General features: G+C 37.7%; 7 protein-coding genes across 33 annotated transcripts in view; 2 read left to right on the forward strand and 5 right to left on the reverse strand.

Annotated features, from left to right (window-relative positions):
* Nucleotides 1-4,278: 4,278 nt before the first annotated feature.
* Nucleotides 4,279-324,818, reverse strand: SUGCT (succinyl-CoA:glutarate-CoA transferase). 9 transcript variants are annotated; one of them, XM_084509771.1, is made up of 16 exons: nt 320,673-324,818; nt 319,825-319,996; nt 316,463-317,742; nt 314,449-314,500; nt 314,287-314,360; nt 309,160-309,245; nt 308,156-308,206; nt 303,223-303,343; nt 278,994-279,085; nt 273,475-273,618; nt 257,281-257,376; nt 204,834-204,905; nt 198,157-198,254; nt 186,207-186,309; nt 54,848-54,911; nt 4,279-4,616 (listed from the first exon to the last, which is right to left on the reverse strand). In XM_084509771.1, the coding sequence occupies exons 5-16, from the start codon at nt 314,333-314,335 to the stop codon at nt 4,453-4,455; spliced, it is 1,140 nt and encodes a 379-aa protein (XP_084365897.1). In that variant the 5' UTR covers nt 314,336-314,360; nt 314,449-314,500; nt 316,463-317,742; nt 319,825-319,996; nt 320,673-324,818; the 3' UTR covers nt 4,279-4,452. The 9 variants fall into 9 exon arrangements, with proteins under 9 accessions (XP_084365897.1, XP_084365890.1, XP_084365889.1 ...); XM_084509764.1 differs by lacking the exons at nt 319,825-319,996; nt 320,673-324,818 and adding an exon at nt 317,895-318,246 and having other exon boundaries at nt 317,671-317,742; XM_084509763.1 differs by lacking the exons at nt 319,825-319,996; nt 320,673-324,818 and adding an exon at nt 317,886-318,246 and having other exon boundaries at nt 317,671-317,742.
* MPLKIP (M-phase specific PLK1 interacting protein) lies at nt 320,198-328,895 on the forward strand. Its single transcript, XM_084509772.1, has 2 exons — nt 320,198-320,675; nt 324,825-328,895. Exons 1-2 carry the CDS (start codon nt 320,313-320,315, stop codon nt 325,026-325,028), a joined length of 567 nt encoding a protein of 188 aa, XP_084365898.1. The 5' UTR covers nt 320,198-320,312; the 3' UTR covers nt 325,029-328,895.
* Nucleotides 328,896-346,652: 17,757 nt separating this feature from the next.
* On the reverse strand, nt 346,653-395,750 carry CDK13 (cyclin dependent kinase 13). 7 transcript variants are annotated; one of them, XM_084509782.1, is made up of 14 exons: nt 394,363-395,750; nt 382,884-383,489; nt 379,168-379,338; nt 378,754-378,893; nt 373,964-374,134; nt 364,457-364,646; nt 361,656-361,712; nt 358,830-358,931; nt 358,634-358,711; nt 356,420-356,536; nt 355,366-355,497; nt 353,156-353,307; nt 349,654-350,037; nt 346,653-348,516 (listed from the first exon to the last, which is right to left on the reverse strand). In XM_084509782.1, the coding sequence occupies exons 1-14, from the start codon at nt 395,598-395,600 to the stop codon at nt 347,660-347,662; spliced, it is 4,395 nt and encodes a 1,464-aa protein (XP_084365908.1). In that variant the 5' UTR covers nt 395,601-395,750; the 3' UTR covers nt 346,653-347,659. The 7 variants fall into 7 exon arrangements, with proteins under 7 accessions (XP_084365908.1, XP_084365907.1, XP_084365904.1 ...); XM_084509781.1 differs by having other exon boundaries at nt 349,654-350,040; XM_084509778.1 differs by having other exon boundaries at nt 349,654-350,217.
* A 17,293-nt stretch (nt 395,751-413,043) lies between these two features.
* On the reverse strand, nt 413,044-441,284 carry RALA (RAS like proto-oncogene A). Of its 3 annotated transcripts, XM_084509785.1 has the most exons (6): nt 441,218-441,284; nt 432,930-433,019; nt 422,530-422,684; nt 421,347-421,555; nt 417,668-417,842; nt 413,044-415,012 (listed from the first exon to the last, which is right to left on the reverse strand). In XM_084509785.1, the coding sequence occupies exons 3-6, from the start codon at nt 422,641-422,643 to the stop codon at nt 414,890-414,892; spliced, it is 621 nt and encodes a 206-aa protein (XP_084365911.1). In that variant the 5' UTR covers nt 422,644-422,684; nt 432,930-433,019; nt 441,218-441,284; the 3' UTR covers nt 413,044-414,889. The 3 variants fall into 3 exon arrangements, with proteins under 3 accessions (XP_084365911.1, XP_084365912.1, XP_084365913.1); XM_084509786.1 differs by lacking the exon at nt 432,930-433,019 and having other exon boundaries at nt 441,218-441,272; XM_084509787.1 differs by lacking the exons at nt 432,930-433,019; nt 441,218-441,284 and adding an exon at nt 440,479-440,571.
* A 10,378-nt stretch (nt 441,285-451,662) lies between these two features.
* On the forward strand, nt 451,663-466,709 carry LOC311431847 (mediator of RNA polymerase II transcription subunit 1-like). 3 transcript variants are annotated; one of them, XM_084509788.1, is made up of 17 exons: nt 451,663-451,807; nt 452,505-452,608; nt 453,747-453,831; nt 454,191-454,245; nt 454,679-454,811; nt 455,844-455,872; nt 458,114-458,185; nt 458,313-458,387; nt 459,610-459,680; nt 460,445-460,510; nt 461,045-461,150; nt 461,897-462,021; nt 462,358-462,470; nt 463,790-463,985; nt 464,341-464,436; nt 464,871-464,979; nt 465,982-466,709. In XM_084509788.1, exons 1-17 carry the CDS (start codon nt 451,804-451,806, stop codon nt 466,331-466,333), a joined length of 1,791 nt encoding a protein of 596 aa, XP_084365914.1. In that variant the 5' UTR covers nt 451,663-451,803; the 3' UTR covers nt 466,334-466,709. The 3 variants fall into 3 exon arrangements, with proteins under 3 accessions (XP_084365914.1, XP_084365915.1, XP_084365916.1); XM_084509789.1 differs by having other exon boundaries at nt 451,663-451,801; XM_084509790.1 differs by lacking the exon at nt 458,114-458,185 and having other exon boundaries at nt 451,666-451,807.
* A 337-nt stretch (nt 466,710-467,046) lies between these two features.
* YAE1 (YAE1 maturation factor of ABCE1) lies at nt 467,047-472,175 on the reverse strand. Of its 8 annotated transcripts, none has more exons than XM_084509797.1 (5): nt 471,962-472,175; nt 470,551-470,690; nt 468,914-469,035; nt 468,190-468,458; nt 467,047-467,266 (listed from the first exon to the last, which is right to left on the reverse strand). In XM_084509797.1, the coding sequence occupies exons 2-5, from the start codon at nt 470,665-470,667 to the stop codon at nt 467,139-467,141; spliced, it is 636 nt and encodes a 211-aa protein (XP_084365923.1). In that variant the 5' UTR covers nt 470,668-470,690; nt 471,962-472,175; the 3' UTR covers nt 467,047-467,138. The 8 variants fall into 8 exon arrangements, with proteins under 8 accessions (XP_084365923.1, XP_084365922.1, XP_084365924.1 ...); XM_084509796.1 differs by having other exon boundaries at nt 471,976-472,161; XM_084509798.1 differs by lacking the exon at nt 471,962-472,175 and adding an exon at nt 471,725-471,890 and having other exon boundaries at nt 470,551-470,781.
* Nucleotides 472,176-535,350: 63,175 nt separating this feature from the next.
* The window catches only part of POU6F2 (POU class 6 homeobox 2), a 308,147-nt gene continuing 266,781 nt past the window's right edge, over nt 535,351-576,716 (reverse strand). For both annotated transcript variants that reach the window (XM_084509804.1, XM_084509803.1), the window contains exons 7-10: nt 565,716-565,922; nt 553,144-553,312; nt 543,817-543,985; nt 535,351-540,397 (exon numbers count right to left, since the gene is read on the reverse strand). In XM_084509804.1, the coding sequence (XP_084365930.1) occupies nt 539,893-540,397; nt 543,817-543,985; nt 553,144-553,312; nt 565,716-565,922 (1,050 nt within the window). In that variant the 3' untranslated portion in view covers nt 535,351-539,892. The remainder of the gene's footprint in view (nt 540,398-543,816; nt 543,986-553,143; nt 553,313-565,715; nt 565,923-576,716) is intronic.

Raw genomic sequence — 576,716 nt, forward strand, 5'->3', positions numbered from 1 at the left:
ATTAAACTCAATGTACAAGCAGTTAAGAAAAGTACTGTATCTGGCACTGTTTAATGTCACTGACATGAAATGTGAGCAGCTGTGCCAGCATTCCTGAACTCTGAAAGTACTTTACCTTTCCTCTGTCTTTTGGCAATTAAACACTTTTTAATACATTTTGGGGATATAAATACCTTTTACTGCTATAATGTTATGAAAGTTGAAGGATTAACTGTGTCTTGTCATTTAGATATTTGAAGAAATTGTGCCCATTTTAATCATAGAGATGCATAGCTCCCTTTTATCTCCTGGTTCACCAGGCTGAGGAGTTACAGTCCTCCGTGAATGGCAGAGCTGCATGTTGATTTAATGAAAATGCCTTCCCCAGTTATTGAGTACACATGCACTAAAAGAGTTATTCTGACTGCTACTTTAGCCTTAGTACATTGTCATTAGACATCTTCAGATTGAGCTTTAATCTTTCAAGAAGTGAGGCCAAAACTAATTAAGATCAACAGAATCTATTTCATTGAACTTAAAAGAAATTAATCTTTATATTTTGTATATAAGTCAGGAATGGGGATATTTTCCTTTCTTTACTTCTTTATGTGTATATATATAAAAGAAAATAAAAAAAAATATTTTTTTTTCTGTTCACTTTTTCTGATTTTATAAATATGAGAAGAAAAGGAGCGTTTGCCTGCATGCGCAATCAGGGGAGCCCTATCAATAGATAAGTCTTCATATGAATATGGCTACACTGGCCTTTGCACATAGGCTGGATAGCTGACAAGGCTTCTGCTAGTAACTTGTTCCTCCTGGCCACTAATCAAAAAAGACTTACTTTTGAACATCACCTGTAGGGTACCCACTGCAAGCAACCATGCAAGGACTTCTCATGCTCTCAGGCAACCATATGGGTACTCCCCAAGTGCATGGGAAGATCCTGGAGAAGAGATACCAAGAACAAGATCTGCTTAGGAGTGAGAAAAATCTGTCACTATCCATTTGCCTGTTGTTTGATTGAATTCTCTTTTGATGCACTAAAATATCCCTGAGGTAGATCCTCAGACTATATCACTACACATAACTGTCCTGACTTCACCATCTTTTCAGTCTTCTGGGTTATTTATACCTGGTGAAGAGCCATACTAGCTTTCATGGGAAAATAAATGAAGAAAATTAACTGAGGTAGCCTAAGTTTTTTGTTTGTTTGTTTGTTTGTTTTTGTTTTGTTTTGTTTTGTTTTTAAGGTCAAGTAAAGGTGATATAAGGACAATGGGGTCCTCCAGTGCAGAGAATGGAGTAAAAGAGGTCACAGGTCAGAGTCAGAACTGATGCAAAAATGAAAATCTGCCTTTCAAATAGTTGTTAAAGGATCCTGGCATACAGTTGTAGGTGGGTTCAGTTTTGAACTAGACAACAGATCGACAAGTGTCCATTTTATTTTATTTTATTTTATTTTATTTTATTTTATTTTATTTTATTTATTTTATTTTATTTATTTTATTTTATTTATTTTATTTTATTTTATTTTATTTTATTTTATTTTCAATACAGCAATGTGTAAATCAGGTCAAATTGAAGCCAATCCTACTCACGCCATGGCAGCAGCAGATTCTTTTCCAATTTAAGTAGAGAGAAAAAAAACATTCATTCCAAGGGAGCTGTGCATTCTCAATCCTAACTATATCCCTCCCTTGACATTGGAGGGATCTCAGCTTATGAGGTCCAAAATCCCAAGTGATGATTTATGTCCAGTTTTGCAGGACAAAAGAAAGCCACTTTGAAATGAAAGATTGTCAAAATGTATCTAACAATTGAACTCTAGGACACATAGTCCTGAAGATTCCTGGGAAAAGTACAATAAAAATTTGTAAATACTTTTTCTGTATTTATTCATTCATTTTTAAAGGAAAATTGTACTATAATAGTAATAATAATATTATTGTCAAAATAATTATTTACGGTGTCCACCAATTATCTGAAATTAAAGGGCCAAACCTTGTGAGAGGACAAAATTTCACCATCAGATCTTGGAAGGTTACAGGACTCTTTGGGCTGCCAGATACCCATCATCTTCTAACTTGAAGAATAGTTAGCAACAGTCTCTGTTTTAGTGTATGACTTAATCAAACACAGAAAAGGTAAAAAGGTATCAGGATCACTCCTATTGCAGTAAGTACTGGAAGTTAGACACTATAATGTCTCTGATTATCCCCTTAGGCATTTGATTGTCAACATACCAGAGAGGAAAACACTAAGAAGAAAAGAAAAAAGAGAAACACTTTTTGCATGTGAACCCTGCAAGAAATACATTACAAAGCTAACAGACAAATATTCAGCTGACTTAAACCAGCATTGTTACGTTAAAGTCAAAGAAGCTCTGCCAATATACTGTAGCTAAGGATGTGGTGATTAGCTATTTCCATTGCTTGGAAAAACACAGGGGAAAAAAAAAAATTGGAAATCCTTAAAAAAACCCTGAGCAATATTTTAATATAGCTTATGTATGCAGCTCTTAGAAATGGGAAGAAAAGAATTTAAAAATTAAAACTATCAAATTTGTTTGTAAATGTTATCTGAAAATACTAAATAGTTTTCATTAATAAACAAAGTTCATTTTAATACCAGATTATCCATTTATGTGAAGCTGAATTGAAAATTCTGCTTTTCTCATTAAAAAAGGGATGTTCCCCTTAGATTAAAGGGAAGGTAAACTATATCAAAACCTCTTCCAATCCAGTTTCAATTCTTCCCTTATGGTCTCGCTATTCTCAGTTCAGACTTATTTCTATATTTATTTAAGAAGTCACTCTTCCAGGATCTCATGATGTCTTTAACACACAGACAAAGTATGGAGTTTGGTGCCAAGAATGTAGTACAAGTCAAAAAAAATAAAAATAAAATAAAATAAATCTGAAAATCAAAACAAAACAAACCCCAAACACAAAAACACACAGAACACAAGCAAAGAAATGGACCAAAACACACTGGGCTTCAAAAATGAGCAACCACCACATAGGATTCCACTCCAATTTCATAACATAATAACCTCTTTTCTTCTACCAGAAGGTAATACAGAGTTGTGAAGTTCAGATATAGTGCAGAGGATGTTACTTGTTATATTGAAAACAAAGTGACAAGCTAGTTATAATGCCAGGACTTTCCGATACATTAGGAAAAATACAGACATGATTTGTTGAGCATCAATTTGAGTTAGTTTTATTTAGTTCTAGAAATAGAAAGGCTTTGCCTCTCTCCTGGGGTGCATACAACAAAGGTTAAGCCCTTCCCATACACAGTTTACATTAGCTGTAAATTATATGCTGGGGTAGAGGAGCATGGCATTTCTACTGTGAGTGAAGTACTGCCAAATTGGTTTGTTCAGGGGAAAGCGGTATTTTCCTTACTATTTTTCATGGATCAAATTCTTTCACCTTCTCACAATATGTGGAGCCTTACTCTTAAGTGCAACCCTTTTACAGGATATGATGTTACTAACTTCGAGGTAGGTTTGTCAACTCTAACCATGCTTTAATCATGGGGGTGGGACCAAGTCAAAAGCTTTGCAGATTTTATTTTTATTGTATTTTAACTATATTTTCTTCAGAGTGAAAGGCATTTTGGATGGGAATTAGAGTAAAAGATAGGGATCAGTACCTACCCACAGAACCAGATTAAAAACTTGGGCAAGTTCTGGTATTTGACATTCAGCATGTGGTTTTGTGTGGATCAATGTTTAATTAATAGCACCCAGGGCATTCTTGAATAAAATTACAAAAGACTATTCAATCATAGTTCATCTCTCAACCGGTCTTGGAATAGGCTCATTTCATAACTGAAGAACTTTGCCAATTCCAGCTTATTTCTACTAACATGCTGGGATTGGGACCATACAATGTAATATAAAGACCTACCAGTAATAGGTAATACCAAAGAACAGAAGTGAGTTTTGCAATGGTTACTCTACCCTTGATTTAAAAGAGAGATGAACAAAGAGTTCATAACCAATGATTCTGTTCAAAATCATTCAGATCAACCACCAATTTGTACACGGCTGATTTTCTACTAAAGTAACTGTGCAAGCCAGCTTTCTACAAATGGAGAGTTTAGTACACATATTTCTAAGGTTCTGCTTCTTTTCACTAACATGATGTCTTCCTGGGGACAAACATTTAGGCAATTACTGTAATTATGATAAGAACTCCATTTCCCATACGATGTACTGAAAATGAGTAGCCACAGAGGACCATATAATTACATTTACCCCTACCCTCCAAGAAAATCTTTCAGTCAGACAGTATGAGATTGTTTATTTGATACATCAGTGTTAAAATCATACAAATACACATGGAAGAAAATTAGGAATTAAATTATGTCTTCTCTTTGAGTCCCATTAGGGGAGCTGAAGGGAGCAAAGAGAGGACAAAGCTATGTGAACTCAGTGTGAAGGAATGTATCTAATGTTCCTTATCTGACCTCATGCTGAGCCACAGCACCAGTGTGGAGCAGTTCTTCTATGGCATTATCCTCATACCCCAGCATGCCCTTCAGTATCTCCACTGTATGCTGTCCAACAAGTGGAGGTGGTTTGGGATGTGACACAGCAAATTCACTGTATCTGACACCTGGTCCTGTAAAAAAAAAAAAAAAAAAAAAAGAAGGAGGGAAATTATTTACTGTCTATATTAATATTGAAATGTCCATGTTAGTTTAAAGAAAAATATCGCATTTTCACAAGTCTTATCACAGTGTTTATTTATCACAGAAATGTTATATTCTAGAATTATATACTAAACAAATTCCTGCTGACAATAAAGTATTAATAAGCCAGTTTTACGTAGTACAGCCAAATGCAGAATTGCTGCATATTTGCCCAACTTTAAGAAAGTCTTCCCATTGCTTCCAGTTGTATGTATATCAGGTATTCTGAGTCATATTAAATCCCAGATCTACTACTCCCTGCTTGCTGAACAACACATGCCCAACCCACAAAATGGGATGTGCTGCAGAAATCCCCACGCTCTGTATACAACAGGAGGCAGCACAACCATAAGAAGCCAAAGAAGAGTCATATTAAGGCATTGTTACTACTGCCACAGCAGCATAAGATGATGGGCAACACCATTTCTTGTCAGCAACAGCTCAAACACGTCTTCAGTGTTCTCCATTATCCTGCAGTGTTGAAGGACTAACATCATTCACAGAAATGACATTCCCTGGCTTGTTTTATGTCTTCGATCAAAAATGTAGGTAGCATAAGAAACTCAACAATGGTTTATTTACTCTGGCAAGAATCATTTCAAAGGTGGAAACTGCTTAGGGAAGCTGGCAATGGCATGAAGAATTATGTCTACTGCAAATAGTCAGGTCTTACTTTTTAGCAATCCTCTGTAGTGAACCCAACAGAGATTTCAGTGTAGTTCATTGCAGACAAGTAGCTATATCATTACTATCAGTCTCAGAAGAGAGAACAGGCCACAGATTTACTCCAGAATCAAAACTGAGATATACATTCACTGTATGCATAAAAGACTAGCTATTTTATAGAGAAGCAGGGGATAATAATTTCCAGAATTGTCACTTGAAAACTTTCCTTTAATACGATATTCAACAACATCTGATGTTTTGGACAATCGACAAAATGATTCCTTTATTCTTAACTACAGCCTTTATTATGTCATCATAAAGATTTTACAGAAAAAGTTATATGTAGTTATGTCTTTCTGCATGCCACTACAGCTTTATTTAGAAATGCAAATAAATACATAAGAATAGTGTTTGACTTAGTTCCAAAGGAACTATAGACTATCACATGTTAAGGAAAACAAATCACAACAAGAAGTCATCCTATAAGAGCATGAGTAAGGAAGTTGACTACTTGAGTTACTACTTATATGAGCAGAGCTGATAAAAAAGGTCATATCAAAATATTCCATTTTTGCTGTAGTCTTCATTAAAAAGATCACCAGTGATAACATGTTTAACACAGTAAAGGTATTTACCTCAAAATGAGCAAGAATACACTCATGGATACTTAGAAAGATTTTTTTCCAAGCTGATTAGGTGTGTTCCTAATGAGTATGCTCCTGGCAGAGGCGAGGTACTGTTCCAGTGCTTAAAAAGGAAATGAGGGGGAATTGGGAAATTACAGACCAAATCATTTAACTTGAAGGAACGTTAAATATTGGAACTAATAATCACACTGTACTCAGGAGATGAGGAACAGCAAGCACGTATCTATTAAGAAAAAATAATGTTCACTCAATCTCATTTCTGTCTATCAGGAGAAGCACTGAAGGTGAGACACATCACATCTAACTTTAGATGCAAATAGTCTAGAGGTAGATTTTTAGTTGCTTTGATATTTAGTTGACTCCCTTTTGAGTGATTACAGACAAGAAGACAAACTTACAATGCAGTTCATCTCAGACACTGGTAAATGCCTAAACCTGATCAGATGACTTGTGATCATTTATGTTTTCCATAAAACAAAGGACACAGAATTATCTTAGAAGCAGACCTTTACCATCCAAACATCCAAATCACATGAAATGACTCCCTCACCCCCCGAGCCACCAGGATGTCAGATCAATATTTGAGTTTCAGAAAGACTTTCAGCTCTGCTGTCTTCCATAATTTCACTTAAGAAATAGGGTCTAGGTAAATCCAAAGCCAGGTGGAGTCCTGAGTGGAAAATCATATTCAGAGAATAGATACCTAGGGTCTTCTAAAAGAGGAGGATATTTCAAGTGAGCTCCACAGGAATCTGTTCAGGATGAAGCATTCATCAGTACTTTTTTAGTGGGTCAGCTGATGAAACTCATATTGTACTCACTCAGGTTTCAGAGGAGTTCAAGCTAAAACCGACTGTGAAAAAGATTTTACAATGACTGGGCTAAACTGGAGAAAATAAACGGATAAAACAGGTGAAATTCAATAATGTCAAGGGGAAGGAGCTGCATTTATTAATATAAATACAGGAGAGAGGACAAACAGCAAGGTAGGAAGAGCTAGGGGTTACTCTAGATCACAAAATTAACGTGAGTCAACAACACCATGTTGCAAAAAAGGCAAGCGTCATACAGGGATGTACAAACAAGAGAGGAGCCTGCAGGACACATGAAAGAATCTTTTTGTTCTAGTTAGGGCTGGCAGGTCACAGCTGGAGTAGTGGCTGGTGGGGGCCCCCCACCGCACAACCTTGTGGAGTACCTGAAGAGATTCTACAGGACAGCAACCAAAGCGATCAGAGAAAACATGAAAGGCTGAACAAAGTGGTCATGGTGGTCGTGGGCCAGGAAAATAACACTGTCTTCAAAACTGTTTTCAAAAGAGGAAAAGAAAAAAAAGGGGGGGGAGGGGAATATGTGACCCTTCTGCAAGAAGAAAGCAAATCCTTTCTCATGCCCATGATGGATGACAAATTAATCGACTCAAGTTAAAAAAAAAAAAAAAAAAAAAAAAAAAAGAAAGTAGGCGACTTGAAAATAAACTTAAATCATAGTACAGGTACAGCTAAAACAGGTCATGTGAGGAGGCTGCAGACTTTCTACCAATTAGGACCTTAGGAGCAAGAGTTGTTTTGGTATAGCTGAACCTATGTCTGATCCTTGGGGCTTGCTGATGGATGATCTCACGTAATACCTTCCCCCCACTAACATTCATGAAAACTAAGAAAGGGCTCACATCAGGGGTAATTTTTCTGTTAAATATTCTACTCAGTTTGAATATACTAAGTTAAATTTTGAGACAAACTCTCATGTGAGAGATCAGTAAATTTTAAAGGAACAGGTGACATCACTAGACAATATTTGTATTATCTCCTCTTCCTAGCACTGCCTGAGGGCTGTACTGGCCCTAGTGCAAGCCACAGGAATGATGTATCCGTGCCAACTGGAATGCTTATGAAGACAATTTCAGAGTAAAAACGCCCCTTAGAGATTTATTGGTCTAGAATTTCGAAGTAGCCATAAAACCATTAAGCAATTTCTATTAAAAATATAATAAATAGATATAAAGATTCTTATTTCAGGTGTCTGCATCTGAGACCATGTATATGTTCTCTTTATACAGAGAAATCATCAGACTTTAACAGAAACTAATCTAGTAGATATACATGGGTTTCATTTGCTTGTGCAATTTCTTCCTAGTGTAAAAATTGCCTATCTCAAACCTCAGGAGTTGAAATGATATAAAAAGACATTGAATAAAACCTCTAATGAAAAGAAAACAAAATTGACATTAAGTGTACAACAGGCATACAATGCTTCACACTTCCCAAATAAATTAATCTTACAAACTAGAGCATGCTAGAAATTTGCACAACAATTATAAAACCAGTGTCCTTCTTGAGCCTTTATTGTGTGATGCATCATTCATCATGCTACTTTTCACTTTGATAGAGTTATAAAGTTATCTACATTCATTCAAAGGAGCTACTTGCTAATGATCCATCATTAACGATTCTCTGTTCTTTCCTTGTATAACTTCTACTTGGCTTCTGTGTCAATTAGGAGGGTGCAAAGCTTGCCAGTCAGGCTTCAGCAATCCCACGCTCCTACTGAACAACGCTCGCTCCCGGAGAGCAACCAGCAGAATGCTATCCAAATGCTAATTAAACACAACTGCCTTATGAGGAAACCATCTCTTGAGGCAGAGAGAGGTGAACTGCTTTAATTAAGGTCAGCAGCATTTGCATGTGGGTGAGTTACAGGGAACTTTGCAGATGAAAACAGGCCTTTGCTGGGATAGAAGCAGTTACCAGTTGGAAGAGGTCACCTGCACATCCTGACTGTAAGCAGGACACTATATTCAATTCAGCCCTGAAGGACAGATATAGTCACCTGAAGAAAGCCACAAAGGAATGAGTAGCTGAGATTTGACTTTGTCCTGTTAAATTAAAAGGAGCTTTCTTTTTTTTTTTTTTTTTTAATTTAAATTTTTTTTTTATTTTATTTTAACTGTTGCCAGTAAAGCAAAAAGTTATTTCTTTTACCATATTTAAATTCTAGGGTGATTGTTTATTATAATCATTTTGACTTTGGCACATTGCTAAAATACATGCTGTGCGTAACATACAATGTTCAAGGATTAATAGTGCAACGAGTCAAAATTTGTATCAGTTGCAACTACAATGACAACTCCACCAGGTTACCTTGAATACTTCCCCGGTATTTGAACTCAACACAATCACAATAAATTCCATTTTTTTTGTGCCTATCTGCTACAGCATTGTTAGACATCAAGCAGAGCTATTAAGTAGAGACACATTAAACACACTAAAGCAAAAGATAAAGGTAGATAAAACCACTGAAACAGATCCAGAGGAAGGGCCCAACAATAACAAAATGCCTTTGAACATACACCCTAACCAGGTGAAATACATGGCATGCTTTGGAATGTGTCACTGGATGTTTCTGAGATTCAGGGCTGCAGAAGCAAAGTTAGTTTTGTTCTACTATTCAGTAGTAGAAATTGAAGTTGAATTAGAATATTAAAGGAGCAAAGCACAGTACATAAAAGTGGATAAAGCTAATAAATTTTGCTTTGTCCTGCCAAATAGCAATCCTGCAGCACTGTGCTTGAGTCACCAGATAACACTTCCTCTGTGGCACAGGTTAAATCATATTGAAGTAATCTAATTCTCAAATTATGTAGAGGGAATTAGGCCCAGGGACAGCTAGGCTCAGGAAAAAGACATGAATATTTGTTACAATTCAAGTGGGACAAGGAAAAAGAAAGTGGAAGTTTGAACTAATGTATGTGTATATGCCTTTCTTCCAACATTTCACCTACATTTAAAAGAAAAAGCAATGAGAAACCTATCACCCCTTGTTAGCTAGCTCTACCCCAGCTCACAGTGTAGTCTATATACACGAATGAATCACACAAAAAAACAAACAAACAAAAAAAAAAACAAACAAACAAAAAAAAAAAAAAAAAAAAAACAAGAACTTGTACCTCTTCCAAATAATATGGTGTTGCTACATAACAGTTTTGCAATTCCAATGAAATATCATTAACAGTCAACAGAGATGGCCCAGAACCAAATCATTTGCACTCAGATCCCATATATACTACAGTTCAAGTGTTTGGGGCATTCAATCAGCTAGTTATGAAACCAGCCAAAGAGGAGAATCAGCAGGAAACAAGAAGTAACTTTTAAGGCACTGAAAAGGAAAACAATACGTAATATGTCTGAGAAATGGCCTTAATGGCTCACATGAAGGACGCTTAAGAGTTAGAAGTGATGTGTTCAGGGATATGTTACCAGGAGTAGACCTGGGAGACTTCATTTTGAATGTAAGGTCTCTTCCCTTTTGTCCCAGCCATGACTTCTGTTAATTCATCATTCACTGCTGAGAAGTGGATGAGGTGGCTGGGCATACAGTAAAGCCCAGCCTAGCTACACTGCCTTTACACTGAGCTTCTTCCCCTTGATAAAACACAAAGTAAAAGTACACACAGGCAAAAAAAGCCTCATTAAAAATTGATGTTAGTACAAGTAATCCACACAGACTTCAGGAAATCTCCAGAACAAATTATTTGCTCCAGCTTAACTGGGGAATTACAATGAGTTTTCTTTCTTGCTATAGACATGACAGTTCGGGAGCTTGGAGGGCTTGTTATGAATCTTTTTAATCACTGGAAAAATCCTTTCCTTTTGCATTACATTAGAGCTGGTGATTTACCTTTTAAGAACAACTCATAATAGATTCAGAAAAAATAGAGAATAATATTCAAGAACTCACTCCTTCTTTCACTGCAGGTTCCATTTCCTCCCCCACTTAAAGCATAGCCACAGAGAGTGTTCATTTGGCACCCGGCACAGCTGAGAGGGTGGAAGACTTTGGCAGGATGAGTAGGAATGAGTAACTGAGAGAAGAGGGGATGGACAAACCTTTTCAGATGGCAATAAAAAAGGTAAATCTTCTGTTAGGTGCTATACAAACACAGATGTAAATATGTTAGTAAATAGTAAAATCAGTAGTGCAGTGAAAGTAATATCAATACTAAACATATCTATAAGCCATATCTATAAGCTATCTGTTTACCTTTTCTCATCTGGCAAATGTTGACTGCCATGGGAGAGCTATAAGAATTATCACAATCAATGACACAAGAGTCAAGAATGTAAAAGCTGAATCACTGTGAGAGGAAGGAATTGACAGGCAGAGCAGGAAAAAAAAAAAATATATATATTTTTAATAATCATAGATGGGTGTCTAAGAATCAATCACTTTTAAACCCGGACTTAGACGTTCAGGACATCCATTACACAACTCTTAAAATCCTTTGTCAAGTACTTACAAAAGTACTTTTTTTTACCCAAAGTTGCACATACAGAAATGCATTTTATGTATTTCCTATCAACCAACATCCTGGATATAATCAGTGTAAAAATAACATTCAGCATTTATATACACTTTACATTTTCAAAGTGTCACCATACTAACCATATCTAATTTATCTTGCATGACTGCTGGGGTAAAAGCAATCATTTATCAGTCACTCTGCTTGCATATTTGATAGTAATCCTGACTAACTGCATCATTCAACACAATTTTGAGAGAGAACTCTTGGCACATAAGAGCTTTAAGAACCTCACAGAAAGGTAGTGTCTACTGCTTCCCATATGTATCACCTCACAACATTGAAAATTTGGCCTTTTTGTGCAGCCTCACACAGTTCCATTCCTTTATGAAACCCCCAAAGACCTAAAGAGAAGGCTGAAAGAAAGGCAGGAAGGAAGATGACAAGTAAGAATACTCAGAGGTAGCAATTTTAAAGAACTGTAAATTCCCTAGGTAATAAACTGTAGCTTCATTTCCTAAGGAAACGTGTTCACATGTCTGTGTTGTCTTTCTAATCATCTGTTTGTCTGCCTTGCCTTACCCATTGGTCCACCCCTAACTTTTGAGCCTGTCAATCTAGACAACAGTGTCAAAATCCTAAGGAAAATTAAGTTCTTACTTAAGAACTTAAGTTCTTACTTAAGGTTTTGCAAAAATTGGTGACTGCTGAAGACAGACACCCAAACTACTGACTTGATGACGTTGTATAAATAAATAAAAGGAAGAACTCAGGCATTATATACCCTGTTTGGTTGCAAAGGGCTTACTAATAAGTACAGACACAACTGTGTAACAGTCAGCTAGCATATACTGTGGAGGCACAGCATAAAGGACATGAAAAAAGGTCAGGTCATCATAAGTATACATATGGTTTATAAAGGAGAGAAGTCTGAAGGAAAAGAATATTCAATTCCACTGTCCATGGAACAACTTCTTCTAGACATCTTTCCTACAGCACTGTGGGAGGTGCATTCAGGCCGTACAAGCCCAAGGTAAGTACACTAGAGACTTCTGGTTTAACATAAATTGGTCTTGCTGGAAAGAGCTAAATAAGTAGAGGGCAAAAATTGGGAGAAGCCTTACAAAACTTTAATAGGAAGAACCTATAAAGGGAAGCCTAAACTAATGAAAATCCAAAATAAAAATGTAATTTTTCTCCAGTTGTAATCTAGTCAATACAAAACTTGATATATAATCCCACCACAGGATGCAGGTTAACCACAGGATGTGTACCTAACGCAGAAATTGTGGGGTAAGGCTGAATAGCTCCTGCTATTCAGGAGGTCAGACTATATGACCATAACAGTTATTCCTGGGCATAAAATACATGGAATTCTGAAATGCTCATAAGCACAACTGTTTCCACAGAACAAAACTGGGTTTAAGATGAACCTGAGCTTCCTCTGATACTTGAGTGCTCAAGCAATATATTGTTTCACTAAGACATTCATGCCTTAATCAATTTCTCTTAAAGAGAGCAATCAGTGAGAAGTGTGTTACAAACATGGAACAAAAAAAAAATCAAAATGCCACCTGAAATGAGTCTCTTGAAAGGACAGAGGACTGCTTAGTTGCAACACGCTCACATGATCCTGGAAGCTGAATCATGTCCCCAGCTGTGCAGGCAGGCAAAAAGCTCCTCAGGGACCTCCTACTGAGCCTGGTGAAAACTATTTCCAAGTCCCATGCCTTGTGGTTAGTGTGACCCTGCATGTTGGAATAAGACACGTCAGCCAACCCAGAAAGTGTCTGCATCTCTTCAGTACACCAATCTGTCCTTTCCTGTATGCTGTCTATAGGTTAGATTCTTTGGCTCTTCAGAGACCCCAAAGGTAATCCTCCTGGCCAGCTGTGCATCATCAGAGTAGGAGGAGATTAACTTTTCCTTGCAGATGAGCTCTTCCTTGCTCTTTAGGCAGCCAGCTGAATCCTGCATACCTGAAGCTGATTCTAGTCTCTTAATTCTGGGATGCAAAACAATCCACACTGAAGAACATACACACTGTGAACCCCAGGCTGGATATAATTTTCTCTCTTATCCCTTACTTGCTAAAGCTGCCCTTTTTTGAGGTAGAAGTCTTTAAGTTTTTCCCCCCAAAATGGTAAAAATAACATAAAATTGAAAACCTTCTCTTAACATAAATTTGAAAGAATTTTCAAAACATTCTCCTAAGAAACGTTTGCCAATGTACTTATCATGCTCAAACATACTGGAAATGCTCACATCACAAGTCTGATCTTTCAGCTCCTAGGCATCATTTTTCTATGTCCTGTCCTCAAAGTCTTTGCCTAGTTGTTTCTGCACCATTTTGAAAGCATGGATGTCAGAATGGGGTGCAGTTCATTGCACAGAAAAAAAAAAAAAAAAAAAAAAAAAAAAAAAAGATTTTTCTGTATCTCTCTAAAGCTCTTTTAAGTACAGCTTGAAATGAGAGCTGATGTGAAGATGATTATTTGTGATGATACTGATCATCTTTCCTTAAGTCTCTTTTTAAAATATGAGGTCTATCTGGCATTCTGGTCTGACGGTATTAAAACCCACCGTAACAGCTGCTTTGGCAGAGACAGTTGGTAGCCTGGAAAAGAGTGAACTGGGTGGTAAATGGCTTGTGACAGAAGCAGTGTATCACAGAGCTTTGCTTCAGTTCCCTTGCCTCAACACAATCCATCTGTATATTAGTACATGATTTATTCATTAATTTAGGATGATTAATGTCTTAAAGCATCTATCTTAGGCTGTTAAGAAAAATAAATTGAGAAACAAAAACCTTCCACAGCCTACCTGTAGCAGAACTATTTGCAATCACTTCTACACACTTTTACATTGACTAATTTTTCCTTAACAATCAATTCTTTTGGTCAAAGGATTGTCTGAAAAGGGGTGTGTTGTTATAAAAAAAAATAAAAAAAAATCAAAGATCAGACATTCAGTTAGATGTCAAATCATGTGTCTGTCATATGTTGCATGCTTATCGCAATGCAGCATTGTATTCTTCATTGTATTCTTTTGTATTCTACACATCTTCGGACTGTTTCTCTGTGGCTACAATACACAGGCATATAAACCTTCACATTTGGAAAATTCAACAGTCTGATGATATTTTCTTGCCTTGTTAGTGACCCACACCAAGTAAGTATCTGCTGAGTGAGTATTAAAATAATGGAAAAAGTCATCAGCTACAGCACAGCCAAGGAAATTCTGGTGGTTGAAATTCTTCAGAGCAAATGACAGCTAGGTAACTCTATGTTTGAGCACCGTGGAAATATTTGGAACTTGATTCTTGAGCAAGGCATCTGTGATTAAGTAGGGCTGAGTACTTTGCATAGCCTGATCACTCTTCCAAAAGCTCTCCCACTCCACCCTCCCTCCACCCTCCATTTACTTCTGTTGTCCCCTGTGCTGCAGAATGAGGCCAGTTCCACTGCATAGGGACTTTCCCTGGCAAAGGAAGATGGGAAGGGATTTGATACTTTGTTTTGGATTACTTGAAGAACTGCAAATTACATTTTTAGCTCTTTTTGGGTAAGGTGCCCAGACTCCTTGAGACATAGGCTACTAGAAATGCTGGCAGAGTTTTGAAAAGCACTGTGCAATCTGGGACAACTCTCTTTCTGAGTGTCATACTTGAGACATCTTTACAGGGGCCCAGTTTCCAGAAAAAGCTGAGGACATCTGAAAATCTTTCTCTTTTAGGATGTCTCAATTTGACTGTGCAAAGACATCTGGTATTCAAAATAGACAAGAAGAGCAAATATCCTTTCATTTAGCAGGGGAAAGTAAAACTCTAGATATATAACTATTTCTAGCCCTTCTATTTTCATATTTCCTATTGAAAATTAATTATCAGGTTAATTATAAGTTTTTCAAAGGGAAATTGGGCTTTGGGAGTCAGCTAGAGAGGGAGCATACTGAAGATTAGGCTTTTTTTTTTTTTTTTTTCCACAGATTTGTAAGTGACAATTTGATCAATACTGTCTCTGTGTGAAGAACTGGGAACAGCTTTTTGGCTTTCCATTGTCTGCTGCCAATCCCTGACATGTGATATTCAGCTCATCGACTTGCAAATATCAAAGCAGTATGGGGCACGAGAAACAGCCATTTCAAACCAAGCAGCCTTCAGTCTGGTTTTTGGTTGTGTGGGCATGCCGATGTGAGCATGTGTATGTTAGTTAAGTATAGGCTGGTTCTGTATCTAAGTTCTTGTGGTTTCTAACATTTGCCAGCCTTTACTCTGTCAGAAGGGTTTTCAGTGTTGTGTTCTACCCAACAACAGTCAAAAGAGTCAGAAATCATCTCTCCTCACCCACAAAGACTAGAGTAGGATTAAGAAACAGAAATTTAAGTCGGACACACCCATGAAGAGGAATGAGGCACAAGGTTAGGAAGACATCCAAAGCTCACTTGCCTATCCCCTTACTAAACTAAACTTAAAAGACTCTTTTTTGCTCAAGAAGACAACTAAAAAGCTGGGAAACAAAAATTAAAATCAGATTGAAACCAGCCATGCCTAAGCAATAACCCATTTTAAATGTGCACAGATCAGTTTCATTAAAATATTTCCCCATTCTCTCTTTTTCCACCTCCTAATATTTTTGCTGTTTTCTTCAGCTCCCCTTTAAACTCCAAAGCAAAATGCTTTTACTGACATGCTTTGTAATTTTGGAGTCCTAATCTTAAGCAGCAGGTGCTTAGTTTTAATGGAATTTTTCCATCTCCGAATGTCTGGGAGCATCAGTAGCACCTCCCTCCTACACAGCCCCTCACCTTTGATCCTTTGCCATTTGCACTTGTGGGTTTTCATTTACTGTATTTCTTCTTCTTTCTACAATCTGCTTTTTCACTGCAAAGCTTTCAATCTCTCCTCTCCTTTCTTTTACCTCGTATGATTGGAAAGTGCTGTCTCCTAAAAATCCTTATAAAATATGAAGGGCCTGGCTGTCCCTTTCTTCATTTTCAGCAACACTGTGTCTATTTTACACTGTACTGGCAATTTAAAATGACCTTAGAATGGTTGTAAATATTTGCATTACAAGAACAATTATATTTTAATTGACAGAGGTCCCAGGGCTTATCCACACAAAAACTGGAACCAAAATAACAGTTGGTTTTACTTCACACAATTACTTATTTTGGAGCAAGTCTGTGTGTGGGCACTTTTGTTCCATACTAACAGTTTTTGTTTCCATTTAATTTTAGCTTTTCGGGTAATCTGATTCTACTTAATTTTCTCTTATAATTTCCCATTTTGAGTAAACATAAATGATTTTGTACAGATTTAATCTCAAGGAAAATCCAAGGAAAAAGCATCTATACTCAGTTTACACTAATATATCTAAAAGTTTGGATTAAAAGTAGCTGTGTAAATTCCTGTTTGCATGCAGAAAAAATGGGATTCACATCCTAATGTTAGAATTAGAGATGCTGTAATGAGTGAGTACCTGCCTTCATGCTGGTAGATTTCTCCTGAACACCATATGACTTAACAAAGTTTAATGGTCTGGTGTTTCTTATCTCCAGAAATCTTATATCCCTAGTTTGTGTTTCAGTTAGTCTTCAAAGCATATTTGTATTTGGCTGTTACAGAATAGCTTCTTACTAATTTGCCTTTCTTTTGCTTATTGTATGCACATCAGAATAGAATTCTTGCTCAAAAAACAATGACTTGTTGCAGAAGTGACCATATCTTTATTCCCTAATAACTCAACAGAAATTTGACTGAAAATTCTGCCTTTTAAAATATGAACCTGCATTATGCTGCAGTAAATCACAAAGGCTCACACAGTTTTAATAACTAAATTTTAATTGAATTTTCCATTCTTAACAGGATGACCCAATTCCAGAAAGTCATATCAGCCACTTCCTTAATCCACAAAGCTCAGAGGCTATCTTCTGCACTTATAGCATGCAAAAATGTTTAAGACTAACACAAATACCTTTCATAGATTATTCTGATTCTCAGGCTGATTTCTAAGCCAGCTGTTCTCTGCCTGATTCAATGTGCAGATTTCATTTTAAAACACAGAATATTCCCTGGTTACCTGCCATATAACTAGATCTTACAGGTGTAGGGCATGTTTGTAATGCTTGTTCATCCAGTTGCAGAAAAAAAAAAATCATAAAATAAAATACTTTGTCTAGCTTTCCTGTATTCTAATGCTTTCCCCCCAACTTTCAGATACTTTATCAACTGAAGAATGCCAGGAATTACTTCATCCTTTATATATGTACCTGTTACAGATTATATTCATTAATTTCAAAGCCAGCTGCTGTTTTTGCTTGAAGAAATCCTTGATGGTACACTTTTTATGACATAAATCTTTTAACAAGTGCTGCTTGCTATGATATAGAAACATTTAAACTTACCCTAAATATAGACCTACTACTTTTCTGTTCTTTTTCACATAAGTAGGATAACTAGCATAATGCTCCTCCTTGGACTAACTCTCTCTATAACAAGTTCGACACACAACACCATATACAAAAGAAAACCATGTACATATTAAAAAAAACAAAAACAAAAACAAAAACAAAAAACTGTCAGAAGAAACAAATAAACATCTAGTAGATTATTTAGAATTTGTAAGATCAACCATAGAACAGACTGCAGGAGCTGAGAATCTAAACAGAGGCATTTGGCTCCTTGCTCTGTCACCAAACAACCCTGTGATCACAGGCAAATCAGGTTCCTTTGCCATACCCTTCTATTTCCCCTACAGTTTTGTTAGTCTTGCCTATTTAGATTATAAAATGTGAGGGACTGGAGTTGCCTCTTACTATTTGTTTGTCTAGTGTCTGACACAATGGGCCCCATATTGTATTGGAATGAAATACAAATAATAATTTTCTGATATCCTGACTCCCAAAGCTGCTTCAGCAAAGTATGAACCACTGTCCCAAGTTATATCTGATAAATTGTGCATTACTGTGTTGTGGGAGAGATTTCTTTCTAATCTTAAATCCATCTGTCTTGCTGTGCTCCAAGTGATAGTTTCTGGGCAGAGAGCATACTAATTGCAGGATTAAACTCTTAGCTAACTCTTGGGTGGAAACTGTTTCCCATAATGTGGTATAAAACACATGTTGGTTTCTGTCTGCAGATCCTTGAACATCATAGCCCTGATTCTGACTGGGAAATTTAGGTTCTCTATTGAAGCATGTCTCTGCAGTATAATTTAATTAAAATTAAATAATAACTAGCTATCAAAACATATTATTGAGATTTTGGTGGCTCCAGAACTGCTTAGCCTGGTTTAGTTGCTCTTTGAAAGGCAGACACTATTGTGCTGAATGCAATGAATTGAGCACCTCCTCCAAACAAGTAGGACACAAACTTAGAGATGAAAAATGAACTGTAATTTTGGTTTAATGTCTTAGGATCATTTTAATTTTACAAACACACAGAAATTTGAAACATTTTAAGCACATCTGAAGTACATCTTTGTGTATGACATTTCATTGTAATATATATCATTTATGTGGACATGCACACTGAGGTGAATGACTGACGTCACTGTGACACAGACTCTACTAGCAAGCTGCAAGAAACAGCTGGCCTCCAAAATCTTTTCTTCCCATGGGTACACAAGGGGTAACATACCAGATTGCCATTCACAAACATTTAAATCTTTCAGAAATTATTCTGCTTGCATCTTATCTTCTTAGGGTTCTCCAGTTAAAAGCCATCTTGCTAGTAAAATACTAAACTTTCCATAATATTAAAACATACTGAAAATGTTGAAAACAACCTCACATTTCAAGAAGAGACACATTATTAGGCAAAGCTACTTGTTGTTTTAATCCAATTCTTAAGGTTGTGTTAATGGTTGCACTGCAATCAAGAGACATTACTGGCACTAGCACCCAACCAAGAGCCCTGTACTACATTTTGAAATATTTGAACCAAATCCCCATGCCAGAAAGTATTAGTAAACCTAAGAGCAAAGTTAGGTGGGTGAAGGGATTGAATGGAGCAGGGTGAGATATGCAGAGGGCTGGAGCAACAGGCAATTTTTAAGTTCTGGAGTTTCAAAAAACAGATACGTGTTTGTGAAAACACAGATCTTCTAGAACATAGGATAAAGCTCAGCTGGGATAAGCACTTTCCATCATTAACTTTTGTTCCTACCACTTCCTGATTCTTATCTGCCCTCTTGTTACAGTGGCCTAACCAATCTATTAGCACAGCAAGGCTTAAGCTATATCCATATTTCTCCTATTGGCACTACTCATTTTTCTCCTTTGCCAATAAACCACATCTTGGCAAACATTCACCCTTCCATACAGATTATCAAAGTCAATATAAAGACAGAAAAACACTCATAAAAGTTAAGTACGCTAGACCTCCCTCTGGCAAAGGTCAAATGTAGATGTTTTTGGAGGACGGCAAGAATAAGATGAGAGAATCCAATATTTTCTCCTTATACTTTCCTAGCCTCTAACAATTCACCATCTAGCTCCACTATCCCACCCTCCTCTAATGCATACTCCTCTGCTCTTCCCAGTTCTCTCCCTAGTCTCCCATTAACCAACGCCTACTCTAACATCCTGAGGATAATCACCACAAGCAACTTAATACACCATGAGATAATATATCCCATGTAACTCAATTACTCATCAACCTTCAGTGCTCTTTCTTGTTCCCAAAGCCCACAACTCACCACGGCACTTGCCATTGAACCCTAAGCCTTATTTTCCCTCTCTCCTTCTCCCTTTCCTTCTCCAAAACTTTCTACTGACCTTAAGTATTGAATACTGTGAATGCTTCATATTCTTCACTGTTCACATCCTTCCTTCATTAATCCCTCATCTATCCCTCATCTTTCCTTCATTACTCCCTCATCTATTTGTCACAGAAGCTGACTGGTTACACATTGTACATTGAAAGTAATATTTGAGAAACAGAGAAAGATGAAGCAGCACTTCTGACTAAATAGACTCTATTTGCTGAATTCTTCCTCTGGATTTGTTAGATCTCTGCAGCTGGGATTTGTCCTTAATGACAAGCCAAGTAACCCCACTTCGCAGCATGCACTACAACCAACATATTTTAAGCAGGTGTGGGAAAATTCAGCAAAGCACTAATGACTCCTAAAAGTGCTAGCAGAACCTGAATTCATACTGAAAGATGTAATGCCAATTCAACACACAAAGTGATTTTTTGTGATTTCTGTGTCTGGCTTATCCAGTCTTCCTAGAGGCTGACCCAAAAAAAAAAAAAAAAAGAAAAAAAAAAAAAAAAAAGGTAGAAAAGTAGAAACTGATTAAGAAACAAATAGTAGAAACAAATAAAGAAATCAAAAAGGGTAGGAAAATGGGTCTGCTTTAATACAGAGAATCTCTGTATTAATATCTCTAATATCTTTTTTTTTTAAAATTTGCATTATCTAGAACTCTGTGGAAATATGCTGTTTAGGTAGATGCAACATCAATCTTAGGGTACCACAGCCTTCTGTATTAGATATGAGAAACAAGATTTCTCATTAAAGAAATCCAACTTCTGTTTTTCTGGGTGACTCAGGGGAAAGACATAACCTTGGCATCTTTACTGATTCTCCTAGGTGAACCAAGAGAAGAAGACTCTATACATAAAATGTCTAGATACTCAGTTTGTTAAATATAGCAGTATGACAAGTTAATCCAGGTCAGTATATGCTTCCCCCCATCTCTTTTTCCAACCAGCTTTGACTCATAATGTGACTAGAGAGAAATAGGAAGATAGTTTTCACAAATGACTGAGTAGGAGCTCAGCCTGACTTTGCTTTTGGATCTCAGATGACTGTTGTAGTCCTAATTTGAAGAAAGTACACTCTCTGAAATTCAGTCTTTAATGCAACTTCAGCTGTGTAATCAAATTAAAAGTAGCCCTAACCATTTATCATCTTTGAAAAGTTCATCTTAATTAGTATTTTTGTGCTGTAGCTGTCCTCTTTTGTAAAGCCTTCTGAATCCTTTTAAAGATGTTCTAGAATGTTGGCCTTAATTCTATTAAAATAATTATGTCCTGCTTGGTTCATAGACAAAACATAGACAAATAAAACACGTCTGCTTCATATGGTGTGATTTCTGCAACATGTGGAAACTGCTGTTGAAATCACTGGCAAATGGCAGCATGCAAATAATCTTTACATCTGTGTACAAGCAAACCCACAAGTTTCACAGAAGCTGCTCATATTGGATGTTCTTAGAGTAAGAAAGACTGAAAAGAAAATCATGTTTTTTTCCAATTAGTTTTAATCAAAGCATTGGTTGATCTCCTTATTTCCATTCATACTAAGGTATATTTTACAACTTGAAAAGATTTTAATAGGATTCAGATCCTGTTTTTACATTAAGCTCTGACTCTCCCTATCCATCACATTTAATTTACAGGCCATAAATATTGCCACTTTCAAACAAAAGACTTAGGACCAGATTCAACAAACATTTAGTTCTTGTAAGCACAGTGTAAAATCAATGTAAGTTAGGAAAATAGAAAGTATTTAGGAATATAGATATTTATAATAATGTTGATTTTGGAGAGGGCATAAACTGACAGCATGGGCAAAACAAGCCACTGGTCACTTTAAATCCTTTGGTTTGATATTTCTAAATAAAATTCAGAATAAAAATACTCAAGTACTGTGCTATATTCCAAGCTAGCATCAGGTTAACTATGTCATCTCAGTGAGAAACTGTGGTTATAGAAAAGCTCTTAAGAAATTAGTAAAAAGAAGGGGGAAATAATAGAATGACTGTGAATGTGAGAAAATAAAGGAAGAAAACACTATTAATCTTTTAATAGAACTGCTTATGTTCATCCACATCTACATTCTGATCCAATTACATCAGAATGATAATAGTACTATGATCATGTGGAAAAATTCTTTGACTGCACTATAGCACTATAGCATAGGAATGGGAATACACTGAAATCAACCTTTTTCCAAGATTTGGAAATTATAAATTAATGATAGAAATGGAGGGTATCTGAGGTTTATTAGAAGACTGAACTGTAAGGTGTGATATTTCCCTTAAGTGTAAATCAAATACTCTCTGTAATATGGTTACACATGCTTTAGAATTGTTTAAAAAGGCCGAAATGGAGGGGGAGAGGGGAACAACAACAACAACAACAAACACACACACACACAAAAAAACAACTACAGGATTGTAACATATTATGCATAAAATAATAATAATAATAAAAAAAAAATAAAAATAAAAATATGTAAAAAACAGTATCTCTAATGTGATGAATACTGTTATCAGCTCTTAGACTTACACTTCCAGGATAATTGTATTTCACACTCATTGGTGGTATAAATTTCAATCACGGCTTGAAGAAGAAATAAGTTTCATACGAGAAAATCAAGATTTCTATTTTAACTGCTTACATTTCAATAAGCATCCCATTTATATATAGATGCATTGGTATTATATAAATGCATATGGACTTGCATTCATACAGTGAGATGCCTACATGACATATGTATTTATATAGCACGCTTATAATTACTTCCATTAATACAGCAGAGGTTTTCAGATTATTATTGCCCTCATGGAGAATATAATTAACAAAAACAGGTACATGCTTTTTGATTTCTTCCTTCCAACAAAAGCCTAATCCTTATGAAATGGTATCCTTCATATTCACAATACAAATCTAAAGGAGAATAACCATTGGACACAGAAACATAAAATTCTAGCACCTTCACTAACTTGCTATACAGCTTCATGTCAAGTAGTTACTATGTGTGGATATGAACCAGCAAACTATTTCAGCATGTGTCTAAATGAGTCAGTCTCCCCAGCTGTAATACACTGATAACAGTATTTGCTGACTTAACTCAGGTTATTTTGAAGACCTAGGTAACATTTGTTAGGTACGCTGAAATCGTAGAGCAGCAGATGCAGTGCTGCAACCCCTAAGGACTATTAAACTTCCCTCAGAACAATGCTGCAAAACTTTTTCTGTGTTGCATGACAATATGCGTGGCTGCAATAGAACTTTACACTCAGACGATGGGCATATTCCCTCTGTGGCATGTCCCACTCCACAGTCCTTACTGTCTAGGAACATGGTCAGACACAGCATCATGTCTTTTCCACCAATGCATCTGCTTTTCTTTCCAAAAGAAACTAGAAAAGTAAAGGACAACAAAAGTCCAGATGAAAGAGAGCAGATATGTTTATCCACCTGTATCTGTGAGCTGTGAAGGTGCCTGGGTTGCATAGTACAGGCTCATGAAGACCAAACATAAAGCAGGTGAACAGACAATGAGAGAACAGAGCTTGGCATATGCCATTGCTCATCTGCCATGAGGAAAGGATGGGCCAGTGATGAGTAGGTAGTCAAGGACCTGAGCACATGAAATTTGTTTTTCTTCTCTGTTATCCGTGGCCCTAGAGTGACTTAGGGAAAGTGTTCTTTGTCCCTGCGAAAGTAAGTGGTGTAAGAGTTCTTAAGTGGTTCGCAGGATGCTAAGATTCATGAGTTTATTCCCTGTTTAGATACGATAGTAATAGATCCATTAAAGTACCTTAGGCAAACAGGAGTTGTGTTTTTCAGGTAAATTTATACAAACAAACAAAAAGAACACTGGTACAAATTAAGTCAAACTTATGTTTTAATTTTAGATGAGTTAAAATAATTACTACCCAAAGTAAAAATGAAATAGACTGTTATGATTATTAAGGGTATCCCATAATACTGGTTATTTAAAAGAAAGAAAAAAGCAAGACTGCCTTTTCAGCTTCTATGACCTGGCCCAGAAGGCATTAACCTTCTCCTATAGATGAACACTTCTATGGGAAAATGTAACTTTATTAGCGATACCCACTGAATGTGTTTAATATTTAGAGAGAAGTAAACCAGCTATCTCTCACAGATGCAATACATGACTACCAGACTACACCAGAGTCCTTGAAGAGATTTTAGACTACTAGCCTAAAAACTGCTTTCAGAGGGATATGACTTATGAAATTTGAAAGGGAAAAAAAAAAAAAAAAAAAAAAGGCTTTTAGCAATTCAGATCTCAATGGCAGTATTTTTCTCTTATATGTCGTGGACTCTGCCTTGAAGTGAAAAACAGATCATCTTTATAAACAGTCTAATCATCACGTTTCAGTTAACACCTTTTTTAGCACAACCTACTGTCCTATTCTCAGTTTCCTCTCAACATACAGATGACAGATCCTGAAAAGGATAAAATATTTTAAGGTCTTCCAAAGGACACCTTGTGCAAAGGATGTGATACTGAAAGTAGAGAAAATGAACCTTTCAGTTGAGAAGAGAATGTGCCTTTAATGTATTAACAACAAATGCTAAAACACCAAAAGGAAACTTTTCCAAACTGGTAATGATTAGCTGTTCTAATTCTGTACACTGCCCTGAGGAATTTGAACACCCATTGAAACCAAGGATCTTCCTTTACGCAAGGAGACATAAAACATAATCCCATAGAGTTTAAGGCAAGTAACTTCCAAGGGATTTGCTACAGCAATTTATTTGCAACAGGTTTGCTGCAGTAATAACTTTTCACTGCAAGTACACAATGTCTGTCTTTTGCAAAATACTTCCACTTAATTTTCTATCACAGGGCCACCAATCCTTCGTGCCAGGATTTCATAAAATTAATAAATCTACTTCCATAATCCCTACTGCCTTTACTGACAAATGTAATAAACTACAGGATGCAAAACTCTGGAAGCCTACTGGGATTTATTTCCTCTTTTTTTTTTTTTTTTTCCTTGACAAGCTTTACAGAGTAGCACTTCTGAGACATGCTCATGTGCTGTAAACCTAATCCTGAGCAATTTCCTCTTTTCTCAAATAACCCAAATATTTTATGAATATTGAAGGATTTCCTATATCAGACAACACTTGCTTTTTTTTTTTTTTTTTTTTTTTTCCATATGAGTTATTCTCAAGGAAATGCACTTTTTAGAACAATTGGATGTTCTCAAGTTGACATTCATAGGACACACTCCTAACAAAGCATGTAAAACATAACCAAGAAGAAAGTTTGCTGTAGTTTAAAGGCACTACACAGAAGGTAGAAGAACTGAGACTAAAACATGGGACTTGAGACCAAAACAACCTTGTTTCTTTTTGTCCTCATCATAGTATGTCTTTTGTACTGCTTTTTATTCCCACCAATCTCTGTAGATTTGCATTTCTACTTCAGCAGGTCGTACATGGATGCATTTTTCAGCATTGATGGGACAGTGAAATCACAGTCTTCTGGTACTTTCTTTTCTCAGTCCTCTTTTCCCTAAAATGTGGGTGACACCATTCCATTTATAACAGGTTTCACCATATTGACAGAACAATTACATTTGCTTGCATGTCTTCTTCAGCTAGGCCAGCACTTCTGCAACTCTTCTCTAGATTGAGCTCATCCTTTGGCTGGTGTAGTTTTAGTGGGCAAGTATATTAATGCACACGCACATCTACACTGATAGGAAGTGACTTTCTGGAAACAATTCCTCAATGCAAAGTTTACTACAGCACCAACCCATCTGCTAAAAATTCTTATTTTTTGCTGTAGAAAGAGCAGTGTGTCTGGAATCCAGCTCCTAATGATGAAACCAGTACACTGGTTCCTATCACCTTCCTGCTCTCCTACGTAATGGCTGCAATCACAACTATACCTCATCCTTCTGCTGCTGAGAGACACCCTTGATTTGCCTGGGAAGTGGGGAATAGGGAATGTAAGCACAACGACTCCATTATTTCTTGTTTACTCTAGAAGAACCAATAAAGGGATAAACACAAATCTTGGCTGAAATAACCGTGAGGAAAAATGGTTGAGATTTTTTTTTTTTGACATTTAGTTACCAACAGGAAGTCTTAAGATAGTCTAAAACGCACTCCTCAGAAAGAAGAAGAGCTGCTCAGAAATTCCTTAAATTGACAAGCAACATTTAAGAAATTAATCAAATGGAATTAATTTTCATTTTGCTGCACATCCAGCTCCAAATCAAATATTACAGGAGCACAGAAAATCTCAAGAAAATGCCCCATGAGGCAGGGAAAACAATTAGCGGGCAAAAAAGAGAAGTATTCAGCACAACCCTCACCCTAGAAGTCCAAGCCAATTACAGTAGAAATAGTCAGTGATTCAGCACAAAGGTTCCTTGGCAGACTAGTGAGGAAAAGGCAAGACTCCAGCTGGGTCACTCAGAGAAACAAAAATGCAACAGTACATCATAAGGGCAGGATTTGAGTTTGCAGCCCTTAAAAAAGGGGGCATTTAATGTAGTACATGGCATTCTTAAAAGGTCCTCCTTCACTTATATTTCTTCTTGAAATTGTGAACACAAAGTTTCCATTCAAAGTGGTTTGTTATCATAGGGTCACAAAGTTCTCCAACCATCAAGAGTCTCTGCTGTAGTTCAAATGAAAGAATGATGCATTTTGGGGTGGGTGCAGAGGGGGAGGTGAACTCTAATACTTCTGGGAGAAGACAGAGTGCAAACCAAAATTTCACCATCCTGGATTCCTGGATTCTTTATCAAGTTTTACTAAAAGAGAGAAGAGGGACAAAAACTTCCACATAATTGATGTAATTGTTCTGGGTAACATGTCGAAGTAGTCTGTATCTAAACTGACAGAAGAAATCATCAGTAAGGAAAGCTTTGATTATTGTTTTTACATTTGTTTTTCTGATGGGAGAGCCAAAACTTTGGTTATTGTCAGAGAAAACCCAGAATGAGATACAGACCTTCGAACTGCCCCAGAATGATCACTCTTGGTTTCTTGAGTATGCATGAGCCATCCTTAAAATGAGTTTTGGGAGAGTTAGAGAGTAAAAAAAAAAATAAAATATGGAGAAGATAAGAATAGAGGAAAAGGCAACCAAAAGCAAGGAAATCAGAGAGCTACAGAGGCAAAGAAAGAAGTTGAAGGATGAGAGCAAAAAATAATAGAGAAAGCAGCAGGAGCAGTGGAGAGTTTGATGTTAAAAGTGATGAAAAGATAACTGAGATGCTTATCAGTGAGATTCAGAAGAAATGCTGGTGGAGCAAGAAGATGGCAGATACAAAGCAGAGTCATCATCACTTGCAACTGAGGAAGTCCATATGATCACAGAAATTTTTCATAATGTGCTCAGCCAGCTGCGGTTGGCTCTGTGAATAATGTAGCTGGGAACAGGGGTGAAAAAATGAGCTAAGAGACAATGTGGAAGGAGCCAAGGAGCCAACAGCTGATTTGACAAAAGGCAGCAAAAAGGGAAAAAAAAAAAAAAAAAAAAAAAAGAAAAAAAAAAGAAAAAAAGAAAAAAAAAGGAAAGAAAGAAAAAAAAAAAAACAGATAATTTGAATGGATTACATCTGAAAAAAAGTCAACTGCACTGGCTTGAGCATCACTGACAAAGAGCATCATAAGGACATGGAAAGCAACTTTGAGATAGATTCTCAATTCCCTCTGCAATCAAAAGGTTTCATCCAAGAACAGCTTTTAGCAATGAATTACTCTTAAAGATAAAACTGCAGACAGTAAAAATTATATCCTTCAGGAGTATTTAAAAAGCATATGTGTGTATAATCTTATTAGTTTAAAAATAAAAAGATGTAATTTAAATAAAAAGTTGTTTGTTTGTTTGTTTATTTTTTAATGTTCATATCTTCTAACCCTTTTTGCCATAATAGAGCCACAACATATCATGGTATAAAAATTGCTCATGCAAAACTATTGTCCTTACCAATGGTGCCAGAAGTGTGAGGTTCATAAATTTTACTGTACAGCTGGAGGAGTATGTGCATGTGTTACTGTTCCACAGCACTCATATAAAACATTTAGAAAATAATCATTTTAAGGTGACACTGTCAATTTTTAAATAATACTAGATGGGTTTTTTTGGCTTTTTTTTTTTTTTCATTGTATTGTTTCAGATAACACCTGGCAATACCATAATTGAAAGAGAAAAAACGATTTATTTCTCACTGCTCCAACACAGTCTGCCTTCAGACAGCAGGTTTCACAAGAGCTTTTAGAAGAGGTTGTGGAATCTCCATCCCTGGGGCTTTTCAAGCCAAAACCAGTGACCTGGTCTCAATTCAGAGATGAACCCACTCTGACCAGTGTGATTCTTTGAGTCAGATCATCACATATAGACAATTTCAGTATCTCCTTCCTGCTATTCAATCTCACCAGTAGGGCACTATTCAAATATTGTCTTCACTTAAGATTAATGACTATGTAAAGGTAAATATAGTATTTAAATAACTTCATGTCATCAGTGTGGGAGGGAGAGAGGAGAACTCAATACCAAACACAGGGAAAGGGAGAGTAAAATGTAAACTGACAAAAAACTAGGGAAGGAAGCTTCTACAGTGCTATGTCCTCTTTTGTTACTCAGTATTGCACTTGTCTTTCATGTGAAATGTATTGAACATGGTGCTACATAACTTTTAATAGGTTTCTGTTCTGCCCGCAATGTATGAGATTAGCCAGATAGATTTCAAATTGACTGTTTCAATCAAATCTCTTATAATGCTCTCCCCACTTTCATTAGGGAAAAACACAAAACTTCTCAGGGTTTTCAGATGTCTTACAAAGGCATCACCTTGAATCTCAAAAGGTTTATGGTCTGTGGCCTTTTTCCTTTTGCACTGGGAAAATCAGAGTGGATAAAGCATCTTGTTAACAAAAATTTCTGTGGTTCTCAAGACTGCCTGGATGTCCTTGTCTCATCCCTTGTTGTATGGCTTAGGCCTTTTCAATTGTTTACAATCAGACCAGTAAGCAGTTTCTAAAATCATAACCATTTAAGAAGCACGGCATGCAAAAATCATTTCTAAAAAAGCTCGCATGTTTTAAATATACTAATTACTTTTAAACCTGAAAAAAAAAAAAAAAAAGAAAAAAAAGAAAAAGAAAGCTAGAAAAGGAGATAACTTTTCAGAATTTTTGTCTGTCTGTGGATTTACATTGTCCCTGCAATATGCCACAAGCATTAAACTTTCAATTGGAAGCAAATGAGAACAATTCTCAGCCACCTCTTTCATAAAAACCCTTCAATCATTTGTAATGTTTTTTGACCAGTAAATAATAGAGCTGCTTCACTGAGCTATTTAAGTCATATTACTTACAGCTGGAGAAAAATGAGGAACAGTCATTTTCTAGAGAGGCCAAAAAATACGATACACCCATGCAACTAAATTAGATTAGGATTTCTTTGCCATTGGTTTGAGAAGATAAAGGATAACCTTTTCAACTTTTACTTTGCCTGGCATTGTATTTATATTTTCATATGAAAGATCTTGAACATGGAACTTCACAAGTGTTAATAGGTTTCAGTCCTATCACCAATGTGGTGAGACTAAGTACAGATGGAACTACTGAAATATTGTTGTAGTTGAAATGTCCATGCTGAGGCTTCTAGAAAAACAGCATTCAATTTTTCCTTAATTACGTGGTGTCAAATGAAACACGACTGTGCAAAGACTTGTTAAACAGACTCCTGAGAAACCGTCTTTACAGATTTCTTTTTCTTTTTTGGGGGGGGATAGGGTGGGGTGGGGTGGGAGGAGATATAGGTATAAAGTTATAGCCTGCGTTTTGACTTGCTGCTTACATGGGATGAAATTTGATCTCTGCACAGCACATCTCAGCAGTGTCCCCAAAGGCAATGGAGACTTGCTAACAAACAAACAGGGCTGCTCTCCAGTAATGGACAATTCCTATGCTGCAATGCTTGCAGAATCACCACCGAGGGGCTTTGGGAAGAAGGAGATGTTAAATTTGGGAAGCACAGTGAATCCATTGTATTCTGAACCTCTCACCATTTTCCATTACTTTCTCATTAAAAAATGGAACATTTGAAGGCATCTTCACGGTACATAGTTGAGTTATTGCTATTGTTTTTAATCTAGACAGAGGCCCAAGCTGAACCAAGAACTGCACAATTAGAAGAAAACAACCCTCAATCTCAAAAGTTTTCGGGCTGAACTTACACTATTGAGCTACATAACAGAAAAAAATCTCAAAAATACAACAACAACAAAAAAAAAGCATTTACTGAAGTGAGAGGTGGAATAAATAGGTAGAAAATGGACAGGTTTTCCGCCTAAACCAAGATGGTCTATGCTAAAGAGCAATCAGGCAGAACCTGTTCGTTGCATCTCACACTGTTCACAGACAGAAAGCTTTATGGGAGAGTTACACAATAGGCTGGCAAGTTACCTTGAGTGTAATAGACAGACATACAGCCTTTCTTTCCTGTGTCTTTTAACTTAACTAAGAGAAGCAACTCAGGAGTCTTTCAGAAACCCATTCTTCTACAAGTAATTAGATTATCCACAATAAATTTGACCAAAGAGCTGAGACCACTTCTTCTATGCTGACTAGTGTTATGTTATGTCAGTGCTTCTTTTTGCTTTGTACAGTTTTCTTTCCTCACGTGTTACACCTAGATTACAAACTCCAGAAAGGATTTCCCTTTTCATTCTATTTCATTTATGGCTGTTGCATAATGTATATGGGAATCTGACCTCCAAACATAAGTTGTGAAAGATCAGTGAAGGACTCCACCACCACAACTAATGTGTCCAGAGTTCAACATTCTAAGTTAACTTCCTCACTGTTTTCATGTCAATAAACAAAACATTTGCCCCATTATACCTTACACCAAAATTTAAGGTGTTTTTCCAAAGTGTAAGAAGCCAAAAGTACAGATAACGGTCCCCTCATTAGAGAGACCATCTTTCTCTCATCAAGTAGCCAAAATGTATACAAGAAACACTTTTGTACATTAAAAACAAACAAAAACAACAACAACAAACAATTACAGTGAGCCTCAGTAATTCTGTTCTCTGCATACGAACAATATATATAACTTAGTTAATAACATACATTGCATATGCAACCTCAATTAATTGTTTGCCTCATAACAATTTGGAGTATCAGGGAAAAATAATATCTCTCAGCTGTGGTGCTGGCTGTGGTTTTAGTTTGTTTTGCTTTTCCATTAGGAATCTGGTATTTGTGGCTGACATTTTTATTGCATTAATGGCAGGAAACAATATGAAAAGAATGCAGACAGAAGTGGAAAGCATTAACAGAAACATTTAGAACCATTGCAGGGACATTCTAATTATGATGGTGAGTAATAGTTATGCAGTGGAAAAGGCCAGGTTCAATGAATGTTCAAGGAACAAGCTTCACACTTTAAAATTTAATTTTAAGCCTAAAAAGCTGAAAATATGGAAAATCTTAGTGAGTGTTCACTCTTCGCAGCTTTGTACTAGATATGGACCCCTTCACTTCTGCAAACTGCCAAATAAAACACCATAAGACAGAAAGAAAATTATCTGTATCTTCACACAGCTTCTTTGAAAAGTCCAATTATTAAAAAAATACCCTTGGTTAAATCTCTAATTCAAGGTGCTACTCTTTGTTTTAAGTTGTCTTTGCAAACACAGCTTGGGTTTCTGACATTTGAAGATAAAGGCTGAGGCATAATGAAAATTTGTGGTCATTGTGTCATGCTCTATTTGTTATTATAGTAAGAAGCACAGTATATTCTGTACTAATTGCATTTACTCATTGCCATAGTTACTTTTATTAAAAAGCAACAATAAAAATATCACTGTTTAGTTTTGCTCAAAGATACAAAAGATTTTGCCATTTGGTGAGAAACAGAATACATCCACCCCCCGTTTTCCCCATCCCCCCCACTCCGTCCCCTAGAAAAAAGATGACTTATCATGGGATTTAGTATAACTGGAGATACATCTAGCTTTGTCTTATTAAATAAGGACCAGATCTAACTGCCAGTGAAGTTAACAGAAGACTTCCCCTTACACTTCAGCAGGCATTGGATTAAAGCATTGTTTTTTGGTGAGTCACAATTTGCTACAGCTGTCATTTTATCAGTGCTACAGACCTTATTTGTGAGTTTCAGTACATGCTTTTCTTTCATTCTGAGCTGGTGTATTTAAAAATCCTTTTTTCAAAGACAACTGAATGTGAACTGTATTGATCTAAATATAATGATCTCCACACCAATAGTTCAGCTGCAAAGGATAACAACTAAGCTCTATACAGTGACTGTACTTGGGCCCTTCAAACTCCTGTACTTGGGAGTAAATGACTAGTTACTATTGACTAGTTCCACAGGTTCAGCGGGACTAATTGCTTCAGTGGTTGCTGATGTACATGGGTGTTAGCAAGAACAAGCACCAGCAGAGAGAAAACATATCCTTGGAGGGAGGTACCAAACAGAAAATATATGAGGGGTGAGGAACAAAGAGCTATTTCAAGATGAGGTACTGCACACAAAATAGATGAGTCATGGAAAAGATGCTAAGTGATCCATTAATACCAGAAGCTTAGCCAATAAAGAATGCCCACGTATAAAACTAATGACCATGCTTTTACAGTACTACCAAACTATTTGCTTTTGTAAATTTAACATGAGAATTATTTTCTTCCATTTTGAAAATTTATTATGCAATTAGTTGTCACTTGAATAAACTGTATGCATGGCTGTGATAACGGTTGCTCAAAATACTGAAGACTTTACAGTTTTTGTTTTAAAAAAGAAAAACACTAGGAACTTCAAGTCCTGCCAATTTTTCCTCTCTGCCAAGTCCTATTAGCATAAATGAACGGTTTATTTTAAGAAATGCCTGATAAATTACTCTACACAATCAGTAATGAGGGTACTGTCAGCAAAGGAGAATCATTTCCAAAATTTACTTGGCACAAATGAGTGGTTGACTAGCTCACAATCATGTTACATGGCCTGAGGCCCTGTTTTATTCCATAAATCTGCCTGACCTCTTCAGGGTGAAAGTAAATGGTTTTATAGAAAAGGTAGCTGAGCAAACCTGTTGCTTTTGTTCATTTCCACCTTTTCTATTTGTTATTTTATTTTATTTTATTTTATTTTATTTTATTTTATTTTTATATATTTTTAAAGAACACATTCCAACTCTCTAGCTGTAGGACTATTCTTCTATCTTAATCTTCAGCAGACTGGAGCTGCATCCTTAAAATAATTGTCATAGGTAGTATAAGATTGCACATATTTTTCCTATTATGAACTACAATAAACAAAAATGTAAAGCCAAGATGAATACAATGTCTTGAGAAAAAATGAGATGCCACGAGTCTCCATCCTGCTTAAGTTAGTCTCTTACCATTAGCATGTTATCTAACAAATCGATTCTCTTTCCTTTTTAGAATATAGTTTCAAAAGTAGAGAGAAATCCCTTGGCAATGATTACTGTGTCAATTAGCAACTGAGGCCAATAATCATTCATCATCTCTTCTAAACATTCCCTGGTATAAGTCCTTAATACTTTACTCATCATTGCTATGGAATTCATTACATTAAAGGAGGGGGAAAACCTTTCAAAGAAATAATTTAAGATTATAAGATTTAAAAAAGGCCTAAAAAATTGCTTACCCTCTCCTCTCCCACTAATGCATCTTATTTCCAATTGTCATTCTTTTTTTTTCAATTCTATTGTTAATTCTTTGTTCAACGTATTTTTACAAGTCCTAACTTATAGTTTTCCAACAGTCCCGCGAAGACCTCTTGACTGGTTAAAAACTTTTTATTAAAATTTTCAGGATATCTCTAATATGGTTGGTTTACTCTAAGTTAGAATACTAGATCAGAACCTTTTGTGTTCCCCAGTAGGATACAAAAGTGTCCAATGTAATTTACACAGCACTTACCTTGTGTATAATGTGCCAAGTTTTTCATATGTAACCATACATTAAATATACGGTTAAACATCCATGTCCAGCTAGAATGTCTAACACAATATGAGTATTCAGGCAGGCTATATAAAGTACAGATGAACAGAAAAGGTCCCACAAGTCTTGTGAAGTTTCATAGTAAAAGGATATGCACCAACTGCCTCCCAAAAGATATGTTGTGAATCCCACTCTGCTTGTCAATGCACAGCTGTGGTATTGTCAGTTAGATGTCACACTATCTTTTTTTCAACTACAAAGAGAAGGCCCTACAGAGCAGTGCAGATTACCCTGAGCTGCAGGCGAGTGCTGAGCAGACTGAATCCTGGAGCTGAACCAAATACACTGACTGATGGGTCCAGAACACAAGTTTCTGTGCCATATCCAAACATATCTGTAACAACTATTAAACCTGGGGTGGAAGAAGAGGCCAACTCAAAGTAGAGTAGACTAGCAGTCATGCCATGTTGAGGCTTTTCAAAAATGTTCAATCCTGAGATGACTGTGAGTGATGAAACCACTCACTAGGAAGGTTTGCAAGGATGGTTTCCCTTCTCTGCAGGAGGGATTTTAGCCACAGTAAACTTCTCAGACCAAGAAATGTATGTGAGTTTAAATGTAGCCTGACGTTTCAGAAAAGTTTATCTCTGCACAACTGTAACTGTGAAACAGCAAGAAAAACCCTATTCAGAGACTCTAAAGTCTCTCAAGCTTTCTCACTTTTCCATATTAAGTTGATTTCAGGCAGCTGCCTAATGAAATGCTTGTTTCTCCAGAGTAGGGTTCTGAACATGAAACTTAACCCACATGAAGCACATTCTGCATTCTGCTTTTTTTTTTTTTTTTTTTTTTTTTTTTTTTCTGTCAGAAAGAGCACTGAGGACCAACAAAGCAAACCTGCCTGGTCAGACAGCTTCCTGGAAGAAGGCTGCATCTGATCTCTTGGGTCCAAGATTTCACATCAGAAGAGGAAAAGGTTTTTCACTTTTGGGTAGTTATTCTGACATTTCAATGGATACAGTGTGAAAGCAAAAACAAATCTGAAGCATCTCTCAGGATGAGTTTTTATTTACTCTATTTTTCTGTGAGACTTCTTTAAACTGCTTACAGGTACACAGTACAGTAATGGGGGGAAACAGGGAACTTCCACTCCATACAAGTGGTGTGCTCTCCTGCAGGTACAGCTGTGTGCTCACAGATTCTGGCCACAGCACACCTTCAGAACTGCCTGTAGAAACTCAGTCAACCAAGAATGCCTTAGCCACAGAATCACAGAATTTCTAGGTTAGAAGAGACCTCAAGATCATCAAGACCAACCTCTGACCTAACACTAACAGTCCCCACTAAACCATATCCCTAAGCTCTACATCTAAACATCTCTTAAAGACTTCCAGGGATGGTGACTCCACCACTTCCCTGGGCAGCCTGTTCCAATGTCTAACAACCCTTTCTGTAAAGAAGTTCTTCCTAAGATCCAACCTAAAACTCCCCTGGCGCATCTTAAGCCCATTCCCCCTCGTCCTGTCACCAGGCACGTGGGAGAATAGACCAATCCCCACCTTGCTACAGCCTCCTTTAAGGTACCTGTAGAGAGCAATAATGTCGCCCCTGAGCCTCCTCTTCTCCAGGCTGAACAAGCCCAGCTCCCTCAGCTGCTCCTCGTAGGACTTGTTCTCCAGGCCCCTCACCAGCTTCACAGCCCTTCTCTGGACTCGCTCAAGCACCTCCATGTCCTTCTTGTAGCAAGGGGCCCAAAACTGAACACAGTACTTGAGGTACGGCCTCACCAGAGCCCAGTACAGGGGGAGAATCACTTCCCTAGCCCTGCTGGTCACACTGTTTCTTATGCAAGCCAGGATGCTGTTGGCCTTCTTGGCCACCTGAGCACACTGCTGGCTCATATTCAGCCGACTATCCACCATCACTCCCAGGTCCTTCTCTGCCTGGCAGCTCTCCAACCACTCATCTCCCAGCCTGTAGCTCTGCTTGGGGTTATCACATCCCAGGTGGAGGACCCGGCATTTGGCCTTGTTAAACTTCATGCAGTTGACCTCAGCTCATCAGTGCAGCCTATCCAGATCCTCCTGCAGAGCCTTCCTACCCTCAAGCAGATCAACACACGCACCTAGCTTGGTGTCATCTGCTAACTTACTGAGGGTGCACTCAATGCCCTCGTCCAGATCATCGATGAAGATATTAAAGAGGACCGGCCCCAGCACCAAGCCCTGGGGAACGCCACTAGTGACTGGCCTCCAACTGGACTTGACTCCATTTACCACGACTCTTTTGGCCCGGCTATCCAGCCAGTTTCTAACCCAACGAAGCGTGCACCAGTCCAAGCCAAGAGCAATAGCCATATGCACTTTCATGTTAACTTTTCCTTCAAGTGAACTATTACATCTTTTGACACAACTACTTCATTATTTTGCTTCTCTTTGTATTGTTCATTCACTTTGCTTTTGATTTTGCAGGGGTACTATCTTCGGATTTCCCTCTGCTAGTAACCTCAGCCTTCAGTTTTTGCTGTTGTTGCCAGCAGATTTTTGGCAGCTGGGACAGATATGATTGACTACTTAATGGTATCAAATCATTGACTTTTTTCACTGATCTTCTCTAATTCATCGTATGGTCTATTGTTTCCATTTTGCAAGCTCTTTGCCAAATTTGCTTTCCTGATGTTCTCTGAGCATTCAGCCTAACATAGCCTATTTTGTGCTAAATTGTTTGAAATCTACTGCCGGGCATGTTTAGTTTTCAGACACTGTCTTGTAGTCCAGACCTTGCAGAGTACACTTTTAGATATACCTCAACTCCTGTCACAGCCTTTGTTTGAAAGCCCTCCAGCAAGCCTTAAAGCAGCTGAAAAAGTAAGCTTTTCTAACCATCAGATCAGGTTGGCTTTTTTTTTTTTTTTCTTTGCTTTTTTACCAGGGCTAGCCTTTCACAAAGCTGTTCAACCAAGTGTCAGAATGCTCTTTCTGTGCTTCCACCTTCCACCTTGGTGCTCATGGCTAATAAACCAGCTGGCTCATTTCACGCACATTTATCAGCAGCTCTGAAGTATATTTCAGGCTCACTATATCACCCTGTAAACCTTCCAGGATTACTGTTCAGTCCTCTTTAAACAAAATCCTATTTTGCATGTACAGCTCATCCCTAAAAGAGCAAAATGGAGTAAATTCCTGTGGCAATGGCTCCTTCAGACTGCCATAGTTGGTATAGAAGCTGATTTATTGCCTGCTCATTAGAGGACTGCTTGAAGTCTACCATGGGAGAGGCAGTTTTTGTTCCGTAAAGCCATGTGTATTGTATTCTGGAAGACACATCCTGTTCTGTGCATCTGCCATAGATAGTGATTTTCATGTGAAGCACCTTCTGATAGATTTTGAGCAAACAAGACAGTTGATAACAAGTTATTGGGTGTCAAAAGGTGAACTGAAGGAATAGCATTTCAAAAAGCGCAGCTCTGGTTTTCCTTTTTATTTATGTGTCTGGTTCCTTAAAATATGATCTTAAATTTTCTGAAGATGGTTGAAAAAACACACAGGGGCTATTTTGTCTCCTTTCTCATGTTCAGGAAATAATACTTTTGCACATGAAACATAACTTGATTTTCAGGATTCTTTGCTATAGGCTGCACTTTCTCTTTGACTTCATGTGCCTGCATGTGCATCATGAATACCCGATTCTACTCCTACAGATTAATGTGGACAAAAACCAGCTTGTTAGGATTAGACTGCTGCATGGTTTAACAATCCAACCAGAGTCAACTGATAAAGACCGAATAGTGTAGTTCCAAAAGTGAACAGAATGGTTGGTATCCTTCTGTGGTGCAATGAGTTTCTATGGACCTATGTAAGGCAGCCAGTAGACATCTAGACATATTTCTTTTAAAAATAATATCTGTGTTCTCCATCTCTTTTACTGTATGGGGTTTTTATTTGTTTTTCTTCTGAGATAGCTGCAACACACTGGACAGAAAGTGTTGCTATGCTCACTGCTTTATACATGTTTTCCCAGGAGCCAGGCAGTTTTCTTTCTGTCTTCTGAACTGTTTCTCTCAGCGCATACCGTGCATCATGATGCCTGCATTCCTGGTCAGTCTGTCTCTGCCCTGCTTCCCAATTTCCTTCAAATTGACTCTCTGGGCTTGTTCTGCACTAGTGACACTGTTTTGATCCTTTTCCTAGACAATTCAGCCTTTCAGGGAAATTTCTCAAGGCTTAGATCTGTTTCTTTCAACAGCTTCTCCTGTGTGCTGGAATCACTTGCCCCATATACGTTTCTGTCTCTCATTAAGCAACCTTTTATATCTCTAAAAGTACATGTGGATGCCAGAGCATGTGATTGTCAGGCAGGCATCCATTTCCCCTTCTGTTTCTTGGGTTTGGACAAAAACACATTCACATTCTTTCTGGGGTCACAGTATATCAAATACTTCCATCAGCTGGTACAGTGTTTTACGTATTATTATTACCAAAGTCTCATTCAATTCTCTTTTTCACCAGAAGTGACAGTAAAACTTTTATCACAATTTCCTCATCTTTACCTTCCTCAGTCAATGCTTTATTCAGTACATATTTGTACTGCAATGCTTGAGTAAGGGTTTTTTGTATGGAAATTCAATATTCTTAGTGATAGTAGTGTCTCACGGCTGCTTATTGCCAGAACTGCTGGTTTTCTCTCTTTAAGGCTCTTGCTTTATTTGTCTTTCAGTCATGCTTTATTCTTGCTGTCATTCTTGTCCAATTGACTTTTGTATCGTTGTTCTTTACAGTATAAAGGATAAAAAGTGAGAGTACCTCCTATTTGTAAAGTCCAATGGTATTGCATTGAGAGAACTACCAACAGAGATTCTTCAACTGCAATTAGCATCTCAGCCACAAGTACACAATCTAGCTTTCTGAGGATTTCTCCAAATCTCTTTTTCTTCTCAAGATCAGCACTTTTCTTGACCAGCTCCATGCCCTGCTCAGAAAGAACAGACTGGAACAAAAAGTCAGAATCTAATGGATTACCCTAGCCCATATATAATACTAGTGAGGCAACAAAAGACTGCATTATGTGGCAGAATGCTCCACAGTGGCTGCTGGGCTGCTGACTGGTCCACAGAGGCTGCCCATTCTCTCAAGTATTCCAACCACTTACTTCAAACTAGTTGCTGAGAAAAAATATTTTCATACTTATACAAAGTACTGAAAGCCAAGCACAAGACAAACTGCAGAAGAACATCACTGTAACAGTGAAGCACAGCCTGTGCTATTTGGGACCTTAAGCACAGCAGCCAGAACCAAGGGGTGAAGCCAAACGCACAATGTTAGTAACTGGTGACAGCTCCTAGGACAAGCAGAACAAAAGGAGGGAGGAAAATCCCCAAAAGATGGCTTTCTTTTTCAGCTATTTGTGCATGAGTTATTCCGTACACACTGTAATTTCTGTGACCTTCAAGCCTCCCTAGGATTATGAATACGTATTGTTGACTTAATTGGCAGAATAACAAGAACCATCTGCCAAACAAACCCAGTTTCTTATCCTCTGCTGGTCCTGGACACATTATGACATTAGGGAAAAGAATAATGTGTTTTGTTTCTATGAACCATCACAGAATGGATGCTTTCATGGTTCAAGGAGCCATTTCAAGTGTACATCAGAGAACCAACATCAACAGAGATTTCACAAAGGCCTTCGTAGTATCAGGTACTCATCTGACATGGGCTTTGTAATATGTCCAGAATATTAATGCCAGAATGAAAGGACAGCATTAAAGACTAACAAAAAAAAACTTTGCCCTCGCTAGTAAATCACTCTGGAAGGAGCTGGGTTGACACACAGGTGAACAGAAGATTTAAGGAAGACCTAAACAAAGATGTTGTAGAATTACAGTGCACAATAAAGGAAGCAACTTTCACTCGTGATGTGTATGGACTATATCCCCTTGTGATAAATTAATTTTACCTAATACAAAATGATAGCATATATGGTACTCAGCACTTCCTGTTGCACAAGATCTCCTTTAGTATACAGTATATGGAAGGCATATACCTACACTACATTTGCCTGAAACAAACTGAAAAAAATGTGCCTGAGAAACCTGCATGGATGTGGTGACAATAATCCCCAATACACAAGTATTATGAAACAAAATGTGAAAAAGAATATAGTAATTTAAACTTAACAGCTTCTTTACACAATCAAAATATTATTCAGCATCATGTAGATAACAACTGCAATACACAACATATATGGCTTACATCTATCTTTTAGGCCTGTGAAATAGAATTATAGAAGAAGCACTAGTTCAATATACATTACCATATTTGTCAAACTGATGCAACAGAATTGGAAAATACAATTTTATATCATATCCTGTATGGTAAGTTGTCAGATAAAAGTACCCTGGTAAATGTAGACTGTTGTTATAATTTGACTTTCCTGTTATATTGCTCTCCCACATCTACAGAGATGTAAATCTATCGAATCATTCTGCTTTTTATTTTAGGCTGAATGTTACCACTGGGAGACCACTGCCAGAAAGTGAACCGTACAGCCATTATATCTTAAAGTTCAGATTAAAATTGTTTGCTCTACCAACATGCCTCAGTCATTACATTTCATAGTTGCAGCATTTAGGAAAGACTGCAAATATGAGGCTTGTGGAAGAAGACAGCATATAATCAAAAGTTGTGAGTCTTTCAAAAGCTGTGTGAGTTGTACGCCAATTACATTTGTACCCAGAAATAACTTCTGAATTAAGTATAATTGCATTCCTGCCTAGATTGGTGTCATTGGCCAATAGGTATGCTAGTTAAGTAGCTGAAGGCAGCAGTGAAGTACAAATTAGCTATTATTCCGGTATGACAAGCAAAACAATACACAGTTCTTCCTCCCTAAAGCAATGGCTCAAATACCCTCATCAGTGAGAGTGAGATTTTTATTTATTTATTTATTTATTTATTTTATGGGGTAAGGTGTGGTAATTGCTATACTACTCAAATACAGAAGTAGAATTTGAACTCCTGAAGACTCTTCAGGTAGAGTTACTAAGTACTAGAAGAAAGTGAAATTTCTTAAATTATGATCGAGGTTTTGATCTTAGCTCTCATCTTTTTGAAGAACCTCCAAAAATGGATCCCCTTAATAGTTCTGTATAGTTAGAAGACAGTGTAATCTGAATTGGTATGCTTACATTGTCTTGCATGTATTAGGTTCGATATTATATAATACATTTCAGTTGATTACCAATCATGACCTCTAATTAATTACAGTAAATTTAGAAAATCTATATGACAAAGTTTCTGAAAATAGAACCTAAGTCTTCAGAAAGAACAGAGAACTGTTACTGAGGATTTCATACTTTGGTGTAAATAAAATAACATTTAATCATTCATCTTGAGTTTGAAAATTATCCACAACTTTCCAAGGCATATATGTTCAACAGTGTAATCTCCACAACATCAGAGCATGCAAATTCCCTGAAGGTACTCAATATTTGAAATCTTACATATAAATTAGTAAGTAATGACTTTTTCTTCTCTTTTATATCACTTTGATATGAATTACTCTTTAATACCACTCAAATATTATCAGATACAAAAATGCAGTATGATACTACCTTGGTTTAGCTTTCTTTTCACATACAATAATTTCCCTTGTACAATACATTATTGTGTAAAAATATATATATAGTTAATGTTTTAAACACAGAAAAATACCTTTCCTTTTTTTTTTTTTTTTTTTTTTTTTTTTTTTTTTAAGGTAAAACTATTAAAATCATCCTTGATAAATTTTATAGATTGATAGTTCCTAATTCTTCTCTCACTACAAATAACTTTCATGGGTTTCAATACTTTCATGTTCTATAATGGCATATAATATACAGTCATATATATTACACAGATGCAATATATAATTATGTTATAGAGGTATAGTGATGAGGGAAAGGCTGTGGATGTGGTCTACCTTGACTTCAGTATGGCTTTTGACATCGTTTACCACAGCATTCTCCTCAAGAAACTTGCTGCTCTTGGCTTGGAATGGTGTACGCTTTGTTGGGTTAAGAACTGGCTGGATAGCTGGGCCCAAAGAGTCATGGTTAATGGAGTCAAATCCAGTTGGAGGCCGGTCACTAGTGGAGTTCTCCAGGGCTCAGTACTAGGGCAGTTCTCTTTAATACCTTTTTCGATGATCTGGATGAGGGCATTGAGTGCACCCTCAGTACCTTTGCAGATGACACCAAGTTAGGTGCATGTGTCGATCTGCTCAAGGGTAGGAAGGCTCTGCAGAACGATTTGGATAGGCTGGACTGATGGGCTGAGGTCAAGTGTATGAACTTCAACAAGGCCAAGTGCCAGGTCCTGCACCTGAGGCACAACAACCCCAAGCAGCACCACAGGCTGGGAGATGAATGATTGGAAAGCTGCCAGGCAGAGAACGACCTGGGAGTATTGGTTGACAGTCGGCTGAATATGAGCCAGCAGGGTGCTCAGGTGGCCAAGAAGGCCAACAGCATCCTGGCTTGCATAAGAAACAGTGTGGCCAGGCATTGTCCCCCTGTACTTGGCTCTGGTGAAGCTGCACCTCAAGTACTGTGTTCAGTTTTGGGCCCCTCACTACAAGAAGGACATCGAGGTGCTCGAGCGAGTCCAGAGAGGGGCGACAAAGCTGGTGAGGGGCCTGGAGAACAAGTCTTACAAGGAGCGGCTGAGGGAGCTGGGGTTGTTTAGCCTAGAGAAGAGGAGGCTCAGGGGCAACCTTATCATGCTCTACAGGTGCCTTAAAGGAGGCTGTAGCGAGGTGGGGATTGGTCTATTCTCCTATGTGCCTGGTGACAGGACAAGGGGGAATGGGTTAAAGTTGTGCCAGGGGAGGTTTACGTTGGATATTAGGAAGAACTTCTTTACCAAAAGGGTTCTTAGGCATTGGAATGGGCTGCCCAGGGAAGCGGTTGAGTCACCATCCCTGGAGGTCTTTAAAAGATGTTTAGATGTAGAGCTTAGTGATAGGGTTTAGTGGAGGACTGGTTAGTGTTAGGTCAGAGGTTGGACTCGGTGATCTTGGAGGTCTCTTCCAACCTAGATGATTCTGTGAGTATATAATTACATTTTGTTGGAGCAGGTGTCCAGTATACTATTGTTTTCCATGAATCAGATATGACTTAGATTTAGAGTTTCCAAATAGTCTCAATGAGGCATTTGGATTAACTTCTGAATGTACTTGGTGAAAGGAACAGCAATCTGAAAATATTTAAAATTAAAAGTATTTGCTATACAACCTCCTGATGTAATAACTAAACTGGTAACTTCCCATAAAAAAAAAAAAAAAAAAAAAAAAAAAAAAAAAAAAAAAGACATCTGACAGGAAAATCTTGGAAGTAAATGTAAATTCATGGGAATGTTAACAGTTTGCCACATAGAGATTGGTGGTGGATGATATTGTTCTGGGTGATTTACCATCTAGAAGTATGAATCTAAAAGTCATATTAAAGCAGTAGACATGATATTGCTAGCTTCCTTAAAGTCAACTAGAAGGAAGCTTCTACACTTCTACACTGTATCTCTATACTAGCAAACATTTTGGGAGACTTTAAATAAGTCAGAACAATGACTCTTAGAACGTGAATGGCTTCATAAGAAGACACCAAGGGTTTTCTATTAAATTTTCATTCACTGATGCCTCTGAACTATTCCTACAATTTCTTCTTCTGTGCCTCCCTCCCCTACCAGTAGCTCTATCTACAGTGTCAGTATTACAGAAGAACTTCAAAAATGATGAAAGATAGGTTAAAATGTTATCTTCAATCTAATGTTGCTATACAGCTATATGTATACCAAATCTGCACTTCAGCCACAAGTTCTTACAACTCTACTTCAGAGCTGGTGAAAGCTAGAGCATGGTACCTGAACCTCTGAGAACACAAGGACATTTCAACATTTTCTGGTGTTTTCTCAGGAAATCCAAACAAAAATGAGAAGTGTAAGCTATTAAAGTACATATACATTTCTGAAATAAAATTAAAAAAAAAAAAAAAAAACAACTATTAAATCATACAGTGGATTTATTGGGGACATTGATTTGTGAGTATAATCAAAATCAGGAAGGAAATTTGCCCTTTTAGGAATTACAACTCTAATCCTTATCTAGATATCTATGAAGGTAGCAGAGGTAACTACACTACCAATATGTGCCCCACTTTATCTTTTCTATTTCCCTAAGTATGAATAAACATAAAAATGGGAAGGTTGGCCAAAACAGACTCCTTAGTCAAGTAGACTGATCCGTAACATATTCTCCATTAGGAGCTGAAGGCAGGATTTTAAAACATAGGCCCATTTAAAGGAAACAGCAGAATATTTATTTACATAAACATCTGGCTTGCACATACAAAATAGTAAGCAATACATTCATATGATCAAGTATATCATTCACTTATAGAACTCATTAGAAACTGATCACCTTTGCAAAGAGATTTTTTGTTTTCTTAAGTGACATTTTCTAAGCACATCCACAAAAACTTATGTCCCAAGAGACAAACCACTTATGAAACCATGCTGAAAAGTGTATTGCATAGACTGTAAAGCTAGGAAGAAATGGCTTCTTGGCATCACCAGAACTTGACCTGGCTCCAAAGAAAAACCACTATCTCAACACAAAATTTTATTACCCAAGGTAATAAAAGAAAAGAGAAAGGAAAAACAACTCCAAGATATAACTCAGGAATTTAGGGGACTCCAAGAGTTTTCGTCACAGATTTACTCATGCAGAAATCCAAACCAACAGAAATCACTTCAGTGCACCTTAGTTTTTATCATTAATCTTGTCATTTCTTGAGAATACTATTGAGTTGCTAAGAATTGATACAAGCTTGTACAAATCTGTCTATGTTCGTGGGCTGGGAATAACAGATGTATGCATACAGTTGCAATTTCAGTATGTGCAAGTTAGGACTACACAACTGGAAGTGGGTATTTGTACATGCTCAGCTTTGAAATTTTCTTTGCCCCACATGTTTGTTTGTAAATTGTACTGCCTCACTTCACAACTGTGCCTGATTTTATGTTCCCTGTGATGTTTCTAAAAACAGCTTGCAAAGAATATTAAAAAGCTTGTTCTAATCTGTAAGCCTCTGTTTCATTTCATCTCTGCATCCAGTTCAAAACCCATGAAGAACACTCTTATACAAAAATCAATATAAAACTTTTATTGGCCTGCCATAGGCACAATCTCTAAACAACTTTAATTTAAAGCAATAAACTGGCACCAAATTTTAAAATTCATTAAGATATCAATCCCTTTTAATAGAACAATTATCTGCTTTTCATAAGGGTAAACCATTTTTATTACAGCTACATTCAGTCTAGTTTCAGACAGACAAAAAAAAAAAAAAAAAAAAAAAAAAGTGGATTCTATGTCTTCTCAGGGGACACTATTCCTTACCTTAACAGACTTTGTGTCAGGAATATTTTTCAAATAAAGTCTTGACCTGATGCCTCAGGATTTCAATAGCCCTTAAAATAATTGAGTTCACATCTGTTCTGTCTTGGTTTAAACCTTTTACATGCAGTGATGGACAAACCTTTATTTTTATTAAAAAAAAAAAAAAAAAAGTTTAGTTTAACAAAACAAGACTTGCAAGTCTACATCACATTAGATGAGTAATTTTATCTAAATAGAAATCTTAAGAAAAAAAAAGATGTTTTCAGAATCTGAATCACAAAGCATTTGTGAAGTCACAAAAAATCAGAAGTCACAAAACATATGCAGAAAGTCTTGGAAGTTTTGACTCTTCTGGAACTCCAAAAAAGCTCCAGAATAGTAAGCAAAACAGCAGATGAAGTGGCAACAATGATTTGTTCTTGATAGCCCAAATGATGAAAGCATCATGTGGAATATTTAAGACAGATCCAAATCACCATGCTTGTTTTGAAGCAGTGATTTTATTCTGGGCAGAATATTACAAGAAAGAGCTGTGGAAAGTACAAGGAAGAGCAGTAAAAATAATTACAAGTTCATGTTGATCACTAGAGCTGTTAAATTTGCCCTACTTCAGGAGTTACAGATAAAAAAGTTAAATATATTTACTAAGCCACGTCAGGTACGTTATATATTGGTGGTAGGCTGTCCACAACTGAACAGTAAAACTACCATTTTAACCCTTATTTTGCCCCTAACTTCTATTCAGTCTCTTCTTGCACAATCTATAAAGAAAGTGCAGCATCAGATTTCACATATTGCCATCACTATAATTTGAGCAAACCTGAGCATATTTACCCTGTAATTACTTGTGAGTTCTATTATCTCCATATTTTGGATGAAGAAGTGAGAAATGTAACTTTGAGAACTACATGAGGTTAGAGGTTTGTGATACAACTGAATCAAGTTGCTGAGGAACAACTGGGATTCAAAAAACTAAAGAAGAATAAACCAGGGAATACTATTATAGTCCTGCAGTAGTACAAATAAATGTAAGAACAGATCAAGAGGGAAATGAACAGATTAAAGGCTAAAGTTGTTCTTTTTTCCTCTAGAGTACTTCTCTTTTCATCTAAACCTGACAACATAACTCATAAAGACTATAGAGATTGGAACTGTAGGTTAATAAATCAAATTCAGGTATTGATAATGAAATTCAAACCAAAACAAACCAAAAAAAAAAAAAAAAAAAAAAAAAAAAATGGATTCTGGATCAGATCTGTTCTTTATACCCCTAGGTTAAGCTCACAGGGGCTGAATGCATAGTGCAGGCTGATGCTGCTGCCAAACCTGGTGGTTTCAGGAACCTGGAACACACATAGGATCTATCCATCACAAAGAACAATAAACACAAAAATACCCGTTGACTCCTAAGGAAGCTAACTGATGGGAAATATTTCAACTAGAGTTGGAATTAAATCAAGGCAAGTTATCTTATAAACACACACAAATAAAACAAGTTTTTTTGTCAGTAAACTATATATACATAAAAAGGAAATAAAATATATATATATAATTATATTCATGCAGATGCACAGGATGCAGGGAAAACATGGTTACTCTACTGTGTATTCCTGGTATTTTCTGCTATTCTGATCAAGTAGACTCCAAAGGTTTTTCATGTATTATGCCTTCCCAAAGTCATCTTCTTCTTGTAGCAAAAAGTATCACTCCATACATCTGTACACCCGCAAATTTTTCCTGTAAATCTGCAGTGTGCAGACTGCAATATAAGAGACAGAGCTGCTGCACTTTGCTTACACAATGTACCTTAAAAGACCTAGAAAAATACCCTACATGGTTTGCCAAAAAGTCATCTAGATGTGACTTCTGTCATGTAAGTACATGACAGTTTCATGGGCAAAAAACAAAAGCAGTTAAATCTGTCACATATGTGAGAAAGACAAGAATAAACCTAATTGCTACACTATAATTCTAAAGTTAGTTTTGGTTTAATATATATATATATTAAATATATATATTTATTTATATATATTTATATATAATATATAATATATATTTATTTTTATATATATTTTATATATTTATATATTTTCCATTTTTTGAGGATTTCTGGATAAGACACATTGTAGTCAAACACATGAAAAGAGTACATTGGTGAAATTCGGTGGCCATACCTGTAGGAAGACAAACTATATAATCTAATGGCCACTGCTGGCCATAAAATGTTTTGGTCTAGGTTTTCATGAAACAGCTTAAGTCTTTCCACTCACAGGAGGCAGGGCTTGGGTCAAAATGACATGGCGGAAACACAGATGAGGATTAGTATACTCAGTATCCTAGGGATTAAGTAAAATTGTCTAAATGTTTAAAACATATTTTTACATTTAATGAAACCAAACTTTTAGCTGACAGTGGATTCCTTTTCATATCCAATAATTATTAAAGATCATAAAGATATACTGACAATTTATGGGTGTTGAAGTAATTTGGCTGTTTTACAATGCACCCGAGGCATGCAAATATATCTTTAACAATCACACACTGAACTCTGTGAGCACCTGGTTGTGCTTGTTACAAAATGAGTACCTAAGAAAGTACTTTCTAAGTTACTGTTACTTATATAAAAAGAAGTGGAAAATGCATTTAAACAGAAAAAAAAAAAAATCTTTAAACAAAGCTGAATTCTAGGACTATGACCTTCGGTGGGAAATTAATGAGTTTATTTGGATATTCAGGTAATGCTTCAACTTTTCTTTTCCCCGTGTACCAGTGAGGTGACATTTATTGTTTAGTTTACTCTCCATAAGAAACTGGTATGCTCAGTTTAAAGAAAGTCCTAGTACATCTCAGGACATATGGAGCAAAATATAAAGAAATATTCTCCAGTAGAAATGTAATTACCGATCAGCACTCAGCCAAGTTCAACCACAACTGCACTTGACTTAATTACATTATGTACAGAGTAGAGAAATCTCCTCAATTGTCCATTGAAATATTTTTATTTCATATCCCAATACCACAGAATCGGGTCCTGGAAAGAAACATGTGATGCAAGAAAAACAACTTTGATTGCCACATACACACACAACTTAAAGAAAGACTTGAAAAACACTCAGGTCTGCCAACAGAAGAGTCCAACTGAGACACCCTTAATAGCAACCCCAAAGAGCCTGAGCAGCACAGATCACTACTTGTCCCTGTTGGTGCTGTCATGACAGCAAAGCACATAAGCACTTACTCTGAGCCTGGTGGGAAAGACTTTCATTGTTTCTTAATTTCCCTCAATAACTGAAGCCCTAAAAGTAGGTAAGAGACAGGTGGCTTTTCTTCCTTAAAAATTAACTTTAAAAGTATTGGCTGTGGCATTAAGACTACTCCAGGAGGTATAACAAATTTTAAAATATAGTGTAGAAAAATGCTCTGGACACATACAACAAAGGAGAAAAAATATGAAGAGGGTTGATGTTTTTGTTTTACTTTAAAGAAACCTTACAGTTTTCAAATAGCTGTACCATACATTAAGATACACTAACCTTTTCTACATAATCCTGAAACTTGTAACATAATCCTCTCCATTCCCAACGTCTTTTTTTTTTTTTCCCTTTTGCAATCTGTATGAATATATTGCCTAGATATTTATTAAGATTTTTTAAAAGTATTTTGAGGATAGCTAAGTTAGCTGTCATACATCATTTCTGCTGTGTTTCTGTAATGGTCCTGAATTCCTCAAAATTGAAATCAGCTCTGTGAATGTAAAAGACATAAACAGTCAGCCCTGATGACTAAAAAAGGCGAATGAGGTAACGGTAATGCCGGTGAAGCTGTTTGTCTCCAATGTACCATAAATAGTGAAGTGAAATTAAAATTTTTCAATCAACATCAGTTATGCATATGCGTGCACATACACACACGCACACACACACACATATGAAAAAGCTGCCTGATGAGAAGCAGACAGGATGAGAAGTTCAAGCAGAGGTTCTTGAAAATAAAATAAAATAAAATAAAATAAAATAAAATAAAATAAAATAAAATAAAATAAAATAAAATAAAATAAAATAAAATAAAATAAAACAAAAAAGTTGGGCTTTTTTATGCTGTTATTGTTGTTCCTATATGGTGGGATCTCCTAGCTGCAGGAAATGATGGCTTGTAGTACAGACCTCCTTAATTTCCTGCAATCTCTTCCCAAGCAGAATTTACTTTTCTGTGCCATATATCTAAGTCCTATTTAAGCTTCCTCTACTTCACTTACATTAAATGAACAGAAAAAGATAGTATATATCATTAACAGCCATATCTGCTCCCTGTCTTGAAATGTAATGAGCAAACATACAGAAACCCCACTGTTATTAATGTTAATTAGTATTCCCTCTACATGGAGAAAATAAATATAAATACATACATAATAAATAGTAATACATATTTAAAATAATACATAGCACTGTTACAATAATTTGTTCCCTTAGAATTCAAAGTATTTTTAAGCTATTAAGATCTGAAAAACTGCAAATGATTAATAAGGTGAGATAGAGAGTGATAGATGATTTGTCCAAGGTTAAGAAAGAAATCTGTGGCATAATAAGGAAGTCCTATTAGATTTCTTGCCTCCTAGTCTTATTCCTTAAAACCATTCTTCTAAGAGATTGATAGCAATTAGTCTCCGTAGAACCAGGACATCATTTAATGAATCATAAAACAGGAAAAGACTACCTCCCAAAAAAAAAAAAAAAAAAAAAAAGTCTTTCCCATTCCAGTAGTATATTTGTAATGTACAGTGACAGAAGACCGGAAAAAAGGACATTTCTCCTGAGTGGGTTGATTAATTAACATAGATTACCTGAATTCAGTCCAAGAAATCTATGCCAAGGAGGAATCCTGTAGTGCTTTTCCTAACTGAGCCTGGATCAGTCCCCCAAATACATTATCTCAAGAGCACAGAAGGAAGTCATAAAGCCAGGTATGAAACTGCCCTCTCAGAGCAATAAAGACATCCTTGGTGAAGATCATGCGCCAAAGGACAGAAAGAGTGTTTCTCAACTGAGGAAGCTGGGATAAGGAGAACACAGAATATGAACACTATCAAAACTAAGAATAGCTATTTTGTCTGAAATAGGTGCTACAAGATTTCTACAGTTATATTATTTCCTGTTTGATGAGAGATGATTCGAAAGTGTAGGCTTCTATCCAAATCCCCACTTCACTAAGGCTAAGAAGGGATCAGAAATAAGGTTTCTTTCACAGAGTTAATAATGTAATATATTATTAATAATTTTAGTTAATAATGTAAATAGTTAATAATGTAAATTCTGTGAAGGTTGATTTGTTTGTGACAGCTGAATGCATGTTTTTTTCTCCTTTTTTTTTTTTCTTTGCCATAAGTCAACATTAGCTACTGCATAATGCAAAAGTTGAAAATATTATTATTCGAATTTCCTAAACCATATAAAATATATGATAATGGAGACAGTTTGGGCAAGACTGCATTGCATCCATTAGTGTTTTGTTTTGTTTTGTTTTTTTACAAAATCACTGTGGGTTGGTATCCATTACATTCCACATAGCTACTCAAAATAATTTATACAGTGGCTCCCAGAAACCCACATGCTACTGCTCTTTGGAAAAGTCCTTTACTCTTTGGCAAAAGACCTCAAGACTATTCCAGATGCTAAAGCTTCTTGAAATTTTGTCCCTTCACTTAACTGTATTGCATCTGTGCCATTCAGTATCATCTGCAATCTGGCACTCCATAAAACATATATTCCCTATCATTTTTTTGACCTCAAAAGAACTTTGTGCTCTACATTTCTCATTTTCTTAAAAATATGTTATTTGTACAAATGAGAAATCTTCCAAATCTTTATGGAAAGGGCTAAGTCAATAAGAGCTTTGTGAGGAGATACTGTGGTTAATTACAGAATAAGAACATAGACCAAGTTTGAAAGCACCTCAAGAGGTCTCCAGTTTAAGCTCCTGCATGAACCAAGCTCAGGTCTGAGGTCAGAACAACTTGCTCAGGGCTTTATCTAGTCATTTATTGAAAAACTCCTAGGACAACCTGCACAACCTCTCTAGGCAACCTGCTCCATTGTCTGGTTTCTTGGTGAAAAAGAGTTTCCCAATATCCACTCTGTACTTCCATTGTCTCTTCCTCCCACTGTTCACTGTTGTGAAGAGCCCAGCTCTTCCCTTTGTTAAGCTCCTTGTAGTTTGCTGTGCAGGATCAACCTTTTCCCAAGGCTGATACAGACCTCAGCCTCTCCAGCTGAGGTACTCTAGCCCCTGACTGTGCTGGGGTGTATCCCCTGAACTAAAGATGATCAAGATAACTTTAGAGGTGGAGCCAGAAGAATCTCATCAGTACAGTCCTGCAATCGAATGAATCAGTCCTGCAAAGACTAATGAGTGCAGTACAGTGCCAGGTCTTTGGGACTCGAGCAAGGATCTCCCACAGTATTGCACATTCTGTATAGATGATATACGATAATTCAGTATAAGACAAAAATGCATCTGTATACGACAAGTTAGCTCTTGAATAATTTTACAACATGACTATACTGAATGGAACAAGAAACATTATCCTAATGACATTTTCCAATTAATACTAGAAGAACGAGATATCAAAACACAAGATCTGTATTTCTCCTATCATCAATATGCATTTTTGAAAGCAATTGAACAGAAATATACTATTTATAATGCAACTTCTCCTATTCCAGTTCCATCAGGCACAGGCATCTTAGGATGTGTTTATCAGCAAACAGTATATCAAACTGGGAATTATAAAAAAAGGCAAGGGGGAAAGCATTGACTTGGTGTGGAAAGAACCAAATTCAGTAACTATATAAGGAGTATTCAAAACACATTTAAGCACAGGAGGGGTGTGAATCACCAAGTCTGATGTTACAAATGTACCCTGCATTAAAGTCAATGGCAAAATCCCTCAGGATTTCAAAAAACATGAGATCTACAATTGAGAATTCAAATACAGACTGGAAGCCACTCTCAAAGTGAGGATATGCCTGGAGAAGGACTAGTCCAAATCAGTATGTTAGATGATAGAGGTCAACCATGATATTCAGAGCTAAAATGTGCCATTATACTCACGCTCAGTAAATGTATGTCACTGCACTTGCAACTTTCCTTGGCAGCTCAAGTCTGACCTCTGTCAAGGGCCTCAAGAGTGATGTCCAACTCAATTAATACATATCAAAATCTTGCTTATATGGTTAAGAAATAACAGTTATTCACTTTACTTTAGGATCAGAGTCTCTCCAGTCTCTTTAAGGAGAGGTATTTTTACTCTGCTCAGCTCCAACAATCATATTAATATCTTTATTAAGCCACCCTGAGCCAGTAACTGAGAGCTTAGTAAAGCCCTTCTCTGCCTACTATTCAAAGGCAATCACATCAAAGAAACAGTTTTTACTAATTTAAACAGTCATCAATAGACCGTTTATCTGCTGGAGGCCTTCTCAAAACACTTTCTCCTCTTCTTCAGATATATCATTGACCAGGACAATTCCAGGATACTTCCATTACCTACCATCAACTGTAGCCAAACTCCGTATGCACTCCAGTTTTGAGACAGAATAATGCGGTGTCTTTCCATTGATATCAATAGGTTCATTCTGCTCACACTGAATGATTGTTCTTCACCCTTCCCTCCCTTGTCTCTCCCTCTCCCCTCCCTGTCCTTTCATGCTAGGAAAGGAAGGAATTCTCTTTTTCCTGCTCAAATATCCAGTAATCATTACAGCCATCTGCTTCAATACAACAAACTCTTCATAGAAGCCCATCTAAATGACAAATCATTAGAGATTAAGATGATTTATTTTAGTTTTGTACAGTGTCACTGGCTTGAGTTTTAATAAAATAAAAAATAACTAAGGATTTGGGAAGTACTATGGCTTACCTATGTGAAAACTCCCTCTCTTGCCAATACTCTCTATCGCTGCTGACAGACATTAGAACATTCCTTTCATCTCCTTCCTCCTCTTGCAGTTCAACCTATCCCCTTAAGGAGTATTTTATTTCTCTAAGATAGATTATACATTGTATGCAACATGAAAACCTTACACACTTTTTGTACCATTTGCAATGCCTTTCTGCCCACTTCTTAAAAAATAATTAAATCAACCCCCATATTACTCTTTCCATTTTGTATAAATAAAACAAGATTACTTTTCTGTTAGAAACTAAAACAAAAGGATTGGTATTTCCAGATATGTGCATCTAAATTAAAGAAGCATTTTTGAATACAGTCAAACAAATTTCCAAGCCTAGGGGGACCAAATGTGGAATGCAAACTGTGATAAAAAGCAAATATGAAGCATACACATACACACACAAAACACCCCCTTCTATTCATGCAGAAAACATGATCTAATATGGGATCAATTTCTTTCAAATAATTCTTTCTGCATCCCAGTATGATTCCAGGATGTGCAAATTAAGATAAATTTTATGGGTCAAATTCTTCTTACCACTATATGTGCTCAAGTCAACTGAAATTGATGACAACTGGGTGCTGTGTCAGAGGGTGGAATTTGGCACAGAAAGTTACAATGTAAGGAGATGATGTTATAAAAATAAAAATGACATGGTGCTCTGAATGAGGGAGGAAACAATTCTCACTGTGGCTTGGGAGAGAGAAAAGCATAGAGAAGCAGGAACAGTTGACCAAATAGCTAGTAGATTGTCAGATAAATCTCAGTCATCAAAACAGAGTCAACTGCAATGATCTAAATGAAGATTTACATAACAGCCCTTAATGAACTTAACCCCATTCCAGAGCTAACTCCAATGGAAGTAAAGCTACAGCAACTCGAAGTCCTGATCCACTCAGAGCTTAAAAGATTCACTCATTTCTTCTGTATTATTTGGAAATCCATAACAGATATTTAAGATTTCATCATTGCATAGCTTTGTGTCTGGTTTCATTAAACAAAATGCTGCGATGAAACCTTCAGTATGAAGGTTTCCTCTTCTTTCTTTCTTCTATTTTTTAAAACAGAAATGTCTCTAAAAGAAGTCTGTGCAACTTGCAAAATAGAACTAAATCAAAAACAGATTCACATATTCATGCAGATGATTTAGCAGTAATATTTCTAGCAGTGGGAGTTTGCAAATATTATCAAATCCGTGTTCATATTTTATGACAACTGACCGATGAAAACCAGAAGCTATTCTGACACATATTTTAACCCATTTTTCTGCTACCAGGATGAATATGAGCATAAATGTCTTCCTGGTTAAAATTTTGCTCATTTGAATGAAATGTGAAGATGTGTCATGTCCTCAGCTGACTTCCAGAACTATTCAGGATGTCATGTAGCATTTAATTTCAAGCTCCATTTAGAAAAAAATTAAACATCTAACCTGGAACAACTATCCTCCCAGCTGTTGGATGATTCATTTCCATCAAAAGTCCATTGTGCAGCACCTGTTAAAAAGAAATATATATATATATATATATATATGTATATGTGATCAAAATACTATAACTTAACTAGTTCCTAAACTCAAGAGGAAAAAATAAAAAGTACATGTATTATCTTGTTATTTCAAAGAACATCTAAAAATAAAGAGAGCTACAATTCACATAATTTGCTTAATATGTAAAATGGAAGCCCTGATGTTTGACACTACTATCTCTATATGAATCTCAATAAATGCTTTGTAGGACTTTACATGTCTAACATATCTTTAGGCTCCTGTATCCAATATCAAGCACAAGCAACTGTGCTGCAAGCGTGTCATACTTTCCACCACTGACAGACAAGCTAGCAATGTGGAATGAGAATGAAAACCATCACCCACTTTCCCTTTTACTCTGCAATATATATTAAAGGCATACAAGCATCTTACATTCTCTAGTTTTCTGTTACTCAGCAGGTTTTGAGCTCTTAATTGATCATGCTATGCAACGTTGCCCTAGTAGGACAGTATTTTGATATCTTTAAGGAAAGACATCAAAAGTTCGCTGTTTCTTCTGTTCTTTATGGAGTGTATGCTATAACTCAATCCTGTGTTTCTCTGTGTGTGATGACTGTTCACCACAATTTCCTTGCTATTAACCTCAACCAGAAAAAAAAAAAAAAAAAAAAAAAAAGTATGATACCAAAACCCAAAACTCTCAAATAACAGAGAAAAAGAAATTCATAATAGCAAATTCACTGTTCAATGGACGTCTACATCCAAAGTCAATGAGTACACCTTTTAGTTTCCTCACCTATTACTCTGACATCCTTTTAACACTGTTAGTTTAGTCATATAATCAGAAATATTAATATTCTCTGTAATTGAAGTATCCTGTACAGATAAGCCTCCCACTAACCAATTGTTTTTATATCCAATGTGACAACAAATCTGATATAAAATAAGAGTGCCTTGCCAAAGATAATGGTTGTAGAAATGAAGGACAGGAAAAGTGATCACCTATCTATCTTTTCACCTTCTATTGTGAATAACATCAGCAACCTTGACTACTAATGATATGTATTGGTCTAATTGAAAATTTCCAGTAAAGAAGATGACAAATTTCTTAATATAGCCTGTACCAGATTCTACTATTCTTGGCATTAGATTTTTTTTCTCCTAATACAAAATCTAAATATCTTTGTTTTGTATTAAACATCTTCATTCTTATCTTGTCCCCAACTGGATACAGAAAAACAATTACTAGCATCTTTATAACATTCTTTAACATACTGGAAGATTGTAATCACATCCTCCCTCTGTCTGCTCTTTCCTAGACTAAACAAAACTAATCCTTTTAACCATTCTTTCCAGGTCAGATTTTGTGAACTTTTTATCTGGGTAGAATAGCATCCTTAAGAAATTCCCATTCTTGAACAGGTGGAGTCAAAAGGTCAGGTCAGCTTTCTTTTAGCTTGTGGGGTTCATTTATTTAGGTGACATTTAGAAAGGTATTTCTGATAAAAGATGCTGGTAGAAGAAAGTCTGTTCACTGGTCTAATTGTTTGGCGCTGTACCAAATCATTGGTTCTATTTCTCTTTCGGAAGGTTAACACTGATTTTGGTAGGCATTCAAGCGAGACATTCAGATTTATTCTTTTTTCCAAATGACAGAACTGTAAATGCTTGTTTTAGTTCATATTTAGAATCTTTCCAGTTATGCCCTTAATCAAACAGTGTTGAAAGTTTAGTCTTCTTTCTCGATAACTTACATGTATAGGCTTTCTTAATGCATTTTTTGAATTATTTATGAACTGAATGCAAGAAAACTAACTCAATTGAACTTGAAATCAACAGGACATTCAGGTGCACACCCACTTTAGACTGCAAATTAAAAATTACATTATTTGGTTAAAGAACACATTCTCTAGAAACTAACTCAGGGTTCAACAAAATTCATGCCTTTCTGTTCCAGGTCCCTACAATCACATTCTGATTTTGCAGACTTAAAATACTTTTAAAAGATTTCTTTATATTAGTTTCAAATTCCACCTCCTTTTTCTTTACAGAATGAACTAAGGCAAGACTTTTTTATCTTTGAGGATCACTTCTATTCCCCTTTAAAATGGATTAAAGATACGTTCTAAAACTTCCTTTCCACTTTCACGATAAGTTGATTTTCCCTTTCAGATACATTTGATCTAAAACACTGAAATTCTGTAATTCTTGTTACTCTTCTGTTTATTTTCTACAGGTATTACTGATACAGATCAATATACTCAGATCTATCTTTGTTGAAGTACTCAATACTTATAACTTAACCTCCACGCAAGGAGTCTGATGCAATGGGTCTGATGCAAAGACTGATTTTTACCCTCATCATACCATTTCAAAGAATTGTGTATTTCTCATTTCAGCTGTTCCACTACTCGAATTCTCAAAAAGAAAGAAGAAAGAAAAAGAAAAAACACACTTTAGTGACTCCTCCTCATGTTCTCATGTGCATTCTAAAAAATTCATAGAAGCATACAAGACTAGAATGCAATGTTCACATCCTTTACCATTAAAGACAAGGGAAGTCTGAGAACAAATTAAGAGACAGAACTTGAAGGTCTTCTCCATTGTCTTGTACCCCTCCTATGGTTATGATCCTTCTTATGTGGTAGAGTCCTCTATCCATTTCATATCCATACACCTTAACTCAGCATAAGGAATTGATTAATTAAGATGATCATCGAAAAGGTTATAGCCATAAGTAGAATTGTTGTTGTTGTTGTTGTTGTTATTATTATTTATTTTATTACTTTTTTCAATATGGCTTACTTTCCAGGCTAAAAATATTCTATTTCTATATTACCTGTTACCATTTGAGGTTGTGTGAATCAAATTAATGTTTGAGTGGCATTTTAGTCTAAAATCACAGAATCTCTGATCTGTGGTTCTGTGATTTTAGACTGACTATAAAGGATCATTGTAAGCAGTAGATCACTGGAATCAGAAGCATGGTCTGTCCTTCATTAATAACCATTTCATGCCATTTCATTTTATTCTAAATACAGTCATCTAGTAAATTAAAACAGGAACCTCTCTTGTCTGTCTGCTGGTTAATGAACAGAAAATTGATGTCACCATTTTTTAATCTTAGCTCAATGAAAACACTAGCAGTGTTCCACTGTTATCTGTGACACGTCCATGTGGAACTAATTTTTTCTGTTAATACATATTTATGTCTTTCAGCCTGACGCTTGTAACTGCAAAGGCAAAGTCTCTCATATTTGTATGAATATATTATTTTAACATAAAATAATAAAAGAATACTCAGCATCCTACTGATATGAATTGAATATAGTGTTGCTTTGAATTGTGCCATCCTGGTATGTTAGTACGATTCCTACATTAACTTTTGCTAACTAACATTTTTTTTTTTTTCTGAAATTGTGTTTTCTTGCAGACTGAATTTGTAAAATGATATACCTATTATATATATGATGATGCAGAATATATGTAAATTCCTATCATTAGTTGCTGCAATTCTATTTGGGAATTATTTACTGTATATGCAGACAGTATTATATTTGCTCATGTTATAACAGGAAAATATTGTTTAGTGATGGATAATAATAACAGAAGTCATGTTTTAATTTTGTTTAGCTGGCACACATTATTGCATGACTTTATTCAAACTACAGCAAATAGAACATTTAATATGATTGTCTCCTAACCTCAGAAAATAAAAGAATTTAATTTAAAATTATTTCAATATTATTTTCCTAATATTATACGCAAGGAAGTCCACATAGAATCTTTTAAGCACAGATATTAATATTTTACTTGTGTAAAGTAAACCAAAGGTAATTTAATATATTTCATCATGTATATTCTCAGTTATTTCATCATTTCCTCTAAGCTTGTCATGAGAACAAGTATAGAGAATACTTATATCACAGAATCACAGAATTTTCTAGGTTGGAAGAGACCTCAAGGTCATCGAGTCCAACCTCCAACCTAACGCTAACAGCCCTCCACTAAACCATATCCCTAAGCTCTACATCTAAGCGTCTTTTGAAGACTTCCAGGGATGGTGACTCCACCACTTCCCTGTCAGACATAATAACATTAATGATTAATTTTGCTCTTTTCCCTAATGCTGTTATTAACTGTAAGTTCAGAAGTGGTAAAACATTTTATAACAGAGAAATTCCCTTAGCCATCTGCTTTCACAAGGATTAAATATTAACTCTACTTATTTCTCTATTCACACCTTCTTCAGAACTAATCATTCAACTGACACTACTTTTCTGCATTAATATTTATATTACCATTGGACATGTTCAGTTCAGTAATTTTATTTTGATTGCAGTATTTGAGTCTCTTTTGATTCTCATGCTAGTTAACTGACATGAAAAGCAGAAAATTAGAATAAAAGAAACTTTAAATATATATAATTATGATATAAAAATAAAATATGTCTGAAAAAAAATAAACTTCATGCAAGACTTGTAAGGTTGAAAATCTAGATTCAAATAGGGGCTTTATCTTTGACCACTTGAGAGTTAAACTCATTCTCCACAAGTTCACATATCACAAAAAGTGGTACAGGATTCTTTTTCAACTTTCACAGATCCTTCAAGCAAAAAAAAATGAAACCCTCATTTTTCTAGGACTTCTTTCTTCTTTAAAATAGTAAGACATACAGACACTAACACAGTGGTTTTCTTTGGGACTTATTTGTGAGTATTGATTTATCTAAAGGACAGCTATGTAAATTATCACCATTCAGGATATGTCTTCAGGAGAATTTAAAGAAATCTGGTACTTCTTGAACACTCCACAACTTATGGATGTTGCATCACCAACAGCTTGACATTAATCAGCTTAATCAACAGCAGTTAATCAACAGCTTAACTGCTAAACAAGCTAACTGTACATATAAAAAGCTTTGGGTGGCTTTTATTTCAACAGAAAGATTCTATTAGTGAAGTAACAAAAGCTGTGAAACAAATTAATAATGAATGTATTATTAACAACCATTCATGTTCCTCTCACCCCTCAAAAACAAATGGCTCTGTTACATGCAAGTAAAATATTTTATTATATTACTCATGTTGCAGCACAAAGGCAGGTAGGAGAGAAACAGAAATAGTTTGTCTTTTCTCACATGGATAATGGGGTGTTTGACCACCTACTTAATATTTGGCAAATTCTTCAATTATTTCAAGGTTCACTTCATATCATATGAGTTCATTTCAGCTGTAATGTAACTGATTATGCATGTAACCAGTCACCTATGAGAATTTCTGAACTACCAGCAAGGTTTCAAACTCATTCTAGTTACTACCTAAGAAACAATTAACTTCCATATTCAAAAAAAAAAAAAAAAAAAAAAAAAAAGGATTTAAAAAGTTCTAGTTAATGTACATGTAGGGCCATGAGTTCTTGCATTCTGCATATGCATTTGCACAGATACTACTTTTTCACAGTTTTTACAGTTTAATCTAGAGTTCAGTGGAAAGGATTTCCAGGGACACAAAGGAAATGATGTAAACTTTATATATATATATATACATATTTGAAGCCACAAGATAGCTGGCTGTTGGTAAATGTAATTACAACTCATGCCTCCAAACCACACAAAAATAATAAGACTGTTTTTCCTGTACATGCTGAACATAGTGCCACAGCCATAATCACCCCCTAAAGAAGTAAGAGCACATGTTGTGAACAGAATCTTATATTGGAATGCATCTTAAAAACATCTCCACCCAAATAATAAAGATTTTAACTCATATGAAATTTGAAAAGGGAATTAAATATGTCTGTATCTGATGTCTAGCTTAACTTGGTGGTGTATTATTTGAATGATGTTAAGAAGTAGAATGTTTTGCATATCACCATATCATGTTCTCCGCAACCCCTTTTTTTTTCAGTGCAATAGTTCCAGTATTTTCAAGACCTGTTGCAACTGAAAATTATATTTCTAATAATTTTATTCTTCTGTTCTGAAACACAGCTTCTACCTTCTAATATATAGTTTACATGTTCTATTGTATTAGCAAAACACTTCTCTCTACCTGCATCTACCTCACATGTTTGAAGCATCCCACCATTTTATAAAGGAACAGTACCTAAGTTATACAAAACTAAAGTTATTAATAATTTTTTTGAATGAGAGAGATCTGGTTGTTTGTTTGTTAGTTTCTGGTTTCTTTTTAATTTATCTCTTTACTCCTGATCCTCTTATTCTGACACACTAAATTCTGTTAATATATCATAGTCCCTTATGTCACTAGCACCATATCTGTGATACTAAATAAATACAATCAAAAACCATACTTCACTGGAATGCCCTTCCTATCTATATTTGCTTTCTGCTAGGCCACTGTCTTATTTATTACTTGCTCTGGGGATTTTTTTTCCTTTTTTTGTGGGTATGAGGTGATGTTTTTGACAGAGTCTTTCTTATGCTGCAGCTTCGCAACTTTTTATGCACATGCTGTGGGCAAGAGTCCATTTTATTGACATCCCTAGAGATTGGTTGCTGATTCCTAAAGCATATATCTTTGGTTCAAAGAAATCCTGACCCACATAACCACATATTTAAACACTTCTCTAATACCTTCATTGCTGTGTCTCTTTCTTGGTCTATTACAAAATAGTACAACTGGATTCTGTATCAATTCTCAGGATTTAATTTCCTTACTTCTTATTTATTTTCTTTTGGTTGGTTGGTTTTCTCCAGTTTAATGGTGTTTCAATAAACTTATTTCTACAGAAACTTCAATACTGAACTTCAGTTTTACAATGAGCATGACAAAAAAAAAAAAAAAAAAAAAAAAAAGCCTGCTAAGTCCTGAATTTCTTACCTGCCTTCCTGTGTGTCACTTAAGTCAAGAATTGCCACTCAGTTTGCATGCTCTAGAACTAAATGTTCCAAAATGGCTATCATTCACAGTGATGAGAAATTACTTCCTTTATGCTTTATCCCACTGTGACATTTGACCAGCTGAAGGTAGTTGAAGTCACCCATTATTACTACATCATTAGGCTTAGCTGATTCTTTGATCTGCTTTTGGACTCAATATCCGTTTCCTGATCAGAAGGCTCAACCATATACTGCTCCCCCAGCTCTATGACCTAATCTGTCCTTCCTGTTCAGTTTATAGCCAGGTATTACACTCTCCTATTGATTTTTGTCATTCCAACATTCTTCTGTAATGGCTACTATGTAAAGATCCTCTTTCTTTGCCAAGAATTTCATGTCACCTATTTTTTTCCTTTGCACATCTCACATTGGTATACAGATATGTATAGGTTTTGCATGCATTTGGGAAGCAGGGAGTTGGCCACATAATTTTTTATTTAACTCTAAGGTTTGACACTATATTAGCTTTCCAGAATTTCTCAGTTGTTCCTCCTTCACTTTTATTGTACATTTCATTCTTGTTCCGTATACTTTTTGTGTGACTGACATCATTAACAGATGTCTTTAAAAAGTCTGAACCCTCATTTGTCAGCTTTTCCTCAACTCCTGTATGAGGAACTACACTCATTAATTTCCTAAACCAGCAATCTATTTTTACTACAGTTCAAGGCAACCTGTTCCACAGAGGTTATTCCTCTCTCTTCTGTGTAAGCATCCCGATGGAAATCCTACTTCTCATCCTTCAGCTGCAATGCTGAAAATCTTCTTAAACTATGGAACCTACACATTAGCCTAAAAGCATTTCAGAAATGAAAAAAAAAAAAAAAAAAAAAAAAAAAGACAGGCACTATTTTAGTAGTTTCTTTTTCTTTTTCTGGCACTGAATACGTCCACTACAGTGAATTCCTCTCAGGCATCTTATGAAAGTCTGTTCATCAAGTTCTGGCCTCACCATCTTCCTATCTGAGACTCTACTCAGCAAATTGTTTTAGTTGCCAATCTGAACCAGACAATTAATGTTTTTAGCAATTAGTTTCCCACATCATCTTTCAAATTCAGTACCTGAATTCAGTACATATGACTGATATTTAGATGACGTTAGTGTTTTACTTCCATTGAAACTTATTGCTGCAAAATTAAAATAAAAACAATAATAAAAAAAAAAATCCTTGCTGCTAAATCAGCCATAACATAATATAAAAAAGAGACATTAAACAATCCAAAAAATATTAAACAATGAAAACTATTTGTGACAAAGCAGAAATGTCTTTGCCATTGTCTAATCATCAAACACATACTCATTCTTGAGAAAAAGTACTAAATTCAATTTATACCTTACAGTCTAGGTAAATGTAAGACAGCTGCTAAATACGTCTATATAAATCTCAAATGTTTTCATCAGACATATTGGAAAATAATGAGAGTAAAAGAAGATACTTTACTGACCTATTCAAGCAAAGAATAAGGTTTTTAACTATTGTGGAGAAGCAAGTATTTCAGGGGGGTTTATTAGCATATGAGATAATTAATGCTTATAATGAATAGCTGAGAGACTAATAGAACAAGGTTTTGTAACTTAGGACGAAATATACAAAAATGCAAGAACACGGGTCTGTAAGTAACTGCATAAATTTTCTGTTTTACATGTTTACAGACAAAATCCTGATTTCATGGGGTTTCCTGGGTGCTCAAAAATCTGTACCTTTCTCTGGTACAGCTCCCTGACAACCTCTTGTGCCATCAGTCTGGAAGTGTGGCAGAGGAGAAAATCTGCCCTTCCTGGTTAAAAAAAGAAATATATATATATATATATATATGTATAAAGAAACAGTACATATACTCTTCAGATTCATTTTTTTTCCCCTGAGAAATGAAATGTGATTGTAAAACCACACTTCTGGTGGGTTTGAATGTGTAAATCCTAAATTCACAGAAAAGCTTAAGCAAAGCTGGTTGGCTGTACTGCTATTTGGATATGAGACCTGGCTCATCCTGAGAGCAAGATGTGCTGTGGTTGTATTCAAAGCACTGGCTCTGGGATCAAAGAGCCTGTCTCCAGCTGTGGCATACTTTTAATGTATAACACTGATAACTCCAGACTGATCACCTGGAAAGTGCTATAAAAACAGATTGATTTTACTTCTGCCACAGACTGAATACTGTTTGTGCTTCTTTCAGTCAGAATTACCAGTAAGTCAATGCTGGCATTAGTGTTACAAATCATTGTTTTTCCAATTTTTTTCTGACATTAGGTTATTTCAAATATTATACTCAACTTTTAAATATTATGTTTACAGTTTCTCTGCTCAAAAAGCATGTTAAAACCTAATTACAAATTGTTTAAATGCGAGTGAATGAAAAAACAATGAAGAAAAGTATCTCGAATCATTCATGAATATATTATATTTTTATATATTTATATATTATTATATTTTGGTGTCAAGAATGTCATGCAAAAAGCTTTCATTTTATTTCATTATGATTCAGCTTCCATATTAAACAACAACAGATGTTTTCCTTTGTGGAAACTGACTTGTAAATGCAAATGACTGCAAGTGTATTCCTAAAGTAGTAATAAGCAATGAATGCCGGGCCTTCAAGCCCTACATACATGTACCAAGTGGGAGACTGGTGTGGAAGAAATACTAAGAGCCTTTCCACTGCCATTGTTTTCATACTAATCCCGTAAATATTTTGTATGTTCATTACATGGGGGATCATATCTAGACTTGCCTACTGAGCTGGTAATGATGAAAAGAAAATTCTGATGGTTTCTGTGGGTCTTTGTAAAAGTGAAGTTTTACAGAAGTACCTTTTTGCCATGTGGTATAGGAAAAAGTTGCAACTTTGGAATTAAAAATGTACTGAGGTGTTTCTCCAACATATAGGGGAACTTTTATTTAACAATAGTGAAAGAACACTTCTCATAGTTCCGTTATAGAAATCATATCAGTTTTCTCATATATATATGCATATTATGGCAAGAATACATTTATAGAAAGAAAAAACATCTCAGCAGCCAGGAAGCCTCAAATACTCACAAATTTATTGCTGGGGTAATAATAAGCAAAGGAGCCATTAACAACTGTGCTGTACGATCATGCTAATATATCACTTGGTTTCTGACTGTCCTTAGGGACCTCACCTGTTTCTCCCAGTACAAAGTACATAATCAGTATAGGTTTTCCAATCTTGCACGCCACACTGAGTTCCCAAGAGCCTCCTTTTAAGTACTCCATCCATCTTTCACCTGCCATGTAAGTGTTGCAGTTTATTTATACATCATTCATTGTTTTGTTAGAGCTGGTCTGTCAGCTCAGAGTACTTAACCCTTCCCAGGACCACAAAACTTGCTCATCCACAGAGGAATGCCACTTAACATTGGCACCTGCTTAGTGTTGTAAAGTACATCCAGATGGGAGCATCTCCCTGCAGACACTCAGCATGCTGCAGTCAGATATGCATTACACTTCTCATAAGCAGTTTATTCCTGCATACCCTTGCATTGACCTCTGTAGCCCTTCAGAAAGTGAATAGTAATCATGGTTCAAACTATAGCATAGCATATAAGTGTTTTGTATTTTCTCAGTGCTTTATGTCCTCAGCAGTCAGAGAAACATTCATCAACAGGAACTCTGGTGCATAGAGATCTTTTGCGATTTACACTCTGCCCTGTTAACATTGGTCTTCATAACAAAAGCCTTGAAGATGGAGAACTCCTTAACCATGCATACACCGAGGAGTTGGCATTCAAGAACGCTACTTGCAGGACACATAGAAAAGTATACTTAAGTGGAAAATAGCTTCCCATTTTCACAGAATCACATAATCACAGAATTTCTAGCTTAGAAGAGACCTCAAGATCATCGAGTCCAACCTCTGACCTAACACTAACAGTCCCCACTAAACCATATCCCTAAGCTCTACATCTATACCTCTTTTGAAGACTTCCAGTGATAGTGACTCCACCACTTCCCTGGGCAGCCTGTTCCAATGTCTAACAACCCTTTCTGTAAAGAAGTTCTTCCTAAGATCCAACCTAAAACTCCCCTGGCGCAACTTAAGCCTATTCCCCCTCATTCTGTCACCAGGCACGTGGGAGAATAGACCAACCCCACCTCGCTACAGCCTCCTTTAAGGTACCTGTAGAGAGCGATAAGGTCGCCCCTGAGCCTCCTCTTCTCCAGGCTGAACAAGCCCAGCTCCCTCAGCTGCTCCTCGTAGGACTTGTTCTCCAGGCCCCTCACCAGCTTCACAGCCCTTCTCTGGACCCGCTCAAGCACCTCCATGTCCTTCTTGTAGCGAGGGGCCCAAAACTGAACACAGTACTCAAGGTGCGGCCTCACCAGAGCTGAGTACAGGGGGACGATCACCTCCCTAGCCCTGCTGGTCACACTGTTTCTTATGCAAGTCAGGATGCCGTTGGCCTTCTTGGCCACCTGAGCACACTGCTGGCTCATATTCAGCCGACTATCAACCATCACTCCCAGGTCCTTCTCTGCCTGGCAGCTCTCCAACCACTCATCTCCCAGCCTGTAGCTCTGCTTGGGGTTATTGCATCCCAGGTGGAGGACCCGGCACTTGGCCTTGTTAAACTTCATGCAGTTGACCTCAGCCCATCGGTGCAGCCTATCCAGATCCTCCTGCGTTTTGTATCAGTCTCTTCCATTCTTTTCTAGAAATGCAGTACTCACGTATTTTTGTCTATGTTTCCATTATTAACATTTAATTTCATTAATTTTATTATGCAACCATAAAATTTCTCTACAATCTGAAGTAGGGCAATAATATTTGAAATCAGGTATTTCAGAGCCATGACTGTACAAATGAAAGAGGTGATTTCTTTCAGAAACAGAACAGAAAGGAATGGAATGGGGAAGGGGAAAGGGAAGAAAGAAAAAAAAAAAAAAAAAAGGAAGAAGCAGAAAAGAGGGGAAAAAAAAAGAGAGAGTTTTGAAAACACTACATTTCACAGTTATTTGGTCAATAACGTTCATCAGATGATCTGCAAGAATTTAATTGTAAAAAGTGATTAGTATTTGGATGCTATTGATGTAACTGTGGGAGAGGAAAAAAAATGTTTTAAAAGAGACTTTTTATGAATGTGCAGTGCTTCCAGACTTCCCTTGCTTTGAAATTAATGATCCTACACCATTAACCTTAAAAATGAAAATACTGGTGCTAAGTTTACAAAATATAACAGAAATATCAGTTGTAAGTGCTAATGTATTGAGTAACCAAATAGCCTACAGTAATGTCACCAGCTATTATGCTATACATTTTATTTATGTTCCCTTACCAAAACACAGTTCAGATGGAAAATACACATCAGCTACTTAATAGAAATTTTAGGAAAGCACTGTTCATTTCCTTAAGTCACCGAAATGTTAGAAAATCCGAAAGTTCTAGATATACCAGTTCTAGATACATTTTACTAGGTTAAAGGTTGGACCAGATGATCTTAGAAGTCTTTTCCAACCTAAATGATTCTATGATTCCATACCCCTAACAACACAGAGAATCTGATAAAGCATTAAATGTTGTTTCTGTTCTGATCTTCCACATTATGTTCCCACCTGTGGTCAGACTTGTCATGTAAGAAGTAGCCTGAACTTTGTTTTGCCCTGTAAGATTCCCAGCAAGGACACCTCAGAACAAAGGTACTAGGGATTCTCAATAAACTTAAGAATCAGCAACTCCATGTGGAATTACCATGAAACTAGTAAGTTTTCCTGAAAACTTATCTGCAGCAAACAGGCTGAATATAAGCCATATCAGTCCCTTGTGACACGCTTTCTTCATCTCTGTTCCCAGCACAATCATTATCAGAAATCTGGAGAGTTCAGTGTCTATACAGAGAGAAAATTTCACATGCCCTCCAGAAAAACAGCATCACACCTTTTACAGATGAGCTGTTTTGAAAAAAAAGTGCTGCTGAAACAAGCTGTTCAAGAAGCTATAAGGAATGAGGAAATATATAATTAGGAAAGAAAAAAAAAAAAAAAAAAAAAAAAAAGACTGCTTTTTCCAATTGAAGTCTTAAACCAGCTGATATGAATAAAGGTATGAAATAGTTCACCTGGATAAATTCACAGGTTCAAATGTTCTCATTTATTTGTGAATCTGCACTCATCTTTAACTCCACACTCTTGTGATGAGGACTGTCTTCTACCTCAACAGCAGTACCTGTTGTGTATTATTACATAATTCAATATTGTAATTTGATATCATAAAAAGCATAATTGATGATAATCTCTCATGGCAGAGAAGTCTTTTTATTTTTTTTCCTTTCATTTAAATATAAGCATATGTCCAATGTAATTGGAACTGTGATTTGTACTTGTCTACATACTGAAGCATTTCAGAACCTTCATAACACCATCAATTAGCAACATTCACTGTATCTGTATTCACTGTTCCTTTGAAGCAGCGATTAACTTTTGCCAGAAGAAATCTCTCGTGTCAAGCGATAAGCGTTATTCTAAATGTTCTTTTTGTGTAAGACCTTTGACTCTTAAGTAGTACCATTTAAGCAATTAGAATTAAGGAGAATCAAACCATACAAAATGTACAGAGGTGACATGTAATCTTGTAATAAAATATACATTTAAAGAATGTATTTCTGATTAAATGTCTGATTAAAATGCCACTAGCTAATTACACAGTATATAAAAAAGAACAAATATATTTAATAATCTCCAATTCTGCAAAAGGATTCTTCTTCTGGATCCACTTTTGGACCTATAAATCTGTTTGACTCCTTAGAATTTCCTAACGGGAAATCTATTCCCATAAAACTGCTAGCCTAATTTCCACATGAACTGCATAAATTGGTTTCAATTAGACAAGCTTTTTTATTATCAGAACAGGATCTGTGAACCTGGCATGTTTTCTCACTTATCTAATGCCACTAAAAAAAAAGATTCCAACATTTTCCAACCTTTTGCTTCTAACTTATATCTGAAAAAATATTCTTCTGGAAGGACTAAAAAGTTCTAAAAAGTTCTGTCTTCATGTTGATGCCTTCCTTAGCCTCCTGAATATACTACAGATGAGGATGTCAGTATTTGACCAAAAGCTATTTTTTGAATGATGATTGCTGTTCACCAGATTCAGCCCACCTTCCACCTTCCTCCAAGCACAGTAAAACAGAAATGATCAAAACATAGTCACCACATAAAAATAATTTACAGTGGCTACTGACATGGACTGTACTCAAATATGTGACTTGGTGAGTTAGTGAAGAAAGACTAAGGAAAGGATTTCTCATTGAAAAAAAAAACTCACATAGCAGGATCTTTTGCTCTGCTCTGTACGTCTGGAAATTAACCTTTTGATCCACACTCACCTCAACTAATATCAGACGCTTCACTGAGAATCCTAAAGTGGTAACCGAATTTCCATAGTTATAGGCAACAGAGAGAGAGAGACACAGAAAGTGATTATGACTATGAGGTTTGACTATGATTTCCATTACTATGATCATGATATTTCTCCACTAACCACAGAATAATCTCAGAACAAGTGTTTAACTACCTCAGAAATGTCACTTAAAAACTTACAGTTAACATAGATGTATTCAGGGCTGGGTATATCAGCCCCTCATCTGTAAATTATGGAAAATAATATTTTCCCCTTTTTTTTTTTTCTTTTTTCTTTTTTTTTTTAAAGAATAAAAGGCACATGGGACACTGAATGATACAGAACGGACATGGTATTGGGGCAATTTCAGACAAAAAGGCCTAAGTCATTTGCCTTCTCATTTACAGCAGCAGAGGTGAGACAAGCTGCCAGAATTAACTTGCACTACATAATAAAATCCTCAGTATTGCTGAACTTTACTGTCACTGCTCCCATATATCCATTGGCACAGATGTTCCTTATCAGTTCTTTCCTTTCTACTCACAACAAAATATTCAAAGGATTAGAGCCCATATGCAGTGGGTTGAAGGAAAAGACAGTAATGCATTCAGAAAACATGATCTGAATGAGTGGTAGGTGAATAAGGTATAAAAGGACAGCTCAGATAATCCAGTTTTCCCTTTCAGCACTGACAAACGCTCTTTCTTCAGTCAGGCCTCTGTGTGTACAGGCAGTTGACAGTTAGGGCATGCCTGCATTCTCCCTTAATCCATCAACATACACTTGAAGAGGAAAGAGATACTCACACCATCTCCAGAAGAAATCTGGAGTTTTTTCAAGTTGGGATCATGGAGATAGCTTACTTATTTGTCCTGCATAAACACATCACTCCAGAAGACAACATCAAAGACAGCAGAACTGTTGTAAGTGTGATGCTTGTTTTTTTGTCATTGTAATTACTCAGCTATTCAAGGCAATGAAGTATTTGCTAAACTTCATGAAGGTAAACCATGCAAAGCTGGGATGATTTTCAACTTTAAGAAATATGGAACTAAGAAGAAAAATATAAAATAATTCCATTAAATAAGTTCCATATGTAACAGATACCCACATGAAGCTACAAGATATTAATGCTTATATTTACCTTGACTTTGATTAGTAAATTGTAGATGCCTAATTTTGATTGCAGTTTATTATTGGCAAAAAGCAAATGAGGTATGAATCTAATCTGGTCTCTCTGAGATGGCTCCACAATGTGAACCAAAGCATAGTAAACAGAGATTTTCATCAGAACCTCTAAAATACTTAAGTAAATGCACCTACGGTTGCTTAAATGTTCACTGCAAATTAAGTAGGAATAATTTCACAAAGAGAAGTATGCAACTGGGGACCTGTACAAAGAGCTGCATAATGTAATCTAGGGTTGCATGTTGATTAGCTCAGAAGACAACAGATCCTGCTTGCACTGACGTAAACAGGAATCAGAGCAAAACCCGAAACATGCTGGGTTTCTGCTGTTCAGTCAGGTTTTGAATTTTAGCCTGCTAGTGATGAATACCAGATGGACATTCACAGTTGTCTCTTGAAAAAACTGGAGTAGTAAATACATTTTGTGAATTATCATTTATTTATTTAGATAAAAATTCGAAGTGTCAGACTACATACAGCCTTCAGGCATGCAGAATATTTTTCTTTCTACTGCTAGGTAAGTGACGTTAGACTAATGTGATTCTGTCAGTGAAGTTAGCTGCCTGAATATTTCTCCTGAAATACTTACACTTTTCTGTTTGCACAAGCTGTCAGAGCGTGAAACTGGTATTAATGGATCTTTCAAATTCCAATTAAAATAACATGTACGTTTGGAGCTTTAAAGCCAGCTATTTCTGTTTAGAAAATATGTGCAACCACATAGTCATTTGAGACTAAAAACATAGGACACAGAAACCCCTCAAGAACTTCATCTTATGCCAGTTGTCATTCTCATAGCAAATTTCAGAAAAGAAACAACCTAATGAAAAAGAAAGATAAAAAAAAAAGGTTCTTTTCTGTTTACAACAGTAGAAATAGTGAAGTTGTATTTTTCAGATTTAAGAGTATTTTTGATCCAGAAAACTGTTATTGCTCTATTTTGAAATTATATGTTTATGTAGTAAAGCAAACAAAGAAAGAAATCCAGTTCATCAACCTCTTATTACTGTGCAGTACTGAGATGTCTTTAGAAGTGTTATTTTCCTTCTTTTGATAATGGCAAGATTTGTAAATGAATTTGAGAAGAACATGAAAACCATATGTTATAATTTGACAGTGGTGATCAAATGACAACAGAGATCTGTTAGCTCTTCCTTTAACTTTGTAAATATGTGTTAAAATGTTTCCCCAAATCATCACAAGGATTAACAAACTACTCTAACACATGTAAAGACAGAAGTCAAGAGGTTAGCTATCAGAATGGCATTAACAGAGTTATCAAGGAAGAAAAAGAATACAAATAAAGAATTGAAGCTACAACTCAAAAATTCAATAGCATCATGCATGTTTCTTAAAGAAAATGAGTTCCAATAAAGAAAAAAAAAAAAAAATCTCTATTAGCTTTATTCCCTGTTAGCTTTGACTTCCATTTGCTGTGACATTAAATGGACATTTCAGAATCTGATCTATTTTCAATGTTTCTCTTCATCTTTGAATACCACTAGAGAAACCCAAATGCTTCACCATCCTATCTTCTGCTTCTCTGCGCTGGCATCTCAAAGTAAAAATTCTTTTTAGTTTTACTTGATCATGATGCAAGAATCTTTCTCTTAACTATCCCTACAGATCTGACAGCAGATACAGTGTTAGGGGCATGCTTTCATGCCAGGAAGTCCATAGTTAAACTTTTCAATGGAGCCACATTTCAGTTTAAACTCCTGCTATATTGAGAAGACAAACACAAGAGTTGTTTTCTCATCAGGATGTGGTGGCAATCTAAGCAAAAGAGTTCAGTTCCATCTTGTTTGAATATACGAGTTGTTTAATGGATTTTCTGGGGAATGGCAGACATTGAACTGTTTCTGAATGCTCTATTTTTTTTTTTTTTTTTTTATTTCTTAAGACTCTTATATTTATAGTTGTATGTAGTGTTTCAGATACGCAGTTTTATGTACTGTGCATTTTAATGCTGCATTTATGCGTTGAAAAAGGATTAGTAGAGCCATCATTCTAAGAAAAATAGTAGCTGTTCCCTAGGTAATCTGAGGAGTAAATAAAATGTCTGTGTCATTCTGCAGCACTGAAATTAAGAGGTCAGCTGCCAATGGTGGCACTCTCTGAGGGACAGAGCAAGGGTGGAGAGGAAGGGCAGATATCCCCATGACTACTGCTTGCTGGTAGTTAGTTTTATGTGCTAGCATGCTAAGGTCATGAAGGAAATGTATGGTTGTTCCAGAAACATTTTCCTCTCAGAGATGTCTCCAATGACATAAATTAGAAAAAGACAAAAAAAAAAATCTGAAATTATTTGGACAATATGCAATGAATACATTATTCTAAAAATGGTGGCACTAAAGTGTTCTATAAGTAAAAGCCCAAAATCAAGGCTTCTCTTCTTGCCCTAGCACAATTTAACTAAAATGAGCACTTAGCAAATCCCAACACTTTGCATATTTGCTCCACTACTTAAACTAATTTCACTATGAAGAAAGAAAATCCTAATGCAATTTTTGAAGCTCCATGAACAGAGAATGTATACTCATGCTTTTTAACACTTTCCATTGCCATACACCCATGTCAATTTGCCCATAATTCAGCTCGTTTAGGAAGGACGGTACTTGGGCTAATGTGGATTAACTAATAGCTGACAATTCTACTATTTTAATTCTATGAATTCTTGTGTCTTCAAAGCTCTGAGGAGATATTTGAATGGGGGACTAGGAAGGGAGTAACAAATGAAACAGACACATGGTTTTCATTTGGGGGGAGGGAATCTGTTATTAAATTTACTTGACTGCTGCAGGCAATATTGGAGGATTAAATGGAAACTGGCTGAACCTTAGGTTCAAGTTTATAAAGAGCATTCACTCTATAAAGTTTCCTTATAGCACCTTTTTACATAATGAGCTTTAACTAAATTCTGTCAGCACGGAAAGTGCTTCATATGTTTTAAGATGTGTCTTACTTCAGGAATTCAGAAGCTTTTCCTTTCAAAGGCAGAGAAGCAGCTTTAAAGGAGAGCTTGAGTCTCTAAGCAGTGGAAGATATTGTACCTTTCCCATGTCTCATGCTTTCAGCTAAAGACTTGAACAAATCTTGCAGGATGTTGATCTTGTCAGCTGCAAGCATCCTTTATCTGATTATTCATATACTGTACTATAACCCTCAGTCTCCAGAAAACATGGTCTCTCCTGGTAGTACTGTAACACGTAAGAAAAGTAGGAAGGACTTGATATATCCCGGTTTCATTTGTATTTAATTTTAACTTTCAATATGTTTTCTTTATTGTGGTTTTGGGTTCAGACAGCTCAGAAGGCTTACCCTTTCTGATATCTATTTGAATCATCTAGGTGCCTCCCTTTCTTTCCTCTTTGTAGCCCTTCAGGAACTTCCAGCAGGCTCAATCTTGTGTAAGTACCACTGGATGGTATAAGAAGAGGAATAAATGAACATCCAGCATCAAGATTTGTAGTCCTCTACCTATTTTTTTTCCACCTTGAGCTCAATTCAGCTCTTAATTATTACAAATAATAATGATGAATGGTATTTTGTGTAGTTGTGCTTAGAGAAATATCAGCGTGTGTTGTTTCAGGCACTGTATATCCACAAAACCTCTGTTGCCATTTTAAGTAGACACAAAAGCTAAGAGACCTAATACTTCAAATGCTTCTAAGAAGGTAAGTATCTTTAGCAGTGCACAATGTTCCTGGGAACTCATAGTTACACTGCTCATTTGTGCAGCTGTAACTGAGCTTCCATTTGCGGAACAGAAATTTTAAAAGTCAGTTGAGAAACTTTTTTTATTTTTCCTAACAAGGAACTGTGGAGATTTTGGAGTCTTCTAGACATAAAGATGTGTTTAAGAAATGTTATCTTTCTTCAAGTATTTGATTTTTCAACCCATTGTTCAAGACAAAAGGATTAAAGGAATAAAATCTGGGGTCAAACGAGGTGTTCATTTAAATTAGAAACTAAATACTGATACTTGTATTTTGATAAAGTATAAATGAACTTGGTCTCAAAATGTTACTTTGAGATGAAGGATCAAAGTTCTAAAATTTTACATACTAAGTGCCTGCAAAGATACATTATGCTTATTTTTTCTTAAGATGAATCTATTTAAAGATTTACCAAATAATTTCAGTTGAAAAACGCCATTACCTCACAAATCAGCTATTGATTTGAACTTTTCAAATGGCTGTCCTTGTAAGTACTATTCAAACGAAAACACTGGAATTTCTTATAAAGATTAGGTATGCAGCGTAATTTAATTAACAAATTCATGACCATCTTTACAAAAGTAAGGAATAGCTATAATGAGGTAAAAGACAGAAAAATATTTAATGCTAAATTTGCTTCATATTCAGTACAGGAGCTAGAATCCAGCAGAAAATAATACTAACAGGTGATAATGAAAACAGAATCATCCAGAGCGTTAGAATGACATGTGTATTCTTCTTTTTTTTGTTTGTTTGTAATTTGGCAGCCAGAATTATTTCCTTGAACTCCATAAGACAATTAAAGTTTCTGACATACTAACTCAGCAAAGGGGGAAAGAATCAATTTTACAAGTGTAAAATAAAATGTGATATTTATACTCTTTTCCGGTAGTAATCAGCACTGTCTGATGTGCAAGTAATCTGTTGAATGCCAAAGACACTTATGTCTGGCTAACAGTTGTTGGCTGATTTTGCTGAAAGCTGTGTGTCAGACCAGGAATCTGTTTGCGGTAAAATGGTTCGTGCAGGAAGGTAGGCAGCCTGTTTCCACTTTTTGAACTAATGATATCTCTTCCCAGCAACCACATTTTCCATTTTGGACCCCTGCTCTAAGAAGTCCCTAAATTTCCTCTGAGGGAATGCCGGGGGAAGAGGGTATATCCCCTCCTCAAAGACTCAGTTCCAAAATTCATAAATTAACCAAAATGAAAACAAGATGGAAATGACTCTTTTAGATAAATTAATATTTTCTTATTTTAAGCCAAATAATAATTGTATTTTGTCTTTGCTGCCCACAGATCTCAATATTCTTTACATTAGATAAATAGGCCTCATATAATTAAAGTATTAGCTTTTGCAAGCATTTTTGTTGGGTTATAAGAGACAGTGAAATGAAGCGATATGATAGAGAAGAATGAGCTGCCATGTATGCTGCTTTTCAGAAACACTGAGAAAGTGCTGTGACAGTAGCTGAATCACAGCCAACCTCTTCCCAGCTCAACTCCACCACCCGATCTTGAGAGAGAAGTACCAATTGCAAACCCTCTAATTCCTTCTCTTCCCCTTTCCCCTGATGTCCAACCTGGAACAGGAGTGAAGGGAGCAGTAATATAATTATGCTGGTAGAGGAGCTGCTTTATACCCTACAAGAATGCCCTGGAGCACATTGTAATCCAGCCATGACTGCATGCCAGAGGCCACACAGGAGCTGTGTGGCACAAACTGGGAAAGACCCCAGGTTCCCGGTACAAAGATCTAACTCTTGATCATAAGACTACCCTTTCTTCTTCCTTAATCCTTTATTTTATTTTCAGTAACATGGTAGATTCTATTCTGCCTCATAACCCCATTAGTGCTGCATGCCAGTCCCTGGCCCATCTGCAATCATCCTGAAACCACTTCAGATGGCACTTTTTCAAGCCACGCTAATCAAAATGAAGTATCTCTCAATTAATTATCCCTCTACAACCTGCATTCCAATCCCTCTCCATAATTGACAATTACTTGCCCATTCTTCCTCACAAAGGCCAGAGTAAATTGGATAATTTTAGCATTCGTTTTATTTTGACTGTTCCTAAATTTAACGTGGGAAACTCTTTGCACCTTCTCCTCTTTCTGTTTTGGTAAAACAAGTTAGTTAGAACCTATGTCTTCACAATTAAATTTTCAACAACACATTGGTAAGGTCACTGCCTCAGCTGTTTATTGATCTCATTATTACTAAAAGCATGTGGTTATAGCTATGTCTGGCCTTTTGTCACATTATTTTAAAACATGTATTCAAACCAATGTATTCAAAATATCAGTTTTAATATAAACATTATATATTAAGGCCTCCTCTCCAATTTCTTCCAGACAAACATGTTGCAAAGTATTTCCCAGTTCATATTAAACACACATGAGAAGATTTGCACTCATGATTAGGAATCAGCTCTTGACCTTCTAAACTTGTATTGTTCCCCGATGAATGCTCTGGTTCTAATTCCCCAGAAGGCCATGACCTGCTGAGTACCCAAAGTCAATTAAAATGAAGTCCTTAAAGCTTTCTTATATGAATTCTAACATGCTTTCTAAGAATTAGTGACTCAAATTTAACACTCTCTATTTTAAAAGATTTTTTCTAATATGAGTTTCTGGTTATTCTGAGCAGCTGAGTATGCTGCATATTCTGTGGTTCTTTCCCTGCACAAAACAGCCCCTCTGGCTTATCACCTTCCCCTTCATCACTCTCTCCTAGAATCACAAGAATTAGAAGCGTTAGAAATCTGCTCAGCCATCAAGGCCATTGGCTTGCTTGGACAGCCTATTTCTTACAGAGCTATTCATGCTAATGTTTTCCCAATCTCATTTCAATCTCATATGGTTTTGTTCACAGGGTAATGGCTTATATTCAACAGTTTTTCTCTTGGTATTTAGTCTAGATTTTCCCTTTCAAAACTTACTGTCATCAACTATGCCTTGACCATCTCTGATCTCGCTTATGCTGCTTCTGCCCAATGATTGTGTTGCTACTGTGCAACATCCATATTCATGCAACCTAAGATGACAGGTAATACAAAAGACAGTGAAACAAAAGACAAGGCACTGGAAAAAAACTCTGGTTGGGTGACTTCAGATGATATCAAGGGAGTGGAAAAAAAGCATGACCAGAATTCAGAATTCAGACCAGAATCAGGAAGCACAGCCAAGAAGGGACTGCCAGGACTGATGTAAATGGCCCGGCTGGGAAATGCACAGGTGATTAGAAAGGAAACTAGTCAGAAGATTGTGGGAATGAGCTGTGAGGCCTGAAGAAAGGCAGCTGGAGCTGAGAGCTGCAGAAAGAGGGTACATAAGGTAGAGCTAGTGGAGAGATATAGAGGCAATTCCTGTCAAATAGCAGGGTTGTGACATGGTCAAAAAATCTCTTCTGTGCACACAGATGAAACAGCCAGGCAAAGCACAACTGGATATGCTATCAACCACATGTGACAAACCGGGAGACTGGGACAAAAGACATCTCTGGTATCCTAGTGAGATTCAAAGGCAGAAACACTGCCTCCAATTACAATGTGCTCTCAGAATAACAGTAGAGAACATGGAACAGTAATTATTACATGCAACAGGATTTGGGAAGAGAGGCAATATCTTTTATTAGCTCAACTGGTATAGGCAGAAAAAAAAAAAAAAAAAAAAAAAAGAAAAAAAAAACACAAAACAAAAAAGAAACAAAGAAACAAAAGACAATCTTGCAAGCACACAAGGCCTTTACTTTACAAAGTAAAATCAAAAGAATAAAGCAGATAAGGAGGAATACTATATATTTCTTAGCTTATACAATACTGTATTTCAATTGTAGTGCACTTAAAAAACAGGGATTTAATAAACTAGTACTTAATAAAGTAGCATTTAAGGTAATGAGGTTTATGAGCTTTTTTAAAATCTGTTAACCAATAACATGGGAGTAAGCAGAATCTTACAGTGCTATCATGCTGCAAGTTTGTTACAAGTTTGTTACAGGACTTTCAATAACACTCCTGATATTCAGAAATGTCTGTACATACTCAGCTGGCATGCAGGTGTTTGGCTAATAAAACAGAAATAGAAATTTGACAGTTAGGCAGAAAGCTACCAGATGTTCCTAAGGAATAATCAGGAGGAGAAAGGAGAAAGATGCACTGATATATCTTAAACATAAACCACAGCTACTGCCTTTGCTTGCCTGGTATCTTGAAAGTTATCATGGTAAGAAGAATTTCTCTTTATGTTTAGAAAACAGACATAGCACTGCATTTGCAGAGTACTGTATAAAATGTTAGGGAAAGGAACCTAGAAGGCTCTTATAAAACATATAGAAATAGCTGTAGAACTGCATGTCTATAAGGCAAGTAATTTTAAAGACAGGCAACTGAAATGGAGGGATGTTAATTGATCAGTTGGAAATGTGCTTAGTAATGAAGACTTCAGTTTCCTTAGATATTCAGACATGCTAACTACAAGGTCATTACTGAATAATTCAAGTTTTCTTCATAAATCAGGAATAAAGTTTAATAAAACCCAGAGTTGAAATCTGATGCCATTTACACTTGCACAGCACTAGAAGAATAATCCACCTGAACTAATCTCCAAACTTGTCCTATACTAGCAAAAACCTCCAGCTCCGCATCCCTAAGTGCCAAATCTGCTCCAAGTACAATTTTCAAAAGCATATTTTTTTATGCAGTAGCTTCATCAAGAAAATCTGTATAGTTTATAACTGTGGTCCCCATGCACTTCTGTTGTTTCAATAACACCGTCTTTATCAGTCTCATCAAAGCTGCTGTCCAGCATGAGGTTGCTGGTAACTATAATGAAGTGATGATGCTGTAGATTTCCTTATAGCTAAAGACTTTCCACTGCTAGGCAGGTGACTGCAATTTCCATCACAGCACAATTACTTTTAAGAACGGAAGGAACCTTCGCCGTCTCTCCTTTCCTCTACCCCTCCCAGCTTAGGTTGCACATCATGATCCACAAACTTTCAGATAATATTTTGCTTGTGATTCTCAGCATAACCAGTACTACAGGAAATTGAACTGCAAGACAGAAAAGTATTTTTTAAAGGAAACTCTATTTGAAAACCTAAGCCTGGGAAACAGATCATGGAAAATACTGAAATAAGCTCTTGATTTTACCTTTTGAACAAGGAGATGATACTATGGGTCTCTGCAGAATAGGTTTTCAGAAATAGCCATTAAAGCATGTAAGAATAAAAAATTGAAATAATAAAAATAAAAGAGAAGTTTTGAATACAAGAAAAAGTTGAAAAACTTATTTTAATTTGTACACACTACAAAACTCCAGAACACCTCCATGTTTTCATTCTTATGGCAAGCTGAAAACATACAGGATTCTCTTTTAAGTTATGACCTCCCTAAGCAAAAAGTTGAAAATCTAAAATACCAAATCCTTAACTGAAATCATTTCCCTCACAAAGTAGAAAACTAAATCCAACTGTGAAGGCATAGGAACCCAAACTCTCTGAGAACAGTTAGAACAAACAAGGCATCATTAATCTGCTGTGTTTTCATATCCTGTTCTAAAGATTATGAATTGCAACAGTTTACCTTAGTGTGGTAAGAGACACGTACATGGCTATGCAGCACTGCAAAAATAGGAACATCACTGCATCTTAATACTACAGAAGCATTTACAGCTTCAGTTAACTGCTATCATGGCCTGACTCTGCATCATTTATTTATACTATATTTTTGCAACAGGCCAAATGCAGAGCACAGTAACCTGGCAAAATAACAACATATATCTTTAGAATCAAGTTTCACTGTTTTTTGTTTTGGTTTGGTTTGGTCTGTTTGTTTTGTTTTCCTAGGGGTGAACAGTAGCACAATTAGCTGACATTTCATTATCAGAATTCACTCCATGTGCTTACGGAAGCATATACCTCCACATATCCACTTGAGTAAATTACTTGCATTGGGTACTTACACAAAATAAACAGGTGTTCTCCCACTTAACTGAGCAGCACACAGGAGCTTCTAAATTTAGGCTAGAATGTGGCTGTAATGCAAGGCAAAGGTGAATGAACAGAAAGTATCTATCTGGTATTTGGCAAAAGTGATGGTCTCTGATTAATTACCAGTGGGCATCACTGAACTTTAGGAAAATAGGCCATACTAAGAAAATGCTATATAAGTTATCACAGCAGAGATGCTAGGTTCCTGAATAACTATCCTATCCTTGCAAGGGGCATCATTCCCATTTGGAATCAAGTCCCATTGAAAATGTTTGTCTCATCTGACTGCTAAATCACATTTATGTATGTAAATTTGTATTTATGTAAATGTGTATTTATTATGTACGTAAACAGCACACTTTTTATAAGCACTTTATCTTAAGCTCTGAGTTACTTACTCTGAAAAAGGGTTAAATACATGTAGCTTGCAGGGAAATATTAACTGTCCCATTCTCTCTTGCTTTTTAATATAGAACAGGATGGCACAGTTAAAATTAAAAATTGATCAGGCAGCCAGGAATATTACTGGAAATTAGCAGAAAATATATATTTTTTTCAGGTTAACAGCAAGGTTTGAGTGATTCTTTGCAAACTGATTTATCTCAGTGTTTCAGTAAAAGTAACTGGAGAACATGTATACAACTTGCATTTTCAAATCTGAGGTAGAGAGTCGAGATGTCCAAAATGGCATGCCAGAGAGAGGCCTAATTTCTGGAGATCTGTACCTCAGCATTTTCTTAGTCTTTTTAATTAGAGTAGCCTAAAACTGAGATATTCAGCATCCCTATCATAATTCCATCTCTTTCTTTCAAGCATTTTTGTTTACTAAGAACGCTAATCCTTTTTCCTCAATGACACAACTGAGCAGGATGAAATTATAGAGAAATGCCTATACACACTACATATCACATATGGATTTGAAGTAACAAGGTTAAGTCATTTTAGAAAAGAAAAACTCTCAAAGTATATCAAAATCATATAAAATGACAATCTTCAATGGTATTTTCAGGACAAGACTTCTTTTATTTATTTTCTAGATTTATCAAAAATACTCAAGAGAAACTTAGTGTATCTTCCTACCAACCATTGAGTCAATCCTGCTCGTATTTAAACTTGCCACCTCACAAAGTCGGAGTTTTAAAATTGTAAAATTCTGGATCCTTGAAGTCAACAGCAAGATCTCCATCAGCATAAATAAAGTCAGGTTTTCACCTTCATGTTTACTTAATACTATTACATACTGCATTTCTACTGGGCTATACTTGAGATGTATCTACTGAGACCTGCTTTTCAAATGTACTTCATCTATTAAAGTAATAATTTGAAGAACACACGATTACTACATTTTGGACTGAAATTCTTGTTCTTCTTTTATGCCTAGTTTTTCGCAAGCGTAGTTAGAAAACGCTTGAGCTATTACTGCTAAACAGAGCATATCAGCTCTTCTGACATTAGAAAGGAATAAAATGTTTCTCCTTTATGTGGCGACTCTGGTTAATCCATTATGAATCTACTTTAAAAATGTCTTGAATCCTGTTTTCCTGGAACATGATCAATCAGACCGTGGCAGATTTTAAAACCACTGCTTACCTACAAGCTGAAATGAAAGCAAAAGACAGAATAGCCTCGCCTGTACCAAAAGAACACTGAAAAGTATTTTTTGGTTGTTTGTTTGTTTGTTTTATCAGGGTGGTAATGTTTGAACAATGGTTAGAAGACATTAGTAGCATCTTTTTTTTACAATGGAATTTCCACAACTGTGACAATCTTGTGAAGTATATATAAGCAGGGGAGATACAGTAATAAACATTAGAGCTGAAGCCAGTAAAAATATAAAACCTCAAAACTGGGATTCTTTTGACAGATGGGGACATGAATTTTGGTAAATCAGAAATTCACATTCCAACAGTAATCCATTCCTTGAAGCATGCATGTGAGAAAGCAAAACAGAAGGACTCCTAGCAGCATATATTTGAACAAGCAGTTTAGAAGATCCAAACTCTTTTCCTCAGAAAGCAATAAGAAATTTGTTATTGTGTTGAGGTGGATAATGTTTACTGAGCCGTGTTTCCAGATTTAAGTCCTTATTCAAACAAATCTCCATGGAAATCAATTAGAAAGCAGATGTGAGAAAATAACTCAGGTGCTGAGCTCAGATCTAACGTTTTGGAAAAATGAGTCAGGATCCCACCCTCAGTATAATGACAAAACATTACTTGAATGAGATCAGAATCCTATTCTTCATCCTTTCAGTTTTTAAATAAGATAGCATTAAACAAAGAATGTTAATCTTTGAAGATTCTTTTTTTTCATACTGTGACAATAATATTTTATAATGCTGGGGAAAAAATATGGCTTTTGTATTTTCCTTAAGTGGGTTACTCAACAGCATAATAATAGTAGTGCAATAATATCACAATTTTGTTATCATGACTAATGATGTTAATTAAAAACACCTGTGGCCATAAAAATAGAGGACAGATGCAAATTCCCTTGCCTTAAGATGTCACCTCTTCACCTTGCCAAATCTCTTCACACTAGCACACAGGGTTGGTATAGTTGTGACAGTAGTTAACAAAGTTTAAAGTAGTTTAACAAAGTTAAAGCTTTAGTTAATACTTTGTATCAAATAAACAACAATTGTCATACATTTAGCAGACATAAAGCACCACTAGTATAAAAAACTATAAAAATCAACTTTTATCAGATCAATTTGATTTGGAATATACAAGATGTGAGAGCAAGCTTGCAGTACCAATCCCTTCAGTACAGCTTTTCATGATCACTAAATCCCAGTTGTTAAATGCTCTACTAATTAGAGGAAGATCCTACTGAAAACCTATTGTATTGTTCAATTAATTACTCACTGCTTGTCAAGGTTAAGCAACACTCAAACTTCAAGCTAAACTTCCATACTTGTTGCTGTTAATATGCATATAAATCAAGCACAAAGCACAAGACACAAACAGCTTCCTAAACACTAATGCAAATGTGCAGGCAATGTTATCAGGAATATAGGCTGAAGCAGAAATAAGGCTTTCCCATACCTGGCAGCTAAAACAAAAATTAAAAAAATAATAATAATAATAATTAAAAAAAAAAAAATCAGAACCTGTACTTCAGATGCAAATACTATCAAATACTATCACTTTTTAAACTAAACTAAAGATTCTGTTGTAAGAAGCAAATAAGTGCAAACAAGAGATCTCATTGATACTGAATGAGAGATAACTGCAGAAGTACCAGCCTTCATGAACTTAAAAGTCATCATATATGAATATTACAAGGTCAGCAGAGTGCAGAAATGGCTTGCATAGTTCTTTAACACATGTTTCTTTATAGTAAAGTTATAAGTAGAAATTCATATAAGCAGACAACTAGGTAAGTCAGCTGAAATACTGAAGCTGAAGATGTAGTTATCCATAGGCTGGAAAGTACAAAGAGATTGTGTAGGCATAGTATTGAACCTTTGTAAGAAACCTTTGGTTGCCATAAATGAATTGAGTGCTAGCAGAAGATGCCAAACTCCTAATGCTGGAGACACACATACTCTGTTTATTCACAGAAAGGAAACCCACCCTGGATACACTGGTTCTAGCCAACTACCGCCCAGAATAAAATTTCCCACGAGCAAGTCCACAGAGAAGCTAGTCAAAGGCCAAGGACATTCTCATGTAATTGAGATTAACCTTTTAGACGCAGCATAATCTGGAATCGATCCAGGACACAGAATTCACACCACCTACAAGACTGATGAATATTCTCCACCCATCAGTGGGCAAAGGACAGACATCCGTTCTCATCATCTTGGACCTCTGCAGTCAGAGTAGTGCTCTAAAATTATTTGAGTCCTTCCTGGAGAGGTACGCCCAGTGAGCAGTGACAGGAAACTGTACCTCTACCACTGGAATCCTCAAACTGTGTGGGCAATTGCAGAAGCCAAGAACTGTGGAAATGACATTTACCCCAAATATCACATTGTTCACACAGCTTTTGTGTGACACCTCTACCCCACCCTACCCTGGCTTTATTTGGACTGTGAGCTCCTTAGCTACTGATGATTGACACCTCTTTGTTTATCCAGAACCCAGCACAATCAAGGACTTTGTTGGCAGTCCTTTGTATAATTTAACAAATACTCTCAGTATTTGTAGAGTTTCAAAAGTATCAATTCTCCTTCAGATTATTTTCAACAGCTATATGGAAAAACTAGCTGAAACAGGACTGAATCTAGTCCCAACAATATGCAGAAAAATAACCACTACAACAGATCAGTTCCTGAATAAGCAACAGCCAACTATATTGGAAGATAAACAGAGAAAAAACATTCAGGAGTTAACTTTCCTATACATGTTAATGGCCATTCAGTGAGTGCTGGAAGAGTATACTTTGGTTAAACTGATCTCTCTCTCTCTTTTGACCAGAATCACTAGCAATGTTTTTTCAACCTGAACCAAGTAGAAGACTACCCCAAATATACTGACAATATTGGGGCATTTTGACACCTCAGCTAGACACTATATCTGGACATGAATATATCAGACCCTTGAAATCCCTCACTAACATAGACCATGGGGCATCTCCTAAGAATCACAGCTGTTACACTGAATTTTCAGACAATCTCAAATCAAATTCAGATCTCATAAATATATATATATATATATATACACATATATATGTATATATACATATATACAAGGGATTTAATGGCCTGGGTCACTTCCATACTTTATGCATACACACACACACATATATAGGCGCATATACATACACAAATAAAGTTCTATTCTATTCTGAATATATACCACTATGCTATTCTGTTTGGATACCATAGGTACTTATTTGTTAGTGCAAGGAATCCATGAAGGGGAAGAACACAGCACACAAAAGAAAAATACTCAAGAGAGAATACAGACAGTGACAAGATTTTTCTCCATAATTCTCTATTAATGCATTGTAAAGTTTCATTTCAGTTTCAGTGCACTAATTTACAGGCATTTCTTTAATCTGTATTTCATTCCTATCTTAGATCACACAGGTGTTTCCAAGTAAGATAATACCATGCGTTTTTCAGGTTACTTTTGATTACACCTTTGAATTTTTATAAATCTTTCTACAAGAGTTAATTATGTCTAGACTTGCAACAGACCCTCCTTCATCAGTTATTTGTAGGAAATGTCTCCATTTATAAGCTTGTTTCTAAACTATTTCTCTGTGCTCTTCATGACTGTGTGACCGTGACCATGAAAATATAAGGATCAGAGGGAGAAGTACTGTTTACTTTTCAATATAAACCACAAAAACTAAGGAATATGAGCAATACATTTGTAAGTTCTGAGCTACTCTATGTAAACTTCAACTGAGCCATTTGGAACAGTTGTTGGTGAGAGCTAGAACAATGGAAAGTTTCCAAAAAAAGTACTCCAAAACACTTCAGGTCAACTTAGCAAAGCTTCCCCACTACCCCACCCCCCCAGCCCCTGAAGTGAATGTTTAATTTATTTATTTATACAGGTGACTTCTACACATAAAGCATACATATTGGAATTTTATAACATCTGGAGACACCTCCTGAGAACAATACCTAACAGGAGAAGCTGCAATGCAAAGTGGGCTGGATGAACCTGTATGGGAATGTGGGAATTACTAGAGAACATATCTTACATATTATACGTATAATTATACTGACATCTTGAATATAGCAGAGCTGTGTGTGTTCCTAAGGGATTTGGGCAGGTAGAAAGGTAATCTTCCATTTGACATTATTGGTTTGTAGTTCTCTGGAATTGCAAAGGAAGGAAGAGAAGGGAAGGGCTTTAAATGGACATATTCTCATTATCAGCAATCTATAGATCTCAGCTACAGTTGCTAGGAATAAAGGTAAATACTCCAGACTTTCAGGGAAAAAAAAATAATAAAAAAAAAAAGACAAGAATCCTAAAGTTGTCTCTTAAAAAGACTCTCTTACAGCCATTTTAAACATCCACAGTGGTGTGTGCAATGATTCCATCAATCAGCGTCTGTGCATAAATTCATAGAATCATCTAGAAGCATAGAATCATAGAATATCCTGAGTTGAAAGGGACCCATAAGGAACATCAAGTCCAACTCCTAAATTGGAGTCCTATTTAGACCTTCAAGATTATCAAGTCCAACCATCAAATTCATAGCTTTTTTTGTCTTAGGCTCCCTAGAGCTTGCAAGCAAAGTAGTAAGTGGTATAAAGTAATATTTTCTTTTATTAGGGTTCTGTATAGGGACAGGCAAGGGGGGAACTTTTGATGTAGCTGTGACTAGAAAGAAAAAACAGAATTTTCAATAGTAAGCTAAAGAATAAAAAATACAACAGATAACTAACTTGTCCGCATCTCGAGTATACATGTGAAGAGGTTTTATGTGAGCCCTACACAGTGAGTGCACAGTCTTTTTCTTTGCCGGACACAAGCCAACAAATACACATACATACCAGTGTCACTAGTACAGAAGCAGACAAGGCAAAATTGCATTCCTCTCACTGGCATACTCTATCTTGATCATTTCTGAAACTGTTTCTCTCATTCTGTGCAGATGTGAAGGCAGGTAAATAAAGAAAATACTATCAAGAATCAATAATGGTTGATTACCACATACATTTCAGACAATAAACTGGTTTGGTGGAAAAACTGAAGGGACATGGGAATTGAAAAAGCAAACTGTCAACCAGTCTCTCCAAACATTAAAAAAAAAAAAAAAAAAAAAAAAAAAAAAAAAAAAAAAAGTGGTCATGAAAACAAACAAACAATCAGTCAAACAACAACAACAAAATATATCAATAAGCAATAGAGAAATTAGGGAAATTTGGTTTTGATAGCTCTCTAAAACTTGGAATGATCTCAGAAGCTATCCTGGTCCAAGGAAGCCAAAAGACCACATGAGTAACTGTCCCTTGTGAACTCTTCCCCAAGTGAACATCCTCAGGATGAAATACAATTGTTTATTGTGTGTCTTGGTAACAGAAAATTCAATCCATCATTGGCCTCTGACTACCCATCTCATTTCCAGTCTTCGCAATATCTGCTAAGTTATTGAGAAAATTTTCTCCCCACTAAAGAAAATCATCCTTTAAAATTTCAGTGTGATTAATAAGACATTAATAGACCCATGTCAGCACCTTGTCTGCTCAATTGTGACCTTTTGTGGTGTTTGGCAGTTCTCTTTTCCTGAAGTGCATAGAAGGCGACAGTCTTGATCAGACAAGAGGTGCACTTGTTGGCATGTAAACACAGACACTAAGAATTTTAAATTATACAAGTTAACAAAAAGAAACTGGTTTTATCCTCTCTGGAAAAATTTGTAACTCAGACCTATTACTGCTTGTGATGTTGCATTTGGCTGAACACCATTAATTTGAGTTCTTGTACTTGTTGCATGTTGGATGATTTAACATATTTGTGTCAAAACAAATGTCTTGCTATACATGCTGTATGAAGAGGCTTCTTTCTTCCTGCTGAAACCTGATCTTTATTAACCTTTCATATCAGAAGGAGGACTATATATATAAATGGCTGGACAAAGTTTGTGTTATTTTTGACAGCCTGCATAGAGTGAGCCATCAGAGTACCTATGTCTCAACTCTTATATTTGTTATTTAGGAAAATAGGAACTAGCAGTCGTTTCTAGATTAGAAGAGTATGTACACATACAACTCAAAAAAATAATTATTTTAAGGTTTTAGTTCAGAAGTCAGGTTATTTATATCAATAAAACTATAAAACTACAGTTTGTATGGTTTACTGGTATCATTATTTTAATATGCATGATTTTAATTTTAATATGCAAGTCTAGCACCACCAAAGATGAAGACCAAGAATAGTCCAAAATGTTGTTTATATTCTAGTGTGGTATACAGGTCAAGATGAAATGGATCCATTGATCTTTGAGCTTTATCCATATTAATCTGTAATGAGTGGTAAAAATGCATTAAAAGGATAAGTGACAACAGGGAAGCTGATAGCTTAATTTCACAGCAAATTTTGAGGTTTCATTAAATGCTTTCATTCCGTACTGGAACAAACAACATCTTTTATGCATTTTTGTCAAAATTATCTTGTGCTCCCTTTCTGATTGAAACTGGAGCTTTATATAGAAAAAAAAAAAAAAAAAAAAAAAAAAAAAAAAAGTATGCTTCTCTCTGTGTGGCCTCAGAGAGGGAACTGTTTTATGGAATAATGTTTTATGTTGATAATGAAGTTGTATGGCCAAAAGAATCCAGATTCTTTTGCGGGAGATCCCTCCCTCCTTGCCTTATTCAAAACATAACTTTCAATCCCCAAAACATAAATCAAGGTTAAAAAGTTAGACTGAGTGCCAATACTGAGAATCAAAGGGCCCAGCTTCAGTGCTCCAATTAAAATGAGGCCTATAATGTAGAACAGACCAAAAAGATTGTGTCTGATTATAGTTGGAACTACTCTAAAAGATTTTAAATTATTTTGCTAATAAGTGGCCCATTTTACATCCATAATGGGATTTCTGAGGAAACTGTAGAAGTTAGAAAAAAACAGCCATGATTGCTCATTGCCTTTCACAAAGCTGCCTCATTTATAACTTTATATGGTTGGAACCACATCTTCTGTGAAGGATGACCATATGTCCTCTGTATACATTACAGTTATGACACTGATCGTCACCTACTGAATAAATGAAAAGAAGCTTAAATTTAAACATAGAAAACCTATATGCAAGAGATATTTTTGGCAAACCAGTGAAGGTTTCCTCTCAACAGCAATAGCGCATGTTTGTAGACTGTTCCGTTAAAATTATTTATAATGCATATTAAATGAGTGCTACACCAATTAAAAAAAATAGGTAAATGAAGACAATGAAGAAGGAGGAGAGATGCACTATCAAGTATACTTTTATCCTTCTGTTTGAAAAATCCATATTAAACTGTGGGACCAAAGATAAAGGTGCAAATGGGTCAAATTCATGCCAAATGGAATTTTTCAATTTCTCCATTGTAACTTTGTGTATGTGCAAGAGGCCAGACTGGAAAAAGAATATGTTATAATACAATACTCAGAGAGATGGCCAAAAGGGAATTATTGCTCTGAATTAAACAGATGGATTTCCGTGCCAAGCTATGTTGCTTTTGCCTTTCCTTCACTCAACAGTAAGGGATCAAATGTAACATTTCCTTTTCTTTCTTTTTTTTTTTTTTCCTACAGCTTTCCTAAGTGAACAGAAGTATAAAGATATTCATGATACAATTTAAACAGAAAAATTAAATATTGAAACTGCAGTATAGTATGGTGACCATATGCATTAATCCTCAAAAACACAAACCAAAAAAATATTAATTCCCTTATCCTGCTGGAAAAAAATTGATTGCTGACATAAGCACCTATTACTACTAAGTGGTAATTTACAGTGACTATTTTTTAAATGCAGAAAGCTATGGATACAATAAATAACAGATGGAAGAAGATAACTGACATAATCTGGAGATTTACTCCTAATATTGTAAAGGTTTGCTTCTTTGGGGGAGGGTTAGTTTTTATTTTGGTTTTATTTCTTACAGTTCCACAGGCATGTCATAAGAGATTTCAGCGAAGGAGGCTAAATCCTTGTTAGAGAATTTATAGAACAGAAACAAATAATTTCACATCTCAGTCCAGAGTGTTGGTAATTACTGCCTTGGACAACTGCAATTCTTTGCTAGGCCATGTACTTTTTCTGACACGGGGGAATAGAGTGTTTTTTCATGTGAGGATTTCATCTTCATTATAGGCCAAAAGGTTATGCCAGTAGGAATATTTTTTTTAAGCTAGCTTTTCTGTTGAGATCCTTAAGCAGTATTTTTTTCCTCTCTTTCCTACTTTTCCTCCTCTGCTGACACTTTACATAGAAGCCAATCTTTTATTTCGCAAGAGAGCAGAGTTCTTGGAAAGAGTATATAACTGTTTCACTAGGAAATCTGTATTTCCAAGCTGACTAGAGACATAAAACAGATATAAGGAATTAAGTATTCATCCAACTACCCCAGCCCTTCTCTCCCTTCAGACAGCCTTAGGTTTCCTGGGTACACCACTTGCCATTCAGTGCACATCTAAGGATTCAGACCCAACAATGAAGCCTATGCTAGCTGTAGCTGGATTTTCAATCATTCAGTATGCTGAAGTGAATAAAAACAAAACAAAAAAATGCAGCACAGAGTGATGGAATATGTATTAAGGTAGTTCATGGCGTCCACCAAATACCCCATTTCAATGAGTTTTAAAGAAATCTAGAATTTTGTTCTCAGTGCCATGGAATAAAAATAGCTATATTTTCCACTTCTTGTTGCCAAATGTGAATAAAACAAATCCTACATAAAAATCATATTCCAACACTACTGTTCTTCAGACCAATCCTTTCATGGAGTTTTTTTTTGTTTTGCTTTATTTTTCTAAAGAATTTTTGTCACGTATATCATATCATACATGCTCAGACTGTTCAATAACACTGCTCTAAAATTCTGACCTTGGGGTTTTGGTGGTCTTTTTCTTCCTTATCTATGTATAACACCTATCACATATGTATCACTACCAAAATCCCCAAAATTTGGGATTTAATTCAGTTAAAGAATTCAATACTTCCATTATATGAAAAACAAATCATATTTCATTTTATGAAATGAGCTATTTGCAAAACTAAAAAATGCCAGTGGAGGACTGGATGAATCTGTTTTAAAAAATTTGTTTTCTTCAGTGCTAAAAATCATGTTTCTGTTGCCAAGTAAAGGCAGAAAATATTGTTTACATGATGACCATAATGAGAACTTTTTTTCATAATAAAATTATAATTTAAGGATCATAGGAAGAAAACAAAGATTCTTTCTTCTTTTGATAAATTCAATGCCAAGTCACTAACCATTTTTTACTTGATTTAGCTGTCAAGAGGAGAAAGACTATAAATTCAAAGCTTGTCAATATCTGTGTTGGACTGCTTTAAGGACAGACTATCCTTTTAAGGGTTTTCCTTTTTTATTTCTGGATAGCTGAAAAGAGTTTTCCACTGGGTGAGCATAGTTCCCCCAAAAACATAGTTAAAAAAAAAATCTAACCCAGATTCAAAGAAAAAAAGATGTTTTCCTTTTAGAATAAGCTCTGATCTGGTGTTGCACTGTATTGACTAATATTTTGTGTTCACATCCACAAGTCTAATTAATATGTAAAACCTTTTCTCTCTCATATTCATATACATATATACACAAATACACATGTAGATACACACAGACGAATACAAACACACACACACATTAGAACACATACAAAATGCTCAGAATATCTGGCCTCTTACCAAAACCCTCCTCTAAGAAGCTTTATACCTTAGACATTCTAGAAAGTACTTGCTAATGTAATGACTTAAAAACAAAATAGATTTGCATAAATTAATTATAGGAAATTTTATTTTGGGGAGTAGTGTATGATTTACAAACCACATATTATTTCAGGCAGAATATCTTGTTTCCCTCTGTGTTGACAAGATTGGTCATAAAGAGATATCATCTGACACTGTAAATCTGTGTTTTAAATACAAATTGGTCTGTTCACACTGGCCATTTTTTCTAACTACTGGAAAATGCCAACAGCCTCCGCAGAGGCAAGAACTACATTTCTGTGTTTTCAACTTTATTGGATTTGAAAGACAGATTATATTTATGTTAGGGTTTTTTTGCAGTTTAATACACAGAAGACTTAAAATTATTGCTACTGTGAGACCCTTAACTATGAAAAAAACATTGGAATATGACCAAAATCTTTGTTAGCAGCCAGCAATAGCCAATAGTGCAGAAAACTAGTGTTCTCAATATGGCTTATGACAATCTATGCCAATACCAATGTTGTTTATTGTGCCTGCTTCCACCAGTAAAAACTTCCTACAGTGATCTGTCATTACTGCTAGTCATTTCTGCTAGTTATCATCTTTTAGTCACCCAAAATTTTCTTCTACTAAACACGCTGTTTTACGTATTCTATAAAAGAGTATCATGACATAACTGCTGATGACTAAGTATACTAATGAATATCCCATGAACAAACCACCAACAGGTTTCCTCCCTCCATGGAAAGAATATGTGAAATCAGCTCAAAACATAACCTCTGTGCAGTCCACAGTGTGCAATGCATATAATATGTCATTGAGTCTGTAACATCACCTTCTCTTGAGTGTAAAGTTAGCATTAAAATTTCCCTTGCCAAATCCCCCTCCTGACTTAGGTGGGCAATTTTCTCCAGTTATCATTTGGCATTTGCAGTTTTACACATCTAAACTACAAAATACTTGACTGTACTTCAGACCTTTAGAGTGAGACCATACATCTATTCTGTGCTTGTACAGAGCCCTGACTGTGCTTAAGAGCTATGATAAAATTATAGGGATGTTGTTAAGAGACAGCTGCTTTGTCAGAATTACCAAACCAAACTAAAATTCAGTCTTGCAATTAACTTCTCTGCCCCAGAAAGAGCCTACATTTACTGCTGCTGCTGACCAGCAAAGTCTTAGATAGCTTACTGTAATGAAATGAAAAATGAAAAACCACTCCCTACATACAGACGAAGACTGGAAAAAAAAAAAAAGAAAGAAAAAAAAAAGATGAAAGGGAAGGGTCATCTTCCTCAAATTTAACAATACTTAAAAAAATTTACATTTATTATTTTATAATGACTGTGTCCTTTTCAGCAACAGCAGACTCCTTTCGATCAGTATAACTTTTTATACCAATTCCCATCGAAACCCAGATCTCCTTCCGATCAATAACAGTTTTCAAAGAAACTGCATCACTAACATGAGATCCAAACCTGAAGGGCAGTCATAACCAAATAACAACTTATTCCAAGGATGTGATATCACCCTTTATCCAAAATTTGCTCTTGCATTTCCTTTGAACAAGAGGGTGTTGCTGAACCTTTTATCTGATATCTTTCATTCCTAGGACATGGATAACAGCTGCATATTCCCTGCTATCTCCATATTGAACGAGTGTTACAGAGAACACAGAATAGCAAGATGAACCAAACAGCTGAACAACTAACATGAGCAGACAAAAGTATCCTCTTTTTCCTCTTTTACTTCAGTTGAAAAATCCACTGTAAACTTAGTTTTAAAAGGTGGGGATATTCTTTTTTTTTTTCTCACTACCTGAATAGTGCTGGACAACAATATTACAAAATGTTAACATCACTCTTCTGCAAAGTCAGGTTTGCTGGACATAAATAAGTTTATTTGAAACACATCCATCGCACACATCTTGTTTTATTAACTGAAGTGATGCAGATTTATTTAAATACTTGAGGTAAAATTTAATTTTTTAATGCTGCTAACTAACCAGAAAGTGTGTGAATGAAAATTTATTATTGTCTACTGGTTAGTTTTACCAGATGGCTGTATCAAACAAAATATAATTTTTATGTTCAGATAAAAGCCTGCATTTTTGGTCACTTATTTCATGAGGGTACAAGTGGCAAAATACGCTCTATATTACTCATTCTCAAACTTAAACTGAAGGCAAATCCTATGATTTGATAGAATCTCCTACTGCACATGTACATGTACATGGATGTGTGTGTGCACTGAGCGTGCATGTGCGTACATGAACGACACAACCACCATCCAGTTTTACTCTGTTTCATAACATTGCAATCCACAGGAGTAAAGTGGCACAGCAAAGGTGTTCAATGACAGAGGTGTGTGGAGAACTTGGGAAAGACAAAAATTAGTTTGTGCAATAGCAATGTCAGAGGTGAATTAATACTAGGTTCTCCTTCCTCAAATTATGGAAATTAGGCCCAACATAACTTTTATGCTAGTCTGTAAATCCACTTAGTCCTGTATCTGTTGCAAATACTCTCCTGTACCTCCTTCAAGAAGGTAATAGAGTATTGGCAATAAACACTGGTTCTCAGGTGGCTCCACTTCACCTGTGGCTGACAAAGTAATCTTGATGAAGAAATGTGAAATAGAAAAATCTGACTTCTCTTCCGACCTTGTACTGTTTTCCCATGGCCTGCTCAAAGCTCATAGAGTCACTTTGTGCCCCAGTTTCTCAAATTGTATTTTAATTATGAAATCTGCAACATACGCCAAGGGTAGTAAGTGAATTAAAACAATATTAGATTAGGAAGTATAACTGTAGTGTAGAACAGTTGAAAATAAAAATAGCCTCCTATAGCTAGAAAATGTATTAAAACACGAAATAAAATGTCCCATAATGTTTTAATCATTATTAGATTAAGACCTGTAACTTAAACTGAATACCCCCTGGTTTCTGGGTACATAAACCAGTACACAGAACACAATTTTGGACTCTTAAAATCATTTTATGAATAGCTGACAACTTGTTTCTCTGCAACTCCTGTACCAAAACCTATTAATTTCTTCTGTTAGCATATGCCTTTTAAAGATATCTGCAAATGTTTAAAGCCTTTGAGAGAGTTTGTGCATGCATGTGCACACACGTGAACTTTCAGTATTTTCTGTAACATTTGGCCTGCACATGGAGAAACCTGTGATTTAAAACTAGCTAAAGATTACCAGACAGGCCCCTAAGCAATACACACAGATGAATGTGCCAGGGGACAGTTATTAGAAAAGGAGAAGGAGATTTCTACAACTCTGTAAGAGGGATGCAGTTTATCACTAAAATAAGCATACATTCAATTTAAGTGCCTCATTTGTGTGTGTGTGACTTGAAGCAAACAATTTGTTTAGTTCTATTTTGCAAACAGTTTGTGTAGTTCTATTTTCTCAATGATCAAGACAAATACATTAAGACTGCATTTTTCATAAGTAACCGGTTACTTTGAATGCTTCCATTTTAAAGTGCCTAATCTAGGGATATCTAAGAATACGTGCCTAGCACTTCTAACAATTAAAAGAGGCAGAAAACTGCAAAAAGTTATTTTCATTCACGGTACTTCATATTCAGACTGTGATATAGTGCAAGCTGGCACTCTTTTCTTGACTATGAACAAACTGAACTCCCAAATGACACAGGTATTTGGCATGCAATAGCAAAACTCCAGGTTGGATCCAATGCCACTTGGATGAAATTATATCTACAGGATTTAAAAGCAATTATGTTTTGCACACAGCTTTTTCTTCTGTAAGAGTCCCAAATACATTTCATGATTTATACAGCTAGATAGCACTTCCAGTGAATGATGTGCGATTTTTGAGCCCAAGTGAAAATGATTTATAAGTTCAGGTTGAAATCAGCAGTAGTTTTGCAGGAAAAAAAAAAAAAAAAAAAAAAAAAAAAAAAAAAAAAGCTACTAACCTAAGACAAACTACTTAAAAACCTAATTAATTCTTTCTAAATTATGTTTCTATTTCAAAATTCACTTTTAAATAAAATGAAAAAGAAAAAAAATATTTTAAAACTCAACAAAATATTTTGATTTGTGATGACAGGGTTATACCTTTTTGTGTTGTGTTTTTTTGTTGTTTTTTTTTTCACTGAAAATAACACAAGAATAAAAAATTAAAATTAAAAATTAAAATTCAGGTCCACAAAACAATCCTCTCACTCTGGGAAGCAGTCCTCATTCACTTTCACTGGGATCTTGTTCATCCCCAAATCCAGTTGCCTCTCTCCTTTTCTGAAATGGTAAAAGGATCAGCTCCACTCTACATTTCTAACCACATTTTTTTTCATCCACTCACAATTCTTCTTCCTCCTTGGCTTCCTTCTCCAACCATTTGTCTGCAGCTGGATGTCATTCTTGTGCTGGGGTTTCTTGATCGATCTCAAGGCTCCTGTATCCCTGAGTCACATCCTCTCCCTAAATCTCTCCTTCCTTCTTCTCTTTGGCTTATCTGTTTCATGGCTTTTTCACACAAAGAGGACACTACATAAAATTCACATAATTCTGCAGCCATTTATTTCGAGATAAGGCACCATATTTAAACCCAGGCAATGAATTCACAAACATCATCTGCAATTCTCTTATTCTTATAAGGCACTGTTCTATGAGGGTGGTACTAGCTTGCCAATTAAAATCACTAACTGCAGTTGGCAAAAATGCATGCATTTCAGAAAGACTTTAGCTTATATCCACAAACTCACTGCCGGCATTGTTTTTCCTCATAGTATGAGAGCTGAAAAAAAAAATAAAAATGGAGCAATAAATACAGAAGGGTGCTTCAAAGTTGAAAAATGAGCTCTCAAAACACATATGTATTTTTATAAACAAAGATTAAACCAGATTAAGCAGGATCTACATTTAAAAGCCTTCCTGTAGGTGTATGGGTGTATGTCTTTTCTTTTTTTTCTGGAGGAGCAAGTTTGTAATTATCTGTCAAAGAACAAAATAGCAAGTGTGTCTGGAAATAATGCATTATTTAGAGAGAGTGACTACTTAAGAAAGAGGCTTTCATCACAGGATGCCTTCTGCTGAGACATACAGTTTACCTTGTACCATGAGCTTTTTTACTGTAACTTAACTCCTGTCTTGACACTCAGTTTTCAGTGAAAACAACGAATGGCTACTTACTAAGCCAGCCTACACTAAGAAACAACCCCTACCCCAAAACCTCCCCGCACCCCAAAAAAAAAAAAAAACACCTCCAAATCTCTAAAAAGAAATACTGAAAAAATGGAAATACTGAATCTAGTAAAAAAAAAATAATATTAAAACTACTTTTTTATTCTTTTTTTTTTTTTTTTAATTTGTCGTGGGACTGAACTCAATTTCAGTGCAGTTGCTGAAGTATATTAGGTCATTCTAATTCTAAGGCATTTTAGTTCCTGCAATGAGAAGCAAGAAATATTTCAAGGCCAAATCTGTTGCTTTTGTGAATGCTACCAGGCCAGACGCTCTCCTATGAAATTTTACATGGAAAAGGCAAGCTAGGAAACACTGTTAGGAAGCCATTTATAGCTCCCTAATTCTGTAAGCCCCTGGTTGAGACAGCAGAACACAGCTGCAGTATGCCCTGACACACATATACACACACCCTTCTTGCCCCCATGCAATCAAGGGCTGGTGGGACAACTGGGTACAGTGACAAGGGGCTTCATGCACCACGGGAGTTCTTCAGTGGGCAGGTGGGAGCATGTTCCAAGTCCTTTCATTTGCACGCACACTGCAAAGGTGGCTATCGTGGCCTTTATGAATTCAGGTTATCTGACTAGGTGGAAAAGGGATCAAATGCAATAGGAATATAAGGCCTCTTAAGGAGACTTTTTTTTGATGTTGCTGTTACAAATACTGCATGTGAAGTAATTAATCCTCGTACATTTCCATGGTACTGTTGCAAACATGAAGCTTCCATCCTGAGGACTATATGTGGAATACCATTTTCCCCTTGCATTTGAAAATCAGGTATTTACACCATGTTAATAGCCATCTGTCTTATACATTTTTTTTTCTCTGCACTGTATACCACAATGTACCTTTTTCCTAATGCCATAAACACACCTTCATATCGCTTTTTTTTTTTTTTTTTTTTTTTTTTTAAAAAAAGAGAGAGACACACACCAAAAACAAACAAACAAAAACTTCCTCAAAAGAATACAACAAAACAACTCCACAGCAGGTGGACTCAGAAAAAAAAATTAAAAAAAAAAAAGAAAAGAAAAGTGAAAAGTGATTTCAGGCTTTTTATTCACTCTGCAATATTCCCCCAACACAAACATGAAATTGCAGGTGCATGCAAAATACTTCTGTTATGACAAGAGCTGCATATCTTCATAACCAGCAGTTCTTATAATGACGTGTGAACTAAATGCTAACTGGAATAAAATGGACAAAGGCCAGCAAAGTCCCAAGTGGCAGTCATGTACAGAAGAGGGACTAAACCACATGAGAACAAATGCTCACGTGGCTGATGGTCCAAAGGGAATCACCATTTCCTTGTGTTTCTTAAAATTCTAGGGTTACAGGAATAGTGACTGCACTGTAATGTGATTTGAGCTCACAACACTGAGGGATGCTGAGTGGCATCATAAACATCACAGTGAATCATCACATAAAGTAAGGGACAACAGACAGGGTTAAAGGTTGAAACAGAGAAATTGGCTGATTCTTAAAGACTGTAGCTGGCGAAGTTTACACCTTTGTTACTTCCATTTAATAAAAACTGCATGCCACAAGCTATCAAAAAAGCACATATTTGGACCAAGAATTTAGAAGACTGAGACTTCTTGGAAAAAGCAAACACTATATTCACTTCCACCTGTCCAGTTCTGGGCCTTTGTACTTCAAAACCATAATCTTCTCTGTAAACTCCTTCTTAAACCTATCAAACTCCATCGCAGTTTCAACGTTTGCTTCCATTATTGCAATGGGAATGTTGTACCTTATTCTGTCAGCTTAATTCTAGTTATGAACGGACTCTCTATGCCTTTACTTGAACAAGTGTGTCTTTCCTTTTGAAATTTTTACCTTTAATTTATTTACAGGGAGCAAAAATAATCTCTATAACTACTTTTTTGGTAATTTAAGCAAGTCATGCTCTTTATAAAGAGCACATAAATAGCTAGGAAAATGTTAGACTGACTGCTGCTCAAGCTGGAAAATCTTATGGAATTAGCTAACAGAAAGAAAAGCAGATGACTGCATACAGGTACAAGCTTACTCGGGACCTTAAGACAGGTTGTCTGGTTTCTAACACGCTGAAGAGAGTGCTACTGTTCTTTCTTCGCTTGGTACTTGCTTTAGAGAGAGTAAAGCAGGCAAGGCTATACCTTTCTATCTGATGGTCACACAGCTCTTGCAAAGAGGATGTGAAAAAGGTTTAGGATATAGGCTCACAGTGTATTTCCTTGGATACTAATATTTCGCCTGTGACAACACAGAACTAAGAATAAGATTTGGAAGGGACTGTGGAAAAATTTCAGATAGGCCACTAACAGTATTTTAAGTGTACAGTAGCCTGTGGAGAAGTGCCCAGGGTACCGTGAGGACAAGAACTCAAAATATCCTAATCACAATGTCTATAAGCAGAAATCACCTGTATATTCTACATCGGTAACCTTTTAAAAACATACTTTAACATGACATTTTTCATGAAGAATAAATTCTCACCTCTTTTCCCCACTTGTCTAAAAAGAAGTCAATACAAATCCTCTAGTGTAACCTTCTGCCTGTAGCTAGATGTCTTATCTTAAGATTGGCCGTACATTTACAGTGCATTGACGAAAGAGGCAACTTCACTGAGTAATGGTTTCCAGTACTTTTCTTCATTTCTTTCTTATATAGACCATAAGGAAATTTCTATCCTGTTGACTTCAAGGACCTAAGGATGCAAGTCTTACTTTAAATTCATTAGATTGTGAAGCTTTTTCCTCTAGGTCAACTAGTAAAGGTGAAATTCATCCCCTCTAAATTCGGACAGATGAAAAGTAAGCACCTCGACTCACCTAGACAGGCGGGATGAACTGCCATCTAGAGGTGCCCCTGCTCCATTTCTCTTCACTGAAAACTGACTATAAAACCTGTTTAGACTATATTAGTAACTTGAAAGCTAAAACGAGGCAAAATGAACACCTCCCCTCCACCTCCAGCTATTTAAAAAGACCCCAATGCTTTGGGATTTTTCTGTAAAGATTCTGCAACTACTTTTAGATTTTTAAATCTGTATCTTTATTCACTTTCTCAAGGTAAAGCATCCTATTAACTGGATGCTACAACAGACTGAGATGAACTTTGATGAACAATGTTAAAGTGCCCTGGTTACGGACCAATGCTACACAGGAATGACCTTACCCATTGCCACCTCGGTTCCTTCATCTGCCACCTTCAAGCACAAACCAAAAAGTTCACTAACTTGCTAGCTGTGCAGGAATTACATTTGATTTACAAATCAAACTTTGGACACATATCAGTACTTACAAGTGGGGGTACAGTCTTTCATTCTTGAGAAATTGCTTTATGACCTTTTTAACAAAACCTAATGTCAAGACTGTTATATCAAGTTTATGCTAAGAACTATGTCATCTCTTCTGCAAGAATCATTTAGAAACGCATTTCCACTGAATAAACCCAGTATTTCATTCATCGTCCTCATGAAAACAGCTCTATATATTCGTGTTGCACCATGTCACTGACTTGACTTTCTTGTTAATTTGAGACATAACTCAAACCTATACAGACACAACTCGTTAGCTCTGTTTTGCAAGACTTTCCACACATTTCTCTAGAAATTAAAGTTTCTTGTTATGCTGGGGTTAAGGTGCAGTGGGAAGGGTGTGGGCAAACAGGGAAGGGAGATGACATTTAAAAATGCTTTATAAAACACCAGATGTTGGAGAACCAACGGAGTGGAACAATGTATTTGCAATTATCAAAAGAAGAGAGTTGTTTGTCCGCATTTTTAAAAACTCATGGGATACTTTTAAGTCACTTAGTTGTGGTCTTTGTGTGTGTGAAGAACATAGCAAACGCCCTTATAGATTTGATATTTAAATGACACGCACGACAAGGGAACTGCTTGATGTGGTTCAGCATTTGCTCTTGTTACACTCTGTACTATGCTGTAAACATTCCAGCTGTGTGAATAATAAAAAAACTATGTAAAAGTATTTTGCCCTTCTTCGTGTATCTTCTTAGTGCATATTTCAGTTCTACAGTGTTGTCATGGGCATACTGCAACATGATCCTGGAAACACCCTACTGTATAGTTCCAATAAGCTAACAAGAAGATTGTACTTCCTAAATTATGCTTACAGCTTCAGTTTCAGGAAAAAAAAAAAAAAAAAAAAAAAAAAAGACAGAAGCCTGAGCTATGTAGATTTCCTATTCCCTGGCAATGAGCAGAGTCATTTATATATATATATATATATATATATATATATATATATATATGTGTACACATATATTGTCAGTAGGAGAAGAGAACATTTTAACACTCAAGCATCTCTTCCTTCTAAAAATTACAGAAAAGGACACATTCACTTAAAATCAATCCATTCTCACACATTTAAAGAGCTGTTGCTGATATTTTACACAACCTGACAGATATTTTTGTTTGGAAACAATTCTGCTTGCATATTACATCATTTCTATATCGCTCTAGAAATGTTCTGCAGAGGCTAGGAGACAGAAATCTTGAGCTCTGTGTTCACTCTGCCATTAACTGACTGTGCTCTTTTAGACCATTTAATCTCCCTGTGCCTTGGTTTTCCCATCTGTAAAAAGCAACAGTTATAAATATTCAGCTCTCTGACAGAGGTGTTGTCAATGCCAAAATATAGTACAACTCTGAAAAGTGACCATGCAAAAAGGCATCTTCTGACTCAAAGAGACTCTCCTTGGTGAAATCCACACATGAATTCACATGGCCTATACACCACATAAGCCCCATTTTGTGTGCTTAAGGAGAACATTGCTATACAGTGGGCTTGTGTAGAGTGATGGATTTCATTCCCCAGAGGATATTCAGGCACATGTGCTGACTTTGGTGGCAAAAAAAAAATAAAATTATTTTTATTGATTTTACTCCTGATGGTCATGCAGAACATAGCTGAGATTGATGCAGCTGCAGATTCCATTCCATCCTGTTCCCCTTCAATACAATCATTTACTGTTCTTTCACATAGAGCAGCAACAGTGAGGCAACACTATTGAAAGTGTTGGAATTGCCTACAAATCTCCAAGGGAAAGAATCTGAAGGCAGAGTGATAAAATGAGCCTTGAAGCAAATTGGACTGCACAGGTGTAAATAACTTGGTCAGCAGAATCTTTATAACCAGTGATGATGAATACATTGGGAAGAATCCAATCAGCTTTCAGAGCAACAGCTCTGAAATAAGGATAAGGAAAAGCTTATTTTTAGTGGCAAGCAGCAATGACTTGATCATGAGTTTCTGAGGACAACTAATATTGAAGGTTTCAACACCATTTCTGCATCAGCTTTTCAAAAAAATCTTTAATGTATTAATACTTGAGAAGAACTGTAAAATCCTGAGATGAAAGGCAATGCAGAACATATTCAAATGCCTCTCCTTTGGGTTTTTGTTCATTTACAGGAAAACAAATCTTTGCTTCTTAAGAATTCATCTGTTCATTATATTCCCATTGTTTGTGTTTATGATAATCATTTCCACAGCAACTAATTAGGAGAAATCAAGAATTATGGTCTGAGATGAGGCCTGTAAGGAGCAAATGAAATCATACAAAACACATAGGAGGTATTTTAGTGGTCCTCTGTTCAGCTAAAGCAATGAAGTAGGGAAGCCACAATTTACTATGCAAAAGTTAATTTCTTAAAGTTGAAGAAATTCAGGCAAAGCTGTGTCTTTTATTCACTGGCCCATTTTCTTCTTGCACATATAGTACACGTTCAAAAACAGGAATGACTGTACCAAGTCAGATCAAAAGTCCAGGCAGTTCAATGACTAGGGAAAGAATATAAGCAAATATGTGGAGATACTTTTCCAGAATACTGTCACAGTAAATTTCAGCCCAAGACTTCCATATGGATGTTATTCAGTGTCAGAGAATCAATCCTCCTTCACATAATGCCCCTATACAAAACCACATTAGAGTCTTCCTCTGCAAATGGCTGACTCTCTTACTGTCTTGGGACAAAGTGTGAGGAAAGGGTTAATTAATCCCTCATGTTCTTTGGCATGTTGTATTGCTCTTCAGCTATTGTTATAGAAAACTGCTAAATATCAAAATCATGAGCATCTGAGCAAGGCTTGGGTCAAAGCTATTGATTCTATGGTTGGGTAGAATATGGCCAAGGGCGGGCTTGTGGAAGTGAAAGTGGATGGAGCATTCAGGCAGCTGCAGTGCACATCAGTTCACTTATATCTAAGGATGTTTGTCATAGCGATTTTGGCCATCCAATGGCCAGCCTACCTATTTAGCAAAAGACCAAAGAGGGATAATGACTTATATCACTAAGGTGGAATTCGGACTAATACACTTTGCCACATTCCCTCAAAACCATTTTAGCTTACCTAAAGTACTTTCCTCCAGAGGTGCTAAGTAGCTCCCCTTATCAGAGCCTCTGAGTCTTAGAGAAGTCACTTTGTTTGCTACACTGCTTTACATCATCGAGAAGCTTCAAGATGCTCAGAGATATCAAAGAAGATTTCTTCTTTCTCAAAGAGACAACTTGAATAACCAGCAAAGAGAAGGCAGTATAGAAGATTAAGCAGGGAACAAACCACCTTCTAGGGACAATCAGTTCGTAATATACTAGTCTATTCTTCTTCCTCCTGTCACCAAAACCCTCCTTTGAGGGGGACATTGGGAAGTGAAACAAAGAGGTCAGCAATGCCAACTGGCCTCCATGTTATGGGAATTCAAGGAATGATCTTTATTTTCCTCATTAGATGTGAACACACACAGCACAAGGAAAAGGCATAACAAAATGGAAATAGGCTCCTTGCCATTTATTATGTAGTGTTTGGCCCTTAGACTGAGAAGGGTGAACATAATTGTGAGAGACAAAACTTTATTGTACAGTCTCCACTTCTGAGGTTAAAAGGAGTTTTTATTAAAGTGAATTAAAAGTTTTGCTTATTCACTATAAACATTTCAAGGATACACTGTGTCAAACAGCTCCTTATGTTAAATACAATATATGACACTGATGTTTTCCATAGTTTATCATCAATAGAACTGGAAGCGTAACAGCAATGGTTTTTAACTTTATGGGCAGACAAAGCGGTGGCCACCAGAGACAGGATGAAGCCTAAACATTCTTGATCTTTGGGGTGAGTGGGAAATCAGATGAATGTGGAGGGACCACACATGGTCTCTTGGGAGAAGGCTGCTGGCAGCCTTGTGTAACAGTCCTTTTTTTGGCTCACACACAAAGGAATGGGAGAATCAGCTCTAAGAAAGTCACACTTCTGGACAGATGCAAGTCATTCCAACTGCATGTACCATATGCGAGGAATGGTAAGAAAAGGACTGAATATAAAAAAGCAAGAGAGGGAAAGTGACAGAGCCTTGGAAACTGGGTTCCTCCTGAAGTAGCAAGGGACTTAAAAAACACTTCCCATGCCAAGTAAGCCCAGAGAACTTTTCCTGCTGCCAGCTGAGCTCTCAGGCAGATTAAACAAAGAAAAGAAAATGAACAAAATGGCATTAACAATAAAAAGACAGGAGTCAGCGTAAGATCCAGTGAAATGAAGCCATTTGTATGTCCATCTGCTCTTGTTAACCTAACTTGAACTCCCCACGTGACTACTTTGGGTCAAGAAATGGAGTGATTACAAGCAAAGAGCTACTGCTCTTTGTCCACACGAGGTAAGTAGTTTTAATCCTTGCAGCAATGCTCCATGCAAATGGGAACATGGTTTTGAAAATGCACCAAAGAGTTTCACATTAATGTGCAGATCTACCACTGTGAAAGTTGCCTGCTTTCAGGCAGGTAGAGTGGTTTATTCTGCTAGCAAAACAGACAGGGAAACAGACAAGAAATTGCTGTTAAAATGTGCCATAACTTCAGATGTAACCAAAAGGCTGAAATACTCCAATTTGTCTAGAGACTGCCTTTGCCAGCCTACATCTATGCTCTATCAGAAAGGATAAGGAAGAACAAAAAGCTCACCTCTGACTTAGCCTTACTAGCAAAAGTACATGCAGTTAAGCTGTGAAATAAAATTCTGCCTTTTTTTTTTTTTTTTTTTTTTTTTTTTTTAGGGAAAAACAGTATGACTTAGAGCAACAAAACCCATAAACTATGTTTCTCTAGGAGACCTTGCCAGTACAGTTTGGCCAGGAAATACATTTTAGTGTTAATAAACTTAAGAATAAACTTAAGAATAAACTTAAGAACATAAGATATTGCACAAACAATGTTAACAGAAATTGGAAAACAGGGAGTTGAATCCTCCTTATTGGTTGAAGTTTTGTCACCAGCTTCATTTGGGGTAGATTTTCACCCATAAATCCACAATCAATTGCTTTTATGATCTAGGTAGTTAGACTCAGGTATCCAGAACTATCAACACACAATTGCACCTGAAAAAAATTAATTGGTAGTCTCCATTCTACATATACACAGACCTAGTATTTGTACAATGCTTAACATACAATTCAAGCTACATACTTTGATGCTGTGATGACTTGTTTCATAAGGCCCCCCAGAGACTTTGATTTTCAATCATATAACCAATGTTGTTAAATAAAAAGTTCCTGGATGTGAGTTTCGTGACTGTGCAAGAGCTGTTATGAACTAAGGTTTCTGTTTCTTTCCTCTGTGATATACTGGCAAGATGCAATCCTTCTCCCAGTGAAATCAATATCATCTTTGTTACTGATTGCCAAAAGGGACATATTCTTAGGTTTGTGTACTGTCATTAATGGGCTAGTGACTCCATCTTACATCCCAGATTACCTCAAACTCACCAGGTCCTTACAAAAAAAGACCTGAAACATACTGAAATAATAAAAATATCAGCTTGGTGAGGACTGTTAACAATCGAATAAAAGGTTAACAATGGTTTAAAAACAGCTGAAGTTTTCAAAATTTTCAACACAGTGTCCTAGAAAACCAAAATATCATTAAACTTGCCTTAGAAAAGAAGCCTTTAACATCAAACAGTACTAGGTATTTATCTTCAGAGCAGTACATTACAGGTGACCTCTATAGATTGGAAATAGGATTACATCAACAAACCTTTCACTTTAAAGTGGTGGATGGTGTGAGATGAAAGGGTGCTCTCCCTAACATTTTACAGTGCTAGTGGCTCAGGTTTAAAGGAAGTATGCAACCAGGTATTCCCTGTCACATTCTAATCTGCAATACTGACATGGATGTGAAAAGCAAAAGCCTTTGAAAATGATACTTTCAGACGATGAAAAAAAACTGGAGAACTGTGCACAAATGGGTGTGAGAAACGTGAGGAGGAATACAGATAAGGAGATAAAGAGGAACCTTTACAATGAACATAGCCACATATGCCATCAGCAATAACTTATGTCTGTAGCAGTGTGGATTAGCTTCAGATGAAATGATATTAGAGTTTGAGGTTTAAGCCTAATACCCACATTTGGTGTCTCCTTGTTTCTGTAAAGGTGTCAAATATGTAGCCTGTTTTTCACAGCAGGCAAGCCATAAAGTTACTTTCCTGAATGGTATTTTACAAACAAAATAGCTACTTTTATTCAAAGATTTAGCAAACAAACAACCAAACAAAAAATGTAAAGCAACTTCAGTCCTGCTATTCCCTTTCATGATTTGCCTGGTGTCCTAGGCACACTGAGCTGGTTTGAACCACCCTTGTTTAGTGCAATAAGAAATTCCTATTTACTTCTTATTTGATGGTGTTTTTTTTTCCATCACACACACAAAAAAAAATATCAACAGATGCCCAATTATACTATATCTTGATATATCTTGACTCCATTATAACAATTCACATCATATCCAAAGGACTCCATGTGAAACTGATGAGAGGATTCAACTTCCCAGCACTACTCGTTTTAGGGATCAGTGCTTTTTCTGATGAACTGTTCTGATTCAATAGACCTGAGCTGGGTCTACAGAGCCTACAGCGGACTTTGTATGTCATACATCATATTAAACTTAAAATAATCATTATCTGGAAAATAAATAGAAATTATGAGAGGAGAATCTTGAGTCTCAAGTCTTCAGGGACTGATTTAGCACTGTAAAGTTTAAGCAGGCGTATACAAAGAAAGCCTGAACACTAAATGATTCATTGAAGCATCTGAATAAAGAAATACAATCCAAGTAATTATTTAACTCACTGCAGCAAAACTACAGTTTGAAAAAGTGGCTTACATTATCTCATCAATCTCATTGTTCAAAAGAGTGACTGTAACAAAGTAATCATAGAATATCCTGAGTTGGAAGGGACCTATAAGGATCATCGAGTCCTACTTCTGGTACCACACAGGTCTCCCCAAAAATTCAGACCACATGACTAAGTGCACAGTTCAAACACCTCTTAAACTCAGACAGGCTTGGTGCCATGACTCCTTCCCTGGGGAGCCTATTCCAGTGCACTACCACCCTGTCAGTGAAGAACCTCTTCCTGATATCCAGCCTGAACCTCCCCTGTTGCAGCTTGACTCTATTCCTGTGGGTCCTATCACTGGTCACTAAAAGGAACAGATAAACGCCTTCCCCTCCACTCCCCCTCATGAGGAAGCTGTAGACTGCAATAAGGTCTCCCCTCAGCCTCCTCTTTTCCAGGCTGAACAGGACAAGTGACCTCAGCCGCTCTTCATAAGTCTTCCCCTCTAGGCCCTTCACCATCTTTGTAGCCCTCCTCTGGACACTCTCCAACAGTTTCATGTCCTTTTTGTACTGTGGTGCACAAAACTGCACACAGTACTACTCAAGGTGAGGCCACATCAGTGCAGAGTAGAGCGGGACAATCACTTCCATCAACCGACTAGCAATGCCGTACTTGATGCACCCCAAGATATGGTTGGCCCTCCTGTCTGCCAGGGCACACTGCTGGCTCATATTCAGCTTGCTCCAGCAATGCTTCATCCAGAATTTGTCTCTAACTCTATATCCTACTGGTACAAAGTGAGTTAAATACATACTCATAAAATCTGTATATGTTCCTCACTATTACTTAGTGACATGAAAACTATTTCTTAACAGTATTCTACAGTAGTGTCCAACATTTTTAAAAGCTTTACAACGCCCCCTGAGCTCCATGTTTGGTGGTACACTGACTGCAAGCCAGTTGCTAGTTCTGTATAAAGAAGAATATAGCCCTCTGTTGCCAGACACTTCCTTTATTCTTCATAGTTTGAATTTTGCTGGAAGAGATTTCAAATCTGACCACAACAGTTAAGGAAAAAAGAATGCATTCTAATATAAAATATACAAATCAGAAAATATATACAACTAACAAAAACAGACTCAGTACTACTTGATGAGAGGTATTTGTTTTCCCCTCCAACATTCCAGTAATGTAAAACCAGTGTATAAGGTAGAAAATCATTTTTCAATTTCAGGAAACATCATTACTAGCTGCCAAAAGTCTATCCATATAATAAGAACTATTTGCTAAAGCTGAACACCTGCAGTTTTATAGAAGGCCTCCGAGGACAGCTGTAAGTAAGTATTCCAGTCTACTGATACAGCAGCCAATCAAAACCTGAAGGTTTTGTCTCTGAAAACAACACGTTTTGCTAGCCAGGGCTACATTTGCATGTACAAACATTCTATTTAGACAGATAGATAGACAGACAGACAGATAAATACACCGATCTCCTGAACATGATATAATGCCTCATATGCAAAAGCCAAGGCTAATGAAGGAGGTCCTAGCTGCATCCTAAAAGTACAGTTTCCTGCTTCCAAAACACTCTTGGAAGCACTCCAGAGTGCTGGAAGTTTGCATTGTAGCAAACTGTCATACAAATATGTGTGTGTTAGTTGCCTTCCCAAATACAAGTCAATAGTTTTGAATAGTTCATAGAAAATGATCAGTACAAATGAAACATCTTTCTCATAATATATATAAACAATCCATGCACTCCACTAACTCTGCTGGCTTCAGTCCTACCACCATTTCAGGTATTAATAAGATATACTTTTTATTATTTGGTCAATGACCTCATTAACAAAGTTCTGCTATTCTTATTTAATAACAGCCATACACTGTTACTAAAAGGTTATGCTTCTTTACAGAAATTTTACCTACAAAAAAATCAGTCCTTATATTTAAAAGTCCGTGCATATTTATGAACTACCAAAGCGCTCTTATTAAATTCACATGGACAAGGTGAATATGACAGAAAATAGCCAGACTTTAAATGTGGAGAAATAGCACAGCAAGAAAGAGGACTCTCCCTTCTCACTGCACTGCGATAAAAAGTATTTCCCACTACTCTATTGCCATCCTCCTTGGCTGGTGCAGATTCTGTCTCAGATCTCCAGCTGCATTAACCATCTCATACCACAGGTTTTGTGCACACATGGTATATTTGACTCCAGTAATTAACCCACAAATGACCAATATGTCCAGAAATGTTACAGTAAACAGGTATCCAGATAGAGGACACTTCTTTACCCTTTTGTCCATCTGTTTGAAGATGAGCTGAAATGCTAGATGCTGCTTAACCTGGTATCTGCTTCTCACCTCTTCCACAGGCAGAGGTCATGAGCATAGACATGCACAATGAAGAACTTTTTCCCTCCTCCTCTGAGCAGAGAAAGGAGCCTATCTTCCAAAACATTTTTCTGAGCACGCACAGTTTTGCTAACTGCCAACCAGGTTCCATGTCATGCAAACTGTGTGCTGAATTTCAGCCTTTTATAATCCACTAAGTAGAATCTTCTGCAAAGAGAAGGATCTGGAAGACATATAATTTGAGATACAAATAAACTTAAAAAAAAAAAAAAAAAAAAAAGCATGAAACTCTCAATTTCAACAGGTGTTTGTAAAGCCAGAAGTAGCATTGTTCTTGAAGTGAAACCATAAACTCTTTTCAATGTACTTCTATGTAAATGAGACAAGCTCAGCTCTTATCTAAAGGTAAACAAAATGAACATTATGCACCATCTTCCAAACTTAAAGGAAGAAATTAACGCTGTTAACTGAGGGAGGGAGGGAGGGGAGGGCAGGGCAGGGCAGGGCAGGGCAGGGCAGGGCAGGGCAGGGCAGGGCAGGGCAGGGCAGGGAAGGGCAGGGAAGGGCAGGGAAGGGAAGGGAAGGGAAGGGAAGGGAAGGGAAGGGAAGGGAAGGGAAGGGAAGGGAAGGGAAGGGAAGGGAAGGGAAGGGAAGGGAAGGGAAGGGAAGGGAAGGGAAGGGAAGGGAAGGGTCTACTCTTGTCTTGGCTCTACCAGCTTTCCATGTACCATGGGGTCACTTCACATATTATACACAATGGAAAAATGTGAATGTGGGAATGGTTTTAAGGAAAGTTTCAATAACTAGACTCTAACAGAACCTCTGTGTATGCTCAGACTTGTCTCCTCCTCAGTCATGAGTGCAACCAAATGACAGCAGGTCCGTGGCTTACCAGAAGAGTTTATCTTCATCTCAGAAAGACTTTTTTTTTTTTTTTTTAATGACCTGATTTAAAAAAAAAAAAAAGGGGGGGGGTCTATGCCAGACATACTCGTGGTGCCTCAAGTAAGGTTCAACCCATAGTGAAGATGAAGGTCTAAAAGCAATTAAGTAACTTTAAAAGAACACTTACTCAAGCAGTATCTATTCGCTGTGGCCCAATAACCACATGCTTATCTATAATATCAAATAATGTAACATTGCACAATCTGAATTTTCAATTCTTCTGGCTGACGCTCTAGTCACACCAAAGTCAGTCTCTACTGACTACTTTCCTGAGGCCAGATTTCATCCTTGTTATTTGGAGAATTGGCATTCTGCACTGAATATCTGGATATAAAAGCACAACAGAACACAGGACACAGAATAGAGTTTGCATTACATAAAAATATTTTTTTCATAGAATCATTAAATGCTTTATGTTGTAAGGGATCTTTAAAAGGTATTCTAGTCCAAACCCCCTGCCATGGGCAGAAACATCTTTCAGGTTGCCCAAAGCCTCATCCAGCCTGTTCTTGAACACTTCAAGGGATGGGGCATCCACTACTTCTCTGGACAACCTGTGCCAGTGCCTTGCCACCCTCATAATGAAGAATTTCTTACTTATATATAATCTAAATCTACCTTCTTATAGTTGAAAATCATTACCTCCTGTCCTAACACTACAGGCCCTATTAAAAAGTCTCTCCCCCCCTTTTTATTTTTTTATTTTTTTAAGTAACGAAAGGCTGTAATAAGGCCTCCCTGGAGCCTTCTCTTCTCTAGGCTAAATAACCTCAGTTCTCTCACCTTTTCTTCATAGGACAAGTGCGTCAGACCTCTGATCATTTTTGTGGCCTTTCTCTGGACGTGCTGTAACAGGTCCATGTCTTTCTTTTGCTGGGGGCCCCAGAGCTGAACACATACTCCAGGTGTGTGTGTGCGTGCTTTGTTTTTTCACTTGTATGCTTCCAGTATGGTGCATTTTCTACACGAAAATTCTTGTTCCCTCTTCATTATGTTGTAATTTTATGCATATCTCTTATCAAAGTAAATATATTTTCTTTGGATTAAGAGAAATATCCCACTGTCCAGGTAAGCACTACACAAACACAAAAATGACATCCAAAGAAACTGAAATGGTCATCACTAGACATCTTTTCTGAGAAAAATTAATTTCTGAGAAATTTTTTATTTCTAACAAGGAAATCTAAAAATTATATCCTTAGCATACAATCTTATACATTGTTTAAAATATATGTTAGTAAACCTACTGAAAGGATAGTTTTCCACAACAACCTATAGCTCCTTTTATCTTGTAACTGTGTAATTGTAAATATATATATATGGCTCATAGACATTCATTAATTTTGTTATTGCTGACCATCAACTTTCTACAGCAGAAGTAATAACTTAATTCTTGGTTCAAGTTCAGTAAGAGCTCAGAATGATGTTTTAGTTAGAAAGAAAATCCCTTAGACTCTACACAGGCAAAAGCTGGCTATTGCAGAGGTACCTGTGTTTAAAGGGTTACATTTAACAAATTATTCATAATTACTTTTTTTTTTTTTTAATTAAAAACTGATCATTAGTGAAATATTTAATTCCCTAATTTGATCACAGCAAAAGCAGGAAATTCACAGTTGACATTCCTACAGAAACTTTAACTCCGTCCCACTGTGTATATTCATTTCAACTGAGCCTTTTTTTTATGACCTCATAACACATGTGAAATTAAGGAAGGTGCTAGGAAAAAATCCTAAAATTCATGTAAATCAGACATATGTCATTAAGTTCCACTATCACAGCAGTAGCATTTGAGCATGGAGATTGTATTCTTAATAAAAATTATACATGTTGACTATTCCATGTATTTATTGAATATTATTGCCTGTGAATGCACACGTTCTACCAATATATCTGGTTGCTCACCTTTCACATTAGAATGGTTACTTTATCCACACCTGGATGCAAGAAACCTGGCACTTGAAAGAGTCTGTTAGGTATCAGTCTCCAGGTAAGTGCTACTAAACTGAATCCAAATTTGGCTCCTGGAGGTCTACAGTCATTTGCGTTCCAACTAAAATCTAATAACCTACCAATCCCAATCTGTCTCCATACATAGAAAACTCAAATGCTCTTGGCAGTGTTTTCCCAGAACCAGAGCACTAGAATAGTGAGGGCATCAACTCTCCTGTGCTCCTACATGGAATTGGGACAGGCTCATCTAAGATTATGAGCTCTGGGTCTGCTGTATACAGACTTATTCCATTCCACTTTGCTCTAAATTTCACATTAGAATGGATGCAGAGTGGCACAGAAACATGAACCTATCACAAACCTGGTATGTACATCCTAATAAGACCATTTGCTGTAGTGAAGGTAAATGTGATGCAGTTCCTTCCCTTGTGGGTTTTCAGGAATTGGCCCAAGCCCAACAAATTCAACACTGTGTTGCACCTCACAAATGAAAAAGATTTGTTGCTGCTCCCCTCAGGATGTTCATCATCTTGGGTTTACCAGCAGACCGAAACAGGTTCCATGTATTTGTGGCCCAAATTGGCCTGCACTGGGTGACACTGTGAAGTCTCTGTACTCTACAGGATCTGGATAGGCTGCACCGATGGGCTGAGGTCAACTGCATGAAGTTCAAAAAGGCCAAGTACCGGGTCCTGCACCTGGGGCGCAATAACCCCAAGCAGAGCTACAGGCTGGGAGATGAGTGGTTGGAGAGCTGCCAGGCAGAGAAGGACCTGGGAGTATTGGTTCATAGTCGGCTGAATATGAGCCAGCAGTGTGCTCAGGTGGCCAAGAAGGCCAACGGCATCCTGGCTTGCATAAGAAACAGTGCGACCAGTAGAGCTAGGGAGGTGATTGTCCCCCTGTACTCAGCTCTGGTGAGGCCGCACCTAGAGTACTGTGTTCAGTTTTGGGCCCCTCGCTACAAGAAGGACATGGAGGTGCTTGAGCGGGTCCAGAGAAGGGCTGTGAAGCTGGTGAGGGGCCTGGAGAACAAGTCCTACGAGGAGCGGCTGAGGGAGCTGGGCTTGTTCAGCCTGGAGAAAAGCAGGCTCAGGGGTGAACTTATTGCTCTTTACAGATACCTTAAAGGAGGCTGTAGCGAGGTGGGGTTGGTCTATTCTCCCACGTGCCTGGTGACAGGACAAGGGGGAATGGGCTTAAGTTGAGCCAGGGGAGTTTTAGGTTGGATGTTAGGAAGAACTTCTTTACTGAAAGGGTTGTTAGACATTGGAACAGGCTGCCCAGGGAAGTGGTGGGGTCACCATCCCTGGAAGTCTTCAAAAGAGGTATAGATGTAGAGCTTAGGGATATGGTTTAGTGGGGACTGTTAGCGTTAGGTCAGAGGTTGGACTCGATGATCTTGAGGTCTCTTCCAACCTAGAAATTCTGTGATTCTGTGATTATTTACAAAATGAGTACAGCTGAACAATAACCTCCAACTGTCCCTGAGGAAAACAAATGGACAAAAAAAAACAAGTGTTAAATCAGTTTCTTTGAATTCTGTAAAAACTACTGCGATGGGGTATGTAAAAGTTTAGGAAACTGATGAACTTCTCAGATGTCTGCAGGATAAGAAGCAGCCAGATAGAATTACTGGGGCTCATGTCATTAGAAATGACACAAATACATTTGTTTTTCTCTTTCCATTCCAATGGAAATGTTTGTAGTTGGTTTCCAAAATGCTGAGTAACAGCCAATAGAATACTAACAGTTCACATAAGAGCATTTTGATAAGACCTCATTGGGCACCTTCATTACCCATTCCTCTATGTTGAAATGATTTTTGCTACTGTCCTGTAAAAAGTAGTGCAAAAAAACCTTGAAATAACATTTTGATAAAGATCTTATTTATTTATTTATTTTAATAAAAAGCCAGTTAGACAATTCCTCTTAGGAAACAGTATGTACAAAAGCAGTACCAACAGATTGCATTGGTAGATAAATAAAGGGATTTAGGCTCTGAAAACTTGCTCAAAGTTACACCAGATAATATGACTGTAATAGCTTTTTTTTTTTTTGGCAAAAGCATAGAAGTTATGGCATTTAATAATAATGTATTATCAATGTATTAATAATAATGTATTAAAATGGTCATTCTTTAATATCTACTCACACTTTAAATCATCTCATAACTTTCCTATTACAATGCAGAATAATATACCAACTCCCTGGTTCATCCTTGCTTTGAAATTCTGTGGTGGCACTTGGTAACCACTTCAGTCCTGACTAACAGCTTCAGTGGTCATTGGATTGGATTTTAATATTGCAGGAAATTCAAGCAAACCCAGAGAAAATTCTACCAGTTAGCATTGCAGATGATATGTGGGTTAAGCAGTAGGTTAAAGGCTAATAAGCTGAAAGATGTGAGTGTATGGCTGTAAACCATCATGGACTGCTTTGGATAGGCCATTTCCACAAGAATTTACAAACTCTCCAGGAAACCAGTGTCTTCAGAAGCAATCATGTGCCCAACCAGCACTGTGGAACTGGGTTTATTTTTTTTCTGTGACTTCCACCTTAAAATAAGGAAAACAGATTTTTCTCAGATTTTTAGGAGGATAAGTTCACTAAGGGCTTAGAGACAATGCAAGAGAGAGAACACCGGGAGTCAAAGAACTTTTTGATTCCCAGTCCCCATATTAAAGGCAATTTAATAGTCTTCTGATGAAGAATTAGCTTATTCAAATATATTTACTAACAGAATATAACACTGACAATTTTATTTTATTGAGTGCTTTTCAGTAGTCAAAAATGAACAGTTGAATGAATTTGAATACTTCTATAAAAGAGAGAGAGAAAATTACAGATATATTGCTTTTCCTTCAAGTATAAAAGAAAAATATCCAAGATTGTAATTCAATAAGAAAAGCCAAAATAAGTGACTATTTTTGAGTATTTTACTGCAAAATCCTTTCCAGAATAATCATTTCAGCTACAAAATTTTCTACCTTATTAGTTTTCTGTATTTTTGGATATCCACAACGAAATGGTAGAAGTTCAAACTACAACTTTTTTTTTTTTCCCCACTACATAATTCAGAAAGAACAAGAGGAAAACAGTTGTTTCCCCCATTATCAGGTAGTAAGCAAAGGTATGCCAATAGGAAATTAGCTTACGCAATTAACTTTGTGCAGCATCAGTGTCAGAAAGTGAGGATTTGCAGCTGAATGTTATAATACCATTTACAGTAGATGTATTTGAGCAATGCTTCAATATCCTTAGTATACCTACAGTATCATACTCAGCTATGAACAAGTGCAAAAAGAATACAAATCCCTGTTCTAATAGAGTCAAAGCCTAAAGGCAGAAAAAAGGGGATAATGTGCACAACTTTTCCAGCCTTCTACTAGGAAAGCCCATATCCTAGAAATACCCACTTACGGTGGCAACAAAAAGTTAGAATCTATGAACTACACAACACCCCATTAACACAAGAAGTCTGTCTTTATGACAAGCGTTAGGAATTCCTTAACAACTAGAAATGTTCAGAAAAATCCAGGACCTTTTACCTTTAAAAAGTAGAAGGGCTTCTTCAGTCCAGTAATGAACCTTAGCACATGAAAAAGCATTAATACAGAACTGAATCAAATTAAAGGGTTTAAATACTTAAGTAATTTTAGTATCAGTTTCTAGTGTCATCTTGTTGTCATCTTGTTGTCCTAGCAATGACCCAAGTCAGACTTGTACAGCAGCATAAAGGAAAAGCAAAATTTTACACAGATGAAGAACACTTACTGTGCTTGGTCTGGCATTGAGTCTTCTTACAGGAAAAAGAAATAACACCTTGTCCTGTCACTTTTGGACTACGTTGCACAAATTTGCAACAACTGTTCTAGAAGAGTGTGTACCTGGGCTCTATAGAATTTATTACAATCCTGTGTTACAAAAAAGGAGATCTCAAGACTGTCTTACTCTCAAACTATGATTTTTTGATAGTTATTTGAAGCACTGTGATAAGTTACAACATGCATACCTTCTGTTTTGCCCAGAGAAGGGAATGAAATAAAAAATAAAAATAAAAATAATAATAATAAATAAATAAATAAATAAACTGTGCCTTTTAAAGAAAGTAAGAACTAAACAAGAATGCAGGTGCTGCAGCATCAAATAATTTTTGAGGACATAATTTAAAAATAAATAAATATTACAGATATAGGAATAAAATGCAATGTTAACAGAAGAGAAAAATATTTTTAAAAAGCAGCAGCAAATGAATTCAGCAAATGAGAACTTCAGACAAAAAGAAGGCTAACCACAATAGGAAATCATGTTTACATACATGTTAACAAATTTAAGTGACTATTTGGAACTTAATTATATGTTAGGCTTGGAAAATGTATGAGCAAAAGTAAGTAGGACTATGCATATGTAAGTGTATATGCCATCCATATATGCTCCTCAGACATTACAGTTTACTGTCTGAAATTTCTTATTATTACTGTAATATGAAAGTGAAAAAAAAAAAAAAGTTGAACTCATTTGTTTAGTCAATTTTCAAAATATTCATTCACAATGTTTCAGTCAGCTATGGCTACAATAAAATTGAGAAAGACTAGGTATATGCTCTTGAAATGCAAAGAAATCACTTGAAACATAGAAAAAAAAGTAATATTTTATTTATTTTCTAAGCTTTTTGTCAAATGATACCTATGGTACCTATCTTCACCAACTCAGAATGTGGCTGGTTGCATCTTCTGCTTGTCAAATACTCATGGGGAATGTGCTATCTGTGTATCTGAGCATCAGAAAGCACAGACACCCTTGTTATTCTCTGGAGGCAACACCAGAGTAATTAAAGAGGGTGCAAAATAAGATTTAAAAAAAAAAAAAAAAAAAAAAAAAAAAAAAAAACAAACATCACAGAAAGAGTAGGATGGAACTGAGTGAGGGCTTCCACATCAGCCAGGTAGAGCCATCAGAAGCAACAGGAAAAGCTACAGCTGGGTAGGATTTTTGAAAAGCGAGACCACCTGTATTTGGAAAGAACACCAATGTCTACAAGAAAGATTTACATGTGTGTAGGTGTGAGATAAAACAGATCCTATTAAAGGAAGCTATGCAAACTAACTGAGTCTATATGTATTTATAGGGGAGAGAAGGAACAAAAATCAATGGCAACAGACACAGGATATGAATTTGGAAGGTAATTCTACTACAACTTCTTCCTACATCTGCCCAAATAGGATCTGGGGCAGATTCTGACCTCTGTGAGCAGTAGAACAGGGATGACAAAGAACTAATCCATTGCACTCCTACCAGGGCTGCTCAGAATTTGCTACAAGGAAGTGATGCAAAGCAGAGCAGACAATTCCAAACTGAGGGAACTTACAGGGGAAAACCTGAAGTAAATAACAGAGCACATGGTTCAAGGTAACACAGTGCCATTCTTAGTCAAAATTATTTAAAAGCTAGACAAAACAAATAGGAATATGTCTGCCCTAGTAAATGGGTCTGGTTGTAACATAAATAAATAAATAAAACACTACAGGAATAAAAAGGGAATTTAGTTAGAACTCCAATACAATATATCACTCAAAGTACTGAGCACATGGAGAGAGTTGCCAAGTGAAATCATCAAAGTAAATGATATAGATGAGCTTAAAAGATACTTAGACATTTTTATGGCGAGAGAGAAAGAGAAAAAGGGATTGAAGGATACAGTAGATACAAACCAGGCAGTAAGGATTGCAATAAACTTAAAGGAGAACCTTCTTGGTTCAAAAGTACTTTTCCGGTCCAGAAATTCCTTTTGCCCATACTGGTGATTAAATGAAACTAACTCCTTATATGTTAAGTATCTGCTAAGCACCATAATCATTACTCCAGAAGTTATGATAGACAGCTGCATGCAGAAAATCCTCATGATTTTGCTTTCCTTCTGGCCACAAAAAGCTACTGTGTTCACTGACCAACTCTGTAACATATATCACTAAGAACAGAACTCATAAAATTCAGATCCTTCCATTTGGCTTGTGAAGAAATGCTCAGGCAAGTTGGGAGTATTTTTCAGCATTGATCAATCTAACCTCACATATTCCAGCCCAGTAACATGACAGAAGTGCACAGACAGACCAGCAAATATAGTATGACAAAGACCTTGATTTAATCTTTTTTTGTAGCAGTTTTAACTAAGAAAAAATGACAGAATGGATACAAAATTGGGAAAAGATAAAAAGTCAAATTTAGGTGCTTTAACCAGTACAAATTAACATCTATTGCACAGAAGCTCTATTATCATGATCACATAGAAATAAGAAAAGCTGCTGAGAGTGCTGTTACATAGATAATCAAATACTGTTTTGTTGTTTTTTGTTTGTTTGTTTGTTTTTCTTTTTTTGTTTGGTTTGGTTTGTGTTGTTGTTTTTCTTTTAAGGACACATACACACTAAAATTTGGCTTATCTTTTCATTCTCACACCTCCTGCATTTAACTCTCTTGCTCCATCTTTCCTAAATGACTTCACAGATCTCACAGTATTCCTAATCACACCATCCTAAGGTTCAGTAGTGTTTTTTGCACTCTAACAGCAGGCCTGACATGTAGGATTCTCCATGTCTTTTAAGTATTTTGAAACTAAAAGCAAAGTAAGTCCTTTTCATGCTAATGGGCTAGATGGAAGAGCAACACTTGCATCTCTTCCACCTCTTTGCCACAACACACTACACTTCTCACCATTTCTACTTTAGCAATGGTTGACAGCTCAGAAAATGATGAAATACAAAGACTCCCCTATTTTGTGATCCATTCTGACAATTCAGTCATTTACTGTCTGCATACACAACAAAGTTTCTTCTTGTTTCTGTTGGAAATATATTAAGGAGAGCAAAAGACTAAGTACAAAATGAGATATGCATCTTTCCTGTTGCTAATAGAATTTCTATTACTAGCAGATAACTTTAATTTTTCTTTTATATTTAAATATTGACACAAGAGGCCAAAGTGAATTCAGAATTTTGTTTTAGTTAAGCAAGGAAATAGTCACATGTAGATATATTTTTGTTATATCAAAAACTATATGGTCCTATTTTCCTGAACACAGGACATATCAGATAAAAGTCATCCTCTCTGTATTGATAAACCAATAAGTTTGTCATCTTATCATCTGACTGCAAGCCATTTCTTCTCAGACTGACTAATTCTCTGGTCTGCAACTGAGGATTTCATTTTTAGCTCCTCTTGTATCTTTCTCAATCTTCTTTTTTCTCTTCATCTATTTCCTACCAGCCTCATACTACCCAGAAAAGCCCAAGTCCAACAGTTCTTAATTCCTAAGGGTATACATGTACACTTCTTTTTCAGGACAGTGACATGTTTCTGAGTTTTAGCTCATGGTCCCCCAAATGTTCTTCTTTTTTCACTCAGTGGCAGTATTTCCAATTGACAGAATTGCAAAAACCATCCTGATTCGGAGTGAACTATTTTCCAGACGTTTCACAGCTGTAACAATCTGTCCTTGCCTCATGTGTCCACAGGAATTAAGTTGCTCAAAAATAAAAATACCAGGAAAAAAAAATACTGCTAGGTTGGCAAAATGAAGCATATGACTAAGACTGATTTTATTCTCCGGCCCCTTTGTTTCAAGGTGGTTCTCATTATGCAGATGTCTAGTTGGAGATGACCAGCAATGGTCACTAAGTCAATACTCAAAACGTACACAGCTTTCATAAAATGGCCTGCTTTTCAGAAACTAGAACCAAGCTTGCCTTCACCAGGGTTCCAAGACTACGCTGCTACTCCTGCAGTGACAATTGCCAGTAAGAGATTTTATTTATTTATTTATCTATCTACAAGGAACGTTTTTTTAAACTTGCACTGCTACCTTCCCACATAAAAAGTCTTGAAGAATAACCATGCCTCCAGGAGATTGTATTACTATTTCATTACAGGAGATGTTATGATGTAACAGGGTTTGGATCATTCTCTATATGTCTGCTATTTTTATTTCCTGTCTCAATGATCTCCCACTCATGAAAACAGAATATTCACTTAGATAAGTCTTTAGTCTAATCTAGTTTTGTCTCATGTTCTCAATCAGATTTTGTGTGCCACCCTGAAACACAGAGTTAAAAAATGTCCAATGACTTATCAGTATAACTCGTAAAATAACTAAAAAGATAATCTATAGGGTAACTATATAACAACACACAAAAGAGGCCTTTAAAAGGGCTGTTCAAGCAATACCTAGAGCAAATCATTGGAATTCATGAAGATTTTGTTACCCTCCTGCCTTCTTGTAAAAGCAAGGTGATGCTTTTTCTCTCTGTTCTCTGAAGTATACTGATAGGCAGAAAACCTCAGGACATTCAAGTGAAAACCAAATTATACATTGAGTGCAAAAATTTTATCTTCAACTAGGCAGCTTTTTACTAGCTGCTACATAACACTTCTGCCATCACCATTTCTCAAACAAATGTGTTCACATTTGGCAAAGCACATACAGGATTTCAACCTGCAAGCTGTGGTGGATATGATTAACTTCACTAATATGGAGACCTACTGACTTCAGTGACCCACCCATGTGAGTATCCAATCGATGCTCACTCCCTTGTACCAATGCTTCAGTAATCACACCAGTCCCAAGGAGGCTCTCAAAAAAAGGAACAAGAGGAAGACCTCTGAATGGAGAAATGACACAACTGCACAGTGAATATTTATCTTATCTTGCATCTGAATTCTCAGACTATTTTTAGCTTTCCAAACATTTAATTTCAGACATGATTACTTTTTCACTGTCTATTCCTCTTCACCACTATCACCCCACCTCACTATCCAAAGAGACTCTCTTCCAGCCACATGTGGAAGCTCTCACTGGACATCTTCAAGGAGGTGAGCTAAAAAGCAGCTTCCCTCTTCCCATATTGTGGTGCAAAGTCTGCTCACAAAAACTTGTCCTCAGAAATGCAAGACCTTTCTGGTTCACAACCCCAGGAATTTGAAGAAAGAGAAAGGAGACCTAGATCCTCCCCACCCTCTGCATTACCATGTAGAACATGGAAAATAATTTGATAATATACTGTACATGTACTTCCCTCACCCACTTGTACCTACAGCATCATTGAAAGGCTTGATCCCTGTTTTCACCAGTTTATTCTCTAAATGTTTATTATTAGAATAAACATTCCTGCCAGCCAAGTCATTTTGTTGAATCTCCTACGAACATAAGCATTACAGGGCCAAAAGTATTTGGTGTTTTTCATTTAGGAGATTCATTCCTCCTATCTTTCTCTTCACCTGAAAGAGTTGAATGAAACAAGTGAAATACCTGAGTGATTTCATTGCCAGCAGTAGAAGTAGGTGCCAAAAAAAAAAAAAAAAAAAAAAGAGGAAGGCAAAGGAGAGTAGACGGAAGAATGCAAAAATCTCAATTTTAAACCTGTTCCAGATCATGTAAAACTGGCAGTGCATTTGGTTAATCCCTCTAGTGCTTCAGTGGAAAAATCACAGCAGGCAGCTGGATACAACAGTCAAGGCTGCCCTTTCTTGTGTTTTTCCCTTTTCTGGCAGCATACTGTCACACATGCAGCATCTGTCCATTTCCACAGACTGTGGCTGTACATTCCATTGACCTAAAACAGTTAAAGGAAAAAGCAAAAGCATAGGTTCAGAGGGCAATGAATAGCTGGGGCTCATGGAATTCTGCAGGTGTGGGATTCCAGATCTCAGCTAGTTACCCCAGCAGCACAAATCACTACAATCACTTGCAGTTTTCATGTCTGCCTTCTTCCACCCAACCAGCATCCAAATTTCAAAAGCTTGATAATGCTGCCTTCAAAAATTAATAACAACAAAACCAAAAATTATAATAATTAAAAATAATAATAATTTATAACCTGGTCTCTGACCTTGAATTTTTAACGTGGAAGGACAAGAGGGGCAACCGTAATTCAGGAAAAAGCATTTTTATTAATCCAGAAGTAAAAGTATCAGTAATGTAGATGCATAATGCAGTCTTTAGGATGCCTTTGTACAGATAAAGCACAATTTTCCTTCTTCAACAGCTGCTACATGTAATATTTATTATTATTATGTTTTTGAGAAACAAGCGTCAACTCAGTCAGAAGCTTTTTTTTTCACATGATAGATTTCTGATGCACTTATAGATGTAACTCAGTCTCTTTTAAAGACATTGTATAGAAGGATGCTGCACAAATGCATAAAATCTTACCCACTACTACGTGGACTCTACATTTATGCTCTTTTTTTATTTAACTTATATCTGGTGACTTCTACCAAAAGTGTACTTGAGCTTGGCACAGTTAAAATACTTACAAACACAAAATTAAGCACTGATCCAAAGAGCTCTCAATCTCAATAAATAAAATGGACAAAAAGTACAAAAGGAAGTTGGATTATTCAGTTTTACATAGTTAGAATTAAAACCATAGCTCTACAGTCTTTAATACTAGGTTACCAAAACAAATAAACAGAAATAAGATCAGGATTAGGCACAAGAAAAAAAATAAATAAATAAAATCATTTATTCTCAAGCTAACCCCAGATGTGATACAGATATAGCACTGGCTGTAGAACGACCACTTAAGTCTGATTTAACAAATATTTGCCCGAACACAGCTTAAGAAGGATGGGTGCCTTCCAGGTCCTGTTTCAGACATGGTGCCACACAGCCACAAGATCTAGCTAATGGCTAATGCTTGTGCACTTTTTGTTATTTCTTAGTGCTGCTGCAAATAAAAGTATTCGGATGATGTTGAAGTAACCATTCATTCTATCTTAACAAAACAAAACAAAAAGGTAATTTTTACTATTGTAATTGTAGCACTGAAAAAGTCGGGAAAAAATAAAGCAAGTGTTGTGGGGAAAAAATAAAGCGAGTGTTGTGTGAACATGGACAGCATAAAGATTAGCACTGTGTTTCATTGTTAGTAGGTGTTAGGATGTCTTTTACACTATAAACACATCTCTGGAGTTACTCTAATAGATAAGTATAACTGACAGGAAAATAAAAACAATTAAAAAACATACTACAAGTTTTAAAGTGCTGACTGTAAACATTCATAAGATTGGTGGAGTGTTTACATAAAAGAGTAAATTAGCTTAGATTAAAAGATAAAAGTGTTTTAACATACTCTTGGTCAGCTGCAATATTGACAACCAACAGATATATAAACCAAAGAGAGTCAGAAAAGGAAAAACATCTTGCTTTTTCTATACAAAGCTATTGAGTGAAGGTGATTCTACAAATACAAAACCTTAATCATTATTGTAAATTAGAAGAAAAACAATACTTTTATTAAATGTTTATCTGCCAATGGTATTTGAGGAGTTTCCTACAAAATAACACACAGATTAGAGACAAAAATAGTGACAAAAAATAGCACGTGATTAAAAACAGAAAGCCCCTTAAAAAGGTTCAATCACCATGTAATGCTGAAGGACTCAAAACAGTTTCTGAGGTCAGAAAGTGCATGAGTTGAGTGAAATTGTTTGTGATTAAGAAGCAATAGAGAAGAACATAGCTTGCCATTAGATCCTATTTCTTACCAACAAGTTTCTCAAAAAAAAAAATACTCCTTTTACTTGTAAACATATGTCATAATACAAATAAATGTAATGGAATTTAATAAATTTATGTAATTTCTTTAATTTTCAAGTAAGAGCCACAGTACTGATACCGTTCAAAGCAAAATCTAGGACCAGTCAGCAACTAGCTAAATGAACAAATACCTTTTTACATAGAAATGTTTTGCTTATAGTGTATAAGAAATTAGAGTCCCCTACTGAATTAAACACTCCTTCAAAACAAGTGAAAATTTTCAATCATACTTCAACACCATATCCAATTTGCACACAACATTCAGTATATTTTATTAAAAGCTGCCCTGATCACCATTCTTTAAAGCTTCCCTGTGTTTCCTTCAACATGGAATATTTACATTTCTGAATCAGCATCTGAAACCTCAAGGCTTGTTCATATATACATATGAACAAGCCTTATATATATATATATATATATATATATGTATATATGTATATATATATATATATATATATGTAATGTGTGACTCACTCCACACTTCAAGAGCAATAACAATCCATGGATTAGTTGATATATCAGTTTAGGTAGAAAATCATCAAATTTTACTCAGAAATAACCCTGGATACTTCCTTGACTAACCTAAGGCCTGCAAAGTGCTATCTTTCCTATGCTTGCAAAGCAACATAATTTGTTTTAACTGTTCAAAGTAAAACAAATCTCACCCTTCAGTCCAAGCAAAACATGCGACACTTTCATAAACCGGGAAATTCTTTCCGGTGTTTGGTGTATTTTTGCTTGCCTTCATGGTGTTTTCAGTCTAGAAATATTAAAGTATTAATATTTCTAGTGGAGTAGACAGAATTTTTAAAATTAATTTGAAAATATTTTTTTCTAGTTAGAAAAAGAAAACTAATTTAAATCACACCAAAGTTTGAAAATGAAATAACTCTTTCTGTATGTGCTGACTTCCACCAAGATCTCTATGGAGTCAAGAAAATGTGTTCTAAATATCTATAAAACAGGAAAAAAAAAAACAAATAAAGAAAGGAAGAACAAGATGTAAGTGAAGCATATTAATTTACTGGATAGCAGATGTATATTAGCCAAAACTGGGAATGAACCAGCTATTCTTGTCTACTGCTATTGTGTACTGGAAATGTGTTGATTTAAAAGGTTCAGGACCAAAAAAGGAGCAGATCCTGGGCACCCTTCAAAAATCCAGAAAAAATCCTCACTCCAAACACCTTCACCAGGTTGCTGTAATAGGCCTACACTTGTTAACTTCCCCAGCAGAGCCAGGGCATCTCACCTCTTCCTGATCATCCCTTTGACAGAAGCCCAATACAGAAACTGGTATTTCACTTCTCAGCAGAGGGACAGACAGGTTAAAGTCATAAATAACAAAGTTGAAATATATACCTTTCCTGCTCTTACTGTCTCCTGTATACACTTCACAAGAACTGTTTCTGTATGTAAAACCAGGATAGTTCATCCACTAGGCATCCATGACTTCATCTGTAGCCCATTTTTTTCAGGACTGAACAAGACTTCATTATAAGTAGGGAAAAAATTCTGTTAATTTTATAGAACTATCAGCTGCATATATGCCATTAAGAATGTGTCCCTTTTTTCATTGCTAAAGCCTTCAAAAAGTAATAAACCAACTCACATGTATGCTCTTTTTTGATAAATAGTTTTGAAATAAACATGCCTATCACATGTGATAAATTACGTGCACATATACGTACTCTGTTTAGAGGATATTCCACTGTATAAAAGTATAGTAGCCCAAAGCAGAATTGAAGGGAAGGGAAAAAGAAAGGATTTCAGTCCTAGGGTACAATCCACATTTCATTCAAGCAAATTGAAATTTTTACATTGATTTGAAGTTGCATTCTACCCATCACGAGTTATAGATCCTGATTCTTAAGCACAGCAATTCAGAAATTTTTCAGGAAAGTCTATCATGTAAGTTACAGTTGGCCACTTTTGAGTCCATCTTATATTCCATGACATGTTTCAGTTGCACATGAGCACTACTAGTTTATTGCAAATATATTATATAAACCTAAGGGAATAATTTTTATTTAAATTTTGACTGGGTTACTTTCTACATACGTTCAGCCTGGAGAAAAGGAGGCTCAGGGGTGAACTTATCGCTCTTTATAAGTACATTAAAGGAGGCTGTAGCGAGGTGGGGATTGGTCTATTCTCCCACATGCCTGTTGACAGGATGAGGGGGAATGGGCTACAGTTGCACCAGGAGTGTTTTAGGTTGGATATTAGGAAGAACTTCTTTACCGAGAGTGTTGTGAGGCATTGGAATGGGCTGCCTGGGGAAGTGGTGGAGTCACCATCCCTGGAGGTCTTTAAAAGACGTTTAGATGTTGAACTTAGCAATATGGTTTAGTGGAAGACTTGTTAGTGTTAGGTCACACATTGGACTCGATGATCTTGAGGTCTCTTCCAACCTAGACAATTCTGTGATTCTGTGATTTTACAATGAACAGTGTAAACAGCACCTGATGCATACATTCACGCATTTCCTTCACTAGAAACAGCATTAGGTATTTGCAATTACTGGAGTATTGCACTGTATACTTCTACATTTTAACCATTATTCTTAGTGCTGCAGTTGGAGGAACCTATCAGCTTTATAATCAGTGGGTAAATTTGGAAATGCACATGTTTGGGAATGTGCCTGTATAAAACTGTATATGCATAGGTTCCATATTTTGAAAATCAGACCCATAAATCATGTTCCAAGTGCTAAACCAATGACACCCATCAAATGATCAGCAATAATTACAGATGTTTCACTGTTTCTACCCTACCCCTGCAATCTACAATAGTAAACATAGCACAAATTACTCTGAAAAGTTCTGGCACACTGAACTGCAAGACATGATACTCAGTAAAACAGATTGGTGCAGTAAGAAACAATGGATACTGGTGAAACATAACTCACTCTGCTTTCGTTCACACTGGCATACATGAACTTAGAGCAGCATAACAACTATTGCAAAACATATATCAGGACATTTCTTCATAAGTAAGTGAAAATAGTTCATCTATTCACTGGAGGAAGAAATACTATAAGCCAAGGAGTGGACAGAAATCAGGATGCCCCAAAGCCTTCCTGGAGTCATACCAAGGAAACTTTGGTGTTGGGAAATTGGCCTTCCACGAACCAACCTTTTCCAGTCCCTCTGGATTTGAAAAAGCAACCTTAAACAAAATCTTAAAGTGCTTTGTTTTTTAAAAGAGGGTGTTGGACTGAAATTCTTAACCATAAAGACCAGCTCCTCTTTTTTTTAAATCAGCAGTCATGCCCACTTAAGAGGCACCAGAGGAGCACTGTGGTTTTCATTTAAAAATTAAAAAAGAGAAGCAGAGAAAGAAATATATCCCTTTATTTCCTTAAAATTGCTAGTACTTGCTAGGAGCTTCTAGAGCACTAGGCTTTTTTATTAAATTGCCTCTTGGTAGTATTCTAGCATTGCCAAAAAGGACTTCTCACTGCCATGATTAAAAAGTTATGCTTTTTCTTAGGAAAGCTTTGAATTGTTTAGTCTGTCCCTCCCAACAGTAGCAAGTGGGCAAAGGGTATGCTTTTAAAAAGTAAATTAAGACAAATAAAACGCTTAGCACAATGGAATTGGATCACTGTCTTCCCCCAGTAAATATATCTAATATCACATGCCTATTCAGAGTGGGAATATGGGATTTCCCCTCAGTAACTTCTGTGAGGGAAGCAGAGAAGAGAATGCAATTGTTCCCCATCTCGTTGTATTTGTTACTAAGCCCTGATGCCAGACACATGCTGATTATCTCTTGTGTTACATGAAGCGCTCTCCTGCAGTGCCAATTGCCTGCCCTGTTGTCTGTATCCTGTTACATAAAGCGTTATCCTGTACCGCTGTGCATGGTGCCAAAACACTGTTTTTTGCCACTATGCTCCCCATCTTCTGAGCTCAAATGCCCTTTGTTTCCATGCCCAATTCTGCCCACATCTTAAAAGCCACTTAATAATTAAAACAAAACAAGAATAATACTCAATAAACAGCAATTTTTCAGTTACACTGTAAAATAAGAAAGAACACAAAATTGCTCAGGGATACTAGGGGAATATGAGACAATCGTAGGAAAAGATCCTAGGAAAGACAGAATCACTGCATGGTCTTCTGCAACTTGGATGTTGCACCTACACATTTTTATCATTTAAGGGTCATTCTCAAGATAGTATTTCATCCACCTCAATATTTCACTAAGGCAGTCAGCTGCAGTGAAAATAATCGGCTGCAATGCTGAAGATGAAAGCATCCTTGGAGTAAAATCCACTCAGAGTAGCTGTCTCTCATGATGCATTGCAATAACAAACGGTCAAAGGGCTCCGTTGCCCCAGTGATGTGTAAACAGGCTGCATAATCAAAATGCTGCAGGAACAATGATGTGTTACTGGAAGGATGGCAGCAGTATAGGAAGAGCACATCTAGAAGCAGAGTTCACCTGACTGTAGGCTGACAGACAATTCACACAGTACAGTATAACAGAAAATGAGCTTTTGGGTGGCCTACAGGGAACAAAACTGCTAAATCAGCGCTCTGGCACTACTGCTTCTAGCAACTGAAAATGGCAAGTCTTACATACACAATGATAAAGGTTAGGCAAATGGTTTCCCAATTGAGAAGAAAGAGAAATTGAATTATCAAATTTCTGTGAGGCCACACAAAGCAGAATCATCTCCTGCAGCTTGTGGCCTTTTCTGCAATGCTTTGTAGAGAAGGATGACAGACAGCAGTATTATATATTTTCCCTTGAATCACTGTACAACTGTACAAAGCCAAGAGGGATTTTAGAATAAATCTTTCATTTTGTTATTTTCTGGTTTTTGTTTGTTTTTAATATTTTTCAGATTTCAAATAACCCTATTTTTTGTCTGATAACATATTAATTAAATATCAATACAATCCATCCTCAAGAGCAAAGAGCCCTCTCCCTTCCCCCCGCAGCAAGAGAAAAATAGCTGTGCTTGGTCAGCCTCACTTATCAGAGGGCCAAGATTAACTTGAGGGATGTTTCAATTTTGCTGCATCACACAGCTTCACTCCCATTCACATGATGAAGGCTAGGGAAGGAAGAAGCATAGCCTCTTCATTTAAATTAATGCCTCTAGTTATGAACATGCAGGGCAAAGTCCTGATACCAGACATAAAATATGCAAATATATGTGTAAGTAACAGTTTCCCTCCAGTTCTCCACTGGAGCCCATACAACAGGAGGCAAATATTAAAAAAGACACAGAGTAGGGTTAGAAAATGTTAGTAGATTCAGTTTTTGTGAAAACATGAAGAGTCTTATAAAAACTTATTTCTGCTGTCATTCAAAGCTCACAGTGGAGATTTTCCATTTGTTACTACTATCTTTGAATTGGGATTAAATTGCTCAATTTTGGGGGCTACAATGACCCTCTCCTAGAATCACAAAAGAAAATTCAGTGTCTTTGAAGATAACTTAGCAGAAGAAGCAATTGATAACAGATAGTAGTCTTATGGTGCATAAAGTCTGTGGAAGTGATGTTTTTTAATTTAATTTTATTTTTTAAACTGAATTAATGCAATCAGTGTGTCTTTCCCAGATAACCTTTCTGGTGTACCATTAATTTCTTGCACTACACATTGTGTCATACTGCACCGTATATTCTTCCCCCCCCCCACTACATCCCTAGGGTCAAAGGTAGAAGACAGAAAAATTCCTGGAATAATATCCCCAATAAATTACTGTTAACTATTATAATTCAACATGGGCATATAAACGGCACTTTAAAGAAAATTGAATTTGTTGAAAATTAAAGCAAACCTGGTGTTACTTTGAACAAGAGGCTCACTGATTGTTTTCAGATTTCCATTATAAAATAGGCTTTTTTGTTTTATGTGTTATATACCCTCTGAGGAAAGGAATTGTACCTCAAAACATATGGGTGTTAAGAATTTTTATTTTTAAACACAATGCTCCATGCCCATAAAACTTTGCTTGGAAGCCAAGGAATTTATAACAAGGTGCATAACAGCAAATCTGAAATAAGGCTAAAGATGAAGAAAAACATAGCTTGTACTCGCTAATTAAAATAAATAAGAAAAGAACATAGAAGCAAAGGCAAACTTAATTTGGGGACAAATATCTGTGGTTTAATTTAGTGCTGTCATCTCGTTACCTGTGGTTGTACAGACACTGGAATATGCAAGAAGACAGACTAGTAAACAGCCATGTATTTTGTGGAACGGGCATATTGTTTTCAGTCTACAACATGGTGCTTTCATTTTACTGCTGTCCTACGTTACACTAAGAGCATGAAGAGGGGACTCTTGCTATCTAGATTTTAAGGATTTTTTTCATGCACAGCTTTCATTTTAAAACATGTTCTGTTAGTTTAAAATAAGATGTGTAAGCTTGTTGTTCTAAGTGCTATATAAACAGGAATGCTGTTAAATATTCTCTCATAGTATAAGCCATGACTGAGTGTGCCTTGCTAGGATTCAATGTGTCTTGGGTGTGTTTCAGCCTTGTGTATTCAACCACCTGTGAAGAGTGCTTATAACCCACTAATGCACACCCAGGAGAAGCTTTTTACTATTAGGAGAATGGCTCATTAATTTTACATTACGAAAAAATGTAAACACTCATTTTTGGTTGGGTTTATGCAACATATCTTTTTATTATAGAAAGTCATTTCCAGTGAGAGATAAGAGCATGGGAAGGGGAAGGTTGTCATTGTTTTTTATCTAGGTTGTCCAAAACCTTGCTTTTTCTGTTACCTAATGGACTTACTTTCCCTTTCTCTGCCCTTAGCTACATAAGCTTTACTATTCATGTATGGCTGTGTTCTGCATTCTTCCTTTCACTAAAAGCTGACACCAATATGCCAATAGGGCCACAAAGTTGTAGCTAGAAAGGAAAACTTGACAAGAAACAACAATTAAAAATATAGTGCCTAACAACGGATACTTTCTGCCTCCAATCCTTGCTCTACACTTATTCCATTCTCATACTTTAATGAATTGTTTCAACCCACCAGGCACAAATTTGGTTTGATAGTGACATGAAACCACCACCTGCATGACTGAGGTGAAAGCACTCATGTAATTTTTCTTAAAAGATTCACCCAGCCAATCAGAGTGTAGTTTTGAGTAGTCAAAATCTACATCCAGAATCTGATAGTTTATTCACTTTCAGATGCTATCTGATATTTCCAATTCATCATTTCCCTCCTGATGATCCCTCTGAGCCTGGTCACTGTCATTTTCTCACAGGTGGAGAAAAGGAACCGAAATTTGCTTCAAGGATATTCAACGATACAAAGAGATCAGCAACCAGTAATCTGCAGGCACGCACAGCTAGTTTGTCTACGCAATTGAAGTTGCACAGTTAAATTGTACGCACAACAGTTTTATGAACAATACTGGACTTCACAAGTTTGGGAAATCAGGCTCTGCAACTATAAAATTATACACTTGACGTATATTAGTAGTACAGTAAATAGAGTATAATTAGAACAGAATACAATGTACTATTTTTCACTGCTTTTTATTTTTACTTCCCTAGAGCTACAAAATGAGCTTCTAATGAGCTTTGGGTAGTCACATAAATAGAAAACCTAACCTTGTAATGCCTGATAGTGATCTAAACTGCTTAGATATGTTTTGTATTATACCACAAAACAGTGGTTTGTTCATGGAATGGAACAAAATTTCATGTGTTACTCATACTTTGGCCCTAGGCATGCATGTGTTGAAACCATAATCCCCAGCGTATTTCAGAATATGTTTGGACAACCTAAGTTGCTCTGTGAAAATGACCCAGAAGGAAACCCCCCTATCCATTAAAAACACAAATTACCAAGACCTCAATGGTTAAGTGTAGCCTACAGCATATAAAGAAAAATTTCCAATACACTGCTTATTTTCTCAGTTAAAAAGAAGGAAGAAAGAAGATGACAAGGATTCATTCAGGAACCATACAGGAAAACTGTAAACTAGCTTTATATGGATACACTACATAAATATTATAACATTCTGTCCAAAAGAAACAAAATATTCTATGCCAGGACAGGAAATTTCCCTATTAAAATGTCTTTGAATGTAACTGCACAGATCTGTCCAGATTTCATATAGATGGGTTCTCCCCTAAGATTTCCAACAGTCATTTGTTCTTTCTCTTGCAGGGTAAATAACATGAGAAGCAATGAACTTTCCTGACAATATCAGAAATTGTTTTTTCCCCACTCTAAGAGTTCCTTGCAGCTATTAGGCAGACTCTTGTATGGGAAGTATAATTGTCATTATTCTCACAACTCCTCTGTGATGCAGACAGATACAAACAGGTAAACAGACAGGCTGACAGGTCAACAGGTAGGTATACAGAGGTAGGTATATAGGTATACAGAGACTAAGAATTACCAAGAGCCAAACAAGGAATTTGCTGCACTTGAGAAATGGATCCAAATCCCCAAATTTCTTTCTGGTGTTTTAAATATAAGGTGACCTGCATACAGTAATACCAGTAATACTTCTTTTTACCAGGTAGAAGATAATACCTTTAGGCTACTTCTAGGTGTTTATTGTTTAATTAGCAGAAGCTGAAGCTTCATAAGTTGGTTTCTGTAGCCTCATAAGTGTCCATTTTATGCAGACGGACCAGAGCTGGAGCTTAAAACCAAAGAGCAAACAGATTTGAGAAGCTTCAGACATAAAAGTCCACTTCTACATTCTATATATGCAAACAATAGTTTAGAATAGGGAGATAAAGTATGTTTCTATGCATTATCTTCCTGTTCCAACCCATGGACCCAAGCAAGACAGCTTCCAATTGACATTATATATTTGTCTTAATACTTTTTGCTTTTACTTCTTCAGAGTAATTCAAGGAATAAGCTGTGTTTAAATGAGCTAGGAAAAAAAATAAAAGGTAATAAGTGCTAAATTTTGATTTGAATCTCTTGGGGATAAAAAAGATCAACTGTTCATTATAAAAGATTTACTGTAAGATGATATAATATACACTAAAAGTAAGCAAAAATTTACGTTGATTAATTACATTATATTTTTACAACAGGAAAACAAAAAAAATGTGAAAATATTGCCATGAAATTAAAATATCCCTTTTGTGAAGGGCTGCATTTTGGTTTACATGCAGCACCGTTTTACACAACTTTGGCTATGAAAAGGGATTTTCACTGGGCCTTTAGTGGAATTTATGCTAGCTGTAAGGGTAGTTGAATAGCCAGAGGATTGTAAGGAGCCTTCATGTAAATGAAAATCTGTTCTTTAATGTGCACACTCCTCAAAGTAATAAAGATTTTATTATTTTGAAAGTTATGTACACCCACTGCGGAATATCAAATATGCATGTTGTAAACACAGTGGACCAACTTCAGACATGATGTAAGCATGTGTAACTTGACTGACTTCAAAGGGACCACTTGTGAAACAGAACTCTACTTCACATGGCTATGGTCTGCAGGATCCACGCTAAGTAGTCATGTTATTTTAAATAGAATTTTTTGAGTAGCATAGTGTTACACAACATCAGAAAGTATAGCAGAACTGGGCTGTCAGTGATCTATAGGGTCGGGTATCAAAAGAATTAATTCTGGCTTAGTGCAAGGCACAACAAACACTTCAAGCACACTGAAAAGAATAGATATTAAGAATGCTGAGATGTCATTTCAGAGCAAGAACGGCCACCACTGCTTTAAACAAGATAAGGCTAGTAGTTTCTGTACCCTGGTGCTGTATTTGAGAAAACCAATGACTGTGTAGGCAATGTACAGAGAAAATAAAAAGGACAAGGACTGGGAAGAAAGGACCATTAGCAACAAAACGACAAGAAAGATTGGCCAGGACTCTGGCACATGTATTATAATGCAGACAGCAGTAGACTAGGAAGGAGGTGGCACAGATCTCAAGTAACTTCCTATAGAACTATGTTCTCCCTTAAACTTTTCAATTCCCATCATTGCACTTATTAGCTGTTTTCTTACCAAAGTGCTTTTGGAAAATAGAAAATGAAGTTGTACTTTGTAAGATGACAGACACTTTCTCTTTTTCTATTTTTAAGAAAAACTAGGGCATTGGATGATTCACGACACTGAAGATGTTTCATCATGGATCATCAGTTGTAGACTATGAGCTTGAAATCAAATGGAAAGGAAACTCAGAGAAACCACAAAAAAAAAAAAATCTTCAAGAATAAAGACAGTCAAAAAGAAAAGGCATTTCTGAAACAAATGCATGCAACAGAGCTTCTGACTTTCTGTGCAGATAAGCCCCAGTCCCAGGTGTTGTCTCCCTAACAGTATGAACCAGTGAAGACTTCAACTAGCAAAGCTACTCCAATATTTGGGAGGTTCTGAACCAATATTAGGTTCTGACTTAGAGGACAAATACACATGGACTTTTTCTTGTGAAAGTTAAACCATTTACTGCATCCTTTCAAAATCCTCCCAAAGTCACTGTTTTGCTCAGAAAAACTCTAGAGGCATTTTATTTTGTAAATCTAAAAGTTGCAAAAGCCGTAAGATCTCATGAAACAAAAGAAGAATTTATTAATTTCAGCAGCAAGAGAAACGCTGGAAGTGTTCTTTTCTCCCAATATAAGTAAGTGGCTGACTTACTGTTCCTCTTCTGTCAAAAGATATAGTGACAGGAATAATCTGAGATCTGGGTAAGAATGTGGAGAGAAAAAAATAAATAAATAAAAAAGCATTTGCAGCCGTTTTGCAACTCAGTTTGAAAATATCATCTAAAATGGCTTCCTAATTTAATATCAGACATGAATCTCAAAGTAATGTGAAAAAGAACTGCTAATAAATACCCATATGAATATGAAAGCTATTTTTCAAATACCAAGTGTATTCATACATGAGAATAGCCCTAAACAGTCACACTGCATTGGAATATACTCAGAGAGAGGACAAGTCCCCAAAGCATCAAATACCAATTCATTTTTAAGTAACATTTATTGGTCTCAAGAGAAATACAGTTGATGTAGTATTTGAATTTTGCCCAGGGTACAACTCTTCTTGTTTCAACATTCATTTGGTTTTCCCCATGCTTTGATGATATCCTGAAGTTTGTACAACTTGCTTACTTAACTGATATTTTTGCCCAGTCAAGGACTGATAGAGCATACAGTGTACAAGAGAGTAATGAAGCACTGCTTTTAAATGCTGATTCTAGGGACTCAGCAAATAAATGAAGATAGTTTTGACATGTTTCATGCTTTGGCAGCATGCCAGAGAGCACCTTCCATTCAAAATGAATATATGTATTATTCATGAAAATTTGACACTGCTCAAATATCCCCCATATGAATAGTTCCCCAAAGACTAATGTAGCGATGAGTGCATTAGTAAGTCTTTCACAGCAGTAAGTAGCAATATTAAAAGTTTGTCTTGAAAAACATTAGCCACCTCTTGGAAACACTAAAGACTTTATCCAATAACTGACCTCAGGAAAAAGGTCTGTAACTACACGTAAATACTTGCCCCTTACAAAACCAACACGGAAATGAACGTTTAATGTTTTTTATATCTGCATACCCACATGACAACAGGTTTTCAGTGTTTTCCTGTTATAGACAATATAAAAGGCCAACCTGGAAGCTGCCACAGCCTTATGGCTTCAGACACCTCCAGTATGACAGCACATGCATCAGTATATTTAATACATCATAGCCTGAAAGGTGAGCACAGTTTCAAAATTATTCTACATAAGCAGCTTTGGGGTCACCCTACAGAAAATAAATAAATAAATAAAAATGTGAACACAAATCTGTTGATAATTACAAAGCTGAAAGAGACCAACAAAGTTTTGAAAATGTGGAGAATTTTCAGCTCAGACCAGTATTACAATACAAAGAAAAACACAGCTGTAATTTGAACCCTTGATAATAGAATACAATACCTACCAGTAAACATTAATATTAAAAACTCTAAATGTTTTTGAATGACAAATTCTTCCCTCTGTGTAATCTTTCACCTATTTGCCATTATACAATCATTTTTACAGTATTCTCATGCCAGTACGAATGACTGCTTGTGTATTTAAATGTCTTTGAAATATCATATTTTTGAACCCTACAAGCTATTAAAAAAAAAAAAAAAAAAAAAAAGCCTGTAAAAAGAGAGATTTTTTTTTTCTAAATTTTGTTACAAATTCACAACATCGGATGTTTACCTTGATCCTTTATTTTTCCTGTGATCTTGCTTGAAATAAAGGTGGCAAAGCTGTTCCTAGCTATTGAATAGGGCACCACTGCTTGTGGTTTTACTTAGTAACAAGAAACAAAAGAAAACCTAGCTTATGCTGGAGGGGAAAATTCCCTGGGACTTTAAAGATTGACTTTAAGAATAATTCAGATGAGATGTTGTTTTCACCCTGACCACTCTACAAAGGAGATGGAGGAGGAAGGTGGATAATTCGTGTTCCTGGACTATCTGCAGCAGCCTTGGAGACCCCAACCCCGGAGGCAGAGCTGCGGCAGTGCAAAGCAAGGGGCAGGTGTGGTCAGGACTGCCTGCCCAGGGCTGCCTAGAAGGCCAGAAGGAGGAAGAAGAGGAGAAGGAAGAGAGGGGAGGAGGAACCTGCTGAGGCAGCTGACAGTCTCATCCTCCTGGCTGCAACACACTCAGCCCTGCTGAGCCCTGTTTGAGCCCCAATATGTAATGTGCCAGAACTGGTGCAGAGGTGCCTTTCAGCCTCCTCCTTGCAACAGGAATCATGCAGTCTCTTTCAAGCATGCACACAAACAGCTAAGCACAAGTCGGAAGGAGGTTTCAAGTCCTGGGACAGTGCAGCTCAAACTGTGAAACCATATTGCATAAAAATATTCCTTAAATTAGATACAGCCATCAGGCATAGAACAGAATGGTGTTTCCTACCAGATGCCTGACTTACTTGTCCTCTATCAGATTCTGGAAAAATATCCTGAAAAGTTGCAATACCTATTAGTATGTCTATTTATTTATTATTATTATTTAGATCAATTTATTGCTCATTTTCAACCACATCTAATCTGTGTTAGTTTGCAAAAGCAAATGCCAGTTTCAGAAGCTCCCCCAAAAAATCACGTCTGAACAGCTTATATGTGTCCCTATTAGCCTTGAAGTAAACGAAATGCCTCTAAGTGTACAATAATGACTTATTTGGATATAATGACTTCTTTGGATTCAGTTCTGTCATTCACTGCATTTCAACTCAGCATTTTTCTTTTCTTTACTAAAACTGGGATAAAACCCCACTGCCTCCATATACAGTAATCAGAAGTAGAATAATGGAAAGAAGAGCAAAACAATTATCACACTTGACAGACTAAAGGAGACAATAAAATCCATGTATTACACAAACAAGGCAACCTTAAGAGATGGGAACATTTGAAAAATTCAGGTCGAGAATTTGTTTCTATATAAAAACACAAGGGTAGGAGATGCTGGGATCTACAACTTTGATTTGGGTCTCTCTCTGTTTAAAAAGAAAGTAAGTATTGTTCCGTGAAGAAACAAAGGAAACTTCATCCCAGGTTATACTGCAGGGGACTGAAAAGCATAAATACTCTAAGGCGTAACAAATCCTGTCACAACAAAAAGCTAACATTTGACTTAATTCTTTAATATCTCTTTTTGCAAGTTTGTATTTCTCAAAATCTTGTAGAAACTAATCATAGCCACTCAGATTATCTTTATGACAAGAATAGCATTCCCAACAGCTGGAAACCAAGTGTTCCTCAAAGAGGTAAACAATAGCTACAAAAAAAATTTCAGCCCACTGTTTGAAATAAATAATCCAGAAAAGTTTCCCTATGGAGTATCTTGGGGAATACTGGGAGACATACCTCTGCCTCCAATCAATTGGAGGCAGCAAGCCCCTACATTCTGAACACACGGGGTATTCAGTCACCTGAGGCTACCCATCAGCAGCATACCCATCTAGGAGACCACTTCTTCATTTCCCAGAAAAATATCAACAGCCACCAGTGGGCACGGGAGTTTTGTGGTCAAAAACCTGCATCTGGGAAGGGGTCCTCAGGAATCCAGTCACCCACTGTGAGACATAAGCACAAACATAGCACATCCAAAGAAGGTTGGATGATGTAACATGCATAGAGTCCACTACAGCATGTAAAAGCAATAAATATTGCATTAGATAAGTATGTTATATAAAGCAAAATAGTTTTCTCAGCATGTCACTACCTTACAAAAAAATGGATGTTCAATGGAACTCAGGAAAGGGGCTTCTACGCACTTAAATCCAATTTCTGCTATGATAAGCAACCACAGTATGTTATCCTTTTTGTAATAGATTAAATGGAGACTGTAGATTGACTGATATTTCTTGCATAAAGGGGAATAGGGGAACATGGTAAATACTTCCCTCTGAAGCAGTATGCATGAGCTGCAAGGTCCAAATTTACAGCTGGATCCCATTGACAGTGCTAAAAAGAAACAAAATTCTCTCTACCAGCCCTCCCTTCATTTTCTTCCTGCTGTAAATGCCAGTCACAGCCTGGCCTGTAATACATGTACACATAGGAGAGGAAAGAAAAAAAAAAAAAAAGAAAAAAAAAAAAGAAAGAAAAGAAAAAAAAGATGTTAACTCTTCTAAATACAAATCAACAGATTTGCAGCTGAAATGAGAAATAAATCAGGTCTGCATGTTCTACTTTGCATGAGGAAATGGTTTTCCTGCAAGTAAAAGCTGGATGTTCTTAAAAACACATCATAACAAAATGACAGGAGAATAATGAGAAATGAGGTAAACTGTTGCCAGATTGGTATCTCAAAATCTGCTCAGTGATGGCTCATTCCCTAACCTGTATGTGAATTAAAACAGAGCAAATGTTTGGCTGTAATGGACCTCAAGAGAAAGTTGTAAGATGAATCCTGATCCTTCTGGGAGACAAAAGAAAGATCATGACTCTATGATAATATCACCTCATGATAAGGTTTAGGAAAAAATCTGAGATATTCTATCCTTATGCTAATACTGACAAAAAAAAAAAAAATCAGCATGACTTGACTGTTACTCCACAGAATCACAAAGCATTTCAGAAGTTTTGGGTGGTTTTTGTCCTGCTTTCAGCTGGGTAGATACATTTGGTTTGTATCATGGGTACATCTTATCTCTTACTTCACAAACAGTACTACTAGATCATTGATAAGAATTCAGTGTGTATGTATGAATTCATCCCAGTTTAAGATCTGTTTGTGTTGATAGGCTGAACTGTGGAACAAGACAAATAATTTATTTTCCACCTTTGGTTCTGATTCAGTAACAAAACAGAGTTGTACTTTGTTCCTGGTACTGAAGGGTAATATTTATTTTAGGCAGGTGCTTTACTTAACAGTATTTTAAAATGATGCAAACTTCAAGTGGCTAAAAATAAGTTCTATTGAGTAAAAAGTCAATAGAAATTCTGCCTCTCCCATCAACAGGGTTAGAAGCTAATCCCTGATGTCTGTCCCTGAAATTGGTTGCTTCAAAAAAACAATTTAAGATTACATAGAATCATAGAATTGTTTGTATTCAAAAGGACATTTAAAGAGCATCTAGTCTAACCCCTTCACTACGGCAAGGATCTTTAATTACACCTAATTCAAATTGTCTTAAGTGAAGAGAAAGACTCTACATTGTCTTAATTTCTCCATAATCTGAAATTGTCAGGCATGATAATGAGTCTTCAAGTGTTCAGGTCTCTAGTAATTGTTGAGTTAAAGTGCCCAAACACTTAACGAGGTGAAAACCTCTAAAATTTGTGTTTTCAAAATCTCTGCCCAAGCTAACAGCCTACTTTAAGGTCTGCCACCTGCCAAAAGGGTGAAAACCTATTAAAGAGTCTATTTTAATACTGTATTATAACCAGAGAGTAGAAATCCCAAATCCTCTCAACTGGAGAAACCAGCATTTTGAATTGCAGGAGTAGAGCTCTTTCAAAGGAGGTGCTGGGTTCCTGTCACTACTGGAAATTTATCATCAATTTCTTGAGGAGACCACATAATTTTAGTAGCAATGCTCAAACAGATTTGTTTATTTTCCCCAAATACTCTGAAGTATACTGTACTATGCAGTTCTTTCAGGAGACTCACTGTGGAGTGATCTTTTAAAATTATCTTAAGTAAAATGTTTAACTCTCCCATGATTCAAAAGAGAGAGGGGGGAAAATAAGTGTGGATCATATTAACTTGTCAGAGAAATGATGTAAAACCTCCAGGGATTACACAGATGCATGAAGGTTCTCTCATATAGTCCCAAAACAGATTTGTGCTAACAAGACTGAATTTCATACCTTGGGATTTTTAAGAGTTGATTTTGTATGCCTTTATTGATATAACTGGTCTCCTTGACTTCAGTGGGTTGAACTGTAAGAGCAACGATGACCAGTGAGCTTGATTATGTAAAAGTGTATTTGTAGGGCAAAATAAAATATACCCAACTCTAACATATATTTAACAAGAGCCCTTGAGGAAATTTAGATGAGGAAAAATAATACAGCAACTAAACAGCTACAGGAATGAACCACAAAGTACAAAAAATTGCAAGTAGAAATGTAGAAGACAAAAAGATGGCTCATGTCTGAAAGAGGCAACATAAACATGAAAATAATGACATGCAAAGGGAGGGCTGACTGCTATTTGATAAGCCTAAATTATTTCCATTCTGCATGCAGGACATTTTGGAAATAAAAAAACACGCATTTAACAAATAATTATAATCCTGGGTTTAACACCTCAGCATGAATGCTGACCATATCATCCTTCGAAAAGTACCTAAAAATGTCTTAAATGGTGATTTGATTTGGAAACAAACAAACCAACAACAAAAGCAACCAAAAAACTCCCTTAGTGAAGTCTTTCACAGCACTTCTCTTTTTCATTAAAATGTTTTTTGTTTTTTTTTTTTTTGTTTTGTTTTTGTTTGTTTTGCTTTACCATAACACAGGTAAGCCTCTCTCAGTTTTCAGTGTGCAAAATAAAATTGTTTTAAAATGTATGCATATATAGCAGGAAGCAGATAAAGTCATCTAATGCACTAGCATTAACAATATAGAAAAAGCAGCTGCATTTACGTCAGTGGCTAGCCCTATTTGCAGCCTAAATTCTGACTGAATAATTCCAAACTACTTCTACCCATCTGAATGGAGTTAAGACTAGATATGCACCTCTATAACCACAGAAAGAATCTAGTCTGGAATTACTAAGATATTTTAAAGTCATTAGAATGCATATATATTATCATTAATGAATAACATTTTAATGAAAATACATTATATCTAACTCCCAGTGCAAGCCTGAATTGTACAGCATCATTTTTGGGGAGTTCAGATGTTCTGGGAAAGCCTTGATAGCAAAGATGCCAAAAAAGATACTGCCCAAAATACTGCCCAAAAGAATGAGTTTGCGTTGTACTACTCCCTTGCACAGGCTGCACATGCATTATGCATTTAGACCTGTCAAATGCTGAAAACAAAACTAGCAATAAGAACTTGAACATTTTTATCTAATCTGGGATTTATTTAATTTCTGTCACCTCATGGTATATTTGTTCAAAGAGAATTAAGGTACTACTGAGGATGAGTTGCCATCAACTACTCTTTCTAAAGCAGAGACTGAGCATTAGACGAGATGGGAAAAACGATGGGTATAAACAATGAGGGCATTGGCAAGAAACGTACATTTCTCCAAAATTGGCTAAACTACTGCATGCTTAGCAATGATGGAATGCTGTCTTCTCTGAAGCTGGCATAGATGATTTCAGTTATTATGAAGGCCAGATGGTCTTCAGTACTTTTCATCATCTATGTGGTAGGCCAGAACTTCCTCAAGGCTTCAAATGCTTTCTCTGTGACTGGCCCAAACCATGTCAACAGAGATAGGCGTTGGATGCTTATTTTCAGGGTTTAGTTCTTGCATCCTTGGTCACAGCAAGATATTCAAAGGGTCTGTTGATCTGATCAGAAATTCCAATTCTGAAGGCAGCTGGAGGTGTTCCAAGAAAGTCTGCTTTTTGTAAGGAACACTTTCAGATATTGTGATCTGGTGGTTATAATTATGGCTGAATATGTCGGGTTCAGTGCAAGTTTCTGAATAAAGCGTTTGCAGTTATTTCAGGACTGGTTACATGCAGGTTCACAAGTACTAGGAACAAACAAATTAACTGAAATCCAGCCTGTAAGCACAATTTCAAGACCTTCAGACAAACACTGCCCACTCAGTAGACTTCCATTTAATAGCACCCCAGTGACAAGCTTTGAAGCAAATGTTCAAGTGATCTCCTTTCTTCCTCATTATAGAATGAAACTTTTTGAATTTTATTCAGCTTTCCATTCAATGAAGTCTCTAGGCTATTTCAAGATGAAGAACAGAAAAAAAAGGAGTTGTATTTGAAGTAATCCTAATAGATTTTCTACTAAATACCATGACCATTGCTAAATAGATTGATGAGTCATGCCTGGTAGTGATCACTTGTTTTCTATCCGCTGATGAAAACTTTCAACTATAGCAGATTTTTTGAAGATGATCTTTTTTTGTATATTTGCATACAGAACAGCATACACATTTGTTTGTATTATAACAAGACATTCAAGCCAGAAACAGTTTTAGCTTTCTTATGCCAGTATAGAAGTGTAGTGAATTGGTAAGAATTATTTTAACACGAGAAATAAAACTGTGACAGAGTATTCCAGTTAGATCCTTCTCATGATGAAACAGAAAGGTGTACAGAGAAATACATGCCAATATAATGATCTTATAAATTCATAATAATTGGTACATATCCCTTGATATCATCCAAATCAACTTAAGTAATTAAATATATATATATAAGCAACTCTTACACAGACCAGGATAAGTACTGCTAGTTACTTCTGAAACTCCTGCCTAGCCAATCTGAATTGAACTTGTTTATGCTGAAAGGATTTTGCCAGATTAAACACATGAGTCAATGCAAAAATCTTAGTTACTGAAGAAAAAGATTCAGTACATTTATTATTTATATGGATTCCTTTGACTGCTCTCCCAGGGGCATATACCTAAATCAGACTGTGAAGGATGGCAAACTATCTCAAATTAAAGCATCAGACTTTAGATGTTTCTGATTATTTTCTAAAGTCCAAGGAACTGGCTTCCCTTCATAGATGAAGCTCTTTATGTTATTAGCTAAATTTCACTCACGCCTAAAGACTTGCCTCTTTGGCACTGGATTTTCATATCCTGTTTAGTTTTTTTTTTTTTTTTTTTTTTCCTCAAAGTACTACAAGATGTTTGTAGAAAGGGCACAGTAAAAGTGAATGTATTGAAAGGATGTACTGCATACGGACTACACGCACACACTTTTTGTAGAATGCACCCCATATGCTAATTCACATCTACATACTCATATACACATATTTAAGTAACATCAATGCAGACAAACATTACTGCTAGGAAAAGTTACCAATCAAACTATAAATAACTATTCCAATGCCTAGCTGTTTCTCAGCTGTAAAATCCTTAATCCTCCCAGATGGATAGAGGGGTTGAGAGGGAAAAGGGGGAGGGGAAGAGGAAATGATAGGGAAATGGAGTCCCTCTAAAGAAACCAGCTCCACAAAGTCATAAACAGAGAAGATAAAAGTGTTTAATTCAACACAGACAACTTTTTCAAGTGGAAAAAAAAAAAAAAAAAAAAAAAAGTCCCGGCAAGAAGCAAGTCCCTAGTGCTTAAATTTCTCCCTAGAGAATAACCATCAGATCCTGAGCTACTTCTTATGAGCACAATTTCCTCATTGTTAGCAGCTGTTCATTGGTTAGCATTGCACAACTGGCCAGGTGCATTATGAAGGAATGAAGGAGAAGAGGGGATTCTCTTCCTCTAAAGCATCAGATGGACTAATAGTATTCTGCAATACAGCAATAACTGGCCCACATCCTAGGCTACATCTGAGTTTTACTGAATGTAAATAAATAGCAGAGGGAAAAGGACACCCACAGTCCTAGACAAAGCTGAAGTCATCTTCAGGTATGTGGGCTTTTTTTCCTCCCCCCACTGGAAGCTGGGAACTGCAAGAAGATGACGGTTTTTGTTTTGTTTTGTTTTGTTTTTCTGCTAGCCTCCCGAGAATTCCTGGGAAGACCTCAGGGATTGGACCGGTCCTTCACCAGCTGCTTTGGGCCCAGCATCTGGCTGGTTCTTGGTCGGACCTGTCATGTTTGCATTGTATTTACTATGGCTGTTGATATTAAAACAGACAAATACAAGTTATTTTGAAAGCTCTCAACTGATTGCTGTCAATTTATATTTCTATCTTTTCCATGTATTACTGAGCAGAATTTTTGACATGAGTACTTATTTTCAGCAGTTCTCCCATATCAACTCAAAACCTAATTACTTCTGTGCTGCTACAGTTGCATACTATTAAGAGAAAGATCCTGCCATAACCTTGTGCAGAAAGGATTAATGGATGCAGGTTCAGACACATCTATAACAATTACAGCTACTGAAATGCTTCAACTTAAAACATTTATCAATATTCTTGATATACTGTCTGAAATGCATCAAAAATATGACTTACACCCAAGAGAAGACCAATATCAAGGATTGAGATACTAATGGTATATGTACACATGAACATGTTAAATCTAAAAGCTTTTCTATAATAATTGACATTTTAAAACAGGTCTCAAAGTAGTCTTTTTCTTTTATTAATATTATGATATGGGAAGGATATTAAAAAAAAGACTGAAGCAGAGAACATCTTCAGAAAAAGGTGTTTAAAACAAATTATTTTTCCAAAGTTCTTGGATCTAACATGTAAACCATAACACTGATGAAACCAGAACACGAAAAACCTATTTAAACTCTCTTTTTTTTTTTTTTTTTTTTTTTAATTGTATCCTGGAGGATCATTTGTGCAAGCAGGGATACAAATGTATAGCAAAAATCATTGAATTGTTTTCTGGATGGCATACAACCTGCCCAGACACCCTACTTCATACCAAGCTCTAAGGAAGGCAGTGAGGGAAAGAATACATGGAGTACCACTTGCCATACATGCTGTGCCATGAATGTATTGTTGATATCTAACTATAGATTCAGATAATAAATTCATGATATGTTGAGATTATACATACACAGCATTAGATTGGCTTTATTGCTTTTATCACTATGGAAAATAGAGAAGCATAAATACCTACAAACCATTATATAGCAATATCAAGCAAAAGTTTGAGAACATCTCTATAAAAAGCTACCGTCTTTTTCTTCTCCCAAATCAAGTACAAAAATACCTAAAAAGACTATCTAAACAAACTTCTCCCAAAGAAAAAGAAATTGGAAAGAATAGATTTTTTCACCTGGCTTTGTGATTGCACATGATTTTTGTTTATGACTCCAAAGATGTTCTCTTGCTCAGTTTTCATCCATTGTGTTCTGATTGTTTCCCTTTATTATTATGGACATATTTAAACTATATTCTTCCACTGCTTTAACTGAATGATGAACGTTGGCTCCACAATTTCAGAAATCCCAAATAAAGTTGCACTTGTAATGGTAACCAATAAACATCTGTTAAAAAAGAATTATTTTTAAGTAGCTAAATGTCTGACAGCTACTCCCTTGAGAGGTACAAAAAGAGTTACCCATTGTAGAGCTTGACTCAGACTGGGCCAGATTTGTCACCAAGTACAAGAGAATCACAATAAATAGTTTGGCCTATTTTCTTTAATATCTTTAATATAGTGGACTGGGATTTTCATACTTGATTATTTAAATGAGTACTTTAAATATCTCAGTTCATGTTTATGCCTAATTGGCTCTTCTAGAAAAAGCAGACAAATCACAACACTGATGTTAGCGGGTGCTAAAATGTAAAATGACACAAGCTTATGAAGTCCATTAATAAAAATTATTCAGCTTAATGTTAGATCTTTGGCCTCAAAAATCTTGTACCTCAAGGCATGAAGAATCTGAATTTGATTTAACAGTACCTTACTAAAACAAACCTTAACATGGTTGATTTCACCTAGCTGTAATTTAAATAAGATCCATCAAATCTTTTCTGTCAGATCATTTAATGAGTAGAGAGATTTATCACAGCCTGACTTATTTCTCCTAGTGGCCAAAGTGACTATATCCAGCTTCTTGGGCTGGATGGTGACTAAACACTTCCCTTAATCTCTAGATTTCTCTAGAGAACTTTCACTTGACAGGGTTTTCCCTTCCAGTAGGATGCTGTCATCCAGCTGCTCTGGATCTTGATATTATTGCTTCTTTTGAGTTCATAAAGATTTCTGTCAAGTTCCACTTCAGGCTCTCAGATGGCTAGGAGAAAATATGGCAAGCAATCAAAGACTACCAGCTTAGCAACAGAGTGTGCATTAACCATTGACATGTCTTGGCAAAGGTATTCAGAGCCACAGATGACTTAAAGAAATAAAAGGTCCTGATCTTGCCTCTACCCCATTCAGAAATTTTTTCACTGGACTTCATCAAAGAAGGATCAAGAAGTCCAGTGAAGGACCACTAAGAGGATTAAAGGACTGGAGCATCTATCACATAAGGAAGGGCTGAGAGACCTGGGACTCTTCAGCCCCAGCAGAAGGGAAGATACAGGAAGCAATCTCATCAAATGTATATTGGAGTATTTGAAGGGATGGTGCAAAGAGTTCTCTCTCTTTTTCAGTCATGTTCAACAACAGGACAAGAGGGAACATCAGAAAACATTTTTCTTACTGTAAGGGTGGCCAGGAGATGGAACAGGTTGCCCGGAGAGGTGGTAGAGTACCACCCTTAGATGGAGGCATTCAGAAGCCTGAACATTATCCTGGGCAACCTACCCTAGGTGACCCTGTGTGAGCAGGGGGGGTTAGACTAGATGACTATCAGAGATCCCTTTCAACTTCCATCATTCAGTGATTCTGTAACAAAATACAAGGTAACACTCTCAAATGGAGGTTACAGCACAAAGCAAAATAAAGTGAAATTAAAAAAAAAAAAAAAAAAAAAAACTGCTGATACAGGCACATACTTGGCTCTGGCACAGATTTCTTTATGCTATTGTTGCTATACAGTCCCTTTTTTGCTTCCTCAAGAAATCTGATTTGTTAGTTACATATCTTTGACAACAAGAAGCTCAGGCATGAAAAAGTAAACCCTTAATTTTTTTTTAAGAAGAGGAGCAAATGAATTGAAGATTTTTAATACTTCTCTTATAACCAGATAAAATCTAGTTTACATCTAAAATATTTTGAAAGCCATATATTGATGGCTGTTCTGTTACCTGCTATGAATCTGGCTTTAACAATTATATGTAAACAGATGATCTATCCTTCATAGGAAACAATTACATGACTTTTTAATAAAATTGTGATTTTTCCCACAATTTATATAAAATACTATCTTCATCCTGTGCTTTCCACAGTGTTTCCAATGAAAACAACTTGTGACACCACAATATTACATTACTCTTTATCTAAATGGAATATAAATGTGAGCAAGGCCAAAGCTGAATACGAGAAAGGAAATGCTAAATAGTTATTACCTTGATCCTGAATATATGCAAGAAATAATGATAAATGGAACATCCTTGAAATATCCTTTTAAAGTCTGAACAGGTTCAAAAACATTTAATCTGCACTAGTGGAATCTTTAAAACAGGATGTTATACTTAAGGTATAATGTAATGTGTTTGTCTTTCATGAAGCAATTAATCACTGGATGGAGGAGTTAAGACCCAATCAAAACGGAAAGGTGTTTATTGCTGCAGCTGGTCATTAAATTATTTCTATAAAGCTTAAACACTGGATTTTATTGTTTTTATTACAGATCCGCTCCTATAAAAAATACATTTAAACTTCCCTTTTTAGATTTTGTGGTTTAGTTTCTTGTGCTTCTGTTAACCAAACATTTCTAGTGAAACACAAATATGTTTCCCCACCCAAAGAAATGGCATGCTATTATGTTATCAGTGGAATTATCACTATAGTACAAATCAGAACAAAAGAAAAAGATCCCACTATGCATTCCGAGGCATGAGCCTTGCATCTATGGAAGAAGCTTTAAATGATAGCTGAATCATAAAATAATCATGATGTGAGATTATTTTTGCTTGAGTAGGTAGTTAATTAAGAAGTAACAATAATAACTAATATACGGATATACTTAAGATTTTCATTAATCTGAAGATACTGACTTTTGCAGCCAATCAATCTAACAAAGCATTTATCATTTTGGATTGACTCCTTGACTTGTAGAGAAGGAATGAAAGGAACTTATTTGCTATGTTTAACACTTTGCATGACAATACTAAAGGATATATGACTGTGGAAAGGGATATCCACCTTCCTTACCTCACATCAAGAGACTTGTTGCCTTGTTTGCTTCAGTAAAGTATTATTACAGGTACAGATGCCTTGTTGAATAACATGTTCATACTGAGACAACAGGTGGAAGTTCATGTCTTTGGTCTGTAGCAAAACCTATAGACTGCCCTGACTTCTCCTAAGAGGAAATTTGAATTGCAAATGGTGTTACCTTTGGATCAACTGCAACAATGAATGCTACAGCATTGACACACTATGGCAAATAAAACCACAGCATGAGTTTGGGTGACATTTCAGAGAAGCCAACCTGAAACCAGAATAATTTCTGCAGAAAATGAATGTCTTACAAAGGGCATTTTGAACTAATATTAAAAAGAGAAAAATACCAAGCTCATACAAATTTTATTGAAAAAAACTTACTTAAATAGCAGAACTGACACTTTCTGGCAATAAGACACAGACAAAATTATGTTTTGCGGAATGAGTCAGAAATACTGAGGCAAAAGCTGGCATCCTTCTCCTGGAGCAAAGCACAGAACTCCCATGATATATGTACAAGGATTTTGCTAGCCAAAAATGTTACAGTTTAACTATGTGGCTGTAAACAGATCGAGATCAGAACATGTACACACTCTCTAAGATGAAGCAGAAAATGCTACAAAGATTTATAAAAAATCCTTTTAATGTCCTACATGCTTCCACTTAATACATCAATCAAGAGGAATGAATTCCTGATAAATTCATTTGTAATTAGTTCAATACCTTTATTATGGTATTAAATACTTGATTCCATTCTTTGGAATGTAAATTCAATTTGTTCATATCATCACAGCTAGAATTTAGAAAAATGATCTTTTAATATAAACTCTGTATCTTTTTTTAAGGGTAGGGAACACACACAATACAAAAATCAGTATAGTTCATAATAGGAATTTTTGAGGGAAAAGTACTTATTGTCAAGTAATCAAATTTGCAGGGTGGAAATGGATAGTAATCTAGCATCAGGAAAAGAGAAATCAGTAAAATCTCTTCTGTGTTGCAAAAAGCATGACTTAAACTTTTTGGAAACATTCTTTGCAGTATGAGGGGAAAGTTATATATTGGCCATCACATTGCTTATGGGAAAAATAGACTGGATTAAGCCACACCTGGCTGGCTGAAGATGGAAAAACTGTATTTGAAATGTCTGCAGACCTCATTAGTACCTTGATACCAAATGATTCAAAGCTACCTTTGGCTTTAACTCAAGCTGTTGTCCTAAGCATGGCAACACAATGACAATTCAAAAAGCTCCACAGATGTATAGAAAATAATAGTATTTCTTCAATTACCGAAGTAAAAGTTTGCTAAATGAGCTCTTAGATACCAGAGCATTTTGGAAAATGAAAAATAAGGAGACTGCTAAAAACAGATGGAAAATTGACTATATAGGCCTATACCTTTATATTTACAACTGATAATAAGTATTACTAGAATAGTTTGTTAATTTCTATACAAACATCCATGTTTGTATTACTGCAATCAGTTTTACTCAAAGTTCATTGTACTACCTGGACCATTAAGCTGATTAAAAAAAGATAAATCATAAAACTTAAAATCGATAAGGTGTCCCAAGCAGAGTGAAATTGAGAATAACCTAGGCCAACTTTGGTTAGAATTGTAGTAAGATAACAATGAATATTTGAAGCATATGAGGAACGTGTAACTCCACACAGCTAATTGAACATCTGTTCATTGCAAAATATAATGATAAAAGCTTTACAATAAGCTTTACAGTAGCAATGCTTCTTCATTTTATACTCGTAAGAATCACATTCAAAGTCTGAACATTTTTTGGCCCATAGTGCAACTCAGAGTAACGTAAAATGTCTGTCCACATGCTGTGCTCAACACAAAGACGTCCACTACATAAAGAATGCAGAAGAAAATACACAACTGGCACAGACCTGGAAACAGAAAATTTTACAACCCAATAATTTCCCACTGAAAAAAGGAGGGATCTTTAGCCTCTTGGTGTAGCTATGGGAACAATAACAGCCATAAGAATTATAAGAATTATGCCCTGAGTTTTTTATGTTGACTTACTCTCTGATAACTACTCCATTACATTTGTTACCTTGAAAAACCCTGACTACTTTAAAATCTTTAAAATCACTTTTTCTAGTTTCTTTCTTCACACTGAGCATGCCTCTATTTTTAGCAGAGGGAATTTAAAAACAGAAAAATTCTGATTTGACTAAAGGGTCTTTTTACCTCTAGAATCGTATTTGGAGATTGAAAATCTCTGTTAATTTTCCTTTGTACTGTTATTTTTTAATTCAAAATATTTATATATTTTCATTAATTTATTCCTATATTTTTGAAAGAAGAATACACTTTGAACCTAAGCCCTCTCTCCTGCATCTCCAAGGTCTTCCAGATTCAGTTTTCACTCATTTGGCTGCCGAGAATCACACACTTCCTCTAGAAAAGATTTTTCTACAGACAGAAAATACTGCCATGAACCTCAATAAACTTATATCAAATATCTGATAGTACCTGAAAAGATATTGCCCAACCTATATTTAGCACCAGCTGTTGAGACCAGAAGGTGTATGTGGGATATTTGTTCCAAGTAATCTGAGACACCACTTGTTCTTCTTGATACATCTATATTCTTAAAACACTGTCATTAATTTATCACACAGCTTTTTCTGTATACATCCATGCTCCAATTTAGGGTGTGATAGGGCATAACAGAGAAAATACATCCTCCCATTTCCCCTAAAAACGGGTTCTAAAATTGACGACTTTATCCGTAGATTTTCTTCTTTGTGGAAAAAAAAAAATGGTTTCATGGGAAAATACAATAATATATATATATTCTTCGTCCAATATATGCAATTGCACAATTTTTGTGTTTTCCCTATGAAAAAAATGAATTTAATGATACTAAGACATTTCATCCAGATTTACTCCTGGGAAGCCACATATTTAACAAAGATAGTAAGTTGGCCAAGCTACAGTCTTGTGTAATGTTAAACAGACTTAATTAACCAATTTCTGCCAAAACTAATTTTGAATGCTTTTTTCTACACCTCATTGTGGTTTATTCTTGCAGACTCTGGTCATTCCCATGAATTTAGCCAGAACTACTGTACTGGCCCAAATATAAGGTGACTTCAAATATAAGACCACCATCATTTTTCAAAGGATGGAGAGAAAAATAGAAAATATATATTTAAAACATAGTCTAAACTCCCTGACATTCCTCAGCCCATCTCCTCCAGCCCCAGTCTCCAAAGCCCTTTCTCCTCAGGGTCGACTTGCCAGGCCTGCTGCTGTCTGTCAGCACAGCTGTTAACTCCATGGCTATTTAACTACAGGGCTTGGACCAATCACAGCAGTTGTACATGTCCCACTGTTGGATCTGGACTTCAGCAGAACAAACAGGGGTTGGGGGACAGGGACATGAAACTACTTTCCTGTAAACCCTCTAAGCCCTGTGGCAGACTATCAACTATATCCCTTTCTTCAAAACCCTATAATGAGCGGGCCTGGGCTGCTTCCTGCCCTACACTCGCACCTGCTTCCTGTGTCAGGCCAGCATGTTCAGAAAGCTCACATCTTAAATGAAGTTTTAAAGGAGGCAAACACAGCTAATCTGTGCCTTAAAAATACAGAAATAAGTTGGTTTGGGTGCTTTTTACCTTTTGTGGCCTTTCAACCACACTTCACTGAAATGTGAATTGAAAGTAGAGGCCTACTGTAGTATGTATACATTTTACAATGCAGTATGGATGACAATTACCCTTTTTTTGTCCCCCCACACCTCCACTCCAGCAACCTATCTAAGCACATATGGCTTCATGCCAATTTATATCACTATATGAATCTGTATCTTATGGATTCATACAAAGATGGTGAAGGGTCTGGAGGGGAAGTCTTGTGAGGAGCAGCTGAGGTCCCTTGGTTTGCTCAGCCCAAAACAGAGCAGGCTGAGAGGAGGCCTCATGGTGGCCTGCAGCTTCCTCACGAGGGGAGCAAAGGGGCAGGCACTGAGCTCTGCTCTCTGGGGACAGCAATAGGACCCGAGGGAATGGCATGGAACTGGGACAGGGAAGGGTCAGGCTGGGAGTTAGGGAAAGGTTCTTCACTGGGAGGGTGGTCATGCACTGGAACAGGCTCCCCAGGGCAGCGGTCATGGCACCGAGCCTGTTGGAGTTCAAGAAGCGTTTGGACAATGCTCTCAGACAGATGGTCTGGTTTTGGGGTGGTCTTGTGTGGGGCCAGGAGTTGGAGTCAGTGATCCTTGTGGGTCCCTTCCAACTCAAGGTATGCTATGCTATGATTCAAGTCTGAGATACTTCTTTTAGCTACCAACTTGTTGTTTCCCTCATTTCCCTTCAACGGTATAAGTTTTCCTTAAAGTTTCATAAGGCTGTGATCCTATCCTAGCTGAGGGAGTAAGGGAAAAATTCTGCACTTGCTATCCAAATGTAATTGCTACCAAGATTAATAGACCTGCACAGAATAAGTACCTGTGAGATTAAATTTTGTAAATAACAAAAAGATAGCATGTAAATAAAGAAGCAGCATGTACTTACGAACACACATCAAGACCTCCTTATACTGAAATATCTACCTTGCTATTTGTTATTATAATTATTATTTCACTATTGCAGGTGCCAAGTAAATTCAAGGGTTTGGAAATGATCCTCCACATGTTGAAAATTTCCAGCCTGGCTGCCAGGTATCTTTCAGGCTATTGCCCCTGCTTCACTACTGGTTATTTTACTATTTCATACTAATCATCATGTTTCCTAGAGTAAATCCAGTACTCCTTCTTTAAATCAAAATTTGCTGGGATACCCTCAATCAGAAGCAATACAAGTTTGCCTTTGGGATATAAAGATCGGCTACTCTGAGTGACATCTGTGATTCAGAGGATGCAATTTAAATGTTAGTTAATGCTATTTACAGATAAAGAGGAAACTCCTTTTGGCAAAAAGAGAGGGCATCAGAGGTCCAACACTATTTGTTCATGACCTTATATAAAGGTTCTGGTCATGCCAAAGTTGTTTCCCTTTACAGACAGGTGGGCTAATATATGGCAAACAGCACAGTGGGAAAAATATTATGGTCATAGGGTATGAATAGTGTCAATAAATTCTCAGATACTATCTCAGAAATTTAATGATTACGGTATGACCTGGAAATGAGCACTAATTAATAGTGTTGAATCAGTTCATCTTTAAATGTAGCAAGAACAAAGTTTATTTGTTATCCACAGCAGCTTAAAATCAGAAAACCACAAATGGATTTACCATTCAAAATGCAGGGAAAAGGCTAAGAAAACTTGCAGCCAAATGCCGAAAGAGTTAGTTTAGGTCTTTAAGTGTCAGAATCCTGCTGGATTCAGAGGTTTCTGGCTCAGAGGTTTCTGATTCAAGTAGATGGCAGAAAAGCCAACATGCTTTTATCAGACGTTAGTGTTTATAGAAGCAATACAAAACAGGATTTTTTTAAATGTATATATTACGCCAGATCAAAATATAAATTGAAACATCTGTGCCCAAGTTAATCTCAGATGCAGCAAGGAGATTATTTGAATTGTGTGTTTCCTTTTGTGACCCTTTTAGATGTGGCTTTGTTTGAAAGGGGGAAGGGATAATTTTCTTAAGTTTTTATTCCTAAGCAACAATGCCAATAGTCCAATATAACAGCAATATCTTTTAAAATCACCCAACTGAATAGCAAGAACAACCAAAAAAAAAAAAAAAAAAAAAACTTTAGTAATTTCCCAGTATTGTCATACAAGGAGCTCTAAAAAATAAACCATAGTCATATAAATAGAGCCATGTAGTTTTAAGCATGCTACAAGCCATTCATGACATAAGCATTCAATTAAAGCTACTTTTATGAGCAATAATCACATTCTGAAAAGGCAAACATGGACAGTTTGCGGATATAGCCATAATGCCTACAAAATTAAATTAAAAACAAACAAACAAACAGGTAAACATAGTTCTGTCTCTATACTACTTAAATAAAGGATCATTAAAACTTAAATAAAGGATCTTGTTCCTGCCTCCAGGCCACAAGGGATAGGAAGAATCAAGGATTAATATATTTTTTTTTTCATTAAAAACTATGGTAATTAGTTGTATTTATGCAGTCATATTACCATAAACCAATCTTAGTTTAATTGAAACAATGATTTCAATACTGAAATTTGAGTTTAGGAAGTAATAGAATGAAACAGCTGATGTTTCTAATAGTATAAATTAGACTAACTGGCAACAGCATAGCAGTTTAAATCAGAAAAACTTAGCTTTATAGGCCACTCATGGTCACCTCTTTTCTAGAAGCATATACCCACCCTTAAACCCCTAGAAGCCACTGTTATTGCACTGAGACAATATTTACAAAAGAGATAATTAAGTTTGCAGGGAATACCTCTTCCCATTCCCCTGACTCTCCCTTTCAGTCTCTTTAGTCTCCTTCTTCTGAATGTTCCTTCCTCCTCAGCTCCTAACCCACTGCCTGTCATGCACGTTACATCCACTACCTGGTCAGAGCAGAGTCAGGGCTGAGAAGCCTTTGTTTTCATATAAAACAAAGCAGAAGATCACTGTTTTATGGGATGGATGAGGGTGTTGATATTTGGTACTACAGAGAAGAACTTTTCTGGACCACAATATAAATACATACAGTATGTATACAGTATACAGTGTAAAATAGAAAAAAGGCCTTTGAAATTCAGCTGCTCAAGAAGGGCACGAAGGATCATCTCCTCACCTGTTCAAAGCACTTTCTAGTTTTTCCACACTGTAGACTGTGGCATCACACCCACCAGCAGAACTACATGTGTATTACTGCTCTATTAAATAAAGTTATTTTAAGCCCACCAACTGTTCACACTCCATACCATACTGCATAGCTTTGAACAAGATGGTAACAAAATTTTATTTTATCCCTAACATTAATTGGTAAATTCTTTCCCTTTTAGAGAACTACTGATACAGAAATCTAGTCTAAGGCACATGATAGCATAAACAGATCAATGAGAACTTCAATGTTGACTTGGACAAAGTGGGATAGAAATATATTGCATTTCCTTTCACTGATCTACTGTTAACTGATGTAGGAGTGATAATATGCAGCCTATCAGGGCTCTTTCAAGAGATGCTTCACTTCTTGCACATTTTGCTGAGGGAACAGCACACTGGAACATATATTCTCTGATATACAACTCTTTAGATTTTCATGTATTGGGGGCAAATTTTTATAATTTCCAAATGCTCAGAAAATTTACTTGGAAAAAATGATGGTTCAAAACCTTCTGGTTGTTTCTCATATTGATGATGTATCTCATTAGAACAACTAAAAATTGATCAAACAATCATAGGGTTTTCACTGATTGTACTGATTTCAGTCAAAACCTAAAAGCAGGCTCTAAGACCAGCCAATGTCCTCAGGTCAATGGTCCCAACCACCAGGTGAAAAGAGTTTCCAGAGGTTTCTTTCAACAGGACTCTGCTAAAGTTATGTCTGAAATAGAAGGCAAGTGTGAAATCTAGGTATAGAACTCAAAATACCACTTCAGAAGAAAGTCAAAACACTCAGTATAATGAACAAGAAGAAAAAAAGGAAAGAGAACTGTGAGGTAATAGTGGCCTCTGAATTAGATCCAATTTTACCCTTTCAAAATGACAGTCTGAAGTGTAGCTGCCTGTTTCTCTAACTCATAGCCAGTTATAAAGTCGATGAGTGCCTTGGCATGACTAAAGTCAAATGAATCTGCAAGTCTACAAATACTGGGAAAATCTCTTGGAGAAGAAGTTGTACTTAGCTTTACCTTTTTTTTTTTTTTTTTTTTTTGAAGAAGAAGAAGAAGAAAGTATTATCTTCATGTCACAGCAATGCAGAAAAAGAGTGTGATCAACCTAATATACAAATCGATAATTGAAAAAAAAAAAAAAAAAATCCGTTAAGAATTCTGTACTAGTTTGGAACCGAAGAGATTCTGGCAAGAGTGGAAAGAACAGCAGGGCAATAACAACTCAGGAGAAAAATAGCTCTGTGATCCACTCCCTAGTTGTGAAGAGGCCTCTCACATGGTGGTTAGTTATTCTAAACTAACTAACGGGAAGGCTGGAAGGGTGAGGAGAGAAGGGTAATTCTACAATCCCTTTCTCCTGTCCTAGTTAAGGCAGTAGAGATGTTTGCAGCATAACATACCAGGCACAAAAATGTTCCCAGAAGTTTCTATATGATGTTAGCAGAAGTGTTACAGACCCGCTGTGACCACTTAAAAAGCAGATTGGACACATTGTCACATATTATGTGCAGGCTGCTGTATAAAACTGTACTGGCATTTAGAGAAGTAGAACCAGCTCCAGACAACCAGCTGTTGAACCAGCTCCACAATTCATACAAATTTCAGTCGATCTGAGGAGGTATCTAAATAAGAATTTGAAGAGTTTGAAGTATATTTATGCCACTTTTCCTCATCTTGCATTTGGAATAGAAAAGGTGCAGGTTTCCATTGCTCTTGATTGTTCCTAGATCTTATTACCTGCACAGATTTCTTGTGAAAGGTAGCATATGGAGCTTGGAATTAATGGGTACACAAGACATGGAGAATAGGACTTAAGACTAAGGTTTGCAAGAGTGTAAAACTGTGGAAGCTAAATAGTTTGCAGGAACTAAACGCCCCAGCCATTTTCACATCCATTGGAAAGTGGTGAAATGAAATTTCTCTGACCTTACCTAAAATAAACCTAAAGTAACATAAACATGTCCAAAAGCAAAAACATGAAATCATGCATTATTAAGGTACCAATCTCCTCAACAAAGCGTAAGATAAAGAACAAACATATGGGAGATGCTAGTCACATTGCTTAATGTTCTATGGGATGGTCCTTGGATTTACAAAAAAATAAATAAATAAGTAAATAAAGTAGAAGATTCTGAATACAGTAGAAGAAAAAATAAAAACCTGCCAGTATAGCATAGAGCCCAGCAGCCAACCAAGTAAGTGTTGATAACAGCATTCTCCAAAGCCACCTGTAAAGAAAATATTCTCTCACATTTTAACAAATAATATTTCTGTTTGTGTGACTGATGCACTTTTCCTCCAAATTCAAGAAAAAATAAAATGGCTAACGGACTGCTAAAATGCCTCAGTTCCAAGTCTGTATTCAGAAGACCATATATTACAACTAATTTATCAGGATTTGCAGTTTTTCCTAGAAGCATTGAGGCTTTAACAAAAGCTTATTATTTATGTGCACAGAGTTCAGACAGTTGAGCTGGGGCTTTTCTGAGGCATGGGATCTCTTTCAAACTTTTTTTCTCATTTTCTGTTCAACAGTGATAGTCTGTATCTGTGAATCCATCTTTCCTATGCAATTTTAAACCACAAAACAAAAAATGGTTTCTTGATTTATCACTGAGTCCTTCCACACACAGAGGAGAATCTTGGAGAATACAAAATTGCTGAAAACCATTAGAAAAAAAAGAAAAGAAAAAAAAACCTTTTCTTTCCTTTTTTTTTCCAAGCAAGCAAGGACAAGTCCCCTGATTTGCCTTTTGACCAAAAATAAAGAAAACATCAATTCTCCTGGGAACACATGAACACATCAGATATTTCACTGTTATCTGTCCTGTTGTTTCCTTACCATAAACCTCATCTTTAGTATTACAGCTTGCAAGAATAGTACAAAGTCTTGTGAAGTGTGGATGACCAGATGTCCTCCACTGAAATAACTGGAGTCTTCACCCAATTCTCAGTCACCACTGGACAATAGAGCTACCAAAGCTCAAGTCAAGAAAATAATGGAAAAAACTTCTCTAGTCAGATCTACAGTATGATAAAGAAATATGAAGTGAAAATCTGTCCTGTACCCAAGATGAGCATGATAATGCTACTGAAGATTTTGGGCTTGAGAAAAAATGTCAGTAACTAGCCAAAAAGCTATTGCTGAATAGTAGCTCCCTCTGCAGACATGCTTACTTCAAGCAGCGCATCTTTATATTGTTTCACTTAGCCCCTTTGAAAGGGAAACCACAAAATGGCTGCCTTTGAAAATAAAAGCACCCACATGGCATGTTAGAATTAAACACTCATGAAGCTTTACTGTCGCTTCTTTTGCCAACAGCTTTTTTGTCAGGAGATTTTTTTTTTTTTTTCCCTCAGTCAAAGCAGTTTTATTTTTGAACAGGATTTGTAGCTGTATAATAAAATTAACCTCAAGAGGCTCAGAACACAACGGGGCCCCAGAGTGGCTGAAGGCAGAAAAGATGGTACAACGAAGCTATAAACAGCTTCTAGCAGAACACAGCCATTGAAATAACAGGCAGTGCTGGCTGAAGAAGAAACTAAGCAAAACATCAAGAACACTAGGTTAGTTCTTTAGGTAGTATCTACTGGAAGATAGAAAAGGTGGAAATTGTGAAGTATATAGTTGCTTGCACAATGCATTAGGGAATGCAAGAGCACGTATTCAACCTATCCTCTATTGTAGTTTAGTTTGCTTTTCCCTGTTGCAGACAGTTGATGTGTTCCATAATGTGCTCCAACTCCAAGCTGTGTTTCAAATAAGCTAAAGTACTAAAAGGAAAGTCAGAAAAAGAAAAGTAAAATTTCTCAGTCAAACATTGACTTGCGCTGCTTCTGGAATTTCAGAAAATGCATTTTCCCCCCTCCTTCAAAATTAATGTGCATTTCCTGCTTTAAATAAGACAAGAAAGAGACTTCCCAGAATACTGTGAGAACGGTTGCTGCAGTGTAATCAGAAGAAGAAAAGGTCATAAACTTTACAAGAAAGTCTGTTTTGAAATTTCCAGTGTGATTTTGCAAACTTCAAATATTTGGAAAATGAAACAAACTTTTAATAATAATAATAAAGCAATAAATACTTAACATTTACCCTTTGGTGTCGAATAAGTACACTAGATAATACTAGGAAACATTAAAGAAGAAGGAACCTGATGATTCCCACTTTTGATCTTGAGTATGAGTCAGATAACATGAAGTTTAAATATTTCTTAGGTTGTATCTCTGAGTTTCTTTATGCAGATCTATAGACAGTTTAGAAATTACTTGGCTGAATATAGATTATTTTCCACATACCCAATTTTGTGATCTGGTTTTAGCTGAAGACTACTTTGTGTGTATTGCTTTGCAGACTTATTCTATCCCCTTAGTATTTTTCAATCTTTTGACATCCATGTAGCCAACAGAGTCCAAGAAACAACCAACCTGAAACCCTCCAGTCTTTCATGCAAACTCTTAATTTCCAAATCCTGTATAGTGATCTAAATGATCTTCCTCTTAGCTCTGGTTGTATATTATGCAAGAAATTCCACTGAAACTCCACTGGAAGTGAGTCTGTGAGCCTACTACCTTTACTACGTGCAGTCAAAAACCACATACTCTCCTTTGCTGCCTTCAAACCTCTGTATGAGAGTGGAAAACACAGCCACCATAGAAATACCATGTGTTTCCACTCTATAGTGACTTTTTGCCTTGTTGGGTTGCTTTGACAAAGAGACAAATCCAGTGGCTTACTATGGTTTGCACAGTTTGATGGAGCCATACAATATGAAGATCAAGCATTGAGCAGGCAGAGGCACAAAACCAGGTTGTCATAGTGGAAGCAGAGAGGAGGATAACATGGTTTTTAGAGGGGTTGAGTGGTAGGGAAAAGAAATCATGTTTCATTGGAAGTAAGTAATTCATATTAGCCAAACTACCTTTTTAAACTCAACCAATTCCTTGTTGGATATTGTCTCATAAAATAAAGAACTCCTCCTTTATATTTCTCCATTTATGATACAAATGATAGCTGGAGCTTTGGAGGAAAGAAGAAAAGAAAAAAAAAAAAAAAAAAAAAAAAAGGAAAATCTTAACCAAAATCTGACCTTAGCAGATGTAATCCAATCTGATTTCCACTACATTAGCCTACGGATGCTTATGCAACTGCATAGCACAGCAACTGAGAGACAAAACAATGGAAGTTTTAAGGCTTTATTTATTGCTCGTTCTCAAAACATTCAATCGCCATCATGCTTCAACTGCCAAATCTAAATTAGAGAGGTTAAAAAAAAAAAAAAAAAAAAAAAGTACTCTTCAGGGGAACATTAGAGCTCTATAGAGAGGTGTGAGCTCCAGGAGATGGAGCATCTGGCTAGAGACCAACTTGCCTGTAAGTCCAGACCAAGTGGACCCATATGGATAGCTTTTAGAAAATCATAAGTGGTAACAAGAAGAAAAATTTCCTCCCTTCCATGTTCAGTATGATTTTTTGACATTAGTAATTAAAACATACTTACTGCCATTAGCAGATTACAGAAACTTCCATCAGAATCTAAAATAATTTCATATAACCTAATCAATTCCTTGTTTATTCTTGTTTACCCACAATATTACTCCTCTTTTCTATAGATTGCTGTGGAATATTACAAAGCATAACAAAACCTATTTTACTACTAATTAAGTGCACCAGAGCAGTATATTCATCTCTTCTTTTGAGAGCACAAGGAATATGCATCAAATCTCAGCCTGCAGGTTTAAAAAGATTACCACTGAAGTTTTCATATGTCCTATGCCTAGAGACTGCTGGAAGCATTTCATCATTACACTTTTGCTAACATACAAATGCTACACAATATTCAGCAGCTGCATTATGAATCTATGCTAGTGATCAATGATACGGTTAACCTCATCTCTCACATAAATTTGACGCAGGGCACATATTTATAACTTGCACAGCTTTATTTCTTGTACTTTTGTATTCAACCAATATGCTTTCTTCCTTTGGTATTACTCAGCTAGCGAACACATACAGGACATTACTGAACTGTTACTACTAATTTCTCACGTAATACTCTTGAAAAGACAAAAAATAATCAATATTTCTATTATAGGGGAAATCAGTCTTTTACTTTATAATTTTTCCTCTTTTTTCATCAAAACTTATCAGCAGAAAAAACAGGAATCAAAATTCATTACCTGCTCTCTGATCTAACCTGCTTTTACTTAAAATTACTAATTCTCATATTTGCACATACATCACGAAAATGAAAACAAAAGTAATGAGAACAAGATAGACAGCTATTCCCTCAAAGAAAACCAAACAAAAAAACTCTTCTGTGAACTTAAGAGAACTTCACACCAAGAAATTTGGATCTTTTTTCTTCTCTGCCAGAAATTTTATATTTAAAGTCATAATATGCATTATGCATACATAAGTGAACATGTAAGCATCCATTTTAAAAATAACTGAGTTACGAAGTAATGCCCCTATTTTACAAGGGGAAAACTGTATTTTACAGAAGTTGCCCATATCTTCATACAGAATAATATTATGTTCTGGCTGCTCATGAATGGTAGTTAATACATGGAAAACTTAGAGTGAAAACTAAGAAGCTTTTGCCAATGCTACCACTTTACCAATATGAGCTAACTCTAGAATCCTGCCTAGCATTTAACTTAGCTTTCCTCCAACTTCAGTACATAATTATTATCTACCACATCTTCAATTAACATCTCATCCTAAAATTAACTGTAAGTTCCTATGTTCAGTAAAACTCTTCCCCCTTTGGGGGTACACTATTGAGTGACTTTTCCTAATTGCAGACAGCACATCACCATCAGAACCTGCAATTATTCCCAGACAGATTTATGCTTAATCCATCAGATACTACAGTCCCCTAAATAGCATGGACTAATAATCCGCCCATATTCCTAAACTAGAAAACAAATACAGCAATAAAACCCCTGAAGAAAGGCGGAGGTAGGGAAAAAGTTAGTCTAAAGATGAAAAGAGAGTGGGATGGAAACCCAGTGGACAGTAAATTATGATTCAGAATGGGGTACCTTCTCTTCTTGACCCCCCAAAAGAGTGTTATAAGTAAAAACACTGCACAGGCAGACATGTGTTAGGATAAAGCCCTAGCTATCAATTATGCACTTAAAACTATCTAACTGTGAAGGCAAAAGGGAGGAAACAAAAATAAAACAAACAGGCCAACCCCCATGACACATTCTGATCTCGATGGATGAACAACGAACTGAATATTTCCATCTGGACAGAAGCGTCATCTCAGCACTATGTGATGTATTAGCCAAAAGCCAAGCACAGGTTTCTAGTTTCAGCCCAGCATTAGACAGTCGGGTCCTCTTAGGGACACTGATTTTCACAGGAAAGTAGGTTTGAAAATCTCAATTCAAATACAGTAGAAGAATAAAATAAAAAATAAAAACATCCGCTGCCTGACAGTTTTCGTAACATGCCCTCTCTCCTCATTCCCTTCATGTTGTGAACTGAGAACACAGAATTCTCTACTGAATGGCTACATCCTTGAACATTTTGATTCACTTCCAGCCAGCAGAAAGGTATACTGTAAAGTTGAGTGTGGATTGGGTATTTTTATTCCACAATCTCTCTTTCTGCCATTTTTTTCATACTCACTTAGTTTTACTTCAAGCTTCAGACACAAGAACATTTGCAAATAAATGGTAAAACACAAACTGAAATTGACAGGATTTACTAAGTGAACAAATATAAGCGATACTTTGCAAACTTTTACCTTACAGTAGTTTGACACCTTGCTGATTTCAAGATTGACTGGTTCACATACACAAAAAACAAACAAACAAACAAAAAAAGTCTGAAAAACCCTGTCCCTTCCCAGAATCCTAAAAGCATTAAAAACTTGTAAGGAATATTCTCCTATAATACAGCAGATCCCATTTCTTTTGCTGACTGCCACAAGGCATATATATACTGTATAGCCGGTCCACTATCCTAGTGTTTCTATTTCCTGGTAAGTTACCTTGGGATCCTGACACTTACCTTTTCAGCAGGGCTTTGAGATGTACAGATCTAAAGTGTTATAGATATGACAAAAACTGTTATAGAGAAGATTGTTACATTTAAAAGATGCTTAAATCAAACAGTTTCAAAACAGTGAAGTGGGAAATCATGAACAAATATTTGATAATAGAGAAAAAAAGTGTTATTATTTACTTCCATTTTTTTCTTAGAAATTTTGTATCCTCTACCTACCTATATTTTTGGTTACTTTGCAGTACCTTTTGGCTTCTTGATATGGTTTCATATTAGAACTTTTGGAAAAAATGTTTATTTTTTGAGTTCACAACCATGACCAAGAAAAACGTTCTAAAGTTATCAAAAGTGTTTTGCATCACACCTTTAATAGGGACAACTGCATTATGACATCATTTGTGTTCCTTTTGTGACTTTCTTTATATATATTGTTCTAAATAGAAAGTAACAGATACAAATTCACAGATTTCATGACTCTTTCTTGAAAATAAAAGATGGCTTTCCTCAATTCTTTTTTTTTTTTTTTTGGGTGGGGGGGGAGCAGTGGGGGAGGGAGGCTATGTGAATTGCCATAGCCAGGACTTGAAAAAAAAAGACTACATACTGACATACTGAAAACTTTTCAACTGATGATGAGTTAATGCACATCAGATGCTCACTCCTCAGTAAGTCTCCCACATGCTCAGGACCACAGTAAGCATGATGCAAACTTACAACTTTTGTGTCAGTGGGAAAGGTACATTACCTCACCTTTTCCATGATTCATAAATAAATAAATAATCTGTCAAAGCCTTCAGAGTGGAAAGTATACTGCTGGGCACAGCCCACCCATTCTGCTGTGTCCGCCAACTGGAACTGCCATACTGCTCATGCAGTGAATATTATTCAATTGCATTAAACAGTATCAAAGATTTCTCTCCTATTTTGAAAGAGTTTAATAAGTGTAATCTCATTACCAACTAGACAAAGTAAATTGGGAGAAATACTGTTTATTTTCCGCAGAGCAAAAGCAATTATAAAAATACAGAGGGAACTGCACCTTTTCAGACTTCTATGTAAAAGTATCCTGCTACAATAATACACTTTACTATAACAATTTACCTCATTTTTCATTTCTTCTTATCAAGAACAAGGATTTTAATGGCAACAAGTTTCTTAGGCTGAGAAGCATTTACCCTAAAACACCTTTTTTTTTTTCCTTAAATTCTCTCTCTCTTTTAATCTGTAACAATCTGGCCTGATTTTGAGAAACAGAACACTGACAGCTTCTGCCGATTTCAGCAAAGACTGAGGATGTGTTTTGCTTACAGTTTCCTCAAATTCACTTTATTAGTTGGTCTAAAAAACTATCACCTTCCCATGTCTCTAAGAATCTGGTGCTCAACCCTCTTGCAGATGCCATTGAACTAATTTAACTCACCATGGATATTTTGCTGAAGTCTATAAAATACCTGGCTCTTCCACAGACTAACTACAGCCTGAATCTCCTAAACTTTAGGAACGAATCTATTCCAAGAGATACTTCTATAGTTCATTGAAGACTGATAATAGCTCATGTTTTCTCCTGCCTTCTTTAACTAGTCGATCCCCAGTTTGCCCAGAGAGAGAATCATATCCCTGAACAGATACACTCAAGTGTAATGCTAGAGGAAACATACAGCCATGGAAAAGAACACATGTGGCTTCCACGCTACTCTTTCAGAAAAGCTAAGGCAAGATATTCTATATTTTTTAATAGAAATAATATATAAAATACAAAGTGGTAAATGTTGTTCCCAGGAAGAATGCAAGAGGAAAAAAGAAAAAGAAAGGAAATAAAAATAAAAATATAAATTAAAATTAAAAGACATACCCAGCTTCCCCACAAAGATGCCTTTTCACGGCTTTCACATTATCTATATCCATACCAAAGTAGATTCTGCAATGGGTCCTGCAACTGACACATCAAAAATTATGGCTCTGATTCAGGAAAGATTTAGACCATCACCATTCAGCTAAGCACTTAAGTATTTTAAGTAGATGCTGAAAATCCTGTTAAAGTTATGGACAAGCAAAAGCAATTTTATTGAACAGTGAATTGTTGACTTGAGTGAAACTTATAAGGATACATTTATTTTTTTTTAGAATTAACATCCTCCCTCATCTGAAAACAAGACCATGAATAACGTACAAGACTGGGAATCAATGATGACAATACATGAAGTGTCAGAGGAAAAAGGAGCGATTTATCTTGATAATCTGCAGGAAAACCTGAATAACTAACCACTGCCAAAAGTACCAGATGCACAACTTTGCATAAATGCAATAGAAATTGGAGAACCATAAGATAATGATGATTTCAGCTTCAGAAATGTGATACAGGGAATGCACATCCACAGAAAAGCCTGCACTGTAGCTGCAGGACAACTAAATATACCCCGTCTTTGCACTAGGGTAGGCAAAAATGGTACCTGGCCAGCATGTGTGGTGGCTGAGTGATTTTTTAGATTACAGTTGGGAACTAATATACATTGCAATTGCTCCCTGAAGTTGAAACACAAACAGTAAAGGGTGCATACATATTCAGTCCCCAGCTGTGAGACTATATTATATAGGTCACCTATGGTATTATATAGGACATCTATGTAACAGTGCATCATTAGAGCAGCAGCCTTCACATCTAAATCACACTACATTGCAGCAGTGAAGTTTCATGAAGATCAAGTTCAGCTTTGTGAAATGTTTGAGTTACCCTTCAGGAGGAATACAGGACTTACAAGGGAAAAGGCCACAGCAAAACCAGGACCATTACCTGGTTATGAATCTGTGCCTCTAAACTCCATCTAATTGGAAAGAAAACTCTCAACATAAGTTTTCACCCCTGAAGGTTTTTGATATTGCAGCCTTGGACCTGCCCATTCCAGAAATGCCAGATTTAGCAAGCCATTAAATCTGAAGAAGAAAGATCACAAGAGAGGAGAGGAAGACACTCTTCACCTAACCAAATTCACCCTGATACCTGGAAAATTTATTCCATGTTGGAAAACATTATTTAATTTTAATTAATGTACATTTCTAAGAAAAACAGAGGAAGTTAAATTTTAAACTATTTGATATGATGCGTACACACAAAGTTTTGAAAAACACAGGTCTAGTTCTTATCTATTTTTTCCAATTACAGCAAAAAAAATCATACAAAAATAATAAAACTGTAAGTAACTCCGGCTCATGAATTTACTTATAGTGAAAACTGAAGCAACTTGAGTATTTGTAAAAGAAACTAAGTTTTCTTTCTTCAATGACTTCCAAAATTCTGTGAATGAAATATTAGCATTCAGCAATGTGGATTCTTCTCTTGCAAATATACTGCTCAGGAAGTACCTTGTTAGCAATTAGTGAGATCATATGTAATGATCTACACGTTAAAAAATAAAATAAATGCCCAAGACAGATTACAGATGTAACAATACAGACATTACCAAGCCAAGAAAACAATGAAGGAGCCCTGTGTTCTTTCACAGGCATTTTGTATTTCAATTTACATCCTTATCCATAGGTTAGATTCCGCTCACGGCAGCATCAGAACAGGAATGTCTCCAAATGGTTAGGTTTGAACAGGCTACCTCAGAAGGAAATCCAGTTGAAAAACTTAAGCAAGAACACTTTTCTAGAAAAGCTGTAATTTACATTCTGTTTCATACCTGGGCTATGTAAAATGGGGTCAACGCACAAACAAGCGCTGCTTTCTCCATTGGTTTTCATCTCATGAATGCTGCAGCACCAAGTATGACTAATTTAGCTGAAAACAGAGAAAGTGGTAATAACACCCAGGCCCCTGCTCTAATGCACAACTGGAACCCAGCAGCAAGGAACACAGAATATGGGTGGTACTTCCCTGCTTTGCTGCTGTGCCACCAGAAAGCTCTGTGTACAGCAGCAGGAAGGCTGCCAGAAGGCTAAGGGAGAAAGCAGGCTGAATTTCTGCCAGCTAATGAATCTATCCTTTTATGCTAATTGTCCTAATAGAGAAGCAAGTGAGGTGCCAACAGATGAACCCTTGGTGCCTTCCCGATTCAGTGGGACAAAACATCTCCTACAAAGTGGTTCTGGAGACTACCAATGGGCACCACCTCCCTCTGCTTCTATTCTCCAAATCCTTGTTCCATGTTACTAGTCCAGCCAAGGCTGGTCCCTGATGCTGTACACTGGTACAGCACATGGCAATGGGTGGAGGCTTCATTTCTTGCCATTAATGTAGCTCTTAGAGTTCATAAAATCCCAACACCTCTGCAAGAAATTTTACTGTGGCTCTTCTATACCAATTACATGCTGCAAATGTTAAGCTTTGAACTTTGCTGTCAGGGGAAAAAATAAATAAATAAATAAATAAAAACTATTTTAAAACCAGCTGCATTTTCCAATTCCTCTACCAACCAACATGTTCTGTAAGCCTGGCCATGTTATAGCAGTCATCATGTTACACTCACTGGGAATATGCCTAAGCATACATATGTACATGCATGTTTAAATGCATACACACACACCAAAGCTATAATACATGTGTAAATTTCATTCTTGTATTTACTCATTTGCTGTAAGCACCATTCCTAATGGAAAATAGACCATGTCTCCTTTTCAAGGGAATGATTAGGACCACATGTTTCACTGACTGTTATGTTGAGGACTTCGAAGATGTTTTCGAAACCAAATTACTAACAGCATACTAAACTTATTTCCCTGGTGAAAACCACTGGCTACTAACTTAGCGAATATGAATACGTTTGTCCCTAAACATACAGGTAATCATCATATAAAGCCAGAGGCCTAAAATGAGTATGTATGGGGCAGAAGAGACCAAGGTTCATATGCAATAGTAACATATTCTATAACCAAATGACTTTGTTTATCTGAGAAACCCAGTATTACATCAGTTTTCCTAAAGAGAATATAAACAGCACATTTTTGAAGAAACGGTTACTTAATGTGCAACTTGTCACCACTATCAGCTTTAACATAATAAAATACATGTGGAAAATCCCTTGAAGCAAACCTTCTGCAAAGCAGATTCTTCTCCAGTCTGGGTCAGAGGGTGTGTATGTCTATGAAGGAAATGCTATCTCTCTGTCTTTCACACACCCACTCACTGTAGGTCATGCAGCAGAGCTCACTGTTGTGATGTGTCTGCTGTATGCGTGGCATCAACTCCTTGAGGTAAAGAAATTGCTGTTGTTTCTTGGAGAGCATCTGTGCCTTGTAAAGAAAACCAGCAAAACACACTTCAGCATATTAAATAGCAGCACTCATTGAAATTTCAACCCAGGATCTCAGAAGTACTTTGCAGACAATGACTAAAGCATGTTTTAGCAAGGTAAATATTACTATCCATATTTTGTAAATATGGAAACCACAGCACAACCTAGCTGAATAATTTAACCAAAGTCACTCCAAAGGCCTATAAGAAGTGACAAGTGTTATAATCAAGCCCTAGACCCTCTAATTTTGGGACCATCAGACTTCTACAATTAAGTCTGGATAAATGTTTGCACAACCTGGTCTTGCAAGGTTCCAAATGTCCCCTGGCCAGAGATAAAGCTTCTCATCTCTCTTGGACTCTATGATCAGTACTGCTCATATGCCAAGAGCAGGCAAGTAGGACAGTTTACTCCAAATTCTATTTTAAGAGGTTAAAGGAAATTTTACAGTAAGTACCTTTGCATTTGCAGTAGACTAGATAATTCCTGTGCAGCACCCTGCAGAACCACTCTTTTTTTTTTTTTTTTTTTTTTTAAAAGAAAAAGAAAAAAGTAAGCAAACCTTAGTCCAGCCTGATAAACACTCTGGCATAGTTGTCAAGAAGATTTTGACAATGCAACTTTTATACTATAGCTTTGTCCTATAAGAAAAGGTTGATAAACTACAAATTCTGAGATGCAGAAGTCATAAATATTAATTAGAAGGCAACCGTGAAACCTGATTTCTTTTAATTTCATACCTTTAATGCTAAATCAAAAAATCCATCTGTAAGCCATTCTAGTATATTCTCTCACAGTATCATAAATTTTGAAACTTCAAATTATTGTGCCCATATAACTGTTCTCAAGGTTTATGTCAGAACTAATATAAACTTATATAAACTTTGATTAAACTTTCTTTAATCAAAAAGTGATATAGCTGAAAATATTAAGTGACAAAGAAAATAGATGAGGAGCTATACAGATACACAAATTTTCCATTTACACATGGCAAATAAGTTATTTAATGTCATTAAAGAATTATTTTTGCAGTCTGAGTTGATAATTCTTTTCATTATGCAACAGAGTCTATCTCAAAACTGCTGACAAAAGAGTTATTGGTGAGCAGCAGTAATGGGTTAAAAAAAAGATGGTATGCTATTAGATAAACCTGTTACAGGTTTGCATCTGAAAGTCATAACATAACATTTTATTTCATGTGTCACTGTGACAGAAGGTTTTCAAGGCAGAGTTCTTGAAACTGCAAGATGTTAAACAGATGTACTGTACAGCCTTCCAGATTTAAATCATGAGAACTGCATTTGCAGCCTGTGTGTTGTATCCCCATTTTTTTCCCCTTATCAGCTTTGGATACTTTAAATAAAACCGTCTGTTTTATGCACTTTTTTATTTTATGTAATGGACCCTAAAAAAAAACTTTCCCCCCACCCCCCTTCTCCACTCTTTTCTTTTTAATTCAGACTAGTAAAAGTTATTCAAAATACATCCTTTAGGCAGGGAAATCTCTCCCTTTTTCCTTATTCTGCAGGTGCTGGCAACCCAAACCAATTTGTTAGTGTAAAAAAGTCATCCACTGTAGGAATAAGCACAAAAGACAGCTAAAAGAAGAAATAAATAAAAACAGACCTGCTGAAAATACAGATTGAACATGCCTCTAAACTACTTAAATATTGATAGTCCCCTACCTTTTCGGTTTCAACTGTTACTTGCACTCTGGCAAAACTCTGCTTAGAAATGTTTGCATAGTCATGCATTTAGCTTTCCTGCCTAGTCAAGTGCCAGCATTTGTGTCCTTTGGCACAATTAACACAACCATACTTTAAATACATTGTTAGAATCAGAGTCATTTTGTTGAGCAGGTATCTTGAAGTCTTTCAGTCCAAATTCTTTGCGTAAGCAGGGCCAACTTTAAAGTCAGGTAAAGCTTCAAGTTCATTCACTTATTGACCATCTCCTGAGGATGGAGATTTCACAACTTCTCTAATCCAAAACCTCATCATCCCTACTGTGATTTTTTTCTTCCTTGTTTGTAATCAGAATTTCCCTTGCTGCAATTTGTTCATCATCTCTCCTCCTGTCAACATGCACTCTTGATGCTGCAACTGTACTATTTCAATGCAGCATGGAATTAGAATTTCTCACAATGACACACTGTTTTCTCATGTTCAGTTTTTAGTCCACAAGGATCAAGTCTTCATCTGCAAAGCTCATTTCTACCCTGTCAATCTCTAACCTGTTTTGTAGAATGTAGTTTTTCTATCTCACCTCAGGTAGTGGGCTTCATATCTGTTTGTTTGTTTTTGTTTGCTAGTTTTTTTTTTGGTTGGTTGATTTTTTTTTTTATTATTATTATTTTTTTTTGAACTTCATGAGGTTTCTGTTAGCCCATTCATCCAACCTTTGAAGGTTCCTCTGAATGGCAGTCCTACCCTCCAACTACTCTCCCCAGACTGGTGTCATGTGCAAACTCACTGAGGTTCACTCTGTCACATTCTTCAGGTCATTAATGAAGTGGTTAAACAGTATTGGCCCCATCACAGACTTAAGGAAAACAAGACTACTGTATATTCCATAGGGTATATAAAGGCTGAATACACAAACTGTACTGCATATTCCATGAAGCACTGCATGAAATAAATGAAGTTTTCAATTAGTAAAAAAAAATAATTCACTAAATTGCACAAATAATTTTATGGTAGTCAGCACAGTACAACAGCTAGAACTCACACTACACCATAGTAGCATTTATGGTTTTTTTTCGCATCGATGTGTATCTTTTAATTGACGTTGCTCATATTGCCCTGGGGTATTCAGAGAATATGCTTACAAAGAAATGTAGCACATAAAAGAACAGACGAAACACATTCCTTGATCTAACGAATTTAAAATATATCTTAAGAAAACATGTTAAACTAAGATTGTGTATCAGCCATCACACCAGAGAATTGAGAGAATGCATCAAGATATTGAAACTGAAATTATTTCCCGATCTGCCAAAAGTGAAAGACCAATATAATTTTCACAGTGAGAAGCAGGAATAGGAACTGACATTTCCAGCAGAGGACAAAAAAAGATTAGGTATAAATGGATGAACATCATAGCATCCAGTTCTGAAAGAATACAGAACAGCATCACCATCAAAAAATTAAACCAATCAGAATTAGTGGTCAGAGGGAAAAAAAAAAAAAAAAAAAAAAAAAAAATTGTCCTCAATATGAACAGGAAGAACAGATCTTGTTTAGAATTCATGACATGTTTGAACTGAACCAAAGACAAGCATTCATAGATCCCTTCTGTGAACTACTTCTAGACTTATTCCATAGATTCTCTCCTTGCTCTGCTTTTCCAGAGTAGCCAGTGGTAGGTATCGTGCAGTTTTCAGCTTTTCAGTGTGCAGTTCATTAGATCAAAAAAAAAAGAATGACTGAAATTAGTTCAACCTCAGCACTGATATCATTCCTCTTTTGGGGGACCATATTGATTTTTATGCTATTAAAAAATTCTATCTTAAAAGTATCATAGGCTTAATAGCATAGCATAATTATTACACTGATCATGTTTTTGAGTGAACGGAAGCATTTCTTCATATCTCTCTTCTGATCTGGGATACAGCATATCTAATAGAAAATACTTAATGGTCTCTTTAATTGAGCTTAGCAATATAGTTAAGTGGAGGGCTTGTTAGTGTTAGGTCAGAGGTTGGACTCAGTGATCTTGAGGTCTCTTCCAACCTAGACAATTCTGTGATTCTCTGATTAATATTTTGTTCACATTTAAGCTTTTGACAATATTTTAATCTAGTTAGTGAATTCAATACAAATAACAAATCATTTAATTTGTACTAGAACCACTCTTCTTATGAAGAATTCACCAGAGAAGCCCAATTTTATATAGTATAATTGTCTTATTGAAAATAATAAGGCCTAAGAGAATTAAAAAAAAAAAAAAAAAAAAAAATCTCCACTACTTTTAAGCCATATTTTCCCTGTCAGAAGAAAGTCAGTCAAGACCATACATTAATTTGTTCAAGGAAGCAGTAAATAAATGTTTATCTGTTGAATACTTCTTTGCTAGGAAGGATTTGTGACAGTATGAAGCTATACACATGAGCAAAAATGTTTTGCTTTAGTTAACAGAAAACATTGTTAGATGAGCAAATGTACTTAGTATTTTGCTTTCCTGAGAGGTGCTGCAGTGACTTGAAGACAGAGTAGTAAGTGGGACAGGGAAGAATGTTGTCATTTGGATGAAACAACTGAAACATGCAGCCACTAAACAGAGAAAACAATGGGTATTACCAATTATAGTGATCTCCCTGTTCTTATTTTTATCACTCTGTAACTTTTTAAGGGATTTTGAATAAATGCTAAAGTTAGAGGCAAAACAGCAAGAACATAAAAACTTCATTTAAAATAAAGAAGAACAAGATAGTTTTCTAAGCAAGAACAAGTTTCATATTTTCTTTCATCCCCGTCATGATTTCAAATACAGCTAAATCAAGCTGCAGTCTATTTTATATGCAATTTTAGCCTCTTCCAGAATGTCAGGCAAACATGATGGTTGTTTACTAATTAACCACACACATCAAGCAGGCAAGACTTCTCTGCAGCAAGACTGCAGTCTATAATTGGTGAAGTAATTCCTAGTTCTGCTTTCTACACATAAATTTCAAACATGTAATTGCTACGTGTAGATTTTACAATTTTACAACTTTATTCATTCCCACATATAATGTGCACAAAATGCAGTAAAAATGTTCCAGACAAAAGGTAAGACAAAAACAACAAAATAAAAAACACAGCCATTTATTTTTCAAAACATAAAATAGATTTTTGAGTTCTCAGTTATCTGTTTTCACCTACTGAGTAGTCAAGGCTGAGTAATTAGCACTAAGCTTACCACACCCTCTCCAAAAAAATAGTGACCTCTATAAATGAACTGGTGATCTAGTGTAAAATACTCATGTCAAAGGATATGTCTACCCACCCAAAGGCTGTCCTACATACTGGTTACTACATCAGAGAAAAAAAGGCAAAAATGCTGTGAATTAACAAACCAACTCCATAGCCACCAGTAGAGCAGTTACACTGCTTTGTCTGTAATATACTTTTTCTTTTTAACATTTGCATCAAAATATTTTGTGTTAATTTGTAATCAAGGGCATAGCTGAAGACAAACTCTATTCATACATAAACAAGTACTGAGTTGCAATCACACCCATCAATTTACTGACCTCTGAGATTATATAGATGGTCAGCTAGAGACAGCTAGAATAGCAGCACTGGGTTCTTGATTTGACACAGGTTAAACTAATGCAAGTGCAATAATCTCAAAGAAAGTACACCTACAATATGACAAGTGCATCTGTCTTTCCTTTTGAAGCAGCTGAAAGCTTATAGCCACACAATTTAGTATGTTCAAAACAAAAAATTTCTTAAATGAATTCGAGCCAAGAAGCTTGAAAAAGTGCTTTGTATTGTAAAATGACTAACACTTCTTTCTGCACCCTTTCCTTGATGACTTGTAAAGATATAAACCATCTCCACATGCTTTCGTTTCATGTTTATTTTCCATCAGTCATATAAAAAGTGAAGTAAAATGTATACAGTGAGAATGAACATGTTTGCATTTTACTCTAAAATAAGAAAAATGACTGGATAGAGGAGTGTTCTGTAATAGCAAATATTTCACAAGGAACCTATAATTTGCTGTTATTTTTATAAGTCTGCTAGTTATATGGTATAGAGATAGATACTTACTTGATTAACAATTGCAGTGGTTTTTCTGTGCCTTTAATTTCAATTAGAATAGCAGTTTGACTAATATTTTATCTTTTTAGATTTTGAGGACATGCTCACAGGAAAAAGACATAAAGGTATGCTATTTAAATTTCCAAACATTTTGAAATTTTACCACAGAGATAATGAATGTCTTTAAAAAAAAAAAAAATTAATTGCTGCTAGTTATAGCAGCATATTTACTGGAGTTGACAGCATAGGACAGAAAAAAGGCAATTTAAAAAAATCATTCTGTATTAAGGATATATCTTCTGTGTTTCAAAACACATGACTTACTAAACCCTCAAGTACATATTCCTATTAAAGGCATGCTCTTACATCCTCAGGCCAGGAAGTTAACACTGAAAAATGCAGCAAGTCCTTACTATCAATAGGAATTGCCCTGCAAATTCTCTCTCCTTTCAAATATGTTGGTTTAGGGTAGAGAATAATGTGTAACAGAATACTGCATCAAACTTAAGTTTCCACTGGTAAATACTGTGAAACAGGATAACTTATGCATAAATACTACATACAGAAAATTCACATTGTATGTATTTAATGTTAGATTCACAAGGAAAATGTTAAAAATAAAGAATTATCAGCATGAAAAACATATAAAGATGAAAAACAATGTCATAGTAGCATTAAAGTATCTGCCTACTGCATGCTTCCAGCTTCCCTTTCTTCTGCTAGTACTTTTCAGTAGTAAGAGACATAATAAAAATATATATATAAACATATATATATATAATTTGCTACTGCAGTTCTTAACTAGAACAAATAACATAGCCCAAAACAGATGAAGAAAGTCATCAACAGATAGCTGATTCCTATGAGAAAACATACATTAAAGGTGGCAAACCTATATGATAAACTGTGCAATGTAACAGATTCCTTTATCAAAACCATGTGTTTGATGAATCTGGTACAAACAAGAAGTCAGGTTTACCTGCTGACAGCATCGAGAAAATTGAGTAGAATAATATCATAATAACTTCAGAAACTGGAAGATGCTGTCTCCCTTCAGAAAATGCTTCTTCCCAGTTCCCTGTACAAAGTAGCCCCTAATTGCAAGGGAGCATCATAACATAAATTCAGGATTTTTTTTTTTTTTTGGGGGGGGGGGGGCACACTCCTGTTCTCAGCAAGTACTATTCTCTTCTGATTTCATGAATTCTCATGGGTAAATGGAAACAGGAGAAGGTTTGTGTTTGGATTTTTTGTTGTTGCTTTTTCCACAAAATCCATTATTACAGAATTTAAACATAAAAGTTTCTCTAAAATTCAAAGTCTGTATCTTGATGATTGGAAGAGAGAATTCAGCTGTTTTAGATAAATGCATAGCCTTCACCATAACAAGGGAAGAGAAAACCTACCTCTTCCTTCCCCTCATTTGTGACCCTGTGGAAATACAGTAGTAGAAATAAAAATAAGATATGCAGATGCTAAATGGTGTTTCTGATCCTGCCCACTTTGGATTTGAATTAAGGGAAAGGCACTTCAGTTGCTTGCACCATGTCAGGGGAGCATCTGACTACATTTGGCAAAATCTTCTCTCCAAAGTTGAGCTTGGGGGAACACCAACCTTCAAACCTGTGGAGGTTGGTAGGAGACACAGCCTGCTTTTTGAAACTCCCACATATATTTGACAGCCTCAATTTCCAATGCCTAGTGTTCACCATGGATTAACTGCAGGAAGCAATATACCTCACAACTCTATGACCAAGGGCATGGACAGCTTTAGAGGAATTTTAAAACATTTTTCAAAACCAACATGTGCAGTTCTTGATTACAAAGCTGAAAATAGAATTCAAGAAGGAGAAAAGTACAAAAAAATCTGAAGTTTGAGAGCATAATCTAAAGCATATTGAGTGACACAGTATGTGCATACAAATACACCTCTTGAATACTTGTTCTCAAATATAATATTGCAAATAAATTATTTCAAGCACTTCATCAGCATTTGACAATGACTTTATAGTCTTTTTGCTTGGTTGGTGGGTTTGTATTGTTGTTTTCATTGTCTTTTTTTTTTTTTTTTTTTTTTTTTTTTAAAAGAAGCACCCTTTCTCTAATCAAAATAACCATCCTTCTGGTCAATTTGTTTTCAGAAATTACCATTTTTCCTGAATCGTATGTTAAGAAAGTATGCCCACTACCCTATAGAGATGCTAAAAAAGAGTAATAGTTTAGATGATACACTTGAATTTTAAAGCTCGTTGTCCAAACTATCTTTCTGACCAAAGAGTTGGTTAGCTTTAGAAGATTGGAGAAGTCTTCCATAGTTCTAAGTTTTCTTAAAATCCTTTTGGAGTAGTTCACATCCAGACCGTCAAGGAAGTAAAGTCATCTTTTACAGTTGAGTTCTCGTGTGCCCTTTTGTCTTGAGAAACCCTATGCAGAGGTTTAATTTCAGCATCAGGTTAATCTCACTGTATTATGGGGGTTCAGCTGAACATTGTCTGGAACCTAGAAGAAATACTCTCACACCTAGGACTTATAAGGTGTCTTATGGAACTGCCTTCCTTCTGCCACCTTGCTAACTTGTCACCATGCTAAGAAGTTTCTAAGAGGCTGCAAAGGATCATCTTGGAAATACCCAATTCTTCAGGCTAGTCAGAAAAGGAAAAGTAGCCTTTAAATTGTAATGTGGGATTTAACATCAATGTTTATATCATGGATATTGAAATAATAGAGACAAACTTCCAGTTCTTATATTTTTGTTTGTTTTGATTTCTAAAGAGTCTCTCTTTTTACCACTTGTTCTTAGAAATTAAACTGGAATGCACAGTGTAAATGTTGTCTGCTTGGCATCTCCATTTATCCTCGTGACTTTCTCATGCCATTCGTAAACTTGGCTCAAAACTCCCAAAGTATCGTTCTCTCTGTCCACCTCATGTGTGACTCAAGATCTCCACATTTAGTACTATCATTAATCATCTTCAAGCACTATTTTCACATTGAGGTGACTCTTTCTTTAGAGGAATGTTTATTTTAATAGGCCATTACACACATGCACAAGAATATAAATACATTTTCCTCTCATGTGAGCTATGATGTATTTCAGGTGTCATTCTAGACAACTAAAATTCAATTGAGTTATCCCAAAGGCCTTTTTGTAAACCTGATCAAGACTTGGAACTCTTTTTTTTCTTTTTTTTTTCTTTTTTTTTTTTTTTTTAAAGGTAACAATATACCTAGATTATTTTTCAGAACTAAAAGTTCTGAGGAGCACCCAAGATCACCAAAAATATTAGTCAAGATTTATATGTGATTCGAAAGAAGATTTACCCCTAAAACATATATTCCAAAATTATACAACTTACACAACAAATATCTAAACTGTTATAATTAAATACTACAGTTGCTAAGTAGCCAATTGAAACTGTGTGGAGAAAGTTTCAACATGTGGCTGGATGCTCAGAGTGTTGACATCCAAATGCTGTAGCCAGTTTTAAGCTTAGGATGAGTTCTTAAAAACAATGGTAATAATGCTCCTGGCCTCAGCAACCATGCACAGTGAAGAAATATTGCCTGCTTCTTTATGAACTGTCTACTTGAATCATCATAGAAACCTACACAAAACCAGTCAGGGATGAGAAGGAAAACAGCAATGACAGAGAAAGCTTCCCTGACTAATTAGTGTCTTTTTGTGGTGGTTAGAAATCTAAGTCTTAGAATATCCACTCCTACTCAGCCTACATACTTGCCTTTTCATGGCTCAAATATTCCTCCTTGTCAGCAAGAAACATAAAACTAAAACAGTATTTTTATTTTTTTAATATTACTGTGCAAGTACAATGCAAAGTGAACATGTCAGTATCTTATCTGCAGGGTGGAGGGAAAAAGAAAATTAAAAAAAAAAAAAACACTTTCTGAAATGAGTGGGTCTCCAAGACAAACTTAGGCTGATGAGAAGAGGAAATCTCATAATTATCTCATAATTTCGGGATGACAGGAAAAGCTTAGCTCAAGCCATAAGGGTTTTGAATTGAATTGAGCACTCTGAGAAAGCAATTGAAGATCAAATGATAACTAAAGCCTGATCTTCACAGTTTAGTCTCTGCAATTCCTTTTTATTTTCTTCCTTGCTGGAATACAAATATCATCATCAGAATCTCTCAAAGCAGCTACAGAAGCACAAGGTACCAAATAATTATTATCCAGATATCACTGATATTTTTATGCCTACAAAACATAATTTGCACTACAAGGATGTGTCATGCTAGTTATATTGATTACAAACCAATCTATTTGAAAGTGAACAAGACCAATCACAAAACCTTCACGGTCTCTCAGAAAGAAAGAAAAATCCAGGTTATCTTCATATGAAGTCCAAAGAGACAGGGTAGCAATTAGTTTTCAATATGTAAAAATACAATAAGAAGCTTAAAAAGTAACCCTTTGCTGGAAGCAGTTATATACTTGAAGCACATCTAAAATTCAGTCTGAAATACCAGTGTTTATTATTGACCCTACTATATGTTTTCCAAAGTAAGCAGACATCTACTTAGAAAAAAATAAAATGTTTTGAAGTAAAAAATAAATAAATAAATAAATAAAATCTCTTGCTTGACTATCTATGGTCTTGTTATTCAGTAAACCAACAGAATATATAGATACAATTTACAGACTACAGGGAAAGTAAAGAAGATCCATACTTAACCGGCCACTATTTTCCCACAATGGTTCAGCAACTGCTCAGATGAAGAAAGCTTCTACACAGTTTACTGAGTCATTTGGCCTTCAGCAGACAAACTCTCTGTTCAGGCTGCATGACTTGAAGGAATAGACAAATAGAGATATTTCCTCCCAGCCCCAAACACATAACAGACTTGATAGTCATCAAACTTTGGATAAATGCAATAACTTGCTTAATTAAAAACTCTTTTGACCTTCAATTCACACAGCTTATATGAATGAAAGTTCATGCTCTGTAAGGGATTTCTAAGAAGTTACACATTACCTAGCTCAGTACACTAAACTACATACATCTAAGGATGGATGGCGCTATCCTGACCATACTCCAGTAGAGCAAAGTTCCAAGTACAGATTCTTTGAAACCAACTGACATCAATGACCAGCAAGATCAGGAAACCAGCACATAACTCCTGCAGGGACAGAAACTACCCAAGGAGTTTTGGTGGCAAGGCTGTAACACATATTATGGATTCCTAACCATGAGACCTAACAAAGACTTTAAGGCTTAAAAAAAAATATTGTTCTGCTCTTTCGTCAAAAAGCCATGTTCAAGTTTTGCAATCTCCTTCTAGAAGGGTGTTCCCAAAAAGGCTAGGTAACCCTTCCTACCTTTAAATGGCATTGACTGAAATGTTTTTAAGCACAGCCTTTTTTTTTTTTTTTTTTTTTAAATGAGAATGGACCACTAATAAGATGCTTTTGAGATTTTTTTTTCCACTATTGAGAAATATTTGTACAACTCTTACCTTGATGGAAGTTCATACTATTTGCACATGCATAAGACATACAATTCACATATATACACACATTTTAAAAGAAATTAGAAGAGAACATTCAAAATGCTTCTATTGAGCATCATCTGCTTGCTAGCGCAGAAAAATAAAATACAAGACAAGCTTGAAGCTCATACTCAGATGACATGTTAGGCTCTTTCCTCCTTCAGTGAAGCAAATGGTATTTAAAAGAATTTCTATTTCTCATAAGTAAGGTGTAGTTGCACGCCTTACTGCAATATTTCTCACACAAGTCACACACAAGTAATTTCGCACAGGGTTATTTCTCTGGTGCTCTCATCTTAGAAGCTAACTACTAAGAAGCTAACTACTTAGAAGCTAACTACTTCATCTTTAAAATACTGCTTTTAGATGAGTCCCAGTTTCATGGCTAAGGGAGAATAGTACAGGGAAACCTAAGGGTAGAACTGCTGCATTAGGATTTTTAGATTTTTCAACAATATTATGTTTTAAAGTGACAAAAACATATTTTCAACAGTTTCATTCAGATCCATGAGAACAATTAATACTGTATATGTAGCATACAGTATCACAAGGAACATGCTCAAAATAATAAGAAGCAGCAGCACATAATTAGTGAGCAATTTTTAACACTTTGATTTAAAGGACTTTCTCAAAATCATATGTGAACTGTATGGCAGATGCAGGAAGAGATTCTTGTCTGACATTCAACTTCTATAAAAATGAAGCCTAAAACTTTTATCTAGTGTACTTAAACAATTTCTCATTTGGGTCTTAAGCAAATCTGACAGCTTTCAGCTCACAAAATACACAAAGGACCAGAATACGTGGTAACAGGTGAAAGCTCATCTTTTGCATGCACTGTCCAGGGACTCCATTGCTCATTATTCATAGCCAGCATCTCTTCCACAGCCTTAAAAAAAAAAAAAAAAAAAAAGGGGGGGGGGGGTAAGGGGGCAGCAAAAAAAGCTCATTCATGATACTGCAGTCACCTTTCTGTCCAAACCACTTTGTGGAAGAACTACTTAACTTGTTCTCTAAGAAGGGGAAGAAGAGCTCTAAGCAAAAATAAATAAATAAATAAAATAAAGTTTACAGATTTCTGTAAACTTGTTCTCAAAATATTTTATCTAAAATATTTCCAAATACAGTTCATGAGTAGGCAGACAACTATCACTGGAAATTTTAGATCAAATTATTAAATTCTGCAAAGTTATAAGCAACTGAAAATAAAATCTTAGAGTAGAAAATGCTGAGCTTCCTTCTTTATCTTTCTTACCTAAACAATAGATGTGTATTACATGTATGTACAAACCAAAGCCTACCATTAATATAAAGATAACCATATATTTTTCTTTAGAAACCCAACATATTTCAAGATGTCTCCACCATAAGCATTCTACTATTTGTTGTAAAACAAGCAGGCCAGACAAAGATATGGCATAGCGATGGACCACATTTCACCACAGGCAAAATTTAAACACTTCTATTACAATATTCCTCACACGAGAATACAAGTGATGTCTCATTCTGAGCCCTTTTTTTTGTAACATCTGGATATCAATCTCATAATTTATAAAAAGCCTGCATGATTGTGCATATGTGGAAATCACAAACTACAAAGTGTTAGAACTAGATTTTCCATTTCAGTTCTTCAAACTGTATTCCATTCCTTAATGCTTTCCACTTCAGAACAGCATCAACTTCCCTGAACTTCACACAGACCAAAAAGCCTAAAAACATTTGTAATTTGATACAAAAGAACTACTTTTGACAAAATTAAAGGTCAGGTTATGGTTTGGTGGTTGTTTTGTGTTTTTTTTTTTTCATTGCATAAAATTTAAAAATTGAAGTTAAAAAGTTGGCTTGAAACACCAAGACAAAGCCAGGCAGTACACACTTTCAACTTAGCAAAAACAAGCAGGAATAGAGCTCAAATTATGTTTCAGGACAGAATATAATTGTAGACACCTTCATGGAGATGTTTCACTTTCAATGAATTGGCATTTTTAAATAGAAAAACATTCCATTAGAATTTTTCCAACCAGTTTTAGTACTTAATAGACACATGTAAAATTTAATTCCTCTCTTTCTCTTGTCTGTTAGGAATTACTTCCAGACACATTGTAGTACCTCGGACCTGCATCAACTGCTTTCAGTTGCAGAAAACTCTGTATGTAAAATGAAAAAAAGAAAAAAATCCCTGCAGTATTATGGAAATTAATATAATTTCATTTGACTTGGGACAGCCATCAGTGGGCCACAAAAGTCTCTTTCAACAAAGAATAACAATTAAAGACATGGTCCATAAAATCTGTCACTATATTTGGGAGGGAATGAAGGGGAACAAAAAGCAACAATCACAAAACCATCAACAGACATGCATAGGATTCTTACAAAAAAAAAAAAAAAAAAAAAAAAAAAAAAAAAAAAAACATCACTATATGTTTTGCTGTTCTATGTGTTCACAACATTGATTGTAGAAACTTTAACAGATGCTATGAAATTTTTGCCAGAATGTGTTCAAGCCATTCTGAAATTACTTCGAAAATAAGAGATGATCCAGAGGTTAATAAAAACCTACCTGTTTTCTAAGTTTCCACAAATAATAAATGTCAGATAAATTCCAGCTATCAAATATTTCAGTACTTCAGTTATCTGGTAGTTTGTCAGGTTTTTTTTTTGTTTTGTTTTGTTTTTTCTTCCTGAGGCATATTCAGAGAAATGGCTAAAGGCACTGTAATGGTCCTCTGGGACAGGAAAACTAAGGTTTCTGTAAAAAATGTTAAATTAATTTTTATAGTGATGCAAAGTCAGGGAAGAGTTGTTAAGGGATGGCCTCTTGCCACAGGGTGGAGTTTTGTTTTGGTATCCTTTTAGAGTCTGCAGGTGTTTGGCAGGAGCTGAAATCAGGGCCAGCTGTGATATTTCAGCTCCGATATTTCCCTCCCCATATTTCTCAGAAGTGATGCATCAGGGTGATGTCTTACACCTGATGTACTCAACTTGTGTGGTATGACTGTAACTGCTTTGAAAAGAGGAAAAAAGTACCACTGCATGGCTCATTTTTATTTTCGGCAAAGCAGCATTGATATAGTAATATTCATCAACACGCACTGATTTAGTCTGGTAAAACATTAGCTAACAAACTACTTATAATATTCTTGGGTTGCTCTGTTACTTCTTATACATGTCAGTCACTTGAAGTAATGACATTGTATAAGGACTGAAAAAAAAAAAAAATACGTTGCAAGAAAAAGGGAGGATAACGCTTTAAAGGAAACAAAACAACAACAACAGAAAAGCATTTATTTGCCTTGCTTAACCAGCAAAGATCTTTGTTCTTTCATAGTTAGCTGCAGTACAGCACGTACCTGTTTTTGTTTTGTTTTATCTTTTGGGAGAATTTGAATAGTTTCTCTTAAAAATTGTATTCTCTTTTAAGTTTGTTTTGTTTGGAAAACCTCAAACCACACTGTATTTCATACACATGTTCCCCAGGGTATGCTAAATAGGACCATACTGAGGTCACTAGTAAGTTTTTAAAACGTTTTAAGAATTCCTTTAATGTTTTGTACTATCTTGGCCTGGTTAAAAGAACATATTTTTAAAAAATAGCTTGAAGAAGTATGACTATAAAAAGTTTCATGAAAATAGTCTATACTGTACTATTTAGAGTTCATAAGAACTTTTACAAACATTATTTCCTCCCTCTTGTTTTTAAAAAAGAGGTCTCCTCTACTACAAAATCTGCTTATCTTTCTCTCAGCCCTTTTAACTATCCATGCACAAGCACACATCTAAGCTTGTACTCCTATCCACAGACTGATTTACTTTGCAGCACTTAGCCTGTGGTATCCATTTTAGCTTCACAAATGAATAAAAGATTATAATCGGTGGGAAAAGTGGACATTTTACTCCATTCATGGAAAAAACAGTATCAGCTGGCACTCCAGCTTAGTGAAAAATTAAAAAATCCATGGTTTTTGGCAGTTCACTTGGAGTATGATTGAAACTGCTAATGATATTAACAATGTGTGCTGGGACCAAAAAACGTGTTGTTTTATCTCAGTTTATAGAAGCAGTTATACAAACCCCTCTTGGCCTTCAGGGTTCTGAAGTCCTTTTAGTTAAAATAAAATTTGAAAACACGACCCACCTGTAGGTGATTAAGTTCCGTTAGACCATTTTAGTCACCTCTTTTAGCTGGTCTTTGCTATCTCCTCAGACTTGCATGTACTTCTGTTACTCCTTTGTATTATTCCAACAGTTCCAAGGACTTCTGTCTTTGGCTGCTAACAGCTCATTTCATCCTTTGAAGCACTGCTAACAGCTGAGCTGGCATGTGCTTTGAAGACTGTTGACATGCGCATAGCACACCTTGGTAACCAATGGTGCAAGACTGCATTTATAATGAAAGACATCTACCTTACGGGTATTCAGATCTATAGATTAGGAAGATAATGGCAATAAAATAAAAAATGGCGTTGTGTTCAGATCCAGTTCTGCTGATAACACTTAAAATGGAAGAAATCAACAAAATCTAAGCACCATCTGTTAGCAGTAGATTGAAGTTTGCCTATACTGATGTATCACCAGGTTTAGTGTAAGTATTTATACTTGTTGCTATATAGTATTATTAAGTAAAGCTATTACTCACAAGCTAAGTGGCAACTTTCTTAGAAATGCATTTTCTGATCTAAATAGAGCCTGGTAAAAACAAACAAGAAGAAACCCCACATTATAACGGGAGTGTTGTAGAGAATTATTACATCCCCATATTTAATGACTGAGCTTTACACTTAAGATTTTTCTTGTTGTGATTACAGCATGTTCTTTTTGGTGTGTGCTGTTTCTTCCTTTACATGACTGGGACTTCAGAGTGAGAAGATTCTTGGATTCCAGATCCTCAGGTGTTGAGATAGATTTCTCCTTAGTCTGTACATTGTCCCAGGGCACTCTCATGCTTTCTGAGGCTTCAGAAACCAAAATTACAGACTAGGTTATGAAAGAGCAAAGCTATGCACAAGTATGTGTGTTTATCCCAGATGCGTGCTGTCTACACAGCAGCAAAAGGATGAGCAAGTGAAGGCAGACTGGACAAGGTACAATAGAAAAAGCTGTAGTTCAGAACAAATGTGAAGGTGAAAATCTTTGCTTGAACTGGCCCTAGGTATCTGAATCCAAAGTACAGGTCAATGAGTCCTGTGAAGGTCTGAAGTGGTCACTACCAAAATAAAAATTCAAGAAGATAGCAAACTGCGCTGAAGAAACTGAGTATGCTATTCCAAATTGCTCATCTCCTGGATAGCCTCTTAGATATGTAAAGATGGAGTGGGGGGCTTAACTTTATGTGAAGTGATGTAAATATAAGAGCAATACCTTAGAGTGTCAACAAGGCTTCATATTTTGAGAAAGAAGAGGAAAGGACTGGATAGACTCTCTCCCACACACACACAATTGAACAGAAAAAGAATTGTGAGAGAATGCTTTAGGAGGTAGGCAGCATCAGAAATTAAACCTAAGTATAACATCGGACATTACCAGAAATACTGACATTTCATTTCCAACACTAATAAAAACATGGTCACTGAGTGCCATTTATTTCAAAGAAGAGCATAGAAGAGACTTTTTAAAGTAGTTTCATAAGGAGAAAAGAAAAACATACAAACAAAAATCAGTATGACTCTTAATGGGGAAAAAAAAATGAAAAACCTGCCACTATTGGAAAGCACTGTGATACCTTTCATGGACAGGTTAACTCTGACAGGTTATTTAATATTTAGATGAACTCTAAGAACAAGGTAACCACATTAATCTTTTTTTCAATTTGGAAGGTAGCAGACATGCCACAACATATGACCTTTTAAAAGCAGTCTTACAGGGCAATTGACTTTTTAATACTTGATGCAGCATCAAAAAAAAAAAAAAAAAAAAAGACTTTTTTTTTAACGTTGTCCCAAGCACAGCCAAGTCAATTAAGTTCAGAATAAAATAAAGACATTGCTGTACATTCTTCAAAGCTCAACCATAATCCCTGTGAAAATCATGAAGTGAAAAATTTGGCCCACGCATACTCTACAGCATGGTACTACATCATTTTAAGGAAAAAGAGCACATTTATCTGTGAAAGAAATTTCTGTCCTTGTGGTAGCCTTACAAATGTTCTCTTACCGTTCTAAAAGTACAGTAAACATATTTATAACAACCATTTATAGTAAACTTATTCCCTTATGACGAAGATTGATTTGCATGTTTTTGTGTTGTTCCCCCCCCCCCCCCCCCCCAGGACAACATTTGTATTTGCACTCCTGACAAACACTTCTTTTTTGGATGAGGACACACAAAAGACTGGTTCCTTCCACCCACTTCTCATGCCAATTAGTTCTCTTGTTATTTCCATTAGTAGAAATTTAATTTTAAGATTCACTGCAATATAGAAGAACTGTAAAGACTATTACACCATTCAGGACAGTATAGTTGAGTTTGTGTTAGGCCCTTTAAACTAATAATAATCCACAGTGTGAAGAGAAGGGAAGGGATCAGTGAATATGAAGATATACATATATATATTTTTTTCCCCTCCAAAACTCTAAATTCTGGTCATCTGTACTCCGTACAGAAAACTGGTTGCTTGTGGACAGCAAGAAAGTTACTTGCATGTATATATGATAGACTGATATTATGAATCTATTAGAGTTTATTTCCTTCCTTTACCAGCCATTTTTGAAAGATAGACTGCATACAAGACATAGAACACCTACAGTTTAAGGCATCATGGCGAAGTCTATGTTCCCAAGCACATAACTCATTTAGGGATCTATATTTACTTCTACTTATGCAGTATTATCGGCCTTAAACTCAACCCCCCATATAATTCTCAAGTCCCATTTTAAAGAAGCTGAAATCTGGGTAGAGTGGCAGGAAAAGTGATCATTATTCAGCAGTTGTAAAACACTAGTAAAAGTATAGAAAATACTGGGCAAGAACCAACCTGTGGATCCGAGAATACCTGCTGCATATTGTTGATTGGACCATATGGAACTCCACTACCTTCAAAGAGCCGCAACCACTTGCTTGTTGTTTTTTCTGAAAACCTAAGAATATAAGAAGCATGTGGTTTCATCTCAGTGCTTCAGATTCTGAAAAAAAAGTATAGCAACTCTCCTCCCTCTCTCAGTGCTTCCATACCCTTCCCCATTGATTTCTTCCCAGGCAGTCAATAACATAACGAAAATGTACTACACGTGTTCCTCAGAAACACAAAAAGCAAAGCCACAGGGGAAAGAACTTAGCTAAGCTGACTTCTATTTCTATCTGATCATCTGAAGAAATCCAGCAATGATGTAAAGCTAAATTTATCAGCAGTTTCAAAAAAGGATCAATGATTTTCCTCCAGTCCTTAATTACACTAATGTGCTTGACATTTGTTTTCTTTTATGTGCATATTTAAAAACAGGAAATATATATATATATATATATAAAATGTGGGTATGAGTCTAACATGCAACGCTGCTCACTAAAAGATGATTTTATAGTATCACAGTGTTTTTCTTCCATTACACCTAAAACGTGTCAGGATTAACAGACACATTTTTTGGTCAGATAACAATATTAACTACATATTTATTTGTTGTTTGATTGTATAATCTATATAAGGACATCCAGTTCAGCAGATATAAACTGTGCCTATGCTGGTGAATGCAGAGCTTCTTGTCCTTTACAGAAGGCTGTGCTGAATTTTTGCTGTTATCTGAAGCACTTCCTTCCTGAAAGGCTCCTTAATTCATGGACCACTCAGTCCCCTCGCTTCCACAAATAAATAAAAAGGTGTTTTTCAGCTACTACTTTTTCTGACCCCCCCAACCTCCACAGCTTTCTAACTTCTAACAAAAGATAATGTATTTATAAGAGAACTCTAAAATAATCATGGCGTTGAAGACAACACTAAGAAATGAACATAATTCTCATATTTGTATTATCCACAATCATTCCCTAGAATGATTGGTAACACAAATCCTGACATATTTTGTGCTTTGTACTTTTTTTTTTTTTTAAAGTTCATAAAATTCTCATTTAAAAAAAATATTTTGGAATTTAAATATTTTGAAAATGAAGTCTTTTCAGCTATATTGTCAGTTATCTATATTTACATAATCATTATGCAATTTCATGGTGTCATAGTAAATTTTAATAATATTCTGTATATACATCCTTTCTTATTATGAGTGACTGAATGTACAGTGAAGTGCCTGTTTTGCAAGAGCTCTATGTGGTACATAAGCTTCTGAAATTTTAGCTTCTGCTTAGATTTTTCCTTACTATTTAATAGACAAAAAAAAAAAAAAAGTCTTAGTCTTACTTACTAATTTATTTAATTTGTGGTTGGAGAGAATTCCTAAAATCTTTAAAATTCATTCAAAGTTGTGAAATCCCACATTCACCATCCCAAAGAAAGCACACATCGTTTTCTCTTGAAATTAAAACTCTTGACTCAAATCTCATGTAGAATAGATACCTTTATTTGTAGTAAAAAGGGGTGGTTGAGAGCATATTGTTAAAACAAACTGTTTAAAAAGAAAACAGAACATCACCACTGTCAGTAAGGGCCCATTACTGAGATTTTGAGAGCAACAGTTTGTAACTATTTTGTTCATTCACTTGTAGTTTATATATTGAAATATCTGTTATACAGTTCTAAGAGAAGAAACGCTGCTTCAAAATCTAATACAAGACACAGATAAAAAAATGCCCAAGTTCATACCTTTCTGATAACAGCTACACAAACTTAAATTTTTATTTATTTTACTAACCTTCATTTATCACTCATCTAACTATAATTTTAATAACATTTATACAAATAAATACAAATTCCTCCTAGCAAAGTGCTGATGTTTAGTTTACTAGATGTCCATTGATATCATGCTCAGTACTCCAAAATATCAAGTATAGGAAACTGATGACAACTAATATCAAGTATAAGAAATTGATAACAACTTAAACTTCCAAGAGAAGTAGAAGATAGAGATTTTCATTTTCAGGAGAGAATTTCAATCAGCAGGAAATTATGAGGCCTAGATAATCTTTATCCTGTTTTAAAACATTCTGTTTTTAAAATATTTTAAAACATTCTGTGCTTTGATATTGCATTTTATATTTCCCTACTTGGTACACAATTTCCTTTTCTAAACTAAAAGATTTACAACGTCATCTGCTGCCTTTCAGTGGGAAAATATATTTTCTTATATACATGTATAAAAGCCCTGACAGAAACATGCACTAGGCTAACAAACTGTCCATCTTCCTAACTTAAGCTAGGGCTATAACATCCAAGATTGTACAGTATCTGAGTTCTGAGGCATGATAGTTGCATGTGAATCTTTATCTGTCCACAGAGCCTCAATGATATTGAGTGGCTGCAAGAGAGCTCAACCATGGGATTCACACTGCAGAACTAAAGCTTCTTGTATTTCCAGATGAATCCCTTTTACATCTATAACAGATGGAGCATTTTAGATATCAAATAAATGCCATTTAAACTGTGATTTGTCTTTGCAATCATTTTTAGTCTGTAGTTTAGCTGTCCACAATTATTACTAGTATTTTAGAAGTTCAAAAGAATTTATTTTTTATTCTGTTAGTCTGTAGTATGATACTTGAATGCATGCTCATTCTAAAAAGACCTGAAAAAAGGGAACATACTCTGATTGAGAATACACCTAGGACCTTTACTGTAAAGCATATACTAAACTGTGCCTCACTAAAAGAGGTAGCAGCCCCCATGATGCCTTATTTGTATTTTAGGCAGTACTCTAAACCTCCTCTCCACTAAATTCCACAGCACTTGGGAAGCTAACAAAGTTATGATCCTGAAATAAGGCATTAGATTCTGCAACATTTAACTGTAAGGATATTCTAGGCCTTAAAAATGCTATAAGAACAGAAAATGTATCATGGGTTGAAAATTGAAATGCTACTTCCTGAGAAGAAATACAACTAAATTTTATTTTCCTAAAAATTCTAATTCCTAATTTAGCAGGCAATATTAAACAAAGAACTCTAGATTAAAATTACCCACTCAGTAAAATAATCCAGAAAACATTACACCACCACCTAAGAATTAGCCTTTAAAAAACCAAGATGTATCCATAAAACAGAAAGGACTCACATCTTTTTTCCTTACACTAACCGAAAGTGTAGTTTTGTTTCTGGGAAAACAAGACCTAAAGCCTCTTCAGCTTACTAATAATGTATTTGCTATTATAGCATATTTGCTAGTGAAACTCATAAATCATTTTTGCTGCAAACTCAGAAAAAAAAAAAAGAAACAATGTGATCTTCACATAATTTGCAATAGTGACTTTGAAGAACATATAACTTCTGGATGCTAACACAACCCTTCCAAACAAGTAAGATTTATCACCATTCAAATAAGCAAGTTTTCAGCTTGAGGTTCCTGGAAGCAATCTAATTTTGAATATCATCATGAAGTCACTTCCAATTTCTATTAGAAAACTTGTTTCTACTGCAACCAAACTTTGATTTCATTTTAATTTGCATTGGTAGCATTCCTTTAAATATAAAATAATAACGTGTGAACACTATAAGATTTATGTATACAATATCTTCTTTTATTTTAAATTGTAATTTCTAAAACTGCATTTCCTTAGCTCTAAGAATGAGAGAATGGAACATTAAAAAAAAAAAAAAAAAAAAAGTGCTTGACACACACAACTTGGATAAAATAACATAGTCAATTTCTTGTTAATTATTTGTGTAAACTTTGTTTATTTTAAAGAATAAGGAATCTTTTTCAGTTGATCAATCCAGGCAGGCAGAGAAACACATGACATTTCCGAACACAAGGACAAGAGATAAGGTAGGTAACGGGAAGGCTGTACCTGCACAACACATGGTAAACTCGAGGGTTGAGAAGAAATAAGTGGAGTACACGGAGTACAGAACAAAGCTAATCACAGAGAACACTATGAAAATAATTACATTGTTAGTCTTAGCGTGCTCCACAAAACTGCTATGCAAAGGTGGTTATCTTCCCATCTCACAGATGGAAGACTTATCTGCAATGTATCAGTTCTTGTCAAACATGTACTGGCTATGAGCTGTCACAATAGATCTTACATACAATATCAAAAAAATGTCATTCTGTTTCTGAGGCCTTTCCTGGTTATGGATTACAGTGTTCAACAAAATAAAGATCTATAAAGCAAGCATTAATCCACTGTGCGCGTTCTTCAGATATGCCCCATTTTCCATGCTTTCTAGGAAACATACAGTCAGTGCACTGTGGAAGTGCATCCTCTCACACTTCTCTAATGGATGAAGCCATCTAATTCCACACAAAGTATGTTTAGAAGAACTATCGAAGCAAAATGTTGCTCTCTTCTGTATGAAGCATATGGCTATTAATTTATAGTAGTAATTTGAACCAAATGGAGACACTGGAGCAATCGAACTAGGATTCCGCTTTTTTGTTTGTTTTTTGTTTTTGTTTGTTTGTTTGACTATATGTTTAAAAACCACCACCAATCACATAAACTCTCTCTGCACTCAAAGTTCACAAGCATTCTTGTGTTCTGTAACATGACTGGAGTTTGCATTATTATTTTTGTGTTATCCTTTGTTCTATCAACAGTCTATTAACTTTCAAATATCTACACCATTTTCTCTCTTCACTATTAATCATCCCTCTAGAGGTCATTAATTCAGTAAAATAGTTTGTGCAGTTTCTAACAGTAGCATCTGCAGAGGACACTGTACAAAACATAAATCATATGAAAAAATACTTTGAAAATTCAAAAAACAGGTCATTATTCCCTAGTATACCATAAATATACCATTACAGCTTTTGAAATGAATATTATAGTATTTAATCAATAATTGGTAAGCATCTCTGTGTTAGGGTCTAATTAGTCTCTTCTCAGTTACAAATTAATCACTCAGCAAACCATTACAGACAGTTAAAATATCTGGGGATCAACATGATTGTACTGACATGTTTTGCTGATGAATATGTTAGCTACTTTAGATGTCACATACAGTAGATTGTAAGTGATAGCCACAAAGTATTGTCAATATACACGTAGGTACCACAAATCCACCTTGGAAATTGTATTAAATTTCTGCCTACCTGAAACAATGTTACCCGTTTATAATACAAATATTAATAAAACCTTACTTTTATGTGGAGGATTTGTGCTGTAGAATGTACAGTCTGTACATATATAAATGAATGCACATTTGTGTTCCATTTTGATGCTTTGCAACCTGTTTTAAAGCCATCCATGATTTTTAAAGAATGGATTCCAGAGAGAGGAAAATATATCCGTATTATATGTTTCTCCCAATTCCTGAGTAGCAAAATCCAGAATGTTCCAGAACTATTTGTTTTGGATTCAGATGTTAAACTATGCATGTTAGAAATTAACTCCTTTCCCCAAGCCTTCCTCTCCTTTTCTCAAGGGGAGAAAGAACTGCAACATTGGTAGTTAAGACAAAGGAAGTGGAAATCAACTGGAAAACATACATCAGTGAAAACACAGAGAGAAAAAAAAATGGAAAATTAAATAGATTTTGTTGTTTACTTTTAACTGTTCAGAGGAAGTAAAGATATGTGTCACATAAAGTTTCATTGAAAAACCAATGAAAAGATTTCCCTTGATTTCAGCATCCTTGTAGCTAGTAATGTGTGGCATAAAAACACATAAAATGAAAAAAAAAAAAAAAGTCAGCAAATTCTTTTAGAGAAAGGATCTCAAGTTTCACAGTTATGTAAGAAAATACTTAGAGGCTTATTAAATAGTGAGAAAAATAAGAACAGGAAAATACACATTAGCTTACCTGCTCCAAAAACAAGAGGTTTAAGATATTTTTGATCTCTCTTGTTTCAACACATAAAAGTCAATGTGAAAATAATACTGATTTACAAAGCATTTTAAAACAAACCATGTCAGCTGGTGCTCATGCAGCTCAACCATCTTTGTGCCGATGGTGAGGTATATGATTAGGGAAATGAAATGTCATCAGCTGTGCTAAACTGAATTCAATCATCTTTCAGACAGCTGACACCTGTCTTGCTGAAGGAGTAGGCAATCAGATGCCCATTCCTGTAATGTTATCAGCAATGGCTGCAGTCTCCAGTCTCTTGCACTCTTGGTTTTATAAAAGAAAGGGTGGTAGTAGGGAAGGGGGTTTACAAAGACTAGTTTATAGACACTCAATAAATGTAAGTTTAACAGTGCTCCTCATCAGGCAAATTAAACATTTTGCAATAGCTTTCCCTCCTCTTCTGTTACTAGGTGGAAACAATTTAGCAAGGTCTCATTAACTGGGGATCAGGTTCCTCTGTGTTTCCTTCCTGCTCATTCCTTTTCCCCTCACACTCATATGCACAACATGCAGCTGTGGTGCACAGTCAAGAATAAGGTTTTTTAAATATAAGTGCTAGGAATAGGACTCTGAACTGTTTCCAGCCTTAATACTTCTAAATCTACAATAATTTAGCTCTCTAGACAGTGTGGATTCATTTAGCTGTAGCTGCAGGAGTACTAATCATGATGAATTTGTGTTCTTCATTATGTTAGCTGCTTCACTTTAAAGTCTGAGGGAATGCCTGCTATTCCCCTTCCCCCTTGCACTCATACAACCCCACAGACCCTGCTCTACTTATAGGTTAATTTCCCTAAGTACTCTGGGCTACACATTTAGGTGCACTGTTTTAAAATGTGTCTACATTACTGAGGTGCAGGGTAGGATTAATGTTCAAATTCTGCAGTAATTGGAAGAAGGTCAACAGATTAAGCTCCCTTCCTCAAAACAGCTTCTCTTAAAACTGGCATTATAACAGATTTTGCACAGATGCATTTCAAATTATAGCACATGCTATATACGTATGTCTTAGCATATGTATCTATCTCTATATACACAAAATAATCCATATTGTGCCTAGCACTATTCTTTTCCAGAGGAAACAGAGGTAAAAGTGGAAGGGAGCAACAATTAAAATTTGGTTCTCTTGGATGGATGTACATCTAACTCACAAACCAGAGGTCTCCATTGGAAACATAAAAAAACAAATGCTCTGTAGTCTGTCAGCTCTCACATGAGCAAGGAGTCTCAGGGGCCTCTGTAGTAGCCATTGAACCTGACCTCCACCCAGGTAGGGTCATTTCAAATTTGATTCTTGGAGCACATCCAAGGGCAATTCATTTTTGTCAGAGTTCTGCTTTCCTGTCACTTGGGGAAAATGTCACCTAAATAAAGAGGAAGATACAGAAGGCACTGAAACATTTTTTTTTTCGTTTGTTTGTTTGTAAAGCAGATGCGGTAGATGTGCAAACATGGGCAGTAGAGGAAGAAATAAGTAGTGGGAAGTGGAGAAGGAAGATGGGGACAGGAAAACAAAAGGCACAGCAGGAAGAGGAACAGAGATGGGAAAAGAATAACAGCACCAGTAGCAAAGCAAATACAAAATACCCCATAGGCCTATATTCTTCTTCCAGGTAAATATCTTTATTACCCAGTGTTCCTTGCAGCATTGCACTTCCTTCCCCACATAAGATGGGAACTGAAAACATTCCCCCTCTCAAAATGTCTGGGATTGGTTTCTGTAATTCCTTCTCCTTATCTCAGTGTGAGCTGGATATTTCAGAATATGCTTACCATGCTAGAGTGGTCAGCCTTCCAATTCCTTTTACTGAGATCTGATTGTCTTTATGGATATGTGAATTTATTCCCCCTACCTGCTCTCGCTTTCTTTCTTTTATGTGTTCTCTATGGAGGGAGTTGAGATGATGGAAGCAGGCAGCAAGGTGAGGCTGCGATGAAGAGCTGAGGACAGATGTGCTTCCCTCTTCAGATCTCTTGGGAGTGAAGGATGAGAAAATTCCTTCTGAAATGAATGGAGCAATTCACACCTCTCAGAGCTGTTGTTTCAAGCTACATTTATGTCTCAAATAATATTCATCTCCATCTTGTATTCTCACTCAACTCAGGACATCCGACTGTGATGAATAGGTCATTTCACACCTTTCTGAAAAGTCTTCTATTTAAAGGTCAATTTCTTCTAAGTGCTATATAATCCCCATGCTTATCTAACTGCCTTGAAATCTGGCACAGTTACTGCAGGTGGTGAGTAGAATTACTGATCTAAATCAGAGGCCATTTGAGCCAAGAATTCCCAAGACACAGCCTTCTTTTAAAAAATAGCATTCCTTAACATTGACTGATTGTACCAATGTTTCCTTTGTGCACACTTCCAGAATCAAACTGTGGCTAAAGAATTTCTCTTGCTTAACATTTACCTTAGCAAATGAAAGGCATCAACTGTCTCCTTGGTATTCAGTGTTCAGATGTTTTTAAAATTTTTGAGCTCTACACATGCAGCAAATTAAATGCTCAGGACTTCTGGGACTTTCTGACCCTTTGAGTAGGGCTAAACATCTCCCTCTATTCCTAAATAAAACCTGGGGGATCTTTTTTTCCTTTAGATGAGGAGGACAAGAATTCTCCTTGCTACACTTACTAAGCGCTCAGGAGTTAGACATGAATTGCAGTTAGTCCTTTTTGAAAATTAAGAAATAAAGGAAACAAAAAGGTAACTCATACCTCTGGAAGCAGTTTAAAAGAGAGAGGAGGAAGGAGACAGGTTATATAGGTCAGTGGAAGCCAAGTGTAAGCTCTGGTGAGATCGCGGCTCAACGAGACTGTAAGAACATGAGCTTGTAAAGAAAGTAAGCATATGCTCACTGTGCAATAGCAGTGATATATGCAAGCAACAGCAAAGAGTACCACGTATCTGCCGTACAGATCACCAGATTCCTATATATACATGCAAATTTTACCTCCTTTTTACTTCTCAGCCTGGCACAGCAAACAGGATTGCTCATTTTTCCATTGCAATGTCACTGGAAAAAGCTGCTTTGCCTCAAGTCAGAGGCAACCTGCCTGTCACAGCACCAAAATTATATGTGAATGAATAACATACTTAAATCCTTAAAAGACTTTTATGTTCCTTTTCTCTTTCCAGAACACAAAGGAGGTGCTCGTTTCAACAAAAGTGGTTGTAATAGAACTCACTGCTATGGCAATCACAACTCTTTTAAGCTGTTCCAGTTATTGTCACCATAAATTCATCATGAGGTGGATAGTAGTGTAGATATAGTCAGTGAATGCGAGGTGAATGCAGGTGTTTCTTCCCAACTATGTACCTTAGGTTTACATATTCCATGTTTTGGAAGCTGCAATACTATCAAGCAATTGGTGATTTAATTAAGATATTTTTCAGTGAAATTATGCCATTACTATTTTGTCATTTCCTTTCGTTTCTCAAGGGGTGACATTTTTCAGCACTGACAAACTGTTCATTTAATTCTCTAAGTAACATCCAAAATGAACTATATGTAATTTTACAAACAACTGTGAGTTAGTGAATAAAAGGAAAGTTACCATGGAATGTGTATAGAAACATATTCAACCTCCATTTGAATGCCAAAGGTGTTTGCTAACGTCGGTGCTCCAAAACTGAATGCCAGATGAATTAACAGTAATATGACATAACATAATACTATTGGAAGTGTCTACTCCAAAAATGTGTATACAGCCACATCTGTACTTGCATATAAATTACACAGAAACGCAGCCTAAACGATGCTAATAAAACAGAACATAAACTGACAAAAAAAAAAGATATAAAGCAGTAATTGACAGAGCAATGATGTAATCTGATGAACTAATAGCTACAGATATAAAAACAAATCTGGCAATTTAGTCACAGAACAACTGTTCCATGAACTTTAGCTTCTTATTCAAATATTCTCAATAAAATAAAATAAAATAAAATAAAATAAAATAAAATAAAATAAAATAAAATAAAATAAAATAAAATAAAATAAAATAAAATAAAATAAAATAAAATAAAATAAAATAAAATAAAATAAAATAAAATAAAATAAAATAAAATAAAATAAAATAAAATAAAATAAAATAAAATAAAATAAAAACCCCACATTCAGAATCAACCACATCATTAGGTAATTGATCTGTGGATGGCAAAACAGCACTTTGATAAGGTTCCAGAGTACATCAGATAAATACCATATTAAGTGAAATGAACTCCAAGTAATGAGTCTACACGAATCAACTTTCAACTAATCAACTAAGAGTAAGCGTCAAGAAAGTAAGAGCTGAAAAGTAGATGAAAAGATACCTATTCCCTTTCAAGGGCTTAAAAAATACAGGAAGAGTGGATTCATCTGTTATCACACTGCATTTCTAATAGGAAGGCAAGTAAACAACAAGTTGTAAAAGTTCATTATGGACAGTTGTACAACAATTATTTAAAAATGCAAAGTCACCTGGTACTTCAGTTTTTCAACGGGGCAAGATACCTGAAAATTGACTGGTAACAGAGAGATAAAAGTGCAACTAAACAAGAAGAGGAAAAATTACTCTCTTTGCAGTCTTAAATGCAAGATTATTCTGGTTCTCAATATCCAAAAAATGTGTAAGGTTGGCTTGAGGGGAAAAGGTGTGCTATTGAAATTTTTCTCAAATAAAATGAAAAGGGAAGGCATCTGGCTTAATGCTTCTTAAAAAAATAAAAGTGTGTGAATGAAAATTGTTACACATTTGTTAATAAAGACTCATACAGGCCAAGTGTCAAAATGATAGTGTGACTTTTCTTGAATTATTGACAATGGCAGATATACTAACTCTAATGCTCTTAACCCAAAATGTGAAGTGTTGCTGAAACTACCTTCTAGTAGCTTTACAGATTACAGAATCACAGAATTTCTAGGTTGGAAGAGACCTCAAGATCATCGAGTCCAACCTCTGACCTAACGCTAACAGTCCCCACTAAACCATATCCTTAAGCTCTACATCTAAATGTCTTTTAAAGACTTCCAGGGATGGTGACTCCACCACTTCCCTGGGCAGCCTGTTCCAATGTCTAACAACCCTTTCGGTAAAGAAGTTCTTCCTAAGATCCAACCTAAAACTCCCCTGGCTCAACTTAAGCCCATTCCCCCTCGTCCTGTCACCAGGCATGTGGGAGAAAAGACCAACCCCCACCTCGCTACAGCCTCCTTTAAGGTATCTGTAAAGAGCAATAAGGTCACCCCTGAGCCTCCTTTTCTCCAGGCTGAACAAGTCTGAAGAAAGATAAGTTTTTTTCTTATATTGTAGAAATTTATCTTCCTCTTTATCAAAGAACTCCACAGAACTAAGGCCTTCTCAAACATAGTACAGAACACAATTAAGCTATTTTAATTTCTCAGTTAAAAGATTCCTGAGCTTTATCTTATGAGTTTACATGAATCAACTTTGAAACTAAGAGTAAGCATATTATTTTAATTAAGCATAATATTGTTTTAAGTAAGCGTAATATTTTAATTAAGTACTTAATAGGATGATTCTCCTGTAGAACAGTAAGTACACATCCTTTATATTTTAAAAGAATTCAACCAGGGAGAATTTGGGGCACACAGTACTGCACTACAGAACCAACAGCGAGGGTAGAGTCAAGTGGAACTCTCTTGGGTACACCAATTCTTAGTGAAAACTTTAAAATCCCTTTCACAGCAAAAGTAATGTCCAAGAATTTCATTACCAGCAGTGATATTTGTCCAGAAAAACAAAAAGCACTAGTTGTTTCACTAAAATTCAAGTTAATGAATTAAGTTAAAATGTTTAAAAATAAGTTTAAATTATTTCTGAAAACTTAGAACTATGGTTTGGCTTCTTGGTAGCCCACATTACAGTATGTGTGCAAAAGACACAGTTAATATCAGGAAGTGCGCTCAATTCTTTTTTTAAATAAATCTCTCAAAAGATTAACATAAAATTTTTACATGATGAGTGTTCCTTATACATAACTGTTTGCATTAACAGATTAAATATCATTTCTTTGTTTTTAATGAACTTACCGAGTTGACAATATGTCAATAAGTTCTTTTCTGTTCTGGACTCTGAGTGTATTAGTTTTGTATCTGGAATCCTTACTAACTTCAGGCAGATTCAGGATCTAAGTAAAAATAAAGCTGAGTAAGACATCTGCTTGGCATGAGACATTTATAAGGTAAAGGAAATTCATTAAGGATTTAAGATAGCTTTCCAAAAGTCACTACTTCTCCTTAATCTTATATAGATTAGGAAATTATGAAGAGACAATGCCTCCTATTCAGTTACACAAGTACAAAAAAAAAAAAAAAAAAAAAGAGAAATTAAACAAGATCTTAGTCCACAGCTTTGACTTTTAACTAGGAGAAACTCTTGTTATTATACTGTAGAACATTAAAAATTTTTTTTAAGTTATTACTTTGAGGTTTGAGAGATCTGTGGGCTTCTCCTTCACTGAGTTATAAATCACGGAAAAAGAAATGTGACTGTACTTCATATGCTAGACTGAGAAAAGATATGTTTAAGAATGTTTCTTTTGATTTCAGTAATCTTTTCAAAAAGGATTAAATAAAAAAAAAAATGTATTTTCTGTTGAAAGTCACAGTTTTTCTTTACGATTTCTTCAAAAAAATCTTATAAAGAATATTGGTGGTTTAACCTCCAAGAAAGTAGAAGCATATCTTCTACATGTAACTCCTACCTGGCATATTAAAAGTGTGACCCTCCTGCAAAGACAATGTAAATTATATTATAAAGAGAATTAAATGTGCAGAACAAGTGTTCGAATTTTGTAGAGGCATATATGAAACAGCGTAATTGTGTGGACAATCAATATTTACTATATAACTTATCTGTTCATGCTATAATGTACTTACATAGAACATAAATAAACAGAATGGGTTGTTCTTTTAAAATTTAATAAAAAATATCCCAGGAACATCTGCTACTGAGGAAGGCAGAAAAGAAGTTTACAAAGAAAGAGACTGTCATGTACTTAGTGGTCCCCAATAGATTTTTGTTTTATTAACATGTCCAGTCATTCCTTGAATTCATGTCTATGTACTACCACATATAAGTGACACATAGATTGGTGTCAATCACTTTGAAACTTGCTTCAAACTTAAAATTCTACTAGTACCTCTGAGACTGGTTCAGACCAAGGACACTATACTTTAATGACTTTGCTGGAGTGAATAAGGATATGGCTTCACTCTCAAGTGAACAGCTATTGAAGAGTTAAAACCATGAGCAAAACATATTCTTTCAACAGATACTTAGAGATATTCAAATCAGATAGTCACCCCTGACCTTTTTGTCACCCAGTGACAAAACTGAGCATGGAAACCAAAGTACCGATGAAGTTATTTTGGAACAATGATCATATTACATAAATTTTTTGCAGACTTTTATCTGTGAGGTAAAACAGCATTCTAACATCTTCCATTAACACTTAATTCACTGCATATTTTCTTTTACGTCTATGTTCACACAATCTAGTTTATGCAAATTGTAATATATGATAATCTGGCTTTAGAAAATTTTCTTCTTTTCCTGCCTGAAAGTTTAATAATAATATTGGCACTCCATTAAAATTTTTTCCTCCTTTTGATACTGTTATTTTTGGCATTAAAAAATTACTGCTTTAGGGAAAAGAAGAAAAAAACACATGCAAGGTTATTCAAAGTAAATGATAGTGAATACTTATTATGAGAGCATAAACAACCAAGAAATTCATAAGAAAACTATGGTTTCGTTTGAAAAATTATATGAAAAATGATCATATTGAGTTGCTTAGGACACTGCTTTAACATTAATGACTTCATCTTTAACTTAATATATAGACAGTTTTCTAACAGATGTATATGTTCCTCTCAATTTTGTGTGTTTAACAAATACACATTTGAGAAGTTATTCATTAATGTGCCATTCATCTTTCTGTAGCATGCTGCCAATGTTATTTTTTTTATTTCATTCTGACCAACTGGAATTAAACTGCTCTTTACCATTTCTCTTCAAGCTTACCTGATATGCAGTTGGTCTCTACAGTACAGAAACACAGAGTTTACAGTCTGAGTTCTTTCCCCCAGTTCTAGCAAAATTGTTTGCACACAAAAGCAGTCTTCTGAAGACTCTTGCTCAGTATTCCTATATAGACTGAAGCAGCCACACATTGGGATGTGCTTTAGTAACTCTTGATAACTATGAAATGCACCTCAACCAGCAGTGTTATGAAGTTTTTCAGCAATTATCAAAGTCCCCAAACAAGCTACAGTTCGTTTCCACTGATTCTGAAATTATTCCACTTTTTTTTCTTCTTGCTTGCTAATTGCTTCTCTAAGAAGACACAGTTGAAGCAGAATGTTTGCAATTGTTTACAGCCTAAGCCAGCTGTTACACCCCTTGAGTGCGTGTCTGCAGGGCAACGGCTTCCATACATTCTGTATTTTTAGCACCAGCTCATCTCAGAAAGGTTTTCTAATAGCAATCCCAATGTTTGAATTAGCATCCTCTGTATTTACTAAAGGTTCACTAGGGTGTTAAGGGCCTTCCTGTAATAAAGTCCTTTTCCTTTATTGGCTCTTCCCCTTCAGTGTCTTTTAAGCTCCAAAACGCCTTCGCCTTAACATAGAACATACCTCTAACGGTTTCCACAGCATTCCACTGAATTCCACATTCCTCAGTCTCTGGGCACATTAACAGTCTAAATCAATATCTACAATATTTTGATAAGGGCAAAAAAAAGAATTCATACTATTTCTTATACAAGCCAGGATTCTGTTGGCCTTCTTGGCCACCTGAGCACACTGCTGGCTAATATTCAACCAGCTATCCACCAATATCCCCAAGATCCCTTTCCAGCCACTCTTCCCCCAGACTGCAGTACTGCATGGGGTTGTTGTGCCCTGACACTTAAGCACTTAGTCTTGTTGAATCTCATGCAGTTGGCCTCAGCCCATCAGTCCAGCCTATCCAGATTTCTCTGGAGAATCCTCCTACCCTCAAGTAGATCAATACTCACACCTTAATTGGTGTTACCTGCAAACTTACTAAGGGTGCAGATCCCCTCATCCAGATCACTGATAAAGATGTTGAAGAGAACTGGCCCCAGTACTGAGGCCTGGCAGACACCACTTGTGACTAACCTCCAACGACTCTTTGCACATGGCCACCCAGCCAGTTTTTAACCCAACAAAGCATACACCTGTCCAAGCCATGAGCAGACAGTTTCTCCAGGAAACTGCTGTGAGAAACAGTGTCAAAAGCCTTACTAAAGTCTAGGTGGACCACATCCACAGCCTTTTCCTCATTCACTGAGCACATCATCTTGTAATAGAAAGAGAGCAGGTTCGTCAAGCAGGACCTGCCTTTCATAAGGGCATTCTGACTGGGCCTGATCACCTGATTGTCCTGTAGGTGCCATATGATGGCAATCAAGATAATCTGTTCCATAAGCTTCTGAGGCGCTGAAGTCAAAATGAAAAGCCTGTAGTTCCCCAGGTCCTCCTTCCAATCTTTCTTGTAGATGGGTGTCATATTTGCCAGCCTCCTGCAACTGGGACTTTCCTGGATAGCCAGGACTGCTGATAAATGACGGAAAGTAGCTTGGTGAGCACTTCCACCAAGTCAAAAAAACTGGTCTTGCTGGTAAAGCAAGAAACAAAGAAGGCATTAAGTACCTCAGCCTTTTCCTCATCCTTTGTCACTATGTTTCCCCCCACATTCAGTGAAGGATGAAGATTTTCCTTAGTCTTCCTTCTCTTGTTTATGTATTTATAAAAACATTTTTTAATTGTATTTAATAGCAGTAGCCAGATTGAGCTCCAGTTGGGCCTTGGCCCTTCTAGTTTTCTCCCTGCACAGCTGCACAACATCTTTATAGTCCTCCAGAGTGGCCCAGCCCTTCTTCCAAAGGTCATAAACCTTCTTTTTCTTCATGAGGTCTAGCCACAGCTCTCTGGTCAGGCAGGCCAGTCTTCTGTCATGCTAGCTCATCTTTCGGCACATGGGGATGGCCTGCTGCTGTGCCTTTAAGATTTTTGTCTCGAAGAGTGCCCATCTTTTCTGCACTCCTTTGCCCTTCAGGACTGCCTCCCAAGGCACTCTGCCAACCAGTCTCCTAAACAGGCCAGTCTGCCCTCCAGAAGTCCAGGATGGCAGTTCTGCTAACCCCTCTCTGTGCTTTTCCAAGAATCAAAAACTCTATTAATTCATCACTATGCCCAAGATGGCCTCCAGCATTCGCATCACCCACAAGTCCTTCTCTGTTTGCAAGCAAAAGGTTCAGTGTGGTGCTGTCCCTAGTTGGCTCACTCACCAGCTGTGTCAGGAAGTTATCTTCCAGACACTCTGTGAACCTCCTAGACTGTTTCCTCTCTGCTATCTTGTATTTCCAGCATAAATCTGGTAAATTGAAGTCCCCCACCAGAACAAGGGCTAGCAATTGTGAAACTTCTCCCAGCTGCTTTTAGAACATTTTGTCTGCCTCTTCATCCTGGTTGGACAGTCCATAACAGACTCCCACCATGACATCTGTCTCATTGGCCTTCCCTGATTGTTACACATAACCATTCAACACTGCCACCACCACTGTTCAGCTCTAAACAGTCAAAATGCTCTCTAACATATAGGGCCACCCCCACCCCCACCTCTCAAATAAGATAACTGGTTTATAGAAAAATCTGGCCCTTACCCAAAACTTGAACTAAGTTTTCAGGTCTTTTACTCTCTTTGACAAGCAAGCAATCACAATTTTTTCATGCTTTGTACCTCCTACTTTCAATTCTAGAAATACCAAAACATCTTTACAAGGATGAAACAAAGAACAAGCAGCCTGTAGACTAAGGCCAATATTCATCTCACTTAACTTCAGGCTCTTCAGATTCTGTAGTAACACAAATCATTGATATGTTGCCCCATCTTATGGGTTACCACTTGCTCATTACTGAACACAAAGGGATTACATAGCAGCAAGTCCCACCATAAGTCTCACAGCAGCACCCTAAAGTGAGGTGAAAGCATGGTCTGAATTTTCAGTGCCTTCTAGCTCACAATATAGTGCCAGAACCTACTGAGCCAGACTTTCAGTTGTGCCTTACTCGAGGATGGCAGAATGACGAGCACTTCCAGTGATAAAACACAAAGAAGACATTCACAGCGATGTCCTGGGACCTTGTGGGAAGATTACCTTTATGGGACAATGACTCCTTGAAAAAACAGAGGTGTGGCAGCTACATACTTATTCAGTCATTAGTCCATTAGTCTTCCTTCATGTTCACCCAACAAAGATGGGTTCCTTCATGTTAACCCAACAATAATGACCACGCTTTAATGGTTCAACATCTGTAGGATGAAAACCCACTGAGAAAAGTCTGAAGTTAACTTGCTTCTTATTGTGAGAGCCAATCTGAGCAAATGGAAGCAGACTCCTCAAGAGATCTAGGTGGGCATATGTAGACCAAAACACACTAGGAGAGAAGAGAGCTTCAGACAATCATAACTGCACTATCTTCTTACTACTTATTCCAGTTATTAGTCATGAACAACCATGGAGATGTGAAATGGCTGATGTGAACAAATGGAAGAAAATAATGCTCAATTTCCAGAGGCTGACAGCTCTACAAAGTATGACTAGTATAGACTAAATATCCCAAGTCCAAGAGGAAAAAAACTAACAAAAACAAACAAAAACAAGCAAAAAAAAAAAAAAAAAAAAAAAAAAAAAAACAAAAAACACCACCACCACCAACAAAAACAATCGCAGATGAAAGGTAGAACTAATTTTATAAAAAACTGCCCAATACTATCTGAAAAAACTTCTCTTGTGCCATCCAACATATTAATGGGATCTTTTGTTTGGAATGTTGATACCCTTTATTTAAGAACATTTTTTTTTCACCTTCAATCAATACTTCTTTTTTTTTAAATGTATTCACTGTCTGGGGAGAAGTGATTCCAGGTATTGAAACCACAGGAAAAGAGTATGTGAAAAATCCAAAACTGTTTTAAAACTTTTCAAGCTACCCTCTGTAAAAACAGAATTGCCAGAGAATCATGTTTCTTCAATCCAAAATAAGGAAGATTGCATATTTTTGTTGAAGCTTTCTTCTCCAAAGTCACATCTGCACCACTGCCATGTCAGCCCACAGTCCTGTAATACTTCTTTTCCAAGAAATCCCAAAGTTTCTCTGTGAGCATAGACCAGTACATAATAGTTTGAAAAGGGACTGCATGCTCAGCTATTGATTAAGGTGATACAAGAACCATCCATCTCCTAACTTGGCTATGTTAATAACTGTGCCTACACTTTGTGTTTTATGGAGAAATAGTGTCACATTTCTTCCTGAAAAAGACACTGCAGTGATTTTCATCACATTCATCATTTTATAACTAGGAGGTTGTTAGCTGGTTCGTGTTTTGGCAAATTAGCTATGCAAGTGCTTTAAAGGGGATTGAGCACACACAAATTTTGGAGTTAGGGTGTTCTTAATACACAGGCTAATTACAAAATTGCATCAGTGCCCTAAACTACCAGCTAGAAGCACAGGCTTAGAATTTATAGTTGCTACTTACTTTCATTTAAAAAAAAAAAAAAAAAGGGGGGGGGGGGACAAGACTAAGAAGCAATCTCTATTTCATCTCTATTTCCCTACACAGCACAGAAATTGTCACACGTTTCTGTATTGTCAGCCTAACACACCATTACCTTGCACACAGTGACAAACTGCTGATCATTTCCAGCTCCCACTACGATGTAGCCATCCTTGGTCTTAAAAGCCTAAAAGAACAAAGAGAGGTGATAAGCTGTGACAAAAGTGTAAAATATTAGTACAACTATTAGGTGAAAACTTTGTAAATAATTTTCAAATGCTTTCCTTAAATGAACATTTCCATTCAAACTCTCTCTCTAGTTCTACAAAAGTGGATCACAGTCATCCACAAGGAGGAAAATTCAATTTAAAAGGGGAAGTAGCCCTTTTGAATTGTTTTAATTTTTAATATTTCTTTTTTTTTTGGATTTGAGAAATAATCTTAGTTCATACTTTTTTGCTGAAAGTATAGCTTGAGGCAACTAGAAACTTTGCAAATGTGACCTGCACTCATAGGGACTGAGGATGATTTCCCAGGATGACACTTACTTGATATAAGTTATTTATTCAGCTTCCCTCTCAGCCTGACTGAGAGCACAGCTGCACTGAGTCTCACAGATACTCATTGAATGTGCCAGCCACAAGGCTACAGGGTAATCTGAGCTATGCTAGGGAAAAAAAAAAAAAAAAAAAAAAAAAAAGAAGCCACATAGCAAATGACGAGTTAGGTACTTGCATGGGAATGAAAGGGATGGGCTGCATCTTTCGAGCTCTTCAGCTGGAAGTTAAGCTATCTCCTTAGTTAGTGGTCTCAAGACCAAGGTCCTAGAGAAAATGGAACTTTTTTTCCCCGCTTTGAGGAGTATTTTTTTGTTTTGACTTCATTACAGTACCCTTACTGGTACATTTCACGTTGAAATCGTCTCAGAATCACACAGAATCACAGAATTTTGTCTCGACTTAGATTTTCACAGGAATGAAGAAAATCTGTAATTGGCATCATCCTTGATTTTTACCACTGCATCAGGGCATCTTCCAAAAATGGATAATGCAAATAGATTCCCCTTTCTTCCACATCTCTCCTTTATTACTACCACAATTGTTATAAGCATTGGAAAATACTCTTTCGCTTTTAATTTGACTTCAGTGCACAGGTTCATGCACAAATGGCAACAAGGCCTTGTGCTAGTTTCTCACAGAGAACATAACGCATCTTACATTATCAGAAATCAATTTTCTCATCAGTTATAATTGCCTGATCTAAAGCTGTGAATTCTTAGTATATTTTTTTGTAAAATAACACAAACAAAAGCTCTGGTGTGGGAACATTTAACAATAAAGTCTTCTCACACCAGTGTGGCTTATTCTCCATCACAAATATGCTATTCTAGCTTGAAAACTTTTATAACAGTAACCACCTGGCACATTCAGAGCTTTAAAACTGTATGTGGAAAATTATGTCTATTGAAGTGCAAGGAAGTGTATATCACATTTACAGTATCGTTTGTTTGCTCCCTCTATACTTCATTTCTCACAAATAGTATTAGTCTGATAAAATTTATGAATTTATTTTTCAGACATTTAATTAAGCACTTGAGTCTAAGAATCTTAGCAAGCAAAGATGAAATTCAGCAAACATTTAGTCTCAAACATGCAAAAAGTAAAAAGTCTCATTTGGCCCCAATACAATAAATGTCTAGAAGCATGCATAATATATAGGTACTGCATACTCACACTGATGAAAGCAATGAGCACAGAAACAGTTGGGAAAAAGAATACACAAAAGTACGTAGATGTATAAACATTTTTAGATAGATCTGTTCATGCAGATTTTTGTCTAAAACAGTCGTGAACGTTGTGAAAATTGTTATAAATATACATGTTATAAAGTCTAGCAATATTTAAGAAACTTTTTTTTTTCTTTTTTTTTTCAGAACTTTTTAGTAGGAATAGTTATGAACTAAAGCTGGCAAGATCTGTTTCCTGAACCTCCCTGCCCAAATCCTGATGTCTTTGCTGATGCTCTGAATTCTAAAAGCAGCCACAAACATTTCACACAAAGTACGGGGAAAATAGATACACACACAGATATGTGTAGTAAAAAATATAGTTTTTTATTGGTACAACCACGTACTATTTCCAGTAAACACAAAATACAAATTCTTTTACACAGTATTTTAAACTTGTAGTCTGGATGCCTGTTACAGACTGCAAACACCACAATGTATGTCATGTGCACTTATATACAGATGCCCTTCCTCCACACTTCAAAATCTATCTAAACTGGAGATATAGTCAAATCTTAAACAGTTCGCTATTTATCAGCAACTTCTTTTGAGACTTGCATCTCTGTAAGCAGAGTACAGTCGCACAATAGCTGCATACCACTCTGAGACATACATCTGCACCCGTGGGCTGCCCATGCAGCAGCGGAAGTCACTCAAAATTTAAGGGCCTGTTTATTAGCATTTGGGCTTCAGTGGCTTTGTGGAATGTGTGGGAAAACTGATTATTCTTAATTGCATTGTATGTCTAAAAAGCTAAAACAACAATCATGTCATCCTTACACAACAAAAACGGTATCATCATAAATGCAGCAGTGTCTTTTTCCACGAAGCTTAACTCAAATGTCTTCGGCTGCTATTTTAAGCTTCTCATTACAAAACAGCTGATTATTTGCCAATCATTGCTGCTGATAAAGCAAAAACTTCCAAATGTTATTAGCACAATACTGATGCCAAAATTTAAGGGCAATAACAATGGTTTTATTCATCACCCATAAATGTACGCACACTACAGGTTACCACAGGTTACTGGCTGGTCACAGACAGCTTCACGATCTTATTATACAAAGGAGAGTTAGGGCAAAGTGCAGACAGACTTTAATGAGATTTTGTTATGATAAACTGCCGTCCATCACATCGAATCACTTCACATTAGTGCAATAAAAGGCACTACACACACAAGGCAAAAGTCTTTTTTCCCTTTCCCTTTTTCTGAAGCATGAAGTCTTCTGATAAGTTCCTTGAGAACATGATCACGATTTAAAATGTGGTGCCCAGGTGGTACCCTGAGCACTAGGACATACACTCAGGTACAGGCAGGAACCAAAAACTAAACCGAAGAATTAGTTCACATCTTACATGTGGAAAAGGCAAAGGAAGACTGTGTAACCTCCAAAGGAGTAGCTTTTCAGTGTGGGCTGAGAAGCCTTGAACACCTCCAGGGATGGAGCGTTTGCAACTTTGCTGGGCAACCCATTCCGGTACCTCACCACCCTCTGAGTGAAGAATTTCTTCCTAAATCTACTAATCTGCTCTCTTTTAGTTTAAAGCCATTACCCCTTAGCCTATCACTATCCTCTCAAAATTTCCCAGTTTTGATGGTTTCAATGAAAGACTGTCAATCTCTTGTGTTTATTGCCCACGTTATGATTTTTAAGCCTATAAATGCTATGGCAATCATGAATCACATAAATATCTTTGCATATATTTCAGTTTGCACATTGATTCCACAAACAAAACTTTAAAATGTAAGGGATCAAGATTAGCATCTTATAACATAGCACTGTCTTTTGATTTAAAAAGCTGAACAGCAGCATCTAAAAGCTTCTAAGATCAGACTACCTGAGGGTTTGCATAGAGTCATTATGCAATGGTGAGTTCTGGAGCAGGGTAGTAACTTTCAAATGCCTTCTAACAGATGTTGGTTTTACAGAGGAGGTGGTTAATTGTTTCAGCTGGCATCATAAAGCAGCTTGCTTAAGATTTTGGAAAGATGGCATCCTTTTATAAAGACTAGATAGAGTATTTCTATAAGGTACACGTCTGTCAGCACATCAGGGAGCTCTCATAGATGGCATTGTGAACAATCCTCTGAGCTTCTTCCCAAGGCGGGCATCAGAGAAAGCAGCTTTGGCTGAAGGCTGAATGGTTCTTTGGGACTGGCTGGTGACACTGCAGAACAAATACACCTACTCAGAAGTCTATGAACATAAAACCAGAAAAAGTGAAAACAATATTTTCAAAAAAAGCTTTGAGGCTTGTTACCAACACTTTAAAAGAGATTTTCATATTCCACTCTTTCTTCTCCCCTCCACTTTCCTGTTTGCAGAAGTCTCTGTATGTGTACAGAATCATTGCATAGATATTCAGTAAAATATTTTGGGACCATGCAAATGCAAAGGACTGCACATATGTGCTGTAGGTCCCTGCTATTAATGAGTGTGCTCACAGACAAAAGCTGGTCTCTTGCAGGCTTGGAACCACAGAAAACTTACAATGTTACTTTCAATTTATTGCATAATTTTTCTTCAATTGCACTTTGAAGTTTCCACTCTGATACTCAATTCAACACAGAGGTCATTTAAGGACCAGTATTCTCTAGTCTTAAAGCAGATTAAAGGCCATAATTAAGAAGGTGATGTATTCAGGATTTGACTGACCTTTACACAGGCTTTTTCTCCTGCCAATCAAACATATCTAAAGTATATATTGATTTTTTTGTCTCTCTCCAACCCTATCAACCTTTGGTTCCCTAATACATTACAGAGCAAGAGATCCTCAGCTTTGCTTTGGATCCAGAATGGTTACATTCCTTCCAGATGGGATAAACTTGGCACATCATTTCTCTACCTTTTCACACCAGCTTGAAAAAAAAAAAAAAAAATCTGTGCCACAGTATCATAGTATCTGTATGTTTTTTTCTTTCAAGGGAAGGTCACAGTTCTTTTATAAAAAATTAATATTTAATTACACTCTAACAAACGGGAACAAGACCAAGAAGTTTGGTCAGTGGTAGTTCTGAGCAAGATATATAAATCATAAAGACCACACACTTTGAAACTATTTGCCTACTTTGCACTCTCTTCTAGTGAAAGCAAACACTAAAAATAAAAAATGTAAATTTCATGAACTGGAGTAATGTATGCTGAATGCTCTCACTGAGCAAATTGAAGAAGGGTATTCCACACAAATATTTCACTTCTTTGCTCTGGTTTTCTCGACCTGTAGTACTTGTCTCTCTTCACTGTCATGTCACAGGATGTACTAACCTGCAACTTCATAGCTGTCTACTGGACAGATCACTATCAATTACATCTGCAACAATCCACTTGCAGAAAGTGATGTTTGACTGGATGCCACGAAGTGGGGAAGGTGTTTATGGTAAGACTGGGAATGATTACATGGGTTTCCACAATGAGGCAGAACACCGACACAGATTTTAAAGAAAGTCCCCTACACACTACCATCCAGGGATATCATTCACCTCCATTGGACACCTTTTCTGGTCAACCTTCAAGCTCCATGTATGTCTGAGTGTGGGAAAAATGAAGTGGAAAGCCAAGCACCTCACTTTGCCCAGCTGATCCAGGAGCAAAGCAGATAGCCATTGAATGCAGTATGCATGCTTCTTGCTGAAAGGGGCACTAAAGTTAACACAAAATCACAGCATCGAGCAGGGATATCTACATTTGGCATTACAATGCCAATTCTCAACACTCAGGAAGTAGGACAGCCTAGTTCTGCTTTCCAGACTATGTCATGCTTTTATCCAGTTTTTGCCTATGTGAGAAATATAAACCACTGGGAACAGAGACTGCAACCAAGAACTCTCCAATCCTTTGCTCAGTGTCCTAACTGCTATATTAGAGACAGGACTCCCCTCTCACTTGCTTTTCTTCTGGTCATAAGACATCTGCATTGTTGACATTGATATGAAATAGACGTAATGCATAAATTCATGATCTAAAAGTATCAGTTGGGCACACTACTTACCCAAAATACTTTTATAGCTGTTACTTTATATTCAATAGAACAATGAATGTTAACTTTGGATTGGTTTCTTGGTTTTAGAGATAAAAGACTTTTATTAAAAAAAAAAAAAAAAAAAAAAAAAAAAAAAAAAAGATAATGTGGCAACCCACCAAGCCTACTACAGTACAAGGAAGAAAATAATATACTCCACAAGGAAATACACCAATTTTCTTTGCTTTCTAATTTAAATGCAATATATATCTCGTCTCACCACCCAAAAAGCCATTTAAAAACTCCTGGTAGAGCAGTACACAGCTTTAAAGTGGGCAACTTGTCACTTTCACAAATTTTGAAAATATGAAATACCAAAGCTATACCTCAATTAAAAATAACTTCTCTAGTATTGTAAACTGGCATTAAAACTGTTCCTTGCTGTTGAAAAACAAAATATCACACACAGAATCACATTCTCCATTGCCACATTAGTTTTCCATTAGTTTTTCAACAATGAAATCACACACATACACACACACACAAAATAAATAAACTTTAATCACAGTATCACACTGGAGCCAGTGTAATTAATGTTGTGTCAGCATTTCCATTTAAGCCACTATTTTCAAGAGGTTTATAGCACAGCCATAAAAATTCAGTTAGGTTGAAATTAAGCAAACAAGGTCTTATAGAGCAAGCAACATTTAAGTATATATACAGACAGCAACCAGTTACTACTTATATGGGAATTAAAATAGACGCTTACTGATTTTAAAGGGCACTGCAGAGCTGTTTTTTATATAATATTTTTCTCAACATTTACAATAATCTCTCAAAAGTCTAAATCCAAATGTTTCCTTACCCTTTCCCTTCTCTCACAATACTTCACACAATTTTGTTCAATTTTAGGATTGCAAGCATTTTTGTTTGTTTGTTTGCTTTCACTCAAAGTAAAGAATGCAATGAAAACACTTATTTTGGTGAAAAAAAAATAATAATAAAAATAAAAAAGAGCACATATAACCAAAGTCTGATCCTGATATGGGCCTCTGGGCATTACTGAACTAGAAATGATAAATAGTTCTTATACCTTCCAAAAATCATAAGATATAGCTGTGTGGAAAATCTGAGTGCCTAAATATGAGTTTTTAAGAGTGCTATTTAGAATCTAATTCTAAACAAGATCCTAATTCTGCTTTCAGTAGAAACCATCAGAGCAGGATTTGTCTCATTATTTTTGTCCCTTTTCCCTCCCTGCTCTTTGGCTTTAAGTGATATTGTGATACTTTTTCCAAAGGTCAGCTTTGTAATACTGACTACCTTTGTGGTAACTCACATTGAGTCCATCAGCCTGGCATTTCAAGCAGCAAACAGATGACGCAGTGCAAGCAAACTAAAACTCACAGGCTGGGCAGCCAGCACTATTAACTTAAAGGTCCTAATAACCTCCTGTCCTGCTGCAAAGAAGGCTCTTTAAAAAGCTGAGCTGAATATTTTGTTAGGTCCTCTGTCAACAGGCCAGAAGAGAGGAGCAAGGGATCAAATTATCACTGATGCTGATGAGAATCAACAGAGACACCAGCAAGGGCATAACAATTACAGTGGTGCAAAATTGGCTAGGCTTCACAATTTGGCAATTGCACAACTCAAAATAAAGTGAACTCATAAGTGAAATCTCCCATTTAGTTGCAGAACAGGATGAACAAAGGCAGGAGAAACTCTACTCCATTTCAGCAACCTGCCTTTGCCCTGTTTTGGATATTATTATTTTTTTCATTTAAACTCTCAAACCATATGTTACCTTACAAACTACTCAGTAGACACAGTACGGCGAACTAGAAATGGATTTCGCATACTTCAGCCTTGACTCTTCAGTTTCCTTGGTTTGTGGTTTTAAATCAGACTCCTTAAGGTTTATTACACATAGTTTATTTTGGTTTAAAATGCTACTCAATCTCTAATCAAGGATTTAGAAATTGCAATGGTCAAACATCTAGGATGCTCACTATCTGAAATCCTCAGTTCATGCCAGAAAAACATTACCAGACCATACGAGTAATAGTAGTGAGATGAACTTTGAAAAGAAGAAACATAATAATGATGAGTGGAACATTTATATGTTTAAAAGAGTTAGAAGCTCCTTTCCTCTTCATCTCCCTATACATTTTTGATAGCCTTCCTTCAAAATAAAATGCAGACTTTTGTTTTTTCTCTATTATTCTTTTTTTATTGTTCCCGAGGAGTCTGAAAAATATTGAACTCTGAAATCACAGTACTACAATTCCAATCTTTATCTACCTCAAATTTAGCATTATTTCAATTGTTAAATTTTGAAAATCACTATAATTAGAAATTAAGATATTACACTTTTGCCAACTTAAAACTGTGCTTGCAATATTTAACAGGTTTATATCTAAATATTTGTAAATGTGTAACTAGCATTTTTTTTACTTATTTATTCTAGCAACTAATCCGTCAAATTTTCTGCTGATAGATAGCTATGGGAATCTGTAGGGTAGTAACTACTTTTTTTTTTTTTTTTTAACAAGGATCTTTATGTCTCATAGAGTGCTTTAGCATAATGAACATAACTATCCGTTACAAAAAAATTGTTCTGGAGTGTCAACATGGTGTAACTGCTTTTTGTCATCACAGTCTAAAATCTACATAAGGTTTTTATTGACATTGTCCAATCTCCTTGCAACTCCCACCCCAAAGTCTGACTGACACAACAATGCCTGTAAAACTGTGGAAAAGGTAAAGGAGATGGAGAGAGGAGATGGAGAAAATCCCAGCTTTCAAAAAATATTTTCCTTTTTCCCCTTGCAAGCTCAAAAGAAAAAAGAAAAAAATATATATATTAGTTTTCAATCACAGGTACCTCATGCAGTTCTTTAACAAATAAGCTTGATTCTCATTAATTGCTAGGTTTATTTCAAAGCTTTCCTCTTGCCTTACGCTATCATAAATTCTGTGGGCCTCCAGATGGCCTCTACTTCTCTGAGATGTCATAACACCAAGACAGTGTGAGCACCCATATGACAATTCTGATCTCATCGTATTAAAAAGGGTTGGATTTATCTAGAATCCTGAATCTGAAGATCACCCAGTGCCATAGACTTTGTATTTGTTGGTATAACCAGCCAATTCACATCCCCTGCCAACCTAAATGCTTGCCTTTGACTTTTGTAAAGAAATGCCCAACCACAGTTGCAACTAAAAAGGTTAAGAAGCATGACTATAATTGTCTCTGCCAAACACCATGATATCAGGGAGAGCAATTATGTAAAATTACTGCATTTTTACCACAGATAATTGCCATAAATTGTTACCCAACACTGGTCCAGCATTATTATACTGCCGTCATGAATGCGTACTGCTCCCACTACAGACAGTCTTTGGTAAAAAAACATGTATTGTTTTACATACTTTTCATAATAAATAATTTCCAGAAGCTAAAACAAAGCAAGGACACACAGAGGGGTAATTAAATTAAATGTCAGTCACACGTAGTCAAATAAGTTTAATGCAACCTAGCTGTTGCTATACATATACCATAGTGCAGCCATGGTATATGCAGTCTACTTGCTAACCAAAAAGATTTCCAGTAAGAGCAAGCATCTTGTAAAGAGTGAATGAACCTTGTCAGAGCAGTGATCCTAGCTATGGTGGGCTCTGGCCTGGCTATGGCAGAGGGATGATGCCAGCAAGTGTGGAGGAACAGCCTGGCACTTGGCCCTCCTCAGGCTTTCTTCCCTCTTTATTCAGCTGGGGAAGTCAGAGGACTGGTCTCCTAACAATCTGGATAGCCTTCTGGTGACACTAGGGTTGGCATCAAATGTGCAGCAGCAGCAAGACCCACACACAAACTCACCATCGTGCTGGGATGGACCAAAACGGACTGCTGGCAGCAATGTGGCCTCTTCTTGCACCCCAATGACAGCCTGAAGTGCTCCCTGCCTTTTCTTCCTTGGAGTTTGTTATGAAAGGACCTTTCACAGAAACATGGAGCTTGTTGCTTGGTTATTCAGAGCCAATTATCTGAATTCTCACTCAGGGAACAGAAGAAGGAGCAAACAGGAAGAATAGGTGCATAGATCCTCTCTCTCTCCCCTCTACCAGGGTGCTAATGGAACTGTTAGGATCTTTTGCAGCACCTTTTATAACACCACCAGAAAGTAATACATGGAGAGGAGTAACAACATTCATTGCAATGGACATATTAAGACAACCAGAGATGATTTTCAGTAACAGTGGGATATTGGTACATTTAATTTCTTTCCAATATACATTTACTTTCGTATGTACAAAGTTTGGACACTTCAGTAGACATTGACAAAGCTGTGCTTAGAAATGGGAAAGATCGCTAGAGAAAATTATGCAGGTATGCATACCAATTTTCACATCAAGTTAGGTACTGAAGCATAAGACTTTTTAGACAAATACTATTATTTTTCCAGATTTGATTTGTGTTTTTTCTTCTTTTCAAAATACACACAAGTTAATACAGAATGCTTCAAGTAACAAAGCAAAGCAACTTTAAAGGTGCTATAAAATATGACCTCGGATTCACCACAGGTACAATTCAACAATGGATGCCATAGAGAATGTAAAGTCAACTGAAATGAGTAAGCCACATAGTTACTCACTAGACTAGAGATTCCAAATGAAAATCAAGTTCCCACGGAATGAGATTTGTGTTCTGTTCACATACAAAGAAAACCTGCTATGAAACAGGAGGATAGCTTTTCCCTCCCCACTCAAAAAGCCCACTCAAAATCTTTTTGATCTTAAAACCTAATGGAACAGGAAGACTTACAGGAAGACTGTGGTTGCATATAATTGCCTACCCCAGGTTGGGCAGTCCAAGATTTAAACTAGAGAATTTGTTTACCTCTGTAAGAGAAGTACAGACGTTGGCTCAGGCTAACTGCCTTTGCATTCACCCAGTTTTTGAATGGACTGCAGAGCATGAACTGAGCCCCATCTTCCTAAATTGCCACAAGTGCAGTGATACTAGTAAAATGCAATACACGTTGAATACACTGCTAATAGTACCCTTGCTGGTATCTAAGGCTATTTCAATAATATCTGCTTGGACAGCAGGATACCTCCATTTGTAGAGCAGCAGTCATCCTGTACGAGGATACTTTTGAAAGCATGCTGCCAGTCTGCTGCTTGCATCAGGAATCACAAACTCAGACAGCCGGGAGAAAGAAGTTGAGAAAATTAAGACTTCAACTGCTCATTGTTGTATGTAAATTGTTAAAGTGTCACCTAGATATAGAGTTTGCAAAAAGGCCGACAGCTTCAGGAGACACTGGCATATTTTCCTTCTCTCTTCTCATATAAGTTAGCAGAACATAAACTTAAAGATCAGAAACCCCTTATGATGCAAACATGTTAAAACAAGGCTCATGTATGACGTGGGAAAGGCACAGACATGAGCAGAAGATAAAGCAAAATAATTTATTTTTATGTACCTGGGATGATGTTTGCTCCCATTCAGACAACAACAGAGATAGTGAATAGTTAAAGCAAGGAGACTTAAACATTTTTCTGGACAATTATTCTATCCAAAATGCCTCTTCACATAAGAAAGGGAAGGTAGAAAAGCACAGGAGTTTTGTGAACCCTAACAACTGAAGCTGCCATTCATCCTACTAGCTGCTCCACAGCTTCACATCCTAAACAAGTATTCAGATATTGATATCTAAGATGGGGGGTTGGCAGAGGAAAACCTTGTGGAAGTTATTCAACCTCATTAAATCCACAGACATGACCAAGTACCTGATTCAAAAAGTTTGTACTCAGTCTAAACCTAACAGATGATTTAACAGTTAGACCAGCATACTTAAAATGCAAAGTAGAGACTTCAGCTGGTGGGGAAAAAATAAAATAAAATAAAATTTGGTGGTTTAGGAGAAACTAACTAGGACAACCTAGTATAAAGAACTGTTTTACATCCTGAAGAACCATAATGAGACTGGTTTTGAAAACTACTATTGTGTTTTAAAGTATCCAACAACCTTCCTCCCTCTAAGGCCAGTAGCAGTAGCTGAATTAGCAGGAATAATGATTTGAGGGAGTCATTATTTTAACTATTAGCATTTAGGGAAACATTTTAACCCACCAAATGGGCTTGACTTAAAGAAAAATTAGTCACTGAGTGGAGTACATCAGTAGCTATCTCAAAATAAAAGACCACCCTCATTCCATGTTAAGTGATCAACACGAAAACATTTAACTATAATTCTTACTACAATATATCAATCCTAATACTACACAATTCTTGATTTTTCCCAAGCAAAAATACAGTGTCTTGCTCTCTGCAGAGAAATGATCTTCCCACAGATGAATACAGAGTCTAGCAAAATGAGCTAGGGAACTAAAGCTCTTAAAATGCAGTATAAGGTGCAAATTGAAGAGTTGAAGAACAAAGATTGTCCTTGTTGGAAAGAATTTGAATGTAAGTGCCTTTATTGTCTCTAGTAACACAGGGGTGGCAAGCGCCAAACAGGAACACAGGAAAAAGTATATCACCGCTGCAGAGTTAAACCTGGCTCTAATCACATATAAACTTGGATAAAAGGCTTTGATGAGTGTTTAGGAGATTGGTTTGCTTTCTTGGCCCAGCTGGCGTTTAGGCTGAAATAAACACAAACTCTAACACTTCTTATTTCTTATTATGATCATAGCCATGAACAGCTTGTAGCCAGATCACAGACACCAATCTACTCCTACTGAAATTCCTTTCTCCTCCCCCTCGGATATGTCAAAGTTCACACAAGTTTCTAAAGCAAGCAGAAATATAGAGACTTTACTATCCAAAAACTTTGCTGGCCACATCATTTTGCCTCAGTTGGCCAAATCATATCATGGATACATAATTATATGCTACTTAGAATACAAAGAAATTTTCTGATGCTAGGTTTTCTCACATTTTACTAATTTTTCAGGCAGGGTGGCTGAGAATGGGCTAAGTCCATTTAACTCTGTGGATCTAGTAAACTTCTGTTTAAATTAATAATAATAATAATAATAATAATAATAATAATAATAATAATAATAATAATAATAATAATAATAATAGATCTCCAGATTATCTCTACATGACACATTCTTCACCTATATCCCCATTCATGGACCTTTTCCAAGCCACGTTCTTTAGATAACAAAGTTAAAAATGTTTTTCTAAAGTGGTCTGAGGATGAAAAGTTTTCCCACAATACACTGTAGAAAAATCATACAGTGGTGTAATTCAGTGGAGTACCTCTAGAGCTGTCTGTGCTTAATCTAATGCTGGAGTAGACAGTGCTTCAGTCTGACTTGCATATGGATTTACGAGATGAGTTCTCATACTTGTCTTTTCTAAAGATTCCTTAGCATAGGTGCTCTGCAGTGAAAACAGTTTATACAGAAAACTTTGTACCTGCCCTCTCCCTCTCCTCCCCCAAAAGGAACAAATAGAGCAGCTGAAAAAAAGATGCTGTCACAAGTAGATCTGTCACAACAGCACAGAAGAGAATGCTCTAATATGAATGGAAGAAATTGCATCAGAAAATCAGAGGGAAATCCCTAGTCTTGGAACTTGCAGTCTCATGGTCAGACAGAGCAAATGAAAGGTCACATATGGCTGTGAGGGAGTATTTGAGGAATCCAAGGATGGGCGCTGAGATGAGAAAGGCAGTGGTTTCCTTTTCTACAAAACAATCCCAATCAATACTTCACTACAGAGATTACAGAAAAACTATAATAGAGGAGGAGCTGCCAAATCCCCAGCCATGCAACTCCTACATTCAGAAATTCTCTAGAGCAATATCATGTTTGAACTTTATTGTGGGTCTACCACAGCATTACCATTCTATATCTCTCTTCTTCATGCCAATCGACATAGTACTATCACTCATATTCATAAAACAGTTTTATTTCTCTCTGTGGCTCCAGACTTTTCTTTTTTCATGTGTAAAACTTCTTCAATGATATTCTCACTTATACTGAAAAGCAAAAGATTTATCTCTGAACACTTCAGTTCTCTCTTGTCTCATGGGCTGTAATTTTTCAGGCTGGGGGTCAAGGACCTATCCGTTTCACTGCAACACCCGAGACTAGTTTATCTGAAATGTACATTTCTCATACCTTCAGTAATTTCTACTTAGAGAAAATTTAAACTACCATTCAGAACTGGCTAGAGCTCCATGTGTTGAAAATAAATAAATCAATAAAAAAGCTACATGATCTTAAACTCGTCTCCTTGCCTCCCAGTTCTTGTCCACTGCACGCCTCCAAATCTCAAATAATGACAAAGGGTGTAACTGACTTTGACACACTGTTGAGGTTTCTCCCTGTCACTGAAAGAACCAAAATACCTTTGAGCAAATTACAGCTATCATTCTGTCAAGTCAGCCTCACTTTATCAGATACCAGATTTTACTGTTTGACTGTTTGGCAGGTCACCTCTGGCTTCTGAAGTGCTAAGGATCTTTCCCTGACTTGCGTGGAGATTGCTAAAGAATTGCTGATCTTTCCCTACGGAATCCTTGAAGCAGTGTCCTTAGGCCAAAATTTCGAGATAAGATTTGAGGTCACTGACATTTCTCAGCATTTTGCCTCAGTAGTCTGGCATCTTACAAAGGACACTGTTTCTGCCACCCTTATTCCAGTTTCCAAGAACAAGGAGAAACTGAAGTCTGAACTGAACAAAATTGAATTGAATAAAAATTCATTTATATATTGATACATAAAAAACTGTAATACTCGCATTATTCTGTATTAATAGTACTAACTACTACTTCTTAAGGAGTTGTTTCTGAGCTTTTTTTATCATTATTATTTTAATCAAGTATCTACAGAATTATAGCCATTATAACATACCCAGAATTTTTATAAATCCCTGAAATCAAAGTATGACACTGTATTTTCTTTATAATTTCATGTTTCCTTTTTAACAAAATTTGAATAGCAGAGTTTTAAGGACAACTTAAAAAATATTATTTATTAGGGATTTATTTTATTTTAATTGGCAAGAAAACATAAAGAAAACAATTATAATTGTTCGAAAAAGTCTATTCACCAAACAAAGGCAAGCATTGAAATAAATTTATTTTTCTGGTTTCAGCTGCTAAGAGCAATGTAACTCATCAGTCAGGATCAAACCACCAATGTCTACTCACAACAGGGTACAGTTATGTAAAATTAAGGCTGGGACTGCAGAAACTTGAGGTTTGGATCCTTAGCTCTGAATTTCCTTCCTTTTATGACCTTAAGCCAGAGAACAATAGATGTATTTTAATCTTGCCTTTTGTGAATTTTCTTGGTCTTTTCTTTCAAGTGTTTACATACAATGACACGGCCCTGAGTGATGCCACAATGTAACAAATCATCCAAATCTAGCCATTTGCCACATACGATATGTTATCATTCAAGGCTGAATTAATCTTTTTATTTTTTTCTCCATGCAATGATAATAGACAAAGAGGTTGATTTTCTTGTCATTCACCCATGTCTGCATCAAATGGCATGGTATAAAACTGTTTATGACCAGGAGCTGCAATATTACAATTCCTCAAACTTATTCTAAATTATTTTTAAATGGAAAGAGAAAATGATATCTGGAAAGGACCTTCCACCTTGGCATTTCCAAGTCCCTTTGTTCTTCTCATTTTATAAAGACTACATAACTGGAATTCTGCCCCAGATTCTCTTCAGCCATTGCAAACTGTTTTGGTTTTACTAAAGTCACCAATAAAAAGGCACACTTTTATAAAATAAAACCAAAACTAAGTACCTCTTCAATCTTACATATTTTTTTTTATTATTATTATTACAATACTGGCCACTTAAAATATAAATGCATGAAAAAATATGAAGAAGATTAATAAAGATTAATAAATAAACTAATCAATTACTAGTGAGAAATTTTACAACATGGGTTTTAAAATTCTGCAATTTGCAGAGGAACCCAAACAAAACTCTTAAATTAAGTATGAGTCAGAAGGTACATTCTGAGATTTGTAGGACTCAGGCAGCAGACCCCAGAAAACTTAATGCAGCTTTGCGTGCACCTGCCAAAACCAACACATTAGCTACAAGGCAGCAAAGTATACTCAATGAATCTGGGAATTCACAATAAGATGTACAATGAAGAAGCAGATTTTAGGATAAAGCAGTTTGGTTGTTTCTTTAAATGGGTTTGGACTTTCCCTAATTTAAACTTTAATCTTTATTTATCTTGTTTGTTGGTTTTTTTTTTGTTGTTGTTGCTGTTGTTATTTTGGTTGTTTGGGATTTTTTTTTGTTTGTTTGTTTTGTTGTTTTTTTTTGCCTCACTTGTCTCTTATTAGATTTCATTAATGTTTTCTGACAAGCTGTAGAGTGTCCATACAGATGCCACAGTCTTGCATATTCCTTATATTGGAACAATCAGATATAAAGTTCATAAAAACTGTTAAAAAACAAAGATGGGAAAAGTAAATATCTAAATAAGTAAAAGAATGTAATGACCTGACACATATTTTGATTTTTAGATTTTTTTTCTATATATCGGTATTTTTTATTTATTGTTCTCAATTCAAAATGTTTAAAATGAAAGCGCTAACATTCAGTAGAAGAAAAAGTGAAAGACTACAAAAGTGCTGCACAGAGCATATGTATTTTGTTTAAATATCTAAGTCCCATAAATTAACACTGCTGGAATAAGCTGCTGTGTAAAACAATCTACATAACCCCATTCTATTGTATTTGCATTCTTCATGGAAAAACAGACTTTCTAATCAAAACAAATTTGGCACTCTCATTTCAAAATTACATATCTTACCCTCAGCTTTCTTTTTAATATACAAAAGAACACATTCATTCTGGTTTGCTTTCAATAATGCATAATATTATTGTGCAATGTGAAAACATTCTAATGTCTTTTTCAGTGTCTATTTCTGGAGGAAGCTAAATCCAGCATCAAAATCAAAGTGTGCTTCCTGTCTGTAGAGGAGACTTCAGAGAAAAAAAGCTTTCTCTCCCAGATTTGCCACAGGGAACCCAGCTCTGGAGATAATATACTACCAGAATGGAGGTATAAATTGGTTGTCCTTGGCCATTCTAACATCAAGATATCAATGGCCATAAAGATTTATGTAATCTTACTATGTAGGAACCTTTCTGAAAAAAATAAAAATAAATTTAAAAAAAATAAATTGTTTTTAACCTGGATAACTGTATGGTAACGACTGGCAACTTGGATGGTAACTTGGATGGCAACTACTGATTTAAGGATAAATATTCTAGCCCTTTTCTGGTGTTGTCTTATTTATATGAACATTTGTGTAATATGTTAAAACTTTATTCTAACAACTAAATATTTTTGTTATCCAATTGTTCATCTCTATTACCCTATCAAGATATGTTAAACAAAATATGTTTAAACAAATGGCTGATCAGCAACTAACCAAAAGATTTCTAATTTAACAGAGCTTCTTTCATCTGCTTCAGGATAAACTTTTTGTACTTTTTCTTAAACAAGCACACCAACAGCTTATGTGGTAATCCCAACTGGCCGGAAAACCTAGAACTATTTATTTTTATTACGATAAATGGGACCACTTGGTGGCCAAGATGACTAGAAAAATCTAGAGGAAAATTCACTTCAAAGTTCTTCTAAAATATGTTTCTCTTAATACTTTCAGATTTTGTCCAGGAATATGTGTCTTAGTTAAAGGGAGGCTTTCACTGAAAAATTGAAGAAATTAACTGCATCCTGAAATGACTAAAGGTATCATTAGACTTAACATTTCTTTTTTTAAAAAACATCTTGCTCCTGTTTAGACTATGAATCCCTGTTCCTTTAGGGGCAGATACTGCCTGTTATCTAGATGAGAGAGTACACCCGATCCATCTCATGTTTTACTTTTCTTAGAAGCCAAGCAAGCTCTTATAACCCAACATTTTACTTCTACTAACAGTTCAAGAAGCAAATCCAAGACCTTTCTTACAGTGGAGCCACGGTAGAGCTATGCATGCAATTTTCCTGGTGGGAGAACAGCCCACACTGTCAGAAAAGTTATTTTGTAAGTATAACCTATATAAGCTCCTGAAATATCGCATGCCAGCAAAGTAACCCTACTTCCAGTACAACTGCTTACAGTAGAGCTCCTGACAATATAGCCATGTCAGTTGTACTGAGATTTTTTCCCACACATCTAACCAATATAACCATGCCAGTGACGCTTTCAAGTATAGCCAAGCTTAGTTTGTGATGCAATTGCAAAAATGATATTTTTCCATGTGATATGAGTTTTATGTGAGATGAAAAGTTTATTAAAAATCTGCCAGCCCAAATGACCTGTTGTCAACTGGAAGAAAACACCACAAAAGATACACAGAACAATAGTTAAAGTAATATGTCACTGCATTGTTATCATATGAAGGACAATTAAGGGGTGTGTAGTAATTTTTTTTTTTTTTTCAAATTAACAGTGTCTTGGTTGCATTAATTACAAGAAACATCTGAGTCAACTATTCCTGGCATGGATTAATTTCATGATTCAAATTATCCTGAATTTACAACACATTTGTGTGTGTTTCATATTGGGACAGTTTTCCTCTTCGTAAATTAAGCGCTACAATCTGTTTCATTTGATTGTATTCCATTACACTTTGTTCTCATATAATAACTACCCTTCAGACTTCAAAAGGCTTATCAAATTGAGCTGCAGTTAAAAATAAGAAAGACTGACTTCAATAGGGAGTGTGACAGAGTTGGATTTTCTGATCCTCTTTTTCCACGAAGAAAGTATTTTGTGGCCACTGATTTACACATCTACACCAAATGTATTTGTTTTTCCTTTTTGGCATATATCAGATATGGAAGTTGTGTGAATTGCTTGATGTGAAAATAAAACAGTTCTATGCAGCTGTATCTTGCAATAAATACAAAAAGGTCACAAGCTAGCAAAATTTACTAGCAAACTCTATTGGTGCACATGGACCTTTTCTGTGCCTATTTCCATTTCTCTGAAAAACAAATCAGTTCATTCACTATGGGTCAGATGGTCAATAAACTCTCACAAACAGAACATAATATAATTCCAAAACAAGATCCAGAACTGCCACAGAACCCAAACCATTTAAGTTCCTTTCTTTTAGATTTGCAGATGATCATCCAATCTTGATGTTAAATATTTCTAAAACAGTGACTTTTGTACAGATGTCAAAACTTCTGTGAAGACTCAAATGCGTTTTGGAACACAATTAGCCACTGGATCAAATGATGACACTTACATACCATCTTAAAAGTTTACCTGCCACATCTAAAATGCATCTGCCTTGGTACTTAAAATGCATGAATCACAAAAATAACTACATCATGTTATGAATTCCTTCCTGAATCACAAAACACTATTTATGACTGCAACTACAGCCTGGACTGGAAACCTATATGCATACTTTTCCCATGAGGCTGAAAATAGCATCATGAACAATTTCACCATTGTATATTTCTCTCCCGGTAGAACGTAAAGCTGGCTCTAAGATTAAAAGGTCAGAGCAACTGCCTGTCTAGATCGATTCAGTCAGCACTGAAACAATGACATTTCAACTTTAGATGAAATCATTTGTTTATGAGTTATACTTATAGGTGTACCTGGATACTGAGAGTATAAATATATAATGAGGCATGGTTTAAGAAAAGTATACGCCCTTACATAAGGGACCAAAACTCCACAGCAGTAGTCACTCCAATGCATTACTGAAACTGTAACCTTTACTGGTTTGTACTATCATTTTGGAGAAGGACTTACCAATGTTTTTAGCGCACAAAACTATGCTACGCTATTATGTGGAGATGGTTCCAAGGACCTGTATGACCCCTCTGAAGTCTATGGGATTTTACTATACAGTGATATAATGTTCTCCAAAAAAAATATTACTCTCTGAAGAGCCTGATAAATGTTTATCTTTGGCTTTTTCTCCTTCCTGTTTAAAACACTATATTTTCCTTGCTCTTCAATAAATACTTGTTTAAATTTAGTATTTTCATACTCAAGCTTCTAACATTCCTATGCTTTTGAAATTCATTCCTTTGTCTGCTATGCCTACAGAGATGTCACTAGAAAACAGTTGTTGCTTCCTTGATTAAAAATTTAGCTGCTCCTAAAACACTTAAGTCACACAAGTCCATCAGATAAAATCAAATTCCTGTTCATGCTTTATTTCATCTTGCAATATGGTATCTTTTATAAATTGCACCAGACTGCATACTCCGGATGAAGTCTACATGCAGGGTTTTTTTCAAACTGACAGGTTCTATTTTATTTATTAGAGTACAAAACTTGCATGGGACTCTTTAATTTTAGACATAGGGAGTTTAGTGATGTTTGGCTCATTGACTTCTTTGCATTTTCCACCAGGTCAGCAGCTGAAGGCCTTGCACTTTTGTACAAAACCTAGTAAAATTATGGAAAATGACAACTGAGAGAAAATTAATGTATTTTAAAAGTATTTTAAAGCACAATACAGTCCAAAGGGGACAAAAGAAAATAGGAAAATGTATGCAAGAAAACAGGGAGGCTATGAGGAATAAAAAAAAAAAAAACATACAGGAAATAAGTATATGGGGGGATGGGGAGGAGGAATCAAATAAGCTAGACAGATACAAAAAAAAATAAATGGTTTGAGAGCAATTATTAGGCTGCAGCTTTATACAGTCACCTCTAACTGACTGGAAAGCTGATGTCCTGATGTCTGCAGTAGAAAGCCTATGGTATTCTCACCTCAGTCCACAGAATACAGTAGGCCTCAGCATTAAAACCACAGCCAGTTCAGAAAATTGGCAATTCTTGCTCAGTGGAGACAAGGACTTAGGTTGTTTGTGAACTGAACTTCCTCTCACCCCAAAGTGGATGCAACCTATTGTGCCAAGGTGAATCACATGGATAACTTCTATAGGCTGGCAGTTTTTGTTTTTGTTTTAATATATTTATGCTTTTAAGCTCTACCTTCTTTCTCTTCCACAAACATTTACCATAACTAATCATAAGCTGGATCTAGGCTGCTAGAGTTCTATATTTTTTCTATTTGAAATATAATAAGCTAAATTAAAAATCCAGTTTCACTTGTAAAATGGTATTTGAAGAGAAAAACAAAAACATTTGAACAAATGAAATATTACGGGGAAAAATTTAGCCACTGCACCACTGCAGCAAAATGCTAACCAGGTGCAACTTTTTTTCCCCCCCAACATCATTATCAGGAGCTATGTTAATACAGATGAGCTTTTTTTTTTTTTTTTTTTTTTTTTTTTTTCCCCAAATAATCCAAGTTTATTCCTTTTATTTTTTTTTCTTTTGCATGTGCACCAAGGGGTATGGAAGCTATCACCTGATACATACATTTAAAAGTAGAACAGTAGAACTGGCAGGAACTTCTAGAACTGAATTTTTTCCTACAGAAAACATTTATTCATCAGCACCAATACCTGTTATAATACACTGCCAAAGAACTAGGCAAGTTTCAAAATTAAAATTGAAATTAGAAAGTTGCAGCCATTTTGAAACATAGTTACTTTGACTTTTTCAGTTAACTGTCTTTATTTTGAAACAGGCTTCCATTTTAATTTCCTTCATATTTTACAGCAAAATGAGTTATGTAATGGAAAAACTAAAATCAAAGTGAAACATCTTACTAATTTTAGCTTGTGGAAAACAGCTTTTTATTTGAGGGTAGGGGGTCATGGAAGCAAGAAATGGGGCTTATTTCTACTGAGACAAAAGAAATTCTGAAATTGCAAGATTCTCACCACTTGAAAGGATTCATTTTCTGTACAACTGCCCACATGAGGTGATAAACTGCTATAGATAAAACACTGAAAGAATCAACCCTGGCACTTAACCAACATAACTCGGCACTGTAGCAAAGCACATTAGGGAACCTAAGGGAGTATCACTGTCCCACAAAGCTGAGTGTTGAACGCTGAGCAAGCCTGCAGCTTCCAAACAACCTGCATGCTACAGGGATAGCACTGCTTGCAGTTCCCTTCTCCATGCTCCACCACACATCCTTACCCGCAGTTTAAAGCTATCAAAAACAAGAGCTCTGGCAGATACGAACTGGAGCATTACATCGTGCAGCCTTTCCACATTGAAAAGTGGAAGCACAACAGGTCCACAACATCTACCTCTGCCATATTAATGGTTTTCACACCACTGTATGCCAAGCCAAGATGCACAATTAAATCACAATGATGCTGGAGCAGGGGTCTGGCTCACACCTTGAGTAACTCCTGATCTTTATTGCACTTTTTTTTTCCAAAGGGCTGGAGTCACATTCTTATTTCCCATTTGTTCCCTATAAAGTCTCCATTCAAAACTATATTACTGAAGCATTGTCATGGAAACAGCAAAGGCTAATACTTTATTTTAAAAACAATCTTGAAGAGGTTTAGGCAGTTCTTCTCAGACCAAAGCTGCTATATGTTTTCAGGCACAGCCATAACAGACGTCACCCGTGATTAAAGAGAATCTCTCCAAACGTTTTTTTATACAAGATGTATGGTGACTCTCTTTATACTACAGAAGGGTGGGGAGCCTCTTTTGTCTTCCTGTCTCCTTTTCCCCATTTGTCCAATTATTCCTGCCTACTCTTCTCTCCAAACAACTCCTTTTATGGTGCACATCATTTTGCTGCCTTTGCCACTCAATACCAATTTTTAAAATGTCACTACAATCAGCCACTGCCACTTGCAGAGCCTTCCATACAGAATAATGCAATCAGAGTAATCACAGAACTTGCTCTGCACTTATTATTCCCTGCTCCTGTTGTTCCATCCAACAACAGAATTGAGGCAAGCAAGACATTTTATTTATATGCAGCTCTGACTGCAGGATCATAGGATGTCAGGTTGGAAAGGACCACAGAATGTCTCTAGTCATCTTCCTTCTCAAAGCAGGGTCACTGATGAGCTCAAAATGGGTTACCTGAGGTTTTACTGAATCACTTTTCAAAAACCTTCAAGGATGGGTACGGCACAAACTGTCTGGGAAACGTGTTTCACAGACCACCCCCAAGGTGAAAACAAATGCTTTGAATACATGTATATTCTTCCTGGAGCATACCCTTACACTAAGCAATCACCCTAATAAGGATAAGAGATATAAACCTATTCTATAAATATCATACAGCTGATGATATCAAAATAAAGCAGTGATGCCTACTGGAGAAAAGCATAAAATAGACTGGTGTCACTTTGGACCATTTTAACAGGACTTTACATGTGTAAATCTCATAAATGTACAAGTTACATGTGTGCACATATATGTAGCTTATATACACTTATATATGTATATACACATACAGACACAAACACATAAACAATAAAACTTGTTTTATGTCTGTGTGTATAGAGATCTACGAAATTAACTTTTATCTATAAACTGAGAGGGTCCTAGGAAGACAGTTGCTCATCAATAAGATACAAATCAAAATCCTGCGTATTCTATATTCTCGGGGGGGGGGGGATCATTAGAGTTCTTTGCTTCATTATCCTTTAGTTTCCAATGCCACTGGAAACACAGAAGTTTGACCCAAACTTCACAAGACTCCTCCACCCTTACAAAGGTATGTGCTGAACAGATCTTTTACACCCACCCCAGGCAAGACAGTTCTTTACAGCCTGCTATTGTGAAATATCAAACTTAGCCTTCAGAAGAAAGAACATAGAGATTTCAAGGGAAGCTCTTATTCTGTAAGGGGTTAAACAGAGGGTAAGCTGAAGAAAACAGCTGCTTTGCAGCCTGTACAGAAAACGTTTGCTTTCAGGCTAATAAGGTTGCAGTAGGAAGCCAAATGAAGCAGCCAGATTATTAAAAGATGTAACAGTGCAGATGAAACCTAATTCAACCAGCAATGTAGAATCATAGCACAAGATATTATAAAGACTGCATTAAGTACTGCTCCGTCACTTAAACAGCATTGCTTTATAAGGTTACCACTGAAAGTGAGCTTGTACATTCTGGCTCCAAGATCTACTCAAGTACATGGTACAGTTTTCTTGCCAATTTTGCTACACAGAACTTATTATAGAACAAAAATACCCTATCCATAATCAACAAATACTAGACATACTGTACCATAATAATAATGTATGTTCATGTCGGATTTTCCTTAAAAGAGTGTACACTGCTTTCAAGCACATGTTGTATTTGCCTATAGCTTGTAGAGTGATCACATTGTTAACTGTTAGTTTACGAACAAAATTGGATGCCACGTATCTGCACTTTCTATCAACATTTTCCTCAGGATGGACAAACAATATTTTCTGGTGCCTAACAGGAATGACAGGAAAAATATAGACAGCACAGATAATTTATCCATCAGTGTAGACTTTGCTCATATATACATACATTTATGCATGCATGCATAATATGCTTATTGACAAAAATTCAGTTCCTTAAAGGCTATTGCTTCATCGCTACAGGGACAGTGATTTCCTCATTGCCCATACTATCTTTTCTCAGTACTGAAGGAAAGGAAGAAAACACTGTCCACTGACTTTCTTTTCCACTCTCCCAAGCCTGTATGCTTCCCAATCTGATGCACTCACACAAAAAGGCAAGTGGTCACAGGAGGGAAGACTGCTGAAAACAGATTGCAGCACACTTCCAGATCTTCCCCCAGCATTGCTCAAGCACAGAGGGTCTGCAGTAACATTGACTCACCTTGGGGAAGGTGTGGGACAACAGTATCTTTGATAGGAAAGCACAGAGTACAAAGTGTGGAGAGGAGATAAGAATTAGTGTCATAGGTTTCATGATAGTGGGGTGAATGCGAGATTTAAAAGCTTGGTATTCAGTTCTGAGTGTTTATAACATGACACTATCATTCAGGTAGCAAAGCACACAACACTAATGTATACAGAACAAGATACACTAGATGAACACCTGGACTGAGCCAGTAGATAAAGTGTCAGACAAACTGTCCTTTATGAGACAATCATAATACAAACAGGGAATGGAGCCTGACATTTCCAAAATGAAGGCGGACTTCTAATTAAAATATTTTTATTGTCATGGCCTTTTAACATCCGGGCTGTTCCCAGTGTCAATGGGAGTGGCAGGTACTCAGACCCTGGGAAATTCAAGACATTTTCATTGAGGTGTTTAAATATGGCACTCCTATTTGAAAAGGTTGACATGAATTTTCATAGGAATTGATGAGTTTGTCTAAGTAAATGGATTTTGGACAAGTGAGAACATTTTGATGAATGCTTCCCTAAAAAGAATATGAGGACAAAGAGGCAATTTAAGAGAAGTTAGGAGAGAAACTCAGAAAGAAGTAGAAGGGGGAGAGGAAGGACACCAAGCCCTGGCTGAGCCCTAGCTGCTGCTTTTAACATGTGCCTGGAACTGTATATATGTGAGTATAAGAGGGAAATGAGCCAGAACAAATAAAATTGCAAAGCAAACGCTAAACATGTTTTTCTTCCCCACCTCATGGGAGAATAAATATTTTATCCTGCTACAGTTCTATTATTTATCTTCTTCATACCACGTCCAATTGGGAAGTGAAACTGTTAAGACTTAATGTCAAGGTTTAAGGGAACTGTTTCATTTTGAGTTCAAATGCTTCGGTTTGGCAGCAAAACATCTGCTTCAAATGTTTCAAAGGCTCTTGACATTTACTGTATTGTGCCCAAAAAATTCAAGTAACTTAGAGTATCACTATGTACATTGTAAAACTGAGCATTCTTTGCAGCATGTCCTTTGTACACTGCACATCATCCCAGGGCAGAAAACGGTGTGCCACTCTGTACTAAGAATTATTTCATCAATGTAGTAATAACACACATTTTATTAGAGTGATAATCATTTATTTCTTGATATAAAGATGACAGGTTTTACAAAAGAAGGAAAATTACAATGAAAAAAAAAAGCAGAACAGTTTACCACAGTTTGCTCTTCAAAATCACCCTACGGCATGTTTCTGTGTGTCCCTGTTTGATTGTAGTTCAGAGCTGCAGCTATTTTTCAGTGAACATCAATTAAAAATAAAGGGATTGGAAGACATCTTCTCATACATCTTATGGGTATTTCTTAGATTAAGAAGCAAATTAAAAGAATTTTCTCACATTTTTTTTTCATTTTTGTTTGCTCGCAAATGACCTTAGAACTCATACATTTAAAAACTGTATAAATATAATTTAACTGAATTTTTTATTTAGTAAAAAGCAGCCAAAACATCTTAGCATGAAAATAAGATAATATCTACTTTAAGGCCAAATTTACTGACCATGCTTACACTAAGTAATGAAAAACATAATGGGAAAATTCTTTGTCTTTTTAAAGGACAACAAATACATATCATAAGTCTAATGATAACTGAAACCAATCCCTTCGTTACTGTGACAGAAGAATCATTTAAAAGAACAAAATACTCAAATTTACATGTTTCACATTGGATGGGTCAATATCCCACATATGATTTATTTCATGTTGTGTTTACACAGGTTAAGGGTGAACAGCACCTGTGAGTGTGAGCTGCTCAGAGTTTACAAAAAATGCCTCATATACATTCAACAGGGACTACTGAAAATAAAGTGCGAGTCCTACTTAATTGCTACTTATCAATCAATCCCATGTGAAAGCTCTCAATCAAATCAATAACCCATACCAAGCAATATATTAAATAAATAAATAAATAAATCTGAGTTATCCATCACTTTTAGACATTTCTTCCTTTAAATCACAGTGAGAAAGATACGCATACATTAATATGGTCTTTAGACTTAATTATCCACAGTGTGTCCTTTGTGGATTGTAAAACCAACCAGCGGAAGACAAAGCACTGGAAAAAACTTAAAAGGCATTTCTTTCCTGACAGGATGGCAGCAGGTCAGCTTTTTAATGTAGTAAGAAAGATGCATAACCATCAGAGAAAAATGATCCCACTGCCTTGACAACTACTACCCATGTTTAATTACAACAGCATTTATATATGATCACTAGAGTAAGAAAGCTGCTAGAAAAAAAAAAAAAAATTGCAAATGTCGCATACCTGGCTTAGGCTTTAACCTTCAGGAAGAAAAACAAGCCAAAATGGCATATGCATAGAAAGCTGAAATCAGTGCTAAATTTGGACACACATTATGCAACCAAAAAATGGGATATTTTTCATATGCTCAGGCAAATGTCATAGTAGGGAAAAGAGATACTGACCAGGACGTGAATGGTGCCAAGTCTTCCTTCCACAGAACTCTCCAAAAACAACTTCATAAGAAGGATTCCAGTTTTCAAACACATTTGTTACCAAAAGAGGCTAAAGGAAATGAGTTAAAGTTGTTGATCTAAAGGCAGTTCTGTAGTTCACATATCCTGTCAGTGTACTTGAAATATTACAGTGTGACAGATGCATCTTCTGGTATTCATATACAAGGGTGATTCTGATTCTGCTGCCCATACACCAGTTGTGTTAGATGCTTACATGATTTATCCCTGGTGTGGGATGGGGGTCATCAGCTACTGACATTGGAGAGAAAGTGCATGACAGAGGCTGGCTGTACTGTTCAACGACTGTTTGCCACCGTGGCCCTAGAAAGTACCATGCTGTCCCCGGTTTCAAACACCAAAGACACCTTGCTCTCCACTTCACATAAATTAGAATATGAGGTGTACAAGGACAGATTCTAATTCATTATTAGACATTAAAGAAAAATAAAGGATACTTATGTCTATTTACATCTCTACAGCATAGAATGAAACAGAGAAAAGGCATTTGTATTCAGCTTCAGAATCAATGTTGAACTTTTAATGTAATCTGCACCCAAAAAAAAAGTGCAACCTAAAACAACCTTATTTGTTCTAATAAATAAATAAATAAATAACAGCTTTAGAAAATATCAAATTTAAGCAAAATTCATAGTAACCTTTTTCACTCATAACTCAGGTTGCCAGTTGTCAGTTTGGGTCCATACCATATTGCCAATCCCCATGTTCTGCATCTAAATAAGATGTGACTTTTATCATATAATTTAGCAAATGACACTGGAAGAAAGAGATGTTGACCAGGTTGTGAATGAAGCTGACTCATTCTTCCAGAGAACTCTTCAAATATCACTTTGCAAGTCTAACTACTTCAATAACTCCAATATAAGTTATGTTCTCTTTGAAATTATAAACTCAACAACATATCATTGGGTCAGATCAACTTTTTATCAGAAATGGATATGTATTTGCTAAGAATAAAAATACAGAAGTAAAATAAGAGCAGCTTGCCACAAGGGTTTCTGGGAGCAAAGTTGTGTTACCACAACAGAAAAGCGAATCTCCATTCATTTATATCTAAATTTATTTTGTCTTTTTTCAAGGTAGCTAAAGACTCTGCTATAAATGGGAGAAAAATATCCTACAATTAGAGAATAAATTGCAGATTAACTACAGATAATCTGGGCTACTTTTCAGCACAAGTACTTACTGTAGTCCAGCTGCAACTATGTAAACATTCCCTAGTACTACAGCAATACCAACAATTAGTCTTAAAATCTGAAAATACTTGAGGAAACACTGATATTCTACGGGCTGAAAGCAAAAGCTCTTTAGCTAATAAAGGTTATTTCTTCCCTGACGATTTCTATTTAACTTTATAAAGATATTTCTTTTATATTTTTGTTTATTGATATTGGAACACTTTCAGATTAATCCATATGAACTGTTTCTAGAGCTTTGCTTTTTTTATTATTATTAATTTGGCTGGACACTAGAACAGGTTTATATTTTAAATATTCACATCATATTTGGAAAAACTTGTGCCTGTTTGCTTCCAAGAATCTCTTCAAAAATACTTCTTTTAAGTTTTACTGAATTCTGATGCATTTTATTTGTTTTAACAAAATAGCAGTATGAATCTCAATCCCACTGCCTGAGGTTAAAAAAAGCACAAACCTATTCTTATACCTCTTTCTGTTCTGTGCAATACTTAAACCAAGTCTCATTGTCTTCAGTAAGAATTTATATGATTCAAATTAAGCACATCCTTAAGTTATTCTGAATAAGAATGTTTTTCTACATCATGGCTGTAGTGCTACCCTTCTCAAACACTAATTGTTTGCAAGAACATCTTAATTTATATCTTAATGCCATCGGATTCTCTAATGTTTCTATGTGCTGAGTGCATGGAATACTTAACTACGGTCCTAGTGTCTTACATGCAAAGTGGCTTAGGAAGATGGTCAACAGTACTTTTCTTTATCCATACACCTTAATAAACTACACTTTTTCTTAAAAGCCATAACCTAATGCATGGAAACCCTCTGGACTGACAACACTAGACATTCAGAAAACTGAAAAAAGACTTTCAGGAGAGTTTGTACTATGTTGAATCAAGTCAGCCTGGCTTAAACACAAAACAATATCTAAACAATCCAGCAACAAAACACTTTTATTTAGCACTGTTAATAGACCCAAAAATATATTTGAAAATTGATTTTAAGTAATGTTATAAATCATGGATCTATAAATCATAAATGTCAATTCCATACAAATCTTTTTTTTGTTGTTGTTAATCATACACATAAACAGATACCATATCTTACCAAAAACTCTGCGAGTGCTGCCTTGAAGGATTTCAATAACCTTAACACAAACCTCATTTTTCAGAAGTCTGTAATTCTGCCATAAAAAAAAATACACTTTAGGCTGAAACCCCACATTCAGAAGTTCTAGCCCAAAAGCATTATTTCAGTTTAATTTGGTTTAAATTAGAGTCTTTTCAAGTTATAAAATTGTCAGACAAAAGTTCTATGGCTTTACTGCTTAGAAATATGTTCTTGCTACTCAAAAATAGATTTGAATTCCTCTACTCCATTTAATTTTTAAGTGAGTGGATATTAACTAAGTTTAATGCTATATTTTATGTTAATTTACCCCTCAAGCTCTCTCAGAAAAAAATAAACTATGCTATACGAGTCAATAAAATCTCATCTAAAAATTTATACAGATTAAAAAATTAACTGTTGAACATATATACTTGCTATTCTTCTGTAAAGATGTCTAATATTGTTCAGTATGCATAGATATATTATTCCAGTAATGTCTGTGTTTTTTTTCTAGCTACACACTTATTTTCTCCACCTCAGCAGCCTCCCCCATTTTCTGGCCCAACTTCAATGGATAGTTGTGTATTTGTTCCACGTACTCCTTACCCATATGGTATACTATCAATCAAGTCCACTATGGAAATTCATGCTGTCTGAAATCCTTATGTTATCTCGGTCTAAAGATCTAATGAGTTGTTTATGACTTGGAGCCACATCTCCACATAGACAGACTATTTTCTACAGCTTACATATAATATGTAATCCAAAAATCACACCTGAAGTTAGAAAAGTCAGTATTCCGCACTTTAACTCCAAGTAACCTAGGATTACAGAATGCAGTGCTCTTACTAGTACGTGCGAGAATGCTTTAAAGCACTAGCCAAAGAGCCACCTCCTCTTATCAGTTAAATTAGTATGTACTCTACATCACAAAGAAACAACACTTTCCTTCAAAAAAGGTCTCACAGTTGGGGATCAATCAATATGGATTAACTGTAAATGCTCTTTTTATTTACATATATATATATACACATATATATACACACACTTACTAAAACTTGAATAAGTAACCGTTTTCAAAGGTACATGGCTAATATACTATCTTTTGATTCCTGACATTAAAAGAAAAGCTTCTGAGTATGTGTGGTACCTTCGCACTCCCTGAAGAATTTCATCTCTTTTTCTCCTAGGATAAACATCATAATTCAAAATCAATTAAATTACTACCTAGAAGAAAATTTCAATTTAAAAAAAAAAAAAAAAAAAAAAAGATCACAAAGCAAAATAATAAATGATTCAAGAGACCCTTCATGTATTAAAAGATTTCTTAGTCTGTATACAAAGGATTTGGTCCTATGATATATCTTGTCATTCCGATTTGCCTGTTTTTTCTTTATCCTGCTTATTTTCTCTTCCTTGCATTCTCTGTGCATCCAAAAAATGACAATATGTAATACAATCTACTCATAACCAAAGAAATCATTTATTCCCCCACATCTTCCAGAAGAGAACTCTGACTACTACTAAGTCTTTCCCCAGTGAGTAAGAATAGCTTAGACCTTATTTTTATATGTGTGTGTGTGTGTATATACACACACACACACACACACACACACATATATATATATATATATAAAATTTTGTGTGTATTTCATTATCTCCTTCCATTTAGGCTTGCCCCAGTTCAGCTCAGCATTTGAGTATGAGGAAGAACCCCATTTCCATCAACTTTTGCATTACTGTAACTTGTGAAGAAATGAGCCTGACTTAGTGTTGTTGCTAGGTACCATACAAAGCAACTTTCCAGTAGCTTTTCATCTACATGGAATTCTGGTTTACATCACTACAGTCAACAATATGGATTTACCAGTATCCTTCAAAACAAAACTTGCAAGCCTGTTTTCGCAGTTCATTCCTTTAACAAAGCAGTGTCAGTCTTGCAAGTTATCCCTCAGTATCTTAAATGAGCAGTATAACAGTCTATAATACAAAAGTATCATCCTACAAAATTTTCCTCAAGAGAACTTCAGAGAGATGGCAACTGTTCATCTGAAATGGACCAGGTAGGAAAAAGGAAAAAATAAACATATCAAATATATCAAACTCTCACTAACCACCTCTTAAACATATCATAGTACGTCAATGGATATTAAAATAATTTCCAATCAATCAGTCACTTCAATTTCTCTGACTTATGAAGCACTGAGGCTTCTGAGAAACTATTTCTGCTACATCTCAATTAATGTTGTAACAAATAATACCCCATTTAGATTGGCTTTGTTCCTTTTCATTTTCACAAAAAGACACACCTACCTAATTATACATCTATTCTGCACCCCCATAGTTTTCTGTCCTGTTATTCTTTGGCAGTGAAAAAGGCAGTAGGATCTCAAATGAAAGAACCAACATAGTAAGAGTTATCTTACATAATTCATCTAGATCAGATATGTAAACCTCATCCCTTTTCTATTCGTTTGTTCCTTCCTGTACACCTGGGTCACGTTCCCTTTATTGACTGAGGAAGCCTAACTATACGTTCCCATTATCCAATCAACAGAAATGAAAGTGCTAAATTTTTCAGTTTGATGACCTCACTAGAGGTTAGCTGATAAACTGGATATAATCACTTCCACTTACAGATATGCCTTGCTTTCCAGTTTTAACAGCTGCATTTTTAGCATACCAAAAAATCCCTTTCACATTGCCAGTCTTCATTATTGGTTCCTAGGCCTCTTTTATATAGCTTTTAATTGATGCTACCATTACAGGTTCCAAGGTTCTCAAAAGCACTGGCCTGAATTCCAAGTTCTCTGTTTTCCTGCTGTTTTGTTGCTGTTTTTTGTTTGTTGCTGTTAATATATAAATAGACAAAAATTTGCAGGATGAAATAGAAACCTGACAAATACAGCAATAACAATTAGCTGTTTTAAAACTTATCCATGATCAAAGAAATTACACACTTAGTCAAGTGCCTTAAAATGTATTTTTGTCTGAAGAGAGAAGGAAAAGTAAATATTAGAAGTTCAGATACTGGAATCCCATAGCAAAAAAAGTACTACTAGCCTGCCATACATCTCCTTGAGTATTAAGCCAACAATTATAATTTAAATTATTACTTCTGGTACACTCAGTAACCCGGACACTTGATTGTAATTTTATTATTAAACAAAATAATTCAAATTTGAATTTAAAAAATGGCTTAACTTTTCAAAGCTACAAAAATGCCTCTATTTTTTTTACTAGCCATAGGAGTACTTACTTTTGTGTAGGATAAAAGGTGCTTCTGCTTAAACAGTGTAGTATCAATGACTATGATATCAGTTTTAGTTGTATTCTTTTATTTTGATATAATCTAAGTTGACAAAATTTAATCTAACTGAGCTAACACACACTCTTTCTGCACATCAGATCAAAAGCCTAGGTTTCCAAGCTACATAAATGGTCTCACCATAAACCTTTGCCTAAAATTACATTCTACTTTTACATACTAAGTAATCTCAGCTGGCAAATCTTTGCTACTGCCTGCTACGCATCCCTGTGTTATTTTCAGGTCAACACTTACTCTTCAAAACATTATCACACTGCATCTCCAAAACAAATCTGAATCACTCTGATTGTTAAGCCTTAACGTAAAAAGTTCGAAGGAGAGACTAATGCAGCAGGATTATCTAACGCAACACATCCTTCAAACATAAACATACATAGCTAAAAAAAAACCTCTTTAGACTATAAATGTAAGATTTGTATGTTCCTTGAATCCAAACTTGTCATGGTATGTACCATGCCTGTAAATCAAATTATCAAATTTAACAAACAACAGTTGGAAGGAAATGTACAGTACTCCTGCCTCTGGGCTGTCCTGCAACATAAAACAATGATTTATTAAATACATTTAACCTACATGAAAGCAGTCATAACATACCTCCACAGGTTTCACCCACCTTTGTAAGGCACTGTTTACTCTGAGTATAGAAAATAGGTACTATCCATACAAGATGAGTACAAAACTATACATTTACTAAGCCTCGGTATTTTATCAAGTGACAGAAATTAGAAGAGAAAGTACAGCAACTGAAAGCTATTATTTAAAAAACACAGCAATTGAAAAAATCTACAGTGCAGGTTAAACTTACGACACACAATTCTATTAAAATAGCCACTGTTATCTTGATGCACCAAGTTACTTAAGCATATGTCTAACTTTAAGAATGTGAATAATCCCCTGAAGTCAAATGACTACTCACTCAATTAAAGCTAGACATATGCTTAAGTACCTTAATGAATTGAAGCCTGTAATTGCCTGCAGTTGTTTCTGCCAATTTTGCTCTAAGTAAAAAAAAAAAAAAAAAAAAAAAAAAAAAAAAAAAAAACAGTTTTTTTTGCCAGTGAAAATGTGATACCATAATGCTTTTATCACTGCAGAAATTATTTCACCTGTTTGTTTTTGTTGTTGTTGTTGGTTTTTTTTAATGTTTGTTTTTCCACCCATAGTTCTAGACAAAGAGTTTACCAACACGGATAAAGGGAAGAAAATTACATCTTAAATGTAAAATAAATGTGAAGGTTTGGTTATTTTTCTCTTCCACTTGCCAATGAAAAATCTTTGGTAAAGTATGAAGTGTGAGACTTGAAAAAGGCATACATAGAAGACCTACTAGTTCAAGTAGCTGATACTAAATTTATGGGGTACAGTCATAAATTCAGAGTATGATGGTGGAGTGAATGAATACAAAAAGAAGTTTCACTTCAGAGGAGTCTTCCATGATAGGAAGCTCTGCAGTGCTTGCAAGAATTAGGCTTACTGCAGCACCTTGTGAAGTCCACAGGAAGATTTAGGTCAAATCTTGAGAGGTAGATTGAACCACTACTTCACAAAGGCTTCAGCTTCCCCTTGTCTAGAAGGAACTACATACTTGGCTACCTACTTAAATTTATTTTTTTAATAGCTCCTAAATTTAGGATAAGAAATAAAAGGCAAAGCAAAAGAATATAAAGAAGAAATGTCTCTATTAATAAACAGAATGAAATCCCTGTAAAATATGTTCCTTAGATCTGTTAAGACCTTTATAAACACACTATTAAAAACATAGCCATTCTAAACAATTTATAAGGTCACAGTTCAGTCTTACTGCCTGAGTTAAGGTTAGAACAGAAAACGGCTGCTGTTCTATGGCTGCAGTTTAAGTAATTTGCACACGGAAGACACAATTATCAATGGCCAAAAGGCAAAAATCAAACATGATCTTTTATCCCATCTAAGAAGTCAGCATTCACAAATTTGCCAAGAACAGACTTTTCTGGTAGAACAATATTGTTGGTGACAAAGAACCCGCATAGATACATTGTTAAAAATGCTGACAAACAGTAAATAAAACAGCATAAATTCTGAAGAGTTTGAGGAATTCCAGTCCCCTATTTTCTGGATAACGTCTGAAGATAACATCTATACTAGACCCACACCTGTAAAATCCAAACACACATAGCAATGCTAGCCTGCAAGTCTCTTCCATCAGCTGAAATTTTTGATTAAAAGAATTGTAAAGGCTTTTCAAGTCTTTGTAACATATTGTTTGGACACGTTATTTGCTTTTCTCCCTGCAAATCCTAATGTTTCCTTTTATAAAGACAAAATGGGTGTAGCCCAAATTTGCCCACAAGGCTTAAAAACATGTGAAATATAAAGAAGGTAACTAATGGTTAAAAAAAAAAAAAAAAAAAAAGGTAACTAATTCTACTTTTGGAATTATATCCAAGAGTTCTGAATAAAAAAATCATGTTTGTGTATTAACTTAAAAAAATGAATTGCTACAATTTCTCTCAGATCTGTAGGTATCTCAAGAATTCATGATCTGAATTCAAGCACCATGCCTGAATCACATGGGACAAAGGGGAACACACAATGGAAGTTTCAGGGTTATATACTTATAACATGAATACAACAGGAAAAAAAATAGTGAAGGGAGACTGTTCCATACTAGCTTAACCTGCTTACCCCCACAAGATTACCTAGCAGAGGTAAATATGTTATTAATCTAAAACAAGCATGACTTCACCAGGCATAAATTTCAAACTGTATTCCATGCTCCTGAGAATAACCTTCCTCTACAAGTCTTCCTGCATATAGCTATGTGACACTCACGAGGTAGTTCTCACTGCAACATACAGGCACTTCTTAATTAACATTTGGGGTTAACATGTTTAAAGTACCTTTTAAAGTGATTGCTAAATAAATCTGTTCCAATTTGATTGAAATCAACAAAGAAATACCTATCATTTCATTGTTACTATATTAACTCACAGTTCTCCCTTGAGAAAAGAGGAAACTAACCTGATTTTCCACTTTAAACTATGTCCTCTGAACAACTTTAGTGTTAAAAGTTCTGCTAAGACAATCATTGCTTCCAATTTTCCCCTGAAGCTACAACCATTTGTGGCCAGAGTTCGTCAGACTGATGCACTGAACTTTAAACTTTTAAGAAAATGCCACAAACAAATCCAAAGAAAGTATGCACCTGCTCCCATAATTAATTCTTCTCTGTATTCAGCAAGGTCATAGAGTTCTCTTGTTAACTAATAGTCTGAATCACATCCTGGTTTAAAAAAAAAAAAAAAAAATCCACAAATAGTTCCTTAAAAATCCCTAGGTTTTTATTTCAAAAGTTTTATAACTAAACAGGGTTCAACTCCTACAATAACTCTACAGATTGTTTCCACCCACACAAAACAAATCCCATCCTACTTACTATACACTTTATATGTAAAATGTGTAACACTATTTTCCAACTGAAAACAAAATCAACAATGAGAAGAAGTGTAGAGTTCATGCTAACTCTAGAGAAAAAGAAGTCCAATATATCTTGTTCAAACAGTAAGTGAAATCAGAAAAGCTCACAAGGAGCGGGAGGGGAAGTTCAACCTTAAATTGAACTATTACAAATGGCAAAAGTAAATTTAGGGCCTTAAGGGGGTGAGAGAAGAGAAGGATGTGAGGGTTGAAATCCTGCAGCATTTTTTCAATAGCTTTACACAATTCATTCATTTCCAGATGACGAAGAGCAAATTTACAGATGAGATAAGAACACCTGAAGAGCAATATAAAGACACCCTCACTACAAATTTGTTTTCTTTTCATCTTTTCATGCTCCCATTACTGAACTTCAGAGAAACAGTAACATGTAAAGGAAAAAAATAAATAAATAAAGGCAAGCATTTAAGAAAACCCTCATACTAGTTTGCCCACAAACAGAAAGAAATTCACCTTATTTGGAACCTTTTTTCCTTTATTCTAAAATATTTTCATTAATACGTTGAATTCCAGAACCTCCACTATTTTTCCACACCCCCACACACAAACAGAGCCCCAAGCAAATAATTACTTTTCCTGTTTACGTAAAATAATTATGCAGGATTTCCTGAGAACATGATTTTCAAATTAGGGACAAACCAAACTGAAGAGTCTCTGTTTCCTTTACCACAGGAAATGTAGTGGATTTGGTTTTAAACTCAATTTATATATCAATTAAAAAGCTGGAAGTTCTTATCTGTGACTGAGTTGTGGCAACTTTTGAAGGTTGGGGAAAACAATGCTCTAGCAAGTATTTAGCTGTTGAAAATATCTTTTAGAAATGTTAAATTTAATAGCTCTCTAGTGCATGTCTGGGATTTCTTTGTAATCTTCTTGAGCAATGTGTAATATTTTGGCAAAGTCCCAAACCCGCTCAGTTAGTAGTAGTAGAGAAAAGGAACGGCTATAAAGTGAATTTGTTGTCTCTTTTTTTTTATTAGTTTTAGAAACTTTAAACATTAAAGAAATCTTGCTTTACATTAACTTCACCCTGTTGCTGCATTCCAGAAATTTAGTGCAGATTTGCATGTGCTCCATATGTATCTTTCCGTTATCTGCCCTACCTGGCCTAAACAAGCATCGTGCATGTGCTGACCAGCTGTGAAGAATGACGGAGGGGGAAGGGTTGAGGGGAAACAACAGAGCTTTGGACTTGGAAAGCAGAGTGCTGAATTTCCTGGCTTACTCTGTGGCCCACTTAATGTCTTCAGTCAGGTGACCAAAAGAGGCAAGTAAATTACACAGGAGCAGGCACTGGATGTCAAGCTATACATTACAGCCATGCAATACACTAATTTCCTTTTCTAGTCATGATAGCCGCAATGTAGGTGAGCTTTATTCTAGCTAGACAAAGTTTTCTGTTTGCTTCTCCACATGTTGCATTTCCATGAGAGTGGAGTATGATGCTGCAAGCCCATATATTCCTTCTCATTGGAGAAAGCTGGTATTCTTAATTTTATTGACAATGTAATCTAAAAGGGCAATGCTGGCTTTAGAATAAGGTTTCCTTTATTACTTAAATGTGATGTAAATATGATACAGTTTAATGCAGTCTGATGAGTATTGAAAAAAAAAAAAAGTTATGTGTAGTTCAATCAGAAACAATAAAGATTGATTTCTTCCAAGGATTATTTTCTACATATTGAAAAGAGGATTTTACGATGAATCCATTACTTTTTAATTTGCATTAAGGTATGCTATATGAATGAATATCAAATATGGGCCTCATGGGTGTTACAGGATAAAACAAAAAATGTAGAGTTTGCATTTACTCTTAATTATTGGTACACACATCGGGAAAAACACAGACCTAGAATGATGAAAAAACAATTCTTAACTTCTAGCACTTAAATTATCATTTCTGGCAATCCTTTTATGTTTAATATGTTTTTCCTTTTTTTTTTTTTTTTTTTTTGTGGTTCATATTCATAATGGATGCACACAGAACCGCATTGAAAAGGAACTGCTGCAATACAAATTGCTGCTGAGCACGAAAGCCAGGTCCAAATGGTAGGCAGACTTTCTTGCCTACTACTCTTTTTCTGGTTACTTGTCAGAAGGGCACAGTTCTTACCTGGTGTTTTAAAAGTATGTCACATTCATTGGCAGTATTATAATTTCAGATTTGATGCTTCCCAGCTATAGCAGATTTTTAACTCATCAGCTCAAAAAAGCAGCTGTATGCAATATGGGTTCATCTATTCTCCTAGTCTTTCCTACTTCAAATATTCTTAAAAAAAAAAAAAAAAAAAAAAAAAAAAAAAAAAAAAAAAAAAAAAAAAAAAAAAAAGTGCTAATCCCTCAACAGTAAAAAGCAGTACTATATTAATTCACATGTGGCAAACACAGCATCTTCCCTGCCTGAACTGGAACTGCCATCATACCATTACTCAATCACCAACTGCTGCCAGTTCCACTGCAGCCACTTTCATAATGGTTCCGGAGACACTCAGTCTGCGGTATTTCTAATTCTCATTACAACTATTTTACATATATTCTTTAAGACATTCTTGGAGGATGGCATCAGAGTGACAATTACAATGGATTTTAAATATAGTAGATATGACATTTGTCTCTAAGGGCTCTTTGGACATGCTAAAAAGCCTTTTTATCCACTAAGAAGCATGAGTACAGAGCTCAGAAGCAGGGTTATCAGAAATGTTTTTGGGGTAGGGATGTCAAGGGAAACGTCTCTTGCTGGAATTACAGCAGATGGTACAGTGAATGATCATAGTATGCCAAGCCACATACTAAATATGACTCAGATCTACCAAAAAATCATAAGGTTGGCTTAAAAACCGAGATGTTCTAAAACAAAAACCATCAGTATTTTTCTCTTTCTGGGTTTTTAGAGCTTCAGGGAGAAGCTGCTTTCCCTTCCTGATGAGTCGATACATTACTGATGAGTCTGGTGAGTCTGATATAAATTACTGAAAAATACTATTTACATCTGGACAGTAATGTCTCACTAAATCAAGAACAGCATCTTGATTCCCTCAAGGAGCTGAAATCAAAGATGCAAAATCCAAACAACTGAGTAGGCTTTTATTAAAATGGTGGGCAGAAAAACACAAACCCCAGCCTGCTGCCAAATCAACTTGGGTGATTGTGAAGGAGTCAGCAGTTTTCCTTCTTTTTCCACCAAAACAATTTTTGGACCTCATATGGAAAAAAATAATAATAATAAAATAAATAAAGCAGAAGAACAGACAATATATATGAATTTTTGATAAACATTATTATTCTGCCACTCTCGTGATTTTCAGGATGTGGTGCACTAATTTAATGCTAAGCAACAAGATGATCTGTACATCTGTTAATACTTAGATACTGGAACTTCATTTCCACAATGTTACATTTCATAGAAGACATGCTGTATATACAGTGTCCGCTTTGTAAAATTCTTCATATTATTGAACATCATTTTTCCTAAATCTTGGGATTTGCACTTTTTTTTAGATGACAGTGTTTTAATTTATCTTTCCAGGTGAAATTCATGAATCCTAGCACAGAATTTTATCAACAGGTCTCACGTGTCCTTGAAGTAACACAACTTCTACCTTAAAGGGTAAAGTTGGACTTGAGTGATGAATTAAGCCTTGTGAAGATGCTAGGCTCAGCAATCAGTATCAACTGAAAGTAACTCACAACCCTCTTGATTCCTGTGAACATTCACAACCTCCAAGCAGAGATGCTCTTTACTAACAGGCCCTACCAAGTGTTTATAATAAGTACTATGTTACTATCTCTGTTTATTATTTTGCATTAAAACAATGCCTACTGACTTTATATGCACTGTACAAATGTATACTCGGTGAATTCATTAGGCAAAGGCAGAGAAGCACAGTATTATGGCAATATACTTGGGCTAGAGTATGAAAAAAATACTTTTGAACATACTTCTGCCCTTTAACCCAAAGTTTTCAAATGTCAAGGCCTGTTGAGATTTATTTTAGAATTATTGCAGAAGAGTCTGAGGAAACTGCACACTAGCAATTTCTTTTGTGAGCATGTGGACCTTGGGGACTAGAAGCGAGAAACCAGAGCTAAGAAATTGCAAACACCAAGTGGATTAAAATATATATATATATCAAGATATATATATATATATATATATCAAGCAAATTACACACAACCTGGAAACATGCTGGAAAAAACACACACACATACTCTAAAACAACCAGAGGATGGGTGGAAGCCACGATGGACTTGTAAAGTACAAAGACATTGGTGAGCATGCAAAGACATCTAGGTCTAACTACAGTGCTGAACAATATCAATTTAAGTAAGGCCATACAGGTTTATCAGCTGAATATCATCAAAAGGACTTACAAATTATATGCCAATATGTAAGAATACCGTCAACTACTTAAGGGTCATTTCAATATTCTCTTTGATAGCCCAGATACTGAGAAGAAAGTAGCTTTATCAGATCTGAAGATGACACAAAACTAGAAAGAATTGCAAGTACTGGACAGGATAGAACAGAAAATAATTGGGAAATGAAGCCTGAAAACAAGATGGCAAAATTCAACAAGGGAAAACAACTGGGAAGTTCTAGAATTAGACATGAAAGATTCACTCCACCGATACAGGAGAAAAGGATCAAGAAGTCACATTTCAGAAACTGCAAATGAATTAACAACAGTCTCCTTTGCAACAGCAGGATAACATTAAATTGGCACTTCAGAACATCAACAGAACCCACAAGATTCATGAAATAATCTGTTGTACTTCAAGATGACAAAGCTGGAGTTGGAGTAATGTGCCACATTTGGTTCTGGTTGCCACAAAAGTGATGTGTTCCAAAAGGAAAGCACAGAGAAAAGCCATAAGTTCTGGAAAGCATGATCTCAGGGGAAAGACTTAGGAAGTTTAGAAAAGCTAGCACATAATGACATGAAAGACTACTGAAAAGAGGAAGGAATCTGGCTTCTGCATTAGAAACCTTATCTTAATGTCTGATCTGCCTCTTCCTTGCTGTGATTTTCTTGCCTAGTATGCCAAGGAGATTAAATGGACAGTGAAACACTAGAATTAAGTGCCTGGGAGGTTATGGGGTCCCAGAATAAGTCAGGAAAATATCTGCAGAGAGCAACATTGTTCAAGATGATCTTACATGGAGAAGATGTAGCACCATCCAAGACTGTTTTTCTAGAATTTTTCCCTGCTTGCAGCATTGAAGCTAGATCACATACTTTTACATGACACTGCTCAATGATGCGGTCAGACCCTGAAAGACAGCAATAATTATTTATTATTTAAGAATCTCTGAGGGGTTTGAAAAGGTAACAGTGAAAAGATAACATAATTATGCATAAGTGCTAAGAGGTATTACTAATAACACTCTCTCAAATGAAGTACCTGATCAGATTCTTAATACATAGAACTCTTCCTGCCCAGGGGCCTCCTCATGTTCTGTGGAATAAATTAAACTTCAGCAAACACTATATGTATTAAACAAAACTCAGATTCTTTCACAATTCTGATTGTACGACAGTATTTTTACTTCTCATTTAACCTTCAACTTCAACAAACTGGTAAATATAAACCTGGTATGTAAAAATGGATAAACTAAGACAAATCAAGTAATATCTAGAATTAACCTCAATACATTCACTCCTATATATAAAACTCTCAAGCCAAATAAAATGCTGTAAGCATTTATGCAAGGAGGAAGAAATTATTATTTGTGGTTTTGTTGAAGCAATAAAATTAGAATTGGGGTCCATTGTTCTATACCCCATGCTAAATTAAAATGCCCTCTCTGCCCCATTGAGCTAAGTTAATAGCTAAAAAAGGCTTTGTTGCATTGTTACAACTATTATTCATGGTCAAAAGTCTCTCGCCATTATCTCAAGCCCACATTCCAAGTATAAATTTGACAAGGTCAAAAAATTGTCTCTGTTTAGAACAGACATTATCATACAGACTGACATTGATATTTATGTTTTATATTCTTTGTCTTTATATTAGGTTTTTAAAAAAAAATATGTAGACTCATCTAATGCTTCTCTACTTGAAATCACATCAACTTACTATTTATTTATATTATGGCCATTCCACGTGACAATCAATTGTTTTGATACAGAATCACAACTAGTATTAACTTTCTGTATACCAGTTGGAAAACAAATTAAAAATTAACTCCGTGTCTGTTTATTATTATTATTATTATCTAGCGAAGAATAGCCTTTCTACTAAGATAACTTAACTTCTACTTTTTACCTTGGTAGCCATCTAAAACATAAAATAATACAAGTTGTGTCTTCCATATCCTTGCTGGACAACTTTATTTAGAATCTCAGAGCTCATTTATCCAGGAAAGAAAAGATGACTACTGATGTTAAACCAATGGGTATTTTGAAAAGATCATTAAAGCCACACATGAACATACTCTTTCAAATTCAAGTACCCTAAACTTGCTGTAGATGACAAAACAAGACAACAGTCAGACAACTGTCAGACAACTGTTTTGTCTGCTGCTAACTCAGATTCAGAGATCACTTTAGTATTGAGTGACCTTACCTCTGCAGGTTTCACCAAACTGGAAATGATCAATAAAACTATTCTGTAAATTATACACACACACACACAAAAAAAAAAAAAAAAAACACAAAAGGCACATAGGAACCCCAAGAACCTTTTAATAGTAAATCAAACTGAAGTAGCAGCTGGTAACTAATTAACAAAGTTTCGGCATAGAGCTATGTGCTCTTCTCCTATCCTGCAGCCGAAAACCCAAGAAGGATGAGATACAGCAATATGTTGTTGTTAACTAAGAAAGCAAACTATTCCCAGCTGTCTTTCAGAAGTGAAAGCTTTTTGTGTTACTCAGAAACACAAAGAACTCACCTGAAGCACTCTGTCAAGATCTGGACAGCACAGCTGAAGAGGTGAACAAAGTAGAAAAAATGTCAGAGAGAAAAACAAAAATTACAAGAGGTGGAAAAAATACAGGGGGGGAAATGTGAATACGGGTTGGGGAAAACGTGAAGAGTTGGCCTCACACAAACCAGCAAACAGTACCTTATAGAGGAGCACAAATTACCTATATAAAAATGTTTGCTATAGACAACAAGACAATCAACTTCTGCAGTACACCACTAACAACAGAGTAAAAATACTTTTCCTAATTTAGGACATCTTCTAAGCTGACAATGAAATTATTTCTTTTCTTCCTTATAGTGAGCTCAGAGGACCCACTTATGGGTTTAACAAGACCATAAAACATATTCCAGAATTTCCAATGTAGAGAAATTGGGACAGACATCTATCAAAAGTAGCTTAGAGCTAATAGAACAAAAGTGGAGGTGACAGCAAGATAACCAGTTGAAATCTCCTTGGGGCCACAGGTATAGGATTGCTTTCTCTAGATTAATTTACATGACCAGGGTAAACTTCAGTCAGCAAATACTCTGTTTTTAAGTGATTGTCAGGAAGTACAGTTTTGTCAAAGCAGATAATTACTTTAAAAAAAAAAAAAAAAAAAAGCGTCTCTTACCTTCACCCTTACCACTCTCGATATAAGTGAATTGAAGTTCTGTAGCTAAAATCCCACTTCTCTTAAAAAGTAAATGTATCAAAACTATTCTGCTATTAATAAGAGTTTAATAATAGACAAAGCCCCAGGTTACATTTTCTCACTTCTTAGCATCAAGGTTTATTAGTGAGGGTATTGATTAAAAAATAATACCTGTTTTAGCATCATGCAGCATTATGTTTGAATGTAGCATAGGACACAAGAAACAACATTAAAAAGCCCTGTAATTTAAAGCTCATTTTCATAAGTAGATTTAGCACTTAAAACTTCTGTGCTTTTTTGCAAGACAGCAGGACTTTGGCTTCTCAAGCGTATATACTGCTTTGGAAAACAGAACAGAAGCTACAAAGTCATTCAGCTCTTTCAAAAAAATGCTGCCCTTCCAATTAAACTGCCTGCACACTAGAGGATCACAGCCACTACTGCACTGGAGCTAGGCTTATCATAGCAGTACTGCAATATTTTTAGAGGAAAAAAACAGCACACACCAAATTGATTAGTATACATCAGTTCTAGGGAATTAACTTACTGACCAAATTTGCATGACGTGTCAAGCTCATTGTGAAATGAAAGGGCCGTCCTACAAAGTAGCAATAAAGTTCTACACTAAATCTTTACTCAGTAGTACTTAACACCAAAACTAAAAATGCCAAACGAGCTTCTTAAACACCAGTGACTCACAGACTGCCCCACTCTGTGAACATACTCACAGGATATCTGTTGTAAGATCTCCCATCTAAAAACATGAGAATAAATATGATTTATACAGCAACTTCACCAGTTAAACCAGCATGTTTCATGGTCATGTTTCAGTTTCACGGTGACAAAACACAGACCTCTTACAGGTGCATTAAATGTGAGCAGAAATGTAATTCTCATGATGAGAAAAGGAAGAATGTAGCAATGAGATGTGGGGAACAGGAATTTTTCTAGGGAAGTTGATGCTATGTGAGTGTAAGCGTTTTACATTCTTGAGGACAATATGCAAAGGAGTGAAACAGTTCCTAACACAGTTACGTTTCTGATGGCAGATGGTTCTCTTGGCTGGATAGTGGTAAAGGTTCTTAATCAGGTCTAGTAGTACGGCAAACCTTCACATTGCTGAAAGAGAAGCATCACTCCATTAAAAGCAAGTTCATAATCAAGTGTTAATCCCCACGCAATGTAGCATTTATCATTTTTCATGCAAGTGTTCATTCCAAGAGGATTATCACTTCCCCATCCTGCCCTCTGGCTGACTACACAGGGCAGAGAAATTCTTTATTCCATACAGGAGGGGAGAGGGAGGTTGGAGGAAGCTGTGATGTCAGGCTTCCAGTTTTGCTGTAGCTACCCCAACGTGAAAGTGGGAAGGAGCACAGGCCAATCTTGCAGCAGTTGCTCTTCAATGAGAGTATAAATAATAGATTCCCAAAAGCTGTCGAGCAATTAGTGACACATGCCATACTAGAAAGACGGAGAGGAGAGGGCTCAAGCACATCTTGCTAATGATTTCACACCTGTATAGATCCCACCAGCTTGCCTGCAGGAATGATCAGATGCACCTCTGATTTTTCCACTCAACACAGTACTTCATGTAAGCTTGCTTGAAGTGATTCTACTTTAAATGTCTTAGATATTAATAAAGTGACACTAATCAATAGCTGTAGTTGTAGTTACAGTTTCATAGCTAAGATCCCTAAGTATATAAATCCATTTGTGCAAGTTTATGAAATTCCGGATGATTTTCCTAATTATATATGCATACTTCTAATGAACTGCCCTTTGAGGTGTAAATAGCTTCGAAAAGAATAAATTTCAAGTTGAATTATATTACTAACAAGGTAACTTTTGTTTCCTTAGGGACATAACATCCTTACTTATATGATCATATGGCTCCTTACAGAACAGTCATAGATTATATACAGCTCATCTGGGTGCTCTTATATAAGAGATTAGTTCATGCAACAATGTAATGATATGTAAAAACACAAAGTCCTAGACTAATAGGTATGTTAAACCCATCACAGAGACAAGCAGATGATTTGTACCATGCCATACTTACACATAAAATCAGTAGCACTGCCTATACAGAAGCATCTAATAATGCTGATAATTTGCATCTACCATCCTAAATAGATCCCTAGAAATAAATGCTGCAACAAAATATAGATTACATGAATGACATCTAGTGGACATACCCTTTCATAACAATCAATATTTTCCAACCAAAACTGTCATGTTTCACATAATAAAAGCACACACCTGAGCATCAATTAAATAATGGTAAGAATTTTTTTTATTTGCTCACTATTCTGTCCCTATAAAGTTTACATCATCACGTAGACATGCCTCAATCTCTCCTGTGTCTTAAGACTGAGTATTATTCACAATAAATTACCAGTTCCTTGAATTCTTAAGGAAATACAATCTCAAAAAGTTTCTAAGATTGTGGACACCTTACCCAAGTCCTCACTTCTGTCACAAAAAGTAACTCCTTCATGCTTCATTCACGAACACAGGTCAGAAAGAGCTAATTTGTCCTGCTTGTACAATACTTTGTACAACATATCATGACGTGTTTTTTTGTTGTTGTTTCTTGTTTTTAAGAGCTCCTGTCTATGATAGCAACACAAATAGCCATTTATGTATTCAGGATGATTATGTCAGGAGTCACTGCACATGACGCTGCACATGGGTTTCTGAGATCTCTTTCAGACTGTTTAAACATGTTTATACAAACGTCTGCAGTGCATTGTTATACAATGATTGTGAAAAGCACTTTCATGAGAACAAAAGTGAAGTTTATTCTTCTGCTCTGGATCTAACAAGCAGATTAAAGGAAAACAGTGATGCAACCGATATCTCCCCTACAAGCCCACTGATCATATTTTATCCCTTTCCAGCCAGCAATAATGTGAAAAGAGATCTTCTGATCAGGGCTCTGCTATGCTTCCCTTTCTAAAGATTACAATTTGACATGGATATACCTACCCACAATGTTCAGTAATCCTGCAATACCTCTGTAGACTAACCATGCTGCTGTAATACAAACTAGATCCCTCACATAGCAATGGAGAAAACAAGGAACCAAAGAGGAGACAAATATGTATACTAAATGACTCTGAATGCCAGTACACCCATGTTTTGATCCTAGATGACTTCTCATGAAACATGGGCAAGTGACGGACTAAAGATCTTAATGTACACCCAGTTTAAATGACTAAATATGAGTTCAAGGTACAGAAATGTTCTGTGACAAATGTTCTGACAAAAAAATAGCCTTGCAAAACAGTCCTGTGACATTTCCCTGGAGGAGATGAAAAATGAGACAGTATTAACTATCAGCTATTATTCCTAAACAATAACGATGATTATCCAAAGCTATTTTGCAAATTCAAAGTATTGCATACTCATTAAAAATACCTTGCAGGCATTCCTTAAACCAGAAAGATACAGGATGATTTTCTTCAGGGAAGAAAAAAAAAAGTTTCAGGTTTTAAATTAAAAATGTATTTCATTTCCATCTGAAAAGTACCTGTATATAGGTAAGAAACTGTCTATAATAATTAGATACAAGCTTTGTTAAAGTGCTATGTCTGTGACAGGATGGGATATATATGAATGAAGTTATAACACCACTTCACATCTCACATCATACACCAAGCACATGTCTAAAACTGCCCAAGGCAAACCTACTGATTTCCTTTCCAGACAGCAGCTCTGCTCAAGAGAGAGGCTTGACAACTCATTGAAGGACTATCACCAGGAAGGTTACAGTATAATGTCATCAGTTTTGAATAACTGGAATTCATTCCCCATAAATGGGAACTTTTCTACACTGCATCCCACAGATGATTATTATACCTTTGCATTGACTAAAATAACAAGGAAACAGAATTCCTATTGCAATGCTTCCCACCAAGCAAAGGGCCAACTGTGGTCCCCTGTCATCACAAAAACTAAAACATTTGTGTAGTAAGTAGTTTAAAAGAAAAAAAAATGCCAAATACACTTTTTGTTTTCTTGTTTTACAGGACCCAGGATGACACAGGCCTTTCTGGCTTTCTCTGTATCTTGTAAGATAAAGATAGAAGGGAAATGGCTGTTAAAAAAAAATATTAAAAAAATGTAGGTATGTAGTTCAAGGATATACAGTAGGTCACCAAAGTATCCAGGAGACTGTGTATTCATCATATAGAATCATTCACTTAGGAAAAAGACCTCTAAGATCATCTAGTCCAATGTTTAACCTAGCATTGACAAGTTAACCCCCTAAACCATGCTAAGTTCTACCAACTTTTACCATTATGACCTGAAAGCAAACAGCCCTGTACCTTTAGCTAAAAGTTTGTATCTGAAACTACTGCCTAGTTGTCTGAGTTGCTGATGGAAAGGTGATAAGCTGCCACAGGAAACAACCTGTAAACACGCAGGTTATGAAATACTCAGGAGAATTTGTCTGTTCCCAGTGGTCCCACTATAAGATAAAAAGTGAGTGTCTAGATCTCAGGCATGGTACAGGTAAGATAGCTACATTGGTGAAACCATGAGAATGAGGAAAGACCTTGTCACCCCAAATGAAAGACAGTAACATGACTTTACTTCTCTGCACAACTATGTAAACCGGATGCTTTTAAGCTCTTGATTTCCTCGGGATAATCATGGAACAGCTACAGCTAAACAACCTGTCTCATTATAGGAACTTGTTTAAAAAAATGTACTAATTACATTTAAGATACAGACCAGAACTCAAGGTTTGTGTTTTAACATCTGAAACTAAGCAAATTGGGATCTGGTTACATGCAAGATATTGTTCCTGTATGATCACAGGAGTGGCCTATTCCAACTACACCTTTCTGACTGAAAAGAGATATGCTTTTAGATAGTAGATAGTTTTAGAAGTAGATAGTTTCTCATGAAGGGTTCAGCACTCTAAAATTTACTTCTGACTTCTGTTGATAAGAATCCTTCTTTCTTCACCTTTGTGGCACATTATAAAGTTCACCTCCATTGCAAAACTTGGCAAACTATTATATACTGACTGCTTTACCGGTGCAATGAAAGAAATCATGCACTGAAAAGAAGTTGAAATTCTTCCTTGTCAGAGAAGGTGATGAGCAAACAGAACTGAAAACTCAGACATTTCATATGGTTATGCCACAAAGGGAGCACACTATCAGAAAATGAGAAAAAACTTATAAGAGTATGAAAGTCCTTGTGCAGCAAACTTTACATCACTTTTCTTAAGGGTTTGTTACTTGGACTAGAAATAGGTTTTCAAAGGGGCTACATATCTTGGTAGTTTGGGGAAAGAAAATCTAGCTGAAAACAGCCATTTGAAGCCATTTGCAAACAAGATATTCTGGCCAAAAGTATGAAATTGAAGCTTAATGAAAAAAATTACAATAGTTTTCAGTATATAATGCTGACTGCATTAAACAGAGCACTAGAACACTTACCACAATTAAAAGCAAAATAAAGTACTAATTATGTACATATTTAAGATGTTTTCAACTTGTAGTCTTTATTAATTTTTGATCAGTCTCTGATCAGACTTCTTTCACAAAAAAGATCACAGAATCATAGAACGATTTGGATTGGAAGGGACCTTAAAGACCACCCAGTTCCAACCCCCCTGCCATGAGCAGGGACACCTCCTACTAGACCAAGTTGCTGAAAGCCCCATGCAGCCTGGCCTTAAACACTTCCAGGGATGGTGCATCCACAGCTACTCTTTGCAACCTGTTCCAGTGCCTCACCACCCTCACAGTGAAGAATTTCTTGCTAATATCTAATCTAAATCTCCTCTCTTTTAGTTCTAAACCATTACCCTTTTTCCTGTCACTTCACTACACCCCCTGAAAAGGAGTCCCTTCCCATTTTCCTGCAGGCCTTCCTTAGGTGATTGAAGGCTGTTCTAAGGCCTCTCAGGGGCCTTCTCTTCTCCAAGCTGAACAATCCCAACTTCCTCGGCCTGTTTTCACAGGAGAGGTGCTCCAGCTCTCTGAACATCCTTGTAGCCCTCCTCTTGACTTGTTCCAACAGGTCCTTGACCTTCTTATTTTGGGGGCCCCAGAGCTGAGCACAGTGCAGCAGGGGGCTCTCACAAGAGCAGAGCAGAGGGGAAGAAATCACCTCCTTTGACCTAGTGGTCATGCTTCTTTTGATGTAAGACATCATAAATCATATATATTTCGTCATTTTAATATCTATAAAAGGATCTCCCGCGATTACTCTCTATCACTTCAAAGTTCCACCAAGGTGGAAGCTCAAAATACAGCAAGGGGCCGTAAGAAGAAAAGAACAGTTTGCTACCACATGCTTGTTCTAAGTTATACGTAAGTTCAATTTTAGGAAATATGATTTTTATTATTTCAACAAATTATATTTTATTTGCACAAAATACCTTAAAACAAACATTGTTCATAACAAAAAATAGCATTATGATAGTCACATATTACTTTTTTAAGTGGAAGTGTATATTTAGTAACTGTAAGGGGATGAAACTCAGGTTTCTGAGTTTTATTCTAAACTATATTGCACATGAACTACGGAAACAGCTATAAAAGCAATACAATTGCAATGATGCAAGCTAATTCAAGTTTCTAAAGAGCTTTGCACTCTAATTATAGCTTATGCTAGTAAAGTGAGAAAAACTCTAGAAAACAAATACACTTTACAGTTGCTGTCAAAATCATAACCATGTTAGCTGACGGAAAGTTTGCAGATGAGCCACAAAAATACACACAAAGCTCCACCCACTATAAACCCATCCTAATCACTGGTTTATGAACTAGAAAATTAAGACTGTTTGTAATATTGAAGTAATATTTATAATACCTACTGCAGAAACAGCCTACAGAAACACAGAAACCATAGTTTAGATAGGATTATTACCAAAAAAAAAAAAAAAAAAAAAAAGTTATTTACATATTGATTAATGTTGATTAAACCAGAACAAAAAAAAAAACAACTAATTTTGTATATCTGGAGAGCTGTCAATGAAAAAAAGAAACAATGGATACCACTGTGTATGCTTTTCTTTTCATTTTGACTGTGGAAAAACAAAAGCAAAAAGGTGCTAAAAGAATGCAAGTTTCATTTATTCATCCAAATGCAGTAGGGTGAAGATAAAATGTTTTGTTTAGTCAGGTTTTTGGTTTTGCTTATAGAAAGACACTTAGATCTGTTTTGTACTTTCAACATACCAAAGTTCAAAAAGTGTTGCACCAAAAGGTCACATTACAGAAACACACCCAAATACAACTACTTGTGTAGCAGATGCCTGGTTAGGCTGGGTCACGTTGCACTACAGAGCTCTACACACTGTTGGTCCTACAAAATATGACCATCTCACGCTGCAGACTAGAGCAGCTCTGGCTGTGCTGCTCTACACCTGAGATGAGAATACTACAGGACCAAACATTCTTGCAGAAACAGCTGCAATATCTCCCCATCAGTCTCATCAGTCTCAGAGATAATTTGCAATCTATTCTAGCTAGTCCAGAAAGTGATGGTTGACTATGCAGAAGCACATACTTAAAACAAATAAAATAAAAGTCAACACACACGCACACAAAAAAAAGTCTCCTAGCTCAAATATACAAAGCTTTTACAAAAACAATTGATGTTTGTTGTAGACCTGAGGAGATCTGCTATAATTTTAGCTAGGGATAATATTCTGTATAATATATATTTATGTATATTGTAATATACATATATATGTATGCAATATAGATATATATATGTACGTAATATACGTATATATATATATATATATATATATATATAGCTTACACTTAGAAGATTTTTGCTTCAGAATTTCTACAGCCACAAGTAGAAAATCCTTTAATAAAAGAATGATCATCACCACCTCCAGCACTGGGAAGTAAATATACATTGAGTTCCTCTCATTCTCTAACAATAAGGGAGACAGTAAAGCAAATGAGTGGTGTTTAGATGCTAGTTGTCCCAGACAAATGCTGGGAACTGTCCCTATCAGGACTGAAAGGACTCCATCCAGAAATGAAAAAATCCAGACTCTTCCTAGCTAGATGCAAACATAAGTACTTGATGAGAAGTGCCAAAAATGAAACAAATAGATTAAATATATGTCCAAATCTCGTTAAGTTAATATGACCTCCATCAAGATAACAAAATGATCAGCTAGAAAAGAACAAAATTGGCTTTGTTTACTTGAAGAGTTTCCCATACACTAGCCAGAAGATAAAGCCTGCAGTGATTTTTTTTTTCCTGTGCTTGCTTATATGATGAAGGTCATGTTATTTTAAGGAATTTCAACCCTTTCCTTAGATGTAGGAGGCTATGAATTCCATTGGAGAGGTCTGAGGTCTGGTTAATTCCTTTTCTAACCTGTTGCCTCACTGAGCACCAGTGATTTGCAGCAAACTCAATGGACAATGGCAAATAAATAAGAACTCCCAGACTTTCACGGACACTTAGGTTGTTCTTGTAGACTCACAAGGTAAAAACAGTAAGATTCAGAGGCAAAAGATTTCAATTTGTGGCTAGTATGGAAGTCAGGTAACCCTTAAGTGAAAGGAAAAAAAAAAAAAAAAAAGCTTTTCTCTGTAGAGTAAAAAATGATATAGTCGTTGTGCTAGCTTTAAAGTCATCCAATTTCAGTGAACACCTTTGATCTATGTTCTATTACTAATCTACTGCTGATGAAGAAATATGCAAAATGCAAAAACCAAAAAACTACTATGAACAACAGAACCTTGTCCTACCTAGACACAGATACATTACAGAATACAGCAGGTCATGGGAAAAGTCAGTCAGTTCTCAATCTTATAATACAAAAAATCATGAATTCTAAAAGTAGAATAAACCAATGTTTTTGACTTACCTGGTATGGAACAATACTCCCATGTGCAGTACCCCAGCGTTTTCCTTCAATTTTGCAATTAAGATAATTAGCTGCTACATGAGTAAGACATGCAACCTATAAATGGAAAAAAGTAAAGTATTCAGGAAAGCTCAAACTTCACTGACAACATCTTTGTGAATTCTGTATATTTGTATGTGGTTTATATGCATAAGGTAAAATATTTTACGCCACAAAAATATTTTTTTATATATTCTATATTATGTATAGCCTGAAATTTTCATATTAAACAAATATATGTATCATGGAAATGGCTGGGTAAGTACAATTCAAATAGTAAAACAAGGAGTGTCCTATAACACTAGTAATGCTGGACAAATCTAGCATTAAACTACCTTAAGAGATAAGGCAGTATTACCCTAAGCATTTTACAGAATGGTCAACAAAGGCAATGAAAATATCAGTGTCTTGTCCAGATTCTGAAAGGAAAGGAAGCACAATGGATTTGTGAGCTAGAACTCACATTTCCCGATTCACGGTCACAAGACTTTCTCAGTCAGAAGACTAAGTTTCTGTTCTCTCCTATTCTCATTCTATACATCCAAGCTACAGAAAGTATTTCAGAAATCTTCAGCACATGGGAACACGTTCTGCAGTATTAAGAGGTAGGCCTCAATAAATCATCTGCCATCAGAAGATAAGGAGAGATTCATCAAATTTTTAATGTAACAGGAAAAAAAAAAAAAAAAGATTAATTTTCTAAAAAATATGGCATGCTAAATTTAGTAACCATAATTTCAGGGGTAATTATATATTTTATAAGCACAAATGCATCTTAGGAAAAAAGTGAAAATTTATGATGCAGTAATGCATGAAAAACAGTGGTCCCATTATAATCAGTGGCAGATTTTTCATTATTTCTTTGGGAGAACAGTCGGTGACTATGTATCTAAAGCCAAGTAACACATTCAAGCATTACAATTAGTTATTCGAAAGTTCTCATTAATTCAACAGACAATGCATTTGTTTCACACCGTTAACTAGTTGTGACAGTAAGTGCAACTGTTCGCTTAAATAGTAGGCCATGTGACAATATTTTTTCCAAAAACATGATTTTCTTCATATTACTCCCTTAGACAGAAGAAGTTCCTTACAATGATCAAAGTGTTTACAATGTTCTAATTTGACTATAAACAAGGTACACAACTCAAAATTCAAAAGGAACTGAAAGCCTTTTTCCTTCGTGACTTCGCTAATCTACATCTAAATACATAGTAATTAATTCAGAATTCACCAGTAATACGTGAATTATATAAGATTTTTTAGAAGAAAAAAAAACTCTCTTCCTTTATTCATATACCCTGAAAAGGCAACATGGGTGCATCACTTTCACATTCAAAGCAAGTATTTAGCAGAAAACCTAAGAATATACAGCAAATGAGAATTTAACTGTTGCTGAAAAACTACATCCACATGCTAACTACAAATACAATACCATATTCCTGAGAACTGCTGGAAAACGTTTTGGAGTTGGGTTTTAGTTGCAGCTTATTATATCTCAGTGTCACTTCATTCAGATAAAATGTTAAAAAACAATGTCTAGTGTGTCCCTCAATAGGAGATCCACTGGAAAATCTCAGCAATTAAGGAAATGGATCTGCAAAATATATAGAAAGGACTTTTCCTTCTGTTTTGCAACTTTCCTCAGTAGCACAGAATGAAACACACTATTATTACAGAGTTTGATGAGTCACAAAAGTGTATTATTTACTAATTACAGATATCCTAGTCTTATTATTCCTGTCATTTTTCAATTTGGGTTCACACCACCTAGTGAGGTTTTTCTAAAATAGTACACTATGCAATGATGATGAAATTGCTAGATATTGTTCTGTATTGTTTGTGCACTGTACTGTAGCTGCTGTATTACAAGTTTCACTGATGGGTGAGAAGCATCCACTACAATGGGCTTGGACTTTTAAAGACATAAGAACATCCTATGCAGGATGTATTTGTATTTAGTTTTTCACACTTCGGCAAGGAAATGCTAGGCTAATCTTAACTCTAAGAAGTTCTTTAATTCACTGTGAAGTGAATTAAAACCCAGCAAAACAGAAATCCTACCATATTGATATTGAATACAATCAAGCCAAGATATCATTCCATTTATTTATCTGTAGTCTATGCTATGAAAATAGATTTTTCACAAGAAAACTGGTATCTTTAAGTATAAAAATATTTTTAATAGTATTGCATATTGCTTGAGATGAATATAATTCTTTTAATGGCTTTTTTTTCCTTTCTTTTAAAGGCAAAACTACTTGTACATATTTCTGCAAAGCACCTGTACCCTGTACAATGGAAAAAAAAAAGATTTGGAAAAAGGATTTAAAACATAGCACTCGCTAAATACTGGAATTGCACCACTAAAGCTTGTTCAAAGGTTTGTTTCAGTAGCAATAGGGAGCAATATACTGATCTTTTGCTTCCATGCCTGTGTATCCTGCTGAAGTTATTTTACTTATAATTTTTTTTTCAGTAAGTCACAAAGGAAAAAGGCTTTCAGTTCCTTTTGAATTTTGAGTTGTGTATCTTGTTTATAGTTAAATCAGCCAACCAAAAGGAAGTATTATTTTTATTATCATCATTATTATACAAATAAACTTCTATTGACCACATCAAAGCATGTATTTTAGCATTTTGTGTTTTATGCATAAATATACTCAGCTGAGTAAACTTTGTGGCATTTGCTTCTTAGTAGTAACTGTCTAATGAATTCAGCAGACTTAGAAGACTTGCTTCTATTTCTGCTGTCCCATGAAATTGCTATAGGCAGTCCCAGGACTTTTCCCTCTCCCTTGCTTTTCCCTTTCTCAGTTCATTCTCCTTGGTCTCCCCAGAGCTTTACCTCTCACTGAAAAGGCACCACAAAATCTTTACAGTATGTCCTTAAAAAAGAAAATAGAGTTTATTTACCTATACCCTAAGGCTGTTAATCAAACTGCTGAATTATAAGTATTAAACACATCCCTAATGAACATTTCTACAGATACAACATTCAGATTAGAACATCCCTAATGAACATTTCTACCCTTGGAAAAAAGTGTTATTAACAAAATAAGTATTTATTCAAATTCCTCTGTACTACAAGACTCAGTGAAGACTTCGTTGCTAGAGATACTTGCTGCACTAAGAGTATCTTCAGTACAACCAATCTCTCAAAATGAAGACTGAGTACATTTGTATTACATTCTCAGTTAAGTATTTTTAAACCTTTATTTAAAATTGCTTTCATGAAACATCTATAAACCTGTTTATTTTCTCTTTTAACTAATAAGAGATTCATAAAAGTAACCTTTGGATTTGTAACATTAAAGCAGATGTAATAAAACAATACAGACACCTCTGTATTCATTTGTTTTCAGAGACAGATTATGTACTGTAAATATGCATTATCAAGTATCTACAAATAAGCATTTCTCTATTTCACAAAGGGAACACACACCTTAACATTCCTTTCTGACATTACTGTTGGCAGCCAAATCACGGATTTGTTACATACTTACCTAAACCAGAACAAAAAGAGACCTACATTAAAGTCTGAAAAGTTATGCTCAGTTTATGACAGAAACAGACAGATGGGAAACAAGATATTAAAAGCCACAAGGTAAGTAGACAAAGAAAGAGACAGAATTTCAAAAGATTTTTTTCAACACAGCACATCAAACAACTTATTACAATGACTTCACTGAGTCAATCCATCATTTATTTATGTGCAAGCTCAACAAGAGTACGTGAACAACAAAAGATGACAGGTAACTGAAAAAAAAAAAAAAAAAAAAACATTTTAATTAGATTCTTTACTTTCTTCCTTCTCCAATTTTGTGTCCATTTTACTGCTATGTATCTTAAAAAGGCCTTAACTCTTACCAAGTTGATTTATATTTTTCTTCATTCTCTATTTATTTTTCCTTAGAAAAGGCATGTGGGCCTTTAGGAACTTCAACAGACAGGTGTTTTAGAGCAGCACAGACATCTTATTTTACAATACTCTAGGGAACTAGTAGCCCAAATATTAATTTATAGGTGTGTAGGAAAAAAATCATCCTAAAAAAAATTCCAGTGCAAAGACCAACAAGCTTCCACAGGGGCTCAGGGCCACAACATTCCCAAGAGCTGTCAATGAACATTGCCTTTTATCCAGGGACTCCCTTCTAGCCTGGAGTTTAGAGCTCAGCAGAAGCTTAAAAACAGCACAAGAGTGCCATACACTCATAAGCCAGGCAGACATCCCCACTCGCAAGTACACAAAATCACTGCCCAAAAAAGAGCAAGATTTTACAAATTCATCAGTGATATCCCTACATCCATGTAAGGCAGCAGGTCTGACCTTCTTCTGAATAATTAATTCATAACTGTTGTCCCATAATCCTCCTTCCCTTCAAGAGCCCATAGCACTATGGCTGCTTTCAACCTGTGTTCTGCAGAGCAGCAAATTCCATGAATGACTTTGAAGAGATCTTCAAAAACAACCTCAAAAATCAAGACCATGAGCACATAGGCCAAGGCTTACTGTTAAAGAGTCTCCACCCTTTTCAGAAAAACTCTGTGGCTATGTTAGGAGCACCGTGCTCTGGCTGAGAAGGGTTTAGTTTGCAGTGACACTGGTTTCTTTTAATGCGAACCTCCATGATGTGATCAGGAGTTCTCCCTTCACAAATTAAAACTCCTGGCATTGAAGCACCAGCACATGGCATAATCCCAGACACAAATACAATTGTCTAAAGTAGATATCAAATTCTTATTGACAAATAGCTACAAATTTAGAACAGACCTCATAGTAGGTCCTGTTTTAGAGCCTTCCAACCAGACACTTAAGCAGGTATCCATGTCTGTACCAGTAATTACATGCAGCTTTTAAGACTCACTGATTAAAGATATCCACTTGACAGGATAGTCCTTCTTCAGGTGACAGCACACAGCAAATCACAGTCACAGAAAATGCATGTTAGGACATGCTTAATAAGCTATTAACAATAAAAATAACAATAAAAAATACATGCAAGGAGATAAACAAAGGCAAAGGATTTAAAAACCCTATGTAAGTCATGAATTCTCAGAGGGGAAGAAAACTAAAGAAAGCAAAACAGACTTAAGTTTTAGTCTACAATGGTGTAAATACTGTAGTGCAAAAATGATGCCTGAAAACTACACTTGTTTAGTAAAAATAAAAATTTAGGCTATGTAGAGACACTAAAGCATCTTCACAAAAAAGAGGTATTTCCATTGCAGAGAACTGCTAACTGAGTTCAGTAAAATTCAACATCAACAAATCTAATCTATGAAATATTTTTTAATTAGCTATTTAGAGCTTAAAGAGGACCGGGATGAGAGTTCTGTTCTTCTGACAGCTTTAGCAACTAGTGGAGATATCATCTCTTCATTAAGATTCAATTAATACTGACAACAGTAAACACTTGATGCAACTAACAGATGTAGGACTTGAAATTTCAAAAACAAGTATTGTTCAGCACAGAATTTCAAGAGAAAGCAAATGCCAAATGGACTCCTGTCTCCTTACTCGCCACTTCAAGAAAAATGACTTACAAGAAGAATTTTTAGATGAAGTATCAGAAATAAAAATCTTGACCATAAAATCTATTAGACAATACTGGCATGAAAAAATAATAAAAATTATTGTACATGAGTTGAAGAAACCAACATATTTTTGAAGGAAGAATTAATTGCATTTTCTTAATGGAAACAACATATTAATAAAGTTTTTTCTGAAAGGATAAATAAACATACTACTTCAATCACTTAAAAATGAAGTTAAAAACAAACAACAACAACAAAACACACAAAAATTCCAAAGTTCAGAAATAGTTACTCTATATACTCTGTGCAAGACAGAGTGTATATGCAAGACATATTACTACCTGAAAGGAAGTTGTGCGGAGCTGGGGGTTTGCCTCTTCTCACGGGTAACTAGTGATATGACTAGAGGGAATGGCCTCAAGTTGTGCCAGGGGAGGTTCAGGTTGGAAACGAGGAGACACTTCTTCTCAGAAAGAGTGGTCAAGCATTGGAACAGGTTGCTAAGGGAGGTGGTGGAGTCACCATCTCTTGGGTTGTTTAAGAAAAGGTTGGACCTGGTGCTTAGGGACATGGTTTAGTGGGTGACATCAGTGATAGGGTGGTGGTTGGACTAGATGATCTTGAAGGTCTTTTCCAACCTTAATGATTCTATGATTCTATGATATACAACCCTCAATCACTTGGTCATATACTACCTTCTCTATTAAACTTACAGCTCATTTAATTATTAGGTATTTATTTACTTTTAACTTCTCAGGGAATACACAGTCCAAATGCTCCACTGAATCTCCTAGAGAGTTTCTATTGGCCTTTATGAATACCATATGTCGTGCACATTGCACCTTCTGCCATCCTGGTTTCCTTTCAAAAGACTTCCTTGAAACTAGGGTGAATCATCTGCCAAATTTCAAGTTTCCACTCCAAAGAAAGAAGGCACTGAGTTTCTCAGGAGAATGAAAGTAAAAAAAAAAAAGTGCCATCAACGTATTTTCCCATAACTTGTTCCTGGAAGCAGATGAATCACTTTAAGAGTAACTTTGAAAACAAATCAGCTTTTGGCAATTCCATGACATGAAAAATTCAGCCAAAACAGTTAAAACTTCAGTGAAGTTATAAGCAACTAAAACCAGACTCTGATAACAGACATATCAGACTACCTTAACAATGACACTTCTACGATCATTTCCTCAACTGTCTATCTTCTGTGAAGAAAGAATATATATTGCATATTTTACCCTCTACATTTTTACACAGCTTTACCAAGCCCATCAAAAATGTAACTTCTTAAAAGTTTCTTCTGCTACATTTCATACAGATTTTTAAATATTCTAATGTATTTTCTTGTAATATTCCTTAATTGTAGCCTTAACCACCAGGAACTTATGCCTTTATTAAAGGCATAAATAAAAGGTGAATTACAACTTAAAATACTTAGGTTTTCATTCTGTGGGTGCTTGAATGTATTTAATTGATTGTTTAGAAAATAGCACAGATCAAATTCTTAAAGTGGCTTCTATTCATGCAAAAAAAACTGCAAGCATAATTGCAAAACACAGAATAACATGCACTTAAAAGAAGTACCTAAATTTGATAATTGAGAATAAAAAGCAAAGCATGCAAATAAAACCCAGACAAACAGACTTCGTTCATATAAAAGTTAATTACCTATGAGAACAGGCATCAAAATAACAACAGTAGTTTTTCGTACTATTTTTTACAGGGTAATATCTAGAGGCTCCAGTTTGGATGCCACATACACTTTTGTGAAGGATCTGTTGTTTTATTGAATCAGTAAGAAGGATGCTTTTCCATGTAAAGCTGCCAACACTCAAAATAAATTGTACTAAGGCATTTCTCACTTTTGATCTTAGATTAGAAACAGTGCCATTTACAATGAAAGTATGCGTAGACCTAACCATTTACGGCACTCATCTTTTTGTGTCCGTATTTATCAGCATTAACACTTATACACATACACAAAATAAATAAATAAAATAAAATAAAATAAATAAAACGTGAGTTTGCCTGTCCCTGAGAAAACTATTATCTGCTTTGTCGGTTATTGTCTCTCCACAAAAACAATGGTAATTTTAACAGCTTGAGATGTTGAAGCCAGTCCATAATTTATTCTCCCTTAATATGAAAGAGCCATTTTTTTGTAGGAAAACAGATTATATAGACTATGGAGAAAACAAACACGAGAATTTCTACAGAGAAGGCAGTTATGTCCAGAAGACTGCTTGCTTTGAATGAAGTACATCGTTTTCTTTGTATAGATATGGAAGATTATCAAAAAAGCAAAAAGCAAAACATTGCTTAATTTTAACAGAAGTTTTTCAGGAAAACCCAACTAAATAATTTTTTGGGGGAAAAAGCTTTGCTTTCAACTGCTCTTGCATAGGCTGCAACAACAATATCCTCCTGCATACTAAGCACACAGAAAATAGAGGGAGATGGGTAGCAGAAAAAGTCATGTATTACCTCAGGAGAACAACACCAGCATTAGCCGTAACACTAAAAGATTGTTGGATGCTGCCCATTAAGTACTTCTGTGCTAATGCACTACATTAATGCATGACACAAGAAACAGATACATACAATTGAATGAAATATTAGAAATAGCACATATTTCAGTTCATGAGATTGATGTTGCAGAGGCACAGAAATATAATGAATGCCCTCCATTGATTTGTCCACCTTGCTTTTTTAAGCACTGTAATGCTGTCTGGACCACAAAAAGGGTTCATCTATGGAGCTGTTAAGCCACATACAACTCAAAAAGAAACATGGTCCAAAGTCCTATCAGAGTTGAGAAACAAATGAGGTTAGTATTACCGATGTGTCTGGACTCAAAATATGGCATTTCTGCATGACATTTTGAATAGTGATAACAAGTTTGTACATGCTTCTCTGAAAAAGGACATTTTTCCTTAGCAGGTTTAGAAAATTATTTCATTAGTACCAAACAGAAAGAAAGAAAGAAAAATAAATAAAAAGAGAGAGAGAGAGAGAGAGAGATTACAGAGTAAGCTTGAATGAAGTTACAAAATAATTTCACATAATTTTCATCACAGAAATCTAGTACTACAAATATTCATTCCAAAGAAGACAAAATATTTTTACCAATAGCTGAACTCAGCCTTTTAGGTACAATTTAATAGACTTGAAGTAGATTTTTCAATTTTTTTTTATTTTTTTTTTTAAGTCCTAAACCAGTGTCTAGGCACTTTTTTATATAGCTTTCACTGTAACATAATATGAAAATAATGAATCATAACCTCTGGCCTAAGCACGTCACTACACTGAAGTGTTTGCAAATTAACTGAAGAGCTGGAAACAATACTGTACAGAATAATACAAAGAGAAATACAGTCACGGCAGCCAAACTCTATTAGACCAAAAAAGTCATTAGTCCAAATTTGTTCCAGTGTCATCCTTTACTTCATCTTTAAAATAAAAATGTCAGTCAGAGCTATCTGAGATGGTCACATTAAGCACTGCTCAAACCTTAGTTACCATTCCTTCAACATAACCAGAAGTCGTAGAATCATAGAATGGTTTGAGTTGGAAGGGACCTTAAATCTCATTTAATTCCATCTCCCCAGCCATGTGCAGGGACACCTCCCACTAGACCATGTTGCCCAAAGCCTCATCCAACCTGGCCTTGAACACTTATTCTGCTACTGGTTGCTTATATCAATGCCATTTCTTTTGAACTACTCAGGTTATTCCTTTTCTCCTAACACTTACCATGATCCCAAAATATGATCTGCTGGTAATAAACTACAATAAACATCTAGATTCCATTTCCAAAATTGCACTCATATTCAAAGGTCATCTAAATAATAAATTAATTAAAAGAAATATCTTCCTTTGTCTTCAAACTCTCCCCCTTTCCCACTCCAGATAGCTGTTTTTTTTCTGTGTATTAAGTGGGCATATTTTTTCCTATCTCCTTTTTAGTCTTTCTCTAATTGATGACAGAGGTAGCTCCAGAGAGGAAAATGAAGCTGCAACACATTCAAGCTTAGTTTCATTAGCACAAGAAACAATAGTAGCAAAGACAAAAAGACACAGACTTCACTGTCAAGTAGCAGATGAAGAAGAAATTTCCCTTGCAATCTGGCTAAGAACTCTGTTTACAGCAAAAAGAAAGCCACTAAATGCAAGATGCAATTGGAGTATGATCTACCAACTACTAACTAATCATTAGAAATCACAACACACATTCCACAGAGGCCAATATTAAATTGAGTTACTGTCATGTTAGTGTGGTCTTCTGGTCTACTTCAATAAAATTCTGGCTACTTAAAACCCTGAAGGATAACTTCTGTTCTCAGTTATACTGAGGTCCTCAACTGAAATTTTGAAGAATAGAGTCTGAGGCACTGTATATATGTAAAGAAACACTCAATTTAGATTTTATTATCTTTTCATATCAGAGCTGTGTAATGAAAAAGACAACACGTCTCCATACAGTGCAAACACACTTTTATACCATGACAGAATATATTTTGCAAAGAGGATATTTTATAAGCTTGCAAAAAAAACTCTTTATTCAAACCATAGACAAAATAAGACAACTGTGCAAGAGTCCTGCTAGCTGGCTTCTGAAATCACCAGGAACACTGGCCTCTGGAAAAGCACATTTACATTCCGTATTCAGTAAACTCATAATTTATCAAGCAGAGAAGCAACAAGCAACCACCAGAATAACCTGAATAGCACCTGAGTCCCAAGATGTGTATTTCTCACACAACTTACCGCTGAGGGATCACATTATGCCATATATGCTCTATGGGCAGCATGCAATCACTACTAGTTTCACTTATATTTAATAATTTGTAAAAGACATATCATGAAAGCTCTGAATAGAGAGCATTCAAAGTACCTTAAACAGATGTGCCTTCAACACATACTTTCTGGGAAAAAGGGGTTCAAATACAAAAAATAATAGTTTCTAAACCTCACCATTTTCTCAAAAAACTAAATGCCACACTAAAGCATAGAGATAGGATCTAAAAAAAATAATTTAGGCCAAATTGCTAGGCTTTTATAGGGTCACTTTAAAATTTGGAGAAGATAAAGAGTTTCCTATGACAAATACAAATTAAAGCATAATAATAAGAAGCAGATAAATGTCTGATGAGCAATCATTTAATATAAACAATATTAATTGCATTATCCTGTCTGTGGAATCTGGAAAAAAAAATACACTCCAAAATTGTAGAAATGTTAAATGTAAAATACTTCTTGCAGATTTTCAATCCAAGAGAAACCAACTTATTACAGTATTTGTTGGAGCCTGGTTGTAATTAAATACAGGAAGGATATTAAAACTTCCAAGAGATTTTTTTTTTAAGCCACAACAGAAGAAAAGGCACAATTGCATAATTGGAACCAAATCCAAAACCCACTTCCTTCTTATTTACTAGCATCATCTAAAGGACACTATTTAGATGCTGACGCTGAAAGGTCTGGAGCTGAGAACAGTAAATCATCTGATTTCAACAATTTCAAAGGAATTGTATGACATGGGTTAAAAGTTTATAGATGATAGATATAGAAAGTCTGTGCTCATTGCAAGACCACATTCTAGTGGTCACTGTATCTCTCTTGTTGGTAAAATCCTAGAATTCTGTTTTGCTGCGGGGAAAGAAATCTTCGACAGTAATAAACAGCTGTATTGGGCAAAAACGCTTGATACAAAGACTTTGAAAGCAAGATGTGTTTTAAGATATTATATAAATAACGTTTTTTAGAGAACATGATTTCACTTATCAGATACTTGTTCTACATATACCAGTCAAATAATAAACAAACTTGCCAGTCGGGAAGATTTCTTTAAAAAGCTTCATTGATGGATGAATTCAGTTCTATGCTCTCTGTCATTAGCATATTTGTGCAAGTAATAACATCAAAAGCATCTCCCTATACAAAAAAGGAAGACTCTTGCATTTCTATAATGCATGCAGAAAAGTAATACCACAGATACAGATGGGCATATACATGCTAGGTTTCTTGCTATAAAATAAACCAATTGTTTTTCAGGAATTTCCTAGCATTTATGTGATTTAACGCCTGGGTTTTCTTTCTGTTGTAGTTTTGTTTGTTTTCATAGAATTGTAGAATGGTTTGTGTTGTAAGGGACCTTAAAAAATCATCTAATTCCAAACCCCTCTGCCATGGGCAGGGACACCTTCCACTAGACCAGGTTGCCCAAATCCAGCCTGGCCTTGAACTATTCCAGGGATTGGGCATCCACATCTTCTCTGGACAGTCTCTTCCAGTGCCTCACCACCCTCATAGTGAAGAATTTGTTCCTTATATCTAATCTAAACCTACCCTCTTTTAGTTTAAAGTCCTTTGTCCTATCACAACATTCCTTGATACATATCCTTCCACATCCTTCCTCTAAGATCCCCTTAAGCACTGGAAGGCCACAATACTGCTCACTGAAGATACTAGAGAAAGAAAGAGAGAGAGAGAGAGGGATTATATAAAAGATACTATTTACCTTTATATTTATGGTCTTGTTTCAGAATTCCCAATTCAGGTGAAGGGATGTACAAAAGGTATAAGCATATCAGATCAGTGTATGAAATACTGTCAGAAGCCAAAAGTTTCTTATAGGTCCCTGCTGACATAGCACTTAATAAGAAGACATTTCAGCAGCACTTGTGTTTAACACACAGAAAAAAAAAAAAAAAAAAGGATTTTTTTTCCTCATTAAAAAATAACTGCACTCCATTGAAACCCATGCTGAAGTAAAAGTTATCATAATGCATTTATTTAACATCTAGATCCAGAATCAACAACAACCAGAATTTAAAGTCCACAGCTTCAGGTTCCTTATCGTTTTGACAGCACCCATAAGAGATTTCAAAGACACGTTCTTTTTAAACATTAATCACAGAAAAACCTAGCTTTTTGACCTAGGTTAGACCTAGATTATTGTTAAACATAATCACTCTAAAAGCATGGATCTTTCAAGAACCTGATTGTACCACAGTAATTGTCTAACTTCCCTGTAAAACATTACCACAAGAAGTACTTTTTTTTCAACACTATTTAAATTTTGTTCTTTTCTCATTTTTAATGACATTGACCTTTAAAGACTTACAAGTAAGGAATGGAAAGGAAAGGAAAACCAGGACAACAAGACATTCTCAGAGAGACTCAACTGTCAGTTGTATTTTTTCTTCATTTATTTTAACATGGTTTTTAATGGGATTGATCACACTGTGGTGTTGGGTTTTTTTACCCCATCATCTCATCCAAAAATATTTTTTCTGATTACATAAATGTTCTTGTTACAGTCTTGGGCCAACACCTCAGAGCCAATTTGTACTAAGGTAGTAGGGTTGTTTAAAAGAAAATAACTGTTTTCTGAATAACAGCTCAGAATAACATGTTTCAGAATAACACGTATTCTATCTCAAAATATCAACTTACTTAATTTTAATTTACCCAAGTTTGGGGTTAATAAAAGCATTTATTTTGGAATTTGAGCGCCCATGCATGGAATTACTCTTTAATCACTTTTATATAAATCATTTAATAACAGGTATAAAATGAGATAATATCTATAAAAGCAAAAATACAAAAAAAAAAAAAAAAAAAAAAAAAAAAGTCCCCTTCACCATTTTGCTTTTTCAGCTGTGCACATAAGAAGTCAAACACCACAGATAATGCTTTGTTCACCAACATGCATCCAAATGCTCATTACCTTTCTTGGGTATGTCAATGAATGGCTCTAAATGATAAAGATGTGAACAGAGATGTAAATTTTGCAAAGAGAGAATACTCTTTTGCATGGCTAAAGTTGTCTTTACCAAGGGAAAAGATTCTAAAAACAACTGTGCTGACAAAAGAAGGTGAAATGAGAGTTACACCAACACCTAGCTTTAACTCTTACTACTTTCAGCATTTGATAAAATATCGAATAATAATCACAGAATCACAGAATACTAGGGATTGGAAAAGACCTTGAAAGATCATCTAGTCTAATCCCCCTGCCAGAGCAGGAACACCTAAATCATGTCACACAGGAATGCGTCCAGGTAGGTTTTGAAAGTCTTCAGAGAAGGAAGCTCTACAACCCTGCTGGGCAGCCTGTTCCAGAGTTCTGTCACCCTCACCATAAAAGTTTTGTCTCATATTTAAGTGGAACTTCCCACATTCCAGCTTACACTCATTGCCCCTTGTCCTGTCACTGGGTGTCACCAAGAAGGGCCTGGCTCCGTCCTCCTGACATTTGTTCTTTACATATTTATAAATGTTAATAAGGTCACTCCTCATTCTCCCCTTCTCCAAGCTAAAGAGACCCAGCTCCCTCAGCCTTTCCTTGTAAGGGAGATGCTCCATCCCCTTAATCATCCTTGTGGCTCTGCACTGGACTCTGTCAAGCAGTTCCCTGTCCTTCTTGAACTGAAGGGCCCAGAACTGGATGCAATATTCTAGATGTGGTCTCACCAGGGGGAGACCCCAAAGGGGGAGGAGAATCTCTCTCAATGTACTAACCACACTCCTTTTCTAATACACCCCAGGATGCTACTGGCTTTCTTGGCCACAAGGGCACAGTGCTGGCTCATGGTCATCTGGCTGTCCACCAGGAACCCCAGGTCCCTCTCTCCTTCACTGCTTTCCAGCAGGGCAGTCCCCAACTTACACTGATGTCTGGGGTTGTTCTTGCCCAGATGCAGAACTCTATACTTGTCCTCATTATATTTCATTATGTTTCTCCCTAACCACTTCGACTTGTCGAGGTCCCGCTGGATGGCAGCACAGCCTTCCAGCATGTCAGCCACTCCTCCCAGTTTAGTGTCATCAGCAAACTTGCTGATGGTGCACTCCATACCCTCGTCCAATTCATCAATGAATATATTAAACAATACTGGTCCCAGTACCAACCCTTGAGGGACACCACTATAGGACATTCAGAAGAATCCATTAAAAAAAGACAAAAAGCAGTGGAACAAGGAATCAAGAAATAACAGAATGACTCAGAAAACTACTGGAAGTCCTTTAATAAAATTAGAAGTGAAAATATTAAGCAAAAATTGCTGTATTATAAAATACTATAAAATATTTTAAACAAATTTTAAAATACTAAATATATATAAAAAATAATTACTAAGAGTTAAATATATATTTAAAATATTTTTCTAAATTGCTTACTACATTTTCCAAATCTAGGCACAACATTTACAGATACAGATCAGTTTGATAAAGGGTTCAGTACTTACAAAATTTTCTGAAACAAATTAAAAAATCTATGTTAATTTAAGTGAGCATTTCCCCCATTCCAGATCTAATTTCAGTAGATATTAAAATGAGTGAAACCTTCCAAGTCTCATTCATTATCATTTAACGATATAAATTGAAAAGGACCTCTGGATGTCATCTGGTCCAACCTCCTGGTCATAGCCAGGCCAACTTAGAGCAGGTTGTGCAATAGGCACTGTACCATCTCTCAACTGTACTTACAGGTATTATGATTTAAAGAAACTAAGAGCATTGCAAACAAACGTACAATTGAATAAAGAAAAAAATAATGGAGCATTGTTATAGCTTTGATAAGTAGCACATACAGTCTTGACCTATATTTTAAAATGTACACCAAAATTCCTACATAATCATGTTCCCTGCTTCTACCAGAAGGTAGACATTAGCAAGTCAACATATAATTTCATCATGTATGCCTTGTAGCAATATCATTTTATTTTTATGAAGTATAAATCATTATACCAATGGTGCTTAAATGTTCAAACGCAACTTAAAAGTTCTCATTATTACTTGCATACTGTATAGTTGTCATGATAAAAACATCTTTGTCTTTACAAATTTGATGAGATTTCTCTTAAATGCACCCATAGAAAATGCTGCATTTTCACACTTACTTTATTCTTGAAATCCCAGAAATAGAAGGCAGATTTCCCAGATTAAATTATTTAACCTGCACATGGATCAGGGCAATCCCAAGCACAGATACAGGCTGGGCAGAGAACAGATGGGCAGTTGTGGATGCCCCCACTGAAGCGTTCAAGGCCAGGTGGGATGGGGCTTTGAGCAACCTGGTCTAGTGGAATGTGTTCTTGCCCATGGCAGGGGGGTTGGAACTAGGTCATCTTTAAGGTCCTTTAAATGCAAACCATTCATTCTATGATACTTTGGTGATGCTTGATTATTTCACAACTTTGGGAAATTTTGTTCAAGACATTCAATCGCTCCAGTAGTTATATTGCCAAGTGCCGAGGCTCCCCTCCCAACACTTGGTTTCGCCATTTATTCTTGTCTATCTCCAACTTGCTACTACAACTGCTACTTACTATCTCTTGGAGATCATAAGCCTTGATAAACCTATGTTTTCAAATAACATGGAGGTCCTTTTTACAAAATGAAAACCAAACATTGCTGTAGTAATTATAAGCATATTATATAAAACGGTCACTGTCAGAGCAGTAGAATACAGAAACTGTCAATGAAACCATTATTATTGTTGTCATAAATTGTACCTACTCATTTACTTTAATTCATGGTAAAATGGTGGGTTTTAGGTTCAAACATCTACACAACCAAAAGCTTCTTTTTTAAAAAAAAAAAAAAAACTCCTACCTGAGATGACATGAGATTACAGTCAATGTGCAGTCCTTTCCCCGTCTTATACCTCTGAAGCAAACCAGCCATAATTGCTCCGCATGCATACAACCCAGTAGCAAGATCTGTCATGGCTACTCCTACTCTAACAGGCTCACCCTCCTAAAGAAAAAAAGAAAACACCTCAATTGAAACCAAAAGAAACAAACAAAAACAATTAAGAAAAGGCAACACATTACTTTCTTTATAGCACATTCTAAATAAGACTTGTCTTAAAAATTGTTTACATGGATCTGCATTGCAAGCAGCAAGAGATTAAGAGTATCTTTGAATGAACTGAAACAAAAATTACCCCTGAAAAAGATACTCTTGCAGTATCCACACAATTCCATACCTGAAGATGCTGTAAAGCCTGCAAATTACAAATGATTTTTATGCTACTTTTTTCCCTATTATCATCAATGCTTCCACTCATGAATACAAAGAGGAGAGATACTGTAAAGAAACAACAGAATGAAAGCCAAAGATCAAAAGATTTCCACAGTACATTGGCCCAGGTACATAACTCTTTGCATGGCAGAACCATAGCTCTTTGCTCTTCTGTCTTCTTAGTTTGAAAATATTTTGAAATATGAAAATAAATCAGTTTGAAAATTTTTTTGTGATAGTATGCATGCTCTTACTACTGTGAAATAGGTTAATTTAGTTGTGAGTTGTTTTTTTTTTAATCTCTGTCCTGTTGAACAAGGGATATTAAGATGCTTTAGATGAAGGACGAAGCTCCATACATACAGATAAGTCTTCCTTTGTTGGAAAAACTTCTCATCAAAGGTGGAGTTTCTGACAGCACACCACAGTACTTCTGTAGCTAACACTGTACTAGTTCCCCAAGCACAGTAAGGGCCTATACAATATCTTTACTTCAAACAAATGATTTTAAAGCAAAGCTCTTTCTCCCTACCCTAAAGTGACATTACTGTTCTAGTAGAAGAACAAAGTATATCCTCTGGTCAGTGAGAAAGTGGTTTAGGCCATGGCACTCATAGGCTGTGTTGAACTCCAGTTAGGGGCAGCCCCAGGATGTGTCCTTTGCTCATTTGAACACAAGATCCATTCCAATAAAGCAGACCCTTTCTTCTGACACTGTGCTTTGCTATTGTTCAGTCTTACCACCAGTTCATCTTTTATTCTCAACTTTTGCTGTTTGCTAAATTCCTTATGATTTGTCAACACAATCTGTCCCCATGATAGCAACAACACATGGCTTTTTTTTGTTGTTGTTGTTACTTGACATAAGACAATTTCTCTTCCCAAATTTACATCAGAAATACAAAAATCCTCCTTTAGAAATTGAAATTGTTTTGAAATGACATGCTTAATAAAAGTATTCTATGTCCAGTAGTCTTTACAGATGGGAAATAACTGCTGAAGTTATGAACCAGCAATGGCTACATATTTTCAACAGATCTGAGCTGTATACCATGAGTACTCTTTTGTTGCAGTTTGTTTGTTTTTAAGTTGAAGAATGGCCCCTCTGGTACTGTAGATCCCAATCATGCTTTGCTGTTCTGTGCTCAGTAAAACAAAAATGCTTCTTCAGCAATAAAGAATGCTTACTACATAGGCTGCACCACCATAAAGATATCTAACATTCTGTGTAATGATCCACTTAGAGATCTAAAAGGAACTTGCATCCAAATTGTTTTTCATTTAATTATGTACAAGTTATTGCCCTAATGAGTTACTGAAATTTTCAAAAGAATATTCATCTGAGACTAATATATCTGAATATGTTAAAGTACAAACTTTCTGTTCATCAAACACAAAACTTGAATGTGGTGTTTGGCCAATAAAGTATCTATAAATTATGTCTTCCAGAACAATAAAAGTGTCATTAGTGTAAATTCAATCCTTTTAGCATATTTTAATTTATGTTAAAAAAATAAAAAAAAAAAATCTGGCCTGCAGCATCAACTTTCAATTCAAAATGCATTTGTGGTACAGATTTACACAAAACAGATTCCACTCTGTTGCTTGTGAGTTTTTATACATACTAGAATTTTGGATTTTACAGGTGTCATAACACTTCTAATACAGAGGTAGTCAAATATATTAGCTTAAACAAGCTACAACAGCTTGAATTCCATGCAAGTCCCCCTGTCTACACATGAAAATACAGTTTAAAGATAGCAATTCTACTCTACGCTGAATGTGCTTGGTTTAGTATGATCAGCAAAAACACTAGCACAAACTAGTATGATCAGCTACATCACTAGTGCAGAGTTTGTGCCTTTAATTGTTATATTGCAAAAGACAGTTTGATTTCAAGTTTCAGAAGTTTGCTTGGAAATCTTTCAAAAATAGTCAGCACTATTTCAGTAACAGCTATTTCTTAGCAAAGTAAAAAGAAGTAAGACACAAAATTTCTTTATGATGGAATCTTCTCTCAGATCTTGAAAAATCATGTACAAAAGCACATGATCTTGTATTCTATAGTTTTATACTGTGTGCCAAATGTGATACTGTTGTGTATTTTTGGTACATTCCACTTTCGTATTATATTTTTTCTTCCTTCGCTATATCCTTAACAAAAAGGTAACTGAAAAAATACTCATTTTAGTCAAAAAATTTCTTCTTAGTTTCTTCCACTGTGATCTCTTTATTGCCTCAGAAAATAGTATTATATAAAATATTGCAGGGAAAAAGAATGTTACAAACCATCAATTTTGTCACAGAAGAAGTTTTACTCGAACCCCTGTGATGGTAATATACAGATTTCATGGAATACTATTTATTATTTACTAACTGGAGGCATGGCTGCTCAGTACCCAAGAAAGTTAAGTGATCTGAAACAGTAAACTTCTTTCTTAGACATTATATCAGCAGCCAGATGGCTGGAATAAAGTCAAACTCACGATATGGAATGTCTCTAAAATAAAATTCATGTAGCTATAAATTCTATCCATTTTTAAAATGTCAGATATAGAACATAACTTTTAGTATCCCATTATTAAAATGCTTCATGAGGAGCTCTAAATATGTATTAATACATGGTAAAACTAAGCCCCTTGGTGATGTATGCAGATGTTTTGTTTCTGCTGCTCAACCTCAGAGTATGTCTACTACAGCTAAGACCTCTAAGACTGTCCTGTAAGCAAACTGAACAGCTTGTTTACGAAAAGAAAGTTTCCACAGAGCACCGTTATACTGATGTTATTGTGCTGATTATGAATAGCTACACCACAAGGCAATACAAAAACATTATCTGTTGTTTTTTTTTCACCAGTTCACAAGACTAACATTTTTAATTTACTGTAAGGAACAAAATAAAACCATCTAGTTTACTGGGGTGTGCTTCAGATCATTGTGTTATTTTCAGTATACAAATTCACATTATCTAGTCAACAAACAACATTTTAATAAAGTACAAATCACAGAAGTGAGCAAAATTCTTTTTTCTTCTTTTGCCATTTCTCTACGTGCTGACTGAAATAAACTTTTCCTTCACTTTTCAGAGCTGGCAGTGTTTAAATTTCAACAAAATCAGACACACGTGTAAATATAGAACATGGGAATTTTACTTTAAAATAACACTTTAAAAAGTAAAATTTTAAGCAAGCATACAGTGTGATTTTAAAAATATTTTGGTCATTTTTCACCACAACAAAAGACACACTTGAATCTTTGGAGCTGTTGACTATTTAAGTATTTAAGTATTTGAAACAAAATTGTCCATCTATACATCAGAAAATGCTTTTTAGAAACTGGTAAAATACACGACCAATTTCAAATGAAGAAAAATAAGAAGCAATTTTTAGCATGTTTATTTTAATCATGCAAGAGAATGACTGAGTTTGAATGAATTGTTAAAAGTTCCCAGTGAATAGATGAAACTGTTACCAACAATGATTAAATGACTCTTGATTACATTGCCTCAAGTCCTGGTGAGGTGATGCAAACATCTGGATTCCCAGTGTAGGTCTTAACACAACCTTTTAATTAAAACCATCTTCATAAATACCATGGAGGAATACTGCTCTCATAAAACTTATATTTTCTGACATTTACATATTTAAAAACCTTACAAGAGTCTTGTGTTTTGGTTTTTTGTTTTGTTTTGCTTTTCTCCCCTCAACATTTTTAACACACTCTCCATACCCTTTTATTTAGCTGGTACTAATAACATTTGCCCTTTTCTAACAATTTATACTTCTACCTAACCTTGTTCAGTCCATTTTGAAGTGGGCATGAAGTTTCTGGCATTGTATTAGAAAGCAGTGAACTCTAGAATTACTGTGCTCAGTCATTGGTTAATATATATGCACTTTACACATCTGAAGGGAAGTATCTGTGAGGAGTACGTTCAACAATATTTTCTTGTGTTTTGAGATGGAACACTCTATGAGTACCTAGCATTAACATAGCAGCAATGGGTGATCTTAGGACACTAGGCATGAGATATTTCAGCTTCCTCAGTCAAATAATGCTCCACCTCAGAAAGATGACTGGTAACAATAGTAGTCTGGAGCACAGCATTCTGCTGTTTTGCCATTGTTCTCATGAGAAAACAAATCTACTAGCAGAATATCAGTCCTACAGTAATGTCTAGATCATCTGTGGTCAGCTTTCAACAACCCACTCAATAAATATGAATATCTGACACTAAGTACAGAAACTTGATGAGCTTCTTGTTTATTTAGGGCATGCAAGTGTCATACTGCAAAGATCCGCACTGCTGGTTCCAGACTACCAGGAACATAGAGAACTATCTAGTATTTATGACACAGAGAACAGACGTGTAGTACTACCTCACTTAAGAAATAACATTTGGAGACGACATTGCCTGCATCTTTAGGTGATTCAAAATGGCTTAAGTAAATGCCTATTTCACTAGCATTTTTCTCTGAGGTAAAGACACACATTCAATGTATTCCTGGAATCCAGATACCAAGTTAAGCTACCTCTGTAATGCTTCCTGCACTGCTGCAGCTAACAAAGATCTTGGATATCAGTGGGAATAGCAGCACATAAAGCTTTTCCAGAGCCACTAGTGACATGTCTCTGGGTATTTTCAGGCAGGATGACTGAAAAGATACTTTGCCAGAGTTATCTGTGTGGCTTCACAATTCTTTTAAGGGGCTGGTGTATTCACTATATAAAAGCACAGGTAAGGCTTCCTATACAAGTATGGTTCCACTATCCAGGAGTCAACAATGTGTTTATTATAGCTCTTGAAGTGTCTGCAAGCCGCTTAACAAGTTACCATAAGTTATTGATAACTCATTCACCAAAAATTTAGGACACTGTTTTTCTTCCATTTTCTTCTTCTCAGGCCTTGGCATTGGGTTTGTGAACGTGGCGTGAGATACCTCAAGGGCATAAGTACTATCATTTTATTAGATTCACAGAAATAAGGCCTCTTGTTGGATTGTGGAGGGCATACATAACATATGTTAGCATAGACTAGCTTACTCCATACACTAGTCACTATAGGGTATGCCAAAGATTCTATTAAATTTAAAAGTTGATCGCTGTACCTCATGCCCTGTGATATGCATGAGACCAGAAACAGCAGCTGCAATTGAGTCATATCCACCTCTCTGAACCATTGGACCAGTCTGACCATAACCTAAAACAGAAAGAGAGCAAATAGTAATTCAATCAAGGACAAGTACAACACTTATTATTTTAGAATGAAAAGAAATGGAACCAATTAATATTTCTCATCAGCTTCTGTTCACAAGTTGTCCAGACTGTACAACCAACAAATGTTACTGTATTCTACTTATTCCTGCACATTTTTACGAGTAAGTGGCTGTTTTAATCATGTGTTTGATGAGGAGGAGTTTGATCCTAATTCTAGATAGATTTCCTATCTCTTCTTTACTTCATTATGATCTTTCAACAACTATTGAAAAACCTTCATTGAGGAGATCTTCCTACATCAGGAAGATCCAGCTGAAGAAGTTACCAAATCCAGGTATCAGCTCTGTCTTCCTTCCAGGAATTACCACCTCTCAGTCTAATAATTCTAGATTGAAATTGGAGACTGTAAATGCACTGTGCCTGTACAATGCAATGACACGGTGGTCAAAGCACCATGGCTGGTTTCTTTTTGCTCTTCCTTTTATGGAAGTAGTGAACATCAGCACAGAGGGCAGAAGTCAACAGGGAATCAAAAAATGTTTGATTCCTACTATTTAAACTAATAGAAATTCTCAGAGCCTTTAGAAGTCAAAGATTTAAGTTTCTCCTCCTTAAAGAGGTAACAAATTCAAAAGCTACTCTCATGCTTTCTTTTATCTTTTCAGAAAGGGTAATTAGAGTATTTCTAGAGTATATCTGCTAGAGAAATACCCTAATTACAGGAGCAAACTGTTAGGAACTATATGTTACAGACAAGAATTCTAGTTTGGCTGGCACTTTTAATGCGATGTTTCTATATCACTCTCAGCTGTGAGAACAGTATTAAAATAAAAATATATCATCATGTACTGGCAAGATAAAAATTTCTCATTCTCCCAGAATGATCTTCTAGGAGCCTGTTTAGTAGATGTGACAGTCAAGATTGACTTTATTGATTACAGCACAAAATGAAAAGTCACAATGTATTGGGATAATCTTCTTCAAGTCCTCCATTTGGACCAATGTTATGTACAAAATTCACACGACTCCTAATGTACAGTGCAAGAGAATAATAATCACTTCTGAACTGCAGTTAAAGTATTTTACTACCTCGGTATTTAGTAAATAATACAAAGAAAAACAATATCCAACAAACACACCAATTCTCCCCATTGTACTACAGAATATCCTAATTTCGTGCTAGGACATTTTTTCTGGGAGACATCGGATCTCAGTTGTTCAAGGCTGTGAAGGAACTCAGCTTCTGCACTCAGTATTACAAGGGATATCAGGATACTACAGCCAACACAGACTTCATCAATGTAGCCTTAAAACAAATATTTCAGAAGAAAGGATTCACACTTCTCTTATGGTCAAATCTATATATTATTGACTTCACTAATCAAAAGAGGGAAGAAAAAATTGCCAGTTTACTCACTCTTATTAAAAATTGTTTCTCTGGCACTGGCTAATGGGAAGATCCTAAAGAGCAGCTAGTGACCTTTCCTTTTATACCTACACACTCAAGTTTACAAAAAGTAAGTGTGCTGATTTGCAAGCATAACAGGATTTGCAAATAAAATATTGAACCCACCCCAAAATGCTCTGAATAGCTCCAAGCATATACCATTATCTCATTGAGATGAACTGTAGCATTAAAATCATTTAAATATGTGTGGGCCCACTTCAAAAACAAAATCTTGCTCAATAAAAAATATACTCAAAACAACTTTAATTGAATAGTGAAAAGCATATTGAAGTAAGTGAGAAATTACGCACTGACCTCAATTATTAACAAAGAAAAGACATCTCAACACATCTGCTCACAAAAACGTTTTCATAAACAGAAAACATCTGATAATTAAACATTTAGTATGTAGACAGAAAAACTATAAAGTTTTTGCAATGCTCTTCTGGCAATGACAGACACCCATCCCTTAAACACTAAATTCAGGAAAGGTGACAGGCATTTCACACATTTTTCTAGTGGTATTTTAGAAATGTAGATTTTAAGTTCTTTTCCACACATGACAACAGCCTGGTTTCAAGACACAAGAGATTATTTGATGTCTTTCTGATTAAAATCACAGGTTGTAAAGGTGTGTCTGATTGGTTTTCAAAGGTCATAATAAAGTTAAAAGGGAAAAAATACATTATTCTGGTTTTAATTTAAAGTCTAAGTTGACAATGATACTGTTGGAGCAAAAATCTACTGTCATCGTAGATAGGTTGGCCCAGAAATGCCTGGAATAAAAGGAAGCCATCTAACTGAAAAAGGTTTATTTGTGAAAATGAGTTCTCATTATCAAAAAAAAAAAAAAAGCTGAACATTATTATTTGAGTACACAGGTCACAGGTCAATGGAACAATGCAGTGCAGATGTTTTAGAAAAAAACTAGGAATACAAATACATAAAGCTTGAAGGAGAGCACACACTTTCAATCAGCTGAACTGATCACAAGACACGGTAACCCCCAGATGGATCTCCAAGTGCTTCCTAAGAATTGCCATTTTCAAAGCATATACCTGCATAGCAAGCATTTGAAACCAGCAGAGCACAAACTGCAAATGTCCACAAAAGGACTATGTGTTTATTCAGCAAAATCACTTCCATCTACATCTTCCTAGAGCTGTGTTAAGCCTTCAGCCATGTCTACCTTCTGCATACAAAAGACTACCTTAAAATGAACAGAACGTGAGACAAGTATGAAAGAACAAATTGTGCTGGCTACCTTGTGTCAGCTTAAAGGAAACAAAAGCCTTTATGGAAAGTATTTACAAAGCAAATGCGATAGCCTTGCACAGGCAATCCTGTATCCCTTGTGATACATAAGTCAGGAATGGAAAAGTGGCCTTAGAGGATATATTTTGCATCCAGTTTTTCAGAACTTCCCATGTAGCTGAAGACAAACTTGCAGTTGAAATATGACAGAGAAAATATCCTAATATCCTCAACTGAAGATTGCCACCCATTTCTTTTTATTAGTATGCAGCATCATAACATACATTGTATGAATATTCAAAATGAGACACACTTAATATGATGTAAAGGATACATCTTTTTTCCCACTATCTTCCACTCACTGACACATACACACACACACCCCAAATCTGGAGGCATATTACAATTACAGTTGCATAAACTAATGCATGTGATGAAAAAGCAACTAAGATGGAATAATAATGCAGCTCACAGCTGTTCTAAAACACCTGCAGTTGCTTGAAGATCAAACCTTCAATATAGTGCAACAAGAGAAAGCTCAAGATGCCTAAAAAATATTTATGTAGCAAAACTGGAAGACAATTACATCAAAATAAACACTAAATTACTCAGAAATTAAGGTTCTCATCTCTCATTGGGGACATTACAGAAGTAGTAACTTTATGCAGTGCACTCATTGCAATTGATTGCAGATTTATTTGGTAAAGTGAGTCTCAGCAAATTTCCCACAAACATTGGCAATATACATCCATCCAGTTAGAGCTAGAGGTGAGACTGCTGCTATTATCTGACTAAATTATACAATTGTTAATACATTGCAACAATTGCTGACAAATGGAAAGACTATTTCTTTTCCCTGGATTTTTCTAGTCAGATCAGAGAGAACTAATAAAATAAAGGCACTCTTTATTGGGAAAAAAAACTTAGCTGCTCCCTCAGAGTTGGAGCAACATTCCTGCTCTGATGAAACGGGGCCAATTAGTGTGAAACGGAAGTCACCTCTGACACCATAAAGGTAATCATTTCTGTGACTAGTGTACGAGTGCCATGTGATGGCTCTCAAGCTTTGAAACATACCGCAGGAAAAAGTGATAATATTTACAGGCATCATATGAGGTTATTTTTTTCCCAAACTTTCCAATGTCATAACAAACGACTGCTAGTTTATCCACTTAAATACAATCAAAATTGTTAGAATATATTCATCACATGAGACACACTCTGCTTTGGAATCCACCCTAAATAATTCTGTTCTGGGACAGAAATAAATATTATGAAGTGAGAAAGGTCAGGATGAAGATTAGGAAAAATGCAATAACGGTAAAAGCTGTTAGACTGCACAAAAGTATTATTAGTAAAGCTGCCAAATGCCAGATGCTCAAAAATGTCACATTAAATTTAAAAATGCTAGCAAAAACTGTGTCCAAAAGGAACTCTGTTAGAAAAACAGACTAATGTATCTTCCCAGGTTTAGCTTTATAATACCATGTCAGCTACAACATAGCTTTAATTCATTTTTGCCAGATGACAGTGGGATTTTTAGCTACATTTATGGCAGGCATTCTTCATAAATTTTAAGAAAGCAGGCAAACCAAATAAACAACTATGTCCCAGACGCACTTCCATGTGTCTGTAGATCTCATGCTATTCCAAGTCGTGTTCTGAACATGCATTTGGACACTCCGTTTGCTTACTTAGGAGTTACTGATGATATGATGACAGAATTCCTAACATGTGTATAAAAACAGTTCAACTAGGAGCCGCATGCAAGCATCTGGGATAAACAGACTCCAATGTGTTACAGTATCATCACTTAAATGACAATCACCTTAAATATATATATATATATATATATATATATATATATATATATATATATATTTTATGTGGGTAACCTTTGATTCATTTGGGATTTTTACAAGGGTTAACAAAAATACTTCTTCATTTCTGATGTTGTTGTACAATTGATACATATTTGATTATTTTTTAACACTTTTCCCAGGGTACTGGTCACTTAAACAGTGTGCACCTTCCAAAAAGCAACAGAGAAAGAAGTTTAAAAAAATAATAATGCATAACTAAAAGCACAAAAACTGGAAGGGAAAAAAAGCACTAGTGCAACACACTCATTTCTTTAATACCATTTGCTTTCAAGCTAATGATGGCCTAGCAATTAACTGCTATGGGAAAGTCCAAATATGCTACTCCGTTTCATAAAAAGAATTGTCAGCATTTCTCATGATGACCTTTGTCCAAAATATGTGAATCATACGCTAGAGAAAACCAAAAGCCATTAATTCTGCACTTCTTCATGATTAGATAGCATGATAAAACTTTATAAGACAAAATATAAAACACATTGTACTAAAAGGAGAGAAAAAACAACACGGAGACATGCTGTCAACACAGACCAATTCCCTGTAGCTCAATTCCCACATGACAAATGACATTATAAAGTCAGCCTGTATAGGATATTCTGAGCAAAACATAGAAAAATATGTTCAACATCGGCATTTCTACAAATGGGGACTAAACATTGTCACAAATTCAATCCAGATAGATGGCTATCCCTGCTGAATAACAAATTAATGAGAAACACCTTTTGACTTGTTCTATTGCCAAAAGAAAACATTCAATTAAAGACAGCTTACATCTTTACTTAATAAAGATTAATGAAACAAGCAGAAGAACACAAGCAATTCCCTATAATGAGAAAAGCCAAAATCTAACAGACGCATTATATGAAACTTTGCAATGTCAGAGCTGCCAAAGACGTTTGCAGAACAAGTAACAACTTGGAAAATGCTTGCCATGTGTTGGTCAGAAGGAAAGGAAGTACAACTTCCTGGGCAGGCAAGCTTACAGGAGATCAGAACTGATATGAAAAAGGTGAAGTCAGAGCAAACTGTCAGGAGAGATGAAAGGAGTAAAAAATAAACTCAAGTCAGCAAGTATAAAATCTGAACAAAATCTGATAAATACGTTTCATTTCCCCATTGATGACTGTGAATGTGTACAGTATACCAATTACTTTATTGCTTTTACACATGCAGATTTAAACGTTCTAGTCCTGTATTAAACAATGTCATGTGTTATAAGTTGGAAGGCACAGATAAAATGATTAAATCGAATTCAGAACTTTCTGCTAGGATTTAGCTACTGAAAGATGAGAAGGGGACAAACATTAGCCTCTGCCAGTTGTCCAACTCCATTCAGTTTTCATGTGATCCAGGTACCCAGCCTCACTCAACTCCTCTGAAAACACCAACCACGTTTCTGGGACACAGCCACAGACAGTTTCAAACAATGCAAGTCTGGTTTTCAACAGGCTTGTAATCAGGTCTGCAAATTCCTGGGATGTGTTTTCTAGTCCTTCAACATGCCAAACAAGCCAAGAGAAAGCAGTTGTTGCCTCCCATAACCTAAACTGTAATCACCTAGAGGATGCTCTTATTGCTTTTATTTTTGTAACCACGTCAGCTGAAATTTGACATACTCTGAATTTCAAGGCAGAAGAGGCTTCCCAATCTATGTAGAAGCACTCTTCTACATGACCTTGAGAATCAAGTGAAACTCAGTGCCTATTTTCTGAAACCAAAATTTCAATTAAGCTTAAGCTCTTAAAAGACACTTGGATTAAGTATTCAAACTCCCCCTCACAAGGAGACTCAGACAAACCTAAATTCCCCACCATTGTATTGGGTTAATAGAAATATTCCTAGCTACATGCTCATAAAGGTAACAACTCACTCCTTGTATCCTGCTTGATACAGATACAGTTGATCTTATGACTCCAAATACTTACATTGTAAAAGCTAATTTTAAAATAGTAAAGTCTACTCTGAGCTCTGAGTGTCATAACACTTCCACAGAAACAAGCTAAATCCTGATGTGAACTAAATCTATGAACCTCTGTGTTGTCCCACCTGCTTTGCTTTTAGTCCTCCTCACCCCACCCACCCGTCTCTACCTTGTTATTATCTACCAAGGTATGGGAAGGAACATTTGGGACAAACCCCTGGCTAATGTTGGGAATAAACCAAGAGAAAGAATTTTTCCAACAGAAAGATGTCATATTTCAGCTCAACAGATACAAACAGTCTTGCTGTTTCTGTAGTGAAAAAATGTATAAAACTAAAGAGTAGCTGTGGAGTACATTTTCCATGAACATTTATAATGCCGTGGGCAAGCAGTACAGTGTCAGAGAGCTATCAACACTGAAGCAACAGACACACAGTAATTGATAAGTACATGACTATCCCATGACTGTGAAAGAATTTTAAAGTAACTACTTAATTACACTATTATTTCTCACCTGAATCAGCCAACATTCTTTCTAAAGTAGTTGTGGTCTCAAGAGACCTTCACTTGGTGTGATTGCTTATACTTTTGTGCAGCCACATCCATTGGAAGAAACAAACCTTGACTGAGTACTTCACTGCACCCGTCTCTGGACATACATGCGAGTTTGTGTGCTATAACTATGAACTCACCCTCTAAGTTCAAATACAGTTATACAGTTCCTCACAGGACATTAATTATTACAAGTTGAAGCTAGAAAAGCAAGTCAAACTCAAAATCAGTATGAGTTTGTTTTTTTTTTTTTTTTCCAAACACTTCTTCAAAACTTCCCAAAGCAAACCTCTAAAAATTAGTTTCTAAAGATTTAATTTCTGAAGAGGATTAGGTTATATGTAATACACTATGTTCTTAAAATTCCAGGCTTTTCTTCCAACAGAATAACTTCACTGTTTTTTGTTTGAGTCAGATTATAGCTTTACGTACATTTTACTTGTATAAAAATAAGCTTAATCCTTTCTTAGTTCAAAGAAGGAGCATCTCCCTCTCTGATTTCTGACATCACAAATATAAAATATAAAAAATAAATATAATTTGAAGTCTTCATACTTTTTTTTTTTAAAACGTAGTGAAAGTGTAAACCCCAGCTTAAAGTTTAAATGAACTGCTCTGGAAGATCAGATGGAGGCAAAAGGATCCAGTAACATATATGTACACTAGAGCCTACATGAACAAAATTTGAAAGAGCCTTTTCTTGGAAATACATATGAAAGTAAGCTGTACTATTTTTAATGATAGCAGATTCCTTGATTAAACTACTTCTCATTACATACAATAGTTACTGATCATTTACAGGAATTTAACACGCAAACAAAAAGTAAATGCACATGGTTAGTTAAAACAGCTAAACTGATTAATTCAACAACTCATTATTTATTGCCTAACTTGAATATTTTCCTAACAATAGATTTTTCCAGTTGCCGCCCAAGGAAGAGTCATACGTGAAAAGAATCTTTGCCTTCACAGAGTAAGTATCTGCAGGGGAAGACTGCGCAACCTAGTGTTGTTGTATTTTTTTCCCTATAAAGATTTTCTTAACACAGGTAACATCTAATCAAGTTCTCTGGCCCACATCTCATTGATGAGAAACACCTTCAAAACAAATGATATACAACATACAACAGGATACCAGAAAAAGATTGTCCCAACAGCTGAACAAACCTTTAGTTAGACAACACTAACCATCTTGAGATATCACCTTATGAAGTTTTTCAAAACTGCAATGAAGTTAATTCAAGAGAAATAAAAAAAAATCTGACTATCATACATCATATTATCTGAGCAGGTACATAATAGCAGTATTTAAAGGGGGCCTACAAGAAAGCTGGGGAGAGACCCTTCCTCAGGGAGTGTTGTGACAGAACAAAGTGTAATAATTTTAAACTAAAAAAGGATAGGTTTAGATTAGATGTAAGGAATAAATTCTTCACTATGAAGGTGGTGAGGCCCTGGAACAGGTTGTCCAGAGAAGCTGTGGATACCCCATCCCTGAAAGTGTTCAAGGCCATGTTGGATGGGGCTTTGGGCAACTTGGTCTGGTGGGTGGCATCCTTATTCATGGCAGGAGGGTTATAACTGGATGATCTTAAGGTCCCTTCCAACCCAAACCATTCCATGATTCTATACCTGATAGCCTGTCTTGCCATACAAAGAATATAGCTTTATGTAAGCAAGCATCTGGTAATTGTAGCTCCACTGAATTCTTATGAAAGATGTACTGTCTTAGAAGTTAAAATTTTTTTCTTCCCGACCCCAGCCATTCTCCATTTGAAAAGATGGTCATGGTTCACTGCAAGACACAACCACAATGTACCTGCATTCTGACTTTGCAGTATCCATAACGACTCTACTCCAGTGCAAGAAAGCCTTCTATCTACGAGGGTGCTTTTCTTAACTTTAATATGAGTCTTTTTTATTTACATTTAAACAATCACTTCTTGTCCTATGTGTCACAAGCAGATTATTCTCCCATAAGTAAAAGTCTTGTAAAGAGGACTGTTTTGCACAGTCCTGTTCTCATTACCCTTACATTGCAGTAAAATCTACAACTTCTAATGACAAAGTTTTCTGTACAAGACAACTTGCAGATCAGTGGGTTTCGGCCAACTCTGACATAAACACAGGGATACAGAATGCTTTTAATGTTCAAGCACATGGAAAAGTGCCAGATACTGCCACCATTTCAGTTTCTGTAAATGACAAAATACAGGCTATTTTTCAACAGTTTGCGTCTTTTACACCCAAAACTGTTTTCTTTTTCTTTTTTAGCTACTGGCAAAGGGATTTATTTTATCACAGTATTTTAAAAACAGAAGTAATGAAGACCATATGCATACTAGGAAACATTTTTGGGTCAACATCAGCTACTGACAGTCTTCCTACCAATCTAATAATACCCGCAGAAAATACAGTAAAGTCCAACAACAAAAACATGGGAACTTTGTATCATCTTAGTAAGTCATACCGATCCATTATTTTGCTGAAATCTCAAAGCCTCAACATTTTAAACAGTAAAAGAAACAAAAATGCTGCAACTCTCATATAGAAAGTCTATCATGAAAAAAAAAAAAAAGGCAGAAAAGAGGGCTACAAGACATGACTATCTCCTAAAATGAACTTCTTTGGAAACCAGATGAGAGATCTTTTTAGTAATAACAAAAAATGCTTGGTGATCTTTGCTTGGGTCTTCTCTCTAGAATATTAGAACTCAAGAACAATAAGCACAGCTTTACAAAAGCCTACTGCATGGCTTCTGAAGCTGCCTAAAATCTTCCAGCTTCATTTCTGTTAATTTAGCTAGGCATCAGCCCAAGTATAATAGCTACTGAAAAATAAACATTAAACCATCAGTAAGTGTCTCCACAATTGTACTGCGTTGCTATGTTGTTCATACCCAGGATTTCAGTGCCTAATCTGGTTTCATTCACTGTAAACTAACCCAGTGTCAAACCTTACAACTCACAGGCTGTCTTCTCTGGTATTCTTCATTAGGACAGAGTCCAAAATCCTGAAGTTTCAGATTTTATACAAAATACTGCTAATTTTAGGGTGCTTACATTTAGATGAAAGAACAAGCAATGAGCATGAAGTCATAAGAAAACCACTACTTCCATGCATAGCTGAAAGTCAATACTAAGCTTTAAAGCATGGAAGAATTATGACTTGTTCAGTAAACTTTGTATATATTTCTCATACTGAACAAGGAACAGGAACACAAGAGCATTTCAGAACTGCACTCAGTTTCAACAATTTCTCTAAACTCACAGTATTTTGGACATTCAGGCTACGTGTGATTGGAGAAACAGTAGCAGAAAAAAACAGCACGGCTTTTCAGCTACGATGCTTAATGCAAGCACAAAAGGTTAGCTCAATCACTTACAGCAAAAATACATGCACCCTAGCTGCTGCTGGTGTGCTGGTGACAGAAGCACGCAAACTCAAAGACTTAGAGGCACTCAGCTAAGCCTACCTTCACATCAGATCTGAACCACACACGGACACCAAGATGCATATCAGATCTTAATCACACAAGGACACCAATCCCACCAACAGAGAGGGGGGCCTGTAAGCTCCCATCAGTTTCTCAGAAACCTTTGTTTCAATGTCTCCTGTCAGCTTCCAACCTTTTCTTATTAGTTTGTATTACTGATATATTTTGGAAGTTTGATCTGTGTCTATGCTAGAGCCCTTCATTACTCTAATGATAACATTACACCATATACTGGCAAAGCACTGCTTATGCAAATACAGCTTTCCAGGACAAATTATGTTTTATACTACAATGTAAAACCACTTACAGAAATGCAATTCTGAGCAGATCAATTTTACCAGTAAAAGAAAAACTTTTGCCAATATAATAGCATTGTTGCTAATGGCTTCTGCCAAAACAGCTAAACCAGTCAATGTTCACACCTCTTCACATTCTAACCAGCACAGCTGTGCTGACAGAAGCCTGTTGTATAGAAAACAGCCTCACACTTCCAAGAAGTTTGTCAGCCAGCTGAATGTTACAGAAGCCTCCCCACTTTGAATGTGTCTGTTAGCTGTTTGCAAAATTATTATATTGGGAATTCAGGAATAAAAAAATAAATAAATAAATAAAATAAAACAAATTTAAAAAGTAGATAAATCCAACAATAATTTAAGTAGGAAAATCAGCCTTTGGTCCTATATCCTAACAACTAATGTGGTTAAAATTAGTCCTGCACAAGGTGACATCATTAAAGTTTGCTTTTATTCTGAAATACTCTTAAAATGCACCTTTGGGATATTCATATTTTAATCACCCCTGACTGGAGTGGACAGTTTTTCTGTATAACAGGTCAAAAAGCATTGTTGCCATCAGCACTACAAATAGACTCCAGAAGTCAAGCCCATTTTGCTTTTCCTCCAATTAAGAGGTAACCAGCTAAATTGCTCTGCAATGTCTGTCAGGCCCGGTTGGTTCACATTTTACTCTGCAGTCTTTCGGAAGCTCATGTTCTCCAAATTGTTTTTAAAAGTGCTGCTAGGGGGACTTTTTAGTCCTGCAATTGGTATTTTGAGCAACAATATTGGTTCCATCAATAATGCTCCAGAGGGACAGGAACAGAACGAGCACAGAGAATCTGTCCTCATGCTGTCTGAGCTATGTTGATGGGTATGAAAGTTTAGCTGTTGTCCAAAAAGCATGGGATAGCACAGGAGTATAAGAACAAATGTACTAGATCAGACTCAAGACCCAGCTATCTACGCGTTCTGTCTCAGAAGGGGAGAAAAACAGATGCCGATATGAAGAGGATAAGCCTATCTAATATTTTTCCTGAGTACTCTCCCAGCTTCCAACAGTTTGCAGCTGACAGACTTCCTGAATAAGCAGATATAGTTTTAAATTTTTTATACGGTTCATCTTCAGAGCATGATACAACTGAGTGGTAAAGTTATATGACAATTCCCAAATCAACTGTTTAGGGGTAACGCATACAGAAAGCCTTTACAAGTTTAAGGTGCTTAGATTAAACAGACACTTCCAACTTAATTACAACATGAACAAGACCAAAAAAAAATTGTGAGGATTTTGAACAACTTTACAATATTATAACCAGCAGTCCCAAGAATTCAAATCCTATTAATCAAGCTTCTAAAACAAACGAACCTTAAAAGAGAAAAAATATTATTTATTTAAAATAACAAAGCAATCCCATTGTTTGTCATCCATTTGTAAACCCTTGATTACCAGTGGGGTCACTGTTTCCCAGTCTTCCTCAGAGTGATCAGGATTACTACTTTTTTTCATTAAAAAACCTCCATATCAAGAAAAAGCACCAAATATAACACTAAATCCAACATGGAAAAAATTATTGTGCCTAACACACAGAACTTTTTTATTTGCATCCAAAAAAGTAGTTTGTGAATATATCACCTGGGATATAAAACAGACAATAGGGAAGATTTAGGTGGTCTTCTTAAGGAACAGAAATCAAATCAAGTATATAGCACCAGTAAGAATGACCCACTCACATAGCTGTATATCAGTAGGATAATAATTAACACTAATGGCTGGGAAAAGAAATTAAAAGCTCCCACTGGCCCCCATAACTCATTTCTGAATAAAGCAGTCAACTGCTAGAAGGTCTTCTGTTTTCATTCCTACTAAATAACAATATTTGCTTTATTTTATTAATAAATAAATTTACACAAACTAAGTTTCATGTGGTTAGGACTGCAGCTTATTACATATATTAAGTGTTTTACTTTGGGAAGAAATTATGGCCACACAGAGTGCCAGCCCTGAGGCAGCAGAATTCTGGAACAGAGTTTGTGACAAGCAAAAGAAGATTTGGGAACATCACAGGTGGCTTTCTGCAAGAGGCAGAAAAGCAGAGGCACGATGTTATCTTAACATTTACAAATATCAAAATGACGTAAAACCTTAGAACATGATAGTCCCTGAATTGCCCCTGAAACTTAGGGGCAGTTTTCAGAAACCTCAGCTATAGTACCACCTTCCTTTAATCAAGTCATCTCTTAACAGACTTTTTCCTGAAGTTTTGCATTTACACAAATCTTCTTTTAGCTCTAAACAAGTAATAAAAGTCCATTAACAGCACATACTGCTACACCATGACAAATGACTGAGGCAGGCAGCTCACAAAAGTAACGCAGCTATATCAACACATTCCAGATAGCTCTTTTATTTTTTCAACACAACACTGTTGGGTTATGTAAATGCATTGTGACTGGCATCAAAAATTCACTTTTTTAAAAAGAAAAATCTGCAAAACTATGTACTATGTAATACTAACACTGATTTGTCATTGTATCACCATTGTGATTGATTGCTTTGTTCTTAGGAACAACAAGAATTATTTCTCCATTCACAGAAAAAAGAACAATTGTTTTGGGGTTGGGTTTGTTTTGGTTTTGCCCCACACACACTTTTTTTTTTGCATTATCAAAGCTAAATTTGGACACCTGAATTTCTGCCAATTAATTTCCTTGAATAAGAAAATTCTCTACCTTTTAATGTTAAAATTAAAATTGTCACATCAGAGGTTTTGGCTACTTTATTCATTTGGTGAATACAAGGAGTAAGGAATGATAGCTTCAAAAACTGTTCTACTCCCTAGAAGAACAGGTAGAACTAGTCTCAACTTACAAACATACATACAAGCATAACTTTTTGTTTAATTTCTTTATGAGTTGTTTTTGTGTATGTGTGTGTGTATGTGAGAGAGAGATTATGGCTCTACAATATTTAACTGTTGTGCCTTATAAATTAAAGCTCTATCCTCAAATCTTGCAGAAACTCATATTTAGAACTAATATAGCCTTCATAAGTAAATTTGACTATATAGATGGCCACCTCAGATATCAGAATAACTGTGTGAGAAGCGTAGTACGCTCTTAATAGTTTCTGCTGCATGCCATGAAGCTGCAAAAGGAGCTGGTTGTTAACTTTTGTGAACACGTAGTTTACACTAATAATTACAACTGAGCACATCAGCACAGGGCAGAAAAGCACCAAAGTATTTAATTCTCACCATATCTAAAATCTGCAAGGAAATACTGTAATCTACCTTCCTCAAAACAAGATCATCATTAAATTTGATGATTAAGTTTCTTTCGTGTATCAATCCTGAACTGTACAACAAACAACTGACACCACGTAGTCTGGAATTCAAAGAGGTCAGTAGTTTCCTGGCTTGTTCCAAACATCCTGATGTGAATATCTATTCATAACTGTGCCTGTTCTCATTATCTGCATATTTGCCTACTCAATTTTTATTTCTACAGCCATCTTGCTCTCAAGGACATACGACAACAAACTCTGCAGAGCACTAAAAGACAAATTTCTCTGCAATGCACTACCATTTTTAAATATCCAGGCTTCACATGCCACCTGCTTGAGAAACACATCTTTAATAGTAGATAATGTTAGGAAGAACTTCTTCACTGAAAGGGTTGTGAGGCATTGGAACAGGCTGCCCAGGGAAGTGGTGGAGTCACCATCCCTGGAAGTCTTCAAAAGACGTTTAGATGTAGAGCTTAGGGAAATGGTTTAGTGGGGACTGTTAGCGTTAGGTCAGAGGTTGGACTCGATGACCTTGAGGTCTCTTCCAACCTAGAAATTCTGTGATTCTGTGATAATAGTGGATATGCATCATTTATTATCATAGGGTGTTCTCCTATTCCAAATCACCTGTCAAAATCAGACAACTCAATTCTCCAATGGTCACATCCAAATTATTATTTTAACTACTAACTACCAATTTTTTGTTGTTGTTGTTGTTCTTAACACTCTCACTTTGAAAACCAAGCAACATATTGACTGCTCCTATACATCAAGCAAGGACTTTTTGTTGGTGCCTTCACATACCATCAGGATCTTCATTTAAGAACTACTACATGCAAATTTACAGGACATTTTAGGAAGAAAGGGTTAAATGGCCACAATAGCTCTTTCTGATCATAGCAGCTTTTAGTTAAGAAAAAATGAGGTTTGAGCTACCTTCCCTATACAGTGATTCTTATCCATAGTTCTCTGAACTCTCTTCAGTTGTTCACATCACTTTTTAAATATGTCACCAAGAAGCAGCCTTAGCCTTCCAAGTGAGAACACACCAATGTGGAGTAGGGCAGGAGCAGTCTTTTAGGTCATATTTGTCTTAATATAATCCAGTATAATGCAATCTTTCATCTATGACAATAGGACATCATGGACTTAGGTTCAATTTCAATCATGCCCCACTATTATTACATCCAAATCTTCTGAGCACCCTTCTCTCACCCACAGTATCTTAAAAAGGACTTCATTATTTCTGATTAAGAATGGTACATTGGACTTGCTCCAACATTTAATTCTACCCTTGCTCTATTATTTGTATAGACAAATTGGTCAAGGTCATTTCTAATTCTAATCATGCTGTATAATACACTTGTACTCCCTTTCTGCTTTGTGGACCTTTTGAGCTGTATGCAGATCTCAGGCAATTAAATTGCTGCTTTTACACCAGGAATACATCACGCAACTGCCCGTTGAGCTCTGCTGACACAGGGACTGTTGGGAATGTTTTAAGTCCCTGGTTGTGGGAGAAAAACTGAGCAGAGCTGTTGAGGCCAGCCCTACACGACTTATCTGTGAGCTAGCCATACTCCCAGAAACAATTTTAAAGAAGATTTATAATGCTATAAAGAGAAAATTATGGTTTATATCTGTAAAACAGCTTTAGACCCCTCCCACCCCTTAACTCCAAAGCCCACAATAAACACCCTGTTGTTCTTAATCACATGAGGATTTGGGGGTCATCCTTATTCTATCACCATATTTATCAAAACAAAATATCCAGCAATGTCAGTTCTGAGGTACTGCCTTCCACATCACATATGAGATACTAATAGTTTTCACTTGTATAGTACAAGATCTAAGCTAGTTGCTGGTCACTCCAGAAACAATTTTATTATTTGTTTTACATTGCATTTCCCTAGCTTATTTATGAAACTGTTTTGTGAGTGTCAAGAACTTTACTGTAGTTGAAATATATGCCACAAAGTTTATTGCCCTATTATACCTGTTAATTATATAATCCCAGTAATGATTTGTCTCTGTAAAGCCTCAAAAATTATTATCATAGACTATTTTATCTCTAAACCCTGCTTAATAATTTAACAACTCACTCCGATAACTTCAAGCTATGAAAAAAATTGACATATCAAGTCCTTAATCCATCTTTCAACTGCATAATGCAAAAGCTAACACATTTGACACACTTGATTTTCTTTTTAAGTGCTCTATTTTTTATCAGATCAGGCTCAGGTAGATGTTGCATGTTTTTTCACCTTCAAGTGCTTTGTCAATTGCTGTCAGTAAGTTCATACCTCACAAATTGCAAATCTGATTTTTCTGTTTATTTAAGAGAGGTATAATGTTCATAGTTTTCCAGACCTGCCTTTTTATTCTTAAACCACATCAAGAACTACTAGAAGCAAGACGCCCAGTTTGTTCTGAAAATGCCTCTTTTCACATGGCAGTCTGACAGTACAGTATCTTCTATTTTTAGAAAACAATAGATCTGTTGAAAATTTCTCTGAACATTCTTCTATTGAAGACTGATACTATGACACTGATCTGCTTTTTCTGTAGTTCCCAGCTTCTTTAATTATCTCATCCTCTCAAATCATTCGTGCTTTTAGAGCATCAAAAGACTGCTGCAATTCTTTAAATTCTCAGCTAATTCTCCAAATTTCCATTTCGCTCTTCATGCTTGCATTGGCTTGCCTTTTTTTTTTCTGTCTCACTTTCAGTGCTTTTTTTTCCAAGTTGTTTTGCCTACTTTTAGAATCATTTGATGAAATTATTTTGCTTTTTTAATTACAAAAAAAAAAAAATCCATCTTGTTAGTAAATTTGGGAGAGTGAAATGTTAATAACTTTTGACCAAAACCATTTCTACAGTTGCTGTTATTTAGTTACAACTAAAACATTGCTTGAGCCAGCTTCTGACAGTACAACTTCATTTCCTACCTGTATGCTATTTCCATAAGCAATAATTTACAACATTAAGAAGTTACTTTGCCAATTTATATCATGTTATGAAACATACTCTATTTTCTTTAATGTAGGATCTATCATTGTGTTGGCAGGTAGTCTACCAATTTATTCCAAGTAATTATATCCAGACCTATAACCATCTAGAAGTGACAAAAACATCATGCGTGCATCAGGGGAAGGAGTGAGCACCAAGAATTAGACTGTCCAAGTTATCTATGATTTTATAGGCCAGAATCATTTGGTAAGAGGGAGTCTACAAACTATACCTAGTTCAAGGCAATTCCACATCTCACCACTGAAAGTGTACAAATTAGAGGACTAAGAACACTTTGGCTAGCCTTTGACCATCAAAACATGCTGAGGTTGTTGTTTTTTTTCCCTGTCATGAAAATCCTGGAGACAAAGTAGGATGAGCATCAAAATTATAACACTACATCTTCTCATGAGGAGCAGCTACAAATCATCAGTACATTATTTTGAGTTACTATCTGTTAGGCAGATAGACAGAGTGAAGAACTACTTTGCTTCTCAGATTCATCAGAATCATGCAAGAGATGCATAAGACATTTTTGAAGGAATATGTTCATTTATGGATTTTAAGGACTTTATGTACATTCATTACAAGGTAAAATTACAGATTTAGAACCGTATGAAACTCAGAAGACACACAAAATGTGAAAAAAAATATTTTGCCATTCTTTCTACTTTTTTTTTTTTTTTTTTTTTTTTTGTCTTTTTACACTACTTTTTGCTAGCAAGCACAATTAACACTTCCATGTAGCCTAATCATTTTTAAAATCAGAGTTAAGACTCTTTGGGGTTAGAGACCAAAAATCCTGGATAAATATAGTCTGTTACAGTAATACAAAGTTAATAAAATCACCAATTCCAAACATCTTATTTGTAGTTCAACAAAAAAAAAAAAAAAAAAAAAAAAAAAAAGATATTTCTGCATAACAGATCATCATTGTGTCTTCAACCTCTTTCAAGCATAAATACACCAGACTGTTTTTCTCCTGTTTACAGGAGAAAACAAACAAATCTTAAAACAGGCATAAAACTAAGTACCATACAGCCATATTTTAAGAAATGGCATGACAGAAAAAGGAAACATTAAAAAGAAGAAATTGGGTAATGCCACAAACGACACACAAAAGCAACCTGCATGTGATACAAGGTATTATGTAGCTTGCTTCCTAGAAAAGAAGGTAAGGAGCCAAAAAGTAAGGAACACCAGCTTCAGCAAAACCTGTAAGAGAGAAGTAAAGCAAGCACAGTTCAATCAAAAAGTAATAAACGAACAGAGCAGGGAGGCAGGGGTTGAGAAGCTAAGAGCAATATAGCTTTCATCATTCAAAAAACCTACAAAATTCAAAGTCTTTCCAAACGTATTACCTTCAGAGGTATTAAGAAAAAAAAAAGTGCTTTGATTTGAAAATAAAGTTGTCCTTTTAAACAGTGCCCCCTCCTGTTCAGAAATGAACGGATTTTCTTCGTTGAACTATACAGATCATACCGATAGCAACAAATGGTCACTCTCCTATGACCTGTACATTATTTACCTTACGCAGCCAATTAAAAAAAAATAATAAAAAATTAAACCAATCTCAACCACAGAACTGTCAAAATATAATATATTTAGACTAATTTTAAGATTACTCTCACCAGCAAAGCCAACTTGTGAGTGAGAACAGACAATCTGGAGCTTGAGAGCACTTACAAAGCAGCAGAAACATTGAGAAATACTGCTGCCACAGGGCTGGAAACATTCAATCAGCACTGTTTGGATAAGAAACTTGGTTTGCTAATCAGGACTTCCAAAATGTCAAAAATACAACAGCAGCTGGCTTACCTATGTCTAAACTCTTCACCCACGTATGACCTTGGACTGTCTGAAAAATTACACTACCTTTCATTTTACTATCACTAGGAATTTGCAGCAGTCCAAAATTTAAAAGGAGACGATTCCATACCAACAGCATTCCCGTATGTAAGAGAAATTGCTGAAGTCTGTGTAGATTATAAAGTAGCATAGCTTTTGACTTCCAGGAAGCCTGTCTCCAGATTTTTTTCTGCTACAATGTGTGCCTGTTCCACTGAACCACTCACCTCCATACCTTTCATTGAAAAAAGTATTTTATGCAGTAGAGTCAAATCTTGATCTTTACACTATAATGAGAACAAAACTTCTGAATGTTTTCTCACAGAATGTCACAGAATGGTTCTGCTATTCCTAAGCACAAAACTGAGGAGGAAGCTGGTTTGTTTTGCTATATTAGAAAACAACTTTACAGCTCTTTGCTTAAAACCCTGAGAATTTCTATTCTTTACAGTGAAGACTTGAAAAAAATGGTAGACTTTTGTCATGGTTATGGCTTTAATATCGTTGTGTCTTTTGAAGGTTCTGTTTTGTTTTTTATTTCCACCAAAATATCTGAATTCAGTTTTAAGGTATGATGAGAGCTGGAAAATACACACTATCCAAGGAAACATTTGCTAGTGCTTCAAGGCTAAAATCTCCAATTCAGTCAATGATGCACATGCTACACCATACCACATGTCCCAGCAGTTGGTCCTGACAAATATATCTATGTTGTCCTCACAGACCAATGGAGAATGCTCAAGCCCACTTTTTATTTATATTTACTGCTCACACCCATTATGCAGCAAAAAAACAGGTTAGAATGAAGGTTCTGAAGGATATTACCTGGAAAATTATTTTGGTAGGAAAGTGTGGGTTGCCAAAAGAGGTAGGAGAAATTGATGTTTGGTGAGGAACTGAGCTAGTGGAGGAAGAATCTGAACTTGCTAAGTTGGGCAATTGTATCTAGAAAAAGGCAAGGTAGAAGGTAATGGACAGAGATAATCTTATATTTAAACCAATAATAATAATAACAACACTAAAACAATTACAACTTGAGCACACACTCTCTGGAATAATACAAAGGAAGGATACAATGCGGTCTAGAGTCAGAAAGTTACTTTCCATATTTTTGGATGGCCCCTAAAATTAAAAGTTTTAATATCCAACTCGACTTACTTATACTTGCATGTAACAACTGAATGAGACAAAAAAAAATCTGAAAGACATCTTGATCACAGCTGCTACACAAGTTATGCTGTAGGGTGAAACTGATTCCTTCAAATTACTTGTTTATTGATTGCATTCCATACCTATGATGTTTAAACATGAAAGGTAATATTGTTCCAAAAATAAGAAACCAAGACATTCCAGATGATATCCAGTCTCATTAATGAGTTAACTAAAAGGATAGGGGAAGTAGCGTCCAGTAATTATTTGTAATTTATTAAAAGAATCTGCCATAATGTCTTCAGCATGTAGAATGAATAACAAGAAGAAAAAAATAAGAAGTTGGGAAAACACCCTGATTTTGACACACTGGACATGTTTATTTCTTGGTTATTTATGCATTATCAAGTGTTACGCCAAAATGTCTGTCTCTGTATTCTCATATCTAAAATGTAATAGAGTTCATGATAGTCATTAACAATGACCAACATCATTTTGTCTGTTAATAATAGTCATGATACATAAAATACACCCTTTAAAAAGCATATTTGAAACTGAGTGAAACAGCATAAACCACTCCAATCCTCTGTTCAAAGACCGTATAACATAATTCATGTTATATTGTGTATCCATTATCCTTCACAGGACCTGCAGAACAGAAAGAGCTTGAGAACTAACATATTCCTATTATCTCTTGCACAGCCTGTAAGTGAGGTGCAAAATGATGGATGAAATCCCACTGTTTAGATGTAAAAGGGGTTTCTGTAACCAAGATAATTTGTCTCAACAATTTTCAACATTTGGGAAGACAACTAGTCCATTTAATCCTATGTTCTAGGCCAGCACATCTCTTACATCTGACAAACAATACTTCTCTTTGGATCTTCCTTAACTCATATTTTCCATATCTCCAGCTAGGCATTTTATATACACATAGGTTTTTTTTTTTTTTTTATGGCATTACCAAATAATCTTAGACTGCATTCTCAGTCTCTTTCTATCTGAAATATTGCATCTAAGCCCTCAGGAACCTACAAGAATTCAGTTTGTCCAAGGGTCATTCCACTTCACTTTAATTCCAATCTTTATCCTTGCACATTGTCACATGCATAGCTCCTGTTTACAGTCAGGGAACTGAGTACTTTTTGAGGGCCTTTCAGAACACAGCATTAACCTGTTTCCTGCACCAATTTTTCACAAAACCAGGCATCCAAATCAGATGCCTCAATTAACTCACATAAACCTGTTTTTAGATCACATACTATCATAACTAACATCACAACATCTAAGACATTGTTTATAGACAGATTTCTGTGCCCAAATCCCCTTATTTTTAATAGACTTCCACATTTAAGAAACAAGAAGAAAGAGGAAAAGCATTTGAACGCTATGAACAGCAAGCAGAGGAATGAGAAGTACCTTATAAAGTGAAGGATTACTGATAAGGTTCCCCCATCTGCTTCAGAGAAGTGAAATGATTCATATGTTTACATGAACAGCTCAGTGTGGTCAGTTAACTTTTTGTATGTTTTCCTTGGCAAAGTTATGATGCATATTAATAACACAGGCTCCAACAAAACTTCACCTTGCTCCAATATACTGATACAGATGATTTGTAAGTATTCATTTTACTAATTTGTTCTGAAGCCTTTTGTATTTAATAATTTAATATTCAAATTAACAATTTCTCAAATTGACCCCTTGCAGAAAATGGCTTAAGTACAGAAACTCCCCTAGCATTCTCCATAATAATCAGCAGTACACATAGAATCATAATTACTACTGAAATGTTTCATTGCATTTAACAACCTCCTTTGCTATTTGTCTAACCTTATTTGTTTACAATGGAAAAAAATATTTTGGTCTCTTTCCATAGGCATTCACATTTTAATCTGAGCTTATACAGTAAGCAATTTTTGTCAGCAAATATTTTAGTTTTGACCTTTTTACCATCTTTTTTTTTTTTTTTAAAAAAAAAAAAAAAAAGCTAAATATTCCTACATAAGCGTTCATTCCACAGCTCCAAAAAAGCAAATGATATTTGAATGCAGTACAGTAAACTAAATAGTTTTGAGCTGTAGTGTCTTGAATCAGGTCACAGAGTTTAGAAATAAACCAGTTTGTTCTCAACTTGCAGTAGTGCAAGCAAAGGGTTAGGAAAGCCAAGGCTAACCTGAAGCTGAATATGACAGAGGACGATCAATGGGCTGGAGCACTTTTCCTATAAAGACAGGCTGAGAAAATTCAGGCTTGCTCAGCCTGGAGAACAGAAGCCTCTGGAGAGACATTATAGCAGCCTTCCAATACCTAAAAGTGGCCTATGGGAAAGCTGGAGAGGGACTCCTGGTCAGGGAGTGATAGGACAGGGACTAATGGCTTTAAACTAAAAGAGGGGAGATTTAGATTAGATATAAGGAAGAACTTACTCACTGTGAGGGCGGTGAGGCACTGGAACAGGTTGCCCAGAGTAGCTGTGGATGCCCCATCCCTGGAAGTGTTTAAGGCCAGGCTGCATGGGGCTTTCAGCAACCTGGTCTGGTGGGAGGTATCCCTGCTCATGGCAGAGGGGTTGGAACTGGATGGTCTTTAAGGTCGCTTCCAACCTTAATCATCCTCATGGAATCACAGAATGGTTAAGAGACTGCAGTATCTGACACATGAGGAAAGGATAAGAGCTAAGACTTTAGCCTAGAAAAAGAGAAAACTCAGGGGATTCTTACCAATGAATATAAATACCTGGTGGGAGGGAGTGAGCAAGGGGGAGCCAGACCCTTTTCAGTAGCATCCATTGGATGATAAGAGGCAATGGGCAAAAATTAAAAACGCATGGCATTGCACCTGAACACAAAATATTTTTCATCATGACAAAATGTTAAACAGTGGAACAGATTGTCCAGAGACTGTGGAGTTTCTATCTGTGGAAACACTCTAAACCCATCTGGACACAGACCTGAGGAACCCACTTCAGGTGACCTGGCTTGAGCAGGGGAGTTGGACTAGATGAACTCAAGTGGTCCTTTTCCACCTAAGCTGTGAAATGAAGTAGTTTCTTACTTCAGTCAAAGTTTTCATCTAATATCACAACCATAAAAAAGCACTCAGAAGTTGATATGTGCAGCATGAGGAAAAGTAGATTTACCAAATCAAAGGCCAAGCCATCACAAATAAATTGCAAGAGGGGTATCATTTTATTCTTTCATCAACTGTACAGCAACTAAAAACACAAAAACATTCAATTTACTAATGATAAATTACATGCACATGCAAATGTGAAAACCACTGTGGTAACTAACCGCAGACCAACCAAAACATACATAAAGACAGACTTAACAGGTTTCACAGCCAGTCTTGAACATAATCGCCTTTCTGCCCTTGTCTTCTTAAGGGCTCAAAAAAGCATAAAAGTATGAAAAACACATCACAGACTAAAAAACTCACTTGCTTCCCATTAAATGGGAAACACACAGTCATCAAAAAGCTAAAGATGTTAACTTCTAAAAACAAGATGTGAATTGCTAAAAACAAACTTCTTTGTTTTAATTTAATTCTAACACATATGCAGGTCCTGATATTCATGTCTACTTCCTTTCCATGAACATTCAACTAGATAACTCTGAAGAGAGAAGGATGCTTCAGGGCAGTAAACATCGAAATGACTAGATTGGAAACTTGCAATGAAAACTGGTTCGGTAAAACCGATGGAGGAAAATGAGTTATCAATCTGTTTAAAGCAAAATGCAAGGAACCCCACCAATACTGTCTCCTTTGTGACAAATAGGAGCACAGCAGTCTACTATTGCCACTGTTGATCACCTTACAAGGTGCTGATATCATTTCTGCCTCCCAATTTTTCTGTATCTGTTTTTGAATTAAACTTGTTTTCTATCTTCCAGTTTAACTTAACTGACAGCAAAATAACATACCTTGATATTACTACATGACTTACAACAAGATGAGTGGAATAAAGGAACAATAACACAAGCTACTGAAATTACAATACCTGTTATTGAACAGTACACTATGTGAGGAGCAATCTTTTTAATGTCTTCATAACCCAGACCAATTTCAGCCAGTTTCCCAGGGACGTAGTTTTCCACAAAAACATCAGACACAGCTGCGAGCTTTAGAAAAGAAGAGTAAGATTTGTTAATGAGCTTCCAAAAGTTCAATAAATTCTTCATATAACTTGACATCTCACTAATCAAGATGGTTCTTGTCTTTCTGACAGAACAGAATTCAAACTTAAAGAGATTTTTTTGGTCTGTTAGACTGTGCATGTCTGCAAACTACACATTAGGGATGCTGTGTGTCTAGAAAAAAAAACTACCAAAATCCTAAAGCTTTTAAATAAAACTACAACATAATTATATTAGCAAAATCACATTAATTTCCAAATACTTGACCAAAATTTACAGAACAGTCACCAACTTCATACCTGCAGTTAGCTTGAGGAAAGAAGGGGAAAAGGATGCATGTTTATTTTTCATGTTTTCTCTACCTTATAGTTTTGTAAAACGTTGGGGGGGGGGGGGGGGACAACGATGCACACCTTTATTTTGTTGTTTATTTTTTATTTTTACATTTTAAAATGATTCATTACACTTACTGGAACAGAGGCTATATATCCCACTTTCTGTATGTGGAAACAAAATATATAGCCCAAAAATGTTATGGGGTTAACATGAACATCTTAAAATCACCTCAATTAGAACAGTGATATCAAGCTCTGCAGCATGATTTTCTGCATCACATTTAAATGAATGATCTAGTGCAAAATCTAGTGAAGTTACAGATTAACATATGGCCTTGATAGGCTTTAAATTGCATCTTTTCATTCTTATAGAAATTATGAACAGAAATGTGTATACAAGTTTCAATATAATATTGCAAACTTCTGAAGCTTAAGAACTACACATGAACAGAAATACGTAGTGCTTGGCAGAGTTGTATAGTTTTGGAGTTTTTCCCCTGTTTGGTTGTGGGTTGTTTTCTTTTGTTTCTTTTTACAGGAATTTAAAAGTTATTCCCTGAAAGGAACATATCTGTGCACACATCTTTAAGCATGATCTAAAACATTTCTTAATGTTATTTCAAGACCAGAGTCACATTCTCTGGAACTACCATGCAGCTGTCTGATCAATATATACAGCACATTGGGCCAGCTTCTATAAATTAGTGTCATCATATCAGCAATCATAAGCATTTTTGTTCTAGTGTGTACACTGTTTAGCTGAATCTCAGGCCAAAGAAACAGCTAAGCCAATAAATATTTAACAGGAAAGACAAATTGATTCTTATTCAGTCAAGAAGGCATGCAAATTATGAATGGTTTAACTGGAAGCATGGATAAAACATTAGTAAAATTTACAGAAATTAAGTTCAGCATAAGGTAAAAGTGGATTTTAAAATGCATGTTGTAAGCTATTTCAAGGGGCTGTGTCAAGAACTGCTAGGACCACTAGTTTTAAACCATTACAATATGAGTCTCCATATTCTAAATAAGTATTGCTGGATTTCTATGTGGACAAATGGCTCTTTTTAAAATAAAAAAATAAAAAAATAACACTATTCAATAGAAGTGGACTCCATAGAAGGGCATAAGTTCATGACAGTTAATAAAAAAGCAGGCATTTGTCACAGGACAGTTCTCAAGCAGATAAGGTTTCCACAGAGCTCACAGAGCTAAAGCATTGCCTAGTAAAAACAGAAGCAGCTCAGACAGATCTATGACTGTCCCAATCCTCTGTGCAGGACAGCAGATCCAACCACAGAAGTAAATTAAGGGCAATGCAGTGGGGGAAGCTGTTAGTTGTTTAATGTCATGCCTTTATGAAAAAGAGAGCCAAGGGGGGGTTATTTTCTCTCTAAATCTTTCACAGTCCATACATTAAATACTTTTCCAATTGGCAAAACTACAACCTTAGCTAAATTAATCCAAGAAAAGCAATCAGTTACAACTTGTGTACTGTTTTCACTATACTTTGTAATCTATCAAATGTACAGTGATGGTATAGGCTAGTTTGAGATCCGTTGCCCATCTCATACTGAAGAACTATCTCCTACAATTCACTGAGGGGAAAAAAAAGATGGCTAAAAAAAAAAAAATAATAAGTGCAATACCTCTGGATATGGCAACATATATGGTTGATTACAGTGTGAAGTGAAGATACAATGATTTAGGACCAGTCTAGCAGTGTGTATATATATTCTTACAGAGATGAACATAATGTTATAGATATCTTACAAATATTGTGCCAGCTCTGCCACTAATATTCTCATTACTCTTGGAATGAGTCTTTAATGTACAAGTCAGTGTGTGCATAGTATGCATCTCTTTTGATGCTCAGTGAACTCTAAGAGGTACCCAGTGTTCTGCTATTGGCAAGAACTGAACTCAGACTCTGATCCTAACCAATTGCATGTTCTTAAAATCAATGGGTTTTAAGTCCATTGTCAACTGAAATTTCATACTGTGTTCTACAGGCCCTCCACAGCTGATCGCTTGTACTTCTGATTCTACTAACAGCAATAGAACACAGACCTGAGTTGAAATACTATATCCTTCAGATCAGACACTGATATGTTCAACCTCAGGACAGAAAAACGGTATCATGCATGCTAACTAGTCGTTAAATTAAATATAAACAACACGATGATACTGATTTGACAGAGCAGGCTATTCATTGCCTTTAAAAAGATTTTTTGAAACAAGTACTCCACACAGAGAAATGTGTGTATATGCACACAATCAGATGACCATATTCATGACACATGCTGACCTATCAGCTAAATTGAACAGGAGGAAGGAAGAAGTGCCATCAGCTCCCCATCCAACTTCTAAGTCCTTCATGACTAAACACAGAATTTAATTAGTTAAGGTTAAATACTCAGGAGAAAGGTATCCAAGTTTCTTAAAACAAGATGCTGAAAATTGCTGAATAATGCTCTAAAAAGATCATATTATGTGTCAGAGGATGGTATTAGTGCACATACTGTCACTGTAGAGAAAATAATTTCCATTCAGTGAGACATTCAAGTATTTGGAAGGCAGTTAACAGCAAGTTAAAAGCATTAGGAAGGAAAACAGTGCTACAAGTGCTACAGAATAAAGAAACAAAACAGAGCACCAAAGTAGTAGGAGGAACTTCAGTGTAAAATAATCACTTAATTATGCAAGAACAGACCTTTGGGCAAGAGTGGTTTGTTTTGTGGGGGTTTTTTTGGTTAATTTTTAAGTACTGTGACAAATCCTGGACAGTTGATTAACGGGTTTCTTCTGCATACTTGATAATATTGATGCAATTATTAAGGTTGTGCTTTTTTCATATACCTCAAGACTCTATTCCTTTGTTAATATGATTCTGGAGTCTGATATTGACCTTCTTCCACATATATAGAATTTAGGTGAAAGGAGAAAATGACTTATTTTAGCCATGCTCTCTTTCTTAATAAAGGAAAATGATTATAACCTCATCACTTTTCTTTGTAGGTCTTCAGCCCAGGACACAATTTGTATTTACTTGTGAGTAACCAATGCCCCAAATGTAAAGTTTCTTTTGCCATTAGATACCTTGCAGACACAAACATTACTTTACACTATAGGAAACACACTGCTGAACAACACTCAATTCTTTACTCATCTTTCCTGATGTTACCAAAAGACAGCTGACAACAAATGATAGCCTCTTATATATAATACTCTTATTCTTCAGAAAATCCAAATGGAAGAAAATATACTCTGGTTCCATTTGAGATGCAGTATTAAAATGTCAAAACCTCTGCACCAAATTCTTCCACAGCTGTCACTGAGTGAAGTAGAACAGTGATAGGAAAGTTGCTACTTTGATACAAAAATCATGTGGGGTTTGAACTCAGCCTCAAGCTGAAAATTTGTAATACTGTAAATTCTTAATTCACCAGCCATTCAGTGGCACAAACCATGTAGAGGTTCTCTATTGTGCAGGCAGAAAGAAGTTGCACATTTAACAACAAAATCAAGCAGCCCCCTTCCTGCACAAATGTCAAGATGAGAAAAAAGGAATTTCGTAACCATAAATAGTAGCATTCACACGAAAGAAGCTAATGCTGCATCCATCCTTCCTCCAGTTCATCCTGACTCATAGTCCCAGATGTCTTCAACTTTGTCAAACCGGTTCATTTTTTTTTTTGCTTACAGTAATTTTTCTTCCCTTCACCATTTCTTTTCCCAAATGTCAAAGAGAACTAGGGTGGTGTGTGTGTGCGTGTTTTTTTTTTTAAATGGTTTTCTGGGAGGAACTTTCTCATTAAACCCTTATTTAGAATGTGACTATTTTATCCAAAAAATACATCTGTGTTATTCCTAATGGCCTGTCTGTTTCCAAAACCTTTAGAAGATAAACATACAGCTTCATAACAATCAGTAATGAATGGTTCTCTTCTGCAAAGAGCACGGAGAGAGGGAACCAGAAAATCCTTGGCTTATATAGAAATCTTTGGAGTTTAAGTGAAGTTGTGAATAAACTGTAACACTCTGAAACATGCAAGGAGCGTAACCCAATTCTCCTTCTGTGAGCTCATTGCTGACTTCATTGGAAGGAGTTTCAGGATAGGTTGATGAAGTTGTACAGTAAGATCTAACACAGCACCAGCTAAGCACTAGATTGTTAGACCTTCTTCTTGCAATATTTCATTTCAAGCTTTTGATGAAGTTTAAGTAAATTTTATCTAAAATCATTATAAATTACACTGTGCACCAGACTTTTCTGCATGCAAAACTGCAGTATAGAGGCAATAAACTGTAATTTAAGAAGTATTTAAGAAGTGAACTGCACATATACATATTTTTAATTATCAGATATCTTATACTTGAGAGTTTATGCAGAGTTTATTCTTTCTTACACAGGACCAAACCAATATAAAATAGGCATGATTTACATTCCATTAAAACCTACCTCCCTGATTATTTTTGCTCCTCTTGAATTCTTCATATTGATAGCTATACTCTGGAGACAAAAAAAAAAAGTCATTAGGCAAAAAGCCCTTAATGATTATCAACTTCTTCTAAACACAACCAACAGTTAAGTTTCACACTTAAGCTAAATAAACAAATTTTAACCCCACTCCACCCCTAAAAATAATTTTCTGTTGGTAAAGCAGGCTTAATGGTCTCAGAATCAGACAAGCAACAGAACAAGCCTGATGGATGTGCAACTGGGAGCTGCACTGTGGTCTGCTCACTGTATGTTTGTACAGCACTTACTACTGCAAGTACACATGGGGACACCAGAAACATTTGTTGCAATGGCAACAAGCCACTAAACAGCTCAGACACTTTGTGAAGCTTCATATTAATCCTCAAGTTTCAAACTACACTCAGTCAACCTAACTACAGTATGCCGCCTGCTCTCCCACATCTCCAGCTGCCAGGTAGGGCAGGTCAGCTCAGGTGATCCATCCCAAAAAAAATGATCTTAAAAGAAGTAAAAACCCTGAATTTCATCAGGGTTAATTTTCAGTTGATTTGCACCAGCAACTGAAGACTGGCAGGACGACTCTTGTATTTCGAAATTGCCTCAGCTGACCCCAGAAGCATACCAGAGATTAACAGCCTTTTTTGTTTGAAATACTTCATTTTTGTCCTGGAATGTATTCACCTTGACAACATAATTAATGCCAATGTAATTTATTACTCCATTATATATGTTAACAATCAAATGAAGTCAAATTATATTCTTATAAAGTACATCTAAGAAAATTAAACTAGTGAAGTTCTGTTAATCATCTTCGCTTACAGTTTTACTGTTCACTTTCACTTAGTTTTAAGTCAATGATAATGTGATAATGTACTGTAAAGAGTTCAGCCTTTATACCAGACCAAATGTAAACAATTTGAAGAAGAACTACATCTTTAATTGCAATTACAACAGATTAATCTTCAATGTAGCACTTCATTTACCTTTTTATTTCTATTGACACTGAGAAAATAAACACTTTCTTTGCCAATAAAAGGTGGGCCCCAAGCTCTTGTGTCATCACCAGCTCCTGAAAGAAATAACCATCAAATTTTTTTACCTTTTTTTTTTTTTTTTTAAATAACTGTTCTGTATTACACTCCCAAACCCAAAAGGAACAAGAAGGGTTATTTTCTTGTCGTCATCCCCCCCCCCCACGTAATATTTACACCTTCTAAATTTCAATTAGTAGGCAGGGAAAAAAAAAAAAAAAAAAAGAGATTAACATACATATTCTAGGACATTTCTTTCAGAAAGCACCTAAGAATGAATGTGATTATGCAAAGCAAATTTTGTTTTTGGTTGTGCTGTGATGATTTTGAAACAGCTTGCCTTGTTCCTGCTATGATTATTTTCATTTTAAAATGCAAATAAATGCACTGGGGAGCGGCTGTATTTTTAGTTCCTTTTTAACTTAAAGCAGAGCTGCAATGCCATTCTTTCATGAAATCTGGAAGAATTTAGCAGACGTTCTTGTTCACACAGTCAACAAGCCATTCATGAAACACTCCAGACACAAAGTCATGATATCACTAGTCAACAACAAGTTGTTGAGCTGCACGTTGCAGAACAGCACCAAAAAGAAACGCTTCCTACAGTGCTCCACCATTCAGAAATTCTCTTGCCTTACAGAAAGAGAAAATGGAATTCAAGCTTCTGCGGCTACTGATGTCACTGATTCATTTGTGCTTAATTTCCAATTTTAAACTTTTTTGAATGTCATAAAGACTGGCAATCTATTTTAATTGCCAGTTTTAGTTTCAATCTAATTAGAATTAAAACTAAATTTAAGTTCTGATATAATCATGATCCCAAGTGCTAGCAAGCATGCACGATATCTCTTTATCTATTTCAGTATCTAGACCTTAACTGCTTGTTAACTTTAAGGGAATGAAAACTTTCCTTAGCGAGGCAATACAGAAGACAAATACTAGCAACTGACCTAAAGAACTTTTGGTCCAACACAATATAACCACTGCCTTATCATGCTACACACTGGAAGAACACCTAAAGGTTACAGCCATCTAAACTCAAATGTGGCAGAAGTTATACAGAAGTAAATTATACTCACCAACATTTGTATTGGTTATTATCTCAAAGAACTATCTTGGTTCAAGCAGGAAGCTCAGGGGAAAAAAAAAAAAAAAAAGTAGTATTGCTTTTATATGCTCCTATCTTGAGCCAGTTAAACAAAATTTCAGTAATACTTTCCATGTAGGATGCTAGTATGACTACTATCCTCTACAAATAAACACTCCTGTGATTACAGACAACTCACAGAAAAATGAAATTATCCATGACTGACATTCAAACTGAATGTCAAATGATTGACATTCAGACTTCTCAGGCTGCTTTTCTCCTTCAACAACCAAACAAACTCTTCAAGAGCAGGAATGCCAATCTCCAAACTAATTACTTCATACTAATCATCAACACTGCTCCATTCTTACTATAGAATTACAGTGGTATTTGAAATACCACTGTCCATCTCATCAAATTAATGCATCTGCTGCCCTGTTGCTAATGTGAAAACATTTCAAACAGCAAATGACTAAGGAGGATCCATAGGTTGCTGTGACAAGACTTCTGATACATGTTCAATGTTTTGTTAGATGACCAAAAGCTTTATATTCCCTATTGAAAATAAAATACAAGACACGTCATGTCTTAGTATCTCAACTGTATGATTTATTAGTTTTGAAAAGAACTGGTAAAGACAATACCAAAGAAAAGTAAAGAAAATTTAAACATGGAAACTTGATGTGATGCGCAGCTCCTGTGGCATAGTTACATGCCTCAAATGTGTGATGAAGCTTAAACTAAAAGTCAAATGAAGGGTGTAATTCTAGAACTGAACTGAATGCCATGTGGCTTGTTATTCCTGTATGGTTTTTAGAACTAAAAAATGTAGAAGAGGTAGGGCTTTTTTTTTTTTTTTTTTTGCTTTACCATTACTCAATCCTCAGCAGATCTCAGAAACAGCTCTTTTTATATCAAGTGCAAGTGTTGAGTGGAAAAACTGTTATGTTAAGTAAAACACACACAAATATTCTTCCATTGCTGAAATAAGTTCTATCTATGAAGCTAACTACTCAGAGTCCAGCCAGACTCTAAAGTAGTGACAGAAATCTGCTTCTGCATCTGAAAACACACAGTGAAAGCTTGTTAATCTCAGTCACATTGAGCACTAGAATTAAGATTGGAATGAGTCCAGAGAAGGGCCACAAGGATGACCAGAGGGTTGGAGCACCTCTCCTGTGAAGACAAGCTGAGAAATGTTGAAGTTCTTTAGCCTGGAGAAAACTCCATGGAGACTTTATAGCCACCTTCCAATACCCAAAGGGGGCCTACAGGAAGGCTGGCAACAGACTCACTCACTAAGAAACTTCCTCAATGTGAGGGTGGTGAGGCACTGGAACAGGTTGCCCAGAGTAGCTGTGGATGTTCTGTCCCTGGAGGTGTTCAAGACCAGGCTGGATGGGGCTTTGGGCAACCTGGTCTGGTGGGAGGTGTCCCTGCCCGTGGCAGGGAGTTGGAACTGGTTGGTCTTTAAGGTCCCCTCCAATCAAAGCCATTCTGTGGTTCAGTGATCACAGAAGAGCAAAGACTCAAAACCCTAGCAGCAGCACAGTGTTTGGCTTTAAACCCAGAGACAGTATTGGCCCACGATAAAGAAAATAAAGAAAATTTCTCATTAGGGAGTTGTAATTAACCTCCAATTCAAGAAATCTGTGTGAGTGTAACTGATCCCTGAAAAAAGGCATCAATTTTATTAGGTGTTGGTTACTAGGGGGGACAGTGATGAAGAAGGGCAGGGTGTTGTTTGTGTGGTTTAATTTGTTTCTTTTTGTAAAATCTAATGGCTTGCATGCAAAAAGAGCTTTAACTAACACACACACAAAAAAATAATCTAAGTCATTGCAGTTTATATGTAAATGGTGTAGAGTTCAGGAAACTCTAAGGATGACATAGAAGTGAAGAGCTACAGTCATACCTCCTTATAATTACATATTAGAACTGAGATAGTAATTGCCAATACATGAATCTAATTACAAAAAGATTCTATTATACTGAATGCTAACAGTAAAGCCTACTTTCATGCTATGTGAAATCAAAGTGCATCAAAGTTTACTTTTATACCTTTATAGGAACTAGATGATCATTAAGGTCCCCTCCAACCCAAACCATTCTATGATTTATAAAAAAAACTTCACTTGTGCACACAAACACAGCAGGCCCGTCTTGTGGCTATTCATTCTCATAGCATGAACGGACAAGTCAAAACTTAGATTATCATCTTCACAGATACAGGTTCATACCAGCACAACCTCCTATGCATTAGCTACACATCAAATTCCAACACTTCCTAGATGAAAAAAAATCTAGGAGTGAAAAGTTTAAATGTGCCACAGGTGTTCAATTATTATGGCAAACGCATAGGATACACTAAAAAGAACTGTAAAGGCAGATTAGTTATTTTGTCTCTCAAAAAAGAGTATGTTTCTTCTATCACACTTGCACCACTCTGCTACAGTAACAAGAGTTAAGGCCACCAAAAAAAAAAAAAAAATCAAGCAAAGGTCTTCATGATGATAATACTGAGCCCTAACTTGAGGGCCCCAAAGGATTCAAAAAGAAGGCACCATAAAAGTCTAAAGTGCTAAGTATCAGTAGTAATACTGTTCCTAGTAACGTTTTAATAGTTAGAAAATAATTGTGAATTTAATAATTCACATAATGAACAATTGTGACCATGCAATAAGGTTATTCAGACTTAGCATCCAATTCTTATGATTCCTGTACTTGTTTGGGCTTTTTTTGTTTGTTTTAAGTTTAAACTGCTATATCATTCTTGTTTCACTGTTCTCTATATAATTTCCTGTTGTTAGAAAAAACAAATCAAAAACTTTGATAGCTTATATATGTAGCTGCACTGCCCAGGGAAAGGAGGTAGTAGAGTGAAAAGGGGGGGAAGTGTTTTCAGTTTGTTTTGTGTTTCTCACTGCTCTAGCTTGTTAGTAATTGGTAATCAATTATCGTCACAAGCAAAGCAGACTTGGCATAGTGAGATTAATTTTTGAGTGATTTCCCTGTCCTTATCTCAAGCTTTGAGCCCTTTCCATCATATTTTTCCCCCTTTCCCTTTGAGGAGGGGGAGTGATAGTGTGGTTGTGGCAGAATTTAGCTTCCCAGCTGAGTAAAGCCACCACAGTAGCTCCTAATATAATGAATTTACCAATGTATGAAAAAAAATTACCTTGAGGGAAGAAAAAAATCAAAGTATATTATAAACCTATTGAGCCTCAAACCTGTGCATCCTGACTGGGAACTCATAATTCCTATATAAATCCTTGCTGGAAGTTTCTGTTCGCACGTCAAATTTCGGATGTCACTCTACAGTTACAACTCTGTTTTAAACCCACATTACAAGAAATTCTAAATACCTAAGCATGCCCATGCCCAAACTGAAACCTCAAAGTCCAAACAACTCAACACATCAGTTTAATTTTGAGTGATGGAATAAGCCATTTTAGGAAGTGATGATTTGGTATTGTTTGTACCTTAATATCTGGAAAAAAGGGAACTGATCTTACAACTTCAACCTTCTCACACTCTTCCCTAGATGTATTGGGTTTTGAATAAAACACACATACACTGAGTACATTGTTAAACCAAACAGAACATATATGTGCAAGCAAACTTACTAGTAACTAGTTCCCTATCACCCCAGAAATAGAGCAATGATGTCAGAGTATTCCAGAAATGTGAGAGCTATAGCTTTAAAAAATATAGAGAAACAGCTACAAAATAAAGTTTTTCTTAGCCAATACCATACACACACTGTAAACAAAAACAGTCACCAATGCAACATAGCATTGTCTTTTTAAATATTTTCAGAGAGTCCAGACTTACATTCTCAGTCCATAGTAAACATCCCACAACATTACCACAAAACAAATTGTTGTTAATAATCTGAGGTACACTGGAAGACAACAATTCCAAATACACAAACAATCATTTGCTAAACTGGCACACATTCTTACCATAGCTAAAATAAAGACAAACCTTACCTGGCCTTTCCACTTTGATGACTTCGGCCCCTAGATCTCCTAAATTCATTGTAGCAAAGGGCCCTGCAAGCACCCTGTAATATTGTAAGAAGATTCTTAGTTTTTCCTACTACAATACCCGCATCTAGACAGAGCTTTCCAAATGATAGACAAAACACAAACCTTGTTAAGTCAAGAATTTTCACGCCATCCAGTGGCTTTACATTACTAGCACCTGACAAGAAACAGAAAACAGTAACTCACTCCTGATTTTTTTTTTTCCCCCAAGATGTTTCTGATTGGAAGTTTGAAACCCTTCTTTTAACTCTCTCATCATCCTCCCTCCCCAAATACAAGATAATAAAGCTTTCTTTACAGGTATGTTATTAGGATTATATTACATTATTATTTAAGCCTTTCAACGTTGAAAAATCTTATAGCTGATATAAAAGAATCTATTGTAGATACCCAAGTATTCTACAGTAAAAACTACCTCCAATATTTTTATATATTCCAACCACAAACACACGTCTTTTAAAGACTAACCTGAAGAAAGATCCAAGATAAGCATGGAAAACATTTGAATGACAAACTAAAATTAATGGATAACAGATCAATGTGAATCACAGTATCCACAGCAGCAAAGTGGTTTGACCTGGAGACCCATGCACTTGCAACACAAAGTCTCTGCATTTCAAAAGAGAAGTTACAAAACTGAAGGCAGAGTGTACGAACCAAGGAAACACTAATTCTCTTTCAATTCTCAATGGCAATTATACAGGCAGGACTACTAGCAAACCACAGTTCTATCCTCCTTTCCCTCCTCACCACTTCCAGCCTGACTAGCTTTGAGAAACAGCAGCAGTGGCATGGCAAGGCAAACAGTCACATCATCTAGACAACAGGTTTGCAAATATCTCCACATAGCCTTGAATAAGGAAATTTTTCTTCTGCTAACAATGTTTTGACCTGCAGACTGGGAATGCAAACACTTCACTGCCCCATGCAAGTGGGGATTTCATTACTTTTTGTAAGGTGGGCTTCTACCACAAAAAAAAAAAAAGTAGCAGCACCTGGCCAAACACATTACAAAATTACACAGCACTAACTTGCATTAGTTCTATGCGTTTGTCAGGTAAAAGAAGATGTAAAACATGGAGAAAACAGTTCACTTGAGCACAGACTTACAGAACAGGAGGAAGGAACTACAATCCCTTCAAAGTGCAGGGCATCTTCAGAGCCACATAGAGGTGTGCAACCATGACTGCCTGCACCACACACACCCCGTCAGATCAGAGTCACCTATCACAACACCCCCCCAGTGCTCTTTTTTATTTTTAATTTCAATGATTTTTAATCTTAATATGTTTACATACAAAAAAATAATCTACAGAGCTATGAAGAAGCATTGAGAATTCAAGGCTTCTGCTACTTTTTCAGTCACTGTACTGCTCTCTCTAAAAACATTCACATCCCATTCTTCATCTTTAAGACATTTCCCCTCAATTACTACAAATCACTCCAGAGAGATTTGAGTTTAATGGGTTTTATTTTTTAATGCAATATGCAGACCAAGCAGCATGTTGAAAACAGGCTAACAAGCTTGTCTAAGAACAACCACGTATTTTGAACATTTCAAACCCTTTAGGAAAACCCAGACTGCCACTTCTCTTCAACATTTGCACACCTCAGTGAAAAATCCCAGTGCCGGAAAAGACTTGCACTACTGCCAGGTAAGCATCACAGATCCTCCAGTGTAACCTCAAGATTAGCAAGTTGGCTCTAGCTAGGCAAACAGTTAAGCATACACTTATCTTTTAAATAACTAAGTCAATCTGCTTCACAATAATATTGCTGTCATTAATTAAAATTTAAAAATAAAAATATTTCATTTGTTAGTTAGCCAGAAGGGCCCACCTTCCTCTCTTCTTTGCATTCCATTTGAAAATACATTCTTATTCAGTTGCTCACTAGCACTAGAAACCTTAGTGTCCTCCCTGAGCCAGCATTCAGTGTTACTTCCATTTCTCACAGACACACAACAGCCTTTCACAGCCAACAGGTTCCCTACCCACAGCCAACACTTTCAGGAAGCCATAAAGATTTTTCCCCAAAAAGCCTGTAAAAAGGCTGTTAAATTTCAAGTTTGGACAATTTGCGCCCTGAGACTGGGGAACCCTTACTAATTATCGCTTACACTATGGTACAGCTAATGCTCCATTCAGGGATTAGGACTCTGTTATAGCTGAAACAGAACGTGACAGTACAAGCGTTGTTCCAGAGATGCAGGCCCTTGGGAATCTTCCATAAATGCTCGTAGATAAGGATGATGTCTACAAAAATGCTAGAAAGGGGAGAGATCAGAAGCTTGCTTGTGAATGACTAAGAAGGAGACAGACCTGCTAGTCACTTCAAACTAGAACAAGCACAGGCAGACACAGAAGAAAACTCCTAGAATCTGAGTTCACATTCCAGCAGGACACCAGCTTGCAGAAACAATTACAACACAAAGCCTTTTGGTGATCAGAGAAACAGCAGTTCTGATGCACTGATCCCAAGTACTGGAATGCTGTCAACCCACCCACCACTGCAGGAACAAAAAAATAAAATAAAAAAATATATATACCATCAGAAAAGAACAAGTACTGACCAAAAGCCTCTCCTGTCCTCATTTTTTCTATGTGCCTGGTATTATACAAGCCCAAGTCAAACTTTTTTCCCTTGACTGTTTTTTTGTTGTCATTCTGCCTCAGTATAGCCTAAGTTTCCATGAATCTTGAATTTACTGTAAACAAGATAGCTACACATATCTATTTCAACACATATTTGATGAAAAATAAATAGATCCATTCAATCTTGAGACAGTTTAAATGCTTAGTTCAATTCACCAGGCTGTCCCTATCATGAAAGTAGAAATAAAAGGTAGTGATATATACAAAGGTAGTGATAAATTGGCTTATTGTAACAACTGGAGCAAACAGCCAAGGAGATCATCCTATATGGCAGAACAGACTGAAACCCATTTACTGTCACAGTCCCTGAAAGCTTTTCCTTAGTTGTTTTTCCCTTAGCTAAGCTTTTCATTAGCTGATTAGGACTTTCAACGCTTACACAACAGTGTAAGTTAAACATAAATACACCAATCCCGCTCTGACTGCTTCCAGCTCCGGGGGGCGGGGGAGCCCCCGGAGCCTCATGCCCCTACCCTGCCCGCACACACTGCTACGTGCTCGAGGCCACCACAAGCGGGGTGCTCTCCGCTGCCACCCCCAGCCAGGGCTGCCCCTGCTGTGCCCATCGCACACCGGGCTGAGCTTCCCCCGGCTGCCGGGCGAGTGTTTGCGTTGGGTATGTGGTAACAGGGTTACTCTGTAACACAGCGCAGCGCAGCCGGCGGAAACTGACTTGGTCGCGGCCCGGGGCTGCCGTCCTGCGGGAAGGGCAGGGAGCTGCTGCGGGCAGCCAGGCTCCTGGCACCTGCGGGGAAGGGAACAGGAGAGCATCAGAGCCCGGCTGCGGCGCTGGGCGACACCGCGACCCCCAGGCGGGGCAGGGCTGAGAGCTGCCGCCGCCTCCTCCTCCTCCTCTTCCTCCCCCACCCCCCCGAGGGCGCGGCATGCCCCCGCTACCTGCCGCGGGGGGTGCCGCCGAGGAGGCTCTGCCGGGGTGGCGCAGGCTCCTCCACAGCCCCCCCACACCGCCGCCGCCGCCTCCGCTCCTTCCTCCCAGCGCGGCGCTCAGCATCCCCGCGGCTTAGCCTTAGCGACGGCCCCCCCGCCCCGGAGAGCAGCGCAAAAAGGGTCGCGCTCCGCCGCAACGCGCAGGCGCCTCAGCACGGCACCCCTCTACCCCCCGCCCCGGAGACGGGGAGCGTTAAATAGCTCCCCGCTGGGGGCAGTGCGCAGGCGCGAGGCTGCTCCGCCTCGCGGTGGTTGAGAGCGTTGGGGGCGTTGATGTGCGCGGGGCTCCGTGAGGGGGCAGCGCCTCGGCCCCGGCTCGGTGGCATCTGGGGAGGTTTCAGTGAGACCTCTCGGTGCTCATGGCCAGCCCGTGGGCTGCCCTGCCCTGCCCTGCGGTGTTAAATAGGACAGATTCTTAGCCTCCGATCCGGATAACAGGTAGTGTCCGGTGTGCCAGCCCTGTTACCCCCATGTAAAAGGCGGAAAAAAGTGGTAACAAACCAGGTCTTTTCTTAGCATGTGGGACGCAGGTGGTCGGACTTTATAAATGGTGAAATTTCTTTCAGGTGCTAGAACAGCGGTTCCAAATGCTTAATTGGAATGCAAACCTCAGGACTTACCCAAAATCGACTTTTTTGTGTTTGTGATGTCTAGCTCCAAGCTGAACCAACTTATAGCTAGAAACCTGTTTCTTGTTTGCTGTACTGTATTGCCAGGGTGAAATAAAAAAGTATCCCCATGACAATTTTCCATACTTAACAAGTCAGGCAATTATACGGCATGCCATTAAGTCCTCTTGCTTAGCACATGGTAGATCCTTGAGCTCACTTGCTCTTCATTAGAGGTGCAACGTTAATTATGCTGGAAGCCCTCTCTTCACCTGTACATAACTCTTTAAGGGTTCAGAAGACTAGGTCTTTAAGTAGTTTGCTCAGGCAAGACTCGCTTAAAGACTCTTTTTAGTTTCTAGTAGGACAGAGTGAAAGGCTTTTAACATCCCCGCCAAAAAAAAAAAAAAAAAAGTCTTAATAGGATAAAAAACCCTGCACAGAGGTTTGGCATTTATTCATGGGAAATACACTGGGAGGATGACAGCTGCATCTTGATAGATATAACTCTATCTACATAAAACTTCTGACTGCTTGAAAATGAGCATGATAAACAACACACTCTTAAAAGTTTTGCTTGACAGAGCACCTGGACGCTGAGGAGGAACAAAGGGAAAAGTTCCATCACAGGTTTGTTGGCTGGATATACAATAGGTAATGGAAAGTGTGACTTGTATGCTTAGAATCCTAAAAGCAATTAGGATTTGTCAATGAGAAGAAATTAATTAGCAAAATTACCCCAAAGTAACTTAACATCTGTATAATGATGTTTATTTCTCATTAGCTTGGTGTGAAAATGGTTTAAATTAAAAGAAACCATCAATTTCTGCAATAAGACTGGTCAGACTGAGAAACTGATAGCACGTTGATAAATTGCTTTGCATAGACGTGGTATTTCTTGAATGTATAATAGTAGGTAGAAAATTGGTCTTTTGGAGAAAAAGAAACAGGAAATCTTTTGCTAACCCTTTACTAAGTGAATGGGTTTAATCTCTGTGTCTGCATTGCAGCTTTTCAAGGATAACAGAGCTGGCTGGGAACAAAAAGTGAGTTATCTCCCTTGGCAGAGCAAACAAACCAACAAGGCGGTGTTTAAAGGAAAGCAAGACCAGCAGGTGCAAGAACGCACCCCCCTTGTGTTTTCGGCTGATGCCTGTTCACTGCTGTTCTGAAGGCACCAGTCACACGCTGCGATGAAGTAGGGCAGCGTTGCAGGGATGGCAATCTGAAAATTTAATTCCCTGTTTTTCATTGATTCTTTCAGGACTTACGCTCGTATGGCTCAGAGGAGGAACGCTGTAAGTAACGCTGTTATCCTGCTGAACAGGGGGTTCTCCTCCAAGGGACATTTTTACGAATTTCTGAGTTCCACAGCTCTCGTTGCCCGAGCACTCTACCCGTTCTACGGAAGAACTGCCAGCCGTTCCAAACGCAATGCACAGCCTAAAAAAAAAAAAAAAAAAAAAAAAAAAAAAAAAGTCAAAATTAAAACGTTAAAAGCCCCCCCCCCAAAAAAAAAAAAAAAAAAAGCCTTTTGCCACCTCGTCTCCAGCAGCTGAGAGCGCGTCATCACCCCCTGTGCTCCTCGCTTCGCCTTCCCCGGCCCGGAACCCTGCGCGCCCGGAACCTACGGGCCGGGAGCGCTGCGAGCGCGGAGCCCCGCGAGCGCGGACCCCCGCCAGGCCGGGCCGGTGGCGGCGGGGCCCGAGGAAGCAGCGGCAGCGGCGCCAGGAGCGGCAGCAGCGGCGCGGCCCCGGCCATGTACCGGCAGAGCTTCCGCCCCCCCACGCCGCCGTACCCGGGCGGCGGCGGGCTGAGGAGCCCCCCGCCCGGCGGCGGCGGCCCCACGGCGCCCTCCCCGCGGGGCTACGGCAGCCCCCAGCACACGCCGCCCTACGGCCCCTGGGCCGGGCCCTACGGCGGCGGCCGCTCGCCCCGCGGCTTCGGCTTCCACGGCGGAGGCCGCTTCGGGAGCCCGTCGCCGGGGGGGCAGACCCCGCGCAGGCCGCAGAGCGCCAGCCCCCGCTACCCGGCTCCCTACGGCGGCAAGTCCCCGGCCGGAGCTCCCCCGCAGCCGCAGCAGCCCAAGCGCTCGCCCGGGGGCTTCCAGAGGCGCTACCAGGTATGGGGCAGGGCGGGGAGGGTGCGAGGGAGGGAGGCCGCCGGGACGGGGGCGCGCAGCGAGGCTCCGAGGACAGCCGCCGCTCCGCCGTAGGGAAGGCGCAAGGACTCGCAAGGGAGTCGCAGTTTGCCTTTTAATATCCCGGCGTGCCGAGGTGCAGGGAGAACTAGACACCGCCCCAAACTGCAACCGACAGCGTTCCCCCTTCTGTTTACTGCCCTCTGATCAGTTTTCCATAAAACAACGGGGAAGTGCTGGGTGTTTTCCTTTGCCTGTGGTGTCTGACAGCAAAGAAGCAGCCCTGCACACACACAGAGCTTTCCCAGACATCGATAAAAGTAGCGATCTGCCAAAGACAACGAAGCTGAGCTTCATTTAAACAGAAATGAGAACATCTGTTGGGATGGTAGAGTGTCTGCTTAAAGTCCCAGCACTACACTGAAAGCTTAACTTTTTATAAAGTAATTTTTGTAGGAGCACCTCGTCATCAACAGGCTGAGCGAGTTAACGCTTTTTTCACGATGGTTTAATTGGGGTGCATGACAAGTGCTACAGATAGGGATGACACCAACCTAATTGCGTGAAGTAGCTGCATACATATTAGAGAAACCTTAAAGCCTAAGATATGACACGTGCAATACAGACAATGATAAATTTTTCAGATCCTCTTACCGACGCTTTGTTTCTATTCAGAAATAGTCTGATTACTTTTTTATTATGCGGATAGCTGTCTTACAGCAATCTGTAAGACAGATTAAAACAATTACAAGAGGATCATTACGAACATCATACGTTTTCTTTCTCATCTAAGGCCCTCTCAGGGCAGAAGCCTACGGATCCTAAAAAAGCAGAGGCTGTGGGGTTTCTACTGCAGTAGTAGGATCTAATTTTTGCATTAAAATGGCTCTGACATTGTGAAAAGAGAGGGTTTTAGTCATTGATGTCTGATTTCCCTCTGTAAGGTCACCATTTGGATATCCACCTAAGTGTTTTTTAAAAGCCTGCCTTAAATTAACTGAGTAGAAGAATATGCAGAAGTCTTTTGTCTCTATAGTTTTAGCCAAACCGGGCTCATACCAGGAACTGTGAGCAGGAACAGCCCTATAGGCTTCATCCTTGGTGTTAGGAATGAAACCTGACATGAAGAACAGACAGGTTTGAATCTGGTCACAGACTGTCTACGTTTTCTCCTCTTCCCTTTTTTTCTGCAGACCTTGTGAGTAGTTTGAGAGCAGTGACCTGATAGCGATGCCTTTCTAGACTAGAAAGCCATTTGCATGGCTGTAGCTTTGCCTAGGAGTAAGGTGATGTGTGTGCAGGTACTTGTACACGTATACACATGGACTGCTTTGCCTGGAAGGGCAATCATGGATGGAGGAAATCTCATAAACCGTGAGTCCTCATTTTCTTTGACATGGGCAGCAAAAATCTCAGTTCATGAGGCCATCAGTAGATTTTGGTAGAGGGATTTTATTCCACATTTTCAATATCAGGTTTCTTCAGAGGTTGGTCCCTTGTCTTCTGCAGATGCTATTGGCAAGAGAAGTACAGTGCTTTTGAAATTCATGAAATACAAGATTTCTATCTCAAAGGTGACAGTAACCCTTTAAAATCACATTAGGAAATCCAGAAGATAGTTTATATTTTTTTGCTTGTAAAGTTTTATTTTTGAAATGAATAGAAAAGTTAAAGAATAACCTTTGTTTGGCCAGTACATAACTGAGCTTTCAATTTTTCCACAGGGATGCATCTGCTTTTAGATTTTATGAAAACAAGTTTGTTGAATCTCTTGAATATCACCTCTTAGAATTCACTTAGAGGCAGCATTTCCCTTTTTGTACTAAACAGCAGTTAGTGAAGCCATAGCTAGTAGTGGTAATGGGGTGAAAGTTTTACAGAAAGTTTTTTAAAAGCAAAAACAAGTTGAATGGTTCAAGCAGGGTTTCTGTGCATCTGCCAGCATCTAAAATTCAGGTGGAGAAAGTTGATTAAGGAAATGATTGTCCCTATTTTCAAGGCACTGTTGTCACCTTCAGCAAGTTAGTGAATAGTGCCAAAAGATGCTTTTTGTTACTTTTTTATGTGTCATTGGCATCAGTTTCACTTGCACAGGTAGGTCTAGATGTTTTCCTTTTCCACAAGCCTGTAATGTGAATAATCACCTCTTGATTTTTTTCACAAAGAAAATACAAAGAAAAAAAAAAGACATAATAATTAGTATTCTAAATCAAAAAAAATAATACTAATGTTCAGATTTAACACTTATTGAAAGACATCAATCTTGTATAACATAATACATAATAAATACATAATAATGTAGTGATAGTAGATGTCAGGCATACAAAAATGTCAGTGTTATGGATGGCCTGCGTTATCTTGCAGTACAATTTAGTATTTCAAAATAAATCCATCCAAAAGGGTCTTGCCACTGATTTAATTTGTTCTGTCACTGGGTACTGCAGAGAGTTAGGTCAGTTAGTTCAGCTTTCTTCTGAGTGCTGCAGATTACACATAACATTAAATACGCTCCACATTTAAACTGTTCTACAATGTAGGAGTTGCACAGTCTCTATTAGACATGGTATCTTAAAGCTTTTTTTTTTTTTTTTTTAAAGATAGAAAACACTATGTACTAGTGCTTTACCCTTAACATGAGTGCTTAAATAACAATAACGTAATTGTTGACTCAACTCCTTATCCCTTAGAAAGTTTTTTAGACCTTATATTGAGGTCCTTCTCTGACCTTACCCTCATGGTTTTGATGTTATACTTCATGAAGTAATTCTCTACCTTTTAGTAGTTTTCTGCTTTTGAGATGATCATCGTAGCTGCAGAACCTAATTTTCTGTGGTGAATCATTAGAAACAAACGCCCTGTAAATTAGACAAGGATGTTCCCATGTGGATGTTCCCATGTATGGTCTTGTATCCATTATAATCAAGCTTTAGGAATTGTAGAACAATAATGATTGGGACCACCTGTCAGTACATTTTCAGAAATACTTGCAAGACTGAGCGGTTTCAGTGGCTTACAGCTAAGCAAAGGGTTCTTCACTATACATTTCTCAGTTTTATCCAGAAGTGGTTTCATGTGATCCACTTAGATTTAGTTGCGTTTATTCGTAAAACTCATCACTGTTGGTCAAAAAAAAAAAAAGCCTTTAATCAGTGTTTTTACAGTCCTTTACAAAGTCAGAGGCAGCATCAGACTCAAGGAATCCTGTTCTTAATTAAACAGGATGCATCAGGCACATTTGTAGACTAACTCCTGTGTATCTGTAGCATAGGTTGTTTAGCCTTGGTTAAAACAAACCATTTTGAGTGGATGTAGCTTTAGACAAAACCTCCCTTTTTAGTGAAGTGAAGCTGAGGAAAAGAACAATGGATGATGAACAATGGCTGAAAAAATATTTATTTAAATATTAAAAATATATTAGAAATATATATGTATTTTAAATTGCTAAATTTGCTTTGTTGTAGCCCTCTTTAGGTTGCAGATCCTCGCAGGTTTGTAGAAGTAATTGCGTTGATCCCTGATCTTTGGAGAGAAAAAAAATATCAAAAGCTTCCAGGCAAAAGATTTTTTTTTTTTCATGTAATACCTGTTTAATCATTGATACCTGTTCAGATTTGCATGTCAAAAGAAAATCACTCTTTCTCAAATTTCACAAAACACTAGTTTGGTTGAAGCAAAAATTGTTTTTCACAATAAGTTCCTCGTGTCATTTGTAGCTGTTTGCTTTATACATTGGTGCTCAATCTATAAGTACTGAATATTTGACGACTGCTCCTGTAAACGTTTCTGACTCTTCCTCAGCCTCTACATACTGTTTTTTGTTGTTCAGCTTTTGAATTAGACATGTTGTTGACTTAGGCAGCGTATGAAAAATAGCAGAGGAACTTCTCTCTAGTTATGTGGCTGTATGGCAAAAAGGTGGTTTGGAGAAGACTGGTGGTTATCCTGGTAAATCACAACTTGTAATTAAAGTATAATAAAGCCAATTTATTCTGAGGAAGAGCAGGTGAGGAATAGTAAATATTCTTTGAAGATTATTCATAAGCTTCAAAGCTCTGCTACATTAGAAGGAAACTTATTTTAGCTTGAATTAGTCTATTAAATGTTTCTTTACTTGATGGTTTTCTTCCAAAGGGATCACCCAGGACATCTACTCCATTTGGTACAGCGCTTGGCAGAGAGAAAAGAGTGTCTAATGATGTGGAAAACTATTACAGACCTTCAATGCTTGAGGACCCATGGGCTGGCCTAGAGCCAGTTTCTGTTACAGACATAAACCAACAATACAGCAGTGAGCAAACAACATATACTGGTAAAAAAGGGAGGTATTTCAGTTAACACTTTTAAAGGCCAAATAACTCCATCTTGTCAGGAAAACTCTGGGACAAAATATTTACACTAACACAAGATGAACAGTAATAAAGACCTTAGTTAATGTTTTTATTTTATCACCTTTTATCCAATTTTTTTTTTTACTGCATTGGAAATTTTTATGTGCGGGGAGGGAAAAGGAGTGGTAGGACAACTTACATTTCTGGCTGCGTGGAAGTGCCTACCAGCTTTGGAGAACAAAGTGTTCTTTAATCACCAGCGACTGATCTGTGACTGTTAAAACAGGTTTCCATATATTTACCTCTTCCATGCCAGATTGATAGCCTTTTATTGTAAACTCCTTTAAGAAATGGTATTTTTTTATGTTTCAACATTTTTAGAAAGAAGCAACTTGGAAATAAAATAAAGTTTTGTAAATCCTTGTTTTGTAATGTATAAAGATTATTTTAGGACTTTTGTTAAGGTGTACTCACTAATAGAACTAGTACTAGTTAAATTAGGTGACTTCTGTAAATGTGCTTGTATGCTGTAGTTAACATCTGATTTTGTGCATAGCATTTTTTTGTTAATTGTAGTGTAACATGAAACTGAAATATGACATTTAGCCACCTCAGGAAACAAATGTATTGTCTTTGGAAAGTTTAATTTGTTGAACCAGATCTTGAGTCATAAACATAATTCTGTAATCATTTACTTTTGTATTTTAAAAAAAATCATATTTGGAACAAGATTAGATGTTCTGGATTATAGTAAACAAGTCTGTTCACTGGCAATTTTAGTCTTAAGCAACACACATCAGAATTAAATAAATGCAAATGTGCTTTCTGGATCTACGTTTTAGAATAGCATAGAATGCTTGAAACTTTGTTGTACGGTTGACATAAGTATATGAATAGCTTCCTTTTTGATCTGCTCTGGATTTTTCAATTTTGTCTTTTAATTTTTACCTACAGCTGGCATCTTTGCTTAGAGAAGTCTTGTTTTCTGTGTGTGCATGCTATATTTTTATACTAAAGAGGAAATTTTTTTTTTTTTTTCCTTAGGACTAGTCTAGTTGCAGAAGATCTATTCTTAAGTCTGCTAATGAATACTGTAATTTAGAACTAATTAGAAATAGTTCCAGCTGTAGGCATGCTCTTTACATGACATGTTAAGCCTGCAGTGGATATCTAAAGTGTTGTTGTTGAACGTACTGTCATTTGTTTGTTGATCTTTGCTTTTTAGAAGGAGGTAGAGGGCAAAAACTTTTTTGTTAATAAAAAGCACTAGTTCAGTTTTCAAAACCTACATATTTGCTTTTAAGCTCATTGTATACTTCACAGGAAACACTTCTGTAGTCCTGAAGCACGGCTATGTAGAAGAGCACAAGAAATCACATCATGCTGTTCTTAGTAACTTGTCTTTTGCTGAGGTATGATAGCCCTAGAGTACCACTTGGACTGTTCCATCATAAAATGTCTTGGCTGAATACCACCTTCAGGAACAACATAAACTGGAAAGGGGGTAACTTATGGATATGTGCTAGCTGAGTCTCTTAAACTTTTATGACTATAACCCAAATTTTGTTGCTCTCTTGTCTTCCTTCAATTGATCTTGTTTTGTTCTAGTACTATATCCCAAAAAGTTGCTCAGAGAACTCAAACCATAATGCCTGCTTGATATCAAGAATTCTTAAATCTTCATCCCAGAATCAAAACTGTCCCTGAAATGGCAGCTATCAGTATTGTTATCTGTAATGCACACCAGCAAAACTGAAATAACTTGACAAGTTGCAGATAGTCTTTAGAAATTAAATATCAAATAATTGTGTCACTTTGAATAGTATTTTTCCTTTGTTTTTAAACATTGAGAGGTAAAGTTCACAAAGTTATAGGGTGCTTAACTGAATCACCTGTTTTTTTTATTTTTTCCTTTGTAACTCAATGCAGTTTACTTTTTGCAATATGTTTGGTGATCTTGAGGAAATAGATCTGGTAGTACCTGATGTTTTTTAAGAGACTAAAGCTCTGCCACGTTCCCAGTTAGATGCAAGAAGAAACTGGGTTTGGAAAGGAGAAAGGAAAGGAAAAGGATTCACGACAGAAGAGAGACTCTTAGAGGTGGGACTGCTTTTACAGTAGCCACTATGAGCTGCCCTTGCACATTTCAAAGATGCATTTTTCCACTTTGGCTTTCCGAGGGATTACTCTGGTAATAACTGCTAACTCCTGGAACCGGGTGTCAGACATCAACGAAGGTAAATGTTCCAGAAAGAGATTTGAGGAAATAATCTCAGAGCATTGTATTAATCAATACAGGCCTTCCACAATTCCATCTGTTAAGCTGCTGCTCCTATGCACTTCAGGATATGACCCAGCAATTATAAGTACATCATACTACTAAAGACTCCAATAATTTGGTCAAGAATCTGCAAGGAATTGAAATGTAGATCTAATGAGCTTACTAAACTCATCACACCGTACCAAAAGCTTAAAAACAACTTACCTTTCTGGCTTCTAAGAGAAATTCTGCAATTACAGTAAAATTTCAAAATGTCATTGTTGAATAGCTGTAAAATGCATGAACACATGTTCAGAACTATAAATATAATGTACTTAAAGACTATTTAAACTTTGCCTTTTTTTACAATGATATCCAGGAAGCTTGAGCACTTACTTCCTCGCTGATTGTAGTCCCTTTTCCCATATGGCAAACATTCTTTTTCCCATATGTTTCTAATGGAGATAGGATATATCACTTCCTCATTTGTTTATGAAGCCTCTTCATAGGAACAGGATGGCTCTGGAAATAGCATTTGATGATAAAAAGCACATCAGAAATGCATCCTTTCTTCATGAGCCCATGAAACAAAATAATGTCTGTGCTTTGCTAATGAAGGGATTCTTCTGTAATGAATACGCTAAGAATATGGGCGTTGTTCTTTCCTCAACAGACGACTTAGACTTTAAGGTAAGTCACTCTCTTCAGAAGTTTGGACTGATGCACATTCTATCCATTCTGTTTTATTTGCATTCTGCCTTTGTCCATCAAGACTTACTTTCCATTCAGTTTTGTAAAAGAAATTGCATAACTCATTACTAACTCTCTTCTAGCAAATACTTGTTTTCATTTTTTGTTATTTGCTAGCTACTGTGTTTAACAATGAGCTCCGTATCACAGTAAGAAAACTTAAATCACCTGCATTCAATTCTGTGTGACATGGTAACACACCAGGTGGGGAAAAATCCCAGCTTGTATAATACCTCAAAGATAGTTTAAGTTAGAGTTTTCACGGTGATTTTGTAATATAGAATAGTTATTCTTCTCTGGCACTGTGGACACACTGTTTACATTGAAATTGGAAAACATGGAAGTTAGAGTGTTGAAACTTCAATTAAAGCAGTATTTAAAACATACATATCAAGCTACTTTTTAAAACTAGCAATAAGACATTTTGCAGAGAAAATGCTTCTGGTCAACAAAACGAGAAAGTTCTTCTGCACTCAGGCTGTTTTTCTTTTCTTGTTAGGGATATCTTTATTCTAACTTTATGCAAATGTGTTCATTAGACAACTAGGAGAAGAAACATGCATTTTATGTAAAGCCTGCAAGTATCTATTCTTCAACTCCCCCTTAAGAGTTTTTATAGACTGAGTTTTGAGTTACACTTGCAAGGAGTCTTGTTGACATCAGAGGATTTACTTGTACACCTAAGATACTTATGTATCTAACAAAATCTGAAAATTATATCACCCATTGGTTTTTCAGTGCTCTTTACCAACTCTGCAATAAACCGCAATGTCTAGTAATTGCTCTGAATTCCAAGTTGTTCATGTGCTTTTCGTACACGAGCCAACCCTGTCTTGCAAGGAATTAAATCTTTTTACCACTGAATTCTTGAGAATGGAGACTTTGTTTTCCCTTCCCCAAGTTCTCCTTCCTTCCAGCTTGTTTGTATTAGGAAGGAAAATGGAAAATTGCACCCACTGGTTGCTGAGGAATCATATATTGATTTCATGTTGCAGTCTCTCAGAAGCTTGTGAGCTAATTGAGAGGTAGCTATGTATACTTCTCCATTATTCGGGATGGCTCAAAAAACTACTCACACCACAAAAAACAGGAAGGAAATTTAACATTTAGCATTTAACAGTAGTGTAGTTGTAGCATTCAGTCAGTTCACAATCTTTTTTTTTTTTTTTTTTTTTTGCTTACTGCAACTTTTGTTTTCAACTGGATGTATCACTACGCACGAAGAATTAAATCATTTTCGTTTTCTTCTGTTTTCTTTAAAATACATGCTTTGTGGGTTTAGAGTTTAAGAACACTTCCACAATGAGGATTTCTGAAATTACCTTTACAAAATGTAACAAAACTAACAAAATTTATCCTTATCAGCTTAAGGGCAAGTTTAGGCCTGCCCTTAAAAGCAGCTTAGATCTCATTAAAATAACTTTATCCCATCCTCAGTACTTCTTTGGGAACACAGTTACCGTGCGAGAAACGGAGGGGCAGAAGCTCGGTGCCAGAACAAGGTCAAACTACCCTTCCTCTCCTAGAGGTTACCACTAGTTCCCTGCTATTTCCATGTGCTCACATCCAGGAGATGTTTTCAGCCAGTCATCCATTCCATTTGTAGCACTTTATATCAGAGAGTTGCTTAGTACACGTCTTATATTTAAAATTTTAACAGCACTATAACTTTTAATTTGTAGTTTAGCCCCTAAAACTCTTGCCTGTTCTCTTCTTCGGAAGTAAAATCACAGGTGAATGTCACTGCCTTCGGTTTCCCTGGTCTATGACTGTTACACATTCTTTTTTCAACCACAGTTGTAAACATTCTCTGACAAAAATGAAAAATCTGGTTTACATAGAATATTGAACATAATTTCACAGAACTGTAGGCTGTAATATTCACTGGCTGTGGAAAGCTTTTGACACTAGATTAGCATACATTCGTTGCAATTTGAGAGTAAAAAGTATTCCCACATTAAGATTTTACATGCCAGCATTTTTGGTAGTAAAAGTTAAACCTCCAAGTGCTAGCAAGGAAGCAGTTTTCAAATATTAGCATTATATTTATTTTCTATTTTTTTTTTAAGAAAAGATAACATCTTAGGAGACAAAGAATTTGACAGCATGTTAGACTGAAATTTTTAATTCAATTATTTCAGAACGGGTTGCACTTATCAGAAATCTTCCTGTGTTACCCTACTGCCAGCAGTGATCACGCTGCTCAATGTCATATTAAAATACATGTAAACCTTCTGGTATCCATATGTGTTTTTCCACAATCTAATTGCTCTGTAGTCAACATAGTTGAAAACTGTTAGTGTAGAATAAGTAAGTGTTTGCTTTGGGTTTAAAATCCTTGTAGCTTGCATGAGAAAATTCCCAAGAGTTCCTACTGCTGAACATGATGTTGATATATCACTGTAAATGCTTATAAATAGAAGAACAAAACCATTTTCACACTGATGCAAACATTCCCTTTTTGAGAATCCCATTGAGCTGATGCTGAAACGGGAAGAGGAATTAAGCTAATTGACAACTTCTGTAGATGACTGCACAACATAAACCACAAATAACAGAGCAAACATGAGCTTCAAAAAACACTGATTGCCAACTGGGGAGTAGTATCAGCAGTAATTGGATTATAAGTAGCAGTTGCACAGCACTTTTTTAAAATCAAACCACTACCTCCTGTGGCTTAACAAGGATTTTTAGATTAATGTAAAATAAGGCTTTTGAGCTGTATTCCCTTAACAGCTGTTAGGAATTAACAAGTTGCTATTCACACAGTTGAGTTTCCAGAAGAGAAGAAGCATCTTCACCACCTCCATGAAGTCTAGCGTCTTTGCATAAGTATCATCAATTTGTTCAACCTAAGTTAAACTTTGCATTTGAAGGCCTCAGGAGTCTCCTGAAAAGGTGAAAGGGAAACACCTGCACCTGAGTTAAGGGTACACCTTGGGTCGGTAACTACAGGAAGGCATCATGGGTCCAACTATTGATTACTTGCCATTCCACTTTCCTAAAGCTATTTCCCTTGTCTGTAAATTTTTAGTAGTCATCTGGTTGCTATGGCAATTAAATTACACCAAGCAAAATGATTTGGTTGTTCATTTCCAGATGTTAAGAAAGCAGTATGTGCACCACAGACAAAAGGTTGAGAAACTGCTCTGACTGTGCAGATGAATGAACTGCCAAATTGCATCTCTGTTGAAAGTGAAGACAGCTTACACTACAAACAGTGTTCCTGTTCTTAGAATAGCTTCTTAAATAAAGTTCCAAACATGTAGAAAGCCTGCACAAAGAACCTTTAAATCCCTGCTTTCAGGATTTCTATTACATCTGGTTATGTTTTCTGACATTTGATTTCCTCTCAGGATAATCACTGGATACATTAACAACTATAGCCTATCCTCCTTGCTGCTGTGAGGTGACGGAGAAATAACATTTTCTGTACATTTTAAACGCACAATTGGTAACATCAACCCAGAGAGCAAGTGACAGAATTCTCCTTCCATTATCAAATCTGTCCTGTTAGAGCTTTGTTTCACACACACACTCCTTAACTTCACCCAGAGAAAATACCTCAATCAGATAGCCTAACCATAACTTTTCCTCTGGTGAGTCTTGTATTGTCTCTTTTTCCCCATTTTTTTCTTCTTTGCAGAACAGTCTGTGCACAAACCATATTTTAAGGCTTTTCTGCAAAGGTTTTCTGTGAAAATAAGCCCGCCTTTCTCGCCCCTTCTGTTGGAACAGGCTCGATCTGCCCTCCACGGTCCCGCTAGCGGTAGCTCTGTACCGGCATGTTTGGTGGAATCAGGACCACTCAGCCACCCACCTGAACATCCTGTTGGTTTGCATTGCTGGAGGGGATGGAATGATGCCAACATGTAAAGTCTACAAAAATCATTTGGGCTTATCTAAATGAGCACCGGGTGGGTGGCTGATGGGCTTCATTGTTGGACCTCTAGAGGGAACTCTACAAAGCAGACATGCCTCTACCATAGCTACCACCCTTTTCGTTCTAGTTTAAAGAAAAGGTGTCTTCTAAACACACAGACAAATGGTATTCAAATCTGTCATAAGTACAGTCACTCTGTGGGAAGACAACAGAAGAAGTATGCAAGAAAAGAGTGTGGGCAAACAGGGACACCTTGATCCCATTTCTTCCTGTTAGCTTCCCAACTCACCTGACTCTTAAATACTCTATTTTCATATACCCAGCATATACCCATCCTCAACATGAATACACTCAAATACTCCATAAATTCCTGTTAGTGGGAGACCAAGTTGGAGGGAAGAAAGGAAAACTGCTTCATGAAAGTGTCAAATCAGGTACTATCCCTTCAGCAGCCCGAGAACATATTATTGTTTTTTAATCCACGAGTAACAAGAAAGCAGATGTACATTTCAGAGAGAGGTGAGTTTTATGAGCAGCAAAAGTAAGACGTCTGCATGTGTAGGCACTTTTTCCATTCACTGTATTTAATCATTTACTGTAAATTTAAAAAGTTCAGCTTCAGTCCAGCTACAGTTCCCTTAGTACTAAGTTCTATTTCAGAAGCTTTTAAACTGCCAGAAGATCTGCTACAGAGCATTTTTTTTCCTCAGTCTTGTGAACTTTCCAGTGTGCAGAAGGAAAAAGCAAGTTTCTGGTTTCATTCTAGTTGTATTGATGTATGATAGAGAAAAGCAGCAGAAGCACATCCAATGAAAGTACACACCTTTACTAGTGCTTAGGCTGTTGCTATGTAAGAATCCAAAAACAAATGCTCCAATTTCTGGTGTTATTTACGAGCCTGGGGAAGATCATCAGCACAGCAGACTTCTCCCTCCAGCACCTCTTGGCAAGGAGACTCCCCAGTGAGAGGCTGACACCTTCAAAAGCACACCGCTCCCCTTGAATTTCCGCAGCAGCCATTCTCCGTTGTTTGCTGCACCATAAAGCAGAAGTACAGAATGCGTCCCACGTCTCCCTGTGACATGAAAGAGTAGAAAGCTCCAGGTGTTAAGACCTGCGTTCATTTCTTTACTCTGTTTCTTCAGAGGCTCCACAACGTGCTTTGTGGCCAGGTATTGACTTTTGTCTAGACTCCCTTTCCACTGACCATTTCCATATTCTTTCTTTGACTAACACTCTGAACCAGATACTTCCCTCTTTTCTTCCAGTCTTATGACACTTAGGCTCTTTTGTGACTTAAGCCATCCCAAATCTATCTTCTTCAGAGCTATCTGCGTAACACAGATTTTTCCATCCTGGACTGATTACCACTGTTCCCATCATTCTGCTGACAAAGCAACTCTTGCAAGTGTGGTCAAATCAAGAAAGCTTGAGCTTGAATAGCTTAAAATGTGTTTCAGACTGAACTTGCTGATGTCTGAGACAAGAAAGATGACCGAAGTGACCTTTTCCAACAATGAATCTAATGACAGAAGCTATCAGTAACCTCACTAGTAGCAATACTACTTTTGCCAACTTCAATTGCAAAGTGGTCTGCAAAGGCACCTCTACCTGCAACCTGTCTGCATCGTCCTTTTGTCTTCCTGTGCATTCTTTTCAGAATCCAAGTTCTCTACCTTTGTCCGGGGGCCTTGTTAGGTCTATTTTTGTTGTTTTCCTTTACTTGTTTTGTTCCCCCCCCCCCCCCCCCCCCAACTATTTCCATTTTTTAAGCATCTTTGAAAGAGATAAATAGCTTTATAAGAGCTTTATAAGCTTGAAGCAAAATGTATATATACTGAGTACGAGAGAGTGGGTGACATGAATAGCTCCAATGATAGCTCATTAAGAGGTATGAGATGCAGACCTTTTCCCTAAAGCATGGATTCCACAAACTAAAACAGAATGTGAGTTTTTATTTTCCTAATAAGTGAGGATAGATTCTGTAGACACAGATTTCATCAAATCACTGTCCATCAGTCAACCCCAGAAGTATTTATCCCAATATCCTGCACAACATTAGGTCTAAACCTCACCTAACAACTTCCAAATCAAACCAACAGCCTCATTTAAGCCAGACCATACAATACTATCATGGAATCATCTAGGTTAGAAAAGACCTTCAAGACCACCGAGTCCAACCATCAACCTGACCTACCACATCCCACTAAATCATGTCCTTTAGTGCCACATCCACACAGCTCTTAAATACCTCCAGGGGTGGGGATCTGTCAGTTGAAGTTGATCCCAAGACCAACCTACCACTTAAAAATCTGCTTTCTGTTTAGGTTTGCTTTGTCAAACATTAGCTTCTCTTAGTGGATTATAGTTTTAATTTTTATATAGTATTAAAGGGTCACATATCAAGTTTCTATTAAAGGTAGATTATCAAATAACAGCTGAATATTCTCTGCAGCAATTAAATACAGCCATTAAAGTCACATAAGGACATTTTTTTCTAGGACTGGAATTGCTTCTGTATCTGTTTTCTGAAACTTTTCTAATATGTTTTAAAGTTATGATCTCATTAAAATCATATGCTAAAGTTCTACTGATTAATAGCCTCAACTTGTGTATCATTAACCCTTAGTTTCAGCGTCACACTGGAGGGTAACAGTCAGTCCTTTTCACTGTCACTTCATTCCAGTTTTCTTTGTCTTGCTTTGTAAATGTGACCAGCTTCACTGATAGTTTATGTGCGATCTTAACATTGCACCACATTAAAATACTGAGGTAAGTGCTCATTGTCCCTCACCTCTTTGTGCAATGGTTAGAATGGCATCTAAAATTAAAACTGTCAATACCCCCAACACAAACATCATAACAGTCCATGTAATAACCCTGAATTTCAAGCATTAGCTACCCCATCTTTGGTGTCATTTAGGCCTTGAAAGGCAGCGTTTGCCTTTATTCTCCAACAGGCATAAAGAGTTAAAACAATTAACAGCTCTTTCATAACATTTTCCTGTCCCCTCCATTCAGGAACAAGACAGAGCACAGGCCAGGACTGTCCTAGAGCTCCCTGCAGGTTAGACAAACACTAACATCTGCCAGCTGTCACTTTGTTCTTCCTGCTTTTAAATTCATAAGAATAAAAAGCCACTCTATGGTGGCAGAGCCAGATGCTGTCAATGAAGCACATGTGCTCCCAGACACTTTCTGCTGTTCCTTCTTGCTCCCAAGCATCCTGGCAACTGTGAGTCTGTATAATCCTTTGAATGATACCTAATGATACAACACTCTCTTTTAGAATATAGTACCAAATCTAATGTGCTTCTCTTACAAAAAAAAAAAAAAAAAAAAAAAAAAAAAAAGAACAAAATCGTCCAATCGTCCAAGTTTTGTATACCCAAAGTGAGCTAAGGGAAATTGTGAAGCATAATAAACATCTAAGGTGTGAAGATCAGTCAGCTATGGACACTACATGAAAACAGTGATTTCAAGACAAAAAGCATCAGACTTTCAGTGAAAGTCTGCATGTTTCCATTACTTGCTTTTCTGTCTGACAACACAAACAATCCCTTTTCTATCTGATTTAGAAATCAGCAAATCAGCACTCATTTCTTAATTATTTTGCTTATGTGTTGCTCCAGACAGGCCTGTGTGAAAGATCTGTGCAAGGAGAGAAATAATCCACAGTTCTAGAAATAAATTTAATCCCCATATTCCTCTAAATACCAATTTACCTTATAGATGTTACTTCTAATGTGAAGTTAACCAAGACATTAATTACATTTAATTAAGCATTACGTCAGACTCTAGAGAGGATAATACTATTACTCCATCATTTTACAAATGGGGAAATCCAATTATAGCAAGAGGAGGTGTCTCTGTTAAGCCTTATCACTACTTAATGACAGAAGATGACCAGGTGTTGTTTGCATCCCCTGCTCCATTACCTAAAGCTGATTAATCCATAAAACTTCCAAAGCAAGTTGCAAATGTGTTTCCTTCCTTGGAGAAGGGGTGCCAGCAGAGGGAGAGCCATGCTTTCCAACTTGTACTAATGGTGAAGGGTAGCTGCCTAATGCTGCAAGCATCTCTTTCTGTGCTATAACTATTCATTAAAATGTTCTAGATTCTGATTTAAGTCTGTAAATCTTTCATTTTCCCAAGCACCTTTTGATTTTGCTGTAAAGAATTCAGCTAGACTCAGAAACATTACTTTTAATAAAATAAATCCCCTTCTTAGGTTGTTAGTGTGCAAGGACTTGGAACAACTGAAAATCTCCAGTGATTTCTTAGATAATCCATGCATTTGTATTGTTCACTGGATCAAGGAGAGATGAAATTCCTTGGCCAAAATAACTATGTCAAATTATACATTTTTTTTTCTAATAAAAGGCAGTTTTATAAAATATAAAATAAAATAAAATAAAAAATAAAAAATAAAAAATAAAAAAAATAAAAAATAAAAAATAAAAAAGCAAGATTCCATTCATAAGGGAAATTCACAGAAGAACAGAACTGAATTCCCTGCTGAAGTTAACAGGTGTATGGATTTCATCTTTTGTCTGATATAAACTCTGCAATGACAGCAGGAACAATTGCAAACTAATATAACAGTCTCTGTTTTCATGCACAACTATAGATGTGGAGGTCACAGCCTCCTAAGAAATAGAGGAGGATAATTATATTGTTGAATTGTACTGCATATGGGAAAGATTTATGCCATAATCAGAAGTGTAGCTCTTTCCAGTGGGAGAATCTAAAACAATTAGCATGGAATAAATCAGTTTTTAAATTTATTAGTCATTAATTTAATGAGTCAGAAGTTTTATTTGTTAGTTGGTTTTTTGTTTGTTTGTTTGTTTGTTTTATGACTAATATCTTAATAACTGATAGGTGCATAATCTGGCCAAGCATCTGCTGACTTTTCTCCTGGAAACAAATGTACTTCTGCTTTTCTGATTAATGAATCAGAAAGCAAAATATGACTTAGTTAGTATTCTAAAATGCACTTTCATATTGCAAAACAGAAAAATAATCCAGAGATTGAGGTTTCAGGTCTTCAAGCTTTTTGGTATTGTTTTGTTTGGATGGTGGGTTTTTTGAATGCTTTTTTGACAGGAGTTTAAAAGTGCTATAATCTCTTCCTAGAGCATAAAACTATCAACATAATAATTACAAGCCTTTTCATGCATTTTACTTTTTAAAAGCTACAGAAAATCAAATATAAAATGTTAATGTATCGGTAGTAGTGCTTAAGCTCTTGAATCATTGAATTTAAAATTCTTACAAAATAATATATTGCACGATGTAGATGTTTCAGAAAACACTAGGTGCGTAACACAACTATTACAAACCCAATTTCTTGCTTTTTCTGACTTACTGCAGAACATTTAATGTCAGCCTGAGCAGCTTTCTTACTTCCCACTTATGAACAGTTTTAGAACTGCTCTGAAGCACAGCAGCAATTGCCAGCTTTTCCAGTACACTGAAGCACACGCTTTACAAAATCCTAGAAATTAGAAAGCTAATCCAATTTGTTGGGTCTGTTTATGTGCTTATAATAATGTTGGTGTCCAGGGGAATAGCTGCTGTTGATGTGTTTTCTCTCCTGTACCATGAAATCCTCCAACAGAGTCACACAGCTTGTCAAAGTGTCATGCAACCAAATGATAACACTGTTGGAAGAGAACTCAAGCAGTAGGGGTCCAGTTAAACCATCAATGAGCAGTACGGCACATGCTTCTATGTTCCTCATGCTGATTTTGTCCTGTTAAATTGTTTGTCCTGATAAATTATTGTTAAATGTGTAGAAAGATTTATCCCCTTTTCTGATATTTGGAAATATATTTGGTTTTGAATATTGATCTCCCTTAAAATACACTTAGAAATACTTTCCCTCAGATTGGATTAGGGTCAATGAAGCACCTCAATTTGATGTTCATATGAAACCTGCCTATGAAACCTGGATCTTCTCATGTCATCTGCAACCTCTTTTGTTGTTGGGAGGAGGCATCAGATTTTTATTTTTTTTTAGTTTGTCAATATAAGTTAGCCCTCTCTTTCTCACTGCATCTTCCCAATTCTACAGAAACACTTAATTTTTAAAGTACCAATTTATTTGTTTTGGACTTCGTAGTAACTGTGTAATTTTGTTGGATGATGGTTTCTCCCCTTCTCCCTACAACTTCAAGAGGAGCAGATTTTTTAGGTAGTCATGCCAGTTTCACCAAAAGATTTTGGTTAAAATTAAAGTTTCTTTACAGTGTTGACATTTTCTCAAACATTGTTTTCATTCAGATTGTTCCAGAAAAAAAAAAAAAAAAAAAAAAAAAGACCTTTTAAACAAATGTTGCTTTCAAAAGTAACTGAAAAGAACCATTTATTTACTTAGCAGCCTACTAAATACATATGTGACATGTGGCTTGCTTATTTTTAGCCTTTTTCACCTAGATTCTGCACTTAAGAATCTATATCCACATTAATTGTATGCAATTTCTATAAAAATGTAACGTCATGTGTGCATATATTCTGAGCACACTAAAATAAGATAGTTAAGATTATTTTCTTGATTCAGAGTTGATACTGGCTTATCCGTTCTGCATTTCACATTTTGCCTTTTTTGCAAAGCCAACAGCACCATAGTTTCATCAGGCTGTATCTGCCATAAATCTATGTTTTAAATAAACCCAGAATGCACTAGATTTCAGATCCAACATAATGCTTTGATTCGCCCATAATAAAGCATATAAAGTAATAGTTTTTGTAGTACAAAAAGCTCTGTGATCCTGAAACCTTAATACAGGAATTAAAAAATGAAAAAGAAGAGTCAATAGGCTGCAAGGGAGGAGTATTTGTTATCTACAACAAATGACAGGTGTTTCAATAAAGCATGCAAAACTTTTCCCTGGAGGTCAATAAGGAATTTGCATCTTTATGGTTACGACTTAAATGCTGTTTTAAAAAAAGGAGTCTCCCATGAGACCAACTGAAAGAGAAAGAGAGAAAGCCATCTCTGGTTTATCTTATGATATAAGCTAAAATAGGTTTGTATTTATGATAGAACAGGCCTGTTGAATTCTATGTGGTTTTTTTTTTGTTTGTTTTTTTTTTTTTTTTTTTGTTTTTTGTTTTTTGTTTTTTTTTTTGGTGTTTTTTTTTTTGGTCATTGTTCCCAAAAGGCAATATTGTAACTGCAAGTACAGTTTGCAAATAAAAATTATTACTACTACCTGCATGTCTTCTTTCACTATCTTGCATAATTGTATGTGCTTGCTTGGAAGTCTCAGAGCAGGATCTGCAATCCATAACATGAATCTGGGGAGAAAAACATACGTAGTTTCTAACAAAATCTGCCAGATTTAGAGTAATATCTTCCTGATGTGGAATCACCAGAACATCTGCAGATAAGTTTTTAATTATTACTTACTACTCCACTTCTCTTCTACATAATTGATAGATTTCTTTTCATTTCCCATGTCTTCTGTAGTTCTTAGTCTATTCCCCTCCCCCCCCCCCCCCCCCATGAACAATTTTCACAAAAAACTACGCATGTAAATGCGTACAATTACTGTTTGTTCCACAGTAGCAGTGTAGAAAGCAGGAAGGTGCCCACATGGTCAGACAGTCCACTGCCAGGTTACCCGATGGGGTGGTCATGTTGACAGCAAGTGCTCCAGCATGGAAATGACACAAGTTTTAAAGAGGGAAAATAATCTCTGTTGCATTTTCACCATCTCTGGTCCCAGTTTCTGTCAACCAAAAGAACATTTTTCATCACAAACCCTAAAGAAAGAGCCAGAAAAGTCCGGACATCAGTTACCATACAGATTTCCCTTTTCTGCTCAGAGAAGCAAGCTAGACAAAAACGAGCTTTTTCTGGATCACTGGGGCCATTACCAGAACTGCTCACAGCATCAGCATCAGCTTAACAAGAGCGCAGGGACAACAGTTTATGTGCCAACAACCAAACCTCAACACAGCTCAACATGGGCAAGAAACCCGAGGAGATTCTTTGTGTCTGGCTAAGTAGGGCATCATTACATCTTTTGGCTGTCCCAAAGCAGAAGGGGTAGTTTTGCAGGGTGGGGAGCATTACAGGACCACACAGTAACAAATTCAGCTGCTGATTTTGTGCGTTGCACACAACATCCTTTGTTTCTCAAGGCAGTGATGGGTTTTCATTTTAAGCAACTCTACACGTGAAGAAAGGGGGAAGGCCTGTTCTGAGAAACAGAAGATAAAAACATCAACATCAGTAACACTGGTTTTTAAGTTGCTACACAGCAATGTTTGTGTTTTTGCACTACAATCTAAACATCAACGCATGGGAATAGCAACATTACTAGAAAAGCATCTCCTTCAAAAAAATCAGGGCTCCTCAGAGCCTGAGAAAGAGGACCTCCATTTTATCTTGTCTAGCAGCTTACAGTAGAGACAAATATCAGTGCTGCAGTGCAAAAACTGGAACACCTGCATGCTCATCTCCACACTCAGTGTTGTAACCAAGGCAGAACAACCCATATTCAGCTCTTCACTTCACTGTAGACATCCTACGTGACTTCAGACAAGCCCCTTTATTCCAGATGACAGCAGCAGCCACCTTCTAGCCTCCATCACCCCCAAGGCCAGGTGAGAAGGGTCATGCTGTGCTCACAAGCTATGCTGACAAGAGGCAGGTATTCCCTTCTTGCAGAGGCAGTGAAGAATGGTCCACCCCAGTGGATCCCACATGGTTATGTGCTCCAGAGGACTAGCAGCACCAAAAATGGCGTCGTCATTGAACCAGTGATGGCATTTTGGCTGTTCTGATGTGCTTCCAACCATGAATTAATTGACTCATGCCTGGGGCTTGTATCCGAACTCTAGATGCTAGGACTCCATGAAGGAAACTCGGATCAAAACCACTCCCTTTGCTATTTAACTGGGTGCCACAGTCCCACCGCTTCCCTGAGGGCTCGGAGACTTCCGCCACCGCAGGGACATCACCCACCCGCAGGCAGGCCTGCCACACCGGGCACCTGATCACGAAGGGGGAACTAAACAAAATGGTGGTCTCTGGTTGGGTTTCATCATTTAGTAGTTGGGTCTCCCCTGCCTCCCAGATGCCAAGGCACCTCAGAGCTCTTTCATGCAGGGGAAACCGCGCTTCCAGTTTGTTTTCAGTTCTCATCTACCGATTTTCCTCACATTGAAACACAAGATCCACCTCTCTGCTCCCTGTGAGGAAGGATTTTTAAAGCCTGCAAGGGCTCAGTCTGAAAAAAAAAAAAAAAAAAAAAAAAAGGGAGAAAAATGAGGGACATTCTTGTTGGATGAAGGGCCAGACATGGTACTTTGTCTTATAGACAAAGTAAAGTGCTTGCCTTGTGGCTCTATGACCCATTGCATACACTTTCCTCTTTATATGCTAGTACATCGAAAAAAATATGAAACAATAGCAAGGAAAAAAAATGCCTGTTGTTATTGGTGGGTTATAAACACAGCTACTCACTCATCTGGGTGAAACGGAAGGGAACTAGACTTAGAAGAGCAGATCGGTGCAGCAGGAAACCTTACCACAGAGCTGGACCAGTCTGGTAGTTCAAATTCTAGTGATTTATTGAAACAGAAAGCACTTTTTGGCTGAGGCATTCTTTTTAATCTAGAGAAGCAGCCCAGGAGATAGGTGCATGGATCTTCCCTCCTTAAACAACAAAACTGTACCCATATATGCAGTATTTTCCTGCTATGACTCTTCACAGAGGAGAAAACTAACATCCCTCAGAAATTCTAGCACAAGCGATCAATCAGCTTTGAAAGACGAGGTGAGGGGAAATGTCCCATCCCAGCTGCAGAAGCCCACATCCTACCCACACCAGTCAGATGAGACAGAGGGGACAGTGATGAGAGCAGGTCTGGCAGGAGCAACACATGGCAGCTGAGCAAAGGAGGTCTTGCAGCAGGTATGAGGAGAGAGGGAGAGCAGAGGCAGACATCAGCACAGGCTGAGCACTAACCACAGAAGCCAGCTAATCCCCTTTAGTTACTTTACAGGCAGCACGTGGCTGCCAGGCCTGCTACGCGAGTACTAGCAGCTCCAAGGGTGGGTTTTGTAACCAAAATATTCCATGTTCTACCCAGCTCTGTCTTTTTCACACCACATTTTCAAGTGTTGAAAAAAAACTTTACACAGCCTCTTTGGAAGAAGCCGTATTAGAGACGCATTCATCACGTTCTGCGGATTTGCCCTAGGAATCGTACATCCCAAGTACCCTCGGAGGAATTATTTAAGCAGAACCGAAGCCGGGCTGTGAAAAGTGATCCGAGTATTGCCTATTAGTAAGTGCTGCTATACCTGAGGAAAAATTACATCAAACTCAATTTTCTCCCTGAGTTAAATCATGCTGACTGCAAGCTCTCTCCACAGGCAATAAAAAAAGCACAAAATAAGCAGCCATAACGAGCAAGTGGCTTTCAAGGGAGAACCCACAAGCTTCGTGGAAGTAAACACAGTTGACTAGGAAAAAGCAGCAGTTCTCCTCATTTGTCAAATGAAAATTTCTCTCCACTTATTTGCTGTAGCTGCCAAGCGCTCTGACTTGTCTTACAGGTGATGGGGGAGTTTGGTGAATGCTACCGCCTTCTGCTCCATGGTCTTTCAGGGCTTACCAAGACGCCTTACAAATAGAAGCAACCTAATCCTGTTAGAAGCAACCTAATCCCGAGTCAACATCGTGGGTAGTACAGCTTGAATTGTTCATCTGAAGAAAAACCCAGGCTTCCATTATACCTGCTGCCGAAGTATTTTCTCCAAAATGAGATCCTTTTGGCTTTTTGTCAGCCTGACGTCAGCGTGACCAGCACTGACCTGCCTAACTTCCCACCGCACCCTCACTGCGCCTCTTCCACCTCTGCTAACGTGCTCCTGGTGCGAGGAGAGCAGCTGTCTGCCCAACACGCTTTAAAAGCATGGAAGATATGGGAAGTGGCCTAGTTTTGGATGGAAACAACATTTGTTGAAAGAGGTGCTCTTTTTTCATTAGATTAGGTGATAAGGCAGAAAAAAAAGCAGAGAGGCCTCAGGCATTCAACGCGCGGTTGCTGAAGTCGTGCTGGATTTACACCGCCTCACCAGCACTGAATGCGTACCAGCAGGTACTGAAAATACCTGGGTCTGTCTGCGATTTCCCACTGCTTTGAACACATCGCTCCGGCTGCAGCAGCGCTTGAAGCAGCAGCACCTTCGCAGCCCCGGAAGGGCCGGTTCTTCTCAGCCTCCTGCTTTTGCTGCAGCTTCCTCACTAAGGTGGTCGGTGCCGTGCTGCGCCTTGCACCTGCAGCGAGCCAAGCTGCATCCCCCCTCCAGAACAAGCACTCGCACCACCCTGTGCTTGCCTTCTGAAAAGGAGCAGAGCGGGATATACTTTCTTGAATAACCTTTGATATTTGAACATGCTGAAAATCACACTCACTTGCATACTGAAAAAACAATTCAGAGTTCAACCCAGAGCTCTTTATAAACGCCAGTTGATAACCAGAGAGGGAAAACGATGAAAAACTTCAAGTTTTCATGTATTTTATTTACAGGCCACACAATACATTTTATATACAGATGGCTTAAAATAACAAAGAGTAAGCAAGCTGAAGAATAACAGTTTGATTATATTAAATTAGGCTGTCTTGAAATAACTCCTGCAATAAAGTATTCTTCACCCTGATAAGCAAAAGTTAGTTCAACTTTAACCAAGGTCATTTCATCTTTTAAATACAGAACTCAAATCACTTTTCTGTGATTCTTTAATTTCTTAACACACGCCCATGTATGAAGAACATCCCACAACTGTCAAGACGGGAAATAGCCAGTTGCCTCATATTAAAAAAAAAAAAAAAAAAAAAAAAAAAAAAAAAAAAAAAAAAAAAAAAAAAACAACGGTGCAACAGAATAGCCCGGAAAAACGTGCTATGTAAAATGCTTGCGTGTCTTATTAGCTACAAGAACGCAAGAAATACATCCGAGATTTTCTCTCTTGGAAATGGAATTCATGGTCTGAGATCTAATTTGCCTGCAGACAAGAGGTATCCTACGTAAGTCACCTTCAGTGCTTCGGTTTTTACCACACAGTTACCAATTAAACTGATCCAACCACACCAAAACCTCCTGGTGCAACAAGCACCAAGTGAAAGAGCAGCACTCCGACCTTTTGAAGTTAACATTACAGCACTTATCGCCTCTGCTGGCAGGAAGCGCTTTACACTGCTGTGGCAAGATTTAACAGACCAAGTTTTACAGAACCGTAAGAAAATATAAAAGTTTGCCGTTTTATATTTCTTTTCCAAGAAATTATATTAACATTTAAAGATATATGTATTTTCACACCCCTCCCCAAACACCGTTCCTTCTGTTCCAGGTAAGAAGACCTAGCAATCCGGGATAAAAGCTGTTTTCCTCTTCCTTTGGCTGATTTTAATTGTTCTATGAGTCTAAGCGTCCTAAGTCATAGTCATAGCAGTCCAGTTGTGCTCACATCCTTCCTCTTGGTATGGCTACAGTCCACTTAATATAAATAATGAAATACTCACTACTCGAGTCCGTTATTACAGTATTTTGCTATGTTTATTTAGAAATACAAACACACAACACTTACTTTTTGATGTAGTGTCCAGGTCTCTGTAGCACACTTTGGAACTGCAGCACAGAAAACGTAAACCCAAGAGAATGGGGGGAAAAGTAACAAAAGCCACAGCTCCACAGAAAAGTAATGTGGTTTTCAGAATGCCTACCACTGCGTCAAAAATGCAACAGCCACGCGATGTAAGAAGTCACGCTAGGACAGACTCACTCTGCTGAGTGAAAATTGCTCAAAAAGGTCAAATTCTGAACTGACGTAAGCACCTTGTGACTTTATATTAAGGACATTTTGATAAATAACACACAGGCCCGGTACAAATGAACGTGGATGGGCAGTCCATAGACCTGGCCCGTTCCCTGGCTGCTCACCTGCTGAGATGCAACTCCTGGGCCGGGGCAGCGTGGCCACAGGGAGAAACCCTCCTGCCATGGGCTGCCCCCAGGCCAAGGATGGGCAGAGCACACCTGCCTGCAGCCCCTGCTCAACTGCTGCCTGCCCAGGAGGAACGAGTTGGTGAAAGAGCCAAGATCCCCTGGGTTGCAGAGAAGGGAAAACCTCTTTGTAGTTATCACATATGGAAACACGTCAACCTGGTCTCCACATTATTGCCAACACCGCTGCCCCAGGAATAGAGTTTTCACTCAGAGGCTAGTGATCTTTAAACTGAATTTGGGAAAAAGTCATCGCGCAATACCATCTGCAACAGTGTGCAAGTTTTGGTTTTGATATGTCTGGAAGTCAACTGTCTACTCCATCTCCTTCGTATTCATCATAGACATGAATACTCACGCTGGCATTCTTGTATCTGAAGACTAAAATCCATTTCAGTGGAATGATGCAACATCAGACTACTGCCAGTCAGTAATCAAACCGCAGTCACTTACTCATTCAAAAGAGACTGACTTGAACATTTATCTCCAGGAGGAAAGCAGGAGAAAATTTCCTTATATTTTTGTATTGAAATTTAAATCGTTTAGTCCTCTTGGAGGTCTGCCTTCCATTTGAACTTACCTGCTCTTTTAGCAAACATTTACATTTGAACTGCAGTAAAGTAACACCGGGCTGCAATTTTTAGTGAAAACAACTTTGAAAATCTATCCTGATTTTGAAAAAAAAAAATGTGTGCATCTGAACACTGAGAGAATATTTTTTATCAATTAGTAAACAAAAGCCTCAGCTGACACTGTCTGTACCTAAATGACACTCACGATTTCTGCCTTTAAGATTTTGCTAGCAGAAAAACACTGCAGGGATGTCCTTGTGCAAGGAAACCTACCCAGCACACAGTCACTCACACATGAAATTCTGGTATTATGCACAGGCTATTTGAGTCACAAGTATTTGTCCAGGTTGATTTTATTTTCAGATGGTAGGATTCCCCTGTGCCTAGTAAAGGCAACTGCAAGACTTACAGGGACATCTCCATTTTTCATCTGCCAGATTCTCAAATGCTATGTATTTAGCAAAGTGACTTTTTCCATGCTCTACAAGGTGGTACTTAGCCATAAATGACAACCAGGATTTTGAACTAAACAAAATAAAACACCAACAACTTTGGCTTCTATTCTGAAAGTCCAAAAAGTCACCGATGAGACTACATTTGTAATAGTGTAAGTAGAAATTTTACTTTTTAAAAAGTAATAATTAAACACTCAGTTACACAAGGTACCGATTTGTCAACTGGATAATCAGTTGGAAAATTGTTTCCAATATGGGCTTTAAAACATTCTTTTACGTACATGCAAAATATAATCATACTTCCTCTCTGCAGGAGAGGGACCACTTGATGTCGAAGGAAAAGAAAACATGCTGGACATTGTAATTAATGAGGAGTGGCTCTTGGTTAAGAGTTATAACTACAGTCATTTTATCAGTTGTTGAAGGAGACTCAATTCCAATACTGAAATGCTCAGTGGAACAGCAGATATAAAGACGATTAGTTGGCACAATCACAAGCTTACATAGCGTTATAGCTAGTGTAAAATGTTTTGCTGTTGCTTTTAATACTGGTCATTTTGCCCTTGGTTACTTCCCATAATGCAGTATTTGTGGTAAAAAGAAGACAGTGTCAGCTTTTCACACAAAGTAAAGTAATTACTGCTGTTGATATTTAAGAGGAAAAACTATTTCACCACTTGGTAAGGACATATAAAGCATAGTTTATTTGGCAGAAGAAGTCACACAATTTCTACAACTCCAAGGGGGAGCTGAGGAAAAACTACTCTTCATTTTTCTCCTCACTTTCATAGTTTCTTATGAAGTTCAGTTTGGAGATTATGACTTCATCAAGATAAGATTAGGTCTCTAAGTAACTGGCCCACATGAAGTAAACAGCACAAGGTTATGACCTATTTGAGTTTCCTATTATTATTATTTGAATTTTCATCTCAACTACGTAGGTTTAAGTATTATTTTCGCATCGATTCATAAAGTACTTCCAAATTTTTGCACACCTTAAGCTTACATGTTAAGGCACTTACCATTCAAGTAAAACAGTTTTTATATAAACAAGCCTGGGAGATGGAGAGAACATTTTACCAGAACATCCATTCCTTTTCTTTTTGAAAGAAAAAAAAATAACATTGACCAAATATTTATAAAATTTTGCATCAAGAGAAAGGTTGTGTTTTATTATCTGAAATGAGCACAAAGTACACCTTCCACAATAACACTGAAAGCAGTGCAAAGACTGACAGTGACCTTTGACTAAAGGTAGTTCTGTAAAAAGAAAAATACCAAATAAATCAGTGCCCTGCTTTGATTGTTGTAAAATCTTTTTTTTTTTACATAAAAGTTGGTCCAAACTTACAAAAAAAGCACAAATGTGCATAGTTCAGAAGATCTGAAAGAGTGCCATAAAAAGCTGATGTCCCTAAATTTAGCATCCACTTAAAACTGCCAAAATACAAAATAAAATTCAGAACTAGAGTTTGTGAACATGTACAATCAATTCATCTAGTTTTCAGACAGCATGAGTTTTAAGCATTTTTAATTTTTCCTACTGTATGCAAGACCCTTTTCCACATAAAAATAAAGCTGTTGAATTAACATTATTCAAGTCTGTTGAACTGCTGCTTTAAACTGCAGCTAGAAAAAAAAAAAAGTTTTTCCAGATAAAAATGATGTGCCTGAGGAAAAACAGATACTCAATATGGTAATCCTCTGCCTCGCCCTCTCACTGCAGACGTGCTAATGTGTCCCCTGTATCCTTGGGAATAGCCAGGTCCTTGGGCAGGGGAAGTCCAAGTCTGTCCATGCATGTGGCCGAGGCCACCGGGGTTTTCCTGTAAGTTACTTCCGTAGCTGTAGTTGTGCATCTTGGCGGGCAGAGGATGAGTGCTCTCCGGCCCTGCGGAAGCATCGCTGCTGCTCCCCAGGACTGAGATTGGGCCGTGGCTGTATTCAAACCTATGGTCTTTATCTCCACTGAATAGCATGGGGCCAGTGTTGAGGTAAATGTCTCCGTAACCAGTTACTGAGCTGGGAAAGGATTCTGAAAAGGCAGATGGAGGAGGGGCACCACCAGAGTGAGATGAAGCAGTACTGTAGTTATCCAAAGGTTGAATATCCGAGTTTCCGAGGAAGTTCCTCCTTTCTAATGCTCCTGATGACCCGCTTCCTATGCCATCGCTACTGCCATAGTGGGCAGAGGAGAAGGTAGACGATCCAAAGTTATCCTTGTAGTCTGGGCCTGTTACATAGGAGTCTCTAGCCTGGTAATCCACGCTCGTTTGTACTGGCTCCTCCGTCGTTGCCTGAGCTTGATGCTGAGCAAGCAGCTGTAGAAGAGCTGCTTTCACTCCTGCGTGGGGATCTGTTCCTGAAGAGTTACTTATAGGCAAATGCTGGTTCTCTGTCCGATAATCAAGGTCTTCATCAGTGAGAGGCGGAGGCTCCGGTGGCTCTGGGGGTCGCTGGTCTGGAGGCAAGATCCGAGGGCGTTCTTGTTCGGGTGTTCGGTTCAGAAGCCTCATCTCAGACTGCCTAACCAAATCCTCTGGACCTAAGCAGATAAAAAAGAAAAGCTTTGGAATAAAAATCTCCAGTAACAATACCAGAAAGGAAATGACTCTTTCCCAGAACACGACAGAGGTCTGTAACTAGTAAGTTAATCAGAACCGAGGTAACGTTTACTAGTAGTTGGACGGGTTATTTTGGAGAAGGCAACAGCTTGGTTGCCTCAGGAAAGCAATGCAGGGTTCTCCTCCAAGTAAGATTTCCAAGCAAAGTTAAACAGCACAAGCTCCTCTGAAAAACAATCACTAAAGCAACAGATAAACACTAGTAAGTTCAAACAGCAAACAGAAAAGATTTTCATATCACACACATTAAAATAGATCTCAAGGGACAAAGGGATGTCCTTCCAGGGAGCAAAACTTAGGGCTAAGAACAAAACAACTTCAAAAACCCTCGAAAAACACTCCCAAACCACTTCAGAATATTTCTTTCCACAGCAGCACACACCACAGAGCAATGCATAAACCACAGTAAAATAGAGCTGAAATAGCAGCCCAAGACAACCAAAAACAGAGCTCTAGACTTCAAGAAAACTAAGGAAGTCACTACTATAACCCAACTGAGACCTTCAGCCATGTGTGTTAGCAATCATTACAGGCAACCACTTACAGAATCTGACACTAGGAAATTGCTTTGGTCTGCATTAAAACCAAAAACATTAATAGCCCCTCCCCAAAACAGGCTTTACCTAAACACCCAGTCAAAACCAGTAAGCCTGAGCTACGAATTTGCAAGAGAAGCTGGTCTTCTCCAACACTAGGACCACTGAGAAAACTCCAAACACCCATAAAAAACAATCAATTAAACTGCTTCATCAGAAAAAGCACGGGCATCTCGTTGAATGAGGACTACCTTTTACTCTGCCTGCATGCCTCCTGTGACAGTAAGACATGAAGTCCCGCCAGGCATTTACATTCCCTCCAAAGGAACAAAACAAACAGAGCGGCTAGCACTTGAAGCCATGACTATGAAAAAATGATGCAGCCATCAGTGACAAAATCATGTCATCACCTCTCCTGTACTCACACAGACTCAGTATTGTTAACCCGTTAACTCTTTCCCCAAACTATCGCGTCTCCACTGTTCAAGGTACCTGCTGGTTAGCCCCACAGACCGCCAGTACCTGCAGCAGCCGTGTACAGTGACTTGATCAGGTGCGGGTAACCGGGTGCTGGCGATTCCACGTCGTCCCGGCTGACAGACGCAGGAGTGGTGGGCTCTGGAGGCTGCCTGAGTTGTAATGACATTTCATTTCCTGATCCGTTTTCCTTCTCCTCCAACACCAGATCTTTCTGTTTTGTTTGCTGAGCCTTTATTAACTGAGACAACAGAACAGCAAATGCACTCTGTACGGCTGCCTGGGCAGCGTCAGTCTCGACTTTGGGCTGACTCAGCTGAGCAGGGGGCACAGGAGGCTGCGTGACCGTCGGCTGTTTTAGAGGCTCCTGTTCCAGCGGTGGTGGCGGAGGCGGCGGCGGCTGCTGCTGCTGTTCTGACTGTTTTTCACCTGCTGACAAAATTCCAGCAGGAAGATTTATTTTATTTAGTTGCTGCTGAGTCTCTGGGTTTACCTTAATATTCAACACTTGGGCAAATTGTGCCAAACTAACACTTGTTTTAGACTGTAGCAGGTTTAGCAGGATTGCCACTTCATTCTGGTTTAACTGCTGTCCAGTGCTTGTTTTTGCTAAAGACAAAAAAGGTGTTTTTAAGTATTATTTAGAACTTTCATACTTCAGAAACTCAAAATTAAGACTAAACTAGCATGGCTGACACAACTGGCAAAGCATGGTTTTGGACAACATAGAAATGGAATGCTTTTACAGATTAACTGCCTTGGGGGGAGTCTCTATAGGAAATGGAATAGTAAGATCCAATATAAAGAAAGTGACTTCCAAGGGGTGCACACGTGCACTTGGACAGATGAAAAACATCAAGCTGGAGCTCAATTTTCCACAGTACAACTAAGCTGGGGCTTAAGGCCACCTGCTTTAGGCAGCTGTAAAATTTCCAATCCCCACAAAATTTCCTATCTTTGACATATCACATCCCTCTGTTAAAAAGTGGCCATCTGCAAAACGCATTTCCAGTCACATTCTGGCCCATTCTAATTCAGCATCTGGATTCTAACACCTGCTCAAGTGACCAGGCTGTAGGTGACCCAGAAGCTAGCAGTATAAATTCAAAAAAGCACATGCAGAGTTTTAAGGACAAGCAGTCAATCACTGAGTAGCAGGAAAATGCAGGTTTGTGATGATATCCTTCTTTTTTCTTTTTTTCAGAACTGAATTTATTTGCTACACTCAAGAAGAAATTATGATGATGCAGGGGAAAATAGATAAATAAGGAAGTCAGAATTTAGAAATATTTTCTTAATTTCAAACAGCCATTGTGTTAGTTTATTTTGAAAGGAGAAGCGAAGCGCCATGGATTTCAGCATACCCCAAGAGCAGATAACTTTGGGAAAAGTAAGAAATTAAAAAATGGGTGTGTATTTCTCTGAATTTCTGTAACCCAAGTCAACACAAACACCTTCTGTTCTCTTCTATCCTTGTCTTTCTGCTGATACCCTAATATATTCATTCATGGCAGATTCAAAGCCACACCTGAAGAAATGGTCACATACATGTAAAACCTTAAGTACTTGCCTCGCAAAAGTAAGAAGAGCACAGCCGGAAAGCGCTGCAAAACCCGCAACCCATTACCCCACTTGTGGATATGCACCAGGATGCAAGCACTTGGAACTTACTCTGGCAGGTTCCAAGGATTTCAAAGATCTTATATATTTATATAAATGTAAAAATAAAACCATATTTTATTTGGCAAGAGGAAAAAAATATAATTTCTGATGCCTTTTACTGTTGGATCTCACCCAGATGTCATGCTTAACAGTTGATTTTGTGACATCTGAGGGTGGTAATAGAAATAACATCCAAACATCTCCCAGCTTGTCAATGTGAAAATGTCAAAGAAGGGTAACTAACCTACCTATTTTTATATTCTTGGCTACTTTCAAGTCCAAGAGCTAACTGTTTTCTGGGAAACCTAGCAGTTTCTACCAGAACAAAATTAATGAGCTTCACGTATCTCCTCTTAAATTCTAAGATGCAATAGGCAGGGTTCCCATTCATGAAGCAGAACATTAGCAATTCATCCACAACATTTTAAACCTCTTTCTGGCACTCAGAAAAAAATGCAGCAGCTTTAAGCACACATACAGCATGTACACTGAGTCCTGTAGTGTGCCTTTTGGATGATTTTAACTAAGGTGCATAAGGGTTTCAGGAATTGCTTAGTTTAATACATCTCTATGCTGAACTGTCTAAGCTCCCCTGAAAATTAAAATTCTGTCTTCCCTACCTAGATATATTTTTTATGTAATTATGGGCAAATATATTTTAGATCTGAAAGATTCCTTCCCTAGTTGTTTAGTTTATTTTGCATTGTTAGCGTTCATGACTAATAAGCGCATTAGACCACCAACAAGCTACATGTTATAAAAGCAGAAAGAAAATAACTATTATCCTCTGGACTTATTAAACTCTTACACATTATTCATTTGTGGGGAAAAAATTGTAAGGGCTACAGAAAGTCATCTTTGAAAATGCTGCCAAAGCTTTAGCTTAAGCTTAATTAGTGGCAGAAGCTCACAGCCAGCTTAGAGTAAGAAACAGGATGAACAGGAGCAAGAAGCAATAAACTGCGATAAAATATGAAAAAAAAAAATACTTTTTCTATCTTTTCACAGCATATTTGGAACTCTGCGCTGTTAAATGAAGAGTTAACTCAACGTGGTTAGTATTAAAGAATTTTCATGCTCAGTGAATCCATTTCTTGTTTTTCTTCAGATGAACTCCTGTATCACTGTCAGGATTTAAGGTCACTTTGCACAACTACAAATGATCTAAATTAAACTTATCAGGTATCCACTTTATATTATCTCAAGTGGTGTCAATGCAAGGAGACCATGACTTTATTTTTTATATTATATTCACAATATTGGTCTCCTAGCAAAATACTTCAGAAATGTTTCAGAATCAGTGTCTGTGCAAGCTACAGAGGTGGTTACTTCTTGTTATAAGAGTTATTTGGGTTTTTATTTATTTATTTTTAAGAGTTGGTTCAGCCCAAACAACTTGGAAAGCTGAAGACTAACATAACATGCTGAGGCAATCTGTTTTATTTGAAGTGATGATTCTTTTAAAATCTGCCTTTGGGTCAGTTTATCAATACCAATAAAACTCCATCCATCTCTGTAGAATGTGAGGAACTTAGAGCAGCAGCTGACTAGTGGGATTACTGAAGATCTACAGATGAGCAAGAGATCAAATCCTCTCAAAACAAAGAACAAAGTAGTTGTACTGGCCAAATCAAAAATTTAAATAAAAATTAAAAGAAATGCCCAGTTTCCAAAAATGAAGGCAAATCTTTTGTAACAAAAGATTTAACTTACAATGCCGTTCCTCCCTCAAGAATCCAGGAGATGTCAGTACTCTGAAAATAACATCTAAAATTTCTAGAGGTGCAATCCAAGTAGAAGGTAATTATAAGAACTGAAAATATTTACTGACCAAGTGCTACACTAGAGTTGCCCTGAGTTTTGAGTTGGGAAGAAGTTTGCATGCCTTGTGGGGTGTTGGTTCTGCTCTCATCCATGCCTAGAGACAGGTCCTTCCGAGGGACTTTAGTTGCTGTTGCGTCATCAGTCATGCCCATCTGCTTCTGTCTTCTGCGTTTCTTACTCCACAGCTCATGGCAATCCTGCCACAAAGGAAGGCTGCAAAAAAAAATAAGAGATCATCAGTTTTATCCTGGATTTTTTAAAAGTGTTTTTTACCCACAGTGGTAAAATAAATGCTCAAATTATACATAATGTAACTGTTGTAAAGAAGAACCTGCTGAAATTTAGAAATACATCAGAAAACACCCAGAGCCAGCAAAATCTCGAGAACTCTTTCTTGGATGAAAGCTCTTTTTCAGCTGCCTATTTCACAAGCGCAGGTCCCTCTGGCAGAAAAAGTATCTTTCAATGACAATCAACATTACTTTCTTGCTTGTAGAAGTACCACATCTGCCAAGATGTATTTGTCCACAGAAGGAGACACAGCTCTCCATTATTTGTAGTCATACAGCACAGGCAAACAAGGGGAAAAAAACAGTTGCAGGAATAGATAGTACTTAACACTAGCAAATTTAGGATGCTAGGAAGAACAAGGGATATCCCAGTCCTTTAAAACCGAAAAAAACAAAGGCAAAAATCTTCTGTGCAACTCATCTGCTATGGGTTCTGTCCTTCCATTACTATTCCCTGCAGGCATCTCAATTCTGACCTCCTGAGGAACACAGAGCCCCATCCTATAGCTTATGGAAATACTGACAGAGGCATTAAAATAGTGCCTTTTGCTTTCCCATTACAAATTGATAACTGTCTGAGCAGTTCTCTCACCCAGGAACATGGAAAAAATGAGGTGTCAGATGACAAGAGCCATTGGAAAGGAAATTATGACAACTGTTTCCTTTATTCTCTCCCTTCACATCGCAGGTCAAAGACCTGCCGGGTATTTAGTCCGCAACAATTTGGAACAATATAGGAACTTGTCACAACTTGCAATCAACAATTTCTTAAATGAGCAGCTACTCCTTCCCAAAAAGGAACTTTATTCTTTCTTGAGAACAGTCAACACTTTCCCCTGAAGACTATGTTAAATGTGGGTGTGCTTCTTAATTCTTAAAAGGACGCCAATTAATCATTTGTTCCAAATTTTCCTGTATCAGCTTCTACAATAGATGGATTACCAAACCCCTGGAAAAAAAAATGTAATAATTTCTTTCCATTCACTTACTTCAAAATGCATATAAGCAACATGCCACAAAGTGTTTCCAAGATTTTAATGAATAGCCTAGTATTTAACATTGCTCATTACTAATATTCAGCCAGTGATAATATGTAATCATATTCAGATTATGAGAGAAACGCTTTATCTCATGCATCAGGACCATTAGTAAAAACCTGTAACAGGTAAGTCTTGAAAGATTTTGAATAAAATTCTTAGATTAAAATTAAGTATTTTTCCTATTTGGTAACTAATTAGAAAGAAATCAGCAAAAGCTGCCTTGAAGGTACAATTTATTCAAACTATTAAATGCTCTATCATTAGCCAGCTATCTTGAGTGAAGAGTTAAACTTGCAGATTATGTCAGTTTTCCATTGTTTTCCTTGGGGTTGGTTCAAACATTATTTGTATCAAATGAAGTGACAATCAGGTCACTACAAAAACCCTACTAGACCTTGCAATCTATTCCCACTCAAAACATACAGAGAAGGGAAAAAAACAAAAAAACGCACAAAATTTTTCACTTCTGTTTGTGAAGCCAAGAATCTCATTTGTCACAGGAAATCACGTACAGTATTTCACTTTAACTCTCAGATACTTTTGCAGAACTCTATGCCCAGTGTCATTCTACCATCAAAGATGACAATTCAGATTCATGAAGGACCCCAGATACCTTGGAAAAAACAGACACTGATAAACAGAAATTAAAGGAAAATGATGTTTTTTCAGAGACATTTGCGTAAGAGGATTGTTTTTTCAAATGGTACTAATTCAGTCACTAATTCTAGGAATAGCGAATCAGACTGGTGTCAGATCCTCATAGCCACTGATATCATGATCTGCATAATTATTTTCATGCAGAATCACTATTAGCCAATGGTATGTATTGATTTTCTTCTGCCACAAGCCTCTTGAATTGAAACACAATGAGCTTCAATGAAATCAGTGCATGTTCCCGTTGTGTTAAGGTAAGGAACAACTCAACTCAAGCAATGACTTACTCTGGGGGAGGCATCTTAGATGGTTCCACATCTCGCAGAAACTCACACTGAAGGGCTTGTTCAGCTGTGCAGCGTTTGCTGGGATCCAGAGCAAGCATATAATCAAACAAATCTAATGCAGCCGGTGGGATGCTACAAAAGAACAAAATGGAGAAAAGCATCACAACTGTATTTTGAATCACACACTTCGATGCAAAATTTCAATTAACACAACCCCTCCAAAATAACCGATCATTAATGTTACGTCCTTGCTTGGTAGTAAGAGGTAGATAAAAAAGTTCACCTTGGATTACCCTTAGCTATTTGTGTTTCTTTATCTTTGTATGATTTAATTGCTTGAAGCATTCTTCTTACTAAAACAAAACCAAACCAAGAAAACCAACTAAACTAAGACTATATTGTTACTTTACATCTTGGAATTTAGCACAACAGGAGTTGCAGTTTCCATTGGTTCAAACAAAATAACTCTACTGCTCTAGAAATGTCAATCTCATTAGTACAAACAGGATGATGCATTTTTCCCAAACCCCAAAGTAGATGAAGGGGAACAATCCCTTTAAAATAAACATACAGCTGTTTACCATAACTTTCATGTGTGATCTTTGCACAAAAACAGCCCAGTGGTAGTGTTTTAAAATACACTGTTCAGAAAACTCTTCTGTGCTGAATGAATTTATGACCCAAAAAACTGTAATGTTAACCAGACTGCATATTTAGCTGTAAGCAGTTGTCCTAATAAAAAACAATTATGTACTCCAAGCTGTTTGTGGACAGGGGCAGCAAGCAGGTGTACCAATCATGGAAAACAAATGCTTCCTTAGGTGAAAGCTGACAGGTGGCTGAAATTTTAGGGCCTTCTTCCCCCTTCTTGAAGCTTTATTTAATAAGGGTTAATAAGAACTCTGCAGGTATCTTCGGAAGGATAAGAACCTAAAGCCAGTTTTCTTCACACTTAATCTATGTTCAGCCAGTCTCTAGAAAATAGTGAAGTTCATAAAGATTCCAGCAAAACTTAATGCTACTATAATTGACTAAACCAATTCTTCATCCTTACAAAGCAAACTCTTCTCTTAGTTTTCGACGATACTGCTTCTTTGGTTTCATCGTGTTGAAATAAGCTAATTTTATAACATCAGGCCACACTGCTGGACAAGGACTCCCACAAATTCGGCTGCACAAAAAAAAAAAAAAAAAAAAAAAAAAAAAAAAAAGGAGAAAACAAGGGTATGAGATCCAAAAACCACAAGTAAACAAAGCTGATATTTTATTCTTAAAAATACAGTGGATAGCAAAATGATTTTGATGTTCAGTTTCATTTAGCTAAAATTTCTCTACATTCCAAGGCCTAATGCCATTACATACTAGTGAATTATCCAGGACCAGAAACCACCCTTCACAGGATAAAATGGCTTTAGAAAGTCCACTGCTTCTGAACCCTCTCCCATCCCCAGGGCATCCTCCAGGCTCGGGAGCATTGGATACCCCAGGTTTAGAGTGCCGAGCCTTTAGTTCCCAATGTCAGTGAAGAAAGACACACCAAATGCCTGAAAGAGCAGGCCTCACAAATTTAAAACTGAAGAGAATTCAGTTGAATCAGAAGATGTAGAGGCAAAAAAATAAACACAGTAAGGGCAAAAGTATGACTGGACAGCTAAAAACCTTGCTTTTTTTTTTTTTTTTTTTTACTTCAGTTTTGAGCCTTATATGTCAGCCCTAATCTGTCTTCACAAATGGAGTTGCCCAGACCCATTCCTCGCACTCTGTCCCTGTCTGGTTTTGTTCAGCCAAGGACAGTTAGCACAGCCTGACCGACACCACACTTCCAAGCAGATCAGAAGAGGCGGTTTACCGTACCAGGCAAGGCTTAAGACCTCTGCCAAATGCAGTCATAAAATAATACCTTGCAAATATATTTCCTTAATTCACCCTCTTCCATTTATTTCAGTTAAACAGCTAGTGCAAGAGACCTAATGATAGACTAATTATGCCCCAACTGCTATGCAAACCAAACTGACTTCATGCTTGCTGGGGTATGAAACTTGCAGGACGAAAAAAATAAGAATTTTATCTTTTTCCTATCAGGATTTTTCTGCTCTATCTTTGAAAAGTAATTTAGGATAACGGAAAGGATAAATGTAGAATTGTTGACTGTAACATGATGATGATTGAGCTGTTGATAAAACAAAACTGATATATTACACTTTAACAGCCCTAAAATGCAGAGTATCAACACATTAAATACAATGAAGAAAAATTAGCTACAAGCAAGCTAGCTGCCAGCCTCCTTCCAGCAGAAGGAAGTCTTAAAAATTTCATTTCTGACAACTTCATTCTTATGGGCTTCAGTGCCATCTAGCGGGCAAAAGCAAAAATTCAACTCAAAGAGTTCAGTTCTCACATTGAGAATGATTACTGATGTCTTGCACCTCATAAAAACTTCATTTTTCCATGGCGACCTAGTAAAATATTACACAGAAACACAGCATTGTTTAATCTACTTTGGAAAACATCTCTATATGTAACTTTTTTTTTTTTTTTTTTTTTTTTTTTTTTTAAATAACTCATCCATTTACTCTTCAGGTTCTGTAAGTTCTCTAGGACTCACGCTCTTTTCCCCTTCTTTCTAGGAAGAGGATGTCTCCTCACTTACGAGGTCAATTATGATATCAGAATCAAGAGCAATTTTTGCTTGCTGAATACAAGGAAAGAAAGCATGCTCTGGTCCATGGAATTAATATACATAATATCCAAAGATTTACTGAGATAATGAAGGAAACAAAATTTTTACCTCCATGAAGTGTAGTTTGCATGGGAGGAGAATATTCTGATGAAAATAATAAAGCCCAGGTGTGTATGTGGAAGTCCTAAAGCAAGAGCTCGAGGCAAGTAGCATGCAAAGTACCTACTGCTCCCAAACTCCACTTGTCATCTACATTTTCCTTTTGATTTGCCACAAGGAAGTTCTAACAGTCTTAAAAAAAAAAAAAATCAGCATTTTGACCACTCCTTTACAACTTCAGTAATAGGCAACTGTAGCTGCACTACCAAGAAAACTCTGATCAATTGTACATTGGTAGGGCAACAGCATACTCACAAAAATCACTTATCCGCATCCAAGCATAAGCCACTGACTTTACACGCCCCTGAAATCCACTAATATCTCACTCACGGTGATTATCAAGTCTTTGTAAGTGTTAGCAGCGTGTTATCTCCATTTTAACATGAACAAATTGACAGCTTATGAGGCACCTGTTATGTGCCTATTTACCTTATAAGTTCCAGTTGAGCAAGTTCTTGATTTGCTTGAAATATTGGCTTTTTTGTAAAAAGTTCACCCAGGATGCAGCTGTAAAACAGTTTTACACAATTCCGTCATTACCGCTTTCAATCCAACTCCACAGAAAAATCTAATGTTTACTTCCAGCTTGTTGTTCTGCTTGCTACACTCTGTACCAAACTCTTACCCACAGCTCCACACATCGATAGCTGGCGTGTATCTTTCTTCTCCAAGCAGAAGTTCAGGAGGCCGATACCATAATGTAATAACTTTGTTGGTATATGGTCGGCTGTTGGGGGGAGCAAAAAAAGAGAACTATCATTTTAATACAATCTCATTTCTGGAAAAGTGAGGGTTTTAATTCTGTGGTGCAGCTACAAGAAAGTGCAATCTTCCATTTTTATTTTTTTATTCTGCAAAGTTGCAACTGCATAAAAGTAAATGCAACCATCCGACCAAAGCTAGCAAATGACAACCTGAAACATCACCTCAAAGATATAATAAACATATATAAGCACCTAGCCATCTTGATGCTATGTGAATCCTGTATCTCAATTATTAAACAGCAATACTGTTTACCTATTATACTGCTAGTAATTTCTAGAGAAGGACCTGCTTGGATAAAATCAGCAACTTCTTGACAATTGTTGATTATTAGAATACTGAACATAGGATCTCTACAAGCATTTTGAAAAAGAGAAAGAAGTCACTCTCCCCTCTGCAAATAAAACCAAAAAAGATGAAGTCTTTATCTACATCCTTCAAAAACTTTGAATTCTAAGACTGGAACTCTTCCAATATCTTTCTATATTTCAACATTTTTAATTCTCTACAGCTCCAACCAGTTTTGGTCACTGTGAACAATCCTTTCCATCCTCACACTAAGGCAAGGATTCCACTGTCTTAGACATGCATTTTTGGTGGATAGGCCAAGATACAGCATCAAGAACAGTTCAGAATGGAAGTCATGCAACAGATACTGTGTGTGTGTGGTGGTGGGGTTGTTTGGTCTTTAATATTTTTTTTTTAACAGGGTGCCTTAGAAATGATTCAGAAATACTTGTTTTAGTTTTAATAATTCATGTTTAGCAATACAAAGTAATTCCAAAATAGAAAACAGTAACATTACGTGCAGTGTTTGAACAAGCTCTTACAACACACTTAGTGGTTCAGGTATTATTTCTGCAAAATCACCCGTCTCTTTTTCATAAAGAATGTCTTTTTTTTTTTTTTTTTTTAAATATAGCATGGTTTTAGAAACGATCCCATCACTCATCATATTTGTCTCTGAAACAAACATTCATCTACAAAATGCTTACACACTATGAACTTTCTCTACAGATAGGCCTCTCACATATATGTTAGTATACAGTGCTTTTTTGTTTGAACAGCTGTTTTCTTATACAATCTGTCACATTTCCAACTCTAAACACATTAAGTCCTCTAAAATAACATTTAAAGTAGCAACTACAACAATTGGTGGGAATTTACTTAAAATTTTATTACCTCTCCATCATGCTCCCACTAAACTCTGTAACCTTTTGAACAGTATATAATTCTAACAGTAAAACAAAGTACATTAATGTAATCAGCAATTATTATATGCTCGTTGGTATTCATCAATTACTTCTGTTACAGCAACTCAGAAGCTATTCAGAAGGAAAATGAATGACAAAAGAATTGTCAAAAAACTACTAATGAGATTCTAATTATCCTCCCAAGTTCAACCAGCAATCTGATTAACTAACATAACTACATTTTAATCTTGGTTTCATTTATATATAATGAACTAATAACATTGCTGTTTTCATGTACACTAAGATCTGTTATTTGCACTATAAATACATTCAATTTCACTCTTTCAATTCTTAGTGAACAGTTGGTTTTAAAACCAAAATTTAAATTAATAGAAAAAAGAAATTAAAAACCATCAACAGTAAAACAACAACAAAAAAATAGGTCGATTTGGTGCAGACTAAAATAGTAAGGTAGGATGGCATCACTCTCTTTTATCAACAGTACATCCAAAACAAAACTGAATTGTGCACCAGCTGCTTAAGATTATCTTAACCTGCTACTGTACTCAACAGTTTCCGTAACTGTTACTTAAGCATATGTTCCTAAAATAACAGTTCAGAAGACAGTGAAACTAACACTATCATGTTCAAGAACCTCAGAGCTCTGTGAGAAAACAGCTCATAAAACGATCGCTACAGACATTATTTCCCAAAATAGGCATGCAGAACTCAAAATGAGCTGAAAGAGCTAATACTTTCTGTATCCAGTAATCCAACATACACATTACTGGTGCAATAAACATTCAGTCTGAATTTTGAAAATCCCATTTCAAACAACAAATACATGACATTACAATATAAATATTAAAGTTCTTATTCATAAAAACTGTGCACCTGTTTCCTGGAGTACAAGTATAATGAAGCCAAGAACAACAGAAGCACAAGTCACAAGAAGTTTCAGAATAGCTTTTATTTAAACTTGTATTTCTGTTTCCAGAAGATTCAACAGGACTGTCTGCCTAAAGAATACAATGAACCTTTTCAAATGTAAGCTTAAATCTTACACAAAAGTTAGGCTTTTTAAAAAGAAACTGTATGAATTTGTGTCAACATAAAAAATTCTCTTTTCCTAAGTAAACACTTCCCAGGTATACCAAAGAAATAATAAGCTTTTGGTTTACAGGACCGTATACTAATATTAATTAAAACACTACATATTGATGCAACCTACTTAGAACTGCAGCTCTTCATTTCCAATCAATATATGGCTGCTTTCTACAGAATCCAGAATACTCAGAAAGGCAATACACTTACACAAAGAGAGCTTTGTGTTTGTATGCAGTGTGTGCCTGCTCTTCCTTTCCATCTCTTCAGCAACTACTTATGTTACGGTACAGTATCTCCTCTAAACAAACAAAAATTCTGGCCCTCATAATACTCAGTTATGCAAGAAATCAAACTTCTCCATGCTTTTTCACAGTATAATTATATCTTACCTTTCTTCTGAGTTGTACAGCCGAGCAAGCCCAAAATCTGCAAGCTTTATCTGCCCTCTGGTGGAAAACAGAAAGAATTGTTTAGTGTTTAATCCTGTTAAATTTCCTCCCCCAAAAATAGGTGAAGTTTCAAATTTTTAAACAGCTGCAGGTGATCTTCACCAAAACACAATAATGAGGAGACACTCCTTAAAAATCTATATATCTCTTCAATCAAGAAATACACTAATCCACTTGAGATCAGAGAAAAGCAAGCAAAATTAGACATGGACATCAAATGGCATTTACATCAGCGGATGCTTCTCAAAATTCAGGGTGCATACTGTTAAACATTCAAATCAAGTCTGCAACATAAAACTGAGGAGGAAACTGCTGTTTTGTTATGCCTGACAGTTGAAGTACTGCTAGCAGAAGCATTTGTACAGCAAACAACTACAAGCAGTCCTACTTCCTTCTAGGAAGCAGTCACAGCACTGCTTTGCTCTTGTGAAGTATAAATACAGACTTCAAATCAGGGTGACTGAACAGATAAGGGCTTCTATTTTTGCCAGCAGACAACTTGCTGAATGACACAAACCCTAACCCCTTCTTGAGTTTACCCATACACAGGGTGAAGAGTAGAAGATACAGAGCTTTGCCCTTTTTTTTTCTTGCCACGATCAAAGGGCATTGCATAGACGCATGAACACATACAAGGCTTGATGCCGACAGGCCTGCACCATCTATAAAGCTGAAATGATTTAAACAAAGCTATCTGCAAGCTTTTCAATACATGGAACAAATTTGGCAATGTTACAGGTTTTGTTTCTGTCCCTCCTGTAGTTATGAGCTCTTAAAACTTGTGACTTTCAAATAAATTATAGTTTTGGCTATTTTACCAAATCAGGACAAGACTTGCTGATGTGCGCAAGAATGACCATTTTGTGATTACAAGATGTATGGATTGCAGTTTCCATTGCACTTTTCTCCTCTTATGTACGTTTGGAACTGCTGTAACACTTAATGGAAATCCCCCAAAAGCAAATAAATATTTCCCTCAAATCTGTGCTTTTATTCCTCAGATATCATATTTGTGGAATATCAAAGAAATTTTGAGCAAAGACAAAAAAAGACAAAAAGTGCACCACTAAAAGATATAAAATCCATGTGTTTGGCTTCAGGTTGTAATGGTAATGGGACTTTAGGAGCACTGGCTTAAAATTATTCAGACCAACTACAAACATTTTTCTTCCAGCAGAAACCTCTAAGAATGCTCAGAAAGACATTCTGGGGGAAAATACTGTTCATCTTGAAGCTGAGAGAGCACAGCACACTCTACTGTACTTCTCCAATGTCAGGTTATACCTCAGCTTCTGAGCTCCTAAAGCTGCACCGTGACAGCAACATCACTGGAACAACAGCCAAGCAAGGCTAGGTGAATGGGCAAGGTGAGTGATGCGGAGGCATGTGTAAGGGTAAGGACCTTTATCAGAAATCTGGCAAGGCTGTGGTGGGATCCACAGCAAAGAAAAGTCTAGCATTAATTTAAGCAAGAAAAGGAGGAAAAAAAGAAAAATTCAACTTGGAGAAATCTGGGATAAAACTAGGACCCTGCCAAATGAGATCCCTGATGTTTTTTGCCCAGTAGTCCATCTCCACCAGTGGCATGAACAGATTTTTAGACAAATTTTTAAACAGCCATTTTGAGGCTCACCTTCCCTCAGCCACCTGCAATAATCACTGAGTTAGACATTCCTGTCTATTCCCCTCAGCAGGTTTTAATGATCCTGTCCATGAATTTGTCTCATCCCTTTCAGAGTCTCCTAACACTACCCTGAAAACCTGGGTAAACATTCCAGAAGCTGACTACCTGCTCTGTAAAGATACTCTTTTATCTGCCGTAAGCCTCTCTCTTGCTACCTTCTACAGTTATTCCCTGGTTTTAGTACATTGGATGTGATGAACAGGAGTTCTGCATTAATGTTATCTGCTAGCTTCGTATTTTTTCACACTCCAACCATACATCCCCTTTAAAATGAAAAGTGACAGTTTTTATAATCCGTCTCCTTCCACTCTCTTACCAATGTTAGCTGTCCTTCTCTATGTATTCTGTACTTCTACTTTATCTGCTTTGAGATACAGGTGTAAGAATTCAAGATAGAGAAGCAAAAGGTTTACAAAATAACAAAGCACTGTATCTTGCTCAATAGCCTTCCTAACAGTGAACTGCAGTTCTTCTGTTTTATATTGAATGAAAGCATATTTATTAACATGGCTTATAATCACAAGTGGTTAAAAAAAAGGAACAAATTCTTCTCTCCATTTGATTACAGCAATGACTGCAAGTCAAAACACGTTTGAGAATGCCTGATCGAATATCCTTTTAAAGCATTATGCTAATTAACAAGGACCTCCTGCCACAAAGAACCAGTCTTATCCACACTTCATTTTGAAATGAGATGGTAAAAGGAATACACAAACACTTATTTCCTAAAATTCTATTTTAATGTATTTTTATTTCCTAAAATTCTGTTTTATAGTATTTGAACTTAGATAATTTCCCCCCATACTCTCACCTAGCAGATTCAAGTTTTAATCCTGCTATTTTGACACAGGTAAGTTTGAAAAACAACTGCAGGATCTAGTGTTAAGCAGTAACATTACCAGATAAGTATTTTACAATTGATTTTAAAGAAGCTAGGCAATCTATAAAATAAAAAATTGGCTAACAGCTTAAAACAGGTGAACCATAAAGATTACAAAAAAGATTTAAACATGATCTTGACATACAAGTTTTTACATACTCGAAGCAATATCCATACCTATTATTTAGTAGAATATTTGAACATTTGATATCTCTGTGCAAAAAGTTCTTCTTATGGCAATAGGCCAAACCCTCCATCAGCTGTCTCATAAAGGACTTTATATGATTTTCATTAAAATGAACCAAACCAGATTCCAGCAGTCCCATCAAGTCATGGTCCATATATTCAAACACCAGGTAAAATGCACCTAGGAAAAAAAAGGCAAGGGGTAAATGAAACAGAAAAACAGATTTATCAGCAGTCAAAAACATTCTTGCTCCCTGCTTTTGAAAGTCGGGAGTATTTTTCACACAACTCTTTACATTTTTTGAAATATTTTTAGCTGCACCTCATTTTCCATCCTAACAATGAAATACAGTGCAGTAAAATGTTTTCATAACATTGCTTTTTCATGTAAGCAGTTATTCTAATCACCAAATGTTTGTGAAAGCAAATGTAATTCTACAGCATAATGCTCCGACTTAAATGGACATTCACTCTCCCTATAGCTCTCCATCAAAACCACCATTTTGTAAAGTTTAACTGGCTTAGTATTCCCTATAACTTTTGTGGAGAAATCCAGAAACACAAAATATATACAGCATAAATTCATCTGTCATGATTCTTGGACTTGGATTCTTTAAGCTTTCAGTGTGGAATTGGGTCAGAAGTAAACACGTCTTTCTTAGACTAGACGTACCTATAAGACAAAACAAAACGAGAAAGCAGAACTAAGAGCAGCTCTACAAAGATGAAGTTCGTATCCCAAGTTGCCACATATGTACATTAAGCATTACAGAATCTGGCCTTATCTCACATTAGTCTGTGTTATTCCATAACAAACCTATTAAAACCAAGAGCCTTTGATGTATGTTGGTATTCTTAAAGAAGAAGAGTGCTAAGCACTTCTGAGGCAGCAATAAGCAATCCTCAGCACAATGCACTTGGTTTAATACCAAATTCTTCCCTTTCTCCTTAACTCTGGGGCAGAGACAATGCAGATGAGCAGAGCACTGATTGCAATGCAGAAACCACATTTAAGGGTTTCTTAACTTTCATTTAACTTTCACTTAACTTCCATTTTCAGAAACCTCCCCAAAAGATTTCAAAGCCACCACTCTGAAGAGCAAAAAGTTTCTGCCCAACAAGAGCGCATTACAGGCGCTAGTTTCAGAGCAAGAAGTTTCAGTTCAGAAGCTAGTAGAAGTCTGGAAGCAACAATGAGAAATCAGCTTGCTAAAAACTTCTCCATGCACACAGTCAAATTCTAGCAAACCGATGTAGTTTCTTGTATAGTAGCTGAAAAGAGAAGAAAAAGTGCTACCAACTTTATACTGCATCTGATACTCAGTACTTAAACAGGAAAAACACAGTGAATGTTTAACTTGAGACAGATATCAGTGAACAGCAGCTAAACTACAGACCACTGCTTAAGACACTCAGGGCTCAGTTTTTAATCCACCTCTTGTCCAGCTGTACATTGTACGGAGGAAGCAAAACACTGGTCATAAAACACCCATCCATATGCTCAGAGTAGCTAGAGCAGAAGGTAAACCACCCAGGGACAACCCAATCCCAGCACTTCAAGAAAAGGAATGAAAGATGTGTTAAGCCATACAGAACCAGAAGTCTGCAGAATTTCAATATCTGCATAAACGAGCTCACCAGTGCAGTTCACCAGTTCAGCACAGCCTAAGCACAGAGGCTCCAAGTCTTGGTCTTTGAAAGCAAGACAGCTAGCAACCTGGCGTTAGGTCAACCTCACTGACAGCTGCTGAAGGATGAAGCAGGAAAAATTTTAAAATCCCTTGAAACAAAGCACCTGATACTAATGCAGCAGTGCCAGAATAATCTAGGCATGCCCTTCAGGAGATGTCAGCTCAACAAAACTGAATGCCAGTGATGCTGGTATCTCCTCATTCTGGAATACAAATGAAAGTTAACCCTGTCACGGCAGCAGGCTACATGACAAGGACAAAGACTGGGAAGGGTCAGAGGGGCTTCAGACCTGTTCAGTCAGCTGAACCCAGTCTCCTCTTTTATATGCAAAGCAGGCTCCATGCCTTGAGCAATTTCCTGCTCTGTCTACTACCTCCCAGGGTTTTTCACCGCTATTTGTGCGTGGCAAACAACACTGGTACCCTCATGAAAGGAGGAAAGCTTACAATGGAGACAATTCATAAAAAGAACAGAGTAGTACCTGGAAGATGACATCCAGGTATTTGTATTCTCTGCAGCTCTCATTAATAACCTTACACTAGAACGGTATGAGGGGAAAAATATAAAAGAAGTTCCTCCCTTAACAGAGCATGGGCAAATGCACAGATCCATTATTCCCATTACTATCTACATATTAAACAATGTTAGGACTTCAAAACTGCCAAAGCTTAACCTTCTTTATTGGTTATGAGAAACTACTGAAATTAGTGTACTAGCCTTGGCAGTCTAGCTATCACAAATCTGATTCTCAGTATTATTCAAACTGATTTTTTTGGAAGAGATCATAGTTGCAAGGTTACTAAGCAAGCTGAAATAAAATTCCTGCTATTTTATTTCTAGACAAATGTGGTGTCATTTTCTGAGAAGAGGTCAGTAGTCACCAAAACCAATTGCTTTATTCTGCTTGATCATTTCAAATCTCCATGTGTTTTCAGGTGGTCTAATCCTTTGTAATAGGAAAAGAAACTATTGATATTCAGGAAGAAGGAGTGAACTGCGCACAGGCTAAACTCTGCTTATTACAGCATACTTAATTTGAGTTTACAGCACCCTTTAGTTTAACTGCAACAAGCACCATATAAATGCCACAACGACTTATTCCTCAAAAAGGAAAACAGCAGACAGAAGAATCATTCATCCCTTTATGAGGCCATGATGTTCGATAGCTTGGAGATTATGTCTTAATATGACTCTCTTTTGTTTCATGCTAATTTTGCCCAATATCCACATGCAACGTGGAAGCAATGTCATAAAAGCACCTAAAGCTGCGTTTCAATAGAGTGTATGCAATTCAAATGATCCCACAGTTACTTATCTGGCTTTAATGTTACTCTTTTTATTGCCGTATGTTAAAGACCTGCACTCCCTGACAAGCAGAGTACCTGTGTGGCAGCAGGCAGCCTACAGCCTATTTCCACGTGCTGCAAGAGAGCACTGAAAGGGATGTTGTGTCTTTGCCCACTTTCCTTTGCTAATACATGCAGCTGATCTCCATTCCTTCATCTACCAAGATAATAGGAATCCTTATTGTTGACAGAGCAGCAGCTGGAGCAGCTGAAGAGTAGGAATATTGCCTACTTCTGAATATGGGATAACAGATAGCAGCTGAATTTATTAGGGAAGTACAGAATAAATAAAGGAGGCTCCTGAATGGAAACAACTCTAGCCTTACTCCTTTTGTCTGTACTTAGAAAAACTCATCCTTTAGACCACTTTGTTAGTTTGTTAGATAAGGGTCAGAAAGTGAGATACTGGTTTAGAATAACTGAAGGATTAACACCTCTCCTTTTCCTGTTCATACATTTCTAGTCATGAATCTCTAAAAGTAATAAAGTTTTCTCAATCAAAACACTAAATGAGCTGGAGAGCTATGCATACAGCATGGTAAGTCTACAAAATATGACAAAATCTATTATATATGAAGCATTTTCTGATGGGCCAAACAACCTCAAAAAACATACTCTGCATTCGTAAGTCTGTTTTCAGACTGCCATCAACTCAAACAAATCTGAGAAAGCCGGACATCGAGTTACGCATCCATTTCCAAACCAAGATACAAGAGCTTAGAGCAGAAGATGAAGGGGGATAATACAAAAACCTGAAAAGATAACAGCTTGTAAGCTAATATTTTCCAAATATAATTTAATGGGGAAAGTGTTTGGGGTTCTTCAAAATGTCTGATTAAAAACAAATCAGAGGAACTGAGAGACCAGAGATGCCTTATTATGGGATATTCTTAATTCAATCCTTGTATATGTGCATTACAGGAGTACCCTGAAAAATAAGAATGCTTTGAAAAGGGAGCCCTGCCTCATTCCATGAGTGGTGCATACAGTGCTGAGTTGTTGGACAGATTTTCATTTCACTAATAAGCCTCCTCAGCTTCTTCTCTGCTATACATAGATATTTTTGCTTGATTGATTAGAGATAATTGGATTGTATTTACTCTTCCATTTCCTTAACATTCCTCCTCCAGGACTCATGATATACTGCATTCCAAGATGGTTAGAAACACACAATTGTATAAAGTAAAGCTTGAAAATTTAAGAAAAAAACACCCAACAATTCCTTGAAGTTACAGTGCTTTTAGAAAAACAAATATGCATCTTTTCTTTCTACTTAGGTCATAAAAACGTATTTACTAATACTAACTTGAGAAATACCAAAGACGTTTGTGAATTAATCACCTTAAGACTAAAGAAAGCAGCACTGCCGTATTTGTTTTTCCATGTAGGTATCACAAGACAGAACAAGTCTTTCTGCTTCAGACAAACAGTCTAATAAAACCAGAACTTTTCTGCTGAAGAGTAGCTCATTCCAAACCAGAGTTCAATACAGCACACAGAAATGGAAAGGATCACCCAGGCAGTCACACTACTGATAAGTTAGCTGCAGTGTGAACACTTTGGGTAAAAAATTTCTATCAGCTATTTCAGGAGCAGCAAGGCAAGCTATAGATCATTAGAGGTTTCTGAATTTGAATTTTGTTTGTTTTTGTAAGCATTGTGTGTAACAGCCTAAGCTCCAACAAGCTGCTTTGCAGGCAAGAGGATCAGAGGAGGCAGCAGGGATAACTGGAATTTGAGACTGCTTGAGCTGGAAAAGAAACAAGCATGGGAACGGAGGGATTTTTACACCTAAAGACCCTTTTACACCAATAAACACGCAGAAATACAGTGACAACTCCTCAAAATGGAGAGGATACAAACTCTTGGAAATTTGCAAACTCCACCTTGCAAGCTGATCATGACCCCTCAGCCACTAAAGAAAAAACAGCCCTTGGTGTCTTGCCCAACATCAAATGCCTACAGGAAGAACCAGTCTTTCTTCCACAGATGTCTCTCTTTTTGCATTGTAATACTAAAAGAAAGTTCCCCCAGCTGGGTCAGCATTCATCTAATTTGACTCAGCAATAAGAAAACAACACATCTACTTAGATCTGCACTTCAGCAGCATCTCTTCAGTCATTCACTCCAACCATAAGTGCAACACAAAACCAAAATGCAGTGTTTTTGTCTTTAAACCCTTCTGAATGGCTCCAGGCAGGATGCATTCACTGAGTTTTCCATTTCCTAGAAGACTTCCCAGGAAGCTCAGTTAAAACTAGCTACAATAGGAGTAGAGAAAACCCTGTAGTCAAGCACTCTGACTGCGTGATTGCTGTCACGGACTCTTTCCAAACAGCAAGCTTTCAGACAAAGTACTCCTTGATGGCTATGAGAAAGTAACTAGCTAGTCATATAACAAAGTACCACAGACTTGGAGTCCTTTTGCTAAGTGCAGTACAGTACTGTTGGGATAGATACTGCCTTCATGCCTAAAAGGGTCCACTGGTTTTTGTACTGCAAATACAAAATTGAACCTTGCTAAAACAGCTTAGCCACACACAGTCCAAATGCTCAAAACAAAAACAAACAAACAAAAAAGCTCCAATGTTAAACAGACGTTTTTTGATCACAGTCTCACACGCCAAGTTTCACGTTTTCCCTCAGGTTAGCAACAGAAAACTGTCTCTTCCAGTTAAAAGGACGAAGACAAGCCGGTCTGTATGTGTCAATGTGGTTTTATGTTCAGAACAACAGCAGGCAGGTAGGGCAGGTATTGTGTGTTTAGCAAAAAGAGATGCTGGCAGTTCCAAAACTAGACTGTTGATCAAATGCAAACAGCTCACAGCTGATAAACAGGCAACTGAGCACTAGAGGACCACCTCAGGTGCACAAAGAAAACAGAGACAGAGACCTAAGAAATTCCAGTCATATGAATGACAGGCTAATCGAGAGAACACAAACCAGAGCTGACAAGCCCAGGGTAAAAAAAGCCTTCTCCTCTTGCTAACTTCAACAAAATGGTTCAACTAATTTGTCATAGGACTATGAATAAATATACTTGACAAATAGTTGTTTTAAACAAATATTGCTTTCTTCAGTCACTACTGCATGGGTAACAGAACACAAACTCTCAGACAAAAAAAAAATATTAAAAGAGGATGAAGAGCTTCTGCAAATTACAATCCTGCTCCAAACCCAGCTACAAAAAGACATGAACTGAAGGTCATGGATAGGAACCCCAGTTAATTTGAACTACCATCAATCAAAGAAACAGGAAAAGCGAAGGAAGAGTACAGTTGGCAGCAGACTTGGTCACAAGTACCAACAGTATCAGGTTGCTTCTACTACCATGAAAGACTGACACCCACAGCTGCTCCTGTACTGGCTCACTGGGAGAACATTTTCAATAAGAATAAGCAGAGTTCTGTGATTCAGAAAAATACTGAGTGGCATCAAGTCGGTCATTGGTGTTATCAAGCCAAATAAGGCTTTATGTCCTCAGAGAAGCAGAGGGAATTTTAACAGTATGTTCAGCGGATTTTTATTTATGTAGTTAACTGGTACATAGATAAACATACAGGACAGAATGCAAACTGAGTCATGTGTCCCATCCCTGAGCTTATGTGTAAGCTCTGAATGACAGGAAGGGGAAGAAAAGCCTATATTCAGATGAACCACTAGAGAAACATACAGAACAGATACAAGTTCCTAACAAACCCTAGACACCTGTTCTACCCAACAGGATTGCGCCTCAGAATCAAGATGCTGCACTAATCAGTAACAGCACTCTCCAACTTTACCATCAAGCACGTCTCATACTCACTGAAGACTATAAAGGTAAAAAAAAATCAGATCTTCAGTACAACAGATCCATATATGTACTACTAAGCTGTGTATGTTTCCAGTTTATAAACACTACGATGGAAATGCTGTGCTGCATTTCCATTGATGAAAATACTCTTAACACCTACAACTCACTGCTCCAATGTGTTACATTTCCTTTTCTCATGGTCGGCCCAGAGAGAATAAAACAAATCCTTTCTATTCAAGCTACTGCTATTGTTGACTTTACATCCCAAGCTGGTCAGGGTAAAACAGAAGATATATTTTTCTTCCACTTTCTTTAGAAGTATAATACTGTTGAAAGTATCAAATACAGATACTCAAAAGTTAGGAAGACACATGCTTTTAAGTGACAAATCGCGTAACACAGCTCTAAGTATCAGGACAAAGTGGTACAAGCCATTGTTGGTTTGCAGACCAATGTTACCATCTTAAAAAGCATCCTTAAAAGTACGCACCGTATAAGGAGTGCCTGATATTTAGTACTACATATGCTGCATTTCGAATTACCAAAATCCCAATTAAAAAAAAAGAACAAAAAACAAACTTAAGTGAACAAGTAGATGAGTAACAGGTCAGGAGATGACAGGCAACCTTAGACCAAAGTTAACTTTACTAACTAGAGGAACGTGTGTTGGTAGAAAACGGTCTCATTCCCTACTTCCACAAATAAGATTTCAGCAGGGTTTTGTAAGATCTATGTTCCAAAGCTAAGATAATCACAACACACATTAAGCGTAAGCATGTTCATGAGAGGGCAAAACACTTATTCTACTGTAATTTCTACTTCAGTAAGACATGTCACTACCACTTGCATGTTCACAGTGGTTTACCATGAAAATGACTGAACTTCCCATTTGCTTTCACTCCCTGCGTAGGCTACAGCTTGCCCACAACTACTCAGCTATAAATCTCCATTTCACAATGAAGTACCCATTAGAGAAATACAGACTGCAGGAGCCCAAAAAAAAAAAACAGCTTCCATCTTTTCAGAGACAAATCATAATAGTAGTCTTATTGTCATGCTAATGCTTTCAAGAGTCTACCAAAAGCTAATTTTATTCTTGTATCTCCAGAGAAGCCCCTTCTCGTGCAATTTTCTGAAAATGTAATTGTTTTAATAAGCTGTTAAACAAGAATGTGAAATTAAATTGAAAGCAGTATCAAAAGCACAAATACATTCTTAAACAAAAAATACATTTGAAATTAATGAGAAACAGTTTGAAATGCACCAAAAAAATTTACAACTCAGAAATGGAGAAAATTAATGAGACTTTAATACTTAAGTCACGGCTCAGTGTGGTCTCATTCACCAAGTAGGTTAGACCTAATTAAAACTCAGTACAAGACCACATGGAAAGCCTACGCTGGCTGTTGCAGAATCAGAGTTCAAAGAGGGTGCTGACCACTGAACCCACACATATCTAGAGAAAATGTTTTGCTAGACGCTTTCTACTTTGAAATGATAAAAAATGTCAACGCTGTATTTCCTTCAAAGTATGCTACTTTCTAAAGAGACTAGGAAAAGAACTTAATTCCTGTCTAACTCTGACAGCCATCTTCTGACTCATCACAACATCACCTTGTGTTTCTGCTGCCTATGCAGTACATTTATTGTTTTCTACCCACACTGGTGCTAAACATGCTGTATGGAACTCAGGGTGGGAGAACAGGGAAGCAACACAGGTTACACACTCCTAACATCCCCTTCAGCCAGCCCATGCATGGAGGTACCTGCAGGGCACAAAAATACCCCTGAATGATAGGTTTATAAGACTTGTAGCTAGAAGGATACAACCTCCAAAGACAAAACAACCACTTTTTCAAAGAACCGCTTGGTATCAAGAGTACCGTGCAGCAACAGTGCACAACTTCCATCGTTTGCTTGATTCTCCAGGCTAAGAAGGTTGCAGTAACTCAGGCAAGCCCAACTTAGCACTGAAGGAATCAAAATAAAAAATGAATGTTAATAGCAGAATGGTTATATTATTTACTTTCTTGCAGGATGTAGTAGAAAAAATGCTAATTTCAGGAATAATACTTCAAATAACTAAATCAGAACAAATGTTCAAGTAGCTATTGTTCCTAGTTAGTCATCTCTTCAAAAGAATGCAAGCCTTCAATTGGGGAAAAAAAACACTTTTATCCTTCTATCCTTCAACACACATGCCTAATTTTGAAAAAAATGGAATGAAACAAAATCTAAACAAGACTGACACCTAGAGTGAAACATCTCTTCAATGTTGAGCCTACAATATTCCACATATGAGAAAATGCTGTGAAGAATGTAAAAGGCTAAAAAAAACTCACATATAAGAGCTTCCCATTGTTGCTGGTCTCCTAATCCATGTGTCACAGTCAAACATCTGTTTCTCAAAATTGGAATCAAGATTTTTTTTTTGTTGTTTTGTTTTGTTTTTTACTGCACAAGGCATTCAAAAATATTTTTTATCAGCAAAAGGCATAGGTGAGTTACATGAAGGACTATTTATCAATAATTAAGTCACAATCATAACCTCTTGTCGAGTGTCACAATTTCCAACTTTTTTTTTTTTAATGAAATTCAGTTCCAGCATAGCTGCCTACTGCTTTAAGAACAGGGTCAGAAAGAGCTACCCCGTTCTAGTATACATACCTTTATCTTTCTTGAAGTCCAAAGCATCTTCCTTATCTGTCACTATTTCCTTCATGTTGATAATGCTTTGGTGATTAAGCTGTCGAAGAATCTTAATCTCCCGAATAGCTGTAATTGGAAACCCTTCTTTTTCATTATCCAAACGCACTTTCTTTAGTGCCACCATTTCTCCTAAAAGGAAATGTAAATAAAAAAATATAAACATTAGCAGTCAATCTATAGGATTTAAAAACCCTTCACAACTGTTACTATTTCTGAATTGAGATAGTAAAACTAAACAGTTCACATTTTGGTGCCTGTATCAGTTCCACGCTGACCAGAAACAAAATTAACCACTGCTGAGAAATAATCACACAGAGAGGCAAAATTATAAATACTAGTTTTCAACTAACCATTCTAATACTCATTTTCCTCCTGCGTACATCTCTCACCTGTGTCCTGATCTTCCACACCAGGTCTACCAATTAACCCCTACGTAAGAGTGATTCTAAGCAGGAGCTTTAGCAACATAAGCCTATACCTACTATGGATTTATGAGTACTGCATCACCGCAGCTCAGAATGCAGAAGAAAGTTCTTGTCTTTCAGTGAGAAAGATGTTTTACAAAGACCTGAAGAGCTACCACGGAATAGTTGTGCTTGGAAGGGACCTCTGAAGATCATCCAATCCACCCCTCCTGCTCCAGCAGGGTCAGCTGGAGCAGGCTGCGTGGGGTTTTACTACCAACTTTCTTCTTAGGTACAAGCTGCCTATAAATATATTTACACCCACAGCTTCCCAGTGCAAGCACTGAAAGTTAAAAGAACTCAAACGTTTATATTATTTTAATGCAGTATTGGTTGAGTAACCCTTTAGAACTGCTCTCTCAAGAGCTTGATCAGCAAGGACGAACCTTGGGAATAGGGGTGTTCTACAAGGAGGCCACCAATAGCAGTGCGCAGTCACAACCTCCTCCTTTGCTGTCTTGTACCTAACTTAAGTAGGAATTAGGCTCTGAAACAGTCCCTTATGTTTTAACCAATCCACCAAGTGAGGTAAAAAGCTTTCCTGAATATTTTGGTTTTTGTTGACAAAAGGAGTGTGCCTCGCCTGTTGAAGAACAAATACAAAATACAAGAGCAAAGTTTCAGAAATGAGGTGCTAAGTCAAAAAAAAAGTGCAAACTGATTCCTCGCCTCAGCAGGTTTCTGACAACAAAGTGGTCCCCTAAAATAAGGGAACCCCTGCTATTACACTTACTGAAAAAGTGACTGCCTCTGGAAAACCTCATCAGAAACAAAGGAGGAAAGAGTTAGCCATCAGTTCTAATCACCCATCCAGATGATGTGAACTGGTGAAGATCCCAATGAGGAATGATTGTTGAGAGAGGAAAAGACTTGCCAAGCTATTCAGCTATTCTGTTCTGAGATGGCAGAGTATCAAACATTCCTCATTCGTTAGCAAGTTCAGGGAGAAGATGGCTACCGACACGAAGCGAACAAAGGTCTCTTAGTCCTCTTTAACTATAGTTTCAAGGGAGAGGAGCAGATAATCAAGCAACGTACCTCACCTATGTAAAGTTCAAGGTTGTCTGAGAAGAAAGGAAGACATTTGGGACTAAAAGGCACAGCCTATGCCAGCACCCAAAAACCCTCCAAAGGCAAAGGCAAAAAGATTACCGCTCGCATGCTGGGATGTGCTGTATAGATTAGCATGGGCACAAGAGGCATAGAAGACATGCCGTGACTGGAAGGGTGGGCATGGAGGTGCCTCTGAGGTGCTTCTTCACCTAGCAGGAGGCACATCAACGAGGAACTCTGGCCACAGAGCACAGTACCTTTATCAAACATTTCTCTTGCCAACAGAAGGACCAAGGTACCAGGAGCAGCAGAAGAACTTGGGAGGAGATAATTTGGAGAAGGAAACAAATGTTACGAAAAACACCTACCAGGGTGCTTTCCTCTAAGTGCAATGCCTTGATGCCACAAACTCTGATGATACGTTTTCCCTAAAAGTAAAGATCTTATCACGTAGACTGATTCTTGGTGGGGATACGATGCAGAACTGCAATTGAGGAATTTTGTAACTCCACAGCAGTCAGGAGAATATACACACCAGCACTGATAAAGTAAGAATCTTATAACCCAGGCTCCTGATCACATCTTTACCAATACACCGGCAAAATTGTTTAGTCCTGAGGCAGTAAATTTGATAACTAACAATTTTGTCAGAATTCTCATGCATGAATCTGGAGAGAAATGCTACAATTTAAGATACGAGGCAGACAACTAAAGAGTTCCTACTAGTTATCAGTACACTTTCTACAAACAGAAGTGTCACTGCTATGTTTACAGTAAGAAGAAAGTTCCCTCGTTTATTTTATTGCAGGCTGGCCTGGATGAAGCTAAATTCTGCAAAATAGCAGAAGTATGATCTAGCCATGATTGAGGATATCTAAAAAAATGTATGCCAGCTCAACCATTTGGGGTTTTTGGGGAAGCTTACTGACAACGCAGCTATGTTAGCTCTAAAAGGACTTACTCTGCACCACTGTGTATAGCACACATGCAATATGTAATGTTCCAGTATGACTCCAGATAAATTCAGCTGGAAATTAACACAGAAGCAACAGAACAGGATTCATCAGGGCTAATAATTCGTGACATCTCTAGAGGAAGCTAAGGTAGACACATGGACAACGCGATGTGAACATTCAGGTTCACACTGTGGTGGTCCCAAAAAACAATTAATGGAGATGGTTCACAGATTATAAGCATGTATAGTCAAGTTCTTCCCTTATGCAAGTTATGGAATATAGATGTTACTGTTGGAACTCAAGAGGCTCAGATGTTATTTACAAATTCCTAGTAGACTTATGAGCTTTTACAGCAATCCATCAGATAGAAAAATTACAGCAAGTTGCCCCATAAACCAGATGCTCACATCTGAAGAACTAGGGCTGTGATAAAGAAGGGAGGAAGGAAGTAGATCCCAATGTTGTAGGTTATGTCTCTAAGCATCTTACTAATGCAGCAAGACCTGTTCTTAAACCTCATAAGGTATTGACTCTCAGATCATACCAAGCAGATGAGATGGCGTAGCAAACAGTAAGGGAAGCAGTAATAACACAGGATCTAATGGAATCTTTGTATCTTTTGAATTTCTATAAAAGAATCACTGTGCAATTTTCTAAGCACCATTAAGCTCTGTTCCAGAAAAGACAACAATACAGGTACTGGAGATCACTATAACGTCAGAAGCTGAAAAATTAGAGTAAACAGACTCTAACCTTTATGCATTTTGAACAAAGTAGTTGTGCAAGGAGCAAGTGCTGCAAGCACAGAACACATTCAAATGCTTTGATAAAATTTATCATTAGCTGTTACAGCCTAAGGGGCAGGACAGATGCCATTGTAGAGAAGCGCAAATTCTCCTCTGCTAGCCCTGGAAATATCCAGACCATGGATCTAAACACACTCCATTCTCAAAAGCCATGTGAGAATGGCTTTTTTTTTTTTTTTTTTTTAAAAGGTGTGGCATCATTTTGGAGACTGGCTTTGGACCGGTCTCCAAAAGAACAGCTTGTTCCTCTCTCTTCAACATACTTGGTTTGAAAGCCCACTGCAGAGCCTGTTAAAGGGTAGCTGAAAGGCCGTGATGTCACTCCTTACACAGGATTTAAATTCAAGGCTGAATGGAAAAGTGGAAGTTTTGCTGGAACTGTACAGAAAAGCAACAAATTCTACTAGAGGTTAAGAAATGACTGCCACACACAAACAACCTGAAGCTTGCCAAAGAGGCCAATATGGTTATGATGGGATTAGAAATTTAGCTGTGCAAAGAACAGGACAGCAAAAAGAAGCCCCTAACAATGATTTGCAATGGCTCCAAAGGAAGGAAGTAAAAAAGTAAGATCTGTGACAGTTCAGCTTAAAAACAAAAGTCTGCAAACTCAGACAAGCACAGGTGAAGAATGGAAAAGAGTGTAATTACATTGCTCATTCTTCTGGAGACCAGAAGGAAGGAACTGAGGCTGATATATGATCCTATGTGCTTCAGTTACTGAAGTAGAAAATTATACCCTATTCAAGGCATGTACAATTAAGCCAGAAGGGCAAGCAGTCAGAGAGAACTACTAATTGAACACAAAACTAGCAAGGTATAGCACACGTGAGTAAATAAATTTCACTGCATTATCTATTTAGAAGCAGTGACAACATTCCTGCATACCATAATGGCGAGTGCTTATTTGATTATTAGTTTCACATGATATTTGTAAGTTACATTCCTGCAAGAAAAACACCTGATATGCAACACTTCAAGCCTGCATGGCACAGAGATATCTTCTCTTCCTACTGCCAGCTAGTGATGATCAGCGTACAAAGAAGGAAAACAGCTAAATCTCCTGCACAGCTCCTTTCACCCTTGCAGCCTTTTTACAAACTTTATTATTCTGTATCATCCTGTCTAGGGTGCCATTTTGTTTCCCCTGAGTATTTACGCTCTTGTCTTTACTTCCTCAATCGTGTACAGAGCATCAAAGCTCTAGAAATAACACATGGAAATTAACACTACTCAGTTTATGCTTTCAACCACAACTTTACAGATGAATGATTTTCCAAGGCAGAAAAAGATTGTGTTTTTATTGAGTTTTTAATTCAGACAAAAGCTAGATTGAAAACAAAACATGTAACGCAACTAAAAACTTTCAAACCATTAGGGGACACAATACCAGATTTTATTTAATTATAAAAAAAAAAAAAAAACACTGACTTTGAAACGCAAGATTACATTTACTTTTTTGAACCTACCTGTGTCTTTATCTCTGGCTTTGTAAACTTGCCCATAAGTGCCTTCACCAATAATACCAATGATATCAAATTTATCCACACAGCGCTTTCCCCAGTCTATTTCTTTTTCTTTTGTTTCACCATGTCGTGGTCCACATATTCTAGAAAACAGTAACAATCTCTAAGAATACAGCTGATATATTTAAGGATTAACTATGGAAAAAAAAAAATCGATAGTAAATATTCCTGTTATATTACTAGACAACCCTTACTACCACTAAATGGCAATAAACCATGCAGTTTGATTCAAAACCTCGGTAGTATTAAGGAAGTCATTACAAAGTAGAAATTGTTTTAATAGAATACATTTTTAAGAAACTATTATCACTTCTGTTTCCATTATAGACTTTAACATAAAAACTGTAATAAACATACTTTGGTCTTCTCTTGCTGTGTAACTGAACTGCTGGTTTCTTTTCTTCAGGACTTTTGGCTAACTCTGCTCCTCCAGGCAACTCAGGTGGAAGTGGCAAATCTGCAAGCAGATGGCGAAGTTTCTTCTCTGCTTCTTTAACTGTCTTCACTGAAAGATTCTCTCGCAGATTACTAAAAAAAAAAAAAAAAAAAAAAAAAAAAAAAGGCACAGTTTTGCTACTATGTTGAACACAGTACAATTGTATTAAAATAAAGAAAACCTACCAGATTTCTTAAAGTATGTTCTAGGCTGTTAACACATCAACATTTAAAATCTGTGCTTTTAGAATTTGCTAGAATTCGATTTGTACTTTACAAATGGCTTGCAAACAGCTGGCTGATGCACAGCTGACTACCAAAATGCTAAAGAAAATGAAATCAGATGTTCAGACTTCACATTCCTGACGAAAGCTGAAGTTGGATGACACAGCAAGCCTTACCAGCAAGAACAACAATCCCATCTGGGTTCCAGGCCAGACTTCTGCCATGTGATCTTTTCTTTCTTCCTTTTCCCCAAGCCTCTTAGGGCTCAGATTAATAAGAATATTTAGAGCTCAGGTGCTGCCAAGTATCAACAGTGGTAAAATCTGTACTCTGACTTCTCATATAAAAGAGCAGATTATCCTAATCCAATTCACTACAACATTACTCTCCAGAGATGACTAGTTTCACGGTTACAATTACTGCAGGGCATTATGAGGTATCCATACCATGCCTTTTACAGATTCTAATCTCATACATTTGCTGAAATGCTCCAGATTCAACATGTTCTTACTGGTCTGCATGCAAATGAAGTGGGAAAAAAAATCAAGCGGAAAACTGACTAAATGTTTTTCTGGTTTACTGATGTCTTTAAAAAAATAAATAAATACTCTGGGAACAGATCCTAACAGTTAATCTCTGTCTGAGGAGAATCCCCCAAACACACTGCAAGGTAATCCTACATCATGTACTATAAACGAGAATTCTAGAAACACTCTTCCTGTTCTAATGGGGAATTTCTGAGCACTCCATACAACCTGCAGGATTATTATTTTTTTTTTTTTTTAAAGGTGTGGCTGTTTCATCAGAACTTCTTCCTTTAGTTTAGCTACATTTCGCTGTTATAGTATATCCCATAACTTTGCACCCATGACCATCTCTGTATGCTTTGTAATTACATTAACTGTTTTCGGAGGTAGCATTCTCTCTTTAAATTTCAAACTTTGCCACTGTGTTAATAAAACTTTGTTATGCTCTGAGGGTGTATTTTTCAAGGCAGCTGCATTTGCCAAATCACAGTATTCTACTGTCAGCATCCCTCTCTGGGAACCTGTCCTGGAGGAGAGGTTTTCCTACAACTTCATATCTACCTCGTCTCGTAGGTAAAGTAGAAACTTCCGTAGAAAGATCTTGCTACCCCCCATCATGGGGAATGCACATGCTCTTTCTTACATTAATTACTGAGCTTTATATATTTAAATAAAGCATTCCAGCATTTTGCCTGTCACTAGGCTTTGCCATGAAAACAAAACCCTTGAGTGTCTCGTACCAGTGCCTGAGTTAAAAGAGGCACCTGAAGGAAGCCCATGCCGTCCTCATCACAAACATAATGGTCAGCATGCTATAAAGCCACCTTGAGCAGAGAAAGTAATTGCCAGGGTCAAGAATAATTCTTATTTTTGAAGTTGAAATATTTGCATTTGTCTCACAAATTCTGCCCTCTAAGTTTCAGTATTAGTGGGAGTACAATATGTGAGAGGTTCTGAAACAATTTCAAAAGCCGTACACGAAAACAGGGGCAGCCAAGAGCAGCGTTCTTTTCAGGTCTGTTAAACTACACACTGTTGACCACTGGAACAGTTTTCCCTTTCAGCTATCCTCAACAGCGGTTTCACAACACTGCTGTTCCTTTAGGTAGCTTGTTTGCGGTTTTATCAGATTCCTACTGAACTTCACAACTGACACTACATTAAGTTCTGCAGAGTATCAAGCTTGCTTTGTTGGCACAATTTCCCCATAGTAACCAGGTCCAAGGCAAACACCTTGGTCCTCCTTCCTCCCAGAAGTTGTAGATCATTTTCCTTGACGACATAAGGTTTGTCATGACTTGTGTTCATAACCATTCTGACCTGAAGTTCATAACCTCCTAAAAGCAAAACAAAGCAGAGCATAAATGACATCCTATTATTTGTCATTAATCTTTCTAATGAAGTTTGTTTGCAAGCATTAAGTTTTGTCTTTTTTTAAAAAAAAAAAAAGGAGAATGAGCCCAGTGCTGATAGAACTGTTTAACTGTAGTTCAACTATTCTACGCAGTTGAACTATAAGAAAAGCATTGCATTTAAAAGATACTAATAATGAGAAGCCCTGTGCCAGCTTCAGGTGGAATCTCATTTCATGGTACCACAGTTAATGCTGCAAAGCCAGTTAAAATAGTAAATCTTCCTCTCAAACAACACGGACAGAAAGCCTGTTTACCTACAGAGGATGGTTTTGTTCTAAATGTAAATGCAAGCGTCCAGTCACCACACAGATGTAACTCTGAACAACTGGAATGACATTTGCTGGAGTACTGAAGGGCAAGAAACAATTTCTCTTCTAAGAAAAATCTAATACCTTCTGAAGTTATATTTACTCACCAAGCCCTCTGCATCCTAATGTTTACCAGTGCATTAAATTGCTGGCAAAGACAGAGAAGCATTTACACCACTAGTTATAACAACTTTTACTAAATACTACGATTTACGAAGAGCAAGAGAAAACAGACTACTTTCACAGATACAGAATATGAAATAAAGTATTTCAGTATGTCTTGAATTTCTTTCACAGTCTTGTTTACACATATATCGAACTTAAATCACTTCAATGCACAGAAACTGCTTTGCTTGCTGTGGGAAGTTGCTCTCTCCTATACACGTCAGAGACCAGTAATACAATAAGTAATACCAAAAGCAACTTTTTTCAATTTCATCACCAAAACCAAGGAAAAATGGTCGATTACAGCCCAATAGCATTGTTTTCCAACACAAACCACAGCAAGTACTCTCTGTAAGGACAACGAAGAGACTCAGTGTAGCTTTAAACTCAGGCGACATTTGGAATACAGACCTGAGTTTCTTCACTACAGTCCAATTTTTATGCTTCAAAGTCAACACAGATTACAAACCACGAACCTCACTTCACTTATACATAAAGAATACTGATCTCTGAAATAAATTACATGAAAATAACACACATCTATGATATTAGGAAAATAATTGCCATACAAACGGAAGAGAATCTTTACCACAAACACCTTTTTTTTTTTTTCTTAAAGACTTTCAGATATCGGTACTGAATTCATCTTTTCCCCAGAATGATGCCCACATTTGTGCTGAACTTGAAATCCTGAATTTTGCACACATGTTATTCCCAAAGCTATTATGTACCAGCAATTTTAAATCATGTCTAGTGTATTTTTCATTGAAAGACTCCTCCTAGGCTAAACCTTTCTTTTCAAAAAACAGTTGATTAAATAATTTTAAACATCTCATTCCTCCAGTTCACCAGTAACTGCCACCTTAACTGAAGAGCAAGAACAAATTACTTCAGCACCCTCACCCAGCAAACAGAATTACATGTACCTTTCGCAAAGGAAAAATAAATAAATAAAGCCAACAGACAACCCCCCAAAGCAAAGCTATGACACAACTCACCTATCAGTGTCTTTATCTTCAGGCAGCGTGGGAGGCAAAGGCAAGGGTGGCAGTGTGGAGGTTGGTAGTGCAACAGTGCGATCCTTCTCCTTGGTTACTACACTCGGTGTACTCGGTTTGGTCTTCTCTTTTACAGTGACCGGCTGCTGTTTTACAACGGTTGTTTTATTCTCTTTTACTGCCACCGTTTTCTGTTTAGTATTTTTGTCTGCAATTAAATTATTTTCTCCTTTAGTTTCCAGAAGTGGGGCCTTTGCTTTTGCCTTGTCATTCTTCAAATTTGCACTGCTTGTAGGAGAAGGTGTATGCTCAACTTTTATTTTCTTCAGGTCCTTTACATTGTTCACTTGAGGTGCGCTTGCAGCAGTGTCAGTGTTTCCCTTGGTAGGTGTTGAAGTGTTGGAAGCTTTAGCACTGGCTTTAGCTGCCTCAGCAGCTCTTGCTTTTTTGTTTTTGTTCAGCTCAGCAGCCAGGCTACTCTTCAGAGTCAATGTACTAGGAGAGATACTTGAATGGCGACTTCTGGATCTGGACAACCTGTGTCTGCTACGAGACCTTGAATGCCTTGATGAGTATGGACTTCTGCTTCGAGATTTTGCTGATCTCCTGTTTCAGAAAAGTAAAATTTAATCACTTGAAAATTAGTCCAACTTTTATCTCGATGTATCTGCAGTTCTGATAAAGTACTCTTTTTAAACCAACCACTAGCACCGTGTTTACAGAATAAACAAAACTACAAAATAGGAAAGACAGAACCTAAAAAAAAAAAAAAGGTTTAAAAATAACATAAATCCAGATTCTGTATCAAAACAGGTTGCTAGAAAACATTAAAGATCTCTTAGATACAGTTTCTCCCAATAAAGAACTGCAAAATACTACACTATAGGGCTAATAACGTAGTATAAGACAAATAAGTTTCCTTTTCCTCAGTACTTAGCAGAAACATTGTTTTCCTTTAAAGATCTGATGTTATACTACTTGTGCTGCCAACTTCAGTATATGCAAGATTTTAGAAAAATACAGCTGCCTACACAACCAAAATTCAAGAAAATGAAATTAATGTTACAACATAACAAGAAGCAGCTAAACACAACACTGAAGGAAGCAATTGTAGAATCTCCTTAAGTTTCACTTTTGCAACTGTAATTAAAATGTTACCTAAGAAATAATCTTAATACTAAAGGCTGCAATGTAACCTGCTAAAAGACAGCAATAAACCTTAGTTTTTGTGTTTTGTTTTTTCAAAATTTAAATGAAGACTTCCCTGCTCTCCCTGAGAAGAAAGCACCTAGTATTTTTTTGTTCTATCTACTGAGAAGCAAACATAATCCATGAGTAGCTCTATGCTACACCTGCAACAGAATAAAAAGCCTAACAGAACAGGGAGAAGATTTTATCTAAGCTGTCTACAAAATCATAGCAGGAAAACAACCTCAAATGGCAGCAGGGGAGGAATGGAAGTATCCTAACAACTGTAAAAACAAACTGTGCAAAAAATACCAGTTGATAGAAAATATTTTTCATTCAGATCTTCAAAGGGACATATTAATTTTACCACTAGTTAATAGTCCACAGAAAAGCAAAAAGGAAGAAACTAATTGAGATGAGGGGCATGCGAACAAGTAGCCAAGACTGGTGCTTCAATACAAAGATACGACATGTTTTTTAAATTCATTATACCATACTAAAAATAGCAAAGGCATTCATTATATTTACAAGTATTATCTTGATTCAGGTCTGCTGGAAATCTGTTTTTCTTGGGTATCTCACTTGCAGGGAAGAATAAAATTAAATCAGGATAAATGAAATTGTTTCCATTAGCTAGACAAAAAAAAAAAAAAGTATCAAACAGTAGTAAAACTAAGACTTTCTGGAGCTCTAGGAACTTCAGAGATCAAAAGACAGCATCACGGTGTTTAACTTTCCAAAAGTTTAAACCAAACAAGAATAAATCTAACTACAATCATTATGGTCACATCTAATCACCACTATGTCAAATCCATATTTTGGTAACAAATGAATGCAGTTTTAATTATTAACATATGAAATCACATTTCATTGCTTCAACTGAACAAATATTTAAGATCGTATAAAACATTTCTACTTTATGAGCAGTATCTGCTACTTTCCAAGCTTTTCCAGCATTAAAAAAATGCCTCTTCAAACTTTTTCCCTGAACAACAGAAAAAAATCATTAAGACAATTGAGATTACGTAGGAGTGATTAAAAAAAAGTCTAGGTGCACACTGTGTACTCTATCAAAAACTTCAAAATTTTATAGATGAAACTGATATTGATCCAAACAGCTACAGAGACCTTTAAAAAATCCAAAGCTCATATGAGGGCAATTCTTGAAAACTAACACAGCTCAATCCTACATCAGGGACAGGTTTACAGAATTTTCTGGCACTACACAATAACAAAGTAATTGAAATAAATTACAGATAAAGTAAATATTAAACAAAAAAATGAATTATGCATTTTTGGGGGGAGAATTTTTAACTGAGGTTTGGGGATCAACTAAAGGACATGAAACTGTTGGAAAGTGTCCAGAGGAGGGCTACGAAGATGGTGAAAGGCCTTGAGGGGAAGACGTACGAGGAACGGCTGAGGTCACTGGGCCTGTTCAGCCTGGAGAAGAGGAGGCTGAGGGGGGACCTCATCACAGTCTACAACTTCCTCGTAAGGGGTTGTCAAGAGGCAGGAGACCTTTTCTCCATTAACACTAGTGACAGGACCCGCGGGAACGGGGTTAAGCTGAGGCAGGGGAAATTTAGGCTGGACGTCAGGAGGGGGTTCTTCACAGAGAGGGTGGTTGCACACTGGAACAGGCTCCCCAGGGAAGTGGTCACTGCACCGAGCCTGTCTGAATTTAAGAAGAGATTGGACTGTGAACTTAGGCACATGGTCTGAACTTTTGGGTAGACCTGTGCGGTGTCAAAGAGTTGGACTTGATGATCCTTAAGGGTCCCTTCCAACTCAGGATATTCTATGATTCTATGATTCTAAAGAAAGAAAATAAAAAAACACTTGGTATAGGTTTTAGTGAAAGAATGGACAAAGTAGTGTTTGGCTTCTGGATAACTGGATGCTTTGATCCCTTCTATTCCACTTTCTGACACTAAATATTCAGTCATTTACTTAGGCCTTGTCATTTAAATGACAATCACAGCCCAATAAAAAACAGCTCAGAAAGCCCATCTCCATTAAAAGCCAGTAAAAAAAATCACAATATTGGTCAGAAAAATTCTCCTGAAAACTAATTTCTGCTCCATTATGAAAGAAGCCACTGAAGTTCTTTTTCTCGTTGTTACTTGGGAAGTTTATGTACCATATTTTAGGCTCAAAAAGTTTTCAGAGGCTTGGCAAAAGTGAAACAATTTTTTTTTTTTTTTTAAAGTTAAAATGTTCCATACTATGAAGTTGTGATGAGGCAGCAGGAAACAAAAGGAGGGCTGAAGATATGCAAATAATAAACACACTTCAAGTGCTAGGTCAGAGCTCTCTTCATCCTGCTATCTCATCTTCTGAGAGGAATTATTACCCCTAGCTGATGTATGGTGCTTGCCAATCTATACTGGCTGTAGAATCAGGATAATTCAATTTCTCCAGCATCAAGTGCAAGCTAATAGGCCCTATGAATCCTGAGCTGCCTTGTATAAATGATGCGTCATTTCAAAGAACGTCACTGCCCCATCTTGGAAAACACTTGCACATCTTGTTCCCGGATTAGCTCCTTTGAACTGAAACTTGCTCCCTGTACCTACAGAACACACTCCTCCGCCTTCAGAGACCTCGCTGCAACTCGCCTCATCTGTGTTCGAGTTTTAACGCAAAGCATGCCCTGGGGGGGGGTTAAATAAGTCTGTTCCTTTCACAAGTATGATTTGTGGTTTTTGTTGTTTTCTTACATTTATTTATTTTTAGAAAAGTGCCTAAAATAAAGCAAGTAATCTATGTCAGCAATCAAAAAATACAGGCGTAATTCCACATTCACTTGAAAAGAGAAGCAGCAGATTAAAACATTGCAGTTCTTGAGACACCTTGTCTCATCATAAGGCTGTTTCTATTCCACTTCAGTCCCAAATAAAACACATTCATTTAAATCACAACTAAGGATGAAATGGGAAAATCTGTTCAAAACACAGTAACCACAAATGCTCACCTGGTCAGCTCCCAACGTTTTGGTGAGGAAGAGACGGTTTTGAAAAGCTAAGGAACAAGTATCTTAAATCTTTATACCAGCTTCAAAAAGAAACGCGCAATCAAGTCAAGCGCTGACAGTGGCTCCACATACATATTTTACCAATATCAGCCAAGATAGCCTGGGACACGAACATAGATTTATTTACACAAGCTCTGCACAAAAACACCCAACTATTCCCCTCCCCAGGTTTCCTGCCGCAACAGACAACAGCGTAACGTTCTCATATCAGCACTGCATCCAGAAGGAAAGACCAAAGTCTCCTGCACTCAATTATATAAGTTTCAGTTCCACTGCATACTACAGCCCTTAACATCAGATCAGAACGAGGTTTTGAAATACGCTGAGCACAGCCTCTGCAATGGTTTGATTTTTTCCAAAAATTTTTTGATGATTTATGTCAGCAGTTTGTTTTTTTTTTTTTTTTTAAACGTTGCATTACGTAATGCATGTCTGGGCTAATAATAAACCAGCTCCTCCATCGGCATCCCAAGGACCTTTGCAACAATGTCTTGCTGTACCTTGTCTTCTAGGCTCAATGCAGGAGTGGCAGGAAACACAAACACTTGCAACTGAACAGACAAATGCTGAAACTTAAGTAAAAGTCAGCTTTTTCGAAGCTCTGGTTATTCCAGTCACATTGATAAAACTTCATGACTTCCTACATTTAATGATCTTTTCAGATATTTGACTATCACTGCCATAAGCATTCATTCAAAGGTCTCAAGAGAATCTCCCAGGCTAGACAAAACTTGTGTACAAGTTTCCATCTATAAAAATGGCACAAAAGCAAAACAGCAGACATTTACAAGCTTTCCCTCAGAAGTGCACACAGGGCTCAGAGTGGAGAAATACTGCCCTGTATGTAAAGCCAGCTAACTCGTGCTCTTCAGAGCTAGCGCTCATTAGAAATAAAAGATGAAGTGACAGCAGCACAGCAATGGGCTGACATAATAGCCAGTGCCTGCCATTTTAACGAGACACTAACATTTTACTGGGACCCTGAGAAAACACCAGCAGAGACATCTGAAATACTCTCTAAATCTTCCACCAGACTTCTAGGAAATGCGCATGCATGCATATGCACACACATAAAATGCCTTACCTGACATTTATTTGCTACCAATTATTTAGTCCTTAGTTAGGACAGTTTGTTTTCAACACAGTAACCAAGAACACCAGGACAGAGGCTCCAAACATGCAGAACTGTGTTGCGAACGGCAAACAAATCCAGCAAAACAATGCAGGCATCTTCACCCATCTTCTCTGGAGAGATCAGACACGTCCTAATTGCCAGGACTGCAGCCAAACCTCCCAAGCCAAGAGCACCAGCATCTGCTGGCAATGTATGCGGGAGGAAACAAGTAGGGAGCCACTTTTCCAGGTAACATTTCTTCCAGTTTGCACTCAGCAGTCCCACCTTGTTTACAAGTGCCTCTGCCACCACGTTTGGCTATCAACAGCCTTCCACGAGAGCCTTGGATTCACCTTGCACAGGCCTCCATACCCGCAAAGAGGGTAACTGCCAAACTTCACCATTCTCATAAAGCCACTTCTGACCCATATTCCCATTCCAGCATGTTTTACATACAGAGGAAAATAAATAAATAAGAAAACCTGGAAGTATCAGCAGGACTAGTCAGCAGCAGAACGAAGAAGTTCCTTACACAGGGCTGCTTTTTTCCTTCCCTGGAGACAGCAACAAAGGAGACTAGGAGAACAACTACATTAGCTGCAAAGGGAAATTGACGTAATTACACAATATTATGTCTAGCTAAAAACATGAAACCAGAAAAAAAAAATCAAGATGTTATCTAGAAAGCGTGTAGGAGAAGAAGCAGGTTTAAAGAAACAAAGGAGGGCAGCACTAGTAAGGGATTCATCCCCAACCCAAAACTCAGCCTCACTTTTCCTCCATTTTTTACAGCAATAAAAAGTAGGCAGAGATTTGTTTTCCTCTAGGAAATAAAGAAAAAAATTGTTGTTGCTTAATACAATGCACTTATTCACTGTATAAGAACATATTTCAGATATCAAAGTATTATCAGTTACAAGTTTCCAACCTGTCACAATGCTCCTCCTTCCTGCAATAAAACATACTATTGCATTTCATTAGTTAACTTATCAGTTATCAAACAGATTCCTTGGTGAACTTTAACAAGAAATGTCTGTTAATGTAACATCACATTTTCAGGCAGACCATGAAGCTATTCCAACCAGCAACTGAAATCTTAAAGGCCTACATTTTACTATCTTGATATCTGAAAGAGAAAGGAAAATGAATGGAAAAAAATAGTGGACATTTACGAAAACATTTTTCATAAGTGTTATGAAAATTAACAAATAATTAACACCTCAGGTTTCCAAGAACATGAGTCTCACTTAGCTTAAACATTTCTTGTCGCGCTACTTTCCTACGTGCTCCTCTCTTCCCCATTCCACCCCCACACATCTATTAAAAACAAACCGACCCCTAAATTTGATTAGCAAATCAGAACAGATGTGTTATCTTCTGTTTGTAAACTTGAGACCCTCTTCTTAACTGCTTCAGGAGCATGCCAATAGTCAGCTACATGCATTACCTACACACAAACAATATTACACTTGAAAGGTATCAGGGTCTGCAGAGCCGAACAATAAAACTGATTTTTGTCCTATGTTTGCTTACTTTTAGACAAAACCTAACACAAAGGGATTCATCAGAATAAGAGGGGAATAACAAGCAAGCAAACAGAACCAAAGGAGGTTAAAACATGCTGTAGCCCAGGTCTATCACCAACAGACAGCGAACGTAGCGCTACCGAGCACGCACTGCCAGCTTCCAGTTCATGGTAAGGTCAGAGTGCGTTTTAAAGGGGAGACCTAAATTTAATCAATTGGCTTCACCACAGATCTTCCAAGACGTTTATAATCACGCAGTAACATAAACCACCTTGACAAAAACATTGCAGCTCACAGTACAGCTTTGCCATGTTGCAGTAGCAGGCCAATGCGCGATTCACTTCTTTAAGCCAAAACATCATTAGCACTCTCCCTTCGTATCTTTTTAATTCATTTTGTTTATTTTCTTGAGCTCTTGGTGCAGGGTTATATTCCAAGTAGCTCCTCAATCAACCAACCACCTATTCTGCTTCGCACATGAAGACCATGTAACTTGCTTTACAGAGTCAAACTGTAAATCTCTGCTCTCCAACACATGCAGCATGGGAATACCGAAAATGAATACGATTTTGGTTTTTAAATCTGCTTTATAGCCCAGTGTCCTAAGACAAGAGCTCTGCACACAAAGAAATCAACTTGTAAAAAATCAACTCAAATTCTAGTACACATTGTAATTTTTGCTTTTTTTTTTTTTTTTTTTTTCAAATGATGTTGCTTCCCACGATACGGGAAAAAAAAAAAGAAGCAAGAAGGAAGATGAAAGGCACATCATCACAGTTAGCACAAGGTAAAGTCCACTGCCAAGTAAGAAGAGGTCTTAATTTCAAAATATGTACTAAAGCAAGGGCCTCAAATGCACTGCAAGTAATCGCTATTCCAACAGGGAAAATATGTAGTTCCACATTAAAATTTTGCAAAATACAGTTTTACTAAACAAGATTAAAGGGTTTTATACAGAAAATCTCTTTTCACCGCACAAGAGGAAAAAAACATCCAAAAACCTCTCGTACTGCTTTAAATCTCAAAGTATCAAAATCACTGGCTGCAAAGCTATTTTTGTACAGCGTACGAAACCATGGTTTCTCCACAAAGTGGAGATTTACCAGTTTAATGTCTATTTTACCACTTTCCCTACACTCGTCTCGGTTTATCGCAAAAATTATGCATATTTCAGAGCCTCGCTGCTACAGACTAGTGACAGCTGTAGAAAGAGATGGCTCTGTAGTACCAGTAGGAGAAGCAAACTTGTATTTTTCCTCCAAGCAACATCCATGCGCACCATAGTACTACGCTAGTGGTGCCCCACCTACTTACTTTTATCCCAGGCAGATGGGTAGGTGTATCCACATTTGGAAAAACGCAATTACTCATCTATACAACTAGCTGAATTAAATGTGTGATCACATAGCATATGACCTGACTGAAGTTACAAAAAAAAATAAATAAATAAATAGCTCTCCCCCTACAATCTCATCCTAAGCCAGTTTCAAAAAAAGAGACTGTTTGTTTTGTTGATCTTGGTGTTTTCTTATTTAAAAAAAAAAATCCCTAAGTTTAATAAAAATCAAGTCCACTTCTCAGTAGGGAAATAACCTCCTCATGGTTTTCATATAATGGAAGAATTCCCATTCTGGAGATGTGCACACACTGCTTCAGAACAACTCTGCTACAGTCCACAAGAAAACATAATACAAATCCACCAGCAGCAAGTAAAAAAAGTTTTGTCCGGCAAGTGGAAAGAGCTCAAGCAATCAGTTTGCCCAAAACATAGTTGTTTATTGCGATTGTAATGGCAAAGGCAATTAGTCTCCCATTCAAAGATAATTTTCCAAGCACAAAACACTTATTTAGTGTCTTTGCTTCTGTTCAGAAGCAATCTCCAGGCAACACCGCTGAAAGATAACAGCCCATCACTACTGCAATCAGAACTGGTAACTCGCATTAATTTCATTGTTACTGCTGCTCCAGAAAACCAGGAATTGAAACGAGTGGCACTGACTTCACTTGTTTCTCTTCTACTGTTTACTGGAACTTTCTCCCTAAGCAGCTCAGAGATGAAAAAATCAGGGCTCCAGACACTCGAGTTCTTCAGGCTTGCTACAACCACTTCATTCTCATTTTCTGCATCCCAAAATAACTCGATAATTAATATAACATTATTGGAGATTCATATATGAAAGAGATTGAAAAGAGCAAGGCTGCAATGCTTAGTAACATACAAAGTTCTTACTGTCTTGACACCATTACAGCTGGACACAAGCCCAGAATTACATCCTTAAATCATCCAGATCAAGCAGACAGGTGCTGTATGAAGCTCTTGCCTTCATGAAATCATATTCTACCAGGTCTAAGGCTGCTATACCATTATCTAAGCAACAGAGCAACAATTTTCAGCATTTTAGGTGCAGTACCAGAAAGTTAAGCAATAAAAACAACAATGACAGTTTTGAAGGGCTAAACCGATCAGTTCATTATCTTCCATCTTTATTTCCCGAGCACCACCACAACGCACGTAATGCGCAGGAGCTGCATGACAGCAAAGAAACAGTAACTTGCGTTTCTCCACAAGAGGCAAACATTATGAACAACAAAGCTTATCCTCGTGCTTTTGTTTTCCTTCTTTTTCTGTGGAAATGACATTTTAAAAATGAATGCCACGTTAGGACAGGCTGACCTCACCTTCTACACGAAACAACTTCTTTCTCTCAGCCATTCTGATCCCTCTCCAATAAACCTGACAACCTGAATTAGTTAACAAAACGATTTCTCTGTACCCAGATAAAGGCGGGATGCAAATTCCAGTTTAACTGTAGGAAGGAAGGAGTGAAGTCACAAAGCTAACTCCTGAAAGCAGACCTGTAACTCGAGGAAGATTTACACGCTTATGACAAAGACAATACAAAAATGAGGAAACAAACTCACACTTCAAACCACGGGTCCCCTACCCGCAGGAAAAAAGTAAACAAAGAACACCTACAAAACTCTGCCCTGTAACAGCACCCTACAAGACCTTCTGTACCTGCTGCTACAGCAGCATCAGCCAGCACATCAGATGGGACCCCAAATTAATGGGACCGTCAGTCTGGCTAACATGGCTACTCGGAAGCACAAACCTTGTGCATGCAGCTCTGACATTATTTGGCTTTCCTACTCCAAGACAAAAACATCTACAGAAAATATTCTGTGGAGTGGTTAAATCCAAATATTCCAGTAACATTCCTGCTATTCTATTATTCAAATCATCCTGCAAAAGTATCCTTAACAACTTGGAACAGGCTCCGTGGAGCAACAACAGAGTGCTCTTTTTCGGAGCACTCAGTGCTCTCTGCTTGAAACACCCTATTGTTAACAACATTTTTCCATACAACCCTACCTTAAAACGACCACTTTTTCTTTCTTTCCTCCAAAGGCACCTTTGTTTTGCACCTCTGAACAAAACAGGGCACAGTTTTGTTACTTCATTCTATGAACAGCACAGGATGCACACCCCAGACAGCAGACATTACCAACAGCCAGCAAAACACAGGAACAACTTGGGCATCATCACAGGTACCCCAAATGGTAACTGATGCATTAGAAACACCAGAGAACAGTTCTCAGACAACCTACCGGGTAACGCATTGCAAACAAATTTCTTGCCAACATATCACCCAATACATTTGAAATCTAAGCCCAGATGTGAATTTAAGCAAACTCATAAACAACGGGGCAGCAGTAAGGTTTCAATGTGGGAAATTAGAATTTTCAATGCTAAAAACATACTAACCAAATACTTTACATTCCCAGTGGTTTTGCTGTAAGCGAAAATATTTTCAAGTGCTTTAATTCTGATTATAGAGATACAGTCCCTGTTTCTGCTCTATGTGAAACTCAGAAAATCACAGAAACACCAAACTTCACATTCTTTGTCCCCACTAAGAATAAGAAAATAATTTTCAAGCACACACCAAATAACAAGTACTGTGAAACAAGCTCAGGTGAATTTTCATAAGCTGCGTAAAACACAGAGGCAATTTAGCAAAACTTGACACTGGCTCATTTTCCTATTGAAATCAAGTCTGAATCTTTCTACAGGCCTCTAAAACGAACAAGAAACACTAGTAACGTGAATTGCCCATCAGCTTGGCTCCTCTTTAGACTAGTGGGAAGCAAATTGACAAAAATATGTTTAAAATGCACCCTCTTCTTTAGTGGTATAGGAGGTAGAATAAGGATGTACCTGAGAATACCCATACGTCATAAGATTTGAAACCAAAATCGGACCTCTGGAAAATTTGTCCTCCAAGAAGTGTTTTCATTGGGTCATTCTCACTTGAAAGTGCCCTCTTGGGCTCCAGCCCTGGCAGGCTCATCTGCCAGCTATGCGGGGTCTCTGACAGGGAGGAACCAGCGGCAGGAGTGTCACCAGCACCCTCGCCTCCCTCTCCCCATGCCAGGGCAGGGCAGGACAGGCCGATCTTTGTATGAGGCCCAGTTCCCTTTCCACACAGCTCTCTGGCAGCAAGAGGGAGGCCTTTTACTGCCAGCTGCAAGCCTCTCCAGCCTGCCCTCGGGCCCAGCCCTGGCCTCTGCTCCCCTCCTCTACCCGCAGAGCCTCCCTCACCTTGCACTCACCGGATAACAGGGCTGTAGGGGCTCCGTGACCTCCGCCAGCTGCTGTAGGGACTGGGCGACACATCCCCGCCGCGCTCGTAGGAGCTGTGCCGGCTGTAGCTGGGGGAGCGGCGGCGGCTGTAGGGGCTGAGGGGTGAGCGGCCGCCCACGGGGCTGAGGGACTTGCGGCTCCGCTGGCTCTGCGACGAGCGGTGCAGCGGGGGGCTGTCATCCCTCCCAGGGCTAGGGGACGAGCGCTGCCGCCGGTAGGCTTTGGGCTCGGGCTTGTCATCCCGGTAGGCTTTCGGTGGGTCCTTGTAAGCCGACGGCGGCTCCTTGGCCGCTTTAGTCCGGCTGCGATGGGCTTTGCTCTCCCGCTCCTTCCTGCTGCTGCTGGGCGAGGCAAGGGACCCCTTCCTGCGGTCGCTGCTGCTGCTGCTCTTGAGTCCCTCCCGGTCCTGGCCGCCGGTGTGGTTGTGGCGGCTGCGGGACTTGGAGGAGGACGACGACGAGGTGGCCTCGCCACCCCCGCGGCCGGAGGCAGCCGCCCCCTCCTGCGGCTTGTCGTCGCCCCGCCGCCGGTGTTCCCGGTGCCGCTCCTTGGAGCGGCCGCTGCTGCTGCGGTGCTCCCGGCGGGACCGGCTGCTCCTCTCCGCCTCGCCCCGCTGCCTGCCGCCGGGGGAGGAGGCCGGGCTCCCCGCCCCGCTGCCTCCTCCTCCTCCTCCGCCGCCGCCGCCGGCTCCGGCCGCGCCGCCGCCCACCAGCCCCTCGGACTGGGAGCTCACGTCGTCGTACTCCTCCAGCAGGGTGCCGAGCCCCGCGCCGCCCCGCCGCTTCTCCGCCTCCTGCGCCCCGCCGCCGCCGCCGCCCCCGCCGCGGCCCCGCCGCCGCTTGTGCCGGGAGCCCGAGCGCCGCTTGCCCCGCGGCCGCTTCCGCTCCCCGCCGTCCCCGCAGCACGACGAGGCGCCGGTGGCCGCCAGGAAGAGCAGCGACTGCGGCGGCAGCGGCGGCTGCAGGAGCGGCGGCTGCAGGAGGGGCGGCTGCAGCAGCGGGAACAGCAGCGGGTGCGGGGCGGGCGGCGGCGGCGGCGGCGGGGGGGGCGGCTGCGGCTGGGCCGCGAAGCGCTTCCGCCGCCGGTGGTGCAGCCGCTTCTTGTCGCCGCCCGCCTCCGCCCCGCCGCCGCCGCCGGCCCAGCCCCGGCTCCCCCCGCTGCCGCCGCCGCCGCCGCCGCCCGCCGCCGCCTCCGAGGTGCTCGGCATGGGGCCCGCTCACGGCCCGCGGCGGGGACGCGGCCTCGGCGCTGCCACTCGGCCGCCGCCGGGCTCAGGGCGCCATGGCGACGCGGCGCCGCGTTCCCGCCGCAGCGGCAGGCGGGCGCCGGGCAGCGGGCCCCCTCCTCGGCCTCCTGCTCCTGCTCCTGCTCCTCGGCCGCCTCCCGCCGCCGCCAGCCGCCGGCCGGCTGCCCGCCCGCTTACCGTGCCCGCGGCCGGCCGGGCCCGCAGCTCCGCGCCGCGCACCGCCCCGCCACACGCACCGGGGACACGGCCCGGCGGCGCGCCGCGCATGCGCGGGGCCGGCGCCGGGGGGGGAGCCGCGCGCCGCCAATCGCGCGCCGCGGCCGCCGCTCTCGCCCGCATGCCCGGAGCCCGGCGCGCCGCCACGCTCTCGCGAGATTTCGCCCCGTCCCCTTCGCGGCTCCCCTCCTCCCCTCCCTCCCCTCCTTCCTCGTCCTCGCTGCCCCGCTCCGAGCGGCTCTCGCGAGGCGCGGCCCCGCCCACCGCCGCGCTCTCGCGAGAGGATCGCCCCTGTTAATGGCGCGGCGCGGGGCGGGGGGGCAGATGGCGCTTCCGGCGGCGCAGGGGTTGGATGCGGCCCGGCTCGCTCCCAGCGCTAAGGGCGCTCGGCATCCCTGTGCCTGCGCTGTGCGGGGCATAGGCACGATAAAACAGCAGCACCTTCGTCTTGCCTCGTCGCACGAAGCGTGCTGATGTGTTTCTCGGCGGCTCTCAGTTGGAAATGGCATGTCTGAGCCGCAGCATGATTTGAATCACCTTGCCAGGGTCAGGGAAATGCACACTGCTTTCCCCCAGCTGGGAGTCTGCTCTTGGATAAAGTCAGTTTTATTAGCAATGAAGGTTCCTTCCAGCTATGAGCATATAGAAAGATGTGCTCTACGACTAATAAGAAGTAGCTCTTACCTCACCACCAGCTAGCTAAATCACTGGACCCAGCTAGTAATTTTTACACGAGTGTAATTTAACAAAGTTTTAATTCCAGCTGGTAGCAAGTCTATTTTCTACTCATGTACAACACAAGGAAATATCAAAATGGTGCCTGACCTTTGAGCAGGCCCTGGCCACATGTTTGCCTAGCCTCGCATGACGCCACCATGCACTAACAGGAGAGCTATGTCCTTTGCAGGCTCCAGATTAAATCCAGGGCCGAAGCAGAGCTGCAGCAAGCAGAAATCCAGCTCCTGGCTCCTGCCGAGCCCAGCAAAGCCATGAGGTGTCCTTGTGGTTGATGACATGAGGAGGACCAGGCCTGTCTATGCCCATCCACTCCCAGTGCCATGAGAGGCAGCGGACACATTGGTGGGGCATGGATGGGCTGCGCTCCCTGTGCTCCCTACACCCGGGTGAGGTGCTGCAGAACCGGTAGCTGGATGGGCTCCATCACAACTGCCCCTAGAAGTTGCAGCCCTAGCCCTGTACTGGGTTGGAACCTTCCACAGGGCCAGGCAGAGTGGGTAGTTGGCCCTGGCCGCGGCTCAGGGCTGGATGCACTCCATGCAGAAATGGTGTCTGCAGAAGTCCAGGCGAGCTGTGTCGGCCAGTGGGCCTAAGTAGATGGGGCACGTCTCAACCCTCTGGGTCTCCACTGGCAGCTCCTGGGGTGGCTGGCTCATGGTGCCTGTGGCTGCCCTAGTGTGGAGATGCTTGTCCTCTGCAGGAGGCTGTCCAGGTGCCAGGCAACTATCAGCAGCCTCCAGTCCACATCCCTTGGTTGCCACTTGCAGGATATCTTGTGTTCCACCAGCAGGACATTGATGTCTCGTGCTACCAGCAGGACCTCGATGTCTTGCATGCCATCAGAAGGGCTTTGATGTCTTGCATGCCATCAGCAACACCTCAACCTCTCACATTCTGCCAGCAGGACCTTGATGTCTCACATGCCTCCAGCAGGACTCAATGCTCAAGGGCACTTAGAGCCAGCTACATTTTTTGAAGCCATAGGGTGACAGTGACTTTGTGGTGACGTCACACGGCTCCTGGGGCGCCCCTGATGGCAGCACTGACGGAGGGAACCTGACTGTCATGAGAAAATGCTGACAGAAAATGGCTGCTCCACGCTGGCAGGAGCAATGGCTGTCAGGCTGGGGACTAGGCCCAGAGCTCGGCCTTTGGCCTGGGAGCCATGGATGTCCTTGATGTGCAACTGGACACCTGAGCACTGGAGACATCCTGAAGAGACCACTAATGAGGACACTCATCTTACTGCTATACTCATACTATCTACTGCATAAAAAAAAAAAAAAAAAAAAAAAAAAAAAAAAAAAAAGTTTTCTGACAATACCTATTATAGCTTAGTACCTACCTACAACACATCATAGAATCACAGAATCACAGAATATCCAAGTTGGAAGGGACCTACAAGGATCATTGAGTCAAACTCCTGGCTCCCCATAGCACCACCCATAAATCAAACCCGTTGAGAGTCCAAACACTTCTTGAACTCCGTCAGGCTCGGTGCCATGACCACTTCCCTGGGGAGCCTGTCCCAGTGCCTGAACACCCACTCGGTGAACAACCTTTTCCAAATATCTAGCCCAAACCTCCCTTGTCCCAGCTCCATGCCATTCCCTCGGGTCCTGTCGCTGTCCCCAGAGAGCAGAGCTCAGCGCCTGCCCCCCCGCTCCCCTCGTGAAGGAGCTGCAGGCTGCCGTGAGGCCTCCTCTCAGCCTGCTCTGCTTGGGGCTGAGCAAACCAAGGGACCTCAGCTGCTCCTCATACATCTTGCCCTCCAGGCCCTTCACCATCATCGTAGCCCTCCTTTGGGCACTCTATAACAGTTTTATGCGTTTCTTACATTGTGGCACCCAAAACTGCACACAGCAGTGAAGGTAAGGCCGCACCAGCACAGGCCCGAGCAGGACAGTCCCTTCCCTTGGCGGGCTAGCGGTGCCATTCTCAATGTACCCCAGGACATGTTTGGCCCTTCTGGCTGCCACGGCACCCTGTTGGCTCATATTCAACTTGCAATCAACCAGAACCCCCAGATCCCTTTCCATGGGGCTGCTCTCCAACGTTTAGTTGCCCAACCTGTGCATATAGCCAATGTTGCAGAATCTGGCATTTGGCCTTGTTAAACTTCATATTGTTGGGGATTGCCCAGCCATAATTTGTCAAGATCTCTCTGCAAGGCCTCTCTACCCATGAGAAAGTCAACAGCTCCTCCCAGTTTTGCATCATCTGCATGTATTTCGTATCATTAATTAATTCCATGGAATATTATCATGATAATCGTTTAAACCGTTTTTCAGGAGTACTGAACTAACAAGCAATTTCTGTGTGGTGAAATCTTATTTCTAGATGCAGTAATATACTTTTCCAGTCTGACAGTTGAACCAGGGACAGAATAAAATTGATTTATCCATCCAATATTGTCTGAAACACTCAGGATATTCCACAGTAATAAAGCTTTGGGTTGAGATCAAGCACACACTTAAAAACAACAGGGAAACATAAGGTATTGTTTTTAGAAACCCAAAATGGTTTCTACCTGTCAAACAGTTCGCTCATAAAGAACAGTAATCCCATGCAGAGAAAAGCAATTCTTCCCTGTTTCACATAGCCCGTCAGTTTCCTCACCCATTGTACTGGGTTTACGTGGCAAGGTTTTGGTCACAGAGGTAGCTTCTGTGAGAAGAATCCAGAAGCTGCCCCATGTTAGATAAAGGCCAGTTTTGGCAGGCTCCAAAGGGCCCTACCGCTGCCCAGGGCTGAGCCAATGAACAATGTTGTTTGCACCTTTGTAAGAGCAATTTAAGAAAGGGGGAAAAAAAACTGCTGCACAACAGCAGCTGGGAGAGCAAGGAGTGAGCACCAGCCCTGCAGACCCCAGGGTCAGTGCAGCAGGAGGGCAGGAGGTGCTCCAGGCAGGCAGCAGCAGTTCCCCTGTGGGCTGTGGAGAGGCCCCTGGTGGAGCAGGCTGTCCCCCTGCAGCCCATGGGTCCCACATGGAGCAGATCTCCACGCTGCAGCCCCCCCATGGGTGGAGGAGCCCCCGGTGGAGCAGGTGGATGTGGCCTGGAGGAGGCTGCGGCCCATGGAGAGCCCCCGCAGGAGCAGGCCCCGGGCTGGTGCTGCAGCCCATGGAGGAGCCCACGCAGGAGCAGGGGGTCTGGGGGGATCTGCCACCCACCCGTGGGGGACCCGTGCTGGAGCAGTTTGCTCCTGGGGGATGGATGGACCCCGTGGTACGGAGCCGTGTGGGAGCAGTTCAGTACCCGTTACTGCTGTTCAGGGAAGTGTGTGGGGGGCGGGGGGGGAGGGAGGAAAGGTGGTTTTAGTGTTGTTTTTTGTTTTGTTTTGTTTTTTAGTTTCTCATTTCTCTAGCTTGTTAGTAATAGGTAATAACTTTCATTAATCACCCTACGCTAAGTTTATGATGATAATTGCTGAGTGTTCTCCCTGTCTTTATCTCAAGCCTTGAGCCCTTTCCACCATATTTTCTCCCCCTTTCACTTTGAGGAGGGGGAGTGAGAGAGCGGTTGCGGTGGAGCTCAGCTGCCCAGCTGGGTAAAACCACCACACCCATCTCAACACTTTCAGAGCAGCTCAGCTTGTTGGAGTCTGTTTTTGCCCCATTGCAGTTCTCCAGTTTCTCTCAAGACTCAGCCAGCACTTCAAATTGTACCAGAAGCTACCTCATGGGGAGGGTTGCTTTTTGTGCTTGCTTCAGTTTGGAATGCATACAGAAACATCCAAAACACAACCAAATCCATTCAACTATCAGACTGCAAGCAAACCTTTCCCATGGGTAACATTGGCCCTGATTCCTTCCTAAAAGAGTGCATAGACCAGCAGAGACGCTGCAAAGCCTAACCCACACCTCAGGGCCGGGACATACTGCCCTTTGCCCACCTTGTGGTGGTTCTTTGATGGCTTGGCTTCGGCTATGAGAGCAGAGAACGGACACACAAGGCATTAAGAAGTTTAGTCAGACTGATTAGGTCTCCTATAATAATGAATGCATGCTAGAATTTATAATGTTTAATGTTACTCAGGAGGGCTTTGCCAGATAAATGATTGCTCATCTGCTATGCTGACTTGCTTTGGTTCAAACAATCACTGGAGAAAATAAATGCACAATGCAATCAAGGAGTGAAAGCTGGGCAAGCTGAAAAGGGAGCTCTGGAAAGCACTGCACAAAAGCCTAAGCATGCATTGTAACAGTCAGCTGGCCTTAACACTGAACAGTAAAGCAATTTCATTACTTCCTGGAAAATAAACATGTTTTTGCCGTATTACACTACTAAAAGTTTCAAGTTAGTGCATTACAATTTTTCCTTTCAACTTCTTGACCTCTAATCTCAGAATCTAATCAAGTGCTAAGCTCATTCTTCACGTTTTCTGCTCTCTATACCTTTTGCTTTTCCATGATTTCAATGAATTTCATGACTGGAGCTGCCGCCCAACTGCCTATACTTAAACACAACACTGCTTTCTTCAGATGATTTGGTTTTGTTGGGCATATTTGCCAAACCATCCTGAACGCCATCCTAAGTGCTTTAAAAACAGAATGTGTTGCCTTCTCTTAAGGTTGTAATAGTCCTCTGGCCACCTTGCTATCTAATTGGTGTTAGCTAGCCTACACACATTGTAGTTATGTATCTGCTATGTAACATACACACAGAAAACCTATTTTCCCCTGTTGTATTTCAACACCCTGAATGCCAGCAGTGGCTTCCACTCTTTTCCTAAAGCCCAGCTGAAGTGTTCCTCCTAAGGTCTGTACGTCATCTGCTTCTGGCAAGCCTTCTTTTACAAGCATGTCATTTTACTCCACCCATCATCTCTCTGTTCCAATTCACATTTCTTACAAACACTATCATCAAAGCATTCATTGCATATTTCTCTAGTTAAACACACATACACACTTCACATTTTCTCTTGTGGAGAACAGCTCATTCATTTTTCTCCTTTTCAACAACATCGCATAGGACAGGGAAGGAAAGAGCTGACCCACTTGCCATTTCAGGAGAGAAAGTTACTGTCACAGAAGGATTACCATGACATAAACAACACTGCATTTATAGTTTGTTAAACTCTTTATTTATGAACCCACTCTGCATCACGAAAATTCTGCACAATTTAGGGGTCAGCAGCAGCATGTCTTGTCTCTTCCCCACTGTGATAAATGCAGTACTTCCAGATTTGGTCTGTGGTTATGGTGGAATAGCTTTTCTCTCCATAATGGCCTGGAGGCCATTCTTGGCTTCGCCAATATCCTTTCCTACTTGTTGTATACCTGAATATTCAGCACCTGTGAAGAGGTTCTCCAGTGCATGTTGTGGCACACACACAAGCACACTCAGCAGAACAAGTACCCCATCAGGCTGCTGGCAAACAAGGAAACAAAAGCAGAACCCAGAAAACCAACAACCCTGCATCACAGAGGCAGTTGTAGAGACTGTGGATAATTACATAGGACAGACCTGGACAATTTAACCCAGGCTGCAATTTCCAATTTACTCCCAAGCATTCACTAGCATTTCTGGAGCAAGAATATATTATTTGGAAGAGCTGTGTGATTAGAAGCAGTGGGCTGGTGTTTTTGCATGTGCAGTGAGCCTCCTGACTTCTCAGAGAAGCTTCTTAACACGAAGCTAAGCTTCTGATGACAGCAAGTTTATTCTGCCTGGAAGTTGGCCATGACAGATTACAGAAGGATTTGCCAACAGCAGTGCGGTGGTTTTACCCTGCTGGGCAGCTGAATTCCACCACAACCACTCTCACTCCCTCTCCTCAAAGGAAGAAGGAGAGAAAGTAGGATGGAAAGGGCTCAAGACTGGAAAGAAGGACAGGGAGATCAATCAACACTTACTGTCATGGGTAAAACAGATTCAGCACAGGGAGATTAATGTGATTGCCTATCACCAACAGACTAGAGCAGTAAGAAACTACAAGCAATCTAGAGACACCTTCCCCCCATCCAGCCTTATCCACTTCCTCCCTTGCAGTCCCCGTTACCAAACCCTTGCCATATAAACCCAATACACGTCGTCCTGTAAATGTTGGCAGCTCTCAGCCACCAGGCAATGGAGGCTCAAGATTTGTCAGTGAAAACTGTAGAAATCTATAGGTTCCTGACATAAATCTGAAACAGATTTCCTTTCAGAGAATGAACCCCTTCAGGAGCATTGAAGACACCGATGGCATAATGCTAACTGTTGGCTTCCTGAAGAGCCAAGAAATGTAGGATGGATTACAAGTTGCTTTTACAAGGCTTAGTGGTGAATTGTAAATAGGAGAGGAAAGGAGCACCAGGTTAGATTGGCAGATAAATTTTGGCAGTGTTTGCTGCCAAAAAAAGTGGGAAGCAGCACTCTGAAGGGGTCAGCTCTTACTTCATTGTTCCATAACAAGCTGAAACCTTATGCCATAGGAAGAATATTTGCAGGTATCTGTTATTTTGCAAGGTGTTATCATATGCTCAGCAGATAAAACGGTGGTAAACAATTAAAAAAAAACATACCTGGAAAGCTGTAGCCAAAACGCTATCAGTTCCAAACGTAGTCGGATGCCAGCTGTTGAAAATGAACTTTCGTAGCTCTTGTCCCATGGAGAGAACTAAAGGTAGCTCTGGGATTATTTTTAACATCTTGTCATAGCTCAACGTTTTTATTATTTTGTTTTTTTTTTTTTTTTTACCTGAATAGTTTGTTGGATCTGCAAAAGCACACTGAGTCTGTTCTGAGAAACTCTCCACCATTGCTGATGGGATGTTGTTGATACAAACAGATGCTGAGCTGGCCCTGCCCTAAGGAGGCAGCCGCACTACATGCTTCAGGTACAGTGTTACCACTTCTTTTGTTCTTGTTGTTGTTAAGTTTGTTGTACTTTTTTCCTTCCCTTTTTAAAGTTTCTGTGTCTGTCTTTGTCTCCATGATGTATAAAGTCCTAGCAACATTTTTTTTCTGGTGGTGAACAAACCATTAATCCATCAAGAAAGAGGGATAGGAAGGGTTTTCAGTAGCATGGCAATCTTTATTTTTGAGCAAAATTCTTCAGGGCTTGTCTGTTGATCTGGCAGGGATCTTTGCTCAGGGTTTCCGGGCTGGGAGAGGAAGGAGGGAAGGTATCCATGGCAGGGGGTGGAACTGGATGATCTTTAAGGTGCCTTCCAACCCAAAGCACTCTATGACCTGTGACTCTTTTCCTCCAGAGAAGCAATAATTATCTGGACCTCTTTGAAGTTTTCTTTCTAGTCTTCCAGCGTCAACCTGTTATTTTTGTAAGAAGAATAGTACCATTCCCCCAAGCATACAGAGAGCTAGAAATTAAAATTTTTGTGGTGTCTCTAATACCTGACCTGAATTCAATTAGCTTATTATCTGAGTGGGCTTTTTTTTTTTTTTTTTTTCTGGTTAGTGTGGAAGTCTTAGAAGACATGACTTTTTACTCCCTGAAACACTGTATGCATTTGCATTTCTTCTAACCATTTAAGAAAAGTAGTCTGAGGTCTAGATGTACTGTCTTTTTGTAGTTAATACCTCTGCCATTTCTTGACTGCAGTTGTGTTTCTATCTTGCCCTAAGACTGTCTAGTGACTGAAAAGCAATGATTCAAGCTTCCCAATGTACTGCAGAAGAGCTAGCCAGATTAAATATTTCCGTGTTTGTTCTTTCCAACTAGAAGAACATTTCTGTGAACTGGGAACTCTGTTGTTTGAAAAGACAGAGAACAATGAAGACCTGTGCGTTTGCTGATCATGAGGCAAATGGATTTACTGATGAAAATGGCTAATGCAACCTGTATGCTACAAAAGTGTTGAGAGAGATTAATGCCTACTTTAAGTCACTGTCAGATCATTGCATCTGCATCTGTTTTGGTTATTCAAAGAATGAATTTTCAACAGGTACAGAAAAGGCTATGAAAATTGCCAGTGGTACCAAGATCCTAAGTTCAGGGGAGAGTGGCAGAGCATGGTTAGTCTAGCATGACAAAGACAAGGAGGAAGTCATACCGGTCTGTAAAATTAGTCTGAGTGTAGAAACGGAGAAAAACACCTAGAAATAACTACTTGCTCTAAGGGACAGAGGTAGTACATAAACAAACTGTCATAACACAGTCTGGAAATGTATGTTTTTTATTCAAGAAAATCATGGGGTTTTGCAATCCTCTGCTAGTAGAAGAAACCAAATGGTGAAACTCAGTAAGGGATGGAACTAGATCAGTTTATGAGTTTCATTGCTTATGGATGGGCAGTGTGGTTGCCTGTGGTAGTAGGAGCCTGAATAAGAACTTTTCCATTGTATCTCTTCAGAGCTAATTAATTTCTGTTAGGATTTTGGCTTTTATAATAATGTATTGTACCAAACTTTCCATGCTGGGATGAAGTTCAGATTTTCTGCTTGAGCAAAAAAAATGAGATTGGAGCCTGAAGTGGGCACACTTGAGAGAAACATTTATCTGCAGTCATTGGTCCCAGCCAACATGGGTTCACAAAGGGTAGGTCCTGCCTAACAAATTTGATTTCCTTTTACCATAAGATCCTCCATCTAGTCGATCGAGGGAAACCAGCTGATGTGATTTTTTTGGACTTCAGCAAGGCTTTTGACACAGTTTCCCATAGGATCCTGCTGGACAAAATGTCCAGCATACAGCTAAATAAAAACATCATACAATGGGTGAGCAATTGGCTGATGGGCAGGGCTGAAAGGGTTGTGGTAAATGGGGCCACATCTGGCTGGCGGATGGTCACTAGTGGGGTCCCTCAAAGCTCCATTTTAGGGCCAGTCCTCTTCAATGTTTTTATAAACAATTTGGATGTAGGACTAGAAGGTGTTTTGAGCAAATTTGCCGAAAACACCAAACTTGGAGGAGTTGTGGACTCTGATGAGGGTGAAAGGCCTTGCAGAGAGATCTGGACAGATTGGAGAGAGCCAACCCCATGAAGTTTAACAAGAGCAAGTGCTGGGTCCTGTACCTGGGACAGGGCAACCCTGGCTATACATACAGACTGGGCAACAAAACGCTGGAGAGCAGCCCCACAGAGCGGGGTCTGGGGGTTGTGGTTGATTGCAAGTTGAATATGAGCCAGCAGTGTGCCCTGGCAGCCAGGAGGGCCAACCGTATCCTGGGGTGCATCAAACACAGCATTGCTAGTCAGTCGAGGGAGGTGATTGTCCCGCTCTGCTCTGTGCTGGTGTGGCCTCACCCTGAGTACTGTGTGCAGCTCTGGGCACCACAGTATGAAAAGGACATGAAACTGTTGGGGAGTGTCCAGAGGAGGGATGCAAAGATGGTGAATGGCCTAGAGGGGAAGGCGTATGAAGAGTGGCTGAGGTCACTGGGCCTGTTCAGCTTGGAGCAGAGGAGGCTGAGGGGGGCTCATCGCGGTCTACAACTTCCTCATGAAGGGGAATGGAAGGGCAGGCACCGATCTGTTCTTAGTGACCAATGATAGGGCCCGTGGGAATGGTGTCAAGCTGAGGCAGGGGAAGTTTAGGCTGGACATCAGGAAGAGATTCTTCACCAAGAGGGTGGTCGCACTTTGGAACAGGCTCCCCAGGGAAGCAGTCACTGCACCAAGCCTGTCTGAATTTAAGAAGCATTTAAAAGTGTGCACTTAGTTACGTGGTCTAAAATTTTGGGTAGACCTGTGTGGTGCCAGGAATTGGACTCGATGATCCTTATGGGTCCCGTCCAACTCGGGATATTCTATGATTCTATGCTCATGAATGGTGATCATTAGCCAGTATGACTCACCTTCACCCTTTTGCATCTAGAAAAGGAAAGCAAAACTTCTAGGCTGCAATTGTCAGCACAATTTCCTGGTTTGGATATGAGGAGAAAAAAGAAACAAGATACCCTAACACTTTTCCTATAGAATAGGCATGCCTGCCTCTTTAATCTCTTATCTTCTTCTTTAAATAGTCCTCTCAAAACAAACAAACAAATCTTTTCGATGCCTTCAGCCTTCCATTTCCTCTCTTTAGGCTACATTGCTAACTAGCAACAAACTGAGTAGAGCTTTCTGACTTTTCAGCAAATGAGAAGTCCTTTCTAAAACTGGCTTATTGCCTGATGAGGAGAAGACACCTTCTTAATCACTTTTTTTTTTCTTTTTTTTTTTTCCCAAGCTACTTCGGGAAAGCAATCTGTTTATTCTTCCTAAAGCTGTCAGGCTAGAACTGTACTGGTTGATATCAACTGTATCCATTGCTGAAGCAGTCTTAGCTTTGGGTGAGAAGATACATGCTGCCCTCCTGCTGAGAATGTGTATGCGTCCATGCAGACCATACAGGGCTCTTTTCAAATTGTCAAGTTCCTCGTTCACAGATGTACAGAATAATCACGTCATTTCTTAATGCAGGATGTGTTTCCTCTGCATACTGAGCCCTGCCCAAATGTACCAAGACCTTGACTCACTCAAGCATGTTGGAACCAGCTGGGGGAGCAGCAAACCGCTTGCAGCTTTGTGTGAAGGTGAACTTTGGATTATACACCAAACACCTAGCCCTAAAACAAAAAGGGCAGTGTCTAGGTTGAAGCCACGATAGTTCCTTATACAAATGCTTTGGCAAAAGGTTTTGCAGAAAAGTTTCCCTAGAGGTCAGCATAGCAAAGAACATGAGGCTCAGAGATGGAATTGACACCAACAATTCTTCTGTAAAAAGCTTTTGTTCCTCCAAGCACCCTTGCAGGCATTGCTTCCAATTCATTGCCCCCAGCTCTAGAAGTAAACTAACACCATTCATGCTGTTCTCTCCGCAAACTTATGGATGAAATGTGACATCTTTAACAGCTTGAAACTTACTGAGAAGGTGATATGATGATCCTGCACCTAAAGTACAAAATTTTGCCTCAGAAACTGTGAGGGCTAACTTTTCAGAGATGCTAAACCCAGCCATTTTAAAGCAAGGTGATTAATTCTGCTCATTTTTGTGCTTACCAACATTCATCAGGAAAAAAAAAAATAATAATTGTGGGAAACATTTGGCTTCTGCTAAAGGGCCATTCCAATGAAGCTTGCACTCACAGTTAGGAGCAGGGTTGGTTTTGTTTGTTTGTTTTTGTCAGGATTTGGATTTTTTCATGGAAGATAAAAGCCTATTGCCAAAAGGTTCGTTGTTGTTAGTTACTTTCCATGAACTCTTAGAAGTAGTTCATGAATCACTGATTAAAAACCGCTGAACTAGCATTTAAATATATGCCTCTGTACCTGGTCTTGTAAGATCAAGAAAGCACCCACCATATGCCTGTGAAGGTGGGAGATGCCCAAACCCACTGTGACTAGTGGCAACTTGACCAATCCAACTACCAGCCAGACACTAAGATCACAGAAGTAGTTATGCAGATCCTTCTTGGGTCTTCTGTCACATTGTAAAACTAAGTTGTAAACATTGCCGAGCGTGTACATTATTTCAGGACCACTAATGGACCTGAAAAGTCTTTTGCTCCATTGTCAGATGGAAATCCCACTTCTCAGGGCTGGCTTATTTTTGTCCTGGCAAGGAACCTAGATCTGCTTTGTGGTGCTACCACAACATCCCTCTGTGGCCACAGAGCTCTGACGCAGGTGGCCTGGTGGTAAATCTGAATTTTTCATCATAGTCTGTGGAATTACCCAATATAACCAAAACCAGCACCTGGGCAGCTGCTGTGAAATACCACAGACCAATAGCTACAACAAGCCTCAAGAGGGTCAAGTCTGGTCTCTGCCATTCAAAGCTCTTCCACAGAACAAATCCAGAATCACACCACACACCTCAGCACGCGTGGAGGGGGAAAGGGAGCTGCCAGCTCAAGGAACACCATTAATTTATATGTTCAAATAAACAGCATCTCAGCCAGCAATGGTTAGCACCGGCTGGTGTAGCACACCTTCCTGAGCCACGCGTGGTAACTGCCTGACGGAGATGTGACATCTGAAGAAAGCAAGAACAAATGTGGCTGGCAGAAACACTTAATCTTGTGGTTTCTTCTTGCTGCTTCTTTCCTGATTTTGCTTTAAAAAATAACCACGTTCAACTGTGATAAACATTTTTGAGTGCAGGAGGGATAATCTGGATGTATTATGAAAGGATTAAATGCTTTTGTTTTTAATCTCACTTTTCACACAAAAGGATCAAGATCTTAACATCAACATGAAATGTAAGGTAAATGAAAAACATTCTTACATTTTCTTCTGCGCTCCATAGTCATAAGGGTACTCATGTGACTTGAGGATTATGAATTCTTAAAAAACAAAAACAAAAAACAAAACAAAACAAAACAACAAAAAAAAACTTATAGCAGGCAGCTTGTTCTAAACGTGGTTTCTTCTACCTGCTGATACATCAGCAAACAGAAGCGCTTTAGGGGCCAAACTGCATTGTCCTATTTAAGGCTTGCCTACTGCCCTGGTGAGAGCAGCAGCCATTTCTGGGGAGGAAAGCAACACACTGCGATCCCTCTCTGATGCAACAAGAGGAACTAGCAGTAGAAGAACAGCTCTGCAGCGGTCCCTGCAGACCACTGCCGTCAGAGTAGGCCCACGTGGAAGGGCTGCGTGGGTGTTCGCTGACACCCATCCGAGGTACCTTGTCTGGGGATGAGGATACTTAGGTTTATGAAGCTTTCGGGACATCAATGAAAAATACCCTTGTTGCAGTGCAGATTTAAACAATGCTTCAAAACAGCAGCAGTGGCACACCCTCATTGCTATCTACTTAGTCTTGTGAGCAAAAAATTGACTCCTCATGTAACAGCAGAGGGGCAGCCAAACTCTGCAAGCCTCCCTCCTGTCAGGTGCAGCGCGAGCCGGTCACCAGCAGCCAAGGGCGTCTAGCCCTGCCTCCTCAAGGCAGTTCTGACACTCGCGGGAGTTACAACAGTCCACAGCAAACTGCTATCCAAGGAAATGGCACAGTATTTTTTACCGCTCTTTTGATGCTTCCCCAGGCTATTTCAGTAGGCATTTTGGCAGTTATCAGATAAAAGAGAAGGATTGCTGTTTCAGGCTCATTCTTTAGAGATGACTAATATTTAACACGTTAGTCTGGCAGCTTTTCACCCAACAGGTCTCCTATTTTGTTGCATTGAAAAAGACCTCTCCCATAAGTCTTCGCAAGACTTCTTGTCTTCACAAGACAAGAGAAAGGCAAAAATAACTATAACAGAAGCATACCAGGCATGCTGAACATGGTTGAAGGCAAATACTAATTCATTACCTTCAGGACTGCAGTCTGTGTCTAAAATATAACATTCAAACTCCTGGGCATCGTCATGCCTCTCCTTTTAGCTTGAACACCCATGAGGCACAAGCCATCTTGAGTTCTTCCTTTTCCGAACGTGTGCTTCTGCAAATCCCATGGATGGCTGCACCCTATCAGATGGCTCAGAGAAGAAATCAGCTTCCTCCATCCTCTCGCTCTCTGCCACAAATACTGTCAAATCCAAATAAAAATGGACAACAAGGAAAAACGTGATTGCTACCAAGCTCAGGAAGTGGATAAATGTGTATTTCTAAATCCACATTCTATTTTTTCTTTTCCCATCATTTGCAATGGACCCAACTGGTTCCTACAGAATCTGTAATTAATTTCCAAATGCTGTTCAAAGTCATGCATCCACAGGCACCCACTAGATTAATGCAAATCCATCTATCCCGATGCAGCTGCACCCACCTTTGTAACATACAAACATGACTCAGTGGAGATAGCCTCATTACCTTGCTTTATTACCAAACAGGAAATTTTATTCCCGGATCTGGCAAGTCCCCTGCCATACCCCTAGCTCACTTACCTCCATCCATAAATGTTGAGATGGGTGGTTACCTTTCTCAACATGCTTTGAAATGAGTGAGTGCTGTATTGTCAGATTATTCTAAGAAAAAACTGAACTTTTCTTAAAATGTCAGGGTTTAAGGAAAGTTAAGTCTGCACCACTTAGGAACTGAGATTTCTGAAACTCCAGTTTCCAGTGTGAGGCATGCAAAATGATTGAAGCAATAATCCTAACAGAGTATCTGCTACAGGCTTCCCCCCTCCCCCCCCCCCCCCCCCCCATAGAAAAATTTGCAAAGTAGTTCCTGTAGTAAAAATCTGTATCATTAAACGTTTCCTCCTTACCTCTGTTTAGCTGAGAGCAAGGGAAACAGCGGAGTAATGAAAGATTTTCCAGTATTTAGACATTTTTAAGAGCATGCTGGACTCTGCTTACCTTTAGCACATAGTTTTAGGCTGTTAATTATCCTTCCCTCCATTCCTTATTTTGTAACATCCTGTCATATTAAATAAAGCAGAAAATAGGAAAAAAAAAAAAAAGTCCTCCTGAATATTGCAGGAACACAGACCCAAATAAATGCTAGTACTGCAGAACTGCAGTTCATTGTTACGGGGTCTGAGATGCCACCAACACCACTTTCTTCTCATATTTTCAGTATCTTATTCTCCTCCCAGGAGCTTTCATAACCCCTCACAAGGATGGGTTGGTAAAAAAATAAATAAAATCTGTTTCACATGCAGGAATTGCCTGAATATATGGGAGCCCACAGCAAGAGTGCAGCTAGGCAGCTGCTTGAGGGCAACTACAAAACTGGCAACTTCCATCAAGTCAGAAAATCCAGGATCTTGGCAAAACAGCTGGCCTTGCTTTGAATTAGTGATAGCTAGCTGCCGAAGTGACTGTGGAAAGCAGGAGGAGAACAAAAATCCTGTTAAGAACATCATTCACTTTTGCAGACTTCTATTTCCACATTCCTGGGGTGTAGACAAGACTTGTTTTTAACACTTCAGCATAGAAGTCCGCTGGTAGGGAATGTCCTTGCAAACGTTGAAAGGCATAACTGGTTAGGTTCCATGGTTTGGAACCTAATCGCTCCCATCTTGAGTGTTTTTGGTACATTTACAGCTTTACACAGTATTACCAGATCAGTAAGAGAGAGTCAGCAATTGCCTTGCTCAAGGCAGAATGATGCAGGGTAAAACAGGAGTATTCTTCCTCAGTCAACTAGCTAAATTCTGCCTGGGTTGTTTGCATCTGTGTGACAGAATATTACACCCTGCATCTCTGTAACTGTCCCACTGACATCCATAGGCAGCAGATATTTTGCGTATTAAGGGCTCTGGTAGTGTTAAATATTACTGAATGCATATTAATCAAGAGGATGGTAGAAGCAAAGCATTTTTTTCTTAGCAACTTAAGCTTTGGTATTTTTCCATTCTACATGGAAGAAAGAAAAAAAAGGGGGCGGGGGAGAAAGGACCTTAGCGCACAGAGACAAAATGGGCTCTTCTGAATACTGTGCCAGCACCTAAATGGATGGTACCAGTGGTTGGTGAGATCCACCTTAGATAGCTGTGGAAATGAGAAAAGTGTTGACATCTGCCTAGGGTCACACAGACAGCAAATGGTTTGGTATTTTTTTGCATTTCTTTGACAAAGAAGCTTCGAGCAAAAATATTCCAAACTGGTCAATATATTTAGTTCAAATATTAGCTTGAACTCCATTACTAACAGTATCAGTACCTTTCCTACCACTCAGGTTTAGTAAAAAGCTGAAGCTCAAAAAAATATACACAAGGAGAGTTTTTTGTTGTTGTTTTTTTTGTGTGTTTTTTTTTTTTTTTAAAGAGGTGACTCATGAAAGAGTCTTTTATGCAAGTTAAAATCACAACAAGAAATTGTCAAGAGCAAGTCTTGTAAGAAATTCAGTTTTTGCACCTGCTAGTGCATCCATGCGGCTAGAAAAGCCAATGCATGTCTGACAGTAATGGGAGAGAGCTTAGAAATTAAGATGGGCTATTAGCTTTCCCTTTTCAGTTCTCTATTGTTGTAGGCTCAGCCATACCTGCTGATACAGTTCTGGTCCGCTAAATGTATTACATGCCTTCACGTAACACCAGGGGCTCTCTCTGTTGCTCTGCATTTTACATTAGACTATCATCATTTTGCATCCTCTCAGACTCCAGAAGACAATCATTGCAGAGCTTGGTGTCTCAAAGAGGAACCCAAAATTTTCAGTAAGCCTGATTCATGTAATAGAGAAAATAATTCACTCCTGTAGATGAACATTGTGAGAATAATGCTCAGATGCAGATTGTATTTTATTGTTATGATTGCCATTAGAATTTGCAGAGGCTTTATCTGTGACCTCCTCTGATGTTAACAACATCCCTGTGAATGGGAAAGCACTTCCTGCACAAGGGTACTTCAGGATCGCCAAAGAAAGCTGTTGGACACTGCTTTTGTTAAGCTGTGCTCATCAGGAGGCTACAGAAGCCACCAAATAGACCATCGGGTCCTTAGCCAGCATTTTTGAATGTCCCCTGTGTTTTTAAAGCTACAAAGGTATGGAAAAAGCTACAAAGGTATGGAAAAAAATGGAGTTAGAATGAAAATTCAGTATTAGTTTCATACACAATGGAAGGCTGAACTTACAGTGAAGTTATAGCAGATGCTATAGTTATCAATTAACACTGCACAAGTATTTAAAAAAAGTGGAAGTTTATTCATCTTTCAATGGCTCAAATAGCAAATAAAAGGACAGGGTAAGGCATCAGCCAAGACAAGTTTCACGTGTCTGGTGGCTTCATAACACCTCAGTTCCCAGCATACAGGTTCCAAAGCAAAGTCACAATGTTAGTGGTTACACTCCCTGGCTAAATAGACCAAAATGAGTACACAGTAAGATGAGGACTGGCTTATTTGCCATAGTTACATGAGTAACTTTAATTCTGCACTTGGCAGTCTACTAAATGCACATACAAAATTCCTATTGATAAATATTTAACATGACAAATATAACTTCTAAGACTTGAGTCCCTAAAATGTCTGTTAGCATGGAAGTTAAGTATTTGTTACCTAGTTTGCTTGAGCACATTTTAAACTATCAGTTATAGGCTTACACATGTATAAAAAGTATAACAGTTTGTGGAATTGATCTAGCCCGTCTTACCCCAGAGGAGTCCAAAACCCTCAAACGTTCTGGTGTATTTTTAGTTAAGATGCAGCACGCTAACCGTGTGCTATTCTTGCTGTTCTGAAGCAACTGCGGCAGTACGTTTTGTTTGGGGATTTTGGATGCACATGGTAAGTGTTTCTCTATTGCAAAGCATGTTTGATTGTTTAATATCAACATTAACTAGAAAAAGTAGCTACAATGTTCCCCATTTTAAAATCAACATAAACTCGACTAAACAGTACAAAACCTGCAAAGAGCTTCAGCATAACACAGCGTGTTCCCATAGCTGAGTATCAGGAACACACAAAAAAAAATTAACTGATGACACCAGAATTTCCTGGACAACATCTTAACTCAAAATACATTAACGCTACTGAATCATCTCCACTCCACCCTACTCCAGGGAGTTAAAACCCAAGCAACATCTAGACAGAAAACTACTCGCAAAAGGGAAGTTTCAAGGTATCAGCGCGTTAAGTTTTAAACGACCATTCCAGGCATAGATGTGCCATAGCCTTATGACCTCCATCTCAGACGTATTCTGACCATTTAGCTTTAAGATACCATATTGTTTACCAAGCTACAGATGACTGAATATGCTCTGTATTATTCACAATACCAGAGTATGGCACACATTTAAAGAACAGACACTGCTAGCAGACAGCTGGTTAGCAAAACCATTCACGTAACTGCACTCTACAGGGAGGGCAGCCTCGCACCGATGCACAGGGACAGTCTCCATGCAAACAAGTTGAAAATACACCCTTGACTAAGCAACCTGCTATGATTAGGTTTTAAAATTAAGGCATATTCAAATGTTTCAATGTAAAAGATTACATCACTCTTCTAGGTTAATCAGGTAATGCAGAACCACATATAATTTTCCCCAGTATAACTGTTCGCATATACATTATTCTTTTCCGATTTGCATAACTCCATGGCAAAACAACTGCATACCGCTTTGTTAGGTATCACGTTCACAATTGTACTTTTCAAGGCAACAAAAGACAAGATGAAGTGACAATTATCAATGATTAAAAAAATGTATGCTTTACAAGAAACCACAAAGTAGTACTCCCCCCCCTCCCCGTTTACTATTAAAGAAAAGACTGCCTATGAAACACTACATTCAGAAGAAATGTGAGAAGGTAGGCAATTATGAAATGGACTGAACTTTGCTTCTCTTGAAGCCACATCAATTTTTTTCAGTGAATTTGACTTTCAGTGCAGCTCCAATTCATGCTTTTAGTGGTACATTACGATTTCCAACACGTTAGAGTAATTTCAGTCACTTGAGCCTTCAATGGCATGCTTATAAATTATGTTTTTTTTATTAGTATGGTCAGGGTAGGAAAGGAATTCAGGGTTTTGATTATAAAATGCAACATCTTTCTCTGATCCTTTTAGCTAGGCTTTTTCTTTTCTTCTTCCCGTTCTTCTCTTTGCTGTCTTCCATTTTTCTGGCTCTAATTTCTCTCATTAAATCAAAAAACACCTAAAAAAAAAAAAAAAGATGGAAGAATGTAAATGCCAAAACTCTCTCAGATACTTGAGTTAATTTAAGCTATCACTGGTGACAGCCATTCCCGTGGGTTAGGATAAAGTCAATTATACAAAACCAGTTTGAGCAAACAAATAAAAATCCAACAAGTCTTTCATTGGTTTATAAGGCCATGTCCATATAATGCAAATGTGCTTCTTTCATGGTACCATAGTTCCCCTGTCTTCTGGAACTTGCTTATGAATCCTCTCAGACAATTTTCCACATGGGTTGAAACAAGACTCCTATTACTGCCCAGGATTATTTATTTATTTTTATTATCTACATCTCACTGGGGAGACGCAGGGAAATCAGTTTATAATTCAAGTTATATTTCAAGTATTTTTAGTGATGAACTGTAAAGGATGAAGAAGTGCCATAACCAATTCTAGAAGTATATTAATGGTGCAGTAGCACACCCTGAACATTTCATTGCATGTCCCACAATGCAAGTCTAAGCACAAAGTTAGTGCACAAAAATAAATCAGCATTTCCCTTAAAACGAAGTTAACTACTATACAACTATATAAGCTATTTTTTAGAATCTCAACTGCCATATTACTATCTCAAAGTATGCATAAACTTCATTTTCATCAAGTGGTTTAGTAGGAAACAAAAGTGACGAAGTTGGAGACACCAGTAGATTGGTTAAGAGAGAACAGACTGCCAGTTAAAGCTTGTGACAGGGCTGCTTAAAGTTACTTCATTTATTAGAAGAGAAGATCTTGACTTCCAATGGACTGCAGCAAATAAATACTATCTTTATAATCTTACTGTAGCAGTTCAGATGATGACTTTAGCAGTTCTAAAACGTCTCAGAAAAATTCTCTTTGAGATATATATCAGCGGGCTTGGTCTGTTTCAGTGCAATACAGACAGTGCAGGGGCTGAAAAGCTCCTCTACATAGCACGGTAGGATTTTATTTGCAATTACACTAATCTCATATTGATCGCAGCAAAAGCATAAACCTTTATTACACGGGATTAGAGGAAAATCAATGCAACTAAATGTTTCCATCAGGAAATATAGCTGCCTTTAGATTTATAGGTGTGGACTAAGTTACTTGCTTTTACTCAAATCTTTACTAATGGTATGCTGCAACTGGCAACTTGCTTAAGCCTTTACACCGGTGGTACATAACCTACTGAGAAGTGCTCAGTTGCTTACCTTTATTAAAGTAAGCAGAGGCCAACAGTGTTTTTCCCAAAAGAGCAACCCACCATTTTGGAATTTAGAGAAGTACATTTCTTATAGGATACTAACTTAAGTCCACCTAATAAACCATGTAAGTTCAGATGCTCCAAGAAAACAAGGAACTAAGAATACCTGTTTTTTACTAGGGCCAACAAAACCTAATTTATGGACTTTTAAACCTTAACTCTATGTAATTTGCTAATCTTGCCATTATGCCACCTGCTCCAAAAAGAAACTTGGAGCTCTGTAGTAGCCTACCACGTGTCTGCAGAAGCTTGATATATATTTTAATCAATCTGCATAATACTTTTTTCCCACCTGCTAAAGAATGGTGAAGTAGATTTAGAAGATCTGGGAATTTCTACATGACTGAAATAGATGGATGTTAACTGCAATTATGCACCAAAACTAAAAGATCAAGTATTGTTATTACAAAAAAAAAAAAAAAAAAGTCAGAGCTGAACTCAACACATCTGAATTACACTGTATTTAACTGACTTAATGTTCCCTATAGAAAAGCATGAAGTTCTTATTGTAGTACTGAACAAGCCGTTTCTTCAGGGAGACAACTGACAGATGACAACAGCCAAGTTAAAGTCACTGCAGAATAGAACTCCCATTACTGCTGTAATGCTGCAACTGCTCAGATGTAAGCATTTATATTAGAGAATTTTTCAATGTGTGATCAACTGTATCAATAGGTCTGAAAGGAAAGATTAGCACTTTAAACTACTTATTTCTTTTACCATACATCCATTACTTTTGCAGCCTACAGGATTGAGAGTTGTTCTGATTTGTGTTCCAAGAGGTCCTGTCTTTTGAAATTATAGCTGAAATGCTTAATCAATAATTTATCTTCTTGTAGACAAGTATTCTGTGTCTTATTTCATGACCTTCTGAACCAGGCTTTATCCCAAAAAACTCATGAGGCACTTCTAAGGCCATTGAAAGCTTAGAAGGATTCATCTATTCTTCATCAAAGCAACATCCAGCCAAGCACCTAGTTAGATGAGGGTAGAGAAGGTTCCAATCCCTCTCCTACCCACTTTAACTTGATTCCTTGGACAGCTTTCCTCACTGTTGAGAAACAGATTGTCTTTACAGAAAACACAAGGCTAGGCCAAAGTAGCTGCCTCAAGAAATTTTTAAATGAAAAGGGGTCCTGTCTAATGACTTACTCCTTGCAGGTTCAGATAGGATAGACTTGGGACGGCAAACATTTTTACTGTCCTACATGAACTGACCTAGTCATGCACTCATCGCAAGCTACGGGAGAAACATATTTAATTTGAAATTTACACACACACACACACAAAAAGGCTAGAATAACTTGAACACTAAGTATGGCCCATGGAAGAGAGCTATAAAGTAAAAACTGATGGAGAGATTCTTTGCATTATGAGGTGAGTTATTACCTTGTCAACATTAGCTCGTGTTTTTGCGGAAGTTTCCACATAGTTAACATTCCACTGATCAGCTCTGTTTTTTGCTTCCTCTATAGAAACTTGCCTTTTATCTTCCAAATCTGATTTGTTACCAACTAGCAAAAAAGGAACGTTCTCATCTTCTTTTACTCTTAAGATCTGCTCCCTGGAGATAAAAAAAAAATAAAAAATAAAAGGGAAAAAAGAATTAAGTATTTCATGGACTACTATTCTTAGAACACAGACAGAAGAACTCAGACTAAATACTCTTCCATCTTACAATGAAAACCCACTTATTCCTTTTATGAAGCTTATGTAACTGTAAAATCTTAAACCTCATTATGACACTATACACAATGAAGATCAAGACAGATAACTAATCTTCCAGGCAGGAAGGAGGTGAATCAGTAACAGATTAAACAGAGTAGAACAAGATTGGTTTAAGTGAAAATTTACACTAATAAAGTCTTCTTTTTACTAAAGGTGTTACTTGAGAGTCTTTCCCATTACCTTTACGTTACTACTTCCAACTGCAACTTTTGCTCTACCCAGACTTCCGTCTTCCATTCATTTTTTTTTTTCCCAATAAAATGCATGTGCCGTTTAAAGCTGATAAAATTATCTACTTTGGTAGTAAACTGATACAGCACAACAAAAGAAAACCTATTCCTTTGACAAATCTTTCTGAAGTCAATTGCATTCACTCTCTACAGAGAGGTCTTCATTCATTTATAAGCCAATGTATGGATAACAAGCTGCAAATCAGGTTTTTGAGGACAGACCATTACCTCTGTTTGAACCACTAGGATGAAGAGTTTAAAGCTGTAAATAAAACTGAGTACTACAAATGCTTTGGTACATCAACCTTCAAGACTTTAAAAAAAAAAAAAAGAAAGAGGTTTTCTTCTAATTGGAAATGCATTTAAGAGGAAGAACAAAATTTCTCTCTTTTGTCTCAGAGAGTATCAAGTTGTAAGTGAAATTTAGCCCTTTATCATGGAGCAATTTCTGAAAGATAAACAAAAAGCTCAAGGAACCAAATTCCCTTTTCTGGCTGAGGTAAAGCCTATTACCAGATTTTAATGTAGAATGAAGAGAAATTGGAAAGAGTTAATTGATCATCTTGCTAGCTTTGATTTGGTGTATATCAGGTTCCTTCTCCTGTTATAAAATGCTCTGCTTTTTATAGCATGCAGTTTTGTTGAGTTAGCCCTCCAACCCATCCCCTCACTTCAACCTTTGTTTTTTTAAACCAACAAATAAGTCTTCAAGGCACCTTGTAACACACACACATTCCTCTCTCAGGTATAACTGATGCCATATTACTTCCCTCTCTGACAAAGAAGCAAATTTTTTTAACTGTGTTTGCTGATATCCAAAAGTAGTTTGAATAGTCTGTGGATTAGGACAGGTGGATAGATAAGAATTCTGTGCACCACTACAGTATCTGTGCAAATAAGACTTCTAGCTAAAAACTAGATATACTGGCTTGGAATTTAAAACAAACAAACAAAAAATTATCATTAGAGCCACACCAATTCTACTCAAAGCAGGAGCACATTTTATCAAATTGCCTTTCAAATATTTTAAAATGTAGTCTTTGCAGGTCTGCTTTCTACTGAAAAAGTGGCAAAGAGCAGTGGCATTTCAGAGCAAACTGGAAAACCCAAAGACACTAGATAGTAGTAAACAACTCTCCTGTTGGAGTCCTGCCCTTCCAGCAGAGCAAAATTCCATGGAAAAACTAAAACATCCAGATTCTTGTCATTTTCTTTCTGTCTCTAAGTAGTATTATTTCTGGCTGCTCAACAATGCCAAATGTATTGTAACTGTACCTTCAAGAGATACAGGTTACATGGAGCAGAAAGAATGTCATTTTTATGAGATATTTTAGCACTCAGGCTTCGACAATTTGAAAGGCAACTTGAAAGGCACTTTAAAGATTTGGGAGTTTTAATCTCTTCACTGAAGGGACTTTTTCTTCCATTTCTCCTCTTTCAGCATGTATATTGTCAACTCTCACCTTTGCTTAGAAAGGACTTTTTCTAGGTCTGTAGAAGATCACGCACTTTGAAGCATTAACAGGGTTTTGAACAGACTGAAGAGGTCATTTTGCACTCTAGAGCTCAACTATACTAAATAACCCTCCAGAACTGACATACCTAGCAACAACTGGTAATGCACCCCTCTCTCTCTTTAAATATATAAGCACACCCATACACATACTGACACACAAATGAAGAAGTAACAGAAGCGGAAAAGCTCACTTTCTCTCCTCTCCCTATCTTCTTCTCCTTTAGATGTGATATTAAATGTATTCTGATACTTAGGACTAATTAACTAAAACTATGATGATATCTCTAAGAAACCTTATTTCGGTGGGATGCAGATTATCTCTTTTTATATTTGTTTCCTCACTTTTATCTCAAAGATGATCTCCTCTCCTGTTTTGATTACCTTTGAACTGTTAAATTTTTTTTGGTCTTGTCTTTTTTCTTTTTACTATATATAATATAGCAATACGGTATTTTACTGATTTACTTATTTCACTATATATGCATATATGTATAGTGATGACCATTTTAATTTGGCTTTATCTATCAAACAAAATCAAACATTTGTAATATTCTGCTGTCTAACTCCCCACTCAAAACAAGGGTTTTAATGTGTTGAATGTGTGAAGAGAATTCAAAAACAAACAACAACAACAAACTGCTTGTTAAATCCTCATTACAGCAGAAAGATCCAGCCTCTATTTTGCATGTTGCTCCTTAAGTGATATTCTCTCTAACTTTGATGGTAAGGGTTAACCCTATACAGAAGCCACTGACGTTTGCTTTGTAAATTCAAAAACTTACATCAGTATATTTTACAGAGAAGAATTCAGTCCATATAAAACTGGATGGACAGATTTACAGCAGACCTTTACACAAAATGGATAGCTGCTTCAGAATAGTCAAAAATACTTCTCAATTGCTGTTAAAAACACTTTTAAGGTGTAAAATAGTTGTATTGCTTACACTACCCATTTCAGTCTTCCCAGACTACAACGCACATAGATTGCATAGCCTAAGACTTTGCAGACAGACATCACCAGATGCAGATCTAAACAGTTTTCAGATGGAACCTGGTCATGTCATCTTTATAACTATGAAGTAGCCTAGCATATGACAGCTGGACATGCTACAGCTACCTTTTTGCTCTAGGTGGTGTTTCAAAGGTTAAAGAAATGCAACATAATCTGCCATACCAAGCAAGAACTAAAAAAGACACCTCTGGAGAGTATGCGGTATTGCACATACATTATATATATCCATACAGTCAGTAAGCAATTTTTCTCAGATCCATTACTTGGGATAGCACTATGCCTACTCACAAATACTGCTTCTTTGCACTGCAGTGCCAAGCAATAGCGACATTCAAAGGCAGCAGCTTTCTGAATGTTGCTGTGTAGCTGCTTTGTAGCAGTAACCTTTTTGGTATTTAGAAACACAGCAGTAAAGATATCCAAAGTGGTATGCAGATAGCAAAGGCATGGCTAGGCACCTATTGAAAACAATGTGACTACAGTCATCTAACCTGGACCAACATAATGATATTATAGAACAACAAAGAAAGTGATTGTAATTACCTCACTATAATTCAATAACTATCTTGCCTTGTAACTTACCTGAAGTCTGCAGTAGCTGCAAATGATTCCAGCTCTGTAATAGAGAAGACACAAAGAAAGCCTTCTCCACTTCGGAAGTAGTTGTCTCTAATTGCAGCATAGTCCTCCTGCCCTGCTGTGTCTAATATATCAATTTGGACTTCTTCTCCATCCAGAACCACCTTTTTCCTGTAGCTGTCTGCTTTGGTGGGCTCATAATCTTCTACAAACTAGAAACACAATTTTTACTACATAAAAAAAAAAAAATCATGCCTGTACAAAGCAAATGTTTCTATTTGCATATAAGAATAAAACACACATCTTAAAATGTTACAGTAACAAATAAATAAGCTTATGTATTTAGGCTACATGAAGTGCTCACACTATTCAACACAGATGTAACTTTTTTTTATTTATTCAGACATTACAAGGAAATTTTAGAGGTAACTGCAAAACTAAGTGTCTGTTTCTGGTTAACCAGAACATCTGGCTTCATTTCATTATGCTATCAAGCAGTCCTGACTTTAAATATATTTAGTATCAATTTTTAATGGACACTGAAGGCATAACTTATACTTCTTAAACAAAAAGAATGATTTTCACTGACAAAAAAGCAGGGACACAAGAAACAGATTTTTTTTCTTCTCCAACATCAGCGGGGAAAAAAAAAGAAAAATTGGTCATCATTTCAGGCATCAAGCTACTCACCAAACTGAAGAAGCTTTGAGCTATAATATTTACATAAGTTTTAATAGGTCTAGTAAATAATAAAACATACCGTAAAGGAGCAAGTTCCAAAAATGCCATCAATTTGCTCAAAAGTCAATTTATACCTTTACAGGTGTCTCTAAGAGGTCAAATCTGAAATCTCAAAGAATAATAGAATGGTTGGGTTGGAAGGGACCCTTAAGGATTATCCAGTTCCAACCCCCTGCCACGGGCAGGGACACCTCCCACCAGACCAGGTTGCCCAAAGCCCCATCCAGCCTGGCCCTGAACACTTCCAGGGAGGGGGCATCCATGGCTTCTCTGGGCAACCTGTGCCAGCACAAAGATATTTTTATTTTTGCTCAGTTCGATAGCTGGCTTTCATACCACGTCATATACATTTAGACCATTTCAGAAAATAACTGTACCAATTAAATGCTTAAATAACACTGTGTAGCAGACATTCCATGAGATAATTTCTAGCACACATTCTTACCTCATCATACATAAACTGTAGTGTTAAAGCAGATTTTCCTACACCACCACTTCCCACCATGATGACTTTGTGCAAAGCCAATGAATTCTGCCCTTTAGGCTTATTTGCTGCCATCTTTGGATTGTGGAAAATTTGCAGGTATAAAATGAAAAAACCTAGAAGAAAAAAATACATCTTCATTTGTTTTCTTTTCTCCCTCCCATATACACTGCTTAAAATTGATCCATTTCAAATCCCTGCATAGTTAAGGGCTTAAATTTGAGTTCTGTTCCTCAAAAAAGCAGTGAGCTTTTTTACTGTGGAAAACATCTCACAAATTATAACAAATCCATCTTTTTTTTTTTTTTTTTTTTTTGTGGCATGAGCGAAGAAAGCATTCACCATTTGGAATGGGCACAGGTGGGTTCACAGCATCCAACAGCAATTAGGGAAAATGATTTACATTTTGGTACGTAATGTTTTCTTTTAGAGACATGGTACTTGTTGCGAACTCTTGTTAGTTTACTAAGCAAGAACTGAAGAAGTAAACCACATTGAGTCAACATCACACAAGAAAACATGAGATATGACAGCTGCAAGGGAAAGAAAACAGACGTTTGAAGGAATTTCCAGCTTAAGCAGAAGGCACCAAGACACAACAGCAAGGGTTGGTTAGTGTACTTTTTTTTTCCAGAGAAAATCAGGCACATGTGTCATTTAAATCCTAAAATGAATCAGCTTCAGCAAGTCAATCTGAAAATCAAAAGAACAATCTGGTTAAGGCAGAGTGGAACGACTCAGCTTGCCTTTGTAGACTAAAAACACAGTTACCCACTGTGCTTGGAATAGTTGTCCTAGTCCCACAGCTACTTGCTCAAACACAAATCTCTGCACCTCAGTAAAACCAAAGGGCTCTGTGACAGGTCATTCACATACACTGTAATGTGTGCGCGCACGTGTACAAAAATAACAATCCCATTAGCCTTAAAAAAAAATAAAATAAATCAGTTTTAGCAGAGCTCCAACTATTATCATCCTACATCATCATTTAATTCCCTGCTTATCCCAACAATATTACTACTGTATTTCTGTTTAATGGAAGACAGAACTTTTTGTCTTAAAACAGGGGAAACTCACTGCACAGATTCGTAAGAATGCTTAAATTTTCTCCAGGATCTCCCTCCTCCATATATTAAGGTCAAAACTAGCTCTGATATCCAAAACGCACAATGACTTCTCCATTACAGAGGGTATAAACACAAGAGACATCTACAGCAGCAACTAAGAACCAAACATAACCTGGATTTTGCCAATCAGAAAGCTCTGAAAGAAGACAGTCACATGACAACATCATCTGGTTTTATACTACCAGATAACAACACAGCATAGGAACAAGATACCATTACCTCATTACCTTTAGCCATCATGATCATCTGACAATCTCACGCTAAAATTACATCCTCCTGCATAATGAATCACCACTGTGTGCAGTTTAAACAACAGGAACATCAAGCATGACAGTTCTTTAAAAACTTGTATCAAAGTCCCTAGCTCAGGACGTGCACTATGATTTGTTAGCAGTGAGGCAGTTATCTGTAAATGCATGCTGACTGAAGCTTTGTTAGAGACTAACCCAATCCTTCTTGGAATTAAAACTCAAAAAAAAAAAAAAAAAAAATTAGAAAAGGAAGAAGAAACCTACATGAGAAACTCTCTGGATCACATCAATAACACTACCCATTACGCTGTCAAAGAATCCTGAAAATGCAATTGAATATTAAGTGGCTTAAATTGTTTCTCCCAGAAAGGTTATCTAAGTGAAACGAGCATGAGTAAGCTGCCGTACTAATTACAGACATATAGCAGAGAAATAACTAACATTACGTTATAAAGTCTTTTAAGGAGGAGACAGACCAAGTAGCAGAGAACAAAACACATTTTGGTTTTGGCCATTATGGCTTTAAAAGAACCATAGCTTTATTTTTACTTAAGAGGGAGTACGAGAACATGAAAATATCTCTTAGCTGTGTGTACACTTTCAACCTGCTACACCACATTTTGAACTACTCCACGTTGTTTTGCTTTGCACTTGTCTCTTAGGAGAATAAATGTATACTGAAAGTCACACTTACTAGGTTTTTAATATGTATTTCAGACAAGTACTATGAAGTAGCATTCCTCCGAAATCCAGTTATCAACTGAGAACAGCTCAGTTTGACAAGTTTAGATTACAATGCATACTCTCAGAAGCACAGATACCAGAGCACGAGGATACACAGATAGGGTCTGTATTAATCTTACTAAGCAAGGAAATAGCATTCTTCTACAAGAACCCCAATACTGCAGCAAATTCAAACGAATTCAGCAGGATCTCTGTCAGGTGTGTTTCTGCAAAGTCAATACTACAATTTGTGAAAATGTTCAGATACGTAAGAGTCACGTTTCACTGTAATATTTGTTGTAAATTAACCTACAGTCCCTAGGTAGATTGAGCAATGGGAATATTCCCCTCCTACCAGAAGCTTCAATTGAACTGGGAGGATCCCAGGGTAGGTAAGAGAAGCTGCCACTTTTTGAACTTTGTGCAACAGTTGACAAAAAACTCGGAAAGCATAACACTGATGTCCAAACAGAAAGACCTTTATAAACACTCAAGTTAATGAAGATGCTCCTTTTAACTGAATACTCTTTTAACCAGGAAGAATCTCTGGCAGACAATCATTTTCAGAAGCCTTGATAACATCTCTTCAAAGAAGCATAAGAGATTGAGTCAAAGAAAAACTCAGAATTAAAACAAAACAAAAAAAACCCTGACCCAACCGGTCAGAGCAGTATCCTGAGTCATCAAGTCATCAATAACCATCAGTGAACAACATTCCAGTAAGATACTGAAGACAGCGAAACTTCGTGCTACCACATACTCCAAATCTTAACGATAAGCTTGCCATAAATATTCTGTCCCATTGTGCAGCAGGAGGAGGTTAAGCACGGTCAGTTGATTTCAAGTTCTTCATAATCCAATAAAGATACAAGATGAGCAAACTCATGCCTGCTGAACAGTAGACATGAAGCTAGCAGACAGAAACAAGCTACACACCAAGCAGGAATGGTCTGATTCTGTGCAAACGGTATTCAATCCAGAGAGACTGCTTCAGAAGAGGTACTCCATCTGAGAGAAGACAGACTTTGAAAGTGGTAGATTTTAAGTTACTGCCACATACTTCTACCTATTTCAGTCTGCTTTTAAAAGCAAAGTGGAGCATAGAATCCAATTTTAACAGTAAAGAACCTAAGATCTTTCATGCAAAGTATATTTCTCTATCCCTAATTCATGTAGCCTGACTTATTTTCATAAGCGTTCATTAAAAAAGTATAAATTTGGGTCATACCTCATTTTTTAATTGTCCTACTTAATAATTATGATGAAATTAACAGAGACTGGGGAAGGAATCCTCTTTTGCATAGCTCAAAAAAAAAAAAAGAACACTTTCATGTTTTGTTTAAAGTGCTTTTTTATTTTCATTTTTGTCCAATCTTGAAGTTGCAAAACTGTTGTGAGGCCAGAAGATAAGCACAGGCCCCTCCTGCAGCAGAACCCCATGTTATTGTACAGCAGAGAAAGGTTCACACAGAACCAAGCAGGGTGTTGTCAGTAGCTGTATAATCCATTCGTACAGGTCAGCTTTTTACCACACCCATTGGTAATCCCCACCCCAGCAATAATGCTGATGACATACACGAGAGTATTTTTAAACAGTCCTTTGTGTAGCCTAACAAGTTGGAAGGGAAGTGAAAGCTTAACTGGCTCAACAACGTACTTCCATACCTTTACTCAGAAGGGCCAGAGCGCTGTCTAACCACCATGCTGTGGATCACTCCTCACCTCTGCTGCTGATAAACTCCTAGGAAACTGCCCTTTCCAACATGCTTGAGCAAATAAGGGCACAAATGATTGACTCTCGGTGGCTGCTCAGCCAAAGTAAGCAGTTCTCTGTGCTCCTACAGCTGTTCATTACCTGCTTGCAGATAGCCACCCCCACAGTTCTGTGCTCCATCTGATGGCAGGCTTCCAGTTGGAGCCAGGATCACTTTTTGTGGAGCCAGGTAAGGCAGCGATCAGATTAAATCAAGAGAACTGCAGGAGAAGCAACTATAGTTCACATTAGCATCAGTCACAGCAACTTGTCCAACAGCACAGAAATCTAGACGAGGGGAAGAAGACCAGGTAGGAAAATAACTTAAGATCATTCTGTGTAGCAAAAGATACTTGTGACTCAAGGTATAAAATTGCTGCCTCTCTTGAGCGACTGGTATGTACATCTGGTAATGCTGACCTTTCCAGAGGTCCACACCTTGCATGGTACATCCTCTGTGCAAGAAACACTGTGGTAGCTCTAGTCCCCAGTGGATTCAAACACGATAGTCAGCTCTACTCACCTGCGGAACAAGCTGGAGAGCGCTCCTGTAGTGGGACTTGGACAAGGAAACTAGAGATGCTTGCATCACATTAACCCTTGCATAAAGTCTTGAAGCAGACTGGTTATCCAGAGCCACAAGAGCAGGTAGGATGATCAGGTAACAGGACAAAAAGAGGTTTTCATCTCTAGGGACAATGTTTTCTGGCCAGGTATCTTTTAAAGTATGTGATTGGGGGGGGGGAGGGCGGGAAAAAAAAAGAAAAAAAGAGTAGGAATCTTTGATCTCCCTACTACAAATATTTATTTTGCCCTCCTATCTACTTCTTCAGCCAAATAAGCTGAGACCTAAAAATAAATTTATGGGTGAAAAATAAAATATATGCTTTTTATCCCCTTACTCATCTTGCTCATTCAGAAGACTCCTCTTAGATTATCCCAATTTCTCAGATGCTCTTTGGAAATGACTTCTTACAGAATAACCTGCTCCAAAACATTTAATTGAAGCAGGCTTCCTTACAGCTCTGTGCCAATTGTCCTCTACATCCCTCCTCAGTATCATAGTCCTGATGTTCGTACTCATGTTAAAAGGGAGAAAAAACATGGCCAACAGAGTAGCTGCACACCAACCCAAGCAGGACAATGCATGCCCAGCTCACATTGCTTTCTTTCCTATAGAGAGAACACTGACACAGATTTTTTCCTATTTAGCCAGCATCAGATATTCAGGCAACTTACGGGAACAATCAAATTCAATGCACCCAGCCCTGTCAAAATGTACCTAAAACCAGCCAACAGGCCACAAATTAAGGAAGAACAGAGCGTATGATCAGACAGACTCATTTTAAAAAGAATTTGACTAAAAGCGGTCAAGAAGCTACTCTGTCCATTTTGATCCCCTCGAGTCTCATAAATGCAATGTCAATGAGAGCAGAGCAGGGAAGGAGAAGCATTACACTGCAAAGTCGCATCATTACAGGCAAGAATTCAGCTGGCATCTTCTGCAGTGCTATACATAAAGCTGAATGCAGGCTTTGTGAAAATGCAGTTGTCCTTAACAGGCGAACTTTGATTTGCTGCAGGCATTTGTTTGAAGGGGACTAGTTAAACATAGCTTTGTGTTTAAAGATAATCGGTACAGTTAGTATAGTAGATTCTAGTTAATAAGAGATAGTGGTGCCTTTCTTCAATTATAAAACAGTTTCTTTTATTAGTATTTGTATAGCCTTCTTAAAACTATGACATCAAAACTGAATTCCTAGTCTTTTGTTTCTATTCTCTTCCTTAATGGAAGATTGCATCAAGATTTGCAAGACTATAATATTAACCTCATTACCCACTCATTTTTATGATGACCAACTTTTTTCCCTGAGGACTGTTTCATATGGAGAACATCAATTACAACTGGTAGCTCATACATCACAGCACCTGTTTTTACTCTTTTTTTATTCAGTGAGCTAGAATTTGATACATTTGGAGGAACAGAAGTGATTTCATTGAAACGCGAGTTATGGGTACAATACTAAGAACTACAAATAGCGTGCTTTGACCAGAATACATCCAGAAAGGCAAAATATTCTACTGATTGCTTACTGAACAATTAAAGGAAATTTAATAATGGAAACCCATGACCTTCTGAACAAATAACTCATTTTATTCATTAAGCAAATACCTGCAGTATTACGTACTTTATGATTAATATAAACTATCAACTCCAGAAACACAAGCTAAAACTTTCTATTTCATTCTGAAGTGAAAATTTATAGTAATTGCTTGACAGTAACCCCATGTTAAGTGAGTTTGAACATTCGCTGAAGTTTCTCAACTTCTGCAAAGCAACTCGTAACTCTGTTGTCTCATGTAGTCTACAGGTTGCCAAAGTTCAGCATTCTGAGGAAAAAGCACGGAAGCAAGAATAAATAAAAAAACACAACAGGGCCAATGCATTTCCTGTCCCCAGAAATCACCAAGCAATATAACCTTATTTCTACCTTATTGGTTACTAAAAGATCACCGTTTCACCCAGCTACTTCATTTTTAGTAGCTTCAGTTCAGTTAACAATCGCAAAATCATGTTCGAGAATGTATGGTTTGAAAATTATCAGTGCAGAACAGCGTACTAGATTCAGAGTATCTGGAAGACAACTCATGGATGACTCAGATATTCCTGCAACAAAAATGTTCCTGGAAATGTAAGAAGGCAACTCCAGGCAGGCTGAGCCTAACTAGTCATCCCTCCCAACAGCTGGTTGCAATTACACTATTCAAACCAGATCAGCAGAAACACCCCATGACCCAGGAACAGACAGGATACATGAGGACATAGGACAGGATACACGATGCCAGCTGCTTTAAGAACTGTAGAGTAAGGAAGCTTTTGAGGTTAGATCAGCATTACTTTAATAAGTGACATTCCATGTCTCAAGCTTGACTCGTGTTTTTACTGCAGTTTAAACATGCAACATCTGTCAAGCTCAGCATGAAGTAACATCAGTGTTGTGTTAAGGTAGAACAAATATTTTAAATATTAAATAATCACTATAAACTCTAAGTAGTAACCTAAAGAAAGATGAAATTGAACCCCAATTTTACATCAAACCTATCTTGGAAATAACTAGTATCATTATACAAAGAAACAGGCCTTCAGAAACACTTTCCTCTAAGTCCTTTCCTTTCTCCTGCATATAACCCTTTGACATAAACCTGCGTAACTGGGAATTAGGATTCAGTTTCCCATGACTTTAACAGGCAGTCAAACCACATTCAAAGTTTGGTAGGAACTCCTCTTTCCAAAGCTTTCTAATGCATACTATAAAAGGCATTTGTCTCTCCCACACCCACAAAACAAATTTACTAAGGTGGATACACAGCTACTAAAGAGAGTAAAGAACAAAAAGTGACTTAAGTTCAATCTCTCAGCAGCAACAAATCTCCTCAGGCAAGAGACCTGTACTTCCCAGCTTCTGGAGATGGGTACTTTGAACTGTCACAGCATCCAGGCACGGAAACGAGAAGAGTCGACCAGTGAACTCCTCCAGTAACTGAGGCCCCATCCTTCCTAAAAATTACACTGCACCACTATAAAGAACAGCAGGTCCCTTCATGCCAGCAGCACTGTGCTCTTAAGACATCACTGCAAGAACTGAGAGTGGCCAAGAAGCCACTAAACGGGACCCAAGCTCCCAGCTGTCCTGCAGTCTTTCTGAGGCTCCACCGGGCCTCAGTGCCAGCTTCTGAGCACAGCCGGGAAGTAAGCCGCAGCTTTTGAAGTGAGACTGGATCTGTATTCTACAGGTTTTAAGTCACCGTTTCAGCATTTGGTTATCAAAAAGCCTCTTTGGCATCCTGCAAGTAGACTTCTGAGTAGGCGCCTCCACAAAGAAGTTTCTTGAAACCCATATGGAACAGCACAAAAAAGCCTTGAAGAACTGAACACCAGAAATATTCTGGAACAAGATCAAGGCCTTCAGATTTTAAACCTTGCAGTGTACCAAAAAGAAAGTGAGCAAGATACATCGCTGTCCACATAAAGAGCTGACAAAACACGCAACACAAACCCACCTGCGTGCCTGTGATACTGATATAAACAGAGCCTGCCAGTCTGACCAATATTGCCAAACTGTTCCCTGACTGAACATTGGACTACAGCAGCTGCAGCCTATACACAATGCAAGCGTTACAAGGTCGCTCAGCCATAATTTAGTACCTGCTGAAGATTCCTCACCTTTTGCAAATTATGTGATGGTTGCCATGGAACATCTGGAAGCCTTCTAGGTACCTGCCATAGCTCACCTGGACTGATCCAGAGATCAGTGTGAAAAGAAACAGGCTCAAGCCCAGAAGCTGGGTTAAAACCAAGAGCAAGCTTGTTTTTATAGTTCAAATGACCGAAGTTACATTGTGAAGTAATTTTGTTAAAATACACATTTACACCACAGTCTAGTTTGTTACCTGGCTGGTACCCCATCTCAGTCTATCGTAATCACTGAGAGAACCCGAGCTTTCTGACACTGACAGCACTGAAGTGCTGCTTTAACACAAAGTGTAAATGCCCTGTCTTCTCTTAGAATTCAAACCTACACATTTAGGCACTTAACCCAGAATATTAACAGAAGGTTCTCATTCCGTATTGATATAGCTTTATATAGCATGAGGAGAGAATTAACAGTAACAGCAGTCATGACAGAAGACTGAACAGCCATCTCACTAGCCTGTGAAATTCATCGATGCTAGAGGCTTGCAGAGAGGTTCATCTAGGAAAGATTCAGAGGCAAAAAAGAAAAACAGGTATTCCACCAGATTTTCTAGTATAAGCAACACTAAGGAAGAAGGAAAGACTAAAACTGAAGACGATGACATATGCAGACAAAGCTTGCATACCAAATACCCATAATCAAGTATCATGACAAAAGTCAATTTACTGTCATGGGAGATGTCATGTAGAATATCTGCTAATATTTAATTTTATTCATCATTTGATGGAGAAAAAAAATCACCTTTTTCCCTTTCAGATAAATGTCAGCAACAAGGCATAGACCACAAGGATGAATTTTCCTAGCACAGAACCAACAACTTGGTGGTTAATAATAAGTTAGTGCTATTCAACTAAGGACCAAGGGAAACACTTCAAGGACATGGTTAAACTAGTGTCACCTAAGACATACTAGCCAGAGACATTTTCACCCTGCATTTCAAGGGCAAGAAAGCATCTCAGGAAGCTACAATTTTTTGACTAGAATAAGTCAGGCATCATTCACACTTGCACCGAGCTACCGCTTTTCAGCTGTTCTGGAAAGCAGCAAAAATGGAGTTCCCTAGAAGGCAGTATGCCAGAACTTGCAGCAAGAGCCTCAGCATTTCACTTTTAAAAACAGTTCAAGAGCTCTGCTTTCAGAAAGTTGCTCACAGCATATTCAGTGTCATAAAACCAGCTTTTTTTCCCCCCTTGGTCAACCATATTTCAAAAGAAAACTCAACTACATCAATGTGCCCTTTTTGCCCCTTTACACTTCCATTTCAACATCCATTAAACATATTTAAGGAAGATTAAAATGCAAGCATTCTGAGTTGGCTTGACAAAGTAAGGTATTTAAACAAAGAATGAAGAAGGCTTCCGAAAGGTGTACTTGAAACACATGTATTTGCCAGAACATGTCCATAAATCAAGATTTTCTCTAACACAAGAATCACTTTTACTGTTAACAACACCATACTCTTTCCTCAGATAGAAATTCAGAATGTCAGATGTGCATTTCTGAGAAAAAGCAAATATCAATCGAGTCATTTTTAAGGCCAGAAAGGATTACTTAAGATCCCCGCTTACTCAGACTGAAACTCCAGCCAAATAGTTTCGCTGGTCTATAGGCAGAAAAGTTAACTTGCTACACAGAAATCTAGAAAACAATGGTATCTGCAAAGCAAAAACAAGTTCCTTCTAGGCTCATGGCAGGCTGCATCAACACTCTCAGGCTGATCTACAGAAGGGATGCCATCAGTGTTTGCATGTTGCATGCACCTCGCTGCGCAGTGAGACTAGTCCTGATGTTAATAGCTCAGGGAATTTCTCCTGCTCCAAACAACTTACTTTGCCTCATTAGCCATTCATATATTATTATGGTAAAAGAATCACATGGACACCCTTAAATCCTTTAAGGTATTAGTACAGAAAGAATGAACACAGAAGCCTTGTTTGAATAACACTCCTATGAAATTCTTGACATAGAAAAAGTTTAAGCTTTCAAATAAAGCATTTGAGGCAGATACCGCCTTCTTCTGTGTGACCAGTGCCCAGCTGGACAGAGTTTCAACAAAAGCAGAGTCAGAATACCAACTTATCCTAACAAGTAATCCCCACTCTTTTTCTTAATTGGCTTTTGGCAATGACAGATGCAGGAATAAGTGATTCAGCAGGTACAAGCACATTTACATCAAAGGCCGCAGCACAAGTGGTGCAAGCACACAGGACCAAACACAGATTATTAGCAAGAGACATCACGAAGCAGGTACCACTAAATTCTCCGTCTCCTCTTCACAAATACAGGCAAGCGTTCTCCCTCTCCACAGGCAGACTGCATCAATGCACCAGCCAACTGGAACCTAACAAAATAGGAGTGTGTTGGATTTTGCATTTCAAAAAAAAAAAAAAAATCCTTTTATTCCGCTGAGGAATCATCCAGCTGTAGCAAACAAATTTCATTAGTGAAATCTGACTTGGCAAAGTAAGTTACTTAATCATTGTATGACTTTACCATCTGTTGTACCACCCCATTGCAAATGTGTAAGTACTCTTTTGTAGTAGTACTGTAAGAGCATAACTTTTGCAGCCATATATGTTCCAGTAAGTCCCCCCCTCCTGTTTACATTCTGTACAGTGTAAATTGCTCTGCCTAAAATCCTAATAATTTTTCTGTTTTATTCATGGCAAAAGGATTTCATATGCATGACTCCGTGAATGAGACTGGTTTGCAAATACACGAGGACTTGTAATTAACCTTTTGAGAAGGTGATTCAAATGCACAAGTGGTTGTAGACCTGACATTGCATATTAATACGACACTCATGAAGCTGAAATACAATTAAGTCTGATCCCTCCCAATCTTGGACACAGTTTATTCTTAAACTATTATATTTATCATTTGAGAATTTGGCAGTCAGTGTGGTAGACCTAAAAGACCCAATCAGCAATTAATTGCCTTTTAGTTTGATGTATACTTGCCAGTCATGTGATAATGGTAGAGTTTAATGGCTATTTCACGTACTATGGACATAAAACAGACAGTTGCTAGAAATGGATGGCATTTGGTTCATTAACTTAGCATGAAGTTTTTAACGTTCAGGTTAATTCATCACTTTCCACATTAAGTCCCCACGCAAAGCGGTTTTGATTTTGTCCTGCTTAAAATACTGATATTTTTTTTCTGCTGTAGGGCAGAAGACATTTCCAAGTTAAATGTTCTGAAAATGTAAAGTAACTTCAAAAATTGTTTTTTGTTCTCACTTGAATTCCTACAGCTCTTACCGTGCACATAATTCAAAACACTGCAGAACTGTTAAATGACTTAAAAGAATAAAATTTTCTAAGTTTTAACATAACAATCTCTAAAAAAGCGTTCTTTCTATTACAGAAATGCACATGAAAATCACAGATTGATCTCTGAATGCAGAAGCAAACATGATGTGCATTCCAGAGTTCCTGGGTAACCAGGTAAAGCAGATATCAAAAACATAACTAGTTTTGCAATCACACACCAAATTCAAGAAATCTTAGAACAAGCAGCGGTAAGGATGGTACACATCACTAGATGGGTCTCAAGCGTCTCTCTTCCTGTGGTCAGCCACACGACACAACAACGACAATGGCATTCTAGCAGCGCTCACTAACCACAGCCAGTTTATTGTAAAGGTCAGTCCCTCCAGGGAAGAACTGTCTAGGGCAAAATCTGGTATCTCTGTCAACATTTAACTGAGTTAAACCTACACGTTGCAACACTAAACACTAAGTATGAGCTGTATTCCTTTCAGCACCCATGAACATTTAAAATCCAATGAGAAGCATGTGACCTAACACCTTTTCAACATTGCACCGTGTAATATAGGATTTCCTCTGGCCTGAAAAACCTTCCCTACTGCTGACTTATGAAAACATTTTCTTTCCAGCTGATCACTTGCATGCTCTCGATTCAGCTGCAATAACTTCTAACAGTGTCAGTTCTGCAGAGTCAGAACGTAATTCTACATCCTTTTTCCCTTAGGGATTTATTTCTTTCTCCTTAATATACATAAAGGCTGAGTCCCGCACAAATTCTCGAAGAGTTAGCTTCATTAAAACCCAGTTCGTTGTTCACAGATAATGGCCAGCAGGAAAGACCTCAGTCTGATGAGAAAGAGAAATCAAGTTTCTGAAAATCTCTCCTTCAAATTACTGACAAATCAGAGAATAACTATGCTAGCCTGACTGGGACAGTTATGAATATTTCAGCACTGTATTATATTGTATTTCACTGTTCATATTTCTTTAAAAATCCTAGTATTTGGCTGCAAAACTGTTTCCTGCTTCAGTTTCTCCTCCAATAATTATTTTTTCCCCCAAATGTGTTTTTTTAAAAAAAAAAAGTCTTTGAAAGATTACAATATTAAACTTTGTTCACCAAGCAGTTGGTGGTTTTCTTCAAATTTGCCAAACTACACGTAAGATCGCTAATACTAATTTGGTTTTGCAGTTCTTTTCAAAATACTCCAGCCTGAAGAAACTCACTTAAACTACGCACATTACACACATGGTCTCAGTCCTAACTAGTTTGCCTTGCAGAGAATAATGCTCTTCTTGGGTTATTTCATTCTTCTGTCCCATTTGACTTTGAGAGCTATTAAGAACAGCCCTTGCAAGACAGAAAAGACAACAGGGTTAAGCCTTCATGCAATCTTAACAAAAACAGATGCTTTTCTACTACAAAAGTTCAACATGTGCCAAACCAACGATTACCTAAGAAGATCAAGTTTGGCAACAGGATCCAAAAGAAAAGCCTTTAAAGAGACAGAGACAGGACAGTAAAGAAGTTTCTTTAAAATAAAATAAAAAATAAAATAATAATAATAATAAAAAAAGCAGGACCCTCTAAACTTTTTGAATGATTTCAAGAAACATTGCATATCCCACTCTTCAGTAGTTGGACAAAAAGTGGCTGAGAAATACTAGCATTTTGGTAAGCAGCTGCCCTACAAAATCATTATTTAAGTGTAATTGTAACTGTAAACCCTACCAGTAAAGCTAATAACTATACGCACTCATTTAGAGTTACTGGTTGACAAGGAGCCAGTCACATGGGAATACACATACAGGCTTTCCTATAACACTTTCTGGATCAGCTCTTGAAGAACATCAATCTCATAACCCTCCTATTGTGAACACAGGAAATACCCACCAGCAATGTCTGCTATGGGATTATTATTTATTTTTTTTTAAACAAAGCACAGAAACATTAAAGATGTACCATATGTATGGGTCAAAAGCGAGTTTCTTCCCTCCTCACAGCAGTAAAAGAAGGGTAAAAAGCACAGATCACAACATAAGAGCCAAGTTATTATCAAGACAAGACTTAAACAAGAGGACTGAGGTGTGACTTGGATGAAGATTTAGAATTTAACTCCTCTAAGTCCAAAGAGCCGTGATAGCTCAAGCTCTGCTACACAACCACAACTGAAAGACCCAAGTTCTTCCCAGAAAGAACACTGCAGCTACACAAATCATTTGGATTTTTAATACTTCTGAAACAAATGCAACCGTATTTTTGAATGAATTGTTCTGAAAATGGTTCCTTGTGTTGAACTACAGTTAAAACTAAATTAGTACTGATGCAAACCAAAGTAGTAATTCAGACCAGTAGCTTTCTTAAAGCCATTATTGTTCTTTTTGTAGTCTTCAATTAACAGGGACAAAACAATCAAGTAATACCATTTTATGCATCTCAACAAGTTACAGTGCATATCTTCCTATTCTGGTACTCCAAGATGTTCCAGCCCACACTGAATTTCATGATGAAAGTTACATGTATTCCATCTTTTTTTTTCACTGCAATGCTGTTTAATAATTTTAGAGGGTGAACTTGCTTAATGAAAAGTCATTTCTGATATTTAGCCTAATGCATTTGCTCTCTAAATTCTGAACGACCATGCAGGTCTGTATAGAGGAGGAGTCCAGACTGGAGTGTTTTCTTCCTAGGTTAAGTTTTCCTATTTTATTATGTACCTTACTTCCAGTGCATATGAATGAACTAGAATCTCAGAGCCATCGTGTTTGATTAGCAGCAGGGAAAAAATAAATAAATACACAACCAAAAGATGAAGAAAAGAGGCTTCAACAATTAATACTGATATGGACCAGTGCTGCATCAGTGATTTCCCAATGTAAATTACATCAGTGGAGAAAAAAAAAAAAAAGCCCCAAACCACCCTTGTATTATACATTTAAAAACAGTGATAAATCTCAGACCTTTTATACATTTACGTTTTTGAAGTTAAATTGCAATAATGACTACTGAGCTAACAGTAATAATCACACTGGTCCAGTCACTGGAGCACTGCATTAAAGTCTTCATCGAGATATTGTTAAATACAAATTTTGACCTCACAGAAACTGCTTGTTAGAGTGTACAATTTAAAGTTATTTCTTAAAAACCAAGAGTCCTGAGGGTTGGAATGAAGTTTTACTTGCATGTTACACTACAAAAGTGGAATTAATTTAGGTGGTTAAGTACATAAAAACTTTCTAATTTAGTGGTGTGGTACCAAAACAGCTCTGGCACACAGTAATTGCTTTCATTCAGTATCCAATTTTGCTTACTTTGACATCCATAGTAACAGTGACAAGTGATTAAGGATGAGCTTCTCCCACCCTTGCTTTGAGTAGAGCCTTTGGGTCCATCTAGTCAAACAGCTTCCACAGCACCACGTCAAGGTGGTGTTTTTTGGTCAAGGGTGTTTTTTGGGACCGGCACTGCATGCCTGCAGAAGTCAGTCACAATAACACTGTTTTTTGGTCTGTATAGCTTATTTCATTTTAAAGCCTGAAATAAATTCCACCGGGGAAAGTTTAGCTGGAATGAACTACTTCCACACTAACCACCCTTCCCAGGGAAGAGCAGAGCTATGCCGAGAGGACTGCACAACCCTGAAACGACAGGTTAGCCTTACTATGTGCTGCCCAATGGGCTCCGTTCAACAGGAGCACTGGCAAAGAGCAGGTGATACAATGTGTAGCTGGCTCTTACTGCTCTCAATAGAAGCTCCGTGCCTGGAAGACTTCCATGTTTACTGCACTCTGTTTAGTGTTGACGTGGGCGTTACTCATAAGCATTCTCAGACTACTGGAGACAAGGATCAGAGTTAAAGATCAAGTCTAACAGCAGCACAGAAGGGGACAGCTAGCATTTCAGAGAGTAAAGTGAAACAGGTACCGAGGCCTGAATGCGTGGCAGATCCTTTCTACCTACCTACCAAGCACAGGTACCGAGCTCCTTTGCAAAATCACATTTTCCGTAATTTGCAGAAATGCCAGTTTGGTCATACGGTGCATTTACTCGCAATTTTTTATCGAAACCTTGTGGGCCACTGCACCAGGCATTCCCACACTGTTGCATCAGATGATGTAGTAGTAAGCTTACTGGTAAGGAGAAAAAACACAATGTGCTAAATGAACTGTACCGGTAGGAATTCAATTTATACTGTAATCACTGAACTAAGGAGCCAATATCACAAAATAAGCATCATCAATTCTACTAAGTACCGACTGCAGAGTTACTACGCAACCAACTCCATATCTTGTTTGTGCTACCTTCTTTGCATTCCTGGCTCCTCTCCACATTACCATCATAAACTGATTACAGCACAGCTTATTTTGAATTCTCTATAGTAACTGTCGCTCATTACACTTCCTCTTTACATTGCCTAACATCTCCTACACACCTGTTTCTTCATTTTTCTCCTCTGTGCACAGCATACCAATCTGTTGCCCGAGAGGTGCTAGAAATCTTGACGGACATAAAACTAATCCAAAACAAAACATTAGTAACAAAGACTAAGCCAGGCTGTATGCAAGGGCAATCAATCCTCTCTCATCAGGAAGTTGTAGTGCAGTATTACTTAGCTGAAACCACACTTCTTCCCTACTTGCTTCCACTCCTAAATCCAGCTCTGCTTTCTCTTCAGATTTTTTTGCTCTTGTGCAGGGCTTCTAAGACTCAGCCATATAAGCCAAATGCTCTGATTGTTGGGTTCGTGGCTACCAAAGAGATCTGACAAATAGGTGTGACCACCAACAAAGCCTTGGTTGGTAGGTGCTCACTCCCACTCCCAAAAGTTGAGAAAACATAAGAAGCAAACCAAGATTTAACAACTCCCTGGGCTGTCTGCAAACCAAAACTGGAAGTTTCAGATTCTGCAGACAGTAAAACCTAGCAGTAACATTTTAGACTTACCACCCCAAGAGCTGATTTTCTTAAACACCACATCAGGCAGACTAATAACATATAGCCATTCTTCCCTCCTTAATAATTCATACAACATTTTGCAGAACGTTCAGTGGAGTTGCGGTAATTAGACCGACTCTCTATTTTCTTGGTTCCTTACATCCATTCTTCATAAGGTAGGAAGGAGACTTAAAACAGTCGTCCCATAATTGTGCGTGTGATGTGGGTAGGCCGTAATATATTCACTAGAAAGCTGTCACTAGCATACCGAACTACCTTGTTCACTTAAAATAGATCTCAATTTAGATGCAAAGTAATTTCAATAGCTTGGAGCCATCAGAAGTTTGCTGGAAGTTGGCTGTAAGCGCTCTCCAGGGGGTGGGAAGCTCCCTGCCCAGAACACAACAGGTCCACTACATCCTATAGCACTGGCTTGGTTGGCAAAACAAACAAATCCGATCACCGAGTTACATGACTTTTCTCGTACAATTATTTCTTCTTCAATTGTGAAGCCGCGGGGAAAACAATGCTGTTGGCAATCAGCCGAAATGTTTGCCTGGACAACTTCTGACGTAACCAGACACCATACCTACATTACTCTTTGATACCAAGGAGCGGGCTACATCAGTTTCTAAGGCGGCAACATCCTTTGCTTCAGCAGTTCTACCTTCCAAGTCAGACGCACTTGAAATTTAACAGGGGCAAAGGCTCATCTCAGACAGAACACTCCTGCTTCAGGGCAGCCCCTTAAAAAAAGTCACTGCAGGGGTGTCAGAGGATGGCTTAGCGCCAGTTAAGAGCAGAACTGTTCTTATGGATGGGTGTCTGAATACAGGGGAGACTCAGGTCACTGCAAGGCCTATAACAACGCTTATTTAACAGTCTCATATTCCCCTTTAGTTGCTTTTAGCCAGCACTGCCTTATCTGCAGAGCCACATCTCTCACCATCCTGACTCCACCTTCTCCCCCAGACAACCAATTTCTATGGATTATGTATATAAAGAGAACATGCCCACAGGTAACAGATTACAACAAATGCATGGCAAGCCCACATTCTAGCTTTCTCCTCTGTGGCTAGAGACACTCTCCTTAAGGTTTAGGAAAACAAGAAAGACCTTATTTGAACAGTGCCAAAGCACAAGCAACTCTTAGAATACTGATTTCATCCTAAAAGAGTTGTATCTTCCCCTCCTCAAATTTAGAGGAACATGGCAAAGCGAAGACTGAGATGAAGGAATTTGTATTAGTAAAGGCGCACGGTCACTATTTAATGTCACAGCATATTTAGCCCCACCGTTGACTTCTCATGCAGAGTACTGAGGGCTTTTTTTGACTGTTTTGTGCAACAGCACACCTCTTTCATTTTCATGGAGGGGGATAAAAGGCAAACATCACCAACACTAGCAACCCCTGTAACTTCTGCCATTAAGTGTCGTGTAATTCCTCTGCCACCTATTAGGAACGCATGCAACTTCCCAGGGTTTAGGTGTTGGGGTGCGTGCTATTAGGTCAATTAGGCTGAAAAGAAGAAACGTGATTTTTAATGAAGAATCGCTATTATTTGTGCTAATAACTACGGGAACGTCAGTACCTTCTCCAAGTCCACGCAGCTCCCCTCTTTCCCCAAAAAGCCTGAAAGTTGACCGAAAATGATGAAGAGCCGCTGCTGAGCTTGTTTTCTTCTTTTTTTCTTTTTTTTTTTTTTTTCTGCAGACCTTTCCATAACCTACCCACCCACCTCACCAGCAGCCAACCGTACCGCTCCCAGCCGGGGGACCGCGAGGCTGGGCGCTGCAGCACGCAGAGGCTGAGCACTCGGGGGTCGCTTCCAGCCCACTGCCCTCCTACCAGGAGCACCCAGGGGTGCTCGGCGGCGGGCACCCAGCTGGGGCAGGGGGGCTCAGGCGGTGCCTGGCCCGTTCGCCCTACGAGGAGGGAAGGAGCCGGGGCCGGGGGCTGCTACCGGAGCCCCCCCCCCCTCGCGGCTCGCCCAGCCGCGGCAGCACCCAAGGGTGCTCCTACGCGGGGGGCCCACCGAGCCTTTTGTCCGCCATGGGGGAGGGTGGGGGTGGCCCACCGGAGCCAACCCAGCCCTCTCCCTCTCCCTCTCCCTCGATGCGCTCGCGACGCCCCCCCCATGTCGCGACACGTTCCCGAGTCACAACAATCCCCCGGGTATCGCGACACCCCGCCCGCGTCGCGACACCCCCCGGGTGCTCCCGCCCGTCCCCAGGGTGTCTGGGAGGGGCGGGAGGCCGGGGCGGGTGTCGCGGTGGTGCCGTGCCCCGCTCCCCCTCCCGGCCCCGCTCCCGGTCCCGGTCTCCCCTCACCTGCAGCGGCGGCGGCGGCGCGGGGCGAGCTCCGGGGCCCGCGGGGCGAGCGGGCGGGGCGGGACGCGAGGGGCGGGGCTACCGGGAGCCCTGGCCACGCCCCCCGGCCGCCGGGCGGAACCCGCTTCCGGGAGGGAGGGGGGAGCCGGTTCCGCCGGGGCGCGGCCCCGTCATGGCGGCCTGAGGGGGCGGTGGGGGACAGCGGGTGGAGCCGTGCCCCTCAGCGCCGAGGGGACAGCTGGAGGGAACGCGAAGCACCGGGAGTGATAGATTATGGGGTTTCTACTAGCTGGATCGGTGCATGAAGGGCTTAGGGCTGCCAAATAAACCAGGGAGAGAGGAGGGCTTCCACATAACAATAACTCAACTAACAACAGCAACCCCTCAGTAAACTGCGTCCTCCACCATTAAATCGGTGACTGGAGTGGGAGCTTTGTGTAAACGCAGGGTGATCATATGCACATAATGTAAGTGATGCAATGTCACCTAAGCACAATACACAAAATGAGTGCTCAGCGTCTATTTTTGGTTTACAGGCTGTAGCCACTACAACGTTCACCTCACTGAATACCTGTGGCAATTGGCATTGAAGCCAGCTGACTTTTTTTTCAAAACATTGATAAAAATGAGGGGAGAATGTGATCAGGGCTACACAAACTGTCTTGACTGCATCCCCCCTCCTCGCGATTCCTTGGCAGCACCTTGTTTCCAGGTCTGGAAGCTCCAGTTTTTATCACCTCCGCTGGAAATCTTCCACCTCTACATAATGCCACCTTTGTGTGCAATCTGCCAAGCAGGTGCACTTAAAAACCTTCTTTGTTGTCCTTTGTGCTCAGCTTTCTGTGAGTTCTAACATCTTAAACATTTAGCCTGTGTTAGGCCATCTCCCTCTACGATTTAGTTTCTTTGGCCTCGTGTTTCAGTATGAGCTAATTTTTGCATACTCCACAGAGTTGGAGAAACTGTTGGCAATAAAAAAGCAATCCAGATGCGGTTCTTTCCAATTTATTACCAGAATACGTTCATTTACGCAAAGAAATGTTGGATCCCGTTAACTGGAGAAGAAAAAAAAAAAAAAAAAAAAAAAAAAGTAAGCTGATAATACCAAATCAACACAACAGCCAAAACGAGACACAAAACATTTTTGATATTTCACCACGGGGGAAAATCTGCATGCTAGCTACACTTAGTCTTTTAATGAGAGCATAAAAATGTTGGAAGAGTGGTAGCATGACTCTGTACACATACTGACTCAGTGGGCTTCATGGAATCTTGGTCCAAATTCAGCATCTCTTCTAGTACTTATACGCTGTATTAATTTAATTCCTAATACACATTGCAGAACACTTTCTTTGGAAGAGCGGCTGAGTCATAGTTCTGGTGTCATTAATACTGTGGTCTGCAGCTGTTTAATACTTCCAAGTGTCCAGAGACACCAAGATCAGGATGTTAAATTTGCCTCCAGTGATTATTTCCCATCTTCAGAATCCACATTCAACCATGCCCCGAAATCACACAGCTTTAAAGATGCTTAATCGTGGAAAAGGCATCTCTGGTGAATGACAACATGCATGTGCACTCCTATTCTCCCTTTCTTGTTCCCTTCATCTTTTATTGTCTAGTAATTGTATCCTTTACCTCCACCTTGTGTGGAGGAAAAGGAAACCCTGTTGCTAAAATCAACCAAGTCTTTCTATTGATTTTAACAGCAGTTTGGATGATAATTAAAAAAATATCAAATACATTCTTTTGGTCACTAGTGTTAATGGTTCAGGTTGGCAGTGCACCTCTGAAACTAAGCTCTGGATTGTCCTGCTTTACTCTGATTTGGTTTGGATCGAAGAATGCCCTGGAACACACACACTGGATTTGTTTAGGATGAGACACTAAGACTAAGACGTACTGCAGGAGTGTGCTTCCACCATTAATAGACATTCTGTCCACAGGACCAGACCGGAGCTGGTCGAGTTGGACCAAAATCATCTCCTCCCCGTAATACATACAGTATGGCTGTCAGGTCCTCAATGCCAACTGTTTCTAACCAACTACCAACTTGGAAGGAGCATATCTACAAAGTTGGTAGATATGCTCCTTCTGCACTACACTGCTTGGTAGCATAGGCATAGCTTTTGTCCTTTTGATCTCCCTTTAGAGCTATCTTATTTGAGATAACAAATGTCATTTTATTCTGATTTTCTTTTTTTTTTTTTTTTTTTTTTTTTTTTCTTCTGTGGTCCAAGCTGCGTATTGTAATGCAATAAAAAACAATTTATAGCAAAATCCTCATTATGCGTAAAATGTCCCCTGGCACCTTGCCTAAACCAAGTTGAAAAAAATGAGCTCTTTAACCCCAAACTAGCATAAATATTTCCATGGAAATGCATTACATGAATATTTCCCATTCAGTTGCTAGCAAGTGGCCTTAGTGAAAGCATCTCTACAGCACCCATGACATTTTAGGGCGTTATTCTGGCTTTTCAGTGTTACAGAGCAATTGGAATGTCAGAGGAGAGTGCCTTTTGCTACTAATCCTCTTCATTGACTGCACAGGGTTGGGCAGCCCAAGGTAAATGCAAGTCTGAATAACTCAGTGCTCTCTGGTATTTAAATGCTACAGCGGGCACCTAAAACCCTACAGAGGATGTAGTAGGCACTTGCTGTGTGGCCCTAAGGATATATGAATTATTATTATTTTTTTTTAATGTATTAGTGTATGTGCCAGCACAGCTCTACACGAGAAATACTTGCATAGAAAAATTACAAAGTGTAATTAAGCAGAGATTTAATTAATTAGATGCTACTAGTATTCATTAGATATCATAATAAACTAAGAAATCAACTGATGCAAGAATTTCAATTATTTTAAAAAGCTGAAGATACGATGGAATATGCAAAACAAGCCCAAATCTTTGGGGAAAAAAAATAAAAATTGATGTGCAACTTCCTTATCCAGAGAACAAATTTAAAAGCAAAACATACTTGTTTTCTTTATGCTAGCATACATGTTATAGCACACAATATATATCTAAAGTATACATAATTTAACACTGTAATTTTATCTTAGATTACTGTTGACATGAATCATGGCCTTTAGAAAAGGCAGTCTTTACCACCTTACCACACATAAAATGTTTGTTCTTCATTCAGAATCTCAATAAATCTTCCAAGGTGAGAGAGACTTCATTTTTTGAAGGGACAAAATAGAAAGGGAACAAAACCACTTACTTGTTTTCGAGGACTCCCACCCTCCAAATGCAGTGCGGGATCGATTAGCCTGGCATCTGCTGTGCCTGTGGGTGTGTAGGCCTTTGTGTTGTGAAGTATTCCTGAGCTGAAATCAATACAGGGTTAGTACGATTTCTTGGTATTACGGGTAAGTTCTTCTCTTTTATGCTGGCTGCACAACCGTATTAGAATTTATTATACATTTTATTACCAATGCATAAGGATGTGTGAAATGTATTTGTGATTTAATGGAGTTTCTCAGTAGCAGGACCGAAGAATAGAAACCACCAGGCTCAAATCCAGCATGTATTCTGGAGAGAATCACCCACCAACAAAAGGAAAGAGCTAGAAACTTTCACTTGGCACCATCTTGTACCAGTTATGAGGAAGTAAGTAAGTCACAACGAGTAAAGAGTATGGCAAACTATTGCTTGATTAATTATACACATACTCCTAGGTCCCAACTATATACCTCTGTGTGCTTTTGTGTTTGTGTAAGGGTTGACAGGCTTTAGTAACTTACTGTACTTATGGTACATAACTGGCATGCTCAAGTGCAGACTTGGTACATAGCTTCCACTTTACACAAGGGAGGGCAATAGCTGCTTTGAGGGGATGGTACATGTACCAGGGGGTTGAGCATCCCTCTGAGTGTGTCTGTTTCTCTCCAAAAACCAGCAGGATAATGTGACATGACCAAGTTTATTGGGGTGCCTGTTGCTACGCAGAACAACTGCAGGTCTTAGTGGACAATTTACTGGATTGGGATTCAAGTAATTTTCATTCTCATCTCATGTTGTCATTAGTCTGCTCTGATTTTGGACAGTCTACTCTAACCATTTCCCATCCCAACTTTCACCTGCCTTCTGTATGTAGATGGTTGAACTCTATGATGTGGGAAAAGGCTTCTATGCTTTCACTGCATGTGCAACCCAGAGAATATTTTTATGATGTGTACAGATAAACATCAGCTACTACCAAAATGAAGCAATCCAGTCCAGATTCTGAACACTACAAATGAACACATACACACAAGGAGTTTGTGTGGGCAGTTGCTCCTACTACTCTTGCTCAATGCAAGGACATCTTAATGTCACCTGATTGAGGAGCTTCCAATCATCAGTGACCGCCTCCAAACCTGTCACACACATCCCCCTACACTTGCGAACAGTTATGTACTCCCTAAAAACAAGATAGTGGGATTACTGTAATAAACAGCTGGGTAATGACATATTTGCATTTGCTTAGCTCTGGTAGCTTTACAAATTCATTTTTCTCTGTACTCCATCTGGGCTAGTCATGGCACTTAGCACTCACAACTTTCTTACCAACTGGAAAAGTTCATCATAGAATCACGGAATGGTTAATGTTGGAAGGGACCTCTGGAGATCATCTGGTCCAAGCCCCCTGCTCAGAGTCACCTAGAGCACATTGCACAGGATTGCATCCAGGAGGGTTTTGAGTATTTCCAGAGAAGGAGACTCCACAACCTCTCCAGGCAACCTGTGCCAGTGCTCTGTCACCCTCACAGTAAAGTTTTCTCATATTCAGATATATTCATGTTTTACTTTGTGCCCATTGTCTCTTGTCAGTTGCAGACACCAAAAAGGGACTGACTCCATCCTCTTGACAGCCTCCCCTCCGATATTTATACACATTGATGAGGTCTCCCCTCAGTCTTCACTTTTCCAGGCTAAAAAGGCCCAGCTCTCACAACTTTCCCTTGTATGACAGGTGCTCTAGTCATCTGATCATCTTCGTAGCCCTCCTCTGTCCTTGCTCCAGTAGCTCCACGTCCCTTTTGTACTGGGGAGCTCAGAACTGGACACAGTACTCCAGGTGAGGCCTCACCTGGGCTGAGTAGAGGGATCACCTCCCTTGACCTGCTGGCAACACTCTTCTGAATACCCCCTAGGACACCTAGGTGGTCTTCTTGGCCACCAAGGCACAACGCTGACTTGTGGTTAACCACCAGGACTTTCAGGTCCCTCTCTGCAGAGCTGCTCTCCAGCATGTCAGCCCCCAGCCTGTGGTGGTGCTTGGGGTTATTCCTCCCGAGGTGCAGGACCCTGCACTTGCCCTTGTTGAACTTCATGAGGTTCCTCTTGGCCCAACCCTGCAGCCCGTTGAGGTCCCTCTGAATGGCAGCGCAGCCCTCTGGGGTATCAGCCAGTCCTTTGAGCTTTGTGTTGTCAGCAAACTTGCTGAGGGTGCACTTCGTTCCATCATCCAGACCATTGAGGAATAAGTTGAACAGGACTGGACCCAGTACTGACCCCCAGGGGACACCACTAGCTACAGGCCTCCAACTAGACTAGAGAGCTCACTGCTACCCTCTGAGCGCTGCCATCCGGCCAGTTCTCAACCCACCTCACTGTCCACTCATCTAGGCTGCACTTACTGAGCTTCCCTATGAAGATGGTTTGTGAGACAGTGTCAAAAGCCTTGCTGAAGTCAAAGTAGACAACATCCACTGCTTTCCCTTCATCCACCCAGTCAGTTATTCCATCATAAGATATGAAAAGCAATATCAAAATACTTAACCAGAATAGGATGATATAAAATATGTAGCTTACATGGAAAACATATCCACATGGCATTTGTGTAACACTTTTAAATGGCATGTGTTGGGACTAAGGTCCTTTATGGTATTACCTTTCCTGAAAAATGTGTCCCTCCCACATGCACTATTTTGCTGAAATCCGTATTTACCACTGAGTGCTGCTTCTCTTTCAGTCTGCATTTTATATTACTCAGTTCCCAATATATACACAGTCAGAACACTTAAACCTAACAATCACATCCAAACCAATATCGGTTCAAAATAGCTCAAAGTAGACCTAGTCATTTCACACTTCTGTCATGAGAATAACATAAACCCATTGTAACTTATTTTTCCAATCTTAGAGTTGTCTATATCAATATTTATCTCACCTTATACCTTTTCTGTTTTCCATACCCTTCATTTTCTCTTGCTCCCATTTTTCCATTTTGCTTTTTCAGTTTTTGTGTGTGTTTTTACAGTTTTTCCTCTGGTGTTTCGCTAGTCTCTTTCCCAATTTCTTTCTTTTCTCCTTTGAATGCTTCCTCCTTACTTTTGTTCTGGATGTGTTATGGTGGAATCAGGTAAGCTGCAGCTTGGTTGCTCGTTCTGCTGCTGCATCAAACTTCAGCAGTTACCTTCACTCCCTAGCTCTCTGCTTCCTTATCTGGTAGAACAAGATAAGTAAGCTGATCTCCTGAGCTTTGAGACATACCAGTAGGAAGCTCATTTAAGCACAGTTTTCCCATCTATTTCATCTCTTCTCTACCTCAATTACTTTCTCAATGAGTTCCATTGTTTTCAGCTCCTCAGTTTCAGCTAACTCTTAGCTCTCATTCTTCCCTCTTTTCTCCTTACAACAGTAACATTTTTAATGTAGAACTTCAACATATCATAGTTATTACTGATATTCACATAGTATGTGGGTTATAGGCCCTTTACATGCACTTTGTCTCTACTTTAAAGGGAAGTTGGAACAGTTCATGGTTCCACTGATTTCAGCTCTGATCACCAAAGAACTTGAATGATGGTGCAACATCTGCTTTTAGTTATAAAAATGATCAGAAGAATCATAGAAGGATGAGAAATGTGGGTTGAGCAAAGAATGTCCAGTTATGAATGCCAGTTATGTTGTCCTGTGAAACCCTGTAAATGGAAAATGTGTGCATGTGAAGCCAGCCCTCCAACATCCAGTCATGAGGTTAATTTAAGTCATGTGTCCCTAGTACTTTTGGGAAAAGACTCAGACAATGAACACTTGGGGAGTATAATGCTAACATCAATCAGAAATCGAATGTTAGACATATTTCCACTATGCTCTGAGGAAAAGATATGCACTGTCAGCATAAATGCATTTCTACATACATGACTATTTGCTATGAACCTTTTTTTTTTTTTTTTTTTTTTTTTTTTTTTTTAAATCTCTGTCTATTGGCATTAGAGGATCTTAATCACCTTCAGTGAGAGAGGAGGAAAACATCAAAGCTTGTCAGTGTTAAATGCCTTTGTCTACAGTGCCAGAAGTGCTATTCAGTAAGTTGTGAAGTAGAACTGGCTTGGTCTCTATGTCTGTAGTAAAATAAATGCAGATACCACTATTCTGATGTTATCCTCTGGAACAAAATATTTATACTCCATAACTGTGGAAGTGATGTAGAGCGTTAAGGTAACATGAAAAAACATGTAGTATTTATGGATTGTAAAGCCGTAAACTATAGGCCATATTAAACTAGGCTAGAACTTGTTGGTTCATAAAAGCTAAGCAGCATTGGATTTAGCTAACCTTAGATAGAAGATCAGCCAGGATAGATAAAATAATTGTTTGAATACATCATCACTTTTTACAAACTCTTACTGAAGTTCCAGTTACATGCTGACTTTATAGCTGTATCACTGCTGATCACTCTAAAATCCCATGGCACTATGTGAAAGAACACATTACCTCTGATCTCCTGACCAATCATCAATTCAGATAATCACAGCAACAATTCAGATAATCACAGCAACAACATCTTTTATACATCTTGTAGTTCTAACTGGAACCACTGATTTTACTCACTGTCCCAGACCCCAATTCTGTATTTTGAGTTACTGTAGACTGTTAGGGAGCTGCTGTTTTCTCTGATCTACAGTTCAGCTGAGGGCTTCTGGAAAGATGCAATTCCAAGAAAATGCTGGAAGCAGACCAGTGAAGATATTGCTGGTGACTTATTTTGATTTTTACTCTTCAGAGGAGAAAAAAAAAGTGATCACTAGATGTAAGATTAATAGAAAAAGTGCCCTCCCCCAAACAAACAAAAAGAACAAAACAACAACAAAATGAAACAAACACCAAAAACAAACAAACAAACAAAAATAACCACAAAAAGCAAGTTGCACTGAATACTGAATTCAAAATATCTTCTGAACTGCTGGCATTGAAAAGTATTACCAGTATGCAAAGTTTTCCTTTGTTCTATAATAAGAGTACAGTATTGTCAATGAAACAAATAGTTAACTTGAATTTATGCAAGAATATGACTTGAAAATCTATCAGGCCTTTTTTATTTATTTATTTATTTTTATTTTTATTCTTTTTTTTAGAAAAACAAAGTACCATTCAATGAAATGGAAAAATAAACAGAAATGGAAGAAATATGAAATTACAGAAAATTTAATTTTTCACATGAATCACAATGTTCCCATGGTGTGCACTGTCAAGCATATTACTGAGTCAGGAATTTAGCAAGATGCAGAAAACAACTGACAAAAATAAACAAAGTAGTAATAATAATGATTTTCTTAAGAGGTCTCTAAGGAAGCATACCAGTTTTAACCCTTCCAAAGGGGACCACATCACCTCTAATTATTTGAGAGTAAGAGAAAAATTTATCTGGGGAAAACTTATTTTGTAACTGTGCACATTAAAGTTTCTTTCTGATAAAATTTTTGCTGAACACACAGAGAGTAATCTAAAAGAGGTAGGCACATGGGATTCGTGTGGCAATTCCCCTTATCTTGTACTCTGATAACAATGCTTAGCCAATTGCCTTTTTTTATATATATGTATATGAACTGACCCAGTTAAAGATTGGTGTATCTAATAGCTGTGAGATGCTATAATTAGAACATTTTCAATTATTTAACACTTAACTCTTCTCTGGAGCATGGAAATTTGATATAGCAGTTCTGAATACTGGAACACCTTGATGGGAGGAACTTTCTGACAGTACTTAGGCTGATGTTTCTCACGTATGTTCTCAGTCAATATTACAGTTTTATATAGGTAGGAAGGCTTGTCTTGGAATCTGTCTTGTTATGAAAAACTGCCAATATCCCTTATCTGGACAAAGCAATTTCAGTTCATCTATCTAAATATATACAGCTGAGCACAATAGAAAAATTATTCAGTACCTAAAAAGTGAAGTGAATTTTAGGCTTATCAACCGTGCTGGACTGTGAATACTTAAAATTCAACCCCTCATTTGTTCACAGGACAGCTAGAGTCATCTAGAGTCATTGTCACATTCACAGAGACTTCAATACATTCTGGAACTGGGCAGAAAGTTATGAAAATAACCCCCCAAAATACTAAATACTACCAAATTGTGGTATGTCACGTGCACACACACATTCACATGATTGGGACTGAGGCAACCTGCTTATTTTACATGGGCCATAATACATGATCTTGCCTTAGCAGAAAACATTTTGATGCATTTTTCAAGCAAAACTAAACTAAAATGCCTCTCTAAAGATGCTAAGAACAATATTACATGGACATGCCATGTCACAGGTAAAGCTCATGATTATACCTGCTGTCACTTCTAGTGTCAGCTTAAAAACAAATGAATTTGTAAAAGCATAAGCCAGGCTAATTTTAGGGATGTGAAATCTACCACAAGTGTGCAATTACATCATCAATTTACTTGAACACCTTTCACCTCCTTTGTAAAAACTGGAATACTAAAATAGTTAATTCTTTCAGCTGCATTGACAGCATGTTATACATGTATGTTTGACACTCTTCTGTTTGTAAACAAACGCCTTCTTTTTTGCACACACCTTGCAACTCTCCTGCAATTCCCAGGTCCATGCATAGCTTTCTCTGTAATCTCCTTTACATCTTATGTGACTATCTCAGGCACTGCAGCACGACTGGTGACACAGCTGAAAACAGAAAGCATGCAGTAAAACAGCTTGAAACACTGCCCACATGAGGTTTACATAGGAGACATACTCTTATTGCTATAGATCTGGCATTCACCAGTGACCAAGTTTCAAGCTAGTGCCTGCACAAAGGCCCAGGATTTAACCCGGCCATTGTACATTGATACCTGTGTACAAGGAAAGTAGCCACAGGAGGTGGTTACAAAAGGAAAAGCATTATAGAAAACCATAATTATTTTTCACCCTCACAGCCCTGGGCTAGACTGAAAGCTCCCTTTTGGAGCACTTCCCTACTTTGCTGATCAAATTTTGCAATCGTACCTCTGCCTGCATTTTAGTTAATACTTCCCTGAGACTGCTGCATGTTCTGAAAAAATGGGGACAGACATTCTGCCTTCTCCTTAGGACTGAGATGTTGAAGAGCATTACTGAGAAGGCACCTCACCCCTTCTAAAACATTAGCAGAGGTGATACTGATGTACTTAGCAAGCTTCTTTCATTCAAACACTAATCCCTGAGAACCCATTTTGTGAGGGAGCAAGCTTCCTGCCTTGCAAAGCACCTGTGAGTGCTCTGGTGCAGGTGCTACAAGTAGGAGCCCTGGTTGCTTGTGGTGTAGGTGGAGGTCCAGGGTGGTTTACAGCTGTTGCTCTCCTGCAGGCATTAAGGCATGAGTGAGTGGGAATGTTCCCCTTGTGGGGGTGCTTGCAAGAGCTAGTTGGTTCTACTATTTTTCCTTCCTCTGGTTGGCTTTGAGATGACCTTTCTAAGGGATTGTGGTTTTTCAGGAGGGATGTGCTGCTAGGCCTCACTCACCCTCCTCTCTTGATATATGCAGTGGGTGTAGGGGTTCCTGTCCTAGGCCGCTTCAGCTGGGACAGTTGTCTGTAGCTCTTGTGCCCCCTAGGTCAAAAAAAAAAACTTGCAATGGTTCTTCTAGTGCTAAGGGGCAGAGAATGATGTGGGGCATATTGCAGGAACTTGATTTCCTCTGGCTGATCACTCTCAAATCTCCCTGCCTGTGCATCAGGAACTTCACTTTATTTATTAGGAACACGCATATGAGATCATGCATAGATAAAGAAAGCCTAGCTGTTGAACAACTTGAAGATCTGGCAGCATCTCTGTATTTAATATTATTTGCCTATACACTCTCCCCCCATTATTTTTTTCTGACAGAAGTCTTACAAAAATCAGAAATTTATATGCAAAATTAATCTAAAACTCTTTCTCCTGCCTTCTCTTCTGAAGCATAACACCATTAATCTTAGCAAGTTTTATATTTTTTCCTCCTTCAACTTTTCCAGTTGCCAGTGCAAGTAGATGGGATTATATTTAGAACATTATTTATGATTCTATGATATTTTTCAGGTGCTATGACAGTTACCTCTATAAATGCTTTAATGGAACAGTTGTATCTAAAATATCAACAAAAACCGTGGACTGAAACTCTGAAACTTGTCCATTTTTGCATGGTAAGAATCTCAGGTTGGGTGAGAGAATGATGTCTAAGAGCAAGTTGCCAAGTTGGTTCAAAGACTGCTTAGCTTAGAAAAATAACAATAAAAATAAATAAATAAATCAGTGCCTCTTAAAGGCTGGCTGCTGGTTTTTTCTTATGTGATGAAAATGTGGGCAGTGATGAAAAAGTTTCTTCCATTGTTTTAATACTTCAGTAATTGTTTCTTGCATTATTTTAACTCTCCTGGGGTTAGTACTGATTGCCTGATACTTCAGATTGTTTCTATTCATTATCACTAGCATATTCATGGTGAGTAGTCTATTTCTTACTGTTTTTTCAGACACTGTCCTGATGTGCTTAAGATGCCATTTGGAATTCTCTTTGTCTGTGATATACCTAAGTTAGTGCATACTTCCTGTCCTTTTGGCTTTATATATAATCAGTGGCTAATTATATATAAAGAGCCATCTTTGTAAAAGGCAGTTTAGCACAAGTGCTATGAGCTTAATATAAAAAGTCACACTTGCTTCCATGCTTCTCTTTTTAATGCTTAACTAAAGCATTCCTCTGAAAATGATGCCCTGACTTTGACAGTGTTGAAAGCTTTTCAGCAGTGAGTGTTCTTCACAGTTCAATTAACAAAGTATGAGGAGTTTTCAGACAAGAAGTAGAGGAGAAACTTGGAGATTTTACTTAACACTGAAGTTTATATTATCTTCAACTAGAACTTACACCCTGACTCTAACAAAGGATGCCTATGGTGCTTACTGATCTCTTGTTTTCATTCAGATTTCTCCTAAAATGTAAACCCACATATTTTCTTAGTTGATCTCCAGTAGCATGGTAAAGCAGCTCACATCAGGAGATATAGCCTGTGTTCAGCCTAAAAGCAAATGGAACAGAAAGCTGCTTTCTGCACCAAAGGCCTCCAAGTATATAATTACTGCACAACAGGGTCTTCACAAATCCACTCAGTGCTGCCCCTTTAGAGAGAGCTACAAGCATAGCTCACCTCTGTGTCTGACAAAAAGAAACATGTACTGTTTTATTGGACTGAGCATGAGTGTCCTGTATCCTATAGGTAGTGATGATCCTCTTGGCTGGTAATTTAAGGGGTCTCTCTCTGTCTCTTGTTTTCATAAATGTGCTAGGATAAGCCACTTCGATGTCCTGTCAGTAACGATCCAGACAGTCCACTGCTCTTGTGCATGGAGAAGATACAGAGGACATTAAATGGTAACAAGCTATCAGATATCTCTGAGAGTGTTTGTTCAATATTCTATGAAAACTGCCCATCCCTTTCTACTGGTGATGTTCTGCATGATGGGGCCAAATGTACAAACACAGAAGTGGATATGATACGAGACTTGTGACTCATCTTTGGGTTAAGCCTTTGGGCTACAGATGCTCTCCAAGTCTGAGAAGAAGTTCTACCCCAGCACAGCACTCATTAATCATACTTGTCATTAATAACAAGAAGTCATGCAAGATATACTATTTTCTTATTACCTGAAGCATTCCTTTTAAAGCAGGATAATAACGTTGCTCCTTCTTGATAATTGCAACCTAATTAAATAATATTTCCCTTCTTACAGCTAAATCGTTGTTTTCTATGATGAACAGATTGGAATCTTTATCCAGACAAAAAGGGTAAGTTTGTTTATGAATAAATGCAAATGAACAAGCATTTCAGGTCCATTCAGGAACACTATCTGGATACTGTCAACAGTATTTTTGTAGCATGGTATTTTACTGGGGTGTATTACTTGGAGTGGACTTAGCTGCCACTTTTGATTAGCTTGTTGTGGAGGAGGTTGCTGGGTGAAGAGAGGGCATTCACGTCTAGGTCCCAGAGCAGCAGACTGAAGTAAATGGTTTTCAGCAAACTGACATAATAATGCGAAGAACAGAGCAAGGTTATATTGCCTGCTTGGATAGTTTTTAGAAACTGAGCCAAGGAAGAGTTATTTTTGAAGCATCCCTCCCATGACCAAGTAAACTATGCTCATTTCCTTTCTCCATGTGACAGAACTTTTAGATACACAAACTTTTTTTTTTTTTTTTTTTTAAACTCTCTCCTTAGGCTTAACTCTCATGTTAGCCCCAGTGGGACTACCTGCTACATAACATCAGACATGTTTTATATTGAAGTGCAACTGGAGAAGGATGGAAACGTGATAGATGCAAAGTTGGCTCACCTTGGAGAGGCTCCCGTGGTAAAGTTAATTTTCTCTGTCTATCACCTCCTTGTAGTTTCCCACCTGGCCTCCAGCTGGCAATGTGAAGAAAGTTTTCAGCTTTCGTTTGGTCTTGTCACACCTGCTAGCCTCTGCATGATACCAGATGCCTCTTCAGGCACCTGAATCTCTCACTTAAACTAACAACTTGCTACAGATATTAACTACTGTATTTCTAAAAGTTAAAGTAAAACTCAGCTGACATGCCCAACTTGTAGGAAGTTTGTTGTAGCCTGCATAAATATTTGTATTCTCATACTTGATGGTATAAACATACAGTAAATAACAGGGTCTTAAAATACTTTCCTACCAAGACGTAGTGCATTATATGTTCCCAGCGGATATGTCTTTGGATGCCTTGGAGCTGTTACCAGAGCTTCTGTTTTTCTTTCTTCCGTCTTTACAAGTATGTTCATTCCTGCTAATGAGGATTTTTTTTTCTTGCAAAAGTTATAAAAATTAAAATATTGGCAAAATATCACTCTGCAGTTCATATACCATGTTCAGCAGTTGTCTGAAGTTACAGATGATCATTTGGATCAAAGTTAAAACTATTGGTTAAACAATTGGTGCTGGTTAAACAGAAAAACTTGAAATTCCTGGGATGTCTGCAAATGAAAAAATGAAGTTCGGAATTTTATTGATAATAAAATAAATAGTAAATAATAAAATTGATAATAAAATAAATCAGTGCTGGACAATACTATTAGGATGAAAATACATAGCCAGAGAATTTTAGCACAGTAACTGATAGTAAAAGAAAAACTGGCAAAGATGCATTTTTTTTTCCTGAAATATCAACAAACGGTGCTAATTATATGCTCTCCTTGGAGCCTTTGTTTTTGTAGTTATTATGTTAATATTTTTTTTTAACTATCATAATCTTATTGTTCAAAGATACTAATTATTTATAATTAATAGCTAATCTTATCATTACTACTGAAGTGTTCTTAAGAGATGTTTTATACATGATAGTAAGAAACATGAAACTGTTATCTCCTGTTTCCCTAGATTTGTGATGACTTGGTGGAGCATCTAAGGTAAAAAATCATGTGCAAAATCTCTTGTTGAAAGCTAAGGAATTTCTGAGTCTTGTTTATCTGACTGCTGTGGAAAGGTCAAGGACAAAATAATCTAAGTGCAGTAACTCAAAAAAAAAAAAAAAAAAAACAATGCAAGAATGGGGAAACAATAACAGTCCAGAAAACAACAGGTGAACTGACGCTTTTTTTTTTTGGATTTTATGTGAGAAGTTGCTCCACACTGGAAGATTGGTGGTTATTGTTATCATCATTACCTGCTTCCAATTTGCAACTTCAAGGATAAAATATAATTTTGAAAAGGTACTCCAGACATCACTTATTTCTTAGGTCATTTCATTGAAGACAGCTAAATTCCATTTGCTTCTATGAGCAGCAGTGGGCAAAGAGTAGTTCCCAGTACATTGGCTCTAGCTGCCAGTTGAACACAGACTTTGAATATTGTTATTTCTGTTGACTGCAAGAATTACACAACTACTTGGACCCGTAGTTTTGGAAATGGACTAATAATGGCAGCTCAGAACTGGCAGATTTACAAATTCAAACTATATAGTACTTTTCCTCTTTTTCTTCCATCAAATATGAAATATCCTTTGTGTTGGCCTTATGCAAATGTTTTAACTATACATTCTCTAGGCTTCTGTCACAGCAGTGAAAGCAAGGTGATAATACATGACCTATTTTTCTTCCCACATGTTTGATTTTATTATTACCACATCTTGCTCTGTCTGAACAGTTGCAGTTCCAAATCAGATCTCCACCATATGAGTCCAATTAGAAGCTCCCCAGCCAATCTTATCAGGGTTTACTATAATGAGCATATTTAAGAAACTGAATTATTATTTAAATACCTTGTTCAACTCCAACAACTGAAAGAAGATAAAAAGAGGAAAGAATAATCATTGATCTTGCATATTTCAGCTCTTTTATGTGGGTCTGTAATGCATAATCACTTTTTCCAGTCCTGTCTTTCCTCTTAAATGAAGTTATACTAGATTTATATGTATAAACAGCTAAGTCTTAGAGGTTTAACTTGCATTTTTGTAGGTTTTAGACTCTGATAAGTGTTAACTACCAGCAGTTTTTCTCTGAGTGGTGGTAGATAGCTACTGTTGGTACTACGGGTACCACTTGCCTGCCTTCCTGTTTTAATTAGGGTATGGCACATAGTACAAGTATCCCTTCTACACCTGCTGGTGTAATATTTCAGTTGGTCCTAAGGCAGTTTGTTGTATGTGTAACTTTTCATGGGAGTTTCAAAGTAACTACAAACTCCTGAGGAACTATGCCTGATGCACAAGCTGGCACTGTGCGTGTGCCTGTACCTACATGCCTGCCTCCTTCCCTTTCCCCTACTTCTCCACTCTTCCAGTTGGAAAGAGTCACGCGTGAAGCAGAGTGACTTGCTTAGTTTTATGTGTGGAGGGAATTTCTCCCAATGTGGAAGTCCAGGCAGGTTTATTTTGTCTGTCTGCTGACCCGCACTGCAGCCATAGCTGTACTGAAAGCAGAGCTATGACTGGAGCACAGCGCTCTGTGTGACTGCAGCATCGGGGAGCTCAGCAGAGCACGCAGAATCCATTTAAGAAGATGAGTAAAGGGGTAAGCCCATGCTGTCACAGCAGTATCTAACCAGCTAGGCAGAACCTGCAAGAATTCTGGTATTTGAGCAGTTTGAACCATTCCTTAACAAACTTATGCATCTCTCTTTTGACTTTTTTTTTTTTTTTTGGGGGGGGGGTCTCTCTTTTTTTTTTTTTTTTCTCCCCTTGATTTATCTGTCAATTGTATTTTAGATCTTCCTCTCTCACAGGGTGCTGTGAAGAGTAGTATTAATACAGTTGTTGATATTTTGATGAAAAATACAATGTATGAGAGCATACTATTAGGGAAGTGTAACTAGATGACTAACTTTATTGGAACATCAGGGACAGTGCTTGCAGCTGATGAACTACATATCAAACTGTCAAATTTGTGTATTGTGCATATGTACTGCTTTCAGTAATGCATATTAAACCAGTGTCAGCTATAATTACATTGCTTTTTGCAACAGGGCCAAGGATTCACATTTCCTGGTATCTTCTAAGAAAACTTAAAAGCAGTACTGCTACATGCCAGATCTGATAAGGAGGGGGCCTATGTCACTCCGTTTGAAATGGTGCTTTTTCTAACAAGTTAAATATAAAAGACTTATTATCCACCTCATTAAGTAACACAGTAGTAATTGTTTTTTATTGGTAGGATGAAGAACTATGATGCTGTTGGAAAGATTCTAGAAAACCTGTCAAATCTGTATCAAATTCCAGGAAACAGGTTGCAACTAGTTTTTACTTGGGGGGGGGGAAAAAAAAAAAAAAAAAAAACTTAAAAATCCATAGTCTAGCTTTTGTTTAGTGACAAAACCAGTAATTTGTCTTCTCTCTCTCTCTCTCTCTCTCAGTGAAATGAAGGGTAAGGGATACCTTGCGTTGCAGTCCCTTGAAAAGGATCTTTATTCAATGTCTCTTCCAGACAGGTGACTCAAAGACTGCTTCATCTTCCCTTTCCCTCTACCCCCACCCCTTCACTTCACTAAAAAGCAAGGCAGCTGATCTAATTGTAGAGCAGGATGTGGAAGGCTAATGAGTTTTCTTCCTCTGGAAAGCTAGAAGCCTTTCTGCAGTTTGCCAGCTCCAGGCATGCCAAACAAGATAATCTGCTGAGCTCCTGTTCTTTATCTAGTAGGTTTGTGGTGAAACTGGTTGGTTGCCCAGCTTGGGTGTGTATGCATGTGACCACCCACTGGGAGCACACGGTGCATCTTCAAGTCAGCAGTCATTTTAAATCACCCTTCGGCAGAAGTAAAACATGTCTTTAGGGGTCCTGCTCTTTGGATATCTCATTTTCTAATCAAGTTTTAAATCAGGACTAGGGGGTGTGGTAACTTTACCTATATTCTTTCTTTTTTAATTTCTTCTTTCTAGGAGCAGGTCTATAGATAAATGGGAACAGATTACCAGCAGTTTTAAAAGTAATTCTACAGTGATTTTCATTACCTTCAGAAAAGTAGAGTTGAAAGCACTGCTTTCCTTGATTTTTTTTTTTTTTTTTTTTTTTATTAAGAGATTTTTTTTCTGATATGTTGCCTACAAAATACTCTCTCAACAAGCATGGCCTTCTGTAACTTGAAACATATTCTTGTCCTGTTTTTTTGTACAGTGCTCCCTTATGAAGCATACTAACTCCATGAACAAATGCACTGTCCTTGCTAATCATGCATGTCTCAGTAAATATTATGAGTTAAATAGATTTTAAATAGATTTGTCCCTTCTATAACATCAGTTAATGCACTGCTGAGCTTTAATACACACCTATATATAATTGTATGTCTGTATGTATTCAGCAGTACAATCATATTTGAGGCTAGAGATTGGCTCCATTTAAGTTAGTTTATCCAGGTTATTTCCTCTCTTTGCTCAACCTTTTCAATATTTCTGTAATCCTTCACTCTGGGTAAACAGTACAACAAATTTCAGTCAGAAATAGCTGAGATACAGGGTTAAAGCTGGAAGCCCAAGTTCTAGGATTAATGCATGAGTGGAATGATAGTGTTTTGGAAGCTGTCATAATAAATGGAGACACAATCTACTTCTAAGAAAGCACCGTCTCCCTTTGATTAAGGGTGTAAATCATCCTTTATGTTAACCTAGCTAGCACTGCAACTCAGGAAACATTAATCAAGATGTGTTTTGCACTAGAACGCAGGATGTAAACAGAGTTACTGAAGTACTTCATGGAAAAGTAGGACACCTGGTGCCAAGAACTGGAGGTGACTTTTTTTCTTCAAATAATAAAAACTGTATTGATCCTTGGTTATAGAAAATATCCTCTATTATAAATAAGTGTGCTGCATGGATTTGCTGTGTCTGTAGTCTCTGATACTGTACAGACATACGCAAGGAGAAAATACAAAGCAGTCAGGTGACTTATCAGCTACTGCAACACTGAGTTGCAGAAACCTGCAAAACAAAGCCAGCAATACTCTGAGGTTATGTGGGAAACCACATTTTGGGAGTAACCATGAGATGGCAGCCCTGATGTTGCCTAAAAGTCAAATACATTCAGCTGATTTTTTTGTCTTATCTATCCCACCAATAGTGAGCTTTGACTGTTGATGTATTATAGTTCATAAAAGTACTTCTAATACATGCTACTACTATGCCATTGCACAGCTTGATGTGAAGGTCCCTTACGCAAGTATTATGGCTTCCCCTTGTATTTTAGGCTTGTTGCTGAAAGCTAGCAGTTCAGCTAATATTTTTTTAAGACTGAACAATAGGTTATTGTGCAAGACAGAAACAATCTAATCTTTTGAAAGATGTCTGATGACTTCATATGCTGAGGGTTTAGCTGTAAAATGCTGTGATTTGAACTTATGCTATAGTTAGAGATACACTCTTACAAGGCATCCCCTTCTGCCCATCCTGCATTTTTCTTTTTTTTTTTTTCCTCTTTACATCAAGATACCTAACAGATTTCCTCTATTGTTGTTTGTAGTAACTTTTTTTTTTTTTTTTTTTTTTAATTCTTCAGGAACTCCTACGAACATTGAATTTTACATTTCTCCGTATCAAATTCTGGAAGCAGAGCTCAATCCTGGTAAAGCTAGAAAACTAGAAATAACTAAATAAGTCAGAAATTTTAGTAAAACCATGCTTTATATTGGAGTTTCATTGCAGAACTAGAATGTTGTTTTTGTTTGTTTTGCTGTCATTTTTTTTTTTTTTTTTTTTTTAAGTGGAACAAGTTTGATTTCAAATTTTAGCTTAGCAGAATGATTTGTGTGTGGCATTTCAGCACAGTTATAATGTCCATCAGCAAACTGCTTTCCTGTTGACACAAACTGAAGTGAGAGCAGTATCAAACAAAATAACCACCTAGCCAGCATGCACACACACAAAACAGTGCTGGTTAGTTGATCTGTTCCATGGCATGCCCCAGCTATTGCTGTGACCACCACTGGGCAAATTTGGCCATTTAGGTGTGGTTTGTGCAAGCTTCTCCTTGCTGCCCAGGTATTGTGGCAGTTAGTTGGACCTGACCTTTACAAGACCTTACCAATGTGTGTTTCATATGCGTAGGGTTAATCTACAGCACCATGGGGAAAATAATGCAGTTGCCTTTCTCCTCCAGGTTCCCAGGTATGTGGAGCAAAAATAGATGTAACTGTTGAGGGCACGGATATGCTTCACAAACTTCCTCTTTCTCCACTGCTAGATTCTCAACCTGGAGAAGATGGGTGAGGTTCTGGATACTTCTGAATATGGAAATGGATTTACAGATTGTTGGCACTAACCCCAGCATAACTTACATTTAGTCTCTGCTAATAGAATGGATACACAGCTCACTGTTAAGCCCAGGAAGCTCTGTTTTATTGACAGCATTATCCCCCATAGCTATACCATGTATAACCTGTGGCTTTTACTGTTTTCCCAAGTGGACTTGAATATTGTTGTGTTCATATTTAACTGTGTCAGCTACATAGAGTTATGGATTTGTTCATAGATTTGAAGCCAGAAGGAGCCATTGGGATAGTATTACTTAACCTCCTAGTATGCAACAAGCAACTCCCACACAGTTTCAGAATAAATGAAGCATGTATCGAGGGATATTATACCTAAACCATATAAAGTAGTTTGTCATCCCATCACGGATGCTGACACCTCATCTCTCGCTGCTTCAGTACAAGCCTGCAGGAAAAGTCTGAAGTCATTCTCAGAAATAAATCACTATAGACTGATTTAGAGCAAACATTCTTGTGCACTGTTACTCAGTTTCCCATGGCTCACTCTTCCTTTCTGCCAGTCTTCACATTAAGCTTGCTTTAAAACACAAGGGTTGTACCTGCACTTAAAAAGTCAAACTTTTCTTGAAGCAGAAAAAAATATGGATCATAGGAAACCACTAGAGACCTGATTGTGGCCTTGCACTGTGTCCTTGTTATATCAATTTTTGTAACAACCTTTTTTTTTCTTTCCCCTCCAGCAACCCTGCTTTTTTGCCACTGACTGATGAACGCAGCATGGATTTGTCTGCTTATTTTTTGTTGAAGTTTCACCAGCCTTTTCCTATGTCCTCATCCAGCATTGAGGAGATACAGAGACTCACAGGCATGTTACAATTATCTTTATGACTAAAAGTGCTTCTGTGACTGCTCATTACTTCCTTACTACGTTAGCATATGGAAATAAAGAGTAAAAACTGGATGATGGGTTAGGAAGTCTTTTGTCAACCCACGTGTAACATTTTAGCAGCTGAGGCAAACTTGTGAGCACTTTCTAAAATGTCTCATAGTTGCTGATTGCCATCAGCAAAAGAGGAAATAAGATGGGAGGTTAATGTTTTCATCTTACTTATGTCTGTGCATTTTCAAAACTTTTGTTTTTAAATACTAGCTTTCATGCCCAGACATAATCTAAAAGCTAATAAAAGTTATCTGCTTTCAGGAATTCAGATTACTGGCTTGAAACTAGCTCCTCTACATGAGTTGATTGTTCAGTCTACCCTTAAGGAAAAAGGCAGTGAAGACTTGTTTACACACAAATCCTGTTTCTTTGTGGTGAGTAGACTGTTTGAAAGACACTACCCTTCTTGAATGAATATCCTGAAACATTTTTATATCAACAAACAATCTTTTTCATAATACCAAAGGGCATTTAAATACTCCTTAGGAAATAGTTCAATTACTTAGGAAATAATATTAAATTCTTTAAAGTAAACAAACTTCTCATATTCATTAATGAGACACTATACTCATAGCTGTCGCAGTCATAGTGATGTATCTATGTGTAACTCAGAATATTTGCTCTTCTATGTATTGTTAAAAACTTTTATCCTTAAAAAGAAGTAAACTTGGTGCGAGAAATCCTAAGAAGGTACTTACTTAGACTTTTGAAGATATTTATCATGCCACATGTCTATTACTGCTTTAACAAAAACAGGCTTCTTGATTGAATAACACCAAAAATATTGATTTCTTTTAGTAGAAGTAGCAGGAAGTACCTGTAAGATAGGAAGATATTTTTATTTCTGTTAGTGAAACATGAAAAGTTCTATAACTTCAGCAGTTCTCTAAAATACTAATACTTGATGAGAGACTTTTTTTTCTCTGAGTTAAAGATTTTATTTCTAGAAGTGTTACTAAATAGAAATCTAACCTTGAAAGAAAGACAGAGAAAATCCTTCTGTTCTGTAGACACACAGGGAAAAGCTATTCTCTTCTCTAGCTTTTCTTAATATAGACCTGGCTAATTAACTGCCCTGCCCTGTTCTTAAGGTGATAGTTCCCCTTTGGTATCCTGAAGTAGATAACGGAATATTGCACTTCCAATTTTATCATAAAATCACTGTCAACACAGACAGGTGGCAGATTTTTCTTACTATCTCCTCTTCTCCTCCTCTTCAACTGAATCATCCGGAGATATTCTAGCCAAATATGCTTCTCTAAAGAAAGCAGCAGTGCTGGAGGAAGGACCAACAGATGCCCTGAAGAGCAAAACTATCCTATTTGTACAACAAACAAATAGTATTACTATGGCATTCTCCTGTGAGAAAAGATCTTGGTTGTTACTGTTTCTACAGTCCACAAGGCTCTTAAGAGTTGTTGAAAGAATTGGACTTGAATTCCTGAGTACTTGGCTTGTAGCTCAAGGTATATTTCCCTAATCTGGATGCATTTGTGAGTGAAATGGATCTCATTTAGCTACTATCTATAGATTATACTTCTATTGAAATACAGACACGTGGTGGACTTGCTAGAAGTGTGCCTTCCCAATTGTTTTTGCTGTGAGATTGTGCAATCACCTGACAACATTGGGCCTTAATTCTTGTTATTTTCTCATTTCCAGTGCTTCAAGTATCACCATATCTGTTGTTCAGTCTCTTTCAGATAGCCCAAAGCACTGTTACTTCATAAACACAGGCTCAGCAAAATCAGACTTGGCAGGAGCCTTGGTCAGTAAAATCCCATTTACCCACCCAAAGTGCGTGCCTGATGTAATAGAGATTCTTCGACATCAAATGGCATACAACAGCCTTATTAGCAGCTGTATCTCTGAGAAGCATACAAACGGAGGTAAATTGTGTGGTTGGAAGTAATGACAGAATATGAGAGAGAAACTAGCTCTAGACTGGGTGTTAATAGACTTACTGCTCTCTTGCCAAAGCTGTCTTACTTGCAGAGTGTTTTAAGTGATCAAAAATGCTTAATTCTCATACTATACTCTGTTGAATATTAAAAACAAAACAAAACACAAACAAACAAAAACTCCTCTGAGGCCTGACACTTCTAGAACGGTAAATCATGTTGCTAAAGTAGTGAATGATTAGATTCTATTATATCACTATTTTTAAAATTCTGGCATGTGATTCAGCCAAAAAGAGTCCAGGCTCATTGGAGGGATACCTCTAATTAGTAATTTTATTTTTAGATGATTCAGAACTGCTTTACTTTGAAGTGGCACCACACAAGAACACCAGCTTTTCTGTTTTCTTCCTTCATCCTATGAAAGAGAATTTAGCCTGTGGTATGTGTGAAATAATTGTTATTGGCCTTTTTATTAGGTTGGTTTTATGGACGCTCTTGCGCTATGCTTCTCAGTTACAAATACATTCTAAGGGCAACACTTAGTGGCGTGCAACCCTATGAAAAGCACGAGGTAGCACTTCTGTATAAATTGCTTACTAAGAAGGCTCTGTACTCAGAACAAAACAAAGTAAATGCAAATACTCAAGTCCAGTATCTGTCTTGGCCTGCAGTTAATTAATAAATAAATAAATTAACCTTTATTACTGACTGTTAGCATATTAGGAAAAAAAATAAGCCTTGTGCAAGAGCATTGCTGCAAGACCCCTACCCACTGGCCAGTCTTACCTTTCTTGAAGTATCAGAAAGAAAGGGAAGTCTTCATTTTTTGTAAAAATGTTTATTTTGAAATACCTGTGTTCTGTTCTTGCTTAGTGATAATTGATGTTGTAACCTCCAGAGAAGTCCAATGTAGCCTTCATTTAAATCCTCGAGATCCAACTCTGAATTCTAGTGATGGCTTTATATCAAGAGCTGTGAAGCGGTAAGTAGTTTCATTTCGCAGCAGTTAGAATGAGTGTTATGTCCGTTCAATGGAAATGCCATGTGCATTTACAATGCCATAGACTCAGCTGACCAGACAAATTCACTTTAGTAAAAGGTTATAATAATGAGTTGTTTTAGTGTCATAAGTAATTCTTTCAAAAACAAACACTTCATCATTGATGTTTCTTTCCACTAGAATGCGTGTGTAGTACAACTAATAGAATAGTATGAAAAGGACTCTTTCCACATCTACCTAACATCAGTAGTGCTTCTCTTTAAAAAGATATGTCTACAACACCAGCTCTGGCATGTTTCCTGAAACCAAAATTCCAAGAAAGGCCAGCTGCTGTGGCATATGTTCATATGCTAGAGAAAGGACTAAGAGCATGAGTTCATTTTACATAGGTTAGTACACAACTATTTGACAGCAAAATCAATGCAGGCTGGATTTTGAGTCCTTTTAGTTAACTTGCCTTGTCCTGAGTCACAAGACACTAGATGCTATTCCTGGAACCACATACCTCTACTGGTAGAATAGAGGAGAGGAAAAAAAAATACACAAAATAAACACCTTCTAGTGTAGATACAGGTTTAGAGAAGAAAGGCTCTGCACCCATCTCATCCAAAACATGAAAATTACAATTAAATTTCAGTGAAAATGAGTATACTTCATTATTATGAGATTTTTCATTAAAAATACTTAACCTTTTTTTTCCAAACACTTCACACTCTTTCTATCAAAACATCTTTGCACTGGTAAACTGAAAGATTCAGCACATGGATTTGTTGTACCAAAGTAAGTTTCCAGTATAGCGTATGTAGGTAGTACTGTAGTTACTGTAATCCTATTAGGTTACAGAGACAAAAAGCAAAGAGGGAGGGAGTGCTGTTTGTCACAAAGGGTATCACACAGTGTCAGCCACAGTTTAAAAAAAGAAGTACTAAATTGAAGAATGGGTGAAGTCTGTAGTAATGATTAATGCTTTACTTCTTCTTTTAGATGCATGTCAGTCCCAGTTGTCATGAGAGCTATTTTCAGGAATGCTGCCAAGGTGGAAGCCGATAGCAAAATGCAAGTAGACACAAAACAAAAACCTGAACCAGCATGTGAGCAAATTACTGATTTAAATAGTCTTGAGGAAAGTCCTTCTGTGGCTGGTCATCAAGATCTGGTAGTAACAGATAAGCAAAGTGTTCCGGACAGCCCAAAAGAAAATCTCTCCACAGCCAAATCGGAAACTTTGGGTGATAACATGGAAAAAAGTAACCCCACAGTCAGCATGGAAACTTTGTGCAGAGTGGAGGAAAGTACTTCCACAGGTAGTACAGAAGCTGTTATGAAAGATATGTAAAACACATAACCTATTGTTTAATAATCAAACAAGAAAGAAATACTTTCTCAGGCGTAGATTGCTTTTGCAGAAGTAGTTGGAGAGAACTTGGCAAGCTCATTGTCTGAGTAATTTCTGAATGAAGTTTCCTGTTTATATACTATTAACTATAGAGAAGTAAGAGTTTTGATTTTACACTTTTAAACTTCCAAATTTGGATTGTTTAAAACTTAGTAACCTTTATTTTTTGTATGCATCATATTCTACTGTAGTATAGAAATAACATTTGATTTGTATAATGCAGGCTATAACATGCTCTGTACAAAATGTTTATCAATGTCAGCATTGTGTTAAATAAACGAAGAAAATGTATACAATTCTTTACATATGTAACATATGCAAACAGCCTTATTGAATTCCACTATTTCAATGGAAGACTCTTAATTGCACAGTTCCATTTCCTCATAGTGCAAAAGTGGTATGAATAGCAACCAAACTTACAGCTTAACTCACAATAGTCTTTAGTAAGAAAGTTACAAACTCATTCTCTGAAGAAAAAATCAAGTAATTTGTGCCTTGGCTTTTTCTAGCTTCAAAGTAAAAATAAAATAATCACAAAAGTTTTATATTTTTTAGTTAAGTCAGTTTTTCAAAACTTAGGTTTGTCTCTCTCTAGACCTACTTTGTATCAGGCACTGAAGAAAGTTAAAAGCAATGTAAAACAACTGAACTTCTGACTTTGTGTACATCAGTTTAATTACTCTGAAACAGAGACAGGTATTCACAAAGACAAGACTTCCTAACAAGTGGAATTTGCAGCTACAATTTAGGCAAGCAACAGAAAAAGGAGTCTAATACAGAAGGTTGGCACAGAAATACAAAATGCATCTGTGGCTGACCATGCTTCCACAAGACGGTGAATAAACTTGTCTTCCTTTAAGAGTTTGGGGAAAACTGTGGAAATGAAGCGAAGAGAGTTGAAGGACTTGCAAAATAAGTACCAAAATAACACAAGAAAATTCATTAGACTAGAAACATATAGATGGGTTGTAACAGGATAACAGCAGATAATATGCTGTTAGATCAGCAAGACAATGGTATTGTCAGTAGTTCAGCATTTGAGAAGAGAGGTGTGCTTCCAGCAAAACTGAAAAATTAGAACTGATTTTTTTCCTCCTCATACATTTTAACTGTGAGAGCGCACTCCATAGTGGTTACAAAAGGCAAGAGTAAGAATTTGAAAAACGTGAAAAAAATGTTTTTTTTTTTTTTAAATATAGTAACCAGGAAAGTAATCAGCAGATCCTGTTCTATTTTGCATAGTCAAAATGTCATCAACAGTGGCTTATTCTGCAATAATAGCTTGTCCATAGCACTGTTTTTTTTTTCTTTTCAGTATTAGAGGAGGTTTTTAAAGGGACCCACTCCATTTCCAAAAGGATACCAGTAGGGAAAGTGAAGGTGAAATAACAGATTCTGTCACAGAGTACAGACGTGTTTAGTAAATCAGTGGAGCGCTTTTAAAATTATCTCCCTTTCTGTGAAAGGGATATTTAGGATGAAAACCAAGATTTTATTGGCCATGAGCTGAAGCAAAGTAAGATTTACAAAAATAACATCTGCTGGGAAGTACTGGAATCAGACTTCCCTAAAGTGATCCTCAAAATGGGAATCCAATCCAGTTGAGATAATTTTAAATACCATGAAACAGAAAAATTAATGTTCCAGTTGCTGGACATGATGGAGTACGTCCAGTGATAAACCCAGCTGCTCTACAAGCCAAACAGTTTGCTTTTTAACCCAAGCAAGGCTTGACCTTTCAGGATCTGTACAGAGTTTTGCCTTGCTGCACTCAGACTGCAAGGAACCATCCTCACCATTAGTTCTACAATAGTTTTCAGCAGAGCTGCCAACGTGTTCATATTTTTTGGTGTTAACTTCATCGTACATTGTCCCATCTGGAGCTGCATGACTCAAATCCATGTCCTGAACAGCATTTAAAATGTCTCCCACATGTGGCTGTTGTTGGATAGAATTCAGACACTTAAGTAGATCATCTTCATGCTTTCCAACCATATCTAGAAGATTATTTATCTTACTTAAAGCAGAATTATGTCCATTAAGGTGACACCAGGATGAGAGAGCACTGGAAAGTGAAGAAAAAAAAGTCATTACAAATAGTCACACAGATCTTCAGTTATTGAATACTGTATTATATAATGTGAATTAATATGTCAATATATTATTGACAATATGTCAAAATTACAGTGAATGTCATGTATGTTATATTGAATACCATATATAGCTCATTGCTATATAAAAGCTTATGTATGTTTCATTTGCATTTTCTGGAAAATTGACACAGTTTAACTGAATATTAAGCTTTAAGATGTAACCTCAGTTAAAAAAGCAACTGAAGGAGGATTTTTCTACACCCTTGTAGTTAATTACCTGAATTTACGACCTGAGCTGAGTCTTCTCTGGTTGCTTGCTTTGGACAGACTTACAGTACAATTTTAAAAATTAAAACAAACCAAAGAAAGCACAACTGCACACACACACCTTTCACATGCACACAATCCTAAAAGGTTCATAACTTACTTCAGGGTTCCTCTGAACTGGCCACACGTAACCATCAGCTCAGCACCTTCCCTGTAACCTTGATTGAAGCCTTCTTGGAGCGCAAGTTCTTTCCCAGCCTCAACACCATCCCTAAAGCCCTCCTATAATAGAAATAGTGAAACAGGCTTTTCACAATGTGCACAACTGGACCTATGAACATTACATAAGAACAGAAAAGCTTAAACAAAAAACTCAGTCTCTTAAATTACAGCTTTTTGACTTGAACACCCCTCCCAGATATACCCCCAGTGCCAAAACAAAACATCGTTTATCGATCTGTTAGAATCCAGTCCTTTTCCCAAAAGATCCCAGCTAGGTCAGAAAATAGAGAGCATTTTTTGGAAACATCAAAAATAAGACAAATCTGCAGGACAACACTCTTGCTTTTGTGATGACCCTTATGAAAAAACTCCTTGGAGAATACCTCATACAGATTTCTAGACTTCTAAAAATACATAGGCTGCAAAACCTCCCCTTTAGCAGAGGTACTCACCTACCCATAATCTACCTATCTGTTACAAAACTAATTATTGAGCGTTCAAACAATTCAAGATTTATACAGGAAAAAAGATGGTGACAGGTAAATCTCATAGAAAAATACATAATATTGTGATTGCTTTCTGCAAGAAACAGCTAACGATTATGATGCAAATTTATTTATTTATCCTCTAATCATGTTAGTACACAATGTAGAATAACTATTAACTCTTTTCAACTTGTAAGACTGCAAACTTCTATTTGATCATGAGAGAATCATGGTGGACTCGCTAAGAAAATAGCCAGGAATAGGAATATTGCTTTATTTTGTCCAACATACAGCTCTGACCTCAAGAAATTTTATGATTTTTGTAGTATCTACTCTGAAAGTTTCCAGAGGAATTTGTGTAAGAACAAAAAAACACTAGTCTTATAATGGCCTCTAATTTAGGAAACTTTCCCTTGGAGAATAATGTAAGAGTCGTCTTGTAACACCCCTTACCAATGGCACACACAACAGGTTCTATTCACGTTCTTCAGCCAAATGTTATTCACCCACACACTGATGAATCCTACCGGTCCTACTGTGAATAACAACATATCTGTCAAAGAAACCTAGGCTTGTGTACTTGTTTTATTCTCTCCTTTCATAAAATATATTTTTACTAAGAGAAAAAATAAGCTGAAGAACCACACGGACTGCAATGAGCAACAGTGGTTCCACAAGGAATCACACATCTTAAATCTCTCTACTGTATTTAAGAACTCTACTTAGAAACAAACACCTTGCATTCTTTGTTAGCATCGTTTAACTACATTGTCCCACATTTACTAGTGGCATACCTACACGTATGAAACAAATCGTTCACATCCGTTTAGTGCTGCCTTTTAGAAGTTTGCATGGTTGTGCAGAGGGATGCAACGTCTTTTAGGTAAAATACTGGTTTGTTCTGACAGGATACTAGAATAGTAACTCCCTGCTCAATCGTCTTGACATTCAGAAGAAACCATGCCACAATAACTTCTATGCAGCCATTATTCTTAGTTTTCTGTTTAAGTCAGCCACACATATAGCAAGGTATGTATCAATAAATCTGAAATGCTTAAGACAACTATAAACGTCATGGTCATGGAAATACCTTCAATCTTTTTTTCATGGTGCTGTTCCATTCTTTCTGTACTACACACATCTCGTCTGCATCTTCATCAAATATATCTTCATTGGATTGGTTGACTGCAACTTGTACCCAGGACATTGCAGCAGCGATGACTCTAACCTCTGTTTATGTGGTAAAGCAAACACTGAGAAACTCTCAGAAGTCACTCTGGCTAAGCATCATTTTGGAAGTATAGGCAAAAAAATGTGAGATCTACAGAGAAACCATTTCAGGAGCTGATTATTCAACCTGTACACTTGTTTCCACATGGAAAGTGAGTATCATTTACCATTGGGGCACATCTGTCAAAAGAATACAGACAAATTATCACTGGTAAAGCAACTTACTTGATTTACAAGGACAATTTAAGACAGTAATTTCTTTCCTTCTTCTTCTGGCAGTAACACACATATCAAATTAACATTTCTAAATGTTGCCAGTACCTGAACAGCAGGCAAAAGCAATTTATAACTTGATTCTGATGGCAGCCAACAAATAATCCCATACAGCTTCCACAAAGTGCTTTAAGTTTTACACATATCTAATGCCTGCCATATTCTGACCTTGATAACTTACAAGGACTTTCACCTTTGATTTTCCGTTTCCTGGTTATGCCAAATGCTTAATAAGATAATCCAATTCTGTCTTCTTCCCTTTACTACAGAACTTGCTAATTCTTTACTCATAATAATATTTTTATTCAAGAATTATGAGATTACTCCATTTTTTTGCACTGAGAAAAACCTAAAAAGCTGTTCATAACTAACTAATTACATTGGTAGAAATTCTTACCAACCACAGAATGCTGTTTCTTGTGATTACTTGTTAAAATCAGTACAAGGAACTGACAACAAATATCACTTTTGGGATCATTATACACCACTTTTATCTTCAGCAAAGCTTTCACAATTATTATTACACTTGGTGTTTAGGGAGGGATTACGCAGTTGAACAACTGGTACACGAATTCCAGCTTTTCTTAGAGTTCATACAGACCACTAAGGCGAACTGCTTCACCTCTTATCCCTTCCAGCATCCAACCACATAACAGTGAAAGCAGCCAAATTAGTACAACTTCACAACAGCGTTTCAGGTTTAAGAAGCTACTGTTTCAAAACATTCTGAGACGGTGGAACACTTGCTGCCAGATCCATACTTAGTTAAGCCATCTCCAAGCCGCGACTCGCACGGCGTTGCCTCAGCACGGCACCAGCCCACCACTGCAGACCGCCCTCGATGCAGCCCGGCCGCTGCACCCTTCCTCGCCGCCTTTTTCGCAAGGGCCGCGGCCCACCCCACTCGGCCCGGGCCGGGGTGGCCGCGCTGCGAGAAGCTTTCGGCCTCCCCTCGCAGCCCCCGGCCCTCACCCGGCCCCGCCACCCTGACCCCTCACCACAAATCCTTTACTAGGGCTCCGCCATCATAACTGAGGGCGAGCTGGCTTCACTGCCGTCGGAAGGAAGAGGGGGCGGCAGCCATGTTGGCCGAGGGCAGAGAGCCGCCATCTTAACCTGCTGCCGCCCGGCTTCAGAGCCCGTCCCGCGCATGAGAAGCCGGCGGCCATCTTGAGTGCGGGCGCGGCCTTGCGGCCTCCTTCCTGAGGGAGGCGGGACGGGGAGGCCGGGCTCTCCTGCCGTACCGAGGGGCCGGGCAGCGGCGGGGAAGGGGCACCGAGTGAGGCCCTTAATGCGGCCCCTCTCCTCTCCATCCCTCCGGAAGGAGGGACGTGTCGGGACTAACCCCGAGGGAGGATGTTCCCCCGAGAGTGGGGATTTAGGACAATTTTCAGTCATAAATTGTGGAATTAAAAATAAATAAATAAATAAATAAATCCACCTCGTTGGCTTTTGAAACCTGTTGCGTGTCAGGCGTGCCCTCAAGCTGCTCTTGACAGCCACAGTATTAAATCCTTTTTAATAACAAGGGTGCTAGCAGAAGTCAAGTGTTTCATTGTTTGCTCTCTTAGAGCAAACAGCACCATCATCTTGACATAAGTACAGCAATTATTTTGTGTTTTCCTTGGTACACGCTGTATTTGGAATACGAGCTTATCCTTATGCTCACCAGGCTGGTGAGGCTCACCGTGGCAGAGCAAGAGAGGCTGCCATGGGTGGCAGCAGAGCCCATCCTAGCACCGCAGGCACCGAGGGATGAATGATCCCATGCTGTGACTCAGCCACAGCACTCCTTCCCTTTGTCCTTTTTGTTGTGCAGAGACAGCTTGTCCTGCTCACAGCCCTTCTCAGACACTCGCTGCTGGTTGCTGCTGAGGTGTGAGTGGCCAAGAAGCCCAAATATGTCTAGAAACTGGTGTGTCGGGGGATGAAGCAACGCTGGTGCCTCTGGATGGCCAGAACCGTGTATATCTGTGCACTGGTAGTTATTATATATGGCCATAATTGCTGATTTCCTAGACCAGTTCTATCACTTCCATGTCCTGTGTAGTAGAGATTTGTTTTGACATTTTTTTTAAACATGAAACAATGCTGAATACAGCCTGAATGCACAAACACAATCACAAAAGAGCCTTACAGCAACAGAAACTCATGACCCTCATGACTGGTCATAATGGCATTACTAAACATGAGTGCTCCCTCCCTGTACAGCTGGACCAGCTCTACACCTTACGTATCACCTTCTTTCCCCTCAGCCACTTGCTTTTCTAGAATAGATGCACAAGTCATGACTTGGACTCACTCTGAGTTTCCCAAAATCAAACTATCTCAGTTTAAATGCCTTACGTTTATCATGGTTGATCATTCTACACATATGTCTGTTCAACATAAATCCTTATGACTATGAGAAACAATGAAGAATGGTGATATTCCCACCCCTTTCTCTTAGAAGTTGTGGGTGGATAATTTGGTGACTCATATTGTGTGCATAGAGCAAGACTACAGGGTTATGAAGTACACTTGCTGCAGACAAGTTGATTGTATGATGATGGCCTTGACAGGACTGCTAGCAGGGCTCGAGGGTGAGGTGTAGTGCCTCAGTGGGGATGTTTTTCACACCTATGTGTGTTCTAAATACAGCAATGCCTGTGTATTATGGTGACATTCTGTCACATTCTGAAGGATCAAAACACAAGAACATTTCACAGGGTACTAAACAGTTCTGGCGTTTTGGCAGAATAAATCTATAGGAAGAGTTATCCCCAAATGGCTTTAAAAATAAACAAGTAGTTTATTGTGACCTATCTGGCTAAAATCTGAGGGAGGTTTCAGGGGACCTTTACATGGTCATGCAGAGCCTAGGGCTACCAAGAGATTGTTGGAGATCATTAAGAAAGATATCTGTGAGTCTGGTCTTATTGTTAAGTTCTGCCATTAAGCAATCAACCAACATGGATCTCCAAAAGTAAAATATATGAAAGTACCAACAGGGGCTGCTCCTTTACACAGTTACCACTGTAGGTACTGCTTCAGATAAAGGATTGTTGGCGCTCAGATCAGTACTACGTGCCCTTGTCTTTCAGTCATCAGGGCCTCAAACCCAACCTTACAAGAGCAGCCAATGGATTTCTTCATAATTCACAAGAACATCTCAGGATTTCAGGCTTTTTTGAAGGGTGGTTGATTACCGTAGCCAGGACTTGTGTAGTGTATGGGCTACTATGAGAGGCAGGATTATCAAACCTTCACCAGGGTAATTTCCATTGTACTGTACTGCTGTCTCTGACAGAGTTGAGCTACGGCTTGTGAAAGTCCCAGGGTAGAAGACTATTTACAATGAGATTACCCTGTCAGTTATTCTGTCCTGCTATACTCTGATAGAACAATGTTTGTTGTCATGAAACAACAGAGATGCTCTAATTTGGGGAGTAGTTTAATTGTTTTAAGAAATCGCGTATCTTAGATGGTATTTGGATGGATTTCAAGAACACTGTTAAATCACAGTTCACTTGTTCTCTGTAGTAAACAAGATTAAATCATAATGGATAAGGAGTGAGATATTGAAATGTCAGGAGAATAAAGACTATTAATATTTAATAAAACCAGTACATGGATTGTCATCAAACATTGCATGATGTTTCTGAGGAGTCTTAAACTATAAGTCCCTCCCAAGACGTGTGTTCTGCCTATGGTCCGATCTGTATTCCTTTCCAGGTATCTGGCTCTACTAACTGTCCAGATTCTAGGCTGTTGTCCTTGAATATTTTGAAGAACAGGGCATAAGGAGGCTTGCCTGCATAAACAAGAACAACCTATTCATGTTCACATACAGCCTATGTCTGTCCTGATCTTGTCTGTTCTGCGCATTTTCCCTTTATGCACTTTTTCCCTTTGGTAGGGTTCTCTACTACCTGCTGAATGTTGCAGTAATAATAAAGTGACCTCCGGTGCTTGAAACCTTGGCTTCCAGACCCACCACAGAGAAGGAACGTGACAAAACCAGTGAGCTAGCAGGTAAACTGCAAGGTCATAAGCTTAATGAGGTTTTAAACATTACAGCTCACAGCACAGGAGACTACTATGACCTTAAATTAAACAAGAGGATCAAAATAAACCCCTAGGATCTATGATTATTACCAAGGAATTGTAATAAACATACATTTCTGTGTTTTCCGATAACATCTCTCATTCTGGATGTTAAGGTGATTTACTAGTAAAGCCTTATCACCCTCTTGTGATGAAGGTAAGTAATACATAGGAATCACTTCCCTGTTTTTGTGAAATCACTTCCCTTTTAGTTAATAACATACACTAGTATTACACAACTGTTTAGGTCAAAATGTCTCATTTATTTTCAGAAGAAAATGGAAGAATGTGGAAGAATTAATGAATATATCAAAGGTTAATGCCTAACATTTGCTTCAAAGCACCACAGGAATCTTAATGACTATTTTGCCACTACTTCTCACACAAGTGTTTTTAAGGGAGAGGGTAGTTACCTGCCTCTTCCTTCCCCCAAATAAGCAAAGCACAGAATTTTGATAGTTAAATGTTATAGCAGGGCAGTTTTTGTACGTGTTGAATCATAACCATTTCAGGACCTGGCTAAAGGAGAAACCTTTCCTGGATATTCCCTGGCCTTCCAGCTGTTTGTCTTGTGCTGAATACTAAATGGAAGTAGTTAAGCAAAGGAATATTTTTTCCCCTGCTTTTCCCAGGCTTGCTTTGAGCATCCCCAGGGAAGCCAGGCTTGCAGTCTGAAATACTGTACTCTGAACTATTGTGTACTAAACAGAGCAGCAGGTACACTTTATTAACTCTGATGCAGTTCCCCTCCATCTGTCATTTTCCTTGGTTTTCTCCTCAAATGAGTAAGGTTTGTTTTTTCCAGACGTAGTCCATATTTTCATTCTGGAACTTCAATAACAACTCCAACACTGGAGGAAAAAAAAAAAAGTTATGGCTGAGATCAAAACAAGCTCAAAACAAGCTATATATGCCATCTCAAGATTAATGTTGACAGAGTATAATATAGGACTACCCTGTGCCTCTTAGATTATACAATGGATATGCAAGGAATATTCCTAATTGTCTGTGGGGTAAGATCTTCAGTCTGTTGATAGTGAACCATTTTTTTCAGTGTGAAATTCCACATGAGCAGAATATTAAGTCAATAAGGAATAGAAAATATAATAGATCTTAAACACATTTTAGTTGCATGGCTGTATCATGTTTCTAATGAAACTAACACGAGTAGAGTGTGACTCCTCTCTTATCACCAATAAATCAGAACTCCATAGCTCTGTGACTCAGATATCCTTCAATTAGATTTTTCTGTCTTACTGATTAATTTTTTTTTTTTTTTTAATGCAGAGCTGCCTTTTGTGTTTGCATAATAATTGATTGTAATGCGCAAACAATTACTGTAAATGTAATCGGTCCAAGGAAGCTGCTGGATTCTACCTACAAATTTCCCCAGTGAATTGCATCTCTGTTCAAATCCCACAGACTTTATATCACACTTGCATTGCTTCAACAGGAGAGAAATGCTAGCTCTTTTCCTTTGGCTAACAGACGAATAGCCCTCTGTTTTATCCCTTGTATAAACTCAGGCAAATGATGAAAAACTGCAGGAATAGCAGCTGTACAATGCTGATCCAATTGTCTGAAGTGAATGGAACTGCTAGAAGGCATAAGACTTGTGGAGTGCGCTGATTTCTTTGGCACCTGAAACCACGAGAAAACAATTGTTTCAGTGACAATGCACAGTCTCTGAAAGGTTGAGGTTATGACAAGGGTGGTTAAATGGTGGCTTTTGAATTGCATGTGGATTGTGAACAATACCAGTACAGCATGTATGCCATATCTGAAGCTTATAATTGGTTGTTTGGCTGTGGTAGCACAAAGGCTGCTGGGCAATTCATATCCTCGGCTGTCAGAGAAAGCGAGCTGGCATCACTAGGCCTCTCTGCGCCCCAGATGTAGAGGGAGGCAGGCTCCCTCCCACTGGGAGCTACAGCCCCCTGCAGAGCCATTGTCACCTGCACTTGTCATGAAGCAAAAAGCAGTTGCCAAGGACAGAGGACTGCTGGGCAAAGCAAAATGTTTATACTCACTTTTGCCCATTTTTCCCTTATAGCTGCTGCTGCCAGGTGGGGTATTAGACGTTACTGCTCTGCCCCGGGCAGGTCAGTCGGGCAGTGACTTCCCCTTCTCCTTGCTCATCTTCTCCCATTTTTAATCCTGTCCTTCAGTTAGTGCTGGAGGGGAAGATTACTTTGATTACAGCTCTAGCTCTGAGTTATGCTCAGCCACATGGAGGTGACAGTGCTCAGCTAAGTGCTCAGGAGTTTATTCTCCTGACTTCCCTTGAATACGATCTTACCACTGTTCCAGGTTGCTTTCTCAGATCTGCAAGTACAGATATGATCATCTTTCATTTTTTTGTCAGTGTCAATTGAAAGTGATATCTTCAAAACCAACTACAGGTGCCAAGCAGCTAAAAGAATGGGGAATTTTGATATTTAAACAAGACCAACCAAAGCGCTCACTAGTCTAGAAAAGACCCAGCATAATTACTCCAAATTTATTTTGCAGGACTTAACTGTATACATCTACATGCCGTTATGACATACATTTACATACAGTTACCTGCCTTTACTTTGCCACTGTATTTTTCTAGGGACTAAACCAATGCAGTTAATTTACCTACCTGACTCCACCCTCTACCACACCTCCCCCCCAAAAAACAACCAAACAAAAACCCAAGCAAACAAAAGCACAAACAATCAAACAAATAAAATCTAAACAAGTAACATTAGGCTCCTTTTTTAAAACAAAACAAAACAAAAAACAAAACTACTATGGTCCAGTGTCTACCACACTGACTTGCGCAGAGAAGCATGTTGCTATTCAGGCAGCTATTGAACCCTATGGGTTTGCAGTCAGAGCAAGGATCTCCATGTGCAAGATCGCAGAAGAGGTGAGCTTTCTCATCAGATTTTCACAGCAGAAGACTCACTAGCTCTTTGAGGAAACTGAAACAACAATGGTCATGTTACAAGCTCTGGCCTGGATTTTAGAGTAATTGTATGATACATTCAAAATCCAAAGCTGCTGCCTTTGCTCATCCACAAACTCCAATGAGTAGAGTAGCTCAGTGATTCACATCAGGCAAGCTTGGCTCATCTTTTAAATAGCAATAAAGAACTTCAAAGGTCTTCAAAGAACTAGAAAACAGGAACCTCAGACTAGCTTTCTGTTTTATTCAACAGATGAGGTCCACACCTTCAGGAAACAATACATGGTATTTTGTCACTGACTGGATGCATCAGCTGGCTAATTGTGACTAAACAATTTTACAAGTAATGCAGCAATTGCACAGCAAAAATCAAAAGGAATTCAGCACCACCTGAGGTCTGGAGTCAAACCCATGGCATCAAGACAGGCGCTCTAAGTTACAGGAGAAGTTTAAGGAAAATTGGTTTGAGGCAATTTGTGCACAGAGGTGGCAAAAGACTCTCTACAGAAATGAGCTGCTTTATTTTATATCTTCTTAAATCCAAATTCTGGTCCTTTCCCTAACTCCCATACAGCTATCAAATTACTCTGAGAAACCTGTTTCACTGCAGTAGCTTTATTTGGATAGTTCAACTGAGATGAAAAATACATCTTAAACCGGGAGCTCTATTATAATTTAATTTGTGTAGCAATTACAATGGAGTGTAAGGTCTCAGAATGTCGCCAGTCTGTGGACTATTAGTATCAGTATCTATTCCTGTTATTTATAAACATGCTATAATTTAAAATTAACTGTCATTTCTGTTTCCAGAACTTTATCAGAATTTTATGTGCCAGGATCTTTTTCTGAATAATGTAACTAATTTAATTTTCTCTCTTTGTGAGCGTGAAAATAGCCTCTATCATATTCTATTGGGGAGCATCCTTTATCACAACATTTGGCAAAGGCATTTCCAGTTTATTAAAGATACTGTGATTTAATAATTCAGCCAAGGAATATCTGCAGGTCCTCTGAGAATCCTCTTTGCACATGTGGGATAGGTCCCTTTTTTTCTAGTAGAAATAAAGTAGTTTATAAATATTTTACTAATGTGCTGAAGATTACATTTTATCCTCACGCAATATTAGCTTCTCAAGAAAATTCTTAGAATATATTAAGGCATGGGATGGTGTAGCTTGCAGTTACACAAAAATGCAAAATCCTGTTTAGTCTGTCACACCCTCATTCCTGTGCAATAGCTGCTCTCTCTTTTCAGAAGCTAGAGCAACATGGAAAAACCTTGTTCACTGGATGACTGATGGGGTAATGAAAATTAATAGTAGCCCCTACATACACCATTGATTTTTTAAAATCACAAAGATTGACACCTTATCTTCGTATTTGAAAGGAGTGTATGTCTGTGTGTTGTAATAAATGTAGGTATGCATGTATACCCTGATACCTGTGAGCATTGTCTGCAGACTCGGAGGAGCTCAGGGGCATATTTCAAATTCACTTCAACAAGGGCACCGGGCTGTGTTATAAGGATTTCGTAAAACTCCATCCCTTAGAATCTTGTAAGTAATCTCTTGGATATCCTGCAGGCTTTCTTTCATAAAGCTTTCAACACAGAGTTGAGTGGGCTGTGCGTGTGTGTGTGAAGCTGCCCTGATTGAAATGCCAATATTCTCTCTCGCGCGGCACTCTGAAATTTACTATTGCAATAAAACGGAAGCAGTCCCTTGCATACCAAACTGAAATGGCTGTGAAGAACAACCGCTGAAACTCCTCATTTATTTCATGGTTTCGGTTTAATTGACATCAGCATTCAATCTTTCCTACTGTCCTATTCATTGTCTCCCTCTCCTGGAGATTCAGTCTGGATTCAGCATACAGCAAATTCATTACTGAACTGCAGCACCTCCCCCCTCTGAAAGGAAGGAGAAAAAGAAGTCACACTGTAGGTAGAATCATAAGCATCTGATCTACATTTTCCTGTTTTTTTTTTTTTTTTTTTTTTTTTAAACTTTTAGGTACTCCCCCCCCATAGACTCCCAGTCCAAGTCTCTGCTGAGAGAAACTATGCTAAAAGTATATTTTTATCTATAACCCTGACTCCAAAGAACCAGTGCCAGAGTGTAATAATGAATATTTCTGAATAACTCATGGAATGATTGATGGGCAAAAAAATATTGTAGATGATGTATTTTAGGTATATTATTTAATCATCAACAACAAACCTGCTCATTTTGTAAAGAAGGGGAATAATTTACTTTAATATTAAAAGATGAGAATTCCTATACTGTACCATTTGTAAAAATAACCAAACCATCTCTAATCAGAGACTGGGAAGCATGTGCACAAGCAGCATGCAATGTGAACGTGTAGGCAATGATGAGATGAAAAATTTCACAGAACGGTTGAGGGTCACTAGTACCCATTAGTACTGCAAGAACTGGGGCCAAAAAGGTGTTTGAAATTAGGGTAGAGGACCTGGTGTGCTGTAAAATGAAGAGAGCAGTGAGAGAGATATGGTAAAATTTTGCCTCTCTTGGTGAAAATTTAAGAAGGGAAGGGAAGGGAAGGGAAGGGAAGGGAAGGGAAGGGAAGGGAAGGGAAGGGAAGGGAAGGGAAGGGAAGGGAAGGGAAGGGAAGGGAAGGGAAGGGAAGGGAAGGGAAGGGAAGGGAAGGGAAGGGAAGGGAAGGGAAGGGAAGGGAAACCTGTAGAGAAATAGAAAGAATGATACAGGGTGGGGGCTGGAAGGTCACGGCACATGGGGCATAACCTCCACATTAATGCAATTCCTTCAGGAAAGGGTTTGGGAAGAAGGATTTGTTAACATATTTGGGAGTACTGTGCTGCAGAAGATGCTTTTCAATGCTGAACACACAACCACCCTGATGTTCTTTTTAGCTTAAAGCAGACTGTGGGAAAAAAAGTCCCCTAAAACCTGGCTTTCTGGTAATGCTCTCATGTTTGTGAGCTATCTGTGATGTTTGTCTGACAGTAGTTTTCACCTGCGGGGACTACATAGCATTGGAGCTCAGCAGTGGTAGGGGTAGTATCTTGGGTTAAAATGATTATAGACTCTAGGAGAACCACTAAAAACCCATGAACTTATTCTACACTAACAGTTTACCACATATCTAAAGTATGTCAGAAACATGGTAAAAGGTAGAAGCATCCACCAGTGAGATTTCACAGCAGATACCTCATCAATGCTATATATTAATTATAAACAAGTCCCCATGGAGACTTGTTTTTAGTGAAAGCAGAGCTGTTCAGAAAATGGAGCAAGTTTCTGTGGCTCTTGTATCACAGCAGATACCTCATCAATGCTATATATTAATTATAAACAAGTCCCATGGGGACTTGTTTTTAGTGAAAGCAGAGCTGTTCAGAAAATGGAGCAAGTTTCTGTGGCTCTTGTAGCTGAGAAATTAGAAAGGTCCTAACACTTAATGTTAAACCTGGCTAAGTCAAAGGACAGTCTCAACTTCTACTGTGAGCTTCAATTCTTTGTACATACCTGGTTAGCGGCCAATAGATTCAAAGTAGCTGAATACAATAAAAAAGTCAGCTAGAAGGTAGAAGCACTGTTTATACTCAATTCAGTGGACATTTCCTAAGTAGTTGGTCCTAAAAAAAAGTAGAGGTACTACCAAAACAACTACAGGATCTAAAACCCTTCAACAGAGCTCTCTGCTAAGACAATCTGTGATGGGCTTTACAATAAGTTACTAAATAATGGAACAGTGTGTATCACTCATTGATTAAATATCAATAAATAATTTAAAATGATCTGTAATTTGAATTGCTCCTGAAATTACATCCTTCCCCCTGTTTATTCTGTATACACATTGGGAGAGTTTTGTGGACTTTCTGTGGTTTAAACTCTTGATTTTGAAATTCTTCATGGAATCACTCAGGTAGGAAAAGACCTCTAAGATCATCTAGTCCAACCTTTATCAGAGTACTAAAATCCACCTCTAAACCATGTCTCTAAGCTCTACATCTACACATTTCTTGAAGACCTCCAGGGATTTGAGGTGTGAGCAGGTGGATGACCTGGTCCGCATGGTGGCGGAGCTCAAGGAGGAGGTGGAGAGGTTGAGGGATATCAGGGAGTGTGAGCAGGAGATAGACTGGTGGAGCGACTCCCTGCAGGGCCTCAAGGAGAGGTACCGAGGTGAGACACCCCAAATGGGGTGGACCCCCTGCCCTGTCCCCGTCGGGCAGAGGGAGGGGATCTGGGAGTTCAGGAGGAATGGAAACAGGTCCCTGCTCGACATCGCCCTCCCCTTCCGGCCCCGCATTCCCAGGTGCCCTTACACAACAGGTTTGAGGCCCTGGAGCTCGACAGACCAGTAGCTGAGGAAGAGGTAGCAAGTGTTCCCAGGAGGATGCCTAGGGCGAGGAGGTCGACTCCATGCCTCAGGACTGCCTCCATCAAGAAAGACAGGAAGGTTATTGTTGTTGGTGACTCTATTCTTAGGGGAACAGAGGGCCCTATTTGTCGGCCTGACCCTACCCGTAGGGAAGTCTGCTGCCTCCCTGGGGCCAGGGTCAGGGACATTGCCAGGAAGCTTCCCAACCTGGTACGCCCCTCTGATTATTACCCTCTTTTGATAGTCCAGGCGGGCAGTGACAACATTGAAGAGAGAAGCCTGAAGGCTATCACAAGAGACTGTAGGGGACTGGGTCGGTTTGTGGATGGAGCGGGAGTGCAGGTAGTGTTTTTGTCCATCCCTATGGTGGCAGGGAGGGGTTCAGAGAGGACATGGAAAGCCCACCTGTTAAACACGTGGCTCTGGGGCTGGTGCCAACGCAGAAATCTTGGGTTTTTCAATCATGGGGCACTTTACTCAGCACCTGGCCTGATGGCTGCAGACGGGTCCCTATCTTTTAGGGGAAAACGGATCCTGGGCCAGGAGCTGGCAGGGCTCATTGAGAGGGCTTTAAACTAGGTAAGAAGGAGGATGGGGCTGAAACAAGGATTGTTGGAGCTGTGCCAGGGGGAACAATGGGAAGGCCGGGGGATAAGGCAATGGCCAAGCTGAAGTGCATGTACACCAATGCATGCAGCATGGGTAACAAACAGGAGCTGGAAGCCATCGTGCAGCAGGCAGGCTACGACTTGGTTGCCATCACGGAGACGTGGTGGGACCACTCTCACGACTGGAATGCTGCAATGCCTGGCTATAAGCTCTTCAGAAGGGACAGGCAGCATAGAAGGGGTGGTGGTGTGGCTCTCTATATTAGAGAATCTTTCGATGTTGTAGAACTCGAGGCTGGGAAGGACAAGGTCGAGTCCCTTTGGGTTAGGATCAGCAGGGACAACAAGGCTAGTGTCCTGGTTGGGGTCTGCTATAGACTGCCGAACCAGGATGAGGAGACGGATGAGGAATTCTACAGGCAGCTGACAGAAGTTGCGAAATCTTCAGCACTTGTTCTCGTGGGGCACTTCAACTTCCCTGACATATCCTGGAAGCACAACACAGCCCTGAGAAAGCAGTCTAGGAGGTTTCTGGAGAGCGTGGAAGATAGCTTCCTGACGCAGCTGGTTAGTGAACCTACCAGGCGTGGTGCCCCGCTAGACCTTCTCTTCACAAACAGAGAAGGACTGGTGGAGGATGTGATTGTCGGAAGCTGTCTTGGGCAGAGTGACCACGAAATGGTGGAGTTCACTATTCTTGGCGAGGCCAGGAAGGGGACCAGTAAAACCGCTGTATTGGACTTTCGGAGGGCTGACTTTGTGCTGCTGAGGACACTGGTTGGTAGAGTCCCTTGGGAGGCGGTTCTGGAGGGCAGAGGGGTCCAGGAAGGCTGGGTGCTCTTCAAGAGGGAAATCTTAATGGTGCAGGAACGGTCTGTCCCCACATGCCCAAAGACGAGCTGGTGGGGAAGAAGACCAGCCTGGCTGAACAGAGAATTGTGGCTTGAGCTTAGGAGAAAAAAGAGGGTTTATAAGCTTTGGAAAAGTGGGCAGGCCACTAGGGAGGACTATAAGGATGTTGCGAGGCTGTGCAGGGACAAAATTAGAAAGGCCAAAGCTCATCTGGAGCTCAATCTGGCTACTGCCGTTAAAGATAACAAAAAATGTTTTTATAAATACATCAACACTAAAAGGAGGACTAAGGAGAATCTCCATCCTTTACTGGATGCAGGGGGAAACTTAGTTACAAGAGATGAGGAAAAGGTGGAGGTGCTCAATGCCTTCTTCGCCTCAGTCTTTAGCAGCAATACCAGTTGTTCTCTGGATACCCAGTACCCTGAGCTGGTGGAAGGGGATGGGGAGCAGGATGTAGCCCTCACTATCCACGAAGAAATGGTTCGTGACCTGGTACGGCACTTGGATGTGCACAAGTTGATGGGGCCGGATGGGATCCACCCAAGGGTACCGAGAGAACTAGCAGAGGAGCTGGCCAAGCCACTGTCCATCATTTATCAGCATTCCTGGCTATCGGGGGAGGTCCCAGTTGACTGGCGGCTAGCAAACGTGACGCCCATCTACAAGAAGGGCCGGAGGGCAGACCTGGGAAACTACAGGCCTGTCAGTTTGACCTCAGTGCCAGGGAAGCTCATGGAGCAGATTATCTTGAGAGTCATCACGCAGCACTTGCAGGGCAAGCAGGCGATCAGGCCCAGTCAGCATGGGTTTATGAAAGGCAGATCCTGCTTGACAAACCTGATCTCCTTCTATGACAAAGTGATGCGCTGGGTGGATAAGGGAAAGGCTGTGGATGTGGTCTACCTTGACTTCAGCAAGGCTTTTGACACCATTTCCCACAGCATTCTCCTCAAGAAACTGGCTGCTCTTGGCTTGGACTGGCGCACTCTTCGTTGGGTTAGAAACTGGCTGGATAGCCAGGCCCAAAGAGTCGTGGTAAATGGAGTCAAATCCACTAGTGACTGGAGGCCAGTCACTAGTGGCGTCCCCCAGGGCTCGGTGCTGGGGCCGGTCCTCTTTAACATCTTCATCAATGATCTGGACGAGGGCATCGAGTGCACCCTCAGTAAGTTTGCAGATGACACCAAGTTAGGTGCGTGTGTCGATCTGCTTGAGGGTAGGAAGGCTCTGCAGGAGGATCTGGATAGGCTGCACCGATGTGCTGAGGTCAACTGCATGAAGTTCAATAAGGCCAAGTGCCGGGTCCTGCACCTGGGGCGCAATAACCCCAAGCAGAGCTACAGGCTGGGAGAGAAATGGTTGGAGAGCTGCCAGGCAGAGAAGGACCTGGGAGTGATGGTTGATAGTCGTCTGAATATGAGCCAGCAGTGTGCTCAGGTGGCCAAGAAGGCCAACAGCATCCTGACTTGCATAAGAAACAGTGTGGCCAGCGGGGCTAGGGAGGTGATCGTCCCCCTGTACTCGACTCTGGTGAGGCCGCACCTTGAGTACTGTGTTCAGTTTTGGGCCCCTTGCTACAAGAAGGACATGGAGGTGCTTGAGCGAGTCCAGAGAAGGGCTGTGAAGCTGGTGAGGGGCCTGGAGAACAAGTCCTACGAGGAGCGGCTGAGGGAGCTGGGCTTGTTCAGCCTGGAGAAAAGGAGGCTCAGGGGCGACCTCATCACTCTCCACAGGTACCTTAAAGGAGGCTGTAGCGAGATGGGGGTTGGTCTGTTCTCCCACATGCCTGGTGACAGGACAAGGGGGAATAGGCTTAAGTTGTGCCAGGGGTGTTTTAGGTTGGATGTTAGGAAGAACTTTACCAAAAGGGCTGTTAGACATTGGAACAGGCTGCCCAGGGAAGTGGTGGAGTCACCATCCCTGGAAGTCTTTAAAAGACGTTTAGATGTAGAGCTTAGGGATATGGTTTAGTGGGGACTGTTAGTGTTAGGTCAGAGGTTGGACTCGATGATCCTGAGGTCTCTTCCAACCTAGAAATTCTGTGATTCTGTGGATTGTCTCAACCATTTCCCTGGGCAGCCAACGCCGCACAACTCTTTCAGTAGAGAAATTTCTCCCAATATCCAACCTCAACATCCAACTTCTCTGCAGTCATTAACATTAAGAAAAAATAGAAGAAGAGTAGATAAACTATTATTTCAGGAATGGAAAAGAATAGAATCCCTGAGGTGAGAACGACCTCTTTTCCTTGGCATATTAGCACTGGCTCCTATATGTTCCTGTTGAGAGGAGAGCATGCAAGGGGTAAGAGGATATCATGTCTTTGTTCATGTAGCTGTTAGAAGCTCTGAGAGGAGTCCAGGTCTTCTCTTCAGTAGCTCTCATGCACTGTTTTAGTGCAGCAGGATGCGATAGTGAGGTGTGGGCCCTAATGACACTTTGGCTTTGCTGATATTGGTACAACTCACTGTCTCAGTAGGCAGAATTTAAACACATGTGCCACAGTGCAGGGAACAAGCTAGCACTCGATGTTTAATTATAAGGGGTGGGTTTTCAGTAGCATTTTACACCTGTAACAAAAAGAACCATCAGTCAAATCTTTGTGATTAATTAATGTGTTATTCCTTCTTGGCTGGATCAGAAGTAGTGGCCTGACCTTAATTGTGTCACTGTCCTTCTGCATTATACATTTTTTTCCCCTCTGTAACAGAAAATGAGGAACTTTACAAATTCTGAAGCCAAAGTAATGAGAATTTGTGTAGGTGGATGAAACACATTTCCCAATACATTGCCGTAGATAAAAATCACAACAAATATACTTTAGAGTAAATGAATGAATGAAATTTAAGACTGATGCTGCAAAATAAATTTGGAGTGGCTTTTTTTTTTGGTGGGAGGAACTCATTAGACTGTGAAAATTAATCACACTGTGCACAGTACCCCACTGGCAAGACATTACTCACTGCAGAATAATTCTGTTTTGGGACTTTGCATGTATATTAGATTAATGATGATTCAGTGTTTATTGAGTTTTTTGGTTCACATCTCAGTTATGCTTATGCCTACCAGACGGCCTTTATTTGTCACAGTATTTCGTAGGAATTTTTTTTGATCTTGGATTTGAGTGTGTGCATGATGAAGATGCATACAAATAAAAGAAGAAATAGAGCAATATTAAACATCACAGAAGACAAGTGATTGCTAGAGGTAGAGAAAGCAGATTATGACTACAAATAATAGCTTAAGAGAGAAGCCTGAACTGATCTGGATTAGGGTTCTAAGGGTAAGGTCTTCAATCAAAATGTGTATCTTTCTCTATTCCTAGACTTTCTTCAATTTGGAGATTAAAACTTAGAAAAAAAAAAGCTAAAGTAGGTCAGTTTCTAAGAAGACCTCTTTTCTTCTAAACAAGCCATTAAAATCTCATTGCCTGAGACACTTCAAATAGAAGCCCAGAAAGCCTAACATTGTATTATAAACATAACATATAAGGAGCACTGTAAGAAGTCATAGCTGCTTTTCCAATCCCTTCCCCTCAGGGCAGTAACTTGGGTTTGTGCCATACCCACGTAGCCCAGGTTTGGTCCTCACTTTTGAGGTCTGCATATTCCAGTGTTACAAGTTGTCTTATAAGAAAAACAAATCCTGGCCCCTGGTCTCCATGAAGGGACAGTGACATCTATGACATTGCTTGTTTGGGAAATACTGATGCTTCTCCCCAACTCCCCCATTCTTGAATCACTTCATAGAATAGGAAAGGTAAACAAAGATTTTGGAAACCATGAGAAATCTTAGAATCTTAGATTTATTAAGGCTGGAAAAGACCTCCAAGATCATCTGGTCCAACTGTCTCCCTACCACCAATATCACCAGCAAACCATGTCCCTACGTATCACATCCATTCCTTAAACACCCCCAGGGATGGTGACTCTACCACCTCCCTGGGCAGCCTGTTCCTATGCCTGACTGCTTTTTCTGAGAAAAAACATCTCCTAATTTCCAACCTGAACCTCCCCGGGCACAACTTGAGGCCATTCCCTCTAGTCCTATCGCTGGTTATCTGTAAGAAAAAGCCAACCCCCAGCTCCCCACACCTTTCTTTCAGGCAATTGTAGAGAGCAATAAGGTCTCCCCTGAGCTTCCTCTTCTCCAGACTGAACACCCCCAGTTCCCTCAGCTGCTCCTCATGGATTTGTGTGCCGGGCCCTTCACCAGCTTCATAGCCCTTCTCTGGGCCTTCTCCAGGGCCTTGATGTCCTTCTTGTAGTGAGGGGCCCAAAACTGAACACACTACTCAAGACGTGGCCTCACCACAGCTTAGTACAACAACCAACACTTCCATATCCTTTTCCTCTGCACAGCTTTCCAGCCACTCTGCCCCAAGACTGTAGTGCTGCATGGGGTTGTTGTGACCAAAGTGCAGGACCCAGCACTTAGCTATGTTGAACCTCATCCCATTGGCCTCTGCCCATTGAGCTATCCTGTCCAGGTCCCTCTGCAGGGCCTTCCTACCCTCCGGCAGATCAACACTTTGCCCCAACTTGGTGTTGTCTGCAAATCTTTCACTATTTCAGGTAATGGAATAGTCTTTTCAGTCTGTAACAAAGCTTTATGAACAGGAGGAGTTAGGTTATACATCCTTGAGGAAGAGTTTTCCCATTGTAGGTACCAGAACATTTTTTTGACAAATTTCAAGTAGAAGGACATCTTGCTATAGACAACCCTGATAATCCTTCAATGTACAGAAGTAGAAACTGGCATGACAAACTCTTGGTTCTGCTAATCTTACAAGATTCAGTTAATAATCAGAGATGCTGCTCATGCAAAATAAAATGAAAATATAACTAGTACAGCTCTATAAATAGAAAAAGGGATAATAAAAACAAAGAATAACCTTAGATAAATGTAAAACCCAGGAAGTCCTTCTGTTTCTGTTATGAAGCTAACAATTTTCCTTCAACTGTAAATCAGTAAGTCTTGAAACATAACACTGAAGGAAAGCTACAATGAGTTTGGAACCATATCTCTCAAAAACAGACAATACAAACAAGAATTAGCTGTATCACATCACTTTGCTAAGAATGAAGAATAGGAGGCAGTGGCACCAATGGCTTGATATAGACTTTGAGGTGAAAATTGTTTTCTGTTAAACTGAAATAAGTCCAGATGGACTAGAGGAGATTGTAGATGGATTTGGTAGTGAAACATACTCAATAGCAGATAAATCTGGCTCCTTGTTTGCTAATGACAATCATGTTAGAAGACTTTCATTAAATAAACAGATCTTTGACTGGAGTCTCCACTTCTTTCATAGAGTAGGTTGAAATAAACTGCCTATTTCTTCACACAGGCTATGGTTCTTTCCATTGCGAAGTACTAAGGAGTACCTAGGAAGTACTCAGGAGTACCTAGGAAGAAGAATCAAAAGCTATTTTTTTTTTTTTTTCAGAGAAAGAAGAGGGACAAAGCAAGCAAAGACTGGGAGATTTGGAAACCCTGAAAACAGATACCTGATATTTTGCCATGCACAACAAAAAGAACAAAAGTACTGCTGTTTATGAAATGTGGATTCAGCAGCTCTGATGAATAAGACTGGTACACCTATGCAGTACACTAAGAGCTGAAAAGCAGATAGTGCTTGGTGTTAATTGAAGTTGACCTTTTCAATTCAATATTTTACATGCACTGTATTATCCAAGTAGTGACTGCAGTAATGTAGCACATGGTTAGGAGCTTAGAGGTGAAAAGAATGGGTGACATTTCTGAAAAGATGTATCTGGTCTTCATCAGATTTCTTGATTCTGTATTGAAACCTTTTCCCCCTTTGTATTTCTTGATTCTATATTGAAACCTTTTGCCCATGCCATGTGTTCAAGTTCTGAACAAGTTTTCATTTTATAGAGTCACTACTGAAACTATAATCATAGCTGGATTGGGCACCATGTCTCACAAGCCCAAGGCAACTCAAACTCATTGTTTTCATGGGACACAGTGGCAAACGGAAATTACAGCATCCCTTGCCCAATTGCAGACATTCCTTTTTTCCTGACCTCTTTCAATTTGAAGAAGATAAAAACTGTCACAATTGTCTTCAGGCAGTATTTTTTTCAATAGCCATTGGTGAAAAGCACTCTATTTTAATATCTATGCATTTTTGTATGGAACGATGTAGATATACAGAGTGAAGAGATTTTTCAGGAATTACACAGTCCTTTAGTAAAGTTCTTTCTCACTAATCTACATCTATGCCTTTAAAGATGTCAGTGGAAAGTTTCAGTAAAACAGTTGTTTGCTCCTGCTCTCAATTTGGAAAAAAACAAAACAAAACAAACAAGCATGCAAATTCAGTACTATCATTAGCTCAGTAACATGAGTGATATATAAACATCATGAATATCCCTTATTGCCTTAGAGTGGGTGAGGATTTTTTTTTTTTTTTATTTCTGCCTAAAAATAATCTTCACTTTTGCACAGCTCTCCTGCGGCCTGTAGGTGTCATAGTCAGAATACGGATGAAACAGATAAGTATTAGTATACTTTTGTGAAATAACTATTTCTCAAAAACAATGCTTTTGATATGTAACTACTATTATTTATTGAGGCTTTGGAAGCAGAGAAACTGCTCTAGTGTTTAGAGAAGCATAAAATAAAAAGGATTTCATTGCATATTCTCTGCCTCCAAAGGTGAGATTTCTTAGGTTTATCAGCTAAAAACTATGTTTTTCTAAAGTCTTATACTGAGGCCTGCAGACGTGAACTTGCCTGTCTTGACTCCATTCCTCTCCCATTCTCCTTCTTACTCTTGCTTCTTCTTAATATTTCCCTGTCTGAGAAAAGACTAAGTGACTAAAATACTGAAAGAGAAGCATGTTCCTTCCCCTCTTGACAGGGCAGGGAGATGGGCTGTGTGAGTAATAGGCCACAGAAGACACTGTGGTAAATATGAGGAAACTAGCTAAGGAACCTTGGTAGCATCAAATAGCAATTCTTTACTCTGTAGCCTAGTAAGTGATTAAGGACACCAAGGCTTAGATTTACCCAGGCTAACTTCGTGCACTTTCCTGAACACCTGAATTAAAAACCTTGTCTGACCATTATCAATGCAATGCTTAAGCATCTCCAGGAGAGCATTGGTCTACCTGAGATTTCAAGTTTTTTCCAGCTACACTGGAAGCTAATGATCAACTCCTAACATGACCTCCAAGGTAAATATACAAAGTCATATGGGATGAATCTAGGCCAGTTAATGCTAATGATATAGTAGAATCTGATAACGTGTTAACAGGCTGCTTACATAAATGTTATTTAATCTACCATTGCTCTGCAAACAGCTCTGTAAACAGAGTACTGCTTGGCCAGTGTTCCACTACTACAGTTTGTAGAAAGAGATGTAAAGCATAATTATCCTCTATGAAAGTTTCAGCAGGAATTCCAGTTCACCAGGGAAAGAAATTTTAAAGCCTTGAACATTTTTAAAATACATAAAAAAGTGAACACATAGGAACAGTTTGGGCGTATGTCAGTTTAAAGCTTTCCCTTTAATAACTACATGAAAAATGGGACTAGAAATAGAAAGTTCTATAACCTAAGCTTAAAAGTACAGTGCAAAGGATTATAATTTAAAGAATTTAGTCATATGATTAATTAGAATTATTATCTTCCTGTCTTGAGCCTTCTTTTCTCCTCAAAGGTGAGGAGAAATGGTAAACCGTTCTTTGATGTCGTTTGAAAACATCTGACTTGTGATGTAGGACCCAAGGTGGTAAAAATAGAATACTTGATTTGAACCACGAACCTCTCTTCTGGCCTAATAGATAACTCAGTAAAAGATTTCCATGCTTATTGCCACAGACATTCATTTATAAAAAGATCTAATTTAAAGCAATGCTAATTGCAGCATGAAATCAGGCTTTAGTAATTCTGCATTGGAAAGAAGCTCCCAGTGTACCTGAGGACCCCAGACCTTGACATTTCTGTGACTTGTGGGTCTATATTCTAATTTGCTCGTGTATTTCCAAATAACGATACAATCTTCTGCAATAATTTTAAAATAAAACTAGAGATCACACTCAGAATTTCTTGGAGCTGTTTGGCTTTTTAAGCTCAATGTTATTATGTACCCTAACTAGCTGAAATAAATAATTTAGTATTTCTGTAGCTAAAGCAGCTAAGGCTACCTTTGAAAGCACTAAAGGATGTTTACAGCTGATTTTAAAATCCATTTTCATTACCTGGATATTTCTTTTCTGATCCGAATATTTAAAAACCTTCTTAAAGTAGTCTAAATGGGACCTTGAAGTTCATGCTCTGTAATAATCTTATTGCTGACCATGTTACACAGTGAAACACTTCACTGTGCATTTGCTGCAGACTGTTAACCCTTATTCAGCTGCAACATGCACAACATCACATGCCAGGAGATGATGATAGTTTTGCCCATGTTCTAAGCCTAGCCTCCTCCTCTCAGATACCAGTGTATGTCTGCCAGATGTTATGTGCCCTTAGAAGAAACTGTTGAGGTTTAACTTTGTGGTCTCTAATTTCAATGTGCTGGCAAGTAAGTAGCGTGGTAAGAAAGTGGTGCCTGAATCTCATTGTACATCTGGTGTAGCTGACACCATGTTTGAATTGCTGTTGAAGACAACAGGAGTAAAAGGTGCTTAGAATCAGATCCTTAATTCTAAAAGGGCAAAACTTGAGGACACCATCCAGCATTTCCAAGAGAAGGCAAATCAGTTTAAGTTTTGACAATCTGGGTTCAATTCTGAGCGCAACAAAGTTGTATAGTCATTTTTGTGTACAGAAATCTGAGATTTACGGAGTTATTTTTCATTCTCCTCAAACTAGTAGTGGCTGAATGAAGAGCTCCTGCCTGTCTGACTGTTGCAGAACTGCGGTTGACTTTGTTGTGCAAAGTTTTGCTCTGGCTAATCTAGGAGTGCGAGCAGCACTAGGAATAATACCGTGCTCTGCCTATGTTGAAAGACTGAATCTAGAGCATGTGTTATGGTCTGTCCCTTGGAAGATCTCCATGTCATTCAGAATGATAGAGAAAAGATATGATTAATTTCACACAACTTTACATTTCCACTGTGTAGATATTTACACTTCTGAAGGAGTCATCCTTGGCTCCCCTTAGAGCTAATGGGGAGAAATAGGCACTTCAAAGGCATGATTTTTGACATAGCTAATTGTTGTTCCTACATGTCTTTTTCCTCCATTGACTCTAAAAGTGCTCCAGACTATTAGCTCAGAAGTAAACTTGCATTTGGTCACATATATCAACCAGAAAAGCCTGATCCCATACATTGAAGTAACTATGACGTATATGACTAAATGAAATATAGTCATGACATATATAAAACATCTATGACATATAACTATGACTAAAACATATAGCCAAGTCCTTCATGACTTACAATAGCCTTGTTAGAGTAGACCACACAATGGATTAAAACTCAGTAAGAGCAACCAAGAACACAGGTTGTTCAGAAAAAAATTAACAAGACCAACTATGTCAAAATGAATAAAAACATTCTCTGTCATCTCATCTATTCTTATCTATTTTAATCTAATCCTACTTGGTAGGTCTAAGATATCTCCTCTTCAGGACTGAGATGTTACTGGTGAAAACATAAAGCATTTTTACATAGGCTGCTGGGAGAGCAAGTGGAATGAAAAGAGTTTGGAAAAAGTTTGTAGAAAAGAATGAACCTTCTTTAGAAACCTTGTTTTTTTTTTTTTTATTTTTATTTTTATTTTTTTACCTTTTTTCTGTCTAGGGATTTCTTGTGCCCTTGCAAATATTATAGTATACCTTATACTTCTATTTTTTTTTTTTTTTTTTTTTTTTTAGCTAGGTAGTCAGCACGCAAGAAACTTGTTTTTTCTTTCTTTTTTTTATTTTTATTTTATTTTCTTTCTTTTGCAGGTTCTGAAACTTACTGTTGCAACAGAAAAGAGATGCAACAAAGGCTTTCTGCCAGAGACAACACCCCCTTACCCCCCAGGATAGTCTATTAAAGCAATAGCATCAATGCTTAGGAAAAAAATCACAACTTTTTCTTCCTTTTATAAAAGAAAAAGAAGAAACAAAAAAGTAAACAAGAAAAAGCATTTTTTCAAGCCCTAGACAAGGTCCAAAGCAGAAGACTTTCATTACTGTCATCAGAAAAAAGACAGCATATGAAGAATTGAGTTTAGCAGCCTTACTCACTTCTCAACCTTATCCCTATAGGCAAAAATAGTTATTAATTATTATTAAAATTTCTTTGGTATCTGAAGGACTATTCTCATGAGCAAAAACCGCACTGATTTCTGATGTTTCCTTTTACAAACCTAAAACCAATCCCTCAATATATCCCAGTAACACTGGAACGTATAAGGTTCAAAGTGGTTCAAAGGCACTATCACTTGGGAGACTTACCTAGCCCAATAGCTTTTTAACTCAGATAACTAATTAGCATATGATTTATGAATGCTTCATATCAGGGAAGAAACCTCAAGTTATTGGAAAGTGTCCTTTTCAGAAAGTTGTCCTTAAGGAAAATTTTATAAGTTTCCTTTACAAACAGCATTATTTCTCATTCTGTGAACAGGGTAGGATCCTGTAGAGCTCTTTTAAGTCCCAAGTAGTTGGATGCAGCACATCTCAATACATTTTTCTATAACATTCTGGCAAGCAGTGAGAACTTTTTTTCTTTTTCTTTTTCTTTCTTTTTGTCGATTTATTATTTATTTAAAGGTTCTCTATGACTTAATGATGTTCCTATTCTTCTAGGGAACATTTTAACAGAAAGAATTTCAGAACTTGCTGTTTACCAGGATGAAAAAGTGCTACTGTTTGCTAGGGCCTCTGCTCTCAAGAACATAATGTGGAAATGTTAACTAAATAAAACTAAAAATAATACAAGCTGTTTTTAAAGAACTGCTACAGGTTGCCTACTGTATGTGCTCCTTAGTATAAATATAAGTATAAAAAATCTTGGAGCCTGACAGAGCCGCAGCAATAAAGATGGACATGAATTATATATTTTAAATTATTTACAACTTCATAGTGTCTGTGGCTTTAAATTATTGATGCTAGTGACAGCAACTCTCAGTGAGACAAAGATTCTACAGAAATAGCAGCAGCAAGCTATGGTGCTGGAGACTGGTCTTGTTCAGACCTTCCAATCCCTCTTATTAAGGAAAAGTGTCTCTTCTCTCATGTTAGTAGAGCAGAAAGAATAGGAAGGGAGATCATTATTAAAGGAGAAGTTTCCTATAATAGTTTTTTATTATAGTGTCTCTCTCAGAATTCTTAGGATAGCAAAAATGCTCTAACTGAGCATGAAAGAAGTCGATCTTAGCTGTAAGTGACTGCGTAATTTTTGCTGTAATACTTTTTTACGTGGAGGGTTATAACAGCAAAAAGGCCCTTGCTGTACTGTGAAGGATGAGGAAACACTACGTTAGAGACACTTCATGGGGCACATTTGTCACCACCTATGCACCACAGCGCATTGTCTAGAGCCACGTAACTCCACATCAAGGAAATACCTCCAAGACAAAGGTATTAGCTTTTCCAGTTGTGGTAGAAGCACTTGCACCTCTGCTGGTGTAGCAGCAACAATCAGGAGTACTGCAGATCATCTGTCTTCTTTATTACTGCTGCTCTTTCCTGCTGACCTATGCAGCTGTAATCTCCCGAATCTGTCTCTGTATATCTGACTGCTTCCTAATAAAGTTCTGTTCCTTTAGGTGCTAAAGGACATCCCTGTTTTTAGTATGGTGGTGCTGGGCTCTTGTTTTCTACTAGTTTATTCAATTCCACAGCCACAACACGTTAAATGAAATTCATGAAGAGAAAGGAGTAGCTTGTTGTGCTGTTTGGATTTAGGGGGCTGGTTGGACCCATTAACACTAAAAGAAAAGATTCACGATGTGAAAACAGCAGTGAACAGTGTGTGCACTGCATATGTACTTGGGAGTGGAATAGAGCTGTGTGCAATGTGAAATTGCATCCTGTGCTGCTGGGGATCAGGTGCTGAATTGTATAACGACAAGTGCTGTATTAAGAATGGGGAAATGACTGAAGAGAGATTCTCTGTAGAGAGTGATTTTCAGTGGAGGAGGAGAATCATGTCTCTTTTGTGTCCTAACACATGTGCACAGATGAAGAGAGTCAAAAGTCTTGTGCTGTCCTTTAGGGAAGAAGGGTCTTAATGACTTACAAAATAGTAGTAGGCACATGGACGCATGCTGAGGAGCCTGTGAAGCTGCAAGGAATGAAGTGTGCTTTTATGGTTCTGGTTAAATATCATTGAAACGGGCTTGGATTAATAATATTAGGCCATGGCTGCTCTTTGCTTGCAGGTCACTAAAAGGCAGAAGTCACACCACAGGTCCCTAAAAGGCAGGAGTCATACCACCCCACAAGATCTAAAGGAGACTCGTCTGTTTAGCCTAGAGGGGCTTTCAGCTCTACAGCTTTACATTGCCCAGGGCATTGGCCTCAGGGGCTATCCATGGCCCATTGGTCATGCAGAGAAGAGTGGCCTAAATCCACATTGCTTGAGGGGATAGTCTGTCTCTGCAGGGGAGCAGCCCTGTGCACTATGCATTGTGTTTCACCTGAGTCTTGTGTGGTGGCCATAAGATAATTAAAACAAACAAACAAACAAAAACAAAACATGACCACTTTCATTTTTTTCCTATCTTTTCAAACTAAGCAAAGTAATGACAGCAATGTGTTGTAACAATGTAATGTAAATACACTACGGATAATCAAGAAACAAGGCTTAAGGACAGTGACAGAACTAAGCTATTTGACTATGCAAATATACTATACAAGCTGTGGAGACCCAAGACCAGATTTGCATAGTTGCATTTGGGTGGTCATGACTGAAGCAGTATTATGGTGAGAATTTAAGGAATCAGACAGAAAAACAAACAACAGGGATAGAAAACCACAACAGGGATAGAAGCTGGTAAGGGTTGTCAGAGAAAAAGCAATGTAAGGAAGCTTTTCGTGGGAATACCCTTTAACTAAAGAAGCCATGAGTAAAGAAATGGTCTCGTTTGATTCATTCAGTGTTTAGAGAAAAAGATCAATGCTATGGAAACACACAGACTTGCCAAGATAACAAAGATGTTTGATTCCATCATCAGTTTGCCTTCTTTCTACTAACTATACACTGAGGCCTGACCTTTGGTTGCTTAGGTCAACTGTATCTTGGTCCCACCTCCTCAAATCACTGATGGAGCATATTGCTCTGTCACCATTTACCTGACCTCACTGTCATAGCTTGCATGTTCACAGTATATTTATTGTGAGCCCAGAGTTTCTTTCTCACATAAGGATTCTTCCAGCAGCAGTTAATAACAAGGCTGCTGACATCATAAGGAAATGGATAGCATCATCTGTGATTCTAAAATATATGGTGTTCAGGTCATTGGCTACGCAGTACTGACATCAGGTAGCAGATAAAACCATGAAGGTTTTTTGATTCTAGCTTGCATAATTCAGAAGGAATATTGCATTTAGTAGTTTAACCATTGGTGGCATAGAAGCAGAAAAATTCAATACCTGCTTTTTAAACAACACTGAGGAGATGATACCAATGGGAAGATCTCATTGATGATGTGCCACAAAGAGATGGAAACTAAGGACATAGAAATATTTGTATAACATGGTGTGAAAAAAGCATTTGTAAACAGAAAACTAACATTTCTTATTTGTCTAAGTATATCCTACGTGTTCTTTTAAAAACAGAAATTTTGCTAAGTACATGAATTCATTATATTACATAAACAATCATATTCAATATTTTGTGTGGGATATAGAGATAGACAACTATACTCATTAGGTCAGATCTTTCTCACCCATTTTTTTTTTTTTTTTTTTTTTTTTTTTTGTCTTTGAGTGCCACTGAACATAACAGGGTCTGAGGTCTTTCATTTGTCCTAGCTGTAAAAAGGACTTTGTGCACTGACAAAACTGAAATATGTCCAACTATGTAGATTCTTCTATCAAATGTAGGTAGTTTTCTCCAGTACCTGGCTACCTCAGCATCTTAGTCTCTGACATATGTTTCTGCATCTTCCAGAGAGTTAGCAAAGCACCAGCACATGACAAAATAGGATTTGTTAGTCATGTCTTATGGGTGGAAAACTGAGGGAACCAGGCAGTGCCCCAAATTAAGCAGCTGGTGAATGGCAGAGCTAGAACTGCAGATCCCCTGAGTCCTAAGCACAGTGTGACATCCATTGGGCACTAGCTGATTTATATTTTACAAAGGAGGAAGATAAAAGAGTAACAGAAACGGATTTTTATTTCTTGGGGGGTCTATGTTATGGTGAAAATCACAGTGTGTGGAACTTGCCTCTAGACTTTCACTTAGGGTACTACTCTTCCTACTGAGGACTTCTTTTTGGACAGAAAGATCCCAGACTGAATTTACCTTGCAGCAACATGATGGGAGAGTATAATTCCTTTCACTCAGGAGGAGAAGAGTTTCAGTTTGCACAATGGTTTATCATTGCCAAAGACATGGCTGGAAGGTTGGCCTAGGAAAAAAAACAACTGGGTTATCACAAGTGTAATGTATTCTGCACTCAGTCATCCAATACAGGCTCCTGTTCAGACATGTCTTTGGATATGGACATTTTTCTTCCCCCTACCAAAATACAATTTAATTAATTTTTGGGTTTTGTCCAGTTCCTGTACAATTTAACAAACCAAAGAAAACCACAGTGGTGAACAGCAGGTGGTGCTAAAAGACTTGGAATTAAGAACTCTCCTAACACCAGCTCTCTGTCACTGAAGAAAGAGGAAAACAGACTGAGCTTTTCATTTATTTGCATAAAAGAAGTCTAATCAGAGATTATACAGATACGATGACTAATACAGCTACACTTGGAAACAACAACAACAAAAGATCTGAAGCCCTTTTATACCACTAATTTATGTGGATATTTAACAACCTAGAAAATAGTGGTGACATGGTGATATTCAGCCACATTCATATAAAGCCTTTTGTTTCCTTGCTTTTGGACTTATGTTAAAACTTCATCTGGGACATGTATAGGGCTGGTAGAAAACTCAGTATCAGAGTGAATTTTTGCCTGCCAAAACATTGAACTCCAAACAGTAGATGGAAAGATGAAGATAACATTTTCAAGGGGACAAGGGGCAGAGGACACTTGCATTAAATTCCAGTGGAAAGAGAAAAAGGAGTTTTGATTATTATTATTTTTTTCTTTCCTGCCTTCTTATTTTCCCTTTCTGTTTATATCCATGGTAGATAGGAGAATAATGAATCCATCATCAAAAAACTGACAGTTTCCCTGCTATTAGCACAGTACTTATTTATTGCCTCTTCAGGCACCTGAGGCCCAGTGTAATACAAAACGCAGTTTTACACTTCATTCAGTTTCACAAAGCAAAGTTTGGTAATTTGTGCCACCGCTTTAAAAAACAAAACAACAAACAAACAAAAGAAAACAAGTTTTAACTAGCTTGTCAGAGAAGTCTACTTCAAGCTCCTCACTAAGTTCCCACAGCCTTTACATGGAATGGAATAATGCACTACATTTTAAGAGGCTTACACTTTTTGCACAGATTCTGAATTACAAAGTAGAAAAACTTTAATAAGAAACACAGATTTGAGTAACTGCTATAAAAGATTCAAAGCACAGAATTATATACCAAATATATATATATTTGGTATACTTTATATACCAAAATTACAGAATCACAGAATTTCCTAGGTTGGAAGAGACCTCAAGGTCATCGAGTCCAACCTCCAACCTAACGCTAACAGCCCTCCACTAAACCATATCCCTAAGCTCTACATCTAAATGTCTTTTGAAGACTTCCAGGGATGGTGACTCCACCACTTCCCTGGGCAGCCTGTTCCAGTGCCTCACAACCCTTTCAGTGAAGAAGGTCTTCCTAACATCTAACCTAAAACTCCCCTGGCTCAACTTAAACCCATTCCCCCTCGTCCTGTCACCAGGCATGTGGGAGAACAGGCCAACCCCCACCTCGCTACAGCCTCCCTTGAGGTACCTAAAAAGAGCGATAAGGTCACCCCTGAGCCTCCTCTTCTCCAGGCTGAACAAGCCCAGCTCCCTCAGCCGCTCCTCGTAGGACTTGTTCTCCAGGCCCCTCACCAGCTTCGTCGCCTTCGTTGTTGTATCTGTATTAAAAACATTAGGACAAGAGCGTCAAAAGAAAAGGACATAGTGGGACAAACTCCTAATACCATTTCATAGTATATTATAAGAAGGAAAAAAAGTCATTTAGTTATCTTGTTTTGGGTTATCAGTACCAATAGATCCTATAGAAACCTTGACAGCTTGACAAATGAAGTGACAAGGAAAGACGTGTAAACTTATTTTTAAATGTAATAACTCAGAAAGGATCATGCATGCAATTAGTACAAAGTTATAACAATATCTTCCATTTTATTTTCCTGTAAGGGCAGAACTATAAAACATGGATGCAATGTTAATAATTTTTTTTAAATATCTGTAGACTTCAGGAAGAGTAACTTTTTTGTTTGACTTTCTTGGCACAGATAAAAATAGAGTGACTTATTCACTGTTTATGTTTTTAAAACAAAATCACTCACAAATTCAGATGTTTGTTTTAGAACCCAGAATTAAAAATTTCTTCTGGCTGAGAATTAATTCAGAGAAGAAACAAAATTTGAATTTCACATACTTTTCACTTTGACACACAGGGAAATCCCACAAATGAAAAATACCAATATCACTATTTCTTCAAAAGTTCTATGGCTTATGATTCTGAATCTACAGATGTTGTAAAGAAGTATTAATGGATTTTATCATCAGATGTAAATTCCTTATTCCTCTTTGCATGCAACAATGTTATAGGTGACCAGTGAAATACTTTCCTTCATAAGAGACAAACTGGAAAACCTTTTTGAATTCCTTTAGCATTCACTGAAGTGTTTCACATGTCTTCAGGGTATACATATCTAAAATTTCTAAAATGGAATAGCAGCCTATCTGGCTGACTGCCTTTAATTGTTTGTAAATAGAAAATTCCTTGTAGACAACTATTAGTAGAAAATTATGTGTTTAAATGCAGGACTTCACTGTTACGATGTGCACTGTTATTTCTGGTAGCTCTGTAACTAAATGTTCAGATGTAATATTTGAAATGAGAAGTGTGATTTTCTTCCTCTCTCAGATGGCTTTTTAACTGCCTATGACTTCTCCCTGCTGGACAACCAGCCATCCCAGCAGGAACCTCATTTCAGACTCTATTATATGTGAAGTCTGTGTACTACAACATCATCCCTAAATACATTTAGAAAAACCTGTTGCATATTATGTGCCTTTCCTCTCACACCAAGTCTTCTCACTTGTTTTTATGACTTCTCCAGATGCTTTTATATTAAGGACAGTGGCTTGCTTTCTTCCTTTCTGTGCTTGTGCAGCGAGATTTGACAGTATTCCCTAGAGACTTCAGACTGAAGTTTTGCATTTGAAAAAGTTGTCATGGAACTTCTGCCTTCCTGACTCCCTTAGCTACCCTCTGCTAGTTTTAATCTTGTTATCTCTCAGCTCAACACATGTCAGCTGGGAAGTGCTTGAGCTGAACATGCTTAGGCCATCTTCCCCTCTGATATAAGACTGGGAAAGTACAGATCAGCTAATCTGACTCTAGGTCACCCTACGTGGCAAGCAGAAGTCTGTTTTCTTAAAAAGCACAGACAAAAAGTTGTATTTTATTGCCCATGCACAGACCCAGGACAAGTAAGTGTCATGTAACAGGAGCTCTAACACCTCATGTTGACTTAACTGTACAACATATGCCTGTCTTAACAGGGCTGCTACAGCGTAAGGTTGCTCTTTTCTGCAGGGAAGTAGTGGCTGTCAGGGAGCTGTGTGAGCAGCGCTGCACCGCAATGGTGCTGAGCAGGGGCCAGAGGTGACCCCATAGCGGGCCAGCCCCCACAGCCAGGGCACCATCCCATGGGTGGGCAAGCAGAGCTTGGGTGGTAACAAGACCCTTCCTCTGACAGAGTGAGGACACAAGCCTCTGGCCAGAAGCAGCGTAGGCAGGGCCCCAGGCAAGGATGTATTGTAGGCTCCATGTCCATCCAGAAGACAGGCCTAGAGAGCACTAACCTATAATGTGTCCCAGGTCCATCTAATAAGCAAGGCTAGACTCATAAGTGGAATATGGCTTAGCCCATGTAAGGCAGAGCCTTGTATTTAAGCTGGGCTGAGTTTAAATGGGGCTCATCCTTAACTGAGGGTTGGGGGAGGCTTCAGGTGAGGCTGGTCAAGGCTGTTAGTGCTCACAGAGCCCTGGTGCTAGCAGCTGAATCCCTGGCTCTTTTGTGGTTGAAAAGAGCATCAGCTGTGAAATGTGTGTTCTTCAGCTAAGAAACAAGCTCATGCACATGAAACAAGAGGCTTGGAGGGCTGCATGCTTTTCTGATTTGACAGATATGTGTCACCTACACCTGTGACACCTGTCACTGCTCACCTATGCTCTCCATCACCTACCAAAAGATGTCATTCCCTACTTGCTTCCCATCAGAGTTCCCAGTGATTTTTGTCACATCTTCCTTCATGCCAGTGGTCGCATGTTCCTTCCTGGCATATGGCAAGAGTTCTCACTGCTTTGCTCCCTCTGACAGTGCATAAAGCAGCTGGCAAAAACAATCAAATAAAGCAGAACTCCACTGGGAATGGTAAGCTCTGAATGATTACTGATCACTCCCTGGTCTTTGTAAAATGCAACAAGAAAAGAACTGGAGTGAAAGAATGGAGCAACTAAAAGCTCCATTGGAGCCAAAACTCTCAGGAGGTTTGGAAAACTCATAGAAAGTTTTAAATAGCACATCTCTCTGTGTCTGCAAGCATCTCTATTAGGATGCCAGCAAAAAAGGAAATCAGCTAGAAGGTTGCCCTATTTCTAGAATAGATGTCTTTAAAGTGCTTTATGTGCCTAATAATTTCCATGTAACTCAGACAAAAGGAAAGTAATACTACAGCAGTTACAGGGAAATTTGCAGAGTATGGCACAACACAACCGCAAACAATGAAAAATACAAACTGAAGGTGAAACCAGAGAATAGTTTGTGACAGAACTAAGGCTGAAGAGCAATTTTTAAGAGCTAGATATATTTTCAGTAGAAGATGTGTCTGTGAGTAGAATCTAAAAGTTCTGGGGGCTACTACAGAAAAAAATCAAAATTAACCCCTGATGAAACGTTTTGAGTTTGCCAGATAGAGAAAATCAACTAGTCCACAGTAATGTTATGGAGGATGGTCAGTGCTCTGAACTTGAAGACATCAGAAAATCTGAACCACTATGAGCCACCCGAGGCAGAAAGTCATGCAGAGCTCAAAGTTTCAGTCTGGCAAAAACAGCAAGTGGAACTGGCATGCATTCAGCTCCCAGGGTGTTTTATTGGGAAATACATCAATAATTTGATGGGATGGAAGGCATGAAGGTTTAATGGAATGACATTTTGATCTGGGAAAAAACACTAGCTGAGCATGGCTGGAGGCACAGAGCAACCATGGAAAGAACCAGAACTAAACTAAAGAAAACGTAAATCCTGTATGATGGAAGTAACATACCTGGAAGATATATACATGTAGATCACAATAAAGCTGCAGGTATCACTAACATAGCTCTGATAGATAAATATGAAGTTACAAAGATTCCTTGAAATGAAGGAAAGTTGCTGGCACAGGGAGCCCAAACATAGGCTTGGAAATATTAAGTCAGCAGCAGCTCAGAATTAGATCCTGCACGATGAGGTTGTGACTTCCAGCATGGAGCAGCCACATAAGTGCACTACCAACCCAGCTTGCTAATCAAAGAAGAGCTCTCAGTCTGTGTGTGTGAACATCTGCAGTGAACATCTAGGCTCTCTAATACAGCTCTGACATCTTTTTGACAGTTGTCATCATGTTGGAGGCAGACTAAAGCACATTTAAGATATGTATTGCTATCACATAACTTTATAAACAGAAACAGTAGAGGTGAAACAGAAGAAAAATGTCTAGGGACCAGCTTCAGGATGGTTGTTGTCAACCTCCATTTTAAACCATAAACGTACAGTTCAGTTTTGATCTGCCAGATAGTCTTTGTTTGCATGGTGGCATGCCTGCTGTTTACCTACAATAATTTCCTTTGGTCAGCTGGGAGGCTGTCCTGGCAAAGCCATTGGTGTTATTTTAGTTTCTGGTTGTCTTTGTATCCAAGTTTCTACTGAAGACAGTGAATATCACTTAATGAACCACACTTAATGAACCACAATGGTCAACTGTGGAAACAGCAGGAAATCTCAAAGATTTCAGTAATAGTAGTGGATATTTTTTAGTTATAAAAAGCTTTTAAATGTGTGTGATTTCAAATGCCTTTCCTCTGGCATCCTGACAAAAAGGTAGGAGAACATGCAAAGTTGTGGCATCCCTATATACCAGACATCATGTAGTGGGTTGGTTGCTTTGAGACAAGACCTGTAAAAATTATAAAAATGTGGGCCAACAGTGGCCATATTTGACTGTGAAAGAATTGGATGAATTCTTCACATCTCCCTAGCCACAAGTTTTCTTCAAAATTTCCAATTTTTGGAGATTTGAAGATTTGAAGAAAATTTGAAGAAAATTTTTTGAACAGTTACATTCAATGTGTGTTCATCTTCCAACACTGTTCTTGAACTAGGATGTATATATATGCAAACAGATTTCTTCATGTCTACATTCTCCACAGCAGGTCTCAGTGGTCTGGAAGGCATCTAATCTTTGGAAAAACAGAGCATTTTAAATTCCTAGTTCAACACAAAATTGCTTCATATTCCTTCAGTAGCTCTTTAGAGGCTACTGGGAAGGGAAAAGTTGCCTGGGTATACACAGTGTTCTGATACGACTTTTGACATGGTAAAAACTGTAAAGCCATTGAGTTGGAAAGTCTCAGATGTTGGGAGACATTATCAGGTATGGCTATGTATCAGTCTGCTTTTGTTTTCTTTGTAGTGACAGAAAACTGCATCAGAATGAACTGGAATCTGTCAAGGCCTTTCACTGCTACCAGATGAGTAATCAGAAATCCAGCTCTGCCCTATCCAGTTCTTCTTTGTGAAAAGAACCTGGTAGGAAAATTTGCAGGACATAGCTATACATCATGTTAAACATGGCAAGAATTTAGATATTGTGCTGTACATTCATTTCAACATCAATTTAAAAGGAAAATAGATATGCTTGTACTGTCTTACCGTTCTGAATTCTGCCTTTATTTTTCTGCTCCCTTTGCTTTATTGTTGCATTTTTTTAACACCTCTGCCCTATCTATGGCAACGTTAAACTTCTGTATGATGCCTCTAGAACAAGGCTCTTTGCCATTTAGCTTTGAATTTTAGAACATTTACATGGTCCTTAAACTTGCTGATTGTCTAAAGAAATGAAAATGTGAAAGTGTTAACTTCTGTGAGATGGCCAGGAAACACTGATAAGCAGTAATTTTTTCTAATAATAACACTCGTCTGCTTTGTGCTCAGATTTTCTACTGAAACAAGGCAAGTAATTTATCCTATAAATATCTGTCCTGATGTCATTCTAGTTACACCACAAATGGAAGTAGCCCATCAACTAAACTAGAGTTACATTAGACATGAATCAATTTATATATATTGATCAGCATTAGGTCACGATCTTTCCATGAATATACACCAAAATTCAAGCACTCCAGGTTAAAGTTGAATTATAGAATCAACCAAGCACATAAATATGACAATTTTAGCTCATATTAGCAGTGACAGTGCTTTAGTTCAAAAGGACATTTGTAAAATTTTTTTTTTTTCTGTTTTTCACAAAATTTTTCACCACATCTGTGGGAGATTTACTAAAAATGTTCCTTATTAATGGCTAGGTTCATCTCCAGTTTATTCATATTAGTTTATTCATCTTATATTCCAATGAATGTGCTTTCCCTTTCCTTCCCTTCAGGGATTTTTATTTTTATTTTTTATTTTTTATTTTTTTTGCACGTACTGAGTCTATGTTTACATTCATGAGGCAAAGTGGAAACATCCATTTATATGCATTGGTGTCAGTCCAACTTTAACTATAGATATTGGGACAGTGGGGGTAATAAGCATAGACTCCTCCCCCCCTGCATCTTACATCAAGAAAATGACCCTTGCAACTTTCCCCATCAACAGATTCTGCAAAGAATAGGTATTGGTTGAACAAATACTACCTTCCCATACTTCAAAGCATAGGCAGAAAATACCCTACCATTTGCTATCCAGGGTGTTGCTTATTACTGCTTTAATTGCCCGGGTATGTTGTATGATAGTTCAACTGAAGTCATGATGATAATTTTGTCCTACCAGATAGCAGTGAATGTCAAAACTGACAGTAAGTTCCTCTAATTGGGACAGTACCAGTCATTTCCTTTTTTTTTTTTTTTTTTTTTTTTTTTCTCACCAATAGTCAATAGTGCATTATTCTACACAGACAACCACAAAAATTCCAGGGATAGTGGGTAATTTTGAAACCAGAAATGCCTAAGTCCATTGAGGTCTTTGTCTGGATGAGAACAGCCAGGGCATCACTTAATCTTGAGTTGTTTAAATTCTCCTCTGGTAATGACTGTCCCCTCCTGTTATAATGCAGGTATACTGCTGTGACTCTATTAGTTGTTCTCCCCAGAATTTCACTACAAATGATTACTGGAACAAGGAGCATCAGTGGGTGGGGAGCAAAGATTTATATTGTAACAAGAAGATGTACACTGTATGACTTGTAAGGCTACCAGGGTCTGCTCAGTAATTAGGTGTGCTATTTTAGTCTTTTCATGACCAAAGACAAATTCACCTATGGTATTCACGCAAGGTTATTTGCCAAGTATATTTTGCAGTGTATGCTCTACATATATATTTTAAATGAACCTTACATATTTTTTTTTTTGCCATATCATTTAACATCCACCTTAACTAGAGGTTCCTGTTCAATTCCTGTCCTGCTAGTTTTCTTTCATTGAACCATAGAAGCCAGAGCTGGAACATGACAGCTAGGAAATGTGGGCTAGCAACTACCTACCAAATGTATGATTTTACTGCCCTAAGCGCATACAATGCTGTTACAAGCCTTGTTCCTACAACCTTTCCACTTTAGCCAGTCACTTAATTTCTTGATACCTTTTCTGCTTTCCATCTGATCTATATCTTTTTGATTGTGACCCAGGTATTCAGTAGGAGTTTGCTCCTGTTGAAGACACAACTCTTCCTACTGGGCAAATTCAAAAACTTCTTGCCTATTTTTTTTTTTTTGGTCTTTAATCTGGCTGCTTTTGAAACTACTGGTCTCTCTTGTCTTGTAAACTGTTTCCTTCCCGGCCTCTCTTGATTTCCCTCTAGCTATCTCCACCAAACCTGTAAGGTCTCCTTCACTGTCTGCTTGCTCTCTTTTACCTGCCATGTGTACCTGATGTGCCATTGGTCTCATCTCTCCCTAGACCTATTCAGAGGAAGGACTTCTATCCTTCTATCCTTCTGTTCTCATTTCACTGAAATTAACAGACTGCATACTTATTTTCCCAAAAGGTTAGAGACAATTTTTTAAACCTGTTTGTTTTCATTCGAGAGAGATGAGAGAGAATTTAGAGAGGAGTGACAATATAGTCAATGTAATTGGACCCACAAGCTGTGACAAGCATTGTCACAGGTGAAACCACAACTAGCTCAGGTATCTGGGAAACCTTGGGGTAGAGAAAGTCAGGAAAACAACAACAAAGCAGACATGGGTTTCTTATTAAAAAAACACATACTAGAATTAAAAAAAGTGTAATTTCATAGTTATCATAATAAGGCCAGCCCCAGGTTTCTGTAAGATTGTTACTGCTTGATGAAAAGTGGTGTGAAAAAATGTATTCCACAGAAGTTATTTTAAAATGTCCAAAATATTAAATTAAGTTGACATTTTCAGATTTTGTGATAACAATAAAGCATTCTGTTCAGCCTCAACTCTATTTTGTCTGTTTTTTTTAGTCTTCCACCTTTTTTTTTGTAACTCCTCTCTATTTCTCTCTCACTTTATTCTTCTTTACCACTGAAATCAGACTGATAGAAAAAAAAAGAGAGCAGACAGTGTAATAATAAATAACCAAATGATAAAAATGATTCCACAAAATATATGTGCTCTAAAATAATTTTTTTAATTATTTCATTTTTTTTTTCTTTTTATAATATGCACTTTTTTTTTTTTTCTTTTTTAATTTCACCAAGCAGATGAATGCTCTGTTTCTTAAATTTTGAAGCTGTACTTGCTTTGAGTGTGTGGCTAAACCTGATGATCTTCTTCCAAACAAAATTATACCATTGTATTAAAGCTAAAATAACCTTTTTTAATTTTTATTTTTAAGGCTTTTCATGGGCATTTTGAGTCTTTTAAAGAGGCTTTACTAGCTACTGTAATGATTTCTTTCACTGATACAATTTTTATGTAATTTTTATTTAAGCAGAGGCCTACAGGAAAGATGGGGAGGGACTCTTTTGGGGAGTGTATTCATAGACCAAGGGGTAACAGCTTTAAACTAAAAGAGAGTAGATTTAGATTCAATCTTAGGAAGAAATTTACTCAGAGGGTAAAGAAGCACTGGTGAGGCACTGGAACAGGTTGTCTAGAGAAGCAGTGGGTGCCCCATCGCTGGTGGTGTTCAAGGCCAGGTTGGATGGGGATTTGGGCAACCTGGTCCAGTGGAAGGGGGTTGAACTAGATGATCTTCAAGGTCCCTTCCAACTCAAAATATTTTGAGTCATTCTATGGCTCTGTGTGCTTTACTTTCTCATCCCACACAGCATCCAGAGCAGGGCCTTCAGATCCAATGCTTCCCACCCTGACAATGATCTGTAAATTGAGATTTCTGCCTGTTATGAGAGATGAAATTTCATAGAATCATAGAATCATAGAATATCCTGAGTTGGAAGGGACCCTTAAGGATCATCAAGTCCAACTCTTGACACCGCACAGGTCTACCCAAAAGTTCAGACCATGTGACTAAGTGCACAGTCCAATCTCTTCTTAAATTCAGACAGGCTCGGTGCAGTGACCACTTCCCTGGGGAGCCTGTTCCAGTGTGCAACCACCCTCTCTGTGAAGAGCCCCCTCCTAATGTCAAGCCTAAATTTCCCCTGCCTCAGCTTAATTTACGCCTTAGTTGGACCTGTCCTGTGAAAAATGCTCCAAAGAAGACATAAAAATGACTATGGTTTAATTTCTTCAGTTTAACTTCCCTTTGCAAGATTCATATTTCTTGCATATACATAGAAGCCTAATCTTTATGCTATCCATGTTTTCCTACAGGAAACACATCCAACAGAATAGTTATTGTTATTTCTGTTTTAAAGCTTATTTTGTTCTCTGTTGTTATAGTAAGACAAATACTGCCTATATCTCTCTGATATAGGTATGTTAGTCACAGGAAGCTGTATAATATCACAGATACTTCTGTAGTGACTAAGACCAATTTATTTATTTATTTTTTCATATGATATTTTCTACTGGGATTGTCTTGGGATTGTTTATTTTCAACTCTTTTTTTTTTTTTTCTTGGTTGCTAACAGTACACGCACAACATATGTATATGGGCAAAGAATTCAACTTTAGCTGCTCAAATCTGGCCATTGCCTGAGATTCTTAGAAATGTGTTTTGTCTTTTTTGTTGTTCTCATCCTTGGAACAAAAACTAATTAAGTATAAAAGGTAATACCTCTCTTCCACAAGGATCTCATAAGACTCCACAGATTTAATGCTTAAAAATTCTTGATTTTATAACATTTTTTCCCAAGTAGCCTTATCAGCAAAATAAACAAACAAAACCAAACACCCCCTTCCCCAAGCCCAAATCAAAATGGATTCCCTATTATAAACTGGATTTGTTGACAGATCTACAAGGATGGCTTTTGAGTTATTAAATGGGAACACGCCTTACTGTATGCAAAGTTGCTCTGTTCTTAAAAACGTCATTAAAAACAGAGGGAAAATTACTTCTGACTCTGCTTAGATATTTAAGTCTTGGTAGTACTTCTGACTACTTCTGACTTCTGTGTTATGATAATGAGTTGCTATTAGCAATCTACTGTAGCTGAGCTCAGCTGTGACGATGTTAACACTTTAATTAGCCAATTTGAAATAAAACAAACATAGTAAGTATTACCCCTGTTCTATCCCAGTGAATCTGTAGAATGGCTACAAATTTTCTTTCTCTGTCTTCAAAGCAGAAACCATAATGTCTTATTGAAATACGAGCACACAGTTCCTCCAAGATACCATCCAGAAGTGGAACAGAAGAAAACTCTGGAAATTGCAGTCCCAGAGACGCCCTGCTGGCTTTGGTTGCCTCTAACAATCTGCTGCAAATTCTCAATTTTCATCTTAAAATAATGCTTTTATATTTTTGCAGTGGGCAATTACAGGCATCACAGATCACAGGAAAAACAGATGTGCTGCTGACCAGTTAACTTAGTCTTGCAGAAAACTGTCTACAGCCAAACAGCAGCAGATGGCAACTTACCCGTTCCACTTCATTACTGCAGTAAGTTGTGAATGGCAAGGCTTGTAATTTGTACCACTTAGACACTAACATTTTTAAGCATAAGGATTTTCTTTCTTAAAAAAGAAAAAAAAAAAAGTAACAACTAACAAGCACCTTCCCTTTTGCGACAGTTGATTAGAACAGTTAAAGTCACAAACTAAAGACAGAAATTCTGAGCTTTCAACAACAGAGCTGTGTGTGTTACGTGAGTTTCATACAGTATGTGGGGCAGAACTCTGAGCTCTTTGGCATGGATAGAAAAGTAATTCAATTACTGTGGAATTAGAATCAACTGCATTACACTGGAAAAAACACAACAGGTGACACCGAGAGCAGGAAGGAGGTGGGTTTTTACTCTATTTCTTTCTCCCCTACCCTCTGAGTGATTACTAGTTCTCTGAAATTCCTGTTAGTTTCTGCAAAGTAGATAACCCATTGTTTTAGAGATTGCTTAGAAGTAATCACTAGAACACAGAAGTAGTGTACTAGTGTACACAATCAAGATCCTCCAAGGCACTGGGATGCCAGATTTAAAGGAGTAGATTGCATAAAGAATCTTGCAGTATTTGAGTTTGAAGGAAAAGAGTGTTTAGCTATAAAATTCACCTGTCATCTACTGACCAGCTACTGGTGGCACAACAGATTCTTTGTGATTCAACATGTGCAAAAGGAAGTAAAACAGAAGACATGGAATGATGAGAATAAAAATGAATAATTTCCAATGAATAGTTCAGTTATATTTTGTAATGATCTGTTCTAGGAACCCATATAATAAATACTTCAGCAACATCTGTTCTCCTTGAGAAACAAAATGTAGTCTTACTGGAACTCATCAATTAAATTATAGTGATCTCGGTTAAAGTGCTGATAGGATCTACTCCACTTCTTGTTCCTAGAGGTTTTTGGCAAAAACAATTGAGGACAACATGCCAAGTATTCTTCCAAGATAACTGCTGAGCCTTTATTACTGAGCAACTCTACCTAGCTTATCTACGCAAGTCTTTTCAGTGAAATTCCTAGAAACACCTTTGGTGCAAGCAGGCAGTGGCACACAGTTTCTATGGTTCTGTTGGATAAGAATGCATGGCCTCAGAAGTGTGGGTAGAATACAAGTGAATGCAGCTAAATGTTATATTTTTTTCTTCCTGAAAGAAGATTCAGACATTGCTTCACAAGAGAATTCCTTTGCTGGTTTTGTGAGCATTTTGGGCAAGTTACATTACCAAGTTACAGGTGCTTTTAATGCATTTTGATACCGGTATTTCATCTTCGTTTTCGGAAGAAGTCAACTGTGTGAAACTATGGGCAAGCTTTTCCTATAAAGATTTTTAAGGGATTTTTAAGTGTATGGTTTGCTGCATTATTTAAAACTGTCTTCTTCAAACTGTTTGTAAAACGAGATTTGTATTTCTTCTACGTTGTTGACATTTCCTGTATTATTTCTTAAAATAGTGCCTTAAAACGTCATTTAATATGATCAAGTCTGCATGCTCGAAATTCTAATTTTTTGCTATGTCTTCATAGAAATAAGCATGCAAACTTAATTCATTATGATATGATGCCTGAAAGTGTATACCCCTGCCTATGTGAATTCTTGCCCTCTTATATCTACTTTTTAATGAATCCTCTGCATGACTCCCTTTCTATTTCTGTGAGAGAAGATGGTTAGTTACTGAAAATGAGAAGGTTGAAGTCTCAAGCTGTGCAGTTTCCTATGCCGGTAAGAAGTGGCATGAAAATAATTCAAAAATATAATCACTAATGCAAGGAAAAGTTTTAAAAACTGTCAGATAATAGTATGTTCCTCAAGGCATCCCTAGAATTAGGTATTTTTGTCAATTATTTAGTAAGTGCCTAATTTGCTACTACTGGGGAAGAAAATTACATGGTTGCTTCTAAATTATTAAACAATATTTTGATGGCATTGACAGAGCAAATAGCAAGATATTGACCACAGTCATCATGCTATAGACAAATTCTCACAGTTTTCCTTTTTATCTTTTTATGTGAAATTGAAGAGAAGAAAAATGTCATTAACTGTTATGAACTATATGTGCAAACTGTGATTGGAAGCTATGCCAAGAGTTCACCTTCCTTTAGATTTTCTTGCAGAGTCACTAATTTACAGGGATTTTTCTAGGACAGCATTTAGAACTTCACAAAGAAATGTGATTGTACCATACAGTCAATTTTCTAGCTTAACGGGGTTTTTGTTCTTCTGATAATCATTAGCTTTGAGGTCTATTTTCAGTCTTTTGAAATAAATGCCTGCATCTTTAATAGCATTTTAATAAAATGGTACCTAGATTTCAGTCTCACTACACTTATACCTCCTTCTTTAGGCATATTTGTCAGGAAAGTTTATTTTATTTTATTTTATTTTTAATGTTGGGTGTCCAGAGATCACTGTATGTGTCACCTACTCAAATGCTGATGTCCAGAGAGCTCAAGAAATCATGACTGGACATGAGGCACACGCATAGCCTGCAGTTATGATCAGCAGAAGGGGGAAAGGCTGCTGATTCCTGGTAAAGATGAGTTTGTTTTTCTGACAGTTTGTAGGTGGCTATCATATTTGTGATATGGACAGGAGCAGTCCTAGGGGAAGGTTACTCCTGTGTTATGGAAGAGGTGAGAGATCCAGACAAGAACGGGAAGAAAGGGTGTTCACAGTAGAGGCACTGGAGCATTGCTTTGAATTTGCACACTACAACATTTGGGTTGATGACCACACATATGAATATAAAGCTGTGGCCATGCACAAGAATGATAGGAAGATGGGCCAGAAACAATGACAAATATTTAGAGAGTATGGGAAAATGAGGTAGGGTAGAGCCCTTCAGAGCATGTATTTCAGCACTGTAGGTCTAGGAGATCTTTGTGGTCAAAGGCTTTATATACAGAATTTGCTACAGTAATTAAATAATCAATTAAGGCCATTTAAAAATCATTATTTGAATGCATTTTTCCATGCTCTTAGAACAATTTTATTTTATTTTGAAAACAAGCTCTACCAACACTCTTAGAATAATTTGCCAGTTTAGCTCAAATTCTAGATCCATTAAGAGTGAGCCTTGGCTAACAGCTATTGGAAGTAGGAGGAGCTGCCCTACTGACACATTGCCACAAAAGATGCTCACAAGTACACATAAAATTGCATATACTTTTTATTTTTATTTTTTTTTAAGGCCTTCTCTTAAAAAAAACCTCTTAGCTCCTTAGTCTCAAATTATTATTCTTTCTTTTTTTTTTTTCAGTGAGAAATATTTCAATAGAAATATAGGCAAATCCCTTCCTTCCTGCAACTTCCTACTTGTGTAAAGAAATATAATTTCACATAAAGAAGACTAGACTCATAAAACTAGTCTGATTATCAGCTTGTAAACTAGGGGCAATTAGAGCTGAGACTAGATGTTCAGGGGGCCATAATCCCAAGTGGAAGAGAAGCTCAGACAATATAGATGAAAGAAGTGAGAGGTGGAAATGAGTGAAAATGAAGAAATGGAGGAAAGGAGATGAGAGTATTTAAGAGCCTGGAATATAAAGTCAGCAATAAGCAGATGTCTGGAAACATGCATCCACTCTGCAGCTGCTGCCTAGAAGTTCTTATACATACATAACGTCTGAGAGCTGGCACTAAGGAAACTAGTAAACCTCTCTCACACCTACTATGCCTGCACATCCTCTGCACGTATAAATTTCTAGATGAATGCCTAAAAATGAAGCCTAGAGAATATCAAAACTGGTACAGAATGATCAAAATGAAGTTTATATTTGAAAACAGAATTACAAGGTGATTTGGATTGGAAGGGAATTTTAGAGATCATCTAGCCCAGCCCGCTGCCATGGGCAGGGATGTCTTTCACTAGATCAGGTTGCTCAAAACCACATTCAACCTGGCCTTGAACACTTCCAATGATGGGGCAACCAGTTAGTGTCTCACCATCCTCACTGTACAATCAGATACATTTAAATAATTCCTGCTTGCTTAAATAGGCTCTTAAGCCCAGCTGTCCACTTACCTTGCATTGAGGAAGTTTTTTTCCTTTAACACCTAATCTAACCTGTTTTGCCACAGGTTAAGCCTGGTCTTTTCTTTCTATCAAACCCAAATTGTCTCCAAGACATTTTTAACCTGATTAACATTTAGCATCTACTGAGCTCAAAACAGTTCATGGATTCTTCCTGTTTTCATTGAAATCAGTGGGAGTTTTGCCATTAAGAACAGCAGAGTAACTTTAATCAGGGAACCTTCTTAGTGCTTCTAAGAGATGCTCATTTTTGTATTTCTTCTGCATATGTGTGGATGTGGACATGAAAACTGCAATTAATTTCACTTAATGTTAGTGCTTCTGACTCCAGTCTAAGCTAATCACATAAAACTCCTCTTAAAAATAATAGTTAGTTGAAATGAACTTTACAGGCCAGTTCACCCTTGTTATCTTAGCATGGCATCCCTCTTTGTCAGGTTATTCTCTCACAGTACATGGAAACATGACATCCTGCTTTTAGATGAGAAAATTGCAGCTGAGACAAATTCTGTTCACAATGAAACTGCACTGACTTTTGGATTAAAGATGAGTTGTTTTAATTAGCAGCCTCTGCTAGTGTCATTGGGATATAGACTCTAGAGGGATCGACTGGTCCTACTCTATAATATTAGCATAGGAGATTATTCTCTTTTGCTGTTTTGGTGGTTTTACATCTCCAGGCTTCCTACCAAGTTAAATAGCAGTTAATTCTGTGTAACATGCCTGATAAGATCCTCTCTGCTTGACCAGAAAGTTACAACATTTGTCTGATGCACATTTATAATAGAAATGCTGCAGTGGGCTGTCAGTGAAGATCACTGTAATCTGAGGAGAGAAATGTCTCCTCCCGATTTTAAGCTCTGTGTTGTAAATCTAAATGGTTTTCTTGGAAGACACTTAGCCAGTGAAATTGTCAGAGGAAGAAGGATTAGTTAGGCATTCCAGTATCATGATCACAAGCCACTCCTGTGGTACTAGGGAGTAGCTTTTTTCCCCCATGGATATTGGTGGCCATGTTGAAAAGCTGAGCTTGACCCTATGTAGAAGGCGAGAAATAAATCCACCTGCACAGCAACCTAGATCATCACCTTCACTCATCCGCTCTTTACACAATGTGTGGCTTTAACAATTTGAATGAAAGAATCACTGTAACTGGATATAAAAATTAAAATGTTAATTTCAACCTATATTGTGGAATCTTTATGAGAAAGCCAACAGACATCATACCACACTTAAAAGAGATGATAAAAAAAAAAAAAAAGGAAGATTTCACATATTAGGTCAAAAAGTCTCAAAAGTTACTTTGAAGCCAGTTTTGGATAGGGATTATAGCTAAAGGAATGTAATTTTTAGAGAATTGGTCCCCTGACATGTCAGTGCTTAGTAGTTTGGTAGATTAGGCAGCTATTGAGTGTTCAGTCGGTTCCAACATGCGTTCTGGTGATTTTATTAATTGCTTCCCATCCTACCTGTTCATACCATGTTTTCTCACAGTAGATGGCCTCTGGGTGTTTTAAAAGCAAAGCTCCAGATTTCTTGAATCCTAGTGAGGATACCACCTCACAATGGTCTTCAGAGAGTTTACAAAAACAAAAACAAACGAACAAACAAAAAACCCTCTCTGCTAGTGACTTCCTTCTTTCTGAAAGAGCTAAGCCTATGTAGCAATTTTGTATTCATCAATACTTTGGGGATGAAGCCCTCCCATTTCTGTGCATTCTTATCAGGTCACTGTGAGTGACATTGAGCCTCCCCACTCTGCTAATAAGGTCTAACACTGCAGCTCAAGAGTTAGCTGCTCTAACCTATCTCTACTGGAAAAGTCTCTCTACCAAGAGGTGAGCTTCACCTTGGCAGTTCCATACCAGATAAATAAATACAAATATCTAATGTCACAACCTTTCAGTTTCACACATTCAGCATGTTTCAACAGTATAAGCAGTCATAGTTCAAACCCAGAATACATAAACACAAAGATTAAAATGCCCTTTTGTTCTAGGGTTTGGCACCTTGCAAGGCTGGGACACACACAACCCATGGCTTACCACTCTTCTTGTTGCTGGGACTGTTCAGAGAGGCCCGAGCACAGAACAGCCAGCGCAGCCAAGCACTGCTTTGCATTGTGAAAGTTTTTTGTAGAAGAAACTGGTGAGCAAACGGGGGGGATGGAATGTTACTTTATATACTGCAAACAAATTACATTGTCATTAATATTGCAAGCCTTTTTTGCAGAAGAAAAAGAAAAAATCCCTGCTTTATTTTAAGATTTTTAGTATGGTTTATTCTGAGATTTAGAAAACACAAGAGAGTCAGGCCTTCCAGACAAATGCATTTACCTTGACGGAATGCATTTGCAATAGCTTTACAACAATGGCCTAGAGAATACTTGCAATTCACATTGGACTTTTTTTTTCTTCTTTTTTTTTTTTTCTTACTGCTTGGAAAATGGACCTGGTTCGCGGGCCTAATTCACAGCTACCACACCTACTCTCTCTGCCCAGAGAGCGAAGAGAATGAATAGGTCAATCACCTGACATATTTCCATCCAATTTCAAGGGTAGAATGTGTTCATTTTCTGACTAATGGCATGTCATTTTGCAGAAGCCTTTGGTCGTGAATTAATCCTGGAATCAAAACAGATTTTCCGGGGAGCAATCTTCCATCAAGTATTGATTTTTTTACACTCATGGAGTCTGTACTCCCTAATTTAACCTGACAATGATTCTGCACAATGGGCTGGGAGCACCTTGGCAACTCACAGAAGGAACTTTTAGTGTCTTTTCTTTCTGCAAAGTAGTGGGGGGCAAGGAAGCGGGGGGAGAAAAGACCCAAACAACACTGTTAGTCACTGGGGGAGTGTTTACTGTCTGATGTTTTATTTCTGATTATTTGGAATGGAGAAATAATGCTAACTTTAGAAGTAATGTAAGCTAGAGATGTCTCTGAAAGGACTCATGACTCTGTGAAATCCTGTTTATGGCAACAGCCCCCTGCTGCTCCTGCACCTTTCCCTCACCCCCAGCACTCTTGGGTGCTAATAATACAAAACCTGTAATAGCATCTCTGTTTGCAGCTGATGCTTTTATGAGATGACATTTTATTCTACAGTAAATAAAGAAATAAATGCTTACGCACATAGAAGCATGAAAATGCATCCTTTCCCCAAAAGGTAGTTTTTGGCTTTGGGCTCAGAAATCTAGCTACCAAGAGCTATGCTTTACTTTAAGATTCTCCTACAAGGCAAACCCCTTTGTATCTGCTTCACCACATGCTCTATGTTAAACATCTGCTCTAGCTGTTTGTTCTATTTATTTGACTACTTATACCAATGAGAAGAGATGAAAAATCTGTTATGAAACAATAAAACATAACAGAATGAAAAGCTAAAAATCACTTAGAGACAGGAAGATTGATGGGACAAGATGTGAAGAAGAAGCCATCAGAATCTGTTTTTTAATAGAAAACTAACATAGGGCATTTTTGTTTCTGAAGGTACCACTGCAGAAGCAAAATAATGCAGTGTAATCATCATTCCCAGGTTAAAGCTCCTTTCTTATAGATGAGAAGCAATACATATATTTAAGAGAGAGTGGGCAAGGTGCCCATCCTTTTGCCTTATTCTGAAACTGAAATGGAAGAGGTTTTAAGCATCTTGCACAAAGGTCTTTGCAGAAAAATAACAACATCTCTGCTGATGATTTCTCCATTAGAAACGCCACATTACTGGAAACATTGCTATATGACCTGAAGAATAATACTTTTTTTTTTTTTTTTTCTCTGCTATTTTAGAGACAGTCACAATTTGAGAGTTATTTTGTTGAAAATCATTTTTTCCCCTCTATAAAGCAGTCTTTCAGCTTCAGAGGGAATAGAAGAAATATAAAAGCCTTTCTTGGCCTAACAGGAAAAACTTTGGAGAAAAACACAACATTCCTTCCATCAACTCAGCCACAACAAGCCTAACATAACAGTTACGTTTTTAGGCATATTCTATCAGATAGTTAAGAGTTGTAGACCTGACTGTGTGGATTTCAGAGTGGTGGAACTCTGTCATCTGTGCTAAATTCGAGAGAGGACAAGAAGAATGGCAGAAGAGGAATATGGCTTCAGAAAAGATTGAAACGCATCCTGTTCCTGGCTGAATAAGGACGTAAATTCCTGAAAACTACAATTTCAGAGCACAATATAGGAAATATTTGATGAAAATATATAAATGGTGATTTGCAGAAGTTCGAGGTCCACATAGAGCTTCAGAGATGGTATTAAATAATAAATCAGTACTAGTTACTCCAGAACACTAACAATACTGTATTATTTTTCTATTGTACTATTTTAGGAATACCTTGGAAACCACAAGATAAGTGTTTTCTGGCCTCATCAAAAAGGTTAGGGTGAAGAGCCCTTGTGTGAAAAGTTTTGAGTGATAGAATATGTTTAAATTGTTACAAATGTTTATAAAAGTGCTTCTAGGCATAAAGATGATGACTGAAATCGTACAAGGGAACAGTTGAAGACAGCTCTCTTATTGTTAAAGAACTCTTTTCTCATAAGTTTTTTTCTACTTTCATCTCATTTTCCAGAGACAGTTTGAAAGAGGACTGCTTCTTTTCTTCCTTGTTTTATGAAAGTGCCTTTGTACATTAGCAAAGTGCTTTAATAACACGCACTTTGTAAAAGTCAAAAGTGCTCTATTACCCATAAGTATAGAAGTAAATAGCACTTGTTTTAATTGAAAACATCAAACTTTTGTAGCTCTAAACACATCAAAGACAGATCCATTTGTGCATCTGTTCCAAAAGGTGAATTCCACTGCTTTTAGGCAGACTGCGACAGAATCAAGCTTATTAGAGCTACGAGAAATTTTCAAATTGAAATGCCTTTCAACCTTCAAGTGGTTAAAATATGGAACTGGTTAATGCACTTAGCATGTGAAGCCATTTTGAAATAGCAAATGGTTTAACTAATTATCCCCATCAGCTGAGATGTGTTAACTGACCACAGACACCGTCTGAGGTCAATCTGACTTCGAGGTAACTCATACTGGTTTACACTTTAATGAAACAGGTTAATCTGCAGGTTATCTAGCAAAGGGAGATTTATATTCTTGTGTTTTACTTTACAAGAGTACACGCTCAGCTTGTTACTGTGGCTTGATTGAAGGACAATATGGTTTTGAACCACTGTAACTTGACATTTCTTCAAGTGTACTTAAACTTTAGAAATACAGAAAAGTGTAGTGATTTACTTACTGTCAGTGTAAGAAAACTACTTCTAAACTCATTTATCTTCCAGCCTTCAAGGCAAAACTTAAATGGCTTAAGGAGCATCTTACATTTAGTTGGTCAGTTATTAACTTAACCTGAAATAAGATAATATCTCACAGTAGAGGTAGGAAAGTGTCTGGAGTCACTTCTGAGCAAAATTAAGTTACATTAATAAAGCTTTTGAGACTATACGCTGGCTCTGGCACAGAGCATGGGCAAGTGATGGATACAATCACACAACCATGACTTAACAAGTTACCATCTGTCAGCAGAGTAGTAACTGACTGTGATTAGATTTCATTTTGATTAAAAAGCTAATGGAAAGGGGACAAATAAAAGCAAAAATCAATCACATCCTCAGCCATCAAAATTCTAATAGGATTTTACGTATTTGTTAAGGACTTGACCTCCTCATTTCCACAGGCTTCTTGTCCCTAAAAGGGTGAGCCTTGCTTTTCAGAAGCTGCCTGTCCACTGCTATTTATTTGTATTACCATTTGCCTAGAGGCTTATGTCAGAACCCAGTCATGGGTTCAAAATACCTGAGCCTCTGATACACCTTCCACACTAAGGCTGTTCAAAGCCTCAGTGATAGTGTACAATTCTTGCATGTGGTCAAAGTCTCCTTCATGTCTTCATCAGTCTCTGCAAGCTACTGTATCAGGCTGTACATTCCTGAAGGGAAGGGATGCTGCAATTAGAGGCAGAACCAGAATCAAAGTCTCCTGATTCTCAGGGGCACACTGATAAATAATCCCTTGCCCTCCATACCATCCATAGCTTAGACCAAAACTTTCTCTCACTTTTTAAAAGTCAAGCTTAACAGAGAGGATACTGTTCTTTAAACAGAATCAGTAGCTGTGTAAATTCCTTAGCCTCCTGCTGCTGCTCTTTGCAATGTGGGAAGGAGAAGGTATTACATGAAGACATCTTTTGCATTTTTCAGACCTAATAGTAGAAATGTAATCATGCAGAAGATAGATATTCTGGACCAAATTTTGACACCCAGGAGTCAGTAGTCATATTCTCCATGACTTCAAGTGGGTATGTGTTTATTTAAGGTGTTGATGTCACAACTAGAGCATTTGATTAGCACCAATCTTTATGGGAAGGGAAGTAAGGTGGTGTCAAAAAAATAAATCACCTTTAGGACCCCCACTTTCAATTCATTTTGAAAGCATGTTGAGTTCTTCACCTTCTGAAGTGAGTATTGAAGGAAAAGTGTTTTCCACTTTCAGATAGAAGCTAGAAGTCTGCATCTTGACTTCAGAGCTTAACTTCAGATACTTTCTGAGAAAATATATTATTAATTCATTATCAATCACTCCCACATAAGGATGCACAAAGCATAAAACATGTCATGTGGCATATCCTATGTAGTGTGGAGTCAGGGAATGTAAAAGATCAAAAAGATAGTGTGCACTTTTTTGCACGTATCCTTTCAGTTTTTCTTCTTGATTTTTTTTTTTTTTTTCTCTAAAGGCGAGTTGTTTAATTAAAGGAATATCTGTTTAATCAGTTTAGGTCAGGACTCACTGCTTGAAACTAAGAGGCAGTCTCAACTGCACTGTGGTGTTGTAGCATTGCTGAGTAATTGTGGCAGGGTGGGGGGAAACCTAAAAAATAATCTCAGTGAAATAATTGATGACGTAATGAACACAAAGCAAATATATGTAGAGAAGTGAAGTAATCATGGCCAGTCAGGTAAAAGTGCGGTCTTGCAAAAGTCTACAATTACCTTACAACTTACCCTAACTTATAAAGATGCTAATAATTCAAGGTATCTTATTAATAACTCAGGTTGCTAATGATCCTTATTAACCTGTAAGTTCATTCCTCATCTTTCAAAAAAAAAAAAACGAAAAAACTTCCAAAATCAACTGCCAAATAGCAGTAAATGTTTCCCTAAGGGCTAAATCCTGTTTACCCTTTCCTTCCTCCCCTTACCCCCCTTTTTTGCCTCTGCTCTTCTCTTTCTATTTCACATTTCATTCCTTCAATTACGCAGTCTATTCTCATGCCCTTGTTTTGAGGACCCCTGTCTGAAGAACAAGAACCATGTTTCTGGTGACTCTATATACCACATCTCAGGAATGCAAGTATCAAATCCTTGTTTGTCATCAGCTCTGCGGAGTGGGGGGCTAGCATTTAGTTGGTAGCATGGGTGGGATAAAATCCACTAGCTTCATCCCAGCATGATCGAAAGGTCAGAGTATGACAAAAATTGGTAGCATTGGGGAACTTTTATATTTTGAATAGAGTAGAAGACTTCAGTTGGAAGGGACCTACAAAGATCATCCAGTCCAACTGCCTGACCACTTCAGGGCTAAACAAACATTAAAGCACGTTATTGAGGGCATTGTCCAAATGTCTCTTGAACACTGACAGGCACGGGACATCAACCACTTCTCTAGCAAGCCTGTTCCAGGGCCCAACCACCCTCAGATAAATAAATGTTCCCAGTGCCCAGGTTTGAACCTCCCCAGTGCATTTCTGTGCTGCTCCCATGCATCCTGCCATGGGTGACCAGCAGCAGAGACCGGCTCTGTGCTCCCCTCCCCAGGGCGCTACAGAGAGTAGCAAGGTCGCCTCTTGGCCTCCTTTTCTCCAGACTGGAGGACCCAAGTATCCTCAGCCTCTCCTCATAGGACAGGCCTTGCAGCTCCTTTGTCAGCTTTGACAGTCTTCTCTGGGTGCATTCAAGGACCTTAAGATCCTTTTTATATTGTGGAGGTCAGAACTGTGCCCAGTATTCTAGGTGAGGCTGCACCAATGCTAACTATAGCAGGAGGATCACCTCTTTTAACTGGCTGGCTGTGTTGTCTTCAGTGCAACCCACTCCCTGGTCCCTTTCTGCAGGGCTGCTCTCCAGCCACTCATCTCCCGGTCTGTACCTGTGTCCAGCATGACTTTGTCCCACATGCACAACCCAGCATTTTCCTTTGTTCATCTTCATGCTGTCACTGACCATGCAATGCTCCAGTCTATCCAGATTCTCGTTCCTCCAGGGAGGGCACCTCCCAGTTCAGTGTGTCATCAACAAACTTGTTGAGGATGTACTCCACTCCTACTTTCAGATCATTAATAAAATGCTAAATTCCTCCTATGTTGGAGGAAGTATATAATAGGCACGTATAAGTGTATAATGTGAACTTACAGCTCAGTCATATCAGTGGGAGGTCTGGCACCTTTATGTGCTTTGTCTGCGGTGCTCCTCTGAGAGCATGATAAGCCAAACTCAGTTTAGCAATTCAGTGGAAAGATAACTCAGGAAGTCCTTGACCCAATATACTTTCTTCTAGATTAACTAGCTGGGTGTTTACTACACAGTTAGACAATCATCAGAGCTGGTAGAAGAGCAAAAGATTGAGTAGCTAGAAAAAAGCTACTAGGACTAGAAGCAGGAACAAGCCACTCTGAAGACCTACAAGCTGTCACAGACTCAGCTTTATTGGCCAACCACACCCTTAAATTCAGAGCCATTGGATACTTGAAACTGGACAGCTGGAGCATGTTTTTTGTTTTGTTCTGTTTTGTTTTGTTTTTTGCTCTTTTTTTTTTTTTTCTTTTTTTTGGGGGGGGGAAGGAGGAGGAAAGAAGATGCAAGTCAAAAGAAAAAAAAAAAAAAAAAGGAAAAAACAACAACAACAAAAAGTAGGAAGGGTAGGCAGATGGTAACTATCAGCTGGTGATCAATCAAGATCTTAAACTGCTGTGGCTGTTTCCACTGTGTGTCTGTGCCCACAGCAAGACTGGGAGTATGCAATCAAATATTACTGTTTGGTCTGTGTGCCTCATCAAGCCTCATTGCCCAGTCCTGCCTCTGGGTCCAAAGAAACACATATTTCTAATGTAGACAGTAAGGACAAGCCAGGGGAAGCAGAGGTTTCTTTGTCTAACTGTCGAAAGAGCCTCTCTGGTGACACTATGGAGACCCAAGTGAAACGTCTGCAAACTGCTCCTTGTCCAAAGCAAAGCTAACCCTGGTGCTAGGAGGAACCAGCCAACAGGCTTGTCAGCCAGGGTCAGGTCCCACCATCCCAGAGAGAGGTGAACAGGGCAGGCTTGGGGAGGGCGAGTAGCTGGGGTCAGGACAGCTTCTTAGTTGTCATGGTGATGTTCATGGTGATGAGGCAGGTTTGAGGCCATGCTGGGACATTGTCCTGTGGATCAGGCTGTGGGGAGCTGGAGATCAGCCTCAGGCCCCAGGCTGGGCTGCATTGGGGTCCTGGGCAATGGGCAAGGACTAGGGAAGGCCCTCAGGTGGGCAGGGCCAGTAAGGGCTGCTGGCACCCTCAGGGCCCTGCTGATATCAGCCTTTGCAGTGGGTTCTCATCCTTGAGAAAACAAATCCTAGATCAAACTGACAAAGCCAGAAAATACAACCACAAATTGTGTTTTCCCTAGAAGGGAGATGGGGCAGAGATTCCTGCAGGCAAGCTGCCTTTCTGCCAGTCCTACAGAGCTTTTCCAGGATGGACCATCCTGCTCAACCTCTGTCTCATAAGATGGCTACTGTTTTTCAAGACTCTTTTTCAGCTCTGAATCTGCAGGGGAGTGCCTTTAAAATTGCCTCCAGCTTTCCATATATTTTCTAATATACACATACACAGGCATGCACACACACATTACCTACCAAGACAAATGCTGAATTCTAGAAACCAGAATAATTGCCAGCAGAGTGGAACTTTATTTTCAAATATGCAGACGTCTATGTTGGTTGCAAGTATTAGAGTTGGCGTGCTTTAAATGTCAATACCATTTTAAAGTCTATAGAAGTCTGTAAAATTAATGATGAGAGAGATTCTTACTGCAAGTGTATTGGAAATGGCAGCATTCAGTTACCTGTAAATGTTAAAACATTGTCTACTAAGAGCTGACAAAGACAATCAGGAGATGCATGCCTTAGTTTGTCAGACATCCAGCCCCTGAAGACCTGTTCCAGCTCACTTTGCGTTCATCTGAACGTTTCGTCCGTGGTGTCAGGAGGAGCGGTCTGGCCCGGGATTGTGATGACTTCTGCCATTCTAGGGAGAGTCTGTAGGGCTCTTCTTTGGGGGTGCCCTGCCCAAATGCAAACACAAATTGGGTTTCAGTGTTCTGGAAGCTGTGGATGCATCTCTACAAGCTTCCAAGTGGCTGTTGGGATGGAAAATGTCATTGTTCCCAGAGCTAAATAAAGTAATTTATGTACTTTCATGTAAATAGCTCTATTACTTCAGATCATACTGGGTAGTGGAAAATAACCAACAGCCAACATCATTCAACACCAGTGCAGATTGCTTCAAGTAATTTCTAGTAGTGACAGGCTACCTTGACAGGATAATTTATGCTTGAATTTCATCTCTTGCACAATATAACTTGCAGTTCACCACTGAACCGGACTCCTCCACTGAATCTGAGAGGAAATCAGACCCCTCCTGATTTTCAGGTCTGAATACAGAAGTGGCTACTTTTACACCCCAGCAAGATGCTTCTGCTCTTTACCTTATTTGTGCTTTATGTAACCTCCCTCAAAGTAGCTAGTGAAGATAGCACTTCTGCCCTTTGAATTTTTGTGTAAGTAAATGGTTATTTGAGTTTTAGACTTGGACAATAAAGATGGCACTGCAGCTCAAAATCCCAAATGCCTTCAGAAAGCAAGCACTGAGGGGGCTACTAATCAAAACTCACCAACAAATTTCAACACATACACGAGATTTTTTTTCCCAGTTTTCATTCAACTCTCATTTATTGTTTACTGCCATTGATGCCACTTATAGTTTCATCTCCAAATTCTCACTTTCTTCCTTGCAGCTGCTCGTAAGAGGTTTTATTATTTTAAAAATGTTCCAAAGGCAGATGTATAAATACCCTATCCCCACTTTCTTGCAACCCCTCCAAACAACAAACTTCTGTGAATTTTGTTCCAGGAGGATGTGTAAGAAAACACTTTGAAAAAAGTTGTTAGACTTTTATATGGTTATTTTATGTGTGCATTTCACTTTGCTGCAGGCAATGGCAGAAGAAAAAAAAATCAATCCATATTTGTGTGGAATGAAAAGATGAAAGGAAAAAAAACACCTTCCAAAATAATTAGCTGTGTGGTGTAAGGAATGAAATCATCAAAAATACTTGACCTGTTCCCCTGCTGCTGCCGCCGCAGAGTCCTTAAAATACACAACACATTGAGAAAAATTGTTAGGAAGGTTTATTTCAGAGAATAGGCTGCTCTTGTTCTGGAGACAAGTGAAGGCTAGTCTTTTCTAAAGCATGGAACCTCCCGAGCTTTAATTTAGGGGTGAGTGCTTCAAAATGCAACTAAAGACAAAAATAACATAGCAAAGCATTTCTTTAGAAAAAGATTAAGTAGGTCAACCATTCATTCAGCAATGGTTTCAAATGTGGCTGCAATAGCTACATCTGAAAATTTTATATGTATACTTCCATCTATGGCATGTTTGTATGTATCTATATATATAAACACACAAATATATATATTTGCATAAACACATATATATTCATTTGAATTTGTGTGAATATATATTCCTATATATGTATATGGTAATTGTGGTTAATCTCAGCACCCTTTCCTATGTGACATTAATCTAGCAGCCTTTCCTGTTAAGTTTCTAAAAGATGCAGAAAGGAAATATAGATGGTTTGGTTGTAAGATACCTGAAAAATAGTTTATTTAAAATGGAAGGACATCCGAATGGTTTAAACATACAGCCTTACCATGACAGTGCATTAACAGTGGCCAACTCCAGCAGGAAAGATTAATGCTACTTATAAAAAGACTGGTGTAGAATGTTTGTTGTACTGCCAACAACACTGCATAGAAGGTGTTTTTTTGGTCCCTGGCAATGATTTTTGCACAACGTACTGAGTAATCATTGTCTACAATGCACTTTTTTTCCACCATAAAACTCGTAGAAGGGATAATATCGCCCTCATTTTTCCTCTGGCTTATAAGGAGAATGCTGAAATATATACCTCGTGCCAGTAGTCCATAAACTCCAGTTGTGCTCAGGCACTACGCAACCTGAGGCTACAGAGATCAATAAAATTATTGAACCCACAAATACTTCTACAGTTAGACTTTTGTGGAGAATTTAGAGAAGCATATATCTGTATGTAGGAAAAATAGATGAAACAGCCATTGCTGGTAGGAGGAGCAAAGTCTGCTGGATTTAGACTGCAAGACAGCAAACATCAGAAATGCAATGTTCATGCTTTGATGCCACATCAGTATAAATTCAAGAGATGCAACACATTCAGGAAATGGATTTAAGGAGGATGGATGACTAGCTCTGGCAATTGCTAATAAGACACAGAATGTTTCCTGCCAAGGTCACTGCTTTTACTCCATTTCATTATCAATTATTAAATATCTCTTCCTCTTATTTATTAGTTTACAAGTTGTTTTCACATGAGGGACACCATTTGGTGTCCTATGTGAGGTGAATTGTTGATGACAAACCAGGTTCAAAGCAGAGCAGTATCTGTTACAGGAAAACTATTGTTACATTCGACACGAGCTTGCACTCTGTCAGGAGTCTCATGTGGAAGGACAAGGTCTATGCAGGGGTATATAGATAGGCCTTTTTTTTTTTTTTTTCCCTCTCTTGTTGTAACTGCTATATCATATATAGAGAACTGCAGGTCTTGATTTTTCTACTTGTCTGATACTTTACATATGCAATAAACTCCTCCTAGCCTGGGTTGCAGTGAGTGTCAACAATTGGTCAACAATTGGCTTTCTACTCAGATGTGCTCATGTCCAGGGCCACTTTACCTTATGAAATAAAAATCATGAATTTTAATTTTTCATCTTCACCAGAATGGCAGCTTAAGTTAGAATTTATGAGACTGAGAGACAAAGAAGGGCTTTGGTCATATCATAATGTTAAAAAATTAATAAAGAAAAAGGGCAAACTGCTTCAATATTGATATGGAAAACAAGATCACATTTCAGTTCTTCTCACAGAATTCTGTATTCAGGTGAAACAATCTCTGAGGTTCATTAAGAAAAATACAGGTATTTCTGGCATGTCAGTCCTCTAACAAATAATTCTCCTTCTTCAAAACAGATATGGCATGTTCTTCATGTTGCCAAAGGAAAACAAAAGATTAAATATTACTGAGAGGATGTAAGACAGCAGAAAATTCAAAGCACAATCATAGGTGGTGTGAATCTCCCTAAAGGACATGCTGAAACACTGAGGCAGAGAAGAGTTATCTGCTTTTTGGGAGGAGGTGCGGGGGGGCTGAGTGTTTGGATCCAGATGACACTTCTGTGCTCAGCCTTTTCCTCATTCCTTTCTTTTTGCACCTTTGCCTCCAGACTGCCAGTGGAGCAGCTTGTGTAATTGCTCTTCAACATGTTTCAGTCAGAGTGAAGTGGGTTAGCTTAGAAAATTGGGATACCAAGTGTTTGTTGAGGTTGTCCCAACTGAAATGAGTTAGTGAGTGAGAACAAGAGAGTATCTGCTGCAAGATCTGAAGAGGCAGCAATGTTAGGCGGGTGGGTATAGGGATGAAAACGTGGGTAGTAGCCTATCCTACTATTGAATCTGTTTGCAGACCACATTTGTCTACACAAAGATAAATGTATGGATCATCGTCTTCTGAAAATTGTTGCCTAGTTGATCTGGGTGTCAGGGTGTTGGGGAAGACTCTACATCGCATCTGCTAGCTATATTCTTAGTCTTTGACTCCAGTTAGGTTGTGCCATAAACATCAAAGGCAGAAGAAAGTTGTGGATGAAACACGGAAGAATTTGAAGGAAAATCACTAGGACTGACTGAGCAAAGGGGGAAAAAAATATATGTTGATTATCTGGACTATACTTAAGAATGATCTTACCAGCTCATGAAAGAAAAGGTCTCCAGAACTGTGTGTTAACTTAATCAGCTGTATTTCTTAGCTAAACTTGCTAATTTATCAGTGCATATTAGATTTTCCATTTTAGAGACAGCAAGATCAGCTCCCTGGTGTCTCCCAGCTCCTCAGTGCCCATAGCTGAGGAATAAATTTGCTCCCTTACCTGTATCTCCCATACTGGCATACAAACTGCAGCTACAGTGCCAGGGTAACCTCAGACATCATGAGCTGGGGAACACATGCTCAGGGTGCCTGCGTTGCAGGTGTCCTAACCCATCCACAGTGTCTGTGAGCAGGTAGCTTGTGAGGGTGCACCCCCAGTGCAGAGAGCTGCCTGTAAGGGTGGTGGGGCTTCATTTACCCTCACAGTACTTGTGGCTTGTGCCATGCTCCACAGTAGGGACAGCGTGGGTTTTTGTTGTTGTTGTTCGAAGATAATCCTCACTGCCAAGCACAATCAACCTTTGTTCTGAAAATTTGAATTGGATATGGATTTGCTGGCCTCCTCTAACCCATTTGACTGCACAGGTGCTGAAGGCAGCGAGCTTCAGAGATGCTTTGAAAGCAGATGAGCTTTAAAAGAAGAGGACAGCATTGAAAAGAAATGTCCAAATACTGCCCACTTCTGGAACCAACACTCAAGCAGCCAAGCAACAAAGCTACCTAAGGTAAACTTACAACCTTGTCCGCTTGAATATTTTCCCCAGTTAAATAAACTGTATCCAGCATGCAACTTCTTGCTGACAACAGCAAATAAAAATGGCCTCAAGCCTGCTGCAGATTTAGTAAAATTAATGAATGAAAATTAGTGTTGTCTCCTGTGTTCAGAAGTATCTTATTTTTCTGATTTGAACCCTGAGCCAGAAAAACACACTTTCTAATAAAATACCTCATAAACAGTTTCTACTTGGAGGCTATTCCCTGCCTTTTAATCACATTTCCAGTGCAATAGGAATGGAACTTTTTTTATTATTATCATTCGGCTGGAAACTTTTTTCCCCCTAACTTACAGTGTAACTACTGCAGCAGAAATGGAAGTGACAGACTGCCTTCTTTTAAACATAGCACCTCTCCACAATAAGAAACAGTATTAAAGAAAACAAAGGCTTACCTGTTGTGCTGGGAAAAGGTTTGTGCCCATTCATTGTAATTTAAATGCCCCCCTGCAAGATTTACTCCTCTGAAGAGGTTATCAGTGGGCTTTGTGAAAGGAAGGATGTGAGACCAGACAGCCCAGTGGTCCTTGCTTGTATGCCTGTTCCAAGGCACTGGTGAACGGGGCTGTAAATCACATGAAAAATACGCAGCACTGTAAGCATTGGAACTAATGAAATCTCTTTTCCTAGGATGCACATCTCCTAGTGACTTGTGGGTTCAGTGTTATTTTTTTTTTTTTTCCTCTACAATTGAAGATTTTATAGAAGGGCAGTCTTTTTCCCAGCCCCATGTTGATTCTCTGGTGTTGAATAAGGGTTGAACTTTCCACAGCCTTTTTCTCTTCTGGGACTCTAATCTGCCTCTTTCTTCTCTAGGGTATTTGCATTAAACCTGTAGGAATTTAGCTATCTGTGAGGCTTATTCCCTTCTATCAGGTTAGTTTGAGACTGGCCAATGTTGTAAAGATTAAAACGTAGTAACTGAATTGAGATTAAAACTATATAAAATCTAAGTAGATGAAGAGAGCAAGCATGCAATGAGTTGTTTTTTTGATGTCAAGCTAACACAGCTACATAAACATTTAAATACATGCAAAACCGATCACTTACCTGAGACATGATGGTAGATGAATAAACTGGGATGGAGATGCTGATTTTTGTACAGATACATTCACTTCTAAAGATCACAGAGTATGTTTACATAATTAAAATAGCAAACATCAACTTGTATACAATCAAAAATTAATTACCTATGCCATGTGATTCTTTGAAAATGGACAATGCATTCCTATTCTCTAAAAACTGTGAATGATTAAATATCAAGGAGAATTTAAATTAGTTTTGGGAAAATTATTATTATTACTCCAGTGAAATAGTCTTAGGCTCAACATTTACCTTTAAAATTTTTTATTTTGTTCAGAACAGACAGGTTTCAATTTTATCATGAAATTCAATAATTTTCCAGTCATAAATGTAACTTGTCATATTCTCATCTTCAGTTGATGTCTGGGGCCACAGGACCTGCTTTTGATATCACACCTTTAACCACAGCAGAAGAAAGTATATTATAAATAATACAGAATCCTCACAGGCTTGATGTACAGTGAGTGTATGCTCAGCTGATATCAAGCAATTGATAGGCTTTTATTACTGTGTACAGCTGTTCTAACACATCTCAGGAAGAAACATTTTCTGTCAGTTTTGCCTTCTTCTTCGTCCTCTCTCTCTCTCTCTCTCTTTTTTTTTTATTTAAACAAAAGACTGCCAGTTTTTATTTTTTTTTTCCTTTCTCAGAAGTGGTCTTTATTACATATTACCCACTGAGTAAATTCTTTGATGATATTGTGAGCTGTAAAGTGCATGAATTGGCGTGGATATTTGATCCCTGATCTTTGTGTTCATCAGTCTGTTTGTAAAGACCATCTGATGAGTTTTGATGCCAAGGCTGGCTGATGATGCTCAGAGTCAGATTGCTGAGGCACATACTTGGCATTATATAGACAGAAGGCATGAGATGGTACTGCTGTAAGGTCTCTTATTAGTGGTCAGTATGTAAATTTGTTAGGGTACCTTCAAAAGGGAGGATCTTAAATGCAGTGCAACAAATGAGTGTTTTTAAAAATTTTTAATAGCTCATTTCTTTGCATTTATCCTGTTTTCCCCACGTTGCCCCCGAAATTATCTTCATCAGCAAGTGTTTCTGGCAGCCGTCTGTGGAGCCATAAACCACTCACTGTACTGACCTCAAAAAGAGTATGCACATACCTTTCCTGTTGAGATATAGTCCCTTCTGATTTTTTTTTTTTTTTTTGTATTTCAAAAACAGTAAAGGACATATCAGGATATACTGATGGATGAGCTAGAAAAAGTGATAAATATGAGTATTGATTCACAAATGCCTAGGATAGGTCCATTCCTGTGAAGATTTCCACGTCACTAAAAGTATTGTGAAAATAGCATCAAGATATCAGTAATAGTAGTTAGGCAAATAAAGTTGTTTACATTACACACTTGCAAGATCAGTCCCGCAAGTTTCCACAACTAGTTACTGAGAGTAGCTGCTAGTATTCAATAAATGACTGCTTTTCTTCAGGTATCTTAACTTGGATGAATTTTGGGGGTCATTTTGGATATAGTTTCATGCTCCCTTGTTTAAGAAGACATGAACTGAAAATATCAAAAGGACAGAGGCAAGACGGTAAAAAAACACAAAAACAGTGGAGTGCCTTCTTTGAGAAAAGAAATTAAAGGGTCTTCATGCCTTCGTCTTTTTTCATAACAGTTGGTAGTGAAAAGACAAGTTTTATACAGACAGGAAAGGTGTCAACAATGGAAATGTACACAAGATGTTTAAAGATAATAGCATTAAAAACTAGTGGGAAAGACTGACTGTCAACACAAGTTCTTAAATGAATTAAAAAAAAGGAAAAAAGGAAAAAAGGATGAGCATGCAGAGGTTACACACGGCAGCTGGGGACTTCACAGTGGTAGGGACAGTGCCAACTCCCCCAGGATCAATTGCAAGTCACCAGACAATTCAGATGTGTGCAGTGTCACCAACTTGTTCACTGCCCTTTAAGATCTTCAGCATCTTGGGAACATTTGAGGAACCAGCCTGGGACCATCTCTAAGAGAGGAAATAGAGGAACCAACCTGGGACCATCTCTAAGAGAGGAAATAGAGGAACCAACCTGGGACCATCTCTAAGAGAGGAAATATCTCCCACTTTGTGGGATGATAAGCTGGATAGGGCATGGAGTTTTTGTTAATTGAAAGCCAGTGGCTCGTTAGCTGAATGCCATCAGTACGTGGCATTCGAACAGAAGGAAGGAAGTCCAGGCCTGGTGGAGGTCATGGTGGAGATCACACCACAACTTAAAGCTGCTGTGCCACAGAAACAGGATCTCATGCTCTTTTGGGACAGGCCTATTTGTGTAGTCCCTAACAATTTTAGTTAAAGCCATTTTTAGCTGCCCCTTGAGCTTGTGTGTGTGTGTTTGTGGCCTGAGCCAAGACCTACCCACAGTGAGTGTGCATGTGCGTATGGCTTTTGCACTGCGAAATCAGCTGGTGTTCTGACTTGTGGTCACTGGTCATGCCTGCTGAACAAGTAGTTCAGTGTCCTCATGAACACAAGAAAACAAAGGACTTAATATTACATGAGCTGCTCCAAGCCTCGCCCTGCAGCTGCACTGGCTGATTAGTCAAAGCTGCTGCTGGCATTTCAGAAGAAACCAGAGCTGTTGGGTCTCAATTAAAAATCATGGTCACTGCTGCTGAGCTACATGGTGACTCTGCTCAGTCCTGACCACTTTTGTCCACCGTGTGGCAAAAATACAACTGTAAAGGACTGCGAACAACAATAACCAAACAAACCCAAACATCCAAGTCTGCAGAGCAGAGGGAGAGAGAAGGGGAAATAAATCAACAACAACAAAAAAACATCACCTCCTTACTCCTTAATCTAAATTACTTTCAAGAACATCATGATCTCATATGGGAACAATTCATATTGAATCTGAATTCTCAGATTAAAAACCAAACCCCAAGAGACCCTTCCCTCTTTATCAGTCTGTTTGGCTTCCTGAATGCTTTCTTAATTGAAGTTTCAGTCAGCAGAAGAGAATTTTTTCTTACTAAAACCCTGCTAATACTATAAGTTTTTTTCCCAGATAAAATTTAGACTGTGACCAGTCATAAAGTGGTTGCACAGGGGATTAGGCCACATACAAACAAGCCTTCACTGTGTAGTTCTCTTGGTTCCAGCTTTCTTTCCATCTCACCTGACTTAAGGGACGGACAGGGCACAGGAAGGACTTATGATTGTGTGATAAGAATACTGCAAATATGTTCTTTTCTGCAAGAAGTGTAAAAGAGAGACCATGGAAAGAATTGTGCTTCTAAAGATCTTTGTCCTTAATGTTGCATTTAGGGAGCTGCAGAGTACTGCCATAGCCATGCTCTAGAAATATGATGTTTAAGCAGTCAGTATGGGGTGTGAGGTCTTACAGTTTCATTTCAGCAGGATCTATTTTGAGCTTTCAGTGATCAATGTAAAAATAATTGATTCAATTTGCAAAATCACTATTTCGTGTGACAAAACGGATCCGGGTAATTTAAGTAATGGTAGGTAGGATCACGTGCCTGTGAGGCACCTAAAATACCTAAAATAAGACCCAAGGACAAACTTCTGCATTTTTAAGTGGGTGGGGGGAAGAAGCCTTTAATCTATGTTTGCTTTGTGCTTTATCACTATAGAATGAAACTATACATTTTCACATTTTAATGCCTTCTGGGAAAGCACACAGGGTTAGTCTTCACATCCTTGTATCATGTAAGTAGATGGGTCTGAAATATGGCTGATGAATGGTGTAAGCACTCCCTGTGCACAGGTGCTGTGTAGAAACCTGTACTCATCACTTCTGAACAGAAACGGGTATATTATGCCTTAGCCCATAGAACAAATAAATGACACTTTAAATAATATTAATATGTGACTTCAAATCATCATGGTACCCTAACAACTTAGTTCTCCTTGTTCTCAACTTCTGTTTGGCTTTGGATTCAGCTGCTTTTGTGTCAGACTGAAGAAAGTTTTCTGCACTTAAAAGCTTTACTAATTTTTCCACGTATACAAGCTGGTCTAACAAAAGATTATATCTCTGTTATCTCTGCCCTGCTTATAAAGAGAGTATCATCATGTCTACAGGAAAATTACCTTTCTCCTTTACCTTTTTCATATCTCTGAAAATGTAGTAAAAAATGAACAGACAAGGGAAATTGCCATCTGGAAAAAATCAGGATAAACAAATATCCCAGATATTCCCTGTATTTTTGGTTTAAGTAAATATTTAGTTTCCTTTTTGATTATTCAATATATGGTATTGGAAATGTAAAACAATGTTTAACAAAATCAGAGGAAAAATCTGCAAAAGTGTTGTTCCCAAGTGTTAAACGAAATGTTCTAATGCTGTCAGAACTTCTTTTTCTAGGCCTTGCTCCCACAAATTTATAAGAAAAAATTAATTTATTTCTCAAAAATTGTTAGTGTTTCAGAATTACACATTTAGGCAGAATTCAACATGACTCAGTGCAAATGGCCTGAACAATGGGCATTTCTGCTACCTAACATCATCATCGCTAACAAAATGAGTAAGATGAGTAAGATGAGTAGGAATAAGTAAAAAAATGAGCTTCAAGAGCTCTGCAAAGACATGGAAGCCATTTGAAAGGCTGAACCAAGCTCACTGCCATACTCCCTTTCCATTGCTTACCTGGCTTTGCTATGGGAGCTGGGGGGTACTGGGAGATTCACCGGCTGGGGACTTCACACCCGCTCTGCTCCTCTCAGCGTGGGCGATAAAACACACTCACCTGCATGACTCTGCAATATTCCTTCCACAGATCCTCTGCTTGGCATATCTGTGGAGAAAATAAGACATCACCAATGTACATGCCCACTCGGGGTACAGAAACAGCGTTTAGTTTCGTAGATAAAGTGATGCTCATCGGTGCAAACGGATTTTCATTCTTCCTTTCTTTTAAGCATTTAGCTATTTTTGTATTGAACGGATGTGAAATTACATGAGCTCTGATGATGTGAATAATGCATGAGATTTAAGACAAACACATGAAAGGAGCTTCTTTTTCATGTCAAACAATTCTTTATTTTTTATGGTACAAATTAAAAGTGACAGATCTGAAGCTGTTAAGAAATACACAAAGTGCAGCTTTACTGACCATACAGATATTGCTCTAGATTAAGTACAGTTTTTGTCAGTTTTTTATTTTTTATTTATTTACTTATTTTTCATGTTAAGCAACCTGTGCAGATAAATCAGCTTTGGTTTCAAAGTCAGAGTAGTAAGGAGCTTTTAAATATCCAGTTTGGTTTCTTGGTCACAAGTCCACCACATCAACTCCTTTTGGAATTATTAGCATTTTTTTAAGAACACAATACAGTCCATTTCGTACTGCCATCTTTCCCGCTGCATGCTCCATGCATGGAAAAACAGATCTCTTTGCAGTGCTTCATAAGTGACCCTGGTGACCATTCTGTAGATTATAGCACATAGGACAAAAATAAGAATAATAATAATAGTAATAATAATAATAATAATAATAATATCACTTTTTAACAATAAATAAACAAATGTGCCCCACATAATCTCAAGTTGGAAACAAGCAAACCACATGACAAAAAGCTCATTACAAAATGTTATCCAAACAGATTTTACAGTCAACCATGACATGGAAATTAACTTCCTCTCTTATCTTCTTATTTGAATGTTGGTCAATAACTGGGTACAAGTAGAGTGCTGAGGTAAAACACTGATGAACAGTTTTATTTTTGTATTTCTTTTTTTTTTTTTTTTAATAGTAACAGTTTAGTATTGCGAGATTGTCAGCAACATTTAGCCATATCTATACAATGTGCATATACCTACATACATTGAGCTTTGGTCCAGCATTGAGAAGACGAGCAAAGGCATTTTACATATTTCTTTTTGGTTATAGCTTGAGTTCTTTGATACGCCTCTACTTGTTCCTTCCTAGCTCCTTTTTGCTTTCTTGTTCTCCCTCTCCCTCTCTTTTTTTTTTTTCTTTTTTTTTTCTTTTTTTTTTTTTTCCTTTTTTTTTTTTCAATAATAACATAAAGAAACTGGAACCGTTTGAATGCATTTGATTTCTTCAACTGTCCAAAATAGCTTTTTAGTGAAAAAACATAAAAAGACAAAATCAGAACAGCAAGTGAACCCTTGGTTCATTATTCAAATAATAACTATCTCTCTCTATATATATATATTAAAAAATTCAATGATCAATAAATTGGAAAACCATTAAACCTTCACATATGACTGAAGAGACTTTTGTTTCATTTGCTGGTAGCAATTTATCTTTTAGTCACATGCAAAATTAAAAGGTATTCAAATGTAATCAATACATGAAATTTGTTTACAAATGGAAACCAGAAATGTTACTGATAACAAAATAAAACAAAATATTTATGGCCCCCAAAAGATGTATGACTCACACGTAATTTGTCGTCCTAAGAATCTGTTCAGGCACCATTTATGCCTCATAGCAAAAATTTATTTATAAAAAAATTAATATAAGAAGCATTACAACACTTTATAAATAATTTACAAAACATAATACAAAATTAGAAAACTGTAAAAAAAATCACTGCACATGAATGGTTTTAAGACTGTGGGATGAACATCATTTTTTCTTCCAAGCTGGCGATTTATATTTATTTTACATTTTAACTGTCCTAGTTATATCCTTCCGATATGTACTGTGGAACAGAAGAGAGCTTATATAACTGCTGCCAGCATAGTTTTAAACATTTAGTAGCTTTTGTACACCGTTTAGCTAACTTTTCTTCTAGGGGGACTTTTTCTTCACAAAATTTAGCACAGTCCCTGGGAGAACTGGAAATTTAGATTTTAGACAACAAATGGTTGATGGTTTTGTTCCCAGGCTGTTGATGATAGGGGCAAAGGGAGGGCATACGGTCTCTAGGGTGGATGAACAGGTAAAATGTTCATGGCATTAATGACCAGACAATTAGCAGCATACTGGAGACATGGGTAGGGCTTCAGGAGCATCCACTTCCAAATTGGTATCTGTTCTTCCTTGCGTCCCTGCTGGCTGCTGGGTGGTCTCCTGACCATTATGTAAATCAAATTGTGGCCATAAGTTTAGCTCTGTTTGGTATAGATATCAGAGATATATATATCCACAGATAGAGGTATCCACGGGTAGAGGGGGGAAAAAGAGAACACAGAGGGTCAGATGTTGCTGTGAGGCTATTTCACATGCTCAGCTTGGGTAAAGTGGCTTTTTTGTCCCTCACACAATTTACCTGTGGTTACTTATTTTTTTTTCCCCCAACAGATAATTATATATCAACAGTCGGAAAAGAGTCAATAACAATTCACACTCTCCTCCTCATAAAAGCAATACTGAAAATATCCTTAAACATACCCTGCTGAAGCTTAAAGCCTAAAATGCATTCACTGGACATGAGCCCAGCTCCGAGTACTGGATCCTCAGTGCTCTCCAACGTTGACCTTTGGGAGCACTCACATTTAGATGCAGTTTCTGGCAGAGATGAAACCTTAGAACTCTACCAGCCGTACAGCAAATACCCTATGTTACAAGGCAAATCCCATTAATAAAATAGTGAGGGCCAAATTCAGAGCCCAGTGAAATCAGTGGAAGCCCCTTTCTTTCACTATTTCTTTTTGAGTTCTTGAAAACATAATTTTGTAAGAGGGGTGCTATTTGAAAACCCCAGTACTTTGTAAGCCTTCTTCAATGTCTTGGCTAGACAACCAAAAATCCAGTACAATCCTGAGGTCAGTGAATGCAATCAGGAGTTATACCAGCAGAACTTTTACTCTACTTCCTCTACAGTAAGTTGAACAGAATGTCAGATGTTAAGGGCTTCCTGATCATGAGGCAGCTCACATCCTAACAATGGGCTAAAGTCCAGAGTCTGGAGCAGAAATCAGCACAAGACGAAAATTGCAGGTAACCTTCATGGGTCACCCATAACCCATCCAGAACCTTTAACACCCTTCTCTCCATGTGAGCCTTGGTACACTCCTAAGTCCAATGATCACAGTATTTTAGAAGATGCTTGTCCCATCAACATGGAAGTCATAGAAAGTTGTCTTTAAAGGAGAATTCACCTGAAACACTGCAGGTGACCAACCTCACTATTTCCAAAGGATATTCAATGGGTTTCCTAAATCCTGATTGCTTAATCTAGCCAGTGATCACAGCAGATACCTGCAGAAACCCACCCTCCCATTGAAGAATTCAACAGGGCAAACATAAATATTGGGATGACCAAAAAGGCAGAAGGAACCAAGCACTAACAGTGAGGCAGTCCACTGTAATGTAATGATCAGACCATCCTCATCACTTCTTGGTCTGCTTGTTTTCATCAGAATCTCAAGAAATTTCTTTGGCTAGCAGACTTTGGAGAGAAATTGCTTTAAACAGAACCGTGATATAGATGCAGTACTGAACCAAGTGTGTAGTTTATGTTTATACTACAAAATGAGTTTTGGTAACCTCTCCAGGTTTGTGGCCAAAGGACAGAGAAATCCCAAGCTATGCAGTTGACAATAAACACAATGTTCAGTGTGAGCTAACAGTTCATCAGACACAATTCTAATCCTTCCTTGTCCTCTATTGCATTTCAGCATATCAATATAAAAGTGTTTAGGTTGCACTTTCTTTTTAAAAATCTTCAAAGAGTACTGGGTTATGAGGGTGTGGGGAAGGAGTGGAGAATGAGCTCAGGGTGGAAGGCAGCAAAAAGAGTCAGAAAAAAACAAAAAATAAAAAATATAAATGCAAACCAAGATTTACACCCTTAGAAGAGAAATACCAAACCCTGCAAATCACAATAAAAACAAATGATTTTTGGCACCCAAACACTTGGAGATTGCAAAAATGTTGACTAAATGCAAACAAAAGAAACGGAGGTGACCATGATGGAATGGCTTTAACACCTGTTTGTACACACCTGCAGGGGGTGCAATCAAGGATGAGAGAAATTAATCCTGTTGTTTTCATCTTTTCAAAATACAAATGTAAAAATTCATAACACAATTTTACACCCATAAAAGAGTAGACTAACAATCTAGTTTGCAATGCCATGTTTCTGACTTTGGTTAATAGTTTTCATAGTGAATCAGCACTTGATACCTGAAAGGCTACAATCACTCCTCCAGGTGGCAGGCTTGTATTCTCTTTTAAACAGATAAAAGTTTTTTCTTTTTTTTTTTCTTTTTTTTTCTTTTTTCCTTAAAATGTGTTCACATTTTCATAATATACAGAAAAAAGTAAGCAGTTATTTGGTTTACTTTAAGTCCATTTAAAAAAAAACTGGCTTTTTCTTTTTTGGGGAACTAATTCTACGACACACACACACACACTAAGTGTTGTGTAGTTTTTTGTTTTGTTTTTATATAGGAAAACCCATGGACATTTATAAACTGTTCTGTCCTTCTTGTAGTTTTCTCAGTCTTTTACTTACAAGGGTGATGAACAGGTATTTTCAGAGTTCGAACGGTTACATTTCTGTTGGTGCAGGGTTTTTTTTTTTGTTTTTTTTTGTTTTTTTTTTTTTTTTTGGGTGTGTGGTTTTGTTTTGTTTTGCTTTTAGGAGTTTTCTTCCAGAGAGTCTGTTAAGGGCTCCATAGGAACTGCTGTCGCAGGCTCGTGTTGTTTCAAACGTTTAATTGTGTTCTTCAGTGCTTGCCTCTTATTGCAGAACCAAACTCTAACTACTTCCCGGTCATAGTTCAGTTTCTCTGCAATCTCTGTCATTTCCTGCCCAGAGGGGTGTGTGTTCTTCTCAAAGTGGGCATTCAAGATCTCAAGGGCTTGTGGCGTGAATGAGGTACGCCTCTTGCGCTTTTTGGATGGTTCGCTTCCGATAAACTCGGTAAGGTTCTGCATACCTGCTCGATGGCGGGCCTCAGCCTCAGCCATCCACCGCTCAAGCACCGGCTTTATCTTCTGGGCACTTTTAGGGGTGATGTCCAGCTTTTCAAACCTGGCAGGATACAAAAGGCCAGGGTTCAGTTTGGCTGTCAGACTGCTAGCTATAGTGTTCTCTTGGGCTTCCTGTGGTAGGAAAAAGTGGCTTCTCAGGATGGTGTGTCTGAGGGAAAATTGAGAAAGAAGAGTCTTACACTGATGCTCTGCCAGGGTGGGACTTCCTGCCTGCCTGACTAATTGACTGGCAGAGGTAATTTACAATGGATTACGAAAACTATCAGATAGGTATATCTATAAATATGATTATATAGCTAGATATTTAAGCTATTACAAAACGAACACTACAACAAAATTCTAAGCACACTAAGTAACACAGGTTATGCGTACCATTTTCATATTTCTGAAGATCTTCAAAACCCTTAAGGCTAAGTCTAATTACAGGAAATGACATCAAAGGCAATTGATTTTTATCATCTCATCCTTGCGATTAATCCCTTTGTTTTCTCCCCATTACCACCTTGTCCAAATACCACAGCTTTAATAATACAAACCAATGGCAGTTACTAGCCTCTGAATATCAGGTTTCCTTTCCTTTCATTTTTTAGCAATTTTCACTGTTTGCAAGTTAACGCTATATCCCTTTTCTGGGTCGGAAACAGATTCCCATAGCTCCGGTGGTGTTCATCTGAAACAGCTGGACACTTTGCAATTATCTTGACTACCCCCACAATGTGCAAAGACAGACTCATGTTTTCCAGATGAAACCCAACATAATAGTCTACTAATATGCTGTGGCACCAAGCTGGGTTTATTGCGGGATTTCTACAAACGGTACCGGAATGATATCATTTCCTGTAAATGAGGTCTTCTATATATCATTTTGCCATCAAAAGTATTTTGCCAAACCAGATTTTACAAGTCTTATAAAACATCTGGAAAAGCAGCTACACAAAGCTTTAATCCTTTCAAAAACAAGCAGAAGAGCTGAGTTCATTCTTCAGTTCTTATAAGTACTTGTTTCTTTCATTTATCAAGTTCATCCTCTCTTGCTATGCATTAAAAAAGTCAGCCCAGTTCCTCTGATGCCACCCATTTGTATTTCTCCACTTCACCTACGTCCACACCATCATACGTTGCGGCATTTAACACTGTGGAAAGGTGACAATTATTGCATGGTGTTGCTGCCCTCTCCAACCCACCCAGTGCTCAAACACTGCTGCTGTTGCTAATCACAATGTGCCTGGGAGGTGAGACTGACCGAATCAATGCTTTTGTGCAAAACAACTTGGTGGCTGGAGTTAGTGATTTTTAGTGTCTATATTCGGCATGTGGCAGCTGCAAAAAATATTTCAGCAAGGAACAAAGCATTTCTCACAAACAAAGAATGAGACAAGAAATAATTTCAAATAGTAACATGGCAAAGAATTTGTAACCAGTTCCTGGCATCCTAAAGTGGGATTGACTGCATGGTGTCCTTCCTTGGTGTCCAGTGATATTTCGGTCAGAAGTGTATGTTTTAGAACTCATTGTGCCAAATTAAGACAGTGCCATTATTTGCATGCAGAACATACTGGCGTAAGTGGTGTATTGCTGATATGACCTGCAAAGGGCACTGGAAGACTCTACTTCTGCCTCCAAGTTGGTTGTTCAACTTGCTTACCTTACTGCCCTTTCCATTATCCTGGAGTTTATATTGAATCTCCTTTGTTACCATTAAAAGAAATGTTAAACCTGCTATTTACAAGGAGTGGCAAACTGCCACTGAAGCAGCATGTCTTGGTGCTTAACAAGAAATGCACAGTCATAGCAGATTATTACACCCCAAAATGAGATCCATTTGTGAGGGTCAAAGGAAGGAAAAAAAAAAAAGAAAAAGAAAAAGATAACTTTGCATGTATCTGGGACCAGCTTTTGCATTCAGTTCTGTATCCTGTTCTGAGCCATTTACCCCTCTAAGGGGGCAAAATTTGCCCTCTGTCAAAGGTCTCCACATTTAGGGTTTTAGTTAGCCATGTCTGTGCTCCAACTTCCTCTTTATTTGGGTTTTCATGACAATAGATTAGTGAAGAAACTTTCTCTTAGCAAAATTCAAACCATCCCCAGTGGTTTTCTCAGACATGAGGTAGGTGGAGGAAATGAGGACACAGCAAACTAGACATAAGCAAAGGAAACTGCAATTTGTCACTTAAAAGTATAGTAGGCTACAACAAATTGGCAATTGCTAAAAACTCCACCTGTTTTAGGCATTCTTTACCAATTGGCCATACAAAAGAAAAAAATATTAATCCTTAGCAACAGGGAGCAATAGCATTCATATCGTTGGCATTGCTTGTTAGTGTTGATACTGCAGTACAAGTTGTTTGGTATAACGATATACAAGTCTTGAAACAAATTTCCCAGCAGTAGTATCCTTGTATAGACTGAATAAAGGTTATTTTCTACAGGGAGGTATCTTATAAGAAAAAACAGTAGGGGAGGCCATAGAAGTGAGAGGATCCTATGGAGCTTTTTGTATTTAACAACAATCAATGGGTTTTATGGAAAATCATTGAGCAAAATGTGAGCTGCAAGCTCACTACCCCATACTGATGTTATTTATAACCTTAGTCTTAAACTGCAGGAAAAGTACACTTCCGTTCTATGGGGAATACATTAAAAGTATAAAGAGCAGATAAAAAGACAGAGCATTTCATGGATCACCAAGAACAAAATCCACTTAAATGAGCTTAGAGTTGGTTTCTTGGCTTTCACTGATGGAGAAGGACTATAAGGCATTGCCCAAGAGGAAAAAGCTGTTACCTAAGTGTGTTTGTTACCTCATGCATAAACATGGGATTACTGTAACACACGTACGTGAATATACGGTGTTTGCTTCTAACTAACTCTGTCAAGACTGTATTATAATTTCATATGATTAGGACAGATTTCCACTCCTGCTTTGCATATATGGGTTGTCATTTTATTTTTATTTTTATTTTTATTTTTATTTTTATTTTTATTTTTATTTTTATTTTTATTTTTATTTTTATTTTTTAATTAAACATTTAGTTGTTAAAAGATGAATAGCTTCTGGTTTGCAAGATAGCAAGATAGCAGGAAGGATAATTTTTTCCTTTCTGTGTTGCCTAGGTAAATCATCATTAACATCCTATATGTGAAGTGCTAACCATAGTAATACAAGTTTCAGCTTAGCAGGGATGCAGCCATGAAATATTTGTTCAGTAACCCTATCTGTAGAAAATGGCACAGTATGAAGACGGTCAGCTGCTGCTTATCCAGCACCAGCAGGGTCTCCAGCTTGTCTACTGAATTAAGTCTTGATGCCAGGAATATTTTTTCTCACTTGTTTAAAAAAGAAGAAGGAAAAAAAAAAAAAAAAAAAAAAAAAAAAGACTAACATTACTTCAGGGCTACACAAGAAGAACATCTTATTTGCCAGATACCAACATCATTGGCTAGTTTAAATCCAAGAATAAATAATACATTCTAAAGACATATGACTCTGAGCATGCTTCTCACAATAAACTGAATAATTCTGAAGAACAAAGAGAGTAGAGGAGAGTTTATGATGTAACTTGTTACCTGCAGATGGCAGACTGGCTATAGGCTGGGCCTTCGGTGGCGCTTAGGGCTTGGCCAACTTGAGTCTGTGTCAGGCCAAGGGACAGGCGCCGGATTTTAAAAGCTTTGGCAAATTCTCGGATTTCTTCCAGATTCACCCCATCCACTTCTCCAGTGGCTGTTTGAGGATCTGTTGAAATATTTTTTGAATTGTGTCAGTTCTTCATGTTACGTACGAGTGGGCTAGGCTTACCCCATGTTTCATTGTCAGGCTGTTCATGTTTATTTTTAATTATAGAATACTTCTCCCTTTCGCTTCTTTCCCAAACAGAAACAAGCTTGCCTTGCTAGGTGTGTTATGAAGCATGTTCAGATTGCTAAAATGCTAACTATGCAGCCGTGCTTCCAAGTGGTGGTGAAAGATGTTCAAAGACATATTTCATTGCTGAACTCCCGAGAAAAGGCCAATTCACCTCAGAGCGAGGGAGTGGCTGAGCTCCACACTCGTTTTTGCGTTGCAATATCTCCCCCACTTTCGACAAGTTGTGTTGCCTCTGTCCCCTTCTCATTACATACAGAAGAAAGGCAGCTGTTAATATATTTATTTGCAGTCTATGGGGACTGCTAAACATGAACATAAACTGCTTTTTTTTTTTTTTTTTTTAATTTTCACAATACTTTCCACTTTATCTAAAATTAATGCTAAATAAGGAAATTCATAAACCTTCCTTCCCTTTTCTGCAACAACCAGCTCAAACCACCAGCCAAGCATCCAAACTAACCCAGCAGAGGAACAAGCCCAAACACAAAAAAAAACTCTTTCATTTAAAAATCATCTTTTAAAGATGCCTCTGTGAGAAGCAGCCTTTCAAGCTTTTCTTTCTGCCTCCCATCAGGTTGATAATCAAGGAGCAGCGTATTTGCAACATCGGCCATTAGGTTTTGGATGGTAATGCTGCACAATTTGTTACTTTTACATTAGCCCCTCAGAAGATAATGCTTATGATGCTGTGAGAATAAATCTGTCCTTCCTCTCCATAGCGGTTTTACTGACACAGAAGCCTTTGTCCCTGAAAGGGCACATAATAAAGCATGTCTACCACAGGAAAGCTCCTTTGGTGCTGGATAACTCGGTCAATTTAGGACTTATCAAGGGAAATGACACAACAGCTGGAGAATGGAACTTTTTCCCCCCCCAAGCTACTGATCCCTGGTTAAATGAAAGCATTTGCCAAGCTGGAGACAGCATGGGAGTGGGATGGTGGAAGATTTCAAAGTGTTGTGCAATCCTGCGTGTAGTGAAGCCATTCTCCCAGCGAGATATCTCTATTGTTCTTCACCTCATTCCTCAGACTTCTTAGGTGAAAAGTTTACAGCACAATAACCTATCAATTTCTGTAAATGCAAGCAGTTGTCCAAGGACAGTGCTAGACTACATTACTATTCTGAACCCTATATTACAGTGGCTCCTGCTAGTGCTGCTATAGCTAAGGGCATGTCAGCAGTACAGTAACAGGGCTTTTATTTTCAGTGGTTTATAAACCTGATGTAAAATTCCCTTATAATGGAAATGTCCTATAAAAAATCTTTTAGTCCAATAATAGAGACAGAGGAAGAAGTTTTTCTGCTATATAAATTCAACCTATATCTATTCAAAGCCTGAGTGAAAGAAGCACATGAAGAAACAGGATTTAAAAAATAGACATCTGTATAACTATGGACCACATGAACTACGTGTACAGGTAAACACACACACATACACAGGCTGGACCTAGTTTTGACGATGCACCATGCTCCTGCTGTCAGTGCTGTGCTTGAGCTCACCTGTACATACATCCATGTACTCAATCAGTGTAAAGTTAGGATACATATTATTTGCTTATTAGTAGTGAGGAGCTATTAGAGAGGCTACACAGATTTGAAAAGTAATTGCCTTTGCGGATGTGAAATATTCCTACTTATCCTATCCACAGTCTACCTAGCATTCCAGTTGGGATTTTCATAGATACAGAGTGGAGATGAACGCTTATCAGCCCTTTGGTTCCCTGAAAAGCAAATGAGACATGTACAGAATATCATAAATTATAATGGCCTCAAAGATTCCCTTGAGTAAATTGCACTAAGATGGTGACTTTCCTCACCGCTTTCCTTCCTTTTAAGGCCTCTGACTAGGGTGGTCAGGGATGTGACAAAGTACAATTCAGATGTTCCCAGAGAACTCTCAAGGTAGCAAACTCTATTGCTGTCACCTGTAACCTTTCTCCCCCTCAAACTCCTGCAAGGAATAACAAGGGAGTTAAGAAAGCTAAGGGGTCATATGCTTGCTCATGGTTATACAGAAATTGTCATGTTCTGCTGAATTCTTCTGGTACAATGCTTAGAAAACTGAGTATCATGAAAAGTCCTTTCCTGCTTGGGGGTCTTGGATGATGGAACAATTAGGCTGAGGTCTCCTTAAAATAAGAAAGAAAGTTATGATGCACTTCAGTAATATGGGAGTAGATATATATGGCATAGCATTTGTTGACAAAAAGGCTTCACTCTTATATAGTGTCTTTAGGAGGAAGAACGTGCTAATGGGTGGACAAAAACACTGAAGCCTTTTATCCATGAACTCTAGGAAAAACAGTGTTTGTATCAAATCAGAACCACTACTACTTCAGGTGTGATTCAAAGCCCTTTGAAATCCATAGAAATAGTCCCTTGAATTCTATCAGCTTCGTGTTACTCATACAGTACTATGAAGCCTTTCCTACTGATATCATATAACAGCACCGGTCTGTTTTACTCTGTTGCCATTAAAATGCCATCAATACATAATCTTGGACCCTGTGGACTAATACATACACATGCATAAATATACACAAATAGATAATGTATTTGTTTTTAATAAGTTCTGAGCTCTCAGAACACTTAAGTGGATAGTTTACTTCACATTTTAGGAAGAGTAGTTGATTGAAGACTGTAAATAAACTGATGCTTTTCAAATTAAGTGGATATCCTAGAGAAGGCTGCACAGTGCTAAGAGGAAAATAAAGAATACCAAACTCATTGAGTGGTTAGGACCTACAGTTTCAGTATTTAGAGTAAATATTCCCAAGGTACATTATGGCTCCATACTCTATTGCTGCTGTGTCTATTAAACTAGCAGGCACTGAACAAAGATGAGAGTTGTCTGGGGCCACTGTATGGGACATATGTATAGCAGAAGAACAAAAAGGAAGGAAGCTAAAATTCCCCCATATGTCCTGGTAAATGGTGAAGGTGGGTGATCAGAGAAGAAGAAAAATATCCACAGGCTCTCCTGTACTGAAAACCATTTTTTTTTCCTTTTGAAGGAAATACTACTCCCACTTTTGAATTCTTTCAAAATTCCACAAGTTTGTTGGTGAATGCAAAGTCTTTGTGATTTTAATAGTGACAGGAAAGAGTTGCTACAGAGAATCAATGAACCCTGAAAGAGAAAGCAAATTTCTGTTGTACAGAATTCTGCCTTGGGAGGGATTACAGGTGATTTCCCAAGTCAGACAGGGGGAGAAAGAGCTGGCAGAGGAAGTCTAAGAGAATGTAAATTGGATGAGAGAGGTGGGACAAAACACTGTTAATGAGAAATAGGCTGGAGCTCATGGGAAAGAGAATAATTTGTTTGTGGGAGGCATTTTAATTTAATAGTAACAGATAACAGTAAAATGAATTTGGAAGGAAGAAAGGACCTTCATGGAGACACAAATCTCCAAGCACGAGGGGAAAACAAACAGCAATTTCCATAAAGAGAATATATGGTAAGAAAGGTAAAGAAATAAGAAGAGGGGTGCCTCTGAGAAGAAAAAAATGAAATGTAAAAAAGGAGGAATGACAATGTAGAATTGAATGAAGAGAAAGCAAAGGAAAGAAAGGATAAAACAACATGAAAAAAAAAACATGCATAGAAAAGGCATGAAGAGTGGAGATGAATCTTGCAGTCATTACTTAGGCAGTCCTTCTTTTAAAATGTCCTTTCTCTGGAAACATAATAGTTTGTCTTAAGAAGAGCTAGCCTTGGTTGCTGGTGAGGAATGATGGAGTGAGGATGAAGGGAGAAGCTATGAAGAATGAAACAGTGCACGGAAAAAAAAAAGGACAATAAAATAAAATAAAATAAAATAAAATAAAATAAAATAAAATAAAATAAAATAAAATATTATGGGACATCACAAGAGGAATAAATCTATAAAATAAATGAAGGGAAGTAGTAAGAGATTAAGGAAATGCACTTTCTTAGAAGTTTGGAAATGTTAAAAAAATGTAATATCATAAAGAAAATATGACTAGAATGAAAACTGAAATGAATAAACACAAAGAACCTGAAACACTGAAGTTACTAAAGACCAATCCTGATCCCTTTAACAAGGGATTTTAATAATTTCACTCATATGACATGACCTCTGGTAGAGAGTGCTACTCTCTCTCAGTAAGTGTGCAGAGCCTTGCCTGAACCAATTATTTAACTACTGAAGTTGCTGTAAGCAACCCAGTTAATAAAATAAGGTAGCTGAATTTGTCTTGAACTTTATTACATTTGGCAACAGCTTCTGGAATATGGTGCATCTCTACTGAGATACTTGACTCTGGAAGGCTGGACTACAGCTTTGGAATGAATGAGAAATTGAAAATAACCATATTCCTGCCTCACAAGTGGTAAAACAGTTAAAGAGATATTCAGGAGGCCACAAGCCTCTTGTTTTCTGTTTCTCCGTTTCTTGCTGCCCATGGGCCTATGGATTTATTTCATGACCACTGACTCATTGCAGGCCTTATCCCACAAAAGACTTTGGACGGACTTTGGCAGGCTCTAGGTTTCAACTGAAGGCTTGTAAAACAAAGCTCTGCTGGCCACTGGGGGTGTTGGGATGCCAAGAAGGTTCTGTCCCATCACGGGCCATGTGCTTGGCATAGAAGTGACCCTACCCTTCAGGGATCTGCACCCAGAAATTGACTGTATTCTACAAGTGGGAAAGTGCCTGCAACAGGGAGGCACTTTCTGTTCACTTGTTTCCCCATGTACAGGCACAGTTGTATGCAAATGGGTTTTTATACTCCTAAAGCAATTTTCAAATTCATGAAGATCAATTAAGACTATTTATCTAAAAAGGTGCTATTATCAACAACAATGAAAAACTGTAAAAAATGCATCTCGCTTTACTTTTCATGTTTTGTTACACAGGCGGTTTGATGTTTTCCTGCTGAAATGACTGTATTTTCCTCTTTCTTGTAGGCTCTTTTCACATTACTAGAAACCAGTGGGTAGCTCTCTTGTTCTCTGGAACATTGGTACTTACTGCTTGGTCACCTCAAGCAGGCTTATGCAAGCAGTGTTAAATCCAGTTTGTGGTTGGCTAAATGTTATCAAGAATATGCTGGATAACTATAAAGGATAACTGTTTTGTTGATCTCTCCCTCGCATTATGCACCCTTTTGGTCTTGAATAACTAGGGACTGGATGAAGCCTGAAAAATAAGTTCCATAACTTTATATTCTTTTGCCATTATAATCACACTTTTTTTACAGGCAATTCCTATAATCACCCTCCCCCTTTGGAATGCTCTTAAGAGCCGAGTCCCAGTGAATTAATTCCCATGGACAACACAGCCCTCCGTCCACTTGTATGAAAAGTATTTTCTTTGTCCTGAGTTCCCCACTTATTGATTTAATCAAGCTGTTGTTCAGTTTTGGGCAAAGGAGAAAAACTCCAACTATCTTCTCTGTTCCATTCATGATCACTGTCAAGGTATTAACTATGGCTAAGTTTGCCTGGCATTTGCCATTATAAGACAAATTTGAGAGCTCAACCACTTCTGAGAATGAGGTAAATAAAATATGTTGTTCTGCCCAGGTTAAAAATAAATAAATAAATAAACCACAAAACTCGATTGTTTTAGAAGCTTCTGTATTCCTGCCATTTGAAGCTGGGCCTTGATAGCTGTCAGGGAGATAACTTTCATGTCTGTAGTAGACTTCTTGCCATCCCAAGTAACAATCTGTTTCTAACAGCCAGGTGAGCTTCCAAAGTTTCTATTTCCTTGGTAGAGATTTGTTACACCTCTGCATGGAGTTTTCTTTATGTTTTTCTCTGTACTGAGAACATTGGAGCCTAAGACTGCAGGAGATGGAGAAGAACGCCTCCTGCTATGGTTGTGGATCTGGCCTGCTTTGGGCCATGAAGACAGTAAAGACAAGGAGACTGACTTGCTTCTCTTCTGGTCATCATTTTCCACACTATTCCAATGACTTTCAGGGAGAGTGGAAGTGGATTTGGACACAGAAGAGGCAAAAAAAACCCAAACAACCCTGAATCTGAAGAAAAAGAAATGAAGGGAAAAAGAGCGGGAATCTGGGTTTGGAGTGGAGGGAAAGAGGGTCTGATGTGCACAGACAGAAAGTAGGACTCACTAGGGTAGAGGAAAGAAAATCGGGGAAAAGAGAGGCAGTATTAGTGATAAAGCAAGACAGAAGAGGACAGTGATTGCCTGATAAGAATGCTGGTAAAAGGAATACAGAGATGGTCTAGGGACAGAGACCATCTGGAAGCTGGAAGATGACTAAAGTGAGAATAGAAATCGAGGGATGATGGACTGTGGGGGAAAGAACAGCAGTGAGAAAGTTGAGGAAAGAAGTACCGCGGCCAAGGGAATGTAGATTGTGTGAAGAATGGTGTGAGGAAGTAATGGTATTGGAACAGAACAGGTGTTAAAGAAGTCAAGCCTGAGAGGAACAAGTAAAAAAAGTTTATGTTAATTTGTGCACCTCCCTCTCTCCCCTGAACTGATATTCCTGTGCCTTGTATGCCTCTGCCCTCAGCCAAACCCATGAGCACAGTGTGTGCCTTATTCCCTTTTAGAGCAGGACAAACAAGATGATAACACAACCTATCAGCTTCTTCATCCATTCAACCAACAGAAGATCTCATATTTCCAGCTTGGAATATAAGTATTATCTCATCATATGACTGACTCACATTACTATTCTGCTTTTGTAACAACCTTGAAATATATCCAAGCAAAAAATGAAGCTAAAAGAACAACCTTTGAGTTGCACAAATAAACACTAAGAAGTTAAAAATGCTGGGACAACAGTAGCCTGCTGTGCTGGTCTGAGCACCGGGCCATTTTTTTCCACAGACTCCTGCCTTGTCCAGCGCACAAGATGAATTGCGCTTCGTTACAGAGGAACTGATTAAATTATTGCCTTTTAACTTGTTCAGTGTGTGGCCCTAGACCTCTGCTAAAGCTATTCACCAAAGACATAGTTATTCATTTCCTCTTGAGCTTTTCTATTTTTTGAAATCTTAATTTATTTTCTTATGTTTCTGTAAGATGAGGGTCTTCCCCTTCTCATTCACAGACGAGTGGACAGATATTAAGGCAAAGGCATTTTTGGCTACCCAGTCAAGGTCAAGTAGAAGATGATTTTTTAGACTGTGGCTTTAAATGGTGCTTTATACAGTTCCACAGTAAAAGTGCACTTTGAATTGTGAGTGCCACATTCTTCTGTAAATTAAAGTCCAGAGTCTCAAGCTGGATATTGAGGCAACACTTGTGAAAAATCTGTTGTATGTGACTTGTCTGCCATTGCACCGTAATTATGTTGCAGACAGAGCTGGAGCTCCACAGCTCTCTGCTGCCAGAAGCAAGACCAGCCCTCACCCTTCTACAAGTCCCTACCTCAGATGTCACACAAACTGGGCAACAGTTTAGTGAACCAGGTAGGGAACAAACCCTGGGACAGTGTCCTCCCATATTACATGACTCCTCCATTGAACAATGATGCAAAGAATGAAGGATAAGGAAAAAAAAATAGTGATTCTGTGATTTTAATCACAACACATTTGGTTATTACAAAATACATGTTATAAGGGGAGTTAGATATAGTTGGACTAAGTACTCTTTTCCTGGCATCTCCTAAACTTCAAGTGATTTAGCTTGTAAAGTTAAAAGGTCTTCTTCCAGGTTGCTTTTATTGTGTGGAGTGCTAATCCACATGGGGAAATTCACTGGAATAACTTTTTGGGGTAGAGTACCCCTCAACAGTTATTGTAGAATATATTTTTTTATAACAGTGTCTGCAAGGCAAGCTATTCTGGACCAGCAATTGAGAAGAACCTTATTCTGCACCAGCTATTTTAGTCAATTTTCCCACATAGGTAAAGGGTAACTATGAATTTTTAATGTGAAGCATCTTATTCAACTTCTTTCCAGAAGCTTGTCTACATGAGAAAATGTACTGACAGAACAATAGCAGTATATTTCACTGTAATTATATCTATATCTATACATTTTATGTACTTACAGCTACCCATGTAGTTGTGTTTATTTCTGAATAAAAGTATTCACATTGGGAATTATACTAGCATAATTTTACCACTATAGCTCTGCTAGTAATTTTCCCATGTAAACAATCTCTGAAGTAATCCAATCAAGATTTTTTTTTTTTTTTAAACAAAACATCTTTTCCAAGCCCTCCACAAGCTAGCATCAGTCATATATTTTCCATTACCAACACGATGTGAGCTACACTGTTTACTCGAAGTATGCACACAGTGTATCTTTGAACAAGGTCATCCAATACAGTTAGATTTTTGCAGATGTGCAAAAACTGTTAATACTTCTTATGCGTACTTCCAGCCTATTGTTCTTGCTATGTGAAGACCAAAGTTAATGCTAATTAGGTAACAGTGAAGACTCTGAAATGTGTGAATTAGAAGAAAGGGCTGGCCAGGAAGTTAGCTGTTACAATCCCAACCACGAAACTCAGTTATTTTACTGCAGCATGCTGCTCTCTCCTCTCCCACATCTTACAGTTCTTGGTTGCTTAAATTGTACAAGCTTTTCCTGGCAAGAAAGGTCTCTTGTTCTAGATTTGTGCAGTGCTACATTTTGTAAAACAGTTTGCTACAATAACTAAGCAAACAAACAATAAAGAAAAAGCAACTTAAGCAGAAGTAAGAGACTCTGCCCACCAAATATTAAGCAATATAATTACACTGACTGATTCAAAAAATTCTAATTTCAGAAAAACATAAACTACGTTTGAGTTTTAAGAATTGCTCAGTGTTGACAAAGTCAATTAACAGCTGCTGCCATTTTAATGAGCATTTTTAGCATTGCTTGCAATTTCTCAAGGCATGTTTACCTTAAGCCCCATCCATCACAGCACTTAGGAGTTCTTATTGGTAAGAGTCACTCTAGTTAGCAATATACAATCTAATATATGGAAAAAAAAAAAAAAAGGAAGGAAAGCAGATCAGGAAACTCAGCAGTAAGGAGGACAAACAGGGGGGAGAAGTAAGGAGAGACAGGGAGCAATACTTACTGCTGACTAATTGGCCAACACTCAAAGCTGAAGAGGAGGAGGATGAGGAGGAAGAAGAGGAAGCCTGACGCACTGGGCTTTGAGACATAGATGCTTGACTGTGAGCCAAATGCAGGAGATTGGATTGTGAGGCTGCTTGTCCCACTTGCGTCTGGGAGGGCTGATGGAGCTAAATGTTAAAATGTAAAAATAGGTATTTAGAAAATGAAGCAGTAATAGAAAACTTTCAATGCACCATCTCACCCATCTATTTCCAGGGAACAAATCCCCTAAGAACATTAAATACCACAGACTTGGTTCAGATGACAGTGTTACAGTAGGAACAATTTGAACTCCCTTGCATTCTGACTTTCCATTTTTTTCCCAGTTTAAGCAGATAGTTAATCTAATTAGCAGCTAAATACTTGTTTGAAATGGATGATGAGAGATCTATGACATTCCCAGCAGCATTCTGATTTAATAAATACATGTCCTTACCTGTTTTCTGACTCAAGAAGTCAGACTTTTATTCCCTACATGGATTCTCATATAAATCAGCATTGTTTCAAAGGGATCCTTTCATACTGCAGGACCAGGGCCAAGAAGAGTGGGAATGGGGAAGAGAAGATAAGGTGGGGGGAGATCCCTTTCCTACAGAAAGGAATAATTTGTTGTATGACATTGGATCTAGCAAGCAAACTAAAATTGAAATCTTACTTCTCAAATGATAAATTGTCCTTTCTTAAAACACACAGTGAAACTTCTGAACCCCATTCGCATCAGGACTTTGTCAAGTAAGACATATCTAAACAGTCTAGCAAGTTCTGTAGATGCAAATGACACGCTGTGATATATTCATCTGGCTTTAGAAATGTTTGTTTACACATTTTACAGTACTGTAGTCTTTGGTCCTTCACTAGAGGAAAACAAAGAACCATTAATCCCTTCAGCCTAAAATAAACTTTCATATGGGATTGAAAACTAAGATTCTCTGCTACTGATTTTTACATAAAACTTCCAGCAAATTCAAAGGGTAGACTGTACAGAATTAAGGTACATGATAGTGTTGTAGTTTAACCTGGCTGGCAGCACAGCACCACGCAGCCATTTGCTCACTCCCCACTCCCAGTGGGATGGTGGAGAGAATCAGAAAAAAAAAAAAAAAAAGTAAAAGCTCATGGGTTGAGAAAAAGACAGTTTAGTAGGACAGAAAAGGAAGAGAAATAATAATAATAATAATAATAATAATGATAATAGTAATAGCAATAAGATGTACAAAACAAGTGATGTACGATGCAATTGCTCACCACCTGCTGACCGATGCCCAGCCTGTCCCCAAGCAGTGGTCTCCTCTACCCCGACCAGCCCCACCATATTATATGTTCAGCATGACATCATACGGTACGGGACATCCCTTTGGCCAGTTTGGGTCAGCTGTCCTGGGTTTGTCCCCTCCCAGCTCCTGCTGCACCCCGAGCCTGCCCACTGGCAGGACAGAGCGAGAAGCTGAAAAGTCCTTGGCTTAGTGTAAGCACTCCTCTGCAACAACTAAAACATCAGCGTGTTATCAGCATTATTCTCATACTAAATCCAAAACACAGCACCATACCAGCTTCTAGAAGGAAAATTAACTCTATCTTAGCTAAAACCAGGACAGACAGACTTACAGTTTTATGTTGGCCTTTAGTCATCCAGTACAGCTCTTTCATAGCCTACTAACATAGTAACATAGTCCTGAGGCACTCAGGTGACTGGTACTTAATATACCTTTATTTTATATCAATCCTTGATACTGATCAAAAAAGATTGACAAAACATACTAAAAGGCTTCACTTTTAAGTGATACCCATTATTTATATTCTCAGAAAGGGGGAAAGATACGGGCCTGCTTAGCCTTGCTCAAAGTCATTTATTTAAGATCATTTCTTGAATTCTAAGGAATATGAGGTTTTCTCTTTTGATATTTAACTGAATCAGTGACTTCAGAAAAGGAGCTGAATTCATTAGTAATACTAAAATTATATACAATATGCTCTCAGAACACATAGAAATGACTGATGCTAAGTAGACAACAAATTGTATGGCACAGTAGATAAAGGCATCTAATCACATTCAAGATGAACGGAATACATATGAACAATTTTAATGACATTATTCCTGTTATGAGTCTGCTTAAGAATGGAAAAAACACAACTCTTTTTTTTTTTTTTTTACCACATTGAACAATGTAACACAAAATGAAGCCAGAAACCTTGAGTTAACCTTTAATAACAATGAAAATTATTTATCTGTCCATGTTTAGTCTATTCTGACTTCTCTATGGATTCATAAGTAAAAACATTTTATTATCTTGAGGAGCTTTTCTTTTCTAACAAGTTTTAAAAGAGAAAACTGGCACTGTATCAAAGGGATAACAGTTGAGAAACCGATTGAAAGACTTAAAGGTTTTAGACTCATGCAAGCATTGGGCATCTGTGAAAAAAAATCACTAAGCACTGGATTTTATCTACAGAGCACTTCCAACCCAGAACGTCTACTTTTGTACTATCTTCTTTTAGGGAAGGAGCCTACTAGAAAGGCTGGCCTCCTCTGAATGCTTCAGAAGAGGATGGCCCATCCATTACACATGCAGAACTCCAGGCTGGAGCCTTTAGAAATCAGACTGGGAAAGAGAATTTGGGCTCTGGTCTGTTGTCAAAGGGATTCTCTGGCAAAACTAAAGATTTCTGTCTAGGTGAAGGAAGAAAAATACTGTATTTAGATGAGTTAGATGCTTCCACACTGGCTGGAATAGTCTTAGAGATGTTAGTGTTTATCTGCGAGGATGGAGGAACAAATGTGGTGGCTATTTTTAAAAAGAAAGATCTGCAAAATTATAGTCCAGTCAACTAAACTTCAACCCCTGAAAAAGTACTGAAGAAAATAATCAAACAATTTGCAAGCACCTGAAAGAAAACAAGGTAGTAACAGACAACATGGATTGTTAGGAACAAACTGTGTCAAACCAATCTGATCTCCCTGTAAGACAGGGTAATTGGCCTTGTGGACAGGGAAAAAGCAGCAGGTGGTTTGACTTTACAAGTCTCTTGACACTCCCTTGTGTGACATTCTTTATAACCTAGGGAAACATAGTTTAGATGAAACTGCTGCAGAATGAATGCAAAAGTAGTTGGAAATCAGACCTGACAGGATGGTTATCTATCTGCTGAAATAGACGTGTGCAGGGATGGTGCTTCACAGAAGCAGAAACAGGAAAGACTATTCAATATTTTCCTAATGACCTGGATGATGAAGAGGATATGTTTACTAAATTTACCCATTGATGCCATGCTGGGAGGGACTTTTGGTAGGCTGAAATATAGGTTTAGAATTCATAATGATCATGTCAGTTTGAATGTGCCACCAAGAACAGCGGTGTTGCAAAAGCCAAGAAAGGCAACTCCCATAGTGAACTGTGTGAGCAATAGTGATGTCTGTAATGCATGTGAAGAATCTTCTTTTCTACTAATCACTGGAATGGCCTCTGTAAAGGCAGCACTGTGTCCATAGCTGGATGCCACACTTGAGAAAAAAAAATGGACTCCCAAAGGTCTGGGAGTTATCTGAAGCTTATGAAGATGCCTAGAAGGAACTGGTCATGTTTAATCTAAAGAAAGGAAGTGCAACGCTCTGGAAGATTCAAATTAGATGGTGGGAAAAGCTTTCTAACATGGCAGTGAAGCACTGGCATAAATTACTGGGGGAACTGACAAGGTTCATATGAGAGTACTTAGCAGCAAGTTACACAAATACAGGAACAGCTGCTCCACCTGGGAACAGCAGAGGTGACTGGATAATCTCTTGAACTATAACTTTCCAGCCTTATTTTTTTTTATGATTCTGTGTCATTTTCTACCCATATTTCTCAGGTAGAAATACATGGTCATGTAAGAGACATAGCACATGCAACACGTCCAGGCCACAATACACATATAGTACCTGAAAGTTCAACTGCTGAGGATGGACACAGTAAAATGAATGTTTCCAGAAAGCACCAAAATGAGTGGACATTCTCCAGTTTGCACTCACAAAGTAAGCATACAACCACCATATAGCAAATGCACAGTACGGTTCTTAAGTCTGGAAAATGTTTGATTCTCTTGACAAATTTGCACATTGCATTTGCAAATGCATTTGTGAAATAACTGGGATCCGAAGAACCTTGGCAGTTTCTTTTGTTAAACCTCTACGAATCTTTGGATGAATGTATGAAATTGTCAGAATTTTAGCTGGACAAATATTCTATGGAGAGTAAAGTCTGGATGAACACTGAGTGACCTTAGGTGCAACAGCAATTGTTGGTTTCTAACTCAATGCTTATGAGGGAAAAGGGAACAATGGGGTTGGAAAAGCTGAAGAGTCACCTTAAAGCCTGATCAGGGACTAAGGAAGGATTCTATCTTCAACGCCCTACATAATTTTCAGCAAACCCCCTGTTTTACAGATGTGATGGTTAAGCTGTAAATGTCCCGCTTAAAGAACAATGATAGTTATCTATGACATGAAATTGCATTAAAATACTCTCTCTCTTTTCATCTACTATAATTTCCATTCCAGAAATAGCCTTAAGGAGAGGCGACGATTAGATTATGAATTAGATTCCAGATGACAGAATCAATTCAAACTTGCAATAGCTGACTTTTCCCAATTTTGGACACGTACATATGATATGAATTATATTTATGACTGTTGTGCATTTTCCATCCAAAGACAGAAGAAGGCACAGAAATTACAGAAGCAGTTGCTGTAAGTGCCATTCTGTGTAGGTGGATATAGTAGACATGCCGAGAATGATGACTGTATGCAACACTGATCAGTATCTGGCAGGAATATATGTATGCACACTACAGCTAGAGGAATAGGATGAATATGAGAAACATAAAGTGCAGCATAATACTTTATAAGAATAAGCTGGAAAATGCAGAGGGCCTGATTCTTATCTCCTTTACATCAGTTTTACATTCTGCTGTCAACAGTGAAGGTGGTATTGCTTGATAATGGTAAAGAAAAATGAATTAGGTCTGTAAGACTGAATTTTATTCTTAAGTTATGTATGTAGTATATTCCCGCTTCTGGGATGGTTAACTGGAACCTTATATTTAGGTCCACTCATGAGATCAGGGGTATTATTCCCTGCATCCAGGAAGTTACAGGATAGTGACAGGGAAACAAGGAATTTTACATAAGATCAGGAAAGGCAAAAAGGCCAAGTGGAAATAAAGAAAAAACTTTTGAGAGTTGCCCTGTATCATAACTGCTACTGGTTTTACAGAGTCTGGACAAAAAAAAACAGGGCAAATTATGGCCCTAATGGAAGTTGCCTTGGGATGTCAGGGAATCTCCACCACTGGAGGTTCTTGAGAACAGGTTAAACAAACATTTGTCAAGAGCGATACAGGGACAGTTGATCCTGCCTATGGGGAGGAGATGGACTGCATGACCTCTTCGGGACCTCTCCGCTCCTATTTTTCTATAATTCAGTGAAAAGGAAATCTGAGAGACAAGGAAACACAATAAATTAGAGTAGACAGAGGTGAAAAAGACAAGTATAACAAAAAAGGCAGAAGAGATGAAACTAGTGGGAGTAGCACAAAGAGCAAGAAATATATTTTGAACAATCCCCTTTATGATACAAATAAAAATTCAATGTATTTCTGATGTCAGCTAGTTCTTCCTGGGAAATACAGATATTAGCTCTAATAAAGATTGTCCATGGAAGATTTTGACGTAAAAATACTTCCCAAATACTTTGAAATGACACCTTAATGCCTTGCAGAAGTAGCAGTTTAAGTTTTTCATGCTTTGATTTTTCCTGTAAGCTGAGCTCTCTGATCAGTCTACATTTCCTAAAATGTTCCACGTGCTTTTTTATTATTATTTGAGAAAGAGTTGTGGTGTACCATACCCTTTTGTTTGATTCAAGAGCACCATGGCAGAGGAAATCTGTCTTCAAACCTACTCATACTGCATGACCAGACATGGGCTTCAAAAATGTTTTCTTAAATCTTCTAGCAAGTTAAAAGAAGAAGTTATTACACATATCCCCACGCTTCAAGCTAAATTGTTTTCACAGCAGTTCTGCCAGAATGTTTCCATTGGGGCCCAAATACCATATCTCATCACCCTTTTAGCTTACTCAACTAAATTAAAGTAAATATGTGAATATGAAAACTATTTGATGCTTAATGAGCATTTTCTCCCTTAGAATAGGATAATATAATACAAAGGACCTCTATACACATTGCTTAGACTGACAGAATAGATACATTTGGAAACTAGCATAAGAAAGCTCTTTGGGTCCACACAGGCTGTGCACATGCTCAGCTCTGAATGAAGACAAAAGGAAAGAAGTCCTGGTGTGGTGTGGACACAACTGGGGAAGCGCTTTGGCAGTATCTGACTAGGATTTCCATTTGAAGCCTTACTGTGGGATCAAAGTATGCGCTGTAATTGCGGGTCTCTGGGCTCTCTAAATGATGTGGAGAACACAGATGGTTGTCTGTAGAATATATAATCTTTTATGCAGATCAGGTGCATTGGTCATCTTTCTGACTCCCATCAGGAATGATATAATATCACTGTTACAATAATAGACTTAAAGGTATAGCTAAGGGTGTAATTCAAAGGTAACAGCAAGGTTCCTACAGTGAAGTGTTTTACTTTCTATGTGGCTCAGTTCCTTAGAATGATACGGGTAGTGTAGTAATATCTTCCTATTCCCTAAGGTGTGGTGCAGTTATATTGTCTTTTTTTGAGAAATCCTATTCCTGCAAGTGCAGATGCCATAAAGAAAACTGGTCAGGAAGAGACCTATGTTACAAACCAAACGCTCATGCAAGGAAGTCTCAGGTATTCTTGTAATCTTGAGTATTGAAATCTGGTATTCTATCCATGGACAAAATGGCATGATGCAATGCTGATGATAGAGGAAAAGAGAAAAAGTGAGAAAAATTGTCATCCACATCAGTGAAAGTCATCTATTATAAAAAGCAAAAGAAAAAAAAAGTTGAATTGAGACAAAACAGTTTAGTGGCTATATTCAAACACAGAAAAAAAGAGTGCATTTCTCATAAAACAGGACAGCAGCAAAGTAATAAGAGCACAGCAGAGAAAAAAAGAAGAGTGAGAGCTGGTTAGATTTTAACTGAAGAGAGGAAAACAAGGGATTGTATGGAGTTGTGATAAAGAGATGATGGAGCATATGTGGTAGGTTGAGACTGCAGAAAGAAAACATCTGGCACGGAATTGGGAAAGTAGCTGTACTAAGAATGACCATAGACTCATCTGAGAGCTGTCTTTTCAACAACTAATCTGGAGCATGACAGCACCTTCAAGACAATGAAGATTGGGAACTGACTATGTAAGAAAATCTTGCCTAGGAGATCGTTTTATTGTGTTAGAGTTGGCAGAAGCCCAAAGCCAGTAGTGCTATAAGACACGATGAAATATGAAAAGTTCTGGCAGGCAGTGTAGATAAAACACGACTGAGGACAACTGGGACTACAGGCCAGATTTAATGAATCTAGTATGTAGAAAGGAAAAGCCAGACAACAGCAAGAAGGGAACCCTCTTGATGAGGTACACTGGAGAACTATATAACATGCAGAAGGTGTTTCTGTGTGCTGTAGGCAAGCAAATGGTTATGAAAACACAAGTTATTAGGAAACCTGTTTAAGGAATCTATAAGCAAGAGAGTAGTTTTGAATCCCAGTGTTTTCTGGCAGCTGGATTCTTCTTACCTAACTTCACTCATGCAAGAATCAGTTTTCTATCCTAAAACAGCTATCTTAGCTCCCTCTCTAGTTAATGGAGACAACAGATACTTTTAGATACGTGTAAGAGATTCAATCTACCTCAAATGGTTCTTTTTTCAGCAGTGTGAGTTGCCTTCTGGACATGCCTATCTCTCTGTTCCTCTATAGGAAATCTAGTTAACTAGCTTTCACCAGGTATCTAACAGCTGTACGGCTAATGTTAAGCAAGGTGAATCCTTTCCTTTATTTCTGACCCTCCTAAGACTCCAATTTTTGGTTCAAGATCTTCTGTCAGTCGTGTTGGTGCAAATATGTGTTATTAAAAGTACAAAAGAACTCCTGAAAATGAGGTTTTCAAGTCTAGTAGCAAATGACAACACTAACAAATTGTTAGAACAAGATAATTTGTTCTTGGAAAAAATGTTCATTTAGCCATATGATCTGGATTGTGACAAAATCCCTCCTGAAAGGCATGAAGGTAGAAGTTCAGGTTGCAAGATACTTTTATATAATGAGATATAGATGGCTTAAAAAAGCAAGAAACATAAAATTCAGGAATAAACAATCCTTTTTCAAGGAAGGAGACTACAAGTGGAGATCAAAGGATTTATAACAAATTTTGTTGACTGGTTGCAAGCAGAAAGAAAAGATGGTGAACAACGGTGAAGTTGAATTAGCAGGAGAAATGCATGAATTTCTTAAGTCAATATAGAATACCATGAACAATTTACAGAACCTGTTTACAACATACTGAGGGAGCATTATGACAGATGAAATACAGAGTAGATGCAAAAGTGATTCACATTAAAAGGAACCATTTTAGTGACTCACATGGTAATGATCAGAGAGGCAAATATCTATCATTGTGGATACATCTACTTATTGAAAAACCTGCTCAATGAGCAAAGATAGAAAAAAAGCAGGATAATAGACTGTATTGAGATAAAGACATAAAATAATGCTGAAAATATTATAATGTTATTATATAAATCAGTGATGCATCCTTACTGTTTTCATGGCATTCAGTTCTGATCACAAAATCTCTGAGAGATTATTGTGGAAATTGAAATGGTTAAGAAATGGCCAGTAAAAACTATTAAAGCCAACGCAGAACTTGTTTATGAACAGAGATAAAAAGGACAGACCACAACAGGAGTGAAAGCAGCTGCCCCCTTTAAAAAGTCATTATAGCTTTTAGGAGAATTCTTAGTGTAGATGCTGCTTCTTAGTTTAGTTAAAACTTGGAAAACAGTGAAAGCACTGAAGCTGCAACTATTCAAGGTAGTTTAAAGAGGAATACCCCAGGAGTGTGCTCAGGTGGCCAAGAAAGCTGACAGCATCCTGGCTTGTATCAGAAATAGTGTGGCCAGCAGGGCTAGGGAAGTGATTGCCCCCCTGTACTTGGCTCTGGTGAGACTAAACCTTGAAAACTGTGTTCAATTTTGGGCCCCTCACTACAAGAAGGACATGGAGGTGCTTGAGCATGTCCAGAGAAGGGTAACAAAGCTGTTGAAGTGTCTGAAGAATAAGTCTTATGAGGAGTGTTTGAGGGACCTGGGGTTGTTTAGTCTGGAGAAGAGGAGGCTCAGGGAGACTTTATTGCACTCTACAAGTACTTGAAGTGGGGTGGGGGTCAGTCTCTTCTCCCAAGCAACAAAAAATAAGACAAAGGGAAATGTCCTGAAGTTGTAGAGCTAGAGGAGGCTTAGGTTGGATATTAGGAAAAAATTCTTCAGTGAGAGGGCTTTGAAGTATTGGATCAGGCTGCCCAAGGAAGTAGTTGAGTCACCATCCCTGGAGGTATTCAAAAGGCACGAATATGTGGTGCTTTGCGACATGGCTCAGTAGTAGACTTGGCAGTGCTAGGTTAATGGTTGGACTTGATGATCATAAAAGCCTTTTCCAACCTACGGTTCTACTGTGGGTAGTTTAAAGAGCATAAATCAAGAACATCTATTTATTCTTTAAAACAAGAGATAGGATTACAATGGACTTGGCTGTGTACATTGAAAAGCAACCTATTTACAACAGAGAAGAAGAAACACTACTTCACACTGTACCTAAGTAATCTATGAACTCATTTCCATGAGGAGACATTGAGGTTTTAGTCTGTCAAGTTTGAAAAAGTTGTCTGAATATATAATGAACAAAGTCTACCCAAGAAAAGCTGACTAAAAACAATATACGAGACATGTAAGTCTTCAGGCAAAAAGTAAGCAGTAACATGCATTACTTAGCAACTGATACAGACTACACAGGTTCAATTATTATGACTCAGCCAACAAGCAGGAGCTTACTATCATCACTTGCAATCACCTCTTTCTCCTGCAGTACTTGGTTTCCAAGAAAGTGACAAGTTGAAGTTAAACTAGGATCGTCTATAACTGGAACATTTTACTACATTATTTATTTCCTCAATTATTCTCTGACATTCTCAAAACTTTTCCTAAACTTGTCTTGTACTTTTTTTTTTTTTTTTTTTTCCCTTCTGAAGCTTCTTTCATCAAGTTACAAGACAACAAATGCAGTGTGACACCATTTTCAAAAATATTTTGAATTCCTGCTGAGTCCTCTGAGTTTGAGCACTCAGTTTGTCTGAAAGCAAGGTTTGAAACTTATGACTAATTATGCTATCATTAGTCAAACAGTACAGTTTGGGTAGGTTTTCATCCAGGCAGTAAGATAAATTCAGGATCTCCTTATAGCTTGTATAATTCCATTTACTTTTCAAATGGTATGGCAGTCTGTACAGTACTATCTCAATAGCTTTTGACTGTCCATCAGCATTATTCCTATGAAGGATCTGACTCATAATTCATTTCTGCTCCCACTGAAATCATTGGCAAAATTTCTTCTTACTTCACTACAAGCTGAAGAGCCAGTAGAGGGAGCACAAACACACAGAAATAATTTTCTGTGGCTCCTATACATGTAAAACTGATAATGCATTGCATTTTTTTCATACAGTACTTGCATTACTTTTTTTTTTTTCTTTTTTTCTTTTTTTCCCCTGATCAAAAATACTTTCTAGACCAGATTCTGACAGATGCAGGTAAGGTGGTTCTGTGTAGTTTGGTGTCCTTTCTGCAGCCTCTAGGACCTTAGGTCTCTGTGTGAGAAGCAAAGGCTGGACACTGACTCTAGCAAAATAATGTTTTCTACTTGCATAGCACTACTGGATGGACTAGCACAATATGGGACACATATTTGACTTTTGGACCTAATCAGAGATCCACTGACTGATGATCTGTGCTAGCTGTTAGCCTGTTCAGAATGCAACACAAGAGCATGCACATTGGGTGAACAAGCACAAAACACCATGATATGGCTAAACAGTGAATTTATGCCTTAAACCCCTGCTCTCAATCAGCTAGCTGCAACCTTCAGCGGCAGTTTATCCCTTTGTGTAAGCTCAGTGCCACCAGTGGTGCAGAGAAAGGTTACGACTCTGTCTCTTTTCTGCCCACTGCTGGACATTGTCTGGAAGACGTTGCTTTGCTGCAGGACTCTGAAGGTGTAGTGCTCTGCTGTTAAGGTCTCAGGGAATAATACAGGACCACTATCCTCCACAGTAATCCAAAATTTGATGAGTTTCAAATGGGATCTCAGGATTGTAATGGTTTTTGAGAGCTTCTCCCCATTAAAGAAGTTCCCCCTTCAGGGGACTGTCTCAAAAACTGCTGAGTTTCTTATTCCAATATCAGGCTTTCCAGTGCTGGAAACACAGAACCTGCCCTTCCACCCACCCTGCTTTGTTTAAAACCTCATACATGTAACAATTGTCAAGGCACTTGCCGGTAGTGTCTTCTCCCATTAAAGAAAATGGGGTTAGATAAATGACAAGTGTTTCTGAAAATTTCTTTGCTAGATGCTATAAAGCATAGGATGAAAAAAGAAATAATATAACCATTTGGATGTGAAACATTTCCAAAACAAACAAATCACTTCAGAGATCCATTGGATCTCTACCTCTAAAGTGGGGGAAAAAAATAACAAATTTGGAGCAGCCCTAGTATTCTCAGAAACATACAAGAGACTGCCAGCTGGTGTTGGAGATATAGGCAGGACTAGCAAGCAAGCAGTATCATCAACAGGAATGCCAAGTTGAATATTTTAGTAAGTGATACTTTTATAAGTACCTTTTTGGTAATCACATTTGATGTTTTTTTCAACCTCAATCTTCTCCCTTTCAGAAAAAAATGTACAATTCTTTGTTCTAGAGATGTAGGAAAAACTAATGAATTTGACTTTTAAGTACTACAAAAAGTAAAGAAATCTTTTTAGACCTCACTGAAGTTGCTACAGCCATCCTGAAGTCTGTGAACTATTTGGTGACTTACACTGAATAATAATTTCCGTACCATTTTTTAATTTCCTTTCCTTTTCTTTTCCCTAAAAATCCTTTCCTTCAGTGAAGAGGACTACTAAACATGTGTATTTTTCTTCAGTCCTTTGCATGTTCCAAAACATTTCAAAAGCCAGGCTACTGGGTGATCACCAACCAAGGAACTGTACTTTATATCCCTACTGTGCTTTCTATGCTGAGGATTTCTGTTGACACTGTACTGACATTTAAAAAAGGAAAAAGAAAAGAGTAACTAAATAATACATGAATGTATAAATATATTATATAAGATTATATTGTAATTACAAATATAATATGCAATAATATACTATATACAAACAAATTAATCTTTAGTTAATAAAAACAGAAAGAAGTGGGATTTTTTTGAAAGACCATGAGAGTCTGTAAGGACTAGAAGATTCTTGTGCATCTGTTTCAATCATCATTGAGGATACCTGTTGTCCTGGTTTGAGTGGTGATAGCGTTATTCCCTGGGTATTGATCACTGGTAGTATCTGGTTGCCGATGACAGTAGCGATGATCTGACCCTGGGCATTGGTCAATAACTGTGGAGTTATTGGTTGCACCTGAAGGCCCTGAGCTCCACCTGCTGCCTGGCTGGAGGGGACTGGATTAGGCATCAGTGGGATTGTTCCAATAATCTGGAGAAAGCAACATAGAAATGGAAAATGAAAAAATGACACAAACTTGCCACACAAAATTACTCATTTTACCTGTGCTAAATCAAACTTAAGGTGAAATAAACACAGAGAGAGACGTATGACCCACTGAGTGTACAAAAAAATCAGTCCTTTGCTGAGGTGATGAAGGCTTACAAAATCATTTGTCAAGTCATATATCACCTATGCATTTTAATGCTGTCCACTGCAACCTCCAACAAGTCTCCTGTGTTTGAGAGTTTACAAAGCTAATGCTGGGCCATGCTCTGGCTCCTTGATGATGCTTTGTTGCGACCTCTCATTTGGATATAGAACCAAGTAGGTGCAAATATCAGTCCTATAGAAAGTCTTGCTTTCTACAATGTTACAGTGTTCTTAACTGTGAACTGATGTGCTTATGTAATTTTCTGTGATTTACTGTTGGAAGAGATACTGGTTCCTTTCAGAATACAGCCCATAAAGATACGTTCATAAAAATGCAACTGCTTTTGGATGACAACTAAGTAGAACAACACAACAGCAGAGCTGGTGTTAGATAAAACAGTTTAGCTAACATTTCTGGGGCAAGTACTAGCAGAAAGAGACACTTGTGACATTTCAGATTTGAGAATATAGTGATTTCCTAAAATGTGAATGTGCCTGTAAAACTAATATTAGGATGAGTTGTCAAACAGATACTGTAAGAAAGCTTGTCAGTCAATAAGGTGCTAGATTGAAGAAAGTTACTTTGCTCAAAGACTCTTTACAAGTATGACAGCATCTAAAACAAACTTCTGATGAAACTTGTCAATAAAACCAAACTTTTTTTTTTTTTTTTTTCAAACAATGAATGAAGCTAGAATTATAGGATTATTGCAACAGGAAAGGTAAAAGAAAATGCAAAACATTTCTCTATTTCCTTCACCATGCCTCTAAGTAAGGTCAGCTGTGATGAGCAATGAGACAGTTTAGACCAATGCCTTGAGTGGAAAGAATGCACTTAGCTAATGGCAATTCAGCTATCACGTGGTGAGTGGTGAATTCATCAGTTTACCAAACTTAGCCAGACAAAAAAAAACTTGGATGAGAAGACCAGAGAGCCATAAAGAAAAGTGGGAGAGCTCTCCTACAGGAGGACCTAATAAAATGGCAAGCCTACTATAAGCTGTACTGTAAGAGCTACAAGTGTTCAAAGCACTGCAGAGATATCATTTAATTTCTCTTTAATACATTCCTGAAAAGTAGATAGATCAAGAAAGATTATTACCCCCATTTACAGAACATGAAAGTGAAGCACAATGGAGCATCTTCAGAGAGAGGCTGTGATTTGGTGAGTTAGCCTTCTAAGCTGGAATTGCCTACAAGTGTCTCTCTGCAGACCACAGTACCTTTATACTTTTCCTAAGGTGTCCCTAGTTGAACTGCAGCTGCTTAACAATTCATGAAAGAAGACAGCTGTTCATGGGAGAGGGAGGCATTTATCACATCATTATCAGATTTCAGAATATTTTCTAAATCTGACTTTGAGTATTAATACAACTTTCACGTGGTGGTGGTGCAACCTGTAAATTTGACCCACTTCTTATTGACCTAAAGTACTTATGGGTCACAAATATATTCTTTCGCTTTGAACATATGTTACCAAACACAATGAATAATCCTTCTTAATTTTATCAACAGAAACATAGCAAAGGCCTGTCCTTCTTTTACCATGTCTGTAAAGGACACGACCTTGGAGTGTCATTACTCTAATATAACTTTAACTATCAAGGTCCTAATACCAGCAAAGCAAAAAATGCTGTGCTGGTGTTATCAGTAATAGAAATGTTTGCATTCACATTTAAAATGCATTTCTTGGACTGCAGTTGGACATTTTATAGAATGACAGTGCTGAAGTGGACAGTTTGTAAGGTCAGAAGCAGAAGGCTATCTATATGTATTAATGTGTGTCACATACTATTCTGTATGTGGTGGGCTATACACGCACATGGCCAGACATGGAGCAAAGAAAGGACACAGCTAGGAGAGGCATTCCAGAAGGACAAATACATAAATGCCCTCAGGGGTTTGGTGTTACCATCGTAGCCAGGGGTAAATCTAAATGGGAAATAGTTTTCCCACTTAGTGAAATTTATGGAGATTTCAGGATCTATTTATTTAAGTTTATTTATTTTTTTTTTAATTATCTTTCATTTTATACCAAGGTAAAGTAAAACCTTCTCTAGTTAGAAAGCAAGCCACCTGTCTCCAGTAAACCAACAGGATGTATGCATGGTATGCATCTTTGATACGGTTAAACCCAGATTCAAGTCTCCCCTTTCAAGTTCCCTTATCTCCAGGTACCCTTTCCCAAACATCCTCACAGCTCCCTGATTCACACTGCTCAGGTTTGGAGGATTAAGTAAAATATTGACTGTGGAGGTGTCCTGCAGCTGGATCCCTTCCTCAAACTTTATGTGACTGTCCTGATGCTGGGCTAGATCATGAATCCTCTAATTGTGGTGAGAAAGTCCATTCTGGGGATTCCTGTCCTGTTAAAGTATTGGTTTGTACTGTCTCTCCTGTTTAATGTACTTTGCATTTTATGATGACAATTTACAATTTTGATACATTTAATTTTTTTGAACACAAAACAAGACCATGCCCCAGGACTGAGACACTGGCCCATCGAAGCACAGACTGTCTCATTACCAGCAACTTCACTAGTAGGGTGGCATGGATTTGATTTTTCCCATAAGATAGTCTGGAAAAGGCCATCCTACTTTGGGAGGAAGAGAATTGAGATATGTTGCTATGTCCCTAGTGTACCACCTAGCCTCAAAGCCAGGAAACCATGTGTGGACTGTTTCATTCAGGTAGCATAAATAGATAGCAGAGGAGGCTTCTTACCCAATATTTGGACTCAAATTCCTAAACAATTCCACCTGTCAATCACATAAGCACGTTCTTCAGACAACAACACATCCAAAAAGTTTCTCATCCATCCTACCAAAAAACATTCTTTTTAATGCTATGGGCATGACTTTCACTATTCCTTATGTATCTCATACAACTCAAAGGAAGAACTAAGTGTTCCCAGAGGAGATGTAAAACAGGTGCTGTATGCAAAACAAAAAACAGTTTTGAAAGTCCAAGGGTTAACTCCAAGGACCCCTTGTGAATGCTCCATAACCTCTAACAGAGCCAGGCACATTACTTTGCAAAGGACTGTTGAATAAAACAAATTACACTTGTCGGAGGTACAGGTTCCAGATATAGGCAGAAAATTTGGTGCAGATGTGATGCCAGAAATCCTACTGAGTTATTCAATGTAAATTTGGATCTCACCTTTTTAGATACAGGGCTTTGGTCCATATCTAATTAAAATACCAAGACTGTAATTCTGACCCTGTTCAAGTGACTGGGTATTGCCAGAAGACTTGGTGGAGTCAGATTTTCACAATTTTTCAGTAAGATCCTTTCATTTTTGCTTATGGATAAATAGATATATCAATTGTGTCTTGAGATGCTTGAACTGTAAATTCATGAAAGAATTCATGTAAATTCATGAAAGAATAAGCACATTATTGCAGTGAACGTAAAATTCCAAGAAATGCAGCTAACCATGGGGGAAAAAAGTCCAAGCCCTCAGAGTATCTACAATATCCATGTAACCCCCAATGGCAGCATAGGTGCTAGCACTGATAAACTGGAGCTAGTCACTACTTGTACTGTTACATAGATTTTCACCCACCCTTCCAATTTGCCTTTATCAGTAAAAGTTTCTTCTTAAAAATGAAATTAAAACATCTGATCCCTTAAAAATGATAAAGTATGAAGAATAACATCATAAAATCAATTTTCATCTTTTCTTGTTTGACAACACATCTTCATATTTAATTGCTTTTCTTAATTACTTGGCTTGCTAGTCTGGGCACACTTTAGCACTTCTTGGCCATTGCACAAAACGGTTTCTCACTTCTGCTGCTGGTAACATGAGCTGTAACTCAGATTGAAACTGGGGGAAGAAGCTGAACAGCTGCTGGGAACTTCTGGGCATAAATGTCTCATAGTAGCCATATTTGAGCTGTAAACATAAAACCAGATTTTGCATAACTGTATGAAGGCCTAATTGCTGATTTCCCAGCAGTGAGTCTTTCCTTATTGCTCCTAATAAACCAGTTGTGTTTTGACGTTAGGAGAAGTTAAAGCAATATTAGAAAATAAAGCATACAATTGTGTTTTATTAAGTTCTTCTCCCTCTTCCCTCATCAGAAAAAGGAATGCTGACTTGTGTCATTATATTACAAACAGTAGGCCAAATGGATAGAACTTTTCTCAGGTTTTATAAGTTACATTCTTTTAAATATCAAAGGCTAGTTACTTATTTTTTGAACAAAAGAATAATAATAATAAATAAAATCAAATAGAAAAGCAGGGAAAAAGTAAAAGGAGCAACAGAAAAACTCTTCAGTAAAATTAGCCGAACCACTATATACACATAAACTAATTCAACATCTCAAACTATTACTAAACAATGTATGATAGTCTTACTTTTGTAGTGAGCCTAAGAATCACTATTTGAGTGAATGTTTGCTAGTCTAAATACGCTTCACTCGGCTTCATTTATTAGCTCTTACTTCTATGTCTTGTTGAAGATAATCTAAAATAAAACCTCACTTTGACTTATGTTGTATGATGTTGGTAGGTTGAAACCCATTTTTTTCTAGTTTTACAAGGCTGAGACCTAATTTAATCCCAGCAGTCTATAGTAGCAGTCATACCACCTATGGCACACATGACAGTATTTATGGTTTGTTTCATTTTCTAGTTTTCCAAATTTGCTTTCAGAAGCTGCTTATGTTCACAGATATGTTCCTTCCTGTTTGGTCACTGTACCAATGTGAGTTACTTTAAGGATCTATTTTAAGGAGAAAATGACATGGAAAAGGTAGAATAATAAGAATCCACACAGGATTCTTTAGCCTTTACAGATGCTTTATTCTTAAACATATATATATATCTATATAAAAACACATATAAACATTTATGTACCTATATATAAATGCTAAAACAAAATACTGTTGTGAGAACAAGGAATCAAATACTTTTATTAGAAACAAAACTACACCACTACTTCCGAGTCACAACTTCATGTAAGGAATTATAATTTTCAAGGTTAAACATTGTTCGTGTATCACACCATACAATATATTGGATGGTATATTGTTTGTAAGTATCATAATAGAACACAGTCTGACATTCTGTCTGACTTTCTCAGTGCTTTATTATTTAGAAAATAATATTTTTATAGTAACATCAAACTATACAGTACTTTATCATCACTGTAGGAATTACATAGTGAATTTTTCTCAAGTAAATACTGTTATGTTCTGCTAGCAGGGGCATGTGTACAGTCAGAAAAAAATAACATCTATTTTATTAAACATCCTGAATAACATAACATTTTATCATTGCAAGTATCTAAAGATATATAACTATCAAATTAAAGACTTAAAATCACGTTGAGCATCTGCTGAACTGTTCTAAGCAATCTACTTATCAGATTTAGCCTCCTTTAAAATCAAGAATTGTCAGGCGTAAGGACCCTTAGAGGTTACAGTTCTCTGAGCTGAGCAAAGCACCTGTTGAATTTAATAAGATTTACATGTCCTGAGCATTTCTGAAAGTCAGCTACTTACTGAACACTTATGAAAGTGTTCGTTCATTATTTAAAATTCTTTGATGGATGACTGGGGGAAAATATTTCAGCAATATTTCTGCTTGCCAAGTATTGTTATGACAGAACAGTCACAATTTCTAATGATGGTTATAAGAAGCCAGCAAAACTTACTGCTTTTGGCATTTGACTGTTTGTCTGCCAAGCCACAGCTTTCCTGATCACTGTGCAGGTAGATCTTTGTAGAGTATATATGCAAATACACTTTTCTATGTGTGGATATGTTATTATCATTATTATTTTTTTTTTTTTCTGTAAATACTCTTGAGAACAAAAAGTCAAGGTATTCATTTTCTCAGGAAGTAAATATAAGGGGATTGAGCCACCAACATGAGTCTCTAGACTTAATCAGAAAGAATATTTTGGTAAATAACCATTCACCTCTGCATTATTTTCATGCCAGCTAAGATTTTTATAGTAGCTTACAGGAATTAAGTATCAACTTGTATTTAAACTCACTGAAAAGCAGGCAGCCAGCTCTTTAGCTTCTCTGATGATTTCAGTCTCAACTTAGCATCAAGCATCTTTGAGTCAAGGAATCCCTGTTCTGAAATAAAATTTCTCAACCTTTGCAAGCTTTGTATTGATGTAGTGAAAGCAGTGTATGTGCTGCATCTACAAACCCTATCATTACTTTATGTCTTTAGATTACAAACCATTTAGGACAAGGATTCTCTCCCTTGGGCATTAACATGATATAAATATTTACTACTACTTCTCCCTCATAGCACAAAGAGTGAACTTGCTTACAGCCATAACAGAATCTAACAACTGGACATACAGCAGAGAAAAATCCCTACACTTTGCAATACATACCATGCTGAGCTATTCAAGGCTAGCTTGGGAAACAAATTGTATTTTCTCAGCAAGCCTAATTAGGTTGAGCACAATGCGTACCAATGAGATTCAGGTGTTTCCATGCTATGGTGACATTATCAGCTTGTTTTGAGGAGTTTTGCTACTTGGTGTACTGATCTACTATAGAGATGTTATCTAGAGCTCAGTAGTGAGGCAGAACTTAGTAATTACTCTCTGATCCTGTCTTTTGTAAGTAAGCGCTGCTATTGAGAAATAATCTTGCGTGGAAGAAGATAATGTTCTCTACTGCCACAAAAGTTCTCACTAAAATATCACTTTTAATTCTTCTAATTGTAATATTACCCTTTCAAAAAAGAGATGTTACGCACTATTGTCAGTGCCAGTGTCTGGTTGAGCAGGAGAATTCATGGTGCTCTGTTTTTGCTTTTTTCTCTGGTTACTCTTTTCAACTTGCATTGCATAGACATGAAACTGGATTAAGGAGATGGCATGCTCTTATCTACCTACAGTTCATTGCTGTCACTGCTTTATCTCGTGTTGCAATTCCTGAGAAGGTTGTTCCACCAGAAGTATAATGGCTTGCAAATTTGTTAAATTTGGAACCCTCAAAGAGTTTTCTTTTCTAATTTTCACTTATGAAAGTTCTTGAGGAAATAACAATCTATCTTGGACAAATGACTTTGAAGGCTTTATGATGTTTTATTTTAGCCTTGACTTGTCTGTTTAAAATACCAATGTGTTTTTTTTTTTTTTTTTTTTTTTTTTCTTGGATGCTTCTCCATGATAAACTGGATTGAAAACATAAACCATCTGTGGTTGTTTTACCGTGCTGGGCAGCTAAACCCCACAACCGCTCTCTCACTCCCCCTCCTTTAGATGAGGAGGGGGAGAAGTAAAGCAAAGAACAACTCACGGGTTGAGATAATTTAATTAAAGGGAGATAATTATAATAATTAAATAAAGACTACCATGAACTAAACAATTTAACTAAGGGGAAATAAAAGGGAAAGGGGAAAAAGGGAGGGGAAAAAGGGAAAAATAAAAAGAAGGGAGGAAAACAAACAAACAAAATAAATGAAAGCTATATGGAAGTGCAGAGGAAAGAAATTACTCTCTACTTCCCACAAATGAGCGATGATTGACCACGTCCTTGAAGCAAGGCCTCAATGCACGCAGCCGGTGTTCGAGAGGAGGACTGACGTCTTCTCAACGAGAACCCACCCCTCCCCTCTTCTTCCTGTTTCCACCTTTTATTGCTGAGTGTGACACCACATGGTATGGAATATCCCTTTGATTGGTTTAGGTCAGCTGCCCTAGTGATGTTTCTCTCCTCACTTTTTGCCCACCCCCTAGGAGGGTTAGAGAAAGGCCCAATGCTGTGCCACTGCTGCTCAGCAGTAGACACAACACTGGTGTGATAACACTGCTGTTCCAGCTACAAGTACAGAGTACGGCACTGTATGGGCTGCTGCCGGGAAAGTTAACATTCCAGCCAGACCCAGTACACCATCAAATAATCTTCAGATGCAATCCGTAGGGCCCCAGATCTTTAATTGGATTATAGGTCAAAGAATTTGTAGTCCATCAATATATTATTGAATCATCTACTCTCATCTTCTCACTATCAAATTACATGCACATATAAAATATTTACCACAGATCACCAGATTTTTTTTAATTTGTAACTCTTAAAAGCAAAGTTAGTCATGCTGATTAATTCAATCATTTCGTATTTAACTAAAATTCTCTACAAGAAGGCTAAGTGGTATAGCAATCAATCAGTAGCAACGATACTCAACATTGTTGTTATACAATCATATTTCTCCACATACTGTTATAAATCATGATCTTATTGCACACATGCAATAACTCTGGATGACACAGTAGTTGTCTGTCCACCCATCATTTCACTATTTGATATTCAACATTTCACCTGTGCAACAAGGCGCTGTTTGAAATACAAAGTCATGCCCTTCTGCAGTTGATGTTTCTACAGATTTAGATGGCCTGGACTTTTTTAAAATTCAAAAGAAAACTCAGATTTATAGAATCATAGAATATCTTGAGTTGGAAGGGACCCACAAGGTGAGTCCAACTCCTGGGTCCACATAGGACTATATGTCTGAAAGCGTTGTCCAAACACTTCTTGAACTCCGTCAGGCTCGGTGCCATGACCACTGCCCTGGGAAGCCTGTCCCCACTCTCTCCCCAACTGGACCCTGGGGAGCCTGTCCCCCACTTGACTACACTCTGGGTGCAGAACCTTCCCCTAGCACCCAGCCTGACCCTCCCCTGTCCCAGCTCCATGCCATTCCCTTGGGTCCTATCGCTGTCCCCAGAGAGCAGAGCTCAGCACCTGCCCCTCTGCTCCCCTCGTGAGGGAGCTGCCGGCCACCATGAAGCCTCCCCTCAGCCTGCTCTGCTCTGGGCTGAACAAAAAAAGCTGTTGGCCTTATCAAGTAAAATTAACTTTTAACGTGATAGCCTACAAATGCTCAAGGCTAAAATGAGATGAACAACCTAACCAGACAAATGTACTACTGAAATGCTTTAAATTTTATAGTGCATGCATTTCTTCAACAACAGATTTTCAGAGTCCTGAGAACAAAGTACCACACTAATCACCAGCATGACTATGGTGGAATGAACCATTCTGGGTTACTCCCCACCCAGATTGTAGATTATCTCTGTGGAAACCAATATTCCAGCCTACAGGGTGGAATTTAGTTGTGATGCAGCTAAGTTACATGGAATTTAGGACCAGAAGGAAAAAAATCTCTGAAAGTAGGTTGGAAAATTGAGATGGGTCATAACAATTTATTGGGTGGAAAATGGTCATAACTCTAAGATTCTAGATAGCAATCTCTAGGAAAAGAAATCTTTCAAAAGAACAAAGATAATTTTGCTTTGTCACACTATCATCAGAAAGATAGTTGATTATTCATTTCAATACAAAATCTTCCTTTTAAATTTGTCAGCCAAATAATGGCTACTGTTTCAGCATGCTTCTCTGCCCATCACTTCACCTTTGGAAGGTCACTAAAATTCCATTCCTCCATTCAATCTTCTGTAATATGTTTGCAAAAATACTATTTATCTCCCTGGAAGTACTGCTATGAGCCTTAAGTACTTTTTGTAAGGCTACCTTAGAGTTAATCTAAGGCTACTTTACAGTTAATCAAGAAAAGATACCATACAAAGGTAGATCTTTTTTATGTCCAATGTGGCTATTGCACTGAAAATACCCTCAGCTGGTTCTTCTCTTCAGTGTTAGTAGCGATAGTGTATGCTTCACTGATTGAAAGTGCAATGGCTAAAGTACCTCATACTATCAAATGCATCATTAATCCATTTCACTTGAACTGACAGACAGAAATGAAAGAAAGGTATTTTTCTGCTTACGTCTTAACAGCTTGACTTAAATATCCACTCTGGCCATCATAGGATACAAATCACAGTTATAATAAGTTGTGTAATACAGACACTTAGTATATGTACTGGTATCAACCACAAATGACTGTTCCTAGCATCTCTCAGGACAAAACATTCCTCTAATGCAATGGCACTTAACTCAGGAGGTAGCTGTCCATGGATTTGGAGATGAATATCCAGGATTCAGTCCCTGCTCCATTTCCATTGTCCAAAATACATTTGTTTGCAGTAGTTTATATACAGATTTGAGTCCCTCTCAAGGCTATCAACTTATTTTTTTTTGTATACTCAAGTTGTTACTAACTCAAAAATGCAGTTAACTGTAACTATATTATTCTTAAATTTGGGTAAGACTTAGCAAGCGACTGCCTTCTATGAACCTGTGAGGAGAACATGCAGCTTAATTATCAGTTTCATTCAGGGCTGGTTTCTAAGCTTGCTTAAGAAAGAGTTAGAAAACTGTATTTTTTAAATTATTATTAAAAGTTACAGTGGCCTAGAAATAATCCTATCTCTAGCACTTGTTACTGTACTGAAGCAACGTGTTCCTGATACAGACTGGCAAAGTGAAATTTCTCTTCAGGTATTTTGGTATGAATTCAAACTAGTTCATCTTTCTCTTTGGAACCCATAACCTTGAGGCCAGTTCTGTGGAAGGTGGAGAATCACAGATATTTTGTACATGTTCTATCCTTGCATGCTGTCTCTGTATCAGTCCTGCAAAGGTTTCCTTTTCCTTTTGTCTGTGTCCTACAGAGGATCAAAGGGCAAGGGCTCCTTTACCTTGACTCTAGAAAAGGGGGAATGTAAGGGAAGAGATCAATTGT

This window comes from Aythya ferina (genome assembly GCF_964211825.1).
Source record: "Aythya ferina genome assembly, chromosome: 2".
NCBI classification, from domain to species: Eukaryota; Metazoa; Chordata; class Aves; order Anseriformes; family Anatidae; genus Aythya; species Aythya ferina.

Excerpts from the sequence above, each read along its gene's own strand:
- CDK13 (XM_084509777.1), bottom strand. The coding sequence starts at position 395,600 with ATGCCGAGCACCTCGGAGGCGGCGGCGGGCGGCGGCGGCGGCGGCGGC. Across the intron at positions 378,894-379,167 it reads CACAGCAAGAGAAGACCAAA|AATATGTGGACCACGACATG; the intron begins GTATGTTTATTA and ends ACTGTTTTCTAG. Across the intron at positions 350,218-353,101 it reads CAACTCTAGTGTAGCACTTG|CAAAAACAAGCACTGGACAG; the intron begins GTCAGTAAATAT and ends TTTTGTCTTTAG.
- RALA (XM_084509785.1), bottom strand. The coding sequence starts at position 422,643 with ATGGCAGCAAATAAGCCTAAAGGGCAGAATTCATTGGCTTTGCACAAA. Across the intron at positions 417,843-421,346 it reads GCAGCTACTGCAGACTTCAG|GGAGCAGATCTTAAGAGTAA; the intron begins GTAAGTTACAAG and ends TTTTATCTCCAG. Across the intron at positions 415,013-417,667 it reads CACGAGCTAATGTTGACAAG|GTGTTTTTTGATTTAATGAG; the intron begins GTAATAACTCAC and ends TTTTTTTTTTAG.
- SUGCT (XM_084509763.1), bottom strand. The coding sequence starts at position 318,009 with ATGCTGAGCGCCGCGCTGGGAGGAAGGAGCGGAGGCGGCGGCGGCGGT. Across the intron at positions 279,086-303,222 it reads AGTGTACTGTTCAATAACAG|GTTATGGTCAGACTGGTCCA; the intron begins GTATTGTAATTT and ends TTTCTGTTTTAG. Across the intron at positions 257,377-273,474 it reads GTAATCTCATGTCATCTCAG|GTTGCATGTCTTACTCATGT; the intron begins GTAGGAGTTTTT and ends TTCCATTTATAG.
- MPLKIP (XM_084509772.1), top strand. The coding sequence starts at position 320,313 with ATGTACCGGCAGAGCTTCCGCCCCCCCACGCCGCCGTACCCGGGCGGC. Across the intron at positions 320,676-324,824 it reads GCTTCCAGAGGCGCTACCAG|GGATCACCCAGGACATCTAC; the intron begins GTATGGGGCAGG and ends TTTCTTCCAAAG.
- LOC311431847 (XM_084509788.1), top strand. Across the intron at positions 452,609-453,746 it reads AACTTGTCCATTTTTGCATG|GATAAGCCACTTCGATGTCC; the intron begins GTAAGAATCTCA and ends TAAATGTGCTAG. Across the intron at positions 458,186-458,312 it reads TATCAAATTCCAGGAAACAG|TGAAATGAAGGGTAAGGGAT; the intron begins GTTGCAACTAGT and ends TCTCTCTCTCAG.
- YAE1 (XM_084509793.1), bottom strand. The coding sequence starts at position 470,667 with ATGTCCTGGGTACAAGTTGCAGTCAACCAATCCAATGAAGATATATTT. Across the intron at positions 469,036-470,550 it reads CCATGAAAAAAAGATTGAAG|GAGGGCTTTAGGGATGGTGT; the intron begins GTATTTCCATGA and ends TTTCTATTATAG. Across the intron at positions 468,459-468,913 it reads CAGTTCAGAGGAACCCTGAA|TGCTCTCTCATCCTGGTGTC; the intron begins GTAAGTTATGAA and ends TTCACTTTCCAG.